Source organism: Schistocerca piceifrons, chromosome 1 (assembly GCF_021461385.2).
Source record: "Schistocerca piceifrons isolate TAMUIC-IGC-003096 chromosome 1, iqSchPice1.1, whole genome shotgun sequence".
Lineage (NCBI taxonomy): Eukaryota > Metazoa > Arthropoda > Insecta > Orthoptera > Acrididae > Schistocerca > Schistocerca piceifrons.
In genome coordinates, this window is record NC_060138.1 from 1,147,289,025 (window position 1) to 1,147,865,740 (window position 576,716).

The 576,716-nt window shown below is 42.4% G+C and overlaps 2 protein-coding genes, 2 non-coding genes and 2 pseudogenes across 5 annotated transcripts; 3 read left to right on the plus strand and 3 right to left on the minus strand.

Moving 5' to 3' along the window:
• Positions 1-18,218: 18,218 nt before the first annotated feature.
• Positions 18,219-289,952, minus strand: LOC124781001 (protoheme IX farnesyltransferase, mitochondrial). 2 transcript variants are annotated; one of them, XM_047253822.1, is made up of 8 exons: positions 289,813-289,952; positions 79,300-79,429; positions 57,918-58,188; positions 44,935-45,130; positions 41,288-41,463; positions 28,615-28,794; positions 20,242-20,376; positions 18,219-18,712 (listed from the first exon to the last, which is right to left on the minus strand). In XM_047253822.1, exons 2-8 carry the CDS (start codon positions 79,387-79,389, stop codon positions 18,519-18,521), a joined length of 1,242 nt encoding a protein of 413 aa, XP_047109778.1. In that variant the 5' UTR covers positions 79,390-79,429; positions 289,813-289,952; the 3' UTR covers positions 18,219-18,518. The 2 variants fall into 2 exon arrangements, with proteins under 2 accessions (XP_047109778.1, XP_047109779.1); XM_047253823.1 differs by lacking the exon at positions 289,813-289,952 and adding an exon at positions 80,652-80,787.
• LOC124727850 lies at positions 221,840-221,957 on the minus strand (annotated as a pseudogene).
• A 55,607-nt stretch (positions 289,953-345,559) lies between the features above and the next one.
• LOC124778742 (3 beta-hydroxysteroid dehydrogenase/Delta 5-->4-isomerase type 1) lies at positions 345,560-475,468 on the plus strand. Its single transcript, XM_047253665.1, has 6 exons — positions 345,560-345,587; positions 357,717-357,851; positions 378,342-378,506; positions 393,485-393,763; positions 460,356-460,511; positions 475,056-475,468. The coding sequence occupies exons 1-6, from the start codon at positions 345,560-345,562 to the stop codon at positions 475,466-475,468; spliced, it is 1,176 nt and encodes a 391-aa protein (XP_047109621.1).
• On the plus strand, positions 387,363-387,480 carry LOC124726842 (annotated as a pseudogene).
• Trnat-ugu lies at positions 394,024-394,098 on the minus strand. The gene has a single exon. It is a non-coding gene; the product is annotated as a tRNA-Thr (tRNA).
• Positions 394,324-394,398, plus strand: Trnat-ugu. The gene has a single exon. It is a non-coding gene; the product is annotated as a tRNA-Thr (tRNA).
• Positions 475,469-576,716: the final 101,248 nt, after the last annotated feature.

The following is a 576,716-nucleotide window of genomic DNA, read 5'->3' on the forward strand; positions in this document are numbered from 1 at the left end:
ATAGCTTCTTTGGCTGATGGCCGAAGAAGCTCTTAATTTAAACGTGCATTCAGCACGCAGGTAAGTATTGATAATAAAATTTTGACGTGGCTAAGTTAAATACTTCGAGCGAGAGAATTAATTAAATTACACTGCACGCAGCAGATGAGCTCTGAACTGTCCCTTTTTGAGATCCGCTATCGCTGTAATTTTATAGGTATTAAAAAGAAACTTTACACATCTTCATAATCATAGCGGACCTCCAACCTATTTAAATCTAAACATCCTAGCCTTATTTACTAGCCTACTTAATCTATCTTGCTTCCTTCAGTTTTGAGATGAAAATCAGAAAATCATGAATTTCCACTAAAGTCTTAATTTGTGAAATCCAAAGTACTGTTTTTATTAAATCATTATGAAAGATGAATCTAAATATAAATTTGGAAGTCTCTAGCTCTTTTCTGTTGCGCCAATGATTTTTCCAGAAAAACGTCCAAATCCCGGAAATGGCTGAAGTTATCACACTGATATTTAACACACATTAATTTAGTATTATTCCTGACATGCTAGAAAAGTTTTAGTTCATTTGCTTGATTTTTTAAGTATTGCGCAACATTTATGATGTCAGAGCTAGTTACAGCAGACTGGCTGGCACACAATGGAAACTGATGTGAATTTACTACATCGTGAGTAGGCTGCTTCCCTACATCACCCTCTACTTAAATTTTTTGTTTATGAATGTTAATGAATGAAAAAAAAAATTTAATTACAAAAAGGGAAGCAAGAGTACAGTTTAACTCCCTATGAAAAATCAAAATTGAAATATAAACATGTAGAAACATTAAAGAAAACTGATTACCTACATTAATTATTTAAATTGTGGGCATGTTCACTGCCTTTCAAACAATGTCATTATTCAAATTTTTAAAGCAAAGTCATGAAATATTTTGGCATACATATTGCCTTAGACAAACAAACACATACAAATTGAAAAATTATGAAAATCTTAGATCCATTAAATACATTTTTACATACACAAATTCAAAGAAAATAACATGATACATAAACAGATGATTATCTCTTAGCAGGCTTTTCTAAACCTGAAAGAAAAGTTCACAAATAATTTTTACACACGTGGTTGTAGCCGCTTTGGCTGGCGTCCTACACTTCCATTCACAAGGGTAGAAGAGGGGAAGTTGCTATGGTGTGCGTCCTTCACGTTCTCTCTAAATTACATGGGGGAAAGGGGAGGGGTCACTGTGAGTTGTGTCCAAGTCACTCCACGCTTTCACACAGCTACCAGGCTGCCATTATCTGGTTTGTCCTGTAGAACAAACAAAAAGAGTGCCTCAGACTCTGTTCACTTAATATCTATGGGTGGTTCACAATGAAATGGGGATATATACATTTTCTCTTCCACATTTTTCTGGAACAAAGTTAACAGAACCTTTTTGAGTATTACTCTCGCGGTTACTTAACTGTCATAAAATCGTTAAACAAATGGCTCAAAACGCCTTTAGTCACGTACTGGAGAAAATTTATGCTCCTAAGGCATACAATCATAAATCATATTTAACCTGAATTTCTTATTTCTGGGCCGGAACACTGAACCAATGCTCGGTACATTCCTGACAAATCTGCATCTTATTTACTTAACTGACTCATCTTTGATTACTTTATTCTTAGAGATAGTATGAGTATGATTAGTGGTTGTTTTCTCAGCTTCTTTGTACATGTGAGTAACTTTTGGTAATAGTACAGTTGTGAGTGTTCAAAACACACTACGTTTAGTTGACTACAAAATCCACTAATTGGTCCTCTGCTGTTGTCAGTCCCACATCTGCAATTAGGTACTTACTTACTTAGAAGTGTATTTATGCTGAGCTAAAATAATGTTTTACGCCTGTCAGTATGTTATTTATTCATTTTGCTAGTGTATGTACTTATTTAATACTCACTCTATTAATATTTAAAGCATAGGAAAGCACATTTATTTCATATTCATAGTGTATTGCAGCTGATTAGTTTGCTCACGTGGCAATCCATTTCCACTCAATCGGACGCTGAAACCTCAGGTAGTCTCTCTCAGACCTACCACTAAACTGCATCAAATAATTATGGACGAGCGTAATGCTAAATTCCTTAAACCTATAGGACACCATGAGCTGCTCTGTCTCATCTAACATAAGGGTACCTATGGTCGCATTCACGCCTCCAACTCATAACCTCAATACGTGTAGGTGTATCCTGTCACACACTACACTAAAATAATGGCCAGCTCCAACCTTATAAATACTTCAGGGACGTGTCCTTCACGTCTCAACCACAAACACTGCTCAATTCTTTTACACTGCCTTTCCTTGCTATATCAGCTGAGTTTATCCTTACAACTTATCTGTATATTTTTCATAATACTAAGCAATCTCTTTTACTATTTCTTATTTAGCTCTAACGCATACACTAGGTTTCACTACCACTTCAGATTCTGCTTGTACATGAATTAGTACATCTTTTTAAAATATTGTTGGTGGACCATTTCCAATAAAACAACACTTTGTACTACTATATTACCAGGGTACTATACATAATGGTTACTCAAATACATTTGTATCTTCACTACGTCATACTTCTCTATTGTTTGTCACTATTAGGTTTGTCACATTAGGTATTTTTCTTCACTAATCGGTAGATAGAATGGTTACATAACTCAAGGCTTGATAGTCATGACAGAAAATTTTCATGTCTGGAAAGAAGAGGTCGAAATTTTTGAGGACAGGAAAGAGGAAGAATGAGTGAGACCTGAAACGGAAAAAAGATCTCACACAGCTGGGACTGCACAGCTGCCACACTGTGTAGAGGTTACAGAACAACCTCCTCCCTACAGCATTCATTGGTTTAATGCTGTATAGAAGAGTTAGAAATTTTAGGTGGATAGGAAAGATGAAGAGTGAGTGAGACCTGAAAAGGAAAGAAGATCTCACACAGCTGGGAGTGCACAGCTGCCACACTGTGTAGAGGTTAAAGAACAACCTCCTCCCTACAGCATTCATTAGCTTAATGCTGTCTTGATAGTCATAACGGAAAATTTTAGTATTTGGAGAGAAAAGGTCGAAATTTTTGAGGACAGGAAAGAGGAAGAATGAGTGAGATCTGAAATGGGAAAGAAGATCTCACACAGCTGGGACCGCACAGCTGCCACACTGTGTGGAGGTTATAGAGCAACCTCCTCCCTACAGCATTCATTGGCTACCTATGAATCTGGCAGGTCGATCTGAAAATACTTTATGATGCCTTTTTAGAACCTGTCTCAGTTCTTCCTTCTGATTGGCGGAAATATTATCGATTTCCTGCAACTTAGCTTCTATCTTGTCTAAAATAATTGCTTCTTCTTCTTCTTCTGTATTCAGCTTATTGTTATTAAGATTAACATCCTCGTCCCAATACCTCCTGTTTTTCAGAACTCGTATAGGCAGCTCCCAAGTTTCATGATCAGTTACTACATATTTATCACTAAAAGGTACTATAATTACTCTAGTTATTGGCAAGACCATTTTTAACTGGCTTCTTTCAAAGTCAACAACACTCTGATATTTTGACAAGAAATCTATGCCAATTAAAACCTCAATACTGAGATTGTTTACAATTAAACATGGATGATCAATTAAATTACCATTAATGTTAAAGGGCAGTAAAGCTTCTTGCTTTACCGTTTTTGACACCTTGCCAGTAGCACCAATTATTCTTAGTCCTGATACCCTCATTACTGTAAGTTTGTCTTTACCAGGTAATGCATCAAAGAAGGATTGAGATATTGCACTCACCTCACTTCCACTGTCTAAGAGACAACGTACATTGATACCCAACATATTCACTATTATTATAGGGTGGCTTATTCTAGGTTGTACAGGTGGTTCCTCAGATTCATCTAGTAGTTCCTTTTGGATTTGTCTCCAACTAAAGTGATCAACATCTGTCTTCATTACATTTAGGTCACAGTGTGTAGGGGTTTCCTGAATTACATTTTCAGCTGCCTTTTCCAGTCGGTCTATTAATTTTAAATCGAAACACCGCACGACTTCATTACATTTAGTTTGATGAACATGACCCAAATTACTGTAGTCTGAGCGATTCTGCGCCTCCAGACCGGGCATAACATTAGTTACAGCTAAACCACTTTCACCATTATCGTCGGTTTCCTTCTCAAGTGACAACTGGTCACAGCTACTGGGTTCATCGACCCCAAACAGCCTACCCTCTACATTCCCACTTATCTCCTGTCCTAAATCTATTAGTACATTATCAACATCCTGCACAGGCACTTTAGATAAGAGCACATCATCCTCATCGTAAATATAAGCATGAATTTCTTCTGCTTCTTCACCTGTCAATTCAGTATTTTGTAGCTCATCTCTACTGTTACACTGCTGCGCCTTCTCTTTCTCTTCCCACTTAGAAAGCGTCTCTAACACGGTATCTATCAAATACTGTGAGTGATCTAATATTTCTGTTGTATCCTTAGGTGCTACCGACATTTCATCCATCTGTTCAGTTTGAGTATTCTGATCTGTCTTACCAATTCCCTTAACTACTGGCTTAGGAAAAGTAACCGCCTGGTGAGCGCCAGTGTCCTCATAGACGGGAACTAGTTTTCCTGCCTAGGTCTACTACTGTTTCCTTTATTTTCATTATAGTTAGCTGGCATAGCCTTACTTTCCGTACTGTTGTTTACATGCATATTTCTGTTTGGAACAAAATTATTATCCCTTGGACGCCATTGTTGGTTCTGATAATTATTTCCCCAATTCCTATCTCTCTTAGGATGACGAACACCTACTGTTCTGATGTTTACATTGCCATTTTGCTCGTTCCTAAAATTACTATTATTATTATTGGCATTACGGTTATTACGTGCTTGCTCCTCATTGGCAGCAACACGTTCTACACGTTCCAAATATTCAATGAAACAATCCAGATTGTCTCTAGGGGCTGATATAATTCTAGTTTGCCAGTACCATGGCAGTTTGGCTTCCAGACCTAGTATAATCATTTCTGGTTTTAGCTTTTCCGCCAAATGTGACAAACGTGAAATCCATGACCTAGCAAACTCTTTAATTGATTCCTTGCCTGCATTGAAGCGTTTCCCACTCCAAAATTCTCTCAACACTTCATTTTGCTTGTTACTAGACCAATACTCATTAATGAAAGCTGTTTTAAATTCCGCTAATGTTTTACATTTCAACATAACATCAGCTGACCAACGCATGGCGTCACCTGCTAAATGGCTTCTAATAAATGAGATTTTCTCCCGCTCAGACCAAGTTGGTGGAATCACATCTTCAAAATCGTTCCAGAAATCTAGCGGGTGGGTATTTTTATCTGGATCGAACCGCAAGAACTGCCGACACCCGATAAAAGCGGCGTTTGCAGCTACAACTTGTTGTACATTACCATTACCAGAAGTTACTGAAGCTACTTTACTCTCAATGTTAGCTATGTTAGTACTTATATTTTCTACTTTCATTTCAACATTATCTACTCTTTGCACAATATGAGTAGTGTCAGTTTTGATTGCTTCTACTTCTGCTTGACATATGTTTACTTTTATATTAACATCTTTAAATCTATCTGAGCACAGTTCAGACTCCGCCTCGATCTTTTCTGTTAACTTGTGCTCCAGCTTCGCATCTTCCATTTGGAAGTCTTTGCGAACCTCAGCGACTTCGGATTTTATTGTCTTATACATTTCAGAAAATTGTTGAGCAACCTTTTTCTTAATATCCTCATGATTGCAATCAATTTTAGAATTCAAACTGTCTAGATCCTCTTTCAATTTATTGCAACCAGCCTTGAAAGTATCGTCCATTACCTCCAATCGTTTATTAAAATTTGTTTGGCTGGCCACAATCTCAGACTTTAATTCCGCATTACTGCTTTTGACCTGTTCACTTATTTCAGACTTTAACTCAGCATTCATTCTAGCATTACTGCTCTTGACCTCACTTATTTCAGACTTTAATTCAGCATTATTGGATTCTAATTTATTGTCCATTGCCTCAAACCGCATATTAAAATTTGTTTGACTGGCAGCTATTGCTTGTAATATAACATTTAGATCAACAGCCCCAGCATCTTTGGGTTGCTCACGAGCTGGCTTTTTATCACACTCAGGTGACGAAAAACTAGCTCCAATACCAGAATCATCAAAACCAAATGAAACTTCTGATTGGTTAGTCATCTCTAACTTCTCCTTCTTAAACTCTACCATTTCTGATGACTGTTTCATTTCTAATTCATCAGAGAAACTATTATCCAATAAATTTACAATTTCTACTTTCCGCTTTACTACAGGGGTCTCTATTATTGAATCATTGCCCCTTCCCACACTACTGTCAGGAGACAATACTTCATTTTTCACTTTAACATTACTACTTTCATGCATATTTACACTTGAACCGTTGTCTGGATTTACAGTTCCCTCAACAGACATAGGTTCTGATTTAAGTTTAACCTCAGTTTCTTTTGGCGATTCCATCGCCGACAGTCTTTTAGTGCAGGTTAGTAAAATTTTTAACAGCTTTTCACTTAACTTAGTTCCTTCTGCACGACGTATGGCGTTGCCGGCGCGGCGTACCAGGATTCCTGATGCGACGTGGCACGTTGAGCTGCGGACGGCTCTCCGACGGCTGTTGTGTGTTTGCGTGGCCCGCAATTGCAGGCTCTGCGCCGGCTGCTCCAGGGGACGATTGCGGTACAGCGAGACTGGCTTCTCGCGATGCCGGCAGCACCGCTAGACTCAGTGCCAGCTCCGTCAATCCAGATGCGTTGTTAATCCAATTGCGTCGTCCACATGCACACGTAACACATTCACTGTTCTATTCTCAGTTGCGTGTCGCATTTCACTCGCGAATCCGAATAGTTAAAAATCACTTTCACTTAGTCGATTTCCCGGCCGATGCACCATATGTGGGGCGGCGTGTGCAAGTTTGTAGAAATAGTAAATCTAATTGCTGGATATATGCTTGCGTGTTGAATCAGTTTCTAGCTTTTAGAATGTTGTTAATGCTGTCTTTTGCCGTTCTCAACACTGGCTCTCTATTTACTTCGTGGCCCCCAGAAAGTGATTTAATAAAACTTGGAGCCAGTAAATAGATATCCTAGTGCCCACTTTACCTGAGAATGTTCTTATAGCTGCAGCTTATAGCTCTGAGGAATTAGGAGATTGTCCGGGATTTCTAATCAAAAACGGTTTTCCAAAATAGTTGAGTATATTCTGAAATTCACTAATAAAAACCACAAGTATCCCTACAACCTAACTAACAGAACAGTTCAGAGTCTAATTCGCTGATGCAACTATAAATGTCCGAATCAAATGTTAAAAAGAATGCTCGCCATAATTTGATGAAAATATTTCATCAAACGCCACGCTAAATATTTGGTAGAATGTCTGTCCCGCGACGGCACGTGAAAATACGACAGTACGCAAACTGAAGCTAGATAATGAAAATCATCCCAGAATTAACACTTCACATGAAATGTTTTCATGGTTCCGCATATCTCTAGTAACTTAATACGGCACCCGAGGCTGTTTGTAGCAGATACACTGATGCGACGCGACTACCGACACAGATGGCGTGTCATTCAGCGTCTGGAGAGAACTGGGGCCTTGCTTCCTCGCGCAGTGTTCTTATATATAAAGCCGCGGTGCGGACGGCTGAGGGAACGTCTGATCAAATCCGTTCTCCCGACTAGCCGCTGGGCTAGTAACGCACCACTTCAAGATACATAATAATTTATAGCTTCTTTGGCTGATGGCCGAAGAAGCTCTTAATTTAAACGTGCATTCAGCACGCAGGTAAGTATTGATAATAAAATTTTGACGTGGCTAAGTTAAATACTTCGAGCGAGAGAATTAATTAAATTACACTGCACGCAGCAGATGAGCTCTGAACTGTCCCTTTTTGAGATCCGCTATCGCTGTAATTTTATAGGTATTAAAAAGAAACTTTACACATCTTCATAATCATAGCGGACCTCCAACCTATTTAAATCTAAACATCCTAGCCTTATTTACTAGCCTACTTAATCTATCTTGCTTCCTTCAGTTTTGAGATGAAAATCAGAAAATCATGAATTTCCACTAAAGTCTTAATTTGTGAAATCCAAAGTACTGTTTTTATTAAATCATTATGAAAGATGAATCTAAATATAAATTTGGAAGTCTCTAGCTCTTTTCTGTTGCGCCAATGATTTTTCCAGAAAAACGTCCAAATCCCGGAAATGGCTGAAGTTATCACACTGATATTTAACACACATTAATTTAGTATTATTCCTGACATGCTAGAAAAGTTTTAGTTCATTTGCTTGATTTTTTAAGTATTGCGCAACATTTATGATGTCAGAGCTAGTTACAGCAGACTGGCTGGCACACAATGGAAACTGATGTGAATTTACTACATCGTGAGTAGGCTGCTTCCCTACAAAGGGAATATACATCCAGTTCATTTCATGTACCAGATAAAAGATAACGTTGACAGTGAAATGGGTGATAATTTGAAAATTAAATTTTTTAAAAGATTTTTAGATGGGCACGCTTTGTCATGGGAGAACCAAGCAATCAAACCTGAAATGTCGTTTAATGAGGTAGAATGTGCTTTCATGAACAAATTTTGGTCAGAATTTTGGAACAGCCCAAACTTCAAGCAGGGTAGTGGTCGCATGAAAACCCTTTGTGAACAACAGTTAAGAACTTTAATACATCTTGATAAACCACTTGATGAAATGATCCAAATTGATGCCTTGAAACGTAGACTGCCAAATAGAGTACAGTGGAGTCTGGTCTATGGACCTGATCACACTATTGAACAGTTTCTTAGATATGTAGACAAATTGGGCTTAGCATGGGAAAGAAATGACAGATTTAATGACAGACCAGATGATAGCAGGAACAACAATAACAGAGCTTTCAATGATCATTTTAAAAGGAGAAATGATGACAGAAGAAATGGGGAGAGAAACAATAAGCAGGGACCAGAGAACAGGAGTTTTGAACCAAGAAATAGGCCATGGGGGCAAAATCAGGAAAATAATGGTAACAATTTTGAAAATAGAAGAAATGGTCAGGTAAACTAAGACCTGCCTCTTTCGGAGCCTGGCAAAATTGGGCAAATATGCATGGGGATTATAATCAGGCACATTGTGGTAATTTCAGAAGGGGAAGGGGTAGTACAAATAGGACATACCAAAATTTTGTATCCAGAACACAACCTGAACTGAATAGAATGAACGTTGATAGAGCATTTTGGGAATTTTTTTTATCTGAAAACAAATATGAACTGAAAGGTAGAAGAATAACTGAATTTAAATTAGAAGAAAACACTTTGACAAATTTCTTTGACAGTAGTAGCTACTGATGGTGTTGAAAACAAATTTGATGAATATGGTTTAGTGAAAACGTTGAGTGAATGTGAAATGATTGAAAAAGCTGGTATTGGTGTTGTATGTTTGGAAGTGGATGATCATGTACTTGGCAATGGAAGTGAGAATGACAGTGTAATTCCAGATGAAATTGCAGTAGACAATAGACAGAAAAATGAGGATGTGGTAGAACAGAATGGTCACAGTGTTGAGGTTGTTGAAGAAGTGTGTGAAGAGAGAAATGAATTTAATGCTGAGAAAATTTTAAGTGTGATGTTAATGTTTCTGATGATGATGACAATGATGTTGATGATGATGTGTTGCTTACAGAATTGGATGGGGTGGTATATGTAGAAGTTAAAGTCGATGATTTGATGCTGAATGATTCTGGAAAGTCTGATGTAAGCTTGAGTGATGATTTTGAGACAAGTAGAGAAGTGCATGATAGTTCAATTTTGCCAGTAGATGTTGGTGATATTGTGTGTGAAAGTAGTGACTATAGTAACAGATGTAACCATAGTGACCAAAAGTTTGAAGTCATAAATGAAATTTGTCAAAATGTGTAATTGGGAAAGGAAAGTTGTTTTGGAAATTTGGAACAGGTACCTAAAAGTAATTCAATCAGTGAATGTGTACAAGTAGTGGAGGAAGGGAATGTGTGTGTTGAAATCAGTAGCTTGTAGACAGATTTGAGGGAGCTTTGCAAAAACAATTACCCAGTTAATGAAAGTACCACAAAACCAAATTAACAGCGAGCAAATTGTAAACTTGTGTTGAAGAATGTATACTCTACGCCACACAGACAGACCCATGCTGTACAGCTTGTTAAGACACATTATGAATATTCTGACCCAGTAATAATAAAAAGACTAACTGAAAGAAAATTACAACTCATAAAAAGTGCAATTAATGTTCACTGCTTTCTGCAAATTCAAACACAGAGAAGTGAGAAATTGGATAACTTAACACATTTGAAGCTAATACTGTAAAATTTTTTTGTAGTTTATATTCTTATTTCTTTTATGTGTGAATATTTGCATATTTTTACCTATGTTTTGTCTATTCAGAGAGTGGGTGCTGAAAAGGGTATATTTGAACATTTGTGTATGCTTTTACCTGGTATAGATTGGGGGTTGTTTGATTTTTATGTAGGACCATTTGAATTTGTTGTTACTTGGACTCAGGAACGTTACACAGCTCAAATTATAAAGACAACCTTGATCACTCATATAACACCACAAGAATTGCTTTTCCTCAGGAGGTTGCAAAGTTTTTGCAATTTGGTGGTGGTGAAGCCAAGGCTCCGAGCTGGTGTGACTTTTTCCTTTTCAAGTCACATACTCTCTTACTTTTCTGTCCAAAGTGATCCTTCTTCCACTATCCATGTCCTCCAATAGTTAGTAAGTCAAGGATTAAGTTGTTTAAATAAATGCAGGTGGTCAGAAAATGTGATAATGCAACATATGTTTGATTTTTGAGGAGAGTTGGTCTGATACTTTCATGTGTTGTCTGTGCAGTTATAAAGAAGTTATGTTACGTAACATTTTGGATATGATACTCTCATTGTGCTGATGATTTTGTGAAAAGTTTAGAAAATGTTTAGAGTTGGTGTGAAGTTTACTTAAGATATCTGTGCAGTTACAGTGAAATTCTATCATTTTACATCTTGGATGTGATTACAATTTGATTAGATCGTTTATCGTCTCCTGTATATGTTCTGATTTAAACATTAAGACTGAATAGATGTGCTAGCTTGTCTGGCTATTCATTGGAACTATTGTGTACATGGCGAAGGAACATTTAAAGAAATTTATTATGTTTGTAGTACTTGAATGGCTCCATCTGTGGAGCATGAAGAAAATGGAAGTTTATGTTGGAGATAGTTACTGGGACAAAAGTGTTTCTGATTCCCGGTTTTGAGAGTCATACGGGTTTTCTTTTCATGTTATCTCTACTGCCTCAATGAGCATTATGGTCAACCATTGGTAGTCTTATTTAAAAACTCTTTTACCCTTTTCAGTACTATAAGACAATGATGATGTTTGCTACATGTGTGGTATCGATATATATATATAGCTATCTGTTTGACATAGATATACAGTGTTCTGCATATTACTTTTGTCATAATGTCTGCTCAAATCGACAAACTGCTCAGCTATAAATATCATGTGATGTAGGACGTTTGAACAAAAAATTTGTGATGGTGAAGAAAGTAGATTAGGTGCTGTTTAATGTTGCTGTATGTTACAGCAAGCCAATGCTTTTCACTAATGTGATATACTTAACGAAAACCAGATCAATTTTATGCTATTATATGATTTGTATTCTGACGATCATAAACAATCGCTATGTAGTGTGTAGCAAAAGGCGAAACTATGGTAAAATAATGTTTCAAAGATTAGGTATTTGTCTGAAGCCCATGAGGATTTGTATCCATTGTAAAGTTGTTGTCGGTGCAGACATCTACTTTCAATTGGAGTCTAGATGATTCATTATTCCTTACCTGATAAGGAAAAGTATAGATCACACCTTTGGGATGGCTGAACTAACTTTTTTCATATAACGTTTCACCTGTTCAAATGTAACCTGTGATACTTTAACTTTACCTTAACCTATGTTGGAATTTACCTTTATCTGTACCCAATTTTATTTGCTTTCTAATCTGATGTTGCTACATCATGTCTAATGTGGTGATGATCAACAAGAAGTCTGTCAACTGGTTATTGAGCAGTAGATATCCTGGAAGTACCCTGCTGGTACTTAATTTACTAATGTAAATCTGATTCTACGGTGGCATGAGGCCATGGTGGTTCTCAGTCTCTACATGAAGATGCTGAAAAATTTGGGATGACGACTTTTAAACTATGAGAACAGGGTGCTTTTGACAGTCCTTGTGGTTTCCTGACCTGAAATGTTCATGTCGGTTCAGTTGCTCTAAAGTCTGAGTTTGACTTGTAAAGAAATAAGGACGTTTGGTCCTACAAGTAGTACAGTCATTATGTTGAGGTGCATTTCAACAGTTGAAAACTGACATAATTTTTCCATGAAAATAGAAGGCTAACAATTGCTGTTTCTTGTAAATTGCTAGACAGCTGCCATTACATGAAATGATGCACACTATAATCATCTGTTTAATCTGGTCTATCTAAACTTAATACGAGGGCCGTTCAGAAAGTAACCTCTGGTTGATTTAAAAAAATACACCAAGTTAAATAAAAATATTTTAATATATACATCTTACAACTACATCTTTGCACTATTTTTCTACATAGTCTCCATAGCGATTGAGGCACTTATCATATCTCTTCACAAGCTTTGAAATTCCTTCTGCATAAAAATCACCCGCTTATGCCTGGAGCCAGCCTGTGACCGCATCTTTGAGCTCTTCATCGTCATCAAACCGCTGTGACCCGAGCCATTTCTTCAAATGCATGAAGAGCTGATAATCACTTGGCGCCAGGTCTGGGCTGTAAGGTGGATGGTTGATAACGTCCCACTTGAAGGACTCAAGAAGGGCCGTTGTTCTGCGAGCAGAGTGAGGACAGGCGTTATCGTGCAAAAAAACGATACCGGAAGTCAGCATACCACGGCGTTTGTTCTGTATAGCCCGTCGTAACTTTTTTATTGTTTCACAGTACACGTCTTGATTAATGGTCGTACCACGTTCCATGAATTCAACCAACAACACCTCTTTGGCATCCCAAAACACCGTTGCCATCAGTTTTCTGGCAGAAAAATCTTGCGAGGCTTTTCTTGGTTTGGTAGGCGAATTTGAATGTGCCCACATCTTTGATTGTTCTTTTGTCTCAGGTTTCGTCACCGGTCACGATTCTGTTTAACAATGGTTCTCCTTCGTCCTCATAACGTGACAGAAAGTCTAATGCAGAGGCCATTCTTTGAGATTTGTGGTGGTCGGTAAGAATTTTGGGCACCCATCGTGCACAGAACTTACGGTAACCCAATCTTGCTGTCACTATCTCGTACACGAGTGTCTTAGAAATCTGTGGAAAACCAGTAGACAACTCCGACATTGAGAAACGTCGATTTTCACGAACTTTTGCATCAACTGTCTGAACGAGTTCGTCAGTCACCAATGATGGTCTACCACTCCTCTCTTCATCATGAACGTTTTCTCGTCCACTTTTAAATAAACGTACCCATTCACGGACAACTCCTTCACTCATAACTCTTGGTCCGTACACGGCACAAAGCTCACGATGAATAGCTGCTGCAGAATATTCTTTGGCTGTAAAAAACCTTATGACAGCACGCACTTCACATTTGGTATCAATGCCCTATTCCTTTCAAAAGAAATATATTTACTTTAATTAATTCTACAACTTACAGGCACAAAATTAGAACTAGCAATGTATTAACATACATTATACCATGATATAATGTCACATGCAACCTAATTCTCAGTAATCGCTCAGTGTAAAGATATTCTCAAACTTACTTCTGTTTGTCTATATGAGCTGCCGCTTGAAATAATTTTGTTACTTGTACTTTATGAAATAGTCCTTTGACTTTCATATGCATTGTCAGTTAAGAAGAGAACATATATGATGTCTGGATGAGAATCCAGAAAATTAAATTTTATACCTCAGACCCACCTCCTGCTTAATTTTGAAAATGTGACATAATTTTTTTTTTTTTTTTTTTTCATTTTCACACTTGACTTTATGGTGTTTAGCAAAGATAATGATGCATGAGAAATTACTTCTCATAATCTGAGCATTATAACACTTGGATGATCCGCCCAAAGACATGGGATATGCAGTAATTCAATATGATATTTGTGTACCTTATTTCTATATTTTCATGTTTCTATACTAATTATGTTTGAGCTGCAACAGACATCAGAAGAACACAGTAATTTTGTACCTCAGTTTAGTTTTTCCATGTTTATGTTTCAGTTATGTCACAGGTTTCTATATTTTCATGTGTATGTGATTAATTATGTTAGATCAAAACCAGATATTAAACAGACTGTTAGTAAGTCAGCTGGTTATATCTAGCATTTGTTACTTGAATTAATCAACAGTGTTATTTATGTCAATTACTCTGTCTTGCAGAATGCTAATTGTTTACCCTTCGTCAGTCAGTCAGTCAATAGGGAGCGTTAGGGTTAATTTTCAGGGACTGGGAAGGTGAAGCTGTGGCAAATCCATTCTGTAGGGAATGCCGAACACACTTCTCCCTCCGGTGCCACGGTGAAGTACTGGAACAGTAGGGGCCCTGGGGAGGGGGGTTTCCTGTCTTGGTGGTCTGTCTTCCCCCCCCCCCCCCCCCCTCCCCCCCCGAGTACCAAACTATCCATACGCATATATCTCTATTGCTAAGACCCCTTTCATTTACCGTGCCAGCTTTATTAAGTGACTAGCCTATTTTATAGGAGGATCCGGGGAACAAGTTAGCATTCCTGTGTTATTAAATGTAACTATGCTCTGTCATACTATATTATTTATTCATGTCTGATTTTGTTGTATGTTGTCACCCAAGTGGTAAACATTTACTTTTGTTTTTGCTGCTATATGCTACAAGTTGTGAACACTTACATATATGCAAATATGTTCTCTCATGTCACTACATTATCGTGAGGATTATTAGCAATAGGCAACCACAGTCTTGATGTCTCGATACCACCACTATATGTTAACACTTACAGTAAAGGAAGAAGCAATGACTGTTTTGTCTAGATATTCATGAAAGTAATTGTTATATGTTTGTAAGGACGGAAGTGAAACATCGGAAGTGTCTGGACAAATGAAAAATAGTAAGATTGGTCAGACATTTCATTCTACAAGGCAGTCTGTGTACTGCAAACCTCAAGATTTTCTATAAAGCAGTCTGCGTACTGCAAACATCAAGACTATCTACAACACAGTCGGTGTACTGAATTCCGAATATTTTATGTAAAGTACAGAGATTATTGCATTTACACTTAGGAATTTTATAGTAATTTTGAGACTCAAAGTTACATGTTAGCTCAGACAGTTAAGAAATAACTTGTTCATTGAGTAATGATTTTTGCATAATGCTTCACATTAATTTATATATTTAATCAAACACAGGATTTATCTCATACCATAAGCAAAATGCCTGTTTCTCTAATTTATTGTAAAATGTGTACTGTTCACAGATCTGTCAGAAAAGGTTTTGTTCAACTTTTAGTTCCACATTCTTTTGGGGGTTGTTGAGACAATACAGTCCATTAAAACTTATTTAAAAAATGTTTTTGACCACAAACAGAAAGTTTCTGATGTAAATATTATAGGGGTGTAGATAAACATGTAATTGTGGAATAGTTACTAATAAGATAATTAGTACACTGAAATTGTATTGAAGAATGTAGGTCCAGTAATTGGTAGGAATGTTCACTTCAGTATGAATCTTCTTTAATTAATAAAAACATCCAAAATATTGTTAATATTTCATATTTGAGTATTTTCACATTTATAAAATACCAAATGGTTAAAGTTCGTTATATGTATTCATTCTATAAGTGCCAATGCAACTGATGGAATTAGACATTAATATTTAGATAACAGTTTTAACTGTAATTTTATTATAAAAAACCTTTATAACAATGCCAAGGATGGTTCGGGATTGTTGAGAAGATATATATAGGGTCAGCCATGTGGGAATGGGGAGTCAGTACTTTGTGAGTATTTGGACAGAAAGCATGTAGCTTGTTGAGTAGGATTCATTGCATTATTGTAAGTATATTACTACTTATTTCAGTTTTGTCAAGATGCTTTGATGTACTTTGAGGATTGGGCTGTGGAGGTAAAATGTTTCTTTCTCCCAAGAAGAAATATATTTTCTACATCTTCATCGGAACCTGAGGAAGAACCATATGCTACCTTAAAAGCAACAGCCACAAGGAATAAATGTTAACATATAGTGAGCAAGTTGTAAATAAGCTATGGCTCACTATGGCCTTTGACACATAGGGGACAAACTATAGTGAAACATTACTTCCAGACTAAAAGTCTCATGACATTATTTAATGCTGGGGAGGGTGTTTTGTAAAACTGCAGTGGTTGTCAGTCGAGGCTTGTGGTTCAATTCTAAGAATATGTGAGAACTGCTGCCACACAGCATTCAGAGGCTTTGTTTCGGCTTACATGTGTCAAGGAGTCACCAGACATGGCTCACAGAACTCCCCTCCCAATCAAGCTAAGACGGGATTTGTGGTATTTTGCATGGTTTGGCTCTGTAGAAGGCTGACAGCATTAGCCTCAAGTGTTGTCTGCCATGTAACAATTTATGGGAAGAAATCACCAGTCTTGGAACATTTGGGCACAAGAGGTGGGAAGAGAAGCCTCATGGAGTTCCTGTTATGTTGATCAGGCTTCTGGAAATTCAGATGAATGTAAGAACGCTTAGATTTACCTGTCACCTACCGACAGAAATTTATAGAGAAAACTGGCGAGGAAGATGTGCCCTGATTGGCCCATGTCTGGAGACATCCTGTGGTGGGAATTTATTAAACGTGGCAGTTTTCAAGCCACTGGCGGAAACAGTAACATATTTGCTAATTGGCAGTTGCAGCCAGAATGGTGCAACCAGCAGAGTCAGGAGAAGGGACACGTGAAAACTGTCACTCTTGGTTTGGATGTGAAAGATCGCTGGTTTTAGATGTGGACAACTCTTGAGTCGTGAAGGATGAGATTCTGGTTCTTCATATGCGACCACGCACGGCTGACTTACCGCCACAGCATACTGGTGGGGGTATGCATCAGCACCAGCAATAGGTGGGCGCTGATGTTTGCAGAAGGACATACATTTGCCACAGTACTGTTAATCCAATTTACAGTAACAGTATTGTTTTCATTTATTATTCAATCACTGGAGTAACTAAAACATTTGGTGGGTTGTATTGACATTAGTCACTGAATGGGCAGCTAGGATACGGCAGTGCGCCCTCCCCCTCCCCAAATTGCTTCATACCTTTATTGCAATCATTTTTTCTAATATTCATGACTTATGCTATGACATTGCTTTTACTGTAATGAAACATCGATTTAATTTTATTAGTAATTCATTTGAAGTAATATAATAAATATTATTATTATTCGTTGACTGAATAAAACTAGTCATTCAGTAGGATTTCATAGCAACTCCCTACCTTAGGATTCCATGCAAGGGTCATTTTTGAGATAGCAATACTGCTGGGCACTTAGGATTTAACATTGGGTCTTAGGGCTGTTTGATAGTCTTGGCAATTTCATCATTCTGGTACTATTTCACATCATGAACTCAGTAAATTCAAATATGCTACAGTTTAATTTGAATAATATTACAAAATCAGAAACTATTAAAATAATGCAATTTGATATCAAAAGTGTGCTACATATGAGCAAGTCATGGTACTATTTTCCTACTTACTTGCACAAACTCATTCAGAACATGTACTATAGCTTTGCATACTTGGGGATACCAGTAACTCTTGAAATATTTCATCGTGTAGTTCAAAACACGTACATCAATGAAGGAGAGCTATCACTTGCAGCTAAATATCTCAGAATCATTAGCAAACTCACGTCAGCTGATATTTCCTTACAATAACTGGCATGATTTTATGCAGCTAATTCATAAAACCTTCTAAACTCATTAACATGAAATTTTTAAATGAAGTTTCATTGTTGCCCTCCAATTTCCTAGATAGCAGGCCAGATGTAAAAAACTATCAATAAATAAAATGTCCGTCACGTAACTAAAACTGACTTTTGATGCTTACAATGTCCTCTCACTGGTGCAACTGGTGAAAGCCACATATATGTATACACAATCAGAAATAAAGAGGGAGAAGAGAAATATATATTTTCACATAATTTTTATTTTTGAAAAATATTTACTGAAATAAATAAAACATTGGCTAAAAAACGAACTGTACAAATGACTCGTGCTCCAGACGGGAGCAGTGTATGTGCTTGCACATTAAGTACGGATAAAATATAATTTCAGATATCTGATAATTTGTCACATTTTCAACAATGGAAGATGAAATAACCTTGGGTTAAAACATCCTTCCATTCAACATCAATGAAGCATTAACAACAAGACTCGCTTCAACATGCGAGTATAAACTATACCTCTACAACTACAGCACATCACTGTCACGTGTTAGTCCTCTCTTCATTTGTTACTTCCACCAACGGTGTTTCCGCAAGTTCATCACTTTTACTTTCACTAGTCGCCCAAGTTTTCTTGTTGATTAGCATTAGCAACATAAGTGCAGGAAGATGAATGAGGGAAAATCGAAACAGCTTGCGTGATGTTTTGGTGTCTGATTCCTTGTAGAACTTCCAAGCTAAATAAGTAAGAAACAATTATTTATAGTCAGACAAATCATATTTCTCCAAATACAGAAAATACACACTTACACAAACAATAGCATGGATGACTGGTAACAGATCACCTAAATTATTGCTGCAGGAGGAGTGTCTGCTTATTAGCTGCCTGAACAGATACACAAACTAGACGGTCAAATCTCAAAACATTTAGTCCTTCAGAAAAATCTGGTTATGACCAGAAAACAAAATATACAAAATTTAGAGTATAAGAAGTAAGGTACACCAGCCTTTTTTTTTTTTAGTGGTGTGCAATTGAAAACTTACTTTGTTATTCTACTCTCATTCATCCTTGTAATTTCATTTCAAGATGCTTTTCTTTATTACATCAGTATTGCATGTGCCTGCTCTTTTTTGTAAGAGATGTTGGGTCCTATTTTCCTACATGTATTTCTCCAATAATTTCTGTGTGCAGTCTATTTATCCATTACCTCCCTTTCTGTGAAGCCATGTGCATCCCCAACACATTAGCACTGTATATTTTACACAATAAATCAGCATTAGGGGATGCACATTTCCTATGGTAGTTGATGCAGGAAGCAGTGGATGTACGACAACAGAAAACTCAATTACGTACATGAGTAATTTGATTAAGAAGAAGAGAAAATTATTATGTGAAACAGAGTCAATGTGCACTTAAACTGGAAAAAAGTGATATCAAAAAAGCTAATGAAGTTTCCAGTGCTTTTACAGGTGTCCATTATGTAACCACACATTAAACTGCCAGATGTGCATGCTTTTCTTTGCTCATTTCTTAAGAAACAATTTTATGAAACTATGGTTGCTGTTGGAAATTTTTTTCCAATTTTTGTAAAAGCTTAACTAAACAACAATGCCTTGAAATGCTTGATTCAGCTTTACATAATAGTCATCTTTATAACAGGCTGTTTATAATCGGTGTGCAGTACATCACCTAGGGTCACCTCCTGTCAGCCGTTAGTTTCACATGGATTGTCCACAACTGGTAGTCGTTTTCAAAAAACATTGATGCTGTAGGCAACATGTCTGAAGTTGATTGGTATGTAACTTATTGCAAGACAGGGGCATGCTTAGATATACCAAAGACTGCATTACATTTTATTTTACATGAACATTTCTATGAAAATTATTAGCTTTTGCACAATTTGACTGAAGCTCAAAAACAGGCTGGTGCCAACAGTTGTAAGGAAATGGCCGAAATTTCGACTGAGGAAATGTAAAATCCATTTATGCCTTCATCTACAATTTAATGCAGAGCAATGGTAACCAAAACAATGATCGGAGATTACCTGGTACTTCCCTTGCTAATAATATTTTGGGGATGAAAATTCCATACACTGCCAGGATTTGAATTGGCTAATTTTGACTTGTGTACCACTGCATTACTGTGATGCAATAATATAATGCTTGCACTCCCTCTACAGAGTCAGGATCTCTTGATGGAAAAAATTCTTCAGGAATATAAAAATATAATGTCTTTTCTTTAACAAGTTTAGATCAAAACACTTACCTAAGTACAGAAAATAACCATTCAGAGGTATCGATTCAAGAGCAAAGTACCAGTTGGTAATATCCATTACTGGTGCTAGGCAAGATAGGATCAATATGCCTCCTGTGTACCGCAGTGACGTCTTCCGGCACAGATCTGAAACAATTGACAGAGAAATATTTTTAAACAACATACACAGTGTTTCAGAGAGTATGCTAAAAATTTAATGCATTGATAATATAGGGTATTGTTTAATCATACAACGCCTGCTGAAGACTAATGTCTAACATTATGTTATTCCTTTTGATGAACACTAGGAGGTCAATCACTAGTAAGTATACAAGAAAAGAAAAACAAATACCATATTCACCTGATTATAAAACGGCCCTGAATATAAGACGACTCCTCCACCCCACCTTTTCTTAAGAGGCTCATTGAGGAAAATTAATTTTTTAATGTGTTCTGACTAATCAAAATCTCCAACTATTTCTGCATAAACAATTAACATGCACCTATTCCAAACTTATGCCATTTATTGACTATCTACCTTTCGATAATACAAGGAGAAATAAAATAAATAAAAAGAAACAGTTTACATTAATTTTTATCTTCACTGCCATTTTTTGTTTACTTCGTCTGTTGTCTGTGGAATCGCTATTTTTCACCACCATCGCCATCACCATCACCGTAACAGGACAGCTGTGAATCTTATGTCTTCACTGTCACAAATATTTGGTCGTTTCTTCTCAATATGTTGTGATTCTGGTGGGACCAGAGAAAACAGCTGAACCCTCCCCCCCCCCCCCCCCAAAAAAAAACAACAACATTGTGAATTTCACTTTTAAACTGACTTGAGAACATTACAACGTCACTTCAGGGTGTCTATGTGGACAAGGAAAAAAAATTCCTGGATTTCCCCCCAGGGGGAGGGGGGCGGCACGTTTGGAAACACCTTTGATGTGTAACAATATGTACGCTGCATATTTTCGTATTACAAAGGTATATATTCAAATTCCACCAAATACCACATTTTACTTTCCGAAGCATTGAAATCGAGATTGCGATGCGCTTTTGTAAGCCAGTCTTAGCTCATGTTACTTGATCTCGCCCGCTGATGACAGCATAGGACACGTGATGTAGTCAGCCAATAGCAAGAGCACTCTTAAATAGCGTGAACACACAAATAAGAAATGTTAATGGTTTAAATTAATATACATAGCATTCACATATAATATTGGTCTCCAAGATTAATAAGCTCGAAGAGAAGCTAACCTCCCACATATAATGTTGACCTTTTCTGCGCGTGATACACTTCAAGATACATCACACAAATGTGCCAGTAAAATTTTTAATAACGACGTAAATGGCCGTCCTCAAAGAGTTGATTTTTAAATGAGAGTCAAACGCTTTGTTATTTAATGTATGTAATGCTTTTCAATCCACCGTTTGCAATATTTTACCTCTACCTGTTAGAAATAGGTTTGTTTCAGCAGTTGCAAGAGAGCGCCAGAAAACAGTCATCACTGCGTGACGACGCAGTAAGCCCATATGTTTGTACGCGTAAAACATTAAAAGATCTTACATTATGTCATAAAAGAAACAAGACATCAAAGGATACTTCAAGAGCATCGGAATTTCCTGAACAATACTAAAGTGCATAATTCGGCTTAAAGTGCACATTCGTATGTCCAGATTCGGATGTAAATTTTCTTGGAGTACCAGTATTGTATTATCTCATGTTTGGTTCTTTATTATGACATAATGTCATACGTGCACTTGAAATCAGCGAACAGTTGAGACCAGCCAACAGTGTGAAATCAAACAGTTCGTTTCAAATAAACTGACTGCCTCAGCAGAAAAGGTTAATAAAAGCCGAATCTCTTTAGCAAACCAACAAAGATAACTTCATTGTTCTGCAAAGCGATTAATGCTTGACTGTCAGAAAGGTGGAAATAAAATCTGAAACTAATGACATATTTTAGCCGTCCGTAATTATGCAAACATATTTTAATTCATTTGATATCGACTAGTCACAAAAATCCGTTTTATCATTTAACGTGAGAGCAATAAACGAACACGAAACAACAAAATCACTAAACGTAAACGCTGGTCATGTGGAGACGTCCCACTTCCCCACCACAACTCAGACTGCTCTGTCTTACTATATGCCCGAACTGGGGCAATATTAGGTAGTGGCGCCAAGCCACACTTCCGTAACAAGAAGCAGGAGAAGGTACTACTCATACGTGACTCAACTACACATGCACAAGAGCCCGCCCGCAACTGCTCAGAGGAATCTGATTTAAATAGTTGTCACGTCACGCTCATCGGAGGCAATTTGTTGTTATGAAGCAGTGCATAGTCTTCCAAAAGCCTTTGACACATCTTTACTGTTGGCAGACGCTTGTATGAGCACTGTGTTTTGTTGTTGTATACGGCCCATTTCCTTTGCAACTTAAGTTCTTAAGTTTTTTTAATTTTTTTTTTTATTCTGCAGTAGCAGGGCACAGTAATATTCTTTATTAGAGTATTCATTCTTACCACTCACAACAACAAAAATTTAACTGAAAACTAAAACAATGAAAAATTCCCGGAATTGTAAACAATTCCCGGGTTTTTCCCGGTTTTCTCCAGGATGAAAAAATTCCCGTGTTTTTCCCGGATTGTATACACCCTGCTCTTGTTCCAAACTTAACATCTACATGCCACTATCTCATTTGCTATGTAAAACTGCAGCTAATACACTCCCAATTGTTCCCGTCATACCTCATGGTGAGTGGCAAGAATACTGCTGAATGAAACATGTAAATACACCAATGGCCCCAATGGACTTTTTACTGTCTCCCACGGAAATGTATGCTATTGTTGAGTATTTGTCCAATTTTAAAGTCAGTTTGACTCCAAATGCAAATGGATTCAGGCAAACTGCAGTTTAAATGTGGTAGATGTTGATAAAAAGCCAAAGTATGCTGTTTACATTACCATGGTTGGAAACATGACATAATTTCTGCTCGCCTACAGCCAAGCTTGTTTCACTGTATCACACCCTATGTTCTGGAGGGCTATTCTGAGCAAAAGTGAAATTTGGGTGGCAATATCTTCCAGTGTGCACATCATATGTAACAACAGCAACTAATAAATAAATAAAAGATCACAATCACGATTCAACCCAGTTCTCAAACCTGCGATGTAGTAACGTCTGTTGACATTATCTCCAAAACAGGTCTTTCCGCTGTAATTTATTCTTGCAGTAACAGCTGCAGTCAGTTTAATGTGATGACGGGATTTCTCGTTTGCAACCCAAGGGACTAATCATTACAGGTTCTCATAGACTAATCATTACAGGTTCTCATAGACAAATAAAATACAGACTTCAGTTCAGCATCAAGTAATGGTTTTTGAAGGAGAAGATGTTTGCATCTGAACGTTACCTTTACTTGAAAAACTGCATAAATACGTGTCTATCGTATCCATATGTATGAAAACTTTTATTACAAACGTATTCAAATACAACAAAAGTTTGTAAGATGATAGAGTTTAACATTACTTCCTCCGCTGTTCCACAAAACTGTCAATTTTTAAGCAGAACATTAGATTGTTAGATTTGTAATACATAAGTTTCTTGTGTATCCCTCGTGCTAGCACTGATGCATCAGGAAATCTCAAGGCTATTTGAACACAAGCATTGTTTGCTATGCCCTACGCATTGGGATTGTTCATAATAAATTTGTATGAAACCTCAGTAGCCAAAGTTTTATCTGTAAATGTAAGATGATCCCTACATTAATCTATTAAACAATGTAAAAATATTGACCTCAGCAGCAACTGCATAATCTGCGAATGTAAGACAACTCCGTATTTTTCTAATGATGAATCTGGGAAAATCCTCATCTTATGATGGGGTAAATATGATGATAATGTTTTAAACTTTACTTTTACTAAATCTGAAAACTGTTACAAGAGCTTAGCTCATAAATGTTCTGTGTCATGGAATATTTAGAATTAGATTACATTGTAACTTGCTCCACATTAAAAGATATGGTATCATATGAAGTATTAAGAACTTTATACTATATGATTTGAGCTGCTTCTCATGAACATTACAGAAGTTGCTATATACAAGAGCTTTTTTTTATCAATAACATGTAGAAGAGAATCTATCACAGATGTGAAAAAATTTATTAGCTGTAATGTACCATTGCTGCATGTACATCAAGAATACAGTTGCATAAGAAAGAAAATGAAGTTTGACCCTTCTCATTAAGCAAAGCTGAGAAGAAAAGTTCATTATCTCAAAATCTAGGTGGCAAGACCAAGAAAGAAGACATACAACACCTGTTGCTATAAAAGACATCTGAAGAATTTTCCTCATGCATGAAATAAATTCACAGCACAATGGCTTCGTAAGAAAATACAAGAAACCGTACACACCTTTAATGAAATATGCGGATTCCAAAAACTGACTCAGGAATCAATTGTAATGAATTTTGTAATGTATATCTAGCTTTCTGAGGTCAGTCGGACCACTGTATCATTACTAGACCAATCATCATGAACAGCAACACCGAGTGGTAGATATAAACTGAAGAAAACCTAGAAAATGATAGCTTAGCTTCTGTACTCTTGTTCTTCAGGGTATACGCACGCACACATGCACACGCTTCTGTTGCTTCAGTCTAGCACCATGCAGGTGTACAAATTCATGAGTATGTATGTGATCTTTAGAAGAACATGACTATTCAATGGTTTAAAATGTTTGTATGACAAGCAAGAAAGGAGTGTTTGGGTTTAAAAGTTGGTGACAATGCCTTAACGGACAGAGCACGCGTGAGGGAGTAAACCGACCGTGTTGTTTTTAATGGAATTAATCCGGAAATCACTTAAATCAATTTAGGAAAGCCATGGAAAATCTAAATCACAATGGTTGGAAGGAGATCTGAACTCTGCACCTTCCAAATGCGATTCCTCTATCTCAAACTTTGAGCCAAAAAACTGTGATGTTGCATACAAAAAAACTTTTGCCTATGTCTCCTATGTCTAATGACCACATTTTTCATATAGCTGTTGTACCATTGGGCTGTGCTGATAATCCGGCCATTTGAGATTTCTGTGAATATCTGTTCTACGTCTATAATGCTGTAAGAAAGTAGGAGAAAGCCCAAACTTCAGCATTTTGCAATGCTTTCTGGGAATAGTCAAAATGAGGGAGAAAAATGGAGGGCCCTTGCTGCTCCAGAACAATGATATACAAAACTGCAGATAGTTAATACTTCACAAAACTGCTGTTGTAAGAAAGGGCAGAAGAAATATGAAACAGAATAAAATAAATTTCAAACTGAAAAACAGTCTGGGTTGCATAGTTATCTAACCCCAATAACACATTTCACCCTTTTGGGGCATCACCAGATTGTCTAAAAAACAAGGAAACAACCCATTCAAATCAAATGAGAGGGAGGGGGCATGGTCTTATCTCGTACGACTACACAAATAAATAAACTAAAACATATACTAAAACTATGTAAAAGTAACTGGATATAAACCCCATCTGTCATAGAGCCACACAGAACGAGAGGTGGACCTCATTAAAAGAAAAGGAACTGTGACAATAAGGCACTATGTGTATGAAGGAGACGGGAAAACATCAAAAAAGTTTCAAAAAACTGTATGTTACTTTAAGCACACACCAGGAGATACTGCCATAGCAGCACAGCATACGACCACACTTCCATAAGTATAAATGCAGTATCTGCTGTGCATGGCACAATACGTCTGCTTAGAGTTCACACAAATGTGACTATGATTGACTAGAAAGCACTTATGATTCCATTATGGATGTGTTTTATATCAAGTTACTTTTGCATAAGTTTTAATATATGTTTTAGTTTATTTATTCATATAGCTGTACAAGATAGGACCATGCCATTCTTCTACTTGTTTTTAATGGATTTTTTTCTTTTTGTGTAGACAATCTGATGATGTCCCAAAAGGGTGAAACACATTATTGTGGTTAAATAACTTCAACCCAGACTGTTTTTCAATTTGAAATAATTCAGAATGGTTCTGTACCAGCTGGCAAGAATGGAATGAAGTAAACTTTTGAATAAAATAAAGTTGGAACACCTCGAAGCAGAGACATATGGAAAAGCGCACCAAACATGTTGACTTTTGCAGGAAAATGCAATTCAGTGACACTTTTATGCATGTATACTATTTAGGAAAAAATAGCCCAACAGTTGACAAACTGGAGTTTTCTTTAGAAGAAGTGGATATGATGAACAGTCGAGACCACAATAATATTATTGCTATCTTGACTGTTCATTTTAACCTAAATATAGCATCAGGTTGCCGCTCTACATAGTCTATGTTGACAAAATTTATGAAAGACAGAAGATTATCAGTGAAAAATGTAGTACATGACAGAATTCCAGTAAAAAAAGATTAACAGGAGAAGGGGCATAAAGCTGGCAGCTGACATTTTAGAACTGTGGTGTCAATTTTTTAATCCAATATTTTACTTATACTTTCACAATGTTTGGTTAAACACACCATGTGTAAGTAAAGGTAATAATGGGCAAATTCACGTCTGGTCTAAGTGCCTGAAAACAACAGTGTCCATGGGTATGGAACTTGAAAGTGTAAAAATGCTTGTGTTTTTCTGACTCTGACAAAGGACACTGTCCAATAGCTTAATCAACTCTTAAAAGTGCCTGTCTGCTGTGCACCACTTTTTGTTATTCCATCCCAGACTTTCCATTGTTTAACTGATGATATAGCAGCTAATACCATGCCAGTATCCATGGGAAAAAGGAATACAATGCTGGTGAGGCTTCATACTAATTTTAATCGACAATTCTTGATGAGATCTGTAGCTGCTTACAAAAAACACAAGAATTTAAAGGGAGGATGAAATGAAATAATATTTCTGTAACAGACAAATGTAGAAAAGGTTAACTGTTTGATCTACTGGTTTACAGTAAATCTGAATTGCCTCTTCTTCTTGTAGATGAACTGGCACAGAAATATCAGAATACAGTTTTGAAACTGTAATATAATTGTAATATTAATAGCATATAACCTACAACTACGTTGTAAGCACAAGAGAACAATTTACAACAGCAGAAGTAGCATGAGCAACAAGGGCACTATAAATCAAGCTTTGTCAGAATGGCATTATAATGGAAAACAAATGGTGTAAATAATTTTTACAGCACAAGGGAGTGATTTCATGTCTGAAAATAATGTTACTTCTTTAAATTCACACAGATGATCTAACTACCAAATATTCAATAGTGCAAGTGATCCAGAATCTAGTACAGTTGTTAGCAGCTGTTAATTGTAAAGTGTTCACATATAAAATTTTCTTGCATTAATTTATTGCTTCTCAACAATTAATGCATGTGACTAAACACTCATCATGTGGCTGTTATTCAGCTTTGAAACACATTATTATGACATACTGGGGCTCCCACTCACTTTGGCAGGCACTGACAACCATCAATGCCACTATGCCAATGCTGGTGGACAGTTACCGTCTGCTTATCTCTGAACCCACAACTGCAGGTCTCTGTTGCTCTGTCGCCAGAGGGAAGCACCCCCCCCCCCCCCCCCCCCCCCCACACACACACCCTTTTGTCTTCGCTCACAGTACTGTGCACATCTCTTCTCTATGTAAGAAACTCTTTACTGTTATACTCGATTATACTTGTGGTTTGTTCTTTGGAATGTGTACTGCACTTGTGACACTGCACAGAACTTGGACTGTAAAGTATAATGACTGACTAACATGTTGTACTATTTTTATGTTGCAAGTCACAACACTTAAATACACCCTATTCATGCATTGTGACTACTGCTGCCGGCCGTGGTGGTCTCGCGGTTCTAGACGGGCAGTCCGGTACCGCGCGACCTGCTACGGTCGCAGGTTCGAATCCTGCCTCGGGCATGGATGTGTGTGATGTCCTTAGGTTAGTTAGGTTTAAGTAGTTCTAAGTTCTAGGGGACTTATGACCACAGCTGTTAAGTCCCATAGTGCTCAGAGCCATTTGAACCATTTGACTACTGCTGCCACTACCCGTCCACTTCTGCTATCGCCCACCCCCTCCTACCAACAACAAAAACTAATGCCAACTAGATTTTTTTCTTTTCTCTGCAGTGCAATGCAACTGTCAAATGCATGAACAAGTAGTATGCAGCACCTCTTTCCTACTGTCAACCACTATTTTATTTTAAACAAGCTACGCAACACTTTGCAGTATAATAAAACGCTTACTGATGTACTGTGGTGGGACCTGCAGAGAGAGAGAGAGAGAGAGAGAGAGAGAGAGAGAGAGAGAGAGAGAGAGAGAGGAGGGGAGGGGGGTTGAGAGGGAAAGGCAATGTAACCCTTATACTTACCAGGATCAGTTACCGACATCATTCGATAACCAGCACGAGAGTAGTCTGGCCGCAGGTTCCATGAGAGTGCGTTGAAATGTGGGAATTGCCATGCATACAGTATTCCTGCCATTATCCAAGCACCTGCTCCTAGGCTGTCCATGCAGCTAGCCCATCCCATGAGTGGCGGTATAGCGCCAACTGCGACAGAGAGTTACAACTATTTTAATGCCCTGAAATTTGTGAAGAACAGAGCTGGAAGCCGGTATTCCAATAAACTTCCCCTCCTGGTGCCAGTCAACATGTGTACTGAACTTAACACATCAGAGAAACATGATTATGAATAAATAATCATCTGTAAATAACATTATGTGATAACCTCTAAGCATAGTGATTATTTCATGTATTTTATGCCAGAAATAATTTTCTTGCTATCAAAAATGACAACATACATCATTTAGTTGTAAGTATTAGTTTAAAAAATTAATGTGCTTAAAACTAAGAATGTACTCATACACAGAAAAACTGATAGATTTTTTTAAAATTTTTTTTATAGCTTTTCCTAAGTTTGGAGGCAAAGTCAAAGATTATCAGTTGCTCGAAATAAATGGAACTGTACAATGAAAGCTTACATCCTTATCCAGTATTTAACAAGTACCTCACCGAGTTCTGGAAATAATCACCAATGGTCTAATGTAATGTTTATTTATTATTAGTTTTACCAGTTTCATCACAAACTAATTTGACTTAGGTGGGCCTTTCAAGTTTCTTTTAGACTCTGGTGAGAATTTACCGTGACTCATCTGACCAACACTAATCACTTTCACTGCCTGAGTCTACTTCACTTTGACGTTGTGGCCTGAAGACTGGTTTGATACAGCTGTCCATGCTACTCTATTCTATGTAAGCCTCTTCATCTCCGAGTAACTACTGCTACCTACATCCTTCTGGATCAGCTTGCTGTCTTCATCTCTTGGTCTCACTCTACGATTCTTTACGGCGGGTTGCTTGTGCCCGCCAAAGAGAAGCGATGTCCCAGTGTGAGTGAAGTGAATGGGAAGCATGTATGAGAGACATTCATACAGTAAGGAGTCCAAAGAAATCTGTGCATCGTGCATCCCGTGAACTCGAAATGGCTCCAATGACAGTGTGGAAAGTCCTGCGACAGAGGCTGTCTATGAAACCATTCAAATTGGAGCTAGTGCAGAAGCTCAATGATGACGACAGAGACAAGCATTTTGAGTTTCGTTCACAGTTGCAACAACTGAATAAGAACAGTTATGGTATAGTTGATCACTTAATTTTTAGCGACGAAGCCACTTTTCACACAAACGGGGAAAGTGAACAGGCATAATCATCAAAACTGGGGTACAAAGCATCCACATGAATGCAATGAATTTGAGTGTGATTCCCCAAAGGTAAATGTTTTTTTGCGCTTTATAATGTCGAAAACCGTACGGGCCATTCTTCTTCACCTAGAGCACTGTAACTGGGTATTCCTAATTGGACATGTTGCAGCAACCGCTGATGTCTCAAATGCAATCGGACTCTCCGTTCATCTTTCAGCAGGATGGGGCTCCACCTCAGTTTCGTCGTGAAGTTCGTGGGTACCTGAACACGGAACTGCCACATCGATGGATCGGCCGTGCTACAGAAGGGGACAACTGTTTCCTGAAATGGTCATCACAATCACAAGATCTCATTCCAAGTGACTTTTTTATGTGGGGACACATTAAAGCTCTGGTGTGTGTACCATCTCTACCACGTGGTGTAGCAGAGCTCCGGGAGAGAATATGGGAAGCGACTGCCAAAGTCGACAGTGCCATGCTGGGACGGGTATGGCAAGAATTCGATTACTGTATTGACGTCTGCTGGGTCACTCACTCAGGGTTTGCATATCGAATGTTTGTAAAAAAAAAAAAAAAAAAAAAAAAAAAAAAAAAAAAAAAAAAAAAAAAAAAACACACACACACACACACACACACACACACACACACACACACACACTCTTTCAGTGTTTCTCTTCAAAATGCAATATGTATGACATCTGTACAATGTTTAGTTCTTGTGCAATAAATAATTAAAAGTGTTCCCAGACAGAATATATTGGAAATGTTCTGATTTCTCCACTTGGAGCTCCATTTTCTGGTGTCCACAGCTCCATTCACTAACACCCTGCATTATCTTTTGTGGGTGTGCACACGTCTTTGTATGGGGAGGTGCTGCTTTGTTTGGGCTGAATGAGCCTTTCTTTTCCTCATTTTAGCAGGAAGACATGATTTGTGATCACCAGTCACAGTACAGGATAGGAAAGGTTGGTGTTGTTCATGAGGAAATTGATGACAAGCACACAGAAAGGCACATATGGCCACCTGCTGATTTTTGTGATTTTGGCTTAGAGCATGCGGTACCCATACACCCGATTTCTGAACCTTTCTCATTGCATGCAAACGTCATATGATGGTAGAATTATCACAGTTCATCACATTTGCCAGTTCTTGAGTACTAAGATATCGATCATGGTGGATTAATGCATTTAAATGATCTTCATCAAACCCTGAAGGTCTTCCTGAACGTGGAGAGTCACTAATGTCAAAACAATCTACCTCAATACAAGTAAACCATTTCCTTGCCATGCTCTGTACAATGGCATGGCGAAAAGGTTTCTGGCTGCTCTGCTGCTGTCAGCCCTACACTGAACTCAAAGAGAAGAATGTGTTGGAAATGTTCTGATTTCTCCACTTGGAGCTCCATTTTCTGGCGTCCACAGCTCCACTTACTAACAAATAAAAACTAACAATCAAGAAATATGCCCACAGAAATTGGTATAAAAATGCTATGAACTTATGCACCAACCTAATAACAGCTGTCTAGTTTCCGTGCAAGTTGTAAATAGCTTTTCACTCCTTGCATTTTACCCTTGCTACCTTCAGAATGAATATTCCAGTCAACATTATCAGAAGCTTCTTTCAAGTCTACAAACACTATAAATATAGGTTTGCCTTTCCTTAACCTATCTACTACGAAAAGTTGTAGGGTCAGTACTGCTCACAAGTTTCTACATTTCTCTGGAATCTATTGGTCTGTAAAGAATTTGTGTTAGTATTTTGTAACCATGACTTATTAAACTGGCTGTTATGTAATATTCACACATGGTAGCACCTGCTTTCTTTGAGATTGGAACTATTACATTCTTCTTGAAGTCCGAAGGTATTTTTCCTGCCTCATACATCTCACTCACCAGACAGAATAGTTTTGTCACGGCTACAGCTCCCAAGGCTATCAGCAGGTCTGACTGAATGTCTTCTACTCCTGGGCGTTGTTTCGGCTTACGTCTTTCAGAGCTCTGTCAAATTCTTCTTGCGCTATCATATCACCCATCTCAACTTCATCGCCGTCCTCTTCTCTTTCTATAAATTGCCTTCAAATTCATCTCCTTTGTACAGATTCTTTATACAGTTCTTCCACCTTTCCCTTCTATGTATAGTACTGGTTTCCCATCTGATCTACTGACATTCATTCAGCTGTTTCTCTTTTCTCCAGGCCTGTAGGCATCTAAATCCTTACATTTGTCCTCTAGCTATTCCTGTTTAACCCCTCTGCACTTCCTGTCAATCTCATTTTTTAGACGTTTGTATTTTCTTTCGCTTGCTTCATTTTTATATTTTCTCCTTTCATCAATTAAATCCAATATATCCTGTGATACCCAAGGATTTCTACTAGGTATTGTCTTTCTATATATTTGATCCTCTGCAACCTACTCTATTCCACCTCTCAAAGCTACCCCATTCATCATCTACAGTATTCCTTTTTCTCTATTCTAATCAATTATTGTTTAATGTTTCCTCTGAAACTCCCAATAATCTCTGGTTAGTTCCAGATCCCATTTATTCAGTTTTACTCTAAAGTTAATAAACAATAAGTTGTGGTCATTGTTCACACTTGTCTCTGGAAACCCATTTAGTGACGACTAAATTATCCACTGTGCAAAATTTTACAAGGTGTCTGCCTCTTTCATTCCTTCCACCGGTCCTTATTCACCTACTATTTTTCCTTCTCTTCCTTTTCCTACTACTGCATTCACTTCATGAACCACTAAATCCAGTAACAATACCTTCAAAAGCTATCTATTTTCAAATACACTAAAGTATAACACCACTTTTATGTCCCCAGAATTAACATTTTCTCTTGTTACAATGTTATTTTTATCAGGCCATCAAATTTCTTGTGTTCATAATGTTAATTTACATCTGCACTTTTATTCATGTATACGTAAATATCCTGTGATTTACATTTAATGAAATGAAATTCATGAAAAAAAAGTACTTGTATCCCTATTCTCTGCATCTGCATTGGTATTAATAATGACAAGTTGGAATAATTTGTGGTGCTAGTGCTTTGTCTCTGGCCGCTGGCAACCTAACAATATTGTGATATCTCTGCCAGTGGCTACTTTCACAACTTCCACAACCTGCAGCCCAGGACAAGGATAAAGTTGGACCCCATTCAGCAGCTGGGAGACATGCAGGCATGGGGCCTTTCTGGAGTCATGCAGGTAGTAGGTTGGTGAATGTCCTTACCTTGCTTAAGAAAGGACATCATGCGAAGAGTCTGGCAGACAGTGATAAGGGTGCAGGTAACTGTGGACCCCTGATGGCACCAAGACAGAGCATAGAGAGAAAAGTAACAGAAATACACACTTGGAGGCATGTGGAATTTTTGCCTAAAAGCAGCCATTTTCGCCTGCTTTAAAATGCAGATTCTTAGACGAAGCACAAACATGAGAGAATCCAGGTCTCACGCAGAGATAGCTATTATGAAGTCGAAGTGTTGTGTGGCTGCTTTCACAACAACTTAAAAATGCAGAAAAACTTCGCAACAATGTGCGACCAGTGCCAGGAGTGGCCTTGACAGTGAAAATGCGTGAAGGACACCAGTTTCTAAGTCACACACCAACCCATGCAAGACAGAAAAGGCTCACCCTGCATTGGGAGGTGTGCACATGGAACAGCGGTCAGTCATCAGATGGCACTGCAAATTTTGTTTTCCAATGAACAACACCGAGAGCAGGAAAAATTCATGTAGTCGGTGAGCTTAACAGAGTAACTAGAAGGGAAGAGGGGTCAGTGAGACGCCATGGAAGCAAGAGGGGCATGAATCCTCTTCCATTCATCACCTACTTACAAGGTGAGAGCCTGGGAATTGACTCACCGATTTGGCACGAACTGTGTGAGTTGGTTGGTTGGCTGATTTGGGGGAAGGGACCAAACAGGAGGTCATCGGTCCATCAGATTATGGAAGAATGGGAAAGGAAGACTGCTGTGCCCTTTCAAAGAAACTGTCCCAGCAATTACCTGATGAAATTTAGGAAAATCACAGAAAACCTAAATTCGGATGGCCGGATGAGGGTTTCGAATGGCCGTCTTCCCGAATGCGAGTCCAGTGCCTTAACCACTTAGCCACCTTGCTCAGTAACTGTGCAAGTAGAAGCAAGTATATGACCCTTTGAAGTTCCTAAAATATATCATCTGAATGTGCTGCAGGAAAAGAGAAAATGCTCTCAAAAAACGTTTTTTGATTACACTATGAGCTATGTTTGAATAAAAACTGCGCAGTTAGTGGTGTGGCATAACCGGTATATGTATGGAATGATAATTTGGCAGCTCGAGTTTGATTACTGCTGTTACCCCAATTTTTTATATCTTATTAAAAAAATTTCAGCAGTGATCTTCATTATGCTTATTCAATTTATAAAGACAGAGACAATCTTCCCCACCTGTGGATCCTTTAGCAATAGCTTTAGGTTAAGCAACTGGAGAGCAGGTTATTGAAATTATGACTGGTAATTTCATAGTAAAAGTTATTTATTACACACTGAACCTGATGAAAAAATCTTTATGAAGAGGTGTGTGGCTTTTCTCATTCTCTCTTTCCCTCCGTGCCCACAAACAATTTTCCTGTATGCAGTACTACTGATTTGTAACAGGCTCCTTCTTCAAGCACAGAGGTGAACGATGTTGATTACGATCCAGACAAATATTCTTTTTGAACTTTATTGCTGATGGCTGATAACAAGAAAGTGATCAATTTTGCTGATGCTATGGAAGCTCTCATCACTAAAAACAAGATTCACAATTGGGGGGGGGGGGGGGGGATTATCTTTAGATTTGGAGGAAAGAAACAGAACAAAGTGGCACTAAAAACTGAATATGTCAGAAAGATTTCAGGATGCATGAGGCTGTTATGAACAAGAAATGATGAGAACATCACAACAATGAGCAGTGGCAGCCACATTCCCGTATTTAGCAACAGCAGTCACATTCCCATATTTGTCAGAATAAAATCAGTTTATTACTAGTGATACCCAGGTAAAAACCTCTAAACATAAGCATTCAACCACAACAGCATAAAATCACCAAATTTGTCAGCTCAAACAATGTTGCAAATTTGGAATACACAGTGGAAGCTGCAGAGAAGTTTTATATACAGACAAGACATATAACTTCAGCCTTGATTATGTTTTTAACACTGATTATACTGGATGCCAGTATGAATCAACGTAAGACATGAACCAGATTATAAGAGTGCGAAGACCATTTTTGTGAAAAAACTCAATCTTTTCAAAACCACTCACTCTTGTACAGTGCAGTATAGTTTAACTGCTTTAGGGAATCTATTGCCCCTCATATTTTTATGTACAGAAGAGCCTGGCAAGAAGTTTGATCCTTGCGTTGCTGGTACCGTGAAGAAAATATAAGACGAATGCAAGAATGTTGCTGTTATTTGCTTCACATCAGGAAAACTTCCATGCTTAGTGTTTAGTGACAAGACAACAATCCATTTAAATGGAAAGGTGAATGACCATAATGTCAGAATATAGGGTGTGGAACAACCACATGAAGCTGTACAACATGAGAGAGACTCTCCAAACTTTAAAGCATTTGGTGCAGTTTCATGGGAAAAGGTGTATGGTCCATTTTTCTAGGCCAAGAACACTGTTACAGGGAACACGTATCTTGATATGCTCGAGAACTTTATTTTCCCACAGTTGGAGACTGATCCGAACAACTTCATTTACCAACAGGATGGGCCACTGCCACACTGGCATATGGAAGTGTGGGGATTTTTAAATCAAAGGGTTACTGAATGATGGATTGGTCGCAATAGACCAAATGATTCAGCCTTACATTACTGGCCTCCAAGGTCACTGGACCTGACTGTAAGTGATTACTTCTTGTGGGGGTTTAGGGCTAAAGACTGTTTATGTGCAGCTGTTACCTACAACAACATCGCATAACAGCAGCTTGAAACTCAAGACATGCTCACTGCAGTGTGGAAACAATTTGAATACCATATTGACATATTCCGTGCATCTCAAGCAGGCACATTGAGAACCTATGAATAGGTATGAAAAAAACTTTTTGAGTTTCCTGTTCATCAAAATACAAAATTTATTGTATATGTTTATTAGCTTCAGAAATATAGTGTGTCAAAATGGAAGATTTTTTCCTAATGCATCCTCTATTATTAAAAGATTAAAAAGTGCCCCTGATTTGTTACAACAATAGCGAGAACCATCAAGAGAAGATGCAATTAAAATACATTTTATCGTGCAGCTTTAATTCAGTGCTCGTGTTTTCACTCAAACGATTCAATAGGCTTGGTAAGCATCGAAATTGACAGTGGAAAGACCTTAATTTAAAAATGTGAATGAAGTATACTTTCCACTGAAGTATATTTTGTATAAATGTTCTTGCTCAAAAAATCCTTTTATAAAATTTGCTTTGTGTGAACAATATTTATATTTTAAACATTTCTTTGAAGATTATCACCCAAAAAAGTATTTTAATTTCCTGTAAAAAGAGGAAGATATCGTTGCTAGAATCTTTGAAAATATTACTTTCATTCGCAATTTTATCCATTATGAAAATTAACTATTTAATTATATTTTTTATTCTAAGTAAAGTACTTGTAACTAATTGTAAATTGTATATATACATTTTATGTACATAAAATGAACTCTTAAACCATACTTCTATTTTATAATTAATAGTTTAACATTGTGATTAAGAAAAAACAATTGGGTGGCAGTGGTAATCAAACTCATACTGCCAAATTATCACTCCACCGGCTTACCGACTGTGCTATGCCACTAACAGTGCAACTGTTCTTCAAACATTATTCACAACATAATCAAGAAACTTTTAATAGTATTTTCTCTTCTCCTATGACCCATTCAGATGAAATATTTTTTGATTTTCAAATTGTTGTATACTTGCTTCTACTAACACAGTTCGAGCCAAAATTGGTGAGAACCATCCGCACCCTAACCTAATGTTCATCGTTACTTTGTAACTCAGTCTTTCCTTGTTCCATGTTAAATGGATGGATGTTACAATCCAGTGCTTGGGAATGAAGCGCTCAACATTGCAATTTTCTTGCCTGGCATCTGGCTTCCGACAGCAATAATGCTGCTTCAGCCACAAAATGCACTGTGACCTGTCAACTTGGAGAGCGGTCCAGGCCCTTGCTGCACAGCCAGGAGGACATCCGACTTGTTTCGTATATCTCCGAGGCGATGCACCGTACCTATCGTATTTACTCGAATCTAAGCCGCACTTTTTTTTCCGGTTGTTGTAATCCAAAAAACCGCCTGCGGCTTAGAATCAAGTGCAAAGTAAGCAGAAGTTCTGAAAAATGTTTGTAGGTGCCGCCACAACTAACTTCTGCCGTCGAATATATGTAGCGCTACACAGGCATGCTTTGCAGGCACAAAGATAAATACTGGCGCCAAAATCTCTGCGTCAGCCCCAAGTTTCGACCACTGCATTTTCACACATTATGCAACGAAGTAAATACAAATTCCCTATCATTCATCTTCGAATGTAGCAGCATTTCAATGTACTACGAAAATCCGACTGGCAGGACTTTTTAGGATGTTCGTCAATATGGCCAACTCTACGTTCTGAATTTTTTCCTACCTGTGAGAAGAGATGGTAGCTAATTGAACTTTTATGAATTGTGAAACACATGCAGTATTCTCTTCACCATAAGAATAATATGAATATAATAATTTTGCCATGTATTCTTTCGTGTTTGCTGCTATCTCATTTAAATCCTGTCTGCCTAATAAACTATGAAACTAGAGTGAGACAACAGCAAATGCGGAAGAATATACATATAATCTCATGTTTATATTCGTATTATTCTTATGCCTAATAGTGATACAGTCAGAAATGAAGCACGGCAATTGACTAGATTTTTAAATCTAAGATGACTCTAATTTCTGTGCAGAATGTAATGTACAAAAGAGGCGTCTGCAAAGATTTTCAAACAGAGAAAATTTTTTGCTAAACTCTCGTTTAGAACATCTTCTATCATACGCAGTCTATTATTTGGTTCTTGTTGATCATTATCAAAGAAAGCAGCAGTGTAAGTAGCAACAAATAGCAGTCTCTTGCCATTGTTTCGCTAATGAGACAATTCCTCTTTTTTTTTTTGTATTGTAAGTGGCGGTAGCATGCGCAAAAGCAAGCCATGCCGCAAGCGGCGAATAATGCATGACACAGTACAATAATACATTTTCAGCTTAGAGTTACGTAAACACCTATAACAAAGAGAACGGCACTTTATCAGATCAAAGAAAAATAAGCAACTGATACAAACCAGACGAAGCACGTGAAAAAGGAAGGGTACTCCTTTAAACACGGACGGAGCGCCTGACGCATAGCAATGGCTACCTGGTAAAGCTTAACTGCTAAGCTTACGACCCGAACCAAACTACTATAGCTGTATCATCATTCATTCGACCTAAATTGTGTCTCATATTACACTGTACCAACTTTGTTTCAATTTGGAGGTTTGGTCTAAAACTTTTCTCTCCCCTTGAATTTCGAGTCTCAAATTTCAGGTGTGGCTTAGATTTGGGAAATTATTTTTTTCCTTGATTTCGAGTCTAATTTTTCAGGTGGGGCTTAGATTCGAGGAAATACGGTAACCAGTACCTGCTGCCATCATCTCGACACAACAAAAAGTGTACAAAACATTGTGAGATGCTTCATCCCCCCTTCCTTCCCATTATTAACAATGTCTTCAGCTACCAGTCAAATAAGCCCTGAGATTTGTAATTTATTTTATGTGTGCAAAAGGTATTGTAACAAATGCAAACATTTAATGTTTTAATACTCTAATTAATCCGTTCCATTTGTACATCAATCCCTAATTCTTGTAATCATTTGCTGTTTAAGTTCACTAAATTATTTATGTCAATTATCGGCTGCCAATGTGGGTCATTTCATGCGAGAGATCAAAGAATTCTCAATTCACTACAACATGTATTAATTATTTAAACCAATAAAACCCCCAGCATGGTGGTTGATGGGAATAACCATTTTGATAAAGGTTAGATGATGTTGAATGACTTTGGACTGACAGTCTCTTGTTTGCAGTTGTTACCGACCTTAGCTATCAATACTGTATGCTAGTACACTGACATTATTGTAGCAATATTACTTCTGTGTTAATTTTGGCTTATGATTACGATAATATACAAGCTGACATCCACGTCACAGTATTTGCAATTAATAATATAGTTTCATAATCAAACAATGGAAACTGCAGGTTGGAATGGCAACAATGTTAGGAAGAGAATAGACTGCTGCTTACCATAAAGATGACACACTGAGTTGCTGACAAGCACAATGGAAGGACCGTTACACATTCAGCTTTTGACCAAAGCTCCTTCAGAAAAGAAAACACACACACACACACACACACACACACACACACACACACACACACACCTGTATTCACACTGGATACCATCATGAAAAACAAAGACTATTTTGTAAAGTGCAAAAAAAGTGGACCAAATGAGAAAAGAAAACTGAAAATATGTGTAGGTGAAAGAAATTATGAAGAACTGCTTTTTGGCAGCATGTGGTCCAACACACCAGTGAACAGCGTGATGTTACATGAGACGGAACTGAAAGTAGCCAATATTCTAGGAACTGAGGATTTCCCCACATCTAATACGGGGATTGACAAATTTAAGAATATGTAGGGGCGGAAACCAGCGTGAACATAAAAACTGTTAGTGAGTGACAGACTGTTAAGTTAAAAGTATTACATAGCACTATGAACTGTAGGATGTCTTCAATATCAACAAAACATGTCTCTACTTCAACTTTCTTCCAAACAAAACAGTTACCTTCAAAAGCCAAAACTGCCATGGAAGGAAACATATTAAAGGTCATCTCCTAGCAATGTTAAAATGATGGCTCTGAAAATCTGAAGTGCTATGTGACTGACAAATTAATTAAAACGCATTGTCTTAAAAATGTCAAAACTTTGCACACAAACTACAGAGTCAATTATAAAGCATGAATGACCTCAGACCTCTTTGAAAATCAGTTGTGTAGTCTGGACTAAAAGACTGTAACACAGAAGAAAACAGCTTCTATTTGTCGACTGTTGGTCCGCACACCCAAAAAGTGTAAATATACAAAAGGTGCAGTTAGAGTTTTTGCAACTGAACTGCTCCAACAAGTTGCAGCCCTTGAATTTGGGCATTATCCATGGTTTTAAAACACGCTATAGAAGATCTATTGTGCAGAATGCATCAACTTCAATGGAAGCAGGAGATAATCCTGCCTCCTTTGAAGTGTCAATGCTAGATGCTTTGCATTACACACCAGCAGAATGGAAGGATGTTAAGGAGTCCATCATCTCCACCTACTTACAGCAAGCTCCGTTTTTTTTTTGAAACAGACAAACCAAATTTGAGTAGAGATGATGACTGTGAAAGTCTCACCATTACATTATGGGGAAAGCTGCTGTTGGGGCATCCAGTGCTACATTTCCTCCTTGCTGGTGACACTGTAGTGACTGTTGAAAGTGTGTCAGTTGAAGATTTGGTCACTTCTCATATGCAAGAAACAAGTGGAAACATGGGAAGTGACTACTAGTGATAGTGATGATGACAGCAGAGTGCCTTGTACTGCAGATGTATATGCACTGTTGAAGACAATAAAAGAAATATATTTCTGCAGCAGATGTGGTCAGTGAAGCTATCCACTGTACTTATGAAACTGAAAATCATACAGAAAAAATTTACCGCAAGCAGTTAAAAACAGAATTCCGAATATTTTGGTGAAAAAAACTACAAATGTGTTCATATGTCAAATTTATGTAACACTATTGGTGCCAAATTACTACAATTAATAAAATGGTTTATTAATGTTTATAAAATGTGTGTCTGTAAAGTAATGTCCCACTTTTAAAATTTTTCCACTTCTTGAATTCCTCTGAGAAGTGTGAAAGAAAAGAGTGCCTGTAGGTAGCTAATACTATGTAGCTAAGAATCTACATGTTAGAGCTGACTGATGAGATGATATACACAGCAGGGATGGTCTCTCGTGGTAATAACTAAAACCATAATGCAGGTAACAAGTGAAGAATACTGCACAGCATGCTTTCTCTCAAAGAAACACTCAACTGTCAACCCAAAATGAATATAAGCTAAGTTTCAATTCTGTGCAGAGTTTTTGTTAGTTGACTGAGTATAAACCGTATTTTAAATGTTAGTTATAATGAGAGAAATAAAGTAACATGATTTTAAGTCAAAAGGTTTATAGCTGTCGACATATTTTTCACAACATCAATTTGAAACAGCTGTAGAGCAGAGAGTACTTACCTACACCTCCAACCCAAGTGTTGAGAATACTGATCCTCTTGAGAGGGGTGTATATCATAGTATAGAGAACAAGATTAGCAGCTCCTAATGAAGCTGTGAGGGCATTTGTTCCCCAGTAGAGTGTCGATAACCCTGTCACAGCACAGACTGCAGCAAACGAAATAGCATGCAAGGGTCTGTAACAGAGAAGGATATTTACTTCCCTAAGAGTGTCCCTACAATGATATAATTAAATGTTTTAGTTTCTACTGAAAGCATTTGTTGGTGATACAATTTGTGACCTGTGACCATTAAGACAGTAGTTATGTCTTCCGCAGTTGAGTAATGAGATGCATCTTTCTCAGACACAACCTGGCAAAAGTATTGAAGTATGCACTATTTCTGCACGTTGTCCATCCCATAAGCGACTGTTCACTATGACAACAATCAGTTACTATCTAACATTGATTATGACTATTTACACTATGTGATTAAAAGTATCCGGACACCTGGCTGAAAATGACTTACAAGTTCATGGTGCACTCCATCGGTAATGCTGGAATTCAATATGGTGTTGGCCCACTCTTAGCCTTGAAGACAGTTTCCACTAAAGCAGGCATACATTCAATCAAGTGCTGGATGGTCTCTTGGGGAATGGCAGCCCATTCTTCATGGAGGAGAGATATCGATGTCAGGAGGTGAGGCCTGGCACGAAGTCAGTGTTGGATGTTATTGTCGTGTAACCACTCTACCACAGGCCGTGCATTATGAACAGGTGCTCGATCATGTTGAAAGATGCAATTGCCATCTCCAAACTGCTCTTCAACAGTGGGAAACAATATGTTTTACATCAATGCAGGCCTGTGCTGTGATAGTGCCATGCAAAACAACAAGGGGTGCAAGCCCCCTCCACAAAAAACACGACCACATCATAATACCACTGCCTCCGAATTTTGCTGTTGGCACTACACACGCCGGCAAGTGACGTTCACTGGGCATTTGCAATACCCACACTCTGCCATCGAATCGCCACATTGTGTACCATGATTTGTCACTCCACACAACATTTTTCCACTGTTCAATCATCCAATATTTACGCTCCTTACACCAAGTGAGGTGTCATTTGGCATTTACTGGCTTGATGTGTGGCTTATGAGCAGCTGCTCGACCTTCAAATCCAAGTTTTCTCACCTCCCGCCTAACTGTCACAGTATTTGCAGTGGATCCTGATGCAGTTTGGAATTCCTGTGTAATGGTCTGGACAGATGTCTGCCTATTGCACATGACAACCCTCTTCAACTGTCAGTGGTCTCTGTCAGTCAACTGACGAGGTTGGCCTATACGCTTTTGTGCTGTACATGTCCCTTCACGTTTCCACTTCACTATCACATCGGAAACAGTGGATGTAAGGATGTTTAGAAGTGTGAAAATATCACATACAGATGTATGACACAAGTGACACACAATCACCTGACCATGTTCAAAGACCGTGAATTCCACGGAGTGCCCTATTCTGCTCTGTCACGATGTCTGACTACTGGAGTCGCTGATATGAAGTACCTGGCAGCAGGTGGCAGAACAATGCACCTAATATGAAAAACATATGTTATTGGGGTTGTCCGGATAATTTTGATCACATAATGTATGTAGTAGCATGCATATGAACTGAACACAAAGCTGTTGTTCTGCACTAAAAAGATCCCTGACATGTATCCAGTAATAGAATTCATCATAAGTAATCCATCACAATTAGCATGAATACTAAAGTCCACAACCACAATCAAAAATGGCTTTCACTATTCACTCTAAGGCTGTCGGTGCAGCCATGAAAATATTTCGTCATTTATCCAATAACATAAAATATCTATGTGGCACACAGCAAGGAAAATTTTAAATATAAACTAAAATTATTTATTCTGGTAAGCTATTTCTATTCAATCTGCTTGTGCATGACAATGCATGGTACCAAAATATTCCGAAATGCCACATGTGAAATTGCTATTTTGTGAGGGGTCATATCTTGGATTACATTGTTAAACATTACACACTTCCTGGAGCCCAGGCAAACTGAGCAAATCAGTTGGTTCTTTTACATTAAATGTGCTCCACAGTGGGCCTTTGACAGCTTACAAAAGTGCCAGTTGTTCAACGGCATTCCTGAGAAAACCCTGAAACAACAAGATTTTTGGGGAATGGCCACTTCTATAATTCCTATTCATGGCGAATCATCAACATTTTAACCATAAATTCTTAAAATGACATCCTGGGGGAATCTTAAGTTTTTTGCATTATGATTATTGATTACCAAGATACAGAGGTTCAAAGTGACTGTACTTATGAGGAAATATCCAACCTGAGGTGTAAATATAATTTTAATTCTTTTTGGAAATTTGTGGTAAGTTCTATGGGACCAAAATGCTAAGCTCATTGGTCCCTAGGCTTACACAGTACTTAATCTAACATAAACTAAACGTACACTATGGACAACACACACACCCATGCCCGAAGGAGGACTCAAACCTCTGACAGCGGCAGCCAGGTGAACTGTGGCAAGGCACCTTAGACTGCATGGCTACCCCGCGTGGCTGTATTTTTAAATGACACAGTGAACACAAAGTAAGGGCTCTGCAATCATTTCAAGGGCTCTGAGGTCACAAGGCTATGTTTAGTCACGATTTTTCATCAATAAAACTTTGACACAACGGCTCTCTGTATAATGGGCAATTAACATCTATACATGCTGTCTTGACCTGGAAATTATTCAGTGGTGCCACCTGATAGTATATTATGTCATACGAAGTTCTTTTTACTCACAAATCAAACACAGCATTTTTTGTGTGCTTTAGGCATAGTCTAAAAATATTGTACATTTTTATGTAAAGTAGGGTGAAGCGAACTTGCTTTGGTTGGGAGATGATTTTTTGTTAACTTTATATATGTGTACTTATTTGTTATTTATATATGTCAAAATATATAAATAAACTGTCACAACTTTACTGACCAACAGAATTTGTTTTATGTAAGCAGCACAACTTGCTGTAGTAGGGAAAAGAAGGGAACCAGCTGAAAAATGCCCCTGTCAGAGCACAAAAGAGGCGAATATGTGGCTCTTTAAAAGATTCTGACAGAAAAGTGGGGAACCAGCAATCTTAATCTCATATTCTGCCTTCTTCACCAAAAATCTCAGCATGTGAACATATTTACACTTTTCTGTGTTGAAAGAGAGAAGGTGAGAGAGAGAGAAGGGAGACAGGGGTGGAGGAGCAGGTGAGGGGCAAGTGTTAAATCAACTCCCATACAACTGAAAGAAAGCATTAAAACAAAAATGTTTGTGTTCTCTTAATACTCTATACATAAAAGTAATGTGAAATTTGAAGCCATATGAGGCAGATCACCATTCACAGACAGACTACTAATTATGTCACGATAGTTTTATGGTTGGTCAGTTTTTTGAATAATTCAAACGGCTTGTGTTATTTGTTCTTCAGAGGATCTGATGACAATAAGTTATCAAGTACTATACCAAAGCGTTCTGTATTTTCCACACTGACTAACAGTTGATATTCTCACTTATAATTACTAGAAAAGTTTTGTGTACTGCTGATACATATGACAGAAATCCATAACTGTCACTAAATGCGTGGAAAACATTTTACTATTACACTTACGTCAGTGTACCACGAACCAAAACCCTGTTTCTCGTACGGGCCATCTGCGAGTCAAAAGGCACTTCAAAGAACTGATTAATGGAGTTTGCTGCACAGGATGTAAGCCCTGTTCCCACTGAGCTCAAAATGAATGTGCTAAGCTCAAAGGGAGCAGGAGCCAATGCATATCCTGCCATTGATGACATCACAACAAGTGCTGGAAGTACAGAAACAAAACAGTATGTGAACGTCTTGTTCATTATTACTGTACTAAAATAATTGGCATTATATAATCTGCTCTTTCAAAACAAAACAAAGTTTGTTTACAAAATACATTTTTTTTACACAGTAATGGGGTACCTGAATTAAAACAGGTTACCCAATTTAAGAAGTACTGCACTATATCACACATAGAAATAATAATTAGCTCTAACTAAAAAACAAATGCAATTAGATTAAAAGAAAATTCACTGACTATTATGTACGAAATTAATTTTAAACTGTTAATTTTTCAAATAGAAAAGCCAGGATGGAATGTAAGAGTCTCATGAAAAGGATAGTTGCTACTCAGCATATAGCGGGGGTGCTGAGTCCAGATAGGCACAACAAAAAGGCTGTCAGAAAGTGAGCTATCAACCAACAAGGCCTTTGTCAAAAATAGACAAAACACACACACACACAATTTCTGTGTGTGAAGTTGTGCTTGCATAAATGTGTGTGTGTGTGTGTGTGTGTGTGTGTGTGTGTGTGTGTGTGTGTGTGTGTGTGTTTTGCCTATTTTCGACAAAGGCCTTGTTGGTAGAAAGCTCACTTTCTCACAGTCTTTTTGTTGTACCTATCTGCGACTCAGCATCTCTGCTATATGGTGAGTAGCAACTATTCTTTTCATGATATTGGTACAATGTAAATTGCTTCACAAATTAATAAAGAAATCAGTCAATCAAAATTCTCATACTGACATTTCTTTTTATGCAGTCATAGATTGAGGGACCACTTTTGGTATGCAACAGGTAGATACTATAATGAAATGAATTTATATTTTAAAATAACTTTTGTGAAACGAGATGGCTATTTGAACAACAGATGGACTATTTCACCTTCATTGTCTGAGTAACAAATACTTAGGTCAGACTTAATTGTATTGAAGCAGTTGTATGTTTGTGCTTGGAGGAACAATGCCACCATTTTTCATTCATAAACCAAACTTAATATTAGATGTGTGGCTGGTTCTACAGCAAATGGGTTCTTGCCATACTTGATGACTGCAAAAATATGAGCCTCAATATGTATGTCATTACAGAGGGCAAGACAGGTAAGACAGGCCACCACAAATATATCTAGAATGAGTAAATATACTGATGTGCGGTTTTAACAAAGTTATAATTTTCTGACGTACACAGATAAGTTTTAACAATTATAGCTATTGAATTACAAAGCCCTAAAGTACCAAATATACACAAATGTGTAACTTGGGTGTTTGCATGTGCACTTGAAACCTGTCAGCTTTTGTTCTGCTGTTACAGCAATCAGACAACTTGTTCGTGAACCTATTCCAGCCTTCCATAATGCACATGACAGCTGAGAAAGTGGATGTGGTTGCTATTTGTGGTGAATGTTGCCAAACTGTTACAAGCAGTGATGCGGTTATACTCTGAAAGATTTCCTCATTGTGGCAAGTCTTAATGATCTGAATTTGCAAATTTTATAAAAGAAATCCAAGTAACTTCCTGGCAGATTAAAACTGTGTGCCGGACCAAGACTCGAACTTGGGACCCACGTTCGAGTCTTGGTTCGGCACACAGTTTAAAACTGCCAGGAAGTTTCAAAATCAGCACACACTCTGCTGCAGAGTGAAAATTTCATTCTGAAATCCAAGTAATTTGTAGTATGAACAGTGAAATATGGCAACAAAGAATAAAAGTTCCTGGTGAGAGAAATGCAACTAACATTTCAGCAGCAGCAGCAGTAGTAGTAGTGCCCAATCCTAATCTCTCTATGAGGCAGCTCGTGCTAACGAGCTGGATCAGAAAAGGGAGTGTTCTGTGAATACTACATTTCAATTTCACTCCATTGAATATGTTTCTGGAAATGACTTCCAAAATCGTTTAGAATTCTCTGAATGGTGCCTATTTGAAAGCTGCAAAGTGATGCATTTCAATGTAAGCTTTTTTCCCCCTAAATGGATGAAACTACTGGCAAATCAATACTCAAAATATGCACTACTAGTCAGCTGAAAGTCCACACTGGGTGAAAGAAGTGGATAAGCAACCACCTTGGTCTGCTGTCATAAAATGTGAGGTTTTCAAGAATTGCATCGATGGTCCTTGTTATGGGCCTCTAAACAGACACAAATATTTACAGTTCCCAACAGATATGAAGCCACAGTTACTGGAAGACATACCACTGGGTTTAAGTTGGTCCATTTGGTATCAACACGATAACGCGATCGGTGTCCCACCCATTCTGGATACATAATACAGAACTTCTTAGCAGAATATTTGGAGGTAGTTGCATTGGTAATCCAGAAAACTCTAAATAGCCGGTGGGATCACTACATTTAACATTTTTGGACTTTCAAAAAGACCACATTGCAATTGAATTTTTATTTTTTTTTATCTTTATGGTATGTGAAGTTCAGGTCTCACCTATCAATCCACCAAAGCTGTTCCATGCTACTCGCGAGAAGTCTCGAAATCATACATCTTTCATTTACTAATATGAGGACAATTTTTCTGTGAGCCACATAGCTCTATTTTAGAATGCTTGCCTGGCAATCTGTCCACCAGGATGAATGGCCACCACCAAAATGTGGTCAAAAGGAAAGTACACCCCCTGCAGCACAATATGCATGGTTTTTAGTTCAATAGCTGCTTCACAACTTAGGCCATCTGGATCCTCCCCTCCACCACTAGCTTTTCTGAACTGCACGGATGACAGTTATCTTTACAATACATTCTCCACTTCCAAAATTAACCCAGACTCAACCTACAGTAACCTGATTCCACACTCTTCATCGAACAGTTTCCACCACCTCTGTGTATTCATGTCCCTTTATTCTCATTGTATGCTGCCCATCATCACTGTATACTGCCCTCTGCCAATGCACTAGCCTGTCTTACCCCTTTGCTGCTCTCTCCTTTTCCACTTTTCTATTGCCCCCAGCTTCCTGCTTCACAACCTCTTAATGCTGCAGCTGGTGGCGGTCTTGTGGTGTCTCCAGCTAGTTCCTGCATGCTCTCCCTCCATTTGTACCCTGCTTCTCCTTCCCTGCCCCCTCCAGATGACTGCTTTTGTTCATGTGACAGCTGCATCCCGGTCCAAGCTGCCAGAGATGGCGGCCATATGTACACGAGGTGTGAATGAACATATGAAAAAAGTTTCAGCTGAAAGCTAAATGTGTAACAGTATTTTCGCTGTGCCTGTCTACAACTCAACATGTCATCTTTATGGTGAAATAGCAATCTATCATTTTCCTTATATTGTTGATATTCCAACCTGGAGTTTCCATTGTTTGACATACCTAATCAACATTTTTTAAATGGAAAGTGCACATCTTCTTACTATTCTTATACATATTGCATGCAAAATTTCAGTTATCACTACAATTATAAATTCATAAAACTGATCTTTCATTAAAAATGTTAAAGATTGTTTCAATTTAAAAAAAATACAAATTAAATTTTTTCGGACAAAAATTAGCTACTCTTTATTTGTACTATGTTCATTGTTTTAAATTACAGATGTGGTCACGAGGCAGAGTGATAAGCATAATAAAACCACGAAAAACAGTGATTTTCATGGCACTGAGTACACTGTACAAATGCTGCATTATCATTGCATTTCCTCCTTAATTCACATGCAATTTCCATAAAGACAATTATTCAATATGTGACGTGTGTTTTATATTTAAATGACACAGGTATCCAAACTGAAATGTAGAAAAATGAGAAGATTATGACCAAAGCAAGACTCGTAGCAGTGATACTACTCTCAAATGCTACCGATTGTTCTCTTCTTTATGTACTTCATGATCCACAGAAATGGTCGTATAACATGCACCTTTGTTTAAAATTTGTGATGGCTGGTAAATGAACCCAGACCATCCATGTGACAGGGGAGCATTCTACCACAGAGCCATATGGCCCACTGAAAAATTGTTCAGATTTTAGTGAATTAAAGACACTCAGAAAACTTCAGAGTCGAATTTCTCAAGAATTTTTTAGACTTGAATTAAACTGCTTTCGGGGAATGATATTTGAGCTCCAATTTACACTTTCTATAAATATGCAAAATTATGAAGTCCGATTGCCATGTAGTCTACTTGTAATTGAGACACTAAAATAAGAGGTCTACACTGGAACACTGATAACCCCTGGAGAAATTCTGAGAAATACGGGCCTGCTGATCGGCATCACTTTGTAGCACATATATGTGCTCAGTGCCAACTTTTTGTCCTTTATATGACATTCACAGTAGTGAACACACCAACTGTGGGTGAGTCACATGTATACCTGCATTTGGCTGTGTAAGACAGATGTTAGTTTTAATCGAAATCTGCTTTTACTGTAAAATCTAATGGCTAAATCAATGACGGCTCCTATCAAGTGATGAATGCCTTTGTAATTATATCACCACTTCACAAACCAGAAAATTTAATATTTTCCAAATAATTTACATTTTTTACATAAATCTATAACAATTTTTCGATTCACTTTCTGTTTCTCTAATGGGTAATTTTTTGTGGAACCATCATAATTAATCCAGGCTTGGAAACAACAACTATTGGCATTTTAATCAAGATATATTGCAGGTGGAGTTGTATCAATGTGAAGTCCAGCCAATGATCTCAAAGGCAAAAGAACAATTTGAATTCTCACTACCAAATAGCAGAAGAGCCACTGCAATATTTCAGGTAGGGCGTTCTGTATCTTAGGGGCAGCTATCACAGGCACCTGGTTCCCTATGTCACAGGTGGTATGAATTGAACTTCTGGGGCTAACAACCACAGTCGTATAACTGGACGGACAAAAGCCATCCCAACAAACGCTTTCTTTCAGGTCATGGACAGGTCACACAGCAGAATCGAGATTACTCCAGGGCGACACTCCCCTGTTGATTAATGTCGATGAAAGCAGGCATTTAGATTCTGGGTGAACAGAAAGTGCATAAGAGAAGAGCCAGGGCTCCCACGAACCTTGAAAAACATTAAAATTGGAAGTATTTTCAGAAGAGGGACCAAAAATGTGCAGACAATGATGAAGACCAGTATATTTAAATAGGTAATAGATGAGATGAAAGAGAGAAGCACTGAGATACTAGGAAAAGGAAAGAAACACACCTAAGTGCTTTCATAAAGGATTCGTGGTAGACAAGAGACACAAGAATAGGCTAACTGAAGTGAAGAGTAGGTCAGAACGAATATCAATGCCAAGAATTCGAGCAGGAAACAAAAAGTATACAATATCAAATGGACAGGCACCGTCTCATGACACTAACAGCAAAAGCAAGAAAATAGCAGAGAGCTTCTCAGAGGAGACAGATGATACACTGAAAAGCATACCACTCAGACAAGTAAACGTACTAGTAGGTGATTAAAATGTACAGATTAGAAGGGAGGCCCAACATAAGGGAACAGTAGTCGAGTACTCAGCACACCAGAGTACAAATAAAACTGAGGAAATATTAACTGAAATGTGTTGAGAATACAAAATGAAACTAATGACAACAGACTTCAGGACCATACAGGTAAGAAGAAAGACATGAGCAAACCCATGCACTTGTCTTGGAAAATTCCAGATTGACCAGTAGTAATGGTGGACAAACACTACAGAGAACATAAACGCCAAGTTCAGGAAGAACACCAGAACAGATGTCATGTGCCACTAAATAAAGGATGTACACAGAAGAGAGTCACACTGTCCAACCAGAGACAAAGTGAAACAGGCCATAACCAATCTAAATTAATAACAAGGCAATTGGAGATGATGAGTTAGAGGTTGGAATGATAAAATGGGGAGGCAATAAGATGGTAGACAACACGACACAAGTTATCTGCCAGATCTGGAGGACAAAGAAATTACCAGGATGGAAGAACGCCAATACATAATGTCAGTACATAAGAAGAGGGACAACAGAGGGGTGAACAACTACACCCAATTATCGCTACTAGTGGCTACATAGGGCTTAGAACAAAATGATGGCAGTAACATTTGTGGACTTCATGAGGGCATATGACTCCTTCAACAGACAGACTCTTTAAACGGTTCCTGAAGACCAGAGGACTACATGGTACTACACAAGAACCACAATGGAAATTCTGACCGACACAAGGGTATAAATGAGATCCAAAGGACCACTGTCAGAAGTAATTGATGTCAAGACCAGTGTCAAACAGCAAGATCGATTGTCACCAAATTTGTTCAGCATAGCATTGGATGAAGTGATCAGATAGTGAAGATCAGTAAAAGAGAATATGCAAATACCAAAGATGCACATGGGGGACAAACAGGACAACATGGTCCAAGTAGACTTCCTAGGCAGATGAGTAAGTGAGATTGAAGAAGACCCAAAGTGGCAACTTGACAACCTAGAAGCAAGATAGGCAGAAGAGTACGACTGAGGATTGCCTACAACAACACAAAGGCACGGAATAACCCTTTGGATTGGGAAACATCTGAAACCATCATGCAAAGGGTGAACAAATGTAAATATCTGAGAGAATATATAACAGGAAGACACAAATGTAATGCGCGAACAACATAGATGATGATGTCAGCCTTCTGTTGATCAAAGATCAGATACTACAAGGCAATGGTGAGGGATGCAGTACCATATATGATACAATATCACTAGGAAGTAATGGTACAGAATAACTAGAGAAATAAGAGAGAAAAATACCAATGAAAATAGTAAGCCCTAAAAGACGTGAGAGATGCATGCAAAGACCTAGGGTTGAGCTGTGCTAGAGTATGTGGACAATATCAGGAGAAATGAGGCTGAAAATGGTAAGGTCTGCGGTAATTGTCATTGGAACAAATATAGACAGAATGATGAAAAGTGTGTGGGGAACATCAGGGAGGACAAGAGGAAAGAGAGGAACCAGCCCGGTTGTTGAACTCTGAAAGGAACTGTGGATCAGTGTGGAAGGAAAGGAAAATTTGAGACGCATGTACACATTGACCAGAAGGATAGAGAGGAAAAGCATAGTGTGTTACCAATGGAACAGAAAACAGAATGTACTAAAGATCTTAGAAGCTGAGAGAGTGAGAAGAAGAGAAAAGGTGAAGATGTTCTGGGAGGAGAAGAGGAAAATGTAATCTTTGAAGGGGCAACCTGTAGTCCTACAGTTCCATAACACTAGAAGAACAAGAAGATATCAATGGAATCAAGTGGGGTTCACTTCTGTTGCCTAATGCATTCTGCACAAGACCTTCCAACAATGATGTATTTCTGTAAGTGGAATAGACTTCTCTGCATGTTGTGTAATAGAAAGAGGGAAGTGACTTCCACATGAACTACTACACCTTCTGTGATCCCTGAAGTTTCATAGTGTTGTCAACAAATGGTACAGTTTTTGATATCAATTTTTGACAATTCAAGTTTTTGGCACAGTATCTTGAAGACCGAGCTGATGACGTGTTGCAAGTGCTGCTTGAAGGTGAGCTCGGCTTTGCTTCCAACCGAGTGATACGGCTGGAGCCTACGCAGTGAAATCTTCTAAGACTATCAATTGCAGCATGCGATAAAAATACCTAGGTTGAACTTTGGAATAATGTACTATAAATGAATTTGTCAACTTAGCTGTACACCTTAAACAGCAAAGTTTTCTCTACTTTCTGACCATTCTAAAAATGGAATTTTCCATGCTGCATTTAATGAGGTGTAAATGCAGATCACATGCTGAGAGACGCATACTGCAGCTGAGATATTTCATGGTAATACAGAAGTCGTTCCGCTTTGGCTGCATCTTCTCTGCAGTACAGATTTGTGATGTGATACTGTATGTCTGTTGAGTAGGCAAGCCCTTTGTTTTGTATTGGCAATAATATAGCCACATCTTTGACACTGCAGACCCAGTACTCACAAGTGAGAAAATGGCCTTCCCTACTACATTGTTGGCCTTACTGGCCATCTAGCACTATGGAATGCAGTCGTAGACTCTGGGCTTATAACTAGCATGCCTTTCATTAATATGTTTCAGCATTTGAACATATGCAGTTTTCTGATTTTTTCATCAGAATACTTAAAACCCATTAGCAATACTGCAGCTCACTTATCATTGGCAAAGTCATTGCTTCCATGGTATTCAATTGATGTGAACAAAAGTTCTATAAAGAAACATCATCTTCTGCATAATAGATGCACAACAAAGCAAATGGCTATATAACAGAAAGAGAGATGCTGAATGGAACATTTTAGGCTGTCAAAAGGGCGTGTGCAAGGCTTTCAATGACTACTGTAGAAGAATCTTATCGAAATATCCCTCACAAAACCTAAAGGTATCCTGGTAATATGTAAAGTCTTTCAGTGGCACTAAAGTTGGTGTCCAAACACTCCTGGATGACACAGGAACTGAAATCAGGTGTAGCGAAGCAAAAGCAGAAATGCTCAATTCTGTTTTCTAATGTCTCTTTACAGAGGAAGATGTAGGATTACTGTTCCAGTTTAATTCTCACACCCCAACAATGATGAGTGAACAAAAAACTGTGCAATGTAGTTGGAAAAAGCACAGGTCTCACTTGTCTACAGAAAACACAGCAGAGATCTACACACCATTCAGCATCACTGGCACCAATGTATTGTAGAATAACAGAACATAATTTGTACTCAAATGTAATTAGGTATCTCTAACAGAATAATTTCCTCCATGCCAACCAAGATGATTCAGAAAACACTGGTCATAAAAAATCCAACTTGCACTTATCTCACATGTCATCTCAAAAGCCAGAGGGACACTTTATTCCTTGACTTTCAAAAATCACTTGACTAAGTACCACAGTAACATGTATTATTGAAAGCATGTTTATACAAGGTATAAAACAAACTATGTAACTAACTTGAGGACTTCTTGGTAGGGAGAATGCTGCATGTTATCTCGGATGGAAAGTCATTGCTGTTTATTTTATATATTAATGACCTGGCAGACAATATTAACAGTAATCTAACACTTTTTGCAGGTGATAAAATGATCTACAAACAAGTACTACATGAAAAAGTTCTGTAAATAATCAGTTAGAACCTGGTAAGTTTTCGAAGTAGGACAAAGACTGGGAGTTTGCTTAAATCTTCGAAAATGGACATATGTGCACTTCACAAGCACTACAATGTACTGTCCCCTATGACTACACTATTAATTATTCACAATTGGAGTCAGTCAGCTTATCCAAATACCTGGATGTAACAGTTTGTTGGTATATGAAATGGAATGATCATATATAGGCTCTGATGTATGTAAAGCACGTGGTAGACTTCCATTTCATTGGTAGGATACTGGGATACTATAGTCAATCTACAAATATAATTGCTTACAGAACACTTATGCGAACCATCCCAGAATATTGCTCAGGTATCTGGAACTCATAACTAAGTTCTAATGGGGATACTGCATGTATACAAAGAAGGGAAGAACGAATGGTGACAGGTTTGCATAACTCACATGAGTGTCGCAGAAATGCTTAAAAACTTAACTGGTGAAAGCTTGAAGATAGATACTAGCTACCCCGTGAATGTTTACATACAAAGTAATCAGTATTACGTGAGGAATCTAGGAATGTACTATGCATCCTACATATGGCAACTGTATGGACTACGAGACAAGATTAGCATTAAAACTCAATGTTGTTTCTTACTAATACACAACATAGTTACTTTGTAAGACATAACTTTTTTCTACAACTGGTATTATCATCCTCACTGATGTGCTACAATCAGAACCGCTAGTTAGTATTTTTTAATAATTAAAAGTCTCTCGCTCCCATGCAAAGGCTTTTTGAGTCATCAGTCTTCTGACTGGTTTGATGTGGCCCGCCATGATTTCTCTCCTGTGGAAACCTCTTCATCTCAGAGCGGCACTTGCAACCTAACTCCTCAATTATTTGCTGGATGTATTCCAATCTCTATCTTCCTCTGCAGTTTTTGCCTTCTACAACTCCCTCTAATACCACAGAAGTCATTCCCTGGCATCTTAATACATGTCCTATCATCCTGTCCCTTCTCCTTGTCAGTGCTCTCCACATATTCCTTTACCCTCAGATTCTGCACAGAACCTCTCATTCCTTATCTTATCAGTCCACCTAATTTTCAACACTTGTCTGTAGCACCACATCTCAAATGCTTCTATTCTCTTCTGTTCTTGTTTTCCTACAATCCACGTTTCACTACTGCTGTGCTCCAAACATACATTCTCAGAAATTTCTTCCTCAGATTAAACCTATGTTTGATACTAGTAGACTTCTTTTGGCCAGGAATGGCCTTTTTGGCAGTGCTAGTCTGTGTTGGATGTCCTCCTTTCTCTGTCCATCATTGGTTATTTTGCTGCCTATGTAGCACAATTCCTTAACTTCATCTACTTCATGACTGTCAATCCTGATGTTACATTTCTCCCTGTTCTCATTTCTGCTACTTCTCATTACTTTCATCTTTCTTTGATTTATTCTTAGTTCACATTCTGTAATGATTAGACTGTTCATTCCACTCAGCAGATCATGTAATTCTTCTTCACTTTCACTCAGGATAGCAATGTCATCAGCTAATCTTATCATTGGTATACTTCACTTTGAATTTTAATACCATTCCTGAACCTTTCTTTAATTTCCATCATTGCTTCTTTGATGTACAGATTGAACAGTAGAGACAAAAGACAACATCCCTGTCTTAAACTCTTTTTAATCTTGGTTGTCCACTCTTATCACTCCCTCTTGGCTCTTGTAGATACTGTATATTACCCATCTCTCCCTATAGTTATTCCTATTTTTCTCAGAATCTCACACATCTTGTACCATTTTACATTGTCAAACACTTTTTGCAGCTTGACAAATCATATGAATGTATTTTGATTTTCTTTAGTCTACATTCTATATGCCAATGTGATTAGTCATTTTGTTGCCACTTCCCCCAATGGTTTTAGAAATTCTGATGTAAGTTTATCTGTTCATTCTGCCTTATTCAATATTGAGTTCTCCATAGCTCTCTCAAATTCTGACTGTAATACTGGATCCATTATCTCTTATAAATCGACTCCTGTTTTTTCTTCTAGCACATCAGACAGATCTTCCCCTTTGTAGAGACCTTCAATGTACTCTTCCCACCTATCTGCTCTCTCCTCTGTATTTAACAGTTAAATTCCTAATGCACTCTTAATGTTACCACTCTCGCTGATTTCAGTGCATGTTGTTTTGACTTTCCTATATGCTACCAACAATCATTTATTTTTCGATTTATTCACATGTTTTCTGCTTTTGTCTTAACTTCACTGCACTTGTTATTTATTTCATTCCTCAGTGACTTGTATTTATGTATTCCTCAATTTCCCTGAACATTTTTTTACTTTCTCCTTTCATTGATCAAGTATTTCTTCTGTTACCGATGGTTTTTCACAGTTACCTTCTTAGCACCCATGATTTTCTTTCCAACTGCTGTTATTGTACTTTTTAGAAAAGTTCATTCCTCTTCAACTGTACCACCTACTGAGCTGTTCCTTATTGCTATATCTATAGCCTTCGAGAACTTCAAACATATCTAGTCTTTCCTTAGTGCTTGCATATCCTACTTCTTTGCGAACTGATTCTTCCTGAATAATCTCTTAAACTTCAGGCTACTTTTCATGACTACTAAATTGTGATCCGAGTCTATATCTGCTCTTGGATATGCCTTACAATCCTGTATCTGATTTCGGAATCTGCCCATGATGTAATCTAACTGAAATCTTTCCGTATCACTCGGCCTTTTCCATCATACCTCCTCCTCTCGTCACTTCTGAACAGAGTATTCACTATTACTAGCTGAAATTTATGACAGAACTCAATTAGTTTTTCTCCTCTCTCATTCCTTGTCCCAAGCCCATTTTCTCCTGTAACAATTTCTTCTACTCCTTCCCCTGCAACTGCATTCCAGGCCCCTATGATTATTAGATTTTTATCTCTCTTTGCATACTGTATTACCCTTTCAATATTCTCATATATTTTCTCTCTTCATTCTCAGCTTGTGACGTCGGCATGTATACCTGAACTATCATTCTCATTGTTGGTTTGCCATTGATTCTGATAAGAACAATCCTATCAATGAACTGCTCACAGTAACACACTCTCTGCCCTACCTTCCTATTCATAATGAATCCTACTCCTGTTATACCATTTTCTTCCGGCTGTTGATATTACCCTATACTCATCTGACCAGAAATCCTTGTCTTCTTTCCATTTCACTTCACTGACCCCTACTATATCTAGACTGAGTATTTGCATTTCCCTTTTCACATTTTCTAGCTTCCCTACCACATTCAAGCTTCTGACATTCCATGCCCCGACTTGTAGAAAGTTACCCTTTCGTTCGTTATTTAGTATTTTTCTCATGGTCACCTCCCCTTTCGCAGTCCTCTCCTGGAGATCCAAATGGAGAACTATTCCAGAATTTTTTGCCAATGGAGATATCATCATGACACTTTTTCAGTTACATGCCACATGTCCTGTGGATACATTTTATATATCTTTAATGCAGTGGTTTCCATTGCCTTCTGCATATTCATACGGTTGATCATTGCTGGTTCTTCCACCTTTAGGGGCAGTTTCCCATCCCAAAGACAAGAGAGTACCCTGAACCTCTGTCCACTAGGGTGACCTCTCGTGCTGATTATTAATCAAAATTTAAGCAGTGGTGGGATATGAACCCTGGGCCATGAACATTTTCATTACTAATCAAAGACACTACCCCTAGACCATCGATACGAGACTTAAAATGTCTTAATACGGTATTTTTAGAAGTATCTAAATCAGTTAGTTGCTGTGTCATACATGTAAGCCTGATCTTTGACAGCTTCAGATACTGTTGAGGCAGTGTTGAGTAATTAATAGTTATCTCCTGCCATTTGTTACTGTCAGCAACATTCTTCTTTTTCGTTGATGTCGATGATGTTGAAGTGTCAGAAGAGGGTGAAGACAGTGATGTTGCTTTTGGTAAGAGCTCTCTTTCCAACAATGTGAACTCATTTTTTAATGAGAGCGATTCACGAGGCTGGGCAACAACTGGAGTTGTAGTTCTTCCTGATGAAACTTTACTAGAGTACTGAAACAAACAAGCAGTAAATTACCAACATGCATCAAAATTCCAATCTTTACAGTGTAATCATTGATGATATAAATATAGGTATAGCTCAAGTAACACGGATTTCAGAATGTATTGTGGCAGTAAAATAAGACCCCTAACACTAGATGCTGAGTGAGAAAGTGCCAAACATTCACATGAAAATTTAAAAAGGACTTAGAAGATAAGACACATCAGAAAACCACGCACAGAACTGGGGCATCCAAGGGCAGAAAAACGATGATGACAACAACAAAAATACCCCCATGCCCCCCTCTCCCCAAACACATACTACATGGCTGGACTGACCTTCACATTTTATTGTTCACAGGAATTTGCTTGGATTTATTCGTTCACTGTACCTGCTGTGTTTCTTGTGTTAGTTCATGGGTTAATTTTAGTTTAATCAAAGAGTAACCCAAACGTCAACTGCAAAATTCCCATAAGCACATTACATAACATCATGGACAATTATTAGAGCAGAAACAGAAGCAGCACGAACAGTAATTCCAAATATTACCAGAACAGCAGCAACAGCCACACCGATGAAAAAAATTACAGCAGCAGGTAGATGATATGTGACCTAGCATTGCAACTGAACCATGAAGAAGCATAAGAAAAACAACAAGCTTAAGGTGAGTCAAGAATAATTAGTACTGAATAACACTATTTCAGGCAACATTTTGTGGCTTTCACAGTAGGCGAAGTTAAGTGTTTTCCTCACCCTAAAGTATGGGCCTGACCACCACAGCATATTACTATGCCACTACCAGTATTGTGCTTTAGCTTCACTCTGACTTTTAATACATTTATAGAGGGATAATTTAGTGTGGACTGCAAACCATGATGCAACCTGGCATAAACACATACAAATAATGGCCGGAGGCAACAACAGTAGTAAATGACAGAAAAAGTTCTAGGATCTGGCAAAGATTGGACTCTGTACTTTTGGATTTGCAATTGATACTTAAGCTAGATACTGAAGCACATGCTTACACAATAGTTAAGTCTCAGTTTACAAAGGGCCTTTTTCTTGCCCAGTATATATATCCAGAAATCCTCCACTTCTTTAAGAGCTCATAACTGTTGGTAGATTTTACTGTATCGCCATTTGGAGAGCTTTGTAAGTTCATGAAAACTTATTCTACACAGAAATCCTATAAGGTATCAGGAAGTCTGCATTTCCAGCAATGTGGTGATTATCCAGGAAAGTCATACCTAGCATTAGTGGTCAAACTATGGTATCTTACTCATGAATATACATTCAAAGGAGTGAAAGCATAATAGTCTAATGTTGGGCCACAAATTCATGACACAGGTGAGGATAAACTGGTATGAGAAAAGTATTGTAACTTTTGGACCTCACTCTGGAAGACACAATATCAATATGAAACTTCCTGGCAGATTAAAACTGTATGCCGGAGGGAGACTCGAACCCGGGACCTTTCTGGACAATATCAATAGCCCACAGATTTGAAACAACAGAATAAATGGATCAATACATTCAACTAATCATGGAGGCATTACAGTTTAATTATCAGTATCAATCATCTTAAGATTAATCAGCATCTTCAGATTCAACTTATCAATGTCACAACTTTCTTACAGAGACTATAAACTGCAATTGTGTCATGACTGTTTCTCCAATAAAAACCAGCTTAAGTGCCCATATTACTGTCCACATTATTCAGCATTTGATAAACAAGTCTGTCTTGCCTACTCTGCCATACCAACCAGGTCAGGAACAGTTGCATGTTCCATGACTCATTTTACATTCACATTGCAAACTAATTTGTAAATATGACTACATGCTGAATATTTATAAGGTTTTTAATGTGAGTTAGTAATTTCTACCCACCACCCTTTAGACACTTTAATAATAGAAATTGTTCTACAGAATAGGAGTTGTAAAGGAGAAAATTTTAGCTGCAATATTGTGTACCACTTTTTGTGCCGAAGACAAACTTAATGTGGAGTAATGACTGTCATTTTTACTTCTGGTGTGGCACTTACGTACATCGCTGTTCCTTTTGAATTTAGTAGATTATTTACAGAAAACTTCATGTCGAAATAAATATGTCGTGAAGCAGTAGTCAGAAAGTCCAATCTCAAACACAGATGTCTACAAGATGATGATGGGTGAGCACCACATATTATTCTTACATCACATCTTTGGGCAATGAAGACTTTCTTTCTTAAATATGAGTCACCTAGATCATTGTTCTGTATGACATTATGGAATAAAGACATGGAAAATATGTCAAGTTATTGATTTGTCTCTCCCCAAGATTTGCATCGATTTTAAGTACAAAGATGGGTGAACTAAGCTGTTTATGGTATTCTAGAATGTGCTTTTTTCAGTTAATTCTTCATCGATATGGACACCTAAGGATTTTGAAGCTTCTGCCCACCCTGTTGATTATTTCTTTTCTGTTTCTGTATAGATGTTTGGATTGATTACAGTACTAGTATAAAAAGAAACTAATTCTGCTTGTTGTACATTGGATGGAAGATTGTTTACGTGTATGAGAAACAATAGTGGGCCTAAGATTAAGCCTTGGGAAATCCCCATATGTGACTGATTTCTTGCCAGTCAGGATTACACACACAGACCATATTGATTAAATTACTAAGCACAGCTTTCTGCATTCTTTTGTTGGATATGACACTACCCATTGGTTGGCTATATCATCACTCCCATAAAACTTCAATTTATCTAGAAAAAGTCTGTGATTCACACAGTCAAATGTCATACATAGGTCACAGGACATACCAACCGAAACTATTTTATTATTCAATGGTCGCAAAATTTGGTGACAGAACATGTAAATGGCATTCTTGCAGGGAGAAGTCCTCAGATTTGATGTGCTCAAGTCATTGAAATTGTCTATATGGTGATGAAGGTTGGGGTTTCATGTACCACACCTTGCAGCCATTCACTCTGGTAGGCCGTCATTTGCAAATAAACAATGAAAAAAATTTGTAATTTTGCATAATGTTCTACAGCCTTAAAATAGACAGTTATATGTACTGAGCTGTTGTAGCAAAGTGGTTACCATATAAACACGGCTTGCAGAATGTTGTGGGTTCAAATCTTGTCAGGTGCCTCAAAATCTTTTAATTTTTCAATCTTTATCAAATTGACCTTGATCACTCTCTTTATTCAATTGACTGGTTTAACTGTATTTTTCTGGAATTTCTAACCCTTTGTCAACTCATTTTAATCACTGTATTAATTAAATACCCCCCATGAACCGTGGACCTTGCCGTTGGTGGGGAGGCTTGCGTGCCTCAGCGATACAGATAGCCATACCGTAGGTGCAACCTCAGCGGAGGGGTATCTGTTGAGAGGCCAGACAAACATGTGATTCCTGAAGAGGGCAGCAGCCTTTTCAGTAGTTGCAGGGGCAACAGTCTGGATGATTGACTGATCTGGCCTTGCAACACTAACCAAAACGGCCTTGCTAAGCTGGTACTGCGAACGGTTGAAAGCAAGAGTAAACTACAGCTGTAATTTTTCTCAAGGGCATGCAGCTTTACTGTATGGTTTAATGATGATGGCGTCCTCTTGGGTAAAATATTCCGGAGGTAAAATAGTCCCCCATTCAGATCTCCGGGCGGGGACTACTCAAGAGGATGTCGTTATCAGGAGAAAGCAAACTGGCGTTCTATGGATCGGAGTGTGGAATGTCAGATCCCTTAATAGGGCAGGTAGGTTAGATAATTTAAAAAGGGAAATGGATAGGTTAAAGTTAGATATAGTGGGAATTAGTGAAGTTCGGAGGCAGGAGGAACAAGACTTCTGGTCAGGTGACTACAGGATTATAAACACAAAATCAAATAGGGGTAATGCAGGAGTAGGTTTAATAACGAATAAAAAAATAGGAGTGTGTGTAAGCTATTACAAACAACATAGTGAACGCATTATTGTGGCCAACATAGACACGAAGCACACGTCCACCACAGCAGTACAAGTTTATATGGCAACTAGCTCTGCAGATGACGAAGAAAATGAAGAAATGTATGATCAAATAAAATAAATTATTCAGATAGTGAAGGGAGACGAAAATTTAATAGTCATGGGTGACTGGAATTCAGTAGTAAGAAAAGGGAGAGAAGGAAACATAGTAGGTGAATATGGATTGGGGGTAAGAAATGAAAGAGGAAGCCGCCTGGTAGAATTTTGCACAGAGCACAACTTAATCATAGCTAACACTTGGTTCAAGAATCATGAAAGAAGGCTGTATACATGGAAGAACCCTGGAGATACTAAAAGGTTTCAGATAGATTATATAATGGTATGACAGAGATTTAGGACCCAGGTTTTAAGTTGTAAGACATTTCCAGGGGCAGATGTGAACTCTGACCACAATCTATTGGTTATGATCTGTAGATTAAAACTGAAGAAACTGCAAAAAGGTGGGAATTTAAGGAAATGGGACCTGGATAAACTGAAAGAACCAGAGGTTGTGCAGAGTTTCAAGGAGAGCATAAGGGAACAATTGACAGGAATGGGGGAAAGAAGTACAGTAGATGAAGAATGGGTAGCTTTGAGGGATGAAGTAGTGAAGGCAGCAGAGGATAAAGTAGGTAAAAAGACGAGGGCTAGTAGAAATCCTTGGGTAACAGAAGAAATATTGAATTTAATTGATGAAAGGAGAAAATATAAAAATGCAGTAAATGAAGCAGGCAAAAAGGAATACAAACGTCTCAAAAATGAGATCGACAGGAAGTGCAAAATGGCTAAGCAGGGACGGCTAGAAGACAAATGTAAGGATGTAGAGGCTCATCTCACTAGGGGTAAGATGAATACTGCCTACAGGAAAATTAAAGAGACTTTGGAGAAAAGAGAACCACTTGTTTGAATATCAAAAGCTCAGATGGAAACCCAGTTCTAAGCAAAGAAGGGAAAGCAGAAAAGTGGAAGTAGTATATAGAGGGTCTTTACAAGGGTGGTGTACTTGAGGACAATATTATGGAAATGGAAGAGAATGTAGATGAAGATGAAATGGGAGATATGATACTGCGTGAAGAGTTTGACAGAGCACTGAAAGACCTGAGTCGAAACAAGGCCCCGGGAGTAGATAACATCCCATTAGAACTACTGACGGCCTTGGGAGAGCCAGTCCTGACAAAACTCTACCATCTGGTGAGCAAGATGTATGAAACAGGCGAAATACCCTCAGACTTCAAGAAGAATATAATAATTCCAATCCCAAAGAAAGCAGGTGTTGACAGATGTGAAAATTATCAAACTATCAGTTTAATAAGTCACGGCTGCAAAATACTAACATGAATTCTTTACAGACAAATGGAAAAACTAGTAGAAGCCGACCTCGGGGAAGATCAGTTTGGATTCCGTAGAAATATTGGAACACGTGAGGCAATACTGACCCTACGACTTATCTTAGAAGCTAGATTAAGGAAAGGCAAACCTACATTTCTAGCATTTGTAGACTTAGAGAAAGCTTTTGACGATGTTGACTGGAATACTCTCTTTCAAATTCTGAGGGTGGCAGGGGTAAAATACAGGGAGCGAAGGGCTATTTACAATTTGTATAGAAACCAAATGGCAGTTATAAGAGTTGAGGGGCATGAAAGGGAAGCAGTGGTTGGGAAGGGAGTGAGACAGGGTTGTAGCCTATCCTCGATGTTATTCGACCTGCATATTGAGCAAGCAATGAAGGAAACAAAAGAAAAATTCGGACTAGGAATTAAAATCTATGGAGAAGAAATAAAAACTTTGAGGTTCGCCGATGACATTGTAATTCTGTCAGAGACAGCAAAGGGCTTGGAAGAGGAGCTGAACGGAATGGACAGTGTCTTGAAAGGAGGATATAAGATGAACATCAACAAAAGCAAAACGAGGATACTGGAACGTAGTCGAATTAAGTCGGGTGATGCTGAGGGTATTAGATTAGGACATGAGGCACTTAAAGTAGTAAAGGAGTTTTGCTATTTGGGGAGCAAAATAAATGATGATGGTTGAAGTAGAGAGGATATAAAATGTAGACTGGCAATGGCAAGGAAAGTGTTTCTGAAGAAGAGAAATTTGTTAACATCGAGTATAGATTTAAGTGTCAGGATGCCGTTTCTGAAAGTATTTGTATGGAGTGTAGCCATGTATGGAAGTGAAACATGGACGATAACTAGTTTAGACAAGAAGAGAATAGAAGCTTTTGAAATGTGGTGCTACAGAAGATTGCTGAAAATTAGATTGGTAGATCACGTAACTAAAGAGGAGGTATTGAATAGGATTGGGGAGAAGAGAAGTTTGTGGCACAACTTGACTAGAAGAAGGGATCGATTGGTAGGACATGTTCTGAGGCATCAAGGGATCACCAATTTAGTACTGGAGGGCAGCGTGGAGGGTAAAAATCATAGAGGGAGACCAAGAGATGAATACACCAAGCAGATTCAGAAGGATGTAGGTTGCAGTAGGTACTGGGAGATGATGAAGCTTGCACAGGATAGAGTAGCATGGAGAGCTGCATCAAACCAGTCTCAGGACTGAAGACCACAACAACAACATTAATTACATTATATTTTCCCACATTACTCCATTTATTACTTCTCTTCCCCATTTTGTGCATTTATTTATAATCCCTCCTTTCTTTGAAATCTTCAGCTGTATTATTTTGCCCATGGTGCAACAGGAATTTATGTTTTAAATATCTGTGTGATGACTACGAAGCAAAAAAATTTATCTATTGTAAAAAAACATTTTTGACACCACTGCACAGTCAATGTATGTAGATTATTCTGTCTTGTTTTTTATCTTATAGACTGGCATTTTCAAATGCTTAAATATTGTGACGATTAAATAAAAATAATTAAAATCACATGCAGAAAGATTACAAATGAAAACTGAATGTTACGAAGAAAAAATAAGAGCAAATGAAAAAGTTAATGCGATGAGACATAGGATTAGAAATTTAAAAAAATACATTTGAAGTAATTAACTGAATAAAAATTATGATCAAACTCATATTGACAACTATTTAAAAATAAAAAAAAATTTTGAAGCACCTGACAAAATTCGAACCCATAACCTTCTGCATGTCATGCACATATGCTAACCACTATGCTACAACACCTTTGTAAACAGGACCGTATTTTAAGGCTCTATAGTATATCACAAAATTATGAAATTTTTTTTGGTCAATTACTTGGAAACAAGGGCTTATCAGAGTGAAATACCTGGGACCCTAATCTACATCATCATATAGGTTGTAGATTGTATTTTACTGGTCCTGTTGTCTACATAGCAGCTTATGCATAAGACATTGAACAAGTCAAGTTATAAATATACAGGTTGAAAGTCATTTCAAGGCATACATATTTAAGCTTAAATAATACACTTTACATGTAAATATTTATATAACACATTTCATAAATTTAAATATTCTTCAATGGAGTAAAAGCAGTGATGCTGTAAATATGACTTTAGAGATTTTCCAAATGTATTGACTTCAGTGATAGCTTTTATGTTTTCAGGAAGTTTGTTATAAAGCTTAACTCCCATGTGAAAGTACCTTTTTGGCACAGTGCTGTGCTGATTTGAGTCATATGTAAGTTTCTGTTTTGTCTGGTAAAGTGCTCATGTATATCACAGTTTTTTTGCAGTCTCCGGTCCTTGCCTATTACATTTAATTTAAAGAACAAAAGGGTTTCCATAATGCATACACACGGTAATGGAGGAATACCAGATTTCTTAAACAGGGGTTTACAAGAGTCTCAAGGCTTGCACCCAAACAAGATTCTAATGGCCCTTTTTTGCAGTTTAAAAGTGCATTAGCTGTTTTAGAGTTTCCCCAGAAGGTGACCCCATATCTAAGACGAGAATGAAAGTACGCATGATATGCATTCAATACTGTTTTCTCACTACAGCATGATTTTAATGAACAAAGAAGGTAACATGTTTTGCTCAGTTCTGCATTGAGATATTCAATATGCTTATTCCATCTGATGTTACTCTGCAGCCAAAGTCCTAAGAATTTGGTTTCAGTACTGTTACCAACTGGTTCGTCATTGATAGAGACTGATGGGATAAACATGTCCTTGTTAGGAACATTGTGGAATTTTAGAGCAACGGTTTTCTTACTGTTTATAACAAGCTGATTACTCTGTGCCCAGCTGCTAAGTTGTTTCGTGACCGTGTTTACTGTTTGCTGTAACTGTTCGTCGTCGTCTCCTTTTAGTAGAATCGTGGTGCCATCTGCAAATATGATTGTTTCGTGTGCATCAATATTTAAGCTTAGATCATTTATGTACAGAAGAAACAGAAGGGGTCCCAATACGGATCCTTGGGGTACACCACATTTTATTTGTTTATAGTCAGATAAGTGAATAGATACAGTTTTTAGTTCAATATTTGTGTGCTTGACCCACACTGCCTGCATACAATTAGTCAGGAAGGAATTGATCCACTTGTTGGACAGACCTCGAACATCATATCTTTCTAGCTTTGATAGCAGAATTTTATGGTCCACCATGTCAAAAGCTTTTGACAAGTCAATAAAGACTCCTATTGTTTCCTGTTTTTTGTCCATCAGGTTTAGGATGGAATTGATGCACTCATAGACAGCAGTTGCCGTTGACTTATTTCTGAATCCATGTTGTTCATTACATAGGATGCTGTTTTTATTTATAAATTTCATAAGTATAACTTTTTCCAGTACTTTAGAGATGCAGGAGGAAATTGTGATGGGTCTGTAGTTGTTTACATTGTCTTTATCCCCTTTTTTTATATACAGGAATAACTTTTGATGTTTTCAACACATCAGGGAAAGTGCCTGCCTGGAGTGAGCAGTCGCATAAATGTGTGAGTACTTCAATTAGATTCGATGCGCTCTTCTCTAACATTGTTGCAGGTATACCATCAATACCTGCCGATTTGGAATTTTTTAGTCCTTTTATTGCTTTAGCTACTTCATCTTGTGAAACAGAACTGATGTACATTGATCTTCTACATGTACTTATTTTATATTCATTTGCCTGGGTGCTCTTAAAGTTTGATTGTAACATACTTTCAGCAACACCTGTGAAAAAGTTGTTAAATGTGTTGGCTACTTCTAAGGGGTTTGTTACTTTTTTATTTTTATGTGATAGTGTTGTATTTTTGCAAGGTTGTCTGTATTCTCCACATTCTTTTTTTATAACACTCCACATAGCCTTTGATTTATTAGCTGTATTATAAATGATTTCAAAAAGTTGATCCCATCCCAGGGGATCTCCCCATGTCCGTAGAGCAACTCTTCTGAAACCCAAACTGTAATTTGCTGAAGATATTACTGTTGCTAAGGTGAGATACTATTCTAGAATACATCACCTTTTCAAAAATTTCGGAAAATGATGTCAGCAGTGAAATAGGTTGGTACTTCTTGATATCTTTCCTATCACCTTTCTTTAAAAGGGATTTGACAATGGCATATTTCAGTCTCTCTGAAAAAATGCCTTGAGTTAGTGATGCATTAGATATTTCGGATAAGACAGGGTTATTATATGGGAACAAATCTTTAGTACTCTATTGGAAACATCAACAAAAAAAGATGAGCTGTTATTTTTGAGAGAATGTATAATTTTCTTAATTTCAGAAAGAGAAGTTGGTGACACAAGATTGACTTTTGTGACAGTTACTTTGTCAACATCACTCAGAATCTATGCTAGTATTGCAGACACAATGCTGGCTATCACATTACGCGTATCAATTGAGTCTGGTATACGGTGTAATCACCACTGAAGCATAAATAGGAATGTTTCACAGGTACGCAACATCATAATAGTCAACAAATCTAAAGTGGAAAATATATTTGGACTAGATATACAATGATGAGCCAAAATGTTATGACACTGCCCACTGGAGACTGAATGCCGTCTTGTGCCAGTGGGGAAAAATGATGTGGTAAGAAAGTTAGGTAGGTGAAACAGAGATGAATGGGGAGTGATTTTAGAAATAAAAATCTTGAATGCCTGGTGCTCTGCAGCTTTATGATATTTATTAAAGATAACAGATTCTAGAGATGATGTGAGCCACACATCGGGGCATTCATTGACATATTTGTCTTTCACAAAGGGCACATTGGTTGGTTTTAAAAAGGGGGGGGGGGGGGGAGGAAGGGTCCAAACTATGAGGTCATCGGTCCCTTGTTCCTAAAAAAAAAAAAAAAAAACACAACAATGCCACAAGTGTGAGAATAAAACAGGCAAGACATATAAAACAAAATCGAAAGACAGGAAAAACCACAAGAACGAAGGAAAGGGAACGAACTAAAAGGAACAAAAGAGGACAAGAAAACAACAGAGAGATGGTAGCAACAGAAGAGAGTAAAACAAGAAAGCAGATTACAGTGGCTGGCCGTTCACGAGAATAAAAAGGAAAAGCCAGCCAGTCTGCAACACATTAAAATCTCCATCCTAAAGCACTAGGGTGGAGGACACAAAGGGAAAAAGGACATGCACTAAAACTTAGATCACATGATAAAACCAACCCTCATGAATAAAACGTAAAACTAAATCAGCCAGCGAGGTGTTGTCAGATAAAATGTGCAACAACGAGTCCGGTAACCCAAGATTTTGTTGCTGGGCAGCAGAAGTGGGACAGTGCACCAGAATATGGGCCACTGTCAACCGGGCACCACACCGACACTAAGGGGGATCTTCATGGTGCTAGAGGTAACAGTGGGTCGCCCAAGTGTGGCCAATGCAGAGCCGGCAGAGGACAACTGATTCCCTGCAAGAGGCCCACAAGGAAGACTTCCGCACATTTGTAGTCTCCTTAAGGAGATGCAGTTTGTTGTGCGTACTGTTATGCCATTCCGTCTCCCAAATCTGAAAAACCCTGTGGCGTAAGTAAGAATACAGGAGAGGTGGTACAGGCAAGGACTCCAGTTAATATAGAAGCGATCACATGCGAAACATGATTGTTAGCCCTGACCTGGGCCGCCGATGGGGGAGGTGAACCACCGTGGTTGGGAAAAGAAGACGGTAATTAGGATGTCCAGGAGAGCTATGAATGTGTGCAACGTAACTGGCGAGCAGTTGTGCATGTCTGATCTTCAATGGAGGGACTCCAGCCTCCACCAGTTCGCTTGTCACCGGACTCGTCGTAAAAGCTAGTCGAACTCCACAACGGTGCAATGGGTCGAGCAAACACAATGCTGAGGGTCCTGCCGAACCATAAATCACACTCCCATAGTCAAGACAGGATTGAACAAGGGCTCTGTAGAGCTGCACCCCAGTTGGTGTTGCTCAGGCAGCCGAAGGCATTGAGGTGCTGCCAACACTTCCGTTTAAGCTGACAAAGATGAGGGAGCCAAGTCAAATGAGTGCCGAAAACCAGACCTAAGAATCGATATGTCTCCACTACAGTGAGTGGATCGTCATTAAGGTAAAGTGCTGGTTCCGGATGAACGGTACAATGCTGACAGAAATGCATGACACGTCTTTATGGTGGAAAACTGGAAGCCATGGGCTAAAGCCCATGACTGCGCCTTGTGGATGGCTCCCTGTAGGTGACACTCAGCAACACTAGTACTGGAGCAGCAGTACAAAATGCAGAAGTTGGCTGCATACAGAGAAGGTGAGATGGAGGGCCTGACAGCTGCTGCTAGACTGTTAATGGCCATTAAAAATAGACACACACTCAATACAGAGCCCTGCGGGACTCCATTCTCCTGGATATGGATGGAACTATGGGCGGCACCAACTTTGATATGGAAAGTACGGAGCGACAGGAATTTTTGGATAAAAATCGGGAGCGGGCCCCGGAGACCCCACTTGTACAATGTGGCAAGGATATGATGTCGCCAGGTCGTGTTGTATGCTTTACGTAAGTAAAAAAAGACGGCAACCAGATGTTGGCGCCTGGAAAAGGCGGTTTGGATGGCAGACTCGAGGGACACAAGATTATCAGTGGTACAGCGACCCTGGCAGAAGCCGTCCTGACATGGAGCCAGTAGGCCACGTTGACTCCAGGACCCAACTCAACCGCTGACACACCATACGTTCCGGCAGCTTACAAATAATGATGGTGAGGCTGATGGGCCGATAGCCATCCACATCAAGCGAGTTTTGACCGGGTTTGAGCACCAGAATGATGGTGCTCCCCGCCATTGCAATGGAAGACGCCATTGCACCAGATCTGGTTGAAGATGACGAGGATATGTCGCTTGTAGTCAGATGAGAGATGTTTAATCACCTGGCTGTGGATCCGATCAGACCCAGGAGCTGTGTCGGGGCAATGTGCAAGGGCACTGAGGAGCTCCCACTCTGTAAATGGGGCATTATAGGATTCACTGTGGCGTGTAGTGAATAAGAGGACTTTTCCTTACAGCTGCCGTTTGAGAGTGTGAAAGGCTGCGGGGTAATTCTCCGACGCAGAGGGTAGAGCAAAGTGCTCGGCAATCGCTTTTGCATCGATAGATAAAAGCCATTTATGGTAACACCAGGAACACTTGTTGGGGTCTGGTACCCGAAAAGATGTTTGATCTTTGCCCAGACTTGGGAAGGTGACGTATGGCACCCAATGGTTAAGACGTATCTCTCCCAATACTCCTGCTTCCGTCGTCTGATAAGTTGGTGAATGTGGGCATGGTGCCGTTTAAAGGCTATGAGGTGCTCCAGGGAAGAGTGCCGCTTAGGCCACTGTAGAGCTCGCTGATGCTCCTTAATTGCTTCAGGAACTTCCGGCAACCACCAAGGGACTGCCTTATGCCAGGGGCACCATAAAGAGTGAGGGACAACGTTTTCTGACTCAGAAACAATTGTTGTCACCTGCTCAACCGTCACATTGACATTACCGTGTGGGGGAGATTCAACGGTGACAGCAGAGGTGAAAGTTTTCCAGTCCGTCTTGTTTAAAGCCCATCTGGGCAGGTGTCTGTGGGCCTGATGCCAGGACAGTGACAGGAAGGTAGGGAAGTGCTCACTACTACACAGGTCATAATGTGCTTTCCAGTGGATACATGGGAGAAGTCCTGGATTGCAAATTGATAAATCAATAGCCGAATAACTACCATGAGCCACACTGAAATGTGTGGCAACCCAGTATTTAAGAAACAGAGGTCGAACTAAGACAGCACAGTTTCCACTCTCTGCCTCGGTCAGTAAGCACGGTGCCACCCCACAAGGGGTTAAGGGTGTTAAAATCTCCCAAACATAGGAAAGGTTTAGGGAGTTGCTCAATCTGAGCAGCTAATACATTAAGGGCTACTGCACCATCTGGAGGAAGATATACATTGCAGACAGTTATTTCCTGCATCATCCTTATTCTGACAGTCACAGCTTCAAGAGGGGTTTGAAGGGGCACAGTGTCACTACAGAGTGAGTTTATGATAAACACAAACTCCACCTGACACTCGATTATAGTCACTACAGTTCCTGTAATATCCCTTACAGCAGCAGAGGGCAGGGGTCCGCACTGCCGGAAACCATGTTTCCTGGAGGGCAATGCAGATAGCAGGTGTAAAGCTTAACAGTTGCCGTAGCTCAGCTAGGCAGTGGCAAAAAACCACCGCAATTCTGTAAAGGAGAATAGGTGGCAATCTGAGGCAGATATGATAAAAAAGTACAATTCTGGTGCAGGCACAAGTGATTCAGAGCACACTGATCAGTGCACATTGTTGAATGTGGGATTCTGCAGTGAGCTGTGAATTAGCAATTCACAGCACAGTTGAATTCTGACCCCACCTGACAGATGGCACCAGTGCAGTACCTGAGTTCCTGTCACTGAGAGGCATGCGTATCTATGAAGTCGCAGATGCAGCAAGTCACCGAGGTGAGATGTGGACAAATGGGGCAATAGAGGGCAGTGTGGCGATTTGAATTGTAGCAGCAACATCAGTTTGGAACCAGCATCCTGTGAGTGTGGCCAGCGACAAGTCTTCAGTGCAACGCTTGTGGCATGCAAGACGTGTCAGTTGAGCTAGTCTGCTGTTTTTGTATGCATTATTTCATGCCTCTTTCACTGCAAGGCTGAATGAATTCAGTAGGTCTGATTTATTAAACTCTGCTCTACTATATTAGCTATTATACCTGGGCCGGTGAAACATGTCACTTGACAGCTCACATGTGGTTGGCTATATTGCGATCGTGAGGTTGCAATAGCTCCCACTGCACACGCTTACAACTCCAAAGTACGCTTTGTAAACGTAAGCTACAATCAAAGTTTATATGTAAGTCAACAAAGTACGCTTTTCTAACAATGGAGAGAACGACAGTGAAGACTAAGCATTTGATACTATATGAAACCGGGAAAAAGAAACACCCAAAGTTAATGACAATATCTATGAAAAGTCGTTCCAAATTGTTACTGTAGCAGCTGCATGTAAAAAGTCGTATAACAATGTAAACCTAAGGATACCAAATAATACACTATCCACACTCACAGAAAAAAATAAAGAAAAACATGCATAGCCTACCCGACTGCAGAGAGAAAGAATTAATTCTGTATACATTTACACTTTCCAATTTAAGATGTCAATGGCACAATTCCATCCAGTTCTCCTTCACCATCATCGGAATCGGAACCAAAACCGTTGTCTTTATCATCATCATCATTAAGAAAAGGCATTAATTGTTCATTTTCATTTTCAGTTTAGCAACATAGTCTACTTTTTTCCCCCGTGAGGTAGCATCTACAGAAGCAAGACCTTCATGTAGCAGTCTTTCCACTTCTGTTATCGTATAAGTTACTTTTAATGTATGCCCTTGACTTCACTTCAAACCAATTCAGTTGGACTAAAATGGCAGTGATAAGATGGTAGCCTAATTACCAAGTAACCCTGTTCACTTGCAATTTCATCTACAATGTATTTGGGCGTCACAGGCTCATTTTGTTTTACTAGCGAGTATAACAGCAACTTTATCATGCTGATGTCCGCAGCAATGTCTCTCGCCTGCAACCACTGCACCATAATTTCTTTACGGTCACTAGTGGTGGGAGTTTTGTCTTAAAATCACAGAATGGTACGGTGCATTGTCCATCACAAACACCGACGGAACACTAAACTGGAGTGACAAATTTTTAAACCACTGTAGAAACTTTGGGTGGTCCATATCCTTATGATAGTAACTCCTCCGCCCCCCCCCCCCCCCCCAATTGAAAAATTAAAGGTCTTTCAGGCACAAAGCCATTTGAAGATCCTGCATGGGCCACAATTAATCGAGATCCTCTTCCTGTTGGCTGATGACAGCTGCTATTCAGAGTATCAACCGTCCATCATTTCTCAACTGATTCTCCAGCGCTGACCCAGGTTTCGCCTAACCATATGACTGAGTGTATGTCCTTTCCTACAATTTTGTGTAAGAAAATGGTACGAGCTGCGACATGAGCTTTTTTAAGTAACAGTTTCCATCTGTCTAACTTTTTAAAATGGAAGTTCATACTTTTTAATATCATCTTAAGTGACGTTTTCCCCCCTCAGAAAAGTTCACTTTCTTTTAAATAAATTAGCAACTTCACTATTGTGGGGTATTCTTTCCTTTTATAGTATCCGTATACGTGCCGACGAATTGCATTGGTTAGGAAAGAATCAATATCTGTAACAGGATGAGGCTGCTTAAAAACACACTATTTCTTCCACACTGTTTACCTCACAGTCTTGTAAGTCTTGAAGTAGCAGCCCTTTCATTATAACTGGTCTTTCACCGAGTCCTAGAGTTTTCGAGGTACGCTCTAAAACTTTATCGGCAGGAATCGACACATGCCCATGAAATTCTTTTTCTTGCTTGTAAAACTCACGCATCCTTCATAGCAGTTCCAAAGCCTGACTATTTAATGGCACTCCACGGCACAACGGACTGTCGCTTGGCGAAAGACATCATTTTGGTGACATTGTTTAACAAATAAGAAGTGACAGTTCCGCACTGTCGCCTGATAAACAAAGTAAGAGCCTACGGAATATCAGACCAGCTGTGTGGCTGGATTGAAGAGTTTTTAGCAAACAGAACACAGCATGTTGTTATCAATGGAGAGACGTCTACAGACGTTAAAGTAACCTCTGGCGTGCCACAGGGAAGTGTTATGGGACCATTGCTTTTCACAATATATATAAATGACCTAGTAGATAGTGTCGGAAGTTCCATGCGGCTTTTCGCGGATGATGCTGTAGTATACAGAGAAGTTGCAGCATTAGAAAATTGTAGCGAAATGCAGGAAGATCTGCAGCGGATAGGCACTTGGTGCAGGGAGTGGCAACTGACCCTTAACATAGACAAATGTAATGCATTGCGAATACATAGAAGGAAGGATCCTTTATTGTATGATTATATGATAGTGGAACAAACACTGGTAGCAGTTACTTCTGTAAAATATCTGGGAGTATGCGTGCGGAACGATTTGAAGTGGAATGATCATATACAATTAATTGTTGGTAAGGCGGGTACCAGGTTGAGATTCATTGGGAGAGTGCTTAGAAAATGTAGTCCATCAACAAAGGAGGTGGCTTACAAAACACTCGTTCGACCTATACTTGGGTATTGCTCATCAGTGTGGGATCCGTACCAGATCGGTCTGACGGAGGAGATAGAGAAGATCCAAAGAAGAGCGGCGCGTTTCGTCACAGGGTTATTTGGTAACCGTGATAGCGTTACGGAGATGTTTAATAAACTCAAGTGGCAGACTCTGCAAGAGAGGCGCTCTGCATCGCGGTGTAGCTTGCTCTCCAGGTTTCGAGAGGGTGCGTTTCTGGATGAGGTATCAAATATATTGCTTCCCCCTACTTATACCTCCCGAGGAGATCACGAATGTAAAATTAGAGAGATTAGAGCGCGCACGGAGGCTTTCAGACAGTCGTTCTTCCCGCGAACCATACGCGACTGGAACAGGAAAGAGAGGTAATGACAGTGGCACGTAAAGTGCCCTCCGCCACACACCGTTGGGTGGCTTGCAGAGTATCAATGTAGATGTAGACATGTTTCAGCAGCCCGAGTATAGTGTGTTGTTGCTCTGGTACCTTACTCTGCATCCCCTTTAGTGTAAACCTGATTCATCACAGTGGGGCAAGTTATCTAAAGGTGCTATCTTGAATTAGGTCTTTAAGTGATCTTGTTAATCTGAATACTGAGTTCTTCGGTGGTTTCTCACTCTGTATGTACTTTGGGTTGTTTACACTTACTAATAAATTGCACCCACTTTCCACGCCCACCATTTCCTGTGCCATAGCAGCAAACACCCCCAACATGTACCTGTGTTGACCCAATGAGAGACTGGACCGTGGATCAATGGAAATGTGTTGCATGATCAGAAGAATTATATTGCATGTTACACCAGGTTGATGGTAGTACCACAACAAGCTGTCATCCAGGTGAACGGCTGCACCACATCACAGAAGAAAGCTGGTGGGGGCAGTATTATGCTCTGGAGGATGCTGGCAGCTTCCTGAGTCACCAGTCTTCTGACTGGTTTGATGTGGTGCATCACAAATTCCTCTTCTATACCAACCCATTCGTTTCAGCATAGCACTTGTACCCTACATCCTCATTTATTTGCTGACTGTATGCCAATCTCTGTCTTCACCTATAGATTTTACCTTCTTTACATAGCTGTCAGCTATTTAACATTATTGTGGGCCACTTGCACCCTTTCATACTTGATGTCTTCCTCAACGGCAATGGTGCCTTCTAGAAGAATAAAGGTCCACATCAAAAGATCAGAATGGTGATAAGTGGTTTGAGGAGTGTGATACTGAACTCATGCCAATGTCTGTCACCAGGTTCATCAGATCTGATACCTGATGGAACACACCTAGGGTGCAACAGGGCACCAGTTGTGTGTCCATGAACCACCAGCTCATAATTTAATAGAACTGTATGACCTGTTTGAAGACATTTGGTAGAACTTACCTCTGGAAACCTACTTGTCAAACACATGCTGCATGGACCAACACACTATTAAGCAGTTGGCCATAAAGTTCTGGTGCACCAATGTAAATACAGTATTTGCATTTTCCAACCATGACAATGTCAAATACTAGATGACATGTTTTTTCCATTGTATAGTCAGGAGACGAAACAGTGCGAACAACTTTATAGCTAATATTTGATTACATATGCTAATCTTTTGGGTAGGTTTTACCCACCTATGTCATAAGCTGGCTGTTGTCAGTGCAAACAAGTTTTATTTTTGGGGAAAGATGTCTGCTCATGGAAAATAATACATTGCCACAGATCACTTCATCATTACAACCTATGTTTCATACAACATCATCTGCTCTACACTGTGCACGGACGGCCTTCAACAAAGTTCAGCCCAAAATGTAATAAAGAAGCTGTCGGAGCCCCTGAAATTCTTTTGAGTTCTCCCTTATCATCTGCCTTGATTGATAATGGAATGGCCAAATTCAGCAGATTACATGCTGAATGGGTAATAGAATAAATTTTGTCTAATTAGTAACACTATTTGTTCTCTTTTCTTTAAAGTATGTAACAGGATACTTAACTAGCGTAATTTTAAAACTATAAATGCCCAAGCAGTTGTGTGTGTTCCATCCTCTTCTTCTAATCCACTCTCCCACACCTTTTCTGGTGCACACAACTTGCATGGTTGCACCAGAATGAGCTCACCAGTGTTAGATTCCTATCCTATGTGCTTGCTGACTCTCCCTTTCAACTGGCCAACAATCTTCCCCCAACACTGCTTCCTGCTCTTCCTTCTCCTCACCCACTCCACCTGACACTACCCTCACCCCATTCGAACTGCAGCCTCGTGACTACGTAGCCATGTCGATGTCTGTGTGTTTTTTCTATGAGCCCTGAAGAATGAAAGCAAAGCAACATTCTTGCTTATATGCCTATCAATAACTCAATGCCTATGCTAGCTGTATGGTGAGCTTTCACTTTTAAACCTTTATTGTCACTACATAAATTCATCCATTAAATAAGTGTTGACTGAAATGTTGATGATGTATCTCCCTTTCTGAATCTGTTCCAGAGAAAGGGGAAACAGCATGATACACGCTACATAATGACAATAACTCTAAACAAATTGTACAAATTATTATATGCAAAATCAACACATGACAAATCAAATGATGGCAGTGGGACGTAGAAGAACTAGACATATTTTAAACAAAATATCCCAACATCATCATAAACTCATAATAAAAACATATCCTGGACTTCACCTACACAAAGAACACCACTTGTACAAAACATCACTTGGCAGCATTTAATAATTAGCACCCTCTGTAATCTTAAAGAGTTGCCACTTTATGCCAAGAAAATAAATTACAAGGCGGAATTCATGTTGTAAGTAGGAGAAACAAAAAGTAGCAATTCAATACACTACACAAGATGATCATTATTTAATTTTCACAAAACTACCAGACTCTGGGAAGCGGGGAAAGAAATCACAGATGAGTTAAGACAAGAACAATAATCTTTTCAAATCCTACTTGCTGGAACTAGGCATTAAATAACCACATCAAAAAGTTTCAGTGGGCAAACTCTTCAATTCAACAATGTCAGGTGACACTAATGAAGAATGTGAAAATTTGTCCAGCTATCCCAAAGAGTTGCTTATGTACATGTTGAAACAAAAAGCAAAAAAGTCTCTCATAATAAGTCAAAGAAGTGAATTGTATCAGTCTTTCTTAATAAAAAATTGTTGATAGCATTCACTGTCATACTGTGGCCTTCAAGCCACCAATTAATCACCTTCCACATTCAGAATGTGCAAACAGCTTACTCATTGGAATATTGAGTAATGGAAGATAGTATTCAACAGAGTGAGTCTACGTACCTGACTTTTAGTAGATGGCTGTGTGTTAAGTAACTGTCTAACATACTGCTAAATATGTAGTTGAACGCATAAGACCAACTGGTTCAGAATCGAATCCGCTGACTTGATGATAAAGTACAGCATAAAGCTCAGTAAAGGAACAATTCCACTTTTAATTGGGCATAAGAGGAGGAGATATTAACACTTTCCAATACCACACATCTGCTTTGACTCACAATGTCGTGTGTGTGTGTGTGTGCTTTTGGGGCTTACGGGCACCCAACATCGAGGCCATCAGCACCCTGACACACATTAAAAGAAATGAATGTGGACAAATTTCATAAAGTGGAAGCATACACGCAAAGAAAGTGGGAAAAGATGCAAAATGCTGTATAAGGGGAAAAAAAGGGTAAGGAAAACGAGAAAGGAACATTGTCATCAAACTGGCAAACATACCTGCATACGACAGACTGGAAAACAATATGTGTAAATTACGCATCATAACAAGGTATTTATGTTGGCTGTAGCCTATATGGAAGTGATATGCAGATGATAAACAATGTAAACAGAAAGAGAGTAGAAGATTTTGAAATTTGGTGCTACAGAACAAAGCTGAAGACTTGATGAGTACAATGACCGACTAATTAAGAGCTATTAAACACACTGGGGGATTTATGGCACAACCCTACAAAGTGAAGAGATCAGTTGGTCAGACAGATCCAGAGGCATAAAGTAATTGCCAACAGACGGAGATGAAGGCTTGAATACAGTAAGCCATGTGGCTGTAGTTGTGAAGAGATGAAGAGTCTTGCATTGGTATAAGTTGAGAGCTGCATCAAACTCATCTTTGGACGCAAGAATTACAGTTATTTTCATGACAGTGACATTCCATAGTTTCAGCTCAAAATGAACTGTCACCATTCAACCAAACAGAGATCACAAATTATACTACACACCTGTATGTTACCAAAACTAAAATTTCATATTCATATTTGTTGGCCTTCCCAACCCAACCAAACTGTAATCTTCTAATGTCCCCTGGATCTCAGGCTATATCAATATGTCACATCAGTCTACATATCAAAAAGTAGTTCAGAGTCAAAATAAATGTTGTCAATATTCTGTTCTATCTCGGTTTGTGCAAGCATGATGTCATGTCTTTGCACCATTACATCATGGGCTACAGGAAATGTACAGTATCAGAACGTTCCACTAAACGCAACTAAAAGCGACTGGAAAAGAATGTGTAAGCTGTAGGTGTTTTCACATACACTTCTTTATTTAACAAAGCCAGAAATGGGCGAAACATAATAACAATAATAATAATAATAATATGATAACATTTGCATAAAAAAGAAATGTTCTATACTCACAGATCTGACTAGTTTTCCAAACTTTTTCTTTGTACAAAATGACCAGCAATAAATTCTCCACGCATTTGATGAGGAGACTACGTATAACATGATATTCCAATGAGCAAATAATGGTTACTTTATGTCAGCCCTGAAAAAGAGCGAAAAATACAAAAATTTAAGTCATTTCACAAAGTTCATGAATAAAATTTGACATATTCAATATCATAGAACAGTAGCAAAGAATCCATGACAATGAACTGCATAAACTGGTGCTTCTTTGACAAGATTATTATGATTACTATCAGTGTTCCCTTTAGGACTATTAGTGCATCTATGTCCCATTCGCAAGGTAGTATACAAAACAAATCACCCTATGTGTGTTCTATATAATGGCAACATATCTGAAATTTAACCATGGGAACTACAATAATACCTGCACCAACTCGAATGGGCTCCCTCTACTGTGACAATGAATATGATGACCACCTTAAGACAGTTGGGAGTATGTGATAGAACCAAGTGAGGGTTCTCTACTTTTGCACGTGAGGAGTTGGGGGTGTAATGGAATGTTCAGTGTGGAAACATCCCCAGCAACAGCACTTTCCAAGATCTACAAATTACTGTTGAAAGTCTTTGTGGTGGTCAACCTCTGACAGTACCTAGCTTTTCCTATGGTTTTATACATGACACTGTTCATAATTGTATGATATGAAGAACCTAGACAGTATTGTTCATGTATGTCATGGCAAACTTGCCATGCGGATATGTGAATGGAATGATATGTACAACTTGAATATATGACACTGCGAATAAACAAGCGTATTTGTCATACATTTGAAATGGCTGTATGCTGTTATACTGACAGCCAGTAAATACCGATGTTAACAACAACTAATATTGCAATAATCGCAAGCTTTTCTTTATAGCCAAATGTGCTAACATTGTTTGGTAACACTGTTATAAACTGTTCCAAAAAACTGGTATGCTAATAATTCAATATTTTTTCTGTAGCCTTATTGAACAATCTTCGGTGTGGTATGTAGCACTATTTACATACACCAAATATACAAACAAAGGAAACAACGGACACATTATATACGGACACATTATATTCTCCACATCTCTCAGTGAGTAATTTCACGGACCACCATAACCCACCATCGCTGCTAGCTGCTGTTCGTAGAGTTCAGTCATATATCGAAGTTTCAGAACAACAAGCTCATACTTTCTGTCTACATTACAAACTCGACAAGGAAAACAAACGCAAACAAACTGCAAAGTGTACGCCACTTGTAACTTCATCGAAGTCAATAACACGTTACACGTGATGACACTATCTAGAAATATCATGGGTATTAGTACAGATATACCATTGCCATAACAAGTGACCAGAAGCAAAATATGTTGTTTTGAAACTCTTGTCCAGCATCACTTAAAAACATAACTTAACCTTCCGGTAACATTGCACCACACTGACCAGAGATGTTGCAAACTAGTCTCGAGCACTTCAGTCAGTACGTGAAGATACTCCATATACAGTGTCAAACTGTCAATTCTGGCATACACTATGTGCCTAGTGTTTCAGAAACTCCATATTCTTTCTTATCACTCATTCATCAAAATTACTGCTATATCAGAGCACGTGCCTTGCGAAATTAGAGCAATAAAACGAGTTTCCAAATTACTCTCCAAAGAAATTTTACAGTTATCCATTTCTAATAGACAAAAAACTTCGTTGCAAAAACAAGATACTATATTATTCTTAATTAATCTTCTTGTGGACGAGTTTTTTTTAAAAACTAGCCTCTATAAAAGAATATGTTAAGCGTATGCTATCGATTAAAACTATATTAACTATACGCAGAATAAAGACCAGTTAACACTGGCAGTAGCGTTACATTACATCACGTCAAAACATTGCACAATGCGCCTCAGATGGCGGCATTCGCACAGGTCGCCACGTTAAGGTTTCTCACAAAGAAAGTTCAGGCAGTGAATCGTGTTCTAATGTCAGAAGTTAACCTATTCGCACCGCTCCCACTCATGTTATAGTGGTAGATTTTGTGCTTGTGTATCTTCTTAATCTTTATTTCATTATTTCACTTTGTTTTCGTACCAAATTGCATGATGCCTTTGAATTTCTATTGAATAGTCTTCCACAAGCGATGTCAGAGATCTGAAAGTGAAAAATTATTTAGGTTTTACAATAACAGAACAGAGCTAATGCCAACTCTGTAGATGAACAAGAAGAAAAGTTGAAGCAATTTTCATTAAATAAAGCTGATAAAGTCAGCTCTAATGAAGGAGGAAAATGCAGTTGTTCAAGATGTTATAAACTACATAAGAAAACAAAGATAATGGATGAAGTAAAAAAGGCTGCATACAGTCCCTCACAAAAATTGCTTGATGTGTTTGTATATTTCTTTGCTGGCGAATAAACGTCTATATTTTGAAATATTGTTTACTTCTTAGCACATTACCATACTAAACTGATCAAGAACCTAGCCATGAAGTTTGCTTTGGGCGTTAATAATCTTTAATGTTATTAGGTCCTCAATTCAGATATTATACTCCTACTTTTGGAACCTTGAATGGTAGCTCATAACCTCACAAACGAATTGACGTGACAGACTGTGTGAATACAAGGAGACGTGACAGTGCCTTGATGTGATATGACGGGACGGCCAGTGTGACTCGGCCTTAAGTATTTTTGCTGGATTTTACAAGGCTTCACAAATGATCAGTAGGTCTGATTTCACTGGAACAAGGAAGATTACTTAGATTTCAATTAATTTCTAGTACATTTAGCATACAGCAACTGTTAGTTAGGCACGGTCTTTAATGAAATGGGTCATCACTTTTTAAACTCATAGGTGGAAAAAAACGTACACTGCTCAAAATACTTAGCTTCATTTATATATTAAGGGCACACTTAGGAGAACAGTGCGCCATGTCACTTCAAGTCTAAACATTCCATAATGAATTTCAAATTTAGACAGGATCTCAATGGCACAAAACGTCACATGACCTCAACATCAAGGCTTCTGTCAAGAATTTTTTAACGTTGACGTTGGTGGCGGGAATCGTGTCGTCGTTTGGTACAACATTGGGTGTTAATCTACACGAAGTTTGCCGAAGCGACTGGACGATGGAATGTCAAAGTTTCTAAATAGAGGGATGTTGCACCTGACTGGCGCCATGCCAGCCATTAATCAGCTTTACCCCCTCTTTCTTTTTTCTTGTGAGGGAACTTCCAGTGGAATATTATCAAAATTTTGTTAGCAGGGGCTTTCAAAGAAAGTATCTCCAATTGTCTCCTTGGCTGATGACTAGTTACCTGTTTTGATTGGCCGAATATGCTTAGGTGGCACTTGTTTTTCAAATAACATTCAGGAGAACAGAGGAGTACAGTTTTTCGTGACACAGGGTTCAGAATTCAATCGGGACAGCTGCAGGTGCTCCCCGGTATCATAATCTGAGGAGGGTGCACACATTTGGACTTCATGTTACATCACAATGGCCACAGATGTTCTTTCTGACTCTGGGTTGAAATTCCAAATAGGCTGGATGTTCCTGGCACTCTTGTACCAGACTCAGAGAGGGTGAATGCTGTGTTCTAATCCTGAGGGTATTTTTTATGGAAACTCGAGATTTATCTACTTCTGCGCCAATATTTCTGTTAGCTACCTTATCCAGTTCATGGGTGGATATCATCTTAATGAGTTGTGTCCATACGTTTCTGCAAATTTGTTCATGCAGTGCCAAGTGCATGCTGTTAATTTCTTGCATGTCTGATTAACATCCTCTTCTGATAACCTGATACTTGCAGTTGCTTCTGCACCACTGGAGAATGAAAATGTGACCAGGATCCTTACAGCTACTAATTTTCATTCTTATCTTCCCCATTTGCATGAAGTCTACTAATAATCATTTAAAGTATCACCTAAGTGGTTCTTTTGCTGTGCATTAACGGTTTTATTTATCTGTTATATGAGAATATCCTGTATTTGTGTGCTTTTGGGAGATAGATAAGTAAATATGGACTCATTGTATGTATTTCACAGCTAGGTAAATCCACCCCAGATTGCCATCCCACAGACCCGGATTCGATTCACGACTGGGTCGGAGATTTTCTCTGCTCAGGAACTGGGTGTTGTGTTGTCTTCATCATCATTTCATGCATCCAGCGCACAGGTCGCCCAATGTGGCGTCGAATGTAATAAGACCTGCAACAAGGTGGTCAGACCTGCCCTGCAAGGGGTATCCCAGCCAATGACGCCAAACGCTCATTTCCATTTCCCTGACCCCTATTATTTAAATATTTAATGCATGACCCATATCTAAGGCTCATTTATAAGGGATATTCTGTGTGACATTTTGGTATTATGTATCTCAAAATTCTGATTAGAGTCGAGATGAAAAAAGGTATTAAACCGACTAGTTAAGTCAGAGCACATGTCGGCCTCTTGCAAATTTATTTATGCAATTAGAGAAGAATTACTACAGCTAAACAAGTTTTAACAAAAAGAAAAACGGAAGGATTCAAGATTAGGGTCTAACATTCCATCAAAATCAAGGTCATTAGAGACAGAACACATGCTGACATTGTTTCAAGGATGGTGAAGGAAGTAATCTATGCTCTTTCAAAGGAATCATTGCAGAATTTGCCGGGAGTGATTTAATGAAATCACAGAAAACCTAAATCAGGATTGTCAGACATGGGTTTCAACCATCATCCTCCTGAATGTGAGTTCAATATGCCAAACACTCTGCCATCTTCCTCAGTTTTACAAAAAGGAAGTTCATTTTATATAAAGTTTATATACTGCACTGCAGTACAGTAGTCTTACATAAAATTCTTACCTAATTGTTACGAGATGGCTTTTATGTAAGTTACTACTTTAGGAAAGCACTTCATTACACAATTGTACTTTGTTTGCAGATCTAAATCATTATCCCACAATGAGTAATAACTTTATATAACCCATAAATAACAATAATCATCATTAATTTTATCTCTATATAGTGTAATATGGTATGACACAATGAATCAAAAAATCACACTGATAACTCAAGAAAATATTACAATTTATAATTTTGTATACTCCCATATCAAAACTCCAAGCTTGTCTTCAAATTCAGAGTTGGTTTGTGTAGATTTTTTTCTTCTTTTGGGGAGTGGAGGTGGGGGGAGGGGCAGTTTCCTTCCAGTGCTCTTCCTGGGTTTGCCCTTCAGCTCCATTATAACACTAGGTGACGAACAGGTTACTCTAACTCCTTTTGGAATTCTGTGAGGGACAGTCAAATGGAGACTGAACATCTGTCACAATGGGACCATGGAATGGTTAGATTCAAAAGTTATCACCACACACATTAAAACATTTGTCCCACTGGGAGACAAGATGATCAATTCCTGCTTAGTAGAATGTGGTCGATCACTGACAGATCCACAACTGCACCTACTCTTGCACTTCCTCGTATGACTGAAACCAGCTTCTACATATGTCGTTCCCATTGTGGAGGTGATCAGGTTTTCATTTGATTGCCTCTTATACTATCTGTTTTAATCTGTTTAAGATCTATAATAAGGAAGACAATCAACAGAAATGACACTAGTGTGGGCCATCTGGAGGAACAGCCCATAGGTCTCAGTTTGCAAAGAAGAATGTGAGCCAAGGATTCGTGCTAAGGATATCTTGAGTCCCACAAAACTTTGCTCTCAACAGAGAGGACCTAAGAGCAAACGAATTTTGGGTATGACAATCACTAATGGAAACTAGCAATACAAAAACTGGGCTCTCAACAGAGAGTATGTAGAAAAAAGAAAACAAACTTTGAATTTGACAGTTACTAAGGGAAACTAGCAAAGCAGAAAAAAAGTAGAGGAGAATTTTAAGAAAATCACGTATTATTCTCTCACTCCTTGTAGCCCTTTGTGTTGTGGCTGATGAGGGATAGTTGAAATTATACCAATTTGAGGTACTCTATCGACACTGTCAGCTTTCCTTCACCGCCAGTAGTCATCATTATGATGTCATCTGCTTTTGTGAATGAAAGGTGACTTGACCTGCAGAGTTTCTGACACATAAGCCAGCTGGTGTGGCTGAGCAGTTCCAGGCACTTCAGTCTGGAACCATGCGACCTCTAAAGTCGCAGGTTCGAATCCTGCCTTGGGCATGAATGTGTGTGATGTCCTTAGGTTAGTTAGGTTTTAGTAGTTCTAAGTTCTAGCTGACTGATGACCTCAGATGTTAAGTCTCATAGTGCTCAGAGCCATTCCTGACACATAACAAAAATTAGAGCACTGAGGAAAAGACATATAGCGACAAAAATGGCAAGGTACACTGCATTGTATTCTACCTTCTTTAATTTCCTTAATCATCTATGAGGACACAAATTCAACCATTCCACAAGCACTCATCAGTCATCAGTACTTGATAAATAAGTGTGTACTCAGTTGATGGATCCATGAGCACCCAAGTTGTAATTCATATAGAAGACTAGGAGGACTAGCTGCAGATTGAATCTTTTAGTGGTTACCACATGTTAATGCACAAAAATTAGGAAAACTACTTGATGTATGTGATATGACGAATGACAGTGCTCTACAACTGTTCTTGATGTACTATCTAGTCCTTAGTCTGGTTTGATGCAGTTCTGTATGTTAGACATCTGAAATGGTTTACTTTGTTCAAGCCCTGCTCTACCCATATTTTCCCCCATTAGCAAATTAACTGGTCTATTGCTGTCTCCTTCCAGAGTTCACAATCTCACTCTTTTTGTGGAGAGATGTTGACTCAGTTTCTGAGGCAAACTATCACAAAATGGAAAGAACATCGAGTCTTGGTATTGATATATGAATGAACAGTTTAACACTAACTGTTTGTACTTTGAAATAATTTGTATTATGAAATAATTTATATTGTGAACTAATGAGACATATTTGCATTTGCATTTGCAGTGAATGGTGTTGAGAAATGAATGAGCAGTGTAACATTAGTTTTATGCAATTACTTCTTTCCTACAATGTGTAAACAAAACAGTATTACACATTAGGGATAAATCGAATGAGATTTCTCTAATGTTAACAGATTGACAATGTATTTGGAGGTTCCAGTCCCCATTCGGCCATCTTGATTGAGGTTTTTGTGGTTTTCCTAAACTACTTCAAGAAAATGCCAGGATGGCTCCTACTAAAAGACCTGGGCTGACTATCTGTCTTATCCTTGTCAGATTAAAAGTGTGTGTAAATGGCTATATTAATTAGTTATATTTTTATGACATGTCCAATATCCTTGTGAAAGTCATCGATGAATAAATGAAACTTCTATTAGGGTAATATTTCTATTACATTCCTCGATGTCTTAGAATGTATTCTGATAACATAGCAATTATTTTAGCCAAGTTGTGCCATAAAACTTATTCCTCCACCATTAGTTTCAGTAGCTCTTTATTAGTTAACTGTTCTGCCCATCCATTCATCTCCATTATTCTGTAGCACTATATTATAAAAGGGTCAGTTCCTTTCTTAACACAGAAATTTCAAAAGATTCCATTCTTTTAGTTGTAAGGGCCACATGTTCAGAAAATATTTCACAACACTTAAATTTATATTAGAATCTAATTTTATTTTACAAAAAGTTATTTCGCAAATTTCAATTCCTTTTCGATATTTCTCCTGTTTCCTTTACTGCTTCGTCTACGTAGTTGATAAATAATGTGGGGGATGGGTTACAACCTTGTCTCACTTCTTCCTCAACTATTGCAAATGCAGTCCGGTTTTTGTACAAGTTGAAGGAAACTTTTCGCTCTCTGTGCTTATCTCTTATAATTTCAGAATTTTGATCAAGACTGTCCAGTACCTTACGTCAATCAGCAAATGCTTCAGATGCAGATTTGGCATGGCGCTATGCCTTTTCACACAAAATGCTGTGTGACATTGTTGACTGGGAGTCTGATGAGTTGTTCAATTGCCAAATAGGGAAAGACCGTCTTTTCTCATGCACAGTGGCAACTTTCGAATCTAGGTACAATAATGTAAATGTCGTGTGACTAGGGCCTCCCTTTGGGTAGACTGTTCGCCGGGTGCAAGTCTTTTGATTTGACTCCACTTCAGCGACTTGCGTTTGATTTATTTTTTTATTTTTTATTTATTTATTTATTATTCCGTGGGACCACATTTAGGAGAAGTCTCCATGGTCATGGAACGAGTCAATACATGAAATTATAACACGATTGTAGAAACAGATAAAATGAAATATAAGAAACATATTCAGGTGACAAGTCGTTAGTTTAAATAAAGAAAATCAAGAATGTAACACTGGAATTTGCTTAATTTTTTAGCTCTTCCAGGAGCTCCTCGACAGAATAGAAGGAGTGAGCCATGAGGAAACTCTTCAGTTTAGACTTAAAAGTGTTTGGGCTACTGCTAAGATTTTTGAGTTCTTGTGGTAGCTTATTGAAAATGGATGTAGCAGAATACTGCACTCCCTTCTGCACAAGAGTCAAGGAAGTGCATTCCACATGCAGATTTGATTTCTGCCTAGTATTAACTGAGTGAAAGCTGCTAACTCTTGGGAATAAGCTAATATTGCTAACAACAAACGACATTAAAGAAAATACATACTGTGAGGGCACTGTCAAAATTCCCAGACTATTGAATAGGGGTCGACAAGAGGTCTTCGAACTTACACCATACATAGCTCGAACAGCCCGTTTTTGAGCCAAAAATACCCTTTTTGAATCAGAAGAATTACCCCAAAAAATAATACCATATGACATAAGCGTATGAAAATATGCGAAGTATACTACTTTTCGTGTTGAAATGTCACTTATTTCAGATACTGTTCTAATGGTAAATAAAGCGGCATTTAGTTTCTGAACAAGATCCTCAACATGGGCTTTCCACAACAGCTTACTATCTATCCGTACGCCTAGGAACTTGAACTGTTCCGTCTCGCTTATAACATGCCCATTCTGTCTGATTAAAATGTCAGTTCTTGTTGAATTGTGGGTTAGAAACTGTAAAAACTGAGTCTTACTGTGATTTAGCATCAAATTATTTTCCACAAGCCACGAACTTATATCATGATGGGGATGAAATGAAGATGATTAGGACAACACAGCACCTAGTCCCTGAGTGGAGAAAATCTCTGACCTAGCCAAGAATCGAGCTTGGGACTGTAGGATTGACATTCTGTTACACTGACCACTCAGCTACCAGGGGCGGATTCCAATGGAGGTATTGTGCCTTTAATGTAGATGACTACTATGTGTGCCCATAGAGCTTAGTGCCAAGTTTGTACTGTTGATATCGAAGAGAGTGTGAAGAGGGAGGGTGAAATATGGTGTTTACACATAATCTGTTCCTCTTGAATAGCACTAAGAGTGTCGCCGACCTCAACGTCATCTGGGATTCGAACCGTCTACCTCGAGTCGAGTGCTAAGATGCAGTGCGTGTGTGTGTGTGTGTGTGTGTGTGTGTGTGTGTGTGTGTGTGTGTGTGTGTGTGTGTGTGTGTGTCAGAGATTTCAGCAACGAAAAAAAAGACATGTGTAGCTTTTTTGGGAGGGAGTGGGAGAGTGTTGATGAAGATAGTTTCTTCATGAACCTCCATGTATGGGAGTATTACACTGAAGTGAACACCACACAGTGGTCCACTTGTAACAATGGATGTATGTTAGTGCTCTATACACCAATAATTTTAAATTAATGTAACTTAATTTTATTTCAGTATGAAATTTTGTCATATTGTAAAGCTAATTATACACGTGAGTGTTTTTCGAGTAATAAGTGTCGCCGGGATTCAGCTCACTGGCAATGTTAGAGTAGGGAAATATCTCAGCTAGATGCTCTCTACGAGTTTAGACCTCCTGTGTAGACGGCAGCCTGTTCACCGTAGCTCTCAAACAAGAGAAACTATTCCGACAATGCTATTAGGGTCATTGCAAATTTTGGCGATATACATCTCAGTAAATTAGCTTATCATGCATATTTTCATTCTCTGCTTTCGTATGGCATCATATTCTGGGGTAACTCATCATTGAGTGAAAGAGTGTTCATTGCACAAAAGGGTGTAATCAGAATAATTGCTGGAGCTCATCCAAGATCATCCATCATCCCGCAGATACTTATTTAAAGAGCTAGGGATCTTCACTGTAGCCTCACAATACATATATTCATTTATGAAATTTGTTATTAACAATCCAAACGAATTCAAAAGTAATAGCAATGTACATGGCTACAACACTAGGAGAAAGGATGATCTTCACTACTCAAGATTAAATCTAACTTTGGCTCAGAAAGGGGTAAATTGTGCTGCCACAAAAGTCTTTGGTCACTTACCCAATAGTGTCAAAAGTCTGACAGATAGCCATATAGCGTTTAAAAGGAAATTAAAAGAATTTCTGAATGGCAACTCCTTCTACTCATTAGATGAATTTTTGGGTATAGTAAGTGGGTAATTTCCCCACCCCTCCACCCAAAAAAATTAATTGTCATGTAATATTTTGTGTAATGTAATATCTTGTATACACACATTTTATTAACCTGACACGTTCCACATCACTATGAAGTGTCGTATTCATGATCTATGGAACAAGTACTAATCTAATCTAATCTCCGTCGGGAGACCTGAGTGTACTGAGCAGCCATACTGTGTCCAATATTTGTGCCGTATTTCACAGTTTGTACACTGCAACATCTTGGTAATTGTATTTTGCCGTAGTCGTGTATACATTAAATAAAAGTACTCACAAAACTGCATGTTTTGAGCCGCAATATGTCGTTGTGGCATGTTTCTGAGCAAAGAAATCGCCCGTTTTACCTCCTAAACGAACAGCATGAGCAGTTAGTCTAGTTCGAAGTTCTAAGCTCAAACAATTCTACAAGGAAAATAACATATGAAAGCATCATAGATGCATTACATAGAATTAACAATTAAAAATAAAAAAGTTGTCACTGAAGAGATTCGATCCTACGTTAATATGAAAATATGAGGTAAAAATTAGCATACTATCCACTGTACCATAACAACCTCCCAACAGAGCTCTCTATAAATGCATACCAACATAGCTGGAGCAGTTGCGACTGCTGTCACGGTGGATATGTGCTGTGAGTGAATCTTAGCGATGTGTTGGAAAAAAAGCTAATGAAGAAAGCTGCCACTAACTGGACTTAGGACGAAGTTGCGCATTTAGTTAGTTTGTATGGAGGAAGTCCAATGTTATGGAATGTACAGTTACTGGACTCCAGGAACTGAAATAAGATGCAAAGTTTGTTGTCTGAAATGGCTACAGTTTTTAACACCTCTACAGAAAAAATTTACCATAATATCCACAATTCAAGAAATCAGGCAGAGTTCTTTTATAAAATAGATAACACAGAGAAACAAATGGAGTCATCTTTGAAGTAATAGTTTTGGAACTCGGAAAATTGCCATTTAACTTCGAGTAATACAACTCTAGCTATAACTTCAGCTGTATCTACAATTTTATATGATGCATTTATTGATTATATTGTTATACTAGCTGTTGAAGAACGGAACTTCAAGAATTATGAATGGTTCCTTAAGCCAATACAAATAAAAATGTTCAAATGTGCCGTATTTGGCTTTTGAAAGTTTATGGCTATTAATACGAAATTAGTATAATGTTAAACACAATAAAAGTAGCTGGTGCTGGAAATCAGGAGTCTGTCTTTAACACTAATGGATTTATGCGTAATAGTATCTAGAGTGACCATTTTGTATCGAATTACAAAGAGCATATGTTCCATTTACATTGCAGCCATTCTCGTAAAATTTCGATATTGCTGTGGATTTTCCGCCACAAGCTCTACAGTGAGATTATTATATGTTCCAAAATCATTCCGCTGCCTAATCCATTCTCTTATCCTGCCACAAAAGCGATCGTTTACGTCTTTCCTTTACCAATAAAGACACTAAAAGTGCTGCTGCATCCCAACGCTCTTTCATTGCAACCTCTTCCTTCGTGCACAGAACTACAGAAGAAAAACTTCACGGAGAGTGACCTCACCTCTCACTTACACTCTCATCCTGCAGTGTGTGTAAGCGCTTCCGACATCTGCTCTCGAAAGACGCTCAGAAACTGACAGAAAGTGCTCTCAGGCAACTGTCAGGCAGTAACTATCAGCGAAAATTCGCCCCTAGTGTAAACAGTTCTGTGTGTACTGTCTGACAGTACCAAACTGTCTGAGAGCAAGAAACTCTCACGTGTATTCCGGCTCTAAAATGCATTTCGATATTACTTTACGGATTTTCAAAAACGTCAATCGTAAACACAAAACACCATATTTTGAAACAACAAATTAGTGGCTTCACAGTGGCTGACAACTGATTAAATAATCTTTGTATACGAGATTTATGAACGCTATGAGAATAAAATGCATGATTCAGAATATTCAATTTGTGGCTAAATGGGCCAGCTGTGTAACTGAATAAAATAATTTAAATTTTGTCATTTGTGTTTCGTTTTATTTTTTAATGATTGAAGCAGAACCCATGCACGAGAATCTAAAAACTTCTATTCGGTTGCATGTAAGATGGAATCTGGAATCAGTGCACAAACAGCTGATGGACGACAGAACAGTAAACAGTTCTAGATATTATCATTCTTTACATTCTACATGGCATGACATTCTTTTACAATTGGCTGGAAAGCTCAACTGAGGTTCTGTGATATCGGCTTTGTACAGAATGTAGAATATAATTAGCACTAAGACAGTATTTGAGTTTGTATTGATATAAAGTTTGGATAATTTCCAAGAGCATTCGCGAATGACATTTGTCAAACACACTACTGTCATGGCGCTTTTGTTTACAGTGTTGATAATAGAACACCCTGTAATAGTGAACCTTGTCAGCAGCGCTCTGCAGATGAGTGAACTGAAGCCAGTGCAGTGTCCACTTGCGCTACTCTTACCTTTTTCTTTCTTTCGTTCGGCCTTTGTCCCTCTCTAACTCAGGGTCGGCCATGTTATTACGGATTTGACAGTGCTGGTTGCAGAGGGTGGCCAGATGCCCCTCCTGACGCCCCCCCCCCCCCCCCCCCAACATAAGTAGTGTACCCCAACGGTTTGTGTATCGTGTAAACCATGAAATAGTGCGAACGTTTTTCAAATGTCTGTGAGGCGTGTAACTGAGGCGGAACGTAGGGACCAGCCTGGCATTCACCTAGTGGGATGTGGAAAACTGCCTAAAAATCACACGCAAGCTGGCCGGCTTACCGGCCCTCGTCGTTTATCCACCGGGCGGATTCGATCCAGGGCCGGTGACTCTACCAGAGTCCAGGAATCATCGCATTAGCGCTCTTTTTTTTGTTTTTTTTTTTTGTAACCTCAATTTTTTCGTTATAGTTCGTTGCAATTGTTCTTGGTGGACGTCCCCAGACGCCCTTTGAAGTTCGTTATTGATCCATTCACTCAGTTTTTTTTTATTACAGAGGGCAGCTAACCCTCTAACCGAACACGCTGAGCTACCGTGCCGGCGCGCTCTCGGCTAATCTGGTGGGTTACACTACCTTTACCTGCTGGGGGTTAATTCGGAGATTCTGTATTGCGGAAAGTGATTTAGAATTCATTTATTGCCGAATTGCGATTTTATGAATTGCGTGGATTGTATTAGGGATATGTGTAAGGAACTTGGTAAAAAAACGACAGACGTTGATTTTCCGATTAAATTATATTATACGAGGTGTCACAAAAGAAATGTGATCAGGAGAATCGCGTGGTTCGATAGCTATAAACTGACGATACAACAGGGTATTATTTTAGTCTCTTGCTGGCTTAAGGAATATAAGTTACAAGTCACTGCTTCAGAAACTGCTTTACGTACAAATACTGCTGTAGATTGCTGTGGTTTTTGTCGTGAGGTGTGTTAAGCGATTGTAACGAACTCTACATGTTTCAGTATTTTCACAATTTGCGTTTATAATTTGTGTTTGGGTGGCTACTTGCGAGAATCTCACAGTTTTGCTGAGATATGTACACTGAAGCGCCAAACAAACTGGTATAGGCATGCGCATTCAAATACAGAGACATGTGAACAGGCAGAATACGGCGCTGCGGTCGGCAACGCCTATATAAGACAGCAAGTGTCTGGACCAATTGTTAGATCGGTTACTGCTGCTATAATGGCAGATTATCAAGATTTAAGTGAGTCTGAATGCAGTGTTACAGTCGGCGCACGGGCGATGGGACACAGCATCTCCGAGGTAGCGATGAAGTGAAGGTTTTCCCGTACGACCATTTCACGAGTGTACCGTGAATATCAGGAATCCGGTAAAACATCAACTCTCCGACATCGCTGTGACTGGAAAAAGATCCTGCAAGAACGTGACAACGACGACTGAAGAGAATCGTTCAACGTGAAAGAAGTGCAACCCGTCCGCAAATTGCTGCAGATTTCAATGATGTGGCGTCAGCAAGTGTCAGCGTGCGAACCATTCAACGAAACATCATCGATATGGGCTTTCGGAGCCGAAGACCCTCTCGTGTACCCTTGATGACTGCACGAATCAAAGTATTACGTCTCGCGTGGGCCCGTGAATACCGACCTTGGATTGGTGATGACTGGAAACACGTTGCCTGGTCGGACGAGTCTCGTTTCAAATTGTATCGAGTGGATGGACGCGTACGGGTATGGAGACAACCTCATGAATCCATGAACCCTGCATGTCAGCAGGGGACTGTTCAAGCTGATGGAGACTCTCTAATGGCGTGAGGCATGTGCAGTTGGAGTGATGTGGGACCCCTGATAACGTCTAGATACGACTCTGACAGGTGACACGTACGTAAGCATCACTTGTATCACTCCATGTCCATTGTGCATTCCGACAGACTTGGGCAATCCCAGCAGGACAATGCGACACCCCACACGTCCAGAATTGCTACAGAATGGCTCTAGAAACAATCTTCCGAGTTTAAACACTTTCTCTGGCCACCAAACTCCCCAGATCTGAACGTTATTGAGCATATCTGGGATGCCCTGCAACGTGCTGTTCAGTAGAGATCTCCACCCCTCGTATTCTTACGGATTTATGGACAGCCCTGTAGGATTCATAGTGTCAATTCCCTCCAGTACTACTTCAGATATTAATTGAGTCCGTGCCAATTCGTGTTGCGGCACTTCTGCGTGTTCGCGGGGGTCCTAGACGATATTGGCTCTTCAGTGAAGCTATAATGTATCCCGGCTACGCCAAAAAAGATTGCTCGCAACTGCATAAATAACGTGCAGAAACGTCGAATGATGAAAGTCTGCATGATAAGTGAGATAAGTTAATTTACTTTCATTTTCTCTGGTTGTTGTTATCAGTGGTGTGAACAAAATCGATATCTGGCGCCATGACAGTCACGCTCTCAATATAAACCACTTGCAAGTGATCTTGGAAGTGACCAATATGTGATGATATAATCATGCATTTGTTCCCACATTTCAGAGCTACGCTATTTTTTGGCAACATACAATTTCTTGGTGCACAAATATTTCTAGCTTCTTAACAGATTTTTATTTAGGTTATAATTTTGTGTGATTATTTTCACGTATATTCCACGCTGGAAATGTTCTGCTATACAGAAATTCCAAGAAAGTGACATCCTGGGCTGTGCAGAGCAGCTAAACACAGCTCCATTGCGACACATCTAAGTGAAATGAAAAACTTAAAAAACTAGAGTAACTATTTACCAAGGAGTTGTTTTTATCTAAAAAATAGCAAAAAGCTGTAATACAGAAAAAAATCGGAATTATTTAATGACATACGTAATATAAAGATATAGTAAGAAACAGAATGTGCATTCTTCTTTGAAAATAAAGGAAGCAAAATTCGTCTAAGAACAAAACAGACTTTCATGGAGTCGAAAATATGGAATAACGGTGGAAAGAAAGGGGGAACTATAGCCATTATATTTCCTGAGGAATTGCTGATCTACAGTGTGGGTTATTCCGAGGTGAAATAGTCCCGCATTTGGATTTCTGTGTTGGATGTACTCAGGGGGATGTTGTCATCAGGAAAAACGAAACTGGCGTTCTACAGGTCGCTGCATTAAATGTTGAATCCCTTAACTGGGTAGATAAGTTGAGATTTAAAAAGGAAAATCGATAGATGGAAGTTACACACAGTGGCAATTAGTGAAGTGCATCGGTGGGAAGAAAAGGACTGTTAGTCAGGTCAATATAGGGGTACGAAAACATAATAAAGAGTGGGGAATGTAGGATTAGGTCTAATAATGAATAAGAAAATAGAAATACAGGTAAGCTGCTACTGGGTGGTTATAACTGATGTACAGCTACTCACAAAGGTCCAGTATGGGCTGTAATTATCGTATGGCACAAAAACGTGGCGGATATTCTGATGCGTTAATGTGGAACCGATTTACACTGGGAAAAAAAATTGTTCCAATTCTGGCCAACAGGTGCAAACCTGGCGCTGTGAATAGAAGAAAGATGTATAGAAGTATTCCCATATATAATCGATGAGGAACGGGATGTGGGCAGAAACGGTTACGCAAGTGAGAAACGTATAACTTTGATTTAATTATTAACTGTCGCTTGCACTGTTTTTCGATGTGAGCACAGGAGACATCGACGAGATGCTGTACAGCGCCAGAGTTTCACCTGGTGGCCAAAATTGGAACTAATTTTTTTTCCAGAGTAAATCGGTTTCGCATTAATCGATTAACATATCTACCAAGTTACGCTGCCATCCGATAATTTTAGCCCACACTGGACCTCCGTGAGTAGCTGCAATTTAATTATAACCACCCAATACGAACGACATACCGATCGCATTATAGTAACCAAGATAGACATGAAGCAAAGACTGACCACAGTAGTTCAAGTTTATGTGCCTATTAGCTCCTTAGATGATGAAGAGATTGGAAGGATGTAAGGTGACATAAAGGACATAATCCAGATAGTTCAGGGTGACGAAAACTTAATTGTCGTGGAGGACTGGAATTAGATCGAAGGAAAAAGAAGAGAAGGAAAAACAATAGGAGCACATGGACTGGGGTAGAGGCATGAAATGGGAAGTTGCCTGGTACAATTTGGCACCATCACTGCTAATATGTGGTTTAAAAATCATGTAAGTAGGTTCTCTACGTGGAAGAGATCTGGAGACAATGGAACATTTTTGAAGCAGTATCACATTGGTAACACAGATATTTAGAAACGAGAAAACTTCAGAACATTTCTAGGGGCAGATGTGGACTCTGGCCATAATTTATTGACTGTGAAATGCACTTTAAAACTGAAGAAACGGCAGAAAAGTAGAAAATTAAGGAGATGGGTCCTGGTTAAATCGAAGGAACCAGTGGTTGTTGAGAGTTTCGAAAGAAGGGTAGGTATAGTTTGACCGAATTAGGGTTAGCGAACATTGTTCTGTAGAAGACGGATGGGTAACCTCGAGAGATGAAATAGTGAAGGTAGCAGGGGATCAATTAGGTAAAAAGACAAGACGCAGTGGAATCCTTGGATAAAAAACGTGTGAGGTAATGAATGTAACTGACGGAAGGAGAAAATATAGCAAACGTAACAGGCAAAAGGGAATGCAGAGGCCTAAAAAAATAAGATTGATAGAATGTGCAAAATAGCAAATGAGAATGGCTAGATAACAAATGCAAGATTATACAAACGTGCATGTGCGTGGGAAAGAGATGCTGAGTATAGTAAAACTGAAGAGAAATTTGCAGAAAAGAGAAGCTCCTGTACCAGTATCAAGAGTTCAGATGGCAACCAAGTTCTAAGCAAAGGAGGGAAGGCAGAAAAGTGGAACGATTCACAGAGGGTCTATATAAGGGAAGCAAACTTGAAGACAACGTTACAAAAAGAGAAGATGAAGTAAATGATTATAATGTGGGCAGACATGATACTCCGAGAAGAATTTGCCAGAGCTGCGAACGCCCCAAGTCGAAGCAAGTTCCCTGGAACAGACGACATTCGTTCAGTATTACTGAGATCCGTGGGAGAGCAAGTCATGACAAAACAATTCCACTTCACACACACGATTTATCAAATTGGCGAAATAATCTCGGACTTCAAGTAGAATCTAATAGTTCAGCAAGTGCTGAGCGGCGTGAATATTACCGAGCCATCAAAGTCATGGTTTCAGAATACTGACACCAAATATTTGGGGCAGAATGCAAAAACTACTAGAAGCCGACCTCGGGGAAGATCAGCTTGCGTTCCGGAGAGACTTAGGAAAATCTGAGGCCACACTGACTCTACAACTTATCTTAGAAGATAGACCGAAGAAAGATAAGCCTTGGTATATGGTATTTGTTGATTTAAAGAAAGCTTTTAACAATGATGAGTAGAATATACGCTTTGAAATTCTGAAGGCAGCAGTGGTAAAATGATGGAAGAGCAGTTTCTTGAAAAGAGAAAAATACACTCCTGGAAATGGAAAAAAGAACACATTGACACCGGTGTGTCAGACCCACCATACTTGCTCCGGACACTGCGAGAGGGCTGTACAAGCAATGATCACACGCACGGCACAGCGGACACACCAGGAACCGCGGTGTTGGCAGTCGAATGGCGCTAGCTGCGTAGCATTTGTACACCGCCGCCGTCAGTGTCAGCCAGTTTGCCGTGGCATACGGAGCTCCATCGCAGTCTTTAACACTGGTAGCATGCCGCGACAGCGTGGACGTGAACCGTATGTGCAGCTGACGGACTTTGAGCGAGGGCGTATAGTGGGCATGCGGGAGGCCGGGTGGACGTACCGCCGAATTGCTCAACACGTGGGGCGTGAGGTCTCCACAGTACATCGATGTTGTCGCCAGTGGTCGGCGGAAGGTGCACGTGCCCGTCGACCTGGGACCGGACCGCAGCGACGCACGGATGCACGCCAAGACCGTAGGATCCTACGCAGTGCCGTAGGGGACCGCACCGCCACTTCCCAGCAAATTAGGGACACTGTTGCTCCTGGGGTATCGGCGAGGACCATTCGCAACCGTCTCCATGAAGCTGGGCTACGGTCCCGCACACCGTTAGGCCGTCTTCCGCTCACGCCCCAACATCGTGCAGCCCGCCTCCAGTGGTGTCGCGACAGGCGTGAATGGAGGGACCAATGATGGTCGTATGCGTGTTTGGCGCCGTGCAGGTGAGCGCCACAATCAGGACTGCATACGACCGAGGCACACACGGCCAACACCCGGCATCATGGTGTGGGGAGCGATCTCCTACACTGGCCGTACACCACTGGTGATCGTCGAGGGGACACTGAATAGTGCACGGTACATCCAAACCGTCATCGAACCCATCGTTCTACCATTCCTAGACCGGCAAGGGAACTTGCTGTTCCAACAGGACACTGCACGTCCGCATGTATCCCGTGCCACCCAACGTGCTCTAGAAGGTGTAAGTCAACTACCCTGGCCAGCAAGATCTCCGGATCTGTCCCCCATTGAGCATGTTTGGGACTGGATGAAGCGTCGTCTCACGCGGTCTGCACGTCCAGCACGAACGCTGGTCCAACTGAGGCACCAGGTGGAAATGGCATGGCAAGCCGTTCCACAGGACTACATCCAGCATCTCTACGATCGTCTCCATGGGAGAATAGCAGCCTGCATTGCTGCGAAAGGTGGATATACACTGTACTAGTGCCGACATTGTGCATGCTCTGTTGCCTGTGTCTATGTGCCTGTGGTTCTGTCAGTGTGATCGTGTGATGTATCTGACCCCAGGAATGTGTCAATAAAGTTTCCCCTTCCTGGGACAATGAATTCACGGTGTTCTTATTTCAATTTCCAGGAGTGTAGATGAATATCAGCAAAAGAAAAACTAGAGAAATTGAATGTAGTCGAATAGTTTCGCCACTTGGGCAGCAAAAAGCTGACGAGTGTCGAAGTAGAGAGGATGTAAAGTGCAGACCGGCAATAGTAAGAAACGAGTTTCCGAAAAAAAAAAAAAATTGCTGTCATCAAACTGAATTTAAGTGTTTGGATGTCTTTGCCCAAGGTACTTGTACAGGATTTAGCTTTGTGTGGAAGTGAAACGTGGATTGTAAGCGTTTCAGAGAAAAAGAGATTAGAAGCTATTGGAACGTGGTATTACAGAAGAATGTTGAAAATTAGTCGGGCAAGTCGGAAAACTAAAGAGGAGATACTGAAAGGAACGGAGAGAAAGAGAAGCTTGTGGCATATCTTGGCTAACAGAAGGACTCGGTTGTTAGGACCCATTCTAAGGCATCAATGAATTGTCAACTTGGTGAGAGAAGGAAGTGTTGAAGAAAAATATCGTAGAGGAAGACGAAGATTTCAATACAGTAAACAGGTTCAATTGATTAAGTTACAGTAGCTATGCAGATATGAAGAAGCTTGAACGGGATAGAGTAACGTGGAGAAGTCTCAGACTGAAGTCCACAAAACAACAACAGCTACCATAAGAAGATATCAATATTCACGAAGAAAGTTTGAACACCAGCCTCACTATAACACTAAAGATACCACTAAAACTATTACTGTAGTTAATGGTCCCTAAACAGCACATAAAAATAGGGGCATCGGCCAGATTCTAGTCCTTGGAAGTAGCGACCTCAGCAGCGAGTGAGCCTCAAGGGCGCGCCCTTCGTATACCGTTTACATTCCGGAAGAGTCTAAGCGGCAAGTTGTCAAACACTGTTATGCTGTTCGTCCCCTGGATGTCGCTTACCACAACACATTCAGCTTCTGTTCCCAAGAACACGATGATAATGAAGTTTGGTTTGTGGGGCGTTCAACCCAAGAACACATGCAAAAGACAATGGGCGCTGACTACGGAACTCCAAACTAACAGCAATAACTCTGCCAGCTTTCACAATATTCTCGGCCATGGAACTCAGGAGTAGCAAAACCCTACACTTAAATGTGTATTACGTACCGAGAATCTGCTTTTCAGTGTTACTGTGATGCGACCAGGCGAATGGAAGTTAGCCTGTACTGTACTTCCCGATTCTGTAAACAGCAGTCAAATAAAAACCTTATATATGCCACAACGGGATCATAGAATGGTTCCATTAAAAGTGATCACCACACGCGATAAGAGATTTATCTCGCTGGGAGACGAGACGATCAACTCCTGTTTCGCAGAACGCGATCGACCGCTGACGGATCCAAGACCGTATCCACTCTTGCACTTCCTCGTCCGACTGAAACCAACTCCACTCATGACTTTCTCCAGTTCGCCAAGGATTTAAAAAATCACAAGCAACAGATCCGGGCTGTACAGAGGATGTTGCATTGTTTCCCAACCAAATCGCTGAAGTGTAGACTTCGTCCGACTGCCAGTATGGGGCGCGGGCGTTATCACGCTACAAGATTCTGTCGTGCGACAGCGTTTTTGGGCGTTTTTACTCTAATGCGGGTCGCAATTTCTGCAAAGTGTCTTCACAGGGCCATGCTTTGATTGTGGTTCTAAACTCGACGAACTCGACGAGCAGAGGGTTCCTGCAGCCGAAGAAGGGCATCATGTCCTTGCTGGAAGCTGTGTGAACAGCTTTGGAATTCTTTGGCGGGATAGATGGGGTGGTTAATTCCACTGCTGAGTTTGCTGTTTGCCCTCTAACTGTCGGAATGCCTAGTGGGATAAGAGTTTAACGCTTGTGGTGATTTCTTTTGAATGGAATAATTCCATGGCCCCTTTGTGATTGGTGTTCGGCTTTCATTTGACTGCTCCTCATATATTACATTGTGCTGATAACATAGTTCACTAGAAAATTTTATTTTAGAATATTTCGGGGAGTTCCTTCATTGCGTAATCGGGAATCTTATGATTTCTTTAAGCACTGCTAGAGTGTCTTCCATCGGTTTTATTACAAAGAATGAATTCCACGCGGTTGCAACTGAGAGATTTCGAATCTACGAGAGTTGGTTACTATTTGTTTAAGACTTAAACAAAATACACGCATGTCTGGATAACTGACGGATCTGGCCTTCTAACACTAACCAAAACGGCCTTTCTGTGCTGGTATTGCGAACGGCTGAAAGCAAGGGGAAACTACAGCAGTAATTTTTCCCGAGGACATGCAGCTTTACTGTATGGTTAAATGATGATGGCGTCCTCCTGGGTAAAATATTCCAGAGGTAAAAGAGCCCCCCATTCAGATCTCCGGGCGGGGACTACTCAGGAGGACGTCGTCATCAGCAGAAAGAAAACTGTCGTTCTACGAATCGGGGCGTGGAATGTCAGATCCCTTAATTGGGCAGGTCGGTTAGAAAATTTAATTAAAGAGACCTTTGGAGAAAGAGAGCCACATGTATAAACATTAAGTGCCCAGATAGAAACCCAGTTCTAAGAAAATAAGAGAAAGCAGGAAGGTGGGAGGAGTATATAGAGGGTCTGTACAAGGGTGATGTACTTGAGGACAATATTATGGAAATGGAAGAGGATGTAGATGAAGATGAAACGGGAGATATGATACTGCATCAAGAGTTTGACAGAGCACTGAAAGACCTAAGCCGAAACAAGGCCCCGGGTGTAGACAACATTACATTACAACTACTGATTGCTGGTGAGCAAGATGTATAAGACAGGCGAAATACCCTCAGACTTCAAGAAGAATATAATAATTCCAATCCCAAACAAAGCAGTTGTTGACAGATGTGAAAGTTACCGAACTATCAGTTTAATAAGCCACGGCTGTAAAATACTAACACGTATTCTTTACAGACGAATGGAAAAACTAGTAGAAGCCGACCTCGGGGAAGATCAGTTTGGATTCCTTAGAAATGTTGGAACACGTGAGGCAATACTGACCCTACGACTTATCTTAGAAAATAGATTAAGGAAAGACAAACCTACGTTTCTAGCATTTGTAGACTTAGAGAAAGCTTTTGACAATGTTGACTGGAATACTCTCTTTCAAATTCTGAAGGTGGCAGGGGTAAAATACAGGGAGTGAAAGGCTATTTACAATTTGTACAGAAACCAGATGGCAGTTATAAGAGTCGAGGGGCATGAAAGGGAAGCAGTGGTTGGGAAGAGATTGAGACAGGGTTGTAGCTTATCCCTGATGGTATTCAATCTGTATATTGAGCAAGCAGTAAAGGAAACAAAAGAAAAATTCGGAGTAGGCATTAAAATCCATGGAGAAGAAATAAAAACTTTGAGGTTCGCCGATGACATTGTAATTCCGGCAGAGACAGCAAAGGACCTGGAAGAGCAGTTGAACTGAGTGGAAAGTGTCTTGAAAGGAAGATATAAGATGAACATCAACAAAAGCAAAACGAGGATAATGGAATGTAGTCGAATTAAATCGGGTGATTCTGCGGGAATTAGATTAGGAAATCAGATGCTTAAAGTAGTAAAGGAGTTTTGCTATTTGGGGAGCAAAATAACTGATGATGGTCGAAGTGGAGAGGATATAAAATGTAGACTGGCAATGGCAAGGAAAGCGTTAATTTGTTAACATCGAGTGTAGATTTAAGTGTCAAGAAGTCGTTTCTGAAGTATTTGTATGGAGTGTAGCCATCTATGGAAGTGAAACGTGGACGATAAATAGTTTGGACAAGAAGAGAATAGAAGGTTTCGAAATGAGGTGCTACAGAAGAATGCTGTTGATTAGATGGGTAGATCACATAACTAATGAGGAGGTATTGAATAGGATTGGGGAGAAGAGAAGTTTGTGGCACAACTTGACTAGAAGAAGGGACCGGTTGGTAGGACATGTTTTGAGGCATCAAGGGATCACAAATTTAGCATTGGAGGGCAGCGTGGAGGGTAAAAATCGTAGAGGTAGACCAAGAGATGAATACACTAAGCAGATTCAGAAGGATGTAGGTTGCAGTAGGTACTGGGAGATGAAGAAGCTTGCACAGGATAGAGTAGCATGGAGAGCTGCATCAAACCAGTCTCTGGACTTAAGGCCACAACAACAACAACGCATGTTCAGAAAAAAACAGAACACTTTTAACGCCTAGAAACTGGACATTCATCTTCACAGGACACGTGCATTAGTATGTTCTGAAGAAACGATTAGCATTTCAATCATCTCGTTTCAGCACGTGTCCTGTTGCCTTGTAGGCACAGTGTCCGCCATCGGCGCTGATGCTTTCATCTGCTTCCTAAGTTCGTCTGTGGTGGTTGGCATTGGGTCCCAGCGCTGCACCTGTCGTTTCGCCATATCCCAAACATTTTCGAATGGCGGCAAGTGTAGTGATCCGGCGGTAAAAGCCGACAGTCCGTGACACCAAAAAGGCACGTGTTCATGCAGCAACATGTGGTCGTGTATTGTCTTGCTGAAAAATAGCGTCTGGGGTGTTGCGCCAGTGGCAGGATGACATTCATGTAGGTCACACTGGTCATAGTGCCCTCGACATGCAACAACTTTGATTAGTGGGTATACCCAATAGCGCCCCCGGCCGTAAGGCCTTGAGGTGGCGCTGTATGTCTTGTGCGAATGCAGTCATTGTGATGCCGCTCCCCCTGTCTACGGCGAACCAAAATGCTGCCATCATTTTCGAACAAACAGAACCTGGATTCGTCCGAAAACACTATCTGATGCCATTCCTGTGCCCAGTGACGTCACCAAAAACATATATATAACAAAATGTCCTCATGGAACGCAAAATAAGACATTACAATACAACAATCAAACCGGAAACCCTGTATGCAGCCGAAACCTTGTCCATCATCAACCGTGGCCCAGATGAAAGGTTGTTTATCAAAGAATGGAAGATTCCACAGCAACAAACGAATACACATCAAAAATGAAAGCCTTTACCAAACTACTGTCTACGGCGAACCAAAATGCGCCCATCATTTCCGAACAAACAGAACCTGGATTCGTCCGAAAACGCTATCTGATACCACTCCTGTCCCTAATGACGTCGTTCCAAACATCATTGCCATCTAGTATGTTTCTGCACATTCGTGAAAGGTAGGAGGAGAAGAGCACGACATGCACGTAACCCATGCCGTGACGGACTTTCAGCCCTGATAGTGTACGATGTGTTCCACTGTTGCGCCAGAGCTGAGGGGGACGCAGATCTGTCCTCCAGTACCCTTCGGATGAGGTGTCGATCTTCTTGGGGCGTGGTCTGGGTGGTGCGACCTGACCCATCTACATCTACGTGATTTTTCTGCCATTCACAATAAAGTGCCTGGCAGAGGGTTCAATGAACCACCTTCAAGCTGTCTCTCTACCGTTCCACTCTCGAACGAATGCCACTCCAATTCACGTATCATGTCTGTGACACTATCTCTCCTGTTTCGCGATAATACAAAACGAGCTACCCTTCTTTGTACTTTTTCGATGTCATTAGTCAGTCCCACCTGATGCGGATCCCACACCGTACATCAAGACTTCAGAATAGGGCGGACAAGCTTGGTGTAAGCAGTCTCTTTAGAAGACCTGTTGCACCTTCTAAGTGTTCTGCTAATGAATAGCCGTCTTTGGTTTGCTCTACCCACAATATTATCAATGTGATCGTTCCAATTTAGGTTATTTGTAATTGTAATCCCTAAGAATTTAGCTGAATTTACAGCCTTTAGATTTGTGTGACTTATCGCGTAATTGAAATTTAGCTGATTTCTTTTAGTACTCATGTGAATAACTTCACGCTTTTCTTTATTCAGGGTCAATTGCCACTTTTCGCACCATACTGATATCTTATCCAAATCATTTTGCAAGTCGTTTTGATCATCTGATGACTTTACAAGACGCTAAATGACAGCATCATCTGCAAACAATCTAAGACGGCTATTCAGATTGTCTCCTGTGTCGTTAATATAGATCAGGAACAATAGAGGGCCTGTAATACTCCTTGGGGAACGCCGGATATTACTTATCTTTTACTCGATGACTTTCCGTCTATTACTACGAACTGTGACGTTTCTGACAGGAAATCACGAATCCAGTCGCACAACTGAGGCGATACTCCGTGCGCACGCAGTTTGGTTAGAAGACACTTGTGAGTAACGGTGTCGAAAGTCTTCTGGAAATCTAAAAATTTGGAATCAATTTGACATCCCCTGCCGGCCGGTGTGGCCGAGCGGTTCTAGGAGCTTCAGTCTGGAACGGCGCAACCGCTACGGTCGCAGGTTCGAATCCTGCCTCGGGCTTCGATATGTGTGATGTCCTTAGGTTAGTTAGGTTTAAGTAGTTCTAAGTTCTAGGGGACTGATGACCTCAGATGTTAAGTCTCATAGTGCTCAGAGCCATTTCAACCATTTGACATCCCCTGTCGGTAGCACTTATTGCTTCATGAGTATGAAGAAATAGTTGTGTTTCACAAGAACGATATTTTCTGAATCCGTGCTGACTGTGTGTCAATAAATCGTTTTCTTCGAGGTACTTCATAATGTTCGAATACAGTATATGTTCCAAAACTCTACTGCAAATCGACGTTAGTGATATAGGCCTGTAATTCTGCGGATTATTCCTACTTCCCTTTTTGGGTGTTGGTGTGACTTGAGCAATTTTCCAGTCTTTATGTAGGATTCTTTCTGTGAGCGAGTGGTTGTATACAATTGCTAAATATGGAGCTATTTTATCAGCATACTCTGTGAGGAACCTGACTGGTATACAATCTGGACCGGAGGCCTTGCCTTTATTAAGTGATTTAAGCTGCTTTGTTACACCGAGGATATTTACTTCTATGTTTCTCATCTTGGCAGTTGTTCTTAATTGGGATTCAGGAATATTTACTTCTTCTTTGGTGAAGGAGTTTCGGAAAACCGTGTTTAATAACGCTACTTTAGTGGCACTATCATCAGCGACTTCACCGTTGTTATCGCGCAGTGAAGGTATTGATTGCGTCTTGCAACTGGTGTGCTTTATGTCGTGTTCTTCGGCCTGTCGTGAACCATTCTGCACGCACCCGTTGTACTGCTGTAACACTTCGTCCCATACGGGCAGCAATTTTGCGCATGGATGCATCACACTCTCTCTTGCCAGTAATGGGCCCTCTTTCAAACTGAACGATTTGATGGTACGGTTCGCGCATACGTCTGCCAGGCATCCTGCACGTCTGCTCAAATGACACTGATTCATTGCCTTCGGTTTATAGCGACAACGAGAGTTGCAGGCACATTTTACCGGTGGGTAGCGCTGCGCCGCTATATCCACGTTGACCTTGGACCTGCGGGCCGACAGGGTTCAAATCCTAATTATTTCTGCAGAACATACTAATGTACTTATTATGTGAGTATGAACGTCCTATCTCTAGTCGTTCAAGGTGTTCTGTTTTTTATGAACATGGGTCTAGATAAACATTTAAAAGTTTTGCTGTCCTTCAAAGAAGTCACCAATATTGTGTATAGCGTGTTGTCAACAATGTGGAGCCCGTAGGATCAACTTAGCAGCGCCAGTTGCGTTGATAGACCAAGTGTAGTGATCTACTGCTCGACGAATCGCTGTAAGAGTTCTGAAGCGAATGCTATGGAATCAACGAATCTAGTCGAAGTCACAAAGACCCAAGGCTGGGCAGTGTGGTGGGTCGTACAGATTTCCCAGCCCCATTGATCGAACAGACCAGTCACAACTCACCCCGTATGCGGCCGAGCACTGCGTTGCAAAATGGTTGGCGGGTACTGCAGAAATTGTATACATCTAGAAACATACTCCGCAAGCCACCGTACGGTGCATGGTGGAGGGTACCTGCTACCACTACTAGTCATTTCCTTTCCTGTTACACTCGCAAACAGAGCGAGGGAAAAACGACTATCTATAAGCCACCGTACGTCTCCTAATTTCTCTCTTCTTACCTTCGTCGTCGTTGCGCGAAATGTACGTTGGCGGCAGTAGAACTGATGTGCAGTCGGCCTCGAATGCCAGTTATCTAAATGTCTGCAATAGTGCCTCGTGAAAAGAGCGTCGTCTTCTCTCCTTTGAGTTCACGAAGCATCTGCAAAATACCTGGGTGCTGATCGAACCCACCGGTAAAAAACCTAGCACCACGCTTCTCAATTGCTTTGATGTCTTCCTTTAAACGGACCTGACTGGAATCCTAAATATTCGAGCAAAACTCAAGAATGTGTCGCACTAGCATTCTATACGCCATCTCCTTTATAGATGAACTACGCTGTCCCAAAATTCTCCAATTGAAAGGACTCGAGCATTCGCCTTCCTTATGAAGTGCTTGTTGCATTTCATATTGCTTTGCAGTGCCTAGATATGCTTGTTTGCATGATCATCTTCAGCAGCAGCTGTTAAAATCAATTGTTATTGGTTTCTTTATACAGGTGGCACGGAGTTTACTTATGATGTTTCAGTCTCTTGTGTACATATTCTCCAAACCACTGCTTCTTTCCTCTCCATTCCCATGCCGCTGTACAAACACACACACACACACACACACATACACACACACACACACACACACACACAGAGGAATTATACACTACTGGCCATTAAAATTGCTACTCCAAGAAGAAATGCAGATGATAAACGGGTATTCATTGGATAAATATATTATACTAGAAATGACATGTGATTACATTTTCAAGCAATTTGGGCGCATAGATCCTGAGAAATCAGTACCCAGAACAACCACCTCTGGCCGTACTAACGGCCTTGATACACCTGGGCATTGAGTCAAACAAAGCTTGGATGGCGTGTACAGGTGCAGCTGTCCACGCAGCTTCAACAAGATATCACAGTTCATCAAGAGTAGTGACTGGCGTATTGTGACGAGCCAGTTTCTCGGCCACCATTGACCAGACGTTTTCAGTTGGTGAGAGGTCTGGAGAATGAGCTGGCCAGGGAAACAGTCGAACAATTTCTGTATCCATAAAGGTCCGTAGAGGACCTGCAACATGCGGCCGTGCATTATCCTGCTGAAATGTAGGGTTTCGCAGGGATCGAATGAAGGGTAGAGCCACGGGTCGTAACACATCTGAAATGTAACGTCCACTGTTTAAAGTGCCGCCAATGCGAACAAGAGGTGACCGAGACGTGTAACCAATGGTACCCCATACCATCACGCTGGGTGATACGCCAGTATGGCGATGACGAATACACGATTCCAATGTGCGTTCACCGCGATGTCGCCAAACACAGATGCGACTATCATGATGCTGTAAACAGAACCTGGATTCATCCGAAAAAATGACGTTTTGCCATTCGCGCACCCAGGTTCGTCGTCGAGTACACCATCACAGGCGTTCCTGTCTGTGATGCAGCGTCAAGGGTAACCGCAGCCATCGTCTCCGAGCTGTTAGTCCATGCTGCGGCAAACGTCGTCGAACTGTTCGTGCAGATGGTTTTTGTCTTGCAAACGTCTCCATCTGTTGACTCAGGGATCGAGACGTGGCTGGACGATCCTTACAGTCATGCGGATGAGATGCCTGTCATCTCGACTGCTAGTGATACGAGGCCGTTGGGATCCAGCACGGCGTTCCGTACTGCCCTCCTGAACCCACTGATTCCATATTCTGCTAACAGTCATTGGATCTCGACCAACGGGATCAGCAATGTCGCGATACGGTAAACCACAATCGCGATAGGCTACAATTCAACCTTTATCAAAGTCGGAAACGTGATGGTACACATGTCTCCTCCTTACACGAGGCTTCACAACAACGTTTCACCAGGCAACGCCGGTCAACTGTTGTTTGTGTATGAGAAATCGGTTGGAAACTTTCCTCATGTCAGCACGTTGTAGGTGTCGCCAACGGCGCCAACCTTGCGTGAAAGCTCTGAAAAGCTAATCATTTGAATATCACAGCATCTTCTTCCTGTCGGTTAAATTTCGCGTCTGTAGTACGGCAGCTTCGTGGTGCAGCAATTTTAATGGCCAGTAGTGTATAATACGAGGGTTGCCCGGAAAGTAATACACAGCAATTTATTTCTCAGCCGAAAACAATGCTACGAATGCGAAACGTTACGTACGTATTATTTGGAGTATCCTGAGTGAGCGCGCCATGTTTCCGTCACTCCCGACAGATAGCTAGCTGCAGGAAAGTTTCAAAATGGCGTCTTTAGGTGATGCATGTTACAAGCAAAGTGCCTTCATTGAATTTATCGCTGCAGAGAAAGAAACTGTGGGGAATATTCACAAACGCTTGTCAAAATCTGTGGAGCATCTGCTGTCGACAGAAGTACAGTTAGTCGCTGGGCACGGAGGGTGAGGTCATCAGAAGGCTGTTCGGCGGAGCTCCGCGATTTGCAGTGATTGTGTTACACCATCCACGGCTGTCTCACACCTGACGTGTTGCAGCGAGGTGGTGATGTCATTCGCGGGGACAGACACACTACGACTCGGCAGTTGGCGATGCATATGTCAATCAGCAATGCAAGTATGGATGCAATTATCCGCACTCTTGAATATTCAAAAGTGTGTGCAAGATTGGTCTCTCGGTGTCTAACGATGGACCACAAATCGTACAGATAAAAAATTAAACATTTGTTTTGATTTGTCGCAACGTTTTGAAGCTGAGGGAGAGGCCTCCTTATCCCGGGTTGCGACGGATGATGAAACCTAGGTTCTCCATTTTGACCCCGAAACAAAACGACAGTCGATGGAATGGCGCCATTCCCAGTCCCCAGAGAACAAAAAATTCAAAGAAACTGCTTCCACCGGTAAGGTCAAGGTCAGCGTGTTCTGGGGCTGTGAAGATGTGATTCTCATTGATGTCATGCCAAGAGGTGGTAACATTAATTCACAGGCATATGTTAACACATTAACAAAACCGAGGCGCGCTTCCGGCGACTTCGGCGCCACAGCAATCCAGGAGATGTTTTGCTGCAACACGATAACGCTCGGCCCCACACAAGTCTAAGGACTGCTGAACACATCGCAAGACAGGGTTGAACAGTGTTACCCGATCCACTGTACAGCCCTGACCTAACCTCCTCGGGCTTCCATTAAAGGATGCCATTCGTGGAAGACATTTTGAGGAGGACGAGGAGGTGACTCACACAGTGAAGCACTGGCTCCGCCACCAGGACAAGGATTGGTACCGACAGGGCAGACACGACTTTGTTTCGCGCCGGAGGAGGGCCACAGAACGGGATGAAGATTACGTGGAAAAATAGGGTGTGTAGATAAAACGCCATTCTTTCGTGTGTGTAATTCTCACTATGTTCAATAAAGAACTACTGAAGATAAAAATACGGTACAGTATTTTCTGGGCACCCCTCGTATATATTAAAAAAAGTGGCTTCACGATTCGGCAATTCTGACCAGCTACATGAAAAACAAACGAACAAACATGAACACAAATACCGTGCTGAGTGAGAACACACACAATTTCAGTTCTATTTCCAAAAGTGAGGTGAAGTGTCAATAATGCAAAAGCAGCCTAAGAAAAAGTGCAAAAAGACAAAAACTGATAAGTGTATATGTGTAACGAAGTTTCTTTCGACATCAACCTCTGCTAACAAAGAGGGAAGAAGCAATGGTTTGCAGAATATCTCTGAGCACTATGGGACTTAACATCTACGGTCATCAGTCCCTTAGAACTTAGAACTACTTAAACCTAACTAACCTAAGGACAGCACACAACACCCAGCCATCACGAGGCAGAGAAAATCCCTGACCCCGCCGGGAATCGAACCCGGGAACCCGGGCGTGGGAAGCGAGAACGCTACCGCACGACCACAAGATGCGGGCTGCAGAATATCTAAACAAGATGCAGCAACAAAGTAAATTGCACACCAGTTTTATAAATAAAATGCTGTAACAACCAAAAATGTACAGACATACGCATCCATTTTGCGGAATGACCGCGGAAGATGCTTTGTAAATAAAATCGTAAGGAGTCTGGAACAAAATTCTCTTTAATCAATTGCAGTAAGCTTAAGACGGGGAAGCCAATAATAACTGATCACACCTAGATATTACTAATGCTGCATTCGAACGTTACAGGACTGTTTTCCTTCTTATCCGCATTACGTTGCACTTTTCCACATTTAGAACAAGCTGTCATTCATCACACGAACTAGAAATTCTGTCTAAGTCATCTTGTATCCTACAGTCACCCAACGAAGAAATCATCGCGTACACCACAGCATCATCAGCAAACAGCCGTATGCTGCTGTTCATCATGTCGTTTACATATGCTGCTGCTTCTGTCTCTAAGCTGGTCACACGCTATGTTCCAAAAATGAACAGCTTAAGAAAGAATAGGCGACACTTTCTGCAGGACCTACCATCATTTTCCAGACCAGTACCGGTGCGTATATGGCGTGAGTTGTGACTGATTTGTTCTATCGACGGGTCTGGAAAGTGCTGTACCACCAACCACACTTCCAAGCCCTAAGCCCTTGTGACTTAAACTTAGTTCCTAAGATGATGGAACCACCTCGTGGCATTCGCTTCAGAATTGTTACAGAGATTCGTCGGGCAGCACACCGCTCTTCTCGAACTATCGACACTATCGATTATGCTAAGGGTGTGCTACGACTTCCACATTGCTAGCAACGTGTTATAAGCAATGCTGATCACTACTCTGAAGGGCGGTAAAGCTGTGAAACATGTATCTTTCTTGTATAAGTTGTAAGTAAGCAGTTTCCACTATTAAAGTTCCATCCCTCGTACAGCTAGGGGGGGGGGGGGGGGGGTAAAGTGGCCATCGAATGTGCTGAATAGTGCTGCTGCCTATCGAGAAGTGGTCAAACTAATTCTAAAAGGCACCATCACTGTTATCAGTGAGTCTGACACAGGAAGTTTGTTCCGTTATATTTTAGTAAAATCTTCTCTGATTTTCAGTAGTCTGATGTAATGTAAGTGAGTTATACTAGTTTTGTTACCTCACTTATATTTAGAGTAATGCTTTTTTACAATATCTGTGATTCATCTGAGCATTTTGGGTTACAAATGTAGTTCCTTGTTTGTTTTTGCCTGATAGTTTCACCTGTGAACCACTAATGCTGGCAGTATACATTCGGGAGAAGTGGCCACATTGCTCGTCGGGAAAAGTGGCTAAGTTGATTAGCCTGGTAAGGGCTAGTTACTTCTATATATCGTGCACAGTGCTTCCAGCCGCTTTTATATAAAAGCTGTCGCATGTCATTCTATATCCTGAATTAATTTATATTATTTTAAACCGTTTCCGTTCTATTACATCTAACCTGACACAAAAATCTGATTGAAAACGATCTGCCCAAGGCGCTTGGTATTCTTTCAGATTCTAGAACATCAGGATACCTAGAAAGTGTGTCCGAAAATGAGAAAAACAAACATGACATCCTACTGCAATGGAACTGACCACGTAACCACCCCCACCTCCTCCCTAGACAGGGAAAAGTGATCATTTACTAAGCCTTTAGAAAAATGCATATTGCTCCTTTAAATTATTTTCGTTTTTACTTACAAACATTTGTTGTGAAACCTTGTAATATGCATATTCAAAAAAATGTAGGTGTTAAGCTTCTATCGAAAACCATAGTTTGGTGAAAATTCAATTTCGCTAAAAGTAGCCACTTTACTTCACCTTCCCCTACATGCATACTTCACAAACCACTGTGACGTGTATGGCAGAGAATACTTCCCATTGCACCACGCACTGGGGTTTGTTTCTGCTCCTTTCGCATATGGAGCGACTCTATGAAGTGTGGAGTGGCTGTGCACGCAGTAATTAGTATGATCTTGTATTTTCGATCACTTCGGGAGCAATATATAGGACGGAGATTCTTCACTCAAATATAGTACATGTAGACTAAAGAGCCAAAGAAACTGGTACACCTGCCTAATACCGTGTAGGGCCCCCTCGACCACCCAGAAGTGCCGCAACACAACGTTGCATGGATTAGACTAATGTCTGAAACAGTGCTGAAGGGAACTGACGCCATGAATCCTGCAGGGCTGACCATAAATCAATAAGAGTACCACGGAGTGGAGATCTCTTCTGAACAGCATGTTGCTCAAAAAAAAAAAAAAAGTTTCATGTAGCTCTGGGCACTATGAGACTTAACATCTCAGGTCACCAGTCCCCTAGACTTAGAACTACTTAAACCTAACTAACCTAAGGACATCACACACATCCATGCCCGAGGCAGGATTCGAACCTGCTACCGTAGCAGCAGCGCGGTTCCGGAATGAAGTGCCTAGAACCGCTCGGCCACAGCGGCAGGCCAGATTGTTGCAAGGCATCCAAGATATGCTCAATAATGTCCATGTTTGGGGAGTTTGGTGGCCAGGGGAAGTGTTTGAATTCAGAAGATTGTTCCAGGAGCCTTCTGTAATAATTCTGGATGTGTGCAGTGACACGTTGTCTTGCTGGAACTGCGAAAGTCTGCCGGAATGCACAATGGACATGAATGGATGCAGGTGATCAGACAGTATGCTTACGTACGCGTCACCTTTCAGAGTCCCATCTAGACGTATCAGGGGTTCCATGTCACTCCAACTGCACACGCCACATACCATTAGAGAGCCTCCACCTGATTTAACTGTCCCCTGCTGACACACAAGCTCCATGGATGTATGAGGTTGTCTCCAAAACCGTAAAAGCCCATTCGTTCGATACTATTTGAACAGTCCAGTGTCGGTATTGACGGGCCCACGCAAGACGTAAAACTTTGTGTCGTGCAGTCATCAAGGGTACACGAGTGTGTCTTCTGCTTCGAAAGCCCATATCGATGATGTTTCGTTGAGTGGTTCGCTCGCTGACACTTGTTGATGGCCCAGCACTGAAATCTGCAGCAATTTGCGGAAGGGTTGCACTTCTGACACGTTGGACGATTCTCTTCAGTCGTCGTTGGTCCCGTTCTTGCAGGATCTTTTTCCGGCCGCAGAACTGTCGGATATTTGATGTTTTACCGGTTTCCTGATATTCACTCGTGAACTGGAAAATCCCCACTTCATCGCTACGTAGGAGACGCTGCGTCCCATCGCTCGTGCGCCGAGTATAACACCACGTTCGAACTCACTTGAATCTTGATAACCTGCCATTATAGCAGCAGTAACCGATCTAACAACTGCGGCAGACACTTGTTGTCTTACATGGGCGTTGCCGACCGCAGCACCGTATTCTGCCTATTTACATTTTTCTGTATTCGAATACGCTTGCCTGTACCAGTTTCTTTGGCGCTTCAGTGTAATAGTCATTTTGCTTACGAAGGGGAGTTTAGGACGTAAAAATTGTTGTATGAGACCTAGGCTAGACTATAGTAAACATGTTCAAGCGGATGTTGGTTGTCATAGTCATGAAAAGATGAAGATTCTAGCACAAGACGGACTAACACAGAGAACTGGATCAAACTAGTCTTCGGACTGATGACGACAGAGGCAACATACTCCTCGTCTAAAGTTTCTTGTACTGTGCTCAGGAGAATATATGAAAATATTCTGTACGCGACTGATAGGAATAATTTTCCCCTGTAAATATTAGCAGTTATTTAAAATGATACTCTTAAAAGTGATGCGTTCCTTCTCGCAGTTTTGTTTACTGGGTACTCCCATTTCAATATGTGTTGTCACCGCATAAACATTTGACTACCAGAGCTCATCTAGCTGTTTTGTCACAGCAAATAGCTAGTGAAACGCGCCTCGCCGCAATCACGTACTGCAAACGTATGCACCATTTGACATCTCGCGACAACGCAAATATACCTTCGCTTAGAACACACTCAATCAGGGTGACACAATATTTATATTTTCTTACTCCATTGTTGTGGGTGTTAAAAGACAGAGCGTCCCGTCTAACGTGAGCACTTCTAATATTTTATGAATGAATGAAGAAATCGAAATGTGACTTCGTTCCATTTATAGTGTGCTTTCGATTATGGATAACATTTTTATAATTTTTTAACTCAGACTGATGGTGAGGCAGCTGTTAGCTTTTGAATGGAACGATCTGCTTGTATCTAGAGCATGCGAATACTGCGAAGAAGGGACCTACAGCGTATATTTAACATATACGCAAATTAAAAGTGTCCGCCCCCATAGATGAGTGATAAGCACGCCTGGCTGCCATGTAGCGGGCCCGTGTTGTTTTCCCGGCCTTGTTGGAGATTTTCTCCGCTCGGGGACTGGGTGTTGCGTTGGCCTCATCATCATTTCATTATCATCGACATGCAAGTCGCCCAGTATGACGTCAGCTGAAAAGAGTTGCAATTCGGCGGCCGAACTTCCCAAGCTGGGGATTCCCGGCTATCAATCCAATACGATTATCATTGGATCTTCTCAGAGGAACAGGTATGTGAAACTTACTTATGAAATCCGTTTTATAGTCTTTTCTATAACTAGTTAAGGGAATAATACGAATCAACTATATTTCTTTGTCGATGGATAATTGTGCCTTCGAATTTGTGGCAGTGCATATGGAATGACACTGATGAAAGAAATTAGATGCTCTGTTATCTTACGGTGAATAATGCTGAAGTGTCACGTAAGCCTTCAAGACATTATGTCGTGTGTTACCCTGACTGCAACTCGTGTCACATCAAACGTTAACAAGAACGTGAAGAAGTGACTAGCACTGCAGAATAACGGAAATGTCGAGAGATCCTGATAGAGCGTTTTCTATATCGGTGAGAGCTCTAAATCGATGTTAAAAGAGCTTGGGTTGTGGTATCCGTCATTCTAGCAGACTCTTCCGAACCGACATTAGTTTTATAGCTGAGACCTTCTTCCAGAACCTGGCTACACGCTGTCAAACTTCCGCCAATTTAAGGACAGAATTTCCCACGTTTATCATCGTAAATGTTGATGATTGGCTGTTCAGTAACGTTGCCGAGACTGATGGAAGAGTTCATCGGTGCTGTGATAGTGGCTGGAAAGCAAGTAGGGTGTGATTTCCGCCTTGCTCGTGTTTATGTTTACATTTGTATACTGAACCGATGAGGTCCTCGTAGCACTGAGAGCAGAGAACCTGAAACTGTTGTCACGATTATAACTGCTCTGATGCCTAGTAATCTCGACTGCTCCTGTGTCTTTTCGTTTGCACTGAAACGATGCTTTTGCTAAAAAACGATCATCAGTGAAATCCAAGTCCTTTCGCTGTGTTGAGCAACCGCTGATTTGCCGGACTGCTTAAGGCACAAATGTCTTTCGTGCCCTTTCAGACGTTCTTTAATTGCCCAACCTGTGTTCCCTATGTATATGCCATAACACTCGCACCAGATTTCGTATACTCTAAGAGTTTGTAGCTTTCTAATTTATCTTTCGTCGGTCTTAACGTATCTATTATTTTATGGTTGCCGTTTTGGTTTAAAATTCTGCTGCTTTAATTATAAAAAGATTAAATTCCTCCTTAAGAGACAAGTTATCTTGGTACTCGGTTAACATTAGATTTCATACATTTAATGGAAGAGTAGTTCTGATATATTAATCAAACAAACACTGTTTTTGCCTTGTTTCACAAATTTTATAATGGCTACTGCACTACCCAGGTTTCGGGTTACAAGTCCATTTTCAAGTATATTATTGGTTCGAAGATGATTAAGCAAAGATAAAAATGATGATAAGGCAAAGATAAACATCTCAACTTCTTAATGTATCGATTCTTAACTTATTGCAAAATTACTTCAATGACAATTTTTTGACAAATTACATATGGAGTTACACAGTGCAGCACCTACACTATCACGTCTAAATATACCTAGGAATAAATTATGCATCAGCGTAGAACTTTTTATCTACTTATGGACTGAGGCCAAAGTTTTACTTCCATGTAGGAATTGTGATAGCATTATTTATGTTAAGATAATTGTAAATTAATCAAAATCGAGATAAATGTATAAATTTATATTAAATTTTTGATAAACTCTATACAAAAGGTATAATAAATAAAATTTCCTTTACTAAACTTTTTTCATAATTCACTGACGTTACTAATAAATTATTGTAAAAAATCACACCCAAAAAACCCAGAGACAACAAATTCAATAAAATTATTTCTGTTAAATAATAAAATAAACAAAAGAAAATATAATGTAATCAATAATAAAGATATCCTGATTTACACAGAGCCATTTGGAGTGCAGATATCATACTATACTAATAAGTTACGTTTCGAATCTCTTCCTAGGAACCTTTTCCCGTTCGTCTTCTATGTTAACCTAATTTGATGCTAATAAAATAACGTTTAACAGAGTAATCAATAATGAGACCGACAGCGATATGTACACACATCGGAGCCAATACCATTTAAATTAACTGAATTAAATCCACATCCATTAACAGTTTTTCACCATGAGATCCGTTATAAGCAAAAGTCTAATGTAATCTAGCTCAAAATGTTCAAATGTATGTGAAATCTTATGGGACTTAACTGCTAAGGTCATCAGTCCCTAAGCTTACACATTACTTAACGTAAATTATCCTAAGGACAACACACACACCCATGCCCGAGGGAGGACTCGAACCTCCGCCGGAACCAGCCGCACAGTCCATGACTGCAGCGCCGTAATCTAGCTCCTCTTGGCCTTAAGTGTTTTACAATTACAAATCAAGAAAATTACAACTAAAAAGAGTCAGGTATCTGAGACACAAACAAACAAACGAATAGAGTCAATTGGTATCAGATGCTTCGATTCTCTTCTTCTCCGCCTTCCACACAGTCCATGATTCACTCTCACGCAATGCTGTGCTCCAAACACATGTTCTCGGAAATTAACGGCTACCTTTGATGCTAGTAGACTTCTCTTGGACAGGAATGCACCGTTTATCTGTGCTAGACTGCTTTCGATGTGCGGCTTGCTTCGTCCGCATGAATTATTTGGCTTCCAAGGTAGCAGATTTCCTTCACTTCATCTGATTCTAGGCCATCAAATTTCGATGTTAAGTTTATCTCATATCTGCTGATCCTCATTACTTTCGACTGTCTTTGCTATACTCTCAGTCCATGTTCTGTACCTAATAGCCTGTTCAGTTTTAAATAGAGGTATTGTACTAATTTTGTAGACGTTCATGCTTATACACCACTGAAGATTGGACCTGCCCAACACAGGCTAGGTGAACAAACTCTAATCATTAACGCAACTTTAAGTCCACGAACAAGATGTCTTTCATAAACATAAACAGGTTAACTAGACTAGGAGCCGCACGCCCAAGTATCGCCTTATTGCGTGCAGGCATTACGACGTAGCTGTCAGGGTGTGTCATGTAGATGTTTAAATGTCCTGTCGGGTGATGCTGCGTCAGTACCATACATTATTCTACTGCATATTTTTGTGCGAAAAACCATTTGTTGATAAAGATGAGTCGTGACGATTCGTCACGAGTTTGTTTCTTCATCGCGTGAGTGTCACGGAAATGCTGAAAAAGTTGCGTTGGGAGACGCTACAAGGAAGATGACATGCACTGCGGACGGCCCTATTCACAGAGTTCCGAGAGATTACGTTGCACAACAGATATGCTACTTCTTCGAACATGCATTCGTGTGATGACCACGTCGCTTAAATTAGAGGAATTAGGTCTCATACAGAGGATTTTTTCTTCTGGGTCCTTGCGTAGTTGCCGGCCGCTGTGGCCGAGCGGTTCTAGGCGCTTCAGTCCGGCACCGCACGACTGCTACGGTCGCAGGTTCGAATCCTGCCTCGGGCATGGATGTGTGTGATGTCCTTAGGTTAGTTAGGTGTAAGTAGTTCTAAGTTCTAGGGGACTGATGACCTCCGATGTTAAGTCCCATAGTGCTCAGAGCCATTTGAACCATTTTGAACCTTGCGTAGTTAAAGACTTATCACCTATTTACCTGTTACATAGAATTTTTAAAACAGATCGGTGTTCGTTTTATAGTTTTCAGCTCATAGCAACATAAATTATTCCGTGTTACAAACATATTTTAGATTCTAGGATTTTTCTGCAAATTAAGTTACTTTAAATAAATTGTAAACTAGTGTATAGACCGAGAGTACATGAAGAACAAGCTGCATTTCGTAACGGAAGAGAGCCTAAAGGTGAAATTGGCTACATCCAATGAGTTGTAGAGAAGGAAAGAGAATTCCAGAAAGATGTTTATCCTTGCTTTATTGATTATGCTAAAGCCTTTGACTGTGTCGACCCCAACAAACTATGGGAAGTACTCAAAAACATGAAAGTACCAGCTCATCTTATTTACCTCATTTGGAATTTATACTTTGAGCAAGAAGCCACTGTGAGGACCGTATAATGAGCAACTAAATGGGTCAAGATTCAGAGAAGAGTACGGCAAGACTGTATATATTCACTTTGTCTATTTAATCTGCATGAAGGAGACTCTTCCAGGAATGTCGGGTTACGTGAAGAAGAAAGTGGAATTAAAATAGCTGGGATTAATATAAATAACATTAGAAATGCATATCTACAAAAATAAAACTAAAACACTATACCACAGTTGTACGACTGGAATGTTTATATGGATGTGAATGCCTGACGATGAACTATAAAATGGACAGAATAGAGGTACTTGAAAGACGGCTAATTAGAAGAATAGGAGCGCAAAATGAGAAGTAATGAGGAGAAAATATCGGAAGTAATATCTGAAAGAACATTAATCTTTCTTAACACTTCTACCGAATGAATAAGAACAGGTTAACGAAACAAACACTGTATATCTGGAAGAAGAAATCGACAATAGCATGGATTACAAAATAAGGACGTAACGAGGAAGAAACAACAACAAAGAATCGGAAATGACAGACAGAAACCTTTTTAAGAAGGTAATACTAAATTTAGAAGCTTTAAACGCAGAAAAAAATAAGAATCGGGAACAAAATGAACAGAAGAGAGGTAAAGACAGCATTGGGAGAACATAAAGTAGTACTGGAAAAATAGGAAACAACAACTAGGAAAGAGGAGGATTTGATGTTATTACTTGAGCCTAGCTGGTCAGTACGAAGATATGAAAACCTTAAATATGTGCATGATGCCATCTTAATGGTAATGGAAATGCCGTGTGGCTAGGGCCTTCCGTCGGGTAGACCGTTCGAGTTGACGCCAATTCGGTGACTTCCATGTCGATGGGGATGAAATGATGTTGATAAGGACAACACAACACCCAGTCCCTGAGCGGAGAAAATCTCCGACTCAGCCTGGAATCGAGCCCGGGCCGTTAGGTATGACATGCCGTCGCGCTGACAACTCAGCTACCAGGGGCGGACATCATAATGGTGAAGGTGAGGAAGTGTTAAAGATCCTCTTACTGACAGTGAAATAAGGAAGTGCAAAGGGTGGAATATTGTTGAATGTCAAGAAAACGAAAATTATGGCAATTACGCATGCCACTTCATGGTATGCAGAAGTGTAAACAATGGAGGCAGATTCTGTTTTCAACTATCTCGGCTCCCAGATTTCAGCTGATGTAGACTGCAGCCACGAAATGAAGAGAAGCTTGTTACTTGGTAGAAAGGCAATTCCCATCCTTGACAATATTTTAAAGAGTAGAGACATAACTTTAACAACAAAGATTCGGATAGTAAGGGATATCGTTTTTCCAGTTGTCCGGATGTGAGACGTGGACCATACGTTAGGCTGCAACGTGTAGAATAGACACCTTTGAATTGTAGTGTCAGTCCTTAGAGTTACATGGATTTCATACAGAACGAATAGATTGGTATTACAGCAAATAAAACAGATCGCTCCGTGGAATATCTGATACTTAGATCTGCTTTGGCCACATCATGAAAAGACAAGCAGAAAAGGGTGTCAAAGGATGGATTGATGGCATCACGTAAGTAATCGATTCGAACTTGAAAAGTGTTCGGAAGACAATGGAGCACAGAAGAAATTGGCGTGCTTTAATTCATGGACTCACAAAGAGTCGGAATCGCCTAGAGAGAGAGAGAGAGAGAGAGAGAGAGAGAGAGAGAGAGAGAGAGAGGATGAGGGAGTGAGAGAGAGAGGGAGAGAAATGGGTTAACGGGTACGGAAGGAGTTCTGCAAATATTTCGAGAGAAAGAGGGTAAGACAGGATGAGACGAAACTGGATAATCTGTACACCAATGTCAACCAAAGATGGAGACCTTGCAATGGAATATCGGACTCTAGCCTCTTCTGTTGACAGCCTCAGCGTTTCTCCATAGTGATGGCGATTTTCCGGATGGCCAGGATTCTCATCGAATTCGTAAAGGACCTGAGTGATAAAAATTGACGTGATACCTACGTGTTACAGATCATTGCATTAGTTGGTTAGTCGTGCATTTGTGCTTATTGCCATGTTAGTGCTAGTCAATATTATTTACACTCTTTGTATCACATTACGATAACCAGTCATGATTTATGTTTACATTTTACGCTTTTAACGTGATCTAACGGCGTTAATAGCCAGTAACGATCTATTCTACTTACCTATGGTGGCTAAGTGAGTGTGTTTGAGAGATTTGTATTCTCGCGTTTTGCACCTTGTATTCAGTGTCGCTGTCTTCGTCAGTGTCTTCATTTTTAGCTCTCATCTGTGATGTTCTGTAGAGGCATAATGCGGTCGATAATTTTTTGGCAAGTACATTGAAGTCAGTCCATTTGTTTTTGAACGTTACGTTTCCGTGCAATGCGTTATGTGCAATGATTATGTTTTAGAAGTCTGAAATGGTTGCAGCAAAGGGCAGTCTGTTGAGAGAATGCTAATTCGCCACATATGCAGTCAGCTTCATGACCAATATGCATGGGCGTCAGATGCATAGGATGTGGACCATGTCCAATTAGGAAAGGTATCCTGCTTCGGCTACGCGTAATAAGATCCACCATTGTTTTTCTAAGTTGCGATCCGTGCGCGCCAGGAATATCAATTAGAAGGTGGAACAGAACTCGTAAAAAGTGATTTGAACTATGGAGTTGTGGTAAGACCTGGTAACATAACTTTAAATGGGATTCCAGTAATGCGGTTCGTAAAATAAGCTTAAAAATTGTTTTATGTTCCTTTTTCGTTTATTGTTTTTCCAAAACTCTTAACCTTTATGTGGTTAATTTAGTGAGTCTTAATTAAGAACGGCCACTCCGCTTCATTGTTCAATTAATGCAATGGTCACTATAGACAATATACGTGCGCTTCTCACTAAGACGGGATCTTCTACATCTACATCTGCATCCATATTCCACAAGCCACCTGACAGTGTGTGGCGGAGGGTACTTTGAGTACTTCCATCGGTTCTCCCTTCTATTCCAGTCTCGTTTTATTTGTGGAAAGAAAGATTGTCGGTATGCCTCTGTGTGGGCTCTAATCTCTCTGATTTTTTCCTCATGGTCTCTTCGCGAGATATAAGTAGGATGGAGCAATATACTGCTTGACTCCTCGGTGAAGGTATGTTCTTGAAACTTCAAGAAAAGCCCGTACCGAGCTACTGAGCGTCTCTCATGCAGAGTCTTCCACTGGAGGTTATCATCTCCGTAACGCTTTCGCGATTACTAAATGATCCTGTAACGAAGCGCGCTGCTCTCCGTTGGATCTTCTCTATCTCTTCTATCAATCCTATCGAGTACGGATTCCACACTGGTGAGCAATATTCAAGCAGTGGGCGAACAAGTGTACTGTAACCTACTTCCTTTGTTTTCGGATTGCATTTCCTTAGGATTCTTCCAGTAAATCTGTCTGGCATCTGCTTTACCGACGATCAACTTTACATGATCATTTCATCTTAAATCACTCCTAATGCCTACTCCCAGATAATTTATGGAATTAACTGCTTCCAGTTGCTGACCTGCTATTTTGTAGCTAAATGATAAAGGATCTTTCTTTCTACGTATTCGCAGCACATTACACTTGTCTACATTGAGATTCAATTGCCATTGCTTGCACCATGCGTCAATTCGTTGCAGATCCTCCTGCATTTCAGTACAATTTTCCATTGTTACAACCTCTCGATATACTACAGCATCATCCGCAAAAAGTCTCAGTGAACTTCCGATGTTATCCACAAGGTCATTTATGTATATTGTGAATAGCAACGGTCCTACGACACTGCCCTGCGGCACACGTGAAATCACTCTTACTTCGGAAGACTTCTCTCCATTGAGAATGACATGCTGCGTTCTGTTATCTAGGAACTCTTCAATCCAGTCACACAATTGGTCTGATAGTCCATATGCTCTTACATTGTTCATTAAACGACTGTGGGGAACTGTACCGAACACGGCATCTACCTGGGAACCCGTGTCTATGGCCCTCTGAGTCTCGTGGACGAATAGCGCGAGCTGGGTTTCACACGATCTTTTTCGAAACCCATGCTGATTGCTACAGAGTAGATTTGTAGTCTCCAGGAAATTCATTATAGTCGAACATAATACGTGTTCCAAAATTCTACAACCGATCGACGTTAGAGATATAGGTCTATAGTTCTGCACATCTGTTCGATGTCCCTTCTTGGAAACGGGGATGACCTGTACCCTTTTCCAATCCTTTGGAACGCTACGCTCTTCTAGAGACCTACGGTACACCGCTGCAAGAAGGGGGGCAAGTTCCTTCGCGTACTCTGTGTAAAATCGAATGGTCCAGCGGCCTTTCCTCTTTTGAGCGATTTTAAGTGTTTTTCTATCCCTCTGTCACCTATTTCGATATCTACCATTTTGTCATCTGTGCGACTATCTAGAGAAGGAACTACAGTGCAGTCTTCCTCTGTGAAACAGCTTTGGAAAAAGACATTCCTCCTAAGAAATGGACACGTGTCGCTTTCTTCTACGAAAGAAAAACATAAGTAGGTAGGCAGAGATTAACAGTTGGTACTTAACTGCGCTGAGGTGTACTAAGGGAAGATGGCGCCATAGACTTACGCTGTACACTGAGGGGACAGAAGTTATGGGATGCCTTCTAATATCGTGTGCGACCTCCTTTTGCCCGGCGTAGTGCACCATCTGGATGCGGCATGGACTCAACAAGTCGTTGGAAGTCCCCTGCAGAAATACCGAATTGTGCTGCCTCTATAGCCGGCCATAATTGCGAAAATGTTGCCGGTGCATCGTTTTGTGCACGAACTCACCTTTCGACTATGTCCCACAAATGTTCGATGGGATTCGTGTCGCGTGATCTGGGCGCCCAAATCATTCGCCCGAACTGTCCGGAATGTTATTCAAACCAATCGCGAACAATTGTGGTCCGGTGATATGGCGCATTGTTGTTTGGGAACATGAAGCTTATGTATGGCTGCAAATGGCCACCACGTAGCTGAACATAACAATTACTCGTCAATGATCGCTTCAGTTGGACCAGAGGACCCTGTGTACTCCGTGTAAACACAGTCCACTCCAGTAAGGGGCCACCGCCGGGCACAGTGCCTTGTAGACAGCTTGGGTCCATGGCTTCGTGGGGTCTGCGCCACCCTCTAAACCTACCATTAGCTCTTACCAGGTGACATCGGTGCTCATCTGACCACGCCACGGTTTTCCAGTCGCCTAGGGTCCAACCGCTATGGGAGCCGCGCTGCAGGTGATGTCGTGCTGTTAACAAAGGCACTCGCGTCGGTCGTCTGCTGCCATAGACCATTAACGCTAAATTTCACCGCACTGCCTAATGGATACGTTCGTCGTACGTCCCACATTGATTTCTGCGGTTACTTCACGCAGTGTTGGTTGTCAGCACTGATAACTGTACGCAAACGCCGCTGCTCTTGGTCGTTAAGTGAAGGCATCGGTCACTGCGTTGTCTGTGGTCAGAGGTAATGGCCGTATTCCCGGCACACTCTTAACGCTGTGGATCTCGGAATATTGAATTCCTTAAAGATTTCCGAAATGGAATGTCCCATGCCTATAGTTCTAACTACCATTCCGTGTTCAAAATCTGTTAATTCCCGCCGTGAGGCTGTAATCACGTCGGAAACTATTTCACCTGGATTACCTGACTACAAATGACAGCTTCACGTTTGTTTTGTTGTTGTTTTAGCACTTTTCATTCCCTCCCCTCAAGGGGGACGGCGGGATATTCTAGTCCTTGCATTACACTCTTTAGTCAAAGGTTGTTTTTTACAAACTAATTTCTTTATTTATTGCAATCCCAGCAAGCTTGCATGAAAGGCGCTTCCATATACACGGTTATTACAAATGATTGAAGCGATTTCACAACTCTACAATAACTTTATTATTTGAGTTATTTTCACAATGCTTTGCACACACATACAAAAACTCAAAAAGTGTTTTTAGGCATTCACAAATGTTCAATATATGCCCCTTTAGTGATTCAGCAGACATCAAGCCGATAATCAAGTTCCTCCCACACTCGGCGCAGGATGTCCCCATCAATGAGTTCGAACTCATTGTTGAAGCGAGCTCGCAGTTCTGGCACGTTTATTGGTAGAGGAGGTTTAAACACTGAATCTTTCACATAACCCCACAGAAAGAAATCACATGGGGTTAAGTCGGGAGAGCATGGAGGTCATGACATGAGTTGCTAATCATGATCTCCACCACGACCGATCCATCGGTTTTCCAATCTCCTGTTTAAGAAATGCCGAACATCATGATGGAAGTGCGGTGGAGCACCATCCTGAAGATGAAGTCGGCGCTGTTGGTCTCCAGTTGTGGCATGAGCCAATTTTCCAGCATGTCCAGATACAAGTGTCCTGTAACGTTTTTTTCGCAGAAGAAAAAGGGGCCGTAAACTTTAAACCGTGAGATTGCACAAAACACGTTAACTTTTGGTGAATTGCAAATTTGCTGCACGAATGCGTGAGGATTCTCTACCACCCAGATTCGCACATTGTGTCTGTTCACTTCACCATTAAGAAAAAATGTTGCTTCATCACTGAAAACAAGTTCCGCACTGAACGCATCCTCTTCCGTGAGCTGTTGCAACCGCGCCGAAAATTCAAAGCGTTTGACTTTGTCATCGGGTGTCAGGGCTTGTAGCAATTGTAAACGGTAAGGCTTCTCCTTTAGCCTTTTCCGTAAGATTTTCCAAACCGTCGGCTGTGGTACGTTTAGCTCCCTGCTTGCTTTATTCGTCGACTTCCGCGGGCAACGCGTGAAACTTGCCCGCACGCGTTCAACCGTTTCTTCGCTCACTGCTGGCCGACCCGTTGATTTCCCCTTACAGAGGCATCCAGAAGCTTTAAACTGCGCATACCATCGCCGGATGGAGTTAGCAGTTGGTGGATCTTTGTTGAACTTCGTCCTGGAGTGTCGTTGCACTGTTATGACTGACTGATGTGAGTGCATTTCAAGCACGACATACGCTTTCTCGGCTCCTGTCGCCATTTTGTCTCACTGCGCTCCCGAGCGCTCTGGTGGCAGAAACCTGAAGTGCGGCTTCAGCCGAACAAAACTTTATGAGTTTTTCTACGTATCTGTAGTGTGTCGTGACCATATGTCACTGAATGGAGCTACAGGAATTTATGAAATCGCTTCAATCATTAGTAATAGCCCTGTATATTGGTCATATTTGAATTGATCATTAATAAAGTATACATATAGATAAGTATAATACATAATTTTTCATAGTTGGATTAATCATTTACAAATTATACATACTGATAAGTAGATTAAATTTTTGTTTAGAGGATTTGTATGCATTTAAGTTAGTCATTAGCAGGGATATACTTTGAACAGAGAGGGTAAGTTATATGTTACCTATCTGTATGGAAGGGTAAGGTTCAAATGGCTCTGAGCACTATTCGACTTAACGTCTGAGGTCATCAGTCCCCTAGAACTTAGAACTACTTAAACCTAACTAACCTAAGGACATCACACACATCCATGCCTGAGGCAGGATTCGAACCTGCGACCGTAGCGGTCGCTCGGTTCCAGACTGTAGCGCCTAGAACCACACGGCTACTCCGGCCGGCCGAAGGGTAAGGAATGGTAACAAGATGGTTACAATTTATCATTAAAGTGGTTGTGAGTTCATAGGTGTAGGTAGTTGGGTGCAGGATAAATGTGATAACTAAGGAAATGAATCTGTATAATTAAGTAGGTAATAATATGATTACAGGTTCGTTGTAGTGGGAGAACAGTAGTGGGTTAGTGTAGAGTAGGCCGGCGTGTTTATGTTTATGTCTGTGTGTGTGTGGTTGTTGGGTGTTGGTTACTACGTCATGTGTCTGTGTTTTATTGTCTGACGTCTAGGTGAGGAGGGGCGACCAATGCACCGCCTTTTTATATCTTGTGTCCGCGATACCACCGCCATCTATATATGTGCATATCACTACCCCACGATTTTAGTCACCTCAGTGTGCGTCGCTCCGAAGTCGGCGGCGCCATTTAAGATGCCGCAAAACTTCAGCAGACTACTGTTTTACGATTGTTTCTTGTTCTACATTTCTGTTTTGTTCACGCAACAGTTCATTTAAATATAAAATGTTACAGTGCTTTCGTTAAAACGCAGAGTCAGGAAGACATTTTCAGACGTTATTCTGGTCTTTAATGCATATTTGATCCCATCATACATCGCATTTCGCCTTGTTAATGTAACTTTCTTTCTTTTTTTTATGTTTCGAGTGACAGAGAAGAGAAGTGTATGATATGAAACGGTTGCTTTCGTAATCCATTATTTTCCTCTAAACAGATTGACGAAACTGATGTTCGATCCTCTTCCCGAAAATGCAGAGAACACATTTCACTACGTTTTGTAGGTTTCCAATCTTTGCTTCTCATAGCGCTCAGACAGATGGTTTTTGAATTGGATTGGAGGAAATATAAAGTCAGATGACGGCAATAAATCAATTACAGTAAAAGGAAACAGCACCATAAAAATTCATGTATATGAAAGAAAATGACGAAAGCTGGTATTTCTGATCAAAACACTTGCACCAGAAGCTAATGTTTGCGGAAACCAACATGGCAGACATCAGCTTCAAGTTCATGCATGACGTGATGACAACTCCCCTTTCTGTATCTCCATACTCATTTCTGACTTCACGACATACCAGATCATTGAATTACTACTTTAACATTTTCTTAAAAAAATTTTACTGCGTAATTTCTATCTATGATGGAAGGTGGAAAGTGTACGAGCTTTCACAGACCGCCATGCCGGCCGGAGTGGCCGTGCGGTTCTAGGCGCTACAGTCTCGAACCGAGCAACCGCTACGGTCGCAGGTCCGAATCCTGCCTCGGGCATGGATGTGTGTGATGTCCTTAGGTTAGTTAGGTTTAATTAGTTCTAAGTTCTAGGCGACTGATGAACTCAGAAGTTAAGTCGCATAGTGCTCAGAGCCATTTGAACCAGACCGCCATGTTACTTCCTTAACTGCTCCCTTTCATCGGGGAACAATGGTTGACGCTACGACTCTTATCTCTGACCTCCCGTTCTCTTATCGACTATTTGTCTTCTGCCTCCACGCATGGAAAACGGAGTGGGAATGACTTTAAGTAGCGTCCGCAACACACCGTAGGGGCCTTGCAGAGTAGTAATGTAGACATTAAGATCGTAAGAGAGTAGATCTTGCTATTAGAGAAGCCATTTTGGAAAAATATGGCCAAGTGCAAGTAAGACTCTAGCCCTGAGGATTCCATGCAAACTTAATTATGCAGTTCATCCATCCTGGGAATCGAGAATCTCAACGAGTTTTACCTGTCTTGAATATAGATATTGCCAAGATATTGGTCTCGGTAAAACATCTGCAGTAGTTTGTAGATATAGATGATTTAAAAAAAACATTTTTTAATTACTTACTAAGACATGACTCAACTTATATTTTATGTTTTTACGCAGTAATGTTCGTCTCTTATGCTTTTGACGGATGATTAATATTCTAATGACAAACAGATATTTTCAGAGAATGAAATTATCGCTCTACAGCGGAGTGTGCGCTGATATGAAACTTCCTGACAGATTAAAACTGTGTGCCGGACCGAGACTCGAACTCGGGACCTTTGTATTTCGCGGGCAAGCGCTCTACCAACTGAATTACCCAAGCACGACTCACGCCCCCTCCTCACAGCTTTAATTCCGCCAGTACGTCGTCTCCTACCTTCCAAACCTCGCAGAAGCTCTCCTGCGAACCTAGCAGAACTAACACTCCTGGAAGAAAGGATATTGCGGAGACATGGCTTAGCCATAGCCTGGGGATGTTTCCAGAATGAGATTTTCACTCTACAGCGGAGTGTGCGCTGATATGAAACTTCCTGGCAGATTAACACTGTGTGCCGGACCGAGACTCGAACTCCGGACCTTTGCCTTTCGCGGGCAAGGTCTAAGTACTTGCCCGCAAAAGGCAAAGGTCCAGAGTTCGAGTCTCGGTCCGGCATACAGTTTTAATCTGCCAGGAAGTTTCAGATATTTTCATGTGATATGATTAGAAATTAACAATTTTTAGATCTTTTTACTTTACTAATACTATGAAACCTTGCTCCTTGCCAAATTTGATGATTCTACGTCAACGAGAAGTACTCTATAGGTTTGGATGAGTGAGTTTGCGAGTATCAAAATATATGGGATAAATGGACGAATATTTTGACTGCACTGAGTTAGAGGCTTAAAATTTTTACAACGCCAAGTGACTATTGACCTTAGCAAATGATATAAATTTGAATTTAATATGCCAAATTGTTCAAGAGAAAAAAGGGGTCCTAAAAGGTGAACAGACAGATATACAGACGGATAAAAAAATGACAAAAAATGTTTTTCCGTGTTAGATGATTATGAACAATTCTCGGATTTTTTCCTTTACTTGTACTGTGAAACCTTGCTTCTTGTCAAATTTCATGATTCTTGGCCAACGGGAAGTACCCTATAGGTTTTGATGAGTGAGTTTTCGAGTATCAAAGTATGTGGCATCAATGGTCGTATCTTTTGACTGAAATGACTTAGAAGCCTAAAATTTATATACTGCCAAGGGACAATAGATGTTAATATGTGCCATAAATCTGGAATTGATACGTCTACCAGTTCCTGAGAAAATGGGTTCTTATCAGTCGGAGAGACAGACCGAGAGACAGGCAACAAAGTGATCCTGTAAGGCAATGGTTCACAACCTTTCTTAGATTATTACCCCTGAGCGCAATCAGACAATAGCTAGTCACCCCTGAGTGCAATGAGACATTAGCTAGTACCACCGCCCTCCTCGCCTCCCCCCCCCCCCCCCCCCCCGCCATCTGTTGCCCCCACCCTCTCCTCAACATTACCACCAACTTTGGCACCAAATTAACTGCAGAATGAAAGACTTTTCTTGGAATACTTTGAAATGATGAAAGATGAATGATATTTATTTTGTGTGCAAAAGTGTTTGTGTGAGTGTGTGTCCGTTAGAGTGAATGTCCAAGGAATTCGTGGTGCATCGCAAATGCTACCCACAACTGCTTTTCAGAAAAGAAAACCACAGTGAGGGTAGACATTTGTTGCAAAACGTGCTTCCCTTGCTTTACTCCTCTCCATTGCACACTGCAATCCCATTTAAAATCAAACAGGTTCAGACTTTTGCACTGTTCTTACTGTTCGTAAATCACTACACCGCTGTACTCCTTACTTCTGAACCGGAGGAAATTGGACGCTTTCAGGCTGTTAATGCTTTGTACCTGGCCACTCTTATAATAACAATAATAATAATAATAACAAAACTCTCTACAGCACTATAGTAGCTCTTATGTAGTTTCTACTGTGCTGTGCTGTCAATTAATTCATTTATCTGTTTCGGAGCGAGATATGAAGCAATTTCTGAAGTGCTGCAGGTTCTACAAGGCGAAAATCCCCACTAATGCACGAGTACAAAATAAATGCCCAGTCTTTGGAAGCGGTAACATCCGTCAAGTATCTGGGCATGGCTATTCGAAATTATCTCAAATGGAATGATCAGATTACACAAGTATCGGGCAAGACGAACTCTAGATCGCGGTTTATTGGTAGACTCCTGAAGCGACGCAGTCCTTCAACAAAGGAAATCGCTTACAATTCCAGTCTTAGAGTATTGTTCGTTTGTATAGGTCTGATTCAAGAGACTGAGAAGGTCCAAAGAAGAGCGGTAAGATTCGTAACTGGTACATTTAGCTAAGGCGAGAGCGTTACAAATTTCATAGAAAGTTTGAAGTGGGACACACTTAGAGATAGACGACGCGCTAAAAGGAAGTTAGCCGGCCGCGGTGGCCGAGCTGTTCTAGGCGCTTCAGTGCGGAACCGCGCGACTGCTACGGTCCCAGGTTCGAATCCTGCCTCGTGCATGGATGTGTGTGATGTCCTTAGGTTAGTTAGGTTTAAGTAGTTCTAAGTTCTAGGGGACTGATGACGTCAGATATTAAGTCCAATAGTGCTCAGAGCCATTTGAACCATTTGAAACAGAAGGGGCGCTCACTAAATTACGAAATCCGATCTTCGCCGAGGATGGAGCATACATAATTACCATCAACTTTCAAATCGCGCAGTGATCACCATTAAAAAATAAGGGAAATTAGAGCTCGTACTGGGCCGGCCGAAGTGGCCGTGCGGTTCTAGGCGCTGCAGTCTGGAACCGCAAGACCGTTACGGTCGCAGGTTCGAATCCTGCCTCGGGCATGGATGTATGTGATGTCCTTAGGTTAGTTAGGTTTAACTAGTTCTAAGTTCTAGGGGACTAATGACCTCAGAAGTTGAATCCCATAGTACTCAGAGCCATTTGAGAGCTCGTACTGAGGCGTTCAGACAGTAGTTTTTCTCTCGCGTGATTCGCAGGTGGAACAGATGGGGCGGGGGGCGGAGTATGTACGTAGATATTCAGATGTAGATGTACCTACAACTTGGAGAAGACTTTTCTTGAGATATTTAGCGTTTTTTACATATATGTTTCAGTTTTATCATCTGCAATGTACGGGACAGAGCACGACGTTGTGTGTAGTGGATGGAGTGTGCGAGAAACCTGTAGGGTCTATCGTATTAATACAACTAACTGAGAAAAGTAATTATTGATAACTTATATGATCAGTATTGGAGTCTTATTAAACTTTCATAATGATAATGATCTTTTGAAAATAATTTAGTTTCGTGACTGAAACAAAATCGAATCGTTAAGTTTTTACACCTCAGAAAATTTCATGTTACCCCTCAGGTGAACCACCGTTATAAGAGTTCCATTTTTACAGACTGAAGCACGGAACTCCAAAAATGACTTCGCAGGCGATGTGAAAGACGCTGATCATGAGTTTGGTTACTCGCCAGCCCTGCGCTGACCGACTCTTTGTCCTTCCAGTGCTGTGGTTCCTATGCGACGTCGACGATCGACCTTGGTGAGCGGTCGACCGGCGGCTCACCTCTGCCGCCCTCTTGTTTTGACGCGCGCGACCCTATTTTGACGCCTTCCGCTGAGCCTGCACTCCGTGAGCACAACACAGCTTAGGATGGCTGAGCGCGCAGTAGGCCCCACTCAGAGCAGTGTTCCGCCATGTGTCTGAACGGAGTCGACAGCTCCTGCCGGCGAACTTCTAACAGGTAAGCCACAGTATAATCCGTTCATCATAAGAATAAACGCCAGCCGCGGTGGCCGAGCGGTTCTAGGCACTTCAGTCCGGAACCGCGTGACCGCTATGGTCGCAGGTTCGAATCCTGCCTCGGGCATGGATGTGTGTGATGTCCTTAGGTTAGTTAGGTTTAAGTAGTTCTAAGTTCTAGGGGACTGATGACCCCTAGTCCCATAGTGCTCAGAGCCATTTGAACCATTTTTTAAGAATAAACCTGATGTAAACAAACACAAACGCGATGATAGGTCAGCAGTCGTAGCTGTGGAACACTGGTGTTGTCCCGCTCTTGGAAGTAGCACCTACTTATGTTTTCGATATTTTATTACACACATCAAAAAAAGTTTTGTATCACCTAGGTTCCGAGAGTTCCGGAACGTATACAGAAAACTGGAATGAGATCAACATATACATCATTTTCGCCCTTTTTATTGCTCATGAAAACCACACATTGCATGTTGGATCACCATACAGGAAGTCCTTCAGAAGTCGTGGTCCAGATTGCTGTACACATCGGTACTTCTAATGCCTAGAAGCACGTCCTCTTGCATTGATGCATGCCTGTATATATCGTGGCATACTATCCACAAGTTCATCAAGGCACTGTTGGTCCAGATTGGCACACTCCTCAACGGAGATTTGGCGTAGATCCCCCAGAGTGGTTGGTGGGTCACGTCGTCCATAAACAGCCCTTTTCAATCCATCCCAGACATGTTCGATAAGGTTTATGTCTGGCCGCTCTAGACGAGCGATTTCGTTATCCTGAAAGAAGTCATTCACAAGATGTGCATAATGGGGGCGCAAATTTTCGTCCATGAAGACGAATGCCTCGCCAATATTCTGCCGATATGGTTGCACTATCGGTCGGAAGATGGCATTCACGTATCGTACAGCCGTTACGGCGCCTTCCACGATCACCAGCGGCGTTCGTCGGCCCCACATAATGCCACCCCAAAACTGCAGGGAACCTCCACCTTTCTGCACTCTCTGGACAGTGTGTCTACGGTGTTCAGCCTGACAAGGTTGCCTCCAAACATGTCTCCGACTATTGTCTGGTTGAAGGCATATGCGACACTCATCGGTGAAGAGAACGTGATGCCATTCCTGAGCGGTCCATTCGACATGTTGTTGGGCCCATCTGTACCGCGTTGCATGGTATCGTGGTTGCAAAGATAGACCTCGCCATGGACATGGGGAGTGAAGTTGCGTATCATGCAGCCTATTGCGCAAAGTTTGAGTCGTAACACGACGTCCTGTGGCTGCACGTAAAGCATTATTCAACAAGGTCGTGTTGCTGTCAGAGTTCCTCCGAGCCATAATCCGTAGGTAGCTGTCATCCAATGCAGATGCCTGAGCGAGGCATATCATCGACAGGTCCTGTCTCTCTGCATCTACTCCATGTCCGAACAACATCGCTTTGGTTCACTCCGAGATGCCTGGACACTTTCCTCGTTGAGAGTCCATCCTGACAAAAAAGTAACAATGCGGACACGATCGAACCGCGGTATTGACCGTCTAGGCATGGTTGAACCACAGACAACACGAGCCGTGTACGTCCTTCCTGGTGGAATGACTGGAACTGATCGGCTGTCGGACTCCCTCCTTCTCATAGGGGCTGCTCTTGCGTGTTTGTTTACATCTTTGGGTGGGTTTAGTGCCATCTCGGAGCAGTCAAACGGACTGTGCCTGTGATACAATATCCACAGCCAACTTCTATTTTCAGGAGTACTGGGAACAGGGGTGATGCAAAACTTCTTTTGATGTGTGTACTATGTCAGTGTAAATGAAACTTCAAGACATTCTGTTGTATTAACGTTTTGCTTAATCATACTTCAGCTACGTAATTTTTATTTCAAAAATCATGTACAGTCGCAGTCTCAGTAAGCGCGCTGCTTGTGCTCTGATTGTCTCACTGTTCATATGCACCGCGAAAATGGATGACACTGCTACCTGCTTCGTAGGGAAACACGAGCGCAGAACACCGTTAACGGCTACAAACAAATTGTTCTTAATGTTTTTCACAACATTACAGAGGAAAATAAGCTCTGGCGTTTATTGAAAGACACGATGTAATAAATATAAGAGAGAGACTGGTTTAATCTTGGACTGGTTTAATTTTGGTGTGATAGGTAGCTTAGTTGTTTGCGTATTAGGAAGAATTGAGGGCAGTGGTTCGAAATCCATTGTGATCATCTATATTTTTTGTTCCGTTTGTATACATGAATTATTTAAATATGAAGTTTATCAATTCAAATGTTTCAAATGGCTCTGAGCACTATGGGACTTAACTTCTGAGGTCATCAGTCCCCTAGAACTTAAAATCACTTAAACCTAACTAACCTAGGGACATCACGCACATCGATGCCCGAGGCAGGATTCGAACCTGCGACCGTAGCGGTCGCGCAGTTCCAGACTGTAGCGCCTAGAACCGCTCGGCCACACCGGCCGGCATATGTCGCAATTAATTCATAGTTAACCACCATTTTTTTTTTCAAGAAAATTGCACGTCTTCTGGTTTCTAATTACATATCACACGCAGAATTCTGGTTTTCAGCGCAAAAACACATTCTTAATTATCGGTATATTATAAAAGATTGTTACAGATTTTTTGGAGAAAAATGAAAAGTCAAATACTCGCCGTTTGAATATACCCACTGGTTTATAGGACAGATATGGTCTCTCACAACCCAGAGCGATAAGCGTCGTAGAAACACGGAAAACAATTTTCACGGCGTCGAACACACTGTACAAATGCTGCATATTTACAGTTGTCACCGAACCACTGCTATCTGAACCCAATAGAATTGATCTCGAGCCAAGTTAAGGAATTTGTCGCGAGAAATAACAAGACATTTAAGCTGCCAAACTTACTGGAACTAATGCACGAAGCTTTATGACACGTCACTGCCCAACGACGGCGATATGCAGAATAGCACGTCATAAAGGGGAGTAAGAGGAAATGTCGACTTTTGGTGGCTTGGGATTCCGTTGTTGACTGCGTCGGTATCAGAGTAGCAGTACTGAAATACACCTCTTTCCTCGGAGTTCAATATAGAAGAAGTTCAGAGATTACCAGACGACTGACTGTAATACCTTCAGTGGCTTCAATATTTAACAACGTGGTGAAACCCCAGCAGTGTGCTTTTACGCCGCACATAGCCCCTGCGAGAAAATTACCCTTCTCGAAGTCAGAAATTTTCATCATTCTCGTATTTAATTACAGTACTATGTTAGCTAAGTTCGAGAGCATGTTTTCCTTCAGATCACCTAAGAAGCGTATCGCCTGAGTTTTAACATTATTTTCTTCTGTTCAAAAATTAAGTGGCATTAAAGACTATATTGTTTTCTGCTAGTCTCTTTTTACGCCTTTCCTACAACTGTTCACATCACTGCTGGTTAGTTGGACCAGGTGGACGGCCAGTCCTTTCCAAGTTTGTTTGTTGTTTGTAGTTTGGTTCAAAATGGCTCTGAGCACTATGGGGCTCAACTGCTGAGGTCATTAGTCCCCTAGAACTTAGAACTAGTTAAACCTAACTAACCTAAGGACATCACAAACAGCCATGCCTGAGGCAGGATTCAAACTTGCGACCGTAGCGGTCTTGCGGTTCCAGACTGCAGCGCCTTTAACCGCACGGCCACTTCGGCCGGCGTAGTTTGGCTCTGAGCACTATGGAACTCAACAGCTGTGGTCATAAGTCCCCTAGAACTTAGAACTACTTAAACCTAACTAACCTAAGGACACCACACACATCCATGCCCGAGGCAGGATTCGAACCTGCGACCGTAGCAGTCGCGCGGTTCCAGACTGAGCGCCTAGAACCGCTAGACTACCGCGGCCAGCCTTTCCAAGTTAAAAGCGCCTTTAAAGCTGTTGTCCCGTATTATTGCCGAGTCGAAGTATGCGTGACGCACGACATAAAACGTATCGTCATTATCGTACTTGACTGTACTCGAGACAGATTGGCTTTTTCTCCACGTGGAACGAAATCCTATGATGTTCCAGCAAACATGGAAGAATACATGATGAATGTCTACATGAGGTTTATTCTCATTATGAACGGATTATAGTAGCACTGTGTGTGTGTGTGTGTGTGTGTGTGTGTGTGTGTGTGCGTGCGCGCCGGGCAAGTGCTTCCTAGCACACAAGTTTCACATGCGCGATGATTGGAACTTTAGTACTAGCAATTATTTATTTGTAATTTATACAAGACAGATACATACAACATGGAAGTCGTACGATACCATTAGGAGCGTCAGTTATGTTAAAAAGACATCAGTGCTTGGTGCTCCGCAGCTTTCAGGTATTTATTAAAGGACATCTTGAGCTGCACCGGAGATATTGATTTGCCAAAACTGATTTGCATTTTTACAACCCATCATCAGTGGGCATACGATAAAGGGGAGCAAACAACTAAATGTAAATGCCGTGTGGCTAAGGCCTCCCGTCGGGTAGACCGTTCACCTGGTGCAAGTCTTTCGAGTTGACGCCACTTCGGCGACTTGCATGTCGATGGGGATGAAATGATGATGATAAGGACAACACAACATCCAGTCCCTGAGCAGAGAAAATCTCCGACCCCGCCGGGAATCGAATTCGGGTCGTTAGGTATGACACTCCGTCGCGCTGACGACTCAGCTACCAGGAGCGGACAGCAAACAACTGTATAAACACCTGTTTCTAAAAAAATGACACATATATATATTGCAGCAGTAATGTACGTTCTGTTTGCTGCATAATCCTTGAACATATTCTCAGTTCGAATGTAACAAACTTTCTTGAGACTCAGAGGCTTATGTGCACGAATCAGCATGGTTTTAGAAAGCATCGCTCGTGTGAAACTCAGCTTGCCCTTTTCTCACATGATATACTGAGAACTATGGATGAAGCGCGACAGGCAGATTCCATATTTCTAGATTTCCGGAAAGCATTTAGCACCGTGTCCCATTGCGGGCTGTTAACTAAGGTACGAGCATATGGAATAAGTTCACAGAAATGTGAGTGGTTCGAAGACTTCTAAAGTAATAGAATCCAATTTGTTGTCCTCGATGGTGAGTATTCATCAGAGACAAGAGTATCGTCAGGAGTGGCTCTGAGCACTATGGGACTTAACTTCTGAAGTCATCAGTCCCCTAGAACTTAGAACTACTTAAACCTAACTAACCTAAGGACATCACACACATCCATGCCCGAGGCAGGATTCGAACCTGCGACCGTAGCGGTCTCGCGGTTCCAGACTGTAGCGCCTAGAACCGCTCGGCCACCCCGGCCGGCTATCGTCAGGAGTGCCCCAGGGAAGTGTGATAGGTCCGCTGTTGTTCTCTGTATACATAAGTGATTCGAAGGACGGGTTGTCTGCTGATGATGCCGTGGTGTGCGGTAAGGTGTCGAAGTTGAGTGACTGTAGGAAGATACGAGACGACTTATACAAAATTTCAGTTGGTGTGAAGAAGGGTAGCTAGCCATAAATGTCGAAAAATGTAAGTTAATGCGGATGGGTATGAAGAACAAACCTGTAAAATTCGGATATCGTATTACTAGTGTCCTTCTTGACAGTGTCAAGTCGTTTAAATATCTGGACGTAACGCTGCAAAGCGATATGAGGTACAAGAGCATGTGTGAATTGTGGTAGAGTAGGCGAATGGTCAACTTCGGTTTATTGGGAGAATTTTAGGACAGAGTGTTTCATTTGTAAAGAAGACCGAATATTGGCTGCTGGTGCGACGTATTCTTGAGTACTGCTCGAGTATTTGGGATCTGTACCAGGTTGGATTGAAGGAAAAATCGAAGCAATGCAGAGAGAAGGCTACTAGATTTGTTACCGGTAGGTTCGAACAACATATTAAGTGTCACGGAGATGCTTCTGGAACTCAAATGGGAATTCCTGGAGGGAAGGCAACGTTCTTTTCGAGAAACACTATTGAGAAAATATAGAGAACCAGCATTTGAAGCTGACTGCCGAACGATTCTGCTGCACACATCGCGCGTGAGGACCACAAGATAAGATACGAGAAATTAGGGTTCGTACGGAGGCGTACAGACGGTCGTTTTTCCGTCGTCCTATTTGCGAGTGGAACAGGAAGGGAAATGACTAGTAGAGTACAGAGTACCTCCAGCACGCACCTTACGGTGGCTTGCGGAGTATCTACGTAGATGTAGACGTAGATGTAGATGTAAGTTTACTTCCATTATGTACCTCAATAGCAGCGACATGCAAGCATTCTGTTAATGGCATGAACAAAACCATCTCCATTCTATATGAAGTCGATAAAGGTAAATATTATAGAAGAAACTGAAATATACACCCAAATGACAAAACAACTGGACAACATAGTTAATGAACGAACAGAGTTACAGAATAAGATGTGTATACAAAACTTCAACAGCGTTTTAACCGAATAATTTTGGTTTAGAATCTATGTTCTGAGTTAAAAATTGTCTAATTTGACGTGCTATGTTGGATTATTTTGCAATTTTGTATCTTTTGTATATTTTACCTTCATGCAACAATTGTTGCAAAATAGTAATTTACATATGTGAATCCATGTCATATATACATGATCTTAGAAATAACAAAAGACAGGTAATATACGACTCTTGACCTGCCAGTTCTTTGTTTATGCTATATGACAGTTATGTCAAACGTTATTAAAAATTGTCACTGCCTAATATTTGACAGCAGTAACATACATGAAAACCTTTAAACTACATGCTAGGACAGATTTCAGGTCCTGCTATATTAACTGCACGCATGAAACTGCTATAGAGGTATATAATGTAAGTAAACTTATGTTAGTGCTGTTATATATACACGTGTCATTTTGTAGAAGTCTATGTTCATACAGTTGCTTGTTCCTCTTTAAAAGCCAGAAAACCGGCTTTGGCAAACAGATATTTCTGGAGCAGCTCAAGGCGTGTAGAAGCTGTCCTTTAATAAGTCTGTTATTTATTTATTTATTTACACGTCTAGTTCCGTAGGACCAAATTAAGGGGCAAATCTCTAAGGTCATGGAACCTGTCAGTACATGAAATTACAACATAAAAGTAACAACAGACAAAATGTTTATGAGCCCAAAAACGTCAAGTCATAAGCTTAAGTAAACGCAATTAACAATATAACATAAGAATCAGCTTAATTTTTCACCGTACTCCTCGCAAGAATAGAAGGAGTGTCCCATGAGGAAACTCTTCAGTTTCGATTTGAAAGCGCGTGGATTACTGCTAAGATTTTTGAATTCTTGATAGCTTATTGAAAATGGATGCAGCACTATACTGCACACTTTTCTGCACAAAAGTTAAAGAAGTGCGATCCAAATATAGATTGGATTTATGCCGAATATTAACTGAGTGAAAGCTGCTAATTCTTGGGATGAAGCTGACACTGTAACAAGAAACGACAGTAAAGAATATATACACACATCAAAGAAAGTTTTGCGTCACCCCAGTTCCCAGAACTCCTGAGGATAGACATTGACTGTGGATATTGTATCACAGGCACAGTCCCTATGACTGTTCCGAGATGACACTAAACGAGCCCAAAGATGTAAACAACCATGCATGAGCAACGCCTATTAGACGGAGGAGATTCGATAGCCGATGAGTCCAGTCATTCCACCAGGAAGGAGGTACACGGCTCATGTTGTCTGTAGTTCAACCATGCCTAGACGATCAAAACCGCCGTTTGATCGCGTCCGCATTGTTACTTTGTGCCAGGAAGGGCTCTCAACAAGGGAAATGTCCAGGCGACTCGGAGTGAACCAAAGCGATGTTGTTCGGACATGGAGGAGATACAGAGAGACAGGAAATATCGATGACATGCCTCGCCCATGTCGCCCAAGGGCTACTACTGCAGTGGATGACTGCTATCTATGGGTTATGGCTCGGAGGTACCCTGACAGCAATATCACCATGTTGAATAATGATTTCGTGCAGCCACATGAAGTCGTGTTACGACTCAAACTGTGCGCAATAGGCTGCATGATGGGCAACTTCACTGCTGACGTCCATGGGGAGGTACATCTTTGCGCGGTTCCAGACTGAAGCACCTAGAGCCGCTCGGCCACTCCGGCCGATTTAGGAAGTGTGTGTGGGAAGGGAAGGGGGGATAAAAATCGTAGATGGAGACCAAAAGATGAATACAGTAAGCAGCTTCAGAACGATGTAAGTTGCGGTAATTGCTCGGAAATTAAGAGGCTTGCATAAGATAGCGTAACGAGGAGAGCTGCATTAAACCATTCTTCGGACTGAAAACTACAACAATAACAACATATCTGTACCAAAAGTACAAATTGCAGTGCTTCAATTTTATAAACATTCTGTAACCATGTATTGAATGTCTTAGGATTTAAATATGTGAGTATAAACTGCTAAACCCACTGATTAACATTAGACAAGCTATACAGAGACTGGTTAAGGTCTCTAAAACCATACGCAGACTGATAAACTCCCATTAAGCATATTTCAGTATTCTTATCAGTATATCCAGTTTCTTTGTGGCACGCACAGCTTACTAATCTGGAACCATTTTATACAAATACATCTCAACATATCTTGCAGCTGTTATTGTTCACTTAATGTGTCACTCAATTTAGTACAGAACTGATCAGAAATTACGAACGTGCGAACTTAAATATTTGAAATGTGGTGTGACTTTCCTGATATTTTTATATGTATTACGTACGTTCTACATTTATTGTATACTATACTAGCGACCCGCCCCGGTTTCGCACGGTAGCACTAAGTACCTACGGCTGGACGGCTTGGTTACAGTACGTAGTGATACACGCAACCTTCGTCCTGAATATAAGTCTGTGTGTTGGTGGAAACCGTATCCTGAGACGAGCCATAACATATAGACAAACGCAGCGGGGGATTTATTTTGCAATAGAATGGTGTCCAAAATTAAAGTAACAAACTACTATTTCCACTTCCTGTGTCTAATTCACGATATAATCATACAGACTGTCAACAGATGTCCGTACGATCGTGTTCTGCACGGAATAGAGCGTTCCGGTCAATGAACGAGCACGCCAAAGATGGTGTCAGGGCACCTATCAAACGGGGTGGTATTTGCCGGGTAGTCCAAATCATAATCATGGATCATAATGAGATGGTCCACTGCAAACTATCTGTACTACAGTAGTCACCCTGTGTTACTCTGAGGCAGCTTACACATGCCCTGTTTGGTACTCATCATGACAGACAAGTTGCCGTAATCCTCAACGAGACTGGTAGGCAGTGACTGTTTGAAGGCTGCTCCATTTTACGTCTGCACCACTCTAATATTTTCAGAGAAATAGCTGAGAATATATAGAGGACTGTATGAGATCAAAGAAACACCCAATTACTGCGCGGACGCATACCTCCAGATCAGAAGTCGAGGAAAAGTTTTCTATGAGCATCACAGGCACCCAGCGCATCACCTGAAATGGCAAGAACACAATTGTAGGAAGATTAGGTCCTCAACATCCGAAGGCATGACGTTATGTATCGCTTACTACATGGATCCAATGAAGACTAGATCAAATGGATATCTTTTAACAGACTGAGCACATGAGTAGGCTCGTACAAAGCCAATATAGCGAAATGGAAAACCACCGAGGCCAGTAACACACCGTACAAATACGGCGAAGGCTAAATCGTAAAACATGTGCCCGGTTATAACGTGCACTTTCGTTATAACTGTTTATACAGTTTCTGTCTGTTAGTGCTCTCTGATTTCCTCTCAGAGAGGCCACAAGTACGTAGTAAATCATCGAGTAGAACAGAAGTGATATATGGAGTTCCGCAAGGTAGTGTCATAGGCCCTCTGCTGTTCCTGATTTCTATAAATAATCTAGGTGATAATCTGAGCGGCCCCCTTAGATTGTTTGCAGATGACACTGTAATTTACCGTCTAGTAAAATCATCGGACGATCAATTCCAATTACAAAATTATCTAGAGAGAATTTCTGTATGGTGCGAAAAGTTGCAATTAGCACTAAACAAAGAAAAGTGCGAGGTCATCCACATGGATACTAAAAGGAATCTGATAAATTTTGGATATACGATAAATCGCACAAATCTAAGGTCTGTCAATTCGACTAAATACCTAGGAATTAATATTACGAGCAACTTAAATTGGAAAAAACCACATAGATAATATTGTGGGGAAGGCGAAACAAAGACTGCGCTTTGTTGGCAGAACACTTAGAAGATGTGACAAACCCACTAAGGAGACAGCTTACATTACACTTGTCTGTCCTCTGCTGAAATATTTCTGCATGATATGTGACTCTTACCAGATAAAAATGACGGAGGACAACGAAAAAGCGCAAAGAAGGGCAGCTCGTTTCCTGTTATAGCGCAATAGGGGTGAGGGTGTCACTGATATGATATGCGAGTTGAGGTGGCAGTCACTGAAACAAAGGCGGTTTTCTTTGTGGCGAGATCTATTTACGAAATTTCAATCACCAACTTTCTCTTCCGAATGCGTAAATATTTTGTTGACACCCACCTACGTAGGGAGAAATGATCATCATAATAAAATAAGAGAAATCAGAGCTCGAACGGAAAGATTTAGGTGTTCCTTTTCCCCACGCGCCATTCAAGAGTGGAATGGTAGAGAAAAAGTATGAAAATGGTTCGATGAACAAAGTGTGAATTGCAGACTAACCATGTAGATGTAGAATTTTTAATTGTTTGTTTTCTCAATGGTTTTTTTTTTACTGTTCGTATGATGAAATCTGACCATCATGAAATGTTATTGACAGAATTTCCAACATACAGACTTTAAATCTTGATCACCGAAATTCCCGAGTCTCTATCTTGAAACAGTTGTCTGAAGTAGGCTATCTTCTAATCTGAAGAAGTATTCTGCTAAATACGCTTATAATCTGTTCTTTGCTACCTTCAAAATGATGGTGACTTCTCAAACTCTTGGTTCCCTCCTTGCTTTGTAGGCAAATGATTGAATGAAACAATACACCTAATGAAACAACACACCTACATTGCATTCTTTGCGAGTTATAATTTATTGTTCATAATTTGTTTTACGGTAACAACTGTTATCCTACATCATTACCATTGATAGCACCACACTATCCCACTATGTTCAGCACTTTTTTTTTAAAATAAAACTTTTTCTATGATCTTCTCATTCAGTAGTTATGTCGATCTTATGCCCTCAGTATTCGGTCTAAATTTGTGAATTACCTCATATTGTTAGCGGTCGTTTACACATACGTACACCACTCTCGACGTCCTGCATGGTGTTCCTTTTGTGTTGTGATGTTACCCTGGAGCCATCTCTCAGAAGTTTCGCGTTCTTGTGTCACACTCTCTACTTCTCACCCGTTGCGCCGAATGGCTTCACGTGATCTGCCGATGAATATAATGTTCTCCCAGACAATTTCCTTTTCTTGCCCATGCTTTTTCTTATCAAATTCTGCACAAAGTTACGGCTGAATGGTTCAAATGGCTCTGAGCACTATGGGACTCAACATCTTAGAAGTCCCCTAGAACTTAGAACTACTTAAACCTAACTAACCTAAGGACATCTCACACATCCATGCCCGAGGCAGGATTCGAACCTGCGACCGTAGCAGTCCCGCGGTTCCGGACTGCAGCGCCAGAACCGCTAGACCAGGTTACGGCTGAGTTCATGATGAATTTAATTACTCATTTACCTATACAAAAGTTTTAATTGTATTTCAGTTAATTAAATCTGAAGTGACATCGAAGGTTTCTGTAGATACGCTCACCTTACACAGCGTTCAGCTTGTTCTTTTTTTACTGAAAACAAAAATATTTCAGCCAACGCAGAAAGCGCTCGATATTGCAAAGTGTGGGTCGAAAGTGTGTTAATATACTATTTTCACTTCATTGTAATACTAGCTTAGCACCCGCTGCTTCGCCCGCGTAGACGGTATAATCTGCACGAATCTTTTTTGTTTTGCTGTAATCGAATTTGTATGTTGTTAAGCCCATTGCGCATTTGTAACTCTACATACGGTGCAAACAGTACATATAGTCTAAGCAAACTAGGCTGCAGACAGGATATTAAAATTTAATAGCAGCTCGTGGTCGTGGGGTAGCCTTCTCGCTTCCCGCGCCCGGGTTCCCGGGTTCGATTCCCGGCGGGGTCAGGGATTTTCTCTGCCTCGTGATGACTGGGTGTTGTGTGATGTCCTTAGGTTAGTTAGGTTTAAGTAGTTCTAAGTTCTAGGGGACTGATGACCATTGATGTTAAGTCCCATAGTGCTCAGAGCCAAAATTTAATAGAATTCTTGTATTCAGACGAACATTGTTAAAGTACAAATCACCAATCTAGAAATAGTGTACCTGGTCTGTACGAACAATGCCGCAGACAGGAATTCAGAATCTATTGAAGCATTTCTTTGTATACCACATTGGTGGTTGTATTGTTTGGTGTCAAAAGCACCAGGCAGCTGCTGGCAATGAATTTTTAACGGGGGACGTAGAACTGCGCATATGAGAAGCAAAACTCCCGCAAGTCGACGCCTGCCACCTTTAACGACTGGCCCTGAGATTTATTAACAATCACTGCAAAGCAGACTTTAAGGAGGAATTGCAGTCGCTGGAACTCAAAAGCGTAGTCACAAGGTGCAAGTAGTATTCTCGGTACGAATACATATTCACCCCGAGAACATTCGGTAAACACGGCGGCACGATAATGTTTCTGTGGAGAGCGTTTACCCTTAGATTAGTACCATAACAAAGTTTATTTTTTTTTTTTTGGGGGGGGGGGGTTAGGATTATGCAGTAGCATGACACGTGTACCAACCTTCCAAAGGAGTTTGTGACAAGGACGACCAGGTGGGTTAATGGTATTAAGGAGCTCCACCGGGTACTGAACGGCTGCATCTGTCTGCAATACTGAATCGATGGAACTATTTTCCATTTCCGAGCCTCCAAAGGACTTCAGCAGTTCGTCATTAAGAGCGGTTGCTCTATTGTTCTTGGGTGTTAGTATGGCCCGTTCACACTGAAGACTTTGTCTGCATGGTCGCAATATAGGACTAAATTCTGTCCATTAGTTCTTCTATGGTTGTGACTATTGTGAACAGGTGGGCAGAAATACACACTTTTTCTTTGGCCTCAGGATAATTTCTGTTCCCTATTTTCAATAGGGGTGCAGAAAACTCTTCAGCAGAGATATCTCCCCTTACATGGACTCTCATATTTTTCTTTAGAGATAGTTTTTGAAACAGGGCCACGGGTGTGACAATTTTACGCATACCCTAACCTCGTCAGCTCGGGTTCCTCTGGGTACAACAGGAAGAGTCTGCCGAAAGTCTCCTACCAGGGGCACAATGACTACACCCATCACACGACCAACACCTTTGATGCCTTTCGAAGTTCACTTAAGTGCTTGAAATCCGCCTTTGTGTGCCGTGGTACTCTCATCCCATATGATAAATTTCCACTCCCGGAGTCATATTACTGACTCTCGAGATATTGCACGTGGGCGTTTCACCTTTGATGAGATTGAGCGGGAGTTTAAAGGCAGAGTGAGTTGTTTTAGCACCTCCAAAAGTGTAGCAGCAATGCCAGACAACGCCACTCCTAAAGAAAGCAATGTCCTGATCAGTTCATTCTTTTGCCAGAAACAAGTTTGTTACGGATTTCTTCCCGGTGCCTCCAAGAGCAACCAAGAAAAGTAACTACTCACACTTGGTTCAACACCACCTCACGGTAAACAGAGAGCTGCTCAACTGTTAGGGAAGTTATGCTATTGGAGGCCACGTGTATCAAAGCATATGTATCGTAGTTTACTTCCTTCATATTATCTGTATTCTGCAAGACTTCATCATGCCGTTTTGGTTCAGGTAAGCCATGTTGTGGTAAAGTTTTCCCTCTCAAAGCCAAAAGTACGTCATCAATCTATATTAGACATTTATCGTATAAGTCGTAAAAAATATTTTCTGAAGCACAATGAAAATTTTCCTCAATTTGCTGAATGGTGCCTTCCAATGAATTATTTTCAAACGTTTCCCAGAGACTCAGTGGACCAGAGAACAACTCTCCTAGCGTAAATGGCGAATCACACAGTGCGACATCCTCCAGTGCGGAATCCCTATGCTTCTCATCCTCCAGCAAACCAAAAGCTTTGCAGGAAGATTAGAACAGGGGGAAGAGGAGACCATTTACTTTATTCAGATCAGAAAAACATGTTGGTCATCGAACCTTACGCAATAGTAACCGTAAATGATAGCATTCAATATTGTTTTTGTGAACGATGTAAACTCTTTCAAGAGCATGGTCTTTCTACACTGCTGGTGAACCAATCACTTCCACCTCTTGTTTCCTTCACGTAAATTTGTTGTTATTCCATACATAGTAGGAACTGAATAAAGTTTTTGCAAAATGGCCAGTTTTGCACATTTCAAAGAAGGCCAATAGTGTGATTTGTGGTGGGCTGTTGATAGTTTCAGGAACGCTTTCGGATTTAAAGTAAGTACACTGACCGTTTTCAAGACAGACGGAGAGATGGATGACTGTAGGTATCACTCATGAACAGGAAACGCCAACATCCTCCAAACTGCCTCAGAAGTGCTGATGTAGCGGTTATTTCGTAAAATTTTACCTCATCTTTCTGGGTTTCCAAGAAAAAATCGGCCTGATCACTACCCTAATTTACATATTTACTCTCTCTCTTCTCAGCGATTACAGGCACTGTAGACCACGCGATGCATCAACGATCTGCGTCCACCGCCTTCTACCTCTCGCACTCTCTCTCCACCCTGCGGAAATTCCTAATGCTGCGATGTCCTTCTCTATGTCATCTTTCCACCTTGTACGAGGTCGGCCCAATGGTCTTGTTGCCTGGAGAGTTCCTTCAAATGCTTTCTTGGTGATTCTGTTCTTTTCCATTCTGGCCACATGTCCAGCCCACTGCAGTCTCTTCCTTTTTAATTTCTGGATGGTAGTGGGCTGCTTCATTAACTGATAAATTTCATTGTTCTTTCGAATTCTCCATACGCCAGTCTCCAACACAGGTCCCCAGATTTTTCTCATTACATTTCTTTCGAAAACATTCAGTTTTTCTCTTTCATTCTTTGTAACCGTCCAGCTTTCTGAACCGTACAGTACCGTGGGCCAGATAATAGTGTTGTATAATTTCATCTTTGTGGTGATAGACAAAGCTTTACTTTTGGGTGGGTTGCTTAGTGAGTACAGACATCTTGACCCTGAGGCTATTCTTGCATTTATATCCATTGTTATGATATTTTTACTGTTGAAACGTGATCCAAGGTATTTAAACTGGAGAACTTTTCTGAATTTAGAATGTTGGTCAATTTCAAAGTAAGGATCTGGGTTTATGACTCGACCTATTTCCATATATTCGGTTTTCTCTTGGTTAATCAAAAGCCCCATTTTGCTGGCACTGTGCCTGAGAGATCTGTACATGTCTTTCAGTTCTTCTTCAGTTTCACTCGGCAACACTATATCATCTGCATAAGCCAGAAGTTTTACTTCACTGTGTTCGAATCGGAGACCATTGTATACATGTAAATTACTCTCCCGAACCACTTTCTCTAATGCAAGGTTGAAGAGGACACATGAAAGAGCATCTCCCAGTCGTAAGCCTGTTTTAATTGGAAAGGTGGGGGATATGGATCTTTTGAACTTCACTGCTGCCTGGGAACCATCCATGCACAGTTGTGCATATTTACAAAAGTATTTAATAGATTTGACTTAGTTACAATACTCGGCGTTAATGTGAGCATGAAAGCTGAAAGTGATTCAAAGTACTGGGCTGTAAGGTACCACGCAACGGTTAAAGTTACCATCTTATGGTGATCTCCTTCGATACTCAAGATATCCGTCTTCATTCGTTTGAGTGTATTTATGATATTGTCTGGGGTAACTTTTGGTTGTAATTGTTTCCTTTCATGCAAGGTGAATTTAGTTTTAATCTATTTAAACTACCACATGCTCCATGAATCATATTACCTTTAACGATATCGTGAAGAATTGGATCTTGTTCATGGTCAGGTATTTCAGCAAAAATTATGTGGTCGATCATGTCAGGGCTTATAGTTAGTTCGAGCCGCAACAGTTATGTAATACGCCCCGCTTTTACTGCTCCACAGAAAACATAAAACGTTGCACTGGTCCGAACAAATTTCCCTTATTCAAGAGGTCCAGCATGTTCTTAACCTTAAGATAGAATACTTTGACTATAATGTTGTGACAGTTGTGAGGGTTTTAACGGGAAAATGATGCATCTGTAATGTCTGTCCATTTGGGTTTATACCTGGACATGGTAAGCAAATTAGGAGGGCCTTAATGGTGGATATAAGTCAAAGCGTCGAAGTACGTTCCTGCATGTAACGTTGGCCACCACCAAAAGATGATGGCAGTACCACCATTTCACCAAGCTGAGTAGTATCGGCATCCAATCTCCCAAGGTCGGCTTTGAGATGTAGCTAGTTATCCACCCTCAGCTGCGACTTATTTTTCGTATAATGTAGCCCTTCAGTTCCTATTTTAGCGTACATGTCAACTAAATATTGGTTGAACAGAGACCTACCGTACGTGAGGTGGTTGTCTTTTCCTTTCCTAACCATTATACAGTAAGAACAGAAATTTTCGGCGAAAGGGTCTTTTTGAGAGGCAGTTTGGTCTCAGGGTCGAGTTGGGGCAAATCTACAGACGTAAAGAAACTGTGCTTTCTGTTTAAGTGCCGGTAACAGACTTCCTACCAAATTATACACTTGCCCTTGAGTCTTAAAAATCGGCGTGAAACTGTCTTCCATTTGGAAGCAGCCATTGCACTTTCGAATATGATTTGTAAAATGGACACACTCTGCATGCTCACCCGAAAGTAGACTGCACAGAGCCTCGGGTAAAGGTTCAGAGGATGGGAGCGACACCTTGCCAGCACTGCAGTACATTCCGACAGCGCCTCCCTTACACCTAAGGGCTACACAGGGTTTGAATTCATAGCTCATAGTACCTAAAGCCTCACAAACTACTTCTGGATTATGTGTCACGTCGTCTTTTCAGGGGTGCGCATGTTCTTTAGCTTTTCTTCCAGGGTTGTTTAGGTCATATCTTGCACGCGCTGCCCTATGCACTTTTTGTTTAATTTCTTGTTACCTTACTGCTGCTTCTATAAGCATCGGTTTCGAAAAAGACCATCCGTGTGAAACCCAGCTTGCGCTATTCGTCCATGAGACTCAGAGGGTCATAGACACGGGTTCCCAGGTAGATGCCGTGTTTCTTGACTTCCGCAAGGCGTTTGATACAGCTCCTCACAGTCGTTTAATGAACAAAGTAAGAGCATATGGACTATCAGACCAATTGTGTGATTGGATTGAAGAGTTCCTAGGTAACAGAACGCAACATGGAGAGAAGTCTTCCGAAGTAAGAGTGATTTCAGGTGTGCCGCAGTGGAGTGTCGTAGGACCGTTGCTATTCACAGTATATATAAGTGACCTTGTGGATAACATCGGAAGTTCACTGAAGTTTTTTGCGGATGATACTGTAGTATATTGAGAGGTTGTAGCAATGGAAAATTGTACTGAAATGCAGGAGGATCTGCAACGAATTGACGCATGGTGCAGGGAATGGTAGTTGAATCTCAATGTAGACAAGTGTAATGTGCTGCGAACACATAGAAAGATAGATCCTTTATCATTCAGCTACAATATAGCAGGTTAGCAACTGGAAGCAGTTAATTCCATAAATTATATGGGAGTAGGCATTAGGAGTGATTTAAAATGGAATGACCATATAAAATTAATCGTCGGTAAAGCAGATGCCAGACTGAGATTCATTGGAAGAATCCTAAGGAAATGCAATCCGAAACCAAAGGAAGTAGGTTATAGTACACATGTTCACCCACTGCTTGAATACTGCTCACCGGTGTGGGATCCGTACCAGGTGGGGTTGATAGAGGAGGTAGAGAAGATCCAACAGAGAGCAGCGCGCTTCGTTACTGAATCATTTAGTAATCGCGAAAGCGTTACGGAGATGATAGATAAACTCCAGTGGAAGACTCTGCAAGAGAGACGCTCAGTAGCTTGGTACGGGATTTTGTTGAAGTTTCGAGAACATACTTTCACCGTTGATTCAAGCAGTATATTGCTCCCTCCTACGTTATCTTGCGCAGAGACCATGAGGATAAAATCAGAGAGATTAGAGTCCACACAGAGGCATACCGACCTTTCCACGAACAATACGAGACTGGAATAGAAGGGAGAACCGATAGAGGTACTCAAGGTACCCTCCGCCACACACCGTCAGGTGGCTTTCGGAGTATAGATGTAGATGTAAAATTCTGGCTTATTTTTATAGTACCTGATGACCGCTGCTCTAGCACAACTGCCATTTTTTCTGGTAGCTGATGGCTGCTGCTCTATGCCCTTCTGCCATATTTACTGTATATTTTTTGACGAATCCTTCAACTGAATCCTCCTTTTAACACTGATTTATCTAGCATCCTATAACCTTTGAGGGAAGGGCAGTTAGAAGGCGATGTCTATAAATTAGATACAGATGAGTAAGATATAATAATAGATGAGGTTTTTAAGTGGAATTTGACGAACTCAGGTTGAACAACAGGTGTTGTAATAGAAATTATTTCATTTTGAGGTTAAACAAACGCATCAAAACGGCCGCTAGAAATGTTAAGCGTAAAGCGTAGCCTTACCATCCGTTCGGATTTTCGCATGAAGCTCTCCATTTCGACAAATTTCGAATACGAACTCAAAATGTTGCCCAGCCGCCACCAGGTGTGGGGTGGGGACTTCCAGCAAAGGAGGTATCGGCGCTGTCGTAGTTATTACCATCATGATCATGGAACCCGACGGAAAATCCTTCCTAGTTCTCTATGTCGTGAGCTACGATTTGATCACTAATTTCCCTAGATAATTGCTGACTGCCGTACATGACACAAGAAAGTGCCTGAAATAAGCTGGCTCCATCCACTACAAAGTTTACGATAGTGTAAGGCACCTAGTCGCCATTTAAATTTAAAAATCTCCCTGTCCAACTCGAAGAAAACTCAAAGGCAAAATGTTGAAAGAAGTATTAATTCGATAAAGTTTTAATTCACACAACAAACAAAACAATAAACGTTCTCTTGTGCCAGCCAAAGCTCCTGCTCTTTGTAAAACAGTTATTGATCATTTACACAGTTGCCAATCTTTGCATAATAAAAGCGCTCCAACGGGTTTAATATAATTTCACATAGCGAGTTAAAAAAAGGAGAAATATCGGATAAGTGGTTCTACACTTATTAGCCTCAGTCTTACACCTGGTACTGATTTCTCCAATCTCAAACGGACATTCCTGTAAATGGAATTGCATTTAAACGTGCTATCTATTTTGTCATCAGTAACGATTAGTTTGCGTAGTAATTACAGCAAAGATCATTTTATAAATATACCGGTGTATCTGAAAACCCCGGCATTGCCTGGGTATTCGTTTTCCCGTTTTTGTATTAGAAACGAAACCTTAACTGTACTCCTGCAGTAGACCTGATGTGAGATAATCCCCTACAGTTTCTGCACAATGGGGGCAACTGCTTTGCGTGTCAACGCGATTTTGTAAACGTCACTATGACAACGCCTCTTCATAGCTCTATAGACGGCTACTGTTTTCGCCTAAAACCGTTTGCACTTCGCAGATGAAATCTGTCAAAGCGCTGCCACGTGTCAGAGATTACGTTAAGCTTGCTCGACTCTTAGCAGTAAAGAATAAATGTATTAAAACTTCATGCTTGATGCGGCATTTTTTTCTTGCATCTCAGTATTTACGACATCATATCTGTTGAAGTACGTCTCGTACAATGATATATTTGTGTAGGTACTTTCACCAGCATATGTGGATACTGTCTGTGAAATATAAAGTCAGTAGCAAAGAAGTAATAAATTTATACGTCGTGCTTTGGTTTTTCAAGCATCTCAGTGTTTATGACGTCATGTATCCTGACCAATGTGTTATGTAATGATACAATCTTGTAGGTACTTTTAGCGGCAAATGTGGATACTGTTTACAAAGTGTGTTGCGAGTGCAGTCAATAGCAAAGAAGTAATAGATATAAACGTCATGCGCAATGCGGCACTCTTTCATGCGTCTCAGTGTTTATCACGTCGCATCTCCTGAACTGTGATAGTTAGGTGGTTCTTACCATCACAGCGACCGTTGCCTGACAGTAAAGAATATGAGTACATACATACATTTTTATAATATCAAAAATTAATGTACTGAAAATGCTCTCTTTCACTATGAATTCTGACAAAGTCAGTTTGTCGTGGTGACTGCTAAACAGCTTTCTTTGATTTAGTTCAGAAATTGCAACACCTTACAAACTTTGCGCGCTAATTAAGGCCGTAAAAGCATGGTCTTTTCCGAATGCACTTTTGGCGAAAAAATGATTCTCGAAGCTAGAGTCAGAAGTTTTTGTTAATCCTGCCGTTTGAGTTCTCGCTGCGATATATCTACAGAAACTTGAATCCCGTAACATACATTTGTTTATTTCTAACCAAGAGACCAAATACAATTATTCATAGATTTTACGACCAGAAATGCTTTCATTACGAAATTTTCAAGAAAAACGTCCATACTCTATTTCACCCCCTTACGCTTGAATTTCCAAAAACACTGTAACACTTATTTTTTAACTTTTAACCGAAAATTCAAATATCACTTTTCATAAATGTAACTTTAAAGATGATTTAGCAGTTCTTTAGTCAAGATTTCTTTAAAATAAACTTTCACACACTATTTCACTCCCTTATAGATGAATTTACAAACATACTGAAACACGACTTTTTTAATTTCTGACAGAGAAACCAGGTACCAATTTTCGTTGCTTGAGTTTCAAAATTGCCTTAATAGTAACATATTAAAAAAAAATTCTCCTGTCCTGTTTCACCCCCTTAGGGAACTAATTTCGAAAAATCCCTTCTTTAAAGTATGTCTACAGTATAAGGTCAACAACCTCTCAAAATTTCAAGGTTCTGTCCTTAGCGGATTAGGCTAGGCGATGATAAGTCAGTGAATCAGTCAGAACATTTCCTTTTATAATACAGAGATTTAAGTGTGTGGAAAGGTGTTTCCTAAAACTAACTAAACTCCTCCCGAACAGGCCATCAAGGCCTCCGTGTCATCCTCAGCTCATAGGCGTCACTGGATGCGTATATGGAAAGCACACCGCTCTCCCGGCCGTATGTCAGTTTCCGGGTCACCCATCCAAGTGCTAGCCCAGCCCGACAGCGCTTAACTTTGGTGATATGACGGGAACCGCTGTTACTACTGAGGCAAGGCCGTTGATGGAAAGGTGTTTCCTACACGAGAATAATAATAACAGTAATAGCAAATAGAAATAAAACAAAACGTCCATCACAGGACTTGCTGAATAAGACAATCTCACAGTCAGTATGTTTAGTAGAGGGTACTCACAGGGACCTCGTCACCCGAAACATCGATTGCAGAAACGTGTCTGTGACCTGAGAGCCACTGCACTCACGGGGAGTCCCGGCAATGACGAACTCGTGCAGCTGTTGAACGTCTAAATTATCCCCGATAGCTGAGGCCGAGTAAAGATAGTGTTATCTGTAGAGGCTCTGGTGCAAGTCTACCAAGCAGACAAAGGAATTCGTGATTAGCACATGACGCTGTTATCTGATATATCACTTTCATTCCAGCCTCTCTTGCGGAATCAACTGTTATTGTAAATCTGGCTCGTAACGAATAAGCTAATGGCGACAGATTTCTCCGTTGCGCAAAACAAAGTTCCCACGGGTACGAGCGCAAGGAAAAAATAACAACTGATGACACCAAGTTTAATTCTGGCACCGAAGTGACGTCAATTCTAAGAAACCAATACCATTTATTAGCTAATATTCACGAAGAGAAATTTTGATTAAAACCTTAATTGGCTAGTCAGGATTAAATACAAAGTGTTAGCACTTTTCATCTGATTTAACTTTATCTTCTACATCGTTGTCAATGTGTACCTATTATCAGCTCACACCGTCTTGTTGGGCTTTATCTGCTGTCTCGAAGATAGAATCGTTTCGGATTCACCTAGAACTATGTAGGAAAACAGCAGAAAACGTATGTTAGCTGCTTGCGCTGGAATTCGAAAAGATCTCCAGAATACGAGTCGAAGGAATGGAGTTAGTTACTTACATGTTCCTTGGTTAATTTGACCAATTCATGCAACTTCATTTTATAACAATAGTTTGTTGCAGTTTGCTAGTTTTTAAACAAAAAAATTAATCTTTTTTGTTGCTGTGTGTTTGATTCCTTTCTGACCAACTGACTGCTTTAATAATGGATATTGAGGATCATTCTTTCCCTAGTGTTGTAGGTATGTACATCACTATTCTTCTCAAATTGTGACGGATTATTTGTGAATAATTTTAATGGCGATTATACGTATTGTGATGGTGCAGTTAAAACGCCAAATTCCTTGAAGAGATACTTACATGACGACTGGGCGTAAACAACACATATTATTCTTAATGCTCGTTTATGTGGAATTAGTACTTATTTTGTAAGTGATGAGTTAAACCAGAAAATTATTCCATAAGACATTACTGAGTGGAAATATGCAAATTATGTCAGTAGGTTGGTTCTTTTGTTTCCAAGAGTAGCAATTACGAGAAGAGTAGAAGTAGCTGAACTTAATTGCTCGAGAAGCTCAGTAATACACTTCCTCCAGTTCACGTTTTCGTCGATATGTACACCCAAAAGTTTGGAGCATTCTACCCTATATACTGACTCCTGTTCCTGTGTTACATCAGTTGTTGGTATGACTCTATTGCACAAACTGAACATTGCGTGTTTTCTCAAAATTTGAGTAAAGTCCATTTTCAGAGAATCATCTAATAGTTCTTTGAAAAACGTCATTAACGTTTCCTTCTTTTATTTTCTCTCTAATAGGGTTTGTAATACTACTAGTTTTGTCTGCAAAGACTTTTTATATACTTTTATGTGCGTTCCTTGATGCTGACATATCAGCTTGAAATATACAGGGTGTAAATTTTAAGTTAACAAACCAGGATAACTCGAAAAATAAGCTTCACACGAAAAAATGTGTAGAATACAAAGTTGATTATTTTCGAGGGGGACATCTGCTGGTGCTAAAATTAACCCGCCACCCCAGCCCCCTTGGGGCAGGGCGGAGGCAACTTTAAAATTTCAAATGGAAACACCTATTTTTATTGCAGAATCAGATTCTACATAAAAAACTACGTACATTCTGTCTTAAACATTTGTTTTGATTCTTGGTAGTTGGTGCTGCAATTCAAGAAAATCCATGTTCTCATTTTTGCTTGGAAAATGGTTACGGGTAAATAAAAAATACCTATTTACTTCGTAAATTTTGATTCGCTAAAACTAAAACTCTCCCTCTCTCCCCATAGGGTGGGGTTTGGGAGAAAGAGGAATTAGAGTTTTACAAATGTTGACCCACATATTAATTTTTTCCGCAGATTCGGGTCATCGTTAGTAAAACTCTGATTCCTCTTTCTCAAACCCCACAATCACTCTTCGGGTAGAAAAAAAAAATTATATATATATGCGCGTATCTAGGTTGGCTCCTGCTCGCCTCAGTCGATGTGTTAACAAAGGGAGCTGGCTGAAAGTACGACAGTTGTATTAATATTCAAGTATTGTGCCAACAGTGTGAACACTACAATAAAAACATTTGATTTGTTGTACAGGATGCCCCAGGAGGAATGGTCAATATTCAGAGACGTGAGAGGAACGATCATCTGTAACAAAAAACTTCATACGGCCATATTCCCAATTTCGAATGGTTACCGAGATATAATACACTCCTGGAAATGGAAAAAAGAACACATTGACACTGGTGTGTCAGACCCACCATACTTGCTCCGGACACTGCGAGAGGGCTGTACAAGCAATGATCACACGCACGGCACAGCGGACACACCAGGAACCGCGGTGTTGGCCGTCGAATGGCGCTAGCTGCGCAGCATTTGTGCACCACCGCCGTCAGTGTCAGCCAGTTTGCCGTGGCATACGGAGCTCCATCGCAGTCTTTAACACTGGTAGCATGCCGCGACAGCGTGGACGTGAACCGTATGTGCAGTTGACGGACTTTGAGCGAGGGCGTATAGTGGGCATGCGGGAGGCCGGGTGGACGTACCGCCGAATTGCTCAACACGTGGGGCGTGAGGTCTCCACAGTACATCGATGTTGTCGCCAGTGGTCGGCGGAAGGTGCACGTGCCCGTCGACCTGGGACCGGACCGCAGCGACGCACGGATGCACGCCAAGACCGTAGGATCCTACGCAGTGCCGTAGGGGACCGCACCGCTACTTCCCAGCAAATTAGGGACACTGTTGCTCCTGGGGTATCGGCGAGGACCATTCGCAACCGTCTCCATGAAGCTGGGCTATGGTCCCGCACACCGTTAGGCCGTCTTCCGCTCACGCCCCAACATCGTGCAGCCCGCCTCCAGTGGTGTCGCGACAGGCGTGAATGGAGGGACGAATGGAGACGTGTCGTCTTCAGCGATGAGAGTCGCTTCTGCCTTGGTGCCAATGATGGCCGTATGCGTGTTTGGCGCCGTGCAGGTGAGCGCCACAATCAGGACTGCATACGACCGAGGCACACAGGGCCAACACTCGGCATCATGGTGTGGGGAGCGATCTCCTACACTGGCCGTACACCACTGGTGATCGTCGAGGGGGCACTGAATAGTGCACGGTACATCCAAACCGTCATCGAACCCATCGTTCTACCATTCCTAGACCGGCAAGGGAACTTGCTGTTCCAACAGGACAATGAACGTCCGCATGTATCCCGTGCAACCCAACGTGCTCTAGAAGGTGTAAGTCAACTACCCTGGCCAGCAAGATCTCCGGATCTGTCCCCCATTGAGCATGTTTGGGACTGGATGAAGCGTCGTCTCACGCGGTCTGCACGTCCAGCACGAACGCTGGTCCAACTGAGGCGCCAGGTGGAAATGGCATGGCAAGCCGTTCCACAGGACTACATCCAGCATCTCTACGATCGTCTCCATGGGAGAATAGCAGCCTGCATTGCTGCGAAAGGTGGATATACACTGTACTAGTGCCGACATTGTGCATGCTCTGTTGCCTGTGTCTATGTGCTTGTGGTTCTGTCAGTGTGATCATGTGATGTATCTGACCCCAGGAATGTGTCAATAAAGTTTCCCCTTCCTGGGACAATGAATTCACGGTGTTCTTATTTCAATTTCCAGGAGTGTACATTTACTTTTATATTAAATACGTTGTTATTTTCTGTATTATTCAATACATTGTCGGATTTCCACACGTACACATGTACAAGAGTTAGTGAACATTACAACATGTGTTTTACAGAGTATCAATTGAAAAATATGTATTTTTAACACAGTCACCTCTAAGCATTATCGTACACGTCGCTTTACAGCTGCTACACAGTTCACAATAAATGCCCCAATATCCCATCATGAATTTCGGTGCATTTGTGCACTTTTCGGAGAACATGTTGTGTTACTTCTCTGGGTGCCTAATGAGGGCAGAAGCTTCCATGATGCGACGAGGCAGTTCATCTCTCATATTCACTTTTCGTTTGCACACCTGACGTCATCCAGCAACATAAACAAAAATCTAATTGGTGGAAGGTCTTGCGATCCTTGTGACCAGTTCATTGTACTACAATGAAAAATCCATCGGTTAGGTAAGTGCTGTTGAGATGTTCCCTCATACATCTGGTAAACTGGAAGTATACTGCGGTCTGTGTAGCGAAAGGAATGTCCTCAAGGTGTTCAGCAAACGAATTTTCCAAAGAATGGAAGTAATTCTATTCCATCATTTGTGATATATATATATATTACCTGCATCTTCACCCCTGCATGTGTCTGTCATCCTTCCCCTCTCTCTGTCGATCTCTGCTTCCACCTCTCTCCATTCATCTCCTCCTCCCCCTTCTCTCTGTCCATCTATCCATCTACTCTTCATCAACTCTCTCTGACCTCCTCTCCTCCCCCCCCCCCCCCCCCACCGCTCTAAATATATCCATCTGCTCACATACCACCTGGAATGCATTGCGATACTACCTGCAGTTCTACAGGGCAGCTGAGGTGTCAGGTGTTGCCAAACCTTTTCAACACCCATCCCAACGCCTGTGGGGGCTAGGTGAATTGGACAAACAAGATTTGCTTTATCATTCAGTTTTGAGCTTTGTTTGAAATTTCAAGTCTCTTGCGCATAGGAAAGCTAGTTTAAAATCAATAGCAAAACTTGTAACAAACTCAAAGACAGATAACAAAGTGACCTAATAAAAATGGGTTAATGAATGAATTGTACTTTCATAAAGCGAAGATTTCCTCAGATATTTTCTTCGCTAGCACGTATGCAATACCGCAAGTGTCCGCTCCGATAGCTGAGTGATCAGCGTGATGGATTGCCGTCCTACGGGCCCGGGTTCGATTGCCGGCTGGGTCAGGGAATTTCTCCAGTCAGGGACTGGGTGTTGTGTTGTCTTCATCATCATTTCATCCCCATCCGGCGCGCATGTCACCCAATGTGGCGTCTAATGTAATAAGAGCTGCGCCAAGGCGGCCGGTCCTGCCCCGTAAGGGGCCTCCCGGCCAATGACGCCAAACGCTCATTTCAATACCACAAGTATGAGTATTTGTATTGCGAATGATGGCTACTGGAGAGGCTGAAACTCGATATTTGTAGTAGTAGCAGTTTTATTCATCTATGGCTCACATTCAAATGGGCATTAAAACATGTTATGGCGTAACAGATAAAGAAAAAAAATATAATTACGTGTCTAGTTTGCCAGGAATGGGACAGGTAAATGGCTGGGGCCATATAACAGGAACCATCCCAACATTTGTTTGAAGTAATTCAGGGAAAGCACGGAGAATCTAATCTGAGATGGCCGAATGGGAACTGGAGCCTCCATCCTCTTGCACACGAATCTGTTGATGACAGTTCAATCTCTTACACATTTTCGCTAAGAGCTTAGTTCGTATCGGTAAAAGCAAGTGCTACACTGTTCGTACTTTCCTCCGCACCACACACTGCGCCGGCCGGGGTGGCCACGCGGTTCTAGACGCTACAGTCTGGAACCGGGCGACTGCTACGGTCGCAGGTTCGAATCCTACCTCGGGCATGGCTGTGTGTGATGTCCTTAGGTTAGTTAGGTTTAAGTAGTCCTAAATTCTAGGGGACTGATGACCTCAGATGTTAAGTCCTATAGTGCTCAGAGCCATTTGAACCAGTTTAACCAAAATTTGTGCCGGACCCCGACTCGAACCCGTATTTCCTGCAAAACATCAAGTCTCCAACACTGCTGCGGGCGGAAAAAGATCCTGCAAGAACGGGACCCACGACGAATGAAGAGCATTGGGCCGGCCGGAGAGGCCGTGCGCTTCTAGGTGCTACAGTCTGGAACCGAGCGACCGCTACAGTCGCAGGTTCGAATCCTGCCTCGGGCATGGATGTGTGTGATGTCCTTAGGTTAGTTAGTTTTAAGTAGTTCTAAGTTCTAGGGGTCTGATGACCTCAGAAGTTAAGTCACATAGTGCTCAGAGCCATTTGAACCAGACACTGCAAACATAATCAGCTGCTGATATCAGGTTCCGATGTTGTGTATCGCAGCTTCCTGCTTGCTTACCTGAAATACTGTGCATCGCTTCATATTGAGTGAGATACTAAGCTCAAAGAGAAGGTGTCATGTTAGAGTTATACACTTAAGAGCTTTGATGTCAGGTTTTGCATAAAAAAAATCTTACTGCGGTACGTTGTTGTGAAATGACAGATACCCTTTCACTTTTGTTTAGTTTACATTTACTAAGCCCCGACTTTGTGTTGTTAGTCATTGTACAGAAAGCATTACTTAACAGGCACTTTTTAGCCGACTTTTCAAATAAGTTTGTATTAGAAATACCTTTAACCTCATCAGCCAGTTTATTCTATGGACTCACAAGACAACCCACTCGCTTCGAATAGCAGCCTACAGGTTGCGATGCTTAACATCGCATTCTGGGGGACGAATAACCATCTTCTGCCATTACTCTATAAGACTCTGGTGATGTTCGTGCAGGATTCTCATATATTTATAGACTTCATTGTCTGTGTTTGTGCTTAACTTCACATTTTGCTGAAGGAGGCGCGAGGTAATCGCTGCTTTAACAAGCACTGTGCAGAGTGTCCCAGGGGGGATGGTCAGTATTTAGAGATATGACAAGAACGATCATTCGAAGCAAAAATGTCTAATAAAGATGGACTCTAAAATGCATACCTTAAGAGCTATGGGCACTTGTTCATCTTCGCTACTGTGAAATACTTCTCTTCTACAGAACAAGTGTTCATAGCTCTTGAGATATACATTGAAGAGCCCATGTTTACTAGACATTTTTGCTTCGGCTGAATTTTGCCCATTCCGTCTGAGACGCCTTGTATAACTTCAGTAAGGTTGAATGTTAGCCGTTTCACGTGAAATCATATCTTTCCCTAGGCCCGGAGATGGTTTCGGTGCTGTCCTGCAGTCATGGATGCAAAGCTTCGCAGCATATTACCGAAAGAGTACGTCTCCCCCACCTCCTTTATTATCTGCCATTTCTTCAGACAGACCTTGTCGAACTACAGAGAGGGACGGTTCCAACGCGCTGAACGCAGATTCCAGCGCCAACCCACAGCATAAATTATATATGGCTGCAGTGTACTTAACCAGCACCCGTTTCTAATTCCCACAATGACACTCCGTTCTCCTGCTGCACAATTTAATTGCTCTGCGCCAGTAAGAGTGAATGTCGTCGCAAAAGACTCGTCAGGCATGGCTGAAATCACATTACAATCCCATAGGAATGTCAGTAGACTGTGAAGAACATCGTCTAGCTACATCGCAGGTATGTTGACCATTTATGGACTCAAATGCATCAGTCGAAAAGAGAACATAGCATTTCCTGCGCTTTAAAAGAGAGGAAAAGGTATGGAATTTTATAGTCGAAACGATCTACTCTGTAGAAATTGGGACTTTCCCAACATCTGTTGTCTACAACACAGTGCAGCCCAGTTAACATGGCTACAGAATATGTGGCACACTTGGGGGACATTTGGCTGGACTGTCTCGGTTCAGTCCAAGGCTGAACCCGGTTCTGTCTGCCAATTTGAGGGTTGTTATGGGAAGTTTCTCACGTTTATCTTGTCGATTGTTTGGCCTGGGCTACCTAAACAAAAGTGAGGAGTAAGATTAACATGTGGTATTCACCTATAGTTATCTTGAACATTTGATGGGACAGTTAAAATGCCTAACTCTTCGGAGAGGTGCGCTGAAGAACACCACATATGAATCTTACAGCTATCTTTTGTTTGGGTAATGGGCTGCCATTAAACTTTGCTGTTAGAAATATTATATCACTCGGTAAACGATCAAAAAGTTTGGTGACGGTTCTGTACACCCCTTTCTGTGTTGAAGACATTCTTAATGGAAACAATGAACTTCGTTTTGTCTTTTGGTATTGTAATTATCTAGATGATTGTAGCATGTTATTTAGAACAAACTTCATAAGGGAATAAGTACACCGTCAATTGGTAGTCAAAATGTCTAACTCTTTAATGTATAAATTATTCATAAATGTCCATCAAAATTTGAGAAGGATAATGATGTCCGTAGCTACAACACAAGGAGAAAAAAATGACCTTCATTACTCATTATTAAAACTGTCAGTGACAAATAGTTTTTCGTCGTTTGTGTCATTATATAAAACGTCAGACATGGAAAGGGAAGTTCTAAATCTAATGTCAAATCATTTTGTCTGAACAACTTCTCCTATTCAAGAGATGAATTCTTCTTTAAACACTGATAAACAGCTTAAAAAAAGACAAAAATTGAAAAGATATCCTGGAAAATGGCTCGGTTCACATTATTTTGATAAAAAAATTGGTTCAAATCATCTATGGAACATATAACTAATTAACCAACAAACCTAAGACTGCGTCGTTTAAGACATATTATTAAATTTCAATTATCTCAGTGAACTTTCAAAATAGACAATATGAAAATAATCTAATAAAGCCATTAACAGGATCAGATGTGCAGCTTTGTAAGGAAATAACAAGTGTCACAGATGGCATCAAAGTTGAATAATAGTTTTTAAAGTTTATTTCCTGATTTTCCAATTTAAGAAATGATATTTAACACCATTTTGGGGGGTACATTTTGTTTCTATCCAACAGGATTTACTCAAGTTGTCTGATTTTATTTGATATTATGTTGTTAATTTACAACATCAAAATAACGTTATTAGTATACGTATAAAATATATTTTGTGAATATTTTCTATCTTTCTTCCCTGAATCGTTCGATATGCGTAATTTAAATACATGAGGCGTAATTTCAGATAGTTAAATCAAAGAAGTGACATCAATATTGATATAATAATACAAAAGATGTGCTTTGCATACATACTAATGAAGACTGTTCACTTTTAGATATCAAAGTACAGTTCCTTCAAAAACACGGAGTTGAAAAAATCAGTCGTTTGAAATATAAGCCGGCCGCTGTGGCCGAGCAGTTCTAGGCACTTCAGTCCTGAACCGCTCTGCTGCTACGATCGCAGGTTCGAAACCTGCCTCGGGCATGGATGTATATGATGTCCTTAGGTTAGTTACGTTTAACTAGTTCCCAGTTCTAGGGGACTGATGACCTCAGATGTTAAGTCCCATAGTGCTTAGAGCCATTTGAAGTTTTGAAATATAAAACGCCTTGCATACTTCCCGTGAAATTTAGTTCAGTGGCACGACACATTCTCAAAGTCACCGAATCAGTTATGTCAAAACGCCACTCTTAAGAATCTTGCTTGCCTCTTGGAAAAATTTCTGCGGATGCCCATTTGCCACCCACATTTCAACCGGATAATGCTGAAGATTAGGTGTGTAGATCGAGTAATAATGAGGAGGTACTGAATCGAACGGGGAAAAAAAGAAATTTATGGCAAGACTTGACTAAAAGAAGGAGTCGGTCAATAGGATACGTCCTGAGGCAAGAAGGAATCATCATTTGGTAATGGAGAGGAGTGTGGGTGGCAAAAATTGTAGAGGGGGACCGAGGGATGAATCCAGTAATCAGGTTCAATGATACGTAGGTCGCAGTGGTTATGTAGAGCAGCAGATGCTTGCACAGGATTGACTAGCGCAGAAACCTACATCAAACCACTTTTTGGCTTGAAGGCAACAACAACATCAGGGTGAGACAGTACTGTTATCAAGCATCCTGAGCTATGGTGGTAGTTCTCTTTGTTTTTAAGAATTGCATCGCATTAGTGTCGAGAAAACTCACCATTTCTGAATGAAAGACGAACTATACTGAAGTGCCAAAGAAACTGGTATAGGCATACGTATTCAAATACAGAGATTTGTATACAGGCGGAATACGGCGCTGCGGTCGGCAACGGCTATCGCATAAAACAACAAGTGTCTGGCGCAGTTGTTAGATTGGTTACTGCTGCTACAACGGCAGGTTATCAAGATTTAAGTGAGCTTGAAAGTGGTGTTATAGTCGGCGCGCGAGCGATGGAACACAGCATCTCCGAGGTAGCGATGAAGTGGAAATTTTCCCGTATTACCATTTCACGAGTGGACCGTGACTATCAGGAATACGGTAAAACATCAACTCTTCGACATCGCTGCAAGAACGGGACCAACAATGACTGAAGAGAATCGTAGAGCGTGACAAAAGTGCAACCCTTCCGCAAATTGCCGCAGACTTCAATTCTGGGCCACCAGCATCATCGATATGGGTTTTCGGAGCCGAAGGCCTACTCGTGTAGGCACGACACAAAGCTTTACGCCTCGCCAGGGGCCATCAACACCGGCACTGCACTGTTGTTGCCTGTAAATGTGCTGCCTGGTTCGACGAGTCTTGTTTCAAATTGTGTCCAGCGGATGGACGTGTACGGGCATGGAGATAACCTCATGAATTTATGGACCCTCCATGTCAGCAGGAGGCTGTTCAAGCTGGAGGAGGCTCTGTAACGGTGTGGGCGTGTGCAGTTGGAGTGATATGGACCCCTGATACGTCTAGATACGGCTCTGACAGGTAACACGTACGTAAGCATCCTGTATGATCACCTGCATCTATTCATGTCCATTGTGCATTCCGACGGACTTGAGCAATTCCAACAGGGCAATGCGGCACCCCACACCTCCAGAATTGCTACAGAGTGGCTCCAGGAACACTCTTCTGAGTTTAAACACTTCCGCTGTCCACCAAACTCCCCAGACGTGAATAATATTGAGGATATCTGGGATGGATCGCAACGGGCTGTTCAGAAGAGATCTCCACCCTGTCGTACTCTTATGGATTTATGGACAGCCCTGCAGGATTCATGGTGTCAGTTCCCTCCGGCACTACTTCAGACATTAATCGAGTCCATCCCACGTCGTGCTGCGTGCTGGCGGGGCTCCTGCACGATATTAGCCAGTTTTTCTGGTTTCTTTGGCTCTTCAGTGTATATTTGTTTTGAGATCAATGCCAGTCGAAGTCTTGTTCGTTATATGATAAATGCATTAGCGAGTAACTTTCCATTAAATCATTGTTAGGTGGGACTCAACGTTGGGGCCTGTGTCTGCCCTCATTTCAGCTAAGGTTAACGTTCTCCAGCGTTAAAAAAGTGTGGCACCACCAGGACGTCCTCTCACTGGTGGCCGTTCAATGTGTCTCAAGATTAACGAACGGCTCGTGTGACGATTGCGCTGACTCCTGAAGTTCAACAGGTTGTCCTGCACTCAGCCCAGAGAGTATCGGCAAACAGAACTCTCGAGCAGCCGCAGGTGACGTCACAGTCGAGTGGTGACCACGCAACACACCGGCAGCGCCGAGCAGTCGACGGGCAGACCAGATTGGCGAAAGTCACGTCTGGCCGACGTCGGGAATAGGGACGCACCTTACGGGAGCGTGTGAGTTCCGATTACGTAAGCGACGGTCGGTGAACTGAGGAGGCCAGTCTAAATGTTTCAGATCGGCTAATGGAATAAGACGCAACTCTGAAATTTCTGGAGTGTCGTAGTGGCGAAACGGCAGACCGGCTGACCTACTGAACGGCGAGCGCGGGTGAAGGACTAAAGTTTCAGCAAAGAAGGAGCCAAGTGTTTGTATGGAGACCGTTAATCTTGCGGGCCGTGCATTATGATGACAACGAATAAACGAGTCTTGCAAGTTGCATGAGTGACAGGAGATAAACTTTCGATGACCAGTAACTCGATGGAAAACTGGAGTTTCATTAATCAAAACAAGAAGGAAGAGAGAATGGAGTCTAAGTTATCGTCGACGAAGAGGAATAATTGGTAGAAATGGGGTGGGGAAGGAGATCAGCTGTTTCCTTTACAAAGGAGCCACACTGGCATTCATCTAATCGATTCAGAAAAACCACGGAAAAATGAAAATCAGAATGATCGGACATGAATTTGAGACCTATTCCTCCGGAATGCTATTCTTTTCTTGCATATCGCTACTCTCTGCAAATTAACAGTTGTAAAACAAAGAATGTCAATAATTTAGCAGAACGACTTATCTGGCAAGGAGTGAGCCAAATGCTAGAAAAAGCGATAGTCTCTTTCTGATACTGCCGAAGTATTGGGGATTTCTTTTAGTACTCATGTGAATAACTTGATATTCTCCTTTATTCAGAGTCAATTCCCACTTTTAGCACCTTACAGATATCTAAATCATTTTGCAATTTGTTTTCGTAATCTGATGACTTTACAAGACGGTAAATGACAGCATCATCTGCAAACAATCTAGGACGGCAACTGAGATTGTCTCCTATGTAGTTAATATAGGTCAGGAACAATACAGGGCCTATAACACTTTCTTGGGGAACGTTGGATATTACTTCTGTTTTACTCGATGACTTTCCGTCTATTACTACGAACTGTGACCTTTCTGACAGGAAATCACGAATCCAGTCGCACCACTGAGGCGATATTCCATAGACAGGCTCTTTGGTTAGAGCACGCTTGTGAGGAACGGTGTCAAAAGCCTTCTGGAAATCTAAAAATATGGAATCAGTTTGGCATCCCCTGTCGATAGCACTCATTACTTCATGAGTATAAAGAGCTAGTTGTGTTTCGCAAGAACGATATTTTCTGAATCCGTGGTGACTATATGTCAATAAATCGTTTTCTTTGAGGTACTTCATAATGTTCGAATACAGTATATGTTCCAAAACCCTACTGTAAATCGATGTTAGTGATAAGGGCCTGTAATTAAGTGGATTAATCCTATTTCCCTTTTTAGGTTTGGTGTGACTTGAGCAATTTTCCAGTCTTTAGGTAGGGATCTTTCTGTGAGCGAGCGGTTGTATATAAATGCCAAATATGGAGCTACTGTATCTGCATACTCCGAGAGGAACCTGACAGGTATGCAATCTGGACCGGAGGCCTTGCCTTTATTAAGTAATTTAAGCTGCTTTGCTACACGGAGGATATCTGCTTCTATGTTTCTCATCTTGACAATTGTTCTTGATTGGCATTCAGGAATATTTACTTCGTCTTCTTTGGTGAAAGAGTTTCGGAAAACAGTGTTTAATAACTCTGCTTTAGTGGCACTGTCATAAGTGATTTCACCGTTGTTATCACGCAGTGAAGGTATTGATTGCATCTTGCCACTGGTGTGCTTTGTGTATGACCAGAATCTCTTTGGGTTTTCTACCACATTTCGAGATAGAATTTCATTGTGGAAATTATTAAAAGCATCTCGCATTGAAGTACGCGCTATATTTCGAGCTTCTGCAAAACTTCGCCAGTCTTAGAGATTTTGTGTTCTTTTAAATTTGGCATGCTTTTTCCGTTGCTTCTGCAACAGCGATCTGACCCATTTTGTGTACCATGGGGGATCAGTACCATCACTTATTAATTTATGTGGTGTATGTCTCTCAATTGCTGTTGATACTATCTCTTTGAAATCATTCCACAACTTTACTACGCTTACATGATCAGATCGGAAGAAGTAAAGACTATCTCTTAAAAAACCATTAAGAGCATTTTAATCAGATATTTTAAATTGATATATTGTCCGTGTCCATAGCGTAGCGGTAGCGTCACCACCTACAACTCAGGCGGCCCCAGTTCGATTCTTGGCAGGGGGCTGGGTGTTGTGTGTCCTTCATCATCATTGACTCGAAAGTCGCCGAAGTGGCGTCAACTAAAAAGGACTTACAATACTGTGGCCGAACTCCCCCGAATAGTGGCTCCCGGCCAACAATGCCAAACGATCATTTCATTTCAATAGATAAACTTTGCGTTTCTCTTTGATGGTTGTAGTTGTTATAGTATTCAGCCTGGCAGCAACTGCCTTATGGTTGCTAATCCATGTATTCGTCACGATACTCACTATTTGTCCAGGATTATTTGTTGCTAAGAGGTCACGTATGCTTTCGCAACCATTTACGCTTCGAGTGGGATCATGAACTAATTGTTCAAAATTTTCTGAGAAAGCGTTCAGTACAGTCCGGGATGAAGCTTTATGCCTGACGCCGGCTTTAAACGTATAATTTTTCCACCATATCGAGGGTAATTTGAAGGCACCACCGATTATAATTGTGTGAGTAGCGTACCTATTTGAAATGAGACCAAGTTTTCTTTGAACTGTTCAACAACTATATCTTTTGAGATGGAGGTCGGTAAAACGATCCAATTAATAGTTTAGTCCGACTGTCAAGTATAACTTCTATCCATACTATTTCGCAGGAACTATCTACTTCAAATTCACTACAAGGCAAACTACTTCTGACAGCAATAAATACTCCACCACCAACTGCATTTAATCTATCCTTTCTGAACACTGTTAGATCGTTTGAAAAAATTTCGGCTGTACATATAACTATTTGAGCTTCGCTGCTTTCTATTAGGGCTTGGAGCTCTGGTTCTTTCCCAACACATCTACGACAACTTACAACTACAATTCCGATCGTTTCTACAACTACCTTACTGTGTTTTACCTGTCCCCTTTTAGACCGATGCCCTTCCTGTGGTTCCCTGGACCCTCTAATCTAAAAAACCGCCCAGTCCCTTCCACACAGCCCCCACTACCCGTAGAGCCGTTTCCTGTGTGTAGTGGACTCATAACCTTTTAAGCGGAACCCGGAAACCCACCACCCGACGGCACAAGTCAAGGAATCTGCAGCCTACACGGTCACAGAACCTCCTGAGCCTCTGATTCAGACCCTCCACTCGGCTCTGCACCAAAGGACCACAGTCGGTTCCATCGACGATGCTGCAGATGGTGAGCTCCGCCTTAATCTCGGAAGCAAGACTGGAAATCCTTAGCATATCAACTAGCCGCCTGAAACCAGAGAGAATCTCCTCCGATCCAAAGCGACACAGGTCATTGGTATCGACATGAACCACCACCTGCAGTGGTTGCACCCTGTGCTCTTCATGGCATCCGGAAACACCCTTTCCACATCCGGAATGACTCCCCCCGGTATTCACACGGAGTGCACACTTTATTCCTTCCCCTTCTTGGCAGCCATGCAGCTAAGGGACCCCATTACACGCCTAACGTTGGAGCTCCCAAATACCAGCAAACCCACCCTCTGAGAATGCCCAGACCCTGCAGGCCGAGAGTCTTCCTTTGGAACTGGGTGGACCACTGCATCAGGCTCAGAGACATCGTCAGCCAAAGATAACGCCCGAAACCTGTTCATCAAACGAATCAGGGAGGCCCTACGATTGGCCACTCGGAAAATTTTTCGCTGCCTGCCGGACTATGGAATGATCTCCCACTCGACCACCGGTGAGAGGTCAACCTCAGTGTAGACAGTACCTGGAGCGGCCACAGCAGTGGACTTATCGGGGGACACATGGGATGTACTCGACGTCCCTTGCATCCCCGTGTCCGAACCCCCACAGTGATGCCCCTTGGCAGCAACCTCAAGCTGTGTGACGGAAGCCAACGCAGCCTGGAGCTGAACTGTTTATGAATGACATGCGAATATTCTTTACAAGCAACGATCTCACCATAACGTTTTGCATATGAATTCATTTGTCCTATCCTACAATTTTACCATCCTGTGATATAATGTTGGATAACCACCTATCCTATTGGTATACCGATAACATGTTTTAACGACGCCCAGTTTCGGAGGATAAGGTACCGAAATTTTACTTATTTATAGCAGGACAGAGACACGGCGGTGTTAGTTCATATAACAAAATGTGCGTTCCGCTCTCTCACTGATATGATTCCTCTCCTGTGGCAATCTTTTCATTTCAGTGTAGCAGTTGCAATCTACGTCCTCAATTGTTTGCTGGATGTATTCCAATCTCTGTAATCCTTTAAACTATTTACCCTCTACAGCTCCTCTTAGTATCGTGGAAGCATCCTGTTCTCTTAAAAGATGTCTATCATTCTGACCCTTCTCTTTGTCAGTGTTTTCCATTTGTTTCTTTCCTCTTCGATTCTGTGCAGTACCTCCTCATTCCTTTGCTTAGCGTTCACCTAATTTTCAACATAACGAGACATCTCAAATGCTTCGATTCTCTTCAGTTCCTGTTTTCCGACAGTCCATGTTTCACTAACAAACAATGCTGTGTTCCAAACGTACATTCATTCTCAGACATTTCTTCCTATAAGTTTGGTACTAGCAGACTTCTGTTGGCCAGGAATGCCCTTTTTGCCAGTACTAGTCCTCCTTGCTCCGTCCGTCATGCGTTATTTTGCTGCCTAGGTAGTAGGCAGATAGGGTTGATAGAAGAGATAGAGAAGATCCAACGGAGAGCAGCGCGCTTCATTACAGGATCATTTAGTAATCGCGAAAGCGTTACGGAGATGATAGATAAACTCCAGTGGAAGACTGCAGGAGAGACGCTCAGTAGCTCGATACGGGCTTTTGTTGAAGTTTCGAGAACATATCTTCACCGAAGAGTCAACTAGTATATTGCTCCCTCCTACGTATATCTCGCGAAGAGACCATGAGGATAAAATCAGAGAGATTAAAGCTCACACAGAAGCATACCGACAATCCTTCTTACCACGAACAATACGAGACTGGAATAGAGGGGAGAACCGATAGAGGTACTCAAGGTACCCTCCACCACACACCGTCAGGTGGCTTGCGGAGTATGGATGTAGATGTAGATGTAGATGTAGAATTCCTGAATTTCGTCTGATTCGTGATACCCGGTTCTGATGCTGATTTCCTCACTTTCACTGAGTATAGGAGTACCATCAGCGAATCTTACACTATGTGATCAAAAGTATCCGGACACCGCCGGCCGGGGTGGCTGAGAGGTTCTAGGCGCCACAGTCTGGATCCGCGCGACCGCTACGGTCGCAGGCTCGAATCCTGCCTCGGGCATGGATGTGTGTAAAGTCCTTAAGTTATTTAGGTTTAAGTAGTTCTAAGTTCTAGGGGACTGATGATCTCAGAAGTTAAGTCCCAAGTGCTCACAGCCAATTGAACCATTTTATCCGGACACCTGGCTGAAAATAACTTACAAGTTCGTGGCACCCTCCATCGGTAACGCTGGAATTCAATATGAAAAACACGACCACACCATTACACCACCGCCTCCAAATTTTACTGTTATAGCTACACATGCGTGCAGATGACATTCACTGGGCATTCGCTATACCCACTTCCTGCCATCGGATCGCCCTTGTGTACCTTGATGCGCCACTCCACACAACGTTTTTCCACTGTTCAATCGTCCAATGTTTACGCTCCTTACACCAAGCAGGGCGTCGTTTGGTATTTACTGGCGTGATGTGTGGCTTATGAGCATCCGCTCGATCATGAAACCCAAGTTTTCTCACCTCCCGCCTAACTGCCATAGTAGGCCTACTTTCAGTGGATCCTGATGCAGTTTGGAATTCCTGTGTGATGTTTTTTTAATTTTTTTATCTACACATCAGATTCCGTAGGACCAAATTGAGGAGCAAATTTCCAAGGTAATGGAACGTGTCAGTACATGAAATTACAACATAAAAGTAATAACAGATAAAAATAAAATATTTATGAACCCGAAAAAAGTCAGTCCATAAGTTTAAGTAAGCGCAGTCAACAAAACAAGAATCAGCTTGATTTTTCAAGGAACTCCTCGGCAGAATAGAACGAGTTACCCATGAGGAAACTCTTCAGTTTCGATCTGAAAGCGCGTGCATCACTGCTAAGATTTTTGAACTGGAGTTGTAGCTTATTGCAAATGGGTACAGCAGTATACTGCACACCTTTCTGCACAAGAGTTAAGGAAGTCCGATCCAAATGCCATCTATTATGTACATTACGTATGTAGATTGTGGACAGTTGGGAATGTGGGTCTCACGGGAAGTGTGCAAGGGATAAATCCCTGCAGTCGCGCTGTTAATCTGTTTTCTCGGTGGCTCAGATGGATAGAGCGTCTGCCACGTAAGCATGAGATCCCGGGTTCGAATCCCGGTCGGGGCACACATTTTCAACTGTCCCTCTCAAGGTATATCAACAACACCTGTCGGCAGCTGAGGGTTTCAATTAATTATCGTTTATTCTAGAGAAGCTGGACGGTCATCAATCGTATCTGTTCTTTCGAGAACAGTTACTATCTTTATATGTAACACAGGGGAAGGACTTGTCGACGTCGCCAGTTTTGGACAAGACGTAGCCATGTCCGTGACATGCTTTGTCATTACACTAAACAGTAGTCAGATTCTGGCGTATGAAATGAGTAGAACATCGCGTAGGTACGCAGTCTCATCTCTGCACGCGTAATGTACAGACTTCTCGTCCCATCTAAAAAAAAGTTTCGGTCCAACATTAACAATACTGATAATGAGAAGCTTGCTATTTCAAAGTGCAGGTTCTTCGTATACTCTACTGAACACTAGCATATAGTTCGCTGTAGTGCACCGTTATTACAACTTACATATCATGATTTCGTCATTCAGATGGCCTCGCCTGTATTGACTTGTGCTGAGAGGAAACTTTATTAAGTGCCTCTGGCAGTGAAGTCAGAAAAATATAAAGATGTCATGAAGCTTGTCAAGAAATACATTGATTAGCCAGAATATTATGGCCACCTAATTAACAACCGGTACGTCCAACTCTGGCACGGATAACAGGGGCGACGCGTCGTGGCGTAGAAGCAATGACGCCTTGGTAGGTCGCTGGAGCGAGTTGGCACCATATTTGCACACAAACACAGGTCACCTAATTCCCGTACATTCCGGGGAGCGAGTCAATGAAGTCTAAATGGTTCAAATGGCTCTGAGCACTATGGGACTTAACATCTGAGGTCATCAGTCCCCTAGAACTAAGAACTACTTAAACCTAACTAACCTAATGGCATCATACACATCCATGCTCGAGGCAGGATTCACACCTGCGACCGTAACGGTCGCGCGATTCCAGACTGAAGCGCCTAGAAGCGCTCGGCCACACCGGCCGGCTTCGATGAGCTCTGACACCGCCTTCAGTCAGATCCCAGATGTGATCGATGGGGTTCAGATCTGGCAAGTTGGGGGGGGGGGGGGCAGCACATCAATTGGAACTCGCCACTGTTTTCCTCGAACCACTCCATCACACTCCTGGCCTTGTGACATGGGGTGTTATCTTGTTGGAAAATGGCACTACCGTCGCGAAACATGGTCGTCATGAAGGCACGTACGTGGTGTACAGCGTACAATACTCCTTGACCGTAATGGTGCCTTGTACGAGCACCATTGGACTCGTGGATACCCACGTAAAGGTTTCCCAGAGCATAATGGAGCCGCCGCCAGCTTGTCTCCGTCCCATAGTACAGTTATCAAGGAGTTTTTCCTCTGCAAGACAACGGATTCGCGCACTCCCATAGGCATGATCAGGAAGGTATCGCGATTCGTCAGATCATGCAACTCTCTGCAACTGCGCCAGCGTCCAGTGCCGATAGTCACGTGCCCGTTTCAGTCGTAGTTGCCGACGTCGTGGTGTTAACATTGGCACATGCATGGGTCGTGGGCTGCTGAGGTCCATCGTTAGTAGTGTTCGATGCACTGTGTGTTCACACTTGTACTCTGCCCAGCACTAAAATCTTATATTAATTCCGCCACAGTACGCCGCCTGTCCTGTTTTACCAGTCAGCCCAGCATACGACGTCCGGGATGTTTAATGAGGAGTGGCCGCCTAACCCCACGACGTCTGGGCGTGGTTTGACCACGTGTTTATGACATCCACCACAGCACTCCTCGAACACCCGACAAGTCGTGCGGTCTCCGAAACGCTCGTGCCGAGTATCCGGGCCATCACATCTACTCTCGGTCAAACTCAGATAGATCGCGCGCCTTCACCATTCCACACACCGACAACACGGTCACTGATATTACGTCCACTCTGTGTGTGTGTGAATAGCAGTCAGTCCTCGCCGCGTGATGCTGCTGTCGCCTGGACGGGTTTTTATCGATAGTAGGCCCGTAGTCATAAGTTTTTGGCCAGTCAGACACGATTTCGTCGTCCGCAGCTCGTGGTCGTGCGGTAGCGTTCTCGCTTCCCACGCCCGGGTTCTCGGGTTCGATTCCCGGCGGGGTCAGGGATTTTCTCTGCCTCGTGGTGACTGGGTGTTGTGTGATGCCCTTAGGTTAGTTAGGTTTAAGTAGTTCTACGTTTTAGGGGACTGATGACCATAGATGTTAAGTCCCATAGTGCGCAGAGCCATTTGAACCATGATTTCGTCATTCAAAACGGGTCGCCTACATTTTCTTGTTCTGAGTGAAAACTTTATAAATTTCCTATTCCAGCTTTAGACACAGAATTTTATCGCAAATTGGTCTGTGACAGAATTGTTACGGATACTAAAGTCAGTACATCTTATTAACGTTCCACGGCTGTAACTTTTGTTAGCGTACCCACTTTCTGTAACTCTCAAACTCCTCATAATATTCAGTGACTCGTAAATTGCTAGCATTCGTGCATATTCGTGAAACCAAGTTGTTAGGTGCAAGAGAGAGGCCATTTGGGTAGCGAAATAAGTGACAATGGCCAAAGAAGAGAGTATGTAAATGCAGACGAACTACAGCACGAAAATCATTCTGAAGGCGAGGAATTTGTTAACATTGAATGTAAATTTAAGTGTTTAGAAGTCTTTTCTCAAGGTGTTTGCCTATAGTGTAGCCTTGTATGGAGGTGAGTCGCGGACGACAAGCAGTTCGGACAAGAAGAGAATAGAAGCTTTTCAGATATTGTGCTACAGAAGAATGCGAAAGATTAGGTAGCTCTCTAACTAAAAGAAGGGAAAGGTTGATAACACACGTTCCGGTACACCGAGTTAACTTCAGTTTTGTAATGAAGGGAAGTGTGGGGGATAAATATTGTAGAGACAGACCAAGGCATGAATACGTTAAGCAGGTTCAGATGAATGTAGGTTGCAGTAGTTGTTTGGAAATGTAGAGGCTTGCATAGGATAGAATAGCGTGCACAGCCGCATCAAACCAGTCTTCGAACTGAAGACCACAAAATCAATTTCCAGTGAGAGGTCGGTGATCCTGTGGTCGAAAAATTTCGGAGCGTCGTATATTTATGATCAATGCGTTGCATTTTTTATGTTGTGAACCACCTGTCAGTCTTTCTATCGCGTATCGATTATCTGAAGGTTCCTGTTTTCTAAGAGTTTTACAATGGTTCTACAGGTGGTGGGCACAACTATGGAAACACCAAAATCACAACAGATTATCATACGAAATACAGAGTGGGGAAGCCGTTGGCATTTCAAATAGGTTACAGTTGTCTCGGAATGGATAAATAAAGGTTCTGTATGGTTTCCCACAGACTCTTATGCCGTTCTTCCTGAAAAGTAGTGGCAAGTTCAGTTAATGACGATGGAGGTGGATTGCGACTGTGCACCCTTCTCTCCAAAGCATACTACAGAAGATCAATGGAACATCTGGTTACTTCGGTGGCCAGGGCAGATGTAACAATTCAACCTAGTGCTCGCAAAACCAATCATAGACGATGCGAGAGGTATGAACAGGGGTCCTGTCTTCATGGAACACACCGCGTTACCATTGTGGAGCAAACACTGTATCACGGGGTGGACCTGATCAACCAAAATGAACACATAATCCATAATGAGCATATTTGAACCATGCGCTGCTTTTATTTTAAACCCAAATATCAATCGGTTTCAGTCTTGGACCATCTACACGGATAAGCGTTAAAATACTTAAAGCATCATATTACATTTGTCATTCCTTAAAATGTGTAGTGCAAGCCATGAATGTCAGTATACGACATAGGACTTTTAGAAACAAACATACGAGCACTAAATGTACACAGAGCAGTACTGAAGAGAAGGTTATGACTGAGTAATATAGTGGATTAAACCATTTTAACCCTTATCCGTGAAGATGGTCCAAGACTGAAACTGGCTGATATTTGTGTTTAGAATAAAAGCAGCTTATGGTTGAGATGTGCATTTTATACATTACTTAACGACTATTGACAGTCACCTTGCAAACATGTTTAGCACACATAATCCGTGGCAGTAATGCGACCATGGAGCGCAACCATGGGGCCCTTGGAATAGTACAGTATTGCTGCCCAAATCATCACCAAACCCTCGCCGTGTTTCTCTCTTGGGACGTGAACCCGGCGAGAAGTTGGAAACAGTGTGAAACAGGACTCATCCGACCAAATGACATTCTTTCAGTGCTCCATGGTCGAGTTTTATTGCTTCGGCACCAATTATTCCTACTACGGGTATTCGCATCACTGATGAGTGGTTTTGGGATGCCAACTAGTCCTGCAGTTCTCTTCTCTTCGAGCTCCCTTGCTGTTTTAATTTTTTTTATTTTCGTGCTGACACGGTTCGCGAGTATGACATTGAGTTCCGCAGTGTCTTTCGCAGTCGTCGTCCCCTATATTTTTCGGCATAATTGTCTTCATTGACTAACTGTCACAATCACTCAACGCACACTTTCGTTCACCCTGTAACTTAGCAGATGATGTTTTCCAGCTTTCCCTTCATGCGGTATAAATCTTCGGTAAGGTGCCTTTGAAACACTGAACACTTCGACTACCTTGCTTACGGTAATACCCACCATAAGAGCGTCAACAGTCTGTCCATGTTCGAATTCACTTGGCTCCGTCACAGTGCATTCACATCTATCCAGAACATTGTTCTGCCACGACGGGCACTTACAACGTGTTGAGGACGTTGCAATAGTGTCGTTCGTGGTCAGATACAACAATGCAGCCTGCACGCTCAGCTAGCATATACACAGAAGAGAGAAAGAAACTGTTACACTTGCTTGATATTGTGTAGGGCCCCTTCGAACACCCACACGCCGCAACACGACATGGCATGGACTCGACTAACGTCTGAAGTAGTGCTGGATGGAAGACACCATGAATCCTTCACAGCTATCCATAAAACCGTAAGAATACCAGGGGGTGGAGATCTCTTCTGATCAGCACGCTGCAAGGCTTCCCAGATACACTCAGCAGTGTTCATGTCTGGGGAGTCTGGTGGTCAGCGAAGTATTTAAACGCAGAAGAGTGTTTCTGAAACCAGTCCGTGGCAATTCTGGACCTGTGGGGTATCGCGTTGCTCTGCTGCAATTGTCCAAGTCCGTCGGAATGCGCAATGAATATGAATGGTTGCAGGTGATCAAAAAATGGTTCAAATGGCTCTGAGCACTATGGGACTTAAATTCTGAGGTCATCAGTCTCCTAGAACTTAGAACTACTTAAACCTAACTAACCTAAGGACAACACACACATCCATGCCCGAGGCAGGATTCGAACCTGCGACCGGAGCGGTCTCGCGGTTCCAGACTGTAGCGCCTAGAGCCGCTCGGCCACCCCGGCCGGTGCAGGTGATCAGACAGCATGCTTAAGTACGTGTCACCTGTCAGAGTCGTGTCTAGACGTATCAGGGGTCCCATATCACTCCACCAGCTTGGACAGTCCCCTGCTGACATTCCGGACCCATGGATTCTTGAGGTTGTCTCCATAGCCGCACACGTCCAACCGCGCGATTCCATTTGAAACGAGACTCGTCCTATCAGGCAAAATGTTTCCAGTCATCAACAGTCCAATGTCAGTGTTGCCGGGCCCAGGCGAGGCGTAAAGCTTTGTGTCGTGCTGTCATTAAGGGTATATGAGTGGCCCTTCGGCTACGAAAGCCCACTTCGATGATGTTTCCTTGACTGGTTCTCTCGGTGACACTCGTTAATGGCCCAGCCTTGAAATCTGCAGAAATTTGCGGAAGGGTTGCACTTCTGTCACGCTTAACGATGCTCTTCATTCGTCGTGGGTCCCATTCTTGCAGGATCTTTTTCCACCCGCAACAATGTCGAAGACTAGATGTTTTACCGGATTCCTGGTATATCGTGGAATGGTTGTAGGGCAAAATCCCCACTTCATCGCTACCTCGAAGATGATGTGTCCCATCGCACTTGCGCCGATTATAACACCATGTTCAAACTATCTTCAATCTTGATAACCTACCATTGTAGCAGCAGTAACCGATCTAACAACTGCGCCAGACACTTGTTGTCTTACATAGGCGTTGCCTACCGCAACGCGTATTCTGCCTGTTTACATATCTCTGTATTTGAATGCGCATGCCTATACCAGTTTCTTTGGCGCTTCAGTGTACATTTACGTTCAAGAATTCATTTCCCCGGTGTTTCCGTATTTTTGTCCAGCGCCTGTACATCCAGGGAAAGTCTCATAGAGCTGCTTTGCCATTTATACAGGGTGGTCCATTGATCGTCACAAGGCCAAATATCTAACGAAATAAGCATCAAACGAAAAAACTACAAAGAACGAAACTCGTCTAACTTGAAGGGGGAAACCAGATGGCGCTACGGTTGGCCCGCTAAATGGCGCTGCCATAGGTTAAACGGATGTCAACTGCGTTTTTTTTTTTAAAATAAGAACCCCCATTTTTTATTGCATATTCGTGTAGTACATAAAGTAATATGAATGTTTTAGTTGGACCACTTTTTTCGCTTTGTGATAGATGGCGCTGTAATGGTCACAAACGTATAAGTACGTGGTATCACGTAACATTCCTCCAGTGCGGACGGTATTTACTTCGTGATACATTACCCATGTTAAAATGGACCGTTTACCAATTGCGGAAAAGGTCGATATCGTGTTTATGTATTATGATGTATTGTGATTAAAATGCCCAACGGGCGTGTGCTGCTCGGTATCCTGGACGACATTATCCAAGTGTCCGGACCATTCGCCGGATAGTTACGTTATTTAAGGAAACAGGAAGGGTTCAGCCACACGTGAAACGTCAACCACGACTTGCAACAAATGATGATGCCCAAGTAGGTGTTTTAGCTGCTGTCGCGGCTGCCGGCCGGAGTGGCCGTGTGGTTCTAGGCGCTACAGTCTGGAGCCGAGCGACCGCTACGGTCGCAGGTTCGAATCCTGCCTCGGGCATGGATATGTGTGATGTCCTTAGGTTAGTTCGGTTTAATTAGTTCTAAGTTCTAGGCGACTTATGACCTAAGAAGTTAAGTCGCATAGTGCTCAGAGCCATTTGAACCATTTTTGAACCTGTCGCGGCTAATGCGCACATCAGTGGCAGACAAATTGCGCGAGAATCGGAAATGTCATAAACGTCGGTGTTGAGAATGCTACATCAACATCGATTGCACACGTACCATATTTCTATGCACCAGGAATTGCATGACGACGACTTTGAATGTCGTGTACAGTTCTGCCACTGGGCACCACAGAAATTACAGGACGATGACAGATTTTTTGCACCCGTTCTATTTAGCAACGAAGCGTCATTCACCAACAGCGGTAACGTAAACCGGCATAATATGCACTATTGGGCAACGGAAAATCCACGATGGCTGCGACAAGTGGAACATCAGCGACCTTGGCGGGCTAATGTATGGTGCGGCATTATGGGAGGAAGGATAATTAACTCCCATTTTATCGATGGCAATCTAAATGGTGCAGTGTACGCTGATTTCCTACGTAATGTTCTACCGATGTTACTACAAGATGTTTCAGTGCATAACAGAACGTCAATGTACTTCCAACACGATGAATGTCCGGCACATAGCTCGCGTGCGATTGAAGCTGTATTGAATAGCATATTTCATGACAGTTGGATTGGTCGTAGAAGCACCATACCATGGCCCGCACGTTCACCGGTTCTGACGTCCCCGGATTTCTTTCTGTGGGGAAAGTTGAAGATTATTTGCTATCGTGATCCACTGACAACGCCTGACAAGATGCGTCAGCGCATTGTCAATGCGTGTGCGAACATTACGGAAGGCGAACTACTCGCTGTTGAGAGGAATGTCGTTACACGTATTGCCAAATGCATTGAGGTTGACGGACATCATTTTGAACATTTATTGCATTATGTGGTATTTACAGGTAATCACGCTGTAACAGCATGTGTTCTCAGAAATGATAACTTCACAAAGATATATGTACCGCATTGGAACAACCGAAATAAAATGTTCAAACGTACCTACGGTCTGTATTTTAATTTCAAAAAACCTACCTGTTACCAACTGCTCGTCTAAATTTAGAGCCATACGTTTGTGACTGTTACAGTGCCATCTATCAGGAAGCGAAAAAAGTGGTCCAACTAAAACATTCATATTTCTTTACGTACTACACGAATATGTAATTAAAAATGGGGGTTCCTATTAAAAAAAAACGCAGTTGATATCCGTTTGACCTATGGCAGCGCCATCTAGCGGGCCAAACATAGTGCCATCTGGTTTCCCCCTTCAAGCTAGACAAGTTTCGTTCCTTGTAGTTTTTCCGTTTGACGCTTATTTCGTGAGCTACTTGACCCGGTCACGATCAGTTGACCATCCTGTGTACTTAATGAATAGTAACGATCCTTAGACTTATTCTGGATGGACAGAACAGCCTCCATACATTTTATGGATTTTCGAACTCTCAAGTGCACAATAGATTTGGATACATCATCCTCATAGGTACTATATGGCAGAAATTACATGCTACTCATTTATGCATTGAGGGGTCATCAGTAAAAACGATTTCGGAATAAGTAAGCGCAAACTACCGACACACAAGTATTTGCCGTTCAGACACGCTTTTAGGCTCGAATCAAGCAAGTGTTCTTATCGTTGTGGTGTTTAGTCCGAAGAGTGGTTTGATGCAGTATTCTACATTAGTCTGCCCTTTAGAACCTCTTCACCTCTGCACAATTACACAACCTGCATCCACATAAACTTGCTTACTGTATTCAAACCTTGGAAATTCTCTATAATTTTTAGTCTCTACATGTCCTTCCATTAACAAACTGGCAATGTCTTGGTGCCCCACGATGTGTTCTTTCAACTAATCCCTTCTTTTAGTCGAGTTGTGGCATACATATAATTTTTCTCAGTTCGACTCAATCCCTCCCCACTAATCCTTCGACCTACTACTCATTAAATCTTCAGCATTCTTCTGTAGCACCACATTTCAAAAGTTTATCATCCACTTTTCACTTCCGTACAGGGCTACACTCCAGACAAGCACCTTCAGAAAAGAATTCCTCACACTTATGTTTATATTAAATGTTAACAAATTCCTATTTTTCAAAATTGGTTTTCTTGCTATTGCATGTTTGCATTTTATATCCTTTCCTCTTCGGCCATCATCAGTTATTTTCCTGTTCAAATAGATAAACTCATCTACTATTTATAATGTTTCATTTTCCAATCTAATTCCTTCAGCATCACGTGATGTAAGTCGACTGGATTCCATTTCCCTTCTTTTGCTTTCGTTAAGGTTCATCTTATATTGTTCTACTAAGACCTGTTAATTCGGTTCAACTGCTCTTTCGAATCCTTTGCTGTTTCTGACAGAATAACTATGTCAGTAGCAAACTTCCAAGTTTTTATTTCTTCTCCCTGAACCTTAAATCCCTTTCCAAATTCCTCCTTGGTTTCTTTTACTGCTTGCGCAATGTACAGACTGAATAACATCGGGGTAGGCTACAAATTTGATTTACTCACATTGTTTTCGTTTCATATCCTTCGGCTCTTGTGACAACAGAGGTTTTAAATAACGTTTCGCTTTCTGTTTTTTATCTCCACTACCTTCAGGACATCAAAGAGTATACTCCAGTCAATACTTTCGAAAGATTTCTCAAAATCTATAATTTTATAACCGTGGGTTTGCCTTTCTTTGATCTACCTTCTAAGAAATGGCGTAGGGTAAGCGTTGCCTCCTATGGTCGCATATTTTTCTGGAACTCAATCTGATCTTCCCCAAGTTCGGCAGCTACCAGTTATTCTGTAAGTACTACTTATCAGTATTTTGCAACGATAACTTATTAAACTGATGGTTCGCTAGTATCCATAATGTCAGAACCTTCCTTCTCTGGAAATGGTTGTATTACGTTGTTCTTGAAGTCTGGGGGTATTTAATTTGTGTCATGTACGTCGCACACAAGATGGAATAGTCTTTTTTGTTGTTGGATCTTGTGGTGTCACCGCCAGACACCACACTTGCTAGGTGGTAGCCTTTAAATCGGCCGCGGTCCATTAGTATACGTCGGACCCGCGTGTCGCCACTGTCAGTGATAGCAGACCGAGCGCCACCACACGGCAGGTCGAGAGAGACGTACTAGCACTCGCCCACTTGTACAGCCGACGTTCATAGCAATGATTCACTGACAAATACGCTATCATTTGCCGAGACGATAGTTAGCATAGCCTTCAGCTACATTTGCTACGACCTAGTAAGGCGCCGTATTCAATTGATAATTAATATTATGAAGCATGTACCGTAACGAGAGATGTTCTACAATTGTGGATTAAAGTTAAGTATTACATCATCTACGTACTTTATTTACAATTCTCATGATATTGGCTCTTCTGCCAACACTACAGATCTCTCAAAGATCACAGTAATAATTAATAAAGTACTAGTTTAAACGAACAGCATGGTAAAAATAATATCTTTCTTTAACAGTAACGGTCCTGGAATAGTTCCCTGCCTTTACTCACGACGCGGATTTAGTGGCGCAAAATGAAATTCATCCGCTTTCCTTGTCTTTAATGCTAGTGGAAAGTCAAGGCGAAACGAGGAGTTTCTAAACAGACGCTAATTGATTCTCCTGTAGAAACGAGAATCTGCAGCGCGTTGTAACCATTGCCACATAATATACGTCCGTATTGCCCGGCCAATAAGAGATAGAAAGAGACAAATCGTTCTGTGCCGCGAGCTGACACCAACATTTAGCGCAACTGGTGGCTTATTGTCGTTGTTGTTGTTGTGGTCTTCAGTCCTGAGACTGGTTTGATGCAGCTCTCCATGCTACTCTATCCTGTGCAAGCATCTTCATCTCCCAGTACCTACTGCAACCTACATCCTTCTTAATCTGCTTAGTGTACTCATCTCTTGGTCGCCCCCTACGATTTTTACCCTCCACGCTGCCCTCCAATACTAAATTGGTGATCCCTTGATGTCTCAGAACATGTCCTACCAACCGATCCCTTCTTTTGGTCAAGTTGTGCCACAAACGTCTCTTCTCCCCAATCCTATTCAATACTCCCTCATTAGTTATGTGATCTACCCATCTAATCTTCAGCATTCTTCTGTAGCACCACATTTCGAAAGCTTCTATTCTCTTCTTGTCCAAACTATTTACCGTCCATGTTTCACTTCCATACATGGCTACACTCCATACAAATACTTTCAGAAATGACTTCCTGACACTTAAATTTATACTCGATGTTAACAAATTTCTCTTCTTCAGAAACGCTTTCCTTGCCATTGCCAGTCTACATTTTATATCCTCTCTACTTCGACCATCATCAGTTATTTTGCTCCCCAAATAGCAAAACTCCTTTACTACTTTAAGTGACTCATTTCCTAATCAAATACCCTCAACATCACCCGACTTAATTCGACTACATTCCATTATCCTCGTTTTGCTTTTGTTGATGTTCATCTTGTATCCTCCCTTGAAGACATCATCCATTCCGTTCAACTGCTCTTCCAAGTCCTTTGCTGTCTCTGACAGAATTACAATGTCATCGGCGAACCTCAACATTTTTATTTCTTCTCCTTGGATTTTAATACCTACTCCGAATTTTTCTTTTGTTTCCTTTACTGCTTGCTCAATATACAGATTGAATAACATTGGGGAGAGGCTACAACCCTGTCTTACTCCCTTCCCAACCACTGCTTCCCTTTCTTGTCCCTCGACTCTTATAACTGCCATCTGGTTTCTGTACAAATTGTAAATAGCCTTTCGCTCCCTGTATTTTACCCCTACCACCTTTAGAATTTGAAAGAGAGTATTCCAGTCTACATTGTCAAAAGCTTTCTCTAAGTCTACAAATGCTGGAAACGTAGGTTTGCCTTTCCTTAATCTTTATTCTAAGATAAGTCGTAAGGTCAGTATTGCCTCACGTGTTCCTGTATTTCTACGGAATCCAAACTGATCTTTCCCAAGGTCGGCTTCTACTAGTTTTTCCATTCGTCTGTAAAGAATTCGAGTTAGTATTTTGCAGCTGTGACTTATTAAACTGATTGTTCGGTAATTTTCACATCTGTCAACACCTGCTTTCTTTGGGACTGGAATTATTATATTCTTCTTGAAGTCTGAAGGTATTTCGCCTGTTTCATACATCTTGCTCACCAGATGGTAGAGTTTTGTCATGACTGGCTCTCCCAAGGCCGTCAGTAGTTCCAATGGAATGTTGTCTACTCCGGGGGCCTTGTTTCGACTCAGGTCTTTCAGTGCTCTGTCAATCTCTTCACGTAGTATCGTATCTCCCATTTCATCTTCATCTACATCCTCTTCCATTTCCATAACATTGTCCTCAAGTACATCGCCCTTGTATAGACCCTCTATATGCTCCTTCCACCTTTCTGCTTTCCCTTCTTTGCTTAGAACTGGGTTTCCATCTGAGCTCTTGATGTTCATACAAGTGGTTCTCTTATCTCCAAAGGTCTCTTTAATTTTCCATTAGGCAGTATCTATCTTACCCCTAGTAAGATAAGCCTCTACATCCTTACATTTGTCCTCTAGCCATCGCTGCTTAGCCATTTTGCACTTCCTGTTGATCTCATTTTTGAGACGATTGTACTCCTTTTTGCCTACTTCATTTACTGCATTTTTATATTTTCTCCTTTCATCAATTAAATTCAATATTTCTTCTGTTACCCAAGGATTTCTACTAGCCCTCGTCTTTTTACCTACTTGATCGTCTGCTGCCTTCACTACTTCATCCCTCAAAGCTACCCATTCTTCTTCTACTGTATTTCTTTCCCCCATTCCTGTCAATTGTTCCCTTATGCTCTCCCTGAAACTCTGTACAACCTCTGGTTCTTTCAGTTTATCCAGGTCCCATCTCCTTAAATTCCCACCTTTTTGCAGTTTCTTCAATTTTAATCTACAGGTCATAACCAATAGATTGTGGTCAGAGTCCACATCTGCCCCTGGAAATGTCTTACAATTTAAAACCTGGTACCTAAATCTCTATCTTACCATTATATAATCTATCTGATACCTTTTAGTATCTCCAGGGTTCTTCCATGTATGCAACCTTCTATCATGATTCTTAAACCAAGTGTTAGCTATGATTAAGTTGTGCTCTGTGCAAAATTCTGCCAGGTGGCTTCCTCTTTCATTTCTTAGCCCAATCCATATTCACCTACTACGTTTCCTTCTCTCCCTTTTCCTACACTCGAATTCCAGTCACCCATGACTATTAAATTTTCGTCTCCCTTCACTATCTGAATAATTTCTTTTATTTCATCATACATTCCTTCAATTTCTTCGTCATCTGCAGAGCTAGTTGGCATATAAACTTGTACTACTGTAGTAGGCATGGGCTTCGTGTCTATCTTGGCCACAATAATGCGTTCACTATGCTGTTTGTAGTAGCTTACCCGCATTCCTATTTTCCTATTCATTATTAAACCTACTCCTGCATTACCCATATTTGACTTTGTGTTTATAACCCTGTAGTCACCTGACCAGAAGTCTTGTTCCTCCTGCCACCGAACTTCACTAATTCCCACTATATCTAACTTTAACCTATCCATTTCCCTTTTTAAATTTTCTAACCTACCTGCCCGATTAAGGGATCTGACATTCCACGCTCCGATCCGTAGAACGCCAGTTTTCTTTCTCCTGATAACGACATCCTCTTGAGTAGTCCCCGCCCGGAGATCCGAATGGGGGACTATTTTACCTCCGGAATATTTTACCCAAGAGGACGCCATCATCATTTAATCATACAGTAAAAGCTGCATGCCCTCGGGAAAAATTACGGCCGTAGTTTCCCATTGCTTTCAGCCGTTCGCTTTACCAGCACAGCAAGGCCGTTTTGGTTATTGTTACAAGGCCAGATCAGTCAATCATCCAGACTGTTGCCCTTGCAACTACTGAAAAGGCTGCTGCCCCTCTTCAGGAACCACACGTTTGTCTGGCCTCTCAACAGATACCCCTCCGTTGTGGTTGTACCTACGGTACAGCTATCTGTATCGCTGAGGCACGCAAGCCTCCCCACCAACGGCAAGGTCCATGGTTCATGGGGGGAGGTTATTGTCGTTATACGCCAGAAAACTGGTATAGCAGCTGATGGAACATAGTAGCGCATCCAATACAGTTCTGTGAACAAACAGATTTTCGTTGAAGCATTCTAGCACTACAGTCATACGTAACGACAGAAACGTGCCATATAAGTGGAATATAGTATGAATAACGTTGACGTGAGACAGGGTTGTAGCCTCTCCCCGATGTTATTCAATCTGTATTTTGAGCAAGCAGTAAAGGAAACAAAAGAAAAATTCGGAGTAGGTATTAAAATTCATGGAGAAGAAGTAAAAACTTTGAGGTTTGCCGATGACATTGTAATTCTGTCAGACACACCAAAGGACTTGGAAGAGCAGTTGAACGGAATGGACAGTGTCTTGAAAGGAGGATATAAGATGAACATCAACAAAAGCAAAACGAGGATAATGGAATGTAGTCGAATTAAATCGGGTGATGCTGAGGGGATTAGATTAGGAAATGAGACACTTAAAGAAGTAAAGGAGTTTTGCTATTTAGGGAGTAAAATAACTGATGATGGTCGAAGTAGAGAGGATATAAAATGTAGACTGGCAATGGTAAGGAAATCGTTTCTGAAGAAGAGAAATTTGTTAACATCGAGTATAGATTTAAGTGTCAGGAAGTCGTTCCTGAAAGTATTTGTATGGAGTGTAGCCATGTATGGAAGTGAAACATGGACGATAACCAGTTTGGACAAGAAGAGAATAGAAGCTTTCGAAATGTGGTGCTACAGAAGAATGCTGAAGATAAGGTGGGTAGATCACGTAACTAATGAGGAGGTATTGAAAAGGATTGGGGAGATGAGAAGTTTGTGGCACAACTTGACTAAAAGAAGGGATCGGTTGGTAGGACAAGTTTTGAGGCATCAAGGGATCACAAATTTAGCATTGGAGGGCAGCGTGGAGGGTAAAAATCGTAGAGGGAGACCAAGAGATCAATACACTAAGCAGATTCAGAAGGATGTGGGCTGCAGTAGGTACTGGGAGATGAAGAAGCTTGCACAGGATAGAGTAGCATGGAGAGCTGCATCAAACCAGTCTCAGGACTGAAGACCACAACAACAACAAACGTTGACGTAGGTTATACGGGTTTATTCAGCGAACCTTTTCGTCTCAAAAATGTACGGTCCCATTTAAGGTATCGCCATTCTGTTTTCAGCCAGTTGAATTGTGTGGAAGCCCTGGCTAAACGTCGTATAGTCTATTTTCACAGCTGTATTAATTACACAGATACCGGCACGAACATCGCTTTTAAAATGTAACGATAGTAACTGAATGCTTTACTGCAATAACCTGGTGAGGCACGTTTACATAATTTTGAGTAAAACACAAAAGGACTGTCCACCAATCGTAAAATTTTGTAAATCGGTCTTGTCTTTTCCCAATGTTTATATAGGCCAAATGGTTCAAATGGCCCTGAGCACTATAGGACTCAACTTCTGAGGTCATTAGTCCCCTAGAATTTAGAACTAGTTAAACCTAACTAACCTAAGGACATCACAACACATCCATGCCCGAGGCAGGATTCGAACCTGCGACCGTAGCAGTCTTGCGGTTCCAGACTGCAGCTCCTTTAACCGCACGGCCACTTCGGCCGCCGTCTGAGAATCTCAAAAAAATGCATACCCAATAAAAGGCACAGCCATGGAAGGTTGATAAGATGTACTGAATGTAGTATCCGTAACAATTCTGCCACAGACCAATTTGTTATAAAATTCTATGTCTGAGTTAGGTACGTGATTTTTGGCAAGCTGCATGACATCTTTGTATGTCTGTGATACAACTGCGAGAAGTACTTTATAAAGTTTTCACTCAGAACAATGAAATGTAGGCGAGCCTTTTTGGATGACGAAGTCATGATAGATAAATTGTAATAATCATGAACTACACCTAGCTATATGCTCGTGTTCACTAGAACGTAGAAAGAACCTATACTTTGAAATAGTAATCTACTCACTTTCAGTACTGTTAATGTTGGACCGAAACAGATGTGTTATGTGGGACGACAAACTGTACATTATGTAGAGAGCAATGACATTGCACATCTTGTAATGTTATGAGAGCCTCACTGCCCCCTTTTTTAAACTAATTTGTGTCAGATTTTATTCTGAGAAGCTCAGTAATGTATGTAAATATGATTCAAAAAGTACTTGAAGTGAAGCGCAGCTGGACAAACTTGCGCGCAATTCCTGCAACGATAGTACTTGTGAATCTTTGAGTATGGACTCTAAAAAAAAAGACAATTGCTTTATTAAAAAATTGAGAACTGTTAATCTGTATCTTGTTGAAAGAGGACGTGTTGCTAGGCCGTCGCTCAGAACGTATTGTTACATTTAATGAAAATTGATATTTTAGTGATAAAAACGAGTAAAGTATGTGTAAGAATTGCCAAACATTTATACATACAAATTTTCTGGAAGTGAAGTATAGAAATATCTTGTTTTTGGAAAAGGAGGTGAACTTCATTGTCGTCGCCGTCTGATAATCGACAGAATTGTAAGTGTACAAAGTTCACGAAAATACAGGAAAAGAAATGCATTCTCTATAGTATTCATTCAATAAGTACAACCTCTCATAATTTCTTAATTACAGCAATTGGATTATGTTCTTGTACAATAGTATGGTGCTGAACTCCACTGACCAATTTTGATGTAGTGAGACGTGTAGTTTGAAGGAAGTATGTGAGCCAAGCAATCTTCTTTTCTCACGAAAAGCTGATTGCTGTTTGATCTTATTTACTTACAACAGTGGTCCCTGAGGTATGAAAAGCTGCGAAAACTTGGGCTCAAAGCTATCCGCAATACGGCCAGGTAACTAACAGAGTCGTATTTTAAACCTTAAACAACAATAACTTCCCCCAAATTGTAATACCAACTGGTGCAGAAGCTGATCATTCAAGGAGGCAGCAACCAAAATTCAGGAACCAGTTACGATTTGAAGTAAAAATCTCAATCAAAAATCAATCTCTCTCTCTCTCCAAACACATATATAAATATTCATATTATTAAGATAAAAGTCATTTTATAATCTGCGTTATGTTCTACTCATTTGATGATGATGATATTTGGTTTGTGAGGCGCTTAACTGCGAGGTTGTCAGCGTCCATACAAATTCCTAATCTTTTCGCTGTCCAGTCTCGCCACTTTCCCTAATGATGACGAAATGATGAGGACAACACAAATACCCAATCCCCGGGCGGAGAAAATCCCCGACGCTGCCGGAAATCGAACGCAGGACCTCGTGATCCAGAGGCAGCAACGCTAGCCACTATACCACGACATGCGGACTACTCATTTAATATCACAGGATCATGCCTGGGTTTTGTCCCAAGCAGCCGATGTCGACAAGTCCTTTCCCTCTGTTATTCTGAATTGATCCCAAGGACAAGCTTAGTTCTTGCTCCATACTATCGAGCCATTTTCAAATTATGAGACGGTAGTAAGATCTCATTTTCGAGCAAAAGTGGAGGTATCTGGTAAATGCACCAATGCATTCAATTTCTGTGATAGTATCGTAGCTTTAAAAGAGACTAATTCAACTCTTCAAAATCCTATTAATAGCTTTGGAGGAAGTACGATATTAAGACCAAAGGATTTAACTGTTTTGAGTACGAACCCGACTGCTTCGTTGTGCAGAAGTTGACGTTGTTATACGAACTATTGCGACAGACTGATGGAGTCTCCCGCTCGATGCAGTTAAGACAGTGTACATAATGCGGAACGGTGGATAAAAGCTTAGTTGGTACACCTACGCTTCGGAAGCCACCTGAAGGAGTGTGACGGAGGGTACTTCTGGTACCACTGTCCGATCGCCCCTTCCCTGTTCCAATCGGGAATGGCGCGTCTGGAGAATGATTGCCGGAAGATCTCTGTATCTAATTTCTCGAATTTACTCTTTATGGTCTTTTCGCGAGACGTATGTGGGTGGGCGTAATACGTTGTCCAGCTCTTCCTCGAACGCACTCCCTCGGAATTTCAATAGTAAACCTCTCTGCGAGGCACAACACCTCTCTTGCAGCGCCTGCCGCCGGTGTTTGCTGTATTTCTCTGTATGTTACCGCTGTCGCACCGACTAGACGATGCCGTGACGAAACGCACCGCTCTTCGTTGGATTTTCTCTCTCTCTTCTGTCAGTCCTATCTGTTCAGGAGTCCTAGACTGATGAGTTCTACCCAAGAATCGCTCGAATAACTGTTGTGTAAGCCAGTTTCTTCGTGGGCGAATTACACTTCTTCGAGATTCTTCCTAACAACCTCCGTCTGGCATCTGCTTTTCCTACTGTTTGTTGTACGTGGTAATTGCACTTAAGGTCGCTCCGCATGGCTGCTCCTAGATATTTTAAAAAATGGTTCAAATGGCTCTGAGCACTATGGGACTTAACATCTGAGGTCATCAGTCCCCTAGAACTTATAACTACTTAAACCTAACTAACCTAAGGACATCACACACATCCATGCCCGAGGCGGGATTCGAACCTGCGACCGTAGCAGTAGCGCGGTTCCGGACTGAAGCGCTTAGAACCGCTCGGCCACCGCGGCCGGCAGATGTTTTAAGGTAGTTGCTGTTTCCAGCAGTTTTTTCCCATCAATAGCGTAGTTGTACACTGGCAGATTTCTGGTCCGGTAATAAGCAATACGTTACATTAAATTGTTGGTCCCTGCCCGATTCATCAGTCTTGTGTAGGTAATTTTGTGAATCGATACTGTGTTCTGGCGTTGCTACTTTCTCCTAGACAACAGCATCGTCTGCGAACAGTCTTTAAGAACTTCCGATATAACATTTATTTTTATTGTTAACAGTAATGTTCCTGTCACATTTGCTTGGAGTACTCCTGGAATTACCTTTACATCTGTCGATTTTGTTTGATAAGAAAGGGCAGTGCGTTGAGTTGTGTCTGCAAGGAAGTCTTGAATTCAGTAACAAATCTGGGAAGATATACCTGGTAACCTCGGTGTTTTTCGATTATTATTATTTACTGAAGGACAGACCGGGACTGTATCACTTGCCTTTCTGAAGTCAAGGCAAATGACATTAATCTGAGCGCCAGTGTCTACGGCGCTGTGGATCTCATGGAGGAACAGAGCGAGGTGAATTTTGCATGACCTCTGTTTGCGGAGTCCATATTGTTTCTTTTTTTTATATTTTTTAGAGGAGCTTTTCGTTCTCCAAAAACGTTATAGTACCCGAGCATCAAATATTTAAGACAAGGCTAATCAAAGAAATGTATTCGCAATTGCGAATAGGTTTGGCCTTTAGCTGTGCAATCTATTAGTGACTTATGAAAAGTTGTGCCGGACCCCGACTCGAACCCGGATTTCCTGCTTTGCGTGAGCAGTCGCCTTAGCCACTTCGGGTATCCGAGCAGGCCTCCGGGCCCGAGCCAAACCTCCCTATGTCACCGTGGTAAATAATGCAGATGTGGACATACAGTAAGTTACACCAATTACGTAATTTTTGATACTCTGTGAGCACATGTGACATAAACAGTTTTTTAGAGATGTATAAAACAGAGAGAGATATGAAATTCACAGACGAGGGAGAATTTTAGCTGCTGACGTGTTTTTGACATTGGAAATAATGGTATCTTTGTTGCTCTTTCTATTAGAGAAAATGATTTTGAGCATGGCGCAAAATTCCGGTGTGTGTGTGTGTGTGTTTTAGATGAATGTAAACTAAATTGCACCAAGTTAGGCAATTCATATGAAATTTACGTAAATTTTTTCGGCATGGAAATATTGTACTATTGGCAATATCTTTTTTGAAACTGGCGCAATTTTTACGCAATTCTTGTGAAGCTTAAGTATTTTTAAAATAATACTAGTCGTTCTGACTGGACATGGCGGACACATACTTTGGAAATAACGTTTAGAGTAAGGGTGGCGACGTTGTTTCATCAAAAAAAAAATCTCTGAAATTTCCAGGGTTTTCCAGACTGAAATTCTTAATTTTCTTGAAACAGTTTATGTTCTAACTGAGAGAAATGTACTGCTAGTTCTTTTTCCTTCATCCAGTTTTCGTTGTAAATGAGAGAAAGTGTTGCATTACTAGTGCATTACTATGGCCGCGTATGATGTTTTTTTAGGTCTCACATGGATTATTACTGATTAGTCTAAATTTAGCTGGGATTTATAGTAATGTCGACAATTCTGTAAGTTATAGCTTTTGCCGACCCTGAAAATTTCTTAATTGCAATCGTATGTTACTATTCCGTACCATTCTGTTCACTTTGCGATAACCTAGAGTATACGAAAAATTCTCGCAGGACCAGGTTTAAATGATTTTCACTGGAATGTAATATCAATATAATTTCACAGAAGCTATGCACCACGTTTAGAACCAGACGCTCTTGACGCTATGATCATTCTTACCTTCAAGCGTGAAACATGCGAGAAGGTAGGAGAAGTACTACTTTGCACAGTAATTGATTTAAAAAATGCCGAATTACGAATACTCAGTGCTAATCTAAGAAACATGTGTGGCCCAATACGAATCAGTATTTGCATTTTTAAATAGAATTAAAAAAAGACTCGTTTGATTTTGTGCGAATGACGAATTCATAGTTACGTGACAAACTCTTACGCTCTTGTCAGACTCCCTAGCACTCAAAATCACGCAGTGCGAAACGGACGTGGAGCCCGTGAACCCACGGAGAATAACGAACATTCTCGAGGTAACCGGTAGTCGAGCAACGAACTTTACAATTCAAAGCCCTTCTTCATCTTTCTTTGTGCAACCCCACAGCCGACTGTTTCGCAAGCAGTCTCTCAGAATGATTTGTAAGGAAATGGCTCAGATCTTTTCTTTCCGTCAGTGAACTTTAAAAGCAAAGGTGATAACGAATCCACTCTTACAATACCAGCGAATGCAAATATTTTGGAGTTTCGAGACCAATTCATCCAACAGATTCAAGTAAGTTAAATTTCCCCGATAAATCCCAATTTTCCAGGTTTTCCAGACAAGTCTCTACCCTGACAATCTAAACAGCCCTTGTCGTCGACGGGTCGTTAAATCCTAATCTTTCTGTAAATACATAAAACTGCAACCAGTCACTTATTTTTGAAATAGTTATTTATCATTCCATGAACCGGTTTTCGAACATTTTCGGGCTCATCTTCAGATAGTTCACCGGAAGTTACATATCTACTTCGCGCATAATGATAGCTGCTGGCTCTGTGACAAAAAGATGGAGCATGCTTTAATGTATTGCCATGAGTATCGTTTATCTGTCGATTTGGGTCCAAAATTTAGTTTTGTACTTACTGCGACAGTATGGGCGGCTGTTTGCTTCCACTGTGATGGACACTTGTCATCACATCACATGTGTGTATGATGTGGTCCCAGGTGGAGTGCTTGACTCCTCGGTTAAGGTATGTTCTCCAAAGTTCAACAAAAGCCCGTACCGAGCTACTGAGCGTCTCTCTTGCAGATTCTTCCACTGGAGTCTATCACCTCCGTAACACTTCCGCGATTACTAAATGATCCTGTAACGAAGCGCGCTGCTCTCCGTTGGCTCTTCTCTATCTCTTCTATCAACCATCAAATGGTTCAAATGGCTCCGAGCACTATGGGACTCAACTGCTGTGGTCATCAGTCCCCTAGAACTTAGAACTACTTAAACCTAACTAACCTAAGGACATCACATACACCCATGCCCGAGGCAGGATTCGAACCTGCGACCGTAGCAAGAGCGCGGCTCCGGAGTGGAGCGCCTAGAACCGCACGGGCTATCAACCATCTCTGGTACGGATCCCACACCGGTGAGCAGTATTCAAGAAGTGGGCGAACAAGTGTACTGTAACCTACTTCGTGATGACTGGGTGTTGTGTGATGTACTTAGGTTAGTTAGGTTTATGTAGTTCTCAGTTCTAGGGGACTGATGACCATAGATGTTAAGTCACATAGTGCTCAGAGCCATTTGAACCATTTTGTAACCTACTTCCTTTGTTTTCGGACGGCATTTCCTTAGAATTCTTCCAGTGAATCTCAGTCTGGCATCTGCTTTACCGACAATTAATTTTATATGGTCACTCCATTTCAGATCTCTCCTTACGCCCACTCCCTGATAATTTATGGAATTAACTGCTTCCAGTTGCTGACCTGCTATATTGTAGCCGAATGATAAAGGATCTTTCTTTCTGTGTATTCGCAGCACCTTACACTTGTCTACATTGAGATTCAGTTGCCATTCCCTGCACCATGCGCCAATTCGTTGCAGAACCTCTTGCATTTCAGTACAATTTTCCATTGTTACAACGTCTCGATATACTACAGCATCATCCGCAAAAAGCCTCAGTGAACTTCTGATGTTATCCACAAGGTCATTTATATACAGAGTGAGTCGCGTTGGACGTAACACCCCCTTTATTCCGTTGGTGATTGCACGTATCGGCATGCGGTTTTCGGCGAATCATAGCCGATTATGGGGCATATACTCTGGTACATGCACAATTATCACAACGTTTATATTGACGGAGATAATGCGGCAAGTACATGTTTTTTAAATGGGACGGTATACTTTTTTTACCATCATTCGAACGCTCTGGAAAAGACGCGTATAGTGATGTAACGCATGTTGCTATTGTGATTCAAACTTCGCTTAAAACACGCTGGGAAATATTGTACCACTGAAGGTTGAGGCGGTCGGAAGCTGCTGCAGACTGTAAACACGCCTCACGCGGCCCGCAGGCCGAGTTGCCGTGCTCTATGCAGCATGCCCCGCCTACGCTACGTAGGTAAATCCTCATTCGCCCTCTTTTAAGCAAAGTTTGAATCACAATAGCAACAAGCATTGCATCACTATACGTGTCTTTTCACGAGCGTTCGAATGATGGTAAAAAAAAGTACAGCGTCCCATTTCAAAAACATGTACTTGCCTCATTATCTCCGTCAATATAAACGTTGTGATTATTGTGCATGTGCCAACGTATGTGCCCCATAGTCCGCTATGATTCACCGAAAACCGCATGCCGATACGTGCAATCGTCCCCGGAATAAAGGGGTGTTACGTCTTACGTGACTCACCCTGTATATTGTGAATAGCAACGGTCCTACGACACTCCCCTGCGGCACACCTGAAATCACTCTTACTTCGGAAGACTTCTCCCCATTGAGAATGACATGCTGCGTTCTGTTATCTAGGAACTCTTCAATCCTATCCCACAATTGGTCTGATAGTCCATATGCTCTTACTTTGTTCATTAAACGACTGTGGGGAACTGTACCGAACGCCTTGCGGAAGTCAAGAAACACGGCATCTACCTGGGAACCCGTGTCTATGGCGCTCTGAGTCTCGCGGAAGAATAGCTCAAGCTGGGTTTCACAAGATAGTCTTTTTCGAAACCGATGCTGATTCCTTCAGTGAGGAGTAGTTATGAACATAGTTTATTTAGTGCGTATGTGGATCTGCGGCCTCCAAGACGTCTGTGAAAGAAAACATTTCCTGCAGTAGGCTGTACAGTTATTCTTTGTTGTGCGATTGACTAATTTCTACTCTTAAATCATTTTCCAGCACCTACATAACTACGTGAACATGGACGAGTATTACATTAGAATGTATACACTGTGGAATATGATTAACCATATCTATAATAGAGGCAATATTGCTTATTTATAAGCAGTACGCTATATGTCCTATGTGTTGTGGCATACAATCAAAAAAACCGTTCTACATGTTCATCGGTTCGTGGATTAATACATCTGCATTGCAAAACGTGATGGAAAACATCGTGCTAGGGGGAAATAATCTCATCGTCTCATGTGTAAACCGCACGACTTCAACATTCAGACTGACAGAAATCAGCTGTTCTAATTTCTGACAAACAATACACTCAAAGATAAGATATATGACTATCGGCAGTGCACTTCTGTGTACATTACACGCTTTGCTGGCGTGCCACTAAGTGCAGTTTAATCTTACGCCTAAAAACAGATTTTGTGGAGTATTTGTTAGAACGTCAAAATAGTTTAATGAACCATGTGCCCCAACGTCAAGGTTGTATGCATAAAATACACATTATAAATAGTACTTAAACATATTGAAGGCAGAAATCCAGGAAAGCATTTTAAATGACAAACATTACGAACAGCTATAAAAATGATATGACATGGCGATAAAATAATGCACATAATCTTATTTTCATCAAGGACAACAGGGATCAGAGAGAGATGGATATCGTCATGTTCTTTATCCAAAATGCAAATGCCCTCATGGAATGTAAACACAATTACATTTATGGTTAATGGTATTCTGTAGTGTATACAGTTTAATGTAATACTTGCCCATGTTCACGTATTTTTTCAGGTGCTGGAAAATGACTTAAGATTCTAAATTGGGCAACCGCACAACAAACAAAGAATAAATATACAGCCTATTACGGAAAATGTTATCTTTTACAAAGAAAGTTATTTTCCAGAGAGTTAAAGAAACAAGTTACAATTTTTGAATAAAATATTTTTTTCTATCGTGTACCTGCCGTATTCAAACCAACTACGTACAAATCAGTTTTACCTAGAGAGCTAGGTAAGTTTTAGCGGTGGGTGTAGCATGCTGTACATAATTGGCTGTCGCTCATTAACATCAACAACGCTGCATACTGTCCGATCTCGTTCAGAAAGAGCATTGTGTTGTGAGTTCATGGAAATGTCCATTAGATTCAGCACTTCACTTGAGTGAACATTCCGCCACCAAAGCATCCAGATGAACACAGCCAATTCTGTACAACATATTGCATCATCTCCCACTAGTCTCCTAACTAAAACTGGCGAAAATTTGATCTGAAATGGTTTGTACACAATTCGTTTAAAAACAGGAGCTACATGATTGAAAAATAACCGGACAAGTTTGTAGTAGACTTCGCGGGGGTTCCGTTCAAACTTAATTCTGTAAATAGATAGATGTTCTATAGATTTTGATGAGTCATCTTGCGAATACCACAATATGTGATATAAATGTCCGTTTCCTTTGATTGCAATGAATTAGAACCTCAAACTTTTTATACCGCCAAGGGTCAGTTGATTTTAGTATTTTACACGAATTTTGTATTCCCGTTCCTGAGAAAAAGCGTCTTAACTGGCAGATAGACAAACGGACCATAAAGTGATTCTACGACAGTTTTTACTAGTTGAGATACGGAACCCTAAAAAAAAGTTCTATTCAAAATCTACAACTCATTGCTGGCAAACATCTAAATAAACCATGTTCATGATTGCAGAAAAACTTTTCTTACGTTGGTCTATCTAAATAAATATCCCTTTTATTTCATATTTTGTAAGTATCAGAGAAGAACACTTTATCTTAAACATCCATTCTGTATACTCAGCTTAGAAATTGACAGAGAGTTCGTTTTGTTGCAGCCGAGAAAGTGCACTCGCCACAAATAACCTTTGGATATGGGTTCTCCGTCAGTTACAAGGAAAGGCGAAAATACGAATTCGAGTTGAGGTACACAGACGTGTTAAGACAGCAGCATAGCTGCAGTGCTACGAAGCGAAGGTGTTGATCCTGAGCGGATCACGCAGCCACGTCTGATGAGCAACTGGCACGTTACCTTAATGTCGGGACTTGTGCAGTGCGACGGAAACAGGTGATGAGTTGGTGGCAGGCGTGGGCCAGTTGACGCGGAGATAAGGCGTGGTCGCAGTGTAAATCTCTGTAGGTGGGTATTCACTGCTTTCGTGAAAGGTCTAAGTTATGACATTTACTGAGGCCTTTGAGAACACCTGCGTTTAATATAAAGGGGAAAAAACTGGTTGACAGCTGATATCACACGAGCGAAGTACAAGTGTCACTTCATTGAGAACCCTTTCTGTCCACCTTACGTGTAAATGATAGCGTCCAAGTCTCTCATAGCTCTTCTGCTGGAGTTTTGGGTCAAAGTCTTAGGAAAAACGAAACGCATTTCGAAAGAAAAAGAGTTACAACTTACTGCGTGAATAGCTTTTTCTGTCAAAATAAGTACGTACTTCAAGGCAGAGGTAGACGGAATGCACTGTCAAACAGTTTTGAGGCAAATGTTAGCTAATGTTAGGTCGTTATCTGTAAATATGCTACAAAAGTCATCAAGTAAATCACGACAAGAAACAATCTCAAAAGCTACATTTATGAAGTGAATGGAGAAAAGTAATTGGAATACAGTATCGAGGTGACGTACTAGTTAAGTTACAATAGTCTTATTCGGCAGAAGCGATGTTGAAATCCAGCCTATCCCCCCCCCCCCCCCCTGCCGCAACAAGCCCACACTCGACCTAGGCGTCCATGGTCTCCTAAAGTATTGAAGGTGCATGTTGAGAAGATTCCTTTCAAAAGGGTACGATCCATTTCCTTCACATCTTCGTCCAGTTCCAGCTTGTACTGTGTCTCTAAAGACCTCGTTGTGGGCGGGGTGTTGAATCTTCATCTCCCGTTTCCTTCCGTTCCATCGTTAAGAAAAACAAACCGCAGAAATGAGGGGTGAAATTCTGCCACAATATTAGTGCCTTTCTCATTGTGTGTACGGGATTTGGTGGGTAAATAGGAAGAAAAAAGGAAGCCACGAGGGAAAATGTAGTGGAGATAGAAGAAAATTACCATGGGAATGAAAGTAATAAGTTTTATTCGAAAAATGAAGAACGAACGCAGACATGTAGACCTAAAGTAACAGTGTTTAAGGATAAAGAGGGACACTAGCAGAGAGATAAGCAAAACGTTTTTGATAGATAGGTCATTTTACTGGAACTGTGGAAGGCAATGCTACTTGAAGTGAGCAGCTCCAGCTGCCCTGTTATATTACAGGCCCACCTTAGTGGAAATGATATGCTGAAGGTACTGAAAGTGTCTGATACAAAGCACCTGGAACTGCTGGGATAACTACAGAACTATTCAAAAAAGAGAACTGCTTTCCGTAGACAAATTCATAAACTTATCTAGTTGATATGACCAGGAATCAATTGCATAGAAGTGGACTTAAGACGTGATTTAACTAATACGTAAGACAGTGTACAAGATTTGCTGTTGAAATTACCGTGTTGAATGCAGCCTATAAAATTTGACCAATATTATTATTTGAAACAGACTAGGTCCATATGCAGAAGAGATTTTCGAAGAATATCAGTGTGACATTCCATCTAAAAGTGTGTCTCGCTGAGTCAGGATTTTTACTGGCTTAAAGGTTGCACTAAGTGTGGAAGTAAAGTTAAGTAACTGGTTTAGATTCATTAAGGTAGTTGGACAAGGGAACGGACTTTCTACAACGAATTTTTACCGACTGTGGAAGCAGCTGTTCGGAGACTCCACATGTCTGGTTGTACATACACAAAGTGTTTGCAGATACGTGCCAATGCCGATGACGCAGGAATTTTTAACATAAAAAGAGGCTCACAGAGAGCACAAACAGTGAGTGTGCTGGAGAAAGTCACACAACATCGAGGCCTTGAAGTGAATGTAATGAAGACCAAGTGCATGACGCTCACCAGGATGAAAAATAACAACCTGAGTAAATTTTTCAGTCGCTGTCTCCGTTTTTGAAGTAGTAATAAGACAAACACGGTGTTAATTAAATAAAAATCAACCATGTCAAGAGAAACTGCGTGCTCCCACGCGTTAAGAAGTTATTAGTCTGCACGATATTAAACAGACAGATTAAACTGCAAATGTACAGAATCGTGATCAGGCCAGTTGTAACCTACTTTCACTAATGAGAAGCATTTAGAATATTTAAATGCAGGGTGCTGCGCAAGGTCTATAGGACAGATCACCAAAGCAACCAGCTCGGAAATGTACACTCCTCGACGATTGCTCAATAGTTGTGCAGTTCTTTGCCAGCAGGATAAAACTTTTCTATTTAGCACTTACGCAACTTTAATAGAGAACGAAAAAGAAGTGTGATTTCTCAACGTTGAAATATACGATAAGACCTGCACATAACCTTGAAAGATAGGGGTATCTGCTTTCCTTTACTGTTCGCCGTTGATACTTTCTTGGGTATTATCCAAGTAAGAGCTGGCAGTGTTCCTTCACAATCTGCCACTGGCACGTGTTCCTCCCAGTGTGATCACCACCAGAGCAGCACACACATTCACAACCAACTCGCGCATCTCATACTCAGTATTCTATTCGTATAAACCATCTCAAAGTCGCAGCGACCGTTAAAGAATGCGCCATTGAAGTTGGCAAAGTTCTTACCGCCGCCGTGTGGAGCCTAAAGTAGGTACACACCTGTTTGAAAACAGGTCAGCAAGATAGCTTCGCGCCGACCAGTTAGCGTTCAGCCTCTGGGATGTTAGTATTGCAAATAAATCTGATGCACTGTACTGAGCTTTAGACGCATGGACGACCAGCAAATTGACTTCTGTTATAAAAGTACTCCCACTCGAGAGTGTTAGCACCTGATCAGTGCAAAAAAATTAATCTTCTTTCTCTTCTTCAGAAACGCTTTCCTTGCCATTGCCAGTCTACATTTTATATCCTCTCTACTTCGACCATCATCTGTTATTTTGCTCCACAAATTGCAAAACACCTTTATTGCCTAAATGTCTCATTTCCTAATCTAATTCCCTCAGCATCACCCGACTTAATTCGACTACATTCCATTATCCTTGTTTTGCTTTTGTTGATGTTCATCTTATATCCTCCTTTCAAGACATTGTCCATTCCATTCAACTGCTCTTCCAAGTCCTTTGGTGTCTCCGACAGAATTACTGTGTCATCGGCGAACCTCAAAGTTTTTATCGGCGAATCTTAAAGTCTATTTCTTCTCCATGGATTTTAATACCTACTCCGAACTTTTCTTTTGTTTCCTTTACTGCTTGCTCAATATACAGATTGAATAACATCGGGGAGTGGCTACAACCCTGTCTCACTCCCTTCTCGACCACTGCTTCCCTTCCATGCCCCTCGACACTTATAACTGCCATCTGGTTTCTGTACAAATTGTAAATAGTCTTTAGTTCCTTGTATTTGACCCCTGATAGGTTTAGAATTTGAAAGAGAATGTTCCAGTCAACATTGTGAAAAGCTTTTTTTAAATCTATCTTCTAAGATACTTTGTAGAGCCAGTATTGCTTCTCGTATTCCTACGTTTCTATTGAATCCAAACCGATCTTCCCCAAGGTCGGCTTCCATTCTTCTGTAACGGATTCGAGTTAGCATTTTGCAGCCGTGACTTATTAAGTTGATAGTTTGGTAATTTTCACATCTACACTCCTGGAAATTGAAATAAGAACACCGCGAATTTATTGTCCCAGGAAGGGGAAACTTTATTGACACATTCCTGGGGTCAGATACATCACATGATCACACTGACAGAACCACAGGCACATAGACACAGGCAACAGAGCATGCACAATGTCGGCACTAGTACAGTGTATATCCACCTTTCGCAGCAATGCAGGCTGCTATTCTCCCATGGAGACGATCGTAGAGATGCTGGATGTAGTCCTGTGGAACGGCTTGCCATGCCATTTCCACCTGGCGCCTCAGTTGGACCAGCGTTCGTGCTGGACGTGCAGACCGCGTGAGACGACGCTTCATCCAGTCCCAAACATGCTCAATGGGGGACAGATCCGGAGATCTTGCTGGCCAGGGTAGTTGACTTACACCTTCTAGAGCACGTTGGGTGGCACGGGATACATGCGGACGTGCATTGTCCTGTTGGAACAGCAAGTTCCCTTGCCGGTCTAGGAATGGTAGAACGATGGGTTCGATGATGGTTTGGATGTACCGTGCACTATTCAGTGTCCCCTCGACGATCACCAGTGGTGTACGGCCAGTGTAGGAGATCGCTCCCCACACCATGATGCCGGGTGTTGGCCCTGTGTGCCTCGGTCGTATGCAGTCTTGATTGTGGCGCTCACCTGCACGGCGCCAAACACGCATACGACCATCACTGGCACCAAGGCAGAAGCGACTCTCATCGCTGAAGACGACACGTCTCCATTCGTCCCTCCATTCACGCCTGTCGCGACACCACTGGAGGCGGGCTGCACGATGTTGGGGCGTGAGCGGAAGACGGCCTAACGGTGTGCGGGACTGTAGCCCAGCGTCATGGAGACGGTTACGAATGGTCCTCGCCGATACCCCAGGAGCAACAGTGTCCCTAATTTGCTGGGAAGTGGCGGTGCGGTCCCCTACGGCACTGTGTAGGATCCTACGGTCTTGGCGTGCATCCGTGCGTCGCTGCGGTCCGGTCCCAGGTCGACGGGCACGTGCACCTTCCGCCGACCACTGGTGACAACATCGATGTACTGTGGAGACCTCACGCCCCACGTGTTGAGCAATTCGGCGGTACGTCCACCCGGCCTCCCGCATGCCCGCTATACGCCCTCGCTCAAAGTCCGTCAGCTGCACATACGGTTCACGTCCACGCTGTCGCGGCATGCTACCAGTGTTAAAGACTGCGATGGAGCTCCGTATGCCACGGCAAACTGGCTGACACTGACGGCGGCGGTGCACAAATGCTGCGCAGCTAGCGCCATTCGACGGCCAACACCGCGGTTCCTGGTGTGTCCGCTGTGCCGTGCGTGTGATCATTGCTTGTACAGCCCTCTCGCAGTGTCCGGAGCAAGTATGGTGGGTCTGACACACCGGTGTCAATGTGTTCTTTTTTCCATTTCCAGGAGTGTATCTATCTTTGGAATTGGAATCTTTAAATTCTTCTTGAAGACTGAGGTATTCCGCCTGTCTCTTACATCTTGCTCACTGTATGGAAGAGTTTTGTCATAACTGAATCTCGCATGGCTATCACTAGTTCTAACGGAATGTTGTCTACTCCCCGGGCTTTGTTTCGACTTAAGTCTTCCAGTGCTCTGTCAAATTCTACATGCAGTATCATATGTCCTATCTCATCTACGACTTCTTCCATTTCCATAATATTGCCCTCAAGTACATCGCCCTTGTATATACCCTCTACATACTCCTTCCATCTTTCTGCTTTCCCTTCTTTGCTTAGGACTGGTTTTCCATCTGAGCTCTTGGTATTCATTCAAGTGATTCTCTTTTCTCCAAGGTCTCTTTAATTTTTCTGTAGGCAGTATCTATCTTATCCCTAATGATGTATGCCTCTACATCCTTGCATTTGTTCTCTAGCCATCCCTGCTTAGCCATTTTGCACTTCCTGTCAATCTCATTTTTGAGACGTTCGTATTCCTTTCCGCCTGCTTCATTTACTGCATTTTTATATTTTCTCCTTTCGTCAATTAAATTCAATATCTCTTCCGTTACCCAAGGATTTCTACTAGCCCCCGTCTTTTTAATTCCTTTATCCTCTGCCGCCTTCACCATTTCATCTCTAGAAGCTACTCATTCTTCCCTACTGTATTCCTTACCTCTGTGCTTGTCAATCGTTTCCTAATGCTCCCTCTGAAACCCTCTACAACCGCTGGTTCTTTGAATTTATCCAGGTCCCATCTCCTTAAATTCCTACCTTTCTGCAGTTTCTTCAGTTTTAATCCGCAGTTCATAACCAATAAATTGTAGTCGGAGTCCACATCTGCTCCTGGAAATGTCTTACGACTTACAACCTGGTTCCTAAATCTCTGTCTTGCCATTATATAATCTATCTGAAACCTCCCAGTGTCTCCAGGCGTCTTCCAAGTATACAACCTTCTTTCATGATTTTTAAACCAAGTGTTAGCTATGATTAAAATATGCTCTGTGCAAAATTCTCCCAGGCGTATTCCTCTTTAATTCCTTATCCCCAGATCATATTCACCCACTACTTTTCCTTCTCTTCCTTTTCCTACAATCGAATTCCAGTCCCCCATGGCTATTAAATTTTCATCTCCCTTAACTGTCTTGAATAATTTCTTTTACAGCATCATAAATTTCTTCGTCATCAGCGGAATTAGTTGGCAAATAAACTTATACTACTGTGGTAGGCGTGGGCTTCGTGTCTATCTTGGCCACAATAATGCGTTCACTATGCTGTTCGTAGTAGCTTACCAGCGTTACTATTTTTTTATTAATTTTTAAACGTACTCCTACATTACCGTTATTTGATTTTGTATTTATATCACTGTATTCACCTGACCAGAAGTCTTGTTCCTCCTGCCACCGAACTTCACTAATTCCCACTGTATGCAACTTTAACCTACCCGTTTCCCTTTTTAAATTTTCTAACCTACCTGCTCGATTAAGGGATCTGATATTCCACGCTCCGATCCGTAGAACACCACTTTTCTTTCTCCTGATAACGACGACCTCTTGAGTAGTCCCCGCCCGGAGATCCGAATGGAGCACTATTTTACCTCCGGAATATTGTACCAAGAGGACGCCATCATCATTTAACCATACAGCAAAGCTGGATGCCCTCGGGAAAAATTACGGCTGTAGTTTCCTCTTGCTTTCAGCCGTTAGCAGTACCAGCACAGCAAGGCCGTTTTGGTTAATGTTACAAGGCCAGATCAGTCAATCATCCAGACTGTTCCCCCTGCAACTAGTGAAAAGACTGCTGCCCCTCTTCCGGAACTACATGTTTGTCTGGCCTCTCAACAGATACCCCTCCGTTGTGGTTGCACCCAAGGTACGGCTATATGTGTCGCTGAGGCACGCAAGCCTCCCCACCAACGGCAAGGCCCATGGTTCATGTGATATAATTACAGATTAACAATTTTCTGATTCTTTTCCTTTATTTGTACTGTGAAACCCTTCTATTTGCCAAATTTCACAATTCTAGACCAACGGGAAGTACCCTATCGTTTTTGATGTGTGAGTTAGCCAGTCTCAAATTATGTGACACAAATGGCTGTACTTTTTTATTGCACTAACTTAGAAGCTCAAGTTTTTTATACCGGCAAAAGACCGTAGAACGGAGTATGTGACTTAAATTTCAACTTGCTACATGTTCCGTTCGTGAGAAAATGGGGTCTTAACAGAGGGACGGACAGAGAGATAGGAGGATAAGAAATGACAGTTTCTTTTGCGTGTGATATAACTACAAATTTACAGTTTTAGGATTTTTCCTTTGGCTGTAGTGTGAATCCTAACTTCTTGCCAAATTTCATCATTCTGCGTCAACGGGAAGTAGCCTGTAGGTGCTAATGGGTGAGTTTGCGAGTATCGAAATATGTGGCGTAGATGGCCCTTTCTTTGGTCGCACTGACTTCGATACTTCACTTTTTTTTTACATGGCCATTAGACCGTAGGCCTTAATGTGTGACATAAATTTCAACTAGTGACACCTACTCGTTCCTGAGAAAAAAGGTTCTGAATAGTCGGGCAGACAGGTAGTTGGATAACAAAGTAATTCTGTAAGGGTTCCGTTTTTGTAGGTTTAGGTTGAGAACCCTAAAAATAGCTTTTTTGGCGCGGGTTGGACAAGCCATGGGCCATTATGTTAGGGTAGTTACCAGGCAGCAGTTGTGGCAGCAGAAAGCGTCGGCCTACAGAACGGTCATCCAAGGGTCGTGTCTCTTTGCGGAAACATATATATTTTTTTCAATCTTTACGCTGCACGAAGTTGTCACCTTCTTCATATTGCCCTCGATCGTGAACTTATTCTCACCAAAGGAATAAATCGTCGCATACAATAACGTATAGCCCATAATATCCACAACTGTAGCTTGTCTTTCACTTCCAATTTGTATGTGTTCTTCAGCTATTACTGTGGAACTTTCTGATGAGATCAGATAGTTTTCAGTGAAAAGATGTAAACTATTATCCAGCGCCGTTTCCATTCGTTGTTTCGAAGCCTAGCTGTGGCTCCTGTTTTTCTTCTGCCGATGTTGCAGGCACATCGATATTTCCACTTGTACTATCAGACATTTTTGGTTTACTATATTCTCATTGTGTTCCCATAATTCTCTTTTCTCTTATAAATTTCGGGTTACTCGGTCGAGAGCTAGTAAGCGAATGCGCCCAGTGGCTTCGTTGTACCCAACTAGGGCTATTTGTAATACATCGATAAGTCGATATATCGATATTTTCTCCTGAGGTCCACGAAAAGAATTTGCGATATTTTCTACGTCCATATCGATATGTCAATATCGAAATGGTAGTATCGAGGGCTGATATTTTTATTTTATATTAAATTTTTTTGCAATTTTCGTTAAATATCTGAAAGTGTTCATTTGAAAATGTAGTAGTACATAATTTTCCTATCACTGAGTGAAGGATTCTTAATAGTTTTTGAGCTTTCATCTCGTATAGTTTTTCTCTTTGACTGTGTTAAGCAAGTATAGGTGGCAGAAAGAAGTCCGATTGCACTGTTGCACTGAAGGGAGGGGTGGTCGGTGGTGGTGGCGGTGGGGGGCGGGGGGGCAGTGTGAATGATTTAACGACATTTCTGATGTGAAGAAAGCGCGCACAAGTTGCGTTAAAAAACAATTCTTAACGCAGCTAGTGTGCTATTTCTTCACATCGGCCTTCTTCAAACACAGCTGCTGAAAATGATGAACAAAAATGTAAATGACAAGATTGGTCTTTGGGTGGGCGGAGACGTGTGAGTGAAAGACGTTATCGGCGCTCGGTGCTACAAATAGAACTTGCAACATTTAACTTCACCACGCCATTTTGACACTACAACTGCTAAATCGCTGGCGTTTGCAGAAATGAGAAAAACGGGGAAGTAGAGACGAAGTGTTCAGGAAAATTCCGATATGTGACTAAACCGAACGACGGCCCCACTGGACACGTTTTATTGTGCCACTTACATGCAGTTTTAACCATTGTCAGCAATGTGTTTATCGCCATGCGTGAACGTGCATCGTTTTCCTTTCAGTTCTTGCTCTAAGGAGGATAAGCAGGCTGCTAGCTTGTCGATGTACAGAATATCTAATAATAAACCAATACTTAAATGTACAGCACTAAAACTGGCAGTATATTTACAATGTGCAGATATTTTTTCGCCCGGTAAATCGACACTTCTCCATCGATATATCAATAACTTTTTTCGTTATATCTAAATATCGATATCTCGATATTATCAAAAATATCAAAAGCCCTATCCCCAACGGCCGATGAGCCGAACTAACCTGCACCGACAACCTATTGGTCGCGTGCAGCTGTGGAGGACTGCTGGAAGGTAAAAGGGAAACTAACGGAATGGGAAGTCCAGTACGCTTTAATAAGAGTCCATCCTTGGAAAGCATTCGTGGACGTTGCAAATATAATCCCTTTGTAGGAAGTTTATTTGCAATCGCAAATTTACCTTTACCTTTCCTTTCCATGCATTTTATGAATATATTAATAAATGTAATATATTGAACATTACTGCGGCTTGTTTGCAGTGTAATTAAAGTAGGAGTTGAAAATAAACTCAACTTAGCACTTTCTCTGCCCTAAACTACACACACTTCCATCAATTTCTTTTCGATACTTCCTCCACGGCCTGTGCGGTCCTAATCATCCACTTCGGTTTGTATTTACTTAGTTCAGACTTCCCATCGTACTCCTTATTCGTCAGAAATGCAGAGTGTGTCAGATAGGAATTTATCTCTGTAACAGGAGAAATAAGTACTGAAAGGAATATTGATTTCGATAAGTAAAAGTAAGAAACGTTACCCTATACAGGGTGTTACAAAAAGGTACGGCCAAACTTTCAGGAAACATTCCTCACACACAAAGAAAGAAAAGATGTTATGTGGACATATGTCCGGAAACGCTTACTTTCCATGTTAGAGCTCATTTTATTACTTCTCTTCAAATCACATTAATCATGGAATGGAAACACACAGCAACAGAACGTACCAGAGTGACTTCAAACACTTTGTTACAGGAAATGTTCAAAATGTCCTCCGTTAGCGAGGATACATGCATCCACCCTCCGTCGCACGGAATCCCTGATGCGCTGATGCAGCCCTGGAGAATGGCGTATTGTATCACAGCCGTCCACAATACGAGCACGAAGAGTCTCTACATTTGGTACCGGGGTTGCGTAGACAGGAGCTTTCAAATGCCCCCATAAATGAAAGTCAAGAGGGTTGAGGTCAGGAGAGCGTGGAGGCCACGGAATTGGTCCGCCTCTACCAATCCATCGGTCACCGAATCTGTTGTTGAGAAGCGTACGAACACTTCGACTGAAATGTGCAGGAGCTCCATCGTGCATGAACCACATGTTGTGTCGTACTTGTAAAGGCACATGTTCTAGCAGCACAGGTAGAGTATCCGGTACGAAATCATGATAACGTGCTCCATTGAGCGTGGGTGTCTATTTTCCAGTGAGTTACAGAAACGAGCTATAATTTTTTAAATACAACGCTATTTTTTCTGTTATGTAGCTCATGTATTTAAACTAGTTAAGTGCAAAATCAATTAAAAGTTTTAGGGGTCGGAACAACATGCTGTAGTAACTGACTGTGTTCAGATGGATGTTCTAGTGGCGGAATGTTCATTTAAGTAAGGTCTCCAAACGAGCGCCCGTTTTGCTGAAGGCACAACCCAATGCGACTCATAAACCACCAACAACTTTACATCTCGTCCAAAGGTTCACTCTGCAGCTTTATATTACGAATATTTCTAAAACTACAGTACAATTTTTCAACGTTATTTTTGTAGGAGATACGATACCATTATTACGACTTGTCCTTGATTATACCTAGATCAGTCAAAGTTTCGTTGGTTCATCTCTCAATTATTTGAACTTTTTCCGAGGCCCCTGCATCTACGTCTATATCTACCTCCTTCATCTCTACTCCACAAACGACCCTTCGTCGTGAAGTGGAGGGTATCTCGTGTACCACTGACTCTTACAACCTTTCCTTCCAGACGCGAATGGACCGTGGAAGGAAGGATTGCTGGTAAGCCCCCATTCAAGTCCTTATCTCCCTAATTTTACCTTCATGGTCTTTATGCGACGCTACGTAGGAGCGGGCTATATATCGACTAATCTAGGAGGGTAAGCTCTCGGAATTTAACCAATAACACGCAACCCGCGTCATGACACAGAGAGCCTCTCTTGCAGCGTGGGCCACTGGACTTGGCTGAGCAACTCCGTGACGGTTTCGCACTTGCTGAATGAACCCGGAACGAAACGCGGTGCTCTTCTTTGAATTTCTGTTTCCACTATCAATCCTATCTGGCACCGATCTCAAACTGACAAGCGAATTTCAAATATTGGTCAAACGAGAGTTTTGTAAGCTACTTCCTTTGTGGGTGCCGGCCGGAGTGGCCGAGCGGTTCTAGGCGCTTCAGTCTGGAAACACGCGACCGCTACGGTCGCAGGTTCGAGTCCTGCCTCGGGCATGGATGTGTGTGATGTCCTTAGGTTAGTTAGGTTTAAATAGTTCCAAGTTCTAGGGGACTGATGACCATAACTGTGCTCAGAGCCATTCTGAACCTTTGGGGTGAATTACAATTCTTGAGAACTCTTCCAAAGAATCTCAGTCTGGCAGCCGGCCATTGTGACCGAGCGGTTCTAGGCGCTTCAGTCCGGAACCGCGCTGCTGCTACGGTCACAGGTTCGAATCCTGCCTCGGGTATAGATGTGTGTGATGTCCTTAGGGTATTTAGCTTTACGTAGTTCTAAATCTAGGGGACTGATGACCTCATATGTTAAGTGCCATAGTGCTTGGAGCCATTTGGTTTCAGTCTGGCATGTGCTTCACTTGTCGTCAGTTTTATATGGTAGCTCCATTTTAATCGCTCCGAACGGATACTCCTACAATTTTAACGCATTTGATTGGTTCCACAGACATTCGCAATAATCGCTCTTTCGCCTTGATATGTCTCTGACTACTGTGACTTAACATCTGAGGTCATCAATCCCCTAGACTGAGAACTACTTAAACCAAACTATCCTAAGGACATCACACACATACATGCCAGAGGCAGGATTCGAACCTGTGACCGTAGCAGCAGCGCGGTTCGGGACTAAAGCGCCTAGAACCGCTCGGTCACCGCGGCCGGCTCTCTTTCGCCTATGTATTCGCAGTACGTTAGGTTTGTTTATACTGAAGGTCGACTGCCAATCGATGCATCAAACGCCGATCCTTTGCAGGTCTCTCTGCAGATCGGTGCAATTTTCTAGCGGTGTTTCTCTGTGTAAAACAGTATCATATGGGGAAAGCCTCATGGAACGTCTGGCGTTATCCACTAGGTCATTTATACACTTTTGGGCAAAGCTTAAGGACGAAAATAACAGCAGCATGATGTCTCACTACCAAGTAACATAGCTCGACGAAACTTGAGCCATACGTAGAAAGAACTGCTACAGTATAGAACAAACGAAACTGAAAGAAATAACCAATGAGATGCGTAGAAATGGCTATTTTATTTGAAGACAACAATTACTCTGAAATCACTGCGATGCATGATGGTCCACTGGATATCAAAAACGGCGGAAAATGGTCCTTAATTCGGGTATGTGATCACCACCGAAAATGCATGCTTTACCAAGTGCTGCCATGCTGGCTCCAAGGTTGGTTTGGAGTTCTTGTCGTAAGGCACTCCATTCTTTCACGAGCGTGGTTGTCAACTAATAGATGGTAGTTGGTGCATGCATCCCACACTTGCTCGATGGTTCTTTTTAAGTCGGGTCAACGGGCAGACCAGTCGATTCCCGAATATCCTCTCGTTTCACGAGATCCTCCAACTGAGCTGTTCGATGCGGTTTTGCGTTGTCGTCCAGAAAAATGAAGTCAGGGCCGAATACACCCCTTAAAAGACGCGCACTTGGTGAAGGAGTAACATGTCACAATAACGTTGAACAGCGAGTGTACCGTGGAGATCAGCACGGCCATGCAACATACTATCTTACCATAACACCATAGCACGTGGATGATCATCTTGTAATATGCACGACACTATATTCTAGCCACAAGATGTTAAAATGAACTATGTGTACAAACTTCAATAAATATTATCGATACTACGTATAAAAAAGACTGTATCGTGTAAAAATGACGATAATTATTTCATTATTTCTCTAATAATTTGATTTCTGTGTGAATTAAAACTATTATCAGAGAACTACATTCATAGACAACGACAATTATAATCGTTTTTTGTTATCTGTGATAATTGTGGTTCAGTTGTTCTTCCTGTGCTAATCGATGAACTGTTCGGACGTGAGACGTGTGGAGGTCTGTGAAGAGGAAAAACCTGTACCTATGTATTGTTAATTATTATTTGAAAAATAGATTCGCTATTGTCTAGACGTGGATTTGTATTCATTTCAATTGTAATACAGTCTAATTAATGTTTTTAAGTGTTAATTTTCAGCTCCGCAATTAGGAACGCAGCCATTAGCGCTAGTAACTTACAGCGGAGTTTACTAGAAGCTGGTATAAAAATATCAAACATTTTTCATTGAGAATAATTTTAAATGCTAAAGGATAGAGAACAAAAGACTTAAAGACTTTTGTATGAATATATTAACTTGATATAAAAGGAATCGAGAATAACAATAGACAAATTGACTATCGTCTGTCTGCAGCCATCTTAGCAAAAATATCTCCGCGGCAGTTTTGAATCGAAAATTTTAACAAACATAAATGTTGCTAGATATAAATGAATGGAAATAAATGTTCACCGGTGGTCCCGAATCTACTTTAAAAGACAGAATGCAACTCAGATTGAATCTTTAAAAATAGTGCTCACAGCACGTTAAGTAATATCAATTTCTTATTTGCTGATATTTGAAGCCTAATTATTTCGGACGATTTATATGAAATATTTTAATAGGAGACGTGCGTCCGTGTTGTGCGCGGTTAGTATTTTGTGAGTAAATGTTCCTTTTGCTAGAGGAAAGTGCTTCCATCTTAAGTAACAGTTGCGTAAAATCTGATAAATGACATGCAATTTAGTGCCACTCACACGACGTTTCAGACAACATTTCTACACTATGCCAAGTGGAGATTTTTTTAGCAGAGTGGCAAATATTAGCCGGGATAATAATTTTTGAGATCAAACGAATTGTTGCGCTGACAATAGGTAACTGATTTAATATTTTTTGATCTACCTGAAATATCATTTATAAGTAATTAAAGTCAGGAAATACCATAAACCGGCTCCGCCACAACGTCCAACAATACTCCTGAGTGAATTACGTGTTCCCCCGTCTCATTGTATGCTGGTATCTCCAATACTGGCCAACATGATTGTTCTGATGGTCCACGTATTACAGGGTGGCTAGGCAAAATGTTGCGTGGCCGAGGTGACCTCTAAATCTTTCAACACGGTACAGTCACAGGTCAACAGTATTGTGGCACTAAACTCCTTTTTCGTGTGCGTCTTCCGAGGGTTGCATTCGGTCTTGACTTCGATTTTGTGGATGCCAATGCGCGTTAGCATCGAGGAGGTCTTGGAACGAAAGGATATTTGGCGAATCGACTGGTCTGCACGTTCGCCCGACTTAAATCCCATCGAGCATATGTGGGATGCATTGGGAGACGTATTGGAACACGTCCACATGCGTCATCGACCATCCAACAGTTCACTACCGTGCTTGTGGATGACTGGAATGCCTTACCACAAGAACTCCTTACCAACATTGCAGCCAGAACGGCGGCACGTTGTAGAGCATACATTCCGCCCATGGTGATCACTTACCCTGTTAAGGGGACCTGGACGTGAAATGTCTGAAATTTTCGCATTTTTTTTGTCACCATCTGAAAGACAATTTTATCCCGTTTCAAAAAAATTTATTTTTTATCTACTTTTCAGTTGCTGATTTGGTCTTAAACGCTCTTCGAACAAATGTCTGCAAACCAGCCACGCTCATGCGACAGGCAAGGAATATCACCATAAGCATTTCTTTCCTGCCACAGTCATGGAAACAATAAAGCCAATATACAGCTACCTTTCAGATACAAAATTACTTAGGAAATGTCTACATGGCCGTGCACAAAACCCTATTGAGAATTTAAACAGCTGCGTGTGGCAACGATTACCAAAAACAGTGTTTGTTGGATGGACAGTACTCAAAATGGGTGTGATGGATGCTGTCATCTGTTTCAGTGATGTTGTAATCAGCAGGACGAAAGTAATGGACAAATTAGGCATCCAGTCAGGAAATAATATGATAGCTGTTCTGACTGCCATAGATCGTCAGCGACTAGTTGAAGCTGAAAGGGCTGTGGAAGCCACAACTAAAGAGTCCAGAGTAAGGAAAAGGCTCCAGAAGAAGTGTACAGAGGCTAAAGAAGCAGCTGCCCAGCAAGATTATGCCGCTGGAATGTTCTGAAAGAGGCATACGGTGGGTCAAAAACACTGTGAACATTCTTTTCTCATTTTCTCGAAACTAGTTTTTCAGAATATTAGGTACATATAACTTCACAATAGTATTATTCATGTCCACAAAATTTCTCTCAAGTGAAGAATGGGGTAATATCTTTTTATTATGCCTAATACATCGCAGAATGATCTGTGTTTGTCATTCTGCATATAATTTTAGCGGTATTTTTAGACAAAGTAGTAATGTAGTACAATAAGGGTTTTTCTATTTCCTCAGATATACTCCAAACTACAAAACGAGAGGCATAATGTGTTCCTATGAATGTTGACAGCAGCCTGCCACAGCTTGAATGCTATTAGACTGGTGATGGACCAGAAAATGGTACCAGAATGGGAACGTGTATTATAAAAACATTTATTCGGCAAAATACTGTAATTCTTAAACTGTAACTGATATTTCAATAAATTTCCTTTTACAGCTTGAGTTAATGTCATTAATTGTCGGTAAAAAATCACAACTTCCTCCGCATTGTAGATCGAGAATAATGTGCACTGAGGGCGAGGTATAAAAATCAACCCGTTCACCTCCAGGTCCCCTTAAAGGCCATGTCGTGCCGTACGTAATGTGCAGGGGTCCATCTTGAATCGCGGTGACTTCTGTGTAATTGATATCTTTGAATAAAAGTGTCATTTCTATTCGTCTTAGTGCGAATTTGTGTGAGTTACCTTTTGTACTATGCTGTTGCAGTTCTTTCAATGTATGGTCCATGTGTCATCGAGCTATGTACTTGGCAGAGAACACATCATGCGAAATTTACTTTCGTCCTTCAGCGTATATTCCTTGAAAACTAATGGATCTGTAACACTCCCTTCGAGTGCTTTAAATTTTCAACAATGGAAAGTCGGTCGTAATTGAGATCGTGCAGGATGGCAGACGTGTCTGGTAGCGCGCAGACCCAGACAGAAGAAGCCCCGTCGGCGGCTAAGTGAGCCGCACAGTGCCGTTAGCGTGGTTAGGGCTGGCTACCGCCTTTCACCGGTGCGACACCCCACCCCGCTCCTCCCACACACTTTCCGAGGACACTGGCCGTGCCGTCCGCCGCTGCTTGCGACAGGTAGAGAGGCGCGTGCTGTCCACCGGGCCGCAAATAAACACGCGACCGCCGTGCTGCGAGCCCCAGTGCTACCGGGGAAGCAGTCCAGTCTAGCGCAGTCTGCACACCACTGGCACCAAGGTATGTCCACCAAGCGCGTCTCTAGCGCACTGGTTAATTAGATTTACTGACTTCATCAACTTTTTTTCTGAAATACCGTACAGTGTTGGTATCAGGGTCAATACAAAGTGGGTGTTCTGTATGGGTTATCATGTTTATCTTGATCATCACAAATAACTATTTGACCAGAAAAAAATGCACCAAAAATGTTTAGTGGTGCTGAATAATTAAAAAAATGCTGGAATAATAGAAAATTTTAGTGAAAAGAGGGGAATCAGAAAGAGAGTCCCACAGGGTTCAATTTTGGGTCCACTGATATTCCTTACAAATGTGAGTGACCTCGCATTTAACATGTAACAAGAAGTCTTGGTACTTTTTGCAGACAATACTAGTAGTACAACAAACCTCATTAGAGAGAAAGCACCAGAAGAAAATTTAATGAGGTTTTTTCAAAGAATTACTCAGTGGTTCTCTGAAAATGGACTTCCCTCAATTTTGAGAAAACACGTTATATTCAGTTCTGTACAACAAATAGAGACATAGCAGCAGTTGATGTAGCACGTGAACAGAAGTCAATAAATGGGACAGAATGATCCAATTTTTTTGGTGTACACATTGTTGAAAACTTGAACTGGAGGAAGAATATTACTAAGCTTCTCAAACAGTTAACTTCAGCTACTTTTGCTCTTCGTATGATTGCGTCTTGGAAACAAGCAAATTAATCCCCTGAAAAATTTTAGATATTTCCACTCAATAACGTCTTATGGAATAATTTTCTGGGGTAGCTCACCACTTAGAAACACAGTACTGATTGCATGAAAGTGATCGGTAAGAATAATATGATGTGTTCACTTGTGTAGGTACGCCTGCTGGGAGTTAGGCATTTTAATTGCGCCGGCACAATACACATAATCGTTAATGAAATTCTTCATAAATAATCCATGAGACTTTGAGAAGAACAGTGAACAGAAAGAAGTTCACTATGCTGCAACAAAAATTTTTGATCATTTGCCCAATAACATAAAAAGTCTTATAGGTAACATAGCAAGTTTTAAATCTCAGTTAAAAACTTTCTCTTGAGAACTCCTATCCAATCAGGGAATACCTTACTTTGAAATGTAGTTGCGTGAATAAGGCTACAAAACAATGAGTTCAGTGATGTTAACACTAATCGTGTATATGTGCTTGTTCCTCATCATTTCGATTGTAAAATCGTTTAAATAAACTATGGAGCATGTAACTAACTGATTAATTAACTACCAGGCAGACACTAACCAGCATGATTGTCTTTCTTGTAATTTCGTTTGTTACGAAGATATAAGCAGCACTACAACTTTTTCAAATAGCACCCCACATTTTTTTATTTCGTAATCCACTTCCTCTCCTCAAGAACCTTTGCTACATTTGACAGTAAACAGAAGGAAACAGAAGATGGATGTGTTGCCTCTAGCGAACGCCTGTCCAGGGTGACTCGTGTAAACCTACTTAGGCAGTGACAAATACTATCGAGCTCGCCGCTTTTTTCATAAATCCGAGTTCGACTATCTCTTATCGAGTCCTTCGTATAAAGAGTCCTTTGTAAATTACAAGCTAAAATTTTACGTAGTAAAAGTTAATTCTTATGTAACATAACAGACATTTCTGGTTACGACATACGACTGTTTGAAATTCTGTCTCACACTAGTCATTTCATTTATATTTAATACATCAGCTCTCAGTGCGTAATTCAAATTTTTGCTTTTGGTTTCCCTTTTATAAGACGTTTTTTGAGGGATGACTTCCAAGAACTAGTCCACCAAACGAGAGAAATACTCATTTCATTTTGACATTTTTTTTAATAAAAGCCTCTTGAAGCAGTTGAGGTATTTTAAGCGAAGATGAGGTCAATAATACCTCGATTGTGACAGATAGTTTCACTTAAAAGACAAGGTTTTATTTGCTATTAATTAATTAAAACATCGATAAACATATCGACAGCTCTCGTAATAATTAGCGAAGACAAAAACCAGGTTCAGTTTCACAAGGATCTGATCAAAAGGTACTGTTTGGTAGACATCGCAGTAATATTCTGTTTAGTTTTTATTTTGTCATTTTTCCACTGATTTTTGTTTATGTATGTTTTTAGCACTTGCACATCACTTTTAGCCTGGTTCATTCAGTATATTATAAATACGATCTAATGCGTACAGAACCGGTAGTTTAATGAGAGACTCATATTGTCATTTATACGCACTGAATTATCAGTATAATTGGCCATCAACATACTTTAAAATTATATGAAAGAAAATTTAAGTCAGAAGACAGACTGCAATTCTGACGAGTGACTCAGGTGACGTCATGACACGGCGCAAGGCACCATGTTAAAAGCAGGTCCTTCGGTTTCGGCGAGTGTAGCACGTAGAGGCTTTGACAGTTACAAATGAACATATATTTAAAACTGCGCTGTATTGTCTTTTCCTAGTGTGAAAGTGGCAACTCCGATGCAGCAACTTAATCGAACCTCATTCGTGAAGGTATAATAAGGGGAGCTGTCATGACGTCATCAAGTTGAAGCCGACGTCCGCCATGTTACTAGCCCCAAACGTTAGGTTCTGGTGGCAGTGTTTTGATCAATAATACCTGTCTGCGTCATTTACTGTGTAGTTATAATTTTGACTATCGTCTAAACTGTACAGAGATCACATTCACTCGTAAGTGGACTAGTGCCAGCGATGTTTTCTTTTAGGTACATGAATTTTGATTGAGCTATCTGCTTTTACTGTAGTGGTTTTACTTCTGTGGTTTAACTTTAGGTTTCCCATCAGTCCAACTCGAAAAGCTTTCTGTTAACATTGTGAGAAGCAAAGACTGGAAACCGACGAACCGTAGAAAAATACACTACTGGCCATTAAAACTGCTACACCACGAAGATGACGTGCTACAGACGTGAAATTTAACCGACAGGAAGAAGATGCTGTGATATACAAATGAATAGCTTTTCAGAGCATTCACACTGCAACGTGCTGACATGAGGAAAGTTTCCAACCGATTTCTCATACACAAACAGGAGTTGACCGGCGTTGCCTACTGAAACGTTGTTGTGATGCCTCGTGTAAGGAGGAGAAATGCGTACTATCACGTTTCCGACTTTGATAAAGGTCGGATTTTAGCCTATCGCGATTACGTTTTATTGTATCACGACATTGCTGCTCTCGTTGGTCGAGATCCAATGACTGTTAGCAGAATATGGAATCGGTGGGTTCTGGAGGGTAACACGGAACGCCGTGCTGGATCCCAACGGCCTCGTATCACTAGCAGTCGAGATGACAGGCATCTTATCCGCATGGCTGCAACGGATCGTGCAGCCACGTCTCGATGTTGTGGCGTAACAAGACAGCTACGCCACACTGAAGTAGCCGAAAGGCACGCGTAATCTCACGTAGGCTAGATAGAGGTCTGAAACAGGATACTTATTAATGTTATAAAGAAAAGTATGTAGCTGCTGGAATACTTAACTTTTAATCCTTGTTGTATACATCGTTCTCGATGAGACATTTCATACGATAACTATCAAACTATGTAAGGCTAATGGCGCCTTGCTAGGTCGTAGCCATTGACTTAGCTGAAGGCTATTCTGTCTCTCGGCAAATGAGAGATAGGCTTCGTCCGTGTAGTCGCTAGCAATGTCGTCCGTACAACTGGGGCGAGTGCTAGCCCGTATCTCGAGACCTGCCTTGTGGTGGCGCTCGGTCTGCGATCACACAGTGGCGACACGCTGGTCCGACATGTACTAAATGGACCGCGGCCGATTTAAGCTCCCACCTAGCAAGTGTGGTGTCTGGCTGTGACACCACACTCGATCCCTGAGTCAACAGGTGGGGATGTGTGCAACACAACAACCGTCTGCACGAACAGTTCGACAACGTTTGCAGCAGCATGGACTATCAGCTCGGAGACAATGGCTGTGGTTACCCTTGACGCTGCATCACATACAGTAGCGCCTGCGATTGTGTACTCAACGACGAACCTGGGTACACAAATGGCAAAACGTCATTTTTTCGGATAAATCCAGGTTCTGTTTACAGCATCATGGTGGTCGCATCCGTGTTTGGGGACATCGCGGCGAACGCACAGACGCACATTGGAAGCGTGTATTCGTCATCGCCATATTGGCGTATCACCCGGCGTGATGGTATGGGGTGCCATTGGTTACACGTCTCGGTCACCTCTTGCTCGCACTGACGGCACTTTGAACAGTGGACGTTACATTTCACATGTGTTACGACCCGTGGCTCTACCCTTCATTCGATCCCTGCGAAACCTTACATTTCAGCAGGATAATGCACGACCCCATGTTGCAGGTCCTGTACGGGCCTTTCTGGGTACAGAAAATGTTCGACAGCTGACCCGGCCAGCACATTCTCCAGATCTCTCACCAATTGAAAACGTCTGATCAATGGTGGTCGAGCAACTGGCTCGTCACAATACGCCAGTCACTAATCTTGATGAACTGTGGTATCGTGTTGAAGCTGCATGGGCACCTGTACCTGTACACGCCATCCAAGCTCTGTTTGACTCAATGCCCAGGCGTATCAGGGCCGTTATACCGACCAGAGGTGGTTGTTCTGGGTAGTGATTTCTCAGGATCTGTGCATCCAAATTGCGTGAAAATGTAATCACATGTGAGTTCTAGTATAATATATTTGGCCAATGAATACCCGCTTATCATCTGCATTTCTTCTTGGTGTAGCAATTTTAATGGCCAGTAGTGTACGTCCTCAGTATTTTTGGGAAGAGGACAGAGGCTGAACATCAGTTTGGTCAGTCCGTATTTTTTAAGGAAAGCACTGGATTACGAAAGTAGCCTTGTCACATTATATACTTCTATTCTCGATTATTCGAAATGCATAGCAAATAAATAAATAAATAAATAAATAAATAAAAGGTTACAGTAACGAGGCCATGTGTGTCGTGTTACGGGATGGAAAATACATTTAAGGCCCGAAAAAGTCTGAAGACACCCTCATGACGCTGTTTTATTCACGAAAGCACTGTAACATTTTTTACTTAAAACAACTGCTCTGTGCACATCTCAGAAATTAAGAACTAGTAGAAATAGTAAACGGTAGTCTGTTGATGTTTTGGGGCATCTAACATGGCGGATCTGGCTTAGAGCAACGTACAGTGTGAGTCTGTACCGTCATCAAACCTCATTACACCTACACAATTCCATTTATCTTGTTGCTTGTGCATGGAAGCTAAATAAACAAACATTTCTGCAAAGGTTTTGCTCATTACATCCAATCTGAACTATTGTTTCAAGTGTAAGACAAAGCCCTCGACCTACACCCCTCTAGAAAAATGCTAGCAACCTGAAATTTATTCACAGGACGTATGGATTTGGTATTCGACATTGTTAGTGGGGTACGTATCAGTTCCAATTCCAATATACATAGGCAGATCTCAAGGCCACCCTTCAAAGTGAACGTTAAATCTTATCCAGCTACGTTACTGTTTTTCTTACCAGTTAGCTATACCAATTCTGATACAATATTCTCAAACCTAACCTTACTTGATAATGAAACGTGATTCTACAACGCTAGCGGGCGACCTTTAGATCTGTTGACGTTACGATCCCGCGTGGTCAGTGCTAACGGACGTTCCGCTTCTCTGGCGTCCTTGCTGATGTCGCTGTAACACCTTAAGCTCAGTATTTCTCTCTCAATTGCGATCCACCTCGCGCACTACGTAATCGCAAATCTCGGAACACCCATTGCACATGGTAGTTGTGTCTTTCGAATTTGTTTTCGTCATTTATAAGAGTTGTATTCTAGAAGGATAGCAGTGAAAGAGATAGGTCTCGCGAGAAGTGTTAAGAGAAGCTGGAGCGGGAGGTTCAAATGGCTCTGAGCACTATGGGACTTAACATCTATGGTCATCAGTCCCCTAGAACTTAGAACTACTTAAACGTAACTAACCTAAGGACAGAACACAACACCCAGTCATCACGAGGCAGAGAAAATCCGTGGAGGGGAAGGGGAGCCGGGGGGTGCATGTGGGGGCGGGAGGCGACAAAGTGGAATTCACTGTGAAATCTGTTGTCAAGCTTGTTGTTGTGCAGCCCCCATGTATTGTCACCCTTTGTTTGCAGAATTACACATCTCAGCATTTGTGACATGCATGAATGTTTTTTATATGTAACTTTTCGTGTAAGTTTCGTGTGGCAAGCGTTTATAGTACTTATTCAAATCAAATTTATCGCTAACCACTCACTTTTGCGACCGTATTCGTGATTTACTGCCACGAAGATCACAATTCGCGGTAATTGACTGGGGCACTAATCTAGTGATATGGAAGCGATATCTGCGATTCCTCGAGAAAGTGTTATAGGCCCCTGCTATTTTTGATCTTTATAAGCGATTTAGGAGACAGACACTAAAGCCTGAGCTTTTTTAAAAAAATCAAACTCTCATGTACAAAATAATTTGAAACACCTCATTACTTTACAAATGAGTTAATGTGTTAACTATTTGACTTAGAGCATGTAAGCGAGAAAAAGTTTAAGTAAAAATTTGGAATTATGCTTTTTGGGAAGCCGTTAAGTGCCCCCATTCCCAAACATTGGATCAGTACAGTGCGGAAATCTGTCGTTCGTTTAAAACAAAAGCTAGAGTTTCTCGCATCTCATTGTTTATTATGTCTGATCTTCTTAATTATGTGCTGTACAATGAGGTAATTCTGCAGATCATTCAATGGTGTATATGAATACTGTCTGCATTTGTGTTGCGAATAGAATCAGTTTAAAGAAGTAATAAATAAGAACGTCAATCTAGATGCTGAAGTTTTACGGTACGGACAGCGAAAATGTAGTGAGCGATAAACTTTTCCTTTCGGCATTTTGTGAGTGTATGTGTGTATATGTGTGTGTGTGTGTGTGTGTGTGTGTGTGTGTGTGTTTGTGTAGGAGAGGGGGTTGGCAGAGAAGGAAGGAAGGAAGAAAGATTGGGTTTGACGTCCCGACGACGTCGAGGTCATTAGGACCACAAGCTCGTGTTGTGTTAAGGATGGGAAAGGAAAATCGGCTGTGCCCCTTCAAAGGAACCATCCCGGCATTTGCCTGGTGCGATTTAACCTAAATCTGGATGGCCGGACCCGGTTTTGAGCCGTCCTCTTCCTTAATGTGAGTCCAGTGTGCTAACCACTGCACGATCTCACTCCGTGGTGGCATGGAGTCAAGGTTTAGTAAATGTTTGAAATTATGTGCAGAGTTTGTTGGAAGACGCCAAGTGCTCTCATTCTCAAATACTGGAAGAATAAAGTCTGAGTAATTTGCACGTCATGAGTTACGTTTCTTCAAGACACACAAACACACACACGCACACACACACACACACACTTTCTAACTGTCTTACTGTGTTAAATCTTTTACATAACATTATAATTCTTAATCAGTGGATTATGCACTCAGTCTTCAGGTCACAAGTGGCCCATCGGGACCATCCGACCGCCGTGTCATCCTCAGATGTGGATGCCGATAGGAGGGGCGTATGGTCAGCACACCGCTCTCCTGGTCGTTATGATAGTTTTATTTGATCGGAGCCGCTACTATTCGGTCATGTAGCTCCTCAGTTGGCATCACGAGGCTGAGTGCACCCAGAAAAATGGCAACAGCGCATGGCGGCCCAGGTGGTCACCCATCCAAGTGCCGGCCACGCCCGACAGCGCTTAACTTAGATGATCTGACGGGAATCGGTGTATCCACTGTGGCAAGGTCGTTGCCAATCAGTGGATTATGGCAGACTTTAATTTTTTAAGTTCGGTCAACAATTACATCAAATATTGAAAATCAAGTTTTTTTTTGCCCCGTAAGTCGTCAGATAGGCAACGTAGGCAAGATGCAACTGGAACTTTGCCCTCGGTTAGCCATTTAGTGATAAGATCTGATCAGCTCCCTTACGTCGTATACAGATGATGTCGGTTACTGTCGACTAAAGTCATCAAAAGATAAAAACGAATTGCAAAATGAGTTTAGACAAGACATCTACATTGCACAAAAAGTGGAAAATGACCACAAACAATACACAGCGTGAGGCCCTCCATTAAAATAAATTAAATTTTGGATAACGATAAATCAAAGAAATTCAGAGGTTGTCGATTCAATTAAATAGACAGATATTACAGTTACGAACAACTTACTTGGTATTTGGCAAAGAAAATGTTGTGGGTAAGGTTGATCAAAGATAGTGTTCAAATGGTTCAAATGGCTCTGAGGTCATCAGTCCCCTAGAACTTAGAACTACTTAAACCTAACTAACCTAAGGACATCACACCCATCCATGCTCGAGGCAGGATTCGAACCTGCGACCGTAGCGGTCGCGCGGTTCCAGACTGTAGCGCCTAGAACCGCTCGGCCACCCCGACCGGCAAAGATTGTGTTTTTTGGCAGGATACGTATTGTTAGAAGGTGCAACAACTCTGTTAGAGAGACTGTCTACACTATGTTTGTCAGTCCTCTTTGTCGCAATGTGAGTTTCTTACCAGGTAGGATTGACAGAGGACATCGAAAAAATTCAACGAAGTTTAGGTCGATTTGTATTATGGCGCAATGAGCGAAAGAATGCCACGGGCATGGTAATCGAGTCGAGGGGGCAGTTACTAAGACAAAGGCTTTTTTCGTTGCGATGGAATATTTTGTTAACTTCCACGAACATAGAGAGAAATCATAGATCGCACGGGAAGGTTTTTGTTTTCATTTTTCTTATGAGCACCTGTTCAGCAGATGAGGTGTCTCACAATAACCAAAATGAACAAGTGCTCATAGCTCTTAAGGTATGCATTTTAGAACCCGTGTTTGCTGGATATTTTTTTCTTGTTTCGGTCGCTACTACCACCTTTCAGAATATGAAAAACAAAGAGCTTGCAATAGAAGAGATTTGTTTCACAGTATCGAAGATGAAGTAGTGCTCGCCGGTTAGGGTGACCGAGCGGTTCTAGGCGCTACAGTCTGGTACCGCGCGACCGCTAAGGTCGCAGGTTCGTATCCTGCCTCGGGCATGGATGTGTATGATGCCCTTCGGTTTAAGTAGTTCTAAGTTCTAGGGGACTGATGATCTCAGAAGTTAAGTCCCATAGTGGTCAGAGCCATTTGAACCATTTTATGGAAGTAGTGCTCACTGATCCTAAGGTCAGCGTTTTGATTCTTTTGCTTCGAATGATAGTTCCTGTCATGTCCCTGAATATTGACATTCATCCTGCGAGATCCTGTATAAACTCGTAGGCGATTTATGCATTCAGCACGAGTAGAATTCGCTATCTGACAAACAAAAGCTGAACGAAGCACAAAATGATCGTAAGGAGAGCAACGAGAGAAATGTTCAGTTACTTTGACAGTAAAATTTTATCAACCGATTTGACTAAGAACTCCAAGACGATCTGATCTTAAGGAAAATCAGTAAGCGGTTCGAAATCAACTATTCAGTCACTCAGTGACCATACTGGCATCGAACGGAAGGTACTAGAGTAACGCGGAAATACTGAATACGGTCTTCCGAATTGATTCACCGCGGAAAATCGTAATACAGTCTCTCATTTACATCTTCGTACGAACGTGGAAATGGCAGATATTGAAATAAGCCAGTAGTGGAAAGGCATCAGAACCAGATGCGGTACCCGTAAGATCCTACAAAGGTAATGCGAAAGAACTTGCTCCCCTTCTAGCAGTATTTTATGGTATTTCGCTGGAGCAACGAAGGGCACCTAGCGACTGGAAAAAAGCACAGGTCATTCCCGTTTTCAAGAAGGACCTTAGAAGAGATACACATCATTGTTGGCATGTGTCGTTGACGTCAATCTGTTTCAGAATTATCGAATATGTTTTATGTTCAAGAATTACGACGTTTTTTGGGAAACAAAAATCTCCTCTATGAAAGTCAACATGGATTCCTCAAGCAGAGATCTTGCTGAACTCGGGTCGCTCTGTTCTTCCACGCAATCCATAACGCTGTAGAGGACGGCGCCCAGGTTGACACCGTGTTTCTTGACTTCAGGAAGGCGTTTGACACCGTCCTGAATTGCTGTCTAGTGAAAAAATTACCAGCTTACCAAGTTTCAGACTAGATTTGCAACTGAATTCAGGAATTCCTTGCAGATACAGCTCAACATCTTGTTCTTTACGGAACCAAATCGGCAGATATGAAGGCAATTTCCGGAGTACCCCAAGGAAGTGTGCTAGGGTCGTTACTGTTTACAGTATACATAACCTATGAAGCCATTGGCAACTCTTTAAGAGTCTGCAGAGATGCTGCGGTTGTCTATAAAAAAGTAGCAACGCCAGAAGCCAGTATCCGTTTGTAGAATGGCCTATAGAGGATTGATGAATGCTGCAGGCAGGCTATGCCAGTTGACCCTGAACGTAAATTAATGTAACGTATTGCGCATACGTAGGATGAAATCTACTACCGTATAATTACACTATCAATGACTAACTGCTGGAAACAATATCGACTGTAAAATATCTATGAGTAACTATCCGGGGCTACCATATGAGGGATGACCAAATAAAACAAATAATAGGAAAAGCAGATGCTAGACTGAGATTCATAGACAGAAACTTAAGGCAATGTAATTCATCCACGAAAGAAGTGGCTTAAAAGGCGCTTTTTCGAACGATTGTTGAGTATTGTTCATCAACCTGTGACCCTTGCCAGGTAGGACTGATGGAAGAGACAGAGAAGATCCAACGAAGAGCGGCGCGTTTCGTCACGGGATCGTTTGGTCGGTACGAGAGCTTTACAGAGATGCTCGATAAACTCCAGTGACAGACGGTACAAGAGAAGCGTTGTGCATCACAGAGAGGTTTACTACTGAAATTTCGAGAGAGTACTTTCCTGGAAGAGAGCGGACAACATATTAATTCCTCCCACATACATCTCGCGAAATGATGACGATGAGAAAATTCCGTAAATTAGAGCTGATAGGGAGGCTTACCGACAATCATTCTTCCCATTCGCTATTCGCGAGTGGAACAGGGAAGGAGGGAATCAGTTGGCGATACCAGAAGTACCCTCCGCCATACACCGTCAGATAACTTGCGGAGTATTGATATATATGTATGTTTAGGGGACAAACCTTGAGTCTGCACTGCCCATTTATACGGAGAAACTTAAGTGCTATTTACACGGAAACAATGAGTTGCGAAAGTCATTTCCTGAAACCAGTGTTTTAATGCTGATGTTTGATATTAATAGGCTTCGATTGGCCAAGAATACCCTCTTTGCTAACAGTAGTCTCTTCTTTAACTCTTTCTTACTTCAACCGTTGTCTATTTCTTTGCTTCCAAACGTAGTCTTTTCGAAGCAGACGAAGTGAAGCAGTTGTTCTGTCACTTCGTCTTCTTCGTTGTTCCCAGTTTTTGTGTTATGTTTACCGCTAACCTCATTTCTGCTACTCCCCATAACTTTTAGCAGTGATTATGCAAGGCGAAAAAAGGCTCTATAAAAAGAAACAGCTGCTAACATCCATAACTACAGACCTTGGGAACAGAAAAAGATTCGTAAAAATCGGTTTGGGGCACAGCTCTGTGTGTGACCGAAACACCGCTGACAGGGATGAAGTTCGGAGAAGTTCTGGCACTCAAGTCATTTGCTTTCAAAATGTAGTGGAAGACAGCATGGATGATCCTCTGCACAAGCATTGTGCATGGGAAGCTCCCGCATCTTACTTTGGACTGGCCCCAGTTTTCAGAACAGTTTAGGTATTTCTTAGGTGTTATATTGTTGGCCTTACATCGGAGTCGTTCTGTCGAATACTTTTAGCTACGAAAGCTAACATTTTATTTATTTTGTTCACTTTTTGGTATGGTGGTAGGCAATGACCAGCTGTCGAAACTCCGATTCATCGTATTTCACCTGTGGTGAATGGCTCTGAGCACTATGGGACTTAACATCTAAGGTCATCAGTCCCCTAGAACTTAGAACTACTTAAACCTAACTAACCTAAGGACATCACACACATCCATGCCCGAGGGAGGATTCGAACCTGCGACCGTAGCAGTCGCGGGGTTCCGGACTGAAGCGCCTAGAACCGCACGGCCACCGCGGCCGGCACCTGTGGTGAGATCGGCTTTCTGACACTCTCATGTAAGCCACTCATATTCGCATGTTGATTTCAGGGGGAGCAAGTAGTAAGTACACTCACTCACCGAGGGTTCTTCCTACTGAATCACTTTTAAAATTCTTGGAGAAATGCATCATAGACAAAAAATGGTTCAAATGGCTCTGAGCACTATGGGACTTAACTTCTGAGGTTATAAGTCTCCTAGAACTTAGAACTACTTAAACCTAACTAACCTAAGGACATCACACACATCCATGCCCTAGGCAGGATTCGAACCTGCGACCGTAGCGGTCGCGCGGTTCCAGACTGTAGTGAATAGAACCGCTCGGCCACCTCGGCCGGCGCATCATAGACACTGTGCTGTCTTACAATATATTTCTTCACAACCGGTTTCGATCATGGACCATTCTCACAGTGGAAAAACATGTCATACATGCTATTTAACCAGAAAAGTAATCGCCATTGCTGACTTGAAATGTCATAAATGATACTTAACGCCGTAACACCGGCTTAAACAAGCAGAAAACATTGAAAATATGAAAACATGTAGCACCATTGGTGAGGCGCAATACCAGTGGGTTAACAAACAAGTCGCTCAAAAACCATTTCATGGAAATAAATATTTCATTAGTGACTGGTTGCAGTTATCTTTATGTACGCTTAAGAGGCAAAGAAACTGGCACACCCACCTAATATCACGTAGGGCCCCCGCAAGCACACAGAAGTGCCGCAACACGACGTGGCATGGACTCGATTAAAATCTCAAGTAGGAGGGAATTGACACCATGAATCCTGCGGGGCTGTCCATAAATCAGTAAGAGTAACGAGGGAGTGGAGATCTCTTCTGACTAGCACGTTGCAAGGCATTCCAGATATGACTACTAATGTTCGTCTCTGGGGAGTTTGGTGGCTCTAGCGGAAGTGTTTAACCTCAGAAGAGTGTTTCTGAAGCCACTCTGTAGTAATTCTGAAAGTCTGGGGTGTCACATTGTCCTGCTGGAATTGCCCAAGTTCGTCGGAATGCACAATGGACATGAATGGATACAGATGATCAGTCAGGATGGTTACGTATGAATCACTTGTCAGAGTCATATCTAGACTATCAGGGGTCTCCCATCACTCCAACTGCACACGCCACCGACCATTACAGAGCCTTCATCAGTTGAACATGCAGCGTCTATGGATTCATGAGGTTGTCTCCACAGCTGAACACGTCCATCCGCTCGACACAACCTGAAACGAGACTCGTCAGACCAGGCAACATGTTTCCAGTCATCAGTAGTCCAACGTCGATGTTGACGGGCCCAGGCGAGGCGTAAAGCTTTATGCCGTGCAGTCATGAAGGGTACATGAATAGGCCTTCGGCTCCGAAAGCCCATATTGATAATGTTTCATCTAATGGTTCGCACCTGGACACATGTTGATAGCCCAGCAATCTGCTGCAATTTGCAGAAGGGTCGCACTTGTGTCACGCTGAACGATTGTCTTCAGTCGTCGTTGGTGCCGTTCTTGCAGGATCTTTTTCCGGCAGTAGCGAGGTCGGAGATTTGATGTTTTACCGGATTCCTGAAATTCACGGTACAGTTGTGAAATGTCGTGTGGGAAAATCCCCACTTCATCGCTACCTCAGAGATATTCTATCCCATCGCTCGTGCGCCGACTGTAACACCACGTTCCAACTCACTTAAATCTTGATAACCTGCCATGTAGCAGCAGTAACCGGTCTAACAACTGCGCCAGACTTTTGTCGTCTCCGGTCGCAACGCCGTACACTGCCTGTTTATATATCTCTGTATTTGAATACGAATGCCCATACCAGTTTCTCTGGCGCTTCAGTGAACATTCAATTAATATACGGTCTCGGTATTCAAAAATTTGCGTATTAAATATGCTTAAACTTAATCTGAAAGATTTCATCAGTAGTGGAGTGAGTATTAATTGTTCAGTTAGTCCATAAGAAATCTTCACCCTTGTCGGGAGTGTTTAACCGTCGGAGAAACAGTGCCATACTTGTGTTTGACTCATCTGGTGTTTACGTCTCTCTTTCCGTTGTCCGGCCCGCTTTAATCAGATGGGCACGTGGTTCACAAATTACGTGGGCTTTGTGGTCGTTTATGGCGTGAGAGGTCACGAGGTCCCGCTGAGGCTATCGCCGCGAGGTGACCCATTGAAGGCCGTGCTTTTGGACGAACGAGAGTCTGCACGTGCCGGCGTTTTCGAGTTTTATTTAATTTCTGGCGGGGAAGGAGGTTTCTGTTCTAAGGTCAATGTGCTCGGAGGATAAATGTTACAACACAACGTGACAGTACTCGATAACAAGGTTATTTAGGGTCAATATTTTGGCTGTCAGAATCAGCGGTAGCAAGTATGACGCGGAGGTCCGTGGAGCATGTGGCACTATGAGTCATTTGCCGTCGAAGTGAACTGAGAGATAACACGGAAGAGCCCTGTAGTGTGCGTGGGGACATCCGGAATCTTCCTTTGGACTGGCGCCAGTTTTCCTCTTAATGCAGACATTTTACAGGTGGCATAATGTTTCTGAGTCTATTCGAGTACTGTTGGTTACGAAAGCTCACATTTCTCTATTTTACTCACTTTTTGGTAATTCTGTTGACGATAACAGCTGTCAAAATACTGCAGGGAGGGAGATTAGAGGTTAACGTCATTAGACACGGAGCGAAAGCTGGGATTACGAAAAGACAGGGAACGAAATCGGCCGTGCCCTTTTCAAAGGAATCTTCCCGGCATTTGCCTAGAGCGATTAACAGGAATTACGGAAAACCCAAATATGGATGGCCGGACGCGGATTTGAGCCGCCATCCTCCCGAATGCTAGTCCACTGTGCTAACCACGGCGCCACAAGGCTTGGTCCCTAAAGCTGAGTCATCAAATTCAGCCTGTAGTGACAGAGGCTTTCTCACCACACTTATACGAGGTGCATTCAGAAACGTGCGGCTTGTTTTAAAATACGCACGCACTCGTTGTGAATGCTTGGAAGAGATGGCAGCACTGTACGACACATAAAACCACAGCGGCACCGGCGAGAGTTGGGACTGTTGTTGATGAATTGCCGACATATTCATTTACGTGGCTTGACACAGACTGATATTAATCTCCAGTTTAGTGATACATGTGGTGATGATGTCGTGGATGTGCCTAACGTGCGTTCATGGAAGCGTCAGTTCAAAGAATGTAGAACAAGTCAGCTCAAAGAATGTAGAACACGTCAGCTCAAAGAATGTAGAACATCGTACGTCAATAAAGAGAGACAACATCGGCCTCGCACCAGCCGGTTAGACGACTTGATCAAGCAATTGGAGAAAGTTGTTTTGGAGGATCGCCGAATGAGTGTGGAGCACATCGCCTCCAAAGTTGGCATTTCCTTGAGATCTGTGAACACAATCCTGCATGGAGGCTGAAAATGCGAAAAGTGTTCTCGAGGTGGGTGTTACGAATGCTGGTGTATGACCAGAAGAGTGTGCTCGTGACATTTTGCCAGGCAATGTTGACACATGATGGGACTTTATTTTCATATATTTTGACAATGGGTGATCCTGAAACAAAGAGCCAGTCAGCTCAATGAAGCACACGCACTCACCACCAAAGAAATTTCGGGTAAGCGTCAGTGATGGTGGACATGACGTAATCCTAACTCATTGGTTCCAAAGGGCACTGTGGTGACAGGTGCTTAATACCAAGAAATTTTCGAAGAACAAGCTCCTAACAGCAATCCATGAAAAATGACCAGAAAAGGCTGCAAGTGAGCTCTTTCACCGAGCAAGGCACCTGGGGATAGGGCTAACGCGACGCTGCAGTTTCTTCGTGACAGCAAGTCTGACGTGATTTATCGTGCTACGCAATCATCTGATCTGACTCCCAGTTACTTTCGGCTGGTTCCAAACACACTTTCCGTGGTCGCAAATTCACTAGCCGTGCCGCTATTGCATCAGCGTTTTTCCAGTGGTCTAACCAAACTCCTAAAGATACTTTCACAGCCGCTCTGGAATCACGGCATCGTCGTTGTGAGGAGATTACATCGAGAAATGACACAAGTTTCACAGTTTTCGCGTGATTACTTTGTTAGGAAAAAATCGGAGTTGTTATAATCTGCATGCACCTATTATATGCACATATATTTCGGAAGACGTATGTAGTAAGTAAAGTTGATCACAACCCAAAAGTTGATACCATATTGCTTTATTAGATGTAGTCGTGTTGGAAGTCGAGATTGCATGAGTCCCAGATGTGTTCAGTTAGGAGGAGTTGGTGGTCAAGAAGTCAACGTGAGTTTGCTATCATGCTCCTCAAACCATTGTATCAGGATTCTGACGTTATAACATGGACAGTTATACGGTTATCCTGCTGGAAGATCTCATCGCCCTCTGGGAAGACATCAGGCGTGAAGGGATGCAGGTGGTCCTTAGTCACGTTCACGTAGTCCACAGTTCATTTTGCCTTCGGTTACTACCACAGGTGCCATGGAAGCCCTGGTGAATGTCCCTGATACAGCCCTCGCTGACCAGCGTCCATGGCGTGGTGCATGTTTCATGCAGCTGTTCGCATAGATGATAGAGTACCTGGACACGACTGTCGTCCTGGTGTAGCAAGAAAAGCGATTCATCGAACCAGGTGACACATTTCCATTGATCCACTGCTCAACCTCGATGACCCTGTGCCAACTGCGATCGTAACTGATGGGAACACGTAATGGTCGTCTGCAATAATGAGAAACACGTTGTTGCCCTATCGTGGTTTCACCGTCCATCAACTACTTTCCATTGATGCTTGCGACAGTAGCGTGTTACAAGACGGTCATTCCCAGGGGCCGGGCCATAGATGCTTTCCCTCAAGTCAGTGGATTTTCCTAATTGCGGTCGATGTTGTCGCGGCTATGGCTCCACTTGTACAAGACATAACGGGTGTATCTGCACATATATCTGCTGGTGATTGGGGACGGTATACTGAACAACATTAGACTAAGATTTACGCCATTTTCTGACTAATAATTGTAGCTGTGTTGGCAGTAGAATATTTTTAGTTTGGTTAGTACCTACACGTACTTACAAGCCGTTGAGAACCAAAGTGGTCTACATCAAAATAATTAGTTTTTGAGTACATATCACTCAGTTTATTCACAATTAGATTAGATTACATTAATTATTCATTCCATAGACCCACAAAAGAGGGGATCCTCCTGGATGTGGAACATGTCAGATAAACAAATTACAAAAATGTAATTAGAAAAACTTGAGTTTCATTAATTTTATGATCCTCAGTCAATAAACAGAAATCATGTACATGAATGAAAATTAAACTTCTAATATTTACAGGTTTAATACTTACATCTGCTTTCATTAAATGCATCATTCACACAGTAGCTATTTACTTGGCTTTTACAACCAAGTATTGTCGAAAATTAAAGTAAATTATTCATTTCAATGATCGTCAGTTAAGAACAGTCAAATTATGTACAAGATTTAAAATTAAACTTCCACTATTTACAGACTTAAGACTTACAACTGCTTTCCATACATCCATCTTTCACACAGTAGGTAGTTACTTGGCTGTTACAATCAACTATTGTCAAAAATTAAAGTATAATAAATTAATGGTCTACTGCTCTTGTTGAGAAATTCATGGATGGAATAGAAGGAGCTGACCACCAACAATTCTTTTAAATTATGTTTAAATTGCGCCTTGTCTGAAACTAAACAATGTATAGGAATTTGTGATGGAGAGGTTGTATAAAGATAGCTCTCATTGGAGCCGCTTGAGAGCACCAAATGCATTCTTCCTCTGACGCCAGAGTGAAATGCGCCCGCGGAGGTAATGGTATAAATCAACGGGCAAGGCCACGCGGTCGTGTAGTTCTGTGTTGTTTATTTACGGTCTAAAATAAAAAAAGGCGTTGTAATAGTGCTAGTAAGTATTAGATTAGTGTGGTGCCGGCACGGTAGCTCAGCGTGTTCGGTCAGAGAGCTGGTGGGCCTCTGGAAAAAAAAAAAAAAAAAAAAAAAACTGAGTGGAAGGATCAACAAACGACCTTGACCAGATGTCACGTGACGTCCGAAACGACCAAACACAACGATCAACAACGAACAAAATGCAAAAAACAAAACAAAAAATAGCTGGTCAGCGCGACAGAATGTCAATCCTGAGGGCCCGGGTTCGATTCCCCGCTGGGTCGGAGATTTTCTCCGCTCGGGGACTGGGTGTTGTGTTGTCCTAATCATCATCATTTCATCCCCATCGACGCGCAAGTCGCCGAAGTGGCGTCAAATCGAACGGTCTACCCATCAGGAGGCCCTAGTCACACGACATTTACATTTTAGATTTGTAATATCGGTTGGCTTTATGTACATTTGGGATGAGACTACGGCATCAAAGGTTTCCAAAGAAGTAGTTCCTGCCTTCTAAAGCATGTAGAATTCCATGCCTATGATGCTAATCACGTAACAGCATACAGTGACGCAGCAACTGCTCAAAATCAGAATTCTAAACTTGCGCCAATTTGGGTAGAGATTGTAAAGAAATCAAAAAATGAGATCCAAAAGTTTATGTTATCGGGACACTCCTTTCTACCAAACGACTGGGATTTCAGAGGTATCGAGACAAAATCAAGAACCGCCCAAATTTTCACTACTTATCATTGGTGTTATGTCATTCAAAAGGCAAGGAGAAAACAACCCTTTACCGTTTGTATAATGTCCCTTAATGACTCTGTTTCAACGAAGGAGCTAGAGAAAAGTGTGATTTAGAAAGAATACCACGCAAAACGAAAAGCTGAATTGGCTTCACGTTCGATGGCTTCGTTTCCAGAACGACTGCCCACATCTCGTTTTCCGCAAAGAATCTCTTGATGCAGGAAACTCTTCCAAAATTTTGGATATTACAACGTCATATCGTGCTCGTGGCCGTCCTCGCTTGTCTAGTATACAACTCATCCCACTCAACAATGCTGCGCGACCTGTCACCGAGGCAGAGGACACTTTTTCCGTGCATCGCTCAGGTGCAACACGTTTTCTTCAACCAACTGAGAACTGCAAGTTCGGCTCAGGAATCTGATCCTGGACGTGTTGACCCTTTGGGGGAGGAAGATGATATGGACGGTGAAATAAACAGGCTCTTGAAATATCAGCATGACAAGGATTACATTTTATGGAATTTCGACATTTAGAAACAATAGTTTATTTATAATCCATAGATGAAGGCACTGCAGAACTATTAGACAGACTCTGTAGGTAGCGTTCTAGTAATTAACAAGAATAATGCAATTATTTTGACTCAATTGTGACAGAAAAGTATGTAAGGGGGGAGGGCAATAAATGCAGACTCACATTTACTATATCAAATTGTGTTTATATTTTATAAATAAATTGCAATTATGGGGATTAACAGACAGCGTATTCCCTCTCTGGTATTCAACTTCACCAAAACGTTTATAAGAAGAGTGGTACAACTTTTGATTTATACCACTTTATATTTCAGTAGGAGGATAGGCCGGTTCTAGGTGCTTCAGTCCGGAACCGCGCGACTGCTACGGTCGCAGGTTCAAATCCTACATCGGGCATAGATGTGTGTTGATGTCCTTAGGTTAGTTAGGTTTAAGTAGTTCTAAGTTAGAGGGGACTGATGACCTCAGATGTTGAGTCCCATAGTGCTCAGAGCCATTTGAACCATATGATAGGAGTAGTCCACTTAGTGGTGTAATAAGGACCGTGCAAAAAAACATGAGGTAGTAAATTATGTTACGTGTTTTTGGGAAGGGTGTTCGACGCAGAGAAGAAACAACCAACACACTGATATGTGTGCATATTAGGGTACCACACATAAAAATATCTGCAATTATACCCATTATGCCCCGTATTCCTTCCGTACTGAGTAATGCGCCTGCAGCGCCCCTGGGTGGCCTTCAGTCTCAAGTCGGGCTCTGGTTATAATTTTTTGATTCATTACTGCTAAATTACAATTTTGGCCTCATTAACTTGACGAAAGCAAATCTGGAACACGGGCGATATCAAGGGAAATTTTTAACGAAGTGTGGTATCCATAATCTTGAATCAGCTGTCAATAAGTCGACTGTCTCAGTGCCAGAAAGAGAGCTAGTAGATACTGAACAGCTGAATGTAAGGTGTCTTTGGAATCTGAAGCTTTATTTTTACGTCAGGAAGTCATAAAGCTACAAATCAATAGTAGACACAGAGACTGAAGTCCAAGCTCCAAGACGAAAGTAATTATCTCCAAGAACTGCACCGAACAACTAGTATTCGCTTGCAGGTTTGCATGCAGACACTGTGGCGTTACTGAAAGCGGTACGAGATAAGGTCATTGCGATGAGGAAGTACCGGACGTACATTCTGAAAGAGCCACGAATGTGTGATAGCTGCAGTGAGCGTGAGGATAAAAAAAAGACGCTATCACACTTTACATCCGGATAAAAAACCCTGGCATCCACGGTATATTTGAAAATGCATGATGAGGTCACCAGAATAATCCACCAGAAGCTGGGACTGCAGTATCAGTTAACGGAAGACTTTGATCCATACTACAGACATGATCATTTTACTGTTGTAGAAAAAGAAGAATTCAGAATTTACTGGAACCTCATTATACAGCAGTAACTGGCAAAGCAATCCTTTGTAGTCGAACTGGCATAGCCGTGATTTATAAAACTGAGCAGGTCGTTCTCGTAATAATCATCCGTTGTAATCGACCTGACAGCGATGAGTGAAGATCGGCACGTCGCGTTCCACATAAACACCGCTGTGGCCAGCACCCTGAGTTTCAGACATATTTATATGTTCAAATTGTGATGTCTTATAATGAAGAGAATTAAATGCTCTATGTGAAAGATGAAGTGCCTATAACAAGTTATGCCAACGAACACGTTTTAAACCAAAACCTTGACATTCTCCTGTAAGCTGAAATGTGCCTCAAGTTGTTGAGCCAACAAAGACGTCGAAATACAGCGAATGCAGACAATATGTTAAGTAATGGAAATTACTTGATTGATCTTTATCTCAGTTTTTATCTTACGAAAAATTCAAATGAATAATTTGCTAGGTTTACAACAAAAATTAACTACTCAATACGAATATAGAGGTTCCAACCTGTACAACAGTTCGTTGGGTTCTTGTGTAGCATAGTTACCTTTACGATAGCTTGTTATTTAACCGTTATCACTACATCAGTATCATGCAAAATGAGTATGCCAATAAATACTAATAATAAAAAAAGTAATGTCATGGAAACACGAGAAACTGCTCTTATAATGCTAATTTTTATCCCTTGATACTCATTTTCTTGACAGAAGAAATACGGGAGCACTAAGTGGAGCCTCTAGATTAAATAAAAAAATTGAGAACGAAACTGCAATTTTTTGCCTACTCTACTATCAAATGTGAACTTTGTTTTGCGGCAGTCACATTGGAGATGGCAGTAAAATGTAAATTAATTTCCAGAGCGTCATCATTTTCAACGCGACGGAGAGATAAATGATTACTTCACGTTTGTAGTATCTCGGTTGTCTTGCGCAGCCAGTTGCATGAACGATGCACTGAACGTTATGTAGAAGTGCGGTACGCCTTGAGCTAATCGCTGAAATGGCGACCGAATAACTAGTAAGTATTCACACTGTTTTGGAGAGTACGCGAGGCAGCAAACTGCAAATACAGATAGCTTGCAAAGAGGGAAAGAAAAGTGAATTCGACCAATGTTACTGTTGCTGATCGACTCCTAGTCTGAGTGACGGTAACAAGAGAGTGCTTGTGAGAATTTCGCTGGAGCAGGTAAACTTGTTTACGCGACTACTTTCACCGATGTAGCTACCTGAGTCCATGTCGGCTAAGGTTAGCCTACTGTCCGTTCCATCTGTTTTCTGAAGGTCTGAGCTGCAGACAATAGAGTTGTTTGTGCGCGTTCTTCAAGGAGACCTGAAGTCTGCTTATGTACGAAGTTTTACTACACCAGCACAAAGACGAAGGTCGAGTCGCTACAAAGTGTGGCACTGAGGACGAGAACGGAGAGCTCTGGACTGTCAACATCTGAACTGGTCCTACTCTTAATTTTTCTAAGTAGATGATGTTTTCTTGTGAATTTATCTTAGCCTCAGAACTGATTAATGCCATGGAGAATACTTGCCGAGCCACGCGTTGCCACTTGCAGTCCCTACATTATCTTTCTAAATTTGCCTCACACATCCGCGCCGGCCGGGGTGGCCGAGCGGTTCTAGGCGCTACAGTCTGGAGCCGAGCGACCGCTCCGGTCGCAGGTTCGTATCCTGCCTCGGGCATGGTTGTGTGTGACGTCCTTAGGTTAGTTAGGTTTAAGTAGTTCTAAGTTCTAGGGGACTGATGACCTTATAAGTTAAGTCCCATAGTGCTCAGAGCCATATGAACCATTTTTTGAACCACACACCCGTCCCCGGAACCTAGGTTGCTAACGCACGATTGTAATGTGGCACTCGTGTCGGAGGTGGCCGTTTCGAATCCTGGTAGTGGAAAAAATTTACACTACTAATATATGGCCGGCATGAAGAAGAGGTCCTGGCGTAAGGTTCCCTGTTACCAGACTTTTCCCCAGTGTCATGAACTAAATTCCAAAACACTCTTGAGTGTCTAGTGGAGTGAAGGGTTCTGATGGGGCATTAATTACGATGACCCCCTTGATGCTATTCGAGTAGATTAGGCTATGTACCGGCGCCGCGTTTGATCCTACCCCTTCTCTCAACATCAGAGAATACAAACATGACCACACGGTATACACACATGCATTTCAGACCCCTGAACTTAATAGATATTTCTTTATCTTACTCGCTATGATGTGGAATGAACCGCCGGCCGGTGTGGCCGATCGGTTCTAGACGCTTCAGTCCGGAACCGCGCGACCGCTACGGTCACAGGTTCGAATCCTGCCTCGGGCATGGATGTGTGTGATGTCCTTAGGTTAGTTAGGCTTAAGTAGTTCTAAGTTATAGGGGACTGATGACCTCAGATGGTAAGTCCCATAATGCTCAGAGCCATTTGAACCATTTGTGGAATGAACCACCTAATTCACAAATATAATACACTTCCTCAATGAAGAAAAAAAAAATGGGACTGTGCTGACCAATTTTCCAGTGGGTGCTTTATACGGAACACTGTCTGCTATCTCTCTCTTCCTCCTCCCTCTCTCTCTCCCTCCCACCTTTCCCCCTCCTTCTCTCCCTCTGTTATCTATACAGAAGGGAGTACGTACAATGTCACATTCCACCTGTTACGTGCAACCATTGTACTAGCACTTGCCTCCCTATTCCTCGATTCCTTAAATAACCGATCGCCCACGTATAAAATAGCTTCAAAGGTCACGGTTGCTTTTCGTCATCGTAATGTTCAGATCTTATTTTTAACTGTTTTGATAGGGCCCGCCACAAATTCCTTTCCTGTGCCATCCTTTTCATCTCAGAGTAGCAATTGCAAACAACGCCTGAATTATTTGCTGAATGTATTTCAATCTCTGCCTTCCTCTATATTATTTACCCTCTACAACTCCCTCTAGTATCGTGGAAGTTATACCCTGATGTCTTAACAGATGTCTTATCATCCTGTCCCTTTATTTTGTCAGTGTTCTCTTCCATATGTTCCGTTTCTCATCCATTCTCGTTCCTCGCCTTATCACTCCACCTCAGTTTCAACATTTTTCTGTAGCATCACATCTCAAAGGCTTAGATTCCCTTCTGTTCCCGTTTTTCCCATAGTCCATGTCTCACTGCCGTACAGTACTGTGCTCCATGCATACATTCTCAGAAATTTTTTCCCTCAAATTTGATACTGGCGGAATTCTCTTGGCCAGTAATGCTGTTTTTTCAACGTATCCTGTAAGTCTTCTTCACTTTCGCTCAGGATAACAATGTCATCAGCGAATCTTATTATTGCAATTCTTTCACCTTGAATTTTAACTCCATTCTGGAGCCTTTCTTTTGTTTCCACCATTGCTTCTTCGATGTACTGATTGAACGATAGGAGCGAAAGACTACATTTCCGTCTTACACCCGTTTTAATGCTAGCACTTAGGTCTTGGTCGTCCAGTCTTGTTGTTCCCTCTTGGTTTTTTGTACATACTGTACGTTATTCCTCTTTCCCCATAGCTTACCTCTATTTTTCTTAGAATTTCGAACATCTTGACAATTTTACAATTTCGAAAGCTCGTCCCAGGTCGACTAAATCCAATGAACGTGTCTCCATTTTTCTCCGTTACAAACCATTTAATAATGTGGAAGCTAAATTATTAGGAATGCTAGTAACAGTTACCAACGATAATTGGTATAAACTCTTTGATAAGTGCATCAATGGTACCTCTTTTTTTTTTTTTTTTTTTTTTTTTTTTTTTTTTTTTTTTTTTTTTTTTTTACAAAGTACAACGTCAGCAGTTGTAACGAGACTCAAGTTTATTTCTTAGTGCGGTAATCGAAGGCCTGTAATGTAAAGTAATACGAGAATAATATTATAACACAGTTTTCTTTTTTTAAAAAAAGTCTGCAAACGTTTATATAAGCCATATTGTGAGCTGTTTACATTTTTCTGAAAGTCTAGTTTTTTCCTAAACTATGTTACGTACAGTAATATAATTGTGCAGGTATCTTCAGTGGCACGTGTGCATACTCTCTGCAAAATGAGTTGCGAATACTGTTAGTAGTAAAGAAGTAATAAATTACTTACGTCGTGCTGAAGTTTTACTGCATGAGAAACGAAAATTTATTAATCGATAAACTATTTTCCTTCATTTTATGGTGGGAGACGGGGGTTCTCAGCGAGAAAATGTTTCCAAAAGTTTTGAAATTATAGTCAACGTTTGTTGGTAGTCGCTAGTGCTTCCATTCTCAAATACTGGGTGTTTATAGTCTGAGTAATTTTCACGCCTTGAGTTACGGTGCCTCAACACGTATGCACAGTTTCTAACGTTAATACGTGTCTTATTGTGTTAAACCTTTAACGTAGGATTGAATATCTCAATGAGTAGATTACGACAGAATTTAAATCTTTTCAACCAGTCAATAGTTATATGAAATTCTGAAAATAATATTTTTTTTTTGCCCATGGAAGCCGTTAGAGAGGAAACCTGCAGCTGAGGGAGGCGGGTGACCATTTTCGCTCTTTATAGTATACAGAGCCGAAAAAAAAAGTACACTTGAAGACTACGTCAATTTTGATCTGATGCCACCATATGCCACCTGGGAGTTAGTAAATGTACTGATAATGGTTTCAGTGTCGTCCCCCAACAGACAGAGTAGTGGCGTAGCCACCACAGCGCCATCTGTGTCTACCCTTTAACTGGGAATTCTCACAGCCAGAAGGCTGAGAGCGGTGCAGACGTGTGAAGCAAGTAGGCAGCTATGCCACGGCGACCCTCTCGTACTTCCTACAACCAACTGAGCGAGTCTGAAAGGCCCCAAATGATGGCCGTCTGAGTGGTGGGATGGTCCTTTCGGAGAACTGCCACTCAAGCAGGACGTGCTGCGCCAGTTGTGCAACGATGCTGGTATGAGTGGTCGCATGAACATTCTCACATCCGTAGACGAGATTCTAGACGTCCACACAGCACAGACTCCCGCCAGGATCGTACAGCTGCCACAGCACAAATAAGAGGGCTTGTGAGTCCAGACCTGTCAACACGAACTGTTGCGAACCGGTTATTAACAGTGGGACTACTGGCACGCACACCTATAGCCCATCTTCCACTCACTCCACAGCATCGACGTGAATGGCTCGACTGGTGCTGTCAGAGGATCACTTGGAAGGTGCCGGGCTGCGGCGTTGTCTTCAGTGGTGAAAACAGATCTGCCTACACGTGCATGATGTAGATCTGATGACCACTGTTTCGTAGAGTAGATTTGTCCGAGACTCACTGGCCCCATCCCAGGCATTATGGTCTGGAATGTGATAAGCTACAACTCTCGTTCACCTTTGGTGTTACTGGAGGGGATGCTAACCAGCACTCGGCCTGTGGAGAGTGTTAGACCCATTCTTCTTTCTTGCAAAAGGAAGGTGATCTGTTGTTCCAACAGGATAACGCTCGCCCACAATCTACCTGTGAAACTCGACGTGCTCTGCAAGACGTGCAGCGACGTCCTTGGCCAGCACGATCTATGAACTTGTCTCCCATCGAGCACGTGCGGGATATGACGGGATGAGAAGTAACTCGTGAACTCTTCAACCAACAATTCTTACAGAACTACGTGAACAGGTCGAGCAGGAGTGGAATAACACATCCCAGGACAGAATTCGCTATCTGTACGATCGACTGGACGTCAGAGCCAGTGTCTGACACTGCTGGCCATAGAGGTTACATCACACACTAATATCGGTGTTTCAGCAGGGGTCGATAGCTGGTACCTCAGAACCGCTTGTGCTATTGATATGTGAATGTTATCATTTCATGTGCTCCAGTTGCACTGTTGCAACAAGCAGTCTTGAGTAAATTGATGCTTCAAATGGCTCTGAGCGCTATGGGACTTAACATCTGAGGTCATCAGTCCCCTAGACTTAGACCTACTTAAACCTAACTAATCTAAGGACAGCACACACATCCATGTCCGAGGCAGGATTCGAACCTACGACCGTAGCGGTCGGGCCTGTTCCAGACTGAAGCGCCTGGAACCGCTCGGCCACAACGGCCAGCTTTAGTAAACTGAGAATGTCTAAAAAGGTGTACTAACATCTTTTTGAAAGTGTAGTTGCCATATTGCAGAAGAGGGGAGATAAAGATGCCACGACACATAGTCTCGTTGATTGTGCTTCACCTTTCGTATGCACTCCAAGGGTTCGAAAATAGCGTAAATCCGGATACTGCCATTCACGATTAAGGATAAATAAAATAAAATAAAACATTTAGGACAGTGATCATGTAATAATAGCCTTATTCGTTGTCGATGTGATAAACTGTTTAAAAAGACGTATACAGCAGATTCCAGGTTGGACGCCATACAAGACCGTTAGTACGCGTCACAGTGCAACGATGTAATGCCGTCATTTTTCCCTCCAAAGTCAACTACTACTCGTGACCCGAAAGCTGCTCAGCTTAGGCGTTTGAGAAGATAATTTAGAAAATTGTTTAATTTATCTGTTTTCCCTCATGTATTGTTCCTAACTGTGAGGTCAGGTCTTGTGCAACGCAGAACTGCATGTAATGTGTTTCATCTAAGTTCAGTGTCTGGAGGAATCAGTTAACAGTTGTCAAGAACCTTTTGTTTACATTTTCATATGTTTCTCGGTGGGTTTCCTTATCGGTATCCCACTTCTGAAAACTGAGTTTTTCCCGGGCTGATACTTTGGGTTCAGTTGGTAATAAAAAGATATAGTGAAGTGTTTCGGATAGCCCTTGTAATGGGGACCATTTGTATACCAAACAGAAGGTTCGTCTTACTGTGACTATTCTGCAGTACTGGATCAAAGTTTGAATGTTACACACTTCCTTCAGCTTGAAAAATCGAGAAAATTGGTTGGTTCTTTCTGAGTTAGATGTGCTCTACGCCGTGCTTTAAGGGACTATTTAGTTCAGGGACGATTCCTTAGAAAATAAAAAAAAAAAAAAGTTTCCAAACAATTTATCGCCGTTAGCGCCGGATACCTAAATAACTAACCGCAGAAAATTGCTCAGATTTTAAGGGTATATTCTCTAGGTATTTATCTAGAAGTACCATTTTCCTCTTTTCAAAAATAGTATCGAGAAACACCCCAAAAACATGGTCTTTGGGTACCAAAACCGGACCGCAGATTCCAAAATGGCTGTGCACAGCAAATGATTGTAATCTCTGCGCTATATTTCTAAGATGCCGATCTCAAACGACCTTGAAAATGTTATTGATATCTTTATCCGTTTCTGAGATACAGAGGTCCAAAGTTACGCTACTTGTAACATCCGGTGCAAGGCATAATTTATAAAATGGCGCAGCACTAAGAAAGATGCTGTAAAGTGCTTCCATTATCATCAGAAGGGTGGTGGGAACCCCATGTTGTAGTACTGAAACACATTCATAATTTGTGTGCGCATTAAGTCCTGTCGGAGATGTAAAATTAGTTTTACGCTGGTTGAATTCCAAGCAAGAAAACTATGAAAACCTTACTGACTCATAAAGTTCTTGTCATATGGGTAACATGTCCTGCTATAGCAGGGAGAAGAAGGGAACTGGCGGAAAAATGCTCCTATAGGAACACAAGAAAAGGAGAATTTGTCCTGTTTGGAAATGGGATGGCAGCTGCCTCATTCTACCTTCCTCAGTATCTTTAAAAATTGTATGAAAAATTAGAGCATTCGAATGTATCTGCGCTTTTTTACCCTGAGGGTGAAGGAGGCAATGGCAGTGGGAAAGTGACAGAAAAGTAATAAATACTGGAAGGTAGTAGACGGTGGTTGTGGTACAGAAAGAGCGAAGGAGACCATGGCAATGTGAGAGGAAGAGAGTGAGACAGTGGCATGTTAGGAAAAGTGTGAAGGAGACAGTGCCAGTAGGAGAGGAATAAAGAGAAGAGGAAAGTAGAAGTGGGTAAGAGCCAGCGATAATGAGAGACAGAGCATATGACAATGCCGAGCGGTTCTAGGCGCTACAGTCTGGAACCGCGCGACCGCTACGGTCGCAGGTTCGAATCCTGCCTCGGGCATGGATGTGTGTGATGTCCTTAGGTTAGTTAGGTTTAAGTAGTTCTAAGTTCTAGGGGACTGATTACCTCAGAAGTTAAGTCCCATAGCGCTCAGAGCCATTTGATCCATATGACAATGACAACGAGGAGTAGAGAGATAGTGGTAGTGAGAAAAGACAAAGCACTGGGAAGGAATGAATGAGATGGTAGTAGTAAGAGCAAGAGGGAGATAGCGACAGTGAGAGCAGACAGTAGTAGCAGGACAGACCGAAGGAGACTGTGGTAGTGGGGGAGGAGACAGTGACAGTTGGAGAGCCACAAAGAGATAATGACAATGAGTTCGGGAGAATGAGCAAGTGAGAATAGATTAAGTGGGAGTGGATGGATATGAGCGACTTACAAAAATGGACTGGTGGATGTGATTGAGTTACAATTAGAGGAGTCTGTGGGAGTAGGAGTTGAGTTGCATCTTAAAAAGAGCGCGATAATACTCACGTGCCAAATTTTTAGAGGTGCTGAGAATGAGGAAGCTGATACCTCACTTTTCAATCAGAGTCTTTTAAACTGGAGAATATTATTCCTTTTTGTGCTCCGATAGGAGCGTCTTTCCATTGGTATGATCCTGAATGATACTTGTTCTTTCTAATACCGTCTTGCGAAATAAGGAGACAGAGGATGCTGTTTTCAACAGAATATAAGCATCCTGAGCATTATCTAGAACCATATCTAATTCTGTGGGAAACTACTGAGGCCATATGGCATATATCACTGATCAGCCAAAACATTATTACCATCGACCTACTATCGATATAAACCCGTCCAAGCGATAGCAGCGTCACATGGCGAGGAATAACTAATAGTCAGACACATACACGGTGCATGTATTGTCAGCGAGCGTGCTGTCCGTGTGTAGAGTGGGAAAGGAGCGCGATCTATCTGAGCTTGAACGAGGGCAGAATGTGATGGACCGAAGGCTCGGCACGAGGATTTCGGAAACTGCACGACTTGTCGGTTGTTCGAGGAGTGGTGTGGTGAGTGTCTTCAACACATGACGAAACCAAGGGGAAACCACTTGCAGACGTCGTAGGGTTGGGCGGCCATCCTTCATTACAGATGTCGGACGTCGTAGGTTGGGCAGACTGGTAAAACAAGACAGCTGGTGAACTGCGGTGGAACATCAGACTTTAATGCTGCGCAGAGTAAAAGTGTGTTTGAACAGTACACTGAACACTCTTAACGAGGGTCGCCGCAGCCGGCGACCTATGAATTTGCCAATGTTAACAACGCGACATCAGCATCTACGACGGAAATGGGCACGTGTTGGTCGGCACTGGACGCTCCTCAATGGTTGATCGTTGCATGGTCTGATGAACCGCGGTATCTTCTTCATCACGCCGATGGGGCGATGGGAAGACGCGAATCCCTTCTCTTCTAGGGGACACCTGCACTGCGGGCCGGAGAGAAGCTGGCGGCAGCTCCGTTATGCTCTGGGGAACATTCACGTGGGCATACAAGCGTCCAGCGGAGCTCGTGCAAGGCACCATGACGACCAACGAGTGTCGTACGCCATGTATACACCTTCATGACGATCACGTATCCCGATGGCCGTGGCTTTTTTCAACGATATAATTCGCCATGTGACAAGGCCAGGAGTGCGGTAGAGGGGTTCGAGGAACACATTGGCGACTTACAATCGATCTGTTAACACCCTCCCCGCCCCCAGCCTGCCAGATCTGAATCTGATCAACACACCGGAGATGTGATTGAACGTGGTGTCAGCGCTCATCGGCACCATTCTCGGAATTTATGGGAATTAGGTGACTTGTGTGTGCAAATGTGGTGCCAACTCCCTTCAGCGACCTACCAAGGTCTCATTGCTTCCATGCCACGACGCATCGCCGCTGACATCCGTGCCCCATATACACTAAAGCGCCAAAGAAACTGATATAGGCATCCGTATTCAAATACAGTGATATATAAACAGGCAGAGTGAGGAGCTGCGGTCGGCAACGCCTATGAAAGACAACAAGTGTTCGGCGTAGTTGTTAGTTCGGTTACTGCTGCTACAATGACAGGTTATCAAGATTCAAGTGAGTTTGAACGTGCTGTTGTTGTCGGAGCACGAGCGATGGGACGCAGCATCTCCGAGGTAGCAGTGAAATAGGGATTTTTCCGTGCGACCATTTCATGAGTGTACCGTGACTATTAGCAATCCGATAATACGTCAAATCTCCGACACCGCTGCGGCCGGAAAAAGATCCTGGAAGAACGGGACGAACGACGACTGATGGGAATCGTTTAATGTGACAGAAGTGCACCCCTTCTGCGAATTGCTGCAGATTTCAATGCTGGGCCATCAACAAGTATCAGCGTGTGAACCATTCAACAAAACATCATCGATATGGGTTCTCGGAGACGAATGCCCACTGGTGTACCCTTGATGAATGCACGACACAAAGCTTTACGCCTAGCCTGGGCCCGTCAATACCGACATTGGACTGTTGATGACGGGAAACGTGTTGCCTGGTCGGACGAGTCTCGTTTCAGTTTGTATCGAGCGGATGGACGTGTGCGGGTATGGAGGCAACCTCATGAATCCAAGGACCCTGCATGTCAGCAGGGGACTGTTCAAGCTGGTGGAGGCTCTATAATGGTGCGGGGCGTGTGTAGCTGGAGTGATGTGGGACCACTGATACGCCTAGTTACGATTCTGACAGGTGACACGCACGTAAGTACCACCTGCATCATTGTCCATTGTGCATCTCGACAGACTTGGGCCATTCCAGCAGGACAATGCCACACCCCACACGTCTAGAATTGCTACAGAGTAGCTCCAGGAGCACTCTTCTGAGTTTAAACACTTCCGCTGGCCACCAAACATCCCAAACATTATTGAGTAAACTGGGATGCCCTGCAACGAGCTGTTCAGAAGAGATCTCCACCTACTCGTACTCTTATGGATTTATGGACAGCCCTGCACCATTCATGCCGTCAATCCCTCCAGCACTACTTCAGATATCAGTCGAGTCCATGCACGCCGTGTTACCGCATTTCTGCGCGCTCGCGGGAGCCCTGCACGATAATATGCAGATTATGTACAGGGTGTCCCATTTTTCTTGACCGCCCTAAATAGCTGTTTTTCCAGATGAAAATTACAAAATGTTTCAAGCAAATGTTCTTTAGCCGTCAGAGGGACATTGATCAGGATGATTGCCTTCGTTGCAGCTTTGTTTTTTTTACAAAGATATGAACAGAGGTATGATTTTTTGAATGGCACCCTGTATTTTTTAGTCGGTAATGCATTTACTCTTCTAAAGACCTATTCAAAAATGTATCAGAGTGTACCACTCACACTGAAACACAACGTTATTAATTACATAACACAACACTGACGTTGACGCTCCCAGCGCTTAGTGCGGGTACTCTGGATAATGGAACACATCCAAGTGCTGACGTTGACAGAAGACAAATATAAACGTAAGTAGAATGCACACGCGTCATTCCGTCAACTATCGTCAGTTAAAGTGTTGTGTGAGTGGAATGTACACTAACGAAGAGAAGGTAGAAATGCTACTCATCTATGAGGAATGTAAGTTAGCAGAACAGTAATTGCAATACTGTTTCTTATGTACGGGTACATTTAATACAGTAGTTTAGTCCTTTTAAATACTGTTGTGTAGAGTAGGCATACAGTAAAGGCTGCCCTTCCTACAAAATGCATCGACATAACGTTTCTTTTATTGTTGTTGTTGAAGGTAGGTGAAACGCTACGCAGGCAGACGAACTCTACATAGAGCGATATCCTGACAAGAACCCACCTTCCCGACGGATGTTTTCTCGTCTTGTTGCGACGCTTCATGAAACAGGAAGTTTAAACCCACTCGCACGGACGAAGCTGCCGAAGTTACTGTTCTCGTTTCCGTTGCTATGGATCCACATGTGAGCACACGACAGCTTGAACATGAGACTAAAACCAGTGCACATCGTATTCTTACACGTCACCGGTTCCATCCTTGCCATGTACACCTCATCAAGGGGAATAATTTCCAGAACCGTGAACAGTTCTGTCAGTGGGCACAGCAGCAAATCCTCGCCAACCCGAGCTTCTTCTCCAACGTTCTGTTTACCGATGAATGTTACTTCTCAAACAAATGACAGGTAAATACAAGGATCATGCTTTATTGGTCCAGCGACAACCCACGATGGCTTAGACAGGTGGAAAATCAGCGTCAATGGAGAGTTAACGTCTGGTGTGGGATGCTTGGTACTACAATTTTTGTATGCCAACTTCCTCAGACGAATTCTTCCTCCTCTTCTGGATGAAGTGCCGCTAAGAGTCAAAATGCTTATGTGGTATCAACACGATGGATGTCCAGCACATAATGCCTTACGTGCACGTCATGTTCTGAACCGACGGTATCCTGCCAGATGAGTTGATTGAGGAGGAACAGTTACTTGGCCTGCTAGGTCTCCTGATTTAAATCCTCATGACTTTGTTCTTTGGGGCTGCATTAAAGACATTGTCTATCACGACATTCCAACAACTCCAGAGGACACGCAGGAACGTATCGCGCTTGCTTGCAATTCTCTTCAGCAGGCAATACTGGTAGCAGTAAATAATTCTTTCATTCAACGAGTGTACCGGTGTATCGGTGTCCAGCGTCACCATTTCGAGCACCTTTCAATGTTCTACTCCTGGGCAATGGTACAGGAGAGTCAAAGTCAATTTTCTGTTATGTTTTTACATGGTTTGCATTTGTTTCTGACAGCTCCAGCAAGTGACGAGTTTGTGCTCCCGGGCTGTCAATGTTGCGTTATGTAATTAATAACGTTGTGTTTCAGTGAATGGCACACTGTGAAACATTTTTGAATAGGTCTTTAGGAGAGGAAATGAATTACCGAATAAAAAATAGAGGGTGCCACTTAAGAAAGCCATACCGCTGTTCATATCTTTGTAAGAAACAAATCTACAACGAAGGCAATCATGCTGATCCCCCTGACGGCTAAAGAACATTTGCTTGAAACATTTTGTAATTTGCAAAAAAAAAAATGGTTTTGTACTACTGCAATATAAGGAAGAGAGTACCATGGGCATGACATACTAATTGGGGGGGCAGTCATGTGAAAATATTTTGTTGGCCCCCACTTACATATGGAGAAATGATCATCGTCAATAAAACACGGAAATCAGAGCTCGCACGAAAAGATTCAAGTGTTCGTTTTCCCGCGCACTGTTTGAGAATGAAACGAATATACTTCACAATTCGAGAATATATATGAGAGAGAGAGAGAGAGAGGCCGGACATGCGTAGTGTTCTGCCAATAAATCGCAGTCATTGGTTTGCTTTGCCCACAACATCATATGTCTGATCGTTCCAGTTTAAGTTATTCGTAATTGTAATCCGTAAGTATTTAGTTGAATTTACAGTATTTAGATTTCTGTGATTTATTGTGTAACTGAAATTTAGCGGATGTTTTTTGGTGCTCACGTGGATGACTTCACAGTTTTCATGATAGTAATAGCAGGATACCTTATAACAGAATCCAGAAGATAATGCTTCAGTACAATATACTAGTATGACCTTTTTAAATAATTGGAATCAACATAAAGGAAAAATCTCATCAGTAAGGAAATATTCGGCAGTGACACCTCAGTAGCTCTTACAGTTTCCTTTTCTTGATTAAGATGGATAAATTAAGAAGATATGGAATTTGGTCCCCAGAGTCTAGAATACATTTTCTCTCTGCGGCCTCAGTACATCAATTCTCTAGCTGGCGTTCCTTCAAAAAAACTTGAGCAATCACTTTTGGCAACCTTTGAATGTAGACGATGTAAACAGGATGAGTTGGGCGATAACTGAAATGCGCACTTGTCTGCGAAAGTTGGCAGAAGTTGTAAGACTTTGCTCTTTTGCGACCTCCAGATACGTTTCGGTGCGCTTTTTTGTAACATAGTGCATTTATTTCTGTTAAGTGCGCGTGTATGCACTGTTTTAGCTGAGGAAGAAACTAGTGTAGGACATGTTTTCAGAATTTCTTTTGCTGCTTTGGGCTCCGAAGTAAACTTTCGGACAGAGTTTTCATGTTAGCAATCAGCCGGCCATGTGTACCTATTTGTTTCTCTACTTTTAAAGACAGTAACTGCGATAGTATTTTAGAAGCAAATTCCCTAGTGAAGAACGGCAAACATATTTTTGTAAAATTTTCGTATTTACAGAAAGCTGTATGCACTGGAATACACTGTTTGAACAAGTTTGTTTGTGAAATTGTCAGCAGAGGTCGTATGAAATACAAGGAGGGATAAGTTACCCGGAACTGGTACAGAAGCAAACCTGAAGATACGCATCGATGAACATGAAAGGGAAGCAGTTGTTGATAAGGGAACCAGGCAGTTTTGCAACTTACCCCTCGCGTTGTTACTCACGTGATAGATCTGCATAGTCTATAGTAGAAGTCTAAACTGGGTCGTGTTTAAGTCTAGCTAATTTATGCATTATTGTCATCGGTTTGTCAGTAATTTAGTCTCGCGTGTTCAATGAAGTTTAATTTATTGTTCAGATGTATTCCAAGATACCTAGTTTCTTCTCTATTCTTGGTTATGATACTGTTAGTTTTGTTACAGGCTTCCTTTTAAGAGTGCCCTTTAACAAGAGGTCCACTGTTTTGTTAGCTGACATAGACAGTTTATTATTTGTACACCAATTGTTAATACTTTCAAAGAGTTGTGTGGCCTTTGTTCCTAATTCTGATCTTGAATTTGCTGACACTGCGACCAGCAGGTTGTCAGCGTATGCCACCACCCCTATTGCTCTGTTACCCTCATTGATTTTATTCAATAGAAGTTCGATGGCAATGTCCCAGAATATTGGCCCTAAAATGGACCCTTGTGGACGTCCTTTGGTAACCATTTTGAAGACCTTCCTGGGGCCAGACTTCTATTCAACTATTCTGTGCTTTCAGTAGTCTACCGGAGTATTATACAAAGCTGATGAAGTCCCCGTATCTCTTAGTCTTCCGAAGAAAGTCGGGCACCTGAGGTTGTAAAAAGCTCCAGAAATGTCTATCAACACAGTCGCTGCCTATTTGTTGTCAGTTGTCTGTATTATTTCTACTACTCTGTTTACTGCGTCGTCTCTAGATTCCTGTTGTCTGAAGCCGTACTGATTAGGATTTAATCAGAACTGCTGTCTGTGCGATTTTAGTCTGTCGCATAGTGGTCTTTCTTGTATTTTCGCTAGGCCGTTGATGAGGAATATGGGTCTATAGGTCTTTGGGTCAGTTGTGTCTCGCTCGTTTGACTTTTTAGCTATTACTGCGTTGGCAGTTTTCCATAATGTTGGTATTCTTCTCTCTAGTAATGCGTCGTTTAGTAAGTCTGCTAGGTAAGGTACAATTTGTGGAGCAGCGTCTTTGATCGTGTCCGAGTGAATGCCATCTGGGCCAGGAGTTTTCCTACATTTTAATTTTCTGATTATCAAGGCAACCTCTTCAAGTGCAATAGGGACAGTGACACCGTTATTCGCATATGGTCCAGTTAGTTGTCTGCGTAGGTTTGTATGTTGTTGGTTGTCTTGTGTATAGTCGTCATCTGGAACGAGTTTATTCGAAAGGTATTGAGCAAAGCATCTCCAGCCTCGTTTGAACGTGCCATCCGGTCTTGATAGCACTGCTAGGGTGTTTATACGCTATGTCTCAATATTAAAAGGTGCCCCCCCCCCCCCCCCCCCCGAGATGTTGTTTTGTGTGTCGGTCTTTACAAATTTGTCCCACTGCTTTTGCCTGGTCTTTTGGAGTTCATTTTTGTATCTTTGTTTTGCGTCTAAGTAATGTTGCAGTCTAATGGTTCTTTCCCCAGATGTCTTAGATTTTTGGTTGTAGCGCCGTTTGTCTTGTATTTCTTTTCTCAGTCACATTAAGGTGGTCCACCATGGCACTACTTGTTTTTGTGTGGTTTGCGTTGTTGGAATTGCTTGCTTTTGTGCTTGTGCTAGAATATTCGTTATGATGTCTGCTCGGCAATCTATACTGCCTTGAATTGTTTTCAATTATCTGTTTAAGTTTATTCCAGTCTTCTTTGTTTAAGATTAGTCGTTTCTGTAGTGTGTTGCGCCTGTTTGTGTGACTAGTTCTCGTGTGTATTACTATTGCATTGTGGTCACTTTCTGTTACGTTGTCGGGAACTTTCCAGTCTGTAATATGTGTAATTGATGTAGAGATTACAAGTGAGATGTCTACGTTACTCTTATTTCCCATGTTTTTGGAGTAGGTCGGCGGTTGACCAGGTTTATTTAGAGCAAATAGACTGTACTTATTTATTACGTCCACTATGATGTGTCATTTTTCGGCCGTTCTATCTGCGTGCCAAAGAGTTGAGCGTGCACTGATGTCTGTTGTAATCATCAGTCATTATTACCTCGAACTCAAATAAATCCAAAAGATATAATAGCAAGCTTAATAAAAAATATACAATAAGAGAAATCACCACCTAAAAAAATTAAAGCCAACAACATTCTCATAAAAACAGTTGTAGTATATTCAGCTAAAAAAATTCCAGTTACAAATCGTACTATGTCTTTTATTCCGTCTGCGAAAGGTTCTACGTCAAATGTATTAAGGAGATTATCCAAGTATCGTTCCCTATGTTATCCCAGCTGTTGCAGTATGTTCCGAACATATTGTGGAATTAGTATAGCTGTGATTTTTATGTTATATACTATGATTATTGCCTTGCTGTCCGACCTTTCGTTTATCGTCATATAATGTTTTGGAATACGATATTGCAGTGCCGCTGTTATTCTGATGACGATGCACTGCAGCGATCACAGCCGTTACTAAACACATCAGACGAATTCGCAATAGCGAATAATGACTACCATCAGCTGTAGAATGGAATGACGACAGTGAAAATTTTTGCCGGCCCGGAACTCGAACCCGGATTTACCGCTTATCGCGATGAGTGTGGTTCTTGAAGGCACACTATACCAGCATCAACTTCTTCCACAAGCTTCAAAAGCTCTCTAAATACCATGACTCTTCTCATACAGTTTAATTGTAAGAAAATCGCTATTTCCGCCTAGCTTTTAGAGAACATCTAGGACACGTCTGAGTGTGGTCAAAGTATACTCGTCCATGTGAGGTCTTTTGTCGAAGTTAATTCATTCATTCCTCCTAGCACGCACCTGACACAAAACCAGTAACAATCCTGTTTTGTCTGTAGATATATTTTCAGATCGTAGGGTCATTCGGTCAGTTTGCTGTGTCGTCAGGTAATATATATTGTCTCCATATTGATGATTGAATCTCGTTATTAGTCTAAGTGCTACTTGGAGTATATAAGTGAACTAAGTTGCACTCTCTTCTCTGTGTTACTGGAGTAAATTATTTGTTTTTTAGATTGTCCTTTATATTTTTATCCGTTTCTTTCAGTTTTGTGTGTTTTTTGTCTTGCGGTGTCATATTCTTTGTGCTGATTTGTTTTGATGAGGTGTGTTGAGCATTTTTTGCCTATGTTGTCCTTGTTTTGTCTTGTATGGTTGTACCTGTATCTGCAAGCACTCGTTCTGGATCATGTAGATGTTCATTGTCTTGTTCGTCAGTACCTTGCCTTTTCGTTTCTCTTTTTGTTTCTGTGTTAATAATGCTATGTGTATTCCCTCTATATCTATATGTGAAGCGTACAGGTATCACATATTTCTCACATTTGACTGTGTTGTATTCCTGTTTAGTTGTGGTCTTTATTTCGTCACCATTGGCTTGTTATCTTCAGTTCATAGATTTTGTCCGTGCTGTTCTAAGTTCTTTGAGTACTGTGCCGTTTCTTGTGTATTTGTTTTATTGGTGCTTGGCTGACTATGTTTGTGATCAGGCTTCTCTGTTGTGTTTTGTGTGTTTTGCACTTCTTACTCGTATCTAATTACATCCAACTTCTAGTTCTTCTACCTTCATAAAAACATCTGTTTGGAATGTTGCACATTCAAAAATGTCATGTTTTAGGTACCTTGCTGTAGTATAGTCCATGATATCTCGCAGGCATGCATCATCTATGAAATCAGTAATATACACTCCTGGAAATGGAAAAAAGAACACATTGACACCGGTGTGTCAGACCCACCATACTTGCTCCGGACACTGCGAGAGGGCTGTACAAGCAATGATCACACGCACGGCACAGCGGACACACCAGGAACCTCGGTGTTGGCCGTCGAATGGCCCTAGCTGCGCAGCATTTGTGCACCGCCGCCGTCAGTGTCAGCCAGTTTGCCGTGGCATACGGAGCTCCATCGCAGTCTTTAACACTGGTAGCATGCCGCGACAGCGTGGACGTGAACCGTATGTGCAGTTGACGGACTTTGAACGAGGGCGTATAGTGGGCATGCGGGAGGCCGGGTGGACGTACCGCCGAATTGCTCAACACGTGGGGCGTGAGGTCTCCACAGTACATCGATGTTGTCGCCAGTGGTCGGCGGAAGGTGCACGTGCCCGTCGACCTGGGACCGGACCGCAGCGACGCATGGATGCACGCCAAGACCGTAGGATCCTACGCAGTGCCGTAGGGGACCGCACCGCCACTTCCCAGCAAATTAGGGACACAGTTGCTCCTGGGGTATCGGCGAGGACCATTCGCAACCGTCTCCATGAAGCTGGGCTACGGTCCCGCACACCGTTAGGCCGTCTTCCGCTCACGCCCCAACGTCGTGCAGCCCGCCTCCAGTGGTGTCGCGACAGGCGTGAATGGAGGGACGAATGGAGGCGTGTCGTCTTCAGCGATGAGAGTCGCTTCTGCCTTGGTGCCAATGATGGTCGTATGCATGTTAGGCGCCGTGCAGGTGAGCGCCACAATCAGGACTGCATACGACCGAGGCACACAGGGCCAACACCCGGCATCATGGTGTGGAGAGCGATCTCCTACACTGGCCGTACACCACTGGTGATCGTCGAGGGGACACTGAATAGTGCACGGTACATCCAAACCGTCATCGAACCCATCGTTCTACCATTCCTAGACCGGCAAGGGAACTTGCTGTTCCAACAGGACAATGCACGTCCGCATGTATCCCGTGCCACCCAACGTGCTCTAGAAGGTGTAAGTCAACTACCCTGGCCAGCAAGATCTCCGGATCTATCCCCCATTGAGCAAGTTTGGGACTGGATGAAGCGTCGTCTCACGCGGTCTGCACGTCCAGCACGAACGCTGGTCCAACTGAGGCGCCAGGTGGAAATGGCATGGCAAGCCGTTCCACAGGACTACATCCAGCATCTCTACGATCGTCTCCATGGGAGAATAGCAGCCTGCATTGCTGCGAAAGATGGATATACACTGTACTAGTGCCGACATTGTGCATGCTCTGTTGCCTGTGTCTATGTGCCTGTGGTTCTGTCAGTGTGATCATGTGATGTATCTGACCCCAGGAATGTGTCAATAAAGTTTCCCCTTCCTGGGACATTGAATTCACGGTGTTCTTATTTCAATTTCCAGGAGTGTATAAATATTTACTTGTAATAAGTTCACATATAAGAAGATATGGTTATTCTGTGTCATTTTCTAGTACCCCTAGCTATTTTCTCCGTGCCATGGCTCGCCATCTAGCTCTTGTTCGCGTGGATGGAAATTTGTCTTTTGCTCTGTTTGCGAGTTGCACTCTATTATCTAATTACTGTTGATATTTGCAAGGGGGAGGGGGCGAGTGTAGTTGCCTATCGTTGCTGTAGTGTTAGGAAACATTACTGGTGACGTCATATTCAGTACTTTCTGCCTGCCTTTTATATAGTTCTTTATAGGTAGGACTCTCTGGACCTCCGGCCTTACCGTAAGTTCTGTTTTTGTATTTGCAATGGATGCAGCCAACAGCTTTCAGTCACGACAATCGGATTTCTTGTGGCCCGGTGTAGCACATCTAGCTCAAACTGGCTCTTTATCACAACGTTTGGTCGGGTGACCATATCATCAACATTTAAAACGTTTTTGGACACGCCTCTGATGCGTAACGACTCGAATTGTATGTATACTCTATCGCCTTGTAAAAGCAAAAATCTGATCTTTGGTGTAACCTCAAGTACATTGTTAACAGTTCCTTTGCCTATAGGCCCTGTCTTGAATCTGATTTCTCTCTTGTTGTATGCTCACGGAGGTTTATTTCATAAAGATTGTCAGCGAATTCATCAGTTAGTGAAGTAGGAACCTGATTTACTATTGGTAGTGGTCTTGGTTTTCGTGGCTCTTCGCATCGAATGTCTTGCTGATGCTGCTACTGCGGCGAATGACATGGACGTAGGTTTCAACTCATTTCTTAGTCTTAGTCTTTGACTTCGGTTCACCAGTTTCGCGCTATAGACGTCTTATTTTGTCGAGAGCGCCAGAATCGTTCGCTACTGCTAGGTCCCTGCACAACTGTGTTTATCAATTAGAAGCTCTTTCTTTCGGCCAAATAATTTCGCCTTGCCCATTACCCAGGACCAGCTCTTGCTTCTAAAAGATGCTTCTATTGTACTCGAAACGTTTTCCTTTTAGAGCTCTTTCTGTAATCCTCCCAAGAGGTCATCGACTACTTATACCATTCTGGCCTCTATGCTGGCTCCTTTTGGTACTAGATCTCCTAATGAATTAGTGGACCTGATTGCACCTGTTGTTCTGCCGGTCAGCGTTTCAGAACCATCTCGCCCGAGCGACGTGACTGTCAGGTTGCTCGCAGGGGATCGAACCTCGCCACCAGCACAATTTGCCGCCTCTGCCAGTTTTAATCAATTTGTTCGCTCCAGTGTCTACATCTACATCTATACTCCATGTCACCGCGTCGGAGGGTAGACTATACCCCTACTTGTCATTTCCTTTCCTGTTCCTCTTGCAAATAGAGCGAGGAGAAAACGACTGTCTATATACCTCCGTATGGGCCCTAATTTCTCGTATCTTATGTTCGTGGTCCTTAAGCGCGATGTATGTTGGCGGCAGTAGAATCACTTGGCAGTCAGCTTCAGATGCCGGTTCTTTAAATTTTCTCAATAGTGGTTTTCTAAAAGAGAGTCGCATCCACCCCCTCCCACCCCAGGGCTTCCCATTTGAGTTCCGGAAGCACCTCCGTAACACTTACGTGTTGTTCTGCGGTGTTGGCAGAAGAGAAGGACTATACTGACGTGAGGTCTGGAACATGACAAGGAATTAGAATTCAGAAAGCGGACGTAATTAGTTTGATACTTAACTTTAATCCATTAATGATGATCGTCGCTCTTGACGGTACATGATTCACAATATTATCTGATCAGAATACATTCTTGTAACTGAATATGGCACCTTGCTAGGTCGTAGCAAATGACGTAGCTGAAGGCTATGCTAAACTGTCGTCTCTGCAAATGAGAGCGTATGTAGTCAGGAACCATCGCTAGCAAAGTCGGCTGTACAACTGGGGCGAGTGCTAGGGAGTCTCTCAAGACTAGACCTGCCGTGTGGCGGCGCTCGGTCTGCAATCACTGATAGTGGCGACACCCGGGTCCGACGTATACTAACGGACCGCGGCCGATTTAAATACTACCACCTAGCAAGTGTGGTGTCTGGCGGTGACACCACAATTCGAACCTACCGGTAACAAATCTAGCAGCCCGCCTCTGAATTGCCTCGATGTCTCCCTTCAATCCGACATGGTATGGATGGCAAACATTCGATCAGTACTCAAGAACAGGTCGCACCAGCGTCCTATATGCGGTTTCCTTTACAGGTGAACCACTCTTTCCTAAAATTACCCGAATAAACCGAAGTCTACCATTCGCCTACCCTACCACAATTTTTATATGCTCATTCCATCTGATATCGCTTTGCAACTTTACGCCCAGATATTTAAATGACTTGAGACTCTCAAGCAGGACACCAGTAATACTGTATGCGGACATTAAAGGTTTGATCTTCCCACTCATCCACATTAAGTTACATTTTTCCACATTAGCTGCCATTCATCAAACCAACCGGAAATTTTGTATAAGTCGTCTTGTATCTTCCTACAATCACTCAACTTCAACACCTTACCGCACATCACGGCATCATCAGCAAACAACTTCAGATTGCTGCCCACCCTGTCCGCTAAATCATTTATGTATATAGAGAACAACAGCGATCCTATCACACTTCCCTGGCAACTCCTGACGAAACTCTTGTCTCTGAGCCGGACGGTGTGGCCGTGCGGTTCTAGGCGCTTCAGTCTGGAACCACGTGACCGCTACGGTCACAGGTTCGAATCCTGCCTCGGGCATGGATGTGTGTAATGTCCTTAGGTTAGTTAGGTTTAAGTAGTTCTAAGTTCTAGGGGACTGATGACCACAGATGTTAAGTCCCATAGCGCTCAGAGCCATTTGAACCAACCTTGTCTCTGATGAACACTATCCGTCGAGGACAACATACTGGGTTTTATTACTTCAGAAGTCTTCGAGACACTCACATATATGTGAACTTATTCCATATGCTTGTACCTTCGTTAACAGTCTGCATGCTTTCCGGATATGTAGAAATATGGAATCTGCCTGTTGCCCTTCATCTGTAGTCTCAGTATGTCATGTGCAAGAGCGCAAGCTGAGTTTCGCACGAGAGATGCCTTCTGAAACCATACTGTTTCTTGGACAAAAGTTTCTCAGTCTCAAGAAAGTTTATTGTATTCGAATTGAGACGCAGACGCGGAGCGAAGGCTTTCTTAGAGCTTGCTGCTTCTTTCCGTTATTAGACACAGAAATAAATAATAATTCCCTCACTACATTGTTCTTAATGGTTAACAGTCAAAATCTTAGTTACTAACCCATCGGACATAATTTAGGTCTTAAAATACTAAAAGTTCGCGTTGTAGACGGCGCAGTACCTCCAGCGACCTGCTGCGGCAACTGGCGAATTCAGTCGTGCAGCGCACGCAATGAGAATTACCTGCAAACAGCTGTTGGTAACGCTTCCCACGCCCGGGTTCCCGGTTTCGATTCCCGGCGGGATCAGGGACTTTCTCTGCCTCGTGATGACTTGGTGTTGTGTGATGTCCTTAGGTTAGTTAGGTTTAAGTAGTTCTAAGTTCTAGGGGACTGATGACCATAGATGTTAAGTCCCCTAGTGCTCAGAGCCATTTGAAGCTGTTGGTAAAGATACGCCTGAATATCGCACTGCATTCGGCGTCTGCCGAGTCGGCCGCAGCTGGCAGGGACGGCTGGACAGTTGGAAATCCTTGACGCAGCACAGGTCGTTGGAATCTGCAGGCTGGTCCATCAGTTCGGCTGATAATGCGCGAAGGGTGACGTAACACGAGCATGCATGCGCTCAGCGCCGGGGAGAGGGGACGACTTCTCCACGTCAGCGGCGATCGACTCCGGTTCAAAGCTTTGATCGCTCGTACCACCTTATTTAAACCTTATTTTTCTTTCACATATCGCGCTCTGTGTCAAATGTCGTTCCTGCCACTTGTGAGATAAATACCAGCTGTTAAATACCATTCCTACCACACGAGAACGGCACCTCAGGGCGGAGTCGATATTAGGCCGGCGGCCATCTTGAATAGATGTTAGCCAAAATACCTCACAAGGGAAACTCCCCATCGCTTTCCCCCCAGATCTAGTGGTAAAAGTGCTCAGTGAATAACCTTCAAAAACTGAACACATGTCAAGCATGAAAGGAAGAAGTTGTAATGAACAGTGAAAAAAACAAAAGCAAACTAGGAACATGATTCGTCCAAGGACAAGAAGTGCAATATAGAGCAGCCTGACAGTGCAACGATGTTGTGGTTAAGTCGTTACGGTGTTTGACTACCAAGTGTGCCAATTTTTTTCTTTTCATTTTTGTTTCGCCGTTCCTTGTATTCAAATTTGCGTCTGTGTCGTGGCGTAAGGCCCGTTTCAACAGTGATGAGTAAAAAATGGGTCTGAGCACTATGGGACTTAACATCTGAGCTCATCAGTCCCCTAGAACTTAGAACTCCTTAAACCTAACTAACCTAAGGACATCACGCACAGCCATGCCCGAGGCACGATTCGAACCTGCGACCGTAGCAGTCGCGCGGTTCCAGACTGAACCGCCTAGAACCACTCGGCCACAGTGGACGGCAGTTAATATGCCAACTAGCTCCGCAGACTGAGGAGGAGATTGAGGAAATGTATGGCGAGATATAAGAAGTTATTCAGATAGTTAAGGGAGCCGAAAAGTTAATAGTCATGTGGGATAGTAGGAAAAGGAAGAGAAGGAAAAGTTGTAGGTGAATATGGACTGGGGGGAAGGGAATGAAAGAGGAAGCCGACGGATAGAATTTTGCACAGAGCATAATTTAATCGTAACTACAACTAGGTTTAAGGATCATGAGAGAAGGTTGTATATGTGGAAAAGACCTGGAGACACCCGAAGGTTTTGGATTGATTATATAATGGCTAGACAGAGATTTAGGAACGAGGTTTTAAATTGTAAGACATTTCCAGGGGCTGTGGACTCTGACCACAATTTATTGGGTATGAACGGCAGATTAAAACTGAAGAAACTGCAAAAAGGTAGGAAATTGAGGGAATGGGATCTGGATAAACTGAAAGAACCAGAGGTTAGAGAAAGCAATGAGGAAAAATTGAAAAGAACAGGGAAAATGAATACAGTAGAAGAAGAATGGGTAGCTTTGAGAGATGAAATAGTGAAGGCAGCACAGCACCAACTACGTAAAAAGACGAGGGCTAGTAGAAATCCTTGGGTAACGCAAGAGATATTGAATTTAAGTGATGCAAGAAGAAAATATAAAAATACAGTGAATGAAACAGGCGAAAGTGCATAAAATGAGACTGACAGGAAGTGCTCTTAGCAGGAGAGCTTCTCTAAAGTTTGGAAGGTAGGAGACGAGATACTGGCAGCAGTATAGCTGTGCGGACGGGGCGTGAGTCGTGCTTGGGTAGCTCAGTTGGTAGAGCACTTGCCCGCGTTAGGCAAAGTTCCCGAGTTCGAGTTCGGTCCGGCACTCAGTTTTAATCTACCAGGAACTTTCATATCAGCGCACACTCCGCTGCAGAGTGAAAATCTCATTCTGATTCACAAGATGTGCACGATGGGGGCGCGAATTGTCGTCCAAAAGGCGAATGCCTCGCCAATAAACTGCCGATATGCATTACGGCGCCTTCCATGACCACCAGCGGCGTACGTCGGCCCCACATAATGTCACCCCAAAACAGCAGGGAGCCTTCACCTTGCTGCACTCGCTGAACAGTGTGTCTAAGGCGTTCAGCCTGATCGGGTTGTCTCCAAACAGGTCTCCGACGATTGTCTGGTTGAAGGCATATGCGACAGTAATCGGTGAAGAGAACGTGATGCCAATCCTGAGCGATCAATTCGGCATGTTGTTGGGCCCATCTGTACCGCGCTGCATGGTGTCGTGGTTGCAAAGACGGAAGTCGCCATGGACGTCGGGAGTGTAGCTGCGCATCATGCATCCAATAGCGCGCAGTTTGAGTCGTAACACGACGTCCTGTGGCTGCACGAAAAGCATGGTGGCGTTGCTGTCAGTGTTCCTCCGAGCCATAATCGGTCATCCACTGCAGTAGTAGCTCTTAGGCGGTCTGAGTGAGGCATGTCATCGACAGTTCCTGTCTCTCTGTATGTTCGAAGAAGATCGCTTTGGTTCACTCCGAGACGCCTGGACACTTCCTGTCACAAAGTAACAATGTGTACACAAAAGAAACCGCGGTATTGACCGTCTAGGTATGGTTGAGCTACAGACAATACGACCCGTGTACCTCCTTCCTGATGGAATGACTGGAACAGATCAGCTATCGGACTCCCTCCGTCTAATAGGCGCTGTTCAAGCATGGTTGTTTACATCTTTGGGCGGGTTTAGTGACATCTGTGAACAGCCAAAGGAACTGTGTCTGTGATACAATATTTACAGTAAACGTCTATCTTCTGGAGTTCTGGGAACTGGGGTGATGTAAAACTTTTTCTGATGCTTGTATATTGATTTAATATTCGCGGAAGCGTCACACCAATTCGAGTAGCAGGCTCTTGAGAGACTTCTGTATTACGATGCGGTTTGCTGTTAAAATTCCGCGTGTGTACGTTGCTAAAAAATCATCCAGTATATTGTTTCCTCCTTCGTATATCAAAAGAGAAGATAACGAATGTAAAATTATATTCGAATTCACAACGAGAGTTAGGCCTATCAACAATCGACCTTCCCGAGAAACATTCTTGACTGCATCAAGAAAGGGGAGAAGTGACGATGGTGCACAAAATACCCTTTGCCACGCACGGTAAGCGGAAGTACGAAGTAGTAAATGTAGATGGACATGCAGACGTAGACGTAATTCTGATAGGCATTTCACTCTGCTGTCAGTGTTATTACATACATCTTCGTCTAGTGAATAAGTATCTTTTGAATACCATGATCTTGCAGAGCATATCATATCATCTGGCGGGGAACTCGATTGATGACTGTAGGCCAATCTAAGAAAGCCAGGCGTTTTCCTGTAAGATGGTAGACTGTAAAAATTACGTTTCTGCTCCCGTGTAATAATATAAAGGATAAGAGTATCACAGTAATAAGACCACATTGAAGAAAAATGTCCGTAAATTAATAAAAAAATATATGGATTCGTGAGCTAGAACATTGCGATCAACCGTCAACCTTGTGAATCGGAAGACCTACGTCTGCTAGAATATGGGTTCTGGTGGGAGGAAGGGTCATTTTTAGGGCGTACAGAGAAGTTTTTGTGAAGATTCTGAAAAAAAATTGCAATCAAAATAGAAGTAATCAATTCCTGCTAACAGTTGAAAACAAATGGTGTTACTGACTTATTCTTAAGTGGTCATTGATCTACTGGATCAGTGAAGTTCCTGACCTTTACCATTCCACCGTAATGAATCGCGTTTCAGCACTGCTATGTAATGGGAGCACCACTCTGTTATGTTCCGGAAGTGATCCTTTCCGGGAATAACATTCTTGCGGCTTTACGCTATTATAGTCCGGAAATTATCCTTCCCGCGAATAACAATGTTGTCTCCGCGTACTCTTAGAAGCACAGTACGAACATACTTTCAGGTATTCACCACTGCTCTTCAATCCATCAAACAGAACGTCTCTCACACGAATGAAACTTATAGACTTTCGTATTTGGTGATCGTCTGTGACAGATTAAAACAACCGTTTAGCTTTTCACAAGATGACAATACCGCAAATGCCTTAATACGAGTAAAATCGTCTTTCCTTTCTCATCCTTACGTCTTAATGAATTGTGTGTGGAACGGTCAGATTGAAAGGTACAGTGATTCAGTGGTCGAAATTGTAGAATTAGCGGTAGTCTTTGATGAGAAGGTTTCTAATGTTTATATAAAACTTAATTTTTTTCTATGAAAGGGAATATAAGTATACGGGAAAACATACACCAGCTTTGTACACTACGGTATGTGTGGTCATCACTAGAATAACAAACAATTTAGATCAAAATAGACGTCCTCCAGGCGAAAAATAAAGAAAATCGGGAACCGCAAAACAAAAAGAGGTTTTTTTTTGTAATTTAAGAGATCAATAAAAAACAAAACAATACTGGAAGTAAGAGCGTCCTACAGGCGAGACAAACGAATGGCATCCGCACAGCGCCCGCTTGTGGGTAGAAGCAGTCAGAATCCCAAGTCAGTCAGCCATGATCCAGGCACGTCTTCTTGAAGAATATTCAGTTTTGCCGGTACGCTGGTCCCAGTTCTGGTATCACACAGTCACACTGAATTCACTTCTCATAGTCGTGACACACTAGCTATTGGCGGAGATGGTGGAGGGGGCAGCGGATGTCGAAGAAAAATTCAAATGGCTCTGAGCACTATGGGACTTAACTTCTGTGGTCATCAGTCCCCTAGAACTTAGAACTATGTAAACCTAACTAACCTAAGGAGGTCACACACAACCACGCCCGAGGCAGGATTCGAACCTGCGATCGTAGCGGTCGCGCGGTTCCAGACTGTAGCGCCTAGAACCGGATGTCGAAGAAGGCAACCGCTTCAGCCATCTGGACGCGGTCCATGACTGACTAAAACGTCCAACTTATCACACGCTGCAATGTAGCGTCCCTTATTCATTAATCTCTCTACTTTCAAATCTTGATTCCCGTCGGCGTTTACGCGATATTTGTGCATTTTCACTGAAACTAACGTCGAGGAGCAGTTACCTCTCTTTTGCAGAAATGTGTATATCTGAGCACTTTTTTGTCAAATATTTGATTTGATTTGTAGTTTCTGTCAGTTATAATCAACTTCAGATTGGTAGCTGTTAGGAAAGTGATATAATAAACATAAAACGTTTTACCCAAGGATGTTTTTATGTTATTTTATTAACACATGGGAATATGAAGATTAGAGTAACTAAACAGTACTAGTAACCAAATAAAATATGAAAATATTCCTTGAGTGAAAGACTGACACAAATTATACAATTGCCTTACATCATAGTTCACACGCTAACCTGCGTTTTTCTCTTCTTCAAGAATATTCAAGTTGGAAATCACTTCTGCACATAGAAGTGCAGATGACCCACATGCTACAGTCATTCCAAAAGTACAACCTGCATACGGGTAGTTTCTGCTACCGTAACATCTTTTGTCGTGCCGGCACAGATATAGGTGCTAAATCATGTAACAGGATGCCCTCCTTGTTAGCGGGGAATCAACAAGCGAATTTAGTACTTCTTATGCTACACCATTTTACAGGTCGGAGAAAGGTACTGGCGTCCAGTGTCCTACAGAACACGAACCTCTAAAGGAGATTTCTATCACGTGCATTATAACTTACAAAAAGATTATGCCAAAGCTGTTTTTTCACTATATAAAAGCATACACAGAAAACAATCCACACAGTTGCCAGAGCAAAAAAAGGAAGAATGATATTAGGGTGTGGGGTACTTGAAGCATACGATAATAATAATAATAGAAAACTGATACAATAATATAAAAATTGTCTAAAAGTAAATGTAAGTGAAACAAAATAGATGGTACCTAATGGAATAAATGACTGCCTAGCTTTGGAAGAAGGGATGGGAACAATAGCGACCACTGAAGAATGTGAACACATAGGGGCGAAAGTTACAGATGATGGGAAACAAGACCAAGACACTGAATGAAAATTTAATTTGGAAAAAAATAGAATATATAATTGGTAAATGGAATTCTCCGAGATAGGCACGTAAGAATCGTAACTTAATAATCTTTATTAATAAAAAAAGGATGGAAGGAAGATTAGGATTTTACGCCGCACCAGGAAGATGTCCAGAGGTAGAGCATGGACTCAGATTGGCGAAGACAATCGTTCATGTCGTTTTCAAAGAAACAGTCCCAGTTAACGTCTTAACCGATTTTGGGAAATCACGAAGAGATCTATAATCACAATAAGACTTATTTATTGGGCTATGGACATCTTACCCTCACTTCATGCGTAAATGTTAAAGGACAAAAACCCGCCAATATGGGTACGATGTGGATTCGTAACCTCCGTCATGAGTTTTGTAAAGACTTGAGCTGCTTGCGGGACAAGACGTTGGGACCTGATGCATTCCTCTCACAAAGAGGAGTATCTTGCAGCTGCTCGTCTTTGCTGTACTCGTATCTTCGATGACTTTGGAGACGCAATAACAAGGAAAATATGTGGTTTATTGCTGCTCGCTTCACTCAGCAATTTAAGCTGTTCTTTTAGGTTCCTGCCTAACAACGCACTCGGAAATTGTCACATATTCGGAAATAAACAGCTAAATTTTTTTATCCTTCTTTTCTAAGAAGACGGATCGAATATTGATACTTGTATTCATAAAAACATTCTAGAATGGCCGGCAGCTGTGGCCGAGCAGTTCTAGGCGCTTCATTCTGGAACCGCGCGACCGCTACGGTCGCAGGTTCGAATCTTGCCTCATGCATGGATGTACGAGATGTCCTTAGGTTAGTTAGGTTTACGTAGTTCTAAGTTCTAAGGGACTGATGACCTCAGATGTTAAGTCCCATAGTGCTCAGAGCCATTTGAACCATTTGTACGTCCTAGAACGTGCTGCAAACGCTACGACGAAAAAAATTAGCCTACAGCGGGACGTAAAACCACTTTATTTGGCTCTTTAATCTACATCTTTATTTGCTACGCTACGCCGAAGAAATGTTTCTCATCTTTTGTGTCAGCTATCATCTCTTGAAAGATTACATCATTGGTGAGTCAATAACTGTCATTTAATTATAAAGGCGACATATTTGTAATAAATTTTCAGTGCACCTTCGCCTTGAAACAGCATGCTAGTAAGACGTTGGGGGCTTCGAAACAGCATACTGTCATACCACGCATGTCAATATGGCGCCTCCAAAGTTGTGTAAGGCACGAGTACAGCAAAGATCATCCTCGGAAATATAATCCTCTTTGTGAGAGGAATGCGTCAGGCCCCAACGTCTAGTGCTTGCGGTTATACTGGCGTGTATGTAAATGAAGATCGTTTTGTCTGTGGATCTCTTGATACTTTTTCTTCTTTCATCCGGTTTGTCGGCTAGTGAATTACTTTCTGTGTCTGTATTCATTGTTATGATATGTAATATTTACTTTATTCCTTAAGCAAATGGCGTACAGCTTCACTCTACTACTTTCGCAAAATTTTCTGAAACTGAAGTATCCCGTTCGATGGGGTTGTAACGGGAGATAACAGCGGTCGTTGGCCCCCGTGTTACTGATGTAAGTGAAAATGAACTGAGCTTGATGAAATCATATTTCACGTCGTAAGTTCGAGTCAGCGAATGCTGAGTAGCACTGCAGCGGTTTGAAATGCAATGCCGTCGGGAGTTGTGCTTGTTATTTGACAGCTTATCGCTGGCCTTTCCTTCTTCCTGGTGCCGCCAGAGAGCGCTGACCTCACGTTCGATAATCAGAGTTCATGCATGCAACAACTCCTCGCGCTAGGCGATTTTTCCTTCAAGCATCGTTGACTCTACATTATGCACCAAGGCAGCAAAGAAATATAGAACGATGACCCACAAAACAAGCAGAACTTGTGGAAGCGCTCATGCTGTCAACTACAAGTAAAAGTGTATTGCGTCTACAAAACTTTCTTTCCAAATCTCGATGACGTCTATGCCACAAAGTACGAAAAAAAATAATGAAATGATCGTGTGACACTGATGGTCGGGAGGCCCCATCCGGGAGAGTTCGGCCGCCGAGGCGACGTCACATTGGGTGACTTGCGTGCCGGTGCCAGGAATCGAACCAAGGTCCGTTGCACGGAAGGCCGGGAATCGAACCCAGGCCCGTTGCATGGTAGGCTAACACGTTACCACTCAGCTAAGCAGGTGGACAAATGATGAAATAGGACTTCATATTGTCGTTAGAACTAAAACGTGTGCAGTGCCCTGGGGAACTACTTAAACCTAACTAACCCAAGGACATCACACACATCCTTGCCCGAGGCAGGATTCGAACCTGCGACCGTATCGGTTGCGCGGTTCCAGACTGTAGCGCCTAGAACTGCTCGGCCACCCCGCCCGGCGCTCTGGGGTAAAGGTACGGGTATAACAACTGTTGCTGTCAGTAATCTACTGGACAAATTGAAGGAGTTTGAGAAGAACCAGGAAATTAACACAGAAAACGGATTTGGGCAACATCCTATCAAGATTAAGCTCATAAGACACCGAGCGCTAAATCACTTGGATAATGTCAATAAAATGATATTAAGTCATTATATGGCGTAAAGTTGAGTAGTTGATAAAGTATCATAAGCAATCAAGACGAAAAATTGTATTAATCAGTTGGATGGGATAGTGGGATGATATGCTTTGTGACTGAATGGCTCCAGTAGTTTTTAATGGAGACATTTTGCACTCAGGTCGATGTGCAAAATTCAACCAGTAGATCATTCTGAAGTGAAAAACTGTACTTAGCATTCCTGCATTGTTTGCAATCATGAACAATCCAGACTGAGAGTTGGCACGTTGAGAATGCGTTTCATTCTGTATGTGATCACACATGTGTATTGCTTCCTATTGTTATGACTGTTGAAGTGAGTTTTAGACAGTTGCACATCGCTGAATTGATTCACAGAATGCCTTTAACGACTTGGTCCCCGAAGAGAATGGTTGCATATAATGCAATAGTAGCCTAATAAGTATAGAGTATCGTTTGGGAATAACCTAATCTTCAGAAATGGCCAATCGCTCATAGAAATTATTAATTCTTTATGTTAGGTGCCACAGTCGTGCAGGATTGTTTAAATGACAACATATTCAAGGAAACGACTGAATTATTTAGTGCTCCCTATTGGGCAGTTTCGGCGTGGGCACTGCACTATAAACGGTGACTCCGTGGTGACTTTACAAATTTTCAGCGAGGATGAAGAAACCTAAATGTATCAGTTTGAGGAAGGAACCCTGGCCCACAAACGGTTGAGTCGAAAGTTATGAGCGAAAATCGTTCTCATACCTCTGACAGTGGTGTACATATACTGGTACTGCTGTTGCTAAGATTTTAGGGTAGGCAGCTTTCAGAGGTGGTAGTATGAACTAAAACAAGGAAGAAATCTCCAGTAAACTTGGGGTCTAAAATGCATACCTGAGGATTTATGAGCACTTGTTCGCCTTCGATACTGTGAAACACCTCTCTTCTGCTGCTAGTTCTTTGCTCTCCATATTTTTGGAGGATGCGGTATAGAGCAAAACAAAAAAGGTCCGGTAGGCATGGGCTCTAAATTGCATACCTTAGGAGCTATGAGCAATTGTTCATCTACGCTACTGTGAAACACACCTCTTCTACTGAACCGACCGATGTGGCCGAGTTGTTCTGGGCGCTTCAGTCTAGAACAGTGCGACTGCTATGGTCGCAGGTTCGAATTCTGCCTCGGGCATGGATGTATGTGATGTCCTTAGGTTAGTTAGGTTTAAGTAGTTCTAAGTTCTAGGGGACTGATGACCTCAGATGTTAAGTCCCATAGTGCTCAGAGCCATTTGAACCATTTCTTCTACTGAACAAGGGCTCATAGCTCTTAAGATGTGCAGTTTAGAGCCCACGTTTATTGGACTTTTTTTTGTTTTGTTTTGATCCATACTACCTGCTCCAAAAACATGGAAAGCAATTAGTTTGGAGTAGAAGACATGTGTTTCACAGTAACGAAGTTGAGAAAGGCCTCATAGCTTTTAAGATATCCATTTTAGAGTTCATATTTATTAGATATGTCTTTCTTATTTTGGTCCATACTACCGCTTCTGAAAATTTCCTACCCTACAATCTCAGCAACAACAGTACGGGACATGTCGGAGGCATCAGAAAGTTTTTCGCTTATAACTTTCGAATCGATCGTTTCCCTGACACATTTACCCTCTTCGTCACCCCCGAAAATTAGTAACATCATCGTGGAATCACTTTGTATGTAAGAATAACAAAATAGTGTCTTATAGGACAGCGAACAATAACATAGCTGTATTAATCAGTTATCTTTGACGCGCAGCACCAAAGTAATCAAGTAACTTACTACATATTATTTCGTTACATGAACATTACACATTTCATGTTATCAACTTTGTACTTGTATAGCATACGTAGTTTCTGTACTATCAGATTCTTATTATGTTGCTATCCATATTCCAGCGATCACTTGAAAGTGTCATAACCTTGAAATTGGCCAACAGTGGATCCATAAATATAGAGTTGTTATAGGGAAATATGTTGTCATTTAAACCGCGTATAAATAATCAGTCGTACTCATAAAATAGAAAAGGTATGTTCGTAGAGGGCGTCTGAGTAAGCATGATCTCCTTCGATTCTAACTGTTCCATTTTATGACCACGACGCTTCACCTGGCACTGCGTTGGATATCAAGTCACGGGCGTTAGACAACATTTCGACTTGTTACTTTTGTAACAAGATACTGGAAATATTTTTATTTTTTATCTTTTTATTTTTGTTTGATTTTTATGTTTAATAGTAACGTTATATTTCGACCGTTCTGTATGTTTTAGGGTTGATAAGATGACTCTTAATAACTGAAATCGGTGAACTGCTTTTAAGTTCATGCAATACGACCCACGCAGTTTGTGAACAAAAACATGCTTTCCAAAATAGATCCTGTGCTCCGGTTTGGCAGTGTGATATTTAATTAAGAACTGATCATATCTATAAAAAAAGATGCAGGACTCCTTATTCGAAGACGTGTACGTAGCTATCGAAAATATTGTGGTCGTGTTCGTATTTTATTTCCCTAGGCTGCCACTTGCCTTCTGGCCTGTAGATCAGTGTGAGCTATTCTCAGTACGTGCTGCACTACAGTACGTCAGATAAACTGACGCAGCGAAGGCAATGCTGAGTTGACTGTCGCGGTATAGCATAGCGCAGCTTGTGACACACACACACACACACACACACACACACACACACACACACACAACGTAACCGCAGAGCCAGCGAGGCATGTCACGACTGTTGACACCTCGGCTTATCGGTAATCTGCTGTCCGCCATCTGTTTACAAACACATCTGCCCAACGATTACAAATCGATGCTCTACAAGGGAGTCGTCGTTCATGCCGAATGAAATATAGGAGCTATAAAAGTGAATGACTCATCGGTGATCAAAAACCTCCATTCCATAGGTAAGGCAAAGAATGTTTGAGCCACAAAACTGCGGGCAGTTGAACTTACCTGCTCTTCCGGAGTGGGATTAAGATTCAGAGCAAAAGGATGTCACTGCTAGGACTCAGGGATGATTTTGCTATCGGCAGTGAAAGAAAGAATTACACGAGTCGTTTAATGGAATGAACCGTCTAGCGACTACAAGATTACGATTGAAAGTAAACCGATTGAAATGGTAATACGGAGCAATAGCAAAAATGAGATTAGTGATGAGGCTTACATCAAAATTGAGGATCACGAAATAGTCGAAGTGAAGGAATTCTGTTATCTTTTGAAGAAAAATAACGCAAGGAGGAATTAAGAAGCAGACTAACATAAGCAAAAAGGGCGTTCCTGGCCAAGAGATATCTACTGGTATCAAACACAGGCCTTAATTTGAGGAAGAAATTTATGAAGTTGTACGTCTGGAGCACAGCACTGTATGATAGTGAAACATAGACTGTGAGAGAACCGGAACAGAAGAGAATCGAAGCGTTTGAGATGTGGTGCTACCGACGAAGACGAATGTTGCAAATTTGGTGGAGTGGTAAGGAATGAAGAGCTCTCCGCAGAATCAGCGACGAAAGAAACATATGGAAAACACTGACAAGAAAAAGGGACAGGACGATAGCACATCTCGTAAGACACTCGGGAAAAACTTCCATGATGATGGAGGGAGTTGTAGAGAGTAAAAATTGTAGAAGAATACAGGGATTGGAATACATCCAACAAATAATTGAGGATGTAGGCCGGTGTGGCTGAGCGGTTCTAGGCGCTTCAGTCTGGAACCGCGCGACCGCTACTATACTAATGGATGTGTGTGATGTCCTTAGGTTAGTTAGGTTTAAGTAGTTCTAAGTTCTAGGGGATTGATGACCTTAGATGTTAAGTCCCGTAGTGCTCAGGGCCATTTTGAGGATGTAGGGTCAACGGATACTGTGAGATGAAGAGTTAGGCACAGGACAGGAATTCGTGGGGGGCTGTATCAAATCAGTTGGAAGACCGACTGAAAGAAAAGAAAAAAAAAGAACCAAGAGAGAACAATAAGACTGGAAGACCACGAACGAAATGCTCTGTTTAAAACGGGTGTAAAAGATGTAGTCATTCGCCTATACTGTTCAGTCTGCATATCGAAGAAGCCATGACGGTAATAAGAGTGGGGTTAAAATTCAGGGAGAAAGGATATCATTGATGAGATTTGCTGATGACAGTGCTATACTCATTGAAGGTGGAGAAGAATTAGAGGATCTGTTGAATGAAATGAACAGTCTGTTGAGTACAGAATATACCAAGAATAATCCGAAGAAATACGAAAGTAATGATAAACAGCAGGAATGGGAATAGCGGCAGCACGAAACTTGTGATCACGAAGTAGACAGTCGTAGCCGTCTGCCCTAAAATAAACTCTGAACAGACTTTAGCATTGGCAAAGACGGCATTTCTGGCCAAGATAAGTCTGCTGTTATCAAACATATGCCGTAATTTCAGGAAGAAATTCCTGAGATTATACGTTTGGAGCACAATATTGATCGATAGCGAATCATCGACTGTGGGAAAAAGAGAATCGAAGGGATTAAGATGTGACTTGAAATTTGGATAGGTTAATAAGAAATTGAGGATGTCTGCAGAATCTGCGAAGGAAATATTATTGTACGTGGAAAACACTGACAAGAAGAAGGGACAAGACGGTAGCGCATGTGTTAAGCCATCAGGGTATAATTTCCACGGTGCTAGACGGAATTATGTAGGTTAACACCGCAGGATAACATGGAGATAGGAATATATCCAACAAGTAATTCAGGCTGCTGGGCGAAAGTGCTACCCAGAGATTAAAAGACAGACACAGGAGCTGAAGTCCTGGCGTGCCGCATCGAACTAGTCAGATGATTGAAGACCCAAAAAAGACGAAAAAAACTTAACTTCTATTAGAACAGAAAATAATTTATAAACTAGGTATATTCACACTATATATCGCCTCTGCGTGTAGATCGAATTATTGGGGACGACTTACGAGTTGCTTCATGGCTGAGTTAGGTATGTTCTGTGAGTCTGTAAAGTGAAACTGGTCCCAGAGCACTAATGCTACCATGCACATGGTTAAAGTCGTTCTAAACAAAGCTGGCTGTGTAAAAGGAAGAATCTTCATACATCGTCGGTTTGTCTTCATATGGTACGTAATGCTGCTGTGAAAGCGACACTATTTTTATATAACACTATCGCTATTGAGAATTCAGTTTGAAACTTCCTGGCAGATTAAAACTGTGTGCCGGACCGAGACTCGAACTCGGGACCTTTGGCTTTCGCGGGCAAGTGCTCTACCAAATGAGCTACCCAAGCACGATTCACGCCCCGTCCTCACAGCTTTACTTCCGCCAGTACCTCGCCTCCTACCTTCCAAACTTTACAGAAGCTCTCCTCGCAAGGTGTGTACGATGTGGGTGCCAATTGTCGTCCATGAAGACGACTGCCTCGCCAATATGCTGCCGATATGGTAGCATTATCGGCCGGATGATGGCATTCACGTATCGTACAGCCAATACGGCGCCTTCCATGACCTCCAGCGGCGTACGTCGCCCCACATAATGCCACCCCAAAACAGCAGGGAACCTCCACTTTGCTGCACTCGCTGGACAGTATGTCTAAGGCATTCAGTCTGACCGGGTTGCCTCCAAACACGTCTCCGACGATTGCCTGGTTGAAGGCATATGCGACATTCATCGGTGAAGAGAACGTGATGCGAATCCTGAGCGGTCTGTTCGGCATGATTTTGGGCCCATCTGTAACGCGCTGCATGGTGTCGTGGTTGCAAAGATGGACCTCGCCATGGACGTCGAGAGTGAAGTTGCGCATCATGCAGCCTATTGCGCACAGTTTGAGTCGTAACACGACGTCCTGTGGCTGCACGAAAAGCATTATTCAACATGGTGGCATTGCTGTCAGGGCCCTCCGAGCCATAATCCGTAGATAGCGGTCATCCACTGCAGTAGTAGGCCTTGGGCGGCCTGAGCGAGGCATGTCATCGACAGTTCCTGTCTCTCTGTATCTCCTCCATGTCTGAACAGCATCGCTTTGGTTCACTCCGAGACGCCTGGACACGTCACTTGTTGAGAGCCGTTCCTAGCACAAAGTAACAATGCGGACGCGATCGAACCGCGGTATTGACCGCTTAGGCATGGTTGAACTGCGGACAAAACGAGCCGTGTACCTCCTTCCTGGTGGAATGACTGGAACTGATCTGCTGTCGGACCCCCTCCGTCTAATAGGCGATGCTCATGCATGGTTGTGTACATCTTTGGGCGGGTTTGGTGACATATCTACACAGTCAAAGGCACTGTGTCTGTGATACAATATCCACAGTCACCGTCTTTCTTCAGGAGTTCTGGGAACCGGGGTGGTGCAAAACTTTTTTGACGTGTGTAAATAAAATATGTGAAAAAGCAATAGATCCTGTTTTTAGAAATTTCGATTCTGTTTTTATTTGGTTTTATCGTTTTATACCGATCGCTGTTCTCCAATCACAGAATGCTTTCTAAAATTTTACGTTCGGGTAATATCCTCTCGTTCCTCCACTTGCGCTGTTCGAAGCGATCGCACATTGTCATCCATAAAAATGAAGTCATGGCCGAATTCACTACTGAAAAGCCGCCATGGGGAAGGAGTAAAGCGTATAAAGTGATTTTGATCGGTGAGTGCACAGTTTTCAGAGATTTGAGGGTCAGTACGCTTATGCAACGTTATGCCTCCCCACACCGTAATTCCTGGACCACCAAAACGAGGCCGGCCGGAGTGGCCGTGCGGTTCTGGGCGCTACAGTCTGGAGCCGAGCGACCGCTCCGGTCGCAGGTTCGAATCCTGCCTCGGGCATGGATGTGTGTGATGTCCTTAGGTTAGCTAGGTTTAAGTAGTTCTAAGTTCTGGGGGACTGATGATCTCAGAGGTTAAGTCGCATAGTGCTCAGAGCCATTTTGAACCACCAAAACGACCACGTTCGACAATGCTGGAACATTGTCGAACATGATCGATTTGGTGGTCCAGATGTTATTTTGTGTGGAGGCATAATGTTGCATGGTCGTACTGATTCCGTAACTGTGAACACGGAACCCACATCGGCTAAAATTATTGTAACACTGTACTCCCTCCCCACGTGCGTCTTTTCATGGGTCTATTCTGCTCTGACGTCATCGTTATAGACGACAATGCGCGACCGCATCTAACAACGCAAGTGAAGGAGCTCTTGAGACGGCAGTATATTTGGCGAATGGGCTGGCACGTCCGTTCTCCTGATTTAAATTCCATCGAACACATATGGGATACGTTGGGGAGACGTACTGTATTACGCCCACATGCACGAACTTCAAAGGGCAGTTGTTATCCGCTCTGGTGGAGGGAAAGGAACGTCCTTGTACAATTCCTCACTAACCTTGCGGCCAACATTGCAACACGTTGCAGAGCATTCGCTGCCAACTGTGGTGACGCATACCGTCCTAACAAAAGTGTCCCACCTTTTGTAATGTCCAAGGGGACCCTCGTACATCGCGTTGATTTCAGTGTAAAAAATTATATTTGAATAAAAGTGTCCTTGCTGTTTGTGTCATTGAGAATTTCTTACATTTACCTTATGTACTGCCCGCAGCTTGTGGTATTGCGGTAGTGTTCTCGCTTCCCACGCAGTGGGTCCCGGGTTCAATTCCCCCAGTACCCAGAACAATCACCTCTGGCCGTAATAACGGCCTTGATACGCCTGGGCATTGAGTCAAACAGAGCTTGGATGGCGTGTACAGGTAGGTCTGCCCATGCACCTTCAACACGATACCACAGTACATCAAGAGTAGTGACTGACGTCTTGTGACAAGCCAGTGCTCGGTCACCATTGACCAGACGTTTTCAGTTGGTGAGCGATCTGCAGAATGTGCTGGCCAGGCCAGCATTCAAACATTTTCTGTATCCAGAAAGGCCCGTACAGGACCTGCAACATTCGGTCGTGGATTATCCTGCTGAAATGTAGGGTTTCGCAGGGGTCGTAAGAAGGGTAGAGCCACGGGTCGTAACGCATCTGAAATGTAACGTCCACTGTTCAAAGTGGTCAATCCGAACAAGAGGTGACCGAGACGTGTAACCAATGGCACCCCGTACCATCACGCCGGGTGATACGCCAGTGTGGCGATGACGAATACACGCTACCATTGTGCGTTCACCGCGATGTCGCCAAACACGGATGCGACCATCATGATGCTGTAAACAGAACCTGGATTCATCCTAAAAAATGACGTTTTGCCATTCGTGCACCCAGGTTCGTCGTTGAGTACACCATTGCAGGCGCTCCTGTCTGTGATGCAGCGTCAAGGGTAACCGCAGCCATGGTCTCCGAGCTGATTGTCCATGCTGCTGCAAACGTCGTCGAACTGTTCGTGCAGATGGTTGTTGTGTTGGAAACGTCCCCATCTGTTGACTCAGGGATCGAGACGCGGCTGCACGATCCGTGACAGCCATGCGGATAAGATGCCTGTCATCTCGACTGCTAGTGATACGAGGCCTTTGGGATCCAGCACGGCGTTCCGTATTACCCTCCTGAACCCACCGATTCCATATTCTGCTAACAGTCATTGGATCTCGACCAACGCGAGCAGCAATGTCGCGATACGTTAAACCGCAATCCCGATAGGCTACAATCCGACCTTTATCAAAGTCGGAAACGTGATGGTACGCATTTCTCCTCCTTACACGAGGCATCACAACAACGTTTCACCAGGCAACGCCGGTCAACTGCTGTTCGTGTATGAGAAATCGGTTGGAAACTTTCCTAATGTCAGCACGTTGTTGGTGTCGTCACTGGCGCCAACTTTGTGTGAATGCTCTGAAAGGCTAATAATTTGCATATCACAGCATCTTCTTCCTGTCGTTTAAATTTCTCGTCTGTAGCACGTCATCTTCGTGATGTAGCAATTTTAATGGCCAGTAGTGTAGTTTTAGATGAAGAATCAGGAAGAGGAGAGGATATCATGAAGCGCTGCATCTCAAAAAGGCTATAAAATTCACCAGTACCCTTTAGATCCTTCTTTTTTTTTTGTTTTAGAATTGGGCTTAGTAGGCATCAGTAGTGATTTCCCTCTGGCTGACGATCGTGTATTCTTCTTCTTCTTCTTTCAGCAGTATAAATGAAAAGTCGCTTTACTCATAAGCAGCTACATTTGGCCTTGATGCAACCAGTATGGGCCTAGAGGTTGGTGTGTTAAAGATGACTTACTCTCTTACCATGCAAGGTGATAATCTGTCAGCATGAGCTCCATTTTTTTTCCAAACAAAACTGTTTTTGTTCTACACTCTTTAGATAAGTTATCCTGCTGGCTTGAAGTAGTTAAATTTACCTAATTTACGACAGACATTTTCCTGTTTTCATGTTCCTCGGAATTGCCAGTGTCCCACAATAATCTGATTAATCGTATTGTTTTATGTATGCACTGAGACCGGTGTTAGGTACGAAAGCGCTTCTCGCGCCCACCACTTACGCTAATTACAGATTTAGCGCTATCTGCAATTATCTTAATTGGTGGGTATATGAACCATGAAGGGGATCTAACGTTAACATTAGAGTGAACGTGAAAGTGACTACTAGACTCTCGGATTCTAAAATACTTCCGGTAAGTGCAGAGGGATCTCGTGTCACAAGTGGAAATTGAAATATTTTCATTATTCATATGTAAGATCCACCAAGAGCTACTAATAAATGTTAACAGTTATTCACTGTACCGATCAGCCGGTCATCGTCGGGTAACATAACATTTTTCATCATCCTGTATGACGTCGTCCTTACTGTAGCATTGAAAAATAAATTTGAAAAACTATTCTGTTCAAAATGTTCAAATGTGTGTGAAATCGTATGGGACTTAACTGCTAAGGTCATCAGTCCCTAAGCTTACACACTGCTTAACCTAAATTGTCCTAAGAGAAACACACACACCCATGCCCGAGAGAGGACTCGAACCTCCGCCGGGACCAGCCGCACAGTCCATGACTGCAGCGCCTTAGACACCTCGGCTAATTCCACGCGGCGAAAAACTATTCTGCGTCACTGAAACTGCAGTCAATAGTGAAATGAATTGATGCAGTCAGATCTTTGGAAATGACAATCAGTTCTTGGATCATCCTTTGCCATGTAACAATTCGGATATTTTCTGGTAATTTGACAATTTCAAAGTATGCAACTGAGTCGACTTTGTTAATACATTTTATTACTCACTTCAGTGTCAATCATGTAGGATGTTCCTATTTTACTTTTTAACGCCGCAGTAAGAACGATACCATATAGGCTAATGTGAACGCGACTGTACCTTTCCATGGCACTAATTCCTTCAAAATATAAAAAAAATGGTTCAAATGGCTCTGAGCACTATGGTATTTAACTTCTGAGGTCATCAGTCCCCTAGAACTTATAACTACTTAAACCTAACTAACCTAAGGACATCACACACATCCATGCCCGAGGCAGGATTCGAACCTACGACCGTAGCGGTCGCGCGGTTCCAGACTGTAGCGCCTAGAACCGCTCGGCCACTCCGGATGGCTTTCAAAATATCCTTCTCCATTTTAGCTGTACGGCTGTGGAACAAATTATCTTGTAAGCTGCATCTTAACCAAAACCACTCTGCTTTGAACACGAGATTAAAGATTTATCTGTTATCTTCAACATAGTTCCCTTCTCGGCATATCCCAGCTGTTTTCTTTCCGTCCATCAGGGAACCAGTATCTCTGTCACACTGTAAAGTACCCACGCTTTTCTCATCCCTTTATATTTATGTTGTCTTTCTTCCATCTCATCTGCTAATTTTACCCTATTATTCCTCGCTCTTCCTTTGACCAGCCAACTTCTTTTCCACGTTCTTTCCTTCTGTGCTGTCGTCGTACGTTATTGTTAGATGACGCTATTCACAAATGACAAGGACTTTTCTTCTTATTCTTCGTAGCCTTTATTTCATTTCGGTACGGGACCGGCATTGTTATATGGCTTTTGACAGTGTTGGAGACAGATGGTGACCTGATGCCCTCCCTGTCTGTCTATGAAGTCTAAGAAAGTTTTTTAATGTTTGTATGGAATGTATGTGAGGTGGGATACGGGCACGAACATGGTATTTACCTAATCGGACGTAGGAAACCGCCTAAAAATCACATCCAGGCTGGTTGGCTCACCAGCCCTCATCGCCCTGTGCGAGGCGAATTCGATCTCTGATTGTTTTGTCTCCCAGAATCCCGAGAGCGGAGCGTTAATGCGGCCGGCTATCCAGGGAGTTGACACACTCGGCAAGAAAGTCATGAGACAATTGTTTGATGTTAAGAAGACTCACATTCATAAATTACACATGCTCTTTACTATAGGCTACACATTGTCATTATTATTACTCGTATTATATGTGGTGTTAGGGGTATAACTGCAGACATTTTTATTGGTGACTGAGGACAGTGCACTGAACAGCTTTACATCAGTATTTACCTCAGTTGTAGACTAATAATTACAACTACGAGGAGTAATATATTTTTAGGTTCGTTAGTACCTCCACGTACAACTGACAAGAGCAAGCCATCTAAGGTTGATTTTCCCTAGAGCAAGAGGTCAGATGTTGAAGTGTGGACGCATGGACACTAAACATTTATCCGATACCACATGCATAGTCCAATTGATGGTGGAGTTACAACCGTGCGGAAAAATCAGAAAGTAAATTATGTGACGTGTTTGTGGGAAGAGAAAAAATAACTAACACATTGAAGTGGGAACATGTTAAGGTACCAGTGACCATAGTATCAGCAGTTATACCTCTAACGCTCTGTGTGTTGTCCATGTGCTATACAAATTGTAATGTTCTTTCTCTATGGATGTCTGGTTAGATGTAAGAGAACATGACGGTCCTAGTCTTGGAAGATGAAATAAATGCATAAATAAATAAATGTATTACTCGATAATGATCGACTGGTCGAAACTATTAGCGAATGAAATGATTTTATTCAAATAAATATTTTCTTATAGACGAATTCCACACTCAAAGAACGTTTCTCTATTAGGATACTCGTACTGTGAAGAAGAACTAATTTAATGTCTGGTTATTGATAAAGGAATTACGTTTCTTTCATTTTATGGGAGCTCTATGCATACGGTAGTTGCTGTAGTCAATGTGTTTCCTCACCAAAACACCTCTGTTGTTTCAGGAAGACTTCTGCAATGGGCGGTGAATCTGACGGCGGCGGTGAGGGACAAGTGGTGCTGGTGACAGGTGAGGATCGACTCAGCTATATCACTGCAAATGTTTATTTTGAAGGAGTACAACAGTTGTATGTCTCTCCGCCTCTGCATACAACATGCATAATATCTGAAAAATGTGTTTTTACAAGGCTGTAAATAGTTATTATTGTGGTTTTAAGCCCGCACACTGGTTTGACGCAGCTTTCCACGCTGCCCGATCCTGTGCAAGTCTCTTCATTTTCAAACAACTGCTGCGACCCACATCCATTTGAAATTGCCTACTGTGTTCAAGCCTTGGTCTCCCTCTACAATTGTACCCCTCACGCCCCCCCCCCCCCCTTCCCACCCACTTACCACAATACGGTTCCCTCCATTACCAAACTGACGATTCAACCCCGCTGCAAGATATGTACTATCAAACAGTCCCTTCTTTTAGTCAAGTCGTGCTACAGATTTCTTTTATCCCCAATTCAAGACCAGTATTTATCCGCTAGGATAACCTACAGTATTCTTCTATAGCACCACATTTCAGAAGCTTATAGTCTCTTTTTGTCTCAACTGTTTATCGTCTACATTTCAACCCTGTACGGGGATACACAGGAAACAAATACCTTCAGGAACGACTTCGTAACACTGAAATTTGTATTGCTTGCAGAAATGCTTCGTTGCCACGGTAGATGGCTCTGACGAATAAAAGTTTCTCCGACCTCGTGCCGAGTGTTCCTTGTGTGTTGGAGGCTGTGCGATTGACGCAGAGTACTGTACTCAGCAAAATGATTCGGTATTCATGTCGGAAACAAGCCGAGATGGTATTTGTGTACGGCCTAGCAGATGGAAACGGTCGAGAGGCAGCACCAAAATAAGTATCCTCACAGACACTAACCACACCAAACAACATTTGAAGCCCTTTTTGGGCGTTTGTGTGACCATGGGTCCTTTCAGACAAACGAAAGTGCAGGGAAGCGGCGGACTGTGCGTACACGCAGATCTGGAAGAGCGGGTTGTACATTATATTGAGACAAACCGTAGTACTAGCTCCAGGCAAGTGGCTCGCCAACATGGTGCAAGCCAAAGTAGGCTTACGTGTATTCTGCATGACAGCCGCTACTGTCCTATCATCTGCAACGTGTGGAAGAATTATCAGCAGCGTATTTCCCTGTACGAGAATAATTTTGTCGGTGGTTTTTGTATCAGACCATCACAACTATGGGATTCCTGTCATCAGTCCTCTTTACCGACGAAGCAGGCTTCACCAGAACAGGCATCATCAGTCTGAATAATGGTCCGCTGTGGGCTGCAGACACGGCACGTGGTTAATGGAACTTTCATTTGTCAGCGCCGTCTACTGTGGCAAGGATGCATTTCCGGACACATGTTCGTAGGACGTTTCTCTCCATTTCCAGTAAGGAATTCGTCCCTGCAGTTTGTCGGTTTTATTAATGTTCAGTCTATTTATCTCTTGTTACTGCATCTTAATAGCCGACCGGAGTGGCCGAGCGGTTCTAGGCGCTACAGTCTGGAACCGCGCGACCGCTACGGTCGCAGGTTCGAATCCTGCGTCGGGCATGGATGTGTGTGATGTCCTTAGGTTGGTTAGGTTTAAGTAGTTCTAAGTTCTAGGGGACTGATGACGTCAGAAGTTAAGTCCCTTAGTGCTCAGAGCAATTTGAACCATTTGCATCTTAGTAAGAGTTCCATAGCAGAGCAGTCTTAAAGTCTACGATTCCGGCAGTTGTCAGTTTTGATGAAAAACGATTGCGTATGTGACCACGGCAGACTGTATCATATACATGTTACTGACGAAGCCATCACATACCGGGAAAGCTTTTATGAAAAGGCAACGCACATGGTAAATGCGGCAATGTACCATTCTCAACCTTTCAAAGTATCCGGACACCTATTAGCGGGCTTTAATATGGGGCGCGTACACCCTTCGCCTTTATGACAGCTTGAATCTGTTGGGGACACTTCCAAAGAGGCACCTGAATGTCTTTGGATGCATGGTATCCCGCTTTTTCTCAAGAACCGCAACCAGAGAAGGTAGTGCAGGTGGACCCTGAGGTCTGGAGCGAAGGCGAAGTTCTAAGTCCTACGAAAAAGTGTTCCATTTGGTTCAAGTCGGGACTCCAGGTAGGCTAGCTTATTTCAGAGATGCTGTTGTGGTCACAGATGCTGCTTTATGACAGGATGCACTGTCATGCTAACACAAACCGTCATCCTCTCCGAGTTGTTCCTGTAATATTCGCAGTAAGATGTGTTCATATCCTTCCACATCTAGCATTTTCTTAAGAGCATTAAGGCGATCAGACCATAACCACGAAAACATCATCCTCTCTGCACTTCACTGTTGCCACTACAAATAATGGTGAGTAACGCTCTAGAAATATTTGCCAACCCCAAACCCTTTCATCGGTTTGCCACAGGGTATAGTGTGATTCATTACTCCACACCATTGTACCCAATTCTTTGTTTCCCTGCACACAGTCATTTTGATAGATGAACTACTGGTAGCACTTTGGAACTCATGATTCTTTCAGATGATTTATGCGATTTGTACTGTTCCTTACCTCAGTCAGTACAAGTGGAATCCGTATAGGATCACCTTGCTGTCCGTCTGTCTCTCTCTGTCCCACAGTTCAGATCCTACTTTCTCAGGAATAGTTTGAGGTACCAAGTTGAAATTTATGTCACATTATAAGGTCTGCGGTCCTATAGCGGTGTCAGAATGTAAGTTGCTAAGTCAATGCAATCAAATGATAGAGCCATTTGTGTCACATATACCGATGCTCGAAAACTCACTCATCAGAACCTTTGGTCTTCTTACCGTTGACCTAGAATCATGAAATTTGGGGACAAGAGTGGTTTCGCAGTACAAGAAAAGGAAACAATCCCAAAATGGTTGATTTGTGATTATATCAAATAAACATTTTTTTCACATTTATTGTCTGTCTGTTCGTCTGTTAAGACCTCTTTTACTTAGCAACGGGTGTGTGTATCAAGTTGAAATTCATGTGAGGTACTAAGGTCTACAGTCCGCTAGCGGCGTACAGAATTTAAGCTTCTAAGTCAATGCAGTCGAAAGATACAGCTATATATGCCACATAGCTCGACATTCGCAAACTCATTCATCAAAGCTATAGCTGAACTATCTACGAGAGGGGACCCAAAAAGACGGAAAATTAGTTATAACGTCTTTATTTCTTAATATTTTTACACCAAATTTTGATCAGCTTCAAAGTATTCTCCATTGACCACAATGTTGTTCTTCAAACGATCCTTGCATTGTTCAAAACAGTTTTTAAATTCACTTGTTGGGATGTTTTTTACACCTTCCAGCGATTTTTGTGTTACCTCCTCCACAGTGGCAAAACGCTTTCCTTTCATATCCCTTTTGAGTCTGGGGAAGAAAAAGAAATCACAGAGGGCTGGATCCGTTGAGTAGGGGGTGTGGACAATCGGTGTCATGCCGTTTTTGGTCAAACAACTGCTTTACAGTGAGGGCAGTGTAGGGCGGTCCTTTGTCATGATGGAAGAACCAGTCGTCTACCCGCCAATAGTTTGCGCCTTTCTTCCGAATATTCTTCCTCAATCTTTTCATAACCTCCAAATAGAATTCCTGATTGACAGTTTGATCCAGGGGGAACGAACTCCGCGTGCACAGCACCTCTGCAATCGAAGAAACAACTGAGCATTGCCTTGATGTTTGACCTCACTTGGCGAGCTTTTTTGAGATGAGGAGAGCCACTTGTCTTCCACTAGCTTGATTGGTGCTTGTTTCGGGGTCGTATCCATATCACCACGATTCATAACCAGTAATCACCTTGGAAAAAAGTGACGGTCTCTTTGAGCTGATTTTGAAGCTCAAATCATACCTGAAGTCGATGCTCCCATTGCTCGTGTGTGGGAATGCGAGGGACAAATTTGGTTTCTACTCTTCTCATGTGCAAATCTTCGGATAAAATCCTCTGAATTGAACTCCATGACGTTCCAGACATTTCAATGAGTTGATCAATAGCTAGGCGATGGTCTTCACGATCGAGGACATTGATTTTGTTGACGTTTCTGTCACTTCTTGACGTCCAGGGGCGTCCTGCACGGGATTGGTCTTCAGTTGATATTTCTCCATTTTTAAAACGTGAAAACTACTCGTAGACTCTGGTTTCACTTAGGGCAGCATCCCAATAGGCAGTCTTAAGCATTACAATAGTTTCCACGCCGATTTTCCCAACAGGAAACAAAATTTCACAGCAGCGCGTTGCTTTCGAAAATTTACCATCAAGTTTCCGTCGAAATGGAAAATGGAAAAAGTTGTTTTCCTAAAAAAAAAAAAAAAAAAATCTCTCATAGGCGAATCGGTGCACTCACAGCGACACAACTTCGCACACTGACTCAGGTTGCGTGACCGTAACGGAGTCCTGGTCGAACAATGGGTCCCCCAAACTCTCCCACCCCTCCGCAGACCAATTACCGTTACTTTTGGCTTTCCTCTTGTATACAGGGTGGTCCATTGATAGTGACCAGACCAAATATCTTACGAAATCAGCGTCAAACGAAAAAACTACAAAGAACGAAACTCGTCTAGCTTGAAGGGGAAAACCAGATGGCGCTATTGTTGGCCCGCTAGATGGCTCTGCCATAGGTCAAACGGATATCAACTGCGTTTTTTTAAAAATAGGAACCCCCATTTTTTATTACATATTCGTGTAGTACGTAAAGAAATATGAATGTTTTAGTTGGACCACTTTTTTCGCTTTGTGATGGATGGCGCTGTAATAGTCACAAACGTATAAGTACGTGGTATCACGTAACATTCCGCCAATTCGGACGGTATTTGCTTTGTGATACATTACCCATGTTAAAATGGACCGTTCACCAATTGCGCAAAAGGTCGATATCGTGTTGATGTATTGTGTTGTATTGTGATTAAAATACCCAACGGGCGTGTGATGTATGCTGCTCGGTGTCCTGGACGACATCATCCAAGTGTCCGGGCCGTTCGCCAGATAGTTACGTTATTTAAGGAAACAGGAAGTGTTCAGCCACATGTGAAACGTCAACCACGACCTGCAACAAATGATAATGCCCTAGTAGGTGTTTTAGATGCTGTCGCGGCTAATGCACACATCAGTAGCAGACAAATTGCGCGAGAATCGGGAATCTCAAAAACGTCGGTGTTGCGAATGCTACATCAACATCGATTGCACCCGTACCATATTTCTATGCACCAGGAATTGCATGGCGACGACTTTGAACGACGTGTAGAGTTCTGCCACTGGCCACAAGAGAAATTACGGGACGATGACAGATTTTTTGCACGCGTTCTATTTAGCGACGAAGCGTCATTCACCAACAGCGGTAACGTAAACCGGCATAATATGCACTATTGGACAACGGAAGATCCACGATGGCTGCAACAAGTGGAACATCAGCGACCTTGGCGGGTTAATGTATGTTACGGCATTATGGAGGAAGTATAATTGTCCCCCATTTTATCGATGGCAATCTAAATGGTGCAATGCATGCTGATTTCCTACGTAATGTTCTACCGATGTTACTACGAGATGTTTCAGTGCATAACAGAATGTCAATGCACTTCCAACACGATGGATGTCCGGCACATAGCTCGCGTGCGATTGAAGCTGTATTGAATAGCATATTTCATGACAGTTGGATTGGTCGTCGAAGCACCATACCGTGGCCCGCACGTTCACCGGATCTGACGACCCCGGATTTCTTTCTGTGGGGAAAGTTGAAGGATACTTGCTATCGTGATCCACCGACAACGCCTGACAACATGTGTCAGCGCATTGTCAATGCGTGTGCGAACATTACGGAAGGCGAACTACTCGCTGTTGAGAGGAATGTCGTTTCACGCTTTTGCCAAATGCATTGAGGTCGACGGACATCATTTTGAGGATTTATTTAATTAATGTGGTATTTACAGGTAATTACGCTGTAACAGCATGTGTTCTCAGAAATGATAAGTTCACAAAGATAAACGTATCACACTGGAACAACCGAAATAAAATGTTCAAACTACGTAGGTACGTAGGCTCTGTATTTTAATTTAAAAAGCCTACCTGTTACCAACTGTTCGTCTACAATTGTGAGCCATATGTTTGTGACTATTACAGCGCCATCTATCATAAAGCGAAAAAAGTGGCCCAACTAAAACATTCATATTTCTTTACGTACTACACGAATATGTAATAAAAATGGGGTTTCGTATTTGAAAAAAACGCAGTTGATATCCGTTTGACCTATGGCAGCGCCATCTAGCGGGCCAACCGTAGCGCCATCTGGTTTCCCCCTTCAAGCTAGACAAGTTTCGTTCTTTATAGTTTGTTCGTTTGACGCTTATTTCGTGAGATATTTGATCCGGTCATGATCAATGGTAGTTCAGTGTGGTCTGTCAGAGGGCTGGCTGTTCTCTGTAACAAAGAAAACTAGGTGAAGTATTCAACGATGGAGGGATGTCGTGTGACGTTCGCCTAGACCAAACGCAGAGAGCATTGACGAACAAAGTGAAAAAAGCGGCAATGCGCGTGCCTGCAAAGCTAGAGGGCGCGGGAACGAATCTCGGTAGCATCACTGTTTTTTTTCCAGTCCTTGTTTTCACCTAGCCTTCACCTCTCAACGCTGTGTGGAGTCAACCAGAAACAACAGGTGGTTCAGATTCCACCTTAAACTATTCCACGGTAAAACACGGAAGTCTCCAAAGTGGCGTTCACTAGAAAGACTTGCACCAGGCCATTGAGCCACACGAAATTATTGTTGGCATCTGTACAAATCATTATGTTTGTACAGAACCCTTAGAGCGCGAATCCTGTTCTCACTCGTTCGGATTTTACAAACTTTCTGCAGTGCTCGGCGATCTCTGTCCGTCAGTAAATGAGGTATGCCTGGTTTAGCTTGGGTTGTTCCTTCTCGTTTCCACTTCCAACCATCGACTTGCTCAGCTTTTGAAGTGTCGAAGTGTACCTGATGGATTTGTTACTCACGTGTTATGACCAGTACACTTTCGAAGTTACTGGGCTCTCTCGACCGATCAATTCTCCTGCACCTGACTCTTTGCTGACGACACAATATTCGCCCGCCTCCTTTCAGGTTGTTGGATCATCCTCTCGTGACGTCTAGTCGTCAATTCCGCTTTGGTTATGGGTGTTCAAAAACTTTTGCTCAGATAGTATACATGGTGCAACAAACATGTACGGCACAGACCGAAGGACAAATTCCTCATACGTAGACGAAGGAATTATGTTACATGAACTTGAGTTTGGAAACGCTTTGTTTCCATGTTACAACTCATTTTATCCAACTCACTTGGGGAACACACACGAACAGAAAGCACCAGCATACCACATGCAACTCTTTCCACAGGAGATGTTCAGTATGGCCTGCATGGGCATTGATACATGCATCAACTCACCATCGTAGTGAATCTTGGATGCCCTGATGTATACCTGGAGTACGGTGTATGGTTTCGCAGCCTTCCATAGTAGGGGACTGCAAACTCTGAGTGAACATCTTGTACTGGGGTTCCAAACACAAGAGCTTTCAAACGCCCCCACAGATAAAAGTCCAGTGGGTTTAGGTCTGCAGAGCGTGGATGCCAGGCAACTGGTTCATCTCTGCCTATCCATCTGTCGCCGAGTCTGTTATTTAGAAGCCAACGGACATTAACACTAGAATGAGAAGGTGCCTCATCATGCATGAATCACATGTTTTGTCGCACAGCTAAAGGCACATCTGCTAACAGATCAAGTAGAACATTCTCTACGAAATTATGGTAACTTTGTTTGTTGAGCCTGGGTGGAACAAAGTGAGGCCTTGCCAGTCACCAACAATGCCAGCCCAAACACTGACAGAAAATCTCTATTGATGACTTGCTTCAACACTTGCATGAGGGATGACGTCTGCCCATGCATTGCGACTGTGAAAATTTGTAATCTGATTTCGTTGAAACGTCGTCTCACCTGTGAACAGCACCGTTGCACTGAAATTATGGTTGACACTTTATAGAACAAACCATTCTCAGAAGAGTACAGCCACGCGGCGTAGCAGCGCGGTCTTGGGCGCCTTGCCACGGTTCGCGCTGCTGTCTCCGTCGGAGGTTCGAGTCCTCCCTCGGGCATGGGTGTGTGTTGTCTCCTTAGCGTAAGTTAGTTTAAGTTAGATTAATTAGTGTGTTAGTGTAGGGATCGATGACCTCAGCAGTTTGGTCCCATACGAACTTACTACTACTCCGAAGAATACCTGGCAGGAAAATCATCTGCTTCTGCGAGCACACGCTGTAAAAGGTACGGATACAGCGGGTACTCGTTCAACACTCGCCAGTTAGTCATTCAGTCAACATTCAGTGTTGCAGCTACATGTCTTGTACTGACACAAGGCACGTCGTCAACTGCATGAAAAATTGCTGCCACCCGATGCGGTGTCCTCGTCCTTCTAGGCCTCCAACGGTCGCGAGTATCAGGCTCTTATGCCCTTTGTTCGCTAAGACAACGACGATCAATGCTTTCAAACGTTCACCTGTCGGGGCACCTAAATCCTGGAAATGTCTCCCGGTACGAACGTTGAGGGCGAGCGTCACTGCCGTCAGATAATCCGTACGTCAGATGAGTGTCTGTCATCTCTGCATTTGTGTTCACTGCGATTACAGGAGCCGAGTCTGTGATTAGCTCTACGTCAGTCTGTGATTAACTCTACGTAGTAACCCGTATGCTTGCAACGGGGGTACTGATCGCTGGAACGGTTGATGTTACCTGGAAACAGGCAGTGACGTACGTCGCATGGCAACAGACGCATGTGAAACAAAACGCTGGCGGGTGCACATCGTAACCAGATGTCATCAAGAACGCATGTTTCCTACGATTTTAACATTCTGTTCTTGTATGGTTTTCATGATTAATAAGTTGGAGAAAATAAGTTGTAACACGGAAAACAATGCGTTTCAGACGCATGTTCATATTGTAATAGGTCCATGACTAAGGAATTTATTGCTAGCGCACTCGAGCGGATGTACTTTCGATGGATTGCTCACGCGCTTCCTGCGATATGTAAGCTATAATAGAATCGCAGACCAGAGACCAGTGTCGGCTGCAGTAGGAGCAGTGTAAGCAGTAGTGGTGGTAGCTGGCAGTCGGGCGGTTGGGCCGGTCGTGCCTGAGCGATGTTCAAAAAATGGTTCAAATGGCTCTGAGCACTATGGGACTTAACTTCTAAGGTCATCAGTCCCCTAGAACTTAGAACTACTTAAACCTAACTAAACTAAGGACATCACACACATCCATGCCCGAGGCAGGATTCGAACCTGCGACCGTAGCAGGAACGCGGTTCCGGAATCAGATTACAAATTTTCACAGTCGGAATGCATGGGCAGACGTCATCCCTCATGCAAGTGTTGAAGCAAGTCATCAATAGAGATTTTCTGTCAGTGTTTGGGCTGGTATTGTTGGTGACTGGCAAGGCCTCACTTTGTTCCACCCAGGCTCAACAAACAAAGTTACCATAATTTCGTAGAGAATGTTCTACTTGATCTGTTAGCAGATGTGCCTTTAGCTGTGCGACAAAACATGTGATTCATGCATGATGGGGCACCTTCTCATTTTAGTGTAAATGTCCGTTGGCTTCTAAATAACAGACTCGGCGACAGATGGATAGGCAGAGATGAACCAGTTGCCTGGCATCCACGCTCTGCAGACCTAAACCCACTGGACTTTTATCTGTGGGGGCGTTTGAAAGCTCTTGTGTTTGGAACCCCAGTACAAGATGAAGTGCCTAGAGCCTCTTGGCCACCATGGCCGGCCTGAGCGATGTAGTATAAGGTAAAAACAGTCGCCCGCATATCTAATTTGTTACAACTAAATTTGTACTATTGTCATATCAAGTCCCATGTAAATGTTTAAAAATCTTTTAATAATAATCTTTCTTATAAAAATTAACTTTTGACAATCATTCATCTGAATTTAAAGAATTTACTTATTTCTGCAATCCATGGTCATCCCGATTATCGTAAAGAAAAATCAGTTGTTTCTTTTTATACATGACAAATATAGCAGTCAGCATTGCACTCGGCTGTGCCAGAAAAATTTCTTATAGGAGCATATATATACGCGTTATCTGGCGACTTCATTGAGGTAAGAATTTTCAATTTATTCAGAATGATCTTTCACGGCCATGATGCAGCACTGTTAACGTCTAAATTTACCAGTTTACTTTCACAGTCAGTTAATTATTGAAAGGTTATATATGAGTCACATTTTTTATTGGGAGGCTAGTCACATTATTTTTGTGAGGTTATGGAATAATGAACTGTTGGGAGGTTATACTAAATGTGAATGTTATATAATTATATAATTACTTTTTCTGCTGGGAGGTTACACTATCCTGGCAGGGTCGCCGAATTTTTCTGGCACAGTCGAGTGCAATGCTGGCTGCTGGATTTGTCATGTATAAAAAGAAACAACTGATTTTTCTTCACAATAATCGGGATGACCATGGATTTGAGAAATTAGTAAATTCTTTAAATTCAGATGAATGATTGTCATAAGTTAATTTTTATAAGAAAGATTATTATTAAAAGATTTTTAAACATTACATGGGACTTGATACGACAATAGTACAATTTTAGTTGCAATAAATTAGATATGCGCACGGCTGTTTTTACCTTATACTACATCGCTCAAGCAAGACCGGTCGAACCGCCCGACTGCCTGCTACCACCACTACTGACTACACTGCTCCTACTGCAGCCGACACTGGTCTCTGGTCTGCGATTCTATTATAGCTTACATATCGCAGGAAGCGCGTGAGCAATCCATCGAAATTACATCTGCTCGACTGTGCTAGCAATAAATTCCTCGGTCATGGACCTCTTACAATATAACACAATTTCTTCGTCTACATGTGACGAATGTGTTCTGCAATTTGTGCCGTACTTTTTTTTCTTACACCTGTATACGGCACTTCCTGGAACACCACGTATAGAAGCAGAAATATTATCTGCCAACGCCTCTGCAGATGTCGTACATGGGCGGTGTGGACTGCCGCAAAAGTACATTGAAGCGCTGAGCCAGAGGTGGATGGATGTTCAGGGTGCTTACCTCGACGGCTTGGCCTCGGCAGCAGACTGCGGCAGCGGGTCTGCAGACGCGTCGGGCATGGGCGGCTGTCCGCTGTGTCCGCGCCGGCGGTGTCTGTCACAATCGTCAGCCTGGCCACAACAAGACTGCCGCAGCTAACGCTGGCTCCTACTGACCCGTTGTCGACGGGACGTTAAACACTAATCTCCTCCTCCTCCTACTGACCTTCTGCGCTCCAAGATAAGCCGCCAGCTACGATTCGACCAACGCTCTCGCGCGATCCCGCAAGACGCCAGTGGGCCCGACTTTGCAGCCCTCGAATTTCGGGATCGTTTGAAAGAATGTCCCTCCGTAGCAGATATTGCTCACATCTGCATCTACATCTGGATGACTGCTCTGCAATTCACAGTTGAGTGCCTGGCAGGAAGGTTCATCGACCTTCATACTATTTTTCTAGCGTCACAGTTTCGTGTAGCGCGGGGGTAAACGAACGCTTAAATCTTTCCGTGAGAGATCTACATCTACATCCATACTCCGCAAGCCACCAGATGGTGTGTGGCAGAGGGTGCTTTCAGTACCTCTATCGGTTCTCCCTTCTATTCCAGTCGCTTATTGTCCGTGGAAAGAAAGATTGACGGTATGCCTCTGTGTGGGCTCTAATTTCTCTGATTTTATCCTCATCGTCTCTTCGCGAGATATACGTAGGAGGGAGCAATATACTGCTTGACTCTTCCGTGAAGGTACGTTCTCGAAACTTCAACAAAAGCCCGTGCCCAGCTACTGAGCGTCTATCTTGCAGAGTCTTCCACTGGAGTTTATCTAACATCTCCGTAACGCTTTCGCGATTACTAAATGATCCTGTAACGAAGTGCGCTGCCCCCCCCCCCCCCCCCGTTGCATCTTCTCAATCACTTCTGTCAACCCTATCTGGTACGGATCCCACACCGGTGAGCAGTATTTAAGCAGTGGGCGAACAAGTGTACTGTTACCTACTTCCTTTGTTTTCGGATTGCATTTCCTTAGGATTCTTCCAATGAATCTCAGTCTGCCATCTGCTTTACCGACGATCAACTTTATATGGTCATTCCATTATAAATCACTTCTAATGGCTACTCCCAGATAATTTATGGAATTAACTGTTTCCAGTTGCTGATCTGCTATATTGTAGCTAAATGATAAAGGATCTTTCTTTCTATGTATTCGCAGTACATTACACTTGTCTACATTGAGATTCAATTGCCATTCCCTGCACCATGCGTCAATTCCTTGCAGATCGTCCTGCATTTCAGTACAATTTTCCATTATTACAACCTCTCGATATACTCCAGCCTCAGTGAACTTCCCCGCGGCACATCTGAAATCACTCTTACTTCGGAAGACTTCTCTCCATTGAGAATGACATGCTGCATTCTGTTATGTAGGAACTCTTCAATCCAATCGCACAATTGGTCTGATAGTCCATATTCTCTTACTTTGTTCATTAAACGACTGTGGGGAACTGTAGCAAACGCCTTGCGGAAGTCAAGAAACACGGCATCTACCTGGGAACCCGTGTCTATGGCCCTCTGAGTCTCGTAGACGAATAGCGCGAGCTGGGTTTCACACGATCGTCTTTTTCGGACCCCATGCTGATTCCTACAGAGTAGATTTCTAGTCTCCAGAAAAGTCATTATACTCGAACATAATACGTGTTCCAAAATTCTACAACTGATCGACGTTAGAGATATCGGTCTATAGTTCTGCACATCTGTTCGACGTCCCTTCTGGAAAACGGGGATGACCTGTGCCCTTTTCCAATCCGTTGGAACGCTGCTCTCTTCTAGAGACCCACGGTACACCGCTGCAAGAAGGGGGGCAAGTTCCTTCGCGTACTCTGTGTAAAATTGAACTGGTATCCCATCGGGTCCAGCGGCCTTTCCTCTTTTGAGCGATTTGAATTGTTTTTCTATCCCTCTGTCATCTATTTTGATATCTACCATTTTGTCATCTGTGCGACAACGTAGAGAAGGAACTACAGTGCAGTCTTCCTCTGTGAAACAGCTTTGGAAAAAGACATTTAGTATTTCGGCCTTTAGTCTGTCATCCTCTGTTTCAGTACCATTTTGGTCACAGAGTGTCTGGACATTTTGTTTTATTTTATTACGAACATCATCTTTGTACATAGGCACCAACAGTGTATTTTCGCACTCGATCGGGAAAGTTGGTGATTGACATTTCGTGAAAAGATCTTGCTGTAAAGAAAAACACCTTTGTTTTAATGATTGCCACCCCAACTAGCGTATCACAGCCGTAACACTCGCTATTCTGTTTCACGATACTACATAACGAGCTGCCATTCTTTGAACTTTTTTGATGTTCTCCGTCAGTTCTATCTGGAAAGGATACCATACCGTACAGCTGTACTCTAGCGGAGGACGCACAAGCGTAGTGTAGGCAGCCTCTTTAGTGCATTTGTTGCATCTTCTAATACCCAAACCTCCAGATGTCAGACACTCAGATCGGTACCAAACGTTGTATGTCGATAGAGTGACAACCAAAATACATATTTACTTCGTGCTATGTGCTGATGTCCAGTGGAACATGCGTAAATGGTAATTAAATAAACACCAGAACTACGGAACACAGGAAAAGCGTATCTGTGAGTCACAGTTTTGTAAATCTCGCGTGGTGAGTTGGTAAAGTGCGAGGTCATAGTATCAAAGGTCTCGCGTTCAAACACCCCTGATGACAATATGTTTTAACTATTTACGCGTGAAACTGTTATATGGGAGAACATTTTTGTGAAATGTCAATGGTTGTAGTAATGTCCTTTGGCTAGCCCGCTTTCGCTTCGTTAGTTGAGAGTAGCACACCTATAGAATACGATCGCATACACTAAGAGTATGTCATCAAAAGTATCCGGACACCTGGCTAAAAATGACTTACAAGTTCGTGGCGCCCTCCATCGGTAATGCTGGAATTCAATATGGTGTTGGTCCACCCTTAGCCTCGACGACAGCTTCCATTCTCTCAGGCATATGTTCAACCAGCTGATGGAAGGTTTCTTGGGGAATGGCAGCCCACTCTTCACGGAGTGCTGCACTGAGGAGCGGTATCGCTCTCGGTCTGTGAGGCCTGGCACGAAGTCGGCGTTCTAAAACATCCCAAAGGTGTTCTGTAGGATTCTAGGATTTAGGCCAGGACTCTGTGCAGGCCAGTCCATTACAGGGCTGTTATTGTCTTGTAACCACTCCGCCACAGGCCGTCCATTATGAACAGGTGCTCGATCGTGTTGAACGATGCAATCGCCATCCCTGAATTGTCCTTCAACAGTGGGAAGCAAGAAGGTGCTTAAAACATCTATGTAGGCCTGTGCTATGATAGTGCCACGCAAAACAACAAGGGGTGCAAGCCCCTCCATGAAAAACACGACCACACCATAACACCACTGCCTCCGAATTTTACTGTTGCCACTATACACGCTGGCAGACGACGTTCACCGGGAATGCGCCATACCCACACCCTGCCATCGGATCGCCACGTTCTATACCGTGATTCGTCACTTCACACAACGTTTCACTGTTCAATCGTCCAATGTTTACGCTCCATACACCAAGCGATACGTTGTTTGGCATTTACCGGCGTGATGTGTGGCTTATGAGCAGCCGCTCGACCATGAAATCCAAGTTTTTTCATCTCCCGCCTAACCGTCATAGTATCTGCTGTGGATCCTGATACAGTTTGCAATTCCTGTGTGATAGTCTGGATAGATGTCTGCCTATCACACATTACGGTCCTCTTCAACAGTCGGCGACGTCTGCCAATCGAAAAACGAGGTTGGCCTGTACGCTTTTGTGCTGTACGTGTCCCTTCACGTTTCCACTTCACTATCATATCGGAAACAGGGGACCTAGGGATGTTTAGGAGTGTGGAAATATCGCGTACAGACGTATGACACAAGTGACACCCAATCTCTTCACCACGTTCGATGTCCGTGAGTTCCACGGAGCGCCCCATTCCGACCTCTCACGATATCTAATGAATACTGAGGTCGCCGATATGGAGTACCTGGCAGCAGTTGGCAGCAAAATGCACCAAATATGAAAAACGTATGTCTTTGGCGGTGTCCGGATACTTTTGATCACATAGTGTAGATGCGTGTGATGTTCTGTCGTACATGTACGACAGATCAGAAATCAGTCGTGATGGAGCAGCTAGTGCATTTGCAGTTTCACAGAATAAACGTAAACAATCGGGATAGCAGAATAAAGAATCAATTGCATCATACGTGAACATGTTAATAGTCCCACGTAATACAGTAAAAAGCATTGTCATAACTGGAGCTTGAACCCAGAATCCTTGGTACGACAAGATAACGCTCTACAAACTTCCCTACCGAAGCCATACTCAAGAGCATCTCACAGATACGCTTTTCCTGTTCTCCTTAGTTCTGGCGTTACTTTTAATTACCGTTTACGCATGTTCTACAGGACGACAGCATGAACTAAATCGGTGGTTTGGTTGATACTCTGTAGACAAACAATGTTTGGCACCGATCTGAGTGTCTCACATCCGGAGGATTGGGTGTAAGTCTTTTGCCAGTGAAAAGCAGTCTTTGGTTGGCTTCTACACAACACTATTGATGCAGGCGTTCCAATTTCATTTGTTTGTGATTGTTATCCCTATCTGTTTAGTTGAACTGATAGCCTCCAGATTTGTGTGATTTATTGTGAAACCGAAATTTTTTGGGTTTATTTTAATACCCAAGCGGATGGCCTCACACTTCTCCTTGTTTAGACTCAACTGCCACATTTCGGGCCTTACAGATATCGCGTGTAAGTCATTTTGCAACTGATTTTCATCCTCTGATTATATTAATAGACGGTAAATGACAGCATCACCTGCAAAGAATCTAACACGCCTGCTCAGATTGTCTCCTAAACAGTTTATATACACTCCTGGAAATGGAAAAAAGAACACATTGATACCGGTGTGTCAGACCCACCATACTTGCTCCGCACACTGCGAGAGGGCTGTACAAGCAATGATCACATGCACGGCACAGCGGACACACCAGGAACCGCGGTGTTGGCCGTCGAATGGCGCTAGCTGCGCAGCATTTGTGCACCGCCGCCGTCATGGTCAGCCAGTTTGCCGTGGCATACGGAGCTCCATCGCAGTCTTTAACACTGGTAGCATGCCGCGACAGCGTGGACGTGAACCGTATGTGCAGTTGACGGACTTTGAGCGAGGGCGTATAGTGGGCATGCGGGAGGCCGGGTGGACGTACCGCCGAATTGCTCAACACGTGGGGCGTGAGGTCTCCACAGTACATCGATGTTGTCGCCAGTGGTCGGCGGAAGGTGCACGTGCCCGTCGACCTGGGACCGGACCGCAGCGACGCACGGATGCACGCCAAGACCGTAGGATCCTACGCAGTGCCGTAGGGGACCGCACCGCCACTTCCCAGCAAATTAGGGACACTGTTGCTCCTGGGGTATCGGCGAGGACCATTCGCAACCGTCTCCATGAAGCTGGGCTACGGTCCCACACACCGTTAGGCCGTCTTCCGCTCACGCCCCAACATCGTGCAGCCCGCCTCCAGTGGCGTCGCGACAGGCGTGAATGGAGGGACGAATGGAGACGTGTCGTCTTCAGCGATGAGAGTCGCTTCTGCCTTGGTGCCAATGATGGTCGTATGCGTGTTTGGCGCCGTGCAGGTGAGCGCCACAATCAGGACTGCATACGACCGAGGCACACAGGGCCAACACCCGGCATCATGGTGCGGGGAGCGATCTCCTACACTGGCCGTACACCACTGGTGATCGTCGAGGGGACACTGAATAGTGCACGGTACATCCAAACCGTCATCGAACCCATCGTTCTACCATTCCTAGACCTGCAAGGGAACTTGCTGTTCCAACAGGACAATGCACGTCTGCATGTATCCCGTGCCACCCAACGTGCTCTAGAAGGTGTAAGTCAACTACCCTGGCCAGCAAGATCTCCGGATCTGTCCCCCGTTGAGCATGTTTGGGACTGGATGAAGCGTCGTCTCACGCGGTCTGCACGTCCAGCACGAACGCTGGTCCAACTGAGGCGCCAGGTGGAAATGGCATGGCAAGCCGTTCCACAGGACTACATCCAGCATCTCTACGATCGTCTCCATGGGAGAATAGCAGCGTGCATTGCTGCGAAAGGTGGATATACACTGTACTAGTGCCGACATTGTGCATGCTCTGTTGCCTGTGTCTATGTGCCTGTGGTTCTGTCAGTGTGATCATGTGATGTATCTGACCCCAGGAATGTGTCAATAAAGTTTCCCCTTCCTGGGACAATGAATTCACGGTGTTCTTATTTCAATTTCCAGGAGTGTACACACATAAAAAAAAAAAAAATTGCATCACCTCGGTTCCGAGTGTTCCGGAACCTGTACAGAATAATGGAATAGAGATCAACATAAACATCATTTCCGCCCTTTTTATTGCTCATGAAAACCACACATTGCATGTTGTACCACCATACAGCGAGACCTTCAGAGGTGGTGGTCCAGATTACTGTACACACCGGTACCTCTAATACCCAGTAGCACCTTCTCTTGCATTGATGCATTCCTGTTTTCGTCGTGGCATTCTATCCTCAAGTTCATCAAGGCACTGTTGGTCCAGATTGTCCCACTCCTCAAAGGCGATTCGGCGTAGATCCCTCAGGGTGGTTGGTGGATCATGTCGTCCATAAACAGCGCTTTTCAATCTATCCCAGGCATGTTAGACAGGGTTCATGTCTGGAGAACATGCTGGCCACTCTAGTCGAGCGATGTCGTTATACTAGAGGAAGTTATTCAAAGATCTGCACGATGTCGTCTATGAAGGCGACTGCCTCGCCAATATGCTGCCGATATAGTTGCTCTATCGGTCGGAGGATGGCATTCACGTATCTTACAGGCGTTAGGCACCTTCCATGGTCACCAGCGGCGTACGTCGGCCCCACATAATGCCACCCCAAAACAGCAGGGAACCTCCACTTTGCTGCACTCGCAGGACAGTGTGTCTAAGGCGTTCAGCCTGGCTGGGTTGCCTCCAAACACGTCTCCGAGGATTGTCTGGTTGAAGGCATATGCGACACTCATCGGTGAAGAGAACATGATGCCAATCCTGAGCGGTCCATTCGGCATGTTGTTGGGCCCATCTGTACTGCGCTGCATGGTGTCGTGGTTGTAAAAATGGACCTCGCCGTGGACGTTGAGAGTGAAGTTGCGCATCATGCAGCCTATTGCGCACAGTTTGAATCATAACACTACGTCCTGTGGCTGCGCGAAAAGCATTATTCAGCATGGTGGCGTTGTTGTCAGGGTTCCTCCAAGTCATAATCCGTAGGTAGCGGTCATCCACTGCAGTAGTAGCCCTTGGGCGACCTGAGAGAGGCGTATCATCGACTTTTCCTGTCCCTTTGTATCTCCTCCATGTCCGAACAACATCGTTTTGATTCACACCGAGACGCCTGGACGCTTCCCTTGTTGAGAGCCCTTCCTGGCACAAAGTAACAATGCGGACGCGATCGCACCGCGTTACTGTCCGTCTGGGCATGGTTGAGGTACAGACAACACGAGCCGTGTGCCTCCTTCCTGGTGGAATGACTGAAACTGACCGACTGTCGAACCCCCTCCGTCTTATATGCGCTGCTCATGCATGAACTTTGGTGTGTAGAATTGGAACAGCAGAAGGCCTAAACTATTTCCTTGGGAAACGCCAGATATAATTTCCGTTTTATTCTATGGCTTCCGCCAATCACGAAGAACTGTGACCTTTCGGGCAGGAAATGAGGACCCCAGTCGTACAACTGACGTGATTCTCCATAGACACACAACTTTATTAGGGGAGCTTGTGAGGAACGATATCACAAGCATTCTGGAAATCTGGAAATAAAGAATCAGTTTGAGGTCCCTGTGGATAACATTCATTACTTCAACAGGACAAAGAGCTAGTTGTGTTTCGCAAGAGCGATGTTTTCTGAATCCGTGATGTGTCAATAAATCGTTATTTTCGAGGCAGTTCACAACATTAGAACGCAGTATACTTTCCAAAATACTACTGCTAATCGACTTCAGCGATATGGCTTTGTAATTCAGTGGCTTACTCGCATTTCATTTCTTTGAGTATTGGTGTGGCTTGTGCCACTTTCCAGTCTTCAGGTACGGAACTAACGTCGAGCGGGCAGTTGTATATGATTGCTAAATGTGGAACTATTGCATCAATGTACTCTGAAAGGAACCTAATTGGTATACAGTCTGGACCGAAAGACTTGCCTTTATTAAGCGATTACAGTTGCTTCTACAGACTGAGGATATCGACTTCGAACGTGCTCACGTCATCTTTGATGAATGAACTTCGGGTAAACATTATGTAGTAACTTCACTTTAGTGGCACTATCATCGGCAACATTACATAGCTATCGCACATTGCAGGTATTGATTGTGTGTTGCCGATTGTGTAATGGCTTTCGAGACAGAGTTTCGCTGTAGAAACTATTAAAAAGTTACCTTCCATTCGGAAAGTGGGTGCACTCAGCTACTGTTATGTGACTTACAAATTATAGAGTGCAGCAATCAGTCGTCCTTTTTTAAATTTTATTAAGCAAATCCAGATTTCGGCTAGTAGCTAGCCATTCACAATGCACTATTTTCTATTCTCAATGCATGTAAGTCCCTGTTCTTCGGGCGTCAGTCACAGTTCTTTCAATACTAGGAATAACAGGGACTTACATGCATTGAGAATAGAAAATAGTGCAATGAGAATAGCTAGCTACTAGCCGAAATCTGGATTTGAGTAATAAAATCTAAAAAAGGACGACTGATTGCAGCTCTCTATAATTTATAAAAAAATATTAAAAGCTTATCGTATTGGCGTTCCCGCTATCTTTCGAGCTTCTATAAAACACTTTCCTTTTTATTTGGGTCATCGGCCTTCTGACCGGTTTGACGGCCCCGCCGCGAATTCCTCTCTTGTGCCAACTTCTTCATCTCAGAGTAGCACTTGCTACCTACGTCCTCAATTATTTACAGGATGTATTCCGATCACTGACTTCCTCTACAGTTCTTTCCCTCTACAGCTACCTCTAGTACCATGGAAATCATTCCCTGGTGTCTTAACAGATGTACTATCATCCTGTCCCTACTTGCTTTCAGTGTTTTCTACTTATTCCTTTCCGATTCTGCGCAGAATCTCTTCATTCCTTACCTTATCAGTCAACCTAATTTTCAACATCCGTCACTAGCACCGCATGTCAAATGCTTCGATGCTCTTCTTTTCCGATTTTCCCACGGTCCATGTTTCACTGCCATACAAAGCTAAATGTAAATGTCGTGTGACTAGGGCCTCCTTTCGGGTAGACCGTTCGCCGGGTGCAAGTCTTTCGATTTGACGCCTCTTCGGCGACTTGAGCGCCGATTGGGATGAAATGATGATGATTAGTACAACGCAACACCTAGTCTCTGAGTGGAGAATATCTCCGACCCAGCCGGGAATCGAACCCGGGCCCTTAGGAATGACTCAGCTACCAGGGGCGGACCATACAAAGCTGTGTGCCAAATGTACATTCTCAGAAATTTCTTCCTCAATTTAAGGACTATATTTGATACTAGTAGACCTGTCTCGGTCAGGAATGCCATTTTTCCCAGTGCTACTCTGTTTTTGATGTCCTCCTTGCTCCGTCCGTCATTGGTTATTTTCCTGCCTAGGTAATAAAATTCCTTAACTTCTTCTACTTCGTGACCATCAATCCCTGTCTTACGTTTCTGTCTGTTCCGATTTCTGCCAGTTTTCATTACTTTCGTCTTTCTTCGATTTACTCTTAATCCATATTCTGTACTCATTAGACTGCTTTCATTCCGTTCAGCAGATCCTGTAATTCTTTTTCATTTTCACTCTGGATAGCAATGTCATCAGCGAATCATATCACTGACATCATTTCATCTTGAATTTTAATTCCACTCCTGACTCTTCCTTTTATTTACATCATTGCTTCATCGACGCACAGATTGTACACATTCTATAACACATATTAATGCGGTGTCTTTCGATTCAGAGAACGTGAGAGGTAACCTATGCGGTGGCATATTTTCGCCATCGTAATTTGGTTAGCAGTGTATTGTTTACTATCAGACTTTTTGTCGGTACCGCTGCTATGTATCGAACCCTTACAAATCTGTGTTGGATCCAAGGTCAGAGACGACGCAAAAATGCCCCGCCAGCTAGGGACTACCCCTTGGGTGAGCTTTTGGCGTCTACAGAAAACGGGTGTAGGCGTTTAATGTGTGGGGTTGGTCCGTGAAGTGAACAAAATGAGAAAGCGGAAACGGTATCCCGAGTTACGGATATTTATTTCATGATTATCGTTAACCAATAGGGAACTGTATATTTTTATGGCGATCGAACTTAATTAAAAAGTACGATGGGCAACTCCAGCGAAAATGTGAATAGTGTGCGGGTTCGTATACTTTGAGTGGTCTTTATATGGACGGAGAGACCTTTTCATGAGCTCAAGACTTAATAAACCAACTGTTAACGATAAAATGGTTAATACCATAATCCAGTGCCGGCCGTGGTGGCCGAGCGGTTCTAGGCGCTTCAGTCCGGAACCACGCACCTGCTACGGTCGCAGGTTCGAATCCTGCCTCGGGCGTGGATGTGTGTGATGTCTTTAGGTTAGTTAGGGTTAAGTAGTTCTAAGTTCTAGGGGACTGATGACCTCAGATGTTAAGTCCCATAGTACTCAGAGCCATTTGAACCATAATCCATCTTTATCATAATACGTTTATCAGTTACTTATATGAGTTGAGCAAATATATGGAAATAGCGCGAGGAGTGCGTTCTGGAACAAATGCAGATTCTAGACAAGCCTATAGGTCGCGTTGATGTATTTGACAGCAAACCAGACCTGCGCGGCGTCCACAATACGTTGAAAGTGTTTGTCACTCGTCTGTTGTGTGTAGCTGTGAGTGCATTATGTCGGAGCTAATTGAATTCGGACGTTAGCAAATGGTGAGAGCCGAAGTGTTTGGCGTTTCAAGAGCCACCGTACCGAAGATCTGTAACGCATGCAGATAAAGTGGGAAGAATCATGCGCTATGTCGTAACGCTGACGGAAGTGTGTGTTGAGTGATATTAGGGGATGGTCGCTAAAGAGGAGTGTGACGGAAAATAAGTGGACAGCTGCAAAAATCACTGCACGACTGAATGTCGCACTCGCGAACCCTGTCAGCACCAAAACAACACAAAGGGAGCTCCATAATCTGCGGATTAATGAGCGAACTGAAACCCCAAGTCAGTGGTTCTGTAAGTAGGCTGTTTATGTTTTCTTATTGGCAACGTTACGCAGCGCTCTGTATGAAAATCACTGGCTGTGCTGTGTGCAGTCTGTGGCTAGTTTGCATTGTTGTCTGCCATTGTAGTGTTGGGCAGCGGCAGCTGGATGTTAACAGCGCGTAGCGTTGCGCAGTTGGAGGTGAGCCGCCGGCAGTGATGGATGTGGGGAGAGAAGAGAGACGGCGGAGTTTTGAAATTTGTAAGACTGTCATGAACTGCTATATATAATATGACTATTAAGGTAAATACAGTGTTTGTTCTCTATTAAAATCTTTCATTTGCTAACTATGCCTATCAGTAGTTAGTGCCTTCCTTAGTTTGAATCTTTTATTTAGTTGGCAGTAGTGGCGCTCGCTGTATTGCAGTAGTTCGAGTAACGAAGATTTTTGTGAGGTAAGTGATTTGTGAAACGTATAGGTTAATATTAGACAGGGCCATTCTTTTGTAGGGATTATTGAAAGTCAGATTGCGTTGCGCTAAAAAATATTGTGTGTCAGTTAAAGCACAGTCTTGTATAATTCTTCAAAAAGGGGACGTTTCAGTTCAAATGCCCCTAAAAGGAAACTCATTCGGTCGGATGAGTCTTGTTGCACACTGTTTCCAGTTTATGGCTGAGTTTACGTCTCAAGAGTGAAACATGGTGGCGATTCGGTGACGATTTTGGTAGCTGTATCACGGTATTCCATGGGCCCCATGGTCACTCTGCGAACTCGCATTGCTTTCAAGGCTTAAGTGACCATTTTCGCCTATCGGGTCCATCCAATGATACAGTTTTTTCCCCAGTGGCGATGCTGCTTTCCAAGATGACAGGCTCCCTGCTCACACAGCTCGCATCGTCGAGGAATGGTTTTGTGAGGACGACGATGAACTGTCACATCTTCCCTGATCACCACAGTCACCGGATCTGCATATTATTGAGCAATTGTTATCTACTTTAGAGAGAAGCGTGCAGGATTGCTACCCACCTTCATAACCGATACGTAAGCTTGCCCCTATTTTGCAGGAAGAATGATATAACATTCTCTTGAAAACATTACAGAACTTCCATATTTTTGTTTTCCTGCTGTAAATACATGACGGAAATTTTGGAAATTTGTGGTAAGATCTTATGCGACCAAACTGCTGAGGTCATCGGTCCCTAAGCTTACACACTACTTAATGTAACTTAAACTAACTTACGCTAGGGACGACTCACACACACGCATGCCAGAGGGAGAACTCGAGCCTCCGACGGGGGGAGCCACGCGAACGGTGACAAGGCGCCCTAGACTACGCGGCTACCCCCGCGCGGCAATACATGACGGCTATTGCGCATGTTTTTTACTGCAACTTTTCTGGTGGAGATCGCAGCAAGGCATGCTCAGAGGAGGCACGCATGTGGTTTATCGACAGTTTCGGACTTCGAGAAAAGTGGAATCTTTGGCATGAGGTAATAGCTGGGGCCCACCCAAGGTCACCCTGCAGACATTTATTTAAGGATCTAGGGATATTCACAGTACCTTCGCGTCACATTTATTCACTTATGAAATTTGTCATTAATAACCTACCCCTATTCAAAAATAACAGCAAAGTGCGTAGCTACAACACTAGAAGAAAGGATGGTATTCACTATTCTGGATTAAATCTCACTTTTGCACAGAAAGGGGTGAATTATGCTGCCACAAAAATCTTTGGTCATTTGCCAAATAGTATTAAAAGTCTGACAGATAGCCACCCAACATGTAAAAGCAAATTAAAAGAATTTCTGAATGACAACTCCTTCTACTCAATAGATGAATTCTTAAATATGAAGTAGTAACTGTAAAAAAAAAAAAGAAAACTTATGTTAAAGTGACACGTTCCATATCATTACGAAATGTCGTATTCAAGATCTATGGAACAAGGATTAATGTATGTATGTATGTATGTATGGGGCGTCATGGGACGGGTCACACAGAGAGTTGGCTGTGGTGGAATGGTAGAAGAACGAGTGGTGACAAGGTGACATAGGACAAGTGTGGCAAGAGAGTAGGCGCAGGCGCTTCCAAAAGGTCTACATCTCGAGAAGGCCGTAAGATTGTTCGACTAGTTCTCACGAATAGACGATTGGAGATTACCGACAAGGATTACAGACAGGGTATCACCACGAACCGTAGGGAAGCTGGGTTGAGATTTCCAGACGTCGTACGTCACTTACCGCTGAAACCGAACCCTGGCGACAGCTTGTTACGTACAGAAATGTTCAGATTTTCGTGGCCACTTGTTAACCTACTGCCCGTTGGTTTCCGCCTCGCGATCTTCGAGCGACGTTTATTTAGCGAATTCCTGATGTTTCGCCAACACGGGTGGCCAGCATTGTCAGAGCTTCCACCACCAGCAGGAGAGGGTGAACCTTTCACAAAGCTAGTCACGTGCTGGAGAAACGTCAAGAAAATCACTGAAAAAAAAAAAAAAAAAACGCGAGCCGAAGATACCGAGGCAGAAGCCAATAGAAACTTACAGACTGTAGATCCTGAGTCGACTGGGACATTCAGTGGCATTCTGTGTCGTAACCGGGGTACCAAATGGTATATTTCAGCAGGATAATGCTTGACCACACACTCCGGTTTACACCACAAGCGTCTGAGTGGCCCACCCAGTCCGCTGACTTGTTACTCATACAGAGTGTCTGGGATGCGTTGGGAAGACGCATACAGGGTGGTTATAATTAAACTTTCGCTACTTGAGAGGACCTCCATGAAAAACGAGTGATCATAAGTCAATTAAACTATTGTAATGGCATCTTCTGACACCGAATGTATCAGGATGACCAAATGTAGTTGGAAGAGGTAGGAGGCACCGTATTAAGACTCGTCCGAGCTTCCCAAGTGATTGTTTCCAACTACAGTGCCCACGTTCCTCTCGGTCTGTGTCACTGGGTCCCCCAATGCTGAGGTCACCACTTCACTGTCTGCAAAATGGCTTGGCGCAGAATGGCTGCCTCAGTGACCCGTGCACACACTGCTGTGTGTCGGCCTCGAACGGCTGCGGAGTTCGATGATGTCAGGATGCCGGCAGTTGACTCAGCGGTCTGCGCCCCTGCCGACGCAGCGCCGCTCGGTGTGAGCTGCAGGTGGCCAGCTGTGCGGTTCTCGCCGGCGTGGCTGAGATTGCGGCAACAAGCGCCCGTGATCCGGCGTCCGAATCTGCGGCCCTCGCCTCGGGATGCTTCCAGCGTGTGTTGGAAGCCAGGACGACTGCCCGCGGAATCGGACTGTGGAGTGCCCTGCCGCTGGCTGGCTATGGACCCCGTGTCGGCCTCACAGGACCGAACCAGCAACCCGCCGTGGGCTGGAACGTTGGCACCCCATCTGCTGGTGCATGTAGCTGGTGGTCTGACACGCCCCACCGTCCAGGAGAGCTGAATGAATCTCGAGGTTGTCCAGTGGGCCCCTTCTGCCTGTGAATTTCGACATGCAAAACCGCTACATATACTCTTTCAGCAATTTGATGGTGCTGTGGCCTCTGTTCTACTTCGCAACTGTTGGTATGCATAACTCACTACAATCCGGCCTGCACCTGGCTGTAACTTCTGCTCAGAATATTGCACAAAACTAACTTTCCCTATCCTAAACGGTGCTGCTGCTACACTATGTAGAGGCATTTGTAAGGACTCATAGAAGAACGAATAAACTATTGAACGAAATACATTTTAATTTCCACATTAGAAGGTAACCTTTGTTAATACCATACCATGTTTACGTTTCAACTTTCAAACGTTGCTCAGTGTGACAACCATCTGCATCCACGATGGCCTGGAACCTCACTAGAGACATCATTTCACGATTGTTCGCAGCACTTTCGAACGATGGACCATAGAGTGATCAGCTGTCGTAACATAGCTCGTGCACTGCGTGAAGATGGTACATTGCGCCCAGAATTGTCAGCCATTCCAATAGTAGCTTCTTCTGCAATCTGTGGCGCAGTCGGCCTCTCGGAGGGGCAATTCCCAAATAATTCCCGATAATTCTAAGTCCCGAATCACATTCTTCAACACCGGTACGGGAAGACGACCTCGCCGTGTTCCTTTAATGCCTCGATACTCGTGAAGGGAAGGAGCACTATTGCTGTTGTTTTGATAAAACAGCTTTACGAGTGAAGCCCTGCTCACCTTGTCCAGACCATGTTGGCTGTCCGCAACTGCAATGCACACTGGTGCTTGGGTTTCAACCCTACGTCACCGTACCAGTACTGGCGCCTAACGCCAAATCATCGCACTAATACTATTAACAACGCAAATCCTGAAGCGCACAGTCTGAACATCATTCCTATAAGAGTTGAGTATCCGCACGGTAAACAGCTTTCCGTCTACACTGGCTCAAGTACCGGAAGTTCAATTACACTACTGGCTATTAAAATTGCTACACCAAGAAGAAATGCAGATGATAAACGGGTATTCATTGGACAAATATATTGTACTAGAACTGACATGGGATTACATTTTCACGCAATTTGGGTGCATAGATCCTGAGAAATCTGTACCCAGAACAGCCACCTCTGGCCGTAATAACGACCTTGATACGCCTGGGCATTGAGTTAAACAGACCTTGGATGGCGTGTACAGGTACAGCTGCCCATTCAGCTTCAACACGATAACACAGTTCACCAAGAGTAGTGACTGGCGTATTGTGACGAGCCAGTTGCTCGGCCACCATTGACCAGACGTTTTCAATTGGTGAGAGATCTGGATAATGTGCTGGCCAGGGCAGCAGTCGAACATTTTCGGTATCCAGAAAGGCCCATACAGGAACTGCAACATGCGGACGTGCATTATCCTGCTGATATGTAGGGTTTCGCAGGGATCGAATGAAGGGTACAGCCACGGGTCGTAACACATCTGAAATGTAACGTCCACTGTTCAAAGTGCCGTAAATGCGAACAAGAGGTGACCGAGACGTGTAACCAATGGCACCCCATACCATCACGCCGGGTGATACGCCAGTGTGGTGATGACGAACACACGCTTCCAATGTGCGTTCACCGCGGTGTCACCAAACAAGGATGCGACAATCATGATGAACCTGGATTCATCCGAAAAAATGACATTTTGCCATTCATGCACCCAGGTTCGTCGTTGAGTACATAATCGCAGGCGCTCCTGTCTGTGATGCAGCGTCAAGGATAACCGCAGCCATGGTCTCCGAGCTGATAGCCCATGCTTCTGCAAACGTCGTCGAACTGTTCGTGCAGATGGTTGTTGTCTTGCAAACGTCCCCATCTGTTGACTCAGGGATCGAGACGTGGCTGTACGATCCGTTACAGCCATGCGGATAAGGTGCCTGTCATCTCGACTGCTAGTGATACGCGGCCGTTGGGATCCAGCACGGCGTTCCGTATTACCCTCCTGAACCCACCGATTCCATATTCTGCTAACAGTTACTGGATCTCGACCAACGCGAGCAGCAATGTCGCGATATGATAAACCGCAATCGCGATAGGCTACAATCCGATCTCTATCAAAGTCGGAAACGTGATGGTACGCATTTCTCCTCCTTACACTGGGCATCACAACAACGTTTCACCAGGCAACGTCGGTCAACTGCTGTTTGTGTATGAGTAAATCGGTTGGAAACTTTGCTCATGTCAGCACGTTGTAGGTGTCGCCACCGGCGCCAACCTTGTGTGAATGCTCTGAAAAGTTAATCATTTTCATATCACAGCATCTTATTCCTGTCGGTTAAATTTCGCGTCTGTAGCACGTCATCTTCGTGGTGTAGCAATTTTAATGGCCAGTAGTGTATAACCACCCTCTGTTTGATACCAGCCTCCAACCAGATATCTTCACGAACTGACACAGCATATGTCACAGGCATCGCAAAAAATTGTCCAGCGTGATATTCTATCTGCTTCGATTTCAGAAAGAATACAAAAGTTTGTTCGTGCTCGTCACAGCTCACACTGATCTCGATCATAAGCAACAGTTACAAATAGAACGAAAGTTAATATCCGTCATGTGATGGACATCTCCATAAAACTTGATGATCATGAGACTGGTGCTTCGGAGTGTAACATTTCCATTTCGTCACTGCATTTCACACATAACAACATAAACCAAACACTACATTCACAAGCATTCCTCTCAGACATCCGCATATTGTAGGTGCTCAAAAACGACACACTGGCTGCGGAAAGGAAAGGGATCGTATCTCTGTATTTCGGTACCTTGCGTGAACCCCGGACTGGTCACAGTTTTGGAGTACTAAGAGCGACTCTCTGAGAGGATTCCAGAGAGGCTAAGAGGCCTTTCATTCGTTTATTATTCCTACTTAGTTTATTTACATTGCAGTGTTAAAAATTAATAAACCACTTTTGTGCAAACAGGAGCAATGTTTAGTGTAATACACCCACTCATAAGTGTTTGAAAGTGGGTTATGTATGTATCAATAAACCTTAAAAAAAATTGAATATGAGGTAAGGGAGGTCGTTTCGCATGCTATGATAATCTGGGGCTTATCATGAGTGAAGTTGAGGCTGTGTGCGGTGTGTGTTGGCATCGTGCATCGTTGATTCGTGATGTTTGTTAGACTATACGAGTTTTGTTCAATAACCAACGGGAATTTTTGATTTTTTTTTGGAAATAATTGTCTACATCAATAGCATTCCTTTCAAAATAGCTTCCATCAGGCAGCGATTTTTCCAGTCCCCTAATGGCTTAAACAATTCTGGAACTCTATCTTTCTGGTAGCTTCTACCTCTCAGCGCTACGTTTCTTATCTCTCTTGTGCTTGCTAAATGACGGCCCTTTATGGTTTTCTTCATTTTAGGGAATATAGAATATTTTCGGTGAATATAGAGGCTAGGACAACACTAATGTATTGTTTTTGTCTGAAAACTCACGAACAAGCAACAAAGTGTGAGCAAATGCATTATCGTGATGCAAAAGAACGAATTTTACTGTCACACGTTTCTTACTCAAAACACCCAAACAAATTTCGCCGAGCGAGGTGGCGCAGTGGACAGCACACTGGACTTGCATTCGGGAGGGCGACGGTTCAAAACCGCGGCCAGCCATTCTGCTTAAGATTTTCCGTGATTTCCCTAAATCGCTCCAGGGAAATGTTGGGATTGTTCCTTTCAAAGGGCACGGCCGATTTCCTACTCGATCCTTGACATGGTCTAAGTTTACGCTCCGTCTCTAATGACCTCGACGTCAACGGGACTTTGGGCCCAAATCTTACCGAGTGATGTGGCACAGTGGTTAGCATCTAACGGTACAGCTGACAGCGTAGTAAATATATCGATTTGGATAACACTGTACAAATACTTTGCGGATACGTTTATTAACACTACAACGAAAACATCCCGTGAAACCGACTAATGCAACAGGTAAAACTAAGAAATTCCCTTTACTTTGTGAACACATCTCTGAGTCTCAAATGTCTGAAACAATTCGGTCTGTGGTAACTAGTGGAACACTGCTTCACGACGGCACACTCCATAGGTTTTGACCTAACGAAGGTGCTGCACTACATGTAGAACTTCTGAGAGATGATCACAAAACATTCCTTTGAATTTACTGTAAAAGAAAATGTGGAAAATTTTGTTAATCACGACATCAGTAATGTCTGGGACCAGGTGCTACTTTCAGTAGAAGAGCAGCAGAGGCAACATTACAGGGATTCGATCTCGTACGGAGCCTTACCAAAGTTGTCATTCGTGCATACCATGCGCAACTCGAACTCGAAAGGGCAGTAAGTGACAGTTGCATACGATGTACTCTATCCTAAGGTGGTCTGCGGTGTGTTGGCGTAAATGCAGCTGTCTGACAATGTATACGCTCTTTGGACCAGAATAGACAGCACGGAATTTCTTCGTGACAGGTGGGACTGGCTCTTAGGACGACGTCATTAGAGAGGCAGCGCAAGTTAGGAATGTGGGCGGATGAAGAATGAAATCATCTGTGCCCTTGTATAACTGTGCACTTGTTTGATGTAAGCTGTTTAGGTAAACCACCAAGAACCTAAATCTGGATATTAGGATGAGGATTTGGACTGCTGTCTTCACCAATAAGAATCTAGTGTTTTTGGCACTTTGCCACCTCGCTGTGTGACTGGACATGAGCACCATAGTCACCGGCCGGAGTAGCCGAGCGGTTCTAGGCGCTACAGTCTGGAGCCGCGCGACCGCTACGGTCGCAGGCTCGAATCCTGCCTCGGGCATGGATGTGTGTGATGTCCTTAGGTTAGTTAGGTTTAAGTAGTTCTAAGTTCTAGGGGACCGATGACCTCAGCAGTTACGTCCCATAGTGCTCAGAGCCATTTGAACCATTTGAGCACCATAGTCATTCGGCAAGTAGTTTTACTATCTTCCGTCGGTTATGCACCGATGTGTTGAGAGGTCTGACTGAGACAACATAGTAACAGAATTGCAGGGACAGGTCCCACCTCCGTCTGCTTTGATGTTAATGTATACTAAATCTAATACAATATACTATAGCAGTGCGAAGCTATTGTAGATTTCCTTGATGCAGCTCACTGGTGTTCAAAAATACTTATTAGCTTCCAGAACTGTTGTTTTAATGGGTTAATAGAATAATCGTTTTTCTATTAATGCCTTGTGTCAGAAATTATATGCTTTTATGACAGTTCATTACCGGATATTCATTAATTTCTTGGGAGTGGATGAGCCAATGCTCCACAAAAGCATTCCAGAGTGCTTTAATTTTCTCTCTGTAGCTTTGAAATACCAAATTTTTGTTGTTATTGTGTGACTGAGTTTATAATACCTCATTTGTTTTGTTGAGACGCATACTGCATTGTGAACTGCTTTTTGCCTGACCCAGTTATAAAGATTACATAAGTTTCTACGATATTATAAATAGATTTGAATTTACGAGCATCTGAAATTCGTATATGATATACAGTTCTACATTTTAGTTTTGACATTTACTAGCAGAGGAACTAAGCTTTACCTAGGTACTTATTTATAGCTGTCGGTCCACGCCCTTGCCATGCAGTGTCTAGCCTTGTGCTTAATCTTTCTGACGTCATATCTCTTAACTAATGTGTCGTACAAATGATATAATTTTGTAGCTACGTTCAACGGCATAGGTGGATACTGTCTGAAAAATGTATTTCGAATCGAGTTAGTAGCAATGACGAAATAAAGTTAAACGTCATGCGCGATGCGGTACTTTTTCACGCACCTCACCGTTTATGACGTCATGTATCCTGAACTATGTTTCATACAACGATATTACATTGAAGGTACATTCAGCGACATATGTGAATTTTGTCTGCGAAATTTATAACTCACATTCTTAGTATCAAAGAAATAATAAATTTAAGCGCCATGCATTTTTGCGGTGCTTTTTCACACATCTCATTATTTATGACGTCATAATTCGTACAATGATATAAGTTTTCTGTTGCATTCAGTGGTATATGGGCATACTGTCTACAAAATGAGTCGCGAATACAGTTAGTAGTACAGAAGTAATAAATTATGAAATAAATTATTGATGGTGTACAGCAACCAGCCACAAATTGGCTTAAAGTTACTCTATTAAAAAGTTCCGTTACCGGTTTCCAATGTTTTTTACAATTCATCATCAAACGGTTTTTTCACGCTTTCATCAGTACAGATTATACATTGGTTTCTGATGAGTTGTCCTAAGACCAACGTATAACCAAAATGGTTGCGCTACGTGTTTGTGTTGGAATGCAACTTACGTGAAATGTCCATCTGGCGCATTTGTGTTAGCTGTTTTCTTGCAATGAAATACGTTCTCAAGGGCGTTTGTGTTTTGCTGGTTGCTGTGCTTTATCAACAAGTTAGTTTATATAACAGCCACGGTCTCGATCCATGTCTATATATAACAAAATTGCAATAAATTGCACTGGAGCGCCAAAGAAACTTGGTACAGGCATGCGTGTTCAAATGCGGAGATATGAAAACAGGCAGAATACAGCGCTGCTATCGGCTACGCCTACATAAGACAACAAGTGTCTGGCGCATTTGTTAGATCGGTCTCAGCTGCTACAGTGGCAGGTTATCAAGATTTAAATGAGTTTGAACATGGTGTTACTGTCGGCGCACGAGCGAGGGACACAGAATCTCCGAGGCAGCGATGAAGTGGGGATTTTCCCGTAAGACCATTTCACGAGCGTGCCGTGAATGTCAGGAACCCGGAGAACATCAAATCTCCGAAATCGCTGCGGCTGGAAAAAGATCCTGCAAGAACGGGACGAACGACGACTGAAGAGAATCGTTCAACGTGATGGAAGTGCAACCCTTCCGCAAATTTCAATGCTGGGCCATTAACTAGTGTCAGATGTGAACCATTCAACAAAACATCATCGATATAGGCTTTCGGAGCTGAAGGCCCACTCTTGTACCCTTGATGACTGCCCAACACAAAGCTTTACTCCTTACGTGGGCCCGTCAACACCGACATTGGATTATTGATGACTGGAAACATGTTGCTTGGTCGGACACTTCTCGTCTCAAATTGAGTGGAGCGGATGGACGTGTACGGGTATGGAGAACCTCATGAATCCATGGGCCCTGCATGTCAGCAGGGGACTTATCAAGCTGTTGGAGGCTCTGTAATGGTGTGGGCGTGTGCAGTTGGAGTCATATAAGACCCCTGATACATCTAGAAACGATTCTGACAGGTGACACGTACAAATAAGCATCCTGTGGTCACCTGCATCCATTCATATCCATTGCGAATTCCGACGGACTTGGGCAATTCCAGCAGGACAATGCGACTGCCCACACGTCCAGAATTGCTACAGTGGCTCCAGGAACACTCTTCTGAGTTTATACACTTCAGCTTGCCACCAAACTCCCCAGACATGAACATTACTGAGCATAAACGGATTTATGGACAGCCCTGCAGGATTCATGGTGTCAATACACTCCAGCACCATTTCAGACGTTAGTCGAGTCCATGGCACGTCGTGTTGCGGCACTTCTGCGTGCTCGCGGGGGCCCTACACGATATTAGGCAGGTGCACCAGTTTCTTTGGCTCTTCAGCGTATATCGTCATGTCTCATGCGGTAGTAAGTGATAAACAATTTTTTCAACATACTGAAGGGGCCGTCACCGAGAAAAAAATTTCGTAAAGACTTGCAATTATGCATAAGTGTACCAAGTTTGGTTGAAATGGGTCCAGTGGTTTAGGAGGAGATGTCGAACATACACACATACATACACGCATATATACCTCCATTTTTATAATGTGTATGGATTAACCCAAAGGTAAGGAGGAAAAAAGATTTAGTACATACCTTCTATAAGTTAATACATTCGTTTAAAATGATTATAACTTAAAAACAGTAACCAGCCGCAAGTAAGGTATAAGACATTTAAACAAAAGTTACAATAACCGGTTTTTTTATTTAAAAATCAATCTACAGATAGTTATTACAGGCTTTAAAAAATGGACCACCTGTTGTGAGTCTCTGTTAATAGCGTGTGGTGAATTGCACAGTTACATATTTAATGCATGTCTGTTTGAATGTACTCTAAAATGGCAACGCACTCGGGAAAGCTGCATACGTAACACACGGCAACTCTAACGATCAAGCCAGTAAGTATCCACAAAACGAACAGAAAGGCATTTAAAAGGCTTGCGAAGACTGCAAATGCGGTCTTGACTTTGTATAGAGAAAGCAATTTGTCGTATTGTTTGTAAAATAGCACGAGTTAATGTAGTACAACAGTAGTAATGAAAACAGCGACTATAGATTTGAATAAGCGTATGGTAATGTGTTGCAGATTGTGGTTGCAAGATAGCTTCTGTTAAGTACCGTGGCAGAGGCTGGGTAACTGCTACGGGCAGCCATTACTCCCCTTTGTGCCTCCGCTGCACATCGGTACGTGACATTCTATACGACGTGCAGAGCAATATTTCTCAGGATAAGTGGCCGTTCATTCTTGTTACTATCTTGAGCCACGGCGGGAAATAGCACGTGAACTATGCCTCGTAGCCATAAAAAGGAAAAAGGGAAACACAGCCATTTTAAGGCAGAGGTCATGTGCCCAAGACAGCAGACACATGGTGCTAGGGACTGAAAAATTTTGCAGGTCAGTAAAAGGTCTGTGATAGTTCACGTCTAATTGTTCCTAAATCTGGAGGAGACGATCTGTGATATGGACGAACATAAGACGAGATTCGAAACTCAGTGGCTACAAAATTTATCTTGACAAACACATGTGGGTTTACCATTTAGTGTTCAAGACACTGCATAATTCATAATTTATTTAGCAGCTTATGATGTACGTCTATGGAGTAAGTCCAAGTACATATCTGCTTTGTCAGTTTTCCAATAAAATACATTACTTTTACTGATTCTAGCTGTAGTATTGCTAAGATAACTAATAAATTTTAGCCACAACATTTCTGGAAATTAACATCATAGTTACAAAATTTTAGATACTGTACACTGAACGGATTTTATGAGTCATACATAATCTATACACCTAAATTACAGAACATAAAATTGCAGTAATTCTATACTATGGGTCCATCATTTTATATATACGGTATAATACAGTCATACAGCACATACATATTCTAGATCCCGTTTTGTTTACATTTATAAAAAAAATTTAACAGCAATTATACTGTAGAAAACAAAATATTTAGATAAAACAGTGCTGTTAAGAAATTAACAAATTTTACTTTTTCTTTTTCTCTATACCTGTGTACATTTTTTTAGTGTACTAAGCCTTTTTGCTTGAGTTATTTTCGTTTGAAAGAAATTCTCTGAATGAATATAAAGGGGTTTCTAATAGCAGTTGTTTTACTGACTGTTTAAACTTACCCTTCGATTTGGCATTAGTGATGTGTGGTGGTAAAGAGTGGTACAACTTTACTGCCATGTAACCACTGCTTCTCTCATATTGAGCTGTGTTATGCTGCGGAATTCTTAATTTCTTGGTGTTTCTGATGTAGTGGTGGTGTAAATCTTCATTTTTTTTAAATTTATGTTTATGATTCCAAGGCAGGAGCAGAATTTTATATATGTACAAGCTGTAGTAGGTTAGAATCTTACATTTTTTGAAAAGAGGCTTGCAACTATCTCTTGTCCTTTTGTTTCCTATTATTCTAATTGCTCTCTTTTGTAATTTGAATATTTTAATTGACTCAGTCGAGTGGCCCCAGATTTCTATACCATAGCTCATTATAGTATTGAAGTATGAAAAATACACCATGCGCACATCACGGACCATTGTTACTCTCTGTCTTCCTTGTTTCAATTTAGTAAGTTAGTTTCATGTTCCACGGTTCATATTCGCGATAACTGGTATGATGTGGGAACTGTAACACTACGAACATAGAACACAGATTTAAGAAAAAATTTAAAAAAATGTTTGGGACTACATGCTGGCCATTTAGAGATTTTCATTATTTATATTCCAGAAATTCTCTGCAGCATAAATGGAGTTTTTGGGAGAAATATCTTTAATCTACATTTGAAGACGCTTCTGCAGTCTCTCAGGCTTTTATTTCAATGGGTAGATTTGAAAGGAGATTTATAGCTGTATATTTCACCAATTTCTTTCCCAGAGTTACATTTATTAAGCGGTTATCCAGATCATTTTTCCTTCTAGTGTGGTGAATGTCTGTGCTACTCTCAAACTCATATGGGTTGCTGATAGTGAATTTCATAAGTTCATAAGCGTACTGTGAGGCAGCGGCTAATATTCCCAGCTGCATAAGAAGATGTCTGCAAGATATTGAGAGCTACAACCCTGTTATGATAATTGTATCTGGACTGAAGAATATAAATCTACGATCCAATGATTTTGGGTCATTGATTTTAGTCTATGGACCGAGCGTACATCTCAGCAAAACAGTTCCTCATTTAAAAAAAAATTCAAATTCTAGGTTCTTCGCAGCCTTGTTAAGAGCAAAATAAAATAAATTAGCGTAGCTGAAGTTGATTATATCAAATAAACTACGCCACACATTGGCTACCATTGAAATTCTGTGAGTTCTTGTGCTGAAGCGACAGTTGGACGACGGAGAAGAACATAGAAAGAGCGGTGGATTCAAGATCGAACTTAGCATCTCGTAGATGAAAGGAAGATGGTAAAGCTACAGCGTTAGCAAACTAAATATAGAAAAGAGCTTCAGATAGCTAGACGAACATACGCCAAATTAGACCACCGAGTCGAAAGCAACAGCAGAGCCGAGACAAGTGGTCTGAATGGAAAAGCAGAAAGGCGCACAATGCGGCCTCTCGCAATGACACTGGACATTATAATGTTCTTTCATCAGTCTTCTGAGTGCTCTGATGCGGTTCGCCAGGAATTTCTCTCCTGTGCTAACCTCTTCATCGCAGAGTAGCATTTGCTCCATAAGTCTTCAATTATTTATTGGATATATTCCAGTCTTCCTCTACAGTTTTTACTCTCTGCAACTCCCTCCAGTACCAAGAAAGTTATTCCCAGATGGCTTAACACATGACTTACCATTCTACCCCTTCCTACCTTTTCGGTCTTCCTTATTTTCAACATTCGTCCGTAGTATCACACCTCAAACGCTTCGATGATCTTCTATTCCGGTTTTCCATAGTCCATGATTTACTAACATCTAATGATGTGCTCCAAATGTACATTCTCAAAAATTTATTCCTCCATTTAAGGCCTATGTTTGATACTAGTAAATTTCTTTTGACCAGAAATGTCCACCTTGCTTTTGTTACTCCACTTTTTATGTCCTCCTTGCTTTGTCCGTTGCGTGTTATTTTGTTTCCGAGGTAGCAGAGTTCCTTCATTTCGTCTACTTCGTGATCACCAATTTTGATAATAAGTTTACCGCTAATCTCGTTTCTGTTTCTCATTACCTTTGTCTTCGGTTTACTCTCAATCCATATTTTGTGCTCATTAGTCTGTTCATTCCATTAAATCATATTGCAATTCTTCTTCGCCGTCACTGGGGATAGCAAAGTCATCAGCAAATCGTATCATTGGTATCTTTTCACAATGAATTTTAATCCCAGTCCTGAACCTTTCTTTTATTTCCGTCATTGCTTCTTCAAAGTATAGACTGAACAGTAAGGGCGAAAGATTAGATCCCTGTCCTTCCACCCTTTCAAGCTGAGCACTTCATTCTTGGTCTTCCAGTCTTATCGTTCCCTCTTGGCTCTTGTACATATCGCACATCACGCATCTTTCCCTATATCTTACTCCCGTTTTCCTCAGAATTACGAACATCTTGCACTATCTTACATTGTCGTTCGCTTTTTCCAAGTCTACAAATCCCATGAAGGTGACTTGATTTTTCTTCAGTCTTTCTTCCATTATCAAGCGCAACGTCAGAACTGTCGTCTAACAGTTTCTCAATTTTCTTTTCCATTCTTGTGTATAGTATTCTGGTCAGCAACTTGGCTGTATGAGATGTTAAACTGATTGTGTGATAATTCTCACACTGGTAGGCTCTTTTTATCTTTAGAATTGTGTGGATGGTGTTTTTCCGAAAGCTGATGGTACATCACCAGTCTCCTACACTCTACTCACCAACGTGAATACTCGTTTTGTTGCCACTTACCCCAAAGATATTAGAAATTCTGATGGAATCTTATCTGTCCTTTCGGCCTTATATAATTTCACGTATTCCAAAGCTCTATTCAATTCTAATACTGAATCTTCTATGTCTTCCGTATCGACTCAAATTTCTTCTTCCGTCAGCTCATGAGACGATTCCGCCCCCTCATAGAGGTCTTCAGTGTACTCTTTCCACCTATCTCTGCACTCCTCTGCCTCTAACACTGGAATTCCCACTGCACTCTTAATGTTGCCGCCCGTACTTTATGTTTCACCTGAGGTTGTTTTGAATTTTGTATATGCTGAGTCAGTCCTTCGAACGATCGTTTCTTTTTCGATTTCTTCACATTTTTCCTGCAGCCATTTCACCTTGGCTTCCCTGGATTTCCCTTTTTCTCATTTCTTATTTATATTGCTGTTTTCTTACTTTCGCCTGAAAAAGTTTGTCTTCCTTCTTTCGTCGATTAATTGAAGTATTTCATCTGTTGCCCAAGGTTTCTTCGCACTTACTTTCCTAGAACCTATGTTTATCTTTCCAACATCTGTGATGGCTCTTTTTAGAGGTGTCCACTCTTCAACTGGGCTGCCTACTGTGGTATTCTTTATCGTAGTATCCATATCGAAAAAGTTTGTCTTCCTTCTTTCGTCGATTAATTGAAGTATTTCATCTGTTGCCCAAGGTTTCTTCGCACTTACTTTCCTAGAACCTATGTTTATCTTTCCAACATCTGTGATGGCTCTTTTTAGAGGTGTCCGCTCTTCAACTGGGCTGCCTACTGTGGTATTCTTTATCGTAGTATCCATATCTTTACCGAACAGCACTTTAGTATCCGACGTCCCTCCACACTGATCCTTCTGGGCGATTCTCTTAAACTTCCGTCTGCTCTTCTTCATTACTAAGCTGTAAACTGAGTTTGTATCTGCTCCTGGGTACTTCTTAGAGTCCAATATCTGATTTCGGACACTCTGCCTGATCATGATGTAATCCACCTGGAATTTTCCCTTACCTCCCGGCCTTTTCCAAGTATACGCTCTCCTCGTGAGGTTCTTGAAGAGAGTATTCGTTATTACTAGCTGAAATTTATTGCACAACTCAATTGGTCTTCCTCCTCTCTCATTCCTATTACCAAGCCCATATTCTCACGTAACCCTTTCTTTTACTCCTTCTCCTACAACAGCATTCCAGTCCCTCATGACTATTGGACTTTCACCTCTCTTTACGTGCTAAATTACCCGTTCCGTATCCTCATGTACTTTCTCTTATCTTCTGCTTGCGAATTCGGCATGTATAACTGAACCACTGTTGTCGGCGTTGGTTAGCTGTCAATTCTGATGAGAACAACCTTATCACTGATCTGTTTAGAGTGACTCACTCTCTGCCCTTACTTGCAGTTCATAACAAATCCTACTCCCGTTGTACCATTTTTTGACGCTGTTCATATTACCCTATATTCATCTGACAAACAATCTATGTCTTCTCTGCATTTCACTGCACTGACCCCCGCTATGTCTAGATTAAGCCTTAACATTTCCATTTTCAAGTTTTCTAGCTTAAGCCTAGTTTACACGACGACATTGGGTTGCGCCACTCATTGCGTGGAATGAGTTGCACGCAAATGATTTCATATTTGACTGTAGACACGGCGAAACCAGTATACACTTCAGTTTCGTCGTTTTGTGGGTTCCTGAGTCGTGTCTGAATTAGAAGTTTTGGCAGCTGCACGTCGCACGAGTTGTGATGGAGTTAATGCTTGTTGCGTGGAATCGCTGCCTAAGAAAACAATACGAAACGTGTTTCGATTCGTGACTGGATGAAGAAAAGACGTCAGCTCGGCTGCTCAGCATCCTAGCTGAAATAATTTGTAATTGAAGACCCAAGAAGTTCTTTTAATTATCTTAGAATGTCACCAGAAGTGTTCACGTTTCTTCTAAATAGAGTTAATTATGCGATAAGGAATGAAGATACTGTAATGCATGAAGCACTGTCGCCAAAACTGAAATTACATATCACATTGCATGCATTACAACCGAGAACACTCGGCATGCTATAAGATGCGGATTTAGTTGGTGATGGTGCTTTTCATTAACACCAATAATTATCAGTATTAACAGTAATAATTGTTAACATTAACAGCAGTAATTGTTCGAAGCAGGCCGCATTAAGAAGAGAATGGTTTGCAAACTACTCTCTTGAAGATAGATCTGTACAGTGGCAATACTTCAAAATTCAAACAAACGTGAATGGGGAGCACTGCTGCAACGCTTTAAATAGGTGACTATTGAACAAAGAATGTAGCTTCTTGATTTGCGTAGTCTTCCCTCCTGTCAACAATATTCCTCAAAAAAAAAGGTGACTATTGAACAAAGAATGTAGCTTCTTGATTTGCGTAGCCTTCCCTCCTGTCAACAATATTCCTTAAAAAAAAAAAAAAAAGTCTACCTACTCGAACGATGGGGTTTTAGTCTTGTAGACGAGAGCATTTCCACAGCTAGAATTACATTTGCTTGTAGTTTTCTTCATTCAGTTGTATATGTGCTTCTAATTCAATAAATTTTGCCCTGAAGTTCAGATACTGTCAAACTGTCTGTGTTCTGATCGCTCGTGAAGGTCTCAGGAGCAGCAATATATAGCTTATTTTTGTAATCAACATCATTGAAATCCCACAAACACCTATGCAAAGCATAGATATCCAAAATGCCAATATTATTCTCCGTTCCTCTCTGCATATTTCAGTTTGTCTACACTCTACGAACACACGTAACCTCAAAACTCATGCAACTAGTGTCGCCAAGTTGGAACACGGCGTTACATATGACGCTCAAACTTTTGATATGCCACGCACCGACTCGTAGAATGTTAACCTTTCGTATGTTATTTCGAAATGTGGTGCTACAGAAGAATGCTGAGGATTAGATGGGTAGATCACATAACTAATGATGAAGTATTGAATAGAACTGGGGAGAAGAGGAGTTTGTGGCACAACTTGACAAAAAGAAGGGACCGGTTAGTAGGACATGTTCTGAGGCATCAAGGGATCACAAATTTAGCATTGGAGGGGAGCGTGGAGGGTAAAAATCGTAGAGGGAGACCAATAGATGAATACACTAAGCACATTCAGAAGTATGTAGGTTTCAGTAAGTACTGGGAGATGAAGAAGCTTACACAGGATAGGGTAGCATGGAGAGCTGCATGAAACCGGACTCAGGACTGAAGACCACAACAACAACATGTTATTCAGTATTTTCTCATGATAAACTCCTTCTTGCCAGTTTCCTCCCGGAGACCCGAATGAGGGGTTAATCCGGATCTTTTGCCAATCGAGAGATCATCATGACACTTTTCAATTACAAGCGACGTATCCTGTAGATATAGCCTATGTTTCTTTAATGCCGTGTTTGCCATTGCCTTCTGCACCCTCATGCCGTTGATCATTGCTGATTCTTCCGCCTTTTACAGGCAGTTTCCCACCCCAAGGAAAAGAGAGTGCCCTGAACCTCTCTCCGCTCCTATACCCTTTTTGACGGCCTTTATCGGAACGAGGCCGGAAGACGTCGGTCATATTACTGAAGATTATTTTTTTTCAAAATTTAAACAAAGCTACGCCTATGTTTCGCGTGCCCCTTTCGATGTGTGGTGGAGGGTACTGCTAATACTACTACTCTGGGGTGACAAAACTCATGGGAGAGCGATATTCACATATACAAATGGCGGTAGTTTCGCGTACACAACGTATAAAAGAGCAGTGTACTGGCGGAGCTGCCATTTGTACTCAGTCGATTCACGTGAAAACGTTTTCGACATGATTATGGCCACACGAGGACAGTTAACAGACTTTGAACGCCGAATGGTAGTTGGTGTTGGACATGTCGCAGTTTCCATTTCGGAAATCTTTAGGGAATTCAGTATTCGGAAATCCACAGTGTCGAGAGTATGCCGAGAATACTAAACCTCAGGCGTTACCTCCCACCACGGACAACACAGGGGCCGACGACCTTCGCTTAACGACCAAGAGCAGCGGCGTCTGCATACAGTTGTCAGTGCTAACAGACAAGCAACACTGCGTGAAGTAAACGCAAAAATCAATGTGGGACGTACAACGAACGTATCTGTTAGCACAGTGCCGCGGATATTTGGCGTTAATGGGATATGACAGCAGACCACCGACGCGTGTGGCTTCGCTAATATCGCCTGTTGAATCTCTGCTCGGCTTGTGACCATATCGGTTGAACTAGAAGACAACTGGAAAACTGTAGCCTGGTCATATGAGTCCCGATATCAGTTAGTAAGAGCTGTTGGTAGGTCCGAGTGTGGCGCAGACACCACGAAGCTATGGAGGTAAGTAGTAAACAAGGCACTGTGGAAGCTGGTGGTGGCTGCCTAATGGTATGGGCTGTTTGCACGGAATGGACTGGGTTCTGTGTCCAGCTGAACCGATCATTGACTAAATGGTTATGTTCGGTTACTTCCAGACCGTTTGCAACCATTCATGGTCTTCGTGTTCCCAAACAACGAGGGAATTTTTATGGATGACAATGCGCTATGTCATTGAAATACAATTGCTAGGTCGCCCGACATGAATCCCATCGATCATTTATGGGACATAATCGGGAGGCGGTCTATTGAAAGTCTTATTATTCGACGCTTCTTCGGAGACTTGCTTGTCGAGCGTCTCGAAAACGGGACGAATGTGTAGTCTGACATGCCATGTTCGTACAATATCTGCAAAAGTGCAATAGTGTGAATTTAATCGCTCTATGATTCCAATACGCTAAGTATGAAGTAGAGGGGGCTACATAGCCTGTGAGGAATGTGATTGGCTCCAGAAAAATCTGAAGGCAACGCTGATATTTAGCAACGGTGCACCGACCTCCACACCGTAGCGCTATGCACGTCGCTCTGGCACTATTATAAATTTAAATGTGCTTCTCAAGCAATCAAAAAATGGTTCAAATGGCTCTGAACACTATGGGACTTAACTTCTGAGGTCATCAGTCCCCTAGAACTTAGAGCTACTTAAACCTAACTAACCTAAGGTCATCACACACATCCATGCCCGAGGCAGGATTTGAAACTGCGACCGTAGCGGTCGCGCGGTTCCAGACTGTGGTGCCTAGAACCGCTCGGCCACTCCGGTCGGCCTCAAGCAATCCAGTGGTCGAATTATTGATTATCAAGGTAACACCAACACAAATGGTGCTAGTTTAGGTTACATGACCACCTGTGTTTGTGAAAATCTTATAATCATTTCATTTAGGAAAGTCATGATGCCTGTGGAGCACGATGTAAATTGTTACGGAAACTTGAGTATTTTTGTTTGCCCGTTAACACAGTGACACACTGATCACCATTGCTGCAGCTCCGGGAACACTGCGGTTGCCAGGAAATCCACTTCTCATATTATGTTTATTTTGTGGTTACACGCTTGCCTTGAGCAGGTCTAGCTGTGATTTCCCGGTTACCGCAGGCTTTCCTTGCCTCACTCCAGAATCCATCTTAGTGTTCATGACGCGGCTGTGTCATTTAGTGAGGTCTTTGGGTCGTTCAAAATGCGATGTACTTAAAAATGGTTTTATCGCTGTGACGGCAGTAGAACAATTCTTTTTGTCGTGCGAGCGTCTTCGCAAACAAGCAGACGCTTGAACGACAGCAAGGGCATCCGTCTACTGATAATTAATATGGATTACCTTTTTATACACTAAGTTACACTTCTGGGATATTAAAGGCTAAACACTGAAGACTTACATCAAATGAAAAATACAGAAACAGCTCTTCATCCCAGCGTAACTTTGCACTCAGTTCATCAAATTCAAATGGCTCTGAGCACTATGGGACTCAACTGCTGAAGTCATTAGTCCCCTAGAACTTAGAACTAGTTAAACCTAACTCACCTAAGGGCATCACAAACATCCATGCCCGAGGCAGGATTCGAACCTGCGACCGTAGCGGTCTTGCGGTTCCAGACTGCAGCGCCTTTAACCGCACGGCCACTTCGGCCGGCCTCAGTTCATAAATTAATCGTTTATACAAGGTGGTTCTCTGATGATATTACAAACTTTCACGGATGATGATCAAGGGTATAAACGAAAATTTTCGTTAAGTTCCACCCTAGTCTTGTGGAGCGTTCAAACTGAGGGCTCCAACTTCCGAACCATTTTCATAACGTGCAGCATTCCCTCTGAATGCTCCCCAGTAACGTAACAGAATTTCCACTGTTGATGGACTAGTAACGGAGCCCGTAACCTGATGTCAAAGAGACCGAAAATCCTAAGTATTCGGTACAGTAATAATCAATTTCATTTTTATAAACAAGTTTTACAAGCCTCTTCTATTTACAGCAGCTATTCAAAATGGCGTCCCTCTAGCGACAATACAGGTTGGCATCGTCGCACAGAACTCCTGCGGTACGCGTTCTAATAACTCCAGTGTCGTTGAACATTTTCGCAGGCAACGAGAATTCTTGACAGGAGAACCTATTCAGTTTTGACAGGTGCCTCGCCGCACAAGAAGAAATCAAATGGGGTGAGATTAGGTCATGGCACTGACCACGAAACAGAACCTGCTCTCCCGGGTTCCCGGGTTCGATTCCCGGCGGGGTCAGGGATTTTCTCTGCATCGTGATGACTGGGTGTTGTGTGCTGTCCTTAGGATAGTTAGGTTTAAGTAGTGGGACTGATGACCATAGATGTTAAGTCCCATAGTGCTCAGAGCCAGAACCTGCTCTGCCTATCCGCTTTTCAGGGCATGTCTACTCCAGATGTTCACGAATCCCCATTCGAAGTGAGGTGGTGCTCCATCATGTTTGAACCAAATCCGTTGATGAATAAGAAGTGGGATGTGTTCCAGAAACATGGGTGTCTGATAAATACTGTGCACAAAGGTACATTTGCGCGGGGAAGAAGAGGAAATTGACCTGATACGTAATCATCGACTGTTCATGCCCAAACATGACTATTGCGACTATTTAGCATTCCCTCTCTGGTGAAACAAGCTTCATCCGTTAAAAGTACATACGCTGGAAAGTGAGGATCGACTGTAGGGAGCTGCAAGAACCATTGGCTGAACACGACAGCGAGATCCGAAGTCAGCAGGAGTCAAAGCATGTACTTTCTATGGATGATAAGGGTGCAGCTGCATTTCCCGTAATACCCACCACACAGTACTATGCGAAACGTTCATTTCAGGTGCAACTGGAGCGACTGATGACTGAAGGCGCCTCATCCACTCGAGAAAGCAATGCATCTTATAAGTCGGAAGTCGATGTAGTTAGTTATCCTCCTTGGTCGCTGTACTGTGGGACCAATTGTCCTGTTTCACTTAATCGTTGGAACGATCTTGGCAACATAATGTGATCCAGATGCCTCATGTGGGGATATTTGGTCCTGTACAATCTTTCCGCTTCTCTGCTATTTTAATTTGCTTGCCCGTACACGAAGATCCTGTCTGCAAGTTCCTTCATCGGGTACAACTCCATTCGGTTACGGCTTGTAGACGTTAGTACTCCAGTTTGTAATCACAGACTGAAGTCTACTACAGTACAGAGGCTGTACGCCACTAATGTTCATGTCAGTACACTGTACGCCAACGGCATTGGATTAGTTAGTGTCCCAACCTCTACACTCAAGTGTCCATCAGGACTGCCTACCCTACATTCTTAGGAGTAGCACTACCGGTATATGTATTTCACTGCCAGAGGTATCAGAACGATTGTAGCTTAGAACTTTCGACTCGGTTGTTTCCAGACGATGGTGCCTTACCTGAAACTGGTACATTTATCCTTCTGCATCATCCATGAATGTGCATGGCATCAGCACGGAATCGCCCTGTACATTCCAAACTCTGTCATCGCCAACAAGTTTTGTCTTCTACGGTTCCTGAAATTTTATGGGAATGTTCTCTTATGTCTTCAATATGTCATGTCATGATAGCCTTTCTTCTAGATAGTGTTTTCCACGGATTCCGTTCGTCGCCAACTCTGCGAAGAACCTCTTCATTTCTTATCAGTCCACTTAATTTTCAACATTCTTGAACACAACGCTTTGAGTCCAAGCTACACATCCAAAAAATGCTGTGCTCCTGAGTACATTCTAAGAAACTTTTTTCCTTAAATTAAGGTCTATTTCGTATAATATAAGACTTTTTATGGCCAGGAATGTCCTCTTTGCCTGTGCTAGTGTGCTTTTTATGCCATCGTTGCTTAGTCCGCCAAGCATTATTTTGATTCCAAAGCTGCAGCGACCCTTCACTTCGTCTGCTTCGTGGCCCCCTATACTGTTATGAAGCTTACCGCTAATCTCATTGCTGCTACTCCTCGTTATTGTAAGAGTCCCCTACTTCTAGTCTAGAAAATCCTCGCTGTTTTGTCAGGATGCAGACCGAGGACCTGTGTGGCGTCGATAAAACAGTATTCAAGATTATTCCATTTTTTACTCAGAACACATGTCATTGCGGTGTCGTCTGCGACGGTTGATGGCTCCGTAATCCGGAGGGGAATCCGACGAATGCAGCAAGGGACTTAAGACTACCCGATCAGCGACGTGGCGCAGTGGTTAGTGCACTGGATTCAAACCCGCGTGTGCCCACCCTGATTTACACTGAACCGCCAAAGTAACTGGTATAGGCATGCGGAGATATGTAAATAGGCAGACTACGGCGCTGCGGTCGGCAACGCCTACATAAGACGACAAGTGTCTGGCGCAGATCGATTACTGCTGCTACAATGGCAGGTTATCAAGATTTAAGTGAGTTTGAGCGTGGTGTTACAGTCGGCGCACGAGCGATGGGACACAGCACCTGCGAGGTAGCGATGGATTGGCGATTTTCCCGTAAGACCATTTCACGAGTGTACCGTGAATATCAGGAATACGGTAAAACATCAAATCTCCGACATCGCTGCGGCCGGAAAAAGATCCTGCAAGAGCGGGAGCCACGACGACTGAAGAGAATGGTTCGACGTGACACAAGTGCAACCCTTTCGCAAATTGCTGCAGATTTCATTGCTGGACCATCAAGTGTCAGAGTGCGAACCATTCAATGAAACATCATCGATATGGGCTTTCGAAGGCGAAGGTCCATTCCTATACGCTTGATGATTGGACGACACTAAGCTTTACGCCTCCCCTGGGCCCATCAACACCGACGATGGACTGTTTATGACTGGACACATGTTGCTCCGTCGGATGAGCCTCGTTTCAAATTGTATTGAGCGGATGGACGTGTACGGGTTTGGAGAGAACATCACGGATCCATTGACCCTGCATGTCAGCAGGGGACTGTTCAAGCTGGTGGAGGCTCTGGAATGGTGTTGGGCGTGTGCAGCTGGAGTGATATGGGACCCCCGATACGTCTAGATACGAGTCTGACAGGTGACAGGTACTTGAGCACCCTGTCTGATCACCTGCATCCATTCGTGTCCATTGTGTCTTCTGACGGACTTGGGCAATTCCAGCAGGAGAATGCGACACCCTACACGTCCAGAATTGCTACAGAGTATCTCCAAGAATCCTCTTCTGAGTTGAAACGCTTCCGCTGGCCATCAAACTCCCTAGACATGAACATTATTAAGCATATCTGGGATTCCTTGCAACGTGTTGATCAGAAGAGATCTCCACCTCTCCTATTCTTACTGATTTATGGACAGCCCTACAGGATTCACGGTGTCAATTCCTCCAGCACTACTTCAGACATTAGTCGAGTCCATGCCACATCGTGTTGCGGCACTTCTGCGTACTCGCCGGGGCCCTACACGATGTAAGGCAGGTGTACCAGTTTCTTTGGCTCTTCAAGTTTTTCCTTGCCGGCCGGGGCGGCCGAGCGGTTCTAGGCGCTACAGTCTGGAACCGTGAGACCACTACGGTCGCAGGGTCAAATCCTGCCTCGGGCATAGATGTGTGTGATGTCCTAAGGTTAGTTAACTTGAAGACTCACAAGGATGGTATCATTTAAATGCTGTACGACAGAGAGACGTCCTGCCTTTACGTGCAGAATGCGGTAGGGTTATATTGAGGATGGATTTGATTAAGGTATGCGAGCGTATCCACTGGTAACTGCCACACATGTGAGGGAAGGTGACATTCTTGCACGTACAAGTACTCCAATATTTGCCCCGCGTCGAACTAGAAGTGACTTGTTTTCTTTCTTCGTCGTGTTAGTATGTTCGTTACTCCTCCACGATAAAACGGCTAGACGGATCTCGATGACTTTCGAGTGGTGATAGGATATTCTCTGAATTAACACATAAGCTACCTTTTATTTTGAAAAATATCGCTGTTCTCGTGGGTTGGTCAACGCGACTGCTGTTCCCGTGGGATGGGTAATGTGTGTAAAAAGTCATACATGAAAGTTAACTGTCAAATGAATACATTAAGTTTAGCGCAGAGATTAGTTTTCAGCGGTTTTGCCAAACAAAGTAAGTACATACATAAATCCACGACAACAGAAATTTTCCTGAATGATGAAATCGTCACTGAACTGGGTAGTAGTGTAACACTTATACTTGGACATTTTTGCAGCATGTATGAAGTTTTGGAAGTGTATTGGATTGTGGTTTTATCAAGATTCTTGAACATTGACTTGGTTTTTTTTATTTTTATAATATAATTTTTTTGTGGATTTGTTTTGTTTCTAGGGTCTTGAACGTACGGACTAAATAACGTTGGGGAACTGTATTGTGGAAGTTAAGTTGTGAGCGACATGTATTCTCCTTGGGCCGCGCGGAGTAGCTGCCTGGTCCTAGGCGCCTTGTCACGGTTCGCACGGCTCGCCCCGTCGGAAGTTTGGGTCCTCCCTCGGGCATGGCTGGGCGTGTTGTCATTAGCGTAAGTTAGTTTAAGTTAGATTAAGTAGTGTGTTAGCTTAGGGGCCGATGACCTCAGCAGTTTGGTCCCATAGTACTTACCACAAATTTCCAATTTTCCTTTGGTATTAACTATCACTTCAGCTGTATTTGGTCCTTTGTTACTGTATCACTACCGGTTTCGTGGCGCTAAAAGCCACATATTCAGGCGAACAGATGGTTAAAACATTAGAGCGGAAAAGCTCGGAATCTTTTTTCCAAACATTCGTTGTCCGTCGAAACAAAATACCGCTAAAAGACGGTATGTCATGGATTAAAAACTACCCGATTCCAATATGGTGGATAGGTCCAAAACAAATCGTACTATAAAGATCGTTTCTTCGATCTGTATGGAACCGCGATTTGTTTTGGACCCATCCACCATATTGGAATCTGGCGTTTTTAATCTATGACATACCGTCTTTTAGCGGTGTTTTGTTTCGACGGACAACGAATGTTCGGAAAAAAGATTCCGAGCTTTTCCGCTGTAATGTTTTAATCTTATGTTCACCTGAAGATGTGGCTTTTAGCGCCACGAAACCGGTAGTAATAGAGTAACAAAGGACCAAATACAGATGATGCGGTTAGTAATACCGAAGATGAATACTCATAGCTGTGGTTGCCCCACCTACAAGGTTGTCTCCAGACATGTATTCCGTCGGTTTCTCCCATCGTCTCAAAATTAGGTACGTTTTTTCGATGTGGCGCTGTTTGCTGGGCCTCAGTACCTCAAAGAGGGAAATTTTGTGTTGGCGCATACGCATGGATAGGGAGTTTCAGCATTGACATTTCTAAATCATGAACTGTTTAACTGCGGGAACACAGCGGGGTGCACCTAGTTACACCATGTAAATAATAACCTATACTACCGGAACACAACTAACATTACAGCTGACAGCAGGGTAAATATTCGATTTGGATAACATTGTACAAGTACTTTGCGGATACGTTTATCAACACGACAACGAAAACATCCCGCGAAACGGACTATAGCCGGCCGGAGGGCGCTACAGTCTGGAACCGCGCGACCGCAACGGTCGCAGGTTCGAATCCTGCCTCGGGCATCGATGTGTGTGATGTCCTTATGTTAATTAGGTTTAAGTAGTTCTAAGTTCTAGGGGACTGATGACCTCAGAAATTAAGTCCCATAGTGCTCAGAGCCATTTGAACCATTTGATTTTTTAAGTTTTCCTTGATTTTCCCTAAATCGCTTCAGGCAAATGCAGGGATGCTTACTTGGAAAAGGCACAGACGGTTTATTTCTCCATCCTGCCGTAATCCGAGGTTGTGATCCGTCTGTAATAACGTTAGACACTGATCTCCCTCCCTCCCTCGCCGGTTCTGTAGTCCATCAGATTCGCGTGACGCTGGGGTTTTAGGGCAACTTCTGCCCTTAACCGGAGCCGTGTTGTTAGACCCCTGGACTACCCATCAGTGCTGGCTGCTGGGCTTCATCATACGTGGCTACGGATGGCTGATCTTCTCGTAAGGCAGCAAGCGTGAGACAAACACAAGAACAATCTCACACACAAGGTGTTACCATACTATAACCAGACAATTGAGTGGGAAAGACCTGAACGCCATCGATTCTACTGGTCGAGTGCTCCAAGCTAGTGGGGGTGGGGGGGGGGGGTGGGTGGGGGTGGGGGGTGGGAACTATTTATGTCGTTAAGAGAGGCTACGTTGTACGATGCTATTCGTAATGACCGAATCGGTTTTGCTCTTCTCGAGTCGTCAGCAGTCTTCGATACCGCTGCATTTGCTTAACGAATTTGCTACAGTGTCTTTATCACTTAGTCTAGCCTCTGCTAGGCGATGTTGCCTCCTACCTAGTGTCTGTTACACAGCATTAAAAAGGAAGTTCGGTCTCCAGTCTTCTACCAATATTCTACTGAGCTCGTCGCAGTCTCGCTCAAGAGTGTCGAGGTTACTGTCTTCCGGACCGAGTAACGGTGTTGAAATGTTTACGATTCCCGGCTGGCGGCTGTTGATAGTTCCACGTGATTGAGTAAGGCCGGCTGTTAGAACTTGGAAAATTTTACTATCCCTCTTCCTCACTAATTAGTCGCATAACATTACTTTCGTCTTTCTTTGGTTTACTCTCGGTGTATATTTTGTGCTCAGTAGACTATTTATTCCTCACTTTCATTGAGGTTACTAATGTCCTCAGTGAACCTTATAATTTAGGTCCTTTCACCTAGAATTTTAATGCAATTTCTAACCATGTTTCAATTATCATCATTACTTCTCAGATGCACATGTTGGGCAGTAATGGGGAAAGAGTACATCTTTGCGTTACGCCATTTTTAAACCGAGCACTTCTCTGTAGGCCATTAATTCCTGCCGTTACCTTTTGATGCTTGTACGTCTATACACGTTATAAATTAAAGTCCCTCGCGGTGTTATTATATCTGTAATTGAAGGCTAATATCAGGATTACTGTAGCAATTTTGATAGCTTTTACTAATAGGTAGACTGCTTGACGAGGAATCTTTGTGTGTATGACTTATTACCGCTACGCCAGACAAGGCCGACCGAAGACACTTCTACCCGTGCGAAGACTGGGCGGAACGTTAGTACTGAACATGTAGAAACACCGCGGAAATCCATTCTTGAACATCAATGCAAATTTAGCTAAGCCTGCAAATAGCGGTGTTGTATTTGACCACGAACAACATCTGTGCAATGTCCTCAATACGTTGCAAGTTTCAGTCATGTTCATAGCGGTGTTCTGTGTAATTATTAGTGTATTATGTCGGAACTAAGCGAATTCGAATGTGGTCAAATTGCAGGTGCTCTTATGGTGGGCGCTTTCGTAACCTCGGTAGCCGTAGGGTTTGGTGTTTCCAGAGGCACTGTATCGAAGATCTAAACCGCATACAGGGATAACTTATAATAATCTGCTAAGTCACAACGCGGACGAAAGTGAGTGTTGCGTGATTTTGACGAACGGTCGTTGAAGAGTATTGACGAAGTGAGAGGACCTTCGCTGCAAAAGTGAGAATGTCACACTTGCGATCCCTGACAGCTGCAAAACAACACGAAACGAATTCCATAACCTGGGAGTGAGGTAAATGCTCGTAACAGGAAAATGTGGTGCCGAAGCCACAAAACCCGGGCAGTGGAGCAATGGAAGAAATACTTTTGGTCGGATGAGACTTGTTTCACACTGTTCCAAACTCCTGGGCGTGTTTACGACCTAGGAGTGAAACACGCTGGGGATTCAGTGATCATTTGGACAGCCATATCGTGGTATTCCATGTGCCCATGGTTACTCTGTAAGGTCGTTTTACCGCCCAGGATTATGGGACCATTTTGAGTGAAGAGGTTCATCCCACGGTACAATATTTGTTTCCCATTAGTGATACTGTGTTCCAAGACGACAGGGCTACCTGTTCACGCAGCTTGCATCGTCCAGGACTGGTTTCGTGAGCGGGGAGATGAATTGTCGTATCTCCTCTGCCACTACAGTTACCAGATCTCAATATTATTGAGTCTTTGTGGTCTGCTTTGCAAAGATGGTTGTGTGACCGCTATCCATCTCTATCATTTTTACCTGAACTTGCCGCTCGTGGTCTTGCGGTAGCGTTCTCGCTTCCCGCGCATGGGGTTCCGGGTTCGATTCCTGGCGGGGTCCCGATTTTCCCTGCCTCGAGGTGGCTGGGTGATGTTGTGTCGTCTTCATCATCATTCATTCCCATTACGGTCGGAGGAAGGCAATGGCAAACCACCTCCACTAGGACCTTGCCTAGTACGGCGGTGCGGGTCTCCCGCATGGTCCCTTACGCTCCTCGGAGTATGGGACCTCATCATCATCATCATCATTATCTTTGGGTTAACGTGGGGACGACATTTTTTCCGAAAGTCCGCAGGTGTGTTTCCCGTTTCACAGATTCTTCGCGCTAAGTTGGACAGTAGTTTGGTTGATTTTAGACTTCCGAAGAAATGTTATCTATCCCTCCTGACGTGTTCGAGTGCGAGGCGCTGCTTGGATGATGTCGTCCAGGATACCGATGCACCATACATAGCACACGCCCATTGGGCATTTTGATCACAATAGCCATACAGCAACATGATATCGACCTTTTCCGCAATTGGTAAAGGGTCCATTTTAACACGGGTAATGTATCACGAAGCAGATACCGTCCGCACTGGCGGAATGTTACGTGATACCACGTACTTATACGTTTGTGACTATTACAGCACCATCTATCACAAAGCGAAAAAAGTGGTCCAACTAAAACATTCATATTTCTTTACGTACTACACGAATATGTAATTAAAAAATGGGGGTTCCTATTTAAAAAAAAAAACGCCGCTGAGATCCGTTTGACCAATGGCAGCGCCATCTAGCGGGCCAACCATAGCGCCATCTGGTTTCCCCCTTCAAGCTAGACAAGTTTCGTTCTCTGTAGTTTTTTCGTTTGACGCTTATTTCGTGAGATATTTGGCCCGGTTACGATCAATGGCTCACCCTGTATAAGGATGTGGTCTTCTACATACACACTCCACGTGTCTGGAATGAGCTGAATCCACATGCCACATTTACTTGTGGTCATCAAGTGCGATTCTACGTGAATGGGTGAGCAGGTGTTTTTGTTGACTGTTTAACTGGGCCACATCTCCTATCTAGACTATTAAATGACTCATTATTACAATTTCCTCGACAGAGCATTGCCAGAATTGCTGGATGACGTGCCACTCGCAACAAGACAGCGCATGTGGTTCCATCATGATGGGACACCCACATATTTCAGTGGTCCTGTTCGTCGATTCTTGAACCAATAGGTTCCAGAAAAGGAGATGGATGGAGAAACTCCTGTACCGTGGCTTACTCAATGACCCTGATTTGACCGCTCTGGACTTTTCTATTTGGGGAGAGATGCGCAACTCTGTTTACAAAACCGTTGTTGAATCATAAGAGGATGTTGTTGAATCATAAGAGGATGTGATTGCCCGGATAGTGGCAGTAGCAAGAGAGAAGTTAAGGACACTGCTGTAGTTGTTGACCGTGTAAGAACATGTCCCACCGATGTAACTTTCGTTTGCAAGTCAATGAAGGCATTTGTGTGTGTGTGTGTGTGTTTGTGTGTGTGTGTGTGTAAAGTCTTATGGGACTTAACTGCTAAGGTCATCAGTCCCTAAGCTTACACGCTACTTAACCTAAATTATCCTAATGACAAACACACACACCCACGCCCGAGGGAGGACTCGAACCTCCGCCGGGACCAGCCGCTCAGTCCACGACTGCAGCGCTCGGCTAATCCCGCGCGGCGAAGGCATTTTTGAACCTCTATTGTAATCGGAGTGATTGCGTTGAGTTGTTGTCTCTTGGTAATAACGAACTAAGAATTGTTTGTATTATCTTTTGTCTAATGTAAGAAAGAAGTAATCACCTCATAAAATGGTGCCTCACAGGAAAAAGTGCTTTCAATGTCGCATGCAACCTTCCAGAGTTTGTTGGGTTGATTAATTTTCATCAATGGAAAACTGCTTTTAGAGGTTTAAAAAAAGAATCTTCACAAGATATTATGACAATGGAGAAAAATATTTGTTTCCATGTCCCGTGCAGCCTCCCAGAGTTTGCCGATTTAAATAATTTTCACCATGTATAATGAGAAATTCTTACAGCGGGCTTCAAATCGGGAAATCCACTGACATAACCGACTTCGGCAGAGGACAGACCGTTATGGTGCAGCACCTCAGAAACGATGAAGCTGGCTGGCTCTTCGCGTGCTGTTGTGAGCATCTGCGGAAAGTGGATTAGGGACTTTGAAACCACGACTAGGCGACAAGGTGTTGGACGTCCACAGCTTCTGAATGGTCAGAAGCAAATTGTATTATCTAAAGTGTCGTCACGGTAGCCCGTTTCATCATAACGCATTTCTGCAGAGACGGGGTAGTAAATAAGATGTCTTAAATATCTGTTTCATGTTTTTACCAAGTTACTCATTTGTGTCCTGTCAGCCGGCCGCAGTGGCCGAGCGGTTAAAGGCGCTACAGTCTGGAACCGCATGGCCGCTACGGTCGCAGGTTCGAATCCTGCCTCGGGCATGGATGTGTGTGATGTCCTTAGGTTAGTTAGGTTTAAGTAGTTCTAAGTTCTAGGGGACTTATGACCACAGCAGTTGAGTCCCATAGTGCTCAGAGCCATTTGAACCATTTTGTCCTGTCAAACCACACGTTATAGTATACCAATGCTCACCAGATCGAGCGGCAAAGATGCTATTTACCGTGCGCAGACAGCATGGAGGTTAAAAAAGAAGGGCGGTGTCAATACGTCACAAACTTGAAGCCGATGTCCACCATCTTAATTAGCCCGAAACATTATGTTCACCGCATTCATACATCCCTGGCTCACCACTTTGATGCTTCCCCTTGACATCACTCTGACGTGCCGATGCCCAGTTTAGGCTGTGTTGGATGCTTTGACTGTGTGGAGCCGTAGTTGTGTCATCAAAAATGCCAGCTTAAGTTGTTTACGGGTGTATTAATCGATCAGATCGTAATCTAAAGTTTAAAGGAATCACATTTCATTCGTAAGTGGAACAATTCAAGCAATATTTTTTTTATATAAATGATTTATTGTTTCACTGTTTCCTTTTACTATGACAGTTTTATTTCTGTCACTGGCTTTAGATTTGCCTTACTTTACTCAGTGACCGTTCTTTCTTTTCTATCCTGTGCTTTTCATTGCCTTCCAAGTCGCAAACGCTCCGACGTCCGAACGACACTGTATCAACGCTCTCCTCCTCGCACAACACACGGCTACGTAACAGCGCTGATTGTTGGGGCAGCATCTGATGCCCTAAATTCCTCTCGCCGATAATTATTATTCATTGTTCGCATTTCCTCCCCGTTTAAAAGAGATTCTGGCTAGAACGGCCGGAAACTGCGGTCATATTGTGTGAGTTTCGTGTGTATGATTGTTTGAATGTGTATATGTGCTTTGCTTCCTTTATGAAGAAGGCTTTGGCTGAATGTTTATGTTAACACTCTCTTCGTCGTGCCTTCGGCTCGCCTTGTGAGTAGAAATCTATCCGTTTCACAGTATAGTTATTCCCTCATGAAGGTTGTAAATAATCTACTGCACTTCAACGGGAACATTGATGTACATGATTAAAATACCAGAAGAAAAAGTGACATTGATTACGCCGCATTACGGTTGTCTGTAGCACAAAAAAGGGTTCACAATACTGCAGCCAAATGTTTTGATCACTTGCCCATTGATATAAAAGAAAAATCTGAATCCAAACTGAAAACGTTTCTCTTCGGTAACTCCTCCTATTCCGCAGAAGATTATCTATTACGACTAATGTGTAAAAGGGTAAATGGTGATGGGTAGAAATTACTGACCAACATCTGTCCGGTTATAATTAAAAATCATAAAAAACTAATAAATGATCAGCATGGAGGCATATTTACAACAAAAAAATAATGTCAGTATATAATGACTCGTTCTATATCATTACGATTTATCACGCAAATGATACATGGGACATAAAACTAAATAACTAACTATCGGTATATCACAAAGCATGGTACAGACTTATATACTTTGAAAAGCTCAACATGAAAACATGAAATTCAAAATTAAAATCAAGCAGATGACCAAAGTAGACGTACATTCCAACAGTGCTGTTTGCTTATTCCTGAAAAACTGACAGAGTAACTGGTGAGAAACATTCCGGGAAAAGAAGCAAATAGGCTACTCTTTTAAAGCTATGCATACATCTTACACAGGTTAAGCTATCATAACTGAAAAGATACTCACATATATGCCAAAGCAAAATATCAATTTTAAGGGGTATTAAGCGTTTGAGACCATTCTCTTAATCACATTTACGGCATTCCACAATGCTGGGAGATGGTTAAAAATTATATCGCTTTTTTATATTGTAAGTTGTTATTATTGGCCACACACTGAATGAGGCATCATAGCTAATATTTGAATGTGAGAAGATGGTTAAACTACAGTGAGGCAAATTCACAGACAATCTAATAGAACAAGAACACTATTCTGCATGGAGGTATACCTCTATGTGGTTCTCTTTACTTGACATTTCAATAATCATTCACGATGTTGACACGCACAAGATACAGTATAGAGTTTTGCTTCTTTCGTCACTGCACACTTTCATGACTAGCAAAGAACACGTAGCTAAGTTTTTTTTGCAAATGTGAACACTAAAAATGTTGTGCATACGAGCTGAAAGCTGAAAATGTAATTAACCAGATGCTGTACCGATACCACTAAGCAAGATTTCGGAGTACCAGTTTCATTTGCTATCGATACAAACAAAAGTAAAAGTGGAATTAAATGGATAACGAATGCATGCTTTTCACATCACCTCCTTCTGCTTCTGGCTATCCGAAATATGGCAGCAAAAGAACAGGTTAAGATAAGGAGGCCAAATGTGTCGTATTACTAGAGCAAATACACATTGAAGAACAGAAAAACTCTCGAAATTGCCTTCCTGACACTCTGTTACTCATGTAAGATCTATAATTTTTAGTATTTAAAACAGTTATCGCGCACACACGACGGAAATAATGAAGAAGAAGCAGTCGTAAACTCCTGCTAATGTTTTGAGCTACTTAAAGTAGAGGCAGACCCCGCTCGCTCTGGCTTCAAATCAACGTACAGCGTAAGTCTGTAGTGCCATCTCCCTTCTTTTGTTTCCTCCGTGGCAGACAGCCATATGAGCGGTTCGAGCGGCAAAGGTTACTTGATAGATTGGTTGGTTGGTTGGGGGAAGGAGACCAGACAGCGTGATCATCGGTCTCATCGAATTAGGGTAGGATGGGGAAGGAAGTCGGCCGTGCCCTTTCAGAGGAATCATCCCGGCATTTGCCTGGAGTGATTTAGGGAAATCACGGAAAACCTAAATCAGGATGGCCGGACGCGGGATTGAACCGTCGTCCTCCCGAATGCGAGTCTAGTGTCTACCCACTGCGCCACCTCGCTCGGTTACAAGAAGAAGAGTCGAAGGCCATCCAAAACTTGAATTAATTGTTGAGGATGATGGTAACGCTCTACAATTTTTTGGTAAATGGTTCCCAAATGATTTTACATGGGATTAAATCAGTCGTGGTTGAACTATTCTTGGGGTTGTAACGAATGGAAGAAAGTATATTCTTGGAAGCGGAAGTTCTATGGTGCAGAATGCATGGAAACCAGATCCTGGTTAATGAGTCGTGACTGTAAATGGGGATCACTTGCTGATCTGAATAGTTCTCTAAATTCGTTTTAATGTTCCATTTCCACGAACTCATTTATGGTCGAGTGTTGCAATAACTGTTTGGAGTAGGAATTTGGTACGCACTGAGAGAATCGAGTGCTCGACGAGAAGAGTTGTGGAATTATACACTCATTGAGAGAGGACTGTGGTGCGTTATTGTCGAAAAAAAAATATTATTTTCGCTTTGAGTACTAAGCACGCAGCAACGATTTGTATTTCGCTGGCACTGGCGAATTTTGGAACGTGATAATTGATTGGTCGTACTGTGTTAATGTCACTCACTCATTGCCAATATGTTACCTCAAAAGTCGATTAACAAGTAGTTGGAAATATTTACTTATGCACTTCCCGGCTTTAACATTACTTACATTTTTTTGTATGACGAGTGACCTTTTAAAGTAGGGGAAGATACTGGGCCGAGATCAGCCAACACCTGAAGAGGATTAATTTTGCTCCAATTGTTTAAATGATGAGGTATAAAGAGGTGGTTGCAGGCAGGAGTTTTCAAAATTTATAAATGCCGAATCGTTTTATTGTGGGTTAGAAATAGCTGTCGCTCCTTCACTGTTGTCAACTTTTTCAGCATACGAAAGTTAAATAAAACATGCTATGTGAAATTAAAATAAAGTAGTTCCGACCCTTAATTTAAGGAAAGAACTGAAATTACCGCATAACAGAAGAGAGTAGTACAAGACTTTTCTCTCTAAACAAAACAAGGGAATTATTTGAATTGAAGTAATAAAATTTACTAAAGGAAAAAGCATAGATATTACCAGACAGAGAAGTCTTTTGATGATAATATTAACTGTACAAAGCAACTAAAATATTATCAGAAAATAATTTATAGCTAAAGTCACGAAGCTTTCAAAGCTACCCATTTATCTTAAAGACAGGAGATACGAATTTGATTTATTTGAAGAATATATAAACAGACGTATACCAAAGACTTTAAACTTGATACGTGAACAAAACAGAAACAATTTGTAGCGAGAGAGTATTATATCGCTGACTGAGTCATCAGTTACTTCTCTGGCTCTTAATCTGTCGACAGATATAATTTATGAAAATTACTTTTCTTTAATAATGTGGAGACGCTGAGTCGCAGATAGGCATGACAAAAGGACTCTCACAAATAAAGCTTTCGGCCAGTAAGGCCTTCGTCAACAATAGACGACACACACACACACACACACACACACACACACACACACACACACATCGTGTTGTGCCTATCTGCGACTCAGCATCTCCGCTATATGGTGAGTAGCAATTTTCCTTTTCATAATATTGTTACATTCCATCCTGGATTTTCCAGTGATTGATTTTCTTTATCGTAAGTGATTAGTTATTTACACGATATACCTGTTAATTTGTCGACAGAGACAATTTACGAAAATTAAGCTTCTTCAATAAACCTATATCGTAGGTAATTAGTTATTTACACGATATACCTGATAGTAACAAAGCATCGTAGGCGGAAGGTGATTGTTAGCTTTGTAATAAGTTATAAGATGGATGCTAATGCTACGTCAGTTTAATACAAACAACGATGATACGACAGGATCAAAAGCACACGTAGATGCTTTCTGATTCCCATCATATAAGAAGTCTGTTTATGAAGAAGATAGCTTATGTGTCAGGGTATATGTTATACGGATAAAGTCATGATAGTAGCATATGTATTTATTTGCCAGCTTTAATTATAGCATTAGGGTGTATTCAAAATTTGCGATTTTACACGTAAAAACAAAGTGTGCAAGAACACAGGTATCTCTGATCACTGTCAGTTCATATGCGAAAAGAATTGTTTGTACGACTTTAATAACTTAATAAGTTAAAATCATTGTGAGCTGGAACGGAGTAGCCTTACACGAATATTAAAGGCCTCTGCACACATTTATAATTTCGTCACATGTAGTAACTATTATTACACTGTGTCACTCTGTAAGAGGTGACGCATAGTCTGCTACTCAAATTACAGGTTTTATTCGTCATGAGAAGCTTACACTATAACAGGCTTGAGTGATTAACCACTGTTTAAAGTTAATTGCTGCTCGAATTCCACTCAATGTAAAACAGCATAGGCAGTAGCTATCTGACTAAGATCTGCTCCCTGTTACAGTGAAATAAGTGTTTATTAGCTATGAGTAAAAGCAGAGCAGAAATGTGAGCCGGCCGCTGTGGCCGAGCGGTTCTAGGCGCTTCAGTCCGGAACCGCGTGGCCACTACGGTCGCAGGTTCGAATCCTGCCTTGGACATGGGTGTGTGTGATGTGTTTAGGTTAGTTAGGTTTAAGTAGTTCTAAGTCTAGGGGACTGATGACCTCAGATGTTAAGTCCCATAGTGCTTAGAGCCACAACATGTGATGTGTGTTAAGATTGTTACTTCTCCATATTAACAAAGTGTAATGACAGTTTACTACACAAAAAGCATACGAGTTGTTCCGTCAGAGTGCAGCCTTGTCACGGAACGCGTAGACCGGAGGCCTGCTGCTCTGTACAGCAGAGTCGACGGTCTGTGGCAGATCAGACAAGAGAGTACGATGTTGGTACGGGCATAACTGTTTCGGAGCACATCGTTCGCACAGAGCGTTGGACATGGGGTTCCACAGCAGAGGAACCCTATGTGTTCCCATGTTTACCCAACGACGTCACCAATTACAACTGCAGTAGACTCACGTTTGTCGAGACTGGAATGTGGATAAATGAAAAAGTGGCGCTCGATCGGATGATCACTTTCTTTCTTACATCAGTTGGAGAGTCGAGTCCCGAAACACCGTCGTCCAGGTTAAAAGATGCTCGGCGCCAGGGCTTCCATCACGACTGTGTTGGTAATCGAAAGCACCATCACAGTTGTGGAGCACGTGAACCTTGTTGTGGACCACCTGCACCCCTTCATGCTTGATGTCCTCCACAACGGCGATGGCATCTTCCAGCAGGGTAACTTGTTCATACCACAAAGCCAGAAAGGTAATACGGCAGTCTGAGGAGCTTGATAGTGGACTAACGATGATATCTTGTCCATCAAATTCGCCTGACCTGTACCCGATGGAGTAGATCGGGATCGCTATCGGGTACCATTGCACGGACACAAACCACCGGCGTGCAATTTCCGGGAGATACGTGGCCTGTGTGAGGACGCCCGGTGCGACATACCTCCGGGAATCTCCAAAGTACTTGTCAGATCCATGCCCCATAAAATCGGTGCATTGTTGCGTTCCGAAGGTGGATCAACAAGCTGTTGGGGTTGGCTCATCTCGCGAAACTTGATGGTGACGCCTGTCATCAGCGCCCAATTTCCCCCAGTAGTTGTCTATGGTTGTGACGGTTTTCTCCGAATTCCGGTTGACCTGTGACACAAGAATAGCCCATTGTCTGCACAACGACGAAGATGTAGCGCATCGAAAGCTTCGAACACCTGCTGCCTGAGCACAGTAAAATCCACTGATATTGGCCTTCTTGATCTTCCGTCGCTCGACTCCCATCCCCATGACATTCCAGTCACATGACGTGCAGAACTGTTCTGTACACCGTGGTGACAGGGGATCTCTCTAGAGAACACAGCAACTCTCTCAAACTCAACTGCTCATCAATTGCTCATCCACATTCACCTGACGCTTCGGGAGCGACTTGAACACGTGCCAACCTGATTATCGCCCACTTGCCTGAACGGCCACTTCTAATATGGGCGGGCGGACTCGTGTGCGAATTGTTTGTCGCTTTTATCTACCGCTCAAAATACTCTTTATCTATCTTTTTATCTCTTTTACGGAATGACAAGGAATCTCTGCTACGCACGTAACATGTCTACTTTTAGTTGGTACAAAAGTTGTTGCTCGTTAACATATTTTGTGGTGACGCTTTAGGAATAACTCGTAAGGAAGGGTTTGAAATTATGCTTAAGTTGGTTGGAAGTCAGTAAGTGCTCTCATTGGGGAACACTGGGTTAGTAATTTGCGCTCCATTTTAAGCAAAAGCAAGTTCTTCACGCTTCTCCATGTTTATGGCTTTGTATGTCCTGAATTATGAGTTCTACAATGAAATAATTCTGCAGGTACGTTCAGCGATATGCGTATTGTACGCGCAAACAAAGTTGACACTCAGCACAGTGGCTGATGGGAGCGAATGCGAAGGCATTTCCCATTTACAGCCGCTCTTATCAGCCAGCGCACCAAGTGTCAACATTGTTGTCGCGTTTAATATATACTGTCTGCTACGTGTGTCGACTGCATTAACAGTGCGAGATGTCAGCGATAAAAAGTTTTGTAAAGGTTTGAAATTATGAGTAAAGTTTATAGAAAGTCCCTTGGTGCTCTCATTCTCAAATTCTCGACGAATAAGGTTCGAGTATTAGGGCGTCGTTAGCTATGCAGTCTCAAGACAAAAGCACAGTTTCTAACTTTAATCGTGACTGCATTTTAAATTTATAAATTCGGTCGGCGATTACGTGGAACTTCAGTTTTTTTGTTGCGCATGGTAGCTGTTACACATTGTTGCCGCGCCTCAGGTTCCGAGACAGTCGTCCACTAACTGATACTTCATTTTATAGGTGGTGACGTTTAGAATATTAATTCCGTTTTTTGAGTGAAATGGGCTCTATGTCTATACTAAGCAAGCGACCTTAGGATGCGTGGCGCAGGGCACCTTCGGTACCACTAACATTTGGCTAAGTTTGTAATAGCACGATTACCAACATCGTCTACAAGAGGACTTTTACTAATGAGCTTATACCACAAACATGGACGTTATTCAAGATAAGTAAATGTGCCGTTCAAGTAAATAAAGAAAATAAAGAACGGTATTAATCCACGTGCGCATTTGTGCTTTAGAAAGAGGATCCCGCCCACCCATACCCACCCATAACAACATTCTATCCCTTGCTTCCTTGCGGTACAAGACTCTACAGTAAACGTACCATAGAGGTTGTTTTGACGTTTCGTGGTGGTAAGACTGCAGAATAATCGAGAGATGTTCGTGGGACTTACCGAACTAAAGAAAAATTGTTAGAAAATGTGTTATAAAATGTTGCAAGATTTTCGAAATTCTGAAAAAAAATGTAAAAGCTACGTGGAAAGACGGGTAATATACAATATGTACAAGAACCAAGACGGAAAAATATGAGTGGAAGAGCAGCAAGGAAGTGGTCGGATTAGGAAGAGTGTAAGACGCGAATGTAGTTTTCGCCCTTATTGTTCAATATATACTTCGAAGAAGAAGGAGTGATGGAAATAAAAGGAAGATTCAAAGACAGGATTAGAATTCAGGGTGAAAGGATATCAGTGATAAGATTCACTGATGACATCGCTGCCCTCAGTGAAAGAGACGATGAATGCAGAACCTGTTGAATGGAATTAATGGTTGTGAGCTGAGCACAGTAAACCGAAGAAAAGAGGAAAGGACGTGGAGTAGCAGAAATGAGATTAGCAATATAGTTGGCTTGAAATTTGGGGATTACGAAGTAGAAAAAGTTAAGGAATTCTGGTAACTTGGAAGCAAAATGACACATGTCAGACGAAGCAAGGAGGATAAAAGCAAAAAGAAAATAAAGCGGATTAGCAGAGGCAAAGATGGTATTCCTGGCCAAAGGCATCTATTAGTATCACACATGGGCCTTAATTTGAAGAAGAAATTTCCGAAAATGTATATTAGGAGCACAGCGTAGTATTGTGATAAATCAAACAGGAAAAGAAAAGAATCTAAGCGTTGAGATGTGGTGTTACAGAAAGATGTTGAAAACTGAGTGGACTGATGACACTAGAAACACGGAGATTCTCTGCAGAATCGGCGAGGACTGGAACGTCTGGAAACCATTGACCAGAAGCAAGGACAGGATGACAGGACATGTGTTAGGACATCAAGGAATAAATTCCATGGCACCTCAGGGCGATATGGAGGATGATAACTATAGGAGAAGACAGAGAGTGGAATGAATCCACCAAACAACTGAGGCCCAGCGTGCCAGTGCTACTCTTGAGATGAAGTGATCCACAAAAGGAAGGAATTCGTGATGAGTCGCTTCAAGTCAGACGGAAGACCACCCCTCAAACAAAATTTAAAATAAGGATGAATTTAAGGGCCCCGAAACAGTCAATTTTAACTTCGAAAACGAAATGAATTTTCGTTCTTTTTACATAGGAGCCTCAGTTCACATTTTTCACAATTGCAGAAACAAAGGCCGTCAGCTTAAAGAAATACGGTAGCAGTTGTAAATGGGTCGAGTCGTCGTGTGTCTAGACCGTTCGCCGGGTGCAAGTCTTTCGAATTGATGCCATTTCGGCGACTTGCGTGTCGACGAGGATGAAATTATGATGATTAGGACAACACAACACTCAGTTCCTGAGCGGAGAAAATCTTCGACCTAGCCGGGAATCGAGCCCGGGCCCTTAGGATTGACATTCTGTCGCACTGACCACTCAGCTACCGGGGGCGGACAGCAGTTGTAAATGATGGCGACTGAACGTGTTATTTAAGTTTTCTTTCATTAAATTCTATGATTGTTGGCACAAAATTTGACAGTGGGAATTTTTAACGAAGTGGTAAATCTGGTTTTTACTAACGATAATCGTAATTGACTTAGCTTGCAAGGTGATAAGCTTTTCTCACGCTCTTTTGTTTTCTTTTGTTGGGATACACTCTGCTGCAAATGTGAACAGTTTTTTTATCGTCACTTCGCGATTGCCTTGTTGGTCTTATCATACTGCAGCGGCTTTCCCAGCAGTTATTGTCTTGCTAATGCATTTAAAAATCTTCTCGAGATACTACGGAATGTGTCTTCTGTTTCAACGTACTGTGCGTGGTGGCAATCATTTTGCCTTACAGTCCTGTAATGTACGTTATTCCCTCCTCTTTCCACACAGTCTGCGCTACATTACTCAACAATGAGAACATTTGTCACGTACCAGTCACCCCTTGCCCCCTCCTCCAACACCGATTCTTAAAGAGTCGAGTACCCAAGAGAGAAACAGCTTCAAAAAAGTTTAGGAAATGTTTAAAATTGCGTTTCAAGTCAGTTCGAAATCGCTAAGTGCCCTCATTATTAAACACTAGAACAGTACGCTCTGTAGAATCTGCGTTCCGTTTTAAGGAAAACTAGTTTATCACGCGTCTATGTGTTGACGACGTCATATCTCCACAACTCTGTGTTGTACAGTGACAAAAAATTAGTCACCCCTAGTCATAACAAACCTCAGTTAATAGCGGGTAATCCCATGCCTGGATTTGATAACCGCATGGATTCGCTCAGGAAGTGAGTAGGAAAGGTTGTGCAGCACGTCGTAACCACCTTGGAAAAAATAGTGATTGTCTGCCACTGTTATTTTAAATCTTTCATGCGCCTTATAAACACTTGTATAGACAGTAAAGGCAAGCAGTGCACACGTCCCTCATTACACTCTTCGTCTGAGAAAATCACTCCATCCTGCCAAACAAAGTTAAAATAATTGTTAAGTCGAAAATGCACCTTTTTTTGTCTCCTACTTACATGGTTTTATTAAGAAATACTTGTATCTCCCCCGTTTTCGGCGTAAACTAATCCATTTGGTTTTGTGACTCTCAGGTTTTTTGTGGAGTTTGAGTGGGGTGGGGGGTGTGGGAGGGGGCGTTCTTCGCTGACATGAGTCCTCTGGTTTCATGCGACTCGCCACGGGTTCCTCTCCTGTGCGAAACTTTTCATCTCAGAACACCACTTACATCCAAAGATCTCAACTATTTGTTGGATACATTTCATTCTCTGCATACCCCTACAGCCTTTACTCACTCTAGGTGCCTCAAGTACCATCAAAGTTATTCCTAGACGTCTTAACAAATGTCCTATCTTCGTGTCTCTCATTCTTATGAATGTTTTCTACACGTTCCTTTTCTCATCGATTCTGCGTGGGACTTCTCCATTTCTTATCTTATCAGTCCACCTAATTTTCAACATCTTTAATGTTTCGATTTTCTTCTTGTCCAGTTTTCCAACAGTCCATGATTTATTGTTTTTCATACAATACTATGTTCCTAAAGTACGTTCACAGAAATTTCTTCTTTCAATGAAGGTCGATGCTTGATACTAGTAGACTTGTTTGGCCAAGATTTATAGTAACGTTTACTTTTTTCGATCTTCGCATATTTTCCTACAGATGAGGAACTCTCTGAAGCATTTATATACCTGTCATCAAAACGGGAAGACGAAGACAAAAGAAGACGACGTAAAAAAATTACATCATACTCTGTGTGATTAGAAATGAGATGGGAAGAAAGTTCGACGCCACTGTAAGCAATTAAGATGTTCTGTATAACATTTAAGAAAAAACTGCGAAGAGTTATGTACAAAGGTGAGGTGAATAACCAGTCACCAAGAGAGGAACAAATAATGTAAAAGGAGTAATGTGATCCTCGCAAGGAAGAAAACAACACCGTTACTTGTCTGTTAAAAGTTGTGCAGCAATCAACCTGTATTTTGTATACAGCCACAGTCTCAAAATATCAGTTTTCGACAAAATAGTTTTATAAAAGGTCGTTTTACAGATGTCAGTTTCATAAAATTTGTTCCTCTCTTTGTGACCATGCCGCTTATTAATTTAACTGACTTTTATTATGGCTTCTTTAGTTCGACAGGCAAACATACCAAACCATGTCACTGAACTGTGAATTTGAATCTATTAAAGTGGAGTGAGATATTAAATATTTCCATGAAATAATGGAGCCAAGGCCAATAGCTTCTCAACTCACCTTTTTTACTTAGTACTTCTCAATTTTCTCTAAATGACACCAGTGATATAACTGCTAAGGCGATCCTCTAATTAGCAGAAAAATACAAGACGAAAAATTGTAAATGTAATTGTAGATAACAATGCTAATTGGATCAGTTTCCACCGCAGGTGGGTCAAGTGCAACACAGCAGTGTGTGTCTGTGTACTGCGGATGAGTGTTTGTGCAGCATTCCGTCTTATCTAGCCCTGACTCGACTGTCACGGTGACGATCATTACAAGACATGAGGTCATCTAAGTCACGTGACAAACCGAACAATTCCGCATACTGTAACGACAGCAGTGCCCGCTCCTCAACTTGGTAGGTATCTCCAGTTTCAGTTGATAATGTCTGTAAATGAAACTGAGACAGCAGGGGCTTCATATTTAAGCCTTAAACTAGTTTTGGGCTTTGACTTGGGACAATAATTACAGTACTGAATTACTCCGCTCCAATAGGAGCTTTTGTAGCTGTCAAGTACTCCAGACATTGAAAATTAAAAGTGAATCAGTGCAGATTAGCGGAGGTCGGGTTTGTCATGTAATAATACAGGGCAACAACAAAAAAATTATCGTTTTATAGGCACTAAGTCCATATCTTACTTCAGTTTTTTCTGTAATGTTAGAAAGACTAGCAGAACAAACGTAACTGGAATGAAAAGTGATTAAATTTTTCGTTACATAAAAAAGTTTTATTGAAATACAAGTTGTTGCTCGCTGCTTCGCTCGCATATCAGCAGTTTTGCTATGGTGAGTGATGGTAAGTAAGCTAGTAATTTGACGAGATGTCTGTGTATATAGTGTTGTAGAGATGTATGTATAAAAAATGCATGCTATGCAGGTAGGTACGTCCATAAAGAACGTGTTTCTCTTATTTTGCAGCATATCGAATCTGAAGGCAAGCATTATATTTTCTAATTATATTTTTAAAAAATGTCTCGAGTCATTATACTCGTGCAGAAAGAAAGGTTTTAGGGGTTTCTCTGGCTCATCTAGTACTGGATGTGTGTTTTGCCACCAATGCAACACCTTCCACTTTTGCGGTGTGCCGGCCGGAGTGGCCGTGCGGTTCTAGCCGCTACAGTCTGGAGCCGAGCGAGCGCTACGGTTGCGGGTTCGAATCCCGCCTCGGGCATGGATGTGTGTGATGTCCTTAGGTTAGTTAGGTTTAATTAGTTCTAAGTTCTAGGCGACTGATGACCTCAGAAGTTAAGTCGCATAGTGCTCAGAGCCATTTGAACCATTTTGAACCATTTTTTGCGTTGTGGTGCCTACATTTCTGATCCATCCCTCTATGATGACTAATTTGTGATTATCATTGTCAGTTAATAGGTCATAATCAAATGTAGTTTCACCAAAACCCTCCCAAGTTCCACATGTGAAGGTACGACTTCGTTTGTCGTACAGCCTTTAAATGACGCCGCCGTTGTGAATATTCAAGCACCTTGGAAGCTGTAAGAGACACATGACTCTGATCGGCTAAAATGTAACGGGTTTGCGACTGATATTAGGATGGAAGTATGTATTAAACACTTAGTGGATTGTACAAACTTTATATGCATTACTTAGAATCATATTATGTAGAACATATTATGTAGAACACGATAAAAGCATTTTCTCAAATACTATAAAGTTCAATAGTCTTTCGTCGTCTCAGAAGCCATAGCATATGCCTGCCGTACAGTGCCTAAACTGTAACAGGGTTGTATGGAATTGTGGATTAAGCCCTTTGAGGAGAGTATTATAAGCATTGTATCATTACGTTGAGTAGTATCATATAGGATACATTAGACAATAAAAGCATTTTCACAAAGATTAAATAGCTCTTTCTAAGAGTAATTATTGTTCCATATTTCGCGTTACATTCTTCAAATCAATAAATATTTTCTGCTAAACACTTTCTAAAGTAGCCTACGTTCTTCCTCAGCTTTCAGGATATCTGCACAGCATATTTTATCGAATTCAGTTCAGCGGTTTAGTCATGAAATCTTAACAGAGAGAGTTACTTTCGCATTTGTGATATATGTATGGATAAACATGAAAACATCTTCGAATTAAATCGCAGATTGCGGTTATGGTTCCACATCAGCCGTAGAACATTTAAGAAAAAATGAAAATTTGAGCCGAATTGGGACTCGAACCCGGATTTCCTGCTTGACGCGTGCGGTCGCCGTAGCCATTTCGACTTTTGAGCACGCTTCGAGAAGTGGAACAAATCTATGTTCACGGCTGATGCGGAATCATAATCGCAGTTTGAGTGCGGATGTTGATCATCAATGCATTGTCTCAGACACTGCTCTCCAGTATGAAAACATCTCTTTACTACTTAGGAATTAAGTGTCCTTAGCTTAAATTTCCTATTTCTAGTCTCGTGAAAGTTTAGTTTTTCCTCCGATGAATTGTGTGTTGTACATCTTGGTGAAAGGACCAACATTGGTCTCGCACTATACTGGTATTCTACGGGCTTTGATTCTGTCTTTCTATCACTTGGTAATCTTGATGAAAACACTTGCTTTTGTTCCGCACTAAGTTTTCAGGAAAAAAAACAAGATGGCTGTTTATAAACTGAATCTTGAGGCTCATCAAACAGCCTAACTTCTGAACTTCTCCAGCTTGTTGACTACAACACAAATGTAATGTCCGTCCTTTTTCGTACCTAAGAATTCAGTAAAAGTCTCCGAGAATGACACTCAAGCCTTTCTTTCATTCATACTCATTTTTGAATCAAAGAGGGAATCGAACATCATTTTTCGAATGTCAGATCCAGTGAACACACCTTGGCAGACGAGAAAACTTCTCTCAGTAATACTTCAAACATTTTCCATCTTTCAGTAATTCTTTTGCAACTTTTTCTTTAGGTTCAATTTAACGTGCAGCGGCAGTAATAGAATTTCTTAATGGTCCATCAGGTTCTTGTGCTAGAAGAAGAAGAGCCAATGAGCTTGTAGTAGTTACGATACGTGTGCAACTATTATCACCGAAATTTCAACTTTGTATTTTTATTAACTTATATGGATTAGATTAGATTAATTATTCATTCCATAAACCCACAAAAGATGGCATCCTCCTGGGCGTGGAACACGTCAGATAAACACATTACAAAAATGTAATTAGAAAAACTTGAGTTTGATTAATTTTAATGATCCTCCGTCAATAAACAGTAAAATTATGTACATGAATTAAAATTAAACTTCTAATATTTACAGGCTAAATACTTACATCTGTTTTCAATAAATCCATCATTCACACAGCAGCTAGTTACTTGGCTATTATAACCAAGATTTGTCAAAAATTAAAGTAAATTATTCATTTCAATGATCCTCAGTTAAGAATAGTCAAATTATGTACAAGATTTAAAATTAAACTTCAGCTATTTACTGACTTAAGACTTACATCTGCTTTCCATACATCCGTTATTCACACAGTAGGTAGAACTTGGCTGTTACAACCAAGTGTCGTCAAAAATTAAAGTATAATAAATTTTGATTAAAATGGTCTACTGCACTTGTTGAGAAATTCGTGGATGGAATAGAAGGAGTTGGCCACCAAAAATTCTTTTAAATTACGTTTAAATTGTACCTTGTCTAAACTAAACTCTTAAGAGTTGCTGGTAACTTATGCATTGCTGAATACTGGACTCGTTTCTGGGCAAAAGTAAGTGATTTCAAATCTTTATGTATATTGCTCTTATTCCTAGTATTGATACTGTGTAGCAGTTAGTTGGAAAAAGAGATGTAGTATTTACAACAAACTTCATTTAGGAATAAATATACTGAGAAGCTATGGTTAGTATGCCCAATTCTTAGAATAGGTTTCGACGTGATGTTCTTGGATTTACTCTACACGTTACTCTTATTATACGCTTCTGTACTCTAAAAATTTTTTCTCGGTTTGTGGAGTTGCCCCAAAATATGATACCATATGACATAATGGAGTGAAAATACGAAAATATGACAATTTCTTTATATTTATATCTCCTATATCTGTCATCATTCGCATTGCAAACGCAGACTTGTTTAAGTGCTTTAGGAGTTCGTTAGTATGTCGTTCCCAACTGAATTTATTATCAAGTTGTAATCCCGAGAATTTATATTCTCAACTTCTCCTATTTCCATGTCATCATATTTTATGCACACACTAGAAGGAAATCTCTTGGAAGTTCTGAACTGCAAATAGTGGGTTTTTTCAAAGTTTAATGACAGTCAATTGGCTATGAGCCACTTATTAATGTCAGTAAAAATTTGATTAGCTGCCCTTTCTAAATTTATATTTGATTTACTATTTATTGCAATGTTTGTATCATCTGCAAATAAGACAAACTTGGTACCTGGTAATGTAACAGATGACAGGTCATTAATATAAACAAGAAAAGGTAGTGGACCTAGTATGGAACCTAGGGGAACACCACATGTAATATCTTCCCAGTCAGTTGATGTCTGATTGCCTACTGCTGAAGTGCTACGTATGTATACAAAATTGCTAAAAATATATCTGTGAAATACTGAGTGTTAATTGTAAAGAAACAGATGGACGATACAGCTATTTTGTTATTGTTTTAGTGTTCAGCATACTACAAAACCAGAAGATGGAAAAAAAACTTGTTTTTCATCGTTGGCCTTTGTCTTTCTGTTTTTGGAGGGAAGGGGGTCATATTTGATACTGAGCCCCGCCAAAATATGCAGGATGAAGAAAACTTCTCGCACTCAGACTTTGCAGCACGATTCCTCACATACTAGCAATACAAAAATGTCTCTCAAAATCTTGTACTGGCCATATTTCGGGCAGTAAATGGACGTTAAAGATTAGCAATCTGGCAACACTGTAATCACGTGTGAGGCAACTGCTTTTGTCAGGAGGTAGCAGTAGTGCTGTGGAGTTGGTGCAGTGGCTATCGTATGGATTAGCGCGTAGGTGGGCGAAGGTTCGAATCTGGGTCGAAGTTTATTTGCTTTTATTTGTTAAAAGAAGGGGGGTGGTACGGTATCTGGCGTCTTGATCGTCCTACAGCGGTTACAATGGGTCTGCTACCAAACATTTGCACTTACATACCATGAGCACAGAAATGAAAATACGTTGGTCAGCATTTAAAGAAAACCTTTCCACGTCGTGGACGCGAATTGTTCTGCACAACTGCATCTACTAGATTTCCAACTTGTCTTGTGTTTATCTTCCACCAGTGGTCCTATCGAGTAATACCAACTATTATTCTTGGCATGTTAGGTCAATTACATCTCGTTAGGGTCTTACATCACCAGTAAGGCTACTAAACTGTTTCGCAAATAATTTCGATGAGACCCTTGGTGCAGGGGACACAGAAAACAGGTTTGGAATCTAGTGGCTGCAGGGGCGCGAAAAAGTTCGCATCCATGACGTGAAAAAGGCTTCTTTAAAAGCTGACCAATGGAAACGATTGTATTTCCAATTCTGTGTTTGTAGGACGTAACTACAAATGTTTTGTAGAAGACGCGTTGTAATCGCTGTGTGACGATTAAGACGCCAGATGATGTGCCATTCAGAATGCTTTTAGTAAATAAAAACAAGTATGCCTTGATGCTGAATCGAACCCTCGACCTCCTGCGTGGTAACCCAGAACACTATCAACTGCATCAACTGCACAGCCCTGCTCTACCTGCTGACGGAGGTAGTTATGGTATATGTGATTACAGTGTTGCTAGATCACCAATCTGTAACGTCTATTTACTGCCAGAAATATGCGCAGGAATTTTGTGAGAGACATTTTTGTATTGCTAGTATGTGAGGAATCGTGCTGCAAAGTATGTGTGCGCCAATTTTGTTCACCTCACTGTTAATGAGCCATAGAGGCGAACGATTTTAAAAATAAAATTGTCGTATAAAAAAGTTGTATGTAACTTGGTTACATTAACCAACTCAGATAACCGCGCACTTTAGCATTCTCTTTGGGGACTCAGGGAGGAGCAGAGGTTCCCTTTTCGAATCCACTGGACGCATTAACGGCGAGGGCTGGTGTACTGACCAGCCTGGTTGTGGTTTTTGGGCAGTTTCTCACATCCAAGTAGGTGCATATCTGGCTAGTACCCACTACTCGTCTGAGTTACACGATTCGCAAACATTTCAGAAACGACCTCATAATACTAGACGCAGACAAAAAAATTCCTTCCATGGGGGGGCGGGAGAGGTTGGGGGGCGGGGGCGGGGAGGGGGAGGTTGGGGGGGGCGGGGGGGGGGGGGAAGGGTTGGCGGCAGGAAAGGCGCCTGGGCATCCTCTACAACTAATATTGTCACGTCAAGAATAACATGATGACTTCCTGCTCATACGGGATAAGGTCAGGAAAAAAGAAGAAGAAGATATAGATTGTTTACATCAGCACTTAGTACATCGCTTCAGCATAACTTCCAGGAAATTGCAATTGAGATAAGTACGTTATCAAGTACTAGCTGCGCCCTGCGATGTTGCGGCGGTTAAACAGTTGTTTATAAAGAAATGTTAATGCCGAAACTCACTCTCGACGCGCATGCACCGTCACAAAAGTTATCTGTTGGAGGTACTGCGGCACGAGCTACTTACGGCCCAGCGAACCGCGCGACATCGAGAAAAACCATCAAATTTTGTGACGGTGAGAGAAGCTGACAGCATACATGTCGCTCACAACTCACTCGTTCACTAAGGAAAATAATTTTTACGACGCCGAATAGCGAAGCCAGGAGAGGGAGTAAATAATTTCACGACTTTTTGCGACATTCTCAGCACGGAAAAGATGATAATTGTCTTGGTGTGTATGGAGAACCAGCAGTCAACTGTTATACGTCTCTGTAAACTACTTTCCGAGATTTCTTGTTCTCTTCGTGTATGTAACGATTTCTGTCTTTCGATACACGAGAGTGTGCCTGCCGCCTGTGCGAAAAGCGCTGTGCGCCCAGATGAATACATGCCACTTTCAACGTATGTCCTTGTCACGATCGAGAAGGCCACTTTCAAAGGAAACTGCAAGTGTTTAACTGGAAAGGCAAGTTTGTTGGGATGATAGGTTCGTGGTGCCAATAATTTCATTTCAGTTAAAAACTAATTTCTTCGCTAAACTTAATGCATTCATTTGATAACTAACTGTCATGGATGATCCTTTAGTCATGATACCTATCCCAAGGGAGGAGCAGAAACGTTGACCATCCCACGGTAACGGTGACTGTTTTCGGAATAAAAGATAGCCTTTGTGTTATTTCAGGGTACAGGCTATCTCCATTCCGAAGTTCATCCAGTTGCGTCCAGCCGCTCTAACGTGAGGGAGTAGAAAACATATTAACTCGTCGAAGAAATAAAATAAGCAATTTTTAGTTCGGTGCAGCGCATATTTTATAATATTTGTACGCGCAAGAACGTAGTCTGCCCTCACGTGCGCGGCTGCTACAGCGGATATGCTCGCAAATGGCTGACATCGAAATAAGTGTCCAACGAATAGAAAAGCAACTGGAATCACTCAATAGAGGAAAGTCCACTGGACCTGACGGGATACCAATTCGATTCTACACAGAGTACGCGAAAGAACTTGCCCCCCTTCTAAGAGCCGTGTACCGCAAGTCTCTAGAGGAACGGAAGGTTCCAAATGATTGGAAAAGAGCACAGATAGTCCCAGTCTTCAAGAAGGGTCGTTGAGCAGATGCGCAAAACTATAGATCTATGTCTCTGACGTCGATCTGTTGTAGAATTTTAGAACATGTTTTTTGCTCGAGTATCATGTCGTTTTTGGAAAGCCAGAATCTACTATGTAGGAATCAACATGGATTCCGGAAACAGCGATCGTGTGAGACCCAACTCGCTTTATTTGTTCATGAGACCCAGAAAATATTAGATACAGGCTCCCAGGTAGATGCTATTTTTCTTGACTTCCGGAAGGCGTTCGATACAGTTCCGCACTGTCTACTGATAAACAAAGTAAGAGCCTACGGAATATCAGACCAGCTGTGTGGCTGGATTGAAGAGTTTTTAGCAAACAGAACACAGCATGTTGTTATCAATGGAGAGACGTCTACAGACGTTAAAGTAACCTCTGGCGTGCCACAGGGGAGTGTTATGGGACCATTGCTTTTCACAATATATATAAATGACCTAGTAGATAGTGTCGGAAGTTCCATGCGGCTTTTCGCGGATGATGCTGTAGTATACAGAGAAGTTGCAGCATTAGAAAATTGTAGCGAAATGCAGGAAGATCTGGAGCGGATAGGCACTTGGTGCAGGGAGTGGCAACTGACCCTTAACATAGGCAAATGTAATGTATTGCGAATACATAGAAAGAAGGATCCTTTATTGTATGATTATATGATAGCGGAACAAACACTGGTAGCAGTTACTTCTGTAAAATATCTGGGAGTATGCGTGCGGAACGATTTGAAGTGGAATGATCATATAAAATTAATTGTTGGTAAGGCGGGTACCAGGTTGAGATTCATTGGGAGAGTGCTTAGAAAATGTAGTCCATCAACAAAGGAGGTGGCTTACAAAACACTCGTTCGACCTATACTTGAGTATTGCTCATCAGTGTGGGATCCGTACCAGATCGGTTTGACAGAGGAGATAGAGAAGATCCAAAGAAGAGCGGCGCGTTTCGTCACAGGGTTATTTGGTAACCGTGATAGCGTTACGGAGATGATTAATAAACTCAAGTGGCAGACTCTGCAAGAGAGGCGCTCTGCATCGCGGTGTAGCTTGCTCGCCGGGTTTCGAGAGGGTGCGTTTCTGGATGAGGTATCGAATATATTGCTTCCCCCTACTTATACCTCCCGAGGAGATCACGAATGTAAAATTAGAGAGATTAGAGCGCGCACGGAGGCTTTCAGACAGTCGTTCTTCCCGCGAACCATACGCGACTGGAACAGGAAAGGGAGGTAATGACAGTGGCACGTAAAGTGCCCTCCGCCACACACCGTTGGGTGGCTTGTGGAGTATAAATGTAGATGTAGATGTAGATATCGTAATCAAATCCAGCCTCACTAAAAGTCTACCGCGTTCCACATGTGAAGGCACAACATCTCTCTGTCGTGCAGCATTTAAATGACACCGTCGTTGAGAATCTTCTGTCGTCTCAGAAGCCACACCATACGCCTGCCGCACAGTGCCTAAACTGCAACAGGAATTACGGATTAAGCACTTTGAGGAGTGTATTATAAGCATTGCATCATAAGTTGAGTAGTATTATGTAGGATACATTAGACAATAAAACCATTTTCACAAAGAGTAAATAGCACTAAGAGTAATTATTGTTGCATATTTCAAGTTATATTCTTCAAAGCAATAAATAACTTGTGGTAAACACTTTTAAAACTACCCTGAGCGTTAATTGTTAATTCAGAGTATAATATTCTAAATTTCTTTCGAATCCGTTAAGCCGTTTCAGCGTGAAAGAGCAAGAAACATACACACTAACTTTCACATTTATAACATACACTGAAGCGCCAAAGGAACTGATACAGGCATGCGTATAAATTTAGCTAATGTCCCCATTGGAGAAAGATAAACAGGTGATTTTCACCTTTCTTCAGGTTCTTATTTTTCCTGTATTTCTTCATTTTCTCCCCGAAGGCCTTCTTTCTTCGGTCCGCTGTGGGCGGTGTGGGTTTGGTTCCGTCTCAGGTGTAAACTTCCAGTTATCAATTTTGCTTCTGGATGTATCCCTGTGTGATGTGTTTATTGAGTCAATTTTTATTTTTTCAAATGCTTCTACCTTCAGTTACACAGGGTACTGATGCTTTGAATGAAGTTTCCTAGTCCAAAAGGCTTTTAGTTAGTCTGTTTCCAGATAATCCGTCTCTTTCCGATGTCGATTTCGATCTTTGATAGTTTTACAGATGTCTCAGTGGTTTGCAGTCTGCATCCGTCTTGTGTGTATCGTGCTCCCAGAATTTTTCTAATAATCTTTCTCTCTACTTTCTTGTCTTCTTGTTAATCTAATTTTTAATTCAGTGAGAGTGTTTCACTTGCATATGCGACTGTCGATTTGATTACTGTATTGTAGCGTCTGATTACAGTGCCTTTGGACAGGCATTTTTTTGTTATACGACGCTTTCTTGACTCTCTGCACTCTGTTTTTCTGTGTTATGTTTTCAAATCCTGTTGGTTCAATAGGTTCATCGTGATACTTAAAATGTTTGACTCAGTTGATTTCACCATAATGTGTTTTAAGTTTCGGAATATCTAACTTGGAACACATGAATTCAGTCTTCTTAAAGGAGTTTTGCTGGCTAACCTTCTCTGCCGATTCTTTGAGGACCTCGATTTGTTTTACTGCTGTTTCTTCACTGTCGGTTATAATCGCTAAGTCATCTCAAACGCTTGTGACGAGCCAGTTGCTCGGCCACCATTGACCAGACGTTTTCAATTGGTGAGAGATCTGGAGAATGTGCTGGCCAGGGCAGCAGTCGAACATTTTCTGTATCCAGAAAGGCCCGCACAGGACCTGCAATATGCGGTCGTGCATTATCCTGCTGAAATGTAGGGTTTCGCAGAGATCGAATGTAAGGTAGAGCGCCGGCCGGTGTGGCCGTGCGGTTCTAGGCGCTACAGGAGGAGGAGGAAATTAGTGTTTAACGTCCGGTCGACAACGAGGTCATTAGAGACGGAGTGCAAACTCGGGTGAGAGAAGGATGGGGAAGGAGATCGGCCGTGCCCTTTCAAAGGAACCATCCCGGCATTTGCCTGAAGCGATTTAGGGAAATCACGGAAAACTTGAATCAGGATGGCCGGAGACGGGATTGAACCGTCGTCCTCCCGAATGCGAGTCCAGTGTGCTAACCACTGCGCCACCTCGCTCGGTCTAGGCGCTACAGTCTGGAACCGAGCGACCGCTACAGTCGCAGGTTCGAATCCTGCCTCGGGCATGGATGTGTGTGATGTCCTTAGGTTAGTTAGGATTAATTAGTTCTAAGTTCTAGGCGACCGATGACCTCAGAAGTTAAGTCGCATAGTGCTCAGAGCCATTTTAACCATTTTTGAATGGTAGAGCAACGAGTCGTAACACATCTGAAGTGTTCAAAGTGCCGTCAATGCGAACAAGAGGTGACCGAGACGTGTAACCAATGGCACCCCATATCATCACGCCGGGTGATGTGCCACTATGGCGGTGACGAATACACGCTTCCAATGTGCATTCACTACGATGTCGCCAAACACGGATGCGACCATCTTCATGCTGTAAACAGAACATGGATTCATCCGAAAAAATGATGTATGCCATTCGTGCACCAAGGTTCGTCGTTGAGTACACCACCGCAGGCGCTCCTGTCTGTGATGCAGCGTCAAGGGTAACCGCAGCCATGGTCTCCGAGCTGATAGTCCATGCTACTGCAAATGTCGTCGAACTGTTCGTGCAGATGGTTGTTGTCTTGCAAACGTCCCCATGTGCTGACTCAGGGATCGAGACGTGGCTGCACGTTCGGTTACAGCCATGCGGATAAGATACCCTTCATCTCGACTGCTAGTGATACGAGGCCGTTGGGATCCAGCACGGCATTCCGTATTACCCTCCTGAACCCACCGATTCCATATTCTGCTAACAGTCATTGGATCTCGACCAACGCGAGCAACATTGTCGCGATAGGCTACAATCGTACATTTATCAAAGTCGGAAACGTGATTGTACGCATTTCTCCTCCTTACACGAGGCATCACAGCAACGGTTCACCAGGCAACGCCGGTCAACTGCTGTTTGTGTATGAGAAATCGGTTGGAAACTTTCCTCATGTCAGCACGTTGTAGGTGTCGCCACCGGCGCCAGTCTTGTGTGAATGCTCTGAAAAGCTAATCATTTGCATATCACAGCATCTTCTTCCTGTCGGTTCAATTTCGCGTCTGTAGCGCGTCATCTTCGTGGTGTAGCAATTTTATTGGCCAGTAGTGTACATAATCTTGTGGACTCACTTCCTAAACGAATTCAGGCGGATGTCAAGTCTAAGGGTGGAACTAAGCTGCGCGATGTGATGCTTGTTACGATTTCTCTGTGCGTTACTAATATTTGTAAGGTGAGCCTGTTTCAGACTGAATTGTTTAAAAACTGACAAATAAGAGAAAGAAAACTATGTTGTGTGTCAGTGTCAAGAATTTGTGTATGGCTTGAATGGTGTGTTATTGTCTTGAATTTATTACACCATTTCACTGTCAGCGGTTGACTGCAATTTTACCTGTACGTGTGATGCAGAATCCTATGAAAACTTTCTGTAGAATACTTCTGGAGGCGCGAACGAACAGTTGGAGCTGACATGATTTTTATTTTATTTTGGTACTGCTTCCAAAGAGTTTCGGAAATGCCGCTTGTGTGTTACAGGAGGCAGCGGCTTTCTGGGACAGCATCTGGTGCGCGAGCTGCAGCGTGATGAGACGGTGGCCGAGATCCGAGTGCTGGACATCAAGAAGTACCACTGCCGTCTGGGTGAGTGATCAGACACGTCCAGCCGCTTCTGTGGGCGTCTCTGCCGAGCAAAAATCCACAACGTCGCATTCAACTGTGTTTTAAGATTATGTCGGAGATCTTATTTGAACAGTTCTCGGGTATCCGACCGGGTAGCCCCGTAACTTCTCCACAATATTTCAGCAGACGTACACGCTGGCTGCCATATTCAGGTAGTTCCTGACGAATGCTACGCTGTTCCTCTCGGCGCCATATATATACTAGCCGTTACCCCCTCCACCTGGGGAAACACAATGTGAAATGTGTATTCCGACTCTCTGTAAAACCTTGACTCTACTGGCTTCAGTGAAAGATGACCTAGGCCTTCGAAAACCAGGCGTTTATTAAATTCCCTGCCAGTGCGGAAAATCATACATTGGGGAGACAGTCCGCACTGTAAAAGAGAGGTGCCGCGAACACAAGCGTCATGCCTAATTACGCCAGGCCACTAAATCAGCCGTGGCTGACCATTGTATAAAGACTGGCCATACTATGGACTATGAAAAAACACAAATACTCTGTCAATCCTCCTACTTCTGGGACTGCATTACTAAAGAGGCCATCGAAATCCTACTACAGGACGATCTAATTAATAAAGACAGCGGCCTTCAACTTAGTCAGGCTTGGAACCCTGCACTCAGCCTGGAGAGAAAGATGCGGTCCCAGAGATTGAGGACCGCCACCGACGGCGGCAGCACGGAGACTGCAGACCCCAGGTTCAGATCCAGGCGCCGCGCCGGTCGGCCGCACCGAAGACACCAGGAGAGGAACGGTGAAGGGGGTAACGGCTAGTATATATAGGGCGCCGAGAGGAACAGCACAGCATTCGTCAGGAACCACCTGAAGATGGCAGCGCGTACGTCTGCCGAAATATTGTGGAGAAATTACGACGCTACCGGTCGGATACCCGAGAACTGTTCAAATTGGAAAAGCGCCGGGAAAACTTCAGATCGTATGTCGGAGATCTGTTTGACATTACATTATTTTCGTGGTTGCTTAGTAATAAATCAATTTCGGGTGATTAGTATGGAGAAAAAAAACCACCTTCTGAAGAACATTAAAAGTTCGTATGGAGAAAAAAACCACCTTCTGAAGAACATTAAAAGTTATCCTGTACGATTCTTAGACATTTGTCAAAGATTTTGAAATTGGTGTAATAATAGTAATAATAATAATAATAATATCTTACTGCATGTTCCCACCCATTAACAATTTTATTTGTTTATCCCTTCGGTATGTTCTGCCAGTCGTAAAAGGCGACGAAAAGAACAAACCACTAATAGGGCAAACCCCCCTTTTAGTGTGATTAGTTGGTTCAGGACAGAACTAATGAAGCCTCGGACAAGCGCTGTCATGGTCGGGGACGACGCTTGAACCCTATGCCCGTCCACAATGGTAACGACACTGCTAGCCACACGGAAAATGATTTAAATCCAAATAGAGGTGTTTTGCAGGATATGCTTCCTGCAACCACCCTAGAAGGAAAACAAAGTGGATGAGATGGTCAGATGAAGTTAACCGACACCTCATGTTCTGTTATTACCAAGCAACAAACTTAGGAACCAACACAACTGGATACAGATCACAAGTATACACAACATTTATTACCAGATACCCAGAATTAAAATTTTTAACAGAACAACGACTAGCTGATCAGATCCGTGTAATAATAAAAAATAACAGGATATCCCAGTCAGAATTAGAAAACATCAAAGTACAACACATACTGGAACAAAATAATGTGCAATCAGAAGAAAAAGAAAATACAGTAATGGACTCAAACATCCCAGAGCAAACAAACAAAGGACAACACGCATCAATTAAACAATCAGAGGAAAACGAAATCTTAAGACAGCCACCAGAACAAGCACAAATAGAACACGAAGTGACACACATGTTAGATATAGAAGAAAAATTTCAGCTGACATATATAGAACACAAAGACACAAATACAGGCATTAGACCATTCTTGCATAGACCACCAAATAACCCACAAGTCGAAACAACAATAACAACTATCAACACAATCATACACAACAAAATAAATGAAAATACAACTATGGAAGAGTTAAAACTGCTGGTTTATGTAGGAGCACTCACTACACTAAATATACACACTAGGCAGAGATCAGAACAAACCAACATACAGAAGAAACCCACAAAACCAGCATGGCAACACAGGCTACAGCTCAGAATAGAAAAACTAAGAAAAGACATCGGACAGCTAACACAATTTATAAGAAATGAAATATCGGACAAAAAACGAAAAAGGTTAGGTAAAATCTCACAACAAGAAGCGATAGAGCAGTTAGATGAAAAGAAGCAGAAATTACAAGCATTGGCCAAACGACTTAGAGGATACAAAAAAAGTGAAAATAGAAGGAAACCAAACCAAACATTCAACACAAACCAAAAGAAATTTTATCAGACAATAGACAACACACACATTAAAATAGACAACCCACCAAACATAACAGACATGGAACACTTCTGGAGCAACATATGGTCAAACCTGGTACAACATAACAGGCATGCACGGTGGATACAAGCAGAAACAGACACATACAAGATGATACCACAAATGGCTGAAGTGATAATTTTGCAACATGAAGTCACCCAAGCAATTAATTCTATGCACAATTGGAAAGCCCCTGGAAAAGATAAAATAGCAAATTTCTGGCTAAAGAAGCTCACCTCACCACATTCACATCTAACTAAATTATTTAACAGTTACATTGCAGACCCATACACATTCCCTGATACACTTACACATGGAATAACTTATCTGAAACCTAAAGATCAAGCAGACACAGTAAACCCAGCAAAATATCGCCCCAGAACATGCCTACCAACAATATACAAAATATTAACTTCAGTCATTACACAGAAATTAATGACACATACAACACAGAACAAAATTATAAATGAAGAACAAAAAGGATGTTGCAAAGGAGCACGAGGATGTAAAGAGCAACTGATAATAGATGCAGAGGTGACATATCAAGCTACGCATACATTGATTACCAAAAAGCTTTTGATAGTGTACCCCACTCATGGTTACTACAAATATTGGAAATATACAAAGTAGATCCTAAATTGATACAGTTCCTAAACGTAGTAATGAAAAATTGGAAAACCACACTTAATATCCAAACAAACTCAAATAATATCACATCACAGCCAATACAGATTAAGCATGGGATATACCAAGGAGACTCATTAAGTCCTTTCTGGTTCTGCCTTGCTCTGAACCCACTATCCAACATGCTAAATAATACAAATTCTGGATACAATATTACTGGAACATACCAACACAAAATCACACATTTGCTATACATGGGTGATCTAAAACTACTGGCAGCAACAAATCAACAACTCAACCAATTACTAATGATAACAGAAGTATTCAGCAATGATATAAATATGGCTTTTGGAACAGACAAATGTAAGAAAAATAGCATAGTCAAGGGAAAACACACTAAACAAGAAGATTACATATCGGATAACCACAGCGACTGCATAGAAGCGATGGAAAAAACAGATGCCTATAAATATCTAGGATACAGACAAAAATAGGAATAGATATACAAATATTAAAGAAGAACTAAAAGAAAAATATAGACAAAGACTAACAAAAATACTGAAAACAGAATTGACAGCAAGAAACAAGACAAAAGCTATAAATACCTATGCTATACCAATATTGACCTACTCATTTGGAGTAGTGAAATGGAGTAACACAGACCTAGAAGCACTCAATACACTTTCACGATCACAATGCCACAAATATAGAATACATCACATACATTCAGCAACAGAGAGATTTACATTAAGCAGAAAGGAAGGAGGAAGGGGATTTATCGACATAAAAAACCTACATTATGGACAGGTAGACAATTTAAGAAAATTCTTTCTAGAACGAGCAGAAACTAGCAAAATACACAAAGCAATCACTCATATAAATACATCGGCTACACCACTGCAATTTCATAACCGCTTCTACAACCTTTTAGATCACATAACATCAAAGATATGAAGAAAGTAAATTGGAAAAAGAAAACACTACATGTCAAGCACCCGTATCATCTAACACAGCCACACATCGATCAAGACGCATCCAAAACATGGCTAAGAAAAGGCAATATATACAGTGAAACGGAAGGATTCATGATTGCAATACAGGATCAAACAATAAACACCAGCTATTATAGCAAGCATATTATTAAAGATCCCAATACCACAACAGACTTTGCAAACAACAGATAGAAACAATAGATCACATCACAAGTGGATGTACAATACTAGCAAATACAGAATACCCCAGAAGACATGGCAATGTAGCAAAAATAATACATCAACAACTTGCCATACAACATAAACTAATAAAACAACACGTTCCCACATACAAGTGTGCACCACAAAATGTACTGGAGAATGATGAATACAAATTATACTGGAACAGAACCATTAGAACAGATAAAACAACACCACAAACAAACCTGACATCATACTCACCAATAAAAAGAAGAAATTAACACAACTAATCGAAATATCCATACCCAATACAACAAATATACAGAAGAAAACAGAAGAAAAAATTGAAAAATACATCAACTCGCTGAGGAAGTCAAGGACATATGGCATCAGGATGAAGTTGACATTATACCAATTATACTATCAACTACAGGAGTCATACCACACAATATCCACCAGTACATCAAGGCAATACAGCTACATCCAAACATATATATACAACTACAGAAATCTGTAATTATTGATACATGTTCAATTACCCAAAAGTTCCTAAATGCAGTGTAACATATACCGTACAGTCAAAAGGGAGTCACGCTTGATCAAGGTCCGCGTCACTTTCAATTTTTAACCAGACATAACGTTTGAGAAAAGGATTATAATAATAATAATAAATATCTTACTGCATGTTCCCACCCATTAGCAATTTTATTTGTTTATGTATTTATTTAATCCTGTCAGAAACATACACAAAAGCGTACAGGATATCACAAACTTTAACAAAAGTACTCCAATCAGATCGATACTATAAGCATTTTCATTTTTACTAAGACGCGGTTCACACTGAGACGGTACGATATGGGATGCCATACGTTACAGTAAAGGTTGGACGACGTGACGATTATCGGTGCAACACCCGTGTTCCCACTGAGGTGACAGATGATGCGACGTGATACACGATGCAACTCGTTACACCACAAGCAACAAGAGAGCACGAATCACGTTTCTGTTTCAGCTTCTGTTGCAGTCACGAGCTCTTCTGAAGATGGCGCTACTAACCAGCAAATACATGGGAAGAACAGAATCAAGAAAACAGGCTGCAAAATGTATTAGCAAACGAAGCGAAAGTACATGAAGGAGTAACTGGACGCTATAGAGGTAAACTTCTGCAACCTCACCACGAGAGAATTCTATAGGACCTTCTCAAGGAAGATCTGCTGGTACACACCTCAAAATTTGTGCTTCAGGAAACCAGATGGAAAACTAACTAACCAAGAGAATTGTCAAGAAGTGGCTCGTTATTTCTACGATCTCCTTAACTGCTCTGAACCTGTGACAAGATTTCCAATACTACCTCCAGCCAACCAGAATCACTCCCACTAACATGTGAAGAGACCAACAAACACATACATTGTAATGAGTGTGTCAGAGCTCTCCACTACATAAAACAATATATCCAACTTAACACTATTCTTTGCATTGTGTAAGCACTCAGATATCGATAGTAACAATCTGAGGGCGAAACATGCGAGCGCGATTCTAAGCATTATTGTGAGACGAGTCTGTCTGCGAGAGTGGAAGAGTAGTGTCGATCGAGATCTCGGAGTCAGAAGAGGTGTCACTCTGCCCTCATGTCGGTGATTTCTCGTGAGGTCACTCAACACAAACAAATTCCATCAGTTCTACGGAATGAGGCCAGACAGTGTTCACTTTTGAGAGCAACTAGTATGGGCTACAGGACACAAAGTTTGACTTGCTATTTCTCCTGCTTTAAGCTACTCATTACAATAAGGTAAGATGGTGAAGCTGTATGAATTACGTTTAAAATACCACCATTAAAAGTTTATTTTTTTCTAAGACGATCTGTTACGGTACTTTATTCAGTGTGGGACACACACTGACGGAAAAAAATGACGACACCAAGAAGGAGTTTTGCGACATAAACGAAAGTTGGTAGCCGTGTTTCTGTATCTGAAAGATGGTGTCTACTCAGATTTCTGGACAGTCGCATGAAAGTGGCGCTATTAGCGCCACTAAGAGGATGCAAATCAGGTTTGCTTTAAATACACGCTGAACCAGTTGTGAGCGTTAGTTACCTTCGAGTTTGGAGGTGGGGAGCTGATGTTAGTCAAGAATACCTTTAAGGCGACAAAGACACCATTATTAACACCTCACTGAGTTTGAACGAGGTCACGTTCCTTCTGTGGTACTGCAGAAAGACTTGGCAGGAATGTAGCCACTGTACATGATTGCTGGCTGCGGTGGTCCCGGAAATGTACGGTCGCAAGAAGACCGGGCTCCGGACGACAACGTGGCACTACGGAAGGGAAGACCATCGTGTTCTGCGTATGGCTCTGGCGTATCGTATTGCATTTGCAGCAGCAATCTGAGCAGCAGTTGGCACCACATTGACACAACGATCTGTTACAAATGGCTTACTTCAGCGACAACTCCGAGCCAGACACTCTGTAGCGTGCATTCCACTGACCTGGAGGTCTGTTGCGTTTACCGATCAAAACTACTTCTGGCTCGGTGCCAGTGATGGCAATGTGTTGGTTAGGAGGGCAGTTGAGGGCCTGCAACCAATTTGTCTGGGTGCTGGACACACTGGACCTACACCCGGAGTTGTAGTCTGGGGAGCGATTTCGTACGACAGGAGGGGTGCTATCGTCGTTATCCCACGCACTTTGACTGCTAATGTGTACTTCAGTCTGCTGATTCGACCTGTTGTGCTGCCACTCAAGCACAATATTCCAAGGGGGGGTTTTCCAACTGGATGACGCTCCCCCACATACCTTTGTTGTAACCCAACATGCTCTACAGAGTGTCGCCAAGTTGCTCGATCGCCAGATCTGTCTCCAATCGAGCACATGTGGGACATCATCGCACAACTCCAGCGTCATCCGCAACCTACATTAACCGTCCCTGTATTAACCGACAAAGTGCAACAGTCGTGGGACTCCATCCCACAAACTAACATCTGGCACCTGTACAACACAATGCATGCGCTTTTGTTTGCTAGCATTCAAATTTCTGACTGTTACACCGGTTATTAACGTACCAGCATTTCCCATTTGCAATAGGTTATGTCCCACTTATATTATCCTGTCAGCTTGCAGTGTTAGTCACTTAAATATCTTATCTGGACAAATGTATTCCTGAAACTGCATTACTTTACATTATTTTTTGTGTTGGAATGTTTTCCGTCAGTTTATGTAAGTAATTTACGAATTAGTAACCGTAGGATAGTATTTCTACAACTGTCCAGTTTCGCAGAGTAGCATATGATTCGTGTTGAGAAGTACAGGGTGACACATGAGAGACGAACGGTTTTGAACTGCGTAGTACTGAGGGCGCAGTGGTGGGAGGTGGTCGTGGTGGAGATAGTTCTGATGCACACAAGACGCTATTTCATTTACTCAATCACTACGGAGCAGTGGGACTTGCAACGTCGAGTGTCAGTCTATCACAGTTTCGTGTAAAGTGGTGAGTCTATTATTGCTACGCAATGATTGTTTCGTGCGCGGTTTAATGTCGGTCGACATGGAGCTGTTCCGAGCCGTAACAGAATCCTCAGATGGGTGGAAAACTTCAGATCAACTCGAAACATACTGGATAAGAAGCATCCTGGCCCGAGACGCAGAGTAACGACACCAGAAAATGTTGAAAGGGTAAGGCAAGCGGCAGCCAGAAGCCCAGGACGGTCAGCTAGACGTCATGCTAGTGAGTTACGAATCAATCGTGAATCGGCTACACGAATTTTGCATAAAGAATTAAAATTCTATCCCTACAAAATGCTCATTGTCCAACAGCTTAATGAAACTGATTTTGCTGTACGAGAAGACTTCGCTTACAGAATGCAAGTGATTTTGGGATCGAATGAAAATGAAATTTTATTGCTGAGCGATGAAGTTCATTTTCATTTAAACGGGACCGTGAATAAGCAAAACGTACGTTACTGGGCTCCAGAGCATCCACCCCTTATCCACCAGCGTCCTCTACACTCAGAAAAAGTAACAGTCTGGTGTGCTCTTGGCTCTGTTGGCATTATTCGATCTTATTTTTTTGAAGAGAACGGGGCCACAGTGACTGTTAATTCGGTTCGTTACATTCGTATGCTTGGAACATTCTTGAAACCAGAACTAAGACGAGTCTCTTTGAAACGCGTTTGGTTCCAGCAGGATGGGGCAACATCGCACACCGCAAACACTTCAATGACAGTTCTTAGACGCATGTTTCCTGGCCGGATTATCTTACGGTTTGGCAATGTTGCTTGGCCTCCCAGGTCTCCCGACTTGTCAGTATGTGTTTTTTTTCTGTGGGGGTACCTTAAGAACTATGTCTATAACCACAAACCACGAAATTTGGACGAGTTGAAGAATGCAATCGTTCAAGAAATTGCTGCAATCCCTGCAGAGATTTTAGTCCCTGTGATGGAAGATTTTGAGAAGAGACTTGCGTCTTGCATTCGAAATGATGGACATCACCTTGACGACATTATTTTTCACAAATATCTTTGTTAACTAAAATGTCAAATAATGAGCTTTGATTTTATGTAAATAAACATGAATTAATTTTAAAGTTGGCTGAGCATTATTTCATTAAAAACCGTCCGTCTCCCGTGTGTCACCCTGTATTTAGAAACAACGTTGCACCATCAGTGGTGTAACGGTAGGTGGTTAACTCTGAATAGCGTTAGACTATGTGTTTAAAGAAATGGAAGAGGCCCATGATGTTAAGAAAACTGTCGACGTCGCCTTCTCGGGTTCCTCCATCTACTTGTTCAGAAGAAGCAGGCATTTAGGTTTCTGAACTCTTTTACGCCAATCACTAAGTATCCTGATATCAGGGAGCATAGACTGAGAAAGCATCCAGACAGCATCATCAGCTGATGACTCCTAGTGACTTTTCATTTCAGTTAAGTTCTTCATTTCCAGCTTCGGCTTGTATCGGTTGCGTACGAACACAAGGCAGCTCCACATTCGACATAGCAGGCGGCAATAACGTCGCATCTGGCACGTGGCTGCCAATCTTGTCACAGACAAACTCCAATATATTTTATGTATCTTATCGAGCATGGAAAGAGGTACCGGTCTCCTTCCACCGTTAGAAACAATTTCAGTATATTATCTATATTTAGCACACAGCAATCGATTATCTAAAACCCACTAGATGTAAACTGACCAGCGACTACATTCTCCACTGCAAACTTATCAAAGTATGCCCGACGGTTTCCTTATTTGCGAAGTGTCACAATAACTATGGGCAATAACAAAGAGAAAACCACATTATTAGCAAGCTGTTATACGAGACTGTAGGACGCGGAAAAATCAGTTTTTATTACCAGTTAGTTTCCTCATAATCGAATGAGAGAAACTGCATACGCTCGCGAATCCCCAAGCAATAGTTTCTAATTTTTAACGCGAAAATGAAAATTTTACTGAGAAATTAATTACGAAGAAGGATTTAGCTGTGCCTCATCTACATGGAAAGTTTTTTAAGACATATGGGATAACCCGAAGTATCATCCCCGTGTATCCTACGACACAAGTTGCGTGGAACGACCAGCATTCTATCCCCATCCCTGTAATGGAGTCTCACAAAAATTTTAGTACTCATTTATCTAATCAACAGAATCGAGAGAAATACATATCGGAGAGCCAGAAAAAGTTGGATAGACCACATTATGGTCCGGGTGTTTTAGACATATCGGAGTGCCAGAAAAAGTTGGATAGACCACATTATGGACCGGATGTTTTAGACGCCTTTATCCAAAATGGTCAACACCGTTTCAGTATGTGTTTCTGCTCCTGTGACAGTCACACACACCATTTATATAAGTGTCTGAATATACAGGGTGGTCCATTGATAGTTACCTGGCCAAATATCTCACGAAATAACCATCAAACGAAAAAAACTACAAAGAACAAACTTGTCTAGCTTGAAGGGGGAAACTAGATGGCGCTATGGTTGGCCCGGTAGGTGGCGCTGCCATAGGTCAAACGGATGTCAACTACGTTTTCTTAAATAGGAGATCCCATTTTATTACATATTCGTGTAGTACGTAAAGAAATATAAATGTTTTAGTTACACCACTTTTTTCGCTTTGTGACAGATTGCGCTGTAATAGTCACAAACGTATAAGTACGTGGTATCACGTAACATTCCGCCAGTGCGGACGGTATTTGCTTCGGGATACGTTACCCGTGTTAAAATGGCCGTTTACCAATTGCGGGAAAGGTCGATATCGTGTTGATGTCTGGCTATTGTGATCAAAATGCCTAACGGGCGTGTGCTATGTATGCCGCTCGGAATCCTGGACGACATCATCCAAGTGGCCGGACCGTTCGCCGGATAGCTACGTTATTTAAGGAAACAGGAAGTGTTCAGCCACATGCGAAACGTCAACCACGACCTGCAACAAATGATGATGCCCAAGTACGTGTTTTAGCTGCTGTCGCGGCTAATCCGCACATCAGCAGCAGACAAATTGCGCGAGATCCGGGAATCTCAAAAACGTCCGTGTTGAGAATACTACATCAGCATCGATTGCACCCGTACCATATTTCTATGCACCAGGAATTGCATGGCGGCGACTTTGAACGTTGTGTACAGTTCTGCCACTGGGCACAAGAGAAATTACGGGACGATGGCAGATTTTTTGCACGCTTTCTATTTAGCGACGAAGCGTCATTCACCAACAGCGGTAACGTAAACTGGCATAATATGCACTATTGGGCAACGGAAAATCCACGATGGCTGCGACAAGTGGAGCATCAGCGACCTTGGCGGGTTAATGTATGGTGCGGCATTGTGGGAGGAAGCATAATTGGCCCCCATTTTATCGATGGCAATCAAAATGGTGCAATGGATGCTGATTTCCTACGTAATATTCTACCGATCTTACTACAAGATGTTTCAATGCATGGCAGAATGGCGATGTACTTCCAACATGATGGATGTCCGGCACATAGCTCGCTTCATGACAGGTGGATTAGTTGTCGAAGCACCATACCATGGCCCGTACGTTCACCGGATCTGACGTCCACGGATTTCTTTCTGTGGGGAAAGTTGAAGGATATTTGCTATCGTGATCCACTGACAACGTCTGACAACATGCGTCAGTGCATTGTCAATGCATGTGCGAACATTACGGAAGGCGAACTACTCGCTGTTGAGAGAAATGTCATTACACGTATTGCCAAATGCATTGAGATTGACGGACATCATTTTGAGCATTTATTGTATTAATGTGGTATTTACAGGTAATTACGCTGTAACTGCATGCGTTCTTAGAAATGATAAGTTCACAAAGGTACATGTATCACATTGGAACAACCGAAATAAAATGTTCAAACGTACCTACGTTCTGTATTTTAATTTAAAAAACCTACCTGTTACCAACTGTTCATCTAAAATTGTGAGCCATATGTTTGTGACTATTACAGCGCCATCTATCGCAAAGCGAAAACAGTAGTCCAACTAAAACATTCATATTTCTTTGCGTACTACAAGGATATGTAATAAAAATTGTGTTCCTATTAAAAAAACGCAGTTGATATCCGTTGGACCTCTGGCAGCACCATCTAGCGAGCCAACCATTGCGCCATCTGGTTTCCCCCTTCAAGTTAGACAAGTTTCGTTCTTTGTAGTATATTTCGTTTGACGCTTATTTCGTGAGATATTTGGCCCAGTCACTATCCACGGACCACCCTGTATGTTTTTTAAGGGCAAGGAATCGATTAAGGTGGTTTGTGAAGTTGCGTGGCTGTTTTCTATTAAAATAAATGACTTATATTGGATTTCTAAATAAAAATATGAATGAAAGTGGAATATAGTATTTTATTGCGAAAATGATATTTACACTACAAAATATAATTATATTTGCACAACATTTTTAGAGACACAGAAGTAAACTGTGGTGTGAAAACTTGTGTATAAAACTAACATATTTGTCTCACTGTATCTTTTACATTATGCACCGTATCTGCAATAGTCTGTGCTTGTCAAATATTGCAACTTACGTTTACACTTACTACCAGCACATGATGTACATCTGCACGTGTTAACAATTCTGAAGGTATTTTGCTAAGGCACAGGTCACGCTTTGGGCACCATTTTCATCTTTGCACCATCCGTAATCTATCAGATGCTGCTTGTATCAGGAAAATAGCTAGGTGTAAACATTACCGCAAAACAAAAAAGCATCTTCAGGTATGTCCATTTCTTACTGAAAAAGATGTTGGTTGTAGTTCTGATTACTGTTTCTGCTTGTGTAATGAGTAATGAAGTTCATCAAATGTCTTACAGTTTGATAATGGGTGTAAAACGTGAATAAAGTATTCCTCTGCTTTGTCAATTCTTTCTTCAGACGAGTGTTACGTTTTGCAAATCAAAGTATTAAAGTTCCTGGCGAGGCTTTTAGTGTACATGGTTTTGTTTCTGTCTTACTTGTGACATCAAAACCTGGCAAGTATTTGGACCCTAATTAAAGTGTTGCAAGTGGAGCTCCCAGATGCCACCCAAATGTGTGTAGAGGCACATAGCGTATTTTATCATCCATCCTCACTTTTATACTCAATTCTTACAATCCGTTACTGAGTAGCTGAAATATAATCGAAGGACGAGAACAATAACATTTGTGAAATTTGAGAGCACTGTAAGTCATGTTATACCTGACTGGACAACATGGAACAGGTGGGTTATAATTCTGCCATCTGCTTCTTCAACGAAGGTTCGAAGAGCCGAGCAAGTTTGCACTCCTTTGTCGGTTACTGTTAATGGAGCTCTGCAGTCATTACATCCTGAGCTGTTTACACTTACAAGGGAACCTCCCCATCACACCCCCGTCAGATTTAGTTATAAGTTGGCACAGTGGGTAGGCCTTGAAAAGCGAACACAGATCAATCGAGAAAACAGGAAGAAGTTGTGCGGAACTATGAAAAAAATAAGCAAAATATACAAACTGAGTAGTCCATGTGCAAGATAGGCAACATCAAGGTCAATGTGAACTCAGGAGCGCCGTGGTCCCGTGGTTAGCTTGAGCAGCTGCGGAACGAGAGGTCCTTGGTTCAAGTCCAGTGAAAATTTTATTTTCTTTATTTTCGCAAAGTTATAACTGTCCGTTTATTCATTGACGTCTCTATTCACTGCAATAAGTTTAGTGTCTGTGTTTTGCGACCCCACCGCAAAACCGTGCAATTAGTAGACGAAAGGATGTGCCTCTCCAATGGGAACCGAAAACATTTGATCGCAAGGTCATAGGTCAACCGATTCCTCCACAGGAAAACACGTCTGATATATTCTATGCGACACTGGTGACGGCATGTGCGTCCCATGACAGGAATATGTTGTCGACCGACCCAAATTGTACACTTGGCGAATGGGTAAAAAGGTTCTTCTACCTTGCCCGATTTAGGTTTTCTTGTGGATGTGATAATCACTCCCAAAAAAGTGATGAAAACATAAGGGTTTGTCACATAAACTGCAACAAATGAATGCAACAATTTCACAGTCGCACAGTTTTCCCTGTGCTCTGTCAAAATATATGTTTTGAAGTTTTCAAATTTTTCCGTGTGTAGACCGTCAAATCCTGCATATGTCCAAGCAAATCTGAACATGTCCTGGAATTTTGGAGAACGAAGTTGATTATATAAAAAATTAAACTTTACACTCGAGGGAAGACTTGAAGCAAGGACATTTCGTTCCGCAGCTGCTCACGCTAACCACGGGACCACGGCACTCCTGAGTTCACATTAACCTTGATGTTGCTTATCTTGCGCATGGACTACTCAGTTTGTATATTTTGCTTATTTTTTTCATAGTTCCACACAACTTCTTCCTGTTTTCTCGATTGACCTGTGTTCAGTTTTTCAAGGCCTATCCACTGTGCCAACTTATAACTAAATCTGAGGGGGGTGCGATGGGGAGGTTCCCTTGTTAGCACTGAAGTGGAGTCATGTCGTTTTCGCCGTTTCAACGAAACTGATAGCAGGAGCCAGTTGGTGCGTCTCTTTTGTCCTGAAAACCAGAATCTGACCATCCGTTCAGGAATAAGAGTCTCCTCTTTGATTTTTATCAGTTCGGTTGCATCAGCATTTCTCCGTCTTTCTCTTTCATCTTCATTAAGTGACTGCTCAGTGTAGCTGTCAAACACAAAGTCTACTCGTATAGTTCTCTTTTATGTTACTTGTATTAATCCACAATTGATCAAATATATTTTTGAACGTTAGCGCATCCTGAGTTCTGAGTTGTCAAATTTATGACATAAAATCAACTATGACAGTGGCATCCATAACATCACACTGGTCTGGTCGAGTTTCTTTCAGTTTCATTTGTGGTTCAGTCAATTCATTTGTGGTTCAGTCAATAGCACATGCTTAACAGGTTTAGTTGCGTAGGCACTACTATCAAACAACATTGTAGTGGGCAACAGATGATATCTCAAAATATCTTTCACAGCGTCTTCTCTTGCTTTAACAATTTTTTGGGAAGCTACTGTTCTTTTTAATTTCAAAATTGGAACTAATGTTTTCCTCTTCATATTTGGGAGTTTTACCTTTGTGGTACCGTCAGCAAAGTTTTGAAGTATTATTTACGAAACGCTCAGTTCTAAATTGTCCATATCCGTCTTGTCCATGTTCTAACTTTTAGCAGACGAAGAGCATCTCCCTCAGATATAGATTTGTTGCTGTGTTTGGCCGAATATTTCATGTCGATTGCCTCCAGTGTTCATAAATTCGCGGAGTAGATTAACGTATCTGAACATGTTGGTACTCAGATTTCCTGACAATTCATGATGAAGAGTTAACTCATTGTTACCAGTACCTACAGTACCAAGCATTTCTTAAATAAAAGTAAAAATAGAAAAATGCTTATTCCTAGCACTAATACACAAACTTAGACGTTCTGGGAATTTTAACGATAGACCTTTCAGTGATGAAGGACATCTGTGTTGCAGCGACTGCCACTATAGTTGACTGAGCATCTCTATGACGCTTTTGCGCTTGCTAAATGAATATGTAACGATATGTACTGCTCTTCTTTGGATCGTCTCTATTTCCTCTATCAGTCCTGTCTGGGAGGATCCCAGACTGGCAAACAATATCCAGTTATTGGTCGAAGGAGTGTCATTTGTTGATAGACTGCATTTCCTGAGGATTGATCCAATGAATATCATTCTGGCAGCTATCGTTCTGCAGTCGGGTAATCATGTATACACCAAACGTTACATTTATTTGTGTTGAGGGAAAATTGGCACTCACTACACCAAACGACGATCATGTGCAAGTCTTCCTGCATTTCGGTGGAATTTTCTACAAATATGACTTTTCTGTATACAACGGCATCATTCGTGTAAAGGCACATGGAACTTTCGACGTCGTTGCTGCGTCGCAGTTCAACCAAAGTTTTTGGAAGGAGGGACGTGTAGGCGCATACTTTCACAAATCCCAACACCCCTCCCCTTCCCCCTACTCCGGTCCCAGCCCCCAGTTTAAAAGGAAAAAGACCACCTACTGCGAGAACTGGTGATCTTGGAGGCCAACGGTGCATTGTGAGATTGAAAGCGACACCGCACAGTTGTAACTAGATGGAGAACTCAAAACGTCATTTGTTGCTGTATTATCGCCATTGGACTCGACGCACACCGGGTTATGAAGGAGTGAGCTAGCGACCAAGCTGCACCATAGGGTCGCCACACTGGCAACTTACAACTCGCGCCCAGGTAAACTTTCAGCTTCGATGAATAGGCTAAAATTTACCACGAGTTTTTAACTTCTCATACGTAGTTTTGTAAAATCGCATGAAAATCTATTCCAGATACCTGTATTTATGTACCAACTCTGCTTGTTGAACGTTGAGTGGAAAATTATTCACCTGTATAAGGAATAGCAGACGACCCAAAATTGAACCCTGTGGGACTCCCTTTGTGATTTGTTGCCAGTCACTTTGGCAGAGGTCAGAAAGCCAGTGGTTCACCACGATGGGTGGGGTAGCAGGGATGCAGTGAGTGGATGTCTGGTAGTCATCTGATATGTCGCGATGAAAACATTGGTAAAACATTCATTTATTGTTCAGCAAAATACAGGAGCGTGACAATGGTAGCAAAAGCCAACGCCCCGAGGACATAAGCTGTAGGCAGCCTGCGAAGAGGCGACCCGGAAGTTTGCATCGTCGCACGGTCGCTGAAATGATGACGGCAGCGACTCGACAAGGTCGCTAACTCTAGCAGCAGGCACTAGTTTACAACAGAAGCCACACAGGACAGAGGCAGCCCGGCCGGTCAGAACGGCGTGGGCCAAAGCATGCAGAACCACGTCGTGGGCCCAACATCGATGAAACGGCCCTTAGCAGCAGAGTCTGCCCATGTAAGTGGAGGCCAACAGCAAAGGGTCTGCCTGCACAGGCGACGGCAGATGAGTGGATGAGCAGCCTCACGACCCGGGCTCGAACTGTAGATTACCAGGATAGATGGCCGACAGTAGCTGAGGTAGGCGTGCAGGTGGCCATCCGGATGGAGAGCGTTAGGTCAGCGTACTGGACTCAGCGCGAACAGCAGTCCAATATGCTGACTTGTTGATCCATGTAGGTTCATAGACTCGTAGATTTGTAGGCAGTCGTAAATCCCCCCTACCGCCGCTCGGTGTTGGTGGCCGCTACACTTCAACGCCCCTGTCTAGAAATGAACAGTATGTATTTACGCGAACTTGGCTGCTTCCCGTATTTCTAAAGCATCCTTTCCTGTCACATAAGCAACGACAGAGCCACGGCTCTGGTGTGAACCAGTCAGGTTACCCATGACGCAGCTGCTCTGTCTTTCTGCTGTCTCATTACTGTTACACCTCTGCTTCCTCTGATTGGCTGTAGAATTTGGTAACTGCCTCGATGCCATGGTGACCAGCGATCTATGTAAACAATAGACTAGCCAAAGTACCATCTTACGTGAAACCAATCTGAAATTTAGCCAACATATTTTGCAACGTCAGGTTGAGTGATTTTAGTATTTTGTCCATCTTCAGCAAATGTAATATTATACAACGAAATAATCAGCAACCAGTTGCATACAAGAAATTTAATTTCTTGACTGCTTTCGGGAACTTAGTGCCCTTCTTCAGGAGGTTATGCCTGTCGTATGTGCGACAGGCATAACCTTCTGAAGAAGGTCACTAAGTGAATGACTACAAAATAACCTACCTGCAGAACATAGTTATTCAGAATTACCATTAATCTCTAGATTCTAATATGGCAGATTAGTGCAGTAGATTTAAGCTCTACAAATAAAGGTATCACCTTTTATTAGAAAAAGGATTCAATGGCAACATGATCAAATTTATCCCTTCAAGATGGAGCTGGTCAAGAAATTAAATTTCTTATATGCATCTGGTTGCTTATTATTTCATTATATTGTGTGAATTTGTTAGTACAGTATTATATGTTTGTTTCTGTTATACAATAGCATTTCTTGCTACCACAGATACGACGAATTTCGGAAAATGATTTCCACTATGTAGTGCGATTGTTGGCTACCATGTTATCTTAAATGTAATATTTGTGACGTGTGAACTGCTGCTTTATTTTGGTGACTTTATTATAATGCAAACAAGCTTGTTTTTGTAATTATACCGGGGTAACTCTACTTCTGACTAATGTAATTTTACGTTTACGCTTGGACATACTGTCTTACACAATACATTTGTTTTCATGGCCATCTTCCGCAGCAGCTGTTAAAATCAGTTATTGGTCTTGAGCTTACTGCAATTTAGTTATTCTACAAAAGGTATCCAATTTTCAGAATAGCCAAAGAGGTTGCTTTATAAATAAAAGCGAAACGCGTCTGGTGTAATTCTCTTTAATTAAATTGCAGTAAACTCAAGACGGGTAACTATTAGTAACTGAATGTTTTACATATTTATCTGAGGTACGTTTAACAGATCGTTGGTGTTTATAGGGAAAACAAACATTAGTTGATTAAACAAACATTTAAAAATGTGGTTCGAAGATTTAACTATCGTTGCTGTTGTGGAGAGTTTCAGATGTGTAGGCAAGTTTTATTTATTTATGTATTTGTTCTAGCGTTATAATGTTTTTCAGTTTCTTTGAACAGTTCTAATGTAAGCCGAAGCTGCCAGGTTTTATGTCATATTACGTTAGGATATTGGTTTCTGGGAAAAGAGCAAAATACCGGATCTCGTAAGTTCAATTCATGTATGTGAATATGCACGCACTTGCGTAAGCTCTACAAGATTCGACATGCTACAGGACACAACAAATCTGATGTCACCCTCCTGCTGTCGTTGTACAACAGCAAGTATTATTGTTTAACGAGTGAAACAATTGTTTTTACTTGCGCAGGCTATCAAAATTATTTGATAATCGATAAAATAAAACTGAATCATATTTTTGTACGTTGTGCACTGGAGTGAAAAACAGATCTCTACCGACAATCTAATATTTTTGTTGTAAAGCTAATGAGAATAAAGAGAACCGAAAAAATACGTTAATGATGTAGAATTATTGAAAAGATTAATAATAAATAGTAATTTGATACCTAGACCTGCGGTTATTCGACTTTAAAATGTAGGTGAGACTATATTTCCACAGTAAGTAGGCCAATTTACAAGAAAAGCGTATCAGTGTCCTTTAAACAATATCAACTTCGTGTACATTTATCTGATCTGTTTCCCTCTGTCTTCCATTGATTTAGTTTCGCACAAATTATGTTACTTACAAGTGAAGTAATTTATTAACAACAGCTTCATTAGAGTAGGCTAATGACATTCCCCTACAAATTCAACGCAAACCATTAGGTGATCAAACTCAGTGACAATACTCGATCTATGTTCCAACATTCTGAATACATCAAGATACACTGAAGCGCCAAAGAATGCGTATTCAAATACAAAGATATGTGAAAAGGCAGAATACGACGCTGAGGTCGGCAACGTCTAAATAAGACAACAAGCGTCTGGCGCAGTTAGATCAGTTACTGCTGCTACAATGACAGGTTATCAATAATTAAGTGAGTTTGAACATGGTGTTATAGTCGACGCACGAGCGATGGGACACACCATCTCCGAGGCAGCGATGAAGTGGAGATTTTCCAGTACTACCATTTCACGAGTGTATCGTGATATCAGGAGTCCGGTAAAACATCAAATCTCCGACATCGCCGCGGTCGGGAAAAAGATCCTTTAAGAACGGAACCAACAACGACTGAAGAAATCATTTAGCCTGACAGAAGTGGAACCCTTCCGCAAATTGCTGCGGATCTCAGTGCTGGGGCATCAACAAGTGTCAGTATGTGACCCCTTCAACGAAACGTCTATATGGGTTTTTCGGCCCCGAAGGCCCACTCGTGTACCCTTGATGACTGCACGACACAAAGCTTTACGCACCGCCTGGGCCCGTCAACACCGACATTGCACTGTTGATGACTGGAAACATGTTGCGTGGTCGGACGAGTCTCGTTTCAATTTGTATCGAGCGTATGGAAGTGTACGGGTATGGAGACAACGTCATGAATCCATGGACCCTGCATGTCAGCAGCGGACTGTTGAAGCTGATGGAGGCTCTGTAATCGTTTGGGGCGTGTGAGTTGGATTGATATGGGACCCCTGATACCTCTTGATACGATTCTGACAGGTGACACGTACGTAAGCAACCTGTCTGATCACCTACACCCATTCATGTCCATAGTGCATTCTGACGGACTTGGGCATTTCCAGGGATGCCTTGCAACGTCCCGTTCTTAAGAGATCTCCACCCTTCGTACTCGTGCGGATCTATGGAGAGCCCTGCAGGATTCATGGTGTTAGTTCCCTTGAGCACTATTTCAGACATTAGTCAAGTCTATGCCACGTCATGTTACGGCACTTTCGCTTGCTCGCGGGGACCCTACACGACATTAGGCAGCTGTATCAATTTCTATGGCTCTTCAGTTTATTTCTTTGGTCGTGGCAATACTTGTTGCACCAGCAGGTCGCCTGGACAGCCCGAAGTGACCACGACCTCTTGCATTAGCCGTGGGCGGTGTCTCAACTTTACTCAGCCGTGCCTAGTAAATTAACTGTAGTACAATCCCCAGTTTTGCATTTCGCAGTGTTCTATGTACGTGAATTACGCTGTCCATAGTTTGAGTGCAGTGGCGTTAAACCTGGTAACACTGACGGTGTGAAACCAGGCTGTAGCACCGTTTGTCAAGTAGCGTGTGGTCCGTTACAGAGTGCGACCAGCGTGTGGCGGTGTGCAGCTTCGTGGCGGACGTGCGTGACGCCGAGGCGTGCCGGCTGGCCTTCCGCGGCGCTGGCGTCGTCTTCCACTGCGCAGCACTCGTCGACTACAGCTTCCCTCCCGACTACGACGCGCTGCACCAGCACAATGTCAAAGGTACGTCCGTAACTCGTACGAGGGAAAGAGGGAATTTCTCAGATTGTCCATACAGATGGCGCTGATATCAACCAAATTTTTTCTTCAATGTTGTTCTTTCAAACCGGGTCCACAGTTTCCGTGAATTTCTTAAATGACTACACGCCACTTTCGACAGTGGATCGAGGTGGCGCAGTGGTTAGCACAGTGGAGTCGCATCCGGGAGGACGATGGCTCAAATCCGCATCTGGCCATCCAGATTTAGGTTTCCCATGATAGTCCTAAATCACTGCCGGCAAATGCAGGGATGGTTCCTCTAAAACCGCACGGCCGGTTATCTTCCCCACCCCTGAAACGCAAAACAGGAAATAATATGATCGTGTGGCACTGTTGGCCGCAGACCCAATTCTACATCTACATCTACATCTACATCTACATGCATACTCCGCAATCCATCATACGGTGCGTGGCGGAGGGTACCTCGTACAACAACTAGCATCTTCTCTCCCTGTTCCACTCCCAAACAGAACGAGGGAAAAATGACTGCTTATATGCCTCTGTACGAGCCCTAATCTCTCTTGTCTTATCTTTGTGGTCTTTCCGCGAAATGTAAGTTGGTGGCAGTAAAATTGTACTGCAGTCAGCCTCAAATGCTGGTTCTCTAAATTTCCTCAGTACCGACTCACGAAAAGAACGCCTCCTTTCATCTAGAGACTCCCACCCGAGTTCCTGAAGCAACACACGCGTGATGATCAAACCTACCAGTAGCAAATCTAGCAGCCCGCCTCTGAATTGCTTCTATGTTCTCCCTCAATCCGACCTGATAGGGATCCCAAACGCTCGAGCAGTACTCAAGAATAGGTCGTATTAGTGTTTTAGTGGGGGAGGTTCGGCCCCGAGTTGCAAGTCTTAATCCAGGCGACGCCACATTTTGCAACTTGCTTGGCGGTGATAAGGACGAAATGATGATGAGGACAACACAACACCCAGTCCACGAGTGGAGTAAATCTCCAACCCGGGAACCGAACCCGGGCCTGCTGCGTGGTAGGCAAACACGGTACCACTCAGCTACACAGGCGGACATCCTTGACACACTCCGAGCTTGTCCTGTAATGACTTCGGTGTAGACATTACGTTGAACGCTAATCTTCCTTTCTTCAGCTGTTGAATTTTAGTTTATCAATGAAATACCGCATAATTTCAGCCATAGGTCTTTCTTCATTACCATTAGCTACCTGCTGGTAATCAAAATTCCTGTCATCACAGATTTTTCATGGCTAAACAGCCAACGGACGGTACTTGAAAATCCGAAATAGTGCAACCATGCATAAACAAAGTACACACTTCAAAGAAAAATTTTCCATCACCCCACTTTCCAGAACTCCTGAAGATAGACGTTGACTGTGGATACTGTATCACAGACACAGTCCCTTTGACTGTTCAGAGATATCACTAACTCCACCAAAAGATGTAAACAACCTTGCATGAGCAGCACCTATTAGACGGAGGGGTCCGACAGCCGATCAGTCCCAGTCATTCCACCAGGAAGGAGGTACTTAGCTCGTGTTGTCTGTAGTTCAACCATGCCTAGACCGTCAATACCGCGGTTCGATCGCGTCCGCATTGTTACTTTGTGTCAGGAAGGGCTCTCAACAAGGAAAGTGTCCAGGCGTATCGGAGTGTACCAAAGTGATGTTGTTGGGACATGGAGAAGAATCAGAGAGACAGGAATTGTCGATGACACGCCTCGCTCAGGTCGCCCAAGGGCTACTACTAGGGCGGATGACCGCTACCTCCGGATTATGGCTCGGAGCAACCCTTACAGCAACGCCACAATGTTGAATAATGCTTTTCGTGCAACCCCAGGACATCGTGTTACGACTCAAACTGTGCGCAATACGCTGCATGATACGCAACTTCACTCCCGACGTCAATGGCGAGGTCTATCTTTGCAACCACGACACCATGCAGCACGGTCCCATCAACATGCCGAATGGACCGCTCAGGATTGGCTCCACGTTCTCTTCACTGCTGAGTGTTGCATATGCCTTCAACCAGACAATCGTCGGAGACGTGGTTTGGAGTCAACTCGGTCAGGTGAACGCCTTAGACACACCGTCCAGCGAGTGCAGCAAGGTGGCAGTTCCCCGATGTTTCGGGGTGGCGTTATGTTGGGCGGACGTTCGCCGCTGGTGGTCATGGAAGGCGCCGTAACGGCTGTACGATACGTAAATGCCATTCTGCGACTGATAGAGCAACCATATCGGTGAGGCATTCGTCTTCATGGACGACAATTCGCGCCGCCATCGTGCACATCTTCTGAATGACTTCCTTCAGTATAACGACATCGCTCGACTAGAGTGGCCAGCATGTTCTCTAGACATGAAATCTATTGAGCATGCCTGGGATAGATTGAAAAAAATCAGTTTATAGACAATGTGACCCACCAATCACTCTGAGGGATCTACGTCGAATCGCCGTTGAGGAGTGGGACAATCTGGTCCAACAGTGCCTTGATGAACTTGTGGATAGATGCCACGACGAATACAGGCATGCATCAATGCAAGAGTACGTGCTACTGGGTATTAGAGGTAGCGGTGTGTACAGCAGTCTGGACCACGACCTCCGAAGGTCTCGCTGTATGGTGGTACAACATGCCATGTGTGGTCTTCATGAGCAATAAAAAGGGCAGAAATGATGTTTATGTTGATCTGTATTCCAATTTTCTGTATTGGTTGCGGAACTATCAGATCCGAGGTGATGCAAAACTTTTTTTTTGATGTGTGTAAAATGCAACAACTGCAGGTATGACGCTTCAATGTAATTACGAAACCCTCCCTCACTCCCCCCTCCCCTCCCTTCCCACTAAAAATGTACTACTCTGTCCACGGTACTGACTTAATTTATTCTGAGACTACAGTTCGTGTGGGGATAGCAGGTGGATCTTAATGCATCTGAAAAGATTGAAAAATAGTGGAAATTGTAATGAACTGGTGTTTTCGCTCCGAGTAGTTTGTCTCACTGATAGAGAAGGTGTCGGTTCTTGATCAGGTAGTGTTGGCTGAAATGGGTCGCTACCACAAGTGGCGCGGATTTTCAGACTTAGGCAGATGTTAACAGACGTAGTAGAAAATTTCGCAAGGAATGCCAGTTATATAATTCACACACTCGCGTTGAGTAAAATAATAAAACCACAATAGCAGGGTCAACGGTCCTTAAGCCACTCACAGCCTAACCAACATAAGATACAAAATTATTTTTCATGCACAATCAGTAATAAATAACTTTGCTAATCTGTGTTGCTCGCGTACTCGCGCCAACACGTAACCACACTACTGTTGGCGAAGTGCGCACTCATATCGCCGGCGAGATCCCTAGGTCGGTCCCTGATGGAACTTGTGATGGAGTAGCTCGGTGATAAACTCCGTCCCAATGATATTGTACAGTATATCAAAGACCTTTTACAATAGCTGTTCGATCAACTTGGCTCAGGAGGGGATACAACGGCTTTTTGACACCCTTCCCAACCAAATCAGAGAACGCATCCCGACCAGGGAAATGCAACATCACACTTGTAAGTGAGCCCTTACTACCAACATGTTTGTAAAATGGAGGCGAGTTTGCAATCACAGAAATAACATCACGTACCCTCTAAATTAATGAAGCGCGATTCCGTATCCTCCTCACCTTCTGGTTGTTTTACTTTTTTGTCAGGCAATGTAGTTCACGCCTGCAGATAGCAGGACATTTCCAACGCGGTTGCGCCTTCGCAGGCAGTTCATGTAAGCAACGTCAATGACTGACATCTGCTGTGTCACAGACAGTGTCTGTATAGAGCACCTGTAAAGTGAGTCTAAGACTTGAGCGTTTCTCTATGCACTGATGTGTGTCTGGTTTCTATACGTATTGAATTATGCTGAGCTGTCGCCTCCCTAAACCTCGGAAGTACATATGAATAACGCTGTATATGACGGCTATTTTTTTATGGGCCCGATCGGTCGTGAAATGGAAACCATAGCGCAAATCAAAAATGTTTTATTTGCAACAGAGAGCTACACTTTCCATGTACTTCTCTATATAGCCGCTTCTCTGACTGAGACAATTGTCTTAGCGTGCGTGGAACCAACTTTTCAATATCCTCGTCATAAAAGGCAGCCGCCTGTGCTTTCCGCTAATTCCCTACGCTGGCCTGCAGCTTGTTGTCTGTGCCAAAACGCTATCCTCTTAGGCAGTGTTTCATGTGAGCAAAGGGGTGAAAATCAGAGGGAGCCAGGTCCGCGCTGCATGGTGGTTATCAAACACATCCCATTGAGAACACTGCAGGAGCGTCTTTGTTGCAGCTGCTGCGTATGGCAGAGCTTTGTCATGAAGAAGGCCTGATGACTACATTCTTCTTCGCTTGTTCTGAACTGCCATTCGTAGACGTTGAAGAGTCATTCTATATGAGGCTGCAGTGACAGTCGTACGACTTTCCATGAATTCCACCATGAAAACTACTTTTCGGTCCCAGGACACAGTAGCGTTACACTTTCTCTTAAAGATTCGCCTACACTTCTTTGGTTTACTGGGGGAGTGAGAATGCATCCACTGCTTGGAATGCTCTTTTCTTTCTTCATTTTCTAAATAGACCTTATCTCGTCTCCTGCGACACTTTTTAAAAACATTCTATTTCATAATGATACTTTGAGGCGGCATCCATTTCCATCTGCTGTGCTTTGTGATTGTTTGGACAGTTTCTTGGGAAGCCACCTCGCACAGGGTTTGCGGTACTACAGTCTCTCACTCTCGATGGCATAGAGAGCTGATCTTGAAATTTACGGATGCAAATCACACAACACAGAAACTGCTAACCGACGATTTTATAGAGTCGTCTGATCCACTCGCTGAATAAGATAATCGCTTGATACTCGCTTTCTTCCCTGACCGCTGGCATCATGAACGTCTGTACGCGCTGCTTCAAAGTTCCTGCGCCACTGCCGCACTTTGCTGTCACTCATGAAAGTTTCACCGTACACATTACTCATTCGTCAGCGTCGATGAATTCCTACTGCGTTGCACCCCCCAGCGTGAATAAATCGAATGACGGCAGGCAGTTCACACTTGGCGGGAGACTAAATTTCTAGGCGTGTCGGTCCCGCCTGCCGGAGGTTCGAATCCTCCCTAGGATATGGATATGAATGTTGTTCTTAGTGTTAGCTTATTTTAAGTAGTGTGTAAGTCTAGGGATGAATGACCTCAGCAGTTTGGTCCCTTAAGGATTCACACATTTTCTAGGCGTGTTTACGTGCTCACTGTGTGCTCAGAATTTATAAGTTGACGTGACGCGACTCACTGGCATGCAAGAGAAGCTGCGCAGTCCATCTTCGCAAAGCTTCATCGGATTTTTACTGTGGTTTTAATTTCGAGTCTGATTGGCCCTTGGAAAGAGAAATAGCTCTCGTAATTGAGGTGAACAGGTTTTGATCGTTATCATTTCGAAAGTTTTTTCGTTATTTTAATTGCTTTCAGTCATAGCCCATTTCACCAGATACAATTATTACACATAATGATTCAAACCCAGTTTTAAGCAAAGAAGGGAAAGCGGAAAGGTGGAAGGAGTATATAGAGGGTCTATACAAGGCCGATGTACTTGAGGACAATATTATGGAAATGGAAGAGAATTTAGACGAATATGAAATGGGAGATACGATACTGCGTGAAGAGTTTGACAGAGCACTGAAAGACCTGAGTCGAAACAAACCCCCGGGAGTAGACAACATTCCATTAGAACTACTGACGGCCTTGGGAGAGCCAGACCTGACAAAGCTCTACCATCTGGTGAGGAAGATGTATGAGGCAGGCGAAATACCCTCAGACTTCAAGAAGAATATAATAATTCCAATCCCAAAGAAAGCAGGTGTTGACAGATTTGAAAATTACCGAACAATCAGTTTAATAAGTCACAGCTGCAAAATACTAACACGAATTCTTTACAGACGAATCAGTTTGGATTCCGTAGAAATACTGGAACACGCGAGGCAATACTGACCCTACGACTTATGTTAGAAGAAAGATTAAGGAAAGGCAAACCTACGTTTCTAACATTTGTAGACTTAGAAAAAGCTTTCGACAATGTTGATTGGAATACTCTCTTTCAAATTCTGAAGGTGGCAGGGTTAAAATACAAGGAGCGAAAGGCTATTTACAATTTGTACAGAAACCAGATGGCAGTTATAAGAGTCGAAGGGCATGAAAGGGAAACAGTGGTTAGGAAGGGAGTGAGACAGGGTTGTAGCCTCTCGCCGATGTTATTCAATCTGTATATTGAGCAAGCAGTAAAGGAAACAAAAGAAAAATTCGGAGTAGGTATTAAAATCCATGGAGAAAAAATAAAAACTTTGAGGTTCGCCGATGACATTTTAATTGTCAGAGACAGCAAAGGACTTGGAAGAGCAGTTGAACGGAATGGACAGTGTCTTGAAAGGAAGGTATAAGATGAACATCAACAACAGAAAAACGAGGATAATGAAATGTTGTCGAATTAAGTCGGGTGATGCTGAGGGAATTAGATTAGGAAATGGAAACTTAAAGTAGTAAGGGAGTTTGCTATTTGGAGAGCAAAATAACTGATGATGATCGAAGTAGATAAGATATAAAATGTAGACTGGCAATGGCAAGGAAAGCGTTTCTGAAGAAGAGAAATTCGTTAACATCGAGTATAGATTTAAGCGTCAGGAAGTCGTTTCTGAAAGTATTTGTATGGAGTGTAGCCTTGTATGGAAGTGATACATGGACGATAAATAGTTTGGACAAGAAGAGAATAGAAGCTTTCTAAATGTGGTGCTACAGAAGAATGCTGAAGATTAGATGGGTAGATCACATAACTAATGAGGAGGTGTTGAATAGGATTGGGGAGAAGAGAACTTTGTGGCACAACTTGACTAGAAGAAGGGATCGGTTGGTAGGACATGTTCTGAGGCATCAAGGGATCACCAATTTAGTAATGGAGGGCAGCGTAGAGGGTAAAAATCGTAGAGGGAGACCAAGAGATGAATACACTAAGCAGATTCAGAAGGACGTAGGTTGCAGTAAGTACTGGGAGATGAAGAACCTCGCACAGGATAGGGTAGCATGGAGAGCTGCATCAAACCAGTCTCAGGACTGAAGACCACAACAACAACAACATGATTCAAAAAGGATATTGGTCTGATTTCATTACAATATATGATACATAATTAAAAGAGATAAGATTTTAACATAAAATATATTGCAACGCATCTACTCATGGAACTGGGAGCTATTCGAATAGAAAAATAGTCCTTTATTTTTAAAATATTGTACAGTTCAAGTGTTATCGGACAACCGCACTTATCACATTCCATGTTATGTACAATGTCTTCGTCAATAAGGAAGGAATAACAGCTTGGAGAAGAAATTAATTTTAAGAAATGTCTCGTTTTATTGATATTAGTATGACCTGCTCTTCTCGTGAGCGCCAAGTTCAGAAACCTGTTCAGAAATCTGTTGCAGAATGGGCCAGCCCAGCGTACTTTTGATTTTACGGTCTGTATCTACTTTGTCCATTCCTGGTTTGTTTGAGTTGCGAGTCTACAGCGAAAATGACTGCACCGTTGAGGTAAGTCGATGGGAAGTAGTTGCTGCACCATTTTCGCCAGCTGATCTGCACGTTCAAAAATGTTCAAATGTGTGTGAAATCTTATTCGACTTAACTGCTAAGGTCATCAGTCCCTAAGCTTACACACTACTTAACCTAAATTATCCTAAGGACAAACACACACACCCATGCCCGAGGGAGGACTCGACCCTCCGCCGGGACCAGCCGCACAGTCCATGACTGGAGTGACTTAAACCGCTCGGCTAATCCCGAGCGGCTTCTGCACGTTCGTTGCCCCTAGTACCAACATGTTCCGATATCCATTAAAGATGAATCCGTTTGACGCTACGCCTTTGTTCGATTGAGACTTAACTGTATATCGTCTGCCAAAGGGTTAACAGTTCTTCCTTCGGCTGCCATCGTAAGAGACTGTAGGGCGCTCATTGAACCATGTCAACTTGTAATTCGACTATGTACAGAACAGCTTGCTGAATGGCGTACAACCGCGCGGTTAATATGGACGCTTCTGTAGGCACAGGTAAGACAGTGCACGTCCTGTTTGGTCTTCAAAAAATGTGGCTGCGATAGAGACATTCATTTTGCAAACATTCATGTACAGTTTGTATCAGTCATGGCAGTAACGATGGAATTTTGTCAGTGTAGAAGCTCTCCATTCACTCGGGATTGCGGATGTTTTAGAGAGAGGTTGTTAGGGGTAGAGGTGCAGATATTTTTACTGGTGATGGAGCATAATGTATTAAACAACATTATTTTAGTATTTACTTATTTTGCAGACTAACAATTATAGCTATTAGGAGTATAATGTTTCTATGTTGGTTAGTACCTAAAAGTAGTTGTAACAAGAGAAAACCATTCATTCTTATTTTACCTTGGGCAGCAGGTGAGGTGTTGGGAGTGTGGAAGTGCGGATGCAAAATGGTTAGTCTATACTGACAGGCGTAGTCCACTTAGTGCTCCACTTATAGCACTGCAAAAAGTGGCTCTGAGCACTATGGGACTTAACTACTGAGGTCATCAGTCCCCTAGAACTTAGAAATACTTAAACCTAACTAACCTAAGGACATCACACACATCCATGCCCGAGGCAGGATTCGAACCTGCGACCGTAGCGGTCACGCGGATCCAAACTGACGCGCTTAGAACCGCACGGCCACACCAGCCGGCCTATAGCACTGCAGAAAACATCAGGTAGTAATTTATGGGTTATAGGTTCCGCCTTTACGCAAAAACACCGTTTTTTCTTTTTATCTAAACATGTCTGTGGCAACGGCCTTGCCGCAGTGGATACACCGGTTCCCGTCAGATCACCGAAGTTAAGCGCTGTCGGGCGTGGCCAGCACTTGGATGGGTGTCCATCCGTGATGCCATGCGCTGTTGCCATTTTTCGGGGTGCACTCAGCCTCGTGATGCCAATTGAGGAGCTACTCGGCCAAATAGTAGCGTCTCCGGTCACAGAACACCATCATAACGACTGGGAGAGCGGTGTGTTGACTACACGCCCCTCCTACCCGCATCCTCAGCTGAGGATGACACGGCGGTCGGATGGTCCGGATGGGCCACTTGTGCCCTGAAGATGGAGTGTTAAACATGTCTCGGCACCGCTGTGTCGTCATCAGTGGGTTTTGTTTGTTGAAAACTGTAAAAAGTGAACATATTTTAGATTGTAACCGAGCTAATAAAGTGAAGGCTGAAGAAAGTTTTAGTTGGTTTTTCTTCTTACCGTGATTTTATACGCAAAAGAAGAGAGATTACTCGCAACAAAACGTGAATAATAAAAAGTATATATGCCAAAAGTTTTACAACGCCAAATACCACGTTTTTTAAAATCAAGAGATGTGTTAACTCGCCGATAGGGTTCACATTTACATCGTTTGGTTTGCAGATGACACGCTATCAGTGCAGGACACCATACAGATGATCCTGCAAAATTATATAATGTAAGATCACGGTAAGAAGAAAAACGAACGAAAACTTTCCTTAGGCCTCACTTTGTTAGATCAGTTACAACCTAAAATATGTTCACTTTTTACAGTTTTCAAGAAACAAACCCCAATGATGATAGCACACAGGGTAAAAGGAAAAAACGGTGTTTTTGCATTAAGGCGGAATATATAACCTATAATTTAACTGCGAACACGGAAAGAAAGACAAGAGCTGCAGATCCAAAAGATGAATATCACGTAGTAAATTATGAGACGCGTTTGCGGGAAGGCTGTTAGACCCAGAGAAAAAACAATTGACATACTAATGTGGGTTTATATAAAGGTACCAATGATCACAATATCTTCACTTGTACACCTAATACACTGAATATGACCGCTGTATGCAGAACAGTGAATTTTTGAAGAGGTATCGTTTGATTGACACTACATGTCCGTTGTGAAACTAATGTTAACATTGTTTCAGGATTTGACCATAGCATATGATACTGGTAGTAGGGCTATGGATTTCTTCGACCATTATCAGATGTGGTAACGGCGGTAATTTCCAATGTAGTGGATGATTGATAGAGGACGTGACCCTCAATTTGTACAGACGTCATACAGTCAATTTCACAAGCAAGTGTACGCCATAATTTTAAATGTAATTTTCCCAGCAACATTTTTGGTAGTGGTCTCGAATCTATAATCAGTGTGTCTTTGTACAGTGTATAAAAATGAGTCCAAAATATCTCAAGCATCACGAGGCAGTGTTTCTTGTAAATCATCTTTTTGGGCCTGTTCTCCTCTTTCAAAAGCCTGGTGTACGCTTCAACGGACTGTCAAACACCCGGTAAAAGTACATGTTTTGGACGTTTCTTTAAATGCGGCACTTATTTACAGCCAATCTAAATGCTGAAAAAATGTGCAATATTTATCAAAAATACTTTCTGTGGTCCATTAAGAAGCTATTTGGTTCGAACGAAGCAAACTGAGTGCTTCAAGAGGATAATGATCCGAAACATCGCAGCCGTCTCTGTACAGCGTGGAAACAAGCAATGGGATGTCCACGATGGACTGGCCTGCAATGCCCCAGGATGCAAATCCGATCCAAAATGTTTGGTCGTATGTTAAAGGAAAGCCAATATATACCGGGCGGTTATACTTAAAGTTTCCCTGTTTAACACTATGGAAGATGGAAACTAATTACCATACGAGCACTAATCTTGGTAGCATTGATGTTCAGAGTATGGGATGCATGATTTCCATGTGTCGCAGTGCCACCGTAAGGTTCCAGCTATGGCCACCATGTTCCGTGATCAGTTATCGTGATTCAGTCTCACACATCTGATCAGTCACAGTGCACTTGTTCAAGTGTTATCATGAGCTTCGACAAATGGAGCAGGGAATTACTGATGAAGCTCTATTATCAAAACAACAGTAATGCTGCAGCTGCACTTCGAGAATATCGCCGGCTGAAAGGATTACGGAAGGAAATTCTTTGTCCACCTGCTGTGCGAATCAACTGGGGAACAGGGCGTCGCGCCGGGAAGAGGCCGACGACTGGTTGCAACGCAGGTGGTTGATGAAATCGCTGTTGCTATGGCAGACAACGCTGCGTGCAATTCCCGAGCGTCAGGCAGTGCGCGCGCTGTGTCACGACTGTTGAACATCCCGTGGTCCACTGAACGGATGGTGCTTCGAACCATTCTTAACTGGTATCCGTACAAGATCCATATCATACAACAGCTTGCACCACAGGTCGCACAACACGTGTTGACTTTGCTCTCCACTTTCACAGAAGATGTCAAGTTGACGAGGGCTGGCCTTGGGCCATCCTGCGGACAGACGAAGCTTATTTTTCTCTGACGGCTGAGGCGAACACACAGAATTCTCGAGTGAGGGGATCTTCATCTCCAGTAGCTGTGCATGAACTTCCTCTGTATTGTGAATGTGTCACCGTATGGTGTGGCTTCATGGCTACATTCATCATTGGCCAATTCCTTTTTGAAAAGGATGGCGCTCAAGGACCAAAGACGTGCAGTGTGCCGGCCGGGGTAGCCGAGCGGTTCTAGGCGCTACAGTCTGGAACCGCGCGATCTCTACGGTCGCAGGTTCGAATCCTGCCTCGGGCATGGATGTGTGTGATGTCCTTAGGTTGGTTAGGTTTAAGTAGTTCTAAGTTCTAGGCGACTGATGACCTTAGAAGATAAGTCCCATAGTGCTCAGAGCCATTTGAACCATTTTTGAACGTGCAGTGTGATTGGCCAGCGTTACTGCGATATGCTTCGCCAGCATGTCATACCCGCCCTACAGGAGAGAGAAGCATTGAACTCAACAGTTTTTATGAAAAATTGCTTGTGCAGTTCACCTGCTTCTCCGAAACACATTTGGAAACAATCGAATTATAGGCCGATCGTATCCAAATGCTTGGCTGGCAAGATCACCTGATCTGACTCTCTGTGATTTCTGGTTCTGGGCCTCCCTGAAGGACATCGTTTACTAGAGACACATTCACACATGTGCCGATCTGAAGCGCAACATATCAAGAGAGGTAGCCAGCATATCTACGAACATGCTTCATTCTCCTATGCGGAATGCAATCCTGCACTTTCAGACTCTTTTGAAGACTGATGGGCGCCATATCGAGCCCCTTTAGTAGCAGTAATGGTACCGGTACATAATGGTATGATGTACAGTAACAGCACATTAAAAGTGTTTCAATTGAAGGTATTCTGCATTATTTCTCTTCCCCATGTCCTTGACATTTGTGCATGTCAGGGTGGTAGCAGATGGGTATCTGGGGTGTTTTTACTGCACGAACAATGATAAATACCATGATTCCCAAAAGCTACCACTACGGCACAAAATGTTCATGGAAACTGGCTACGGTAGCGGAGTGAACAGCACATGCTACGGAAAGAGCATTTCGCCCTCAATAGGAAGGACTGGCGGACACGTCCAGAGGGTAAGGAAGGTGGCAGGCAAGAGAGCGACCCGCTGCTGCGGCCGCTACCTTGCCGACCCCCTCGTGTTCCTCTCAAGTGACGGGACCCGGTCCTCCCATTGGCGGGTTTGAGGCAGATAGTTGGGTCTGTCACTCAGCAATACCGCGGTGGCGTCCCTAGCTCAGCGGATAGCGTGGGAGCCTACCACAAGTACTGAGGAGTAGTTTATGTAACAGCTCACGCCACTGCCTGGGGCTAAATTAAAATGATGAAGGTAGAATACAATAAAATTTTTTACCATCTTTACCCGTTACCATATAAACATTAATGCTGCCATGTTTGGTCCTCATATGTTAGTTAGTTTCCATGTTATAACGTGTTAAATAGGGAAAATTTAATTATAACCACCCGCTACTTTGAAGCAGCTGTTGTATAAAATCAGGACGATATGGAGATAGTTATCGAGACAATATGCAGAAAAACCTTGCGAAAAGCATTCCAAAAAGGTGCCAAGCTAAAATGGATAATGGTAGCGATTTGCCTAACTATTACGTAATTGTGCAATTATTAACACCGAGCGAGGTGGCGCAGTGGTTAAACACTGGACTCGCATTCGGGAGGACGACGGTTCAATCCCGCGTCCGGCCATCCTGACATAGGTTTTCCGTGCTTTTCCCTAAATCGTTCCAGGAAAATGCCGGGATGGTTCCTTTCAAAGGGGCACGGCCGACTTCCTTCCCTAATCCGATGAGACCGACGACCTCGCTGTCTGGTCTCCTTCCCCAAACAACCCAACCCAACCCAATTAGTAACAACATGTATTTGCATGTAAACATACACTACTGGCCATTAAAATTGCTACACCAAGAAGAAATGCAGATGATAAACGGGTATTCATTAGACAAATATATTATAGTAGAACTGACATGTGATTACAGTTTCACGCAATTTGGGTGTATAGATCCTGAGAAATCAGTACACAGAACAACCACCTCTGGCCTTGATACGCCTGGGCAGTGAGTCAAACAGAGCTTGGATGGCGTGTACAGGTACAGCTGCCCATGCAGCTTCAACACGATATCACAGAGTAGTGACTGACGTATTGTGACGAGCCAGACATTTTAAATTGGTGAGAGATCTGGAGAATGTGCTGGCCAGGGCAGCAGCCGAATATTTTATGTATCCAGAAAGGCCCGAACAGGACCTACAACATGCGGTCGTGCATTATCCTGCTGAAATGTAGGGTTTCTCAGGGATCGAATGAAGGGTAGAACAACTGGTCATAACACATCTGAAATGCAACGTCCATTGTTCAAAGGCCGTCAATGCGAACAAGAGGTGAGCGAGACGTGTAACCAATGGCACGCCATACCATCACGCCGAGTGATACGCCAGTATGGCGATGACGAATACGCGCTTCCAATGTGCTTTCACCGCGATGTCGCCAGACACGGATGCGACCGTCATGATGCTGTAAACAGAACCTGGATTCATCAGAAAAAATGACGTTTTGCCATTCGTGCACCCAGGTTCGTCGTTGAGTACACCATCGCAGGCGCTCCTGTCTGTGATGCAGCGTCAATGGTAACCGGAGCCATGGTCTCCGAGCTGATAGTCCATGCTGCTGCAAACGTCGTCGAACTGTTCGTGCAGATGGTTGTTCAAATGGTTCAAATGGTTCTGAGCACTATGGGACTTAACTACTGTGGTAATCAGTCCCCTAGAACTTAGAACTACTTAAACATAACTAACCTAAGGACATCACACACATCCATGCCCGAGGCAGGATTCGAACCTGCGACCGTAGCAGTCACGCGGTTCCGGACTGCGCGCCTAGAACCGCTAGACCACCGCGGCCGGCCCAGATGGTTGTTGTCCGATCCGTTACAGCCGTATGGATAAGATGCCTGTCATCTCGACTGCTAGTGAGTGATACGAGGCCGTTGCGATCGAGCACGGCGTTCCGTATTACCCTCCTGAACCCACCCATATTCCGCTAACAGTCATTGGATCTTCACAACGCGAGCAGCAATGTCGCGATACGATAAACCGCAATCGCGATAGGTTACAATCCGACCGTTATCAAAGTCGGAAACGTGATGGTACGCATTTCTCCTCCTTACACGAGGCATCACAACAACGTTTTACCAGGCAACGCCGGTCAGCTGCTGTTTGTGTATGAGAAATCGGTTGGAAACTTTCCACATGTCAGCGCGTTGTAGGCGTCGCCACCGGCGCCAACCTTGTGTGAATGCTCTGAAAAGCTAATCATTTGCATATGACAGCATCTTCTTCCTGTGGGTTATATTCCGCGTCTGTTGCACGTCAACTTCGTGGTGTAGCAATTTTAATGGCCAGTAGTGTATATTTATAATAGTGTTTTTTATTTCGTACAGATAGCGCCGTACACTTGTTGTGTAACTGGCTGTAAGAGATTTCGTCTGGTATTTGTTAAGCTTTGGCTGCTAGTGTGGGGTGGCAGGTGAGAGAGAGCAGACGTGCCGCGGCACTGTGCAGGCACGGAGACGGTGGTGCGGCTGTGCGTGGAGGAGCGCGTGCCGCGGCTGGTGCTGGCCAGCACGGCCGAGGTGTGCCTGACGCCGTACCTGGGCGCCGGCGCCGGCCTCAGCTTCTCGCTGCTGGTCAACCAGACGGAGAGCCGCGCCGCCGCGCCCGCAGTGGGCGACCTGCCGGGGCCGGACGCGGAGCGCGGGCTCCTCGCGCCGGGCTACGCCGCCTCCAAGCTGCGCGCCGAGAGGCTGGTGCTCGCGGCCGACGGCACGCCGCTGCCCTCAGGTAGGACACCTGGCTGACAATGGTCCAGCTAAAACTGGACATGAAGGTGTTAATTTCATGTTCCATGGAACATGTGTACGGTTAACTGTAATCGTTTGAAATGAGTCATTTTAACTATATATGACGGTAGTATCTGTTCCCGAAGGAACAGTTACCGTGGATGACAATGCAGCTTTGCTAGAAATGAAATGATAATTAAATGGACACCCTAGCTGCAAACGGGCGTTGATGTACTTAATTGGGGACATGTTGAAAATGTGTGCCCCGACCGGGACTCGAACCCGGGATCTCCTGCTTACATGGCAGACGCTCTATCCATCTGAGCCACCGCGGGCACAGAGGATAGCGCGTCTGCAGGGACTTATCCCTTGTACGCTTCCCGTGAGTTCCACATTCCCAACATGTCTAAACCACTGCATTCGTAGTGCGCCTAATAGATGTTTGCCCATCATACTCAACTATTAGGCGCACTACGAATGTAGTGGTTTAGACATGTTGGGAATGTGGATCTCACGGGAAGCGTGCAAGGGATAAGTCCCTGCAGACGCACTATCCTCTGTGCCCGCGGTGGCTCAGATGGATAGAGCGTCTGCCATGTAAGCAGGAGATCCCGGGTTCGAGTCCCGGTCGGGGCACACATTTTCAACATGTACCCAATGAAGTACATCAACGCCTGTTTGCAGCTAGGGTGTCCATTTAATTATGAGTCATTTTACATTTGGCAACGCAATTACAGGATCTCTTTTTCGAAACGCCGTAATTGTTTCCCGTTGCAACGTAGAGATTTGAAATGTGTCTCAAAGCTGCCTACAACCTTCCCGAGTAATGATGATAAAAACGAGACACTCCCTAATGTCGTCCCCGCTGACGCTTGGTGGAGCAAGCTGCCGATACGTGAGAAAAAAGGCCAGCGCTTAGAAGTTTATGTATGGTGTAACGTGGGTTAATGGTGTCGAATTGGCACCAGATTTCAGCAAAATTCTGCCCAGCTCCACCATCGATGTGCCACACGATGGGAAGGTCGTTGGTTGGTTCATTGGTTGATTTGGGGGAGAGGACCAAACCGTGAGGTCATTGGTCTCATCAGATGAGGGAAGGATGGGGAAGGAAATCAGACATGCCCTTTCAAAGGAACAATCCCGGCCTGAAGCGATTTAGGGAAATCATGGAAACCTAAATGAGGATGGCTGGACGCGGGTTTCAAGGGTTGTCCTCCCGAATGCGAGTCCAGTCCGTTAGCCACTGTGCCACCTCGCTTGGTGGGAAGGTCGTCACACTCCCATTTACTAACAGTCCAATGTTTCTTTTAACGACTGTCCGATGGAGGTTAAAACCATGAGGTCCACAGTTGATATCACGCACTGGCTGAGGAAAATGTTTCTCACACAGCACCACTCACAATCTACACGAAGACATCACAGGGGGTGGCATAAAGGTTGTAAAAAAAAGCAGCTTTCCTTGGAGCGTTGATTCCCACAGATTTCACAATCAGAAACGACAATTAGCAATGTGATGAGCATAAGGACGACGGTCTTCACAATCCTTGACACTGCTGATGCTCTCCAGACGATTCATCTATCTAAGAACGTTTTTGGCCAGCAAGTCCTTTGAACGTGATTGCACCACTTTTAAGTGCATTGCGACGGCAGTTTTTGCTCTTTTGTACACGTTTGAGCCATTAGGGGCCGTTCAAAACCATTCGACGAAATTCGAACGTGATCTGAAGCAGCAAAGGGTACTTATGCTTTTTCAGCTCTCCTGTTTTGCACCCACCTGTGGCGTGATCGTGGAGGGGTGCTACCCTGACACATGCATGAAAAGGACGGAGAAAGGTCCCTCTAGCAATCCACAATTTCATAACACAATCGTTGTCACTCATCTGTCTTTGTTGATAACTTTAAAAATGTGCCAATACAGAAAGAAACTGCGACGAGCGTCCTAGGCGCGTGTAGGCAGGCTACACATGTAGAGTCGGAGGGTGTCAGGGAGTTGCCTGCATTCAGGAAATCAGGACACACTGTCACAGTTTATCTCCGTAGAGGTACAACAAAGGCGGTCAGGTGGCACTGTGGGTGTATGGAGGGGAAGGGGGATATTAGAGTTTCGAACGGTCCCTGCTGATTCCATCCTGTACACCAAAGGAAAAAATTGTGGTCAAACTGCATTCTAGACTCATGCGATCATGTTAAATAGTGCTCCTGGTCCAAAATGTCCTCAGAGAAGGCACGAATCGACCGAGGGTGTCAGCAGCGTCAAAGGTTGCCAAGAACGTCATCCTGCTGCTCGTCACACTGAGAACTGCCGCTCTCGATCACGAACTGTTGTGGGAATCAAAGCCCCAAGAGAAGGGGTGGTTTCGATGACGCCCTTTATGCCACCTCCTAAGGCCCTTTCATGTCAATTCTGAGCGGAGGCGTGTCTGAAATTTCCCCTCGGCCACTCACAAGAAAAAGAGTGATTTCAATGCTGGGCGTCGTGGTTCTTACCTCTACTATTTTTCCTTCTGGTATTATAAATCCGTTCATCGTTGTTTCTTTAGAACTGCAGTGGATTATTTACAACACATTTCATGAGGGAATAAATACACAGTGAAGCAGTAGTCAGAATGTACACGTCCATAAAGGGTGTCTACAAGATGATCACAGGTGAGCACCATATGTTATTTTTATAGCACGTTTATGAGCGATGAAGACTTTCTGTCTTAAAGACGGATTACCCCATGACAGTATTCCATATTTATTTATTTATGTAGCGTATGGCTCATAACATCACAGTAAAAATTACAGAAACAACACGATTTAAAAAAAATCACATATGTATAAACAGAACAATAAATAACAGTTTGTATATAAGGACACCACCAATTGTAAATTTACTCTCAAAGAAGAGCAATCACAAACGTCCAGCTTAGATAATATATAGTCGATTGCCTCTTGGGTCACCATTAGGAAATCCTGTGGGTCACCCTCATATGTCCTTAGTGGGCATTCCTGCAGCATGTGTTTGACCGTCTGTCTCTCAGCGCCACAGTTGCAAGCGGCCGAAGGAAGTTTACCCCATCTGTATTCCATATAATATTATTGAATGAAAATATGCGAAATGTGTCGACTTACTGATTTGTTTCTCCCCAACATTTACAATGATTCGTAGTGCAGATGTGGATGAACTAGTTTGTTTTAGAATTTCCAAAATATGTTTTCTCCGTTTCAAATTCTCGTCAATATGGGCACCTAAAATATTTGAAGTCCCCGCCGAAGTGATTATCCTTCACCATGTGCTACACTCATCATTGGTGTATTACCTCTACATGCGCAGAACTGAAAACATTGCTTCTTTTTAAAATTGAGAGTCAGACGATTGGCAGATAAACTCTCAATAATAGTTTTAAGAATATTATTTACCATTTCTCCTGTTAGTGTAGATATGTTTGAATTGACTACAATACTAGTGTGATCCGCAAAAAGAACTAATTCTGCTTCCTGTACATTAGAGGGAAGGTCGCTTACATATATGAGAAACAATAGTGGATCTGCGGTCAAGCCTTATGGAACCCCATAAGTGATTTCTCCCCAGTCGGAAAAATCTCCCCTACTTACACAAGTTGAATTATTAAGTATGATGACTATTCAGTGCACTACAGAGTTCGTTAACTCTTGAAGTATGTCCGAGCCTTCGTCAGAAGGTAAGAGAACTACGATACTGACCCCACAGGATTTTTTTTCGACAAATTTAGCAGCACGGTTCCGAGGGCAAGGTGCTGGCAGTAGAAAGTACGCTCATTGGCTCAGTCGACTGAAACTCGCCAGCTGCGAGGGCAGGAGCGTAATCCGATTTCTATTTGCAAGGAGAAAAGAGCCGTTCCAGATTTCTAACTAAATCAAACCTGTCTGTGGGAATAGTATGATGGAAGTTGCTAATCTGCACAAGTGGTGAGTTGAGTTTTAGCTGGTTGAATGAATGTTCATGATGAAGAAAGGAGTGTACATTGGTTATTTGTAACTGACAAGATGAAGAAGAACATCGAACAAATGACACCTGGCGACCTTCGATTGTTTTGGATTTCAAGAAATCTCCACATCTGCATGCAATCTTTGCTGGAACACTTGGTTTTCGAAAACATTTCACAAGTCAACACCTAGTCAACAGAATCGCACCTCCGCAGGGATTTCTCGAGCACTTCCATCTGGAAAGTGAATAATTCCTTGACCCTCTTGTGACTGGCAACGAAACGAGGGCGGCATTCGTATGAGATTTAGTTTTCTTTTCTGATTGCTGGAGAACTGTTCGTTGTTCCGGTCAGTGGTGCTCATTTTATTCGATACGTCATTAACGTAACAATGAGTGTCCTTGAATAAGATAGCCTTGAAGCTATTTTAATCCTTTCAATAATAGCAAATTAGTTAATTTTACCGCTTTTACAGGATTAAATGACCGTGACCGCGTGTCTAAAGCAGGTAAGCGCAACCTTCGGTGACCCGCGTACCTGATTCACATTCTTGTTCAACTCGCGAGCCATCTCGTCATATTACGTGACAGCAGCGAACCTGCTGCGTAAAGTCGAAGCTATAGTGTCCATGACGTTAATTTTTATAGGGTAACTTACCGAATTGAATGGCACAGTCCTGCCGTTGTTCAAAGCAGAACATTTCGCGAGTATTCAGTGATTTTCGTGCTATTGTCGCATACTGCCAACATTTGCGATCTATCGGTGGGTAGCACAGAAACAGGGAGTAAGGAGTAGGGTAAAAAAAAAACCTACCTATATGCCTCAGCATGAGCCCTAATTTCTGGTGTCTTATCTTCGTGGTCCTTACGGGAACGGCAGTAGAATCGTTCTGAAGTCAGCTGCAAGTGCCGGTTCTCTAAAATTTCTCAATAGTTTTCTTGAGATGTCTGCAACCAATCGCCTTTTGTTTTCTTCTTCAATTTTTTATTATGCCATTACCGATTTCGAACCGCCTAGCGATTCATCATCAGGCGGTACATATGTACTGCCGGCCGCTGTGGCCGAGCGGTTCTAGGCGCTTCAGTCCGGAATCGCGCGCTGCTACGGTCGCAGGTTCGAATCCTGCCTTGGGCATGGTTGTGTGTGATGTCCTTAGGTTAGTTGGGTTTAAGTAGTTCTATGTCTAGGGGAATGATGAAAAAATGGTCCAAATGGCTCTGAGCACTATGGGACTTAACTTCTGAGGTCATCAGTCCCCTAGAACTTAGAACTACTTAAACCTAACTAACCTAAGGACATCACACACATCCATGCCCGAGGCAGGATTCGAACCTGCGACCGTAGCGGACACGCGGTTCCAAACTGAAGCGCTTAGAACCGCACGGCCACACCGGCCAGCGGGGAATGATGACCTCGGATATTAAGGCCCATAGTATTTAGAGCCATTTGAACCACTTGTACATATTTATTGATTGTTTACAGCAGTGTGGGAGTCGTGTAGCTGTGGCAAGATGTATAAATGAAACATGTAAGCATTGAATGTCGCTAGAACTATTCACATTAAGAAATGGATTTTGTTGCATTACTTACGATTATTAGTATCCGTTGGTTGGTTGTTGGTGCACACAGTATTCTGTAAAACACAGTGAATGTCTTCCGGCGACGTTAATTTTACTGCACTTCACACACTTAGCCGCAGGTAACACGTTCCATACACCTTACAAAACTAAATAAACCCAGGAGTATAGCTAAACTCAAGTCAAGGGGGTTGTTTAAGGCAGAGAGTATCTTTGTTCAGCTCTCGTAATACACAATGGCGACAGTAAGTATCTATCTATTTCTCTATTGCAAAAATAACATGTAATTAGATGGCAAAATTGGAATGGGCTATTTATAAAATCTACATTACTGGCCATTAAAATTGCTACACCAAGAAGAAATGCATATGATAAACGGGTATTCATTGGACAAATATATTATACTAGAACTGACATGTGATTACATTTTCACGCAACTTGGATGCATAGATCCTGAGAAATCAGTACGCAGAACGACCACCTCTGGCCGTAATAACAGCTTTAATACGCCTGGGCATTGAGTCAAACAGAGCTTGGATGGCGTGTACAGGTACAGCTGCCCATGCAACTTCAACACGATACCACAGTTAATCACGAGTAGTGGCTGGCGTATTGTGAAGAGCCAGTTGCTCGGCCACCATTGACCAGATGTTTTCAGTTGGTGAGAGATCTGGAGAATGTGCTGGGCAGGGCAGCAGTCGAACATTTTCTGAATCCAGGAAGGCATGCGGTCATTCATTATCCTGCTGAAATGTAGGGTTTCGCAGGGATCGAATGAAGGGTAGAGCCACGTGTCATAACACATCTGATATGTAACGTCCACTGCATAAAGTGCCGTCAATGCGAACAAGCGGAGACCGAGACGTGTAACCAATGGCACCCCATACCATCACGCCGGGTGATACGCCAGTATGGCGATGACGAATACACGCTTCCAATGTGCGTTCACCGCGATATCGCCAGACACGGATGCGACCATCATGATGCTGTAAACAGAACCTGGATTCATCCGAAAAATTGCCGTTTTGCCATTCATGCACCCAGCTTCGTCGTTGAGTACAACATCGCAGGCGCTCCTGTCTGTTCAAAATGTTCAGATGTGTGTGAAATCTTATAGGACTTAACTGCTAAGGCCATCAGTCCCTAAGCTTACACACTACTTAACTTAAATTAGCCTAAGGACAAACACACAGACCAATGCCCGAGGAAGGACTCGAACCTCCGCCGGGATCAGCCGCACAGTCTATGACTGCAGCGCCTTAGCTCTCCTGTCTGTGTCGCAGCGTCAAGAGTAACCGCAGCCATGGTCTCCGAGCTGATAGTCCATGCTGCTGCGAACGTCGTCGAACTGTTCGTGCAGATGGTTGTTGTCTTGCAAACGTCCCCATCTGTTGACTCAGGAATCGAGACGTGGCTGCACGATCCGTTACAGCCATGGGGATAAGATGCCTGTCATCTCGACTGCTAGTGATACGAGGCCGTTGGGATCCAGCACGGCGTTCCGTATTACTCTCCTGAACCCACCGATTCCCTACTCTGCTAACAGTCATTGGATCTCGACCAACGCGAGCAGCAATGTCGCGATACGATAAACCGCAATCGCGATAGGCTACGACCCGACCTTTATCAAAGTCGGAAACGTGATGGTACGCATTTATCCTCCTTACACGAGGCATCACAACAACGTTTCACCAGGCAACGCCGGCCAACTGCTGTTTGTGTATGAGAAATCGGTTGGAAACTTTCCTCATGTCAGCACGTTGTAGGTGTCGCCACCGGCGCCAACCTTGTGTGAATGGTCTGAAAAGCTAATCATTTGCGTATCACAGCATCTTCTTCCCGTCGGTTAAATTTCGCGTCTGTAGCACGGCATCTACGCGGTGCAGCAATTTTAATGGCCAGTAGTGTATTAATAAACGAGTAAGGAAGATATCACACTCACAATTTTATTACTGAAATTTCGTTTGACATTTCATTTATATTTTGTTTAAGTAACATTAATTAAACTCTTATGAAATAAACAATATACATCACAGCATTTTTTTAAATAATGAAATGTTAAGTAGTGTTTAGTGGGAGGAGGAGATGAGTGTGTGTGTGTGTGTGTGCGTGTGTGTGTGTGTGTGTGTGTGTGTGTGTGTGTGTACGTGCACTATACAGAGAGAGTGAGTGTTGAGTAGGTGTGCGAGTGTGGAAGAGAGAGAGAGAGAAAGAGAGATAGATAGATAGAGAGAGAGAGAGAGAGAGAGAGAGAAGGAGGCTTTTTTGAAGTTATTTAGTTCCTCAAGTTTCATGATTCTTTGAAAATTCAGAAAAATGATTTATTTGCTAAGTCCGTTTGTTCATTTAAGATGGTGTGGGTGATCTCTAATTGTTCCAGGACGTCCATTTATTCGTTTCTTTCCTGAAGTGTGTAGGATTGTTGTTGTTGTGGTCTTCAGTCCTGAGAGTGGTTTGATGCAGCTCTCCATGCTACTCTATCCTGTGCAAGCTTTTTCATCTCCCAGTACCTACTGCAACCTACATCCTTCTGAATCTGCTTAGTGTATTCATCTCTTGGTCTCCCTCTACGATTTTTACCCTCCACGCTGCCCTCCAATGCTAAATTTGTGATCCCTTGATGCCTCAAAACATGTCCTACCAACCGATCCCTTCTTCTTGTCAAGTTGTGCCACAAACTTTTCATCTCCCCAATCCTATTCAATACCTCCTCATTAGTTACGTGATCTACCCACCTTATCTTCAGCATTCTTCTGTAGCACCACATTTCGAAAGCTTCTATTCTCTTCTTGTCCAAACTAGTTATCGTCCATGTTTCACTTCCATACATGGCTACACTCCATACGAATACTTTCAGAAATGACTTCCTGACACTTAAATCAATACTGGATGTTAACAAATTTCTCTTCTTCAGAAACGCTTTCCTTGCCATTGCCAACCTACATTTTATATCCTCTCTACTTCGACCATCATCAGTTATTTTGCTCCCCAAATAGCAAAACTCCTTTACTACTTTACGTGCCTCATTTCCTAATCTAATTCCCTCAGCATCACCCGACTTAATTAGACTACATTCCATTATCCTTGTTTTGCTTTTGTTGATGTTCATCTTATATCCTCCTTTCAAGACACTGTCCATTCCATTCAACTGCTCTTCCAAGTCCTTTGCTGTCTCTGACAGAATTACAATGTCATCGGCGAACCTCAAAGTTTTTATTTCTTCTCCATGAATTTTAATACCTACTCCGAATTTTTCTTTTGTTTCCTTTACTGCTTGCTCAATATACAGATTGAACAACATCGGGGAGAGGCTACAACCCTGTCTTACTCCCTTCCCAACCACTGCTTCCCTTTCATGTCCCTCGACTCTTATAACTGCCATCTGGTTTCTGTACAAATTGTAAATAGCCTTTCGCTCCCTGTATTTTACCCCTGTTACCTTTAGAATTTGAAAGAGAGTATTCCAGTCAACATTGTCAAAAGCTTTCTCTAAGTCTACAAATGCTAGAAACGTAGGTTTGCCTTTCCTTAGTCTTTCTTCTAAGATAAGTCGTAAGGTCAGTATTGCCTCACGTGTTCCAGTGTTTCTACGGAATCCAAACTGATCTTCCCCGAGGTTGGCTTCTACTAGTTTTTCCATTCGTCTGTAAAGAATTCGTGTTAGTATTTTGCAGCTGTGACTTATTAAGCTGATAGTTCGGTAATTTTCACATCTGTCAACACCTGCTTTCTTTGGGATTGGAATTATTATATTCTTCTTGAAGTCTGAGGGTATTTCGCCTGTTTCATACATCTTGCTCACCAGATGGTAGAGTTTTGTCAGAACTGGCTCTCCCACGGCCGTCAGTAGTTCCAATGGAATATTGTCTACTCCGGGGGCCTTGTTTCGACTCAGGTCTTTCAGTGCTCTGTCAAACTCTTCACGCAGTATCATATCTCCCATTTCATCTTCATCTTGATGTTTGTATCTGAATGACTGTTTTGTGCTAGGTGGCCTGCAAAACTGGATTTACTTACATTTTTTAAACGAAGTCCATTTATTTCCCTCAATAGTGTTCTTTGAAAAGAACGTCGCCTTCCCTTCAGGGACTCCCATTTGTGTTCCCGAAACATCTCCGTAACACTTGCGTGCGGTTCGAACCTACCCGTAACAAATCTAGCAGCTCGCCTTTGAATTGCGTTAATATATTCCCTTAACCTGACCTTGTACGGATCCCAAACACTCGAGCAGACTCAAGAGCAGATTGTACCAGCGTTCTACATGCAGTCTTCTTTACACATGAACAAAATTCTCCAAATAAGTCGACGTCGACCATTCCCCTTCTCTACCACAATCCTCGCATGCTCGTTCCATTTCATATCGCTTTGCAACGTTACGCCCAGATATTTAAACTACGTGACTATGTCAACCAGGACATTACTAATGCTGTATCCGAACATTGTGGGTTTGCTTTTCCTACTCATCCGCATTAAATTATACTTTACTACATTTAAAGCTAGCTGCCATTCGTCAAATCAATAGAAATTTTGTTTGAGTCATCTTGCATCCTTCTACAGTCACTCAAATTCGACATCTTCCCGTACACCACTGCATCATCAGGAAACAATCGCAAATTGCCGCCCATCCAGTCCACCAAATCATTTACGTATATAGAGAACAACAGCTGTCCTACCACACTTCCGTTGGGCGCTACTGACGAAGGACACCATAATGAGTACTGTTACTTAAGATGTCTTCGAGCCAATCACATTCCAGGGAACCTATTCTAAATGTTCGTTCCTCCGTTAACAACCTGCAGTGGAGCATGTGTCAAATGCTTTACCGAAATCTAGGAATATGATATCTACCTGTTGCCCATCATCCATTGTTCGCAGCCGCGCGGTATTAGCCGAGCGGTCTAAGGCGCAGCAGTCATGGACTGTGGGGCTGGTCCCGACGGAGGTTCGGGTCCTCCCTCGGACATGGGTGTGTGTGTTTGTCCTTAGGATAATTTAGGTTAAGTAGTGTGTAAGCTTAGAGAATGATGACCTTAGCAGTTAAGTCCCATAAGATTTCACACACCTGCCGGCCGCGGTGGTCTAGCGGTTCTAGGCACTCAGTCCGGAACCGCGCGACTGTTATGGTCGCAGGTTCGAATCCTGCCTCGGGCATGGATGTGTGTGATGTCCTTAGGTTAGTTAGGTTTAAGTAGTTCTAAGTTCTAGGGGACTGATGACCACAGCTGTTAAGTCCCATAGTGCTCAGAGCCAGCCATTTCACACACCACACTCATTTTTGAACATTGTTCGCAGTATGTCATGTGAGAAAAGGATAAGTTGCGTTTCGCATGACTGATGCTTTCTAAAACTGTGCTGATTCGTGGTCATAAGCTTCTCGGTCTCAAGAAAATTTATTATATCGAACTCAGAATGTGTTCATGGAGTCTGTTTGAAATCGCTGTTAGGGATATTGAACTGTAATTTTCGGGTTCGTTCTTTTGGCCTTCTCGTATACAGGAGCCACTTGTACTTTTTTCGTCACTTGGCACTTTGCACTGGGCGAGAGATCCGCGATAAATGCAAGTTAAATAAGGGGTCACTGCCGCAGAGTACTGTTTGTGAAACCGCACTGGAATTGCACCAAAACCTAGGACTTATTTGTTTTCAACTCTTTCAGTTGTTTTTCCACGCCAGGGACAGTTATTACTATGCCGCCCACACGGGTGTCTGTGCGATGGTCAACGACGGTATGTATGTACGATTATCCTGCATGAACTATTTTTTTAACGCGAAATTCAGGAACTTCGGCTTTCGTTTTGCTACCTTCAACTCCTACACCATTCTGGTCAACGATTGACTCGACTAGAGCAGTTTATCGATTTTACATAGGACCAGATTTTTCTCTGGTTAACGGCAAAATATTTTACTAACGTATACTTCAGAGATAGATCTTTTCACAGGCGAAAGAAACTCTACTAATCTTTGCCTGCCGCCATTTGCGCTTTCTCTTTCGAGCCGAGAATGCAACAGCCGTTGCTTCCTCAGCATTGATGCAGAGCCGAAAATACTTCTCCCCACAGCCCTTCGAGGTAGTGAGGAATTTCCCCCACTCTCCACACGCACGTTAGTAGGCCTGTGTGGGGCACAACTTCGGGCCCAGACTGGAAACGTATTTCTCTTTGGTATTCTCATCTACCCGCAGACGAAATGGCACTGCGTACGCGCGCAGTAAGAAAAACTTTCACTGGTCTGAAGGGTTAAAGCAATCGGACTGTTAACTTCTTTTCCAAGCACATCATTGTATTAAGAAGAGAGAACAGAGCCGTACACGGTACTCGAAACTAGGTTCCTTAAGCAGTATGAATAAGTCACACGGGTCAAGAAGCAAAAGCCCGGATTTTTCCAAACTGGTTTTGATGCCTGGATTCAACGATGGCGCAAATCTATACAAAAGAATGTTGTCTACGTTGAACGATAGTATTGGGTAGAGGACAGTTCAGGCTCTGATTTATACTAATACCGCTCTTACATGTTTATTATTGAATTTTTTATGACATATGAGGCATTACATTTTGCTCCACCTTCGTTGTTTGAGAACAGACAATAATAATAAATCAATATTTACTTATATGGCACGAATTGTTACTAGTACAACACGAATGATATAAAGTATTCACGTCAGGAAAGTAGATGAAAAATGTTTCCCTGCGACGTCTGAGGAACGGAGTGGTAGAAATCGGAAGCCACTGCACCGTATTACAGATTCTCATGTTTATGACGCTGCTCAAAGAAAGACACTATCCGAAATACTTGAAGTTGTCAAAAATATAAGTTTCTCTTTACAGAACATTCCAGTAAATACGGAACTGCAGAGGTTCTAAGACAGTGTACCCGAATTCAGTTGAAGCAGGTTTCGAATTCCTGTGTGGGTATTCTATGAGGGGCAGTCAAATGAAAACGAGACAGATCGAACAAATGTAAGTACATTGTTCACTGTGCGATAACAGTGGTTATGCCACTGATGATAGCGGCACTAAAGCAGCGTTACTAAACACGGTTTTTCGAAAACCCTTCACAAAAGAACAAGAACTAATATTCCAGAACTTGAGTCAAGAATAACTGCCAACATGAGTAACTTACAAGTAGACATAATCGGTGTAGCGAAGCCGCTCGAAACCCATAAGAAAGGCAAGGCTTCCGTTCCAGATTGTAGACAACGAAGATTCTTTTCAGAGTATGCTGATGAAATAGCTCCATACTTAGCAACCATACACTGAAGCGCCAAGGAAACTGGTATAGGTTGAGTATTCAAATACAGACATATGTTAACAGGCAGAATAAGGCGCTGCGTTCGTCAACACATATATAGGGCAATAAGTGTCTGGCGTAGTTGTTAGATCGGTTACTGTTGCTACAATGTTAGGTTATCAAGATTTAAGTGAGTTTGAACGTGGTGTTATAGTCAGCGCACGAGCGATGGGACACAGCATCTCCGAGGTAGCGATGAAATGGGGATTTTGCCGTACGACCATTTCACAAGTGTACCGTGAATATTGGGAATCCGGTAAAACATGAAATCTCCGACATCGCTGCGGCCGGAAAGAGATCCTGCAAGAACGGCACCAACGACGACTGAAGAGAATCGTTCAACGTGACAAAAATGTACCTTTCCGCAAATTGCTGCGGATTTCAGTGCTGGGCCATCAGCAAATATCAGAGTGCAAACCATTTAACGAAGCATCATCGATATGGGGTTTCGGAGCCGAAGGCCGACTCGTGTACCTTTGATGACCGCACGACACAAGGCTTTACGCCTCGCTTGGGCAACTCAACATCGACATTGGGCTGTTGGTGACTGGAAACATGTTTCCTGGTCAGACGAGTCTCGTTTCAAATTGTATCGAGCGGTGGACAAAGAATGTTGCTTCTGTACACCCATGAACATTAAGTAGAAGGGAGGAACATTATGGTCCGCAACTCCAAACATTTTTCCATGAAGACATTGACCATATTTTCTCACAGTGTATTAACAGTTTAAATAATAAAATAGATTGTAAAATGTAAACTTTCACGGGCGGAAATGTCACAATCAATAAAATGCTGTGGTCAGGTTGATTTTACTTTAAAACCATTATAAATTTATAAATGGTAGAACGCAGCAATCAGTCGTACTTTTTTTGCAAGTTTTATTACGCAAATCCAGATTTCGGCTAGTGCCTAGCCATTATCAGTGCACTGATAATGGCTAGGCACTAGACGAAATCTGGATTTGCTGAATAAAACCTGCAAAAAAGGACGATTGAGTGCTGCGCTCTATCATTTATAAATTACATAACAGTGGTTGAGTGCACCCACTTTCCTAATGGAAGGTAAACTAATTAAAACCCTTAGTTTCGTTCGCATCTGTGAAGGACATTTTCAAATGGGATCGTAGCTTCTTTGAATGTCCGAATCACACCCTGGCTCGCTACTGACTGAGCTTGCGTTTGAATCGGACATTCAAGAAGCTACAATTCCCCTTGAAAATGTCCTCCGCAGGTGGGGAAGAAGCGTTGGGTTTTAAGGTGAAATCCATTCGACCTCGGCCTAATAGCCCGGAACATTTGATTAACTGTATAGAAAATAGATTACTTACTTTTTTCCGATCTGTCTCGTTTTCATTTGACTGCTCCATCTAGCTTAGTTTCATGGTCCTTTCCCCAAATCACTTCAGGAGTTGTTTCTTCCAGCAAGGCCACGGTTGTGTCTTCCCACCTCCCCCATAGGTTCCGAACTCAGCTTTTCCTCCGACTTTGATGACTTTGATGTATCGGACCATTTAGCAATCATCCCTTGTCACTGGTGTCTGAGCTAATAAAAGGGCGATATCCAGATCAAAAGATTTAGAATTCCGTGAGCCACGCGCCAGTTGTAGATAAATGGGCAGGACAGAGTTATGAGAAACTATTGTCGGCTATGTAGCCTGGACTTTAAAACATTAATTTTGTCGATAGAGATATTTCCGAGACATTTAACAGCGAGATTCTCTCCCAGGCGGCTCCGGCACGACGGCGCCCTGGAGCGGTGCCCTTTCGCTTGTATTAATCGCGGTCGGCGCCCTCGGCCCGATTAAAGGTCGGCCTCGGATGAGCCATCCCCGGTGGCAGGCCCCGGGCTAATGACGCGTGTCCCTGCGACGTCATTGATGACGTGGCGACCGCGCGGTCTGGCTGGGGCGGCGCAATCGCCAGGTGCCACGTGGCGACTTTATCGAGCGTAATCCCCCGATAAGCCGCCACCGCCGCTCCGTACACACTCTGCCCTTGGCGGAGACGTCCCGCTTGGCCCTTTTAGAGGACAGCCACACCCCGCTCATCGGTCCGGCGCCTCATGAGAAACCAGAAAGATCCAATGTCGCTAGTAATAATTCTACTTACCAGCCAAAGTATTAATCACCCTATGAAAAGAGCGCGCTGGAGCACTGTAGATACGGTGGAACTGGCGCATACGCACTGGTCACTTAGGACCTCTGCAGACGTTGGAGAACAGGCTCCAAGTGGCCATGAGAGCCTCCACCGCGGATATACGACATGACAGTGAAGTGACATGTATTTGCCAGCCGGTTGTATCGATATGAAGTTATAAGTTACACCTTGCGTCCAAAAACGTGCGAGACTGATTTCAATCCGGCGAATAAGCGAAATAGTATGAAAATGGTTCTATGAACCCTCTGCCAGGCACTTAAGTGTGAATTGCAGAGTGACCATGTAGATGTAGAGAAATCAGAGCTCGAACAGAAAGATTTAGGCGTTCCCCTTCCCACACGCCATTCGAGAGTGGAATGCTAGAGAAGTAGTATGAAAATGGTTCGTTGAACCCTCTGCCAGGCACTTAAGTGTGAATTGCAGAGTGACCATGTAGATGTAGACGTAGAGAACTACGGAGGCAGCTTGAACTAGCAACACATGTACATTTGACCAGACACTTTCTTTTTTTTTTTTTTTTTTTTTTTGGCTTTGGCTTACAAGGATCATACAGGCAACAACGGTTATTAAGTGCCAAAGAAACATATCGCAAAAAAAAGGATAACACAAATTACGAAGTTAGAAAACAAACACACTTTTAAAGTAAAATGAAAGCGCAGATAGACAAACATCAGACAGCCGGCGGCTGTGACGACATTGAGATTGGAGCAGAATTACAAACGGCACCATGCAACAGCATTATGACATACATGCATAGACTCCCAGAGTAAAAGACAAAACATGAAAGAGCAAACACTGTAAGTCATAATTAGTACAAGACTAGCTGAAGAAGAAAACTGCAAGTAGCATCATTTTACAATGTGAGAAGTGTAGCATACACACAGACGTACTTAGAATAAAATAAAAACCAAAACGACAAACGTAATACAACCAACGGTATGTACGAAGGTTGGAACTTAAATAGTGGCAACTATTTATTCACAACCGATACAAAAGAATTACGTGTTTGCACTTGTTACTGTTCTTCAAATTAGTCACCAGCGTTGTGTAGAACCCGTTGCCAGCGATGTGGAAGGCATAGTATACCGTTAGCAGAGCCTGTAATGTTGATGGTTCGAATGGAGCGGTCTAAAGTTATGGTGATTCTTGTGTACGACTGTGATGGTGTTATCCTAACGCATTACGTTCCTCCACGCAGATCGTCAATGCACAGTATTACTGATCGTTTTTGGAACATCACCTGCGTCCACCTTTGCGAAAGAAGCGGCGACACCTTCTGCGCAACCCACCCATCATTTTGCACGACAATGGTCGGGCGCATACAGCGCAAGCTGTGGCTGCTCTGTTCGGTCGATGGGACTGGGAAGTACTGTACCATCTACCATACTACCCAGACTTAAGTACTTGTGACTTTGATTTGATTCCGAAGATGAAGGAACCACTTCGTGGCATTCGCTTCAGAACTGTTTCAGAGATTCGACAGGCAGTAGACCGCTCCATTCGCACCATCAACAGAACAGGCTCTGCTAACGGTATACTACGCCTTCCACATCGCTGGCAACGGGTTCTGCACAACACCAAAAACCTTTCTCAACATTGTGAATAACTACTTTTTGCTGTCTCTTGCTGAAGTAAGAGGTGAAGAAATTGTGAGCTTCTCCCCATATTCCGTAATGCTCAAACTTCTGGAGCAATATTTTGTAATCAACACACTCAAACGCCTTAGTTAAATAATAAAAAAAACATTCCTAGCGTTCGAAACCTCTTGTTTAACCCGTCCAGTGCCTCACAGAGAAAAGGGAATATAGCAGTTTCAGTTGTTAAACGACTTCTAAAGCCGAACTGTACATTTGATAGCAAATCGTGTGACATGAAATGATCAATTATCCTAACATATAAAGCCTTTTCAGTAACTTTAGCAAACACTGATGGCATAGAAATAGAGCTAAAATTGTTTACATTATCCCTTTCTCCCTTTTTATAAAGCGGCTTTATTACTGATTACTTTAATCGTTCAGGAAACTGACCATTCCTAAAGGAAAAATTACAAATATGGCTAAATACAGGATTAACATGTGCAGCTAGGCACTCCATCATATCCATGAGAGTGCTTAGTCTTCAGTGATTTAATTATTGATCTCCTCGTTGTCAGTATCACAGAGGAGTATTTCAGACATCAGGCATTTTCCAAGAGCTACTTGATTCCCTGTAGAAACTAAATTTTTATTTAATTCACCATCAATGCTCAGAAAGTTATTGTTAAATACTGTACATATATTTGACTTTTCAGTAGCAGAAATATTTTTACTACGAACTTACTTTATATCGTCGACCTTGTGCTGCTGACCAGACACTTCCTTCACAACTCACCATATGGTTTAATTTTATCCTGTGAATTAGCTATTCTATTTGCATAACACATACTTTTTGTCTTCCTAATAATATTTTTAAGCACCTTACAATACAATTTGTACTGGTCTACTGTAGCTTGATTGTGACTACTTCTAACATTTTGATATAATTCCAAGTTTGTTCTATATGATATCCTTACCCCACTAGTCAGCCACGCAGGCTGCCTTTTACTGCTAGTACTCCGTTTAGAACGTTCCAACGGGAAGCAACTCTCAAAGAGCATGAGAAAAGTGTTAACGAAAACTTTATATTTATCATCTACAAACATCCCGCAACACTTGTTCCTTGACTTGGTTTAAAAAACTCTCTATTGCTGTTGGTTTAACTTTCCTGCATGGTTTGTAACTATATGTGCCTTTTGTTTGAGTACTAAAGCCTTTTAGTGTTAAAATTTGTGCATCATGTTCTGAAAGGCCAATCGCCCTTTTACTAACAGAATGCCCATCTAGCAATGAAGGATGAACAAAAATATTGTCTATGGTTGTGCTACTGTTCCCTTGTACTCTAGTTGGAAATAACACAACCTGTTTCAGATCGTATGAATTTAGGAGATCTACCAACATGCTTTTTCTTGCACCATCATATATAAAATTTATATTGAAGTCACCACATATAATTAACTAATGGTACTTCCTACAAAGTGAATGAAGAACCTTCTCCAACTCGAGCAGAAATGCTCTGAAGTCGATGTTTGGGGACTTACAAACCACAACAATTAAAAGTTAGTTTCACTAAAGTCAACTGCCCCTGCACAACATTCAAATATCTGTTCAGTGCAGTGCCGTCATACGTGTATGGACTCAAATGGAATACTGTTTTTTACGTACATAGCCACTCCCTCACCCCGCAAGGAACTCTTTGAAAAACAGCCAGCTAATCTGTATCCTGGTAAAGGCAGCATCTGAATTGTCAAATTATTTAAGTGGTGCTCCGATATACCAATAATTTCAGAGTCAACATTTATAAGCAGTTCACTAACTTTATCTTTAATACCTCTTATATTTTGATGAATTATGCTAATTCCCTCTCTACTTGGAAACAATTCGTCCTCTGAAGGTGCGCCCTTAGTTAGAGGGACTTCCTTTAAGCAGTTATACCTATCAGCTGAAGTCAGTCTAAAAAAGGTGCAGCTCTAACACCAAATACTACAGGAGTTTTTCCATGAGTGATCCCACTACCACCCAGTCACCTATAAGCTTCGCCAGCCATCCCTTCCCATACCTATTGAGGTGCAGGCCATGCCTAATGAAATCCGATCTACTGACAGACCCTGTCTGAATGTAATACTAAGGTGACCAAGAGTGGGCGCACCGAGCCAAGCCGTAGATGGTTCAAATGGCTCTGAGCACTACGGGACTTAACATCTGAGCTCATCAGTCCCCTAGAACCGAAGGACATCACATACATCCACGCCCGAGGCAGGATTCGAACCTGCGACCGTAGCGGTCGAGCGGTTCCAGACTGAAGCGCCAGGAACCGCTCGGTCACAGCGGCCGGCGCCGAGCCGTAGAGTACTGCTGGACGCTGGCGACACAGCGATGAGAGCAGTGGACTTGACAGCTGGTGGAGAGGTGAATAGCGCAGGGGCGGAAGTTTTATCCGTGGTGGCTGCACGAGTATTCTATACAGCACTCCGTCTTCAGGCCACGAATGGCCTACCGGGACCATCCGACCGCCGTGTCATCCTCTGAGGAGGATGCGGATAGGAGGGGCGTGGGGTCAGCACACCGCTCTCCCGGTCGTTACGAGGGTATTCTTGACCGAAGCCGCTGCTATTCGGTCGAGTAGCTCCTCACTTGGCATCACGAGGCTGAGTGCACCCAGAAAAATGGCAAAAGCATATGGCGGCTGGATGGTCACCCATCGAAGTGCCGGCCACGCCCAACAGCGCTTAACTTCGGTGATCTCACGGGAACGTGTAGCCACTGCGGCAAGGCCGTTGCCGTATTCTATACAGAGTAACAGTTATTGAACTATATGAAATTACATCGTCATAGCTTCTGAGCGGTTTTCGTTAGGACGTTCAAACTGCACGGTTGGCCGCGGTACATGATGGGAATTAGTATGCGCATGCGCACGCGCCTTGTTGTCGGCCATTTCCACGGAAAAATGTCAGGGTACAGGACACCTTAGCGCATTTGGGCGACTGAAAATCCGCACTTCGCGATCGAGAAGTCTGTTCACCCTCAACGAGCAACTGTATGGTGTGCAATGTCCAGTCACGGAATAATCGATGCGATATTCTTTTATGGCACGGTACGTGAAGATTTTGATAGATGACTTCATCTCCATCATCCAAAGTGACCCTGATTTTGACAAGATGTGGTTCATGCAAGACGGGCCTCTATCCCATCGAAGCAGGAGAGTGTTTGGTGCCCTGGAGGAGCACTTGGGGGACCACGTTCCGGCTCTGGGGTACCTAGAGGACACTAGCACGGGCCTCGATTGGCCGCCATATTCTCCGGATCTGAACACATGCTACACGTTTTTATGGGGGCGTATATTAAAGACAAAGTGTACAGCAATAACCCCAAAACCATTGCTGAGCTGAAAACAGCCTTTCAGCCAAAATTTTCGAGAAATGATATTTTTGCTAAGGATTAAATAATACGATAGAGCACGGTACAACTATCCAGTACTGATTGATTCTTGTTTTTTATTCTAATGGTGTCAAATAAATGTGTATAAAAGTTTCTCTCGACTTTCAGTTAACCTGCAGTACATTCCACTATACTAAATCCATGTTCTGTCATTGTTTGTAAGTAGCGTACGTGCGACCGTTGTGGGCCAACGCTGTTGTGGCACAAATCGCAATGCAGCACAGCTCTAAATCGAGTGTCGAAGACATCCTCCACAACGTTCTGTCGAAGAGGAAAGTAGGGTGTGCAAAGTTTGTTCCGTATACATTGACTCTCGAACAAAAACAACGACACCTGGACGCCGGCCGCGGTTTGATTGAAATGCAAAAAAGTAGACAGGTCTTTTCTGGAAAATGTCATCAAGGGTGGCGAGCCTTAATGTTATTAATTCGAACCTACCATAGAATGTAAAAAAGCAGAAATTCACATGACATAACAGCATAAACGCACTACATGACCGATGTTCAAGCCAGCGTGACGCGCGAGTTGAACTATATCTAAAAGACGGTCTTTTCTGATCGTTCCACATGCTTGTCTCTATGACGACCTTGCAAATGGAGCTGCACTGGTCTGGTAGATTCATACTGGCTTGGCATGCTCCAGGTACGGGTTCGATTCACACTTATAGCATCCATGTTTCACACAAGTGAACACACCTCAACTTATGGTAACGCCAAATGAAAACGGTCGAAGTGCACCCTGATTCGGAATTCACGTTAAATATGATGTCCCTCGCTAGAGACTGGGGTAGAACTGGTTTATATGGGGCCACAGGAGGAGCGGAAGTCACGGCTAGCAGAAACTCTGTCACCAGTAAGCTTTCTTTCACTAGAAATTTTATTTCAGTTAACGAACCAATTGTCATCTAATCTCACAGGGTATTTGAACTTGCAACGTCGCAGATGTTGGTGCTGCACTGATATTTGAGCTAGAATCTAATCTTTCGCAGTGTCTGAACCTCTAGGAACGCTACAGTTCCGTAATTTCTTTGTCTACCTCAAAACTTCAGACGCCTACAATGAAGATCGGTGCCACGGTCGAGTCTCGCTCAGACACGAAAGCTTTGGCTACAGGTGGTAGTGGGTTTGAATCTAGATCCAGAGCGAAAAAATTGGCATGCCATCCAAACATGTGTACAAGTAGCTTCACATGACGACCTTAGATATTTAGTGTCACTTTGTGCTAGATTACAAGGGCGATAGGCGACTTTCGAACTGCACATAGATCGACGTGTCATCACGAGCACAGTAAAATTACTAGTGATACGCTGTTGATGTTGAGATATCCATAGAGCGCTTGCCGTTGTTAGTTGCATTTTTTTTGTATGGTTAGTCATTAAGCAGTTTATACAAAACCACTCGCCACATGCACGACGGTATGTTGGAAAACATTTTAGAGAACAAAAATACTTTGGATCACCGTAGAAATTATGAGTCCAGAGATTATTTTAAAATCTCTTATTCATGAAAACGTTTAGTTTTGACTTAAGAGTACTGAATGATTTTCGTGATAGAGTTACGGGTCTAGCTGTCTCAGACACTAATGAGTGTCGTAATTTTTTTGAAATGTCACACATTCTAAAAAAATTACGTTTACAAGCGTTACGGAGTGTCTTATCTCTAGTGATGTGTTTCCTAATATTTGCAATATCATGGTATTAATTTACACGTGGATTGACTGCCATAGAAAGGAGTGTTCTTCTCTAGTGGTGCCTTGTGGTAACCATTTCATACGCTCAAACGACAATACTGGAAAGAGCTTAGAGGACCTGCAAGAGAGCTACGTTATCTGGACTGAAAGAAAATCAGACAAAACGTATTTCAGGTCTTTCGGATACTTTTGAGCGTGATTGTACATCGCTACAGCCTACTAGTGTTGCATCCCACCTATAGAGCATTATCGATTCCCTTTCATTCCCCTCTCACTCCATGATCGATTAAAATGGTTATTTTCAATATTTTATCTATCCAAATTGTCCAAGTACTGAAAAAAAAATATATATATCAGTTCATGATGTCCAGTATTACAAATTTACTCTTTCTGATGGACACACGTCCAGATCGTCCGCTCTCAAAATTCTGCCATCTCTCTACCCACATCCACCACTGCTGGCGGCTCACCTCCAACTGCGCAACGCTACCAGTGTTGTCAACTCTAAAAAACCCGAGTCGCTAGATTCAATATCAAAAGTCGCTAGAAAGTCGCTAAAACTGATTTTACTAGGGGTGTACTGAAAATTTCGTGCTGTGAATGGTGCAATAAGCCAGTGGGGGAGGGGGGGGGGGGGGAATAAAATATTAATAAAAACTCTCATACGTAATTGCTATATTGTCTTAATTAAATGACGCATCGCTTGCAGCAACATATATATAAAATACGCTAACCTTTAATTAAACTTGTTATCATAATTGACGCAACACATAAATTGTTGTTTCAATCACAGTAGTCAAATATACTAGAAATATACAACTATATTTCTAACAAAAGAAAGCAAGAAAACAAATTAAGTTACAAAATATATAAATACCGGTATGTCAGCTATTCATCGTCATCACTCAGAAGATCGAATAACTCTTCTGTTTCATGCTCTGACAGAACTGTAGTTGATGTAGAGGGTTGAACGTCGCTCAACAGATGATGCAGTTCGACTGGTTTTGTCGCAAAAGGGTAACTTTTGTTCGTTCCAACAAGCTCTAATACGTCTGACGGTATGTCAAAAGATGCACAATCTTTATTTTGTTTCTTCAGCTGGTCTCTCAATATGATCAAAGCATTAATTGTCTTTAACTATAATCTGTTACGTTGTTCAGTTTTTATAATGTTCATAGAACTGAATATTCTTTCCATTTCTGCATTTTAATGCGGTAGGCATAGAATAGTCATTGCTAGCTGTGAAATCAAAGAAAAAGGATTCTCCCCAGCGGTATTTTCATACTGCAAAACCTCACTCCAAAATAAAACAGTGTTAGTAGTGTTATTCCACCTAATGAAGTTGATATTATGCCATTCTTGCAGCATACCGTCTATGAAATCGCTACTAAAACCCAGTTCTTTGGCTACATCCGCTACAGCATTATTTTTATTCACTTTTAGTGTTTCTTCAACATTCAGCATTGACATTTTTTTCAGGATCGTAACTTTACTTGGCAGTCTTTGTTGAATTTCTTTTATGAGTTTCAGACTAAACTGAATGCATCTCTTCTTCAAATAAACTTTATTTTCTTCACACAAACTTGACTCAGACAATTTCTATAGTTAAAATCTTAGTTTTGTTAATGAAAATACTGGCCCAAAATAGTTTTGAGTCGTCAGTACTCCAAAAGTCGCCAGGTAAGTCGCTAAATAATTTTTTTCGCTAAAATGTTTTTTTTTGTCGCTAAGACGAAGGCAAAAGTCGTAATTTCTAGCGACAAAGTCGCTAAATTGGCAACGCTGAACGCTACGCGCTGTTAACAGCCAACTGCCCAACACTACAATAGCAAATATTCCAACAATGCAAACCAGCCACAGACTGCACACAGCACAGTCAGTGATTTTTATACAGAGCGCTACGTGGCGTTACCAACATAAAAACCTAAACAGCCTACTTACACATTCATCAATATTAAATGCTTTGCCAAACTGAGTAACTCCATCAACACTTCACATGAAAGTCACTGTTAAACTGGAAATTGGGCGTGGGCCTAGTCTTCCTTCATCAGATGTTTACTACACAGTACAAATTTAAATAATATTCACATGTATTAAGATTCACACTATTCTTTAAAGGCAAAGAAGTAACTGTTCTCATGGACAATGACATTCATGGCAACTTTACCTTCAGTGGGGTTAAAACAGAAAGTCGGTGCTCATAAACTGATATTACACTTTTTTGAACACAAGGAGTACAGAACGCAACGTAAATATCAAGAGTAGTTAGAACTTTCTATAATCAAGTAACTTTGTGCATTTGAGCAACTATCAGTGAGGGGTGGCTCTTAATCTTGACTACTGGAGTAAAGCAAACTGGTACATTTTTATGAACATTGGCTCACCTTTGGTTCTATTTCAACAAGCTGCACAACAAATTTATTTACTAGGAAAAGCGTTTCAAACCAATCTTTGATAACATTTAATTCGAAACTAAACTCAAAATGGTCTATTGTCTTTTCGTTATCATCACAGTCTTTAACTATAAAGTCATTAATTAAGCAAATGATTTTCAAAGTTCACAAGACTTTAAATTGATTTATGTCAAATATTGGGAGGCTCTCAAAACTACACTTCCTGCCTCCCTCAACTTTACCAAATTCCACAGCAAATTTAAATACTCCTTTTCACCAGATTTCAAATAAAATTAATTTACTAACTGTTTTACTTTATGACTTTCATTTTTCACAACATGGACACTCGGTAATCATAGTTCAAGCGGAGAGGAACCCAAGAGGTGTTGTGATAAGGAAAAAACCAAGGTAGGTACATACATTCAGGTATAAGTTACCTTATATTTGAGCACACTAAAACATCCAGTGAGCTGATCCTTGACTTTACATATCTACAATTCCTCCATTCCGTTACAATGGTTGCGCAATGGCGGCGAGTGCGTGTTGGCAGGTGGGTTTGCAGGTAGAAATGCTGGACTCTCATTTCTTGGTGGCGATGGTAGATACCAATTCCAGAACAGTTCCAACTACTTATCCATCCATCCGAGGCTTTGGCACATTGGAAAACGGCACGAAAAGCCTCTCTCGGCACCAGCACAATACACTACTTTTGCGTGAGCAGTTGGCGGGTAGGTAGCTCGTCCCAGTCTAACTCGTTGTCGCACTTCTTCATTCATGCCAACCACATTTTGCCCGCGCTGCATGATTCCGTTCCCGAGGGGAACCACAATACCTTTAATACATATGAAGAACTGAGAACCCTAAGTGAGGATCAGCAAATGCAGAGCAACAAGACATTTTGAACAAAACGTATCATTTGCACATATTGACAATTCTACATAAAATTATTTAAACAAATTTTCAGCTGTATATAATAAATTTTTGTTTCCCTCCAAGTGAGGCAAGTGTTTAACTAATAAAGACAATACATTGCGTATGTTTTTACCAGGACGTCAAAGATTTTACAAAGAAAAAAATAAACACTCTTATGGTATCGAATTAATCATACAATAGTTACAGAACTCAACGACGGAATGTTGAACAAAACAGAAAGCAAAATAAATCAGCAGAGCATTAGAGCTATGATGTTACAAAGATCGGTCTAACTGGTGCTTTGGAGCTCACTTCTTTCGTGGATAGTTAACATTTCTACAGCCCAATATCCGCTTCCACGATTTTAGGTCTATTACTCATGGGTATTTTACGATACCTACTTTTTTCAGCGACAGTATAGAAGAACAGTAATGGATTTCTGCAATGTCTAATAACATGTTACATCCAGTTTCGTCTCCATGAAAATCACAGGAGTAGTACACTGATGTAATTTTTTACCAACGACTCGTTACTCGAAATATTCCCCCGCAGTAAAAATGTTTTAGGTCGTTTTTTTAAGACTGGCTGCATCCTCCTCCGCTGGCTGCTTCGACACGACACGGCCAGTCGGCGTTATCGTGGCTGAATGCGAGCCTGTTATCAGGGCAGAAAGCCGTATCGCAGTGCTACAAAGGTGCTATTCACAGTCTGTCTGATGTGTCTGATGCTTGGGATGTTTCCGGCAACTGCTGGCAGCCAAGGCGTGTTGAGTCCTGTCGGTTGTAAATACCAGCGTGGGCAGGCAGTAGTTCTCTGGTTATACGATATACGGGGTGTAACTAACGTAAGTACAAATATTTTTGTTGGTGGCTGAGGACAGTGTACTGAACAACATTACATCAGTATTTACATCATTTGCAGACTAATAATTATAGCTATTAGGAGTAGAATGTTTTTAAGTTGGTTAGTACAGCCAAATACAAGTGTCATAACTTACTTTGTGTTCTGCATTACGGCAGGTCTTGTCATGGGGGAAGCCTCATCAGATAGGTTCACCGCATGAGTGTCTAGGGAAGTGATTCCAGTGTTGATTTCCCGTTGCCTTCCACTGATGATGATCAAACGATAATAAGGATAACACAACACCCACTGCCTGAGCGGAGAAAAATCTCCGAGCCAGCCGCGAATCGAACCCGGGCCCCTTGGCGTGACAGACCCCTGCGCTGACCTCTTTTTTAAATTTTTTTTTAAAAATCTCATTCTGTTCTAGATTGTTCGTTGAATTTGTTCGTGGCGGACGTCCGATGACGCCTGTTCAGGTTGATCGTTGATTCGTTCACTCAGTTTTTTTGTTACTGAGGGCAGCTAAACCCTCTGACCGATCACGCTGAGCTACCGTGCCGGCTACCTCTCAACTATCGGGGCGGACGAAGCGTCAAGGGCAAGTCATTAACACTTATTTTCACCTGGGCAGCAGATCAGGTGTTGAAGTGTAGACACATGGACGCAAAATGGTTAGTCTCTATTGACATGCGTATTCCATTTGGTAGTGCAGGTACGACCGTCGAGAAAACATTAGGTAGTAAATTACGTGACGTGTTTTCAGGAAGACTGTTAGACACAGAGAAAGAACAACACACTGACTTGGATACATATTGATGTACAAATGACCACAATAGCTGCAATTAATCCCCTAACAGCCGGTATACTTATATATTACGCACAGGGTGAACATTAATAAAACCAACAGACTGCAGGGACCGATTCCTAACTGGTAATGGAGTAGAAAAGGTTGTATGAACACATTTCCGGGAATGTACGGTGTGCGTGCAACGACAACGAATCGTTCCAGAACACAGTACAGAGCTGCTTCGCATCCACGTCGCAACAGACGTCCAACGTGGCCTCCATGGGATCCAATGCGCGCTTCACACATAGGTAAAGAGGACTGATGACAGCAGTTGCACGATAGTCATGGTCTCGTGCAAAAACTATCGACTAAATCCTTCCTGTGGAGGGAAATCCGCTGCTGATGATCATTGCACTCGTTGCGGATGATAAGGATAGCAGCGTTTGTCGTGCAGGATACACATAATCGCCTGTGAAGGCGAAGTACGAGGTGCATTCAAGTTCTAAGGCCTCCGATTTTTTTTCTAATTAACTACTCACCCGAAATCGATGAAACTGGCATTACTTCTCGACGTAATCGCCCTGCAGACGTACACATTTTTCACAACGCTGACGCCATGATTCCATGGCAGCGGCGAAGGCTTCTTTAGGAGTCTGTTTTGACCACTGGAAAATCGCTGAGGCAATAGCAGCATGGCTGGTGAATGTGCGGCCACGGAGAGTGTCTTTCATTGTTGAAAACAGCCAAAAGTCACTAGGAGCCAGGTCAGGTGAGTAGGGAGCATGAGGGATCACTTCAAAGTTGTTATCACGAAGAAACTGTTGCGTAACGTTAGCTCGATGTGCGGGTGCGTTGTCTTGGTGAAACAGCACACGCGCAGCCCTTCCCGGACGTTTTTGTTGCAGTGCAGGAAGGAATTTGTTCTTCAAAACATTTTCGTGGGTTGCACCCGTTACCGTAGTGCCCTTTGGAACGCAATGGGTAAGGATTACGCCCTCGCTGTCCCAGAACATGGACACCATCATTTTTTCAGCACTGGCGGTTACCCGAAATTTTTTTGGTGGCGGTGAATCTGTGTGCTTTCATTGAGCTGACTGGCGCTTTGTTTCTGGATTGAAAAATGGCGTCCACGTCTCATCCATTGTCACAACCGACAAGTCCCATTCATGCTGTCGTTGCGCGTCAACATTGCTTGGCAACATGCCACACGGGCAGCCATGTGGTCGTCCATCAGCATTCGTGGCACCCACCTGGATGACACTTTTCGCATTTTCAGGTCGTCATGCAGGATTGTGTGCACAGAACGCACAGAAATGCCAACTCTGGAGGCGATCTGTTCAACAGTCATTCTCTCCACTTTGTCGATCATGTCGTCAGACTGGCTTGTGCGAACCCGAGGTTGTTTCGGTTCGTTGTCACACGATGTTCTGCCTTCATTAAACTATCGCACCCACGAACGCACTTTCGACACATCCATAACTCCATCACCACATGTCTCCTTCAACTGTCGATGAATTTCAATTGGTGCACACCACGCAAATTCAGAAAACGAATGATTGCACGCTGTTCAAGTAAGGAAAATGTCGCCATTTTAAGTAATTAAAAGAGTTCTCATTCTCGCTGCTGGCGGTAAAATTCCATCTGCCGTACGGTGCTACCATCTCTGGGACGTATTGACAATGAACGCGGCCTCATTTTAAAACAATGCGCATGTTTCTATCTCTTTCCAGTCTGGAGAAAAAAAATCGGAGGCCTTAGAACTTGAATGCACCTCGTACTGATGCTATACCGTGTTCGCATCGATCTTCTGTTCATAATTATGCTGTATAAGTGGAGATGATGTTTTAACTACTGACGACGCCTTTGGCACGATTGTTTTATGTATCCCCACTGCAGGATGTGATTTTAGTGTATACTGCTTCTGATGATGGTATATTTAGATATGCCGAAACCGCGGTCAAGGAATTTAATAAATCTTTATCCTGCAACTATTTGGCTGTTATCATTTATCGTGAACAATTTCAACAGTTGCTGTTTCAGCCATGTTTAAAATCTTGACATTCAGTTTACTTTGTGCAGTGTGCAACTTCATGTGAGGGATACTGGCGCGACTGGTGGAAGGTTAAAGGTCCCAGAATTAGTCGCCTATTGAAGCGTATAATGCCCAGATAACATGAGGAGCATGAAGTCGGTTGAAACCGTAAGTGAATAGCATTCCACGATAACGCTGTAATCTGTGCTGAGTAGAGCAACGTTCACGACTGACGTTTTTCACGTCTACATCTACATCTACATACGTACTCCGCAATCCACCATACGGAGCGTGGCAGAGGGTACCTCGTACCACAACTAGCATCTTCTCTCCCTGTTCCACTCCCAAACAGAACGAGGGAAAAATGACTGCCTATATGCCTCTGTACGAGCCCTAATCTCTCTTATCTTATCTTTGTGGTCTTTCCGTGAAATGTAAGTTGGCGGCAGTAAAATTGTACTGCAGTCAGCCACAAATGCTGGTTCTCTAAATTTCCTCAGTAGCTATTCACGAAAGGAACGCCTCCTTTCCTCTAGAGACTCCTACCCGAGTTACTGAAGCACTTCCGTAACACTCGCGTAATGATCAAACCTACCAGTAACAAATCTAGCAGCCCGCCTCTGAATTGCTTCTATGTCCTCCCTCAATCCGACCTGATAGGGATACCAAACCCACGAGCAGTACTCAAGAATAGGTCGTATTAGTGTTTTATAAGCGGTCTCCTTTACAGATGAACCAAATCTTCCCAAAATTCTACCAATGAACCGAAGACGACTATCCGCCTTCTCCACAACTGCCGTTACATGCATGTCCCACTTCATATCGCTCTGCAATGTTACGCCCAAATATTTAATCGACGTGACTGTGTCAGGCGCTCACTACTAATGGAGTATTCAGACATTACAGGATTCTTTTTCCTATTCATCTGCATTAATTTACATTTATCTATATTTAGAGTTAGCTGCCATTCTTTACACAAATCACAAATCCTGTCCAAGTCAACTTGTATCCTCCTACAGTCACTCAACGACGACACCTTCCCGTACACCGCAGCATCATCAGCAAACAGCCGCACATTGCTATCCGCCCTATCCAAAAGATCATTGATGTAGATAGAAAACAACAGCGGACCTACCACACTTCCCTGGAGCACTCCAGATGATACCCTCACCTCCGATGAACACTCACCATCGAGGACAACGTACTGGGTTCTATTACTTAAGAAGTCTTCGAGCCACTCACATACTTGGGAACCAATCCCATATGCTCGTACCTCGGTTAGGAGTCTGCAGTGGGGCACCGTGTCAAACGCTTTCCGGAAGTCAAGGAATATGGCATCCGTCTGATACCCTTCATCCATGATTCGCAAGATATCATGTGAAAAAAGGGCGAGTTGCGTTTCGCAGGAGCGATGCTTTCTAAAGCCGTGCTGATGCATGGACAGCAACTTCTCTGTCTCAAGGAAATTCATTATATTCGAACTGAGAATATGTTAGAGAATCCTGCAACAATCCGATGTTAGGGATATTGGTCTGTAATTTTGAGGATCCGTCCTTCTACCATTCTTATATACAGGCGTCATCTGCGCTTTTTTCGAGTCGCTCGGGACTTTACGTTGGGCAAGAGATACCCGATAAATGCAAGCTAAGTAAGGAGCCAATGCAGTAGAGTACTCTCTGTAAACTCACGCTACCATAAGGCGTCAACAGGTACTTTAGAAAGTTGTCATCAACCTCCGGTGGGAGACGGAACATTCGAACATTGGTATAGACAATTTCAGCATCTGCGAGGGGCACCATACTTATATAATTATCGCAATGCTTGAACGGGACTTAAGAACTATGTCACGACAGTAATTTTTTAACGTGAAGGGTATTCGTAAATTTCACGTAAAACACGTACTAGTCTGCGTCAGAATAAGAGGTGTGAACTTGGTGAGTGTACACGTGATCTGTATCGCCAAGCCAATTGTGGATTTCTAGAGATCCGGGCTGCACGCGTCGCCTTGTTGTATCGAAAGTAAAGCTCACAGTACCTGTTCGTGGAATACACGTAGAAACCATGGTGGCCATGGAGGAGCGCCCGACGCCGCTGCAAGTAGACGAACACAAATAAACAGTAAGGCAGAGCGGAGGCGCTACGACTCACTCGGCAAACAGAACAACACTAACGAAGATAACCACACGAGCGACGCTGCACGATAAACAAGAACCTTCCCGCCCGGCGCTCGAAGCGGAATGTGTACCGGCCATGTTGGGACATTTAAAACTCCTATCACGATGGATACACACTGTGAGTGAATGTCACCGACGTGTCGGCGAAAGAGTAATGAAGAACGCTGCCAGTAAGTGGAATCAGGGTGATGTTGTGCATTTAATTGATTTGTACAAGGATAGGCCAGCATTTTGGAACGTACATTTATGGGACTACACGAATTGAGATAAGCAGGACAGTTTGCTAGTTTCTGATACCTGCATAGTGAAATTTACCAGTATATCAGGCAAAGTAGTTTCATAACATACAGGGTGTTTCAAAAATGACCGGTATATTTGAAACGGCAATAAAAACTAAACGAGAAGCGATAGAAATACACCGTTTGTTGCAATATGCTTGGGACAACAGTACATTTTCGGGCAGACAAACTTTCGAAATTACAGTAGTTACAATTTTCAACAACAGATGGCGCTGCGGTCTGGGAAACTCTATAGTGCGATATTTTCCACATATCCACCATGCGTAGCAATAATATGGCGTAGTCTCTGAATGAAATTACCCGAAACCTTTGACAACGTGTCTGGCGGAATGGCTTCACATGCAGATGAGATGTACTGCTTCAGCTGTTCAATTGTTTCTGGATTCTGGCGGTACACCTGGTCTATCAAGTGTCCCCACAGAAAGAAGTCACAGGGGTTCATGTCTGGCGAATAGGGAGGCCAATCCACGCCGCCTCCTGTATGTTTCGGATAGCCCAAAGCAATCACACGATCATCGAAATATTCATTCAGGAAATTAAAGACGTCGGCCGTGCGATGTGGCCGGGCACCATCTTGCATAAACCACGAGGTGTTCGCAGTATCGTCTAAGGCAGTTTGTACCGCCACAAATTCACGAAGAATGTCCAGATAGAGTGATGCAGTAATCGTTTCGGATCTGAAAAATGGGCCAATGATTCCTTTGGAAGAAATGGCGGCCCAGACCAGTACTTTTTGAGGATGCAGGGACGATGGGACTGCCACATGAGGCTTTTCGGTTCCCCATATGCGCCAGTTCTGTTTATTGACGAAGCCGTCCAGGTAAAAATAAGCTTCGTCAGTAAACCAAATGCTGCCCACATGCATATCGCCGTCATCAATCCTGTGCACTATATCGTTAGCGAATGTCTCTCATGCAGCAATGGTAGCGGCGCTGAGGGGTTGCCGCGTTTGAATTTTGTATGGATAGAGGTGTAAACTCTGGCGCATGAGCGATACGTGGACGTTGGCGTCATTTGGACCGCAGCTGCAACACGGCGAACGGAAACCCGAGGCCGCTGTTGGATCACCTGCTGCACTAGCTGCGCGTTGCCCTCTGTGGTTGCCGTACGCGGTCGCCCTATCTTTCCAGCACGTTCATCCGTCACGTTCCCAGTCCGTTGAAATTTTTCAAAGAGATCCTTTATTGTATCGCTTTTCGGTCCTTTGGTTACATTAAACCTCCGTTGAAAACTTCGTCTTGTTGCAACAACACTGTGTTCTAGGCGGTGGAATTCCAACACCAGAAAAATCCTCTGTTCTAAGGAATAAACCATGTTGTCTACAGCACACTTGCACGTTGTGGACAGCACACGCTTACAGCAGAAAGACGACGTACAGAATGGCGCACCCACAGACTGCGTTGTCTTCTATATCGTTCACATCACTTGCAGCGCCATCTGTTGTTGAAAATTGTAACTACTGTAATTTCGAAAGTTTGTCCGCCTGAAAATGTACTGTTGTCCCAAGCATATTGCAACAAACGGTGTATTTCTATCGCTGCTCGTTTAGTTTCTATTGCCGTTTCAAATATACCGGTCATTTTTGAAACACCCTGTAGGTTAATTAACATAGAGAAACAAGTGAAGTCTGTCTTTTTAAAGGTTTCAGGAATTACAGCAACAAATTGACGTTTATCTTCAGTTTTTATTTATTCATGAACGGATTCGAATCGCCTGGCGATTCATCGTCAGATGATAAAATTTAGTTTGGAGTATTCAAAATGGTTCAAATGGCTCTGAGCACTATGGGACTCAACTGTTGAGGTCATTAGTCCCCTAGAACTTAGAACTAGTTAAACCTAACTAACCTAAGGACATCACAAACATCCCTGCCCGAGGCAGGATTCGAACCTGCGACCGCAGCGGTCTTGCGGTTCCAGAGTTTGGAGTATTGTGCGGGTCGTGCATCTGTGGCAAATATAGAGACGAAGAAGTGAGCACTGTATGTGGGAAGAATATTAAAATTTTGAGATTTATTTGATGGTATTACTCGTTGTTTTTATTCTTGTTGCAAACACTGCTCTGAAAAACATAATGTATGTTTTCCAGTATCGTTAAATATCAACTAAAACAGGCACTTTTCCACCGATGGTGACTCCCACATACTATACAAAATATAAACAACACTTTGTTGTAGATTTTGTAAATAGCATTAAAAAAATTGCAATGTAAAAACGTAATATTAATTTTTATAAAGAAGTTATGGTTCAAATGGCTCTGAGCACTATGGGACTTAACATCGGAGGTCATCAGTCCCCTAGAACTTAGAACTACTTAAACCTAACAACCTAAGGACATCACACACATCCATGCCCGAGGCAGGATTCGAACCTGCGACCGTAGCAGTCGCGCGGTTCCGGACTGAAGTGCCTAGAACCGCTCGGCCACCGCGGATGGCTAAAGAAGTTAATGTAATAAATATATATATTTTATTATGAATGCCACACAAAACAAAAAATGAGCAAACAAAATCTCCGCCTCCACAAAACTCTTTGGAGACAACAACAGCCACACACTTTGGTTTGTTTATATTTTGTAAAGTATGTGGCTTGATATTTAACGATACTGGAAAGCACACATTATGTTTTCCAGAGCAGTGTTTGCAACAAGAATAAAAACAGTGAGTAATACCATCAAATTAATCTTACAACATACAGTGCTCACTTTTTCGTCTCTGTATTTGCCACAGATGCACGACCCCCACAATACTCCAAACTAAATTGTATCGTCTGTTGATGAATCGCCAGGCGATTCGAAACCGGTCATGAATAAATAAAAATTGGAGAAAAAACTGCGATTGGTTGCAGTTATTCCTGAAACCTCTAAGTGAAGTTATGTTTGAAAGTAATTGTTTTGGAGCTCAGAAAATTGCCGTTTAACTTCAAGTAATACACTTGTGCTTTAATTTTATATGACGCGGTATTTCATCTACATCTACATGGATACTCTGCAAATCACATTTAAGTGCCTGGCAGATATTGATTATATTAATTTATTGGGCGTTGAAGAGCAGACCTTCAGGAAATTACAACTCTTTTTTTAAGTCAATAGAAATAAAACGTTTAAGTAAATGTATACCCGGAAATGCTTCATTTATCAGATATCTGCCCCATTTGCCATTTGAACGATTATGGGTATCAAGATGAAATCTAATATTTGAAGAAATACTTCAGAGCCAAGATTGTATTTATATATTTATTTTGAATGATTGGTTGATTTTTCTGTCAAGACGACAGCAAAGTACTTCTGAAACGCTTCATCAGTTCGATCTTGACTCTGAAGTATTTCTTCAAATATTACAATCTACAGATCGCGCTCTGATTAGAATGTCTGTCATATATAAGATGAAATCTGGAGAAATGTTATTTCATCGTAATTGTTACTTTACCAAATATTAAAGAGAATAAACGTAGGTGATGCTAAAAACATTAGCGTCACAAGCAGTCTGTCTTTAACACTAATATTGTACTATCTAGACTGGTAATTTGGGGTTCAGTTGTAAAGAGCGTTTGCCCTATCTCCATCGCTGTCATTCTTGTAGAATTTGAGTATTGTTATGGATTTTCTGACACAAGCTCCACAATGAGATTCTTGTGTGCTCCAAAACCATCACACCGGCTAATCCGCTCCCTCACACAACTCAAACGCGTTTTTTTAAATTTCCCACTGAAAGTATCAAAAGCGCAGCTGCAGCCCAATGCTATTCCATCACAACCACTTCCTTCACGCACGGAACTACGACAGAAAATTAATTTCAGCGAGAATAATGTCTCAACTCTCACTGACATTCTCACTCTGCTGCGTGTAAACGCTTCCGAAATCTGCTCAACAAGACTCTCAGACACATTAAGTACTCGAAAGGAACTATCAGACAGTAACTACACTCCTGGAAATAGAAAAAAGAACACATTGACACCGGTGTGTCAGACCCACCATACTTGCTCCGGACACTGCGAGAGGGCTGTACAAGCAATGATCACACGCACGGCACAGCGGACACACCAGGAACCGCTGTGTTGGCCGTCGAATGGCGCTAGCTGCGCAGCATTTGTGCACCGCCGCCGTCAGTGTCAGCCAGTTTGCCGTGGCATACGGAGCTCCATCGCAGTCTTTAACACTGGTAGCATGCCGCGACAGCGTGGACGTGAACCGTATGTGCAGTTGACGGACTTTGAGCGAGGGCGTATAGTGGGCATGCGGGAGGCCGGGTGGACGTACCGCCGAATTGCTCAACACGTGGGGCGTGAGGTCTCCACAGTACATCGATGTTGTCGCCAGTGGTCGGCGGAAGGTGCACGTGCCCGTCGACCTGAGACCGGACCGCAGCGACGCACGGATGCACGCCAAGACCGTAGGATCCTACGCAGTGCCGTAGGGGACCGCACCGCCACTTCCCAGCAAATTAGGGACACTGTTGCTCCTGGGGTATCGGCGAGGACCATTCGCAACCGTCTCCATGAAGCTGGGCTACGGTCCCGCACACCGTTAGGCCGTCTTCCGCTCACGCCCCAACATCGTGCAGCCCGCCTCCAGTGGTGTCGCGACAGGCGTGAATGGAGGGACGAATGGAGACGTGTCGTCTTCAGCGATGAGAGTCGCTTCTGCCTTGGTGCCAATGATGGTCGTATGCGTGTTTGGCGCCGTGCAGGTGAGCGCCACAATCAGGACTGCATACGACCGAGGCACACAGGGCCAACACCCGGCATCATGGTGTGGGGAGCGATCTCCTACACTGGCCGTACACCACTGGTGATCGTCGAGGGGACACTGAATAGTGCACGGTACATCCAAACCGTCATCGAACCCATCGTTCTACCATTCCTAGACCGGCAAGGGAACATGCTGTTCCAACAGGACAATGCACGTCCGCATGTATCCCGTGCCACCCAACGTGCTCTAGGAGGTGTAATTCAACTACCCTGGCCAGCAAGATCTCCGGATCTGTCCCCCATTGAGCATGTTTGGGACTGGATGAAGCGTCGTCTCACGCTGTCTGCACGTCCAGCACGAACGCTGGTCCAACTGAGGCGCCAGGTGGAAATGGCATGGCAAGCCGTTCCACAGGACTACATCCAGCATCTCTATGATCGTCTCCATGGGAGAATAGCAGCCTGCATTGCTGCCAAAGGTGGATATACACTTTACTAGTGCCGACATTGTGCATGCTCTGTTGCCTGTGTCTATGTGCCTGTGGTTCTGTCAGTGTGATCATGTGATGTATCTGACCCCAGGAATGTGTCAATAAAGTTTCCCCTTCCTGGGACAATGAATTCACGGTGTTCTTATTTCAATTTCCAGGAGTGTATCAGTGATAAATCGCCTGAAGTGTGCACAATTCTACGAGTACTATTTGAGAGTACCAAACTGTTTGAGAGTAAGAAGCCCTTGCATGTATTCCATCCTTTAAGATGTTGTTCGGAATGTAACTTGTCTAAGGGCTGGGATACACGCGAGTTTTTTGTTCTCAGGCAGCTTGGTGCTTTCAGATAGTGCTCTTAGAATTGTGTACACTAGGGACAAAAATTAAAAAAAAAAGCTGTTACGGAATGAATGGAAAATATGAGCCTTTTTAAGATCATCTTTAGCAAATCGGACGCAAACTTGAAAATATCTTGACTACGTCGTTGGTTCAGTGCCGATGAAACGGGACTATTCAGTCGAACACTACATTCATATTCTCTAGCAGTTCGGGCGGAAAGCGCATCGGCGGAAAAATGTGCAATGAAAGACTCACTATACATGTGTGTGGAAACGTGTGAAATGGAGAAGCCACTTGTTCCGGCGCAACGGAAGCCCCGGCACGAAGATGGACGCAAGAGCAGAGAAGGCTGTGAGGCGGCGTCAGCCAATAGCTCGCTGACTAGGGCCGCGCCACGAGAGGGGCGGCCTCTACAAGAACAGAATGTAAGCGCCTGCCAACCTCGGCCGCACAGTACCAGACCGGCACTAGCAGACTAGGAGAGCACTACGACGGTATTTATTAGTGATCCGCGTCCATTGCTTACATGGACACTGTATACAGTGAAGGACACTGACCTGTTTGCATGTCGCCCATCGTTTGCGACACGTTCTTTTAATACAAAGTTAAGGAGGGATGTTGATGAAAAACACACACTATTTCAAAAATGCAGCAAATTCACAGTTTTGGAGATATGGAAATGAAATTTTGTACCACGCTTTACATGAAAGTAACACATTTACATATAAAAATCCTTTTATTATATATATTCAACTTTTTTTAAAATTAAATTTGATATTTTATTTTGGAAAAGTAATGTATTTTCCTTTTTCTCAGAAAGTATTCAAGAGATTTCTACAAAAATTTCTCTGTTTCATGTCTTTACATGTTGTAAGCTTCTCGCGTGAGGTTTTTTGGAATAGGTCAAATAGGAGAATTTTCATAATTTTTAATTATAATTCCACAAGTACAATTTTAAATTCACGCAAAATTCCAAGCACTTTGCCCCATATCTCAGCTTGCAATCACAATTTCAAAATTTGCTCCTGAGACAGCGTTTATTAGGATTACAGAAATATATGTACAAAATTTCATAATTCTAGCATTCATAGAATCTGAGAAAAAGGTTTATAAACTTTAAAAAACAAACTTTTCAGGAAACGCAATTTAAACTTCAACCTAATTTTTTCCTTATGTTACTTCTTCAGAATTGACCACATTTGTACTCTGGGTCGTCTTTCCCTTCAAGGCTCCTCTTCTGGTTTTTTGTTGTCTGTCTTCTTTCCTTTACCAGGTCTTCAACTGACTTTTCAGCTGCAGAGACGCGCTGTGAATCTATTTTTCTCAGCATGTCTTGAGTAAAATTTCCTATCTTGAAGCCAATTCTTTCTAATACCTTCAACCTCCAGACGTTCCCATCATTAAATACAACAACTTCATCATAACTTGCAGTTCTGACAATTTTAGCAGACGCAAATGTGTTTTTAGGGCATCGTTTCCAGATGAGTGAAATTAGAGACTCATTTGGATTTTGGGTTTTGCCATGAACACACTTTTTGAGAAGTGCAGGATCGGCCAAAGATTATCTATAAAACCAAAGAGTGTGTATCACGGCCTTCTAGTTGTATCCCGCACACGTTTGGTTGAAAGTAATACACACAATCCTTGTTCACTGAGGTGGTATTGAAGTGCTGCTTCAAAATGTGGGCGTGGCAGGGAGGCTGCGTCACACTTTTAATTAATTTTCAGGCACTTCGGATGCGATTTCAACATTGAAACTTTGGGAACTTATTGTCCATGAGTTGTACTAACAAATAAAAAATAAATCGAAAATTGACATTTTTGGTCAATTTCATCGACGTCGCCCCTTAAGTATTGTCGATCTTCCTCATTGTAATAAAAACTATTAATGAGATTTGCTTGAATTGTTGTGTAGCTATCCGAGAAGGCACCCTATAACAGACGAGTGGGCAGGGTCCCACAGCACTGGTGATTGGAAAGAGGGCAAAACCCCGTTGTTCCTAAAACATAGACATCAGTAAGCTTACAGTCACATGGCGAAGCAATAAATAGGGGTGAATGTTAAGAGATCTTACAGCAGAATGGCTGGGCGCTTTCGATGTCAAAATGAAAAAAGTAAATCGCTAAGTTTTCCTTTTCCTAGGCAATGCCACCTGTCACCCGAAAGTCGGATTATCAAACTGAGATTAGCTTGGTTCCTATCAGGTTCAACAAACCTCACACAACCCGTGGACAAGGCGGTTATTTACACGTTCAAGTCTCATTAAGGGTGATTATTGATGCAGTTTCTTATTCTTAGTGTTGAAGAAGCCGAAAGCTCATTTGCTCTTGCACGGTCGCCTTGTGTCCTGGATGAAGTCAACTGGACTGGCCTGGCAGTAAGGAAAATAAAGCCTGAAACTGTCAAGATGTGCTTCAACGGCCTAGGGTGTGGATGTGATGAATAAGACGCTTCTGTATTCATTGAAGCTCGAGAAAATGCGGCAGGAAAACATTTTCTTGCAGTCGAGAGTACTACATTAGAAGTGATGACTTTCTGTCAAGTCACTCCACTTTTAATTCGGCAAGAGATCGAGGAATCCACAACGCAGAAGATGATGATGCTCAGGAAACAAAGGAAGAAGAAGAGGAGCAAAATGATGTCCCTAGAGAAATTAATAGTCCTGAAGAAGTTATTGCATGCATAAAAAATGTTATGCACTCTGCAGCACACACAAATTCTCTCCAGCTGTCTGAGCTACTGACTGAAAAAAATTGCGTAGAACAGGAATTTCAAATAGTTTTCCCGCCTCGATATATGGAGAAAAAAGTAAAATGTAAAGCAAATAGAGACAGGAATAATATGCATGTACAACAATACACGAATTTGAAGTAATAATAAAAATCTAGATATGCCCTATTATGCATCCATGATTGTAATAGTGTAATGTTTTACTGCACAATATATAATGAATGAACATCTACTGGGGGTAGCCCCACGACCTGAGGCGTCTTGTCACGGTCCGCGCGGCTCTCCGCGTCGGAGGTTCGAGTCCTCCCCCGCGCATGGGTGTTTGTGTCGTCCTTAGTGAAAGTTAGTTTATTGGTCCTCGGTAAATCAAAGTCTGACCGCTGTGCACTGCCTTCTTCGTCTGATTCAGCTGAATCAGTTGGCAACCGTAACTTTCGCCGAATTCTTCCTGGACGTATTTCACTATTTCCTACGATTATGCTTCTCTATCATTTTTTTGATATCCAATGTTTCCTTCCCAATCGGCCAAGTCGTCCGGAACGTCAGACAAGACGTCCGCGCATTCATCGTAAATAATCCTATTGTCTCTTTCGTCCGCCATGATGAAAGGGCACAAGTACTTATAAAAACACAAAACTTGCAGAAGTGTGCAACTTATTGTTACCTAAACAAAACACCAACAGAATGTAAAAGATACTAAAGTGCTGTCGCCGGCCACTGCGTGATACTATGCTCACGACACCACTCTGGTGTCGCCGGCCACTGAGCGATACTATGCAGACGACACCACTGTGGTGACGCCGGCCGTTGACCGCTATATCGCCCACGACACCACTGTGTTGTCGCCGAACGTCATAGTGTTATTATTTATTTTACATTATCCTTCACAAACGTAAGTCTGATTTAGTTAATAGTTCTAAGGGAGCTCGAGCTGCGAGCTTTAGACGAACCCAACAAACCGCTGATCAGTGTCAGCTTCGTCGGAACTTAACATGCAGAACGTCATGCGGCCAGGACTAGAGACTTTAGTACAGTGACAAGCGCGTAGCATTTTAGACGCTGAGCGTCACAGGTCTCATACAGCTTTTGAGGAGCACAACGATGGCGTTGTTTAAATTTAGTACTACAAAATGGTTCAAGTGGCTCTGATCAATATGGGACTTAACTTCTCAGGTCATCAGTCCCCTAGAACGTAGAACTACTTAAACCTAACCAGCCTAAGGACATCACACACATCACGCGGTTCCAGACTGTAGCGCCTAGAACCGCTCGGCCACTCCGGCCGGCTCTGTACTACAGAGAGACGTTCTGCCTTTACATGTAGAACGTGAGAGGCTTTTACTGAGACTGCATTTCATTATGATCCATATATCTAGATCTAGATCTACATCGATACTCCGCAGTCCAGCTTACAGTGCGTGATGGTGAGTGCTCCGCACCAATACTAGTGATTTCCTATCTTGTTCCACTCGCAAATAGAACGAGGGGACACACTATATACCTGCGTATGAGCCCCAGTTTCTCGTATGATATACTCGTGGTTCTTGCGCTCAATGTACGTATGTTGGAGGCAACATGATCGTTCTGTAGTCAACTTCAGGTGCCGGTTGTTTAAATTTCGTCAATAGTATTCCTCGAAAAAAATGTCTCTTCACTCCATGGGTTCCCATTTGAGTTCCCGAAGCGGTCTCCTTTACGGATGAAGCACACTTTCCTATAATTCTCCCAATAAACCGAAGTCGGCCATTTGACTTTCCTACTACAATCCTCATATGATCATTTCACTTCACATCGCTTTGCAACGTTACGCCCAGATATTTAAACGACGTGACTACGCAGGACACTACTAATTCTGTATTCGAATATTACACGTTTGTTCTTCGTACGAATCTACATTAATTTGCGTTTAACGGCAGATTGCTGCCCATCCTGTATGCAAAATCATTTATCTATGTAGAGAACAGCAACTGTCCTATCACACTTCCCTGTGACACTCCTAACGATACCCTTTGTTTATCATCGTTTGGTCCTCCTAGGAAGATTCGACAAACGGCAAAATAATAGAAACACATTCATATACCGGCACTGCGCACGTACGTATCTATACCAGTGCATACCCAGATATTTATAAATTACTAACTTACTTGCTCGAAATTGCTCATTGTAACAAAAGTACTGATATACGAGTACAGCAGCGGATAAGAGCTAGTAAATAATAAATGTCGTAGGCTTACAGTTTGGCGCAAGTATTTTCATTTTACGCTATTTCATTGACGGGTCTGTCAATTTAAAGTGACACTGTCACGAGTTATCGAACCCAGATCCGCCGCGAGAAAAGCGTGAGCAGATACAGAGGGGGACAATTGCATTTCTGACATGAGTAAAATAAGCCCAGGAAAGGGCATGGCTCAGACATGTCTCCGCGTTAGCCTTTCTTCCAAGAGTGCTAGTCCCATGAGCCTCGTAGGAAACTACTGTGAATTTTGGAAGGAAGGAGACAAGGTACAGGCGGAAGTTAAGCTGTGAGGGCGGGTCGTGCGTCGTGCTTAGGTAGCTGCGAAAGGTGAAGCTCCCAGGTTCGAGTGTTGGTCCGGCACACAGTTTTAATCTGCCAGGACGCTTCGTTTTTCCTTACGTTTGTGACTATGTTACTAAAATAACAGCGGCACTAAAAATGTGTTTCTTCCAGCGTTCGCTAGCAGCCTTCTCGCACTCTGCCGCCTGTGCGGTGATGGGGCCATTCTGTCAAACGCTGCCTGGTAACCGTGCCACTAGGGTGAGAGGGCCCCGTGGGCTGACATTTGCATACCGGTATTAGCTCGCCCGGAGCCGCTGCGGTTTCACAAGCTATTACGCAGCAGATTGGCAGCCACATGACCACGACGTCAATGGTTAACCTATTACTGCCCATGTCCGTCCACAGCCGCTGTCTCCAATTTCGGCTTCTTGAGCACTTGAACGAGTTTCGTCTGACCATGTATTTCTTGACCTATAACTTTGACACATTATTAACAATCTTTAAAAGTCAGATGAAAATCAAATATTTTGCATCGTTTTTCCGATGGAACTGCTTTGGCAACACGTATGTCTTTCCTAACTGATGTCATGCCTTAGGAGTCATGATTTCAGTTGCTGTAATAAACGAAGTCACCGTCTGAATCATAAATTCTTTTATCTGCCCTGCAGATCTTCAAGTCTGGTGCCGCAAGGTGCAGTTTGTCAACAGTGATATGAATGATAGGAAACTAACGTTAGTTCTGTGTCTTTCATACCACTGTCGACAAACTGCACCTTGCGGTGCCAAGACCTACCGTGCAGCGGTCCTGGGTTCGATTCACGGCCGGGCTGGAGATTTTCTCCGCTCATGGACTGGGTGTTGTGTTGTGCTATCCTCATCATCCCATCATCACCAACGCGCAAATCGACCAATGTGGCGTCACCTGAAACAAGACTTTGAGATGGGACACCCTTTTCTAACATAACCTTTTTTAAATAGAAGTAGCCGATACCAGAATTAATCCCGTATCCGACATAGGTGAACATTCTCCGCTATTTCACTGAAAGAATTTCATATGATTTTGTAAAAGATGTAGTATATTTCAGGCTAAAATGTATAAAAAAGAAACAGAGTTATTACAATTGATACAGCTAAAAGTATTCTTCCTGTAGAAATATTTGAAATTACGAAATATCTGGCATACTTACAATTCATGTTGTTAACTGCACATTCTAACGCTAAATTTTTAAATTTATTTCTGGAATCATTTACAAAATAGTGATATATTTCAACAAAGATTCATCTTTTGTCAAGAAAGTTTGTAAACTCTTTGTTTTATAAACTCTTTGGAACATTGTGAGTACCGCAGAACGGCATGCCTCTGATAGAAGTGCACGTATGTTTCTAATTTTGTCTATGATTCTTCTTTTTTCAAGAAAGTTTGTAAATGCAGAGTACTACAGAATGCGAGTAGCAGTGGGCATACCTCTGATGGAAGCGCACGTGTTTCTTAATTTGGTCTACAACAATGTAACTGATGGTTTTATGAAAATGTAGACTGTAAAGTCAGTGTGTTATACAAGAATGGGATAAAATAAAAAGTTATTATCGTAACAGCAAGAATTTCATCAGTTATTCAGTTCAACGAGAACCTATAAAATCAAAATTTCAGCCGCAAGAATGTATCCCTAGACGCAATAAGAAGAAGAAAAAAATGTAGATAAGTAAAAAAAGTTTTTATTTTGTATATCTTACGCCTCTCGAAGCTTTCAAAACTTGTGCAGAGACAGAGAATGTTTATAGTGATGTATGGGAGAGTAATACACAACTTGCAACTCGGCGGCCGAACTTCCCCGGATGGGGGTCTCCCGGCTGTCAATGCCACTCGATCATTTCATTTTTTTTGTTTTTTTTTGTTTTACGGTACGTAGGGGAGTAGGGGAAACCATCCTGTTTGGGACAGATGCAATTATTCTTTTTTTTTTTTTGGAAAATCATCGTTTGCAGACAGCTGTATTGTCGCTGGCTGGTGGCCGAACAGTTCTAGGCGATGCAGTCTGGAACCGCGAGACCGCTATGGTCGCAGGTTCGAATCCTGTATCGGGCATGGATGTGTGTGATGTCCTTAGGTTAGTTAGGTTTAAGTAGTTCCAAGTTCTAGGGAACTGATGACCTCAGATGTTAAGTGCCATAGTGCTCAGAGCCATTTGAACCATTTGAAGCTGTATTGTCATTTTGTTACATAACCAGTTTCAGTCATATACGTACCACCGTCAGGTATCTACATACCACGAAAATGAGAAAATTTAGCCAAAGTAAGTAATTTTGTCTTTTTCGTGATATGTAGATATCTGACGAAGATTCGCTTGTGACCAAAACTGGTGGTGCAATAAAGTGACAGTAAAGCTCAGTACGAACCATGATTTTCCAATAATCCCTAAAAATTGTGATGTCTAGTAGATGAATTGTGATGAGTAGTAGATTAATGTCCACGTACAGCTGTTAGAAGTGGAAGAACAACAATAAAACCGGACGGATAATGGAAGAGTAACGTAAGTAGCAAAATACCACAGGCAAAAAACTACTACAAACAAGCTGAGGCCATAATTAGAGGACGAAATTTCTGGGAATGTATTTCTGCAACGCAACAGTGTTTGGACGTGAATGAGTGACTGTGGGAACATCGGGAAAGAACGGAAGAGACACGTTTGAGATGTGGTGTTATAGGAGAATGCTGAAAACTATGTGGGCTGATAAGAATTCAGTAACAATCTCCTCAGTTCAGTATCGATAAGGAAAGGAGTAATGGAAAACTGTGGTTAGAAGAGGGACAGGGTAATGGGACATTGTTAATATATCAGGGAGTAACTTGCATGGTGCCCAAGGGAGCTTTATAAAGTACTTAATATAGGTGAAGACAGACATTGGAATACGAGAGGAGTCAAAGTTTTAGTTACCACCTCGAAAAAATGCAGTAACGTAATCACTTTTTGTTTGTTTGCAGTTGAATGTCTGCTGTGCTTGTACACACTGAAATACCTGAATTCAGCACTAATTTAACTCGTTTTAATTATTTCTACATAACACCTCCTTCAGTCTCACTCCTCAAACCTAAGGGTCTTAGCGGTGTTTTGCCAAACAGTTTTTTTTCAGTTAGTTATTTACCTACGTAGTTTGGTTGACTTCCTTCCTGGAGTTCTAGAGTTATTCTTACATGCTTTCCCTCTCGGCCAAATAGGACTGTTTACCCCTGCTAATCGTGTCCTGGTATCAAGTCACACGTTTGGTTGATACTGATACAGTCCCCCCAAAATTAGAGACATAGACATACGTAACACACACACACACACACACACACACACACACACACACACACACTGTTGTGGACTGACAAGACAGCCAGTCCACAGTGACGGGTAACCGAAAGGCACGCGCTTAAACTCACGCAGGCTGGCGTGAGGTCTGAAACAGGATACGTAATGAATGCTATAAAGAAAAGTACGTAGCTTCTGGAATACTTAACTTTAATCCACAATTGGTGAACATTGGTCTTGTTACTGTACATGCTTCAGTAGATACATAGCAAAGGATAAATAGCGCCTTGCTAGGTCGTAGCCATTGACTTAGCTGAAGGCTATGCTATCTGTATTCTCGGCAAATGAGAGAGTCTCCGTCCGTGTAGTCGCTAGCAAAGTCGTCCGTACAACTGGGGCGAGTGCTAGTCAGTCTCTCGAGACCTGCCGTGTGGTGGCGCTCGGTCTGCGATCACTGACAGTGGCGACACGCGGGTCCGACGTATACTAGCGGACCGCGGCCGATTTAAAAGCTACCACCTAGCAAGTGTGGCGTTTGGCGGTGACACTACACACACACACACACACACACACACACACACACACACACACGCACGCACCCACAAAACACATACACACACATACACACACACACACACACACACACACACGCACCCACTAAACACACACACACACACACACACACACACACACACACACACTCTTTTATGCATTTTGCCTTAAAAACTTGAAATATTTCAGTCCATCCATCATGCATTCCCGTGGAATTGTTTCAGCTTTTTAATGTTTCAGCTGCAGTTGTTTCGACAATACAATATTCATCAAACAGTTCTGCACCATCCATTTCTACACTCCTTATTTTCTGAGTCATTGTTATACTAGACATTATATCACTCCATCGTAGCTTCTTTTTCAAACTGCTCCAACATAATAAATTGTAACTTGAAAAGTGTTTCTTCCATGAAACCAAGTATTCAAGTGCGTCATTATAGAGTGAATGAACATAGAAATAAAACTACTGTGCGCAGCTTGATCACCGTCGTACAATTTCTTCAACATACGTGTAACCTTAAAACCACAAAATTGTTTTTATTTTTTCGTCTTTTTAATTATTTTTGTTATGAGTAACTGATAACAAGATTTTGCCTCTGTAAGGCAGGCATTATGCTTTTCGATTTCTCGAATGCTTGTTTCAAAAAGACTTATCTGATTATGAGCAAATCACAACTATAGCTCAGGTTCCTCATTGCTGAAAGGTGGATTGCAAAGATAAAGGACAACCTGATTCAGAGAGGAAAAATGATTTCAGAGCAGGATATAAATTCTAAATTCATTCAACAGCAGGAAGCAATGCCAACTATCTTATCCTGCTGTAACCTAGGAATTGACGGTAACTGATATTTACAATATCACAGAGCTCTTTGAGTCTTTCCATTTTTACAGTACAAATATGAAAATACTTGTAGATTTTACAAATGATATTTTCTGTATCAGCCGGCAGCTTCCCATCGACTGTTTTCACACTGTTGTGGATGACATGATTGTTGCATTCACAGCTATAAGATAATTCCTACCAAGGTTTGTTTGTGATTTTGAAAAAGCTTTTTCTCAGCCACTTCTGTGTACTTCACCAAACACACTGTTCGTATTGTCAGCAGATAAACACACAAACTTTGATTCTAGGCGGCGTAGAGGCAGAACCGACATCACCTTTTTATGTATTAGAAGTGTCATTTTTAATATAAATGAAGTCTAATATATTTTGATGCATGCCACTATTTAACTAATACTGGCAGAAACTTTGTGGATTTGCGGGTACTTGTACCAATGAATAAACTTACGAAGTTTACATGGTCGAGATCTTCTTTAAGACGTTGTTTGCATCATGGAGTAAATACGTGATTAACAAAGGCACCGGCTTCGATTCTTTTACAACTAAATTTGACATCTTAGAGTTTTTTTTAATGACAATTGTTGTGTAATCCGTGGTATGATATACTAAAGTTGCCTCAACTGCAGCCGCTGTAGACTCTTAATTTCCTGGAATTTTTTGAATTACGGTTTTACTATTTATCCATTCTGTGTTGATGCCAATCAAAGCTCGTAAGTGTAACTTGTGTGGTTCTCACTACATAGAACCAAGTTTAATGAAATATGTTATAGCATTTACTATGAAATATCACGACCATCCTCAGCGATAATATTATATCTTTCGTTATGATAATTAATGTGAAAGCTCTATGGTTCCGAATGTCAAGGATTTGATTTCATGATAGCCCTTTAATAAAGTATGTTTATGCTGGCAGTGTTTTACATTGTGAATGCCATGTTTCATAGAAACAATGTACGCAGAATTTCCTTAGGATATGTGAAAAAACTTACAACTTTTTTTTTTTTGGTGAAGCAAGCATTGATTCATAGTGCTGGACACAATCCGTATTCACACCATTTGCAATCGAAAATTTGGTTTTGCAAATTTTACAGTGAACTTCATATGTAACCTTTGTCTGTTAAATAAAAACCGCTGCACCTGTTGTAAATCCTTTCTTAAAGGCACTAACAGTTTCGTAGTTTCAAATTAGACGATTAGGTGCAAATATTAGGTGGTCAGTTCACTTTTACAGTGCAATCCCAATTGTTTCTTTGAAATTTAGGAAATTACGCAAAAAGTAATAGTCATGGGTTAAAAAGCAGGGCATGAAACTGGAACCTCAGCTGAAGCCAAGCCGGGACGGAAAACTGCGACTGCTTTCTCTCTTCGAGGAAATGATGTTTTTCTTTTAATGTGGAAGAAAATATGTATTTGAGCTTAGGGATAATAGCTTAGTTCATGCAAATAACAAAATATCACATCTACTAAAGCAAACAGGCTTCTTTGTTCACAGAATGAGATCAGCCATGACAACGATAAGTGAGGTAAGCGCCGATCCAGCATTTCTCACAAGAAGAAATGGCAAAAATAGATTTTTAATTTAGGGGGACTGTGTCAGTAAAGTACGGGGTCTGTATCTATTCGCACCCTCCAGAAGATTCTGGGGACATTGAACACACAAACAAAAAAAGAGGACTCTCCCGTTTTTTACTGAACAAATGGCTGGCTTACTCCCTACGAGTTGAACTACACCCTGTACCCACAGTTCGTTAAATATCTCAAAGAGCCGCTGCTTCACTCGGCGCCTTACATGATTTGGAAAGAAGCAAAGTCGCGATTACACGGATCGCAGTCCATTGAAGATGTACAGCCTTATGTGGCTCTGTGAGCAACGGCATATGCGGGACAGTCGACTCTACACATACAGGGTGTTTCAGAAGTGTTGGTCAAAAATTCACAAATGGAAAGTACAGGCTGAAAGTAGCTAAGAAGTGCTAGTAAATATGAGTCCACAAATCAACCATTGTCTCCGAAATGAGTTGCGAATCCCTTAGGCAGTCCTGTGGAATTCTGTAAATGCTTCAATCCACATGCGTAATTCCTCGAGAGGGTTGACTTCGGAATTGTAGACCAGGCGTTTGACATGATCATACACACTGAAAAGCATGGAATTTAAATCCGGCGACCTTGGAGGACATGGTACAGGCCCTCGTCTACGTATCCAATGTTAGTCCTACGTCCGAGTTAGAAGCCGGAGCACTCGTAAATGAAAATATGCTGGAGCACCGTCATGCATGAACCACATGTTCAGGCGTTTCTTCAGTGGGACATCATAATGTCTGTAAATGTCCAGAGAAATCACATGTACTGCTGTCCGCTTAATCTCTATGGTAGGAAGTGTGGTTCAGTTATGTGGTCTCCGAGCAGTCCTGCCCAGACCTTCAACTAGACTCCTGGACATTAAAATTGCTACACCTTAAAGATGACGTGCTACAGACGCAAAATTTAACCGACAGGAAGAAGATGCTGTGATATGCAAATTATTAGCATTTCAGAGCATTCACACAAGGTTGGCGCCGGTGGCGACACCTACAACGTGCTGACATGAGGAAAGTTTCCAACCGATTTCTCATACATAAGCAGCAGTTGACCGGCGTTGCCTGGTGAAATGTTGGCGTGATGCCTCATGTAAGGAGGTGAAATGCGTACCATCACGTTTCCGACTTTGATAAAGGTCGGATTGTAGCCTATCGCGATTGCGGTTTATCGTATCGCGACATTGCTGCTCGCATTGGTCGATATCCAATGACCGTTAGCAGAATATGAAATCGGTGATTCAGGAGGGTAATACGGAACGCCGTGCTGGATCCCAACGGCCTCGTATCACTATCAGTCGAGATGACAGGCATCTTATCCGCATGGCTGTAACGGATCGTGTAGCCACGTCTCGATCCCTGAGTCAACAGATGGGGACGTTTGCAAGACAACAACCATCTGCACGAACAGTTCGACGACGTTCGGAGACCATGGCTGCGGTTACCCTTGACCCTGCTTCACAGTCAGGAGCGCCTGCGATGGTGTACTCAAGGACGAAACTGGAAGCACGAATGGCAAAACGTAATTTTTTCGGATGAATCCAGGTTCTGTTAACAGCATCATGATGGTCGCATCCGTGTTGGGCGTCATTGCGGTGAACGCACATTGAAAGCGTCTATTCGTCATCGCCATACTGGCGTATTACCCTGCGTGATGGTATGGGGCGCCATTCGTTACACGTCTCGGTCACGTCTTGTTCGCATTGACGGCACTTTGAACAGTGGACGTTACATTTCAGATGTGTTACGACCCGTGGCTCTACCCTTCATTCGATCCCTGCGAAACCCTACATTTCAGCAGGATAATGCACGACCGCATGTTGCAGATCCTGTACGGGCCTTTCTGGATGCAGAAAATGTTCGGCTGCTGCCCTGGCCAGCACATTCTCCAGATATCTCACCAGTTGAAAACGTCTAGTCAATGGTGGCCGAGCAACTGACTCGTCACAATACGCCAGTTGCTACTCTTGATGAACTGTGGTATCGTGTTGAAGCTGCATGGGCAACTGTACATGCACACGCCATCCAAGCTCTGTTTGACTCAACGCCCAGGCGTATCAAGGCCGTTATTACGGCCAGAGGTGGTTGCTCTGGGTACTGATTTCTCAGAATCTATGCACCCAGATTGCGTGAAAATGCAATCACATGTCAGTTCTAGTATAATATATTTGTCCAATGAATACCCGTTTATCATCTGCATTTCTTCTTGGTGTAGCAATTTCAATGGCCAGTTGTGTATTAACGCTGCCTATGTCGTGATATGTATGTTGCATTAGGATTGACATCGGCCCAAATGTGACGGTTATGATAGTTAAAAATACAGTCTCAGATAAATCCAGCCTCATCAGCGAACAGAATACTGTTTACAAACAGGGGATTTAGGGTACACCTTTCTTGCACCCATTGGCAGAAATTCACTCTAGGAGGGAATTCTGTATTGTTGAGGGTTTTGCACTCGCTGGAGATGTTATGTACAGAGTACTTGCCCATATAAAATGCGATACACACTGTTATGACTCAGGACGCGCTCATGGTAGCAATCCTCCTTGTTGAATTATTCGGACGTTCGCGTACAATGCGTTAACACTTTTCCTGAACATCGGGTGTTATGGGTGTGGTGTGCGAAACTCCCTGTTTCTCTAAGGCGCTGATGTAACCGGCTAAATCGACCCCTGTCGCGCTGCCTGTGGATAGGAAAAGCTTCTTCATGCAATCGTGCAGCCTCAAGGGCCACTACTCCTTGCCTTATATGAAGTGCATGTCAGCGTACTCTTCATTTGTGTAATCTCCGTCCATGGTATCTTCACGTTCGTAACTGATTGTGAGGCCGGTACGGCACCAGTACACAGAGTGGGAAAGGGGAGTAATTGCGCGTGCGTAAACAAATAAATAGTCGATCCCAAATCTTGAGATACCAACGTAAATACCGCGGTATCCTGGGGCATTTAAAGTTGGTTCCCAATTCGAATTGATGCGACACCTTGGTAACTGTTAATTTCCGGATCCATGTATATTGGACCTTTTTAGCTACTTTTGACCAGTACTTTCCATGTGTGAATTGTTGACCATTACTTCTGAAGCACCCTGGAGTTCCCTCCGAGCGAGCCGCACTCAGTGGTAGCGGTGATTCCTGTCAGGTTCGAAACCGATTGTCAGTGACAAGGCGTAGCGCTCGTCTCCCTGTCGGCTAAGATGCTTTTTTTACAACTATTTTTCTTACGTCATTTCTTGCACACACTTTGGGTAGGCCCCGTTGGTATGCCAAAAAATTGGGTAACTTCATCCGCAGTCTGGTCATAGCTTCAGTCACGATAGGTCCTTGGTGCCATTGTGTGACGACTCTACGTCGACGCATCTGACAGCGCTGATTCGGTGCAACTGATTGCCACATACACATCACTTCAGAGCCATCGCTTACGTCGTCGATAGTGGTTCACTTTACCGGCTGGCACCGGTTCTACACATCTAGAGAGCTCCAAAGTGACCAGAACGCTCTTTTAAGGAGTTTCTTAATAAGGAGACAGCCGCGCGGGGTAGCAGTGCGGTATTGGGCGTCTTGTCACGGTTCGCGCGGCTCCTCCCGTCGGAGCTTCGAGTCCTCCCTTAGGCATGGGTGTGTGTGTTGTTCTTAGATTAAGTTAGTTAAGTTAGATTAAGTAGTGCTTAAGCTTAGGGACCGATGACCTCAGCGGTTTGGTCCCATAGTCCTTACCACAAATTTCCAATTTCCAATAAGGGGACATTCAATAATTAAAGAGACAAATTGATGTAGAAAAAATTGTCTTGTTACAAAATGAGATTTTTACTGCTTCTCAACAAAATCCCCACCAATATTAATAAACTTGTCCCAAAAATGAACTATTTTTTATACCTGAGTCAAAGAAGTCTTTGCGTTGTTGTCTGTGCCACTTTGCCGCAACTTCCTTGACCTCTTCATTGTTGCTGAATTTTTTTTCCACACAATGCCTCCTTGAGTGGACCAAATAACTGAATATCTGAGGGAGCCAAATGTGGATAGCGGAGAGGATGAGGTAATCTCTCCCAAGCTATTTTTTCAATGGTTTCACGTGTCAGCTGGGCAGTTCGAGGGCGAGCACTGTTGTGTAGCAGTACAACACATTTTCTGTGAGGTACGCAACATTTTCTCTCATTGCTGGTGTTACTTTGTTTATCAGCGCGTGTAAGCACTGTAGTCCGATCCACGAACGATGGCGGTTCGCGCATGTCCATACACGGACGGGTATAGCTTTGCTGACGATTCCAAGCGACAGTTGCAGTACGCGCATGAGCGCGCTTTCCGCCTGAAGGAAGCGTGTATCCGGCAAATTGAGTCTCTCGCTTGTTTATGCAGAATTTATCACTTGCCACCATCATCAGTGATGACAGCTCGCAAGAAATGAAATACAAATTCACTAAACAACTCGCTACGATCACGTTTAATGCTCGCATTAGCTACGGCATTCATAACAGAGAGCTCAGAACACTGCTGAACGCTCATTGGCTGTCGGAGTATGCGTGACAAACGTAAACTCGACCGCCGTCGTTCGTGACTCCAACTATTGTCACTGTTTATTGTAAGCTGATCTCCTAAATGATCACCAAAGACTACACCTTGGCCATCAAATGGTTAAAATGGCTCTGAGCACTATGGGACTTAACATCTGAGGTCATGAGTCCCCTAGAACTTAGAACTACTTAAACCTAACTAACCTAAGGACATCACACACATCCATGCCCGAGGCTGGATTCGAACCTGCGAGCTGGCCGGAGTGGCCGTGCGGTTCTAGGCGCTACAGTCTGGAGCCTAGCGACCGCTCCGGTCGCAGGTTCGAATCCTGCCTCGGGCATGGATGTGTGTGATCTCCTTAGGTTAGTTAGGTTTAATTAGTTCTAAGTTCTAGGCGACTGATGACCTCAGAAGGTAAGTCGCATAGTGCTCAGAGCCATTTTTTGAACGAACCTGCGACCGTAGCGGTCGCGTGGTTCCAGACTGAAGCGCCTAGAACCGTTCGGCCACACCGGCCGGCTGCTTGGCCGTCCCAGAATACGTCTGTCACTGAGTTTCGACCGCTTTTAAACTGTTCTATTTCACTTATGAAAAATTTCGCGGTTCATACAACTTTGACCTTGCTGTAAAATCATTCCAGAAGATATTTTAGCCGGTTGTTATTTGCCTCCACCAAGCAAAAAACGAAGCACCGAACTTGTTCAGCTAAGGCGGAAACTTCAAGCGGACAACCCGTCGTGAAATACAATGCTGAGGCTATAAGCAAAATTATTTCTATCCGTCAGCTGTAGCATTACATGAGTATGTCCAATATAGTCGGATCTACTTTGTGTCACGTGATGGTAGGGGAGTCGAAATAAGTAGTGACCCATGACGTCATATCAACCTGAGATTTTTTTTATACATGTAATTCATTTCTAAATTTTATTGATTATTTGCAGAATAAAGAATTTAATTATGCACAACATTTAATAGGTAATGGGTTTTAATGATATAGATATAAACATGTTTTGACATAGCAAATCACCTAGTTGCATTATGGTGTGTACTGTATTGGTAGGTTGGTTGTTTGGGGAAGGAGACCAGACAGCGTGGTCATCGGTCTCATCGGTTTTAGGGAAGGAAGTCGGTCGTGCCCTTTCAGAGGAACCATCCCGACATTTGCCTGGAGTGATTTAGAAAAATCACGGAAAACCTAAATCAAGATGCCCGGACGCGGGATTGAACCGTCGTCCTCCCGAATGCGAGTCCAGTGTCTAACCACTGAGTTGCATTATGTATGATATGTTTTCTCTTTGTAAGAAAAAAAACTTCCGTGTTGCTCGAGTGCGCGATCAAATAGTCGTCGAGTGCGGGTCTTCTGTAACTTTCATGAATGGTCATAGAGTTGTTAATTTACAACCCGGAGTTGATTTTTTAATATTATTCTAGGGAACCAAGGCCGACTTTGGTGCAAACAAATCGCGCGCGATTTCTCAAATATCGGCGCCGAGTTTAAGATACGCGGCTGGATATCTGGCGTTATCGTCGCGTGTGGGGTTCAGTAACATTATCAGCAATTTACGGACATTAGCTTGATAATAACTGTCAAAGACTTATATGAGCGGCATAGTAATCGTCTTAATGCTTAAAGCAAGCGAGAAGCGATTTACTGTCGGGGTACGACAAATATTAATCCTTCCATAGCTTGTTGAGCCGGCCGGGGTGGCCGAGCGGTTCTAGGCGCTACAGTCTAGAACCGCGTGACCACTACGGTCGCAGGTTCGAATCCTGCCACGGGCATGGACGTGTGTGATGTCCTTAGGTTAGTTAGGTTTAAGTAGTTCTAAATTCTAGGGGACTGATGACCTCAGAAGTTAAGTCCCATAGTGCTCGGAGCCATTTGAACCATTTTTGAGGTTGCTGATACTTGCTTAGCAACTCATAAACGGACAGTGATAGAATTACTGAAACGATCTTTTAAGTATCAATGACCACTACACAGACATCAGAAACTAATTACTCTAACTGTGAGTGACTTCTGGATTGGATGAGTTCTTTTTATTTCAGCTAACTGGTATTAATAAACTTCTTTCGAGGTTGAAACTTCATCAGTGGTGTCGCGCTCATTCAGTTTAGTACAACGATAGATAGTACTAGCTACGCTACTATTTTTAGTTTTTAAAGAAAAGAGAACACTTATCTGTTTTTCTTTTGAGAAATGTTCGTACTTCAGTCATCAATCTTCTCAAACCAGAGGCACGAGCGACGCCCCCTCACAGCACTACGATGTCGTGAACCACCACACACAGGTGCCCCCTTCTCACTACATTTCTGCATTGAAAACACGGCGATATGGCCGCGGTGCGAAGAAAGAAGAAAGAAGAGGGAAGATCAGCGAAAGAAACGGAGCAAAGAGAGAAGGGGAGGTCACACTGTTATCAGCTCATCCCCATGAAGCTAACCTAAAGTCATGAAAGTGCCAAAGTCTCCCTAGAAACAGTTTCATTTCTACATCAGTTTGCCGCTTTAGTTATTGAATGCCGCTCGTATTTTGCCCGGCGAGCTTAAATGCTGCTGACAGCTCGCTTGGCTCGACTGCTGAGTCTTGCATGTGTCGCGGTGGTGTGGCGACCTCCTGCCTCCTGGTGCTGCGTCAGCTGCTACGGCGGTTCCCAGCACGGGCGGCCCTTCCGCCTGCCCAGGCGACCTTCACGCCTGCTTGGCATTGCATTGCGCCGGTGTTTTGCTGTCGCCGCAGGCATTGTTTGACACGCACTGTAGCACCCCGCTGTCACTGACCATATCACTACCGCTGCCCAGACTCTGAAGGGGCACATACCGCACAACACTTGAGCCCACTGAGCCCTGCAGTAGTCCTGTACATCAGGTCCTGAGATCCTGTTCCGTCCGCCGACATCTGTTTCAATATCTGTGGTACAGCTTCCTGGGCACATTGGTAGTTTACTTCGTGCTTTGGCTAGCTGAAGACGAGTTATTGTCCCAAAGTTTCTGCAATCGCAGATACGGTTGTTTTTATATCTGATACAACTATGGTGGTATGGAACATGGCCGGCCGAAGTGGCCGTGCGGTTAAAGGCGCTGCAGTCTGGAACCGCAAGACCGCTACGGTCGCAGGTTCGAATCCTGCCTCGGGCGTGGATGTTTGTGATGTCACTAGGTTAGTTAGGTTTAACTAGTTCTAAGTTCCAGGGGACTAATGACCTCAGTAGTTGAGTCCCATAGTGCTCAGAGCCATTTGAACCATTTTTATGGAACATGTCCGATGAGCAAGTTAACCATGTAACAAATGGCATGTACATGGTTAATTACCTACCTCTACATCTACATCTACGTAGATACTCCGCAAGCTACTATATGGTGCATGGTGAAGGGTACCTCGTACCACTGCAAGATATTGCCTTTTCTATTTGCAAATGAACTGAGGGAAAAACGACTATCTAGGTGGTTCCCTAGCAGCCCTGATTTTTCTTGGCTTCGTGGTTCTTTTGCGAGACGTATGTTGATGGCAGTGGAATCGTTCTGCAGTCTGTCGCAAATGGTGGCTCTCTAAACTTTCTTAACAGTGCTTCGGCAAGGACAACTTCTACTTCATCTCCGCGGATTCCCATTTGAGTTCATGGAGCATTTCCGTAATAATCGAGTGTTGATCGAACCAACCGCTAAAAAAATATCTAGTAGCATACCTCTGATCTGCTTGGATGTCTTCGTTTAATCCGATCTCGCCAGGATCCGAAACACACAATCAGTACTACAGAACAGATCGCACAAGTGTTCTATAGGCTGTTTCCTGTATAGATGAGCTAAACTTTCCTAGGATTCTTCTAGTAAGCGGAAGTTGACCATTCGCCATCCCTACAACCGACCTTAAGAGCTCGATCCATTTCATCTCACTTAGCAACATTATGTTTAGATACTTAATCTTATTATGTCAAACCGTAGACCATTAATACTGTATTCGAAAGTTATAGCATTAGTTTTTCTACTTGTCTGTATTAATCTACATTTTCATATATTTAGACCAAGTTGTCGTTCATCAAATAGAAATTCTATCCAAGTCCTCCTGTTCCCTCCTAGTCACTCAAAGACGACACTGTCCTCTACACTACGGCGTCATCTAAGTCTTCATCTACATAATTATCCTGTAAGCCACACTTAAGTGTCTTCAGTCTATTTCTCTACCATTCCACTGTCTAACAGCGCCTGGGAAAAATGAACACTTAAATATTTCTGTACAACCTCTCATTACATTAGACACAGCCTTTGAAAGAGCTGTGGTGATTATCGGCAACCAGGCCGATCAACAAATTCTTTAACAACAACAAACCGCCGTACTCCTATCAACACCAAGATGCAGCAAGAGCCGGATGAACGAGGCATTCCTCTACACGGAGCTGACCTCCCGGTAATACGTAACCACAATGAACATGGACAACGAAAAGTCAAGTCATTTCCAGTTCATAACACAATAAAAAAGGTTATAAATTTTTTTAAAAAAGATCGCAGCGATCTGACACTCTTGTGTGGGACTCATACTTAAGTCACGAAGTGAATGCCGTGCCGTGTCGAGAGAGTAATCACATGTGGAGTGCCAGCACTGCGTGATGAAAGTGCAGCTTTTCCCCTAGAACTGCCACTCTCCCTGTGATTTTCTGTGTTTTGGATTTTTGTAGGCGGAGGTTGCTACCTCTGTTCCCAGAACCCCATGCCAGCTCAATCAGGGCGAACAAACTATATTTGTATTTCACATCGATTCGTCTACGAGATGCCATTGCATTGGTTGTCAGTTACCACTGTGCGTTTCAACTATTATTCATTTTTTAAAAAAAGAAGTCCGACATGATAAGCTTCATGAAGTAGTTAAGTGGTGCACGAAATAGGAAAAAAATTACTCAACGAAAAAAAGAAAGCCAACGTGTAGCACCTACAACGCCTATCGGTGTTAATAAACCAAAATAGCTCCCAAATTAGCTCCCATGCCCGCGAAATATATTCAGAAAATGTCCCAAGCCCCTCGACAAGTATTAATTTACGAAATATGAGTCAAATAGAGGGAAATCTATAGTAGAAAAATAATAGAAAAAGAAAAGAATTTTAATCATAAATTTTGTAAGCATGGGAGGGGGGAAAACGATAGAAATGGTTAAATTATTAGTTATTCTTATATATGAGAAAATCAATATTATAGTCACAGAACGTAGGTCTTGAACACCAAAGATAGCGTTTACTAAAGTATAAATAGACATACAATGCAGTTATGATACTCCAGTCTCTATCTTCTAGTCCGTTCGAAGTCAATTAGGACGTACAGCTTTAAGAAGCAACAGTAGGAGCTTTATTAAACCAGGGCGCAAGAATAAATCGCGACGAGATTATTTTTTGGGAAGCATTAATTTCAGATCAGAATTAGAACTTTTGTCATATTGGAGGAACGGGGAGGTGATCAATAATCTCTCTGACTTTAACATCACTTCGCGTGAAGATTTAAATATTTTACGGAATTAACGATTTTTGGACAGATTTGGACTTTGTATTGTGATAGTGGAAAAGCTTTACTTCACGCGACTAGTAATCACAGTTCGTGACAGTTTACGGATATTAAACGGGAACAATCTTTTTATCGATAGTGGCAGAACGTTGTTTAGTATCTCTTATTTTTACGGGATTCCAGATTAGATACTTATTCAAAGAACCCCTTTGAATGCGATCGTGTCAATGAACTGATTTATTAATAATTATTGTTAAATGAAATAACGTGTTAATTTGAAACTGACTATTCGTCTTGAACTTTACTTCGATTTAGGTTCATAAATAATTAGGTTACGTGATTTTCACCAAGAATAAACTGCTGACTAGTAACTGAAACAAGTGAACGAGAATCTATTGAAAACACTAGTATTAATTTACTTATGGTTTTTTCCTTCAGAACTGGGAAGACAATACGTGTAGTGACTCACTGGGGTTAATTTAAGAACTAGCCGGGATAAAACAAAACCCCTCAACACCAGTCAATGTATATATAAATTAACATTCCTACTTTCATGAAGGATACGGAAGTCGGGGTAGAAAAAAGGGTCGCTACAAACGCTCAAGTTAAAAGATTTGGCGGATATAGCCGTAAATTCCATGATATAGTTTAGGTAATTCTATTATATATTTTAGCCGACACATTTACCATGAGAGAAGAGCAACTGTGTTAGTATTCAATACAATTATCATTTATTCTTCAGTCTCAGTTACACATTTTTAATACATGACCTGTTTCGATCTCTTTAGATCATCCTCAGATCTAAAACAAAATGATACTGAATATGTGCTACTACCTTAAAACAAGAAGAAAACAATTGTACGTAAATGTAAAATTTACATATGTAGTTGCGTCATTAACCTAAAGTGTCTGAGTCAGAACCTAATATCAGAGTACTGTGTTTTTCAATCTTAGTCAGTGTTTTATATTGGCATCTGATGGTAGTAGGCGAAAGGACGAAAGGGAGGGAAGGGGGAGGAAAAGATGGATAAATGGAGTGTGGGTGACTGGGAGAGGGGAAGAGAGCAGGGGGGGGGGGGGTGAGGAGTGGTAGGGATGTCATAAGTTTATCAAGAGAGAGTTAAATTATAAAAAGCACGATTTATCACTGTAGGTAAAAATCGGCATTAAAATATTAAAAGTGTAGAAGAATGGGTTTGTAAACTATAAAAGGCAGTTAAATGCAGGTAGGGGAGGGTTGGGAGAGAGTAAACAGGGTACGAAGGGTTGGAGTTACAGTTTAAGAAGAGAGGATCTTAAAGTAAAATTGTACAAAGTAACACTATGTAAAAATGTTTCAATAAATCATTAAAAGTGTAATCCAAAGCCATAAAATTCCAGATTATGAAGGTGGAATATAAACTAACTAAAACTGAATTAATGTCTTAAAAGGTTAACGGTGTGAAACGCTGAAAGTATAAAACCATATGGGGCTTATATTAAACTGTAAAAACTGAAATTGTAAAAAGAAATTCACATTAGAATATTAAAAATATTGAATAACTGATGTTTAAATTGTAAGAGACATAAAATAGTAACATTATAAAAGTGGAATTACGTGAAGTAGCTAGAACCGAATTAAGTGTCACTAAATCTTAAAAATGTAAAATACTGAAAGTATACGAACATGAGAAGTTTAAAGCAACAAAGTATAAAAGTGAAACTATGTGCAGCAACTATCCTTACAGAGAACAGGACGAGACGGTTTGGTTAACTGCATTTGCTTCTGCTGAGTGGTGTTGTATGGAACACGGTTTTATGGTGTGTACAGAAGCCAGAGTGCGAGCTGGCTTGCTGCTAGGACGCTGTGACAGCTGATGCGCCACATATATTCTTTAATATTTTAACGAGAATTTTTTCATAGCTATACTTTTCATAATTTCAGGATAAGACCCTTTCCTGTTAAACTCATGACATCCATGTCACTCCCCCTCCCTGCTCTCATTCCCTCCCACAATCAACCTCACTCCATTTTCTACTCTTCTCTCCATTTTTCTCCCTCCCCTCCCTCTACTTCCACCACATATAAATTTTGTAACAATATTCACATATGAGTTTCTGACATAGACATAGCAGGTGACTGATGCAGCTATATTGGTAAATTCTTCTATTATGTGCAGTTCTTTTCTGCTTATTGTAAGATAATAGCAAGTGCACATTTAGTTTTACTTTGTTTTAGATCTGAAAATGATCCAAAGAGATCGAAACATATCATTTATTACAGAATGTGCAACTGAGACCGAAGTATAAACGAGAATAGCTTTAAATTACACTACTGATTACATTTTGTAATATGGAACCTTGATGTTGTAGCGCAAAAGAAAAAAACGTATAAAATTAAAAACATCAAAAGTAAACAAAGAAGAGGGGTATGGGTGTTTGTCCATAAAGCAGTGTTCAGTTTTAATGTTACATGATTATTCAATTTTTTTATGTTTCCTTACTCGTTTTCTCTTCCTGTAATCTCTTCATTCTTTGACTGTGTTCCTTCCTTATTTTCCTAGTTTTATTCCTTTCTTTTACTTCAAATTTAATGTTCATAGTTTTGTTTCTCAATCTATCTCTTTCATTTCCCATTTTTCCAGCATGAATTAATTCTCTTTCTATTTCTTGAAGTAAATTTGTTTTTTAATGAGCTGTTTACATCAAAAATCCTCTTTGTGTGTCTGTTGTAGTTCATTCTATGTATGTGTCCATAGACCATTATTCGGCATTTTCTGATAATCCTTTCAAATAACTTCCAGCAATTCAGCAAGGTAACACTTTCAGCGACCGCCGATATTTCGGCAGAAGAACACCCCACCATTTTCAAGGCAAACTGCAACGGACAGGCGGCGTACAAGCAAATTTAAAACCTCGGTTTTCTGACTGAAGCAGGAAAAATAAAACTAACACTAAACACTATTGCCACCAAAGTCAGAGCTATCGATAGTGAGACTACGAATTCACAGGTGAGGTAGCATTGACTCTGTCCCTCTGTTTTTTGACAAGGGAGAGAGCCGGATCCTAAACAGAGTTTAAACAAAAACCTCTATCCCTGTTAACGAGGTTGCTCGCTGATTTAATCTCAACTGCCTCATTAATAACACTGTCACAATAGCTGGACGTGCATGCCAATATCTCAGTGTTATTATATAACAGGGGGTGACCAGTATCGAAGCAATGTTCGGCAATAGCGGATCTACTTGGCTGCTGTAATCGTGTGTGCCGTTTACGCTCAGTGCGTCGGTTCTCCACGGTCCTGATAGTTTGACCAATATATGCCATGCTGAAGCTGCAAGAAATAAGATATACACCCACCTTACGCAGACCAAGATCATCCTTAACAGAACTCAAAAGCGCTCTAATTTTAGATGGAGGTCGGAAAACACATTTCACATCGTATTTCCGTAAAATAGGACCGATCTTGTTGGAAGATCGTAAGACAAAAAGGCAGTAGACTTAGGTGTCGACTCAGAATTATCATCAGTCACCCGATGTACAGTTGGTCGATAGCACAACGCACGTTCAACCTGTCTATCACTATAGCCATTTTGACGAAATGTAACTTCAAGATGGGACAGCTCAGCTGGCAAAGTCTCAGTGTCAGAAACGATATGTGCCCCGTGTACCAAGGTACGAAGTACCCCTTCTCGCTGATCCAGATGGTGACAACTGTTGTTGTTGTTGTGGTCTTCAGTCCTGAGACTGGTTTGATGCAGCTCTCTATGCTACTCTAGCCTGTGCAAGCTTCTTCATCTCCCAGTACCTACTGCAGCCTATATCCTTCTGAATGTGCTTAGTGTATTCATCTCTTGGTCTCCCTCTACGATTTTTACCCTCCACGCTGCCCTCCAATACTAAATTGGTGATCCCTCGATGTCTCAGAACATGTCCTACCAAGCGATCCCTTCTTCTAGGCAAGTTGTGCCACATGCTCCTCTTCTCCCCAATTCTGTTCAATACCTCCTCATTAGTTATGTGATCTACCCATCTAATCTTCAGCATTCTTCTGTAGCACCACATTTCGAAAGCTTATATTCTCTTCTTGTCTAAACTATTTATCGTCCACGTTTCACTTCCATACATGGCTACACTCCATACAAATACTTTCAGAAACGACTTCCTGACATTTAAATCTATACTCGATGTTAACAAATTTTTCTTCTTCAGAAACGGTTTTCTTGCCATTGCCAGCCTAAATTTTATATCCTCTCTACTTCGACCATCATCAGTTATTTTGCTACCCAAATAGCAAGACTCCTTTACTACTTTAAGTGTCTCATTTCCTAATCTAATTCCCTCAGCATCACCCGACTTAATTCGACTACATTCCATTATCCTCGTTTTGCTTTTGTTGATGTTCATCTTATACCCCCTTTTCAGGACACTGTCCATTCCGTTCAACTGCTCATCCAAGTCCTTTGCTGTCTCTGATGCTTCGATTGTAGTTCTTTCTGAAGTGTGAAGTGCTTCTTACAGTACAGATGTATTGTAGTCCCTGAGTGTTGCCTGTCTTGGAATGTTTCTTTTATTGTCATTGGTTGATGACTGTTTGTAGTCTTGTAGTATTTCTATCTGTTGCATGTTGGATGCCTTGCATGATCGTCCTATTTGTATATGTTCCCCTAAATACCCGTATTTTTCCACACTGTTAACCTTTCCTTATTTTGTGTTCATGGCTTTTGTGTTGGTTTTTCTTTCCATGTACTGTGTTTTCTCCTACGATATCTGTAAACGTGTTCGGCAGAGACTTCATGTAAGTATTCGAGTGCTTCTTGTCCGTCGTTGCTGAGTATTGCCAGGCCATCTGCAAGTGCCAGGCATGTTATGATTGTCTTGTTTGCAAGTGTTCTTCCTAACTGGAACCCTTTTACTTTTTCTCCCAGTTGTTCGATAATTTTGTCCGAGACCTTGTTCAATAAAAGCGGTGGGAGAGTATCTCCTTGTCTGAGCCCTGTGTGTGTCTCGAATGGTTCTGAGATTTCTCCAATAAAATTTATTAGTGCCTCAAAGAAAGTCTGCATGCATGTGGAGTCGTAGGTCTTGTTAAAGTACACTCACACTTACATACAAAATTTCTTTCTTGGACAACTTCTTTAATCCTATTGACGAATTTCTACTTGAAAACTCGTAGCCAGTAAAAAAAAGTTAATTGTAGTTACATCAGTAAGACTAAAAATAATAATGTGTTCATTAATGTTGACACTGATCATGCACACACATCCGGTAAATTGACTCGTTCCATATCATTACGATGAAAGAATCGTTCGAATGATCTATGGAACATATGACTAACTAAGAAACTATGGTGAAGATATCATGGTGACTGTATCCCATTACTCAAGAAAAAAGTTGGCGAGTAGAGTCTCTGAAGCACTCCATTTGGCTCAAACGTGGTGTTCACACCAGCAAGATCTTCAAGAAGTTGCAAATAAAGGTATATACTGCTCAATAAAAAGTTGAGAATACTATCGTAAATGTAGTCAACGACACTAGAGGTCTCTTTGACACAGGCTCTTCAGCAATTATCTAGTTAGAGAGCATACACTGGACAATGTTCACTACTGACATGCTTTTTGGTCGATTCTCAGTCACATAAACATTCCGCTGCGGCAGCGGCACACCGCGAGCAGTCCAATGTCAACAACAGCTTCATTCAGTTTGTGTTCTGCATTGCAGAAACATGCCACGTAGCGGCATACTACACTTTGATAAAGTCAGGATAGTGGCTTTACTTTCAGGAGGTCATACACAGTAAGATGTTGCCGATCGGTTGTATGTCACGCAAAGTGGTGTGTCTAAGGTGCGAGAAAAGTACGGAGAGACGGTACAGAGAGACGGGAAATGTGGACGATAGACCTCTCTGCGGTGGTCCTGGTACGACGACACCAATGCATAATCGTTTCCTGCAACAATCTGCTCGAAGGGCCCCACATCAGCGGCCAGAAACGTTTGAAATGATTCTCCCAGGCAACAGTGATTCGTATCTCAACCCAGTCAGTGCGTAGAAGATTGCATCAGAGTGGGCGTCATTCCAGAAGACCCAAGAGATGTTTCGCACTGAAACAACGGAACCGACGCAATCGAAGGAGTTGAGCGCTTGCACATAAACATTGTTTATTGGAGAATGGAGTAATGTCACGTTTTCTGAGACACCAAGATTGATTTGGACCGGACACTAAACGTGTTGGGGTTTGGAGAAGCGCTAGACGACACCAGGGACGCTGATACGTTCAGGAAGTCCGTCCTTTTACATGTGGAAGTATAACGTTCTGGGCGGTAATAATGATGGGACGGCGGACCTATCTAATTCCCATCTACAGCAATTTGACGGGTCCCCGATACCTCGAAGAGATCCTACAAACGATTGTAAGGCCCTACGGACGTGAAGGCGGTGACAACTTCATCCTAGCCGATGACAATGCAAGACGGTTCTGTACTCTAGCAGCGTCTCGGTATCTTCAAAGAGGCATCAGCCGAATGAGTTGCCCAACACAGTCCCCAGATGTGAAAGCAACTAGGCATGCACTGCATCTATTGAAGGTGGTCATTGCACAATGTCCGAGTCCACCAGATAATCTTCAGGACCTCACTGAAGCTTCCACTGTGGTGTGAGACTTCATATCCCAAGGTAAATTTGATGGTCTCATCCAGAGCTGGCCTCGCAGAATGGAAGAACTCATCCGCTTGCGCGGAGGACATCCTCACTACTAAAGACTGATAATCATCATCATAAGATAAAAGATTTTCACTGTTTTTAAGATGTACACTCAGGAGAGAGCCTTCTTTGTTTTGTAATGATTTTTTGTAACTAACCGAAACTGTTCTGGTTTTCAGAAGGAATAAGGTATTGTGCAAATCTCACTGGGTGTACTACAAGATGTCACTGTAGTAAACTCTATGATATTTCAAACTTTTGTTGAGTTGGTTGTATAGGTAATTTCTGAGTAGAAATTTGTCAGTGGAATAGAAGATGTCCGAGAAAAGAGATTTTAATTAGATTTAAAACTTGCTTTGCTACGTCAGACATTTTATGTTATTGGGCAAATGATCAAACATTTTTATTGCTGCATACTGAACTCCTTTCTGAACCACTGACGGCCTGCACAGTGAGTAATAAAGGTCATTTTTCCCTATAGTGTTGTAGGTATGTACATCGCTGCTCTTCTCAAGTTGTGATGGATTATGACGAAATTCGTCAGTGAATATTTGTATTCTGGCGGCGCAGTTAAAATGCCTAGCTCCACGAAGAAGTACTCACATGACTTATGTGGGTGTTCACCAAATATTACTCTTACTGCTCGCTTCTCCGTTATCAATACTTTCTTTCTAACTGATGAGTTACCCAAGAAAATTATTCCGTACGACATTACTGAGTCGCGAGGTTGGCAGGCCGGAGTGGCCGAGGGGTTCTAGGCGCTACAGTCTGGAACCGCGCGACAGCTACGGTCGCAGGTTCGAAGCCTGCCGCGGGCATGGATGTCTGTGATGTCCTTAGGTTAGTTAGGTTTAAGTAGTTCTAAGTTCTAGGGGACTGATGACCTCAGATGTTAAGTCCCATAGTGCTCAGAGCCATTTGAACCATTTTTGTGGCGAGGTTGATACGTTTGTTTCCAAGATTAGCAACTATAGGAAGAGCAAAAGCAGATGAACTTAATTGTTTGAGAAATTCAGTAATATACTACCTCCAGTTCAAATTTCCAAGTTTTCATCACTATGTACACTCAAAAATTTGGAGCATTCTACCCCACTTCCTGCTCATGTTGGTTGGTTCAAATGGCTCTGAGTACTATGGGACTTAACATCTGAGGTCATCAGTCCCCTAGAACTTAGAACTACTTAAACCTAACTAACCTAAGGACATCACACACATCCATGCCCGATGCAGGATTCGAACCTGCGACCGTAGCAGCCGCGCGGTTCCGGACTGCAGCGCCTAGAACCGCGTGGCCACCGCCGTCGGCCCTGCTCATGTGCTACAACAGTTGTTGGTATGACTCCATTTGCTGTATGGAGTTGAATGTAGCGTGTTTTCCTTCCAAAATTTAGTGAGAGTCCATTTTGAGAGAACCACTTAATAATTCTTTGGGGAATATCATTTACCAACTCTTCTGTTGCTTTCTCTCTAATGGGATTTATTACAACATTAGTAACGTCTGCAAAAAGTACGAATTTTGCTTGTTGGATGTGAAGTGGATTGTCATTCATATACATGAGGAGTAGGAGTGGGCCCAAAATTGAGCCCTGTGGGACTCCCATTGTGATTTTTTTTTTTCTCTGGTAATTATAATTTTCTTACTTTCGGATGTTCTCTGATTTATTGAGCACAACCTTTTGCATTTAGTTCATGACCAAGGCTGAAAGGACTCTGTTAACATCCAGTGCTATGTGTGAGCAGCGATTCTCAGAGTACAGATGAAGACGTTTCGAGGCGTGTTCCAGGCGGCGTCCTCAGGACGGTGGCGGTGCGGCCGACGCTGCTGTACGGGGAGCTGGACCCTCACCTGCTGCCGCCGCTGCTGCGCGTCGCGCGGGCCTGCGACGGACGGCTGCCGCTGCTTGCGGGGGCGGGGGGCCGACAGCAGGTCACCTACGTGGGTACGTGTCGTTTACACGCCTCCGCCACTGCACAGGAGTACCGCCTCACAACAACCAGTTACGACATAACTCTGTAAATGCTCGCAGTCCAAGGAACGGCGTCGTTTACAGTGATCAGCGTCGATTTACAGTCTAAATCTGTGAAGTACTGGGAAACTATTCTTGCACCGCAACAGAGGACACAGTTTGGGATGAATCTTTGTGTATTTTGGTATATTATTTTCTATAATGTTGTTTTAGTGTCATTTTTGTGGCCTACAGTCTGAACACTGGTTTGATATACCTCTCCGCAACAGCCTGTCAAGTGTAAGCGTTTCATCCCCACCGGAAAAAAAACCACAAGGAAAGCAGTGTTATCGTATACAGTCCATTGTTTACTAACTTATTAATTTTTAATTGATTTTAAATGGCTTCGGGCAATAGACCACAGAAACAAATGCAACGTTCAGAATACGTGAAACAACATTAACTTGAAATTGCTTCTTCTGTTGTACATGAACGCGGCGAAAATGTTGAAACTTAACATCAGAACACCTTGTCATCATGAACATAAAAACATTGAACAGATTGTCATTCAAAGTTTAGCTTTGACTATACACTAATCAAATGATGCTGACCGAAGCAATGAACGAAAATTTGGATTATGGCCAGGGTTCGAACCCAGGTCTCCAGCTCATTAGGCACATGCGCTAACCACTATGACACCCAGGCACCGTGGCTTTGCACAGCTGCACAGACTGCCCTAGCGCGCCTCCCTTCTCAATACGAATTCCCGTTCACATCTCAGCCCACCTGGCATTCCTCCTAAACTCAAACACCAATACAGAGGCTCTCCAACTTTACTGCAATAGCACCTTAGCATGGAACAAATCGGGGGATCCAGTCTAAAACTCAAGCGTAGGTACTTTAATCAAATGAAACTATATGGTTCCAGAGACCTTTTCATCGTTCAGACACCTTATGCGCGGACTAAAGTGGTGAATGAAAATTTGTACCAAGACAAGATTCGTATCCAGGTCTCGTGCTCGCTAGGCAGATGCACTAACCACTACGCCACAATGCCACAGCGGCTTTGCGCAATTTTGATTCATCGCTTCACTCTGCATACAAACGTCATCGATGTCTGAGATATGAAAAGATCCCTGGAATCATAAGTTTCTACATCTCTACATATATATTCCGCTAGCCACCAAGCCGTGTGTGGCGGAGGGCACAATTCTCGCCAGTCATATTTCCCCCCGTCTGTTCCACTCGCAGATCGCGCGAGGGAAAAACGACTGTCCGAACGCCTCAGTACGAGCTCTAATTTCCCTTATCTCTGAATGGTGATCATTGCGCGATTTGAAAGTTGATGGTAATAATATATCCTCTACATCCTCGGCGAAGATCGGATTTCGGAATTTAGTGAGCAGGCCCTTCCGCTTAGCGCGCCGTCTATCTGCAAGTGTGTCCCACTTCAACATTTCTATGAGATTTGTAACGCTCTCGCGATGGCTAAATGTACCGGGCGCGAATCTTGTCGCTCTTCCTTGGACCTTCTCAATCTCTTGAATCAGACCCAACCGGTAAGGGTCCGATACAGACGAACAATACTCATAAGACTGGACGAACTAACGTATTGTAAGCCATTTCCTTTGTTGAAGGTCTGCATCGTTTCAGGATTCTACCCATAAACTGCAATCTAGAGTTCGCCTTGGAGCACACCTGAAGTTATGCTTGTTTCTGTTGAAGTCATCCCGTTCAGGACGACATACTGCTCCCTTCCTGTTAGAAAACTATCTATCCAATCGCACATGTCATCGGATAGGCCGTAAGTGCGCACTTTTTGGAGCAAGCGACAGTACGGAACTGAGTCGAACGCCTTTCGGAAGTCGAGAAATATGGCATCAACCTGGGAGCCGGTATCTAGAGCCTGTTGTATATCATGCACAAAGGGGACCAGCTGTGTCTCGCATGACCGCTGTTTACTAAAACTGTGTTGGTTTCTGCAGATGAGCTTCTCAGAGTCTGGAAAGGTCATTATGTCAGAACACAAAATATGTTACATGATTCTACAACAAATCGATTTCATGGAAATTGGCAGGTAATTCTGTGCATTCGATGATTTTCTACCCTTTTTATAGATTGCTATGACCTGGGCCTTCTTCCAGTCCCGTGGAACTATCCGCTCTTCCAAGGATCTCTGATAGATTCTGGAGAAGAATGGTGCTATATTTGTAGCATAGTCAACATAAAATCTTACGGGGATACCGTCTGGGCCAGATGCCTTCCTAGCGTCTAAGGATCTTAACTGTTTTACAATCCCAGATACGAGGGCAGTTCAATAAGTAATGCAACACATTTTTTTTCTGAAACAGGGGTTGTTTTATTCAGCATTGAAATACACCAGGTTATTCCCCAATCTTTTAGCTACACAACACTATTTTTCAACGTAATCTCCATTCAATGCTACGGCCTTACGCCACCTTGAAATGAGGGCCTGTATGCCTGCACGGTACCATTCCACTGGTCGATGTCGGAGCCTACGTCGTACTGCATCAATAACTTCTTCATCATCCGCGTAGTGCCTCCCACGGATTGCGTCCTTCATTGGGCCAAACATATGGAAATCCGACGGTGCGAGATTGGGGCTGTAGGGTGCATGAGGAAGAACAGTCCATTGAAGTTTTGTGAGCTCCTCTCGGGTGCGAAGACTTGTGTGAGGTCTTGCGTTGACATGAAGAAGGAGAAGTTCGTTCAGATTTTTGTGCCTACGAACACGCTGAAGTCGTTTCTTCAATTTCTGAAGAGTAGCACAATACACTTCAGAGTTGATCGTTTGACCATGGGGAAGGACATCGAACAGAATAACCCCTTCAGCGTCCCAGAAGACTGTAACCATGACTTTACCGGCTGAGGGTATGGCTTTAAACTTTTTCTTGGTAGGGGAGTGGGTGTGGCGCCACTCCATTGATTGCCGTTTTGTTTCAGGTTCGAAGTGATGAACCCATGTTTCATCGCCTGTAACAATCTTTGACAAGAAATTGTCACCCTCAGCCACATGACGAGCAAGCAATTCCGCACAGATGGTTCTCCTTTGCTCTTTATGATGTTCGGTTAGACAACGAGGGTCCCAGCGGGAACAAACCTTTGAATATCCCAACTGGTGAACAATTGTGACAGCACTACCAACAGAGATGTCAAGTTGAGCACTGAGCTGTTTGATGGTGATCCGTCGATCATCTCGAACGAGTGTGTTCGCAGGAGTTACAGCTGTGCACGGCCGGCCCGCACACGGGAGATCAGACAGTCTTGCTTGACCTTGCGGTGATGATGACACACGCTTTGCCCAACGACTCACCGTGCTTTTGTCCACTGCCAGATCACCGTAGACATTCTGCAAGCGCCTATGAATATCTGAGATGCCCTGGTTTTCCGCCAAAAGAAACTCGACCACTGCCCGTTGTTTGCAACGCACATCCGTAACAGACGCCATTTTAAGAGCTCCGTACAGCGCTGCCACCTGTCGGAAGTCAATGAAACTATACGAGACGAAGCGGGAATGTTTGAAAATATTCCACAAGAAATTTCCGGTTTTTTCAACCAAAATTGGCCGAGAAAAAAAATGTGTTGCATTACTTATTGAACTGCCCTCGTACACTAAACACTATGTCAGCCATCCTTGCGTTTGTTCGATAATTGAAAGGGGGAATGGTGCTGCAGTCCTCTATCGTAAACGACTTTTTGAAAGGTAGGATTAGAATTTCGGCCTTCTGTTTATCATCAACAGTTTCATTACCCATACTGTCAGCAAGAGAAGGTTATTTGTAGAGTCAATAGATTTTACGTACGACCAAAATTTGTAGGGGTTTAGTTTTAGAATCTGCAGATAAAATATTGCTTTAAAATTTGTTAGAAGAATCTCTCATTGGCCTTTTGACAGCTGCCTTCATTTCGTATAATTTCTGTTTGTCAGCGGGGCGGGGGGATAAACGCACCTACGCCTGGGTTTTAGGAAGGATCCCACGTTTCATTCGATATTGAGGTGCTATTCCAATACGGTTGGAGAGCCTTGCACTGCTGTGCGAGTTTTTGGGAAATACCATGTGGGCTGAGGTGTGAATGGGAATTTGGACTGAGGTGGGATGCGTGCTGAGGAGTCCGTGCAATTATGCACAGCCACTGTGGCAGGTTAGGTTAGGTTAGGTTAGTGGTGTTTAACGTCCCGTCGACAACGAGGTCATTAGAGACGGAGCGGCATTTGCCTGAAACGATTTAGGGAAATCACGGAAAACCTAAATCAGGATGGCCGGAGACGGGATTGAACCGTCGTCCTCCCGAATGCGAGTCCAGTGTGCTAAACACTGCGCCACCTCACTCGGTCACTGTGGCAGGGTGGCGTAGTGGTTAGCGTATCTGCCTCGTGTGAAGGACACCCGGTTTCCAATCCCAGCTATGGTACACATTTCCATTCGCCGCTTCAACCTGCATGTATAAATCATAGATGTTTGAGAGATGAAAAGGTCTCTGGAACCATATGGTTTCATTTAATCAAATTATATAACCAAGCAGGTAAGAAGTCATAATTTATGCTAGCATTATCAGTCTGTTTCACAAAGTCACAACAACTCTCAAACATTTACAGCCTTCTTTCTTCAAAGAACTTATAACGAAGACGAATGAGAACTAATCTGCAACTGTGCAGCCTTACCTTCAAATATAATTTTATTGTTTTTTCGCATAACGTGATTACTTGGCAGATTTCGTAGATTGTCTAATTATTCACTGTTTCCTCTTTATGTATTAGCGGTCTGAATATGCTCCTGTCTGTTCGAAGTCGGTTATACTATTGTGAAATGTTCATGGGCTGTAAACAGTATGAGAAGAAGTGAAGGAATATAATCAGTTACTTAATCTCGAAGACACAATGTAATCTTTTAGTCAAACCTTCCAGGCTCAAAGGCCCTGGTTGATGTATAAAGTTATTCCCTGTCGTTTCGTCTTCATCTGTGCGTGACGTCTTCATAGATAAGACAGCAACTGCCACAAGGGCACGAGCGATCCCCGACTTCATAAAACTGCATGGAGGGACTGCCATTCGTCACGTTATACCAATTGCGTGATTATTTGTTTGTGATGTCATCGTTCCCGTTTGAGAGTAATTCGAGTGTAATGCTGGCACAACGTCGGAATCTGTGTTTTATCTCACTTAACAATTTCTGTTCTGTTAAAGTTGTTACGCTGTTTGTAAATGTCCATGACCCCTCTATAACTCCACGCATGATGGAGCACTGCCTTTTGCTAAAATGCTCCTCTAATTGAATTTTACTTCTTGTCTTCTATCTCGGGAAACATTTTCTGCTAGAGCCAATTAGTCAGTAACCCCACGCGGTAGTTCATTTCCTGTTCGGCTAGCTGGTGGATAGAGCACTCCGTCCAAGAAGAGAAAAATAAATAATAATGAACAACGGCTGGCATCTTGGAAAATTTTCTTCTCATTAATTAAAGAGACTACGGATCGCACAGGCAAAGTGTTGACCAACTGTGGTGTTGAAACGATCCTTAGACCCACCAAGAACAATATTTAAGATGAGTTGCATCCACCTGCGACAACTGGGGTATCGTTTGAATTTTTGAGCAATTATACATTGAAAAAAGAAAAAGTGTTAACACTCATTTACACAAACAGAAAAGGAACTGCCGCCGAGGACATACTGACGCCGGCCGGGGTGACCGAGCGGTTCTAGGCGCTACAGTCTGGAGCCGCGCGACCGCTACGGTCGCAGGTTCGAATCCTGCCTCGGGCATGGATGTGTGTGATGCCCTTAGGTTAGTTAGTTTTAAGTAGTTCTAAGTTCTAGGGGACTGATGACCTTAGATGTTAAGTCCCATAGTGCTCAGAGCCATTTTTGACATACTGACAAATCGGCCCCAGCCATGAAATGAAATTCAGTGAGACGATCGTTTTATCAAATGCAATACATTATCGTGCGCGCGTGCAGGGACAGTTCACATAGAGTTACAAACACCAAAATAATATTAACAGAAAAGAAAAGTGTTAAGTTACATAAAAAACGGATGTCGACCTTCAAACGACGGACGCTTGGTGCAGGGACTGGCATTTGGCCCTCAACACAAAAAAAAGTCATGTATTAGGCATTAATACACGGAAATACCAATTATTGTATGATTACGGAATTGACGAAAATCACTCAAAGCAGTTACTTTCGTAGGTATGCGTAAGGAGCGATTTCTGTGAAACGACCACATAAGCAGATAACAGGCAGAGGTTCAATGGAAGAGTCTTCAGAAGCTAGCTTACAAAACTCTCATTCGACCAATTCTTCAATATTGCTCTTCAGTCAGGGACCCGTATCAGACGGGATTGATAGAATAAACAGAAAAGATCCAAAGAGGAGCAGCACGTTTCGCTACAAGTTCATTTATTAAGCGCAATAGCCTCTTGTAGGTGCTCAGCCAAGTTCAAGGCAGACGCTACAGGAGAGGCGCTGTGCATCGCGTTGTGGTTTAAATTTCCGAAAGCGCACGTTCCTAGAAAAGTAGACCAGTATTCTGTTTCCTTCCATGTATATCTCGCGAGAAGACCATGAAGAGAAAATTAGACAGATTCGGGCCCAGACGGAGGCCTATCAACAATCTTTCGTCCTGTGAACCATTCGCGATTGCAAGCGGAAAAGTTTTTGTATGTCCATCCATGTGATTGGAGGTTTGAGGGACTTCAGCCGTTCACTTACTTAATAAAATGGAGCACCTAGAGCCGCCCGTACGATGATATCTGTTATATAGCTATCAGTTTCGGTGCTTCAGTGCAACATCTTCAGGCCTTAACTGATGCTGAGAGAATTAATTACAATTGTATATATGCTTCATCAGTGGCCAGCATCTATTAACTGGTTTTCGCGGACTATCTGTAACAACAATATTGTCCCCCCAATCATCAACTAGCAACTAAGCTGAGGTGGTGGTTAATGATTGGACTGACAACATCGTTGTTACAGGTAGTCTGCGAAAACCAGTTAATACATGACGGCCACTTATGGATCGTGTATACGACTGCAATTAAATCTCTCGGCGTCAGTTAAGACCTGAAGATGTTGCACTGAAGCACCGAAACTGGTAGCCATATAGCAAATACTGGCGGAAGTAAAGCTGTGAGGACGGGGCGTGAGTCGTGCTTGGGTAGCTCAGATGGTAGAGGACTTGCCCGCGAAACGCAAAGGTCCCGAGTTCGAGTCTCGGTCCACTGCAGAGTGAAAATTTCATTCTGCAAACATCCCCCAGGCTGTGGCTAAGTCATGTCTCCGCAATATCCTTTCTTCCAGGAGTGCTAGTTCTGCAAGGTTCGCAGAAGAGCTTCTGTGAAGTTTGGGAAGTAGGAGACGAGGTACTGGCGGAAGTAAAGCTCTGAGGACGGGAGTGAATAGTGCTTAGGTAGCTCAGATGGTCAGTCGGCACGGTAGCTGAGCGTGTTTGGTCAGAGGGCTGTTTTCTCCCTGTAATTAAAAAAAATGAGTAAAGGACTCAACGATCAACTTGCACGAATGTCTTGTGACGTCCGGCCAAACCAAACGCAACGAACAATACCGACCAAAAAAATGGTGGCACGGTAGCTCAGCGTGTTCGGTCAGAGAGTTTAGCTACCCTCTAATAAAAAAAAAAAATGAGTAGACGTATCACCGAACGACCTGAACGAGTGTCATCGGACGCCCTCCACGAACAAATTCAGCGAACAATACAGAAAAAAATGAGATAGAAATAGATGGTAGAGCACTTGCCCGCGAAAGGCAAAGGTCCCGAGTTCGAGTCTCGGTCCGGCACACAGTTTTAATCCGCCAGGAAGTTTCATATCACCGCACACTCCGCTGCAGAGTGAAAATCTCATTCTGGATATAATAAATAATATCGTACGGACGGCTGTAGGTGTTCCATTTTATTACATACGGAAGAGGAAAAGGGGGAAGGGACAGTGATATACACAATACCCCTCATCACGTACCGCAAGGTGGCTTGAGAAGTATACATGTAGATGTAGATGTAGATGCAGACTTGAGCCAGCAGAATGATCATCGTTTGCTTTGAATGGAGAACGACAGCGTGAGCCAGAGATAATCACACAATCAGCATCACGTGACGAATGGCGATGCCCTCTATGCAGCTCTGAGGACCACCCGAGGACCTGCTGCGATAGTGAAATGGAGCAGAAAGAGTAGTTAAATGAAATTGTTTTGAGAAACGTGATGACACACACCCGAAAGAGATGTCAAAATTGCCGAATACGAGAAAGATGCACGCAAAGCGCAAAAGTGCGTAAACTGCAAAAACCGAGACATGAAGCCTTGTTACGACAACGAGCGCATGCCCTTGGTAAAGAATTTGTTTTACCTCCGAAGATGTCTCCCGCAGGCGGAGACGGAATATTGGGGACGCAATATCGGGGAATAGCTTTTTGTGTATCGACTGCGGACTCTCAGCTCGATAGCTTTAAGTGAAGTAAACATATGCCGTGAAAGCCTACTTTATACTGTTTCCATATTAAGTGGGAAGACTGGTTTGATGCAGCTCTCCCTGCTACACTACCCTGTGCAATCCTCTTCATCTCCGAATAGCTCCTGCAACCCACATCCTTTTGCATCTGGTTACTGTATCCATCGCTTCGTCTCCCTCTACGCTTTTTCCCCCTCCCCCCCCCTCCCCCTCAACACACACACACACACACACACACACACACACACACACACACACACACACACATACAAAAACACACATACACACACACACACACACACACACACACACACACAAATTTCCCTCCAGTACTAAATTGGTGAGCCCTTGATGTCTCAGAATCTCTCCTGCCAACCGATCCCTTTTCTTTTTGGTCAAGTTACGTCACAAATTTCTTGCCTCCCCAATTCCAATAAGTATCTCCTCATTAGCTATGTGAGTCGACCGATGTGGCGGCCGTGCCGTTCTAGGCGCTTCAGTCTGGAACCGCGTGACCGCTACGGTCGCAGGTTCGAATCCTGCCTCGGGCATGGATGTGTGTGATGTCCTTATGTTAATTAGGTTTAAGTAGTTCTAAGTTCTAGGGGACTGATGACCACAGATGTTAAGTCCCATAGTGCTCAGAGCCATTTGAACCATTAGCTATGTGATCTACCCATCTAATCTCCAGCAATCTTCTGCAGCATCACATTTAAAAATCTTCTATTCTCTTCTTGTTTAAACTGTTTATCGTCGACGTTACGCTTCCGTAGACGGCTACTCTCCAGACAAATACTTCCAGAGAGGACTTCCTAACACTTAAATCTACACACATCAAAAAAGGTTTTGTACCATCCTGGTTCCCAGAACTCTTGAAGATAGACGTTGACTGTGGATATTCTCTCACAGACACGGTCCCTTTGACTGTTCAGAGATGTCACCAAACCCGCCCAAAGATGTAAAACAACCATGCATGAGCATCGCATATTAGACGCAGGGGGTCTGACAGCCAATCAGTTCCAGTCATTCCACCAGGAAGGAGGCACACGGTTCATATTGTCTGTAGTTCAGCCATGTCTAGACGGTCACTACCGCCTTTCGATCGCATTCGCATTGTTACTTTGTGCCAGGAAGGGATCTCAATAAGGGAAGTGTCCAGGCATCTCTGAGTGAACCAAAGCGATCTTGTTCGGGCATACAGAAGATGCAGAGAAACAGGAACTGTCGATGACATGCCTCACTCAGGCCACCCAAGGGCTACTACTGAAGTGGATGACAGCTTCCTACGGATTATGGCTCGGAGAAACCCTGACAGCAACGCCACCATGTTGAATAATGCTTTTCGTGAAGCCACAGGACGTCGTCTTACGACTCAAACTGTGCGCAATAGGCTACATGGTACGTAACTTCACTCCCGACGTCCATGGCGAGGTCCATCTTTGGAACCACACCACCATGCAGCACGGTACAGATGGGCCCAACAATGTGTCGAATTGACCCCTCAGGATTGGCATCAATTTCTCTTCACCGATGAGTGTCGCATATGCCTTCAACCTGACAAGCGTCGGATACGTGTTTGGAGGCAACCTGGTCAGGGCTGAACGCCTTAGACACACTGTCCAGCGAGTGCAGCAAGGTGAAATGTTCCCTGTTGTTTTGAGGCCGCATTATGGGAGGCCGACGTACGCCGCTGGTTGTCATGGAAGGCGCAGTAACGGATGTACGATACGTGAATGCCATCCTTCGACCGATAGTGCAATCATATCGGCAGCATATCGGCGAGACATTCGTCTTGATGGACGACAATTCGCGCCCCCATCATGCACATCTTGTGAATCATTTCCTTCAGAATAATGACGTCGCTCGACTAGAGCGGCCAGCATGATCTCCAGACATGAATCCTATCAAACATGCCTGGGATAGATTGAAAAGGGCTGTTTATGGACGATGTGACCCACCAATCACTCTGGGGGATCTACGCCGAGTGGGCAGTATGGACCGACAGTGCCTTGATGACCAACAGTGCCTTGATGAACGTGTGGATAGTATGCCACGACAAATACAGGCATGCGTGAAAGCAGGACGACGTGCCACTCACCACCTCATAAGGTCTCGTGTATGGTGGTACAACAGTTAATGTTTGGTTTTTATGAGCAGCGCGGGCATGATTTTTATGTTGATCTGTATTCAAATTTTCTATACAGGTTCCGGAACTCACGGAACCGAGGTGATGCAAAACTTTTTTTGATATGTGTATATCCGAGGTTACTAAATTTCCCTTCTTCAAAAACGCCTTTCTTGTCATTGCAAATTTACTTTTTATATCCTCTCTACTTCCGCCATCATCCGTTACTTAACTGGCCAAATAGCAAAACTCACCTACTACTTTAAGTGTCCCGTTTCCTTATCTAATTCCTTCAGCTTCACTTGATTTAATTCGACTACACTCCATCATCCTTGGTCCTTTTGTCTTTTATATACTACCTTTCAAGGCACTGTCCATTCCGTTCAACTGCTCTTCCTAGTCGAAGGCTGTCTCTGACAGACTTACAATGTCATCGGCAAATCTCAAAGTTTTTATTTCCTTTCGCTGAACTTTAATTCCTTCACCAAATTTTTCTTTGGTTTCCTTTTCTGCTTGTTCAGAGTATTGATGGAATAACATCGACGCTAGGTTAGAACCCTGTCTCAGTCCCTTCTTACCCACTGCTTCCCTTTCGTGCCCCTCGACTCTTACAACCACCCTCTGGTTTCTGTACAAGTTTTAAATAGCCTAAAGTTAAAATCTTCTGGGTTGCCTGGAGACGTCATATTTCCTTCTAAAATAATCGCGTTTCGACCACTGTGCCTGGATTTTCTTCAGGATACTAGCAGTAGTGGACGCCGAAACATCCTGAAGAAGATCCCAGTACCGGGGTCGAAACGTCGATTATTTTAGAAGGAAATATGATGTGGCCTAACAACCCAAAAGATTTAAACTTTAGTGGCAACGGCCACGAAAGTCTGGAGACTGACATGGAAATAGCATGTCGCTCGCTGTATTTTACCTCTGCTACCTTCAGAATTTCAAAAGGTGCATTCCAGTCAACATGGTCAAAACTTTCTCTAAGTATACCAGTATTTTGCTCGCGTATCATGTCATTTCTGGAAACCCAGAATGTACTCTGTAGGAATCAACACGGATTTCGGAAACAGTGATCGTGTGAGACCCAACTCGCTTATTTGTTCATGAGACCCAGATAATATTAGATACAGCTCCCAGGTAGATACCATTTTCCTTGACTTCCGGAAGGCGTTCGGTACAGTTCCGCACTGTCGCCTGATAAACAAAGTAAGAGCCTACGGAATATCAGACCAGCTGTGTGGCTGGATTGAACAGTTTTTAACAAATACACTCCTGGAAATGGAAAAAAGAACACATTGACACCGGTGTATCAGACCCACCATACTTGCTCCGAACACTGCGAGAGGGCTGTACAAGCAATGATCACACGCACGGCACAGCGGACACACCAGGAACCGCGGTGTTGGCCGTCGAATGGCGCTAGCTGCGCAGCATTTGTGCACCGCCGCCGTCAGTGTCAGCCAGTTTGCCGTGGCATACGGAGCTCCATCGCAGTCTTTAACACTGGTAGCATGCCGCGACAGCGTGGACGTGAACCGTATGTGCAGTTGACGGACTTTGAGCGAGGGCGTATAGTGGGCATGCGGGAGGCCGGGTGGACGTACCGCCGAATTGCTCAACACGTGGGGCGTGAGGTCTCCACAGTACATCGATGTTGTCGCCAGTGGTCGGCGGAAGGTGCACGTGCCCGTCGACCTGGGACCGGACCGCAGCGACGCACGGATGCACGCCAAGACCGTAGGATCCTACGCAGTGCCGTAGGGGACCGCACCGCCACTTCCCAGCAAATTAGGGACACTGTTACTCCTGGGGTATCGGCGAGGACCATTCGCAACCGTCTCCATGAAGCTGGGCTTCGGTCCCGCACACCGTTAGGCCGTCTTCCGCTCACGCCCCAACATCGTGCAGCCCGCCTCCAGTGGTGTCGCGACAGGCGTGAATGGAGGGACGAATGGAGACGTGTCGTCTTCAGCGATGATAGTCGCTTCTGCCTTGGTGCCAATGATGGTCGTATGCGTGTTTGGCGCCGTGCAGGTGAGCGCCACAATCAGGACTGCATACGACCGAGGCACACAGGGCCAACACCCGGCATCATGGTGCGGGGAGCGATCTCCTACACTGGCCGTACACCACTGGTGATCGTCGAGGGGACACTGAATAGTGCACGGTACGTCCAAACCGTCATCGAACCCATCGTCCTACCATTCCTAGACCGGCAAGGGAACTTGCTGTTCCAACAGGACAATGCACGTCCGCATGTATCCCGTGCCACCCAACGTGGTCTAGAAGGTGTAAGTCAACTACCCTGGCCAGCAAGATCTCCGGATCTGTCCCCCATTGAGCATGTTTGGGACTGGATGAAGCGTCGTCTCACGCGGTCTGCACGTCCAGCACGAACGCTGGTCCAACTGAGGCGCCAGGTGGAAATGGCATGGCAAGCCGTTCCACAGGACTACATCCAGCATCTCTACGATCGTCTCCATGGGAGAATAGCAGCCTGCATTGCTGCGAAAGGTGGATATACACTGTACTAGTGCCGACATTGTGCATGCTCTGTTGCCTGTGTCTATGTGCCTGTGGTTCTGTCAGTGTGATCATGTGATGTATCTGACCCCAGGAATGTGTCAATAAAGTTTCCCCTTCCTGGGACAATGAATTCACGGTGTTCTTATTTCAATTTCCAGGAGTGTAGAACACAGCATGTTGTTCTCAATGGAAAGACGTCTACAGACGCTAAAGTAACGTCTGGCGTGCCACAGGGGAGTGTTATGGGACCATTGCTTTTCACAATATATATAAATGACCTAGTAGATAGTGTCGGAAGCTCCATGCGGCTTTTCGCGGATGATGCTGTAGTATACAGAGAAGTTGTAGCATTAGAAAATTGCAGCGAAATGCAGGAAGATCTGCAGCGGATAGGCAGTTGATGCAGGGAGCGGCAACTGACCCTTAACATAGACAAGTGTAATGTATTGCGAATACATAGAAAGAAGGATCCTTTATTGTATGATTATATGACAGCGGAACAAACACTGGTAGCAGTTACTTCTGTAAAATGTCTGGGAGTACGCGTATGGAACGATCTGAAGTGGAATGATCATATAAAATTAATTGTTGGTAAGGCAGGTGCCAGGTTGAGATTCATTGGGAGAGTCCTTAGAAAATGTAGTCCATCAACAAAGGAGGTGGCTTACAAAACACTCGTTCGACCTATACTTGAGTATTGCTCATCAGTGTGGGATCCGTACCAGGTCGGATTGACAGAGGAGATAGAGAAGATCCAAAGAAGAGCGGCGCGTTTCGTCACAGGGTTATTTGGTAAGCGTGATTGCGTTACGGAGACTCTGCAAGAGAGGCGCTCTGCATCGCGGTGTCGCGTGCTGTCCAGGTTTCGAGAGGGTGCGTTTCTGGAAGAGGTATCGAATATATTGCTTCTCCTTACTTATACCTCCCGAGGAGATCACGAATGTAAAATTAGAGACATTCGAGCGCGCACGGAGGCTTTCCGGCAGTCGTTCTTCCCGCGAACCATACGCGACTGGAACAGGAAAGGGAGGTAATGACAGTGGCACGTAAAGTGCCCTCCGCCACACACCATTGGGTGGCTTGCGGAGTATAAATGTAGATGTAGATGTAAACGTAGATTTCATTTTCTTTAACTTATCTTCTACGAGAAGTTTTACATTCAGTATTACCTGATGTGGCCCTTCACTTCTCCCGAATCCAAACCGACCTTCGCCGAGGTCAGATTCTACCAGTTTTTCCTTTCTTCTTTGTGACCCTGTAGTGCGTTCATCCTGCCGCCGAAGTTCAGTAGTCCCCACCATTTCTAAATCCGTTTCCAGTCAACAATGTATGAATGTGTTGTATGTTCCAGTACTATTTCTTTGCGTAAGTCGAGAGCCGCAGACTAGCGTGTGTGGGGCGGTGTGCAGGGAACGCGGCGTGGGCGCTGGTGTGCGCTGCGCGGGCGCTGGCGTCGCCGCAGCCCGCCGTGCTGAGCGCGGCGGGGCTTCCCCTGTTCGCGACGGACGACACGCCGCCGGTCGACCTGCTGCGCTTCTGCGCGCGCGTCACGGCGCGCCCGGACGGCCGGCTGCGCGTGCGCGTCACGTCGCTCTACCTGCCGGCGCCGCTCGCCTACCTGCTGGCCGCGGCGCTGGAGGGCGCGCTGTCGCTGCTGCAGCTGCGCGCCCCCGTGTCGCCGCGCGCCGCCGTCGCCTACCTCAACTCCGTGGTGCTCTTCTCGCGCCTGCGCGCCGCCCTCTGCACCAAGTACGAGCCCAAGTACTCGGCCGCCGACGCGCTCGCACGCGCCAACAAGTGGTACACGCGCGACAAGCTGTGAGGTCGCCTCGCCACACCATCGACTTCGTAGCCTCGGTCGTCTACAGCGAGGACACTTAAACGTGGCAGCCGCCCGAGCGCATAAAGAACTTAGACTTGATTCTGACTTGTACATGGTGAAAATTATTTAAACCGACAACCTCTCGGAGCTTGTAGGAGACATCAAAACAAATATTTTTCCCTAATGTCATTTTTTCCTATGAGGATTATTTAAACTGGTGGAGGCCGTATTACGCTCTTCAGTTGTTAGAGGCCGTATTTCGATCTTCAGTTGTTCGAGGGCGTATTACGCTCTTCAGTTGTAGGCAACTGCTGTCCACCAGTGTATTAGTGCATTGTCTCTGTTTACTAATGAAGGGATACACCTGGAGCGAGTACACTGATATGGTTGGTGCGTAATACGTAGTGCACCATAACGGAGGAGCTGCACAGCGGGTTTATCAACAACAATATCCTAATCGCCGTATCCCGCATCATACGACCTTTGCTGCTGTGCACCATCGTCTGCGTGAGACCGGGTCATTTAGCAGATTACCTGGACAGGGAAGCCATCGCACGGTAAGAACGCTGCAATTTGAGGAAGCTGTCTTGTAGCATGTGGAGCGGGATCCCTCAATCAGCACTCGTGCAATTGCGCGTAACATGGGGACGAATCAAATGAATGTAAGAACAGTGCTTCGAGAGCAATTGTTACGTCCATTTCACTTACAGCGTGTCCACAACGTGGAACCAGTTGATTATCCACCCAGAGCACAGTTTTCGCAGTGGCACCTGGAACAGTGTGAAATGCATCCTATATTTCCATCCTCTGTGTTGTTTCCCGATGAAGCAACGTTCGGGCGTGATGGAGTCTTCAACATCCACAATTCGCATGTTTGGAGTGAGGATAACCCACATGCCACAGTTACTAGCGCTCATCAAGTGTGGTTCATCTTCGGTGTTGTTGGGGACTGTTTAATTGGGCCCTATCTGCTACCTATACCATTAAACGGCAGGCACTATTACAATTTTCTAGCCAGAGCATTGCCAGAATTGCTGCAAGACGTCCCGCTCCCTAGAAGACAACGCATGTGGTTCCAACATGACGGGGCGCCGGCACATTTTAGCCGTCGTGTGCGTCGATTCCTGGACCGACGGTTCCCAGAAACGTGGATTGGCAGAGGTGGTCGTGTGCCATGGCCTGCTCGATCCCCAGATATGTCCCCTCTGGACTTTTTTGTGCGGGGAGAGGTGCGCAACCTTGTTTACGCAACCCCTGTTGCATCAGAAGATGACCTGGTTGCCCGGATAGTAGCAGCAGCAGGAACAGTTGAGGATACTCCTGGGGTTTTTGCCCGTGTCAGACAGAACACGATCCGACGGTGTAACCTTTGTTTATATGTCAATGGAGGTATTTTTGAAAATCTACTGTAATTGAAATTGGGTTGTGTTAACGTGTTGTCTCTTGGTCATAAAAAATGGAAAAGTGTTTGCTGGTTTAATTAGTTTGCCGCCAGAGGAATCTTCCTCTACCGGTTTAAACACTCATCATAGGAAAAAATGACATTAGGGAAAAATATTTGTTTTGATGTCCCCTACAACCTCCCAGAGTTTGTCGGTTTAAATATTTTTCACCCTGTATAGTGACGTATGTAGCCTGTGACATTTGTCTACCATCACGGTGTGATGCACGTCTTGCCCATTTTAGATGGTTGTCATTAAAATCAGGAACTTTCAGTGCAGGCTCACTAGGTTAGGCATGAGAATACACCTGTCGGTTCGAAACAAATCTCCAAAACGTACGTACTACAACAGTGACAGATTTGTAATAAACTCATCAACAACTTTAAACCACCGAGTGGAGCGGCGAGATGCGGGGTAACAAGTTCCACCAGCCATCCACAGAGCTGTCAGCTTACGCCCTAGGTTTGGACTTAACGCGGAAGCTAAACACACAGTCGACGGTGGCCACCGCCGATTGTTGTGGGGGAGGAAGAGTAGTACTCGAAATCCCTTCATGCACCTGGGACAGCATCTTCATTCATTGCATAATAAGACAAGAAAAACGAGTAACACACAACACAAAGCAAAGCAGGTTTTTGGCAAACTTCATGTTGGCTGATGTCTCGGGTTCTTCGGCCGACGTTTGTTTGATGAGTTTTCTCGCGTTTCGCTAGCACGAGTGCCTGGAATTGTCATAGCTTCACCCTCCATTGCTGGTGGTGGACTGGAGTCGAGATCGCTGCCGCAGATGATATGTACATGGCGCTCCAATGTCCAAGGGGTTTTCCATGGTCATTTCCGGTGCGGTTCTTCCCTTGCGGTCGCTCCTTGCAGCACGGGAAATCTGGATCCGTTCTCCTCGAGGCTTTCATCTTGCTTGTTGAAGTTATTGTCATGTTTGTATATATCTATAGCTTCTCTGAACACTGAGTGTTCTCTACAGCGAGAACTTCCGCGTCGGCGAATTTTACTACATGGTCGGCCTCACACAACGCCTTTCTTGTCATTGCAGATTTACATTTTATATCCTCTCAACTTTCGCCAACATCCTTTACTTAACTGCCCAAACAGCAAAACTCATCTACTACTTTAAGTGTACCGTTTCCTAATCTAATTCCTTCAGTTTCACTTGATTTTATTCGACTACATTCCATTATCCTTGTTTTGCTGTTGTTCTATACACTACCTTTCAAGGCATTGTCCATTACGTTCAACTGCTCTTCCAAGTCGTTTGCTGTTTCTGACAGACTTACTATGTCATTGGCAAATCTCAAAGTTTCCTTTTCCTCTCCCTGAACTTTAATTTCCTCACCAAATTTTTCTTTGGTTCCCTTTTCTGCTTGTTCAGTGTACTGATTGAATAACATCGTGGATAGGTTACAATCCTGTCTCACTCCCTTCTTACCCACTGCTTCCCTTTCGTGCCCCTCGACTCTAAAATCCACCCTTTTGTTCCTGGACAAGTTGTAAATAGCCTAAAGTTAAAATCTTCTCGGTTGCTGGGCCACGTCATATTTCCTTCTAAAATAGTTGCGTTTCGACCACTGTACCTGGATCTTCTTCAGGATACTAGCAATAGTGGACGCAAAAACATCCTGAAGAAGATCCCAGTACAGGGGTCGAAAAGTTCCGCAACGGCCAATTTCTCCACCTGCCAAAACCTGCAATGACGCCTATGTTCGGTGATCCTGGTGTCATTCCAACATGACCTCTGCCACATGTACACGGTATGCGGTATATTCCCGACACTGCACGTGGATCCATTTACTCGTTTGCCGACCTGAGACACTCTTTGATCTTCTTTGTCAGTTTGTAAAAAGTCTTAACGCCGTGTTTGCACATTATACGGCCGAGTCTGCCCGTCACTCTGAGAATGTATGGCAGAAGGGCTGTATCCAACATTTATTTTTCCGGTATTTAATTTCGCCGAGACCGACAACACTGTAAAATTTGTCAACACGGATGTTCTCGCTATAGATAAGAGTTATCAGACCCGCGTGTTCAGAGAAGCTACAGAAACACTCAAACATGACAACGGCTTCATCAGGAAGGAGGAAACCCTCAAGGTGAACGGATCCTGGATTCCCGCGTTGCAGCGAACGGCCGTTTGATGTAGCAAGAGGTGAACCGCACCGGAAATGACCACGTAAACCCATTGGACATTGGCGCGCCAGGTACATAAAATCTACGGCCGCGAGCTCGACTTTCATCTTCCACCACCAATGGAGGATGAAGCTTTCACAATGGCAGCCACTCGTTCTGCCGAAACGTCAGAAAAATCATCAGTCAAACGTTGGCTGAAGAACCCGAGACAGAAGCCAATAGGCAGTTGTCAAAAAGTGGCCACGTAAGCCTTAGCAATTTTTTTAGTTACATTTTGTGTTTCTTATTTGGCTTGAGTATACTAAACCATAAGGCCAATAACTTTGTGCAAAGATAAAATCATGTTTACAGGGAAGTCACTACATAAATAGTTTGAACAATTTTTCATGATGGATAAATCCGTTCTAGGCGTACTTCACAAATTCCTGATTTGGATAAAATCGTGTATTCAGAGACTGGGAAGCACACGCTTGGAGATTAGAGTGATGATGCCACCACGGAACACCAAATTTCATACACACAATGTTACTATCTTATATTAAACAATAAAGGGCTCTGTATATTTGAGGATCTTCATGACACGATAAAACAAGAGCACTTGTTGGAAAGGGAACCTTCAGTTTCACAGTGTTTTGCAGTAAACTGCAGAAGCTTCGCGAAGAGAACAATTGTATAACAGTTACGTAATCGATGTAATACATGCTCGCTTTCTGCAACTATAGTTCAAAATACCTCCTCCTACTGCCTAAAACTGCCACGTACATGAGTCCACAAAACCATCATGGTAATGAGTCTACCGCAGCTGCCCTGACGTGTGTATTCCTATATCATATTCCTGTATCGAGACTGGCTTGTCACCAGTGACAGCTTTTGTTTACACATCAGCGCCAAAACTGCGTGTGTTACGAGTGCTGTTTGCTGTGCAGTTTCGCACCTGTTTGGTGAAGGTGAGGTTGTGAGAGACAAGCCTTTGTTCAAAAAGTCGAAACGTTGTAACAGAATGAAGTGTGTTGTTGGCCAAAGCAAAATTCATATCGGATGTTCTTCACGAAGGTTGAATCGTAAATTCTTCACACTACTGGGAAATGAAAGAATAGGAAAAGTGTCGTCAACACATTCCAAAACATCATACAATTGTCCGAGAAGATGTATGCATACAGACATGTCGAACAGTAATTACGAGACTTTTTACTTTCTCTGTTGTGCCTTGTGTTGTTTATAAGAGTCAAATGGCAACCAAAAGTATGTTTCTGATTCAATACTGTTGACTTTTGCAGAGCTGAGACAATTTTCATTAAAATACTTTTGATTTATTTACGTTGTTATTTATGCACAGTCTATATTTTTTTCATCCTGGTATTGTAAAACTGTCATAAATTTTTACTTTCAGATATACAATATCTCTTGTGCGACAACACTCGCAGTCTTTGTAGTGCCTAACGGAAATAAAAAGAACAATAAAACAGAAAGAGATTAAGAAGACACAAAAAGCACAAAATTCGTTAGTGTGACATAAACAGGTAACGTTAAAATCGCTTAACTTCCAATGCTAGCAGACGAAGGTACTCCACTCTGCTTCTGCCCATGCACAATCCTCAGCATACACACGATTTCAGAGCTCTGAACTCGGCACAGTCAGTTAATGATTCGCATCTCTGACGCACTCACGACGTGTTTGGCGCCTGATTTACAAGCTGGTACGGGAGGAGCAGTACCACAAGTAGTCCACTTTGACGAGAAAGCCGGCCGGATTGGCTGAGCGGCTCTAAGCGCCTCAGTCTGGAACCGCGCGACCGCTACGGTCGCAGGTTCGAATCCTGGTTCAAATGGTTCAAATGGCTCTGAGCACTATGGGACTCAACATCTGAGGTCATCAGTCCCCAAGAACTTAGAACTACTTAAACCTAACTAACCTAAGGACATCACACACATCCATGCCCGAGGCAGGATTCGAACCTGCGACCGTAGCAGTCGCGCAGTTCCGGACTGCGCGCCTAGAACCGCTAGACCACCGCGGCCGGCGTTCGAATCCTGCCTCGGGCATGGATGTGTGTGATGTCCTTAGGTTAGTTAGGTTTAAGTAGTTCTAAGTTCTAGGGGACTGATGACCTCAGATATTAAGTCCCATAGTGCTCAGAGCCATTTTTTGACGAGAAAGTCGCTCGTATGAAACAGGCTGGGACAGCGAGCGATTTGTGACCTCAGCGCAACAGCTTGAGGCATGAAGACCACCGGTGTGGCAACGACCTATATTAATGTTTACTGCCTAAAAATAGCTGTTATGCTACCAATGGGATGTACAGCTGGCACGAGATAACTAGTCCCCTGCTTTGAACCACATTCACGTTGTCTGTGCTGGACCGGTGTATCCATTTGTTTCCGAAGGGGTGGCTACCTCAGTTTTCTGTCCCACGCTATGCACTTTGTCGGTTATGAATGAAATATTCACTGCACTCTATGGCGTGTCCTGTGGCTGCCTTGCTTCATTTCACAATGGAGGCGTGAGCACGCTGGCTGGTCGTGATTATACTGATAATTCGACATTAAGTAAGCTAAATTTGAATATTCACAATGAAAAATAGGGGCCACCAAGAAATTGAGTGAGGTGCATGTAATGCTATACATTATTGTGTACAAGATGTAGCTAACATATTGGATTTTTCCTTTAAACTTGATATGAGATCTATATCTATCTTCAGTCTCTAGAAAGTTAGTTTGATTTATTGCCCTCACTTCCTGCGTGTGGGCTAACGATGGAGTGAGGTTGAAATATTCATAATATCCCTCACATCTCTCAACAGACGCTTATAGGCATGGAAACGAGTTATTGAGAAATGATAAATGGAAAGTGTAGAGAATTTTGTTGGCCAGGTGGTGATAATTTAAGTGTAGCTACTCACTGAGGTCCAATATGGGCTGTAATTATAGTATGGCAGCGAAACTTGGTAGATATTTTTATGCATTAATATGGAAACGATTATACTGGAAAAAATTACTTCCGGTTTTGGCTACCAGGAGTAAATCTGACACTGTGAGCGCAATAAAGACATTTAGAAACGTTTCGATATGTAATGGATTAGTAATGGGATGTGAGCAGAAAAGGTCAAACAAGTGAGAAAAACGTAATGTTGATTTTATTATTAATTGTTACTTACAAACGTTGTTCAATATGAACACTGGAGATGTTCGTAGTGAGTGTAATAGAACGACGGTCATAAAACAAAGGCGTTATGCCGTTACAACTTACAAGGGGAGGCCGCCAATTGTGAAATTCAGATTCGATTCATACTGCGCATAATAAAAGCTCATGGCCAGAGGTGTAATGTGGCAAAGCACCAAGATGCTCTTCTCAGCCGTTGTCGAGAAAATCGACAGCTAAAAGAAACCGTTGCGGTGAAATACTCTCTACGATTAGTAGTTTTCTACAGCGTGGTGGTGCAGGGGTAAGCGCTCGGGTTCGTAATCCGAAGGTCGCCGGATCGAATCTCGTCCCATGTAACTTTTTTTTTAGTATTTGTTTTTTGTAATTCATATATATATATATATATATATATATATATATATATATATATATATATAAAATTCCCGGCGACCAGTTGCAACAATTATGCATATAATAAGTTGTTGAAAGTCGTTTGTCGTGGAAAAACTGGCGACTTCGAACATCATTATGTTTTCCGCAAACAAAGTTGTATTTCACAAATGTTATTAATTGTCTTCATAATGTTAACCACGTATAGTTAACGGAAGACGTAGAAACGAATACGTATAGCGTAAGTCAAACGTTCGAATTAGAATGGAGATCCCACGAACACAAACTTGCTGTGGCAGGTATGAAATACAAACTCCGTTACTCGCTCGTTACAGTTGAAGGACAGATGTTGAATGGGCCGAAACGAGCCGCCCCATAACAGCGTAGTTGCCTGCTAACTTCGAAAGAAGGTAGATGCGGTCCCTAGCGCAACTTATAACATCGTCGAAAATCAGTGCGGACGTGAGAGCTTTGGTACACCCTGTTAAACAAACGGAAAAATGGAGGCGGTACAGTTGGAGAGCGATCCGCCTTCACCAACATGCATAAGCAATTCATTAATAGTTTATATATATATATATATATATATTTGAATTGCAAGAAATTAATAATAAAAAAATATTGCATGGCGCGGGATTCGATCCGTCGACCTTCTGATTACGAACCCCAGCGCTTACCGCTGCACCACCACGCTGTAGAAAACTACTAATCGTAGAGAGTATTTCACCACAACGGTTTCTTTTAACTGTCGATTTTCTCGACGACGGCTGAGAAGTGCATCTTGGTGCTTTGCCACATTACACCTCTGGCCATGAGCTTTTATTATGCACAGTATGAATCGAATCTGAATTTCACAACTGGCGGCCTCCCCTTGTTAGTGACTGACACAGTCACTATTTACACCATCCCGCGACAGAGGTTGATGATATCCGGCACAAATTTTCGTGGGTCACCAGTAGGTATTGTCTTCATACCTAATGCAGCTAACGCCGGACAGGCTCCGCAGTTGCGAATAAATTTAGTACAGATGCAAGATCGTCACCAATGTCTGTTTCTTCATACATTGTTAAAAACATGTATATATTCTTTAGTTCTTGGCCCAATCGAGGACCTCGTCATGGTGCTCAGCTTCGATAGCCAGCCGTTGTCAAATTTTCAGTCCTTTCCGCCGGGGTGAAATCCAGCTGCCTTCCTTGGGGTGACTCGTCGTGGAAGTGCTCATCTCCTAGCTCGGTTTGCTGCGGACCCGGAGATCATGTGTCAGCAGCTCTTTTTTATCAGTCTGGCCCGGCCATTACGCCACAGCTTGCCGGACACATATCGCGCAACTAAATCTACTGTTCTTCGACTATTTTATGGGTCGGGTATACTGCCTGTAACTTCACGAATTGCCCTCGATGACTGAGAACGTGTGATACTTGAAGGTGTGCGCATGTTCAGTAAGTAAGTTAATGTAGCGACGTAAACTGAAAATGTATTCCCAATAAACAATACCAATGGACGTTATTTAGGTTTTATTATTACGCTACCAGTTTCGACGATACACTACGTCATCTTCAGGCCTGCTTCAATCGAGTAACCTTCGTGTTACAAAATACAGTATCACTTTTAACTGGTCCCGTAACGATTATTACAGGCTCGCGTACTCCTTGGACAACTGCCAGCGACTGTCCTAATAACCTAAATAACGGCGATTCGTATTATTTATTGGATATTTACTAGCTGTCGTCCCATACTCCAGACAGAAGATGGAGTTACTTTCATTGAAAATGAATTGTTCAATTTTCATTAGAGAGCCCAAACCATGTTCCGAAAGTTATCACAAACTATTTAACGGCGAAAATATTGCTTGTTATAATGATGACAACAGAAATTCACTACTTCATATCGGTGTACCGCCCTTGATTTACCCAGATGAACCATCTAGACACACATGCTCCAGTGAATTTTGTCGTGTAGTTAAGACCTACATTATAGCGAAGTAGTGCGTAGAGCAAGACGAGTAACTAAATATGAGCAGCAGAAGCAGAGACGCTTCGCATACAGGTATAGTGTGGCACTGAAGCTTTGCGACACTGGGTGCGAATCTACCCACAAACCGCCGCAATCGTCCGGCGAATGGTGAAGGCTCTGTTGAGTGAAGAAACGGTTTTGATCCATTCGGCGTTCTTCAGAGCATTATTATGAGCCTCTACACGGTGTCTCAAACTCTCTGGGTCAAATTGAAGCAGGTGATACTGGGTCCACAACCGATTATACTGAGATAGGGAACAAGTGGTCGGAAATGCATATTTATTGTGTTATGGACGTACACAGCGTACAGCGCACAACGACAAAGTAGCTCATAGTAACTGTCCAACTGACGTCCGCCAGTCACAGTACATGCATGGCAACGGGCCACAAAATTCTGCCGCACTCTCTCAGAGATCCCTGGTGACTGTTCAACCAGGAGACAAGCGGCTTAGACCCGAGCGAGCAGGTGTTCATCCATTTCTGTCTGGATTTAATACACCAACGTCTTGACGTACCCCCAGAGGAAAAAGTCCAGAGATGTGGGATCCGGCGATAACGCTGGCCATGGGACAGGACCTCCTCTTCCACTACAACGATGAGAGTAGGTGTTTTTCAGGTGCTCGTGGCCACTAACATCGGAGTGGGTTAGTGCACCGTCGTCTTGAAATCACATGCTGTTGTGGACAACAGAGGGTACAGTCTCCAAGAGCTGTCATAGCACATCTCGCAGGAACACCAGGTACCGTGGACCAGTCAAAAGGGGAGTGAGCAAATAAGATCCTATTAGGCGATCTTGGACAGTGCCCGCCAAATGTTGACAGAGAGTCGTTGCGGGTGTTGAAAACACCATCGCCGGTCAATGAGGTCTGATCTATGAACAATACAAACTGAACAAAGTTCGGCGCTACACCACTGCGATGGATGATCCATTGACAAAAGTGAAGGAGGGGCTGAAAACCCAATGACCCCACTGCTTGCGCACGTTATTTATGGTAGGGGTGTAACACCTGTTCCACCAGTAGTGTCCAGACTGTATACTCCTTCGAACTGTTCGCTTCACGTGCAAGTGGACGGATGCTTATCGCTGGGTGGGTTGGCCACAGGATTCATCACCTTCTGAAAGTTTGGTGTTCGGAAATGTATTTGGTGGGAACCTTGGCCTGCTCTCTGTGGCGTGAACGACCCTGTCTCTAGTAAGCTGGTATCCATGGAGATAAACTTTGCCATTTAGGATGACGCCTGTTGGAAAAGCGTTCTTGAATATTCGTGCTGCTTTACGGGCACTACATCCTGCCGCATCGTATATAAAAAGCATGTCTTTCAACTCTCGCAACGATTATACGTCGTGCACTGTACACAGTAAGCTGTTTGGTGCGATGGACAACTGACAACAGGAATAGTGGAGTACTTGCGGCACAGATTAATGAGCCGGTGCGATGCATGCGGTCGTCACATGACACAAGTGCTGTGACATAAGTTGCGTACAATATGTCTAGTGGTCAGAGTTACGCTGCGTATCTCCCGCCGGCTGTTCCAGTGTACAACAGTCACCAGGAAACTTTGCGAGAGTGCGCCAGAACTGCTTGCGCCGTTGCAGTACATGCATTAAGACTCGTGATCGTCGCTTTGAGCAATTACTGTGAGCTAGGTTGTTATGCGGTGTACGCTGGATATGTCCATAACAATAAATGACAATTTGTGACATTGGTTCCCTATCTGAATACAGTCGGTTGTGGATCCACTATCAGCTGGAGAGTATGCCACGACGAATACAGGCATGCGTCAATGCTAGAGGACGTGCTACTGGGTATTAGAGGTACCGGTGTGTACAGGAATCTGTACCACCACCTCTGAAGGTCTCGCTGTGTGGTGGGTACAACATGCAATGTATGGTTTTCGTGAGTAATAATAAGGAAGGAAATGATGTTTATGTTGATCTCTATTTAAATTTTCTCTACAGGTTCCGGAACTCGAGGAACCGAGGTAATGCAAAACTTTTTTTGATGTGAGTATTTTGAACCTTATTAGGGAAAGGGTAAAGCTGTCATAAAACAGACCAACGTAAGCTCTGGATGTATGCCATTAATATTAAATATAGGGACTTTTGAGTGATGTAAACATCTTTTCCAGGCGGGTATCACCGTATTTCTGTATATATTTTTTAAGAAATGCATAACACGAATGCTGATTTTTATTTATTTCAGCTACTGTTTTCAGTCGAAGATAAAATTCACAAGACTGTACGAAATACAAAACAAAAGCGAAATAAAAAGCCAAGGCAAACATGACATGCAAAGTTAAAAATTGGATTGTAACATGCCTTACATGATACTTGCCTCAAAATGCTATAACAAATCCAACGCTACATGCCATACAGCTTAAAAGAACATAAGCCACATAACTAAATTCAGCCAAGTGCATATCCAATACACAAGGACTTTTCGGGAAACAGGCGCTAAAGACAACAGCGTGGCCCATGAGACTCAGCAACAAATCACATATGTTCACTAAAACGATGATTAAACACTGTGGAGTGCAAAGGTATCACGAAGAAATCAAAGATTACGAAGTCCTACGGTAGAACACATGTATGTAAAATACTTTAAAAAATAATGTGATAACACGTGTGTAAAATACGTGATAGACTAAAATTGAAAACATGCTGCTTTTTTTTTAATAAAACAATGTAAGTATCTTTATATTTTCAAAGAAAAACCAAGTAATCATTACACAACTTGGCCTTCATGTACGAAGAATGAAAAGCAGTAACAACAGCATACGTTTCAAATGCTGCAGAGGCAGGCTATGTAGCGAACGTATTCTGTCCATGAGAATTTTTGTGGCCAGTCGGCATTTTCACGGGTGAAAGGAACCTACGCTAAACTGTTATGGATTTCAAGGAAATGTTTTACAAAGACGAAAATAGATAATGTCACTGACATCCCAACATAAAAAACTAAAACAAAAAAACGACATAAGTTGCCAAACACACAATTTATAAGTATTACTGACTTTTCTTCGACACAATTCATAGAACACTCACGTGGAAGTGCCAGAAGTGTTGGCAATTTAATTCTCCTGCACTACGTTTCGGCGACTGATGTATTCGTTTTGTGATGTCTTTCCTGCAATGACATAAGATTCAGTAGGGTTCAGACGACAAGCTTGTCTGGTATTAACGATCGCAAAATCTGTGAAGACGACTTGGTCAATCATCAAAATATGGTTAAGAGCAAACGTTACCGTCACCCGGGCTATAAATCTGAAAATACGGAAATAAAACGTTAATGGAGACGAACGAAATGGTCTGAGTAGCAGATCAGCTACTGGCATAAAGATCGAATAGCCTTGGATCTGGTCCGAGCTGGAAACTTATTCCGTTATCAAGGCAAGACAAACAGCTGGGCTACTGTAAAATATCGCTGTTACTGGAATTTTTACCGTGCATCATATTCACCAATCGCCCGCAGCATACGTCCTTTGTACAAGGGTTGGAACTTAAATAGTGGTAATTATTTATTAACAACCGATACAAAAGAGTTACATGTTTGCACCTGTTACTCTCCTTCAAAGTAGTCACCAGCGTTGTGTAGAACCCGTTGTCAGCGATGTGGAAGGCGTAGTATAGCGTTAGCAGAGCCTGTTCTGTTGATGCTGAGGATGGAGCGGCCTACTGCCTTTCGAATCTCTGGAACAGTTCTGAAGCGAATCAAATAAAAATCACAAGGACTCAAGCCCGGGCAGTATGGTGGATGGTACAGTACTCCCCAGTCACATTGACCGAACAGAACAGCCACAGCTTACGCTGTATGCGCCCGCGCATTGTCGTGCAAAATGAGGGGTGGGTTGCGCAGAAAGTGTCGTCGCTTCTTTCGCAAAGCTGGTCGCAGGTGATGCTCCAAAAACGAACAGTAATACTGTGCATTGACGGACTGCCATGGAGGACCGTAATGCGTCAGGATAACAAGCTGTGGCTGCTCTGTTCGGTCGATGGGACTGGGAAGTACTGTACCATCCACCATACTCCCCGGACTTAGATCCTTGTGACTTTGATTTGATTCCGAAGATGAAGGAACCACTTCGTGGCATTCGCTTCAGAACTGTTCCAGAGATTCGATGGGCAGCAGACCACTCCATTCGCTCCATAAACAGAACAGGCCCTGCTAACGTATTACGCCTTCCACATCGCTGGCAACGGTTTCTACAAAACGCTGGTGACCACTTTGAAGGACAGTAACAGATGAAAACATGTAATCTTTTGTATCGGTTGTGAATAAATAGTTGCCACCATTTAAGTTCCAACCTATGTATCAAGCCTTTCCAACTATACACAAAAACCACACTGAATATTGCGAGAACTAGGGATGTGAGACTATATTATGACTTACCAATCAAAGTAAGCAAGAATTTCAGCAAAGTCCGTTAACCCACTGCTACTTGCACTGTTGTGTTGTATTTCAAAGTTGCACAATAGATTGTCGTTCTTGTCATGCAACCTGTTTCTAATAGTGATTTGTCAATTAAATGAATGTTTTAATTATTGACGGCGTTTTCTGACTGGGAACATTCGTCCCGTTCTCTTTCCAATAATAAGATTCTAGTACAAGGACTATCTTTGTGTGTACTTGTCGCGTTCAGTATGTTGCTCATCGAACCGATTCAATTTTCACACTAATAAAATACTGCAACTATGGACAGAAATTACCGAGACAAGCCGTAACGAATAATTTCATCCGCTGTTATTTCCACCACAGTATTTTATTGCAGCTTCAAGTTTACCGAATTTGTTGCGCACATTAACAAATAAAAGTGTCAAATATTGTTAAGCGATCTCTTACACGTATTATGATCATTACACTGAATGATTTGTGCATATAGCTTGAGCGAACAATAACGTATTCCAGGTATGTTGAAAATTACGGTCACTGTATGACAGGCGAATCTACATTTGGTCTGAAAACTCATCACAGCAGCTCTTCTTGGCCTACAATTGCGGATTCTTTTTGTCGTTAGTGCCTTGTAAATAATACTTTAAGAAGAACCCTCTATGTATTGCCTAAAAACATTCGATATTTTAATAATAAAACCTTCAATGATGTTTTATAATTTGTTTTTATTTTATTTTTCTTTCAGAAAATTTGTGATTATCTCACATTTTCTTTAGTTTTATATGTATTTCAGTACCTGTTCTGACGAGACTCGAACTCAAGTTCGTTAACATATCAAACCCCGATTTCTTAATACATGTCACATGGGCGATATGTAATCTAAATGATTGTCAGGTCAATATACATTGCTGGAAGTCACATTTGCAACTGTATATGACGTACAAGTACATCGCTGATGCTTGTGAGAGATATGAGAATAACAAAATTATAGACATGTAATAAGATCATAATGAACAGGCGTTAATAGCCGTAAAATGCTCCCCTGAAGGATAGTTTAAAAATCTTCCCATTTTCATATTGACAAACTGATAAGAATTAAAACAGGTAATTTGTCCGTTGGAAGAGTTAAATTAATCTTTGTTTCAGTGTGTTACGGGACTTTATTCAAACGTTACTTACATACACAAATGTCTCAATCTGCTTTAAACCAAATACGTACTCGTCACCATAAATCTCATACGACTGCAGAGGAAGGAAATGGGCATTAAGGATTCTAGTAGCCTGATCAGAGATGAGGATTTGTTACCATTTACGGAAGTTACATGCATTTCTGGTAACGTTTCCCTGACACTGTTGACCTACCCCAAAATATTTTCTACGATATAAGATAGAAATGGGATACGATGTTCTAAGATCTTCCGAGTGTTACTATTTCGAGAATACATTATCATGGTAGGGGAACACGTTATAACGTTCACATCGTAGCAACTATATTAACGATTAAAATTCAAAAATGACTTAAAATATCTCGTTATTACGTAAAAATTTACTACTTCAACTGCAGTCTTCTGTAGACGTAATCTGTAAGCTAATTACATGTAAAGAGGAATAACTTCTTATAATTATGTTATCGAGTGTCTGCTTTTTATAAACGACTTATTTTTATCCTCATAAAAGTTCTTCACATTGTGTAACACTTTACTAGAGTCATGTTAACTGGTTTCTCCAAAGCTTCTTGATGTAACGATTTCATAATTATAAATGGAAAGCACATAAATGTGGATTTTACAGTACTGTTCCTATGAGCATTATTGTGAAGAATTTTGGCGTAATCTGGCGTTGGAAACACTGTTAAGTCAAATGCATTTTTGTTTCAGTAGCCAACTTTATAACATCAACAATTATGTACTTTTCATTTATAATCACTAAAGTTACTATGTTAGTGTAGCTTTTTGGATTTTAGTACTTTCCATAAGTGAATAACAAGTAAAAAATAATGATAACTCGAAAAGTTATGCAACATATGTGATGATAATGTGCAGAACGCATAAGGCGGCACATGGAAAAAGCAAGTGCAGCGGATGAATTTATATTATAACTTAGAACAAATAGTTTTCAACACTAAAAGTATTGCCCAGTGAGGACTCATAGCCCCCAACAAAAAGATAGTGTATGCAGCAATGTGGATGCTGTTAATGATGGTGACTGTGAACCCATTGGAAGTGAATGACATTAGTTTTTCAGAGATACCGATGTTTCAAGAGTCTGGGAAGTATTACCATTACCGGTAGTAGTAGCATTTATTTGCTCTTGTATTGTTTTACAAAATAATATTAGGCACGTTACGTTACAAAGGAACATATAAGCATATTACAGATATTATTAAATTACAGCTATAATTTAGTAATGTTCTATACACTTAAATCATTCCGCGTCTTACTTTGCACGCCTTGATCGGTAGTACGCTAAGTTTTTAGCGTAAAACAAAGAAAAAAAAACGTGCAGTATACATTTTGAAAGCATACGCAAATAATTTAGCGAAAACTTTCTGCTAGGAAAATGATCGCCTTCAAAAGCTAGTCATCTGAGCGATAGTGTCATCTTTCGTGTCGGCCGGGTTGGCCGAGCGGTTCTAGGCGCTACAGTCTGGAACCGCGCGACCGCTACGGGCGCAGGTTCGAATCCTGCCTCAGGCATGGATGTGTGTGATGTCCTTAGATTAGTTAGGTTTAAGTAGTTCTAAGTTCCAGGGGACTGATGACCTTAGAAGTTAAGTCCCACAGTGCTCAGAGCCATTTCAAGCATTTGAACCATCTTTCGTCTTCGAAATGTTTAAAAGATAGTGGCCGGCCGCGGTGGTCTCGCGGTTCTAGGCGCGCAGTCCGGAACCGTGCAACTGCTACGGTCGCAGGTTCGAATCCTGCCTCGGGCATGGACGTGTGTGATGTCCTTAGTTTAGTTAGGTTTAAGTAGTTCTAAGTTCTAGGGGACTGATGACCACAGCTGTTAAGTCCTATAGTGCTTAGAGCCATTTGAACCATTTTTTAAAAATATAGTGTTTACTCTTTATATTAATATTGTAAATTTTTATTCTTCTTTGTTAACTGTTGTTGCGGATGAGTCCATTTCCCTTTGGTAGATGTTGCGGTTTTGTCTAGTAACTTTGAATATAAGGAACTACTGGTTGATACAACCATACAATACAGATTCACCTCTCTTTTTGCAAAAGACAGAAATAACTACCTCACTTCTCTCTTCCCGATGTGTGTTCTCTAATATTTATTTCAGATGTCGGTGACTATATTTGTTCTTACGTTGTATTTGCCTGTTTATTCTCGCCTCGGGAAGCTATCTTTTCTTGAAGTACTGTTCTACATTGTTCGATTTGATTGAGGCTTGTAGGTGTCGGCTGTTACTATGGAAGACACTGGGCACAAGAGCCATATCAAACAAGGAACTAAAGGCTTGCATTGAAAGAGAATGGCAAGAAATCTGGGACAGGGCAGAAACAGGAGGAGAACATACCAGTTCCTTCCTAACATAAAAGAAAGATCCAGAATGTCAGACTTCCTTCGAACAAAGGGCTGCCTTCGAGCAAAGGGCTGTTCACTACCTCACGGTACATGGTCCATAGGCGGCCGCTGTGGTCCGAGCGGTTCTAGGAGCTTCAGTCAGGAACTGCGCTGCTGCTACGGTCGCAGGATCGAATCCTGCCTTGGGCATGGATGTCTGTGATGTCCTTAGGTTAGTTACGTTTAAGTAGTTCTAAGTCTAGGGGACTGATGACCTCAGATGTTAAGTCCCATAGTGCTCAGAGCCATTTGAACCACTTGAAATTGATATAAACATCATCTTCCTCAAATAGTCTATCCACTACACACAAACTTTGTTAGACGCACCTTTGACAGTAGAACTGTGGCATACACTGAGATGACAAATGTCACGGGATACCTCCTAATATCGTGTGTGACAGCCTTTCGCCCCACGTGGTGCAGCAGCTGGACGTGGCGTGGACTCAAAAAGTCGTTGGAAGTCCCCTGAAGAAATACTGGGCCATGCTGCCTCTATAGCCGTCCACAACTGCGAAAGGGTTGCCGATGCAGGATTTTGTGCGCGAACTGACCTCTTGATTACGTCCCGTAAATGGTCGATGGGATTCACGTCGGGCGATTTAGGCGGCCAAATCATTCGCTTGAGTTGTCCAGAATGCTGTTCACACCAATCACGATCAGCCGTGGTGTGGCGACATGACGCATTTGGCACGTTATTTCTATTTAGAACTGCAATTTCTTAACCTTTAATATAAAGGGAGTGGAAGGACTTGACCCATACAGCGACCATTTCATTTCAACATATTTATTTGCATCGTAGATAAATCATTAAGAGAATTACATTCATAAATCAGATAATAATTTCTTTAAGAAACGCCATTCAGGCAAACTTTACAAACTGCTTGTTATATAAAACCACAAATGCATTAATCTCCTTAAAAACATTTAAAAACCCACCACTCAGGCCAATTTTACAAACTGCTTCTTATATGAAACCACAAGGGAATTAATCTCTTTGCAAACATTTAAAAAACCGTCATTCGGGCCAAGTAAATCATTTAAAATAAACTTTACATCAAATAACCGGGAAATCAATTATTATTTCCACATAGACTGAAAACCGCCCCTCCCGGGCGAGATATTACGAAAAAACTTTACAAGGTTATAGACAGTTCGATCAATAATAACCCAGTTATTTCCCCATCAAAATTGATGTACGCCACTAAGGCTGAATTGCACCGCAATTAAAAAAAAAACGGTTTCAATGAAGACACATTCTTCTAGAAATCCCTCAAAATTCTTAAGACAAATATTTAAAACATTTAAACCTAGAAACCTTGCAGAGCCACCACAAGTTTCAGAAAACTGCAGCTCGTACAATAACTGAGGCCCAAGATTGTGAGGCCGCGACTAGGCCACGAACGGTGGAGGCGACTGAGTACTTATCTTCCAATTAAGATGTGGACTCCGTTTGTACTTCCACCCCGTTCAGAACACTGAAATCGGAACCAAACAGCACACGCGAGCTCAGGCGAAGTCCACCGCCCGTACGCCCGCTAGTAATTTAAAAGGGGAGGCTCTGCACTTCGGTGGCCCACTGCTTCCGATCTTTGAAACATAAATCAGAAGCGTCAACAGGGAACCAAACAACCCTTCCTTCACCTTAATACTCAAACTTATACATAAAACTACTTCGATAAGATTGACAATAATAAAACTGATTTCATTCCTTTAAGCAGAACCACGCACACGAATGATGCAAACGGAACTGGCTCATTAAAACCCGAGCATCACATGGAGCATTTTATGCGGGTCTCTAAGGCACCACACTACAATCTTTAGACACGGAATATAGATCGTTCGGTAAGGCTGCGCACACGTATCAATGTTTTAGACACTTGCTAGCTGAAGTAAAAACAATACTATTACGGAACGAAGCACGCACTTAATAAGAGGCATGAAATATCACATCACAGTCCTTGCAACGCTTTGCTGCCTCAAGAGCAATCATCATTATACAGGGCTATTACAAATGATTGAAGCGATTTCATAAATTCACTGTAGCTCCATTCATTGACATATGGTCACGACACACTACAGATACGTAGAAAAACTCATAAAGTTTTGTTCGGCTGAAGCCACACTTCAGGTTTCTGCCGCCAGAGCGCTCGAGAGCGCAGTGAGACAAAATGGCGACAGGAGCCGAGAAAGCGTATGTCGTGCTTGAAATGCACTCACATCAGTCAGTCATAACAGTGCAACGACACTTCAGGACGAAGTTCAACAAAGATCCACCAACTGCTGACTCCATTCGGCGATGGTATGCGCAGTTTAAAGCTTCTGGATGCCTCTGTAAGGGGAAATCAACGGGTCGGCCTGCAGTGAGCGAAGAAACGGTTGAACGCGTGCGGGCAAGTTTCACGCCTAGCCCGCGGAAGTCGACGAATAAAGCAAGCAGGGAGCTAAACGTACCACAGCCGACGGCTTGGAAAATCTTACGGAAAAGGTTAAAGCAGAAGCCTTACCGTTTACAATTGCTACAAGCCCTGACACCCGATGACAAAGTCAAACGCTTTGAATTTTCGGCGCGGTTGCAACAGCTCATGGGAGAGGATGCGTTCAGTGCGAAACTTGTTTTCAGTGATGAAGCAACATTTTTTCTTAATGGTGAAGTGAACAGACACAGTGTGCGAATCTGGGCGCATTCGTGCAGCAAATTCGCAATTCACCAAAAGTTAACGTGTTTTGTGCAATCTCACGGTTTAAAGTTTACGGCCCCTATTTCTTCTGCGAAAAAAACGTTACAGGACACGTGTATCTGGACATGCTGGAAAATTGGCTCATGCCACAACTGGAGACAGACAGCGCCAACTTCATCTTTCAACAGGATGGTGCTCCACCGCACTTCCATCATGATGTTCGGCATTTCTTAAACAGGAGATTGGAAAACCGATGGATCGGTCGTGGTGGAGATCATGATCAGCAATTCATGTCATGGCCTCCACGCTCTCCCGACTTAACCCCATGCGATTTCTTTCTGTGGGGTTATGTGAAAGATTCAATGTTTAAACCTCCTCTACCAAGAAACGTGCCAGAACTGCGAGCTCGCATCAACGATGCTTTCGAACTCATTGATGGGGACATGCTGCGCCGAGTGTGGGAGGAACTTGATTATCGACTTGATGTCTGCCAAATCACTAAAGGGGAACATATCGAACATTTGTGAATGCGTAAAAAAACTTTTTGAGTTTTTGTATGTGTGTGCAAAGCATTGTGCAAATATCTCAAATAATAAAGTTATTGTAGAGCTGTGAAATCGCTTCAATCATTTGTAATAACCCTGTACTTCACTAATCGTTGGTAGGACTTGAATTACTTAACTTGATGCCAGCTGCTGGATCGATGTGGCGAAGACGCCAGACGTTGCTTAGTCCGATAGTAACAGCGTGTTCCTTCACGGAAGCGAGCACATGCATAGCTTCACGAGGTTGTCAAGAAGCCACAGCGCCGGCCCGCTGTTACTGACCCCAGTACGATCGAGCGCTAACTGCCGCCCGTACTCTGGCACACCGTGCTTGCTGACGTCTTTCCAACGTCTCGCTAATACGCGCACTTCCGCGTGCCGTGCTCAGCGTTGTTCTTCCTTTCCACTCCCTACTGCCCGCTATATCCTGAGCCGGCCCAGGCTCCAAAGACAAACTTCTGCCAGAGGGAATTGATAGCGCCTAACCAAAGATAGCCCTGGCACCAGTCCCGCCACGGCTCAGCATTGTCATCCACAAAAACTCTATCATTGTTTGAGTACATGAAGTCCATTAATGGGTGTAAACAGTCTCCAAGTAGCTGATCATAATCAGAGGACCCAGTAATTCCGTGTAAACACAGCCCACACCATTAAGGAGCCACCACCAGCCAACACAGTATCTTGTTCACAACTTGAGTCCATAGTCTCGTGGGGTCTTCGCCACATTCGAAGGTCTGACCAACTGAAATCGGGACTGATTTGAACAGATCACGGTTTTTGAATCTCCTAGCGTCCAACCAGTAAGGTCATGAGCCCAGGAGAGGTGCTCCAAGCGATATCGTGCTGTTACCAAAGGCACTCTCGTCAGTTGTCCGCTGCCGTACCCCGTTAACGCCAAATTTCGTCGTATGTCCCACATTGATTTCTGCAGTTATTTCACGCATCGTTTCTTGTCTGTTAGCACGACTCTATGCAAACGCCGGTTCTCTCGATCGTTAAATGAAGGTCGTCGGCCACTGCGTTGTCCGTGATGATAGGTAATGCCCGAAATTTGGTATTCACAGCACGCTCTTGACAGCCTGGATCTCGGAATAGTGATTTCCCTAACGATGTCCAAAATGGAATGTGCTATGCTTCTAGCTCCAACTACCACTCTCCGATCCGGCTCTGTTAACTCCCGTCGTGTGGCCATAATCACGTCGGAGACATTTTCACACAAATCACCTGAGTACAAATAAGAGCTTCGCCAATGCACTGCCCTTATATACCTTGTGTTCGCGATGGTATCCTTACCCTTACCTGTATATGTGTATCTCGCTGTCCCAGACTTTTGTCACCTCAGTGTGTAGTTAACAAAATGGCTCTGAGCACAATGGGACTTAACATCTATGGTCATCAGTCCCCTAGAACTTAGAACTACTTAAACCTAACTAACCTAAGGACAGCACACAACACCCAGTCATCACGAGGCAGATGTAGTTAACATGTGCTTAAAAATCTCATGAAAATGCGTTCTTCAGGTTGTATGCAGTTCTTGCAGTAGACCACAAATTGTTTCCTTATTCACTTCACAACAATAAATGGACTAACTGACAGCACAACGCAACAGCAACTATGTCATGACTACTACAATGTGATAGGGCTTATAGAGTATTATTATTGTTATTGTTGGTGTTGGTTTTGTTGTTGATATTATTACTGGCACTAGTGAGCACATTGGCAGCTTGACGTCTTCCAGTACAGAAGTAAGAGTCTAGCAATGAAGTGATTTACAAACAGTAAATACAATGCATGCATTTCAACTTGCTTGCGTTTTCATTTTAAACAGGTGCAGAGTGTCGGTGAAGCAAGTGTTCCTAGGGAGAGGAGTGGTGCAGATGAAGCATGTTTTGTAACAAATGTCTACCCACAATGCGGATAGTTAGCTTTCTTTTTGGAGGAGCAGTTGTTGGTAGCCCTCACAATGCATGAGATTGTTTTATCTTTCTAAAAGAAAAGGTTGCTACGAATAAGCAGAACCAATTGAGTCATTGAGTCATTACATTGTGGTTTAATAAAACATGTAGAAATACGAAAAATAATTTATTATTCAAACAAAATTATTTTTCTTTCTAAAATTTAGTTAGGCACTAACGTCGTTGGTGGTTAGGGGGGAGGACGTGGGTGGGGAAGTGGGGGGGGGGGGGGTGTGGTAGCTAACTTTTCACTGCACTCAGGGTGCACTGCGGCACAGCTCCAGTGAAACCTGAGTTGTGTTTTATCGTGCCTGGGGCTAACAGTCCAAACGAGACATCTCGCTTGGTTCTGATACCAAGTAAAGCAATGGTGAGTAGTATAATGTTGTGCTGTTTAGTTTTGTGTTGTGTAGTAGCGTAGTCCAGAATTATAAATTACAAAATTTGAGATCCAGCAAAGCAACATAGTACAATAGACCAGTACCATGTGCCTTCTGGATTCCAGATGAACGTACACTGTGAGCCATAACATTATGACTACCTACTTAATAGCTTGTTTGTTGGGCTTTGGAACGGAGTACATCACTGAGTCTGCGTACGAGGGATCCGACAGTTTTCTGGTATGTTTGTGGAGGTGTGTGGCGTTAGATGTACAGGTCATGTAATTCGGGTAAGTAACGGGCAGCCGATTTGCGTACGCGGTGATGGCGCCCGATAGCGACCCAGATGGGTTCCATACGATTTACTTCACACTAATTTAGACGCCCAGACATCAAAATGAGTTCACTATAGTGCTCCATTTTAGTATGGTTCTGACTCCGAGGCATGGACAACTATACTGTTGAAAGATGACATAGCCGTCGGGAAAGACATCAAGTATGAAGGGATGCATGTGTTACACAGCTGTCAGCGTGACTTTGAATACTAACACACGTCCAATTCAAGCGCAAGTGAATGTCTCCCACATCGTAACACTGCTTCCACCAGCCTGCGTCCATGGCGCGCTGCACGTCTTGAGCTGCCATTCTCCTCGATGACGGCGTTTGAGGAGACGACCATTGACCTAGTGTAGCAAAAATGTGATTCTCCAAAGAGCCAACATGTTTCCATTGATCGACAGTCGAATCCCGATAGTCCTGTACTTGCTGCAGTCGTGATTGACGATGTCGTTGGGTCAATATGTGAACACGTAAGGGTGGTCTGGCATGGAGCTCCATTTTCAACAACGTACGATGAACCGTGTGCTCCAAAACACTTGTGCGTGCACCAGCGTTGTGCTCTTTCGGCACAGATTACCATTTATCCTACTTACAGAGCAGACAAACAACCGCACCCACGTTCTATGAACAGTTGCGGGCGACCAGTCATTTATCGCCTTGTGCTAGTTTCACTGTTTTTCTACTTCTTTCCATAGATGCTCGTGAACATTCGACTAGCTTCGCCGTTTTCGAGATAGTTGTTCACAGGCTCTGCCTAATAATAATCCGTCCTTTGTCAAAGTCGTTTATCTCAATGGATTTCCTCATTTGCACCCTATATCTTCGCTAGTGTGACACTCCGTCCTTGTCTGCTCCGCTCACATCCTTTTGTTACCCGTCGTGTGACCGCAACACCACCAGGCAGCAGGTTAGGTTAGGTTAGAGCACCCAACTTCGCGGTGGGCAGTGGTCATAATGTTTTGGCTTATCGGTGTACATCTCTGTGACAGATGGCCAAATGGTAAAATTTAACCTTTTCTTTTTTAATAATTAACATTTTATATACATATTTTATGTAGATTTTTCCTCCTTATACACCATAGTGACTAGTTGTAGAGGACAAGGTCCAAATATAGGCTAGCTAAGGTTTTTACACAGTAATATTTTTCTGTTAATGATGAAATTATGGAAGAAACCCTGGGACGATACAGTGACACATGCCCATCAAAGTTGCGAGGTGCCAGGGCTAGCAGTGTATTTAACACTAAATTCTTCTAGAATCTACATATGTAAATGATGCTCTAAGCCCCCCTATTCTAACTCTGACTTTTGCTGTTGCACAAGGATTTAAAAAAATACGTGAACTGACTCTAATCAACCCTGCCAGTGGAGTAGAAGAGAGTTTGGCACCTGCAATAATTTAATTTGATAAATAAGTTAAATAAACGAAGGTTTCATTAACATACTGAGGAATGATAGGGTTGCTCTACCGATTAACAGAATGAAAGTTCTGTCCAAAATAACAATATGATTTATTAAGACTAAACACAAAATAATAAACAAAAACACATGAAACATTTACAATACATCAAATTAGCTCAAATTGGATACTCAAACAAACGCTGTGAATGTGAAGTTGTCCCTAAACTAGATTGTGAGGATTATGACGAAGTGGTATGTGGAGCCAATTCCTTGCAACTCAAATCTTAAGAGAAAACAAATAGCCAACCCAACATTAATTGCTGCTACCCAAGACAGAACAAAGTTAGAAAAAGACGAACAGGCGCGCTCTGCTGAGCTCTGATTATCTCCTAGGAAAATCCCTGTCTGCCGGTGCTGTGGACATACCTTACCAATCTGTCTTCTTAACTGCAAGAACACGATTTGGCGTACCGGAGGCGATGGCTGGTTGCTTCGACGTTCTCGACCGAAAGGCGAGAGCCGACTCCCTAGAGCATCCGTACAGGCCGAACACACAACATTCCCGCCCCCACGACAGTGGCCGTGGTTAAATGTTCCAATCAGCAACTCGAAAACCGGCGGCAAATTCCACTCTATTGCCAGAGCACTACCATTCCACCAATGGAGATTCTTGGCGCCAATTTCTGCGATGATTTTGCTACGTCACGGAGCTATGCCCTGAGCAAGCCAATCACAGTTACTACTTTGCAGAAAGCGCGGGAATTTTCCCGCCACAACTGCCTGGGTACACAAGTCATTCCCACGCCTCACTGGTAGCCCGCCAGAAAGTGTTTTCGCTAAGTTTCTGCGAAGTAACGGAACCTCTAGCCCAGCCGCTACTTCAGACCCCTCCGGGCGTGTCTTTTGACAATGTCGGCGTCTGCAAAGCATTCACTCGACTTCCTCACACCCGTCGGCTTAACGCTTTCCAGATCAGCAGAGCCTGCCTGTCACCGGACCACCCGGGTGACGAGAGACGCTGCGTGGGAAGTCCGCATGTGAAGGAATAGCGACTTTTCACTGCATGCAATTAGAGAGGAAAATCATAAGATAGAAATATGAGAGGGGGCTCATGCCACCTCTCAAAGTTATGGGGGATTAAACAATTAAAAACATTCTTCTTACTTTAAATAATTTATTTGAAAAACCAATAAAAAAAGCCAATTTTTTGGGTCCAAATATGGGCAACCTTTAACATGAAGGAGAAATTATTTAAAAACAAGTTTGACGCACAAGTTTATTTGCAATAATCGCAAATATACACTCCATTATCCATCCCTGGACATTGAGTATGCGCCTGTACACGGCACTGGATACGTTGAATCCAAATTTCTCCGTTGGCGTCCGCTGAAAATGGGCTATCGCCGGATATGCGCGATACATTTGTCCCAGAAGGCGTGCGGTCCTCAGAAAGCTCGAAATCACTTACCTCGTCGTCTAGGATAGGCTCATCCTCGTTAGATAATCCGTCATACGAAGATATGTCTTATTTCTTTTTCTTCCGTGGATTTTTTTTTGTTTCTCTTGCCTTCCCTATTTGATTTTTGAATCTGCTTCAACTTTTGATAAAGAAAAGTTTGCTTTCTCTTCCTCTTCAACGACCCGTCCAAAAAACTTATGAGTTCTTCCTTGTACGGTGATCCGGTAATAAAGCAAGCTTTTGCAGATTTCCGACCTCTTGCTAGTTTTCTTTGCAATTGTGGGTGGTGGCAAAATATCAGAAGAGCTAAAAGGTGTCAGAGCTTCTTGTTGTGCATGTGATGAGGAAGGAATGAGCAGAGGAAATTCAGAAAACATTCTTGACTGAGGAAAGGATAACCTGAATTTGTTGCTAGGTTTACCGTTGGAGGGTCTGTATCATCAGTTAGCGACGATCCTAGCTGAGGGTCGATCTAAAGGCGAGATGAATGGCGATTCAGAAAAAGATCTGTCCAACTCCTACCAGATGCGCTAGTGGTGAAAGGTGTGTCAATGTCATTCCCCTCTGCCAAAACAAACGCCATTCGTTTCGAACCGGATAATATATAGCCAAAAAACCTTTGTTCTATAGACTACAAGTAAGGAAGAAGCTCTTCTTCCAGACATGATCCTGAAAGAGAAGGCCTGCCTAATTTAGCACTGCAGCATCAGCTGGGGTAAGATCTGTTTTCTTACTTAAAGTCAGCAAAGTAGAGCGAGGTACATCGTATACTTTTGCAGCCTTTAGAATCCCATTTTCTTCGACCTCTCAGCAGTGACGGCATCAGCACTCTTCAAAGGGTCCCATGTCTTCCTTTTCCCTTGGCTTGGTGATTAGGCTTGTTACGTGGCATCCTACAAAACAAATCTTGATTAGATTTCAACTAAAATTATAGGAAGATAAATTGGTCCAAATATGGATACCCCATAATCAGACCCTTTATTGTAGCCCATATTCGGAACACATTGTGGTTCCTGCAAAGTGGCCCTAAAGTTCATTACGAAATACAGAGAGACCAGTGAAAACTGGTAAACGGGTACTTTAACATATCAGTAATACAGTTCTTTGAACGAATTGCATGCAGAGCTAAGTCAAATTCTGGAGAAAATCGTTAAGCAAATACCTGTCGACAGAGTGCAGTCTACAGAATCGACTTTTTCACGCGCGAAATCTCACTGCAGCCAAAATTAAGCGTTCACACAATGAATTGCTTAAAGTCATCCCTGGAAGTGATGCGGGACAGACTTACACACGCCACAGCCAGGCGGCAGCACTTTATGTGCCCCCCAGGCCTCCTAGCCCATATCTAGACCACTGCCCGTATTCGGATCTTTTCATATACTAACACATTTTTAATTATGTTAAAATATTGTATGCTGTATTCATGCCTATTCATGTGCAACATTTGGTCTGTTTTTCTACATAAGTAAAACACTAAAAGAGTAAATGTCCCTCACTTCCCGTTTTGTGTCACGATTCTCCTCAGAGGATGATGAAATTTCTAAAGCCACCCATCTAATAAACTTCTTTGTATGATTATCAGCTATGATGATACGATTAGATTTGTTGGTTCTGTTGCTCTTCTCAGCCGCTCGCTTGCCGCTTTCGCTTTCACCGGCTGTTGACACGCGCAGGGAAGAGGCAAACAGGCTGCGTTGCTTCACAACTAGTGGCCCGTTCGCCCGCGTGTGTCCATGCACAGGCGAGTCTGCAGGGAGACGCCCAGACATTACTTCGTCACTCCTGTTTGCTCGACAGCGGATCACGTTTCAACTCTGGCACTCCTGAACACTAATGGGCTAACTCTGTTGAGGAAGAAAACTTTCACAGAAGAGAGCTTCTCTCCAAAATGTATGGCACCTGGTGTACAAGACTTTCCGTACAGGGAAACGTAAACATCCTAGTTTGTCATTGACAGTTCTTTAATCACAGTAATGTCTGAATTCTAAACTTATGTACCCCCCCCCCTTTTTTTTAATGGAAATGGTGCCAGATAATCTAGACAAATGTTGCGTGTAGGGTATCCGAGTACGCTTACCAACAGCGTACACGTAAATAACTAAGACTCGGGAAATATACTGAGAGCCGGCCGAGGTGGCCGAGCGGTTCTAGGCGCTACAGTCTGGAACCTCGCGAACGCTATGGTCGCAGGTTCGAATCCTGCGTCGGGCATAGATGTGTGTGATGTCCTTAGGTTAGTTAGGTTTAAGTAGTTCTAAGTTCTAGCGGACTGATGACCTCAGAAGTTACGTCCCATAGTGCTCAGAGCCATTTGAACCAAATATACTGATAATGTTTTTACGGTTCAACAGGTGGCTGAGAAGCGTAGTGACTTTAACAAAGAAATACACTTGATATTCATGAGTTGTGGCCTTTTAATGGAGTTGATATAATATTCTTGTAAAAGATAATGAAAGAAAAAGAGATACAGCATAAAATAATGTCGTACACAGAAGTTCTCTGCTGGGGGCAATAATAACTGTAGACAGCGACATAAAACAAGTAAGTATCAATATCTATCAACAGATGTTTGAGATAAGAATTCCATTTTTCTTCTGATCTGTTTCCTCTTTTTCTTCTTCCATCAAGCATCTTTTATAATGATCTTATATTCGCTTTAATAACATTACGTTTTCCTCTTTGTTCGTAATGGGATTTTTCTGTTATGGATTTTGTTGTATGTTGATCAAATAATACGCCTGTTGAAGCTAAAGGGTCACAAGGACATATGTTTAAACAGTCTTGAGCCACTCTCAACTCTTATTTTTCCTGCCACTTTTTTCATGATAAAAAAATACAAAATTATCTTCAGGGAAAAAATAATCAGCTATGTACCCTATATCCAAAATAAAATTTTTAAAATATCGGTTAATAAACCAAAATCCAAAACAACTAATATGAAATAAGGTAATCTTACTTTCGCCTGTCGAAAATCAGTGATCGTTATTTTCATGTTGTACGAATGTACAAAAAATAGGAATCAATAACTATACGTTTTCTTAATGGATTATCTTGTCGTAAGAAAAGAAAAGGTTGTGTGTGGTTACTTTTCAGTTGATATCGCTTTACACTAAAATAATGGCTTAAAACGTTGTATATAGTGTAACAAATGGAAGATCGTAACAAAACCCCAGATTACAATAATACACTGCTGCTTCAAAGCACGGGTGATGAGAAGGGAAGATGAAGCACGATTACAGGTAAAATGCACTCCTCGACACCTCTTAATGACTGGAAAATGTGGAACCGCTGAGTCGTCAGAAAAGATGTGAACTGGCCTAAAAAGCAAAGAACTTCGGGAAAGGCCTCAATAATATAATCCATTATTGGAGGAATATAGTGCTTCAGTGACTGCCACCCCAACTCGCGTATCATATCAGTGACACTCTCACCCCTATAGCGGGATTACACGAAACGAGCTGCCCTTCTTTGCACTTTTTCGATGTCCTCCGTCAATCCTATCTGGTAAGGATCCCATACCGCGTAGCAATATTCCAGCAGAGGACGGACAAGTGTAATGTAGGCTGTCTCTTTAGAGGGTTTGTCACATCTTCTAAGTGTTCTGCCAACAAAGCGCAATCTTTGTTTCGCCTTCCCCACAATATTATGTATGTGGTATTTCCAATTTAAGTTGCTCGTAATTGTAATTCCTAGGTATTTAGTCGAACTGATTTGTGCGATTTATCGTACACCCAAAATTTATCGGATTTCTTTTAGTACCCATGAGGATGACCTCGCACTTTTCTTTGTTTAGTACTAATTGCCACTTTTCGCACCATACATCGATTCTCTCTAGATCATTTTGTAAATGGAATTGATCGTCTGATGATTTTACTAGACGGTAAATTACAGCGTCATCTGCAAACAATCTAAGGGGGCTTCTCAGATTATCACCTAGACCATTTATGTAAATCAGGAACAGCAGAGGGCCTATGACACTACCTTGCGGAACGCCAGATATCAGTTCCGTTCTACTCGATGATTTACCGTCTATCACTAGGAACTGTGACCTCTCTGAGAGGAATTCACGAGTCCAGTCACACAACTGAGACAATACTCCATATGCACGCAATTTGAGTAATAGTCGCTTGTGAGGAACGGTATCAAAAGCCTTCTGGAAATCTAGCAATATGGAATCGATCTGATATCCTTGTCGACAGCACTCATTACTTCATGGGAATAAAGAGCTAGCTGTGTTGCACAAGAACGATATTTTCTGAAACCGTGGTGGTTATGTATCAATAAGTCATTTTCTTCAAGGTGATTCATGATGTTCGACTACAGTATATGCTCCAAAATCCTACTGCAAATTGAGGTCAGTGATATGGATCTGTAATTCAATGGGCTACTCCTATTTCTTTTCTTGAATATTGGTGTGACCTGTGCTACTTTCCAGTCTTTAGGAACAGACCTTCCGACAAGTGAACGGTTGTGTATGATTGCTAAGAAAGGCGCTGTTGTGTCTGCATACTCTAAGAGGAACCTAATTGGTATACCATCTGGACCGGAAAACTTGCCTTTCTTAAGTGATTTGAGTTGTTTCACAACATCTAAGATATCTCCTTTTATGTCGCTCATGCTACAGCTGTTCTGGTTTAGAAATATGGAATATTTACTTCGTCTCATGTCGTGAAGGAATTACGGAAAACTGTATTTAGTAACTCCGCTTTAGTGGCACCATCATCGGTAACACTTCCATCACTATCGCGCAGTGACGGTATTGACTGTTCTTTGCCACTGGTGTACTTTACATACGACCAGAATCTCTTTGGGTTTTCTACCATTTTTCGAGACAATATTTCATTGTGGAAACTATTAAAAGCATCTCACATTGACGTCCGCAATGAATTTCGACCTTCCGTGAAACTCAGCCAGTCTTGGGAATTTTACGTTCTTCTGAATTTGGCATGTATATATGTATTAGAAATGTATAAAAACATACAAACATACAGATACATATACACAATGTGCATACATACATAGAAATGTTTACAAATAGCGTATTTATCGCTTTAAAGAATATGTAATACTTTTCGGTTTTTCTTTTGTAAACGGTCTGTCGTGGCTTTTTCTCGAATGTCTTTTGACGTTAAAATGTTCTCATAGTCGAGTTCCCTAAATGGCAGCCGCCAAAATCTTATCACAAGTGATAGTGCATTTCACTTCAGTAGCCGCCTCACTGGGCTCGTTGTCTACAACATTAGCGGTAACTTCGTGGATTATCTACTCTTGTGTCAGTTCAGAACCAAGGTTGCTCTGTAACACCCATCTTCTCAATTCTTCTGCTTCTTATTACGGATTGTTAATTTCATCACAAAGTGTAAGCGCAGCCTTAGTAACTTCGTTATTGTCTTCAGATTTGTTGTCTCTGTTGTCTTTCTTTGAAGGAGTGGGATTTTTGGCCAAATATTTTCCCAAGATTTTATCAGAGTTAAAGGCTTGACATGATGTCACGCAAAACCTTCTTTGACAATGGTATCCTTGATGTTAAAGTTTTTCAAGATTGCTGTGATGTCTGCGTCATATTGGCTGACGATATCGATCTGTAGGAGCCCTTTGCAATGTGCTTTCAGTGTCCTGATAATATTTTGATCCATCGGTTGAATTGGTGCAGTCGTATTTTTTGGCAAATACAAAGCCTCTGCCTAACCGTCACCCGTCTTCACTCTCAATTCTTCCTTGTCCTGGTGTCCTGGAGCATTATATGACAACAGCAGGGCGTTCAATTGCAGATCTTTTTCTCTTTAAGTGTTCTTTGACTTCTAGTACAAAATGGTTGGAAAGCCAGTCTAAATAAACTTCTTTAGTAGCCCATGCTCGGCATTGGCTTTTGTACTTCATGGAAGAGATCTGAATTTTATGTTTTTATATGCCCGTGGGGACCTGATTTGCCCACAGCTAAGAGATGCGCTAGATGACGATCAGTTTAGCTTTAGAAAAGGTAAAGGCAACAGAGATGCAATTCTCACGTTGCGGTTGATAATGGAAGCAAGACGAAAGAAAGATCAAGACACGCTCATAGGATTTGTCGACCTGGAAAAAGCGTTCGACAATGTAAAATTGTCAAGATGTTCGAAAATTCTGAGAAAAGTAGGGGTAAGGTATAGGGAGGGACGGGTAATATACAGTATGTACAACAGCCAAGAGGGAATAATAAGAATGGACGACCAAGAACGAACCGCTCGGATTAAAAAGGGTGTAAGGCAGGGATGTAGTCTTTCGCCCCTACTGTTCAGTCTGTACATCGAAGAAGCAGTGGTGGAAATAAAAGAAAGCTTCAAGAGTGGAATTAAAATTCAAGCTGAAAGGATATAAATGATATGATTCGTTGATGACATTGTTATCCTGAGTGAAAGTTAAGAAGAATTACATAATCTGCTGAATGGAATGAGCAATCTAATGGGTACAGAATACAGATTGAGAGTAAATCGAAGAAAAACGAAAGTAAGGATGTAAGTAGGCTGTTTATGTTTTCTTTATGTAAGTAGGCTGTTTAGGTTCTTATATTGGTAACGCCGCCGCCACGTAGCGCTCTCTGTATGAAAATGAAATCACTGGCTGTGCTGTGTGCAGTCTGTGGCTAGTTTGCATTGTTGTCTGCCATTGTAGTGTTAGGCAGCTGGCTGTGAACAGCGCGTAGCGTTACGCAGTTGGAGGTGAGCCGCCAGCAGTGGTGGATGTGGGGAGAGAGATGGCGGAGTTTTGAAATTTGTCATGAACTGCTATATTTATATATGATGATATCAAGGTAAATACATTGTTTGTTCTCTATTAATGTCTTTCATTTGCGAACTATCCCTATCAGTAATTAGTGCCTTCAGTAGTTTGAATCTTTTATTTAGCTGGCAGTAGTGGCGCTCGCTGTATTGCAGTAGCTTGAGTAGCGAAGATTTTTGTGAGGTAAGTGATTTGTGAAAGGTATAGTTTAATGTTAGTCAGGGCCATTCTTTTGTAGGGAATTTTGAAAGTCAGATTGCGTTGCGCTAACAAAATATTGTGTGTCAGTTTAAGCACAGTCATGTATAATTTTTCAAAGGGGACGTTTCATATGTCGACCCTTAGCCGAGGATACCTCACTGGAATCTTCTGATTTTTTTTTCTTGTAGTTTGTGTAATTAGTGTAGATTTTTTTTTATTGCTAGCGCGTAATTGTAGAGAAAATCTCCTTTGTAGTTGCAGTCTTTCATTGTTGTACAGTAAAACAGTTGTGGCATGCATGTAGATTTGCACCAAGTATTTCGCAGCTGCAATTAACTAGATATTATTTTCAGTGCTATGTTAATGTGTTCCCCTATTTTTGCTCTTCAAATTGTGTTCTTCTGTGTTGTCGTGTGAAATACTGTGACAATAATGGCGTGTGAAAAACGTAACACTAGGCTCCAAAGTAAACTGAGAAATAATAGTGACGACGAGCGTAGCTTGCCAGCACCACTGTGTAGTGAATTAACAGACGTTCCAAGTAGTAATTTGGTAACTGTGCATAGGGAAATGGAGCGGGCGGTAAATAATGGTGTAGACAGTGAAACAGGTAGTGAACAGGGAAGCATTATCGATCGATCGGTCGGCAACAGCTCGCCTCAGGAATCCGAAATGACAGGACACAAATTTACAAATACTGTAGATTCAGGTTTTGCGTCCTCATCGTTTTCTCAAATAAGTCAAGACACATTTTCAGCTTGTCCAAATGTGAATGTTGCCGGTGCAAATGCACTGCCGAAAAGAGTAGAGGAACAGATTCCAGACACTAATGCATTGTTATTACAACTAATGCAACAAATGGAACAAAATCAAAACACAGCAAAAGCTGCAAAAGTTAGACACAATGGAACAAAATTGGAGCAAACTATTGAACAAACACGTGAGGATTTAACTACTGAGTTACATAACATTGAATCGAAATGTCAAAAAGTCTGTAATGACGTAAAAACACAAATTTGTGAGCATTTTCAACCTATTTTTTCGCGGCATGAAAATGCATTACAGAATCACGAAGCAGCCATAAAAGAACTGCAAACCATTGTTCATGAAAATCATGAGACCTTGTGGGCTAAAATTGACTCAGTTGCATCTACCGATTCGGTTACGCAACTTGCAAAAACTCAGGAAAACTTAAAGGACACAGTAGATTCGATTTCAACACAAATGGACACTCTGAAACTTGGTTCAGAAAAACACACTGAGGAAATGTGTTCACTATCGGAGAAAGTAGCCGAACTTTCGGATCAGGTCACTAACTTATCTACAAAGGTAGATGATGATCTGAATGACACAAGACCTGTAGCCTTCACTGACACAGAAGAGTATGAACAAATTAGAAAATTCAAACAGAATCAAAATCAAATCAATACACAGTACAAAAGAGAAATCCGGGAAGTACAAGATCAGCTGACACAGGTAATTCAAGAGTTACGTATTTCAGAGGATACTCGCGCCCCAATATGGGAAGAGGGACACAGAAATACGGAACAGCCAGGGCATTTCGGAAGTTATGAAAGAAATTGGCAATGTGCACCGAATTTTGAGATGGAACGGCCGACACGACCTAACAATGACCGAGATGCGACTCGCCGACATGATGATTTTGACTATAAGCTGTTCATTACTACACGTAAATTCAAAACATTTAAGAATTCTGGCAACGACATTCATCCACAAGCATGGCTCCATCAATTCTCTCATTGTTTTCCTCCCAACTGGTCGTTAGAACACAGATTAGAATTTATGTGTGGCTACTTGGAGAATGAACCAGCTGTAAGAATGCGATCGGTAATTCACGATTGCCACAGTGAAGGAGAGTTTTACCATGCCTTCCTCTCAGCATATTGGTCTCAAGCCACACAAGACCGAGTAAAACATAGCATCATAATGATGAAACGTTTCGAACAATCTGAATTTTCCAGTCTTATGAAATATTTTGAAGACATGTTGCATAAGAATCAGTATCTTTCAAACCCATACAGCCCCTCAGAACTCATCCGCATTTGCTTAATCAAACTGCCTGAACATTTACGACATATTATTTTGGCAGGACGTTGTAAAGACGACATTGAAGCATTTCAGGGACTCTTACAAGAATTAGAAATTGACACTGACAATCGCGGAACGCGAAACCAGGAACACAACAATTACAGGTCACATCCGTCGCAATTCCGCGATGAAAGAAGTAATAACTTGACACGACAAGGCTATTCTCACAACACAAATCGTGACCAAAACAGACACCACCCGTATGACAACCGTTGGCAGAGTAGTAATAATTACAGGGAAAGATCACCTCTCCGCGGTAATGACTATTACAGAGACAATCAGAGAAACAGACAATATGGGAACCAAAATAATTATTATTACGGGAGACAGAATAACTTTAGACGCAACGGTCCAGCGTGCAGTTACGATTCAGGGAGAAATTCTCCACCACTTAACCGACAAGAAAGAAACTACGGGAACTACCAACATGATGACAGACGATGTGATCGTAACGACAGACCTGAATTGAATCAGAACTGGCGGGATTTAAACAGGGCAGGGCCCTCTCGTCACGGTGAATTTGTAGAAGTTAGGTCTCCAAATCCCAATAACGACGCGCGCCAACAAAGAGACAATAGGCAATGACTCATACCGCAGGCAGCCACAAAACGCACATATGAAACTAACGACGCAGCTGCCGTAGCTAGTAATTACGTAAAAATGGAAGACATTAGGGACATCTTACTCCAAGAACACGACGTAAAACATAACAACATTGCATATCCTGTGATTCACATTACAGTAAATGACGTAAAATTTACGGCAGTACTTGACTCTGGCAGTCCCATTTCAGTAATCAGTGAAACAGCCTTTAGCAAATGCAACAAATCGAACGATTGCCCCACACTTCCATTACGTAAGATTAAATTACAAGGTGCAATCTTTGGAAAAAGTGTAGATGTACGCCAACAAACCAACTTAGAATTCTTTTGTCAAAGCCACAGCTTCTCTATGAACTTTCTTATTGTTCCATTATTGTCGACGGAAATTATACTGGGAGTAGACTTTTTGAATGAATACAAAGCAATCTTAAACTTTCACGATCCTGAAATAACTTTAGAAAAAGAAGGTAAGTCAGTAGCTTTGAAATTTGAAGATTGGCTCTCAAACCATGACGAAGAAATTAATCGGCTTTACCTCCTGTTAGACAACAGTTCGGAATTTTCGACGGAACTTGACACTAACAATCACTCTGCAAGTACTGACAGGGGTGATATCGACGGCGCATTTGATACTAATGAGTTAATTCAGAACAAAATTCAAACAATTGAGAATTGTAATGACAATGATAGGCAAGACCTTTTTGAAATTTTACAAGCACATTCCACAGTTTTTACTCACAAAACAGGAACAATCAAGGGATTTCAGTACCAATTTCGTGTTCGTGAGCATACTAAATTTTGTGTTAGACCATACGTAATTCCAGCACATTATAGGGACCGTGTTAGAACAGAAATACAATCTATGCTTGACGAGGGCATTATTGAGCCTGCAGTAAGCTCATACAACAATCCATTACATGTTGTTGAGAAGAAAAATGGATCGATCAGGCTTGTCTTAGATTCGAGACAAATCAATACTATCATTATTCCTGAAACAGACAGGCCGCAGACGATGGAAGAACTTCTTCAAAATTTTAATGGTGTAAAAGTGTTGTCTTCCATTGATCTCAGATCCAGCTTTTATCAGATCGAACTTCATCCAGAATGTAGAAAATACACAGCTTTCCTTTGTTTCGGCGTTTGTTATCAGTTTCGGAAACTTCCTTTTGGTTTGAACATTTCTTCAGCAGCATTCATTCGCGGGCTAAATTCCATATTACCTGAATTCTTAAAACGTCACATCACCTTATATGTGGACGATATTCTGATAGCAGAAGCCTCATGGGAACAACACAATCGCATCCTCAACAGCGTGTTACATATTTTTGCAGAATCTGGAATTACAGTTAACTTGGAAAAGTCTGAATTCGGTAGGTCAAAGGTGAGGTTTTTGGGACATATTATTTCTTCTGAAGGCATTCAGCCGGATCCTGAAAAGTTAGAAGCAATCAGAGCCATTCCAGTTCCATCTACAAAAAGACAAGTCCGCAGTTTTCTAGGTCTCGTAAATTTTTACCGTCGTTGTCTGAATATGCAAATGCTTGTTACACCAAAACTTTGTTCTCTCACTGGAAAAAATACTATTTGGAACTGGGACGAACAAGCACAGTTGGAATTCAATTCTTTGAAAGAATCGCTACTTAACGCGCCAATACTAGCTCATCCAGATCTGTCACAAGATTTCTGCCTTAGCACGGATTCTTCTAAAGTCGGTCTTGGTGCCCATTTATTTCAAGAAGCCATAGAAAATGACACTACCGTTCAGAAAACCATTGCTTTTGCTAGCCGAGTGCTAACAAAATCTGAAAAAAATTATTCCGTTACTGAATTAGAAGCTTTAGCTATCGTTTGGGCATTTAACAAATTCCGTTTCTTTCTTTCTGGTAAGCACGTAAAAGTATACAGTGATCATCGTGCATTACAATTTCTTATGTCTTCAAAATTAAATCATGACAGGTTAAAACGTTGGGCATTGTTTCTGCAAGAAATCCGCTTCACAATAGTCTACATTCCCGGCAAGGAGAACATTGTTGCGGACGCACTGTCACGCGCACCGGCTGGGCTTGAGAAAAGTAACAAAGAAGGCAACCTCGAGAAAAATTTCAGTATTCTTTACATTCAGAAAGTCGCCTTTGAAAACTTCATCACCACATCTTTAAAAGACATTGCTCATGAACAAGATAAAGATCCGATTTGGAGAGACATCAAAAGTAAATGGCATGAAAAGACACACACTCAGATTCGGCATTATTACCTGGTTAGAAACAACATACTCTTCAAACGCTGCACTGTTGATGACAAGCTATGCGTACTTTGCATTCCAGACGATTTTGTTAATAAGCTCATTTGGTACATTCATTTCAGCTACGCACATTTTGGCCCACGAAAATGTTATCATATTCTTCGAACGACTTGTTATTTTAACAATATGGAAAAGAGAATTCGAAGAGTCTTGCCTATTTGTAAACTTTGTCAAAAGGCGAAACCATCTACTATCTCCCATAGTGCTCCGCTGTTTCCTATCATTCCTTCTAAATTAAAGGAATTTGCTGCTGTTGATCTCTTGGGACCGCTTGTCAGAACATCCAATGGATTTTCGTACGTTCTAGTCGCTGTTGAACTTACTTCAAAATTTGTTTCTTTCACACCGTTACGTAAAGCCACTGGACGGTCTGTATCCAACGCCTTTGTTAAAAATTTCTTACGTGAAGTTGGACACGTTAGTGAAGTCATTTCAGATAACGGACCGCAATTCAGATCTGCTGTTTGGTCACGCATGCTTCGCAACCATAAAATCAAACCTGATTTTATTTCATTGTACTCACAACATTGTAACCCGTCTGAACGGATTATGAAAGAAATCAATAAGCTTTGCAGACTTTATTGTCACAGAAAGCATCAGCATTGGAACAGATATTTACACTTATTTCAAAATGTGCTGAATGAAATGCCTCATGATTCCACTGCTTTACCACCTACTCTTGTACTAAAGAATGAAGAACCACCGAACAGAACCAGAGAGCTTGTACCTTTCCCAAATACACGTAAACTTCGACACAAAGACATAATTGATTTGGCTCTTAAAAATATAAAATCTGCAGCAGACAAAAGGAGAAAACTACACGGTAAAGCAAATGCAAAGAAATTGTATATTGGTCAGAAAGTTCTCATTAAAGCTCATTCATTGTCACATAAGAAGAAACACTTGAGTCACAAATTCTTTCTAGTTTACAATGGACCTTACAGAATCCGACGTATACCACATGATAATTGCGTTGAAGTTGAAACTCTGCGTACTAGGAAGAGTAAAGGTTTACACCACATTTCACATGTAAAACCGTTTATTGAAAGATAATCTGCTTTTTAACTTTGTCTTTGCCATAAAACTTTTCACTTCACATTTCTAGTATGCTTTGTCAGATTTAGAATCTGTTAACATGTAACAATGTTTGAAGTGAAATATCCAGTCAAGAACCAAGAGAACTTATTTAAACAGAAATTACGAATGCATTGTTATAATGAACAGACGACACAGTGTTGTTAATTGTACATTCTTGCTTGTTAGTTGCACGATTACGTAACGACTATCAGGTTTACATACTTAGGACACATACTGGTACTGCTAATGAGATTTTAATGCAACTTTTGGTTTACTTGAAAATACATTCTGGGTTTAAAGTACTTTCTGTGAGATACCAGAGGACACAGTGGTTAGTTTATGTGACAGCTACACGATGTTATCACGACGCTACTAATGAGTGACAATTCTCAATGTTGCTTTTGCAGTGTATCTGTTTTATATCTGCACAATTTTCTGAATTCTTCTAGGAAGAAAAACATGTTTTAGTAGTAACTTTTGTGGTATAGCAACAATGAGACAGCCTTTTTTGTGGCATAACAATACGTTACTGTACAGTACTTTCTTCATCACGCCAATAAGCATAATAACTACGATATCTATACGCAAAGCATTTCACTTTTGTTTATCATGTGGTAAGTACATTGACTTCTGCAGAACTTAGCTTTCGGAGGACGATAACTACGACACTTCCACAGAGATTATGTTGCGACAAGATGCACAGTTTAGCGCTACAGTACACGCATTTGAGTGATTAATCTTATACTTAAAACACTTATTTTTAAAGATTTTTTTTTAATTACAAAGGAAGTTTTCCGTGATACATTTTATTCCATTGCTGTAATTTGTAACACCTGGGAGTATAATTACATTTATCCTCAGGGGGGTACACACTTACTTTGTGTACCATGTGTGTGGCAACCACAAGGAACCCTAGCTATTATGGTATTTGCTTATACAACTTTACACATCAGTACCATATTTCTCTAACACACAAATTACACAGCTATCTGATCATGTAACTGAGAGATAAACTTTTTTTATTACATCAGTGACATATGTTTACGCAATTACAGAGTTGGATTACTTCACACTTACGAAATTGTATTTTGTCTGTACTGTGTGATCTGTTCATATTTTTTTCGGAACCATTGTGATACTATGAGAGCTTTGAATGATATATTTGGTAAGGGAGCATGATTTTAAAGTATGTTTGAGGTAGATGACACTATTGAAATGAGCAGAGAATTTTTTAGGTTTTGAAATTATTGCAGAAAGCTACGACGTTTTTGAGATTTGACTGAGGTGTTATGATGTTATTATTACGACGACGATGTGTACTATGCTGTTGAGATATGTTTATGATCAATAAGATGATGCTACCGTATATGAGGAATAAGAAGTATGTTGGAAACCAAGAATCGTACTTTAAGAGTTATGAAATGTGCGTAAATGCGTGACTGTATCACAATACTGACGAATATTTTATTTGGACACTTATATTTATAGGATTTTCTTTCTACAGATTTGCAACGCGAATTCTTGACCTGTGAAATATTTTTATGTGAGGCTATCACTGTAGCGGAAACTGGTGTCGTAAATATTTCTGTAAGAAAGTTAAGTGACCACCTGCACGTAATGCGTTGTGAGCACGCAGCTGTGTCAAACACCTGGGGAACAAGCCATTAGGGTGTGCCTTTCCGGAAGCACAGGTAGAAAAAAAAAAAAAAAAAAGGAAAAAAGGCAGGCCTTTATCCTCGCCATTGACATTCCTTTAGAGAAAATATTGCAAATGTGACACCCTCATTACTTCCATTAACCTTGCTATTGACATTCCTTTGTAGAAAGCATCGCAAATATTACACGCTCATTGCCTGAAAACATATGATACTCATACTTTGTGCTAATTACTGCAATGCTTATGAATTGATGGGAAATATTCGTACATCTGCACACCTGATTATGACAAGTGTCTTTCTATGAGAGTTGAGAGCTACTGACTTACGAAATGCCACATGACTATTGAATGATGTTTTTATGCTTAGGTTTGCGTAATTGCTTATTTCATTTGACATCTGTTTTTCAGCTGTGTTGCAGCATTGGTTTCATAAAATAAAATTAAATGCATTTGCTAATGTGAACACTTTCTGTCAACAGATCTATTAAATAATAATTTTGTGATCCACATTCTTCAAAAAAAAGGAGCACTTGGAAAGGAAAGAACAATAAGAAGGGACTAGTAACAGTAACTGCATACATCATATTCTTTTCAAGTACATGGTAATATTTCTTTTACAATAAGTTGTTGTGGTGCACCACTTTAATTACTTAGACATTAAGATTTGATTATACATTTCCCTTATCTGCATTGTTATCTTTAGTGTACTATTTATTTTGCTTGGGCTATGTCATGTTTAGATATAAGCTGCTGTTTGCCAGGCATAGTGCTACTGAACTTTAATTTGTGTTACTCTGCTAAGCCAGATTTATTTTTTTGTTTGCTGCGCATTGCCTCATATTAGTTGTAATGTTGAATTGCTTGGTAATTTAGATTTACTGTAGCTTGCTTTGCGATTTTCCATTTTTTTCATTGCTGTTTATATTAATTGTTTTATGTGCTGCTGCATTGCCTCGTCCCTTAGTTTAGCATCTGAGCTCAGTAGATTTAAGTTAGCTTAAGAGGGGGTAGACTATATAAGAAACTGACTATGGAGAATAGGTAAAGAATGCATTGAGAAGTTATACAAAAAAAAGTACAGAAAACAGGTTTAGGTAGATTTTCTTGGAAATAAATGTTGAGGTGAGAAATGTGTGAACATATAAATACAGAAAGCATGCTTAGATAGAATTTTTTTGGTGGAAACAAAGGATGAAATAAGAGGAAAGATATACGAAGTTTTGGGTTGGACTGCAGTACCAAATGTTACACTGAAAACGAACCCTATCCTTTCCTATTGGTGTTATCCCACTATGTGTTTGTGTACCCTTGTGTAGTTGTTTTCTTCCTGTCTCTGTGTAGTTTCATAGAATTTTTTCCTCTTTTAATATTAAGCTACATTCACTATGATGAGGAATACTGTTATCCTCAAATATAATTGGCATTAATAATATGTTATTTACTTTGTAAAGATGTTAGACATTATTCATTCTGTCTAAATGCTCATGTGTGAAGTTGATGTTTCGCAAGTTATTCTGATCTTCTATGTATGTACTCATGTCATAATTCCTGTAACACTGACGTATATGTCTATTTATATTCTTTTGTAAAGCCTGTACTACAAATGTTATCTATATTGTTATGTTTTTAATGATGTATTTTGTACCTTTATTGTATTCTTATGTTATAAAATTGTAATTGTCACCAGTTCATGATATTATTAACTTGTTAGTTACATTTCACTGCACACGTTTCTGTTGGTCACACAATATTTTGTTAGCGCAACGCAATCTGACTTTCAAAATTCCCTACAAAAGAATGGCCCTGACTAACATTAAACTATACCTTTCACAAATCACTTACCTCACAAAAATCTTCGCTGCTCAAGCTACTGCAATACAGCGAGCGCCACTACTGCCAGCTAAATAAAAGATTCAAACTACTGAAGGCACTAACTACTGATAGGGATAGTTAGCAAATGAAAGATATTAATAGAGAACAAACAATGTATTTACCTTGATATCATCATATATAAATATAGCAGTTCATGACAAATTTCAAAACTCCGCCATCTCTCTCCCCACATCCACCACTGCTGGCGGCTCACCTCCAACTGCGCAACGCTATGCGCTGTTCACATCCAGCTGCCTAACACTACAATGGCGAGTATGACAACAATGCAAAGCAGCCACAGACTGCACACAGCACAGCCAGTGATTTTCATACAGAGGTGGCGTTACCAATAAAAAAACCTAAACAGCCTACTTACATAGCCCCCATGCTCCCCACAAAAAAATTTTACAAATTGGTTTGGGCAGTGGCCAATACAGATTTGAAAGAAATTTTCATAATTACAATAACAAAGAAATCAAATGCACACACTTATTGATACAATGTTGGTCAAAAGCTCAAATTTTCTCACAGTCCATAAAGACAGTTCTCATCATTCGTCACAGTAAAATTGCAGTGTTTTTCTCAAAGTCTGAGCAGTAAAAGAAAATGCACACAGAAGTAGTGGATTTCCATGCAGTCTTGAAGAAGTAGTGTTGACCTCCCAACGGAAAGACAGTGCTGACTCTCGACATGCAGACAGGTAATGCGCCACAACAGAGCAAACACACAGCAGAGTCATTCGACAGTTTGAAGAAGATTGGTAGGTAGGTCATCACAGAGCAGACCCACTGTAGTCCTGGTAGACAGTATGGTATTGGTGGGCCACCAGAAGTGCAGACCCACTGCAGTCCTTGTAGAAATAATGGTATTGATGGATCATCAAAGATGTAGACCCACTGTAGTCCTTGTAGAGACGGCCAGCAGCCATCTGTTGCGACTGTGCAGGTGCACAATCACCATCGAAGAGTCTTGCGAAGAATATAGCAAGTCCATAACCACCACTTGTGCACTCACAAAGTTTTCGAAACTGTCCTTAGAACCAACAATGCTGTTATCCAGTCCCTTGCTGAATTATTAACACACGTGCAAACACTAACAGTCCCTACTTCTCACATATTGTCCATATACTATGACCAACAGAAACGTGTGCAGTGAAATGTAACTTACAAGTTAATAATAAGATGAACTGGTGTCAATTACAATTTTATAACATGAGAATACAATTACAAAGGTACAAAATAATCCGTTCAGACGGGTTGCAATGTGGTGAGTACAATGAAATAAAAACAGGTTTGATTTTATGATTCCGAAGCGTGCGTGACCAAGCAGCAGATCTAAATTGCGGTCCGTTATCTGAAATGACTTTAGCAACGTGGCCAACTTCACGTAAGAAATTTTTAACAAAGGCGTTGGATACAGATCGTCCAGTGGCTTTACGTAACGGAGTGAAAGAAACAAATTTTGAAGTAAGTTCAACAGCGACTAGAACGTACGAAAATCCATTGGATGTTCTGACAAGCGGTCCCAAGAGATCAACAGCAGCAAATTCTTTTAATTTAGAAGGAATAATAGGAAACAACGGAGCACGATGTGAGACAGTAGATGGTTTCGCCTTTTGACAAAGTTTACAAATAGACAAGACTCTTCGAATTCTTTTTTCCATATTGTTAAAATAACAAGTCGTTCGAAGAATATGATAACATTTTCGTGGACCAAAATGTGCGTAGCTGAAATGAATGTACCAAATGAGCTTATTAACAAAATCGTCAGGAATGCAAAGTACCCATAGCTTGTCATCAACAGTGCAGCGTTTGAACAGTATGTTGTTTCTAACCAGATAATAATGCCGAATCTGTGTGTGTGTCTTTTCATGCCATTTGCTCTTGATGTCTTTCCAAATCGGATCTTTATCTTGTTCATGAGCAATGTCTTTTAAAGATGTGGTGATGAAGTTTTCAAAGGCGACTTTCTGAATGTAAAGAATACTGAAATTTTTCTCGAGGTTGCCTTCTGTGGTACTTTTCTCAAGCCCAGCCGGTGCGCGTGACAGTGCGTCCGCAACAATGTTCTCCTTGCCGGGAATGTAGACTATTGTGGAGCGGAATTCTTGCAGAAACAATGCCCAACGTTTTAACCTGTCATGATTTAATTTTGAAGACATAAGATTTGTAATGCACGATGATCACTGTATACTTTTACGTGCTTACCAGAAAGAAAGAAACGGAATTTGTTAAATGCCCAAACGATAGCTAAAGCTTCTAATTCAGTAACGGAATAATTTTTTTCAGATTTTGTTAGCACTCGGCTAGCAAAAGCAACGGTTTTCTGAATGGTAGTGTCATTTTCTATGGCTTCTTGAAATAAATGGGCACCAAGACCGACTTTAGAAGAATCCGTGCTAAGGCAGAAATCTTGTGACAGATCTGGATGAGCTAAGATTGGCGCGTGAAGTAACGCTTCTTTCAAAGAATTGAATTCCAATTGTGCTTGTTCGTCCCAGTTCCAAGTAGTATTTTTTCCAGTGAGAGAACAAAGTTTTGGTGTAACAAGAATTTGCATATTCAGAAAACGACGGTAAAAATTTACGAGACCTAGAAAACTGCGGACTTGTCTTTTTGTGGATGGAACTGGAATGGCTCTGATTGCTTCTAACTTTTCAGGATCCGGCTGAATGCCTTCAGAAGAAATAATATGTCCCAAAAACTTCACCTTTGTCCTACCGAATTCAGACTTTTCCAAGTTAACTGTAATTCCAGATTCTGCAAAAATACGTAACAAACTGTTGAGGATGCGATTATGTAGTTCCCATGAAGCTTCTGCTATTAGAATATCGTCCACATATAAGGTGATGTGACGTTTTAAGAACTCAGGTAATACGGAATTTAGCCCGCGAATGAATGCTGCTGAAGAAATGTTCAAACCAAAGGGAAGTTTCCGAAACTGATAACAAACGCCGAAACAAAGGAAAGCTGTGTATTTTCTACATTCTGGATGAAGTTCGATCTGATAAAAGCTGGATCTGAGATCAATGGAAGACAACACTTTTACACCATTAAAATTTTGAAGAAGTTCTTCCAACGTTTGCGGCCTGTCTGTTTCAGGAATAATGATCGTATTGATTTGTCTCGAATCTAAGACAAGCCTGATCGATCCATTTTTTTTCTCAACAACATGTAATGGATTGTTGTATGAGCTTACTGCAGGCTCAATAATGCCCTCGTCAAGCTTAGATTGTATTTCTGTTCTAACACGGTCCCTATAATGTGCTGGAATTACATATGGTCTAACACAAAATTTAGTATGCTCACGAACACGAAATTGGTATTGAAATCCCTTGATTGTTCCTGTTTTGTGAGTAAAAACTGTGGAATGTTCTTGTAAAATCTCAAAAAGGTCCTGCCTATCAGTGCCATTACAATTCTCAATTGTTTGAATTTTATTCTGAATTAACTCTTTAATTTCAAATATGCCGTCGATATCATCCCTGTCAGTTCATGCAGAGTGATTGTTAGTGTCTAGTTCCGTAGAAAATTCCGAACTGTTGTCCAACAGAAGGTAAAGCCGATTGATTTCTTCGTCATGGTTTGAGAGCCAATCTTCAAATTTCAAAGCTATTGACTTACCTTCCTTCTCTAAACTTATTTCAGCATCGTGAAAGTTTAAGATTGCTTTGAATTCATTCAAAAAGTCTACTCCCAGTATAATTTCCGTCGACAATAATGGAACAATAAGAAAGTTCATAGAGAAGCTGTGGCTTTGGTAAAAGAATTGTAAATTGGTTTGTTGGCGTACATCTACACTTTTTCCAAAGATTGCACCTTGTAATTTAATGTTACGTAGCGGAAGTGTGGGGCAATCGTTCGATTTGTTGCATTTGCTAAAAGCTGTTTCACTAATTACTGAAATGGGACTGCCAGAGTCAAGTACTGCCGTAAATTTTACGTCATTTACTGTAATGTGAATCACAGGATATGCAATGTTGTTATGTTTTACGTCGTGTTCTTGGAGTAAGATGTCCCTAATGTCTTCCATTTTTACGTAATTACTAGCTACGGCAGCTGCGTCATCAGTTTCATAAGTACGTTTTGTTGCTGCCAGCGGTGTGAGTCATTGCCTATTGTCTCTTTGTTGGCGCGCGTCGTTATTGGGATTTGGAGACCTAACTTCTACAAATTCACCGTGACGAGAGGGCCCTGCTCTGTTTGAATCACGCCAGTTCTGATGCAATTCAGGTCTGTCGTTACGATCATATCGTCTGTCGTCATGTCGGTAGATTCCATAGTTTCTTTCTTGTCGGTCACATGGTGGAGAATTTCTCCCTGAATCGTAACTGCGCGCTGGTCCGTTGCGTCTAAAGTTATTCTGTCTCCCTTGATAGTATTTATTTTGGTTCCCATATTGTCTGTTTCTCTTATTGTCTCTGTGATAGTCATTACCACGGAGAGGTGATCTTTCCCTGTAGTTATTACTACTCTGCCAAGGGTTGTCATACGGGTGGTGTCTGTTTTGGTCACGATTTGTGTTGTGAGAATAGCCTTGTCATGTCAAGTTATTACTTCTTTCATCGCGGAATTGCGACGGATGTGACCTGTAATTGTTGTGTTCCTGGTTTCGCGTTCCGCGATTGTCAGTGTCAATTTCTAATTCTTGTAAGAGTCCCTGAAATGCTTCAATGTCGTCTTTGCAACGTCCTGCCAAAATAATATGTCGTAAATGTTTAGGCAGTTTGATTAAGCAAATGCGGATGAGTTCTGAGGGGCTGTATGGGTTTGAAAGATACTGATTCTTATGCAACATGTCTTCAAAATATTTCATAAGACTGGAAAATTCAGATTGTTCGAAACGTTTCATCATTATGATGCTATGTTTTACTCGGTCTTGTGTGGCTTGAGACCAATATGCTGAGAGGAAGGCATGGTAAAACTCTCCTTCACTGTGGCAATCGTGAATTACCGATCGCATTCTTACAGCTGGTTCATTCTCCAAGTAGCCACACATAAATTCTAATCTGTGTTCTAACGACCAGTTGGGAGGAAAACAATGAGAGAATTGATGGAGCCATGCTTGTGGATGAATGTCGTTGCCAGAATTCTTAAATGTTTTGAATTTACGTGTAGTAATGAACAGCTTATAGTCAAAATCATCATGTCGGCGAGTCGCATCTCGGTCATTGTTAGGTCGTGTCGGCCGTTCCATCTCAAAATTCGGTGCACATTGCCAATTTCTTTCATAACTTCCGAACTGCCCTGTGTTATTATTTTGTGGCTGTTCCGTATTTCTGTGTCCCTCTTCCCGTATTGGGGCGCGAGTATCCTCTGAAATACGTAATTCTTGAATTACCTGTGTCAGCTGATCTTGTACTTCCCGGATTTCTCTTTTGTACTGTGTATTGATTTGATTTTGATTCTGTTTGAATTTTCTAATTTGTTCATACTCTTCTGTGTCAGTGAAGGCTACAGGTCTTGTGTCACTCAGATCATCATCTACCTTTGTAGATAAGTTAGTGACCTGATCCGAAAGTTCGGCTACTTTCTCCGATAGTGAACACATTTCCTCAGTGTGTTTTTCTGAACCAAGTTTCAGAGTGTCCATTTGTGCTGAAATCGAGTCTACTGTGTCCTTTAAGTTTTCCTGAGTTTTTGCAAGTTGCGTAACCGAATCGGTAGATGCAACTGAGTCAATTTTAGCCCACAAGGTCTCATGATTTTCATGAACAATGGTTTGCAGTTCTTTTATGGCTGCTTCGTGATTCTGTAATGCATTTTCATGCCGCGAAAAAATAGGTTGAAAATGCTCACAAATTTGTGTTTTTACGTCATTACAGACTTTTTGACATTTCGATTCAATGTTATGTAACTCAGTAGTTAAATCTTCACGTGTTTGTTCAAGTGTGGTGTCTAACTTTTGAAGATTTTGTTCCATTGTGTCTAACTGTTGCTGTGTTTGTCTCTGGTGTTGTTCCATTGTGTCTAACTTTTGAAAATTTTGTTCCATTGTGCCTAACTGTTGCTGTGTTTGTCTCTGGTGTTGTTCCATTGTGTCTAACTTTTTAAGATTTTGTTCCACTGTGTCTAACTTTTTAAGATTTTGTCCCATTTGTCTCTGATTTTGTTCCATTTGTTGCATTAATTGCAATAATAATGTATTAGTGTCTGGAATCTGTTTCTCTACGCTTTTCGGCGGTGCATTTGCACCGGCAACATTCACATTTTGACAAGCAGAAAATGTGTCTTGACTTATTTGAGAAAACGGTGATGACCCAAAACCTGAATCTACAGTATTTGCGAAATTGTGTCCTGTCATTTCGGATTCCTGAGGCGAGCTGTTGCCGACCGATCGATCGATAATGCTTCCCTGTTCACTACCTGTTTCACTGTCTACACCATTGTTTGCAGCCCGCTCCATTTCCCTATTCACAATTACCAAATTACTACTTTAAACATCAGTTAATTCACTACTCGGTGGCGCTAACACACTGCTTTCGTCTTCACTGTCATTTCTCAGTTTACTTTGGAGCCTAGTGTTACGTTTTTCACACGCCATAATTGTCACAATATTTCACAGGATAACACAGAAAAACACAATTTGAAGAGCAAAAATAAGAGAACACATTAACATAACACTGAAAATAATATCTAGTTAATTGCAGCTGCGAAATACTTGGTGCAAATCTACATGCATGCCACAACTGTTTTACTGTACAACAATGAAAGACTGCAACTACAAAGGAGATTTTCTCTACAATTACGCGCTAGCAATAAACGATAGCTACACTAATTACACAAACTACAAGAAAAAATCAGAAGATTCCAGTGAGGTATCCTCGGCTAAGGGTCGACATATGAAACGTCCCCTTTGAACAATTATACATGACTGTGCTTAAACTGACACACAATATTTTGTTAGCGCAACGCAATCTGACTTTCAAAATTCCCTACAAAAGAATGGCCCTGACTAACATTAAACTATACCTTTCACAAATCACTTACCTCACAAAAATCTTCGCTGCTCAAGCTACTGCAATACAGCGAGCGCCACTACTGCCAGCTAAATAAAAGATTCGAACTATGGAAGGCACTAACTACTGATAGGGATAGTTAGCAAATGAAAGATATTAATAGAGAACAAACAATGTATTTACCTTGATATCATCATATATAAATATAGCAGTTCATGACAAATTTCAAAACTCCGCCATCTCTCTCTCCACATCCACCACTGCTGGCAGCTCACCTCCAACTGCGCAACGCTACGCGCTGTTCACATCCAGCTGCCTAACACTACAATGGCGAGTATTACAACAATGCAAAGCAGCCACAGACTGCACACAGCACAGCCAGTGATTTTCATACAGAGGTGGCGTTACCAATAAAAAAACCTAAACAGCCTACTTACACGCTTTTTAAAGTTTTCAAACCAACCAGCACTGGCACGAAAATTATCTGTGTTGGTCATTTCACGAAAAAAAACTGGGCTTTCTGTTTTAAAGTATCTTTCGAAATTGAGACATATCTTCTTCTTTGTCGTTTAAACGAAAGACCTTCCTCAACTTGAGGGTATTCGCTCATGCGAGGGGTTTTTCTCTTACAGTCATCTTCTACAGTTTTTATACATTGCTGTATTTTTTCCCTATTTTTAACTATGTCGCAAACTTTAAGTCGCTGGATATCATAAACCTTATAAATGGAAGTTGGAGATTCGCAATGGGTCAGACAATTTAATAATTTACCATTTGTCAGTAAGAGTTAAAGCTGTATACTTACGTTTAGCGTTTGCACTTGTGCTCGCCATCACACAAATATTTTCAACATAAAAGGTGAGAGAGAAAAGTTAATCCACGTGAATTCGATTTCACTAATAACATTAAAGGACCACTCTCGATAACACATTATTTTATACTGGCGTGAGGCATGGGGCAGATGGAAGGAGGCGCCTGTCGCGACAAGTGAGTGCTTGTCTGGGGCTGGAACAAGCGCAGTGTCGACCTCACGCACAGCGTCGGACTACACTGCGTGTCGGACTGTCAAATGACGGAATATCGCAAGTCTACCGTACTAATGTTAATTCATTACCTGTCGAAAACTAAAATACAATTTTAACGGTACTGGCAAGCCTTTGACAATTCAAGAATAATTGTGGAGTGTTTGTTGATGTTTGCAGAGATACATTTTGCCAAGATATCCAGGACATTTTCAAAATGAGAAGATCAAGATAGCAATTACAGGGCGACTTGCTCCTCCTTATCCAACATTTACTTGGCGACGGAACTGAAACTGCACTGAAAATTGATGATAAGTTGAGAGCTGTGTATTATATAGACTAAAGCGCCAAAAAACTGGTATAGACATGCGTATTCAAATACAGACATATGTAAACAGGCAGAATAAGCCGCTGTGGTCGGCTACGCCTATGTAAGACAACAAGTAACTGGTGCAGTTGTCAGATCGGTTACTGCTGCTACACAGCCCGCATCTCGTGGTCGTGCGGTAGCGTTCTCGCTTCCCACGCCCGGGTTCCCGGGTTCGATTCCCGGCGGGGTCAGGGATTTTCTCTGCCTCGTGATGGCTGGGTGTTGTGTGCTGTCCTTAGGTTAGTTAGGTTTAAGTAGTTCTAAGTTCTAGGGGACTGATGACCATAGATGTTAAGTCCCATAGTGCTCAGAGCCATTTGAACCATTTGAGCTGCTGCTGCAATGGCAGCTTATCAAGATTTAAGTGAGTTTGGACGTGGTGTTATAGTCGGCGCACGAGCGATGGCACACAGCATCTCCGAGGTAGCGATAAAGTGGGGATTTTCCTGTAAGACCATTTCAGGAGTGTACGGTGAATATCAGGAACCCAATAAAACATCAAATCTCCGACATCGCTGCGGCCGGAAAAAGATCTTGCAAGAACGGGACCAACGACGACTGAAGAGAATCGTTCAACGTTATAGAACTGCAACCCTTCCGCAAATTGCTACAGATTTCAGTGCTGGGCCATCAACAAGGGCTAGCGTGCGAACCATTCAACGAAATATAATCGATATGGGCATTCGGAGCGGAAGGCCCACTCGTGTACCCTTGATGACTGCACGACACAAAGCCTTACGCCTAGCCTGGGCCCGTCAACACCAACATTGGACTGTTGATGACTGGAAACTTGTTGCATGGCCAGACGAGTCTCGTTTCAGATTGTATCGAGCGGATGGACGTGTACGGGTATGGAGAACCTCATGAATCCATGGACCCTGCATGTCAACAGGGGACTGTTGAAGCTGGTGGAGGCTCTGTAATGGGGTGGGGCGTCTTCAGTTGGAGTGACATGGGACCGGTGATACGTCTAGATACGACTCTGGCAGGTGACACTTAAGTAAGCATACTGACTGATCACCTGTATCCATTGACGTCCATTGTGCATTCCAACGGACTTGGGCAATTCCAGCATGACAATGCGACACCCAACACGTCCAGAATTGCTACAGAGTGGCTCCAGCAACACTATTCTGAGTTTAAACAGTTCAGCTAGTAGCCAAACTCGCCAGACATGAACATTATTGGGCATATCTGGGATGCCTCGCAACGTGCTGTTCAGAAGAGATCTCCACCCACTCGTACGGTTTTATGGACAGCCCTGCAGGATTCACGGTGTCAGTTCCCTCCTGCACCACTTGAGACATTAGTCGAGTCCATGCCACGTCGTGCGGCGACACTTCTGCGTGCTCGCGGGGGCCCTATACGATATTAGGCAGGTGTACCAGTTTCTTTGCCTCTTCACTGTATGGTTTATGCCAACTGCTATAGGTTCAGAGTTTTCTCTGTGGATTACTGCCGAGCGACCTTTGCTTTTATCTCTGATCTCACTGATTGGCTTTCGCTATGGCGCCTGCTAAGTAGGTTACTTCGTCACGTGAGTGACCTGGCCAATGCAGTCGTTGGATGTGTGGTCGCTGGGAATACTTTTGTGAATTTCGAAGGGGAACAGTGAGTGTCGCTTCTTCCACCAAGAGCTGTTGCAGGACGATTGATTCACGGAACCAGTCACATGGCTCCATCCGTGTATAGTGATTTTACGACTATGACGAGTGGGGCCTGGAGATGGCATCAGTGTAATGCCGAAACTGGTAGCACATAGAAATTCATAAAATAAAATAAATTTCTACAGTACATGCGGCTGTTGGTAAATTATTGCATCAAGAAGTTAATGTAAATCTAATAATTTATTTCATATCCAAACATCTACATGCGACTACATACTCCACAAGCTACCGTACGGTGAGTGGCGGAGGGTACACTGTACCACCACTTGCCATTTCCTTTCCTGTTCCACTCGCAGACAGAGCGTGAGAAAAACGACTGTCTCTATGCCTCCATATGAGCCCTAATTTTTCGTATGTTCATGGACCTTGCGCGAAATGTATGTTGTCGGCAGTAGAATCGTTTGGCAGTCAGTTTCAAGTGCTCGTTCTCTAAATTTTCTCAGTAGAGTTCCTAAAAAGAACATCGACTTTCCTATAGGGATTCCGATTTGAGTTCCCGAAGCATCTCTGTAATACTCGCTTGTATATCGAACCTACAGTAAGAAATCTTTCAGCTCCTCTCTGAATTGCTTCGTCGTCTTCCTTTAACCCGACGTCGTGCAGATCCCAAACACTCGAATAGTACCCAAGAATAGGTCACACTACACACAAGTGTCCTTATGCGGTCTCCTTTACAGATGAACCAGACTTTCCTGAAAAATAAACCGGAGTCGATCATACGCATTCCCTAACACAGTTTTCACACGCTTGTTCAATTTCAAATCTTTGCAACATTACGCCGAGATATTTAAACGACGCGTCTGTGTCAAGCAGGACGCTACTAGTGCTGTATCTGAACATTACGGGTTTGTTTTCACTACTCATCTGTATTAACTTACATTTTTCTACATTTAGATCTAACTACCATTCATCACACCAACGAGGAATTTTGTATGAGTTATCGTGTACCCTTCCACAGTTACTCAAATTCGACACGTTCCCGTACACCACAGCATCACGAGCAGCAACAGCAGACTGCCGCCCACTCGGTCCGCCAGATCGTCTCTGCATGCACTGATCAGCCGAAACATTATGCCTATTGTCCACCGCGACCCTGGGTGCCGCTTGGTGGCTTTGCGGGCGCGTGAGGCGGTAACAAAAGTGTGTAATTGGGCCAGAGGCGGACGGGGGATCATCCCAGCGAAGATATTGGCTGCAAATGTGGAAATCCATTGTGTAACACCCTAATTACAGAAACCCTAATAAACGCCGGCCGGTGTGGCCGTGCGGTTCTAAGCGCTTCAGTTTGGAACCGCGTGGCCGCTACGGTTGCAGGTTCGAATCCTGCCTCGGGCATGGATGTGTGTGATGTCCTTAGGTTAGTTAGGTGTAAGTAGTTCTAAGTTCTAGGGGACTGATGACCTTAGAAGTTAAGTCCCATAGTGCTCAGAGCCATTTGAACCCTAATAAACAACCCTTTGTCGTAAAAGAAGTAAGAAAATTAGTCATCCTGACAGCGACGGCAGCTGCTGGCGACAAAATTTACACTTGTGATAATTTGATCAACAGGAATGTCATGTGAATAATAATATTTATCATGAAACAGAGACTGAACGAAAGAATCTGATAAGATACGTAACAAAAACATCAAAGAAAGAATTGCAAAGTAATTAATAACGAAGGTTAAAGCCCAGATGGTAAATTAGCCAAAGATAACATTTACCATAGAAAAGAGTTGTAGCCGCGTCGAAAATGAATTTCGATGTGACTACAATGTAACTCGGAAATGGAAATGTTAGTTTCAGTTGCTATCTAGTCGCTCTCTAGTGCTATCGCGATCGTAGTATGCATGTAAGCACTACTATATTGTTTTAAGCTAATCGGAAGTGTGAAAGTTTTGCGATATAGACTGAAGTATTGTTCAGAAGTCATGCCAAAGCAAAGTCATCTTTACCGTTAGCAAGATAACGGGATACGGAGATTCGCGACGAAGTTAAATCGTGTGAGATTTGTGACGGGACTTCGTGATACTGAATAAGCACGAACATTCAAGGACAGAAAGATGGCCGACTGAAAACCAATTATTAGTCTCGACTAGGTAACATATAAACGCCAACACGAGGAACGTACAGAGTTGTCAGAAGTTGTCGTCAACGACAGGATTACTGATCCCAGAATGAGATTTTCACTCTGCAGCGGAGTGTGCGCTGATATGAAACTTCCTGGCAGATTAAAACTGTGTGCCGGACCGAGAGTCGAACTCGGGACCTTTGCCTTTCGCGGGCAAGTGCTCTACCAACTGAGCTACCGAAGCACGACTCACGGCCGGTACTCACAGCTTTACTTCTGCCAGTACCTCGTCTCCTACCTTCCAAACTTACAGAAGCTCTCCTGCGAACCTTGCAGAACTAGCACTCCTGAAAGAAAGGATATTGCGGAGACATAGCTTAGCCACAGCCTGGGGGATGTTACCAGAATGAGATTTTCACTCTGCAGAGGAGTGTGCGCTGATATGAAACTTCCTGGCAGATTAAAACTGTGTGCCCGACCGAGACTCGAACTCGGGACCTTTGCCTTCCGCGGCAAGTGCTCTACCAACTGAGCTACCGTAAAGTTTGGAAGGTAGGAGACGAGGTACTGGCAGAAGTAAAGCTGTGAGTACCGGGTGTGAGTCGTGCTTCGGTAGCTCAGTTGGTAGAGCACTTGCCCGCGAAAGGCAAAGGTCCCGAGTTCGAGTCTCGGTCGGGCACACAGTTTTAATCTGCCAGGAAGTTTCATATCAGCGCACACCCCGCTGCAGAGTGAAAATCTCATTCTGGAAACATCCCCCAGGCTGTGGCTAAGCCATGTCTCTGCAATATCCTTTGTTTCAGGAGTGCTAGTTCTGCAAGGTTCGCAGGAGAACTTCTGTAAAGTTTGGAAGGTAGGAGACGAGATACTGGCAGAAGTAAAGCTGTGAGTACCGGCCGTGAGTCGTGCTTCGGTAGCTCAGATGGTAGAGCACTTGCCCGCGAAAGGCAAAGGTCCCGAGTTCGACTCTCGGTCTGGCACACAGTTTTAATCTGCCAGGAAGTTTCATATCAGCGCACACTCCGCTGCAGAGTGAAAATCTCATTCTGGAAACATCCCCCAGGCTGTGGCTAAGCCATGTCTCTGCAATATCCTTTGTTTCAGGAGTGCTAGTTCTGCAAGGTTCGCAGGAGAGCTTCTGTAAAGTTTGGAAGGTAGGAGACGAGATACTGGCAGAAGTAAAGCTGTGAGTACCGGGCTTGAGTCGTGCTTCGGTAGCTCAGTTGGTAGAGCACTTGCCTGCGAAAGGCAAAGGTCCCGAGTTCGAGTCTCGGTCGGGCACACAGTTTTAATCTGCCATGAAGTTTCATATCAGCGCACACTCCGCTGCAGAGTGAAAATCTCAGTCTGGAAACATCCCCCAGGCTGTGGCTAAGCCATGTCTCTGCAATATCCTTTGTTTCAGGAGTGCTAGTTCTGCAAGGTTCGCAGGAGAGCTTCTGTGAAGTTTGGAAGGTAGGAGACGAGGTACTGGCAGAAGTACAGCTGTGAGTAGCGGGCGTGAGTCGTGCTACGGTAGCTCAGTTGGTAGAGCACTTGCCCGTGAAAGGCAAAGGTCCCGAGTTCGACTCTCGGTCGGGCACACAGTTTTAATCTGCCAGGAAGTTTCAGGATTACTGATGCAAACGGAAGCAATTCCCTGAGTGAGAAATCGGTGTGCGTGCTCAGGGTAGGGACAATTAATTACAAGGAACAATAAAATTGGATTTAAACTTAATTCTTCGTATCGCCTACATAACTCAATAGTCATTATCAGGTATATTAGTGAAAATCAATCAATTGTTGGAATATTATGAAGTAAAAAGTGAATTCATGGATTATTTAACAGTGAACAGTCATCGTTTTGTCCCAAATTACGACGCATTCTGAACATTGCTTAAGTATATGTTATCTCTGGAATTACGTCGTGTAGTTATTGAACACGCGACGTAGCTACGTCTTGACGACGGAATAACAATTTATCAACTTAACATCCTCGCAATTCCATAATGTGGCCACGTCTTGGGTGATGGATTGAAGATTCAGGACTTTATATTATTAATATTCAACATCGTTATCTAACCGGGCATAATAGAAAGAAGAACTACAGTTTGCCAGTTCGCGCAAGCCGAAAAGTCTGTCGCAGACTCACAAAAAAAGAAAACTGGTGGTCACAGTTTCATGTCAAGCCAGTCATCGCGTCATCGAAGGTTGCAATTGCCTCGTTTATCAGTGAAGAAGCAAGAGCGGCTACACATTTTGAAGCGCTGCTCTATCGAAATATTGACATTAATCACGAAAGACGGTATCTGAAGTATGACCAAACCACGCGAGGAGTTTGTGTTTTTCTACTAGTTACAGGGTGGCGTTTGTAACGCCGGAAATGCATATCCTCCGATTTCCATCTATTGTACCATAATTTTTTTCTTATTTTGTTACCTGAAGATATAACATCTCTGTGTCTTTATATATTGTAATTGTTTTAATATTTGTATATATATATATATATATATATATATATATATATATATATTTATGCATTTATGTCGATGAATAATTGGTTTGTTTTGTAAATATTATTTGTATTTTACGCTGGGTCTTGCCTAGGGAAAACTATGCTATCGAACGAATACATCGATAGGTCGTGTGAAGAACGAAAGTGTGTAGGATCTTTGGTAGTGTTAACTCTGCCGCGTGGAGCGCGGGCAGCGAGGAGGAGTCTGGTTGGAGTAGTGCGATTGAGCAGGTGTGTTGTGTGACGCTCCCGCAAGTTGCCGGGCTTTCGGGGTTTGGCAGCATGTAATTGCGATCGACTGGCTATGGCAGTTTCTAGCACGGTGTCGCGGACGGGAAGCATTAGCTGGCACACATCAAGAGCCCGTTTCGCCTGGTGACCGTGTCGAGAAGAAGGCGCGCCAACATCCAGCTTCTGCAACAGCGACGGCCGACAATGAGTGACTGTCGCCACCTCCTCGATCGGCGACTTCAAACCTTCAATCAACCAACAAGGAAGACTAAAAGCACGTAAAGCTTCAGAACTGTATGGCAGACCTCAGCTTTTCAAACTGTTCAAATCACAAAATTACAGCAACGTAGCATGGACCTTTGTTGCTCATTGTCCCAATTGTATTGCCAAGCAGGGTCCCTTCCTTTTCCGAAATGAACCTGAGTGACGTTGAAATTCAAACGCCAGCATTAAAATAATATAATTCAATTTCACTGCTTTAATTTCAAAGTTCAGTTAAAGTATTCATAGCTGGCTACAATATTTAGATTACACGAGCACAAATTAAGAGTGCGAGTTTTGTTACCATATTTTAGCTTACCTGTGACTGCAGCTCAGCTTGGTACGTACAAAATTTTACTATTGTCAATTGTTCAGAATCATTTAATTCAAGTTCAAAGTTAAATCTCTTATTTCTAAATTGCGTAGAGTCAAGTTGCTTTTGAAATGATTGTTGAGGTAGTCCAAGACTAACCGTATTTTACTGAATTTCGATGTGCTTCAGAAAGAAAGCTCACTATTAACTTCAGTCACTAAATTAACTTTCGATTTTCCGGTTTTATTAATTCTTTTGCTAAATTAAGTCAGAGTGTAGCGAAATTTATTACTTCTGACAAACTTCCAGTTTTCACACTACACGTGTCAACCTTCAGTTGCCACGCTTCTAGTGCTAATTATATGTGTAATAACCTTTCTTTTTCAGTTACTATAGTAATTGTCCTTAGGACTGGCGACCGTAATTTCCCCCAAATCTCAAATATCTAATTACCGCAAGTTAATTGTTAACGTAACGGCCGCTCATTTACTTTCTTTATTAACTTTACCCCTTTTCAAAATTAATTTCCACCAGTTTCCTTTGCATTTTTCCTTTCATTTAGATGTAACCCTTTCCTCCCTCTTTACCGACAGATTAACTTCGGTGACGATTGCTTTTCCCAAATTTCCATTAGGTACACGCGGTTTAATTTTTCACTATCATTAAGGCCGATAAGTGAGGGGGAGGTTACACGTTGTCGTGAGCGACGGACACCGTTCCACGTCATACCGACGGGGACAACCATCATCTCCGAGTCGTGTCAACTCTAAAGAGACCCCGACGCCACAGTTGACATGAGCCACTTAGATAAAGAGTATGTAGAAAACGGCGAATCTGGTCGAATGTTCACGTGGCAGTTTCGTGAGCATCTACGGAAAGAGGTAGAAGGACATTGAGGCTACCACTAGCAGCTAAATGGTTGGACGAACACGATTCTTCACAGACCTTGGGGTTCGGAGGCTTGTCTGCTCTGTAAAGTAGGACGGAGTGTGATCTTTGCCACCTCTGCCGAAAGAGCACAATGCTAGTGCGAGCACAAGTATTTCGGAGTACACCGCGCATCGTACACTGTTTAACACAGAGGTCCTCAGCAGACCATCCCGGCGTGTTCACATGTTGACCAAACGATATCGTCAATTACGACTGCAGTCGGCAGGGGACCATAGGGATTCAACGGTCGATCAATCGAAACGCATCGACTCTTCACATTTTTGCTACAATAGGTCGCTGGTCATCTCCATAAACGCCGTCATCAAGATGAACGTTCTTTTGAAACGTGCAGCGCGACACGGACAGAAGGAGCAGGTAAATGTATTATGCTGTAGACATTCACTTGTGCTTGCATGGGCTGACAGCTGCGAACCAACTGCATCCTTTCATGCTTAACGTCTACCCTAAGGCGATGTCATCTTTTCTCAGTATAATTTCCCGTGTCGTGGAGCCAGAACCATTCCATAGTTGTCTGAGGAGCATTGTAGTGAACTCACCTTGATGTCTCGGCGATCAGATTCTCCTAATGTAAATCCTACAGAACCAATCTGAATAGCTATCGGGCGCCGTCATCACGTACGTAAATCAGCTGCCCGTTATTTATCCGCATTACATGACCTGTACATAGACATCTAACGCCACATACTTCCGCAAACTTACCAGAGAACTGTCGGATTCCCGATTCACAGATTGAGTAATGTATTTCGTTTCAAAGACAGCCAAACAAAGTATTAAGCAGGTGGTCATTCTGTTTTTCATCAGTTATGTCCCCTATTGACTGACTCGCTCACTGACTTGTCGTCGCCCAGCCAAAAGCGTTAATGATGCAAACTGGAAATTTGGAGAGGATGTTGATCCTGTACTCCACATGTCGTTTAAGAAGGGATTTTTTGAAATTACACCTGTAAGGGGAGTGAAATAGGAGATGAAAGGTCATTGAAAATATTTTGCTGTTAAAGCAACTTTGAAGCAAACATTTAAAAATTGACATTTCGTTTCTCGGTCAGAAAGAAAAACAATAACTGCTTCAGCAATTTTGTAAATATAGACTCCATGGGTATGAGAAACTGGGCGAAAGATTTTTGCAAAATAAATAAAAACTAAAGAACTAATAAAGTATTTTAATGCTACATCTATGAAACTTGGTATTTGACTTATCGGTTGCTAATAACAAACTAAGGATTCCAGTGTTTTCGAAAATTCAACCCCAAGTGGCTAAAATTCAAGGTGAAATTATTAATGAAAATATTTCATTGTGAAAGCATTTTAAAAATTAAATCAATGAAGATTGGTACTTAGCTTCTCGGCTGGAAACGAAAAAATATGTTTCTCTGTTTTTTCGGCAATTTAACTCTCAAGGGGTTGAAACAGGACCTGACTGAATCACTAACTCATCATCGCCCAGCCTAAATGAATAAGCTAGAAAACTGAAATTTGGAGAAGGTGTGGATATTATATTGTAAGAATCGCTTAAGAAGGTGTTTCGCCGGCCGATGTGGCCGAGCGGTTCTTCAGGTCGGAGCCGCGTTGCTGCTACGGTCGCAGATTCGAAACCTACCTCGGGAATGGACCTGTGTGATGTCCTTAGGTTAGTTAGGTTTAAGTAGTTCTAAGTCTAGGGGACTGATGACCTCAGATGTTAAGTCCCATAGTGCTCAGAGCCATTTGAACAATTTTGAAGGTGTTGTTCGAAATTCCACTTCTAAGTGGGTAAAGTAAGGGACGAAATGCTTTTTGAAAATATGTCGTTGTTAAGGCTATTTGAAAGCTAGAATTACGAAAATTGGTATTTTATATCTCAGTTAGAAATAAAAAACTGCATGTTTCAGTGTTTTTGGAAATTCAACTACTAAGGGGTAAAATGGTGGGAGAATTTTTTTTAAATAAATCGTTATTAAAAAATCATTGAAGCATGTTGAAGCTACATCTACGGGATTGCTATTTGAGTTCTAGATTAGAAATAAAAAAAATATGTGTTCAGTGGTTTTGGAAAGTCAACCCGCTAAGGAAATGAAACAGTGGACGAAATTTTCTATGAAATATTTCATTATGAAAGTATTTTCAAAGCTAAATCTATGAACATTTATATTGGGCTTTTCCGTTACAAATAAAAAAAAAACATGTTTCGCTATTTTGGAAATTCAATCTATGAAAATTGGTATTTTATTTCTCGGTTAAATATATAGAAATAAGTGTTGGGAGGTAAAGGTTTCTATGGAAAAATCGCCACAATAACGCAAAAAGGCAAAAAGGCATGATTAACAAAAACTTTGGACTCCAGGTACCAGAGTCGTTTTTTGGTCTGAAGTTCATTCGAAAGACAATGCTTCTATAGGGCCTTTATTAGCCTGAAAAGCTTAGAAAGTGTTGCAAATTTGTGAACAGCATGAGAATTCGACAAAAGAAACAACTGTGCAGACCATGCAGTCTAATCGAGCGAAGCAGCAGGCGCTAAACTAGTTCATGTGTATAAAAAACAGTAACGGCCCTGTCACACTTCCTGGGGCACTCCTGGCGATGCCTTTGTCTGACGAACATAAAATATTCCTGTGAGATTATACATACGATCAAATATAAGACCTTTCACGAATATTTTGTGTGGAAGTAACTGAAACAAACATTTTGTGGCCGATTCAATTTATGTTCGATTCAGCATAAGTTACGTTCACAACGAATGCTCATAAATAAGCCACTCTTCGTATTATTAAGCTATTTACAGGTGACACAAGGTAAGTCATTTCTAGAATTTCGAGTGGGCAGCTACATCATTTCCTGATTACATGTGTTGTGTTACCCTTTAAAAGCTCACCTTGCTGAAAGATAATCGGGTTACACATGAATATACAAACTTGGAACCATATTTTACAAATTAGACAAGAGCTAAATGCTCTTAGGTAGATTCATTCTGATTTCAGTGAAATTTAACCAGTGTCCTACATTAAATTATTCAGATACCAAATATAATGTCCATTGTATTATTTAAGTTTAGATTTCTGAGAACCTTAACTGTGACTTAGTCACATTTCATTACACTAATTTGGGACTTTTTGTAAATTGGGTAACTTCTGTATACGACTTGATCACCAACAATTGTTGCTCTCTATAAAAGAATCAAGTAATACTTTTCATTATACAGACACCGTATAAAGTCTACATAAATCTGTTATCACGGCGAGACAAAATTCTGACTGCAGAATAAACCTGTCCAGTAACGTTTCATATCTAGCTCGCCATTCACTTTACTCTGTTTCAGTGTCATACTTCAACTTAGTAGCATCTGTTCATGAGGTAAACTTCCTCTCTGGAAGATATTCGGTCATTATCACAAAGCAAAATTTCGTACAGCCCTTCCACCAAATTTTGTAAAATACGACGTTGTTTGGTAACATATACATCGTCATTTACGTCCGTTTTTCATATGAAATCTGCATACCTCGACCCAGTTATATAGCAGCTATTCGCTATTAGTGGTTTCCATCGGTAACGTATTCCCAACATAATTTTTGAGACAATGCATGTTTTTCAACGTACTAAGTGTTGTTGAATGTTCGCTCCGTCAGATTGTAATATGAAAATTTATTAACGGCCAAACCGTTAATACTGATTAACTGTTATCGTTACAGCGCGGAGGCGACGTAACAAATATGTTTGAAAAGGCGTCGCACAGGATCGCCGTTTGAAGGGGTCTTTGTGCTCGGTTTCTATTTCAGCCAGGAACATGGGTAGAAAGATTTTGTTTTAGCCCGGACCAGCGTCCATTTGTGTAGCCATTCGAATATTTGTCTTACTGTAGATATGTCGTATGTTACAGTATATTAAGTAAGGTTTGAACGATGAACCGGAGATGGCGTGCAGACAAATTGCGCGAATCTATTAATTCCTTTTGCAAAAGATTTTAATTGTTCTGAAATTAATGCTTAGCTAATGTATCACCTGTATGTACACCGTTCAGACTTTAGCACAAAAACACACAAACAACACGTTTTTCTTGGCGGTTTGTGAAGCGCACCACTTGTTTACTTTAAATTTATACGAATCAGTTCAAACTTTCCACGGAGGTAGATAAATGGATAAAGTCAAAAAGAACTTTTGTTATCCAATAATCTTTATCCGTTGTCGAGATACGATGGTTTAAAGTCGAGCTAAATGTAACAAAATTCGTTCTTACCTGAATTAAATGCACGCCAGTTTAAAGTGAATCGGATGAATAAAAAATGAATTCTTAAGACAAAATTGAAAACACTTTCAAAAATCTATCTTCCTTCGGATTTTACGTGAAAAAAAAGACACGTTTTTGTGAGTTTCTTTGTGCGTGCCACTTCTGTGGCTCAGTATTGTGCAAGTCGGTTCAAATTTTGTAAGAAGATACACAAACACATGTAATTAATGGTCGACCTGTTTCACGAAAGCTTTAACCGTTGCCACGATGTAAGCAACATGGTTCGAAAGACAATAAAAAACGTATACCAGATCAGTTGTCGACCGAGTTAAGAAAAATCTATATCGGTTGCCAAGCTATGGCGGTCTAATGTCAAATTTATAGTAGAGTAAAAATTGAGAACCAGAATGAAAAATGCTCCTATCACAGTCTAAAGAAATCGACTATGTCTTGCGCAGAGTTAGGGATGTTAAAGAAGGGATTCGCCAGCCATAGTAAACAACACAGAGTATACATGCAACAGTGAAAACAATTTCTCTGCGGAGACAAAATTTCTAGGGGGATGCTAAACAATTTTTTGATTTCTCCGTGGGGAGAGCGGGGTTGATTTTTTTTTTCGCGAGAGGACCATTTCTCCTCCAAACCCAATTCGTATTACATCTGTGGCGTGGGGTAGTAAGAATAAATAGACACAAATTTATGTGGTTTTAGAGAGTGGAATGCATCTACAAGAGGATTTATCCGAGAGTGGGGGTGTATCTATGATAGGAAGTATCCGAGATATGGCGTCTCTCCCGATGTTTAACCTTTAGGTCATGGATGGACTTTTAGTTTACCCTCAAATGACAGTACCAAATCACGAGAGCGTTATAAGCAGAAAATGGAAAATTATCCTTCCCTTTCGAGGTAATATTTCAGAATTTAACTTAATTACTTTCTCTAACTCAGGGCAACGAGTTTTTTGACGAGTGAAAATTTCTATCTTGGATTTTTCCTTCGTTAATTTAGTACGGGTCAAAGGCTGTTGAGAGAATGTGCATTTATGATCTGAAAAATCACCGTAATTGCTTTACTGTTATTCAAAAATATAATGCAAATCGGAATTACTACTTCTCTTTCACAGGAAATGGCCGCTTATTTTTATATTTAAGGAAATTTTAATTGGTTGCGTAATGGCGGCATATTGTTACGCTCTGAATGCACGACACTAGCGATGCTGGTATTAGCGGGTGCTATTATGCTGAAAATCTCACAGGGATGAGGATCTTAATATAATTTAAATGAATACAAGGCGAGTATTTAACACATATATTCGTAGTATTTTGTAAATTACATACCTTGACACATCAGTGCAAATGGCTACGATTACAGATAGAGCAAAGTAAGCTCTGTACATTTTTACAGGAAAGCATAGATCAGATGTTAAAAATACTCCTCCATAGCGGTTAACGTAAACTTAATTCCGTGGGTGAATAATAAATAATAAATGTCTTTTGTTCACTGAAATCCACTTTGTGGATTTTTTTTTTGTTATACATGAGCAATAAATAGTGAATAGTCTTTATTTAATTTATGTCGTCTAGTTCCACAATTAATGCTTTTCAATACGGGGACGCTATATAGAGTAATGATCCATGCATCTTAAACTTTAATGATACATTGTGCCATACTGCACGCGATGACAATTGCCTTGTCGAATGAAATAACCGCATGTGTCATGTTACGCTACATATCTTTGCTTAAGTTGAGACAATGCATTGTATTACATGACTTGCGTACTAATACTAACAAGCAAAAATGCGCATTAGTCAAGAAGTTTAGATTTAAATGTCTTTTTAGATGCCAGATAAGTCGAGAAGCTAATTCCTTTCTTTTATATCGCTTATTCTGCCCGGGACTTAGTCGCCTATATGTTATGATAGGAGCATTTTTCAGTCAATTTATGGCTGAGGATAAACAATTCACAAAAAACTAAAAAAATGCATAAACTACAGTGTTTGATTTTGCTTTCGCTGAAACACACCTCATCCAATTTCAGTGTGGAGGCGAAGGTGGGTTTCCCGTCACAAGTAAACAAAATAACGGAAAACTAATTACGTGAAGAATAAATTGCATACATTGCTAGACAGAATTTCGTAAGTACTTGAGCATTTCAGTAAGGTGATATGAAACAGTAGGTACCGTATTTCACACTTTGAGTGTTTCACAGCTTCGTTGTTAACGCAAAATAATGTCAGCCTTTGTTAGTTCTCAGTGTCGGGATTTTTACGTGTAAGAGTCTGCTACGCTGCCGAATAGAATCCCATAAAAGAGAAAAACCCTTTCAGAGCACGTCTCTCAACTATATTTGTTTTTCAGTGACTACAGGGAAAGGAACATTTCGCTTGCATATGATGCTACGATAGCGTGCTCAATTGACGATCGATTTGAAGCCAACAAGCACACTGTGTGACAACTGAAGCGCTTGTTTTCGCTTTGACGTTATGTCGTGTGACTACTAAAAATGCCGGCCCGGTGGCCGTGCGGTTCTAGGCGCTCCAGTCCGGAGCCGCGCTGCTGCTACGGTCGCAGGTTCGAATCCTGCCTCGGGCATGGGTGTGTGTGATGTCCTTAGGTTAGTTACGTTTAAGTAGTTCTAAGTTCTAGGGGACTAATGACCACAGCAGTTGAGTCCCATAGTGCTCAGAGCCATTTGAACCATTTGAACTACTAAGAATATTAAGTGGAGTTCACCCAAGGACGTCACTTAGGTACCTCTTCAATGAGCCACGCATCGTAACTACGCCGTCATAATTCTTATATTTGCCTATCAAATTCGTCATAAATAATCCATCACGGTTCGAGAAGAACAGTGATGTACACACTTACAACACAAGAGGGAAAAATGGCCTTTATTTCATATTGTTAAATCTGTCAATGACTCAGAAACGAGTTAAATATGCAGCAACAAAAATTTTCCTAACGACACACAACATCTGACAGGTAGCGAGGCAAGTTTTGAATCTAATTTAAAATCATTACCTGGACAACTCCTTCTATTCCATTGGTGAATTTATACTTATATATATTAAGGCGAGGACGGCCAATGATCTCTTCACCACCAGGCTGGAGCTCTTACGGGAATCGGCGAAGCGCCACGAGTAATGAGGATAATGAGCAAGAGGCACTACATTAGTAGCGTATGGATGAGTTGAAAATTTGGTTCTGATGAGAGGCATGCTAGGGTAGTCCGTGCAGATTCGATGATAACTGTGTCCGGATGGCGCAGAGGTCGGCACATCAATCTAGTAGCCATTCATCTAATTACACCTTCTTCTACGCGTCAGTATTGAACATAATTATGAACCGTTTATAAGTAAGTTTGGAAGTTGCGCAATATATTGACGGAACTACTGTAATTAGATGTTACTGAGCAAACTGCTTACAAATTGTCCCTGTCTAACGTCATATAACTTTGTCAGCTCACACTCGTCTGCTAAACTGTTTATTTTTGCGCGATTTGTTGTGTTGTGAAGAGGAAATAAGTTTGAATCAGCTGAACGGTCGTTCATTTGAGAATTATTGGAAGTAGTTAGGAGTTTTCCAGGATTATGGTGCGTTAAATGAAATGAATATAGTAGTCTCAAGAAGAGAACAATACGATCAGCTGTCGAAATACAGGGAAATGTATCCGACATTACATAAGCGTTAATCAACAAAGACATTAAATCCATTGTAAAAAATAGTAGGCAGGAGACTCGGGTTCGAATACCGGCCTGGCATAAATTTTCAACTTTCTCTATTGATTTAAGTCGATGTTCACTCGCAGCTAATGTGATTAATTCCTCTGTGTCTTGAAAAATGTAAATAGTAAGCGAAAATAACACACTGTGTTACTGTGCATTCAGGAAACAACCCAGCATTTATTACAGTAATATGATCCAACAATTAATTCCCTCTTGAATGCGCTAGTCTCGTTGTTGGCAAGATCAGACAGAAACTTAACTTTTTTAGGCAAATATGGAGAGGTAGACTGGTTGAGATCTTGTTCAAAAGATCTTTCTGAGATTTACCTCAAGAGATTAAAGGAGGTCAAGTGGAACTTGACCCAGATCAGGTGAACAGCGACGTGAAAATCACCTCTCCCGAGTGAAGTACCTCAGCAACATCAGCCGTACACCAATTAGTGGGCGTTAATATGGGGTATGTCGACGCTTCGCCTTTATGATGCCTTGAACTCTGCTGGGAACACTTGCAATGAGATGTTTGGTATGTGGAGGAAATGGTAGCTTATTCTGCCTCAAGAGCCGAAGCCAAAGGAGCAAGAGATGGTGGCCGCTGGGATTTGTAGGGGAATCGACGCTCTGATTCATTCCAAAGGTGCTCCATTGGGTTCAGGCCGGGACTCTAGGCAGACCAATCCATTTCAAAAATGTTATTGTTATCATACCTCTGCCTCGCAGATCCCCTTTACAACAGGCTGCATTTTTACGGTGATGCAATCATCCTCTTCGAACCGTCGCTCTACTGTACGCTATACACGGTTCTGTAAGCCGTGTCCATATCCTTCAGCGTTTAGAATTTTCTTAAGCGCAATAATGGACCACACAATAACCACGAAAAACACACTCACATGGCAACACCATCTCCTCCACATTTCACTGTTGGCGCTACACAGTGTGGCAGGTAACGTTTTCTGGGTATTTGCTAGACCAAAACCGGTCCATCAAGTCACAGGATATAGGGTGATGCATCACTTCAAATCACTCGTTTCCAGTCATTCTCTTTTCCAACGGCGTTACTACACTAATGGCCATTAAAATTGCTGCACCACGAAGATGACGTGCTACAGAAGCGAAATTTAACCGACACGAAGAAGATGCTGTGATATGCAAATTATTAGCTTTTCAGAGCATTCACACAAGGTTGGCGCCGGTGGCGACACCTACAACGTGCTGACATGAGGACAGTTTCCAACCGATTTCTCATACACAAACAGCAGTTGACCGGCTTTGCCTGGTGAAACGTTGTTGTGATGCCTCATGTAAGGAGGAGAAATGCGTACCATCACGTTCCCGACTTTGATAAAGGTCGGATTGTAGCCTATGGCGATTGCGGTTTATCGTATCGCGACATTGCTGCTCGCGTTGGTAGAGATCCAATGACTGTTAGCAGAATATGGAATCGGTGGGTTCAGGAGGGTAATACGTAACGCCGTGCTGGATCCCAACGGCCTCGTATCACTAGCAGTCGAGATGACAGGCATCTTATACTCATGGCTGTAACGAATCGTGCAGCCACGTCTCGATCCCTGAGTCAACAGATGGAGACGTTTGCAAGACAACAACCCTCTGCACGAACAGTTCGACGACGTTTGCAGCAGCATGGACTATCAGCTCGCAAATCATGGCTGCGTTTACCCTCGACGCCGCATCACAGACAGGAGCGCCTGCGATGATGTACTCAACGACGAACCTGGATGCACGAATGGAAAAACGCCATTTTTTCGGATGAATCCAGGTTCTGTTTACAGCATCATGATGGTCGCATCCGTGTTTGGCGACATCGCGGTGAACGCACATTGGAAGCGTGTATTCGTCATCGCCATACTGGCGTATCACCCGGTGTGATGGTATGGGGTGCCATTGGTTACACGTGTCGGTCACCCCCAGTTCGCATTGACGGCACTTTGAACAGTGGACGTTACATTTCAGATGTGTTACGACCCGTGGCTCTACCCTTCATTCGATCCCCGCGAAACCCTATATTTCAGCGGGATAATGCACGAATGCATGTTGTAGGTCCTGTACGGGGCTTTCTGGATACAGAAAATGTTCGAGTGCTGCCCTGGCCAGCACATTCTCCAGATCTCTCACCAATTTAAAACGTCAGGTCAACGGTGGTCGAGCAACTGACTCGTCGCAATACGCCAGTCACTACTCTTGACGAACGGTTGTATCGTATTGAAGCTGCATGCGCAGCTGTACCTGTACACGCCATCCAAGCTCTGTTTTACTCAATGCCCAGGCGTATCAAGGTCGTTATTACGGCCAGAGGTTGTTGTTCTGGATAATGATTTCTCAGGATCTATGCACCCAAATTGCGTGAAAATGCAATCACATGTCAGTTCTGGTATAATATATTTGTCCAATGAACACCCGTTTATCATCTGCATTTCTTCTTGGTGTAGCAATTTTAATGGCCAGAAGTGTATTATAAGGAACTCTTCGACCGTTCGGACCCATTCTTCTTAACTCTCTACGCACAGTCCTGTTGGCAGTTGGACTGCTGGTAACGGTTTGGAACTCACGAGTGATTCCTTTCGCTGATTTCATGCAACTGTTTACAACGACCCTCCACACTCTTCGACAGTCCACGTTCGAAGTCACCGATCTAGCTTTCCTGACCGATCTACAGTATTCTGTTAGTGCTTCCCTACTGACAACGAAAAAACTCTCCATCCCCTTATATACTGTCGGGTCTGCTCATCGTGACGTGTAGTGGTCAATCCCATATTACGTAGCGATGTCCGTATACTCTTGATCAGCTAGGTCTGAAGAACCAGCATTGATTTTAGCTACTACTGTCTCCTACGCATCACTCACGTAATGTCTACGTCCCTGTGATGACGAGATTAGTCTAATTACGGTTCATATAGTGGCATTAGAGCGGGCCGCATCAACCCAGTCAAAAATAAATAAACAGACCAGAGGCTTTTAAGCATTCATTCTTCCCGCGTTCCATACACAATTGGAATGGGACGAAACCGTAATATGTTGTACAACACGCAGTACCTTCCTCCATGCACTTTACAGTGGTTTGTAGAACACGGATATAGATGTAAATGTCACTTCAGCATCGACATCTATCTCTAAGGAGTACAAAGTTTGTGAGCCATGCACATAGCAAAAGCGCTCATACGTAATAATAAATCATTGTAATACTGAATACCAAATATTCACTTCCCTGTCTAATAGCGCACATGACTTGCTCTTCGTCTCTTGTGATTAATGTTTGCGGAACTCACAATCAGAGCTTAAACATGACATATGAAAAGAAGCTGTTGTGCGCTGTTTCGAGTTATTTTTTTGCTGCGCGGTTTATGAGTGCGCCAATTCCGCTGCCCCATGGAGCTCATGTCTCTCAACGTCAGCGTTAATTTTCAGTTAACCGCAGACCTTTGTTGGTGTGACAGGCGTGTTATTATCGCTACAGTTAAATGCGGACTTTCAGCCGAATTTATGGACGCGTGGTGCTATGACGCAGCGTTGCCACACGGGGGACGGAGGGACACAATTACCTGTCAATCTGCTGTAGGATTTCCCACAGCGGGAGCAGTTGCCAGCGGAGCGAGAATTTAGCGACCGACGGCCTTCGGAACTAGCTAGCGTTCTGTTTTCTGCGGTCGCCCCTCTGAGCTCACGCGACGGTGGCGCCTTTCCGATTTCAGGTATTTGCCGCTTCTCTCGCCAGATGGCAGGAGCATGCGAGATCTGATGCAGCGTGCTCGTGAATTAGCGTCTTTTCCAATTTGACGCTAACCATGTGTATTAAGTGACTGTCATTCCTACCAATATACATTTTGTGCCCTTGGGCGCATTATATACAGTTATTCTCTCAGATGTTATTACTTCCTAACAGGGGCGCCCGCAAGTTTTCATATCAGCAGAGGCAAAACATTTTCCCCTTAAATGAGATTTAGAAATTTTGAGAACGTTATTATCTGCTCGTCAGTTTTTCCTCTTGGCTTCTACAACAAACTTTTAGTAGCTAGTCATAGATGTAAACACAAACAAGATGACAAAATAATTACAGTAAAATCTTTATTTAAATTCCCGGATTTTACGTTTTCTCACTATTTACGATATTTTCAGTTAGTCATATCGTAACCCCTGTCCCCTCAGTTAATTAATTTCCTGCCAATCAAACTTTCTTGTGGATACCATTTTCGACATTTGGCGCTTTTGAACCACCACCCTGACATTCAACATAGATTTTCAAATCGATTTATGTGGAACCTACATAGTGTTCTTGCTCACGTACAGCTGTACGTTGCATAACACAAAACTCTGCAGTTTGCGCCAGAGTCTAAATCATTTTGGTTTCTGCAAGAAATATAGGTGGTATTTTTGGGGGCAGTTTCAAAATGTTTCTGCAATGTTGCATCACATGGCATTACTGCAATAAATTATCGTATACAACATTTGAATTTGTTTTTACCTATAAAGATAAATAACGTAATGCACTAAGCAATACGTAAGGTACAAATGGTTTCAGCTTAGTGCGATTGGTCTGTGCTAATTTCGCAACAAACTCATTCACGAGTGCATTCCCAGTTTTGTTTGTCATAACAGTAACAAAATTAGATGACTTTCCATCTGCATTTTTATGTCATTTGCAATTCATACCCATGTTTTCAGGATCTTTCTGAAACTGGTGAATGGACGTATTCTGAATGTCCCATGATCGCCATATGTTATACATGGCCAGACAATCACACACAACTTACCAAGTTCACTTTTAACTGCTTTAGAAGAAACCAGTCATGATTATGACAGCAAGTATATTCCAAATATATCTTTATGCCATATGTGTCGCCCCTGAAATTGTATAATTTGTCAGGTTGCCATGGATTCATTATCATCTTATACTTCAGGAGTCATAGAACTGAGGCTTTCACGACCGGATGACATAGCTGCTGGTAAACCTTTCGCGATGTGAGGTCGTGGTCCAAGAAACTCTTCTGCTCCTGACGTTTCGTCCAGGACTGAGCTTGACATCCTCAGAGGCGCTCCTTCGCTGAGTCTTGCCGTTTCTTTCAATTTAATTTCCGATATTGGAAATACCTACCAGGAGACTACTATTGATCAAAGCAGTCGAAGTCTCTGGAGCCTGTGGCTGGGTATATGTTTTCTCCATCAGTACTATTACTTCAATTTTAATAGAGATGTTAAGAGTTTGATTCACCCATTTACTGTAAAGTTTAATGGCGGGCACATTTTTAGATTCGCAGAGTTCCATTTTCGGTTTTCATTCATTTCTTAATATCGGTCATTTTTTTCACTCTATTCACTATGCTCTTACACCTCACAACGCAAAAAATTCTAAGCAACCCACATACATACAGGGTTATTACAAATGATTGAAGCGATTTCACAGCTCTACAATAACTTTATTATTTGAGATATTTTCACAATGCTTTCCACACACATAGAAAAACTAAAAAAGTTTTATAGGCATTCACAAATGTTCGATATGTTCCCCTTTAGTGATTCGGCAGACATCAAGCCGATAATCAAGTACCTCCCACACTCGGCGCAGCATGTCCCCATCAATGAGTTCGAAAGCATCGTTGATGCGAGCTCGCAGTTCTGGCACGTTTCTTGGTAGAGGAGGTTTAAACACTGAATCTTTCACATAACCCCACAGAAAGAAATCGCATGGGGTTAAGTCGGGAGAGCGTGGAGGCCATGACATGAATTGCTGATCACGATCTCCAGCACGACCGATCCATCGGTTTTCCAATCTCCTGTTTAAGAAATGCCGAACATCATGATGGAAGTGCGGTGGAGCACCATCCTGTTGAAAGATGAAGTCGGCGCTGTCGGTCTCCAGTTGTGGCATGAGCCAATTTTCTAGCATGTCCAGATACACGTGTCCTGTAACGTTTTTTTCGCAGAAGAAATAGGGGCCGTAAACTTTAAACCGTGAGACTGCACAAAATACGTTGAATTTTGGTGAATTGCGAATTTGCTGCACGAATGCGTGAGGATTCTCTACCGCCCAGATTCGTACATTGTGTCTGTTCACTTCACTATTAAGGAAAAATGTTGCTTCATCACTGAAAACAAGTTTCGCACTGAACGCATCCTCTTCCATGAGCTGTTGCAACCGCGCCGAAAATTCAAAGCGTTTGACTTTGTCATCGGGTGTCAGGGCTTGTAGCAATTGTAAACGGTAAGGCTTCTGCTTTATCCTTTTCCGTAAGATTTTCCAAACCGTTGGCTGTGGTACGTTTAGCTCCCTGCTTGCTTTATTCGTCGACTTCCGCGGGCTAGGCGTGGAACTTGCCCGCACGCGTTCAACCGTTTCTTCGCTCACTGCAGGCCGACCCGTTGATTTCCCCTTACAGAGGCATCCAGAAGCTTTAAATTGCGCATACCATCGCCGAATGGAGTCAGCAGTTTGGTGGATCTATGTTGAACTTCGTCCTGAAGTGTCGTTGCACTGTTATGACTGACTGATGTGAGTGCATTTCAAGCATGACATACGCTTTCTCGGCTCCTGTCGCCATTTTGTCTCACTGCGCTCTCGAGCGCTCTGGCTGCAGAAACCTAAAGTGCAGCTTCAGCCGAACAAAACTTTATGAGTTTTTCTATGTATCTGTAGTGTGTCGTGACCATATGTCAATGAATGGAGCTACAGTGAATTTATGAAATCGCTTCAATCATTTGTAATAGCCCTGTATACAACTGACCAAGTGATCACTGTTCGCTGTTGATATGAAAAATAGAGTGATAATTTCATTCACTGTCGACAACACTCTTGTGCTGTATTGATCACCTGAGTTCGTGACAACGCATTATAGAAACGTTCATGCTCATATGTACTGCTTATCTGCAACAGTGATTATGATCATTACCCAGTGTTAAATTACATAGGTGGGCAATAGTTCCAGTGAAAGGATTCCCTACTTCTGCCGACAACTACCGATCTACATCTTCAAACAAACTCCACAAGCCACTGCGGCGGCGCGGTTTCGTTCGTCTACTATCTGCTCCTACCTGTGAACTCGTTGCAGCAGATCGCCGGTAGGATAGTCGAGGAGAAACCTACTCTATTGCGACTCGCACCTGGCTGAATACAACGCAACTATTCTAACAATCGGGAAAAGGTCTTAATTTTGAATGAAAGGTGGAAATACTGACAAAACTTCGGGATATTCTGAACCTTGAGATGTACACGTTCACTGCCAACCTAGTGCTGATCTTAACACAGCCATGACAAACCCTTTCATTCACGTTAGCAAGTTTATGGTAACGTGTTTCCCGAAATCTGAACAGTTACTGAACACGGATTTTTCTTGAATGAAAATGCTCGCCGTACTATTAGGTTTATCGGTGTCTAATGCACTCAGGTTTTTAGTCACCGATATGCTCAATATGCCACGAGGAATTACTGTATTTTCTCATACACCAAATTGCTTTAAAAAGACCGTAATTTCTAAAATAGGCATAGGAATAAATATGTCTTTACTTTTAAACACTTTTGATACACGTAGCACAACTAAAACTGGCAAATTATCACTTTCTCCGGAGCTCACACTACACACGACCGTACCTTTGAAAGACTGCGCTTTGACTCTTAGACTACTGTAAGTATTCTATATCTCCAAGAGAAAAGACGCGCAAAGAAGACTGCGTTCTGTCTGGTGAGTTTTCTTTAAGGCCAGCATAAAAACATTATTCACCCGCGTTAATCCACGCTTTTCATGACTAACCAATCAACAAATAACACACTTTCAAATTGTCCTTTTTCCCGAAACAAATACACTACTGGCTACACAAAGAAGAAATGCAGATGATAAACGGGTATTCATTCGACAAATACATTATACTAGAACTGACATGTGATTGCATTTTCACGCAATTTGGGTGCATAGATCCTGAGAAATCACTACCCAGAACAACCACCTCTGGCCGTAATAACGGCCTTGACACGCCTGGGCATTGAGTCAAACACAGCTTGGATGGCGTGTACAGGTACAGCTGCCCATGCAGCTTCAACACGATACCACAGTTCATCGAGAGTAGTGACTGGCGTATTGTGACGAGCCAGTTGCTCGGCCACCGTTGACCAGACGTTTTCAACTGGTGAGAAATCTGGAGAATGTGCTGGCCAGCGCAGCAGCCGAACATATTCTGTATCCAGAAAGGCCCGCATTATCCTGCCGAAATGTAGGGTTTCGCGGGGATCGAATGAAGGGTAGAGCCATGGGTCGTAACGCTTCTTAAATGTAACGTCCACTGTTCAAAGTGCCGTCAATGCGAAGAAGAGGTGACGTGTAACCAACGGCACCCCATACCGTCACACCGGGTGATACGCCAGTATGGCGATGACGAATACACGCTTCCAATGTGCGTTCACCGCGATGTCGCCAAACACGGATGCGACCATCATGATACTGTGTACAGAACCTGGATTCATCCGAAAAAATGACGTTTTGCCATTCGTGCACCCAGGTTCGTCGTTGAGTACACCATCGCAGGCGCTCCTGTCTGTGATGGTCTCCGAGCTGATAGTCTATGCTGCTGCAAACGTCGTCGAACTGTTCGTGCAGATGGTTGTTGTCTTGCAATCGTCCCCATCTGTTGACTCAGGGATCGAGACGTGGCTGCACGATCCGTTACAGCCATTCGGATAAAATGCCTGTCATCTCGACTGCTAGTGATACGAGGCCGTTGGGATCCAGCACTGCGTTCCTTGTTACCCTCCCGAACCCACCGATTCCATATCCTGCTATTAGTCATTGGATCTCGACCAATGCGAGCAGCAATGTAGCGATACGATAAACCGCAATCACGAGCGGCTACAATCCGACCTTTATCAGAGTCGGAAACGTGATGGTACGCATTTCTCCTCCTTAGGCGAGGCATCACAACAACGTTTCACCAGGCAACGTCGGTCAACTGCTGTTCTTGTATGAGAAATCGGTTGGAAACTTTCCTCATGTCAGCACGTTGTAGGTGTCGCCACCAGCGTAACCTTGTGTGAATGCTCTGAAAAGCTAATAATTTGCATATCACAGCATCTTCTTCCTGTCGGTTAAATTTCGCGTCTGTAGCACATCATCTTCGTGGTGTAGCAATTTTAATGGCCAGTAGTGTATTTAACATTCTGATATTTTGTTTATACCTTACGTTATTAACTGTTTTCATTTGCACTCGAATTAGCTTTCCTTTTACCACAAACGTACTTAACATATTATGATACAAATTTCCCTGTCGTCTGCATTCACACTGTGTTAAAACTTTCTGTCGCTAGTTCGTACAGCGTTCATCAGCAGAACAATGGCCGGCCGGAGTGGCCGAGCGGTCCTGGGCCCTACAGTGCGGAACCGCACGACCGCTACGGTCGCAGGTTCGAATCCTGCCTCGGGCATGGATATGTGTGATGTCCTTAGGTTAGTTAGGTTTAAGTAGTTCTAAGTTCTAGGGGACTGATGACCTCAGAAGCTAAGTCCCATATTGCTCAGAGCCAGTTGATGGTGGTGGTGGTGGTTAGTGTTTAACGTCCCGTCGACAACGAGGTCATTAGAGACGGAGCGCAAGCTCGGGTTAGGGAAGGATTGGGAAGGAAATCGGCCGTGCCCTTTCAAAGGAACCATCTCGGCATTCGCCTGAAACGATTTAGGGAAATCACGGAAAACCTAAATCAGGATGGCCGGAGACGGGATTGAACCGTCGTCCTGCCGAATGCGAGTCCAGTGTGCTAACCACTGCGCCACCTCGCTCGGTCAGAGCCATTTGAACCAGCCATTTAGTAGAACAATGATCTACATATTTACTTTAGACCACATTCACGCAACATTTCCGCTACTAAGAGCATATGCAAAACTGTACAAACATAAATAAACAAAAAAGCCTTCAAGAAATAAACAGAACAATTCACAAAAACACTCTCTTGACCTCTTTCTTGAATGTCTCTGTGCACTACTGGACTCTGGTGGTCAAAATTCCTAACTACATAATAGTTCTTTCTGTTTAGTCCGGTCCGCTACTGTCCTCTAGCAGATCAAAATTAGAACTAAGTACTCGACTGAACCCGCTTCGGACCATCTGTCACTGTGCACGCATGAGTCATTCTCCCGATACGCAGGCTCTAGGGAGGAGTGATACAGAGCGCCACGCCTCGCCAGCATATGCTGCGTGGCTGAGGGTACCTTCTACCACCACTATTTATTCCCTTTCCTTTTTCACTCTCAGATGGAGCGAGCGATAAACGACTCTATAGAAGCCCTAATTTCTCTTATCGTGTCATTGCGGTCCCTCGCGAAATGTGCGTTGGTGGCAGTAGAATCATTCTGCATGCAGCCGCAAATGTCGATTCTCTAAATTTTCTAAATATCGATCCCCAAAAGAATATCGTCTTTCCTCCAGGGATTCCCATTCGAGCTGATGAAGCGTCTCCGTTACACTCTCATGCTGATCGAACCAACCGGTAATAAGACTAGCACTACGCCCCTGAACTGCTTCGATGTCTTCTTTGAATCCGACCTGGTGGGTATTCCAAACGCTCGATCAGTACTCGAGAATAGGTTGCATTAGTGTTCTATTAGCGGTCTTTTGTATGGATGAGATATACTTTCCTGCAGTTCTCCCAATGAATCGAAGCTGATAATTCAACTTCCGTACTACCGATATTGTGTGTTTTTTCCTTATCGTATCACCTTGCAACATTATACCTAGATGTTTAATCAACATGAATGTGTCAACCAGTATACCACAGTGCTGTAATCGAATATCAGAAGTTTGTTTTTCCTACTCATCTGCATTAACTTAAATGTTGCTACATTTAGAGCAAGCTACCATTCGCCACAGCGAATAGAAATTCTGTCTCACTCATCCTAAATCTTCCCACATTCATTCAACGACGACAACCTCTTGTTTGCTGCAGCGTCATCAGCAAACAGACGCAGACTGCTGCTCAGAAACTATCCGAATGCGACGGAAATCGGTAGATGTGAAGTACATGAACAGACAAATGATTACAATTCCAGAAAAGCTGGATGATTTATTCAAGGGAAAGAGCTTCACAAATTGAGCAGGTCAATAACGTATTGGTCCACCTGTGAACCTAACGCAAGCAGTTATTCGGCTTGGCATTCATTGATGGAGTTGTTGGATGTCCACCTATTGTGTCAAATTCTGTCCAACTGGCGCGTTAGAGCATCAATGTTCCGAGGTGGTCGGAGGACGCTGCCTATAACGCTCCAAACGTTCTCAAATGGCGAGAGATCCAGCGACCTTGCTGGCCAAGGTTGGGTTTGGTAAGCACGGAGACGAGCAGTAGAAACTCCCGACGTCTTACAAGCAGGCATTATCTTGCTGAAATTGAAGCACAGAATGGCTTGCCATGAAGAGCATAGAATATCGTCGACGTACAGCTGTGCAGTGAGGCTGCCGCGGATGGCAACCAAAGGGGTCTTGCTGTGAAATGAAATGGCACCCCAGACATCACCCCTGCTTGATGGCCGTATGGCTGGCAACAGTCAGGATGGTGTCCCACCACGTCCTAGGCGCCTCGAGACACTTCTTCTCTTCGCTGGCCATTGGGGCCCAACCCGAAGCGGGACTCAGCACTGAAGACAATTCAACTCTATTCAATGGGATTCCAGGCCGAATGTGCCCGACACTACTGTGAACGACCACTGAGGTCAATGGTAGTCGGCACATGGGGCGCCGAGAACTCAGCCCCGTTTCTTTTAATGGTCCTTATGGTCACCAAGGCACCAGGTGCACGTCAGAGCGGTGATAACGATTAATCCAGGGCTTTCAGCACCTCTCTGACGACTGTTTGTCTCTCTTTGACAAAGTTGCTTATTTCAGTAGATTTCTCCATTTGCGGCCATATCTTCACTAAGGTGATCCCCCATCCGTCACCTCTAAATTAAAAAGAAATTAAATCTTTATTAATGTACAGGTGACAATTATCTAGGTCGATCGCTTCTTTCTTGGCGCTGTGTTCGGCCATGGTTGACCCATTCCTGCCAACATCGTCGAGAGATACACCGATTACTCCAACCGGCGTCTTTGAGCCCAACTACACGTCCTCTCTCAAATGCTGATATCTGCTTATATCGTTCACGAGCGTGAATGCGAGGTATAGTTACTGTCCACCTGAGTACGTAGAATGAAATTCGCAAAGGCTTTAAGGGGACCACACCGTTGTACAGATCGAAAAAAAAAATCGATTTTCAGTTTTCATTTAAAGAGCATTTTCCTACCACGTGTGTTTATGTGGCACGCCCACTTTTCTTCACCCACTTTTCTGCATACATTTTTAGATCTTTATATCCCCTATATTGTCCGTTAGGGATTTTTTTTACTCCCCAGTGTGTTGGCTATCCTTGGAATACAACGGTCGGTATTCTTTTGTTTCTGCTGTTTGTAAACAACACGCTTTCAAACACGCGGTTAGTTTTGTTTAGGTGTCATTGAGAGTAGTTGTTATACTTACGTTTGCAGTGATTGTTTGCGTGTGTTTTGTTGTGTTTATTGAAGATGATGAAATGTAAAAGTATTGTCAAGAAACGACAATTTAGAGGAAACAAGTTTAGAAAGCTTTCTGTACAGGAGGTTATGTCGCTTGGCAACGATGTTCCTAATTGTAATTCATCAACAAGTGCATCATCAAAGAAGCTCTCACCATTTCAAAAGAGTTACAACGAATTTACTGCAAGTGACAAGGGGTGCAGTAACATTATTATAAATTTGAAAATATTATCAGATGTAATTTCTAAATTTGTACAATATAGACAGTGTGGTGAGCCACAGAGTGTGAAAATTTGTGAGAATGCCAGTGGGAAAAAAGGCCTAGCAATTGCTTTGGATTTAATTTGCACTAAATGTCAGCTGTGGTTTCATTTATGAGTTCTTTAAAACCAGATGCAAGTGGCCCTTATGAAATCAATACTAGATTAATTTATACCTTACGATTCATTGGCAAGGGCATTTTGTTCAGTGATGAACTTACATCAACTACCGCATAAATTCGAAAAACTGACTGCAATCTTAGAGAAAGCTTTATGTGAGTAAAGCATGAAACTGCCTGCTAGGGAAGCAGTGGAAGAAAATGATGGATGTTCAGATATTGCAGTTGCACTTGATGGAAGTTGGCAGAAAAGAGGACATACTTCTCTGAATGGAGTAGTGACTACCTCGAGTGTAGACATCGTTAAAGTGTTAGATGTGGAGATAATGTCTAAATATTGCAATTGTTCTAAAGTCAATGAACATAAAGAACGCAACTGTGTGGGTAATTTTAGAAGAGCAAGTGGTGGTATGGAAGTTCATGGAGTACAACAAATATTTCATCGCTCTGTAGAAACAAGAGACGTCCAATACACCAAATATTTGGGCACTGGTGACAGTAAGGCATACAAAAATGTCGTGAACTCTAAGCCATATGGAGATGCCCTTATTAGCAAAACAGAATGTGTAGGCCATGTTCAAAAACGTTTGGGAGCAAGGCTGAGAAAACTAACTGTTGATATGAGAGGAAAAAAATTAGAAGATAGAAAATTGTTGACCGGTCACGCTCGGTTAACTAAAACTGAAATAGAAAACTTGCAGGTATACTTTGGGCAGGCAATTAGGAGAAATAAAGAAAATCTGGAGGCAATGAAGAGAGATATTTGGGCCATAAGTACTCTACTGATGATAAGCCATGTCATGGATTATGTCCATCAGGAGGAAATTCGTGGCGCAAATACAATAGGGCTCAGGCAACTGGAGAATCTTATTCTCACCAGCATTCTCTTCCTGCTTCTGTTATTACAGCAATAAAACCTATTTTCAGAGACTTGGCTCATCCTGACCTTCTAAGGAAACAGACACAGAACCCAAATGAATGTTTCAACACCATACTTTGGACCAGCCTTACTAAAACTGTATTTGTAGGCATGCATACATTGAAGCTAGGAAGGAGTTCATGATGCTGTTATTACATTCAACTGTGGTAATATTGGAAAGTGTTGGGTACTGAAAAAGCTGGGAATTAATCCTGGTGAAAATATGATCACTGGGCTGCAACATTGCGATAAAATGAGGGTAGCCGATGTGGACAGGTCTGCATCTAATACGCCCAAGAAAGAAAGACAAACATCCAGGAAGATGAGAAAAGAATCTGGAAGACCTGCTAGAGGCCAAAGAAGGGCTATCATATGCAGCAGGACAGTTTTAATTAAATGTAAGTAACACATTTCAGAAGTTTTTTCTTTAAAGTCCGTTTCCCACAAACTAAAATTTTCAGTACATATGCCCCATTATACCAGAAACTATCATAGATAAATGAATGAAATTTTCAGAGACTGTGCGTGACATAAAAATCCACCTCTGGTACTACATCCATTAATATTCCCCCATTAGGAAGTCCACAAAAATATTTTCTGCAGAAAAAACTTAATATTTTTTGTTAATAAATTTTAAAAAGTATTTCTTAAAAACTATAAAATGGATAAAGTATATTTTAGTACAGTTGACTCTATTATCATCATGTAACATACAGGAAAAATATTAAGGTCCTGCATCAAATAGTTTTTTCAGAAATTGGTCAAACACTTGCCTAAATTAACATGGGTTAGGTAGGCAGGGTGTGGTCCCCTTAAGCCCTGGTATCGACACACCCCTGCTATCCTTGCCAACCATGTTATGAAACTGCGCTGCAGCGTCACTCATTTATCCATCGGCTACCAAACTTTACAGTTTCGCATTGTCCATCGATACCTGTATGAATATCAATTTCTGACCAATTTGCATAACTCCTTCGTGGTGCGTCGTTTTTTAGTCTTGGAGTATGTACAGAGAACACTTCCCTGGGCACTCCTGGCGACATCCTTACCTCTGACGAACACTCATCATCCATGAGAATGTACTGGGTTCTGTAACTGAAGAAGTATTCGAGCTACTCGCATATTAGTCAATCTATTCCGTACGTGCTCAGAGCTTTATTAACCGTCTGCAGTGGGACACTGTAAAACGCTATCCGGAAATCTATGAATATGGATTCAAAAGAGGAATATTGGAGTTTAACGTCCCGCCAACGCCGAGGTCATTAGAAACGGAGCACAAGGATGGCGAAGGAAATCGGCCGCGCCTTTTCGAAGGAACCAACCCGGCATTTGTCAGGAGCAATTTAGAGAAATCGCGGAAAACTTAACTGTGGATGATCGAACCCAGTTTTGAACCACCAATCTCCCGAGCTTAACTCTGGGCCACGTCGCTCCGTTATATATAATTCTTTTCTAATTTTTTAAATGTATCAGTTAGCCTTTGACGTTTACCATTTAGCCAGACAATTGAGGAATTACAGGATTGGTATACGATATCGTATGTACGGAATAGGCATATAAATTACATTTATAGTAGTTAAACTACGTAGTACACTTTGTAAATTCAACACATTCCCTGTGTGACACCTTCTTACGCTGGATTTTTTATGTCTGTTTTAGAAGTGGATATTCGTTTCTTGCAGAAACAGGACATTACTGGCGTAGTCCGCTGTGGACACCTGTCGAAACAGATCCCCACAGATGTAGTTTGGGAATTCCTGCTCTGATCAAGGCCCAGAGAAATTTGCGCCGTTGCTTGTCGTAGCGCGAGCACCCAAGTACCCCATGGCTGAAGTTCGTAGCCTCCGTTGTGTCACCTTGTACGGATGTGAAGGATAACAGCCGTAGCCTAGTCGGACGTGCACTTAGCACGGCACAGTGATATTAATTTGATCACCACCTGTGTCCGACGTCAGCGTGCAATATCCACTCACAGACGGCAGGCGGCAGCACTAGCAGTTGAGGGTATACAAAGGGTGTCGGGGGGACGCGGAACACAGTGCAGCCGTTCTCGTACTGCGGAAACGGAGCGATTTGTCTGACGTCCGAAAGGGGGTTATCATTCATTTTGGACAATGGTGGAAGCACTTCTGAAACAAAAAAAATGGCTCTGAGCACTATGGGACTTAACTTCTGAGGTCATCAGTCCCCTAGAACTTAGAACTACTTACGCCTAACTAACCTAAGGACATCACACCCATCCGTGACCGAGGCAGGATTCGAACCTGCGACCGTAGCGGTCGCGCTGTTCCAGACTGTAGCGCCTAGAACCGCTCGGCCACTCCGACCGGCCATTTCCGAAACAGCTAAGTTTGTAAACTGTTCGCTTGCTGCTGTGGTTCAAGTACACACTGCATAGCAAAATGGCGCTACCCAAAACCTGCTCCCAGGAACTGTGGTGCCAACGGCCCATAGGTGACAGGTGCGAGCGATGGCTGTGGAGATGCGTATTGGCGAATGGACGAGCTACTGTTGAGCAGCTGACGGCCGAGAGGAACCTAGGGGTTACCAAACATGTGTCTCCAACGACCGTCCATCGAACTGTGAATTAATAACTTTTCATTTAATGTCTGTCTTTCATAATTCTCGCCCTACCAAACAAAAATGTTGGAGAATCTTTCTTGCCCATAGTAAGCAATATTTAAGAAATTCTGTCCGGCCAAGGTGTAAGCATTTCACTTTCGAGAACTTCTGTAAGCTGACTGACAAACACTGAAGTATCTGAAGATGATAATACGACAGTTTTCTTGTATCTTCAAAGTATGAGATTTCTTAGTGAAAAACTTCGCGATTTTAAATGACTGATCGTTTTTGTAGTTACAGTTACAACTTCACATAAATATTACCATTATTCTAGTTGATTTTATAACTCGCCTTACCTGTTTTATATCGGTTTTACGTTTTTATCGATTTTTAAGTCATTTTATTGATAACTTTCCAGCCATTTTTGATAATAAAAATCCGGGCCCTGACTTTGCAGGACCTTTTTCACATGAATTGTCTCTAGGGGCTGCTGCCATCACTGGCTCTCCCATTTCTCGAATAAAGTATGTAACTGATTCGAGCTTTGGACGGATTCGATTTTAGGTCGTATTTTGTTTCGTAAGTGACATTTAAATACATGCCAAGTATTAGCATACAGATGGTGACATTTACTGATAAAAAAGTCCCAGTTTTTTTTCACTTGATCTAAAATACATAGTAACAGAGATAACCAAGTATGAAAAACCGCAGGTGCAGAGAACATTTTCATATCAATGGAAACAAACAGTAGACATATTACACTTGTCGTGTCGTATTCATATCAAGAAATGTCCAGTACTGCACAGCAAAAATGAATAACAACTCTCACAATAACTTACAGAACTTGAACAGAACCAATTCATTAATAAAAATCTTTAACAATATGCACCATTAATAACAGAGCTTATAACCAGGAATATACGTAAGTCTCCAGATACAAGTAAGAAATCACACCAACCACGTGCGACTGCAATCTGGTTCAACAGACTGAGTTTTACCAGTAAAATGAATTACAAATGACTGCCACTAAAAGTACAAACAGTTCCCCCGCATGGATAAAATTTTAAAGAAATAGTACAGAAAGTCACACCACTGATTGTGGCTGTTGGCAATTTCTTAACACCCTATGAACTTTAATAAAATCACGCCATTGATTGTGGCTGTTGTAAAGCCCTTAACAATCTATAAATCTTAATAAAAGCCCTTAGGAAATGACTTACATAATCCCCCCCCCCCCCCCCCAAAAAATAAGAAAAGCTGGGAAGGCATACAATTTGAAGGTGACTCCCAGCTGGTACACACCAACAGAAACGTGAATAACGACCCTTAAACAAGTACAAAATCCCCAAAAAATGCAAGATAAACTGGGAAGGAATACAATTTAAAGGTGACTGCCAACTACACTGAACAGCCAAAGAAACTGGTACACCTGCCTAATATCGTGTAGGGTCCCCGCAAGCACGCAAAAGTGTCGCAACACGACGTGGTATGGACTCGACTAATGTCTGAAGTATGCTAGAGGGAACTAACACCATGAGTCCTGCAGGACTGACCATAAATCTCTAAAATTACGAGGGGGTGTCGATCTCTTCTGAACAGCACGTTGCAAGACATCCCAGAGATGCTCAATAATGTTCATGTCTGAGGAGTTTGGCGGCTAACTGAATAGTTTAAACTCAGAAGAGTGTTCCTGGAGCCACTCTGTAGCAATTCTGGACGTGTGGGATATCGTATTGTACTGATGGAGTTTCCCAAGTTCGTCGGAATGCACAATAGACATGAATGGATGCAGATGATCAGACAGGATGCTTACGTACGTGTCACCTCTCAGAGTCATATCTAGACAAGTCAGGGGTCCCATATCACTCCAGCTACACACGCCCCAGACCATTACAGAGCCTCCACCAGGTTGAACACTCCCCTGCTGTCATGCGGGTTCCATGGATTCATGAGGCTGTCTCCATATACGTATACGTAAATCCGCTCGGTAAAATTTGAAACGAGACTCGTCTGACCAAGAAACATGTTTACAGTCATCAACAGTCCAATGGCGGTGTTCACGGGCGCAGGTGAGGCATAAAACTTTGTGTCGTGCAGTCATCAAAGACACACGAATGGACCTTCGGCCGCGAAAGCCCACATTGATGATGTTTTGTTGAATGGTTCGCACCCTGACACTTGTTGATGGCCCAGCATTGAAATCTGGGCAATTTGCGGAAGGGCTGCACTTCTGTCACGCTGAACGATTCTCTTCAGTCGCCTTGCAGGATTTTTTTCCGGCCGCAGCGATGTCGGAGATTTGATGTTTTACTGGATTCCTGATATTCACGGTACACGCGTGAAATGGTCGTACTGGAAAATCCCCACTTCATCGCTACCTCGGAGATGCCGACTATAACACCACGTTCAAACTGACTTAAATCTTGATAAACTGCCATTGTAGCAGCAGAAACCAATCTAACAACTGTGCCAGAGACTTGTTGTCTTATACAGGCGTTACGCGACCGCAACGCCGTATTCTTCCTGTTTGCATACCTTTGTATTTGAATACGCATGTCTATACCAGTTTCCTTGGCGCATCAGTGTAGTACACTCCAGCAAAAACATTAGTAATGACCTGTGAAGAGATATGGAGACCCTCAAAATACAAGAAATGTAATAAATTACGGCATTCAGTTACCACAGAAAAATGGCAGCAACCATACAACATTGACAATGAATATAGTTAGTTAATGACTGCAGATAAAAATCTCAACAGTTCATTCTCATAAGTATAAGCATTTAAAACTGAACACGTTCCAGAACTAGCAAAATAGGGTCTGCAAGATTTAAACAAGTTGTTGAAGGACAACTTCAGAGTTGCAGAACACAGCTTAAAGCTTGTGTGCTTGCTCAGCTCTCAATATTTGAATAGATCAAGGATTCCGGAATTAGTAGGCGACACTCCACCATGGCACGTACAGAAACGATCAAATTTACTTAACTTGAACTAAGACGAGTAAGGTGATACACGGGCCTTGCTGCGGGAAAACCTAGATGTCGAGAGACAACGGAAGTGTCGCCGCAGCAGGAAGACAACACGTCTCTGCTCCGGGCCCAGGAAACAGGACAGCATCGTCCGCTGCCAGAACCACCCTACCAACACGCATAAGAAAGGAAATAGTAGTCTGCCCAGATAAGGCTAAAAACGACAACATCGTTCTTGTGAAACGCAACTAACTCTTTATTGGCAGGAAGTGTTGAGTGCCATTGACAAGGGATTTCAGATCGATTCCGTATTAATGGATTTCCGGAAGACTTTTGACACTGTACCACACAAGCGGCTCGTAATGAAATTGCGTGCTTATGGAATATCGTCTCAGTTATGTGATTGGATTTACGATCTCCTGTCAGAGAGGCCACAGTTCGTAGTAACTGACGGAAACTCATCGAGTAAAACAGAGGTGATATCTGGCGTTTCCCAAGATGGTGTTACAGGCCTTTTGCTGTTCCTTATCTATATAAACGATATTGGAGACAATCTCAGCAGCCGTCTTCGGTTGTTTGCAGATGACGCTGTCGTTTGCGACTAATAAAGTCATCAGAAGATCAAAATGATTTAGAAAAGATATCTGAATGGCGCGAAAATCGGCAATTGACCCTAAATAACGAAAAATGTGAAGTCCTCCACATGAGTGCTAAAAGAAATCAGTTAAATTTCTGTTACACGGCTAATCAGTCAAATCTAAATGCCTTAAATTCAATTAAATACCTAGGAATTACAATAACGAGAACATAAATTGGAAGGAACACATAGAAAATGTTGTGGGGAAGGCTAACCAAAGACTGCGTTTTACTGGCAGGACTCTTAGAAAATGTAACAGATCTACTAAGGAGACTGCCTACACTACGCTTGTCCGTCCTCTTTCAGAATACTGCTGCGCGGTGTGGGATCCTTATCAGATAGGACTGACTGAGAACATCGAAAAAGTTCAAAGAAGAGCAGCATTTTTGTATTATCGCGAAATGTGGGAGAGAATGTCACTGAAATAATACAGAATTTGGGCTGGACATCATTAAAAGAAAGGCGTTTTTTGTTGCGACGGAATCTTCTCACGAAATTCCAATCACCAACTTTCTCCTCTGAATGCGAAAATATTTTGTTGACATCGACCTACGTCGGGAGAAACGGTCACCACGATAAAATAAGGGAAATCAGGGCTCGTACTGAAAGACATAGGGGTTCGTTCTTTCAAAAATGATTCAAATGGCTCTGAGCACTGTGGGACTCAACTTCTGAGGTCATTAGTCCCCTAGAATTTAGAACTAGTTAAACCTGACTAACCTAAGGACATCACACAATCCATGCCCGAGGCAGGATTCGAACCTGCGACCATAGCGGTCTCGCGGTTCCAGACTGCAGCGCCTAGAACCGCACGGCCACTTCGGCCGGCTGCTCGTTCTTTCCGCGCGCTAAACGAGATAGGAATAATAGAGAATCTCTGCCAGGCACTTAAATGTAGATGTAGAACTAAGATGTAGGAAATATTAACATATTGCAGAAGTGGACACATTCAAGTCACGAGTTTGACGCTCCTTGCGTTACATGAAAATTGACTACGTGATCTACAACCACCTGCAAATCCACCTTTTCAGAGCGCATTGCCTTCGACACAGACTATATTGCAGTCTCAATTACATCAACTCAGTTTACAACAGAGAGTATTCACACACTTACAATGAATATGATCAGGACCAAACCGATTAAAATCGGTGAAACTGACTGCTGACCATCCACACAATCACTCGGTGGTGTAATGAACATGACGAGTCTAATTCAACATTAACACAGACTTAGCCTTGCGACAACGAGTACTAATAAAAATCAACCTTTAACTTCACTCAGGTGCGAAGGAGCTATAACTTCCAGAATTCTAAGCAGCAATGTTGTTGCCTCCCATCGGTGCAGGTGATCTACAGGTGCCGTAATCATACAGCCTCCAGAGGTGGTCCGGTGCTTGCTGACCAGGTTGCGCGCGGCGTCAGCTGCTCTTTCCGCAACCGGCCGCTATCAATACTAAATAGAGGCGAAAGGCCTCGGCTGTGACCAGCTTAACAACTCGCTGCTTCAAGAGCTCCACGGCTGAGCAGTAGAAGTGCCGCAGAATCCAACCCGCCACCCACGTGGCCTGCCGTTAACTGCCGATGCTACGGCACCCGCCAAACCCAATAACACGCCCCTCCACCAAAGACCCTAGCCCTGGAATGTGACCAGGGTCGATATCGACTGTACAAGTAGTTAGTGGCGCCAGTGGAGTGGCATGCTCTCGGAAATTAAAGCCGCCATGGCTCAAACAGTAGCTCCAAACGAGGGAAAACCTCAAAAAGTGCGAACAGACGACACTTCCCGATGCCAGCGATAATCGGACATAAAACACTGTAAGAAAAATTATAACCCAATATCTTTTGTAACGAACCGTTTTAGATCTAGAAAGCAAACTAAATAGTACACTACTGGCCATTAAAATTGCTACACCACGAAGATGACGTGCTACAGACGCGAAATTTAACCGACAGGAAGAAGATGCTGTGATATGCAAATTATTAGCTTTTCAGAGCATTCACACAAGGTTGGCGCCGGTGGCGACACCTACAACGTGCTGACATGAGGAAAGTTTCCAACCGATTTCTCATACACAAACAGCAGTTGACCGGCGTTGCCTGGTGAAACGTTGTTGTGATGTCTCGTGTAAGGAGGAGAAATGCGTACCATCGCGTTTCCGAATTTGATAAGGGTCGGATTGTAGCCTATCGGGATTGCGGTTTATCGTATCGCGAAATTGCTGCTCGCGTTGGTCGATATCCAATGACTGTTGGCAGAATATGGAATCGGTGGGTTCAGGAGGGTAATACGGAACGCCGCGCTGGATCCCAACGGCCTCGTATCACTAGCAGTCGAGATGACAGGCATCTTATCCGCATGGCTGTAACGGATCACGCAGCCACGTCTCGATCCCTGAGTCAACAGATGGGGACGTTTGCAAGACAACAAACATCTGCACGAACAGTTCGACGACGTTTGCAGCAGCACGGATTATCAGCTCGGAGACCATGGGTGCTGTTACGCTTGATGCTGCATCACAGGCAGGAGCGCCTGCGATGGTGTACTCAACGACGAACCTGGGTGCACGAATGGCAAAACCTCATTTTTTCGGATGAATCCAGGTTCTGTTTACAGCATCGTGATGGTCGCATCCGTGTTTAGCGACATCGCGGTGAACGCACATTGGAAGCGTGTATTCGTCATCGCCATACTGGCGTATCACCCGGCGTGATGGTATGGGGTGCCATTGGTTACACGTCTCGGTCACCTCTTCTTCGCATTGACGGCACTTTGAACAGTGGACGTTACGTTTCAGATGTGTTATGACCCGCGGCTCTAGCCTTCATCGATCCCTGCGAAACCCTACGTTTCAGCAGGATAATTCACGAACGCTTGTTGCGGGTCCTGTACGGGCCTTTCTGGATACAGAAAATGTTCGACTGCTGCCCTGGCCAGCACATTCTCCAGATGTCTCACCAATTGAAAACGTCTGGTCAATGGTGGCCGAACAAGTGGCTCGTCACAATACGCCAGTCGGTACTCTTAATGAACTGTGGTATCGTGTTGAAGCTGCATGGGCAGCTGTACCTGTACACACCATCCAAGCTCTGTTTGACTCAATGCCTTTTCGTATCAAGGCCGTTATTAGGTCCAGAGGTTGTTGTTCTGGGTAATGATTTCTCAGAATCTATGCACCCAAATTGCGTGAATATGTAATCACACGTCAGTTCTAGTATAGTATATTTGTCCAATGAATATCAGTTTATCATCTGCATTTCTTCTTGGTGTAGCAATTTTAATGGCCAGTTGTGTAAATACCAGGCGGTTATGATTAAACTTTCGCTATTTAACACGTTATACCACGGAAACTAATTACCATATGAGTACCAAACTTGGTAAGATTAATGTCCGGAGTATGGGGTGCATGCTTTCCTTGCGTCTCAACGCCACCGTCCAATTACAACTATGGCCACCACGTGCCGTGATCAGTAATCGCCGGCCCCGGTTCTAGGCGCTTCAGTCCGGAATCGCGCGACTGCTACGGTCGCAGGTTCGAGTCCTGCCTGGGGCATGGATGTGTGTGATGTCCTTAGGTTGGTTAGGTTTAAGTAGTTCTAAGTTCTAGCGGACTGATGACCTCAGATGTTAAGTCCCATAGTGCTCAGAGCCATTTGAACCATTTTGAACAGTAATCGTGAGTGATAGTCTCACACACCTGACCAGTCACAGTGCACTTGTTGACGTGTCGACATGAGAGTGGACAAAAGGAGCAGGGCTTTATTGACGAAGCTGTATTATCAAAACAACAGTAATGCTACAGCTGCACTTCGAGAATATCGTCGGCTGAAGGAATTACGGAAGAGTCCTCTTCCTCTACCTGCCGTGCGGAGCATGATGAAGAAGTTCGAATGAATTGAAGAATTGGGCGTCGCTCCGGGAAGAGGCTGACGATCGGTTGCACCACAGATGGTTGATGAAATTGCTGTTGCCTCGGCAGAAAACGCTGCGCTCAATTCGCCATCGTCAGGCAGTTGAACATCCCATGATCCATGTATGGAAGGTGCTTCGAATCATTCTCAAATGGTATCCGTACAAGATCCGTGTCGTACAGCAGCTTGCACCACAGGACGCACAACGACCTGCTGACTTCGCTCTCCGTTTTCTCGCAAGCATTGAAGTTGACGATGGCTGGCCCTGGACCATCGTATGGACAGACGAAGCTCATTTATCTCTGATGGGTGAGGTGAACACACGGAATTGCGGAGTATGTGGATCTACACCTCCAGTCACTATGCATGAAGTTCCTCTATATGATGAACGTGTGGTGTGGCTTCGCAGCTACGTTCATCATCGGCCTATTCTCTTTTGACTAGGCTGGTGCTCAAGGACCAAAGTTTGACTAGCCAGTGTTACTGCGATATGCTTCGCCAGCAATTCATACCCGCCCTACAGGAGAGAGACGCACTGAACTCAACAGTTTTCGTCCCAGATGGGGGCCCACCGCACATCGGTCGTGAAGTTCACCAGTTTCTCAGAAACACATTCGGAAACGGTCGAATTATCAGCCGATCGTTTCCAAATGCTTGGCCGCACGATCAGCTGATCTCACTCCCTGTGCCGGCTGGAGTGGCCGAGCGGTTAAAGGCGCTACAGTCTGGAACCGCACGACCAATACGGTCGCAGGTTCGAATCCTGCCTCGGACAGGGATGTGTGTGATGTCCTTAGGTTAGTTAGGTTTAAGTAGTTCTAAGTTCTAGGGGACTTATGACCACAGCAGTTGAGTCCCATAGTGCTCAGAGCCATTTGAACCATTTTTTTTCTCACTCCCTGTGATTTCTGGTTGCGGTGCTTCCTGACGCACGGGGTTTACCAGGGGAACACACACACATGTGCTGATCTGAAGCACAACATATCAAGAGAGGTAGCCAGGATGCCTACGAACTTGCTTCGTTCTGCTGTGCAGAATGCAACCCTGCGCTTTCATACTCTTCTCGACACTGATTGGCGAGCCGACCACTGTGGCAGAGCGGTTCCAGGCGCTTCAGTCCGGAACCGCGCTTCTGCTACGGTCGCAGGTTCGAATCTTGCCTCGGGCATGGATGTGTGTGATGTCCTTATGTTAGTTGGGTTTAAGTAGTTTAAAGTCTAGGGGAGTGATGACCTCAGATGTTAAGTCCCATGGTGCTTAGAGCCATTTCAAGCATTTGATCTGATGGGCGCCATACTGAGCCCCTTTTGTTGCATCAACGGTACCAGTATGTAATGGGATGATGTACCGTACCAGGACATTACAACTATTTCAATTGAATTGATTCTGCATTATTTCTATTCCCCATGTCCTTGACATTAATGCTATCAAGTTTGATACTCGTACGGTAACTAGTTTCCGTGTTGTAACGTGCTAAACAGGAGAAGTTTAATTATAACCACACGATATGTTTCCTTACAGAGCAATAAGTGTGTTTTATATCACTAAAACGAAACGCGTTTGGTGACAAAATTCGCACATTCTTGTAGCACAGGCGGATTTGAAATACCTTCAATAAAGCACGGATAGATTCGGAAATTTGATACAGCCTTAACTGTGCTGGAGCATGCTTTGGCAGGAAAAGGAGTGTGTTCTGTGGCACTACTGTACCACGTGTGCATAGTGAAGGGTTGTAGTGTCAGTGATTCATTTGTCACCGTTAACGGCCTTATGAGGCTTGTCTGTGCTGAGCTGCTGTTACAAGGGAACCTCCCCATCGCACCCCCCTCAGATTTAGTTATAAGTTGGCACAGTGGATAGGCCTTGATAAACTGAACACAGATCAATTGAGAAAACAGGAAGAAGTTGTGTGGAACTGTGAAAAAATAAGCAAAATATACAAACTGAGTAGTCCATGGGCCACATAGGTAACATCATGACAATGTGGGCTCAGGAGCGCCGTGGTCACGTGGTAGCGTGAGCAGCTGCAGAACGAGAGGTCCTTGGTTCAAGTCTTCCTTCGAGTGAAAATTATACTTTCTTAATTTTTGCATAGTTATTATCTGTCCGTTCGTTCACTGACGTCTCTGTTGACTGTAATAAGTTTAGTGTCTTTGTTTTGCGACCGCATCGCAAAACCGTGCGATTAGTAGACGAAAGGACGTGCCTCTCCAATGGGAACCGAAAACATTTGATCGCAAGGTCATAGGTCAACCGATTCCTCCACAGGAAAACACGTCTGATATATTCTATACGACACTGGTGACGGCATGTTGGTCACATGACAGGAATATGTTGTCGACCCACCTAACTTGTACACTTGGCGAATGGGTAAAAAGATTCTTCTACCTTGCCCGATTTAGGTTTTCTTGTGGATGTGATAATCACTCCCAAAAAAGTGATGAAAACATAAGAGTTTGTCACATAAACTGAAAATAAAAAATTAAACTTTTCACTCGATGGAAGATTTGAACCAAAGACCTTTCGTTCCGCAGCTGCTCACGTTACCACGAGACCACAGCGCTCCTGCGTTCCCAGTGTCCTTGATGTTGCATATCCTCCCACGGACTACTTAGTTTGTATATTTTTGCTTATTTTTTCACAGATCCACACAACTTCTTCCTGTTTTCTCAATTGATCTGTATTCAGTTTTTCAAGGCCTATCCACTGTGCCAACTTATAACTAAATCTGAGGGGGGGTGCGATGGGGAGGTTCCCTTGTTAGAAATGAACAGTGTTTGCAACTTTTGTTATGGGGTACAATCAAACTCTTCTGACAAGCACATACTCCTGTTGAACAGCTTCAGCCATTGGAAAGGCGTCGCACTGACCCACATGTTGGGCATGGTGTATCAGTGGTGCGTCGGTGCTTCCAGCAGTGGTCCGTGGGACATTCCCACACCCGTAGACAAGCTTCTGGACGTCCGCGTCGTGCACACACTTTAAGAGCAACGCATTGTGCAAGCAGTGTTGACCCACCAACATCGTCTAGGGAAGAAATCCTGGCAGATGTCGCACTTGCTGTGTCACCGTGGACAGCTGTGAAGCATCTGCCTGCAACAGGACTATCTGTAACAAGACGTGTGCTTCTGGCCATGCCACCAGTGACGCTACAGCACCACCAAACACGGCTACTGCGGTGTTCTAAAACAGTCGACTGGAGAGTCAGAGTGGCGCTCGTTGTCTTCAGTGGTGAGAGTAGGTTCTGCCTGTAAGTGGGTGACGGACGTACACGTGTCAGGCGTAGACCAAGTGAGCGGGCTATTCCCATTCGCCCACGACCCACAGGTTCCATCCCTAGCTTCATGTTGTGGGGGCCATCAGTTACAACTCGCGCTCACATTCGATGTTTCTCCATGGTAAAGTAACCAGTGCCTGCTACCCTGCACAGGCTGATATCTCGAAGCTACTGCCGTTTCTTCGACAGGAATGTGATGCGCTTTTTCAACGGGACAGTGCATATATAGATGCAGCGAAGCTATGTCCTCTTGATGGTGTACAACTACTGCCCTGCCTAGCAAGACCATCAGATCTCTCGCCAAGTGAAAACGTATGGGACGAAGCTTTCAAGAACTATTGCCAAATTGCAACAAAAGTTGGAAGATGCTTAGGACATCTATCGCAGAATGTTATTCGGTACTTTGATGATTGCATTTGAGAATACTTGCCTGCGTTGCCGCCAGATAGGAAGGGGTACGCCGTGTGTTGATGCGATTTGTTTGGGTAGCTTTTACTCTGACATATGTGCTTCATTCGGTCTGAATTTGTTAGCATGTTCTCCTACAATGGTGAACTATCTTTCACATTAGTTATCAATAAAATGACCTAGCCCTTGAGGGTGATCCATTTTTTTCCGGGAGTGTAGTTCCCATCCTGTTTTTAAAGACGTGAATCTAGGACGTCTTTGAGATGGCCTCTTAAAAATCTGGAATACATTATCTTGTTGAACAATGCCACTGCCGTCGGGGAACGTAATCCTGAAGAAGAGGTGTGCGTGGTCTGCATCCAGCGTACGGTACGCCTTAGCCGTCATGGTGCCTTGCACGAGCTCTAATGGACCAACGGATGCCCACGTGAATGTTCTCCAGTGCATAGTGGAGCCACCGTCCCTTGTCTCTGTCCCGCAGTTGAGATGTCAAGCAGCTGTTCCACTGGAAGACGACGGATTCGCGTCCTCCCATCGGCATGATGAAGAAGGTATCGGGATTCATCAGACGATGCAATGATCTGCTACTGCGCCAGCGCCCAGTGCCGATGGTCACGTGACCATTTCAGTCATTGTTATAGAAGTAGGGGTGTCAACATTGGTCGCCGGATGCGAAGGCTCATCGTTAGGAGTGTTCAGTGTGTTGTGCGTCACAGACACTGCCCAGCATTATAGACTGATGTTAGTTCCGCCACAGTTCGCCGCCTGTCCTATTGTACCAGTCTGCCCAGCCTAAGACGTCCAACATCTGTAGTGAGGGATCGCTGTCCAATCCCACGACGTCTGGACGTGGTTTCAACTCGGTTCCGCCGTGTTTTGAAGAGACCACAGCACTCCTAGAACACCCAAGTCGTGCAGTTTCCGAAATGCTCGTTCCGGGATCCGAGCCAATCTGCCTATCTTCAAACTCAGATAGATCGCGTTCCTATCCCATTCTATACAAGAACAGCAAGCTCCCTGATTCTACGAGGGTTGCACAGAAAGTAATGCACCGTATTTTTTTCTCCAACAATTCTTTATTGAACATAATGAGAATTACACGCACGAAGGAATGGTGTTTTATCTATGCACCCTATTTTTCCACGTAATCTCCATCCCGTTCTATTGGCTTCCTCCAGAGCGAAAAAAGAGTGTGTTTGCCCTGTCGGTACCAATCCTTGTCCTGGTGCTTCACTTTGTGAACTTCCTTTGGTGATTTACAGATGCAGCGCCAACTGCCAACTAGTAATGCGTCAGTCCTCGCGAATGACAACATCTGTTCGCTGCAACATGTCAGGTGTGACAGTGTAACCTCCCCCTGTCTTATCGACCTTAATGACAGTGAAAAATTAAACCGCGTGTACTTTATGGAAATTTGGGAAAAGCAATCGTCACCGAAGTTAATCTGTCGGTAAAGAGGGAGGGAAGGGTTACATCTAAATGAAAGGAAAAATGCAAATGAAATTGGTGGAAATTAATTTTCAAAAGGGGTGAAGTTAATAAAGAAAGTAAATGTGCGGTCGTCACGTTAACAATTAACTAGCGATAATTAGATATTTGAGATTTGGGGGAAACTACGGTCGCCAGTCCTATGGACAATTACTATAGTAACTGAAAAAGAAAGGTTATTACACATATAATTAGCACTAGAAGCGTGGCCACTGAAGGTTGACACGTGTAGTGTGAAAACTGAAAGTTTGTCAGAAGTAATAAATTTCGCTACACTCTGACTTAATTTAGCAAAAGAATTAATAAAACCGGAAAGCTGAAAGTTAATTTAGTGACTGAAATTAATAGTGAGCTTTGTTTCTGAAGCACATCGAAATTCAGTAAAATACGGTTAGTCTTGGGCTACCTCAACAATCATTTCAAAAGCTACTTGAATCTACCCAATTTAGAAATAAGAGATCTAACTTTGAACTTGAATTAAATGATTCTGAACAATTAACATTTAGTACGTAACAAGCTGAGCTGCAGTGAAAGGTAAGCTAAAATATGGTAACAAAACTCGCACTCTTAATTTGTGCTTGCGTAATCTAAATACTGTAGCCAGCTATGAATACATTAACTGAACTTTGAAATTAAAGCAGTGAAATCGAATGATATTACTTTAATGCTGGCATTTGAATTTCAACGACACTCGGGTTCATTCCGGAAAAGGAAGGGACCCTGCTTGGTAATGCAATTGGGAGAATGAGCAACAAAGGTTCATGCTAAGTTGCTGTAATTTTGTGATGCAACAATTTTAAAAGCTGAGGTCTGCCATACAGTTCTAAAACTTTACGTGCTACCAGTCTTCCTTGTTGGTTGATTGAAGGTTTGAAGCCGTCGATCGAGGAGGTGGCGACAGTCACTCATTGTCGGCCGTCGCTGTTACAGAAGCTGGATGTTGGCGCTCCTCCTTCTCGACACGGTCACCAGGCGAAACGGGCTCTTGATGTGTGCCAGCTAATGCTTCCCGTCCGCGACACCGTGTCAGAAACTATCATAGCAAGTCGAGCGCAATTACATGCTGCCAAACCCCGGAAGCGCGGCGACTCGCGAGAGCGTCACACAACACACCTGCTCAACCGCACTACTCCAGCCAGACTGCCCTCTGCCCGCGCTCCACGCGACAGAGTTAACACTCTCAAAGATCGTAAACACTTTGGTTCTCCATACGACCTATCGATGTAATCGTTCGATAGCGTAGTTTTCCCTAGGCAAGACCCAGCGTAAAAATACAAATAATATTTACAAAACAACCAATTATACATCGACATAAATGCATATATATATATATATATATATATATATATATATGCAAATAGTAAAACAATTACAATATATATAGACACAGAAATGTCATATCTTGAGGTAACAAAACAAGGAAAAAAAATTATAGTACAATACATGGAAATAGGAGGATATGCATTTCAAAAAAATGGTTCAAATGGCTCCGAGCACTATGGGACTCAACTGCTGAGGTCATTAGTCCCCTATAACTTAGAACTAGTTAAACCTAACTATCCTAAGGACATCACAAACATCCATGCCCGAGGCAGGATTCGAACCTGCGACCGTAGCGGTCTTGCGGTTCCAGACTGCAGCGCCTTTAACCGCACGGCCACTTCGGCCGGCGATATGCATTTCCGGCGTTACAACAGTCGTGGATGGTCTGCCAGACTGGTGCAAATCGTGGAGCTCCGCCGAACCGCTCAGCGGCCAACTGTACTTCTGTCGACAGAAGATGCTCCATAGGTTTTGCACAAGCGTTTGTGAATATTCCCCACAGTTTCTTTCTCTGCACTGAGAAATTCAATGACGGCACGTTGCTTGTAACGTACATCACGTACAGACGCCATTTTGAAACTGTTCTGCAGCTATGCTCTCAGTCGGAAGTGAGGGAAAGTTGGCGCGCTCACCCAGGGGACTTCAAATAATACATACGTAACGTTTCGCATTCGTAGCATTGCTTTCGTCTGAGAAAAAAATGCGGTGTCTTACTTTCTGGGCAACTCTAGTACATACACTGTGCGTGTTTCTGACTGGCAGTCATTCCTCGTCGGGTGACGCTACTATTGCCTGGACTGGTTTATATCTGTAGTAGGTCGGTTGTCATAATGATACGGCTTGAGCAGGGTTCTGCAAGTAACATGGCAGTAAAGACGCACAAATGTCAGAATCCTTGACGAGGCAGGTGAAACGAGTACAGGAGCGATGATTTTAAGACGCCAGTTTCGAGGGACAGGGCATGTAGTCCTCAGGCTCAATAATCTCTCTGCCAAACAAGTGTGTTACCCTGAGCTAACAGCTGGAAACCGCCGTGTGGGAGGTCAGAGAAAACGATTTAAGGATGTAATTAAGACTAGCACGAAGATGTATCACGTTAATCTGAACGACTGAGAGACGTGAGTCGTCGACTGTTCGAGCTGGACGTCACTGATCCATAGCGGGACACTATTGTTTGATGGGAACTGCTGCGATCGATAAGAGGCAGCATAGAAAAGAAAAGAAATACTGAGACGAAATAGAATTTAAGGAGGTGCACCTGCTGAGATCACCCGTCAAGAGTTCAGTGAACAATATACAGGGTTATTACAAATGATTGAAGCGATTTCACAGCTCTACAATAACTTTATTATTTGAGATATTTTCACAATGCTTTGCACACACATACAAAAACACAAAAAGTTTTTTTAGGCATTCACAAATGTTCGATATGTGCCCCTTTAGTGATTCGGCAGACATCAAGCCGATAATCAAGTTCCTCCCACACTCGGCGCAGCATGTCCCAATCAATGAGTTCGAAAGCGTTGTTGATGCGAGCTCGCAGTTCCGGTACGTTTCTTGGTAGAGGAGGTTTAAACACTGAATCTTTCACATCACTATGCGTGAAACTTTCCCGCACGCGTTCAACTGTTTCTTCGCTCACTGCAGGCCGATCCGTTGATTTCCCCTTACAGAGGCATCCAGAAGCTTTAAACTGAGCATAACATCGCCGAATGGAGTTAGCAGTTGGTGGATCTTTGTTGAACTTCGTCCTGAAGTGTCGTTGCACTGTTATGACTGACTGATGTGAGTGCATTTCAAGCACGACATACGCTTTCTCGGCTCCTGTCGCCATTTTGTCTCACTGCGCTCTCGAGCGCTCTGGCGGCAGAAACCTGAAGTGCAGCTTCAGCCGAACAAAACTTTATGAGTTTTTCTACGTATCTGTAGTGTGTCGTGACCATATGTCAATGAATGGAGCTACAGTGAATTTATGAAATCGCTTCAATCATTTGTAATATCCCTGTACATTCCGCATCTTAAAAATGTTTACCATCACCTCCGAATCACATATGAGAGAAAGACAAATCTACTCGATTACGGGTGTTTGCCATGACTGATTTATCGACCATCGACGTTGGGTCGTTTCGCACGGAAGGTGTTGGAGCTTGAAGCAGAGAGCTGATGTGATTCGCTTTACACTGATCCTAACTCTTCCTTTTGCACGGGAGATGCAGAACTTCGTCTTTGGAGCACTATAGCCATGGTGCGGCTACTCAGGTGAGTCGACGTTTCAGAGAGCCATCGCCAGTCCTTTGCGTTCTTAGTACACAGTTTCGGCATACATTATCAAGTCATCCGCTCTACTGCTTCCGTCAACTTCACATTGCGATCATTGGTATACAGCTGGTAGAGATGGGATTAAGGGGAAACTGCGACCGATATAATTACCGCAATGCACCTTTATTGAATCACTTAATGACGATGGCATCCTCTTGGGTAAAATATTCCGCAGGTAAAATAGTTGCCCCCTTGGGATCTCCATATGGGAAATACTGACTAGGATTTTGTCTGTAGGAAAAATAAAACTGGTGTTTCAATGGTCGCAGTATAGAGTGTTAGACCCCTTAAACTGGTAGGAAATGGATAGGTTTAAATTAGTGATAGTGGCAATTAGTGAAATGTGTTGGCAGGAAGAATAGGACTTCTGCTCAGGTGAGTACAACTAGAAACTAGGCCAGATAACGAACAAGTAGGAATGTGGTAAGCTACCATGAACACCGTAGTGAATGCATTGTTGTAGTGAAGATATATACAAAGCCAATACCGACCACACCAGTACACGTTGTAAGGTTCCCCTTATTTGCAGATAACAGCACATTATACTTTATTTACAGTTTTGCTATTTCACGTATGTGAAGTGAATACATCAGCGCTGCAGTACTTACGGGGATAGGAGCGAGTGGTAGGTTTCCACTCTGGCTAGCAGAGGCGGTTGGCCATCTGGCGCTTTCAGAGCTAGTGGGGTGAAGTGCCGATGCAGAAATCACTCGTGACGTCAGCAAAGAGGTACGTAGCGAAAGTACATTTATTCTGGCGTCAATCAAGCAATTTTTATTAATAAATGTTTGATAACAGAAATTGCCTTTTGCCACTCAGACATTAGGAGCATCCCACAGGTCACGAATACTATCTTTCAGCAATGCCAATATACGCTGATATTCATAAATACATGAATAACTTTGGCATAACCGAAGATTTACTGTCTTATATGAACTTTACCGAAGTGCCTTTCGATCTAGTCATGCGGTAGACCACATTCTCTTACCGTTAATAGTTTGCTTATAATCAGTGTGAACAAGTTCATTTTACTGTGTTTCTTAAATAAACGCAGCGTAATGGCACCTTGTGTAAAAGTTATCTGCACAAAAATCTTCTCCCCACTTCATTACATAAAACATACACAGTAGTATTGTAATTTCAGAATCCGGCAGCGCTGCTACGGTTCTCCAAGAGGACATAAAACTATGAGAACAGATCGATATAACAGGTGGGAACAATTCCTACGAGGTGGCTCACTAAGTCAGTTCAAGGACGGACTGACTTCATTATCGCAAAACTCTGGTGGGAACGCGTGGCCAGTTATACTCTACGTCCCTCATACCACTACCGGCTAAACTGAAACATTTCTTGAGGTATAGTATGAGACGGGGGTTCTTGCAAAGTTTACGTACATAGTAGTACGACGAATGATGAAGAGGCTGAAAGAATGTATGACGAGACAAAAGAAATGATTCAGATAGTTAAGAGAGATATAAACGTTATTGTGATGGCGAACTGGAATGCGATTATTGTAAAAGAAAGACAAGGAAAAGAAGTAGGTGAACACGAACTAGGGTAAAGGAATAGAAGCGGAAGCTGCCTGGGGGAATTTTTGCACGTAGCACTTTTTAACCATTGCTAACAAAACAAACAAAAAAAATCTCGTGTCTGTAATAACATACTATATAATTATAAAACAGCTGTTCCGATTAATTGCTCTATGGGAAACAATTGATAAGTGATTAGTTCCATAACAAAATGCAGACTGTCGGCAGGTCAGTGACCCTGTGACATCAGAATTATCCAGAGCCAGACTTGAGCTCCGAGTTGTTGCTTATACACTGGTGTGCGAAACGTAGGGACGAAAGTAACTTTACCGTGATGTGCCAA

Coding starts and splice junctions, on each gene's coding strand:
- LOC124781001 (XM_047253822.1), bottom strand. CDS start 79,389: ATGTTATACGTAGTCTCCTCATCAAATGCGTGGAGAATTTATTGCTGG. Junction 45,131..57,917: donor GTCAAAGATCAGGCTTACAT/GTATGACACAGC, acceptor CTGTACTTCCAG/CACTTGTTGTGATGTCATCA. Junction 18,713..20,241: donor TGGTTATTTTCTGTACTTAG/GTAAGTGTTTTG, acceptor TTACTTATTTAG/CTTGGAAGTTCTACAAGGAA.
- LOC124778742 (XM_047253665.1), top strand. CDS start 345,560: ATGCTAATTGGATCAGTTTCCACCGCAG. Junction 345,588..357,716: donor TGGATCAGTTTCCACCGCAG/GTGGGTCAAGTG, acceptor CTGCTTCCAAAG/AGTTTCGGAAATGCCGCTTG. Junction 460,512..475,055: donor ACAGCAGGTCACCTACGTGG/GTACGTGTCGTT, acceptor GGCGGTGTGCAG/GGAACGCGGCGTGGGCGCTG.